The sequence below is a fragment of the Eumetopias jubatus genome, unplaced genomic scaffold (genome assembly GCF_037043125.1).
Source record: "Eumetopias jubatus isolate StellerSeaLion01/CBP00866 unplaced genomic scaffold, mEumJub1_p1.0 scaffold_3, whole genome shotgun sequence".
In the NCBI taxonomy this organism is placed as follows: domain Eukaryota; kingdom Metazoa; phylum Chordata; class Mammalia; order Carnivora; family Otariidae; genus Eumetopias; species Eumetopias jubatus.
In genome coordinates this window covers 38,954,734-39,414,531 of record NW_028274809.1, presented here as the reverse complement: position 1 = coordinate 39,414,531, position 459,798 = coordinate 38,954,734, and the positions used below count along the sequence as shown (strand labels likewise).

The following is a 459,798-nucleotide window of genomic DNA, read 5'->3' as shown; positions in this document are numbered from 1 at the left end:
GTATTCGTGCCTTCTTTCTTTGCCACATACCTAATAACATTACAAGGAATGTGAGTTTGGAAAATATTGATTGTGTCAATTAAAATGCTTTCAGCTGCAAATAACAGAAAATCCAAAAGAGAGTAGCTTAACCAAATAGGACATTTATAAAAAGCATGAACTGAAAAGTTGAGAAGGAAGTGACTGCTGCTATTACATCCGTGGCTTCAGTGGATCAATAATGTCAGGGCCAGGATCTCCAGGATTCCCTTGTCCCTTCATTCATAATTACAAAATGGTGGAAACAGCTCTCATCCAAGATGGTTGAGAGGTTGGGGCTGTCAGTATTTCTTGTTTTCATCCAGAAATCAAAGCATTTCAGAAGCCACCCAGCAGACTTCCACTTCATCCCTTGCTCCAAGTGAGCTGGATAGCTTCTGTAATGGAGGTAGGCAACGGAGAAAGAAATGGGCTATGACTGGTGGGTTAGCCTACCTATGGTTTCTTCAACAATGGTAGAATTACTTTTAGAGACTTGCACTGTAGCTACATGCTTTCAGCTTCCACCAAGGGATACTGTTAGAACCAATTGTATGAAACCTGCTGTTGTTTTTCTAGTAAGTGCATTCTGTTCATGAGGATGTTGGCAAAGTAAAAGAATATACTCTAATGATACCCACATGAGAACCTCTTCTCAGGCTCAATGCTGTCTTCTCCCTCCCTGCCATGCTCATTCCAGAGACAATGTTTACCCCACACAGCCTTTTTGGTTCTACCTTAGCCCTAGAGGCCACATTGCTGCTGTTGGACCATTCTCTACAAAGTCCCACAATACTCAATGTGCACAGGGAACTGGGCAAGTTTCGTATTGCTCCAAGACCTATAGATCTTCCTTCTTGCTGCCTTCTGAGACTTTCCTACTCTTTTCAAACTCTATTTTTCTCAGCAGATTTAAGTCTTTATAAATAAAACCCCAATGGAACAGGTTTTTTTTTCTTTTGAGTGCTACTATATATCTCCCTGATGCAAGGGAACACAGTTTCCTGATATAAAAGCAAAAGATATAGGCAGAAATGATAAATTAGTATTATAAGAATTATTTGGCTACACACTACACACAATAAACTAATCACAAATTACGATCTTTGGTATTTAATATCTGTCTCTCCTGATAGGTTATAAACTCCACTCATTTGACCAACATTGTTGACCACCTCTGTCCTCACCTTGTGCCAAATTTTTACTCTTCCCACCACACCCACCTCTACTTCCTTTACTCTCAGCAGACCACTAGCTGCAGTCTTCTTAGGAGAAACAGATTGTCTCCCTCACTTCATACCTCTGTTGTCACCCACTTTCTTTTTCATTTTTTCTGTTGGGAGACATTGTTTTTCTTTATTCTAGCCAAAGTTGACCTCTGCCTTTGTGCTTGTGATCTCATCACTTTCTCTGGCATTTTCTATCATTAATCATCTTGTGTGCTTATGCGTTTCAACTGTTGCCTCCATGTGGACTTCTCTCCTTTGCCTACTAATTTTTTCAAGTCTTCCCCATTTTAAAACATTTTTAAAAAACACTCTTCGAACGATAGTTCTCCTTTTCCCCTAGATTTCTTGGAAGACCAATATATACCTGTGGCTTCTACTTTCTATTTTCTCAACTGGTTGCAAACTCACCATTCTAGTAAAATCACATATCCAATGACTACTCCGTCTTCTTCCTCTTGGACATCTGCTTGCTAGACAAAGTGAATGCAGATGAGGCTCACTTCCCTGTGTGTTTCTGGCTCTCCTCCCATTTTAATCATGTTAGAGCTAAGAGAATTAATGTGATAATCTAGATTGGGGTCAAAACAAACTAAATGTAGCTCATCATGTTTTTATAAATAAAGTTTGATTGGCTTACCCATTTGTTTGTGTATTGCTTATGACTGTTTTCATGCTCTAAAAGCAAAATTGAGTAGTTGTGATGAAACACTGACCTGCAAAGCCTACAATATTTAATAATTGGCCCTTTATAGAAAAGGTTTGCAGACCTCTTTCTAGGTGATCTAAACAATCTAAATCTAGATGAATGTATACAAGTTACTTTTAAGAGAAAATAGCTATAAGATATATAAAAAGATATTACTGATAGAAATTAATGACTATTAGGGAGCGCCTGGCTGGTTCAGTCAAAAGAGCATGTGACTCTTGATTTCAGGGTCATGAGTTTGAGCCCCACACTGGGTGTAGAGATTGCTTAAATAAATTTTAAAAAGTTTAAAGAAATTAATGACTATTGGAAGAGGTGCAGTAAGAAAACAAAATTTTTAGAATGATACCTAGAGATATCCAGTTGTGATGTGTGGGTAAACAGTTCTATATTAACTGAGGGAGATAACGTGAAGCCAGAAAGTTTGGGTGAGAAGGTGATATAAAGAGAGTATGATCATGATTTTACTTAGAGCTATTTTACATTTGAGTATTCTTATATCCAATAAGGATAATACATGATTTCAGTGTCCAGGAGGAAAATTGGGACTAAAAAGAAAAATTTGGGAATGCTATTGTGTCAGAAAAATATGGAACCTGAGAAGAAAGTGCTCACAGTTAAGTTCTAACACATAACAATTTCTTCTCCCTAAAGACTCAATTGTTAAGTTGTGCACACCATTTCTTTATCACACTTCATACTTTTTACATGATGATTTTGGCATGTAGAGTTGACCCTTTTCATTCATTAATTCCATATTTGTGAACTTACATACTTGCTAAAATTTATTTGTAACCCCAAAATTAACATGCATAGTGCTTTCATAATCATTTGCAGACAGGATCACAGCAGTAAAAAATTTGAGATGCCGGACACACATTCCTGTCTTAGGTTGAGTGAAGTGATGCTCTGTCTTGTTTTAGCTCTCATACTGTAAGACAAATGTCCATTTTGTGGTCTATTTAGTGTCAAGTGTTCTGCATTTTTGTGCTTTTTGTTAGTGACTTCTGTGTTTAAAATGGCCCCAAATCATAATTTTGAATTGCTGTGTAGTTATGTTCCTATGCACCGGGCTGTAATGTGCCTTATGAGAAAAGATGTATTTTTAGATAAGCTTCATTCAGGCACGAGTTATGGGGCTGTTGGTGTGAGGTCAATGTTAATCAATCAACAATATATATTAAATAAGATCCCTTTAAACAGAAACTGCATAAAACAAGGTTACGCATTGATTAGTTGGCAAAAATATTATAAACAGAACCTTGTAGGAACCTGACACTGTATTTCCTCTAGCAATGTTTGAGTATTCACTGTTTGTGGGAAATTTATAGAACATAACCAGAGTATGTTATGTGAACTGATTAGTCCATAATCAGATTATAAATTTCTTAAAGAATCCCTTATTCATCTTTTTTAAAAATTCAATTTATTTAAACTATAAACAAAAACAAAAAAAACCCCAACAGAAACAGTTCACCCATTTCTGCGTAAACAAAAATCCCTTATTCATCCTTATGCAACATATAGTACACTGCCATTCACTGACATTTTCTGAAAATATCTAGCATTATCACAGAATAGACTTGTTTTCAAATTTATGTGGCTTTTTAACAGACAGGATCTAATAAACAGATATGTACTGAAAAGGGAGTTCAAAGATGACATGTGTCAAGGCTAGAACCTTCAGGCAAGGAGGTTTCTTTTAAGAAAAACAAACTTAGAAATACTAAAGCAAAAGACAATCACAGATGTAAAAAAGTGCTTTTTAATTTTTAATCAAAAGGATCATTAAGTTGATATAAGTTTTGTTTTTTTTTTACTGGGGTATTCATAATAATGTCAGTCAACATGTTTAAGCAACATGATTATTTAATGAAAGATGGGGCAGTTGTAATTTGTGTGAAATTTATAATTAGAATTTAAAATTCTTTAAACTCATAAAATTATAAATTTATACTATTTCTCCAAATTGGAGGTCAGATAACTTAATTTTAATACAATTTGAAATTAAAGTACAATTGTTTACACAACAATGAATAAAGACAAGTTTCCAAGACAGATATAAAAATGGAAATTCAAAAATAAACAGAAGAAATGTAAACAGTTATAAAATATCAGTTTATAAATGCTGCTTAGAGCAAGGCTATTCCAAGTATGGTCCATCAGCTATTAGCAACCCATCCCAAACGAAAGAAAGAACTTGTGCCAGGATGAAAATCAATTATATCATTAATCAGCTGACTTTTTTTTTAAACAACTTGCTTTAAAGGAAGCAATGTATTGATATACATTCTGGCACAGGTGCCTTATCTCATTACAGACTGCAGAACACATACTGCTTACATCTTTAAAGTGCCACTATGATTTTACTGCTCAGAGTTAACTTGACTGTGGAGAAAAAAATTAAAATGACAATTTTAACTGTCATCTATACTTTATTTTTTAATCCTATCTATCCAAAAAGCAAAGTTATTAAACTTTATAAACTCATCACAATTTAACATTAATTTTCAGATGTGTTTAAGTGTTAAGACATCTGGTTCACCTCAGAGGGGCTAAAATTCCTACTTTAATGAGATACATCATCTACTTTTGATAGATACTTGTTTTCAATCTTGAGAGAAAAAGAATTGAGTCATTTGTTGAGTTCTCTCTAAATACTGGTTTAATTTTCACATTTCAAACAGTAAAAATATTTAAATTCACTTTTATGAAAAAATTGAATTTTTATACTGTTTGTGCAACCACTTGTTACTTTTTTACAATAAAAATTGTTAGGGGAAAAAAGGTATGGAAATTTACGACTTTGTGTATTCTGTTAACTAAGGGGCAGCATATGAACTATTTTAAGATTCCTCAGACTAAAAGAAAACTTATAAAATATTTTTTAAGAATTAGCTTATAATTTAAAATTCAAACATTTCTTTATTTTTAATTTTTACTATGGCATAATTCCTCTAGAAATTTAAAAATAAAATATGATCTTTTGTATATGTGCTGCCGAAGCAAGGACTAAAATATGATCTTCTGTAAAAATCCTCTTCCACCAATGGCTTACCAAGCTTTACCTGCATTAGCTTAATATGGAAGGCAAATAAATGGACAACTAACAATTTAGAAAAAACTCATCAGTTTTAGATCTAGAAGAGCCCAATTTAGCTTCTGCAATGCCTAGTTTATTGAACAACAAACTACTTCTTAAAGAATTTCAATGTATATTTACATGTCCATAAGAAGAGAGCTCCTTTGGCACCTGAGTTGAACACAATATAGTAGAGCAAAGAATCTCTAAGAGAAAGTTGTCTAAAGACTATATTTTATCTATCTATACATAAATACATAGCCTATACATATACACATATGCACACACAAGTAGAAATAACTTTTCCTTTAAGAAATGCTGAAGATTTAAAAGGAAGTCGCCATTTAGCCAAATAAAGTGAACTGATGGCTATTAAAAACAGTTTTAAGTTATTTGGAATCTTACCAAATTTCAGAAAGCTAAAGGTTTAGAGTAATATATAATTCAAGGGGGGAGGAACTCAAGAATTTTTTTTGTCAAAATACAATTTCTTTTAATGTAGTAACATGGTAATGAGGTTACAATTATCCTAACATGATAATATAACAGAATCTTTAATAGTAACCAGGTGCAAAGTCATCAAAGACAACCAAAAAAGGAGTAAATTTCCCTCTATTAGCACAACAGTCATCAGCCACTCTGCTGACCTTTGAATCTGTAACATTGGTCCCAGCAAAAGACCATTAAAGGCCACCTGGCAGATTGCCTTCTGCTGAGCCTCATCACTCACTGGAATTCTACAAAAGCACTTGAGAAGTGCGTGATGTCATCAGGTTTTATGATCACATTCACCTTGCTGTCACGGACTCTGGTCCTGAGTCAATAGTCCTAACTGGGCTGTGATATTTTTTTATGCACACTTTTAGAACTCTGAATGACTGGCTTATATCCTAAGACTCAGAAAACATCTAAAAAAATCCAAAATCAGGCAGCATTTTTTTCCTATACTCAAATAATAAATATGTTTGGCCACCCAAAATAGAGCACATTGTTTTATTTAAGTATCTTCTACTCCAGAAATTCTGGAAGATGAAAATCCTCTACACTTGTGTACCATCTAATTCTCCATCTTTCAGACCTTATTAAATCTGAAGAGTGTTGAGAGAGGGCAAAAGACATCTGAGTTAAAAAATGATGGCACGCTGCTCTTTTTTCTGCTCCAACTTGTATAGAGTATTCCTAATCAGGTTTCTAACTCCCTCTTTGCTCTGGTTAAAGGACCTGTCTCATATAGCAGACCATATATCCTGGAAATTTTAGGCAGTTTCAAAATATTTGTAATTGAAATATTTTCAAATGTAAAATATCCCTTGAGCATCTATAAAATAGGACATATTCTTCTTAAACTTGACACTATTATCCTAACAAAATTTTGTCAATAGAGGCGTGGTATAGGACTTAGCTTAGAGAGCCTATTAAATTCAAATGTCTTCATTTTGTTCAGTTTATTTCAACCATAACATAACCCAAATCACTGTTTTCCTTATCTGTAAAACATTTTGAAAAACCCATTTGAACTTGAATTATTTCATTAACATGTAAACTCACGTGCACAACTTTATCTTTTGTCATATATTTAAATATTTCTTCTCTGCAGAGTTAGTATCAGAACAGGAAATGAAATTATACTGGTAACTAGTAATTTAGCATCTCAAAACACTTCTCTAAACTCTCCTATGCAAAAGTGCATTTACAATATAAACAAGCCATAAATGAAGCTACAAACTACAATCTCACATTGGAGTAGATTTCAAATTCCAAATTCAGTCCAAATAACTCAAAAAGAGAAGTGCTAACACAGCAAATCTGAAACAAGTTCATGGGGATTGGGCAATGAGTTATCAAAGCGAAATCTTTTAGAAACCATGCTGCTATCCTCTGGAATATTCTCTTTGTCTTCCCGATCACTACAGGTTCCATTACAAGAAGATTTAGAAGTTTTGTCTTCAGAGGACCTTAATGAATGATCTTGACTTTGAGAGGAACTGCAAGTTTCTTCAGGGTGAAATAAGTTTCCAAAGTCCCACTGCTGTAGCCAAGAATGAGACAGGCAGATTTCTGCTGTTGGTCTTTTCCTTTGAAAGAAAGCATCAAGTGAAAATTTAGAACTAAAAATCAAGTTGGAAATGCCTGCAGTTTGATATACTACAGACTTATTTTTTAAATTTATTATGAAAATAACACATACTCATAGTACAGAAGAGATTAACAATACAAAGACTGGAGTACCTAGAGTTTCTTTAATATTGACATGTGTTGGAAATTCATTTTATCATGGAGCTTACGGATGATACTATCTGGTCAAAAAGCTTGAGAACATATGTTAGCCTCACAAATAAAAATTAGTAAAATTATAAAATCTCTTGGGTATAAAAACTCTGGAAAAAATATATAATTTATAATCTTTATTATTTTGTGTTCTTAAAAGCAATACTGTTAAATCTTGAAAATAAAGTCTGCTCTTGAATGATGTTTATCCAATATTTTGAATTTTTACATTTTGTTTTCTCTTTTGAAAATAATATGGTCAAATATCACAGTATGTCAAAAGTTAAGAAAATATCTATCTATAGTCAGAACTCCAACCTTAACACAACCACCATTTCCATTAGCTTTCTTAGGCTCTGACTTCATTTTTTTAAAGATTTTATTTGTCAGAGATAGAACACAAGCAGGGGAAGTGGGAGGCAGAGGGAGAAGCAGGCTCCCCATGGAGCAAGGAGCACGATGCGGGACTCAATCCTGGATCATGACCTGAGCCAAAGGCAGACATTTAACCGACTGAGCCACCCAGGTGTCCCTTAAATTCATTTTTTATGATCATTTTAATTTCATTGTTTTCTGATTACAAAAAAATTGTGTTCATTTTAGAAATTATGTTCATTTTTTGATTATAAAAAAATAAATGTGCTCATTTTAGAAATTTTAGAATCTAAGTAAAAATGAAAATGAAAACTGCTTATAATCAGAAGTATTTTTACTACTACTACTAAATAACCATTCATGTCCAAAATACGGCCAGTGAGAATTTGTTTGGACTTGCATTAAGCCAATAGAATAATTAACAAACCTGTGAGTTCTTTTTCCTTAAACAAATAAGAAACTGAGTCCCTCCAGGAGATTAAGTAATTGTCAGAGATAAAAGACCTGACAAGTAACAAAACCAGGATCCAAGCCCCAGGCACTATATCACAGCTTCTTCAATAAGTATAGCCAGGCCATTTTAAAGTAAATGGGGCTGATCTGAGTAAAGAAAAGGGAGGTCAGTTTTTCTTTCCCTGCTCTGAAGTTGCCAATGAGAGACGTTAAGAGTCCTAAGCCACAGTTTCAAGCTCCTTTTTTTGCAGGTGGTCAAAGAGCACCTGACCCTTAAGGATTTGACAATCTGGGCGCCTGGGTGGCTCAGTTGGTTAAGCGACCGGCTCAGGTCATGATCCTGGAGTCCCTGAATCGAGTCCCGCGTTGGGCTCCCTGCTTGGCAGAGAGTCTGCTTCTCCCTCTGAACTTCCCCCCTCTCAAGTGTTCTCTCTCTCATTTTCTCTCTCTCTCAAATAAATAAATAAAATCTTAAAAAAAAAAAGATTTGACAATCAGTAATTTATACTTACCACATAACTATAATTACTTGTCTACAAATTATTCACAACAAAGCCAGCCATGTGTATTGTAAACCTATTTGTAATTATTGTAGGGAATTTCAGGGTTTAGTAGCAGGTTGAAAGAGAAATAACCCAAATCTTCTCTTTACTCCAAAATTTCCTGTTGTATGTTTTATCTATTTTCTATGTTTGAAGTTACCAATTTGTTATGTAATGATCTCTTACACCATCTCTCTTCCCATTTTATCTGAAACTTGAGAGCATACTTCTAATAACTGTATACTGTTTTAGAATGTATCTTTTCTCAATAGACATATGGATACATTTTGTAACAGCACTTAAACAAATTGTTATAACTTACTCTGGATTTTTTACTAAAAGCCTCTGGATAAAGTCTGTGGCCAGCTGTGAAACTGATGAAAAAATTTCTTCTGAATAATCTACATTAACTTGAGAAATATTGAGGTATGTTTCTTGATTATCTTCTCCCACAAATGGAGATGTACGAGTTAATAACATATATGCTATTATGCCAATATTCCTGAAAAACAAATAAGGGACAAGAGGGGAACTTAAAACTCGTTAATCTGAAAACATTTATATAAAGTAAAACTGATACTCAACATATTCTTGTCCTCAAAACTTGTAGTTAATCTACAGACTTAAATTTCTTTTCAAAATTCCTATATTATTAAAACTAAAATAACTGTTATCTCAAAGTCTGTCTCAAAGAAAAAGAACATGAGGGGAATGAATGTGTTACATAATTATAAATATAATGTATAAAATATATATCCTGATATCTATAGGCTGCCCTTCACTCAGACACCTGTTACTGAGTACACAAAGCTGCTCGAAGGGCAGCATTTCCTAAATGGTGTCAACGACACAGTAATGATCTGTGAGACATAAACAGGAGTTCTGTGCAAACAGAGTCAGCAAGTTTTTTTTTTTGCAAGATTTTTTTCATTGCAAAACTTTTCAGACTTAAATATATTAATGACAAGTCTGGTGCTCAGGAGCCAGAAAAATACAACACATACAGTACCTGTTTCCCACTTATTAAGCCAAGGACGTTTTTGCTTGGCAAACCAATTACAGTTACATGGAACACAGAGAATAAGTCTAAACTCTTCCACGTAGTCTGTGGAGTGAGCCCCCATTGTGGTCCCAACTAAAGTTCCAGTAGGAATTCCAGTTTTACTCCCTATGATATCTGATATTCAAGATACTCATTTTGATTGCCACAAAAACTCACAATACCCTAGAGATATCATAAATAAAACTAAACTTTTGCATGAACCTGACCTCATTTTTCTGCGTAGCAAATACCTTCCTAGTTCTTCCAGACCTAGATCAGATTCTTACATCTGGTGCTTGTCTGCTGCTTCCTCCATGCTCATTAAGTATTTTACCTTATTACAGAACATGGCGCACAGTACTGCAACCATTTTGGTTTTTTATTCCTTCAGGAAAGGGATTTTCCTATATATTTCTGTACCTTTGGCTCACAGCCAAAGTATTACTTAAAAAGAATGGACAAGTAAATGTCTTCTTGTGGCATAGTAATGATACTTGAAAAAAAAACCTTTTATAGAAAGCCTTATTATTTACATTTGGAATCAAAGAACCCTAGGATATATACTACCCAATGTGTAATAAAAGCATTTAGGTAACTAGCAAAATCTTACCACATATCTGTTGCTGTGGTAATAGGATCATAGTTCAGGACTTCTGGAGCTGAAAGCAAAAATAAAATTCAAATTCAACACTGACAAATTTAAAAACATGAAAATTATTCTATAATAAATTAAAACTGGTTTTAATTTATTATACAATAATAACCTAGTAACATCAAATTAATAGAAATTTAGCATAGTATTAATTACCCTGTGATTAGACATTTAAACATATCTAACGTTGAGCAAATTGTATAACCAGATGGTTCGAAAGCACAAATAATATTCTTGGAGTAACCAGTAGCTATGTAGGGTTTTTTTTTTTTTAATCATTAAGAACAATCTTAGGAAAAATAATTATGAAGAAGTAAAATTTTAGACACTAGAATCCTTTTAAAAATTTTAGTTTTATTACTCTATGTTAAGAGTTAGTTTGCGTTATTTTATTATACTAATTTAAGTTTTTCTTTTCAGGGTAAAGAGAATCATATGTATTTATAATAACATAATGAACAAATTATGCTTCCTAGAAGTGCTTTAAATTTTCAAGTAGATTAAATATCCCTCTTAAACTATCAAAAACGTAAATTCCTATGCAATTAATTTCCCCCCTTTTCCTTCCCCACCAGTTTTTTAAGTGCAAAATAAATTTTCTATATTTTGTAAACATTATCATAAATTTCAAATTAGTAGAGTCCAAACTAGAATTTATGCTTGAATAATAACTTTATTTCACAATACAGTTTCATAATTTCTCCAAAGAGAAATTGTTTCCTAAAGCCTAATGTTTTTAATAAAGACTTTGAGTCATATATATTTGTCAGTTTCTGTCACACAATCTACAACCTGACACACACTTCTGTGAGCTGTGTTATCTATAATTACAATCATTTATTCTAGAACATTATAGCCCCTATTAGCATTCAAAAGTTAGTAATTTGCTTTATTTTCATTTCAGGAAATTCAGCCGCCTTGCTGAGAAGCACCTGTTCTGTTTAGTTGTATCTTTTCAATGCTCACATGGGGATATCAATATGAGCAACAACAAAAAAGCACAAAAAGATTATTATTATAACTTAAGATACTTTTTTTTAAGATTTTATTTCTTTAGTGACAGAGAGAGAGAGAGCACAAGTAGGCAGAGTGGCAGGCAGAGGGAGAGGGAGAAGCAGGCTCTCTGGATGAGCAGGGAGCCCGACACGGGGCTCGATCCCAGAGTCCTGGGATCATGACCTGAGCCGAAGGCAGACACTTAACTGACTGAGCCACCTAGGCACCCCTAAAATACTTTAAATTTATGTGCTGCTTTATAGAACTTAAAATTTTTTTCATCTGCATCATCTAATTCGTTGATATAGTATAATATCCCCAGATTATCTAATCATAGGATCTTTTTGGCATCTTTTTTCTTCAAAATCCTCCTTTTACAATCCTCCTTTTTTAACACAGCAGCAACAGAGAGCAAGCAGTCCTGCTAACAATTCTTGCAAAACTGAAGATAATGTGTATTGTAAACAGCTTCAGAGTTGGGACCAGGACAGAAGTAGAAATGACATCCACCCAACAGCCAGGCTTCAAAGGCAATAATGGACCACATGACTCTCTGTTTTCCTCTTTTTCTTTTTTTCCTGTTCCCTAATTTCCCCTTTACCCATTCTTCTTTATGTACAAAGCTTTTACACACAAACATTAACTTTTGGACTTATATGACTAATGTCCTATGAATTGTGAATGTCTCAATAATCCTATGTATGCTAAAGCTCACATTTAGATGTGACATAACCAAATTTCAATGCATTAAAATACCTGAACTAAATATACCCTGGAATTACATGCTCTAAAATATAGTTTTATAGAGGTATCATTTAGTTGATAAATTTCAAAATCGTTTAGAAAATAAAAAGAAATTCTTACCTAAGTATTCTGGCGTTCCCATGATTTCCCGAAGTTCACAAGCATTCCCTATTTTTCGAGACATTCCAAAATCTACAATTTTTATATCTCCAAGAGGGTATATGCTGCTCAGTAATATATTCTGTGGCTAAATAAAGCATAATAAAAAATGATAAGTAATATACAACAATAAAAGAATACTAGTCTCAGATTGGAGGTAAATTAAGTGTTTAACTATTACACATTTCATTGAGTCATTCACCAAACATCTACTGAACTACTTATTTAGGAAATGCTTTACACTCAATGATAAATAGAGTTAAAAATATACTCAGACAATTCTTAGTTTGGACAAAAAAGTTAGATGAATATTTGGATTGATAATTGACTATGAGATATACTCAGTAATAAAGACAAGACTATTTAATTCTGCCTATTATAAAGTTTAAGAAGCTTTTACTGTAGAGATATTTAAGCTGAACCTTATAGGATAAATAGGAGTATGTCAGTTAGAAAGGCACTCTAGGGAACAGCACGGAAGAAGGAATGAAGGAATAAAAAATGTATACATTTCCAGAAACAGAAAATGGTCCAGTATAGTATGATGGTTCTGGGTCTGACTGTTGCCAGGTTTTTAGCTTAGACAATAAGAGATACTGATGTATGAAAGGTTTCAGCCATTGCTTCCCAGAACTATGTGACTTTGCTTTACAAAGCAAAGGCCTGAGGTCAATTACAAAACTCCCTGCCACTGTCATAACCTATATAGCTGCCAAGGTGCGGCTCTCAAAGTCTGCGAGAAGAATCATAAGTCTAACTTTGGGAAAACCCCATGCTTGTTTATTATTAAATCACAGAGATATTAAAGAAGGGGAGGCAAGGGTAATTAGATCTATTGTTGTCAATCACAGGCTTTAGGATATATAAAGCCAAGTTTATTTGCCATCTCTGACTGCAAATGCTGTGTGGTGTTACATAATACATGTGACTGGTCTGTCCTTAGCAGGAAAAAAACCCAACAGGAAGTTTGTGGGGGCATGATTATCCTGATATTAACGATATTGTTATTTTTCCAATATCTTACTGGTAAGGGACATGGCAGGGCTATTAGATAGTAAGTACTACCCCTCCTCCATGGGGGGGCCCCACACAGATGAACAGATTTTCTTCTTCCTTTGAAAAATGGAATAAGATAAAGAGAAAAAGTAAGTCTAGTTTGAGACATGTACATTTTAAAGTTTCTAAAAGATATCCCAATGGTATCTAATCTGCAGTTGGAGGAAATAATTTGGAGTTTAGGAGAGAAGCCTGGGCTGTAGGTAAGAGAAGTGGAAATCATCATTATTGTGAAAGTGATAGTAAAGGACAAAGGATCATGCAACAGGGAAAGTGTATAGCAAGAGAAGAGTCCAATGTTCAAAAAAATGAGAGACAAAGTGATTGAAATTTTGGATGGCTGTGGCGGAAGGATACAGAGAAAGGATAATAATATAAGAGGCTAAAGTGGTATTTCAGGGCTTGAGGAATAAGTGGCCTGAATGCTCTGGGGGGCAAAAAAAAGAAGAGCCAAAAGACTAAAAGTCTCAAGGTAAAGATGAATGAATATAATGGGAGCAAAGAAATGAGGCCTAGTAGGAGGTTATCTTCAGAGATGGAGATCAGACTAAAGTATTTAGAGGTAGGACCATTTTACAAGAGGAGAAAATCCAGCGTGTTAGAGTGAGAAGGAGTAGAATGACTGAAGGATTAGAACATGGAGGAATGATGGTTTTTAAGAACGCAGTGATTAATTTGAGCTGCTCATACATGTGGTCTTCTCCTGTCTGCCAATACAAAATTCAGTCCCTGTAGCACACGGGTAAACAAAGACTGCACCACTGCAGTACAGAGGGGCATGATCTGACTGTTGCTTCCTATCAATACCAGCTTGCAATTATGCATCCCAAGAGCAGAAGGAACAAAGATGTTGTGTTACTTAAAATCATGTCACATTACCTTTAAATCAAGGTGAACAATGTTATTCTGATGTAGATAACAAACTCCTTCAAGTATTTGTTTAATGAGTCTGATAATGTCATTTTCAGAAACCATTTCAGCCAGCTCAGGTAAACACAAGTTGAAAATTTCTCCACCTGCAGCACTGAAATGAAATTCAAATAATAGAAACTTGAAAAATCATTGACCTAAAAATGACAACTTAAAACACTGTAACTGTTAAGTAAAAGACAAAGCTATCTAAACTTTAGTCTCTCTATATCGATACACACACTCAAGAAATTGGGGGAGGGGAGGGTGAGAGAGATCTTTAAGGAAGAAAGTAAATGGCAGGAATATTTCAAATTTTGAGTACCAATATTTGTATAATAAATAAAACTGAATTGTTTTATAATTCAAGAATATTATAGTCTCCTTTAACAATGCAATAAAAATAATAGCTAATACTCTGAACTCAGCTCTGCTCTTCATTTTATTCATTTATATATAGATATAAATATCATCTCTTTTGATTCTCATGACAACCATGTGGGGTAGGTAGTTATTATTCCCATTTTACCGATAAAGAAACAAGTACAAAGAGGTTAAGCTACTTGTACAAGGTCACATGGTAAACGGGGAACCAGAATCTGAAGCAGTATGATATGGGTGAAAATCTGCATTCTTAACCAATACCCTGTATTGCAGCTTCACAAATCTTTTATTATTTTTTTTAAAAGAACTGAAAATCTAAAGAATGTTGACAAAGGCACAGAAAAAAGTCCTTAGGTTTGGAATCAAACAATATAAATATAAATCCCAAATCTGTTATTTACCAGCAATATAACTTAGGATCAGTCACTTATTTGGCTTTCCCCATCTGTAAAACTGAATCAAAATCACTGAATTCAACAGATGTTTTTTTTGAGGGCTAAATCTAAAAAATGCAAAAAAAAAAATCTAGGTAGTTATTCAACAAATTTATAAGGTATGTTTAAGAATATCCCAAGTAAAGTATATTCTATGTGGTAAAATAGGACAGTGTCTGGCATGTAGAAGGTGTTCAGTAAAAGTGTTGAATGAATGAATGAATGAATGAATGGGCTGTCATTCTTCAGAGTGGCTGAAACTGAAACGCAGAAGTCTCATTGGTTGTCAAGAGGAAGAAGCATGTCAAATGTATTAGGAGCTAGAAGAAGAAAAAATAATGGTGGTCAATTTGAGTCCTACACTGAAAGTCACAGGACTGACCCTTTACATTGCAGATATAACGTATAACTAAGCCACCTCTACCAATCTGTGCCAGTTAGAGGATGCAGAGATTTGCCGCTTTGCACTTTACCATATTCCAGAGAAAACTGTGTGGAACAGCTGGTAAGGAATACTTATGAAAACTCCAATTATATTGACACTTCAACTTCCCCTAACTCCTGAAACTCCAAGAAAATTCATAAAAAACTAATACCTGTCTCAAGGTATCACGGTAAAGACAATCTGAATATTAAAAAGTTAGTTTGCTATAAAATTTATAGTTATAGAAACAAACTCGAAAATAACATATAGGAAGACAATATTAAAAATTCATGTTCACCTACAAAATAAATTAATCTTTATCAATAGTTTATATATAGACTACCCTTGGTAGTCCCTTGGTCTGCAGGTCAGATGTTTACTTGTCACAGCCCTGCTCAAGGTCTCCTGAGGGAAGAGGGACTCCCCAGGCCAGATTGCCAATGACACCCTCACTCCTTCCCTTTCTGGTTACATTTTTTAATAAAACAAATCCTCTTAAAACAGAAAGTGGTCTAAATATTCTTGCAAAGATACTGCAGATAATATTACTAATACAATCATAAGCAGTAAGAAAATGAAGAGATGATGCTTTAGATTCTTAGAATGAGTCCTGTGCTCAACAAGAATTATTTGAAAAGAAACCAGACAAAATAATTTGAAATATAAGAAAACTGTATAAAATATGGATTTACAACAACTATTAAGATATGAAAATCCAGGGTGTAAAAGTGAGATGGAGTAGAATGACTGAAGGACTAGAACAGGCAGGAATGATGGTTTTTAAGAACCCAGTGACTAATTTGAGCTGCTCACAAATGCAGTCTTCTCCTCTCTGCCAATACAAAATTCAGTCCATGTAGCACACATTCACCAAATTTAATTCAATAACCAGAACCCTCCATTAATTCAAAAATTCAAAAAAATATAAGAAAACAAACTAAGAAAAAGAGTGTGAAGCACTCCCTGGTGCCTAGGACATAAGAGATAAGACAGCAGTTTGCTTATAGGGGTACCTACTGAAATTCAACACTGCCTGGGTTCCATTCTGGCTCTGCTGCTAACTAGCTGTATAAATTGGGACAAAATGTTGCCTCTGTTTCCTTTACTGTAACACAATGATACATGATGAATAACATCAGCTCCTGCTTCACTGGATTGTTATAAGAATTAAATTAGATAAACCATATAAATTATTGGACACAATAGATGTTTTATTAGAGATCAAAGCAGATCTATAAATATTTATCACAGTGTCTGACACATGGTAAATATTCAGTAAATATTAACTATTATAATAATGAGTCAACAAATTTTAATTCCAAGCCTAGCGAACATCTAGCTTTTCTGAATTTGGGGGCTTCTTACTGAACTCTGATTTTTAAAGGCAACTTAAAAAGTCTTTGCTAAATTAAAATTCATTTTTAGAAACATTATATTACACATATAAAAATGCACACAATATATTCTTAAGTGAAAAAAGAGAGTTATAGTAGAGTACTCCCAAACTCACAATTTTGTTTCTAAAGGTACATAGGCACAGACCAAAAAATAAGAATAATTCTAAAATATAAGAATATGCCATAAAAGTTACCACAATTCACATATGATTTCTATCTTCTACATCCTCTAAATTTAACACAATACATAGGTATTACTTTTGTAACCAGGAAAAGTATCCTAAGGGCTTTATTCTGTTTCAATAACAAAATTAAACAATTATTATGACTGCCAGCCCATCAGATTGTCTCTTCTTTTCAGTTTGGCAAGCTGACCAATGTCTTTTGTAGGATTGCCATTTTTCCCATAAAAGAGGGATGTAGGTAGAGCTATGGGAAATGGAAAATTAGGAGGAGCTAAGAGGAGGGAAAGAACAGATAACACAAGGAGATGGCAGAAGTTAGCAGAAACTAGAAGCATAAATGGAAGCAGTGAGTAGTAGACAGGCAGATGCTTTGTTAAAACAAGCCACCCAAGAGGAGTGACTAATGAGAAGAAAAAAATGCCTCTATAGTCAGAAAAGACACCTATATCATTATCATTGCCTTTGAAGGTATATTCAGGTATATCTCTTCTCTGTTAGAAGAATTTGCCCCCTGATGGGACATCAACCAACAAATTCAGAAACTTGGGAGCGTTTGCATTCATTTGCTTATATATTTGTATATAATGTTATGTGTGTGTGATAATAGTACTTTAGTATAATTACACTGTCATGCAAACCTATGTGTATATACCCTCTTTCAAATGGTTCAGTACATGTGGTTAAATGTCAACAATTGGTAAATCAAACGAAAGAGTATGTCAATTGTACTGTTCTTTCAACTTCTCTGTAGATTTGAAATTTTGTAATAAAAAAGTCAAGGAAGAAAAGTATGTAGGATGGTTTGAGGAGGGGATCAGATTGGTAATTGTTATTAGAATAAAAGATCCCACTGTTTTGTTTTCACCATATAAAACCACTAAGCCTGTCTGACCAAATTTTTACCTTTGAGATTATCTGATGTGACAATGCCATCCTTAAAGTGATAGGAACGGTAATTAAACAAAAGTTCTAGTAATAAATTTTAGTAGGTCTTAGTTGTTCTAGTAAGAAATTATTTTAATCCATCCACACATTTATTGAGTGCTTGCTACACTTCAGCCATGAGGTACAGTCCTGCCCTTACAGAATTCAGTTTACTGGGTAGGGTACCTGAATCAATGTTCAGAGTATGGACAAGGTCCAACCATAAAATGTGCAAAATTTTTTGATATATCTTGTTGCTGCTATTTAGATAAACCCGCCAAAGAAAATTTTATGAAAAGTAGTAAGTGTTCCTATTTATTTACCCTCCGAAACTAGTATTCCATTACTGTGTTTGAAAAATGTTAGCTAATTTTCACATACTTCAAACATGCAGTGTCATACAAGTAGCTAATTTTTTAAAGGTTAGGTGAAGAATCTGATCAATCACAAAATGTATGAAAAATGAAGTCATGTTGGTAGTACTGTGGGTATTTCTACAATTCTAATTTATTTTGAAGGTGCTATAATATACCTTAATTGGTATGTTGGTATTCTGGGAAATGTATATAGTATTCATTTTTAAATGAACTATTGGTCAGTTTAACATTTTGCAAAATAAGCATTTTCATATTTAGAAGTTGATTCCAGGCAATCAACTTTCCTGGTACAAAAATATACTGATTTTTTATAAATATATAAATAAACCTCTTCATCCTTAAAATAACTGAATACTAAAATTAGGCTAATATACTTTTAAATTCAAAAAAGCAATGATGCAGTTTAATCACTAAAAAGGATCATTATATTTATAATGCATTTTTTCCTAAAATGAATACTTACTTTAGTTTATTATGAAATAGATTTCTTTTATAAAAAACTATCAGAGCTTAAAGCATACTAAACATAAATTTAGCTAATCTCTTCCAACTGTTGCAGATATTCAAACACATTTTACATACATACAGTAAATGTGTTAGACTGCCACTCAATAAAACTACTATTTTAGAGTCACGTGTGAATATACTGATTAACAAGCCAGTTGGCTTAACTGTGCTCTACCCCCTCCTCATGCTTAACCTGATGAAATGTTGAATATTTGGGTATTTTCAGCTTTTCAATGACTTGTGAGAAGAGATACATTTTATTTCTTATTGCTGTAATTCCAAACAGTTTTTCACATGTTACACAATACTAAATAAATGTGTTTCTTCAACAAACAATGTGGTAGGCAGGGGTGCCTGGGTGGCTCAGTTGTTAAGCGTCTGCCTTTGGCTCAGGTCATGATCCCAGGGTCCTGGGATCGAGCCCCACATCGGGCTCCCTGCTCTGCGGGAAGCCTGCTTCTCCCTCTCCCACTCCTCCTGCTTGTGTTCCCTCTCTCACTGTGTCTCTCTCTGTCAAATAAATAAATAAAATCTTTAAAAAAAAAATGTGGTAGGCATACCTTCACCTTCATGCAAATTCACCCTTCTACTCTCCATGAGTCATTTCCTTGGATGTCTTTTTCAAATAGATGGACAAAATATGTAAATGATTTCAATTCTATTTATCCATCAGTTTTGCACAAAAACTCATCAACTTTCTATGCTATAAAGCAATGAAAGTTTACTTATTTTACCACATCCCCCAAATGTTGTGTTGTCATTCATTTTGTGTGTGTGTGTGTGTGTGGTTTAATTAGTTTTTGTGTGTAAAAATATTCGAATATACACTGTCTTTCTAATATTTTATCAACAGAAATCTTTACAAGTTCTTGTCATACTTTTATCACTCCTGTTCTTGATATTTCAAGTCACCTTATCCCACCAATTAAAATAAGTACAATAAATTTATTTAAATTTATTAAATTGTATACTTACTATTCCAGTATCAAAATGATTTCACTGGCATTTTCATAGACTTCATGAAGATTAATTACATGAGGACAAGACTTTGCCAATTCAAGTATGGCAATTTCATGTAGAATCTCTGCTCGACAATCCTGCCCTCTTCTTCTCTTTTTTAGAAATTTTGCAGCATATTCTTGGCCAGTAGATTTTGATATACACTGTCTAACCACAGCAAATTTTCCTCTGGGGGAAAAATGAGGACAATCAATTTTAATGTTTGCATAAAGAACAATATTAGTATAATACAGACACAGTTATAACTCGAACTTAAGAGTTAATCCTTTCAAACAACTATGCTCTCAGGAACTTATCTATGTTCTTGTAACTGGATCAAATACTACATGTACTGTTATAAAATTTATAGTACTATCACATAAAAATGAAAATGGCAAATGTAATAACAGGATAAGACAGAATTATATTTGTTCATCACTATTAATATAATACATCATCATTGTAGGGGGAGATCTCATCTTCATACCAACTCCATGCCATACTCTTGATATAAGTTTTTGGGTTTAAATATTGTAATAATCCTATATAATAAGTGATATTCCATTTTGCAGATACCAGAGAGTATAGTATCTTGGTCTATTTCCAAATATTGTACCCTTAATAGAGTACTACACTAACTCTCTAATCAAAATAGCTTCCTTCTAAAACAAAAAATTAAAATGAATGCAAAAATGAGTATTTGACATTTAATTTTATTAGTGTTATCACTTTGCCTTTCAACACCACTTTTGACAATCTTTGAAGTTTTCTATCATTAATTTAGCAGTTGTTTTACCAGTAAATCTCTTAATAATACCCAGTGGTCTATGAAGACTGTAACAGGTATCAAAGGTATATCTGTCCTATGGAGAGTATCCAGAGATACTTCACGATCAACTAAGAAAATTAATAGTTATCATCAGCTACCCATTAAGGTCATGTTTATCGTTTTAGGAATAAGGATGTGTTTAGCTCTTTCCAATAGAAGTGCTTATTAGCATCTCAGCCAAAACTTAAAAAGACACAGCAAAATGTGTACTCTAAGCCTATATTTGCCCAAAATCTAGTTTCCCCAAAGACCTAAAGCTATTTTGAGTTAAGACTATTTTAAGAAACTAATAAAGGCTACTGACTGCCTACCCAGAAAAATGTACACATACCCTTAAATAGAAAGCTTTACATCCAATTCCAGAGGGTTTTCAGATTTCAAAGCCCATCTATAAACCTTCTAAACCTGAGTCCAAGGGATCTAAAATTAAGAACCTGTATCTTAAGGCTCAAATTACTTTGTAGATACTACAAATGAGGTTTAAATAAAGGGTCTTTAAAAAAGAACTTTTGTTCCACAACTCTTCTTTCCCCAATTCGACTTCTAACACAAGCATATCAGGTGCTTGGCAAGGAAAACTTGGTATTTGGGGTGGGGATAGGGGACAAAATAAATTGCCTGATTGTATTTTACTTGCTATTCTCAAGGGTCAGGATGACAAAGATTCCTACTCTTTGTTTTCCAAATTTCTTCAATATTGGTGCCAGTGAAAAGCACTGGAAACCAAGCTGAAAAAGTATAGCTAATACCAAAAAAAAAAGGTGACCAAGCTATAATTTGACTCTTCTACATTTATCAAAACTACATCAACTCACTAAATTTGCATGCACAAACCTGATTCTTAGAAAGACCTTTCCTTTAAGATCTGAAATGTCTAATTTAAACTATAAGATATTTTTTCACTGTACGCAAAACCAATGCAGATCAATGCATTTCATTGAGCACACAAAAAGGTCATCAGTCTCTACTTTGTATTCAAACCACCCATGTTTATAGATTTCATACTGGATAAATTGAATCAGACTAAGATTAAATGACTCCTGAAAGGTCATATACGGAATTGGAGTGCTAAGAATTGAACTATGGAATGTGAATTCCTAGGTTTCTCTTCTAACCGCTACAAAACAATTCCTTCCTTTAAGATAGTTTTTTTTTTTAAGAAGTACAACTCACTTCTGCCAATTCTCACTTAGATTTAGAAGTGAAAACGTGTCTAAAACAGAAAGGAAATTTTGAGTTTTATGAAGAAATGCACCTTGTAAAACTTAGTAAACAGAAACTAGTTAGCCAAGAAAATTGTCCATCTGAAAAAAAAGTTTATACTACCAATTGTGACAATTAAATTCTGCTGTAATTTTACAATTGGCAAACCAGAATTTTCTCAGGAACATTGAGCAAAATTAACTAGTAACATCTTTTTATCTAAATTCTTTCATATATTCTTACAAGGCTTTCTTAAAACAAGTACAGCACTCATTAATCTAGTATATCTAGTACAAAGGTGACCAAATGATACTGGTAATTATTTATCTGTCAGTTTTTATGACTAGGTAAAAGGCCCATGAGGGCAGAGACCCTGTCTGTCCTAATTACTACAGTTATTATAAAATCTACACTTTGCTAACACATAACAGGAACTGAAATACCTGTTGAATGAATGCAAGAGTTATGCACCTACTACAATACCATATACTGTGCTATTTTGCATCTGTGCTTAAAGCATTTATATTTTTAAAGCTTTTTTAAGATTCCAATAACATTTTACATATATTTTCATTTATATACGGTTAATTACCATAATTATCAGATGACTTAGGAAGAAAAAAGTATTTGTTTCCCATTCTAAAATGCTAATTGTGGTTTAGAAGTATGAGAAATAATCTTTTATACATTATGTTCCTGTATCAAATTTAACAGAAACATTTAAGAAAATTAAAAACCCTTAGCAATAATACTTAATTATTGTATTAATATACCTAAAAAGGCAAAACTGACTAGATTTCCCAGCAGTGAAAAGGCCTAGTGGTTAGCCTTCTGCATTCTAGAACAGACAATAAAATGGTCTGTTTTATTTTGTTTTAGGTCATACCCTAAAAAGGCAAAACTGACTAGATTTCCCAGCAGTGAAAAGGCCTAGTAGTTAGCCTTCTGCATTCTAGAACAGACAATAAAATGTGAAGGGGGGGGTAAGCCACAAAGGAAGCTACGTTTATTTCTGCATCTGCCTCACCCTTCTAACCGCAAGAAGTCCTAAAGAACCTTGCCTCGGTTGGGGGAGGGGTGGAAAAAAAACTTACCCAACATGTTAAAAAACAGGAACAATGCAAAGTGTTTTGAGAATAGTCTAAAATGAACTGTTAACTTTTACATATTTTCGTTTAGTCTGCTAAAGGAAAATAAATTCTTAAACACTAACATCTTAAAATGAATTTAAAAAAACAGGTGATTCAGAAAAATCAACTTGATTTACAAAGAACTCTAGTTCACCACATGCTAGAATTATGTTTACATACTTTAAAATGTAAAGCCTCAGGAGAAACAATATTATGATCCTAATTTTCATTTTGCATTAGTACTGCATATTAAAATTGGTAACAATATTGGAAGAACTTAAAGGAAGTTACTGGTCGTGAAAGATCATGATTTCAATTGATCAAGTTTTACTAATTAGAAATATCAGTATTTACCACAGGACTCATTAGCCCACATCAATTTAAAGAATAATGTTAGGTCTCTTTCCTAAAGATATTAGAAGATGGGATATTAGCAAACTGAACTTGTTTTAATCACGTTCTATCATGAGTTTTTGCTCTAAAATGTTAAAAAATATATCTGATTCCAGTTTATGCTTGTTATTTATGATAGTACCTCATTTATAAACCCATTTAGAATTATTAATAGTGTCCTCCTCAAAGGTTAAGTTCTCCAAAACTCCCAAAGGAAAAAAATATTTTACAGACCTTCAAGCCACGTGATATCCCTATTTTGCAAAGTTAATTTAATAAATGTATGTACATTTACCCATCAAAATAGTAACTTAGAAATATGGAAAAGAATACCCTTTATTGTGTGTACTGTTCAAGGCTTTTCATATTCAGTTACCTGTTCAAAGCAGTTTTCAAACATTTTTGCAAATAGAAGGAAACTTGGGGTCATCTTAATGAAAAGGAAACCACACAACTAAGTATATGGACACAACTTTAGATCCAGAGTAAAGACAGGTCAACTGACTTCCAGTTTAATCTGTTTTTTACTAACATACTATATATGGCATATTTGACATAGCTGTTTAAAAAAAAAAGGAAAGAAAACTCCTAAGAGAATCTTAAGCTACCTCAATAAAGCTTTACGATAGTCTAGATATTAAGATATTGACAAAACTGTGTCAACTCTAGGCCTTCTTAGTTTAAGACTGACAATGAAAAATGCAGAGTGGTCCAGAAGAAGGTAACTAGATCAAAGATGGCTGTCTGGAAATTAGGTCATAAGATGAGCATTTAAGGAAACTGGCAGTGTTTAACCATATTTACATCTCTGAAGGATTTATTATATTTATTATAATAATATTACATGCAGCTACAAAAGAAGAACTATGTCTATTGGGTAGATGTTAGCAGAACAGAAAAGAGAACCTTCTGTGCCTAAGAGGCACCCCCAAAATGGAACAGACACATTTTGAGGTAAATGAGTTCCCCATCACTGCAGCATTCAAACTGAAGCTAGATAAACAGCTTGTCAGGAAAATTATAGGAAAGGCTGTTGCATAAAGAATTATATTAGAAGACCGCTGACCACCGAAATCCTTCCAGTGCAAAGATTCTGTAACTATTCCATGTAAGATATAAGCAACTAAAAGAAACTGACTCCTGTCATGATGCAAAGAGAAATAATTACAGATTTAGAATTAAACAATTTCTTAGAAACTTTCTGGAGGGCTTGAAAAACTGTATCTTTCAATACACCATTAAAACACTAGATATTTTGCACATAAAATTAAATAAATAAACATGCCAGGAATTACGAAAAATGCTTTCATATTTAGTTCTTAGTCTAATGAAGTATATATTATCACCCTTATTTGCAAATGAAAGACTGCATTCAACATCTAACAAGTCTAGGACTTGTTGTTACCTTTCATGTAAAAGATCACCAAAAACAGAATTCTTTTCATGGTTCAGTCAGCTTTTATTTTCACATTGAGATTTTCAAATATAAAAATTAATCATACTATCTTACCATACATCTATCAATACAAACATGGACTTAGTAAACCATTTCAAGATAAGCAAACATCTGCCTCCAGAACTAAAATCAAACTAAAGATAGAAACAGATCACCATCTTTCAACTCTCTGTTAAACGTCATTTAAGTTCAAAGATGCTGAACATATAATAAATAACTTAGCATTTTTTACAACTTCCATATATATTTAAATGGTAGTGCCAAATGGTCTTATAATTTCAGGTCACCCCTTGGCCTTAACACTCTGGTTAGGCCAAAACAGATCAGTAGTAGTGTAAGTACAGGGTTTTACTTACAGAACATGCATTCTTCATCATACAGAATTGTATTATCAAATATGAGTTAATTCTTTTTGTTTAATTTAGGAAAAAAGAGGAGGAGACTCTATTTTTTTAGCCCAGCACAATATCCCAGGAATTTAAAAAACTTTTAACAAAAATTGATAGCATTCTACTAAATACTTCACAAACATTAACTCATTTAATCCTCATAACAACCATAGAAGGTAGATACAATTATCTTCATCCCCACTTCTCAGATGAGGAAATTATAGTACTAAGAGGTACAGAAATTTAATTGAGGTCACAAAGTTTGGAAATGGCAGAGCCCTAAGCTTCCTGTTGCCATGCACAGCCTCAAGAAGAACCCTGGCCTCCTATCGGGGCTCTGAATCTAGGTGGGATATATCATATAAGCTCACTAATTTTCTACAGATTTTGATTTCCAAGTCAGTTAAGACTAGACCCTTATAATAATAGCAGAGATGATGATTTTCTTTCTAATCATTTTTTAAAATGATCAAGTGAATTTTATAGAACTATAGACCCAGAAATCCAAAATATGAATTTAAACAGCAAATACATTATAAAATTTCCTTACCTTCCCAGCTCTTTAGAGGTAAGTGTATAAAAATTATTAAAGTTTTCCATTTTCATTGGAGTTTGAGGAGTTGTAGTTATCAAGCCTGAAATACTTCGGCAATCAAATCTTCTCCTCGACATGTTAGATGACTCCGATATGCTTCTTTAATCACTTATTTTTACCTATTTAAAAAAAGAGAAGATACAGGATATAATTTAAATGCAATTAAGAAAAAAAGATGTTATCTCAGACAGACAGGATGTACATTACATTTTACAGTTCCAAATATAGCTGTAAGATACAACAAAAAAGAAAGGAAGGAAGGAAGGAAGGAAGGAAGGAAGGGAGAGAGAGAAAGAAAGAAAAAAGAAAAGAAAAGAAAAGAAAAGAAAAGAGAAAAAAGAAAAGAAGGAAGATTTAAACAGCAGTCTACCCAGAAGGAAGAAAAAAAAAAAAAGCACACACATAAATTCTATTACCTCTATGGTACTTGAACTAACTTAATGACTTTATTTCAGAATAAAACTACTATAAAAATCCTCAAGACCTCCCAAATTCTTAAAAAATAGTTATAATTTTAATACAAGCAATCATTCAATTTCATTTTTAAACTCTCGTTCTTTAAAGTTTTATCTTCACATAAGATTCTAACACAGCCAGGTAATGATTATTCATTTTAAATTTAATTTTACATGGCCAAATTTGGTAGTGAATTCACATTTTGTGAGTTATGTTAATGACTTAGAAGAAATTAGAAATTACAAGAAACAGAACTTGTTTAACAGACTACCTACATTTCAATATTAAATTCAAACTTTCATAGGTCTTAGAGTTTTTTTCTTTTGGTAGAACCAAGCTCTCTAATTTTGTTGGATAAGTTACTGACCATATAAAGCCTATTCTACAGTTCTATATCTTGAACTCACATTTATCTGCAACTTTGTGATATTTACATGTATTCAGTTTTAACAAAACTATCATTTCATATTAATTGAATTCATATAATAATTGTAGACTATATATTTTATAATAGTTAGGACTTCCTGCTAGTGTATCTAACAAAAGATCCAGTATTATTCTTCTAGCACCCTCTTTCAATAACCCCCTAGGGCTTTTGTTCTTTCTCTGCCACATTTTCCCTCCACTTACTTCCTACTTGACATGTACTATTCTTTATCTTCCTAAATTCAAATGCCAACTATATTCAATCTAATAAGCAACGTGATAAGAGTTTAGTGTTTTCAGTTTCTATATTTTCTTCGTTTTATTCTTAAGTCAACAATTTTTTTTCCTCTAAATCCATTGATCTTTGGAGAAACCAAGACCTAACTAGTTTTGGTGTACATTTCTAGTAGTCTAAGGGTTGCAGTGTAGCATTCTGAAAATAACATTTGGACTGAATCACATCTGAGTCTGAATCCCATTTATCCATCATACCAGCTAAGAGATCTTACTAAATTATTTAACTTCACTACTGTTATGGACCAATTGTGTCCCTCCCCTCAAAATTCACATGCTGAAGTCCTGGCCCCCAATACCTCAGTAGGTAACTGTATTTGGAGTTAGGGCCTTTAAAGCGGTGATTAAGTGAAAAATGAGGTCATTAGGGTGGGCCCAAATCCAACACTGGTGTCCTTATAAAAAGTAATTAGGCCACAGAAACACACAGAAGGAAAACCATGTGAAGACACAGGGAGAAGAGGACATCTGCAAGCCATGAGAAAGGCCTTAGAAGAAACCAATCCTGTCAACACCATGATCTCAAATTGCTACTCTCCAGAATTATGGGAAAATAAATGTCTGTTTAAGTCACCTGATCCACAGTACTTTGTTATGGCTGTGTGGGAAACAAATATAGCTACTTTAAAAAAAATTAAAGAAAGAAATATTTCAAATGTATAGGAAGGGATACAAATATCCTAACAAACACTTGCTTTTTCAATCTTATTGCTTTGTTATATTTTGTTTAAATTAAAATAAATAAAACATCATAGACACAGCTGAAGTTGGTCCCTTCGTTCCATCCCCCGTTTATATTCCCACTAGCACTAGGTGGGAGAGCTTATCATTTCCTTGCCAACGTTTGTCCCATTTAGGCCTTTAATTTTGGCTATTCTAGTGTGATGAAGGGAAATGAAGTTTTGTGTTTTACTTTGCATTTCTCTAATTACTAGTGAGGAAAGTTTCAATTCTGCTTCTTCTAAAGTATGGATTATAATAGAATCTATTTTGCACAGCTCTATGGATTAAAATTAAAATATGATGTACTCATGTAGAATGACACTGGTACAGGGCTAATCATGAGAGTACATCATGATTGTTCAGTAAGTAAATATTGTTAATATTCTACCCAAAGATACTCTCTACACCGTCCCTGGCTGTTGTTGAGCAGTTGTACTGTTTCCATACTCTCACCTCAGGTTAGCTTAAACTCGACTTGTAAAATTCTGCCTTTTTTAATTGTGTACTTTGTGTATTTTCTTAGATCTGATGGCATGCAGTTACAATGGTCATATATTCCTCTCAGAAAAATCAAAATGGTTACCAATTTCTATGCTCAATCTATTTATTTTCAGGTCATCTTTGGGTTTTGACAATTTTTTTCTAAATTTAAAAGTCTATGAATATGCCGCTTATGATTGCATATTTATTATACATACATATATACAGAAGGAAAGGATGTACCTGTATCATGGATACAAATTGGGCTACATTCCCAACACTGTCCATCAATCAGGCCTTGAGAAATATAAGTACGTGTCAAATTCAATCATAGAGACAGAGTATAGGCTCTTGATTCTGAGATGTTCACCTCATCTAGATTTTAGAATCTAAGATCTTTATCTCATGCTGTAATATATCAGCTACAAAGTGAACTATTCATAAGAACTCTAGCAGAACTAATTTTATGAGTATTTTCTGCTCTCAAGTTTCCAAAGAGTCAATATGGATCTTAGATGTAGTCAAAGATTTATGCTCAGTGAACTAGGATTTATAATAATGAAAAAAAAACAAACTTGTTGAATGAATGAACCCTAAAATCCAAAAAGTGCTTAAATATATCTAAGTAATAGGATACTATATACTCAAAAATCATGCTTTCAAAGAATATTTTTATCTCCTGTAATATTAAGTGAAAAAAGGAAGACACAAAACGTATATATACTATGATAATTTTGTGGCAAAAATATAAAAACAAATAGAAGAAAAGACTGGAAAACTAGGGCAAAATGTTAACAGTGGTTATCTTTGGGTGGTGGGATTATGGCAGTATTTATACTTTCCTAGTATTTAAAGTATCTACACTAAGCAGGTACTACTTTAATAATAGGCAAATAATTAGCAAACGCTTTTGGGTAAAAAAGATGGCTGTGAATATATATCACTAGACTCTAAATGCAGAAACTTACTCACTTGCAACAGCAAAATATATCTCTTTACACATTAAGGGTTTACTTGACTGTAGGTTCAAGAACAATTATTGCTCAATTTTTTTAAGGCCTCAGAGTTTTCTCTGCATTTATATAGAGCAGATGGCATTTACTATCCAAATAATATGTCAGTTCTTATGCAGAGACCTTATAAGCATTCAGGGCAAATACTAAACAAGAATTAATGCCTTGTTTAATACTGGATAGAGATAATTTAATAAATTCTGAATTAATGTTAGAGTTACAGTTCTATATAATGAATAACAATCTGTAACTTTAGGATATACACCTTGATTATGAGTATCACTTGTGAAAATGTAGACTTATCTGGGACCTCCTTCCCTCCCAAAATCTAAAATGTGATATCCAAATATACATATAAATATTTCATAATATCTATTATTCAGTTATGTTAGAAGGAAAAAGAGATGACCTTTAAAGGATTGATAAGATAATAATAAAATAAATAGGGCCTTATTAAATCAAGCTACTTGAGAGTATTTCCTATTACTGGACATTGCCTTGTGTTTAATTTTTTACCCTAACAAATTTTCCTCCCCTCACATGTACTGTTGGTCATCATAATGCTGAATGGACCCACAGGCGTTTTTATGACTCTAAATGTAGCTGAAAGCAGCACTGGGCAATCAGCAGTTCTTTTAAATACATGTTAATACAAAAATTATTTTTTGAATTGTGATACATTTTACTCTAGCTCTGAATATGCTGGAATACAAGCTATGTCTCAGAAAAAAGAGTGAGCACATTTCTGAAAACAGAGCCTTACACTTACCTACTTATTGCTAAAATACCTATATTACAGACTGCTTAAGGCATCCATATAGCTAGCATCCTCTAAGTGTATTTTTCCTTCTATTTCCTGCACCTGAACCAGTTGCCACAGCCTAAATATCTTTCCATTTCTTCTCCTTTGGCCAATTTTACTTATAGCAGAGCATGAATGTTACCCTTTGTCTAAACCCTCCACAAACATCTGGTTGCCTGTCATATAAGATTTAATCCTTGGGTACATGAAGGTTATCAGTCAACCCTCTGTGTCTCTGTGTATCTTCCTAAATTTCCCAACAATTTCTCTTTAACTCCAACAATTCTAGATCTTTTCTTTGTTTTCTACCACAATTCACAATTCACATAACTGATTCTAAATTACCAATATGTCTCAATCTATTTGAAATTCATTTTATAACACTTTATTAGGCTATACTAGTAAAAAAAAAATCTTAAGGGACTTAGTAGGTAAATGTGTGTGTGTGTGTGTGTGTGTGTGTATAGAGGTACACAATTATAGACACAATCAGGCACTAGAAACAGTAAGAGGGTAATAGAAGGCAAGATAAAATTAAGCTTCCAAGTATACAGTACCTCAAACTTATTCTCAAAGATTTTTCTTTTAATTCCCATCACAATAATTACAGTAAAAATGCAGATATGGATCAGTGAAGGAAGTAACAGAGGAAATGTTAGGCTCGATGTGGACCTTAACTTACTTGAAGGGAGACAGCAATGTGATGTGATCAAAAGTAAGACAAACAACAGTCCCTTTAAAACCTCTAAATAGCTCTATTTAAAAAATATTCATCACAATATTCATTTCGAAGTTATCAATAAAAATGTTTTACAGAAATAAAATATATCATACACAATATATGATAACATCTAGAGAATTAAATTGTCTGCCTTGATCCCTTAATGAGCCACCCAGTACCTATAAGCTAAAGCACTACTGCATGACACACAAAAGCCTTTGAGGCCAGGTACACACCAGTTTCATTTCCTGCCACACTTTTTTTTTTTTTCCTCTCCATCTCTGTTCTACTTCTCTGCCTGAAATGTTCTCTCTACTCTTCCTTAAAAGGCTAAATCTTCTCATACACCCTTCTTATCTCAACACAGAAGGTCACCTCACCCAGGAAGCTTTGCCTAAAACCCACAGGTTGGTTTAAATGCCTCTCCTTTACCTTTCAAACAGGAGGAACAGGAGGACCCTTGACATACCTCTTTACTTCAACATGTAACATGTTAGAACACAATTCTCTTTAGTGTCTAAAGGGCAACATTTGCTTTTGTGTCTAAACTCCTAGCATGGTGTCTGGCACCCAGTAGGAATGTCAGCATTTTATAGCTACCAAGTTTTTCCTAGGAAACAGAGGAACTGGAGATTTATTTATCTAGCCTCCATCAAAATAAAGAAAGAACTTTCTGCTAGTGTGGCAGAAGAATCCATTTTTAGTCATTGATTAGAAATAAATGTATTGGTGTAGGGTTAAGGATGAAGATGATTTTCAATTTCAAGGAAGAGACTATATTCCTTAGATAGGAATACTATATTAGAATACTAACTGTATTCTAATAACAGGTTTTGTTTGTTTGCTTGCTTCTAAAGACTGAATAAGACGTATAAGTCAAGAATTTAATCCTTTGAAAATCACAAAAGGAAGCCAGCTAACTAAACTCTAGTCCAATCAGTCTAGTATATACAACCCAAGGGCTGAAGTTCCAGGTAACAACCCCAAGCCTGATTCTATGCCTTCCTTCAGAAGGAAAATTAAACCCTGTAATTTTGAAAAAGGATAGGAAGATGTTGAAAAACAGAAATATAGTGGACCAACAAACACACAGTGCTTGTCGCTCATCAGATGGAAAATTAAGTTTCTATTGTAAAATAAAGTACTGTTTACTGACCACACTGCTGAAGTACTGTTTGTTCAGTAACCATTACAGTGTAAAATGGGATATGATCCTATAAGGATTTAAAGATGAAACTACCACCTCACTGTTAATATCAAAATTTTTAAATCCTTAAAGTATAACTATGCCCTCTTTGGGTGAGGCAGTTGCAAAGAGTCAGGGATGCACCAAAATATACATATAATATTAAAAGAAACTGATTAATTTAGATGTTTAAAGTGGCACTGAAATTCAAAGTTAAATGTTATTGGAAAAAAAGGATAAATAAATCAAAGAAATTTTTAAAAACTTAACTAAATATGTCTTGAAAATTGCAACATCACAACATATTTATATAAAAATATTTGAAACTTAATTTATAAGTACATGTGTTAATTGAAATAATCAAAGAAATATCCTTTGAAAATAATCCATCATAGACTATAAATTACTTAAAAATAAAATAATAGAATTTTGTCATCAATATGGTGGAAAACTAAAGCAACTAAAATATTTAAGGTCTTCCCAAGGGGAAAGGAAGTACATAAATGACTGTTAATATTTCTGACACAATCAATACCCACAGAATGCAAAAGAATTCTTAAAAAAAAAAAAAAACAAGATTCAATCAAAATCTTTTAAAAGCGGTAAATCTAGGAGCACTGTTCTTAGCCGCCAATTTTATATACAGGAAATATGTACTACAATATAATGTACATGCAATTTTGAGACAATTTTAGGATTTAGTGACAGTGTTAGCAATTGATTTCCTTGATTTATGGGTTTTAAATTAGGTCTTCTTGAGTACAAGAAATTTTTGATAAGGATAGTCTCTCATAATAATCAAAGAGCTTCAAAACAAAGCTTTTAAAATATGTTTAGATATTTACTTAACACCAGCAAAGCACTGCCAATGCAAGCTTAAAAAATTGTTTGATTAGAAACATGCCATAAAATGCCTGTATCTTCTTCAGATTTGTTATTAATGTGCTGACACAGTGATCAATTAGTCAAGGTTTGACTTTCCTAAAAACTGATTCTATTTTAACCAAACTGTAATTTACTATTCAGAGTCCAAGAGCAACTACAACCATTCTGCCCACACACAGAAAAGAAATATTTTAAAATTACTACTCAAGTTTTACTTTTAAAACTTAAATATATTGCCATGTAAATATATTTCACTTCATTTTAGATCCATAATTTAGAAAATGATCTAAAATGAACGTTATGTATCCCAAAAATAAAGCAGCTATTAATAACTCCACTTATTAAAATATTAGAAAATTTAAAAAAATGAAACATCTCACAGAAGGATGAATGGGGAAGAAGACAGGTCTTAAATTAGGGCACTGTTTCTATGGACCAACTTTTTAAAAAATATAAAGTTCTATGGATATGTGGTTTAATATAAAACAAACACTAGAAGTAGTTAAATACTACTTCTGTCCAGTTCACACTGGACAGTGTATGAGAAAGTAGGTTTATTATCTTTTCCTTTAATAAAATCATGCTCGTGGGCTTAAACTGCCAGGTTACATACATTTGCCACCACTTGCTCAATCATCTCTGTAGACCATGCTGTCTCAGCGCACACGTTCTCAAAGATGAGGACTTAAAGGGGCCGCGCCATATCAAACATCACTGCAAGGTTCACAGCATTTCACTGGTACCGGAGGTAAACATTACGTTGGCAAAACAGTGACTGTGATACACAGACCTAATATTATTGAAATTTGACCAGCATGTGGTTGGATTTTTTAAATGTATTTTTCCTTCTTAATTTTAATTTGCAAGTTTATGTCCGAGTGTCTCTTCTCCCATCACAGACGGAGGAAGAACTCCTATCAGCTACCAGCTGCCATCAAGTCTCCTCCAACTTTGTCTCTACTTATCCTTCTAAGGGAATTGAAATGAAGCGCTTTTCCCTACAATAAAACAAAGAGCTGGGTAAATTTCAATACTGTAGTCATCACGTAGCTGTACAGTTTCAGGATGGCTCGTGTACACTTAAGTGATTTACATGGCGTCAAAATAAAATCAGATCACTGAAAATTACCGAAACAACGGAAATTCGTCTTCTCTATTCAATGGCTTTACAACACTGTTCACAAGCTGTAACTGAAAATGCCCCACAAGATGAGCACAAACTTTCTCGAGACCGAAAGCAGCTGTGCGCAGGACGCGTCCACCAGTCCAGATGTGAACACGTCCTGTGCCCACACCACAGCTGTGAACGCGGGGCTGGGGACAGGAAGGACCACATCGACGCGACGTGGAAAGGGGCGCGAGGGAGCCAGTCGCGAAGGGAGCCCCTGCGGGATGCGACCCGGGGAGAGCCCCGGCCGGCCAGGCGACGGCGCGCGCGCACACACACACACGCACAGACACGCGCCGCGACTGAAGAGGGGGTTGGGAGGATCACCGGACGCCCCAGCACCGAACCCGAGGGAACTCCAGCCGGAGAGCGGAGAGGGGCCCGGGGCAGTCGGGCCACCTGAGGTGCGGCAGTCCGAGTCCACCTCCACCAGGCCGGGGGTCCAGGTTCTGAGGAGACCCCGAACCCGCCCACACTGCCTGCATCCCTCCTCCGGACCCCTCCGACGTTAAGGCGGCGGGTCTCCATACCCAGGGTAAATGGGGCGGGTTCAGGGATTCAGAGTCGCAGCCCCGAGCCCACCCACCAGTCGTGACAGGACCGCGGTCGCGCAAAGCGAAAGACACTGACCGCTCGGGCCGCAGCAGGTTCTCTCGGGGCTGCCCCCTCCAAGGGGGCTCCCGTCCCGCCCCACGCCGGTGGCCACCACACGACTTGTTCTCCAGCTCTAGCCCGGTGAGGCGCCAGGTAGCTCCGAGCGTGGCAGGACCCACTTTTACTCTTCTGGACAACGGCCAACAGTTGTGAACTGTTCCCCTGTGAGGTGGCTCCCGGCGATGGCAGCGGAGACGGTGACCGAAGCTTACAGTTGAGGTTTGAAAACTGCAGCCGCGTTGCGGGGCAGTGCTGTAAGCTAGAACCCACCCCCTCGGCCGGGAGAGCCAATCCGAGCGCGCACGGAGGGCGTGGCTGTCACGTGACGGGCGGGGCGGGGCGCCGGCCGCGGCGCGTGCTGAGGGGCGGGGCTGGGGGGGGCCAGAGCAGTGAGAGGGTGTGGCCGGTGTGGCCGGAGGCTGGGCGGAGCCGCGGAGCAGGTGGGGGCGCAGGGGTAATTAAGGCGAGGGATGGGGAGACGGGCGCTGGCTGACAGGGCTGAGCGCCGGACTGTAACTTCGACTGGGTGCCCCATTACCTGCCTTCAGAGTGAATATGTGCAAAGTGGAAAGAGGAAGAAATAAAGTTAGTCCCAGCTGTTCACTCATTCCCAAACTTCTGTTTGGGACTTCCTTTCTAACTCTTCCTAGTCATCTTCCCTATGACTTGAAACCACCCTGCAAGTGGAGACCCAGTTTGCTTCAACTTGGCAAGCATCAGCATCACTTGGGGATTTATGGAGCCTGAGCCCCACTACTGAAGTTCGCTTGAGGAGGCTGAGTCCTGAGGCCTGGCTGAAGGCAGTTTAAGGAAAGTCCGAATAGGATGAATTGCTGATTTTGCATATAGGGTGCTAAGAGAAGAGATGAAAGCGCACAGCAGCTATTCAGGATCTGTCATCCCTTGAACAGAATGAAAAGGTTGAAAGTTCTGTGCAAGACACAGTTGAATTTTTAAAAATATTTATAATCTACGATTCGTTGCAGAGTATATTTACAGTAATTGTAGAAGATTACTAGGAAAATATATTGGGAGAGAAATAGTTCTCTTTCAAAAGGCTGTAACATTCAGCCAACATTTATGTACTTATTTAAGATTGATTTATTCTAGAGAGAGAAAGCATGTGAGCATGAGAAGGGGCAGAGGGAGAGGGAAAGAGAATTCTCAAGCAGATTCCCTGCTGAGTGTTGAGCCCAACATGGGACTTATCCAAGGACCCTGAGACCATGACCTAAGCTGGAATCAAGAGTAAGCCACTTAACCAACTGAGCTGCCCAGGAGCCCCCAGTCAACATTTAAAGAGGAGGTTTTCTTGTTCTATCCCTGTAAGCCAAGCAAATTCCCATGAATCCATCTGTTGACTCTTCCATAATATATTTTTCTTAAAATAAATGCATAAAATGCCTTTTAATCATTTAATGAAGTCTGCTTGTTGTTACTTAACTGACTCATCCCAGTTTAATGTGTCACTTGGAGAATACTGCTTATATCTATCTAGTTTCTTGCTGCTAACAATTGAACTGACTAGAGCAGTCTATGGTTAGCATGGAAGCAAACAAAAAGCCTCATGTTAAAATGGACTTTTCAGCTATCGTCATCTAAGAGTTCACAAACAAATAAGACTGTTGCCATCTTTTTTTTTTTTTTTTATGTACACTGGGGTGTCATCCCAAAGGTCTCAGTACCAGCACTGGAACCAGTAATCTCTGGGAATCGCAGATATCATCACAGAGATTTTTGGTGTGTGTGTGTGTGTGTATGTGTGCGTGTGTGTGTGTGTGTTCGTGTGTGTCTGTGTGTAATGCTAGACCTCCTCAATTACAGCATTTGCTCAATTGCCAGCTCTTAATCTCCACACACTCAATTTCCCTTCTCCTCTGTCACTTACCCAGTCCCATATCACTTCACACCTAGAGGCAGACCTTTCTCCATCACTGCTTTAAACCAACCCTCCTTACTCACAAGCTCTGGGCTCTAACCATCAGCTTCTAGAGGATCTTTTCATATCTTGCATTTCCTGCCCCTCCCTTGGCTCCAGATTTTCACCATCCTCCTCATCAGCACCTGTTTACCAATTTCCAACTATAAGAAGGCTACCCTCACCAGAAATCAGAAATCTTTGCTGATTTCTCCTTTCCACTCTCAGCCTGATCACCTCTTTGCCTTACGTTGCTCGGTACAGGGCTCACATTATACTTGTTCCATTTGTTTGTCTTATGCCCCTAAATAGATTCTTAACCCTTGTGACTGATGTCAGATTTGCCAGCCAGGATTTAGCACATTATCTCAAGGACATTCAACTACACTTGCTTGGCCTCAGGCACTGTGGTTCAAGTAACAAGGAGTACCTGGTGCTGAGAAGCAGACTGGCAATAAAATTCAGGAGTCAGTTATGTCCCTCCATCCAATCGCATTTACCTAAAGTCATTTATAGCCTTGTCAAAGGTGCATGTCTTGTTCTCATTCCCTTGAGTAGGAAATCTTCATGTGACCTAATGGTCATTTCGTGGGCATTGTGTCTGACCACGCAGTTCATTAAGTTGATCCTCAAATGCCACATACTGACCAAGGATGGTGGTTGCTATGGGCTGTGTACCTACCAAATTCATATGCTGAAATCCTAACCCCCAGTACCTCAGAATGTGACTGTATTTGGAGATCAGGCCTTTAAAGAGATAATTAAGGTAAAATGAGATTATATAGGTAAGTGGTAATCCAAGATGAAGAGATTACACCATCAAACAAAATGAAAAGGCAACCTACTGAAATGGGAGGAAATATTTGCAAATCATGTGTCTGGCAAGCTGTTAACATTCAAAATATATAAAGAGCTCACACAACCTCATAGCAAAAAACAAACAATCTGATTTTAAATTGAGCAGTAGATCTGAACAGACATTTTCCCAAAGAAGTCATACAGGTGGCCAACAGGTAAATAAAAAGATGCTCAACATCACTAATCACCAGGGAAATGTAAATTGAAACCACAATGAGATGTCATCTCATACCTGTTAGAATAGTAATTATCAAAAAGACAAAAAAATAGCAAGTGTTGGTGAGGATGTGGGGAAAGGGGAACCTGTGTAACTTGGTGCAGCCACTTTGGAAAAGTATAGAGGTTCCTCAAAAAATTAAAATATAACTACTATATGATCCAGCAATTCCTCTTCTAAGTATTTATCCAAAGAAAACAAAAACATCAACTCAGAAAGATATCTTCACTCCCATGTTCACTGCAGCATTATTTGTAGTAGCCAAGATATGGAAACAACCTAAGTGCCCATCAGTGGAGGAATGGATAAAGAAATTGTGCTACATCTACAAGGTAATACTATTCAGGCATAAAAAGGAATGAAATCTTGTCATTTGCAACAATGTAGATGGACCTCAAGATGAAATAAATGCAAAGTGAAATAAGAGAGAAAAGTACCGTATGATCTCACTTATATGTGGAATTAAAAGCAAAACAAAACGAAAAATCAAGCTCATAGATAAACAACAGAGTGGTTGTTTCCAGAGATGAAGGGTGACAGAGGTGGGAGAAATGGGTGAAGGGGGTCAAAAGGTAGAATCTTCCAGTTATAAAATAATTAAGTCATGGAGATATAATGTACAGCATGATGACTATAGTTAATAATACTGTCTTGCATATTTGAAAGGTGCTAAGAAAATAGATCTTAAAAGTCCTCATCACTAGGAAAAATATGTTTTTGTAACCATGTAAGGGGATGGATGTTAACTAGACTTATTGTGATTATTTTGCAATGTATAAAATATGAAATCATTATGTTGTATACCTGAAACTAATATATTACCTGTCAATTATGTCTCGATTTAAAAAATAATTTTAAAAAGAGAGATTACAACACAGACTGAGGGATGACCATGTGAGGACACAGAGAGAAGGCAGTCATCTGCAAGACAAGGAGAGAGACCTCAGAAGAAGCTAAGCCTGCTGACACCTTGATCCTTGGACTTCTAGCCTGCAGAACTCTGAGAAAATAAACTTCTGTTGTTTAGGCCATCCATTCTGAGGTATTTGTTACGGCACCTCTAGCAGGCCATTACAGTGGTCCTTCCCAGTCATTGCAAATGAATCACCATCTGTGACCAGGGGTGGTTGTCCTTTCTTTTCGTGCCACGATATTCACCACAATGTGCCCAGGGAAGGTCACCTTCCCCAATCACACCAGGTCTGTCACCACAAGCTGAACACATACTGACCAGGGATATTTGGACATATCCTCCCTGATAGGACACTTATTCCCTACAGATGCAGAGGAGGGTGGAATTTTACAGAAGAAGGCCTGAATTCAAAACTCCTGCCATTGATATATGCTCCTTCTGAAGAAAGCCTTGCCAGTTATTTTTGTGTCAAGATCCTACAGTTTAATCCATGTGGCAAGAACTAGACAGACACTACTACCTGTCTCCAACTGAATCAACCAGAAAATTGTGGCCAGGCTAAAGGCAGCCAGACACAAGTGGGGGGCAACAGCCTCTGAAGGGGCTTGGCTCAAACCTCCATCCAACAGGGTTACTCATGCTGCATGGACACCGGCTAGTCCACAAAGAGGGAGGAGTGCCGGGTGTACTCAGATGGATGAGTCACAGCGCTTTATCCATGGTGCCTACAGCGCATCCCAGTTTGGGAAGCCCTGGGGACCACAGAGTCCTCACATCCCCTGGCTCTCTTAAAACAAACCCTGTTAACAAAGGTAATTGGGGCAAGTCTTTCCTGATGAGAATAATGACTCAGACTGGTACAGGGTGATATTATTCTTTTCCTCAAAGGGTGATACTAGTCTTTTCTCCAAAGCACCTATGACTGATGATCTAGGTTGCTAATCAAACCACCCACCACACCACAGTTGTTAGAGTATAAACTTCCGAAATCATCAAAAAGAAGTGTTGTGCAAGCCGCATATGTCATTTTAAATGTTCTAGTAGTTATATTTAAAAAGTAAGAAAAACAGGTGAAATTAATTTTAATAATATATTTCACTTAACCCAGTATATCCAAAATATTGTCATGTCAACATGTAATCAATATAAAATTATTTTTTAAAAAAGATTTTATTTATTTATTTGACAGAGAGAGAGAGAGAGAGAGAGCACAAGCAGTGGAGTGGGAGAGGGAGAAGCAGGCTCTCTGCTGAGCAGGGAGCCCGATCCGGGGCTCAATCCCAGGACCCTGAGATCATGACCTGAGCTGAAGGCAGACACTTAACGAACTGAGCCACCCAGGCACCCCCAGTATGAAATTATTAATGAGATATTTTACAACCTTTTTTTTTCACATTGTCTTAAATCTGGTTTATTTTACACCATGCATTCCAATTTGGATACTACATTTTCATTGGAAACACTGTATTTAGTTTTCAATTAGCAATAGTCGCGCCTTGGATAAACCTCATTGGCTACGATATTGCCACTGCACCAAGCTGGAAACACTGTATTTAGACTGCACAAAATTCACTGTTGAAAAAAGAAAAATCACATCCGTATGTTGTTTCAAACATAAAAGTTTTCAGTACCTGAATGCAGGATCGGTTTCTTAATTCAGATTTAATCAAAATGAAATAAAACTGTGATGCAGTCACAGCAACCACGTGTCAAGTGTTCCGTAGCCACATGTGGTTGGTGGCTACTGCACTGGACAGTGCAGGTTCAGGGCTAGACTTATGCCTTCCAATTGCTTCTAAACATCAGATTGTTTAATGTGGTACTAGGCACACTGGAGGTGCTCAGTAACTCAAAGCATCAGGGTAGTTGGAAATTTCAAAAATCTGTAAGTCTCAGTAGCCCAATCCCCTTGTTTTAGAAGGGAGATAACCCAGAATGAGAGAAGTTAAGGGGCTAGCAGAAGAGCACACCACTGAAATAGTTGGTGCGTATCTGGACAAGAATTTAGGTCTCCTGATCCTTAGTCCTGAGGTCTTTCTATGTCATTACCTCGGCCACATTTCAGGGCGGGGGGACCCCAGATTTTTTAATTTATTTGAATAATCACTTGAGTAGACATGGGCAAAGAAAAACATACTTATATCCTAGTTGTACTTGCTAACCTGATAAAGACAGTGTGTTTAGAATATCTAAGGGTTCCTTCCACTTGGTCTGGGGTCTAGGTGGTTTAATCTGTCAGTCCCTCTCACCTTGGCCTGTCACCATTTGGCACTGCCTCACTAGTGCACATCCATCTCGCCGCCCACCCCCCCCGACCGCCCCAGCATCCGGCCACATTTTCTGGTCTGCAGCTGTCCTCTACCAGCTATCTACCACAATTTGCTCGATGTTGTGCTTCAGAGAATCCTTCATATTTGCAAATCAAAGCATTCAGTTGAAACTGCAGCAAAATTGGAGAAGAGCTGCTACCCTCCAGCCATGAATGGAACCCTGAGGTCCTGGCTCGTGGTAGCTGCGAGAGAGAGGATGTATGCATGGTTAGGTGTGTGGCATCAGGCAGACCAGCTTTCGTGTCTCAGTTCTGCCCAGTTCCAGTTGTGTGACTTTGGGCAACCCTCAGTTTCCTCATCTGTAAAACAAGGATAATAATAATAGCTACTTCTGTGAGATTTAGATACGATAGTGCACATGGAGCCCATTGCTGGAAGGGTACGCCCTCAGTTCATGAGAGGTTTTTCATTTCCAGGGGTCTGCTCGCTCTCCAAAGAGGAGGGCTACATATGTCTGGCTCACTACTGCACTTTGTGACTAGCAAAATGCTTGAGACATAGTAGGTCCTAATTGAATGTCTGTCTAATGACTTTATAAGATACTTATGGTTTCCCTCACCTCTTAGAATTGATGCTAAGAGAAATGATTGGGGAGAAAATATGGTAAAATCACTGATAAGGAAAGAGGAGAGGGAGGTGGCTGCTTCCGCCTTCAGCATCTACCTGGTGAAGACACCCAGGTTCAAAATGAAGCTGTAGGGTCAACAAATGTTGATGTCTAGGGCTGTGCACGATAAGGAAATTAGAGTCACTAGTGCCTAAAAGGAAGTAGATATTGAGTAGAACAAAGAAATAAATGTAGGGTGTAAGATTGTCACTTATTTGATTTGAGTAGATAAATGCCTATTTGTTCTCCCCTACAATCTCCTTTCTTTTTATTCTCCTAGGAAACCTCCTCTACCAATGGCATATTCCATCAATCGTGACCTGATGTCCCATTCCCCAGAGCACATAGCAGGTAAGAAATAGTAAAGTTTCCAGGAACCCTTCACTGAGTCAGTTTTCTTACAACAGGGAGCAGTAGGCATACATAAGGCAGAGCCAACTTTTAACCTCTCCCAACTCCCTTCTTGGGAATGGTCCTTGCCTCAACTGGCTTAAGGTGACAGCCTGAGCATTGAGAGGCCAATCTACTCCACTAGCTGAGTACTTTCGTGGCACAAAAGTGTTGGTAATTTGGGAAATGGTAACATTAATGATTATCACAACATCCCTAACACTGAGGATATTCAAAGCTTCCTTGAGTTTTTGCTATAGTTAGCCTTACCTCTAGACATATATATTGCATCTCATAGCTTCATTTTCACAAAAAGAGATGTAAGTTTTAGAAACACTTTAAAGGGCACGTTTTACTAGCTGTGAGACCTCAAGCAGGTTATAGTATCTCCATGCCTCTGTTTCTTTTCATCTGTAAAATGGAAATGATAATATACCCCACAGGCTAAGACTAACATTAGGTTATAAATAATGAGCCTGGCATTGTTCTAAATGTGCTATTTGTGTTTACTCATTTAATCCTCACACTCCTATAAGCAAAGTACCAAGTTCTCCTCTCTCAAAGAAAGAAAACTAAGGGATAGGGAAGTAGTAGTCTCACAACTACCATTCCACGATTTTTTCATTTTTAAAATAACTTTACAAATATATAACAAATGCAAGAGGAGGTAGCTAGAATGATCCATGTGCCAATGGATTAAAGTTAGAGACATTGGTATGAACAATGCTGAACTTCATATAGATGCAAATGTTTACCTATAGAAATATTTATAGATATTATAGATATATGTCAGAGCATGTAGAAGAAATGACAGTAACAATAAACACGCCTATCACTCAGGCCTTGCTTTCCAATACCATTCTCCAAGAAAAGGAACCAAGGCTCCTTAGAGAAACTGATGTTTCTAGGAATGGGGAAGGAAACGTACAGATGGGCCTGGAACGTTGTGTAATGCCAGAAAGAAGGAAATTCCAACAAACAAACAAAACTACCATACACTTATGGGGGTGTGTCAAAGGGACCCAGGAGCCAACTGAAAGAGCTCCCAATGACCAAAGCTGGGACAATTTGAGAAACTGTGTTAAATAAAATAGTATTGGATTATACATCAAAGAGTAACATAGATGTGCATGAGTACATACTAATATAAAAAAAGATTGAATAAATAAATAAATCTTTCCTACAGAAGAATTATGAATAATTTATATAGCTACTCTTCAAGTTGGTGGAGTGAACTCCCCCCTCCTTAAGTGTGGGCTATGCATAGTGACAGTCTTCCAAAAAGGACAGTGTGGAAAGGTGGGGAAAAAATTAACTTTATAGTGAAAAACTTCCAACAGCCATGTGACAATCACCTATGCAAGCCAGGTGATCAAAGTTAAATATTCACAAGTCACATTGATAACACCTACCCTTAATATGATATAAAAAGAATGACAGGGGCTCCTGGGTGGCTCAGTCAGTTAAGCGGCTGCCTTCTGCTCAGGTCATGATTCTGGGGTCCTGGGATCGAGCCCTGTGTCGGGCTCCCTACTCTGCGGGGAGCCTGCTTCTCCTTCTGCCTGCCGCTTCCCCTGCTTGTGCTCTCTCTCTCTGTGTCAAATAAATAAATAAAATCTTAAAAAAAAGAGAGAATGGTAATTTGCCTCTGTCATCTTCCTCTTCAAAACCCATAAGCCCCATTTACCCATGAGAAAAACATCAGACAAATCCCAATTGAGGGACATCCTACAAAAATATCTGGCCTGGTCTCCTTAAAACTGTCAAAGTCATCAAAAACAAGGGAAGTCTGAGAAACAGTCACAATCAAGTGGTATCTAAGGCAACGTGATGACTAATTGAGGTATCCTGGATGGGAGCTTGGAACAGAAAAATGACATTGTACAATAACTGAATAAAGTATGAACTTTAGTTAACAATATGAATTAATATCAGCTAATTGATATCAGTTCATTAATTATGACAAATGTACCATACTAATGTAAGATACTGCTAGGGGAAACTGGTTGTGGGGTAGTCTCTGAACTATCTTTGCAATAATTCTGTAAATCTAAACTGTTCTAAAATAAAATAGTTGTTTAAAAGAATGAATGACTCTGTCATTGCTTAAAATATCCATATTTAGAGTTATAGAATCAGAAATTAAAGCCAGAAATAATCTTTGAGATCAAAGGAAATAACCAAAATACAGCTCAGGCAGGAGCAGTTACCCTAGGTTCTATTAACCACCTGTACATACTTGAGCCTCGATCTAGAGCAAGTGAAGCTGGTGCCAGGAGCAACTCGGTGACAGAAGGAGAAGTGGCAGGGAAATCAGGTCCCGGAATCGGTACTTCTCGTGGCCTCTCCTTTGTCTACTGTTAGTGGCGTCCACGGCTCAAACTATAGCCTAGAATCCCATCTGGAGGCAGGAGTGGTATCTTCACCTGAAAAATCTGCAGATGTGATTTTGGATATTGTTCCTGGTTATCTTGTCCTGACCCTGGTTTTTCAGCCCGGATCCCTCTTCTATGAGCTACACAATATCCTTTAAATACGTTCCTTTGGTAGCTTCTGTCATTCAGAAATGCTTAATTGCTTGCAGTTAATAACTCTGACCAATCATACCAAGAACTGGTTTCTGAGTTAACTTCTGTAGGTATAGATCTTGATTTATTTTAACATCAGCCTTCCTGGAATTCCACAAACGAACCAAGGTTAACTAAAGGAAAGAAAAAGTGAAATAAACTTACCTTTTGCTTTATCTGCTATAGAAAACAAGTAAATACATAAATAAATTAAATGCTTAGCATCTTGAAAGATGAAAAAAAAATGTTGGCCTTCTACTCTAGCCATAAACTTTTACCTAGATTTTGGAATTGTGACCCAACTTTTAACCAGCAGAGTGTAAGATTTTCATTGTGTTACTTCCCAGTGATGCAATTTCGATAAATGGGCAAGAGGCTCTGAAGAAAATGAGTGATGACACCATGCCATGTGCTTAGTTCATTATAAATCATTGCAAGTCCCTCCAGCAGTTCTGAGCCAATCAAAACAGAAATGTTCTAACACATTTGAGAGTATCTTGTTTTACAGAGTGCTTCAAAAAGGCATGAACAGCACACAAGCTTTCAAATGTACCAAATTATCCAGAAAGGATTTTGGAACTGGTTCCTATGAGGTTACTTTTCATTATTATTTTATGGGATATATAAAATATAATGCTTTTCTACTTGAGCTCCTAGGGCCTGGAATGGTTCTGCCTTCTACAATTTTGCAAGCAAATTTTAAAATCTTTTATTCTGGTCATTTTCTTGCTAGACTTCAAAGGTGAAAAGTTTGTGGGCCAGTTAGGCCCCTCAGATCTTTCCATTTCATGATAACTCAGATTATTAGGGACTTAAATTAATTTCAACTCGACAAAGTATCTTCTTCTACAATTGAAATACTACCTCTGATTAAGGATCCTTTGAAGTAGTACCTTGAAATAATCCAGGAAAAACACACAAGGAAAGCAACCTGTCCCTTTTCCCTTTTCATGCTCTTTGTCCAGGTTTGAGTTTAGCTAGGGGTTCTTGGATCTGGATTCTGAGTTAAGTTCTCAGAGGAAAGTTTTGTTTATAGGAGAAGTCAACAGAAAAGCATAAATCAGCATACTTCACCTTGGAAACAGGTTGAGAAATAAAAAAGCAGGCATATGTGATAACCAATGATAACCTGTTTTTTGCAAGTCTAAAATTGGGGGGTGCATCTTTTAAAATGAGGGTTTTTAAAAAAAAACACTTTGCAGATGATTATCTTGGTGTACTTGAGAGAAGCTGCACAGGCATAAAATCATTTGTCTTAGTGTCTTCCTGTCTCTCACCCAGGGTATTTGTCTTTCTCTCTACTTGCTAAGAACAGGAAATTGCAGAAATAAAGATTTAATCAGTTCCCATTTCTTCAGTGAATCTTGCTCAGTTTAACCTAGGTCAATAACACATTTAGATTTGCCCAAATAAGTTATACAATTTATCAGAATAGGCTAGTTTTGTATAGTTTTTAATTATCTTTTAATCTTACAGGCTTTAAGTTCTTCTCACTACTAAGTTTATTTCTGAGAAGGTTGCTCTTTCAAAGTAAAAATAGGCAATACCTTTGAAGACACTGTCCATTACTCACTGACCTAGAAAAATCCCCTTCTAGTAACTCAGTCCCAAGGAGGTCTAAAAGGCTTCTAAGGCAGCCATGTATGCTGAATGTGGCACAGAATTTATTAATATTAATAGCACTCAAAGTCTGTATAGCATTTTAGTTAACGTGGACCTTTCACATGGTATATTTTATCTGAGCCTCAACCATCCTGAGGTTACTGTGAGCAAGACTTGTGTTATCCCATTTTACAAATGAGAAAAAAGACTCTGAGAGTGACTTTTCCAACTGAGGTCTGGGCTCTAGTCTAGAAGTGAAGATTGTATTACCCTCCAGGGCAACCCCTAAGAGAGAGGAAATCCAATGAGCAAAATGATCTGACCTGCTTTCTCTTCTCTCCCACCCCCACCCTTTTTTCTGAGACATTATAGGAGGCCCTACCATGGAGCAACTTTGGACAATAGGGAAGGAAACGAGGCTGTAATTTGTCAGGAGGGCCCAAAGTCCAGATGGCAAGCTGGGCTGAGCCCCGTGGCCATTTTGTCTGCAACCACATACAGCAGTGGTATCACCCCAAAACTTAGTGTTCCTGTGTGCCCAACTGGTTGAGCCATGCTCACTCCCCACTGCTGCCCTGGATTGCCTGGGCAGTTTGGGGTAGGGGGAATTAGGAAAATCAAGAATGATTTACCACCCAAAGTAATAAGATTTAACACAGAACCAAGAATTCCAAATCAATAGCTGAGGTTCACAGAAGATATTTAAGAGAAAGGAGTGTACCTGTTTTTTAAAAAGCTGACATTTCTATTGTGAGATTACATAAGCACAAAGGATTAGTGACATGACATGAATGTTTTAACTAAAGCATGATCATAATTTTTCATGCAAGATGCTATGTATATGCATTTTATTTAATTCTTGAACATAACCTTGAAATAGTCTTTATTATTATTTCTCAGATGAGGAAACTCAGATTCAGAGAAGTTAAGTGACCTGCTTGGGGTCATACAGTTAGAAGTGGAGACAGAGTTTGAACTCAGACAACAAATCCCATGGCCTTTACAGTATACTGCACTACACCCCAAGCAGTAGGTTACCTGTTCTCATTTCTTATTTCCCAAATGTCCTATCTCCATAACTCATTACACAAATGAGTTTGTATTACTATAGTGGAAAGCTACTTATCTGGTAGTCTAACTTTTAAGAAACAGGAAGTATGCAAAAACACTCTTCTGAGAAGCAGAATAGATGTTACAGCAGGCGTTCACATGTGAGAAGATTCTCGTTGGCGTTGAGTATGTCTTTTATGTTTACTATGTAATTATTTTGGATGTTACAAGACTTCAATGATAGGATAGTGCAGGAGTTTTCCCTCTGATCTTCCAATGACTGCCTGTTTTTCTACCTTCAGTTCTCACTTTAGATGTTATATCCTCTGAGAAGCTTTCCCTGTCCATTGCTGCCCTGATCTTTATAGTGCTTTTTATCATAATTAATAATGATGGATTTATTTGTTTATTGCCCGTCTTCCTCACGAGATTGTAAATTCCCAAGGACAGGAACTGTGTCTGCTTTTTCACCAGTATTTCCCCAGCACCTATGGTGGTGCCTAGCACAAAGTAGCAACTCAGTAAGTATTGATTGGATGGATGGATGGATGAATGGACAGATGAGTGAATCATTCCCAGAAGAGTTTCCAAAGGGATCTGAGGAAATAGGTGATATGGTAATCTGTTCTAGGAGAGGCTGGGTTACTTTTTGGGTTAGGGTAGGTCAATCACCTTTCCCTAAAATAGGCCTGGGATTTGGTGGTTTCCTAAAGACAATACATAGGAACGGTGAGGCCATTCTACCAGAACAGAAGGGGAAAGGAGAGTAAATATACTGAGAACTTACCAAATGCAAAGCAGTGTGTTAGATTCACATTATCTCATTTAACATAAAAAGCACTGCATGAGAAAGGCATTATCCCTATCCTACAAATGAAAAAAGTGAGACTCATACTGGTGAAATTGCTAAAGGTCATTCAACAAATAAGTGGCAGAGCCAGGATATGGAGATAGATTTGTTATATTTCAAAGACCACGTTTTGTTTAAATCAAATTAGATTTTAATTTTTTTTGTTTTTATATTAGCTTATAACTTACATATAAGAATTGCTCATATTTTAAGTATATAGCTTGATAAAATCTAAATATATATGTATCCTTGTAACCACCATCCAGATTAAAAAATAGGACATTTTTAGCCCACCAGAGGTTCCTCTGCACTTCCTTTCAGTCAATATTCCCAAGTCTACCATTATTTTTACTTCTGTCATGACAGGCTCCTGCTGCCCATTTTCAAGCCATATATATATATATATGGAATATATATATGGAATCCTATGATATGCCTTCTTTGGTATTGGGCTTCTTTTGTCTGCAAGATTCATCCGTGTTGTTGCTTACAGTAGTAATTGATTCTTTTTCATCTTTCATCTTTTTCATCTTTCATCTTTCATGAGTTATATTCCAATGAATTAACATAATCACAATTTGTTTATTTATTCTAATGTTGATGGACATTTGCATTATTTCCAGTGTTATTGGAAAAGTGCTATGTATATTCTTGGATATGTGTTTTGGTGGACATAGGCACTCATTTCTGTTGGGCATACACTCAGAAGTGAAATTGCTGGTCATAGCTATTCATATTTTTAGTTTTGGTCAATTTTGCCACTCTTTCAAAGTGGTTGCATCAATTTACACCCTTTTTTTAAATTTAAATTCAATTAATTAACATATAATGTATTCAAAATTTTCAGAGGTAGCGTTCAGTGATTATCAGTAGTATATAACACCTAGTGCTCATTATATCATGTGCCTTCCTTAATGCCCATCACCCAGTTACTCCATCCCCCTACACCCCTCCTCTCCAGCAACCCTTAGTTTGTTTCCTATGATTAAGAGTCTCTTCTGGTTTGTCTCCCTCTCTGATTTCATCAATTTACACTCTCACCCACAATGCAGAGAATTCCCATTGCTCCACATCCTTGCCAACTGTTATTATTATTGGTCCTTTTAATTTTAGCCACTCTGGTGGAGGAAGGCCATGTTTTTATAAACTATACCTTGGTGCCTTAACACGTGGGGCATGAGCCCTCAGAAAAGGAAAGACCAAAAGTTTGTTTCTGTTTCTTGGATGAAGCTGACATGATACTATTCCCAGGTCTCTAGTATCACACGAACATGTGGCTCTCATATCTGGACACACAGTGGGTGAAGAAGCAGGGCCTCCTCAAAGGTTAGAACAGACTCTAACAACTGGCTCATGAATGTGATTGAGACAAATGGACCCACTGAGAGAGAAATGGGTCACAACAAAGGGAAGAACTTCTAACCCTTTGGTCAGAGCAGCAGAGCAGTGAATAAGCCTCAGCAAAACCAGTCCACCTTTTCAACCAGAGCAGGACTCTTTTAGGTAAGGAAGTGCCCACCCATGTAGGAGGTCAGATATCAGAAAATGGCACCCATAATTGTCATTTTTTGAGCCCTTTCTATTGCCAGCAATAGTGCTTCATACTATATAGAATGCAGCAGTTAGGCCTGTTGGGTTGTAAATAACAGAATACAACCTGATTATTAATATAAATGAATTCATTTAAAAGAGAGTTCTTTATCCTGAGATTGTCCTTCTCTTCGTGTGTGTGCTAAATTTTATTCCATTTTATATAATAATGGTAACGATAATTTGCTAGTTGTTATCAGCAAATGTTATCAGTAAATGTTCCTTTTAATCCCATGCATTCCAATTGGATGGCGGCCAGTGGCACAGGCAGTGAAAAAATTCACCCAAGGCAGAACAAAGAGATAGAAGTTTATCAAATACACTGCAAGGGAGTAGCAGGCCGGACAGCAAAAGAGAGATTGTCTGCCATGTGGTGGTGATGAGGGGCTATAGTTATAGGGTAGAGTGAGGAAGTATGGGAACGTATGGAATTCTCCCTTTTTGGTAATCTTAGGAACTGTGCCTTGTTGCAAGTAGCCTGTTGTCCAGTTAGGGGCTATGGCTATTTCAATGTGGGTCGCTTAATGTGCCTGTTTGGTAGTCACTGTGGGCCCTTCTACCTTACTCAAGTTTCCATTGCTCAAACCTGTTGCCTAAAAGTGGCCTCTACATAAAGTTCACAACACTAAGCCATTCCCCTGCTCCCACCAACCAAATATTGTCAGAAGGGTTGTGTATGGAACTGAATTTTATTGCCACATGACACTCCAGTGGGAAAGTTACTGCTTCACACCATTCTCTAAAACATGGGTGCTTTCATCCTTTTATCCAAGAATAGCCCTCAGGTTCTCATCAAATCCTATTTATTAATGAATGTTAGGTAAGCTTGTATTATAGTGATACACTATTATTAACTAAAGTCCATACTTTATTCAGATTTCCTTAGTATTTACCTAATGTCCTTTTTCCATTCCGCAATTCTATCCAGGTTACCACGTTACATTTAGTCACTATGTCTCACCAAGCTTCTCTTGATCATGGGTGTTTCTCTGTTTCTCAGACTTTTCTTGGTTTTGATGACCTTGACCTTGATTGTTTTGAGAAGTAGAGGTCAGGTATTTTTGTGAGAGGCTCCTATATTGGAATTTGTCTTATGTTTTTCTCATGGTTAAACTGAGGTGGTGGGTTTGGGGAAGAAGACCACAGAGGTAAGGTGCCATTTTTATCACATCATGTCAAGGGGACATACTAGCCACATGACTTATGACTGATGATACTGACCTTGATCACCTGGCTGAGGTAGTGTTTGTCAGGTTTCTTCAATATAAAGTTACTCTTCTCCCCCACCTGCATTCTGTGATGTACTCTTTGGAGGGAAGTTCTGATGAACATTCCCACATTTAAGGGTAGAGTCTTTACATAAATTATTTGGAATTCTTGTGCATGAAAGATTTGTCTCTTCTTTATTTATTAATTATTCATTTATTTATCAATATGGACTTATACTTATTTTACATTTTGTGTTGTAATTCAATAGTACTTTATTTATTTTGTTGCTCAAATTGTTCTAGCTTTGGCCACTGGAGCCGTTTCAGTTGGCTCCTGTATCCTTTTAACATACTCCCATCTTTGGGACTTTTTTTTTTTAAAAAGTACTTCCCTACTTTCAAGCACTACATGATGCTTATCTTGGCTATTTCCTAGAATCAGTCATTTCTCCAAGGTGTAGGGCTAATTTTTAAAATATGTTTTATATCTTAACTAAGGGCCTTAGCTTAGGACAGGTCAAAATCAGCTAGGAAACGTTAGTAGTCTGTGTGTACCAACCATCACCACACCCAAACTTCGTGGCTGGTTAGAAAAACTCTGTACATGTATGCCAGCCACAAAACTCTTGGCATTCCTCCTTGGTTCCAAGATTCAGACAGCCTGTTATCTTCATTCCTCCTTAAACATTGTCATGAGTGATATAACAGACAGGTTAATTGCAGACAAGAGAAAACAAACCTAAACATTTTAGCTCCAAATCATCAGTAGTATTGTATGAGGAAGAGACTCTGATGATATAGACATTGCTTTTCAAACCAATGCATGCACACCCCAGGGTACACAATGTTGGTTCAGGGAATAGGCAAAATTAAAGTGGTATCTTACTGGATCATCAAATTCCTTCAATATTTAGGGGAGCAAGGAACCAGTTGTTATTAAAGCTAATAAGGGAAAACTCCTACTTTCAAATTAAAGCCAAGTTTGATGATATATGAAAGTTTTACTTAGAAATGAATGAAGCAGACAAGTAATTTTGTTTGGTAGGGCTGGCTTCCAGCTACATTTCCATATTTGGAGGATCTTCTATCATGGTCATTGGGCACTACATTTAAATTTTTTTGAAATGGTTTCTTAACCGAAACTGGAGTAATAGTAAATTATCAATAATTGGTGAGTAGTTCTTTAGTCAACAGTTAAAGATGGTTTGTTTTGTTGTTTTGGTCTGGGAAGCCAATCATTCCAGACTAGAACTGCCCCCAGGGGAAATGTATAGCTCCTCTCCATTCTCCCTCATTCCAACTTCAAAAAAGAAATGCTGATCTAGATTGGTCAGGTTCAGGAACTTGTTTTCTTTTGGGGATAAGGGGAGCTGCCCAGCCTCAGTCAGGTTTGACAGTCTCATTTTTGGGCTTTCCCATTTTTCTGCACTCATCAGTAGTACTATTTTCATTAAGGGACTCCTTTGCCCTGAAAAGTCCTAGAGTGGGCAATCTGGACCAGCTCCAGAGTCATATATTATATATCCAGATTCATATATCAACATATTCTCTTACTTCTCTTTATTGGCTGGGTTTCTCTTCTTGGAACTTGCCTTTCCCTCTAAGTAAGATACAAAGAGTCAAGCTATGAGTGTGGGTGTAGGAAGAAACAGGTGTAGGAAGCCTCTTGACCTCTTTTAGTCTCTTTAGAACTGACTCTACTTACTGCAAAAAGATGCCCTTCATATGTTTTAATCCAATTAAAAGAGGACTTCATTTGACATTGGAGGAAAAGCCTCATAGTAATAAGAAACAGGTCTTTATTTGGCCTTGAATTTAGGATTTAACTTGGGGGTAGAAGCAGGGAGAGGGATGTGTTGGCAATGTCATGACAAAATTCAAGAATTTGGATTTGGGATCCGTTTTCCAATGCCAGCTGAATATCAACAAGACATGAATTATTATACTACTCCATTATTTTGTGTAGGAAGAGGTAGTATTTTATAAGATTATTATAAATTGTCAGAGAAATATATATTGTTCCAGTGGTTTATGCTTTGGAAAACTGCTTGCTTTTCCTTTCTAAATGAACAATCAGCAACTAAAAATCTTTTGAGAGAACCTATAATAATGAAGACAATGAAATATGTGAAGCTGATTTCTTTTTTTTTTTTAAAGATTTTATTTATTTATTTGAGAGAGCGAGAATGAGAGAGAGAGAGCACATGAGAGGGGGGAGGGTCAGAGGGAGAAGCAGACTCCCCGCCGAGCAGGGAGCCCGATGCGGGACTCGATCCCGGGACTCCAGGATCATGACCTGAGCCGAAGGCAGTCACTTAACCAACTGAGCCACCCAGGCGCCCGTGAAGCTGATTTCTATCAATGTGATCATTTTATCTTTTTCAAATGTTCTCATTTCAATTATATTTCAATATTTACTCTGGTTGACAAATGTTATACTAGTCAACCTAGTACCTATAGAAAGAAGTGTGTATTTAGAAGGAAAAAAAGCCATTAATAGGTAAACATTTTTGATCAATAAAGTATGTAGAAAAAAAACCTTTCCCCCTCCTTGATAAAGAGGTTAAATGCTTTCTAGTTAAAGGATGAAATAAAAAATACCAAGAAAGACTTCACAGGAGCAATTAGTAGGATAGTGGAAATTATGCATATTTAAAACATTCACTAACTAAATGAGTTTCAGGTTTTATTATAAGAATATAATGAAGGCAGATAAATTTATCATAATAGAAGTACACTGAGGTCAAACCTTATAGATGGAATAAAATGACACAAAAACCAGGAAGTCAGTGCCATGAATGCAATCTCTTGCTCTTCCTTTTCAATAATGATGTCAAAGTAGTCATTTTAAAGGATGAGTCTTTCCTTTAACTGCTCTCATGGAGTAACTAGTCTAAAATACAGAATGAAGAGTCTAATGGCACATCTGTTCCATGAAATCTTGACAAGAATACTCTTAACTCATATGAATTAACACAAGGTGGTTTTCAGAAAGACACTGGTAAGCACAGATCATTTTCAAGTACATCATTTAGTGATTGTCTGCCCTCATATATAGCTGCCTTTCTCCTTCCCCTATCTCTTCCTGTTAACTACTCATCTTAGTAATATTTTATGTATTTGGTCAATTCATTTACACTATCAATCAAGTATAAAAGATAATGATATTGATTAAATCAATGGTTCCAAACTGGTTTGGAAGGCAAATTCAACTAATAGACATATTTGCCTTGATCCACTGAGTATTCAAAAAATCTAGACATATCACATAAAAATTTAGATTTCTAGGTTTCTCTTGATAAATCAGAAGATATTTCAACACTGGACCTGAATTTTATGTGACTAGAGCTGGAGTAAAATAAAAGAATGCTCCCTTTGGGTAAATCCCACCACTCTCTGTTGCTTACATTCAGCCCGGTTCATTCATGCAATACCTAGTTGGTCCCTATAGGCTTGTGAATATGTGGCCCCTGGATGATACTGATGTGGGTGGTAGTGGTAGTGGTGGTATGCATATGTGTTTATGCAACAAGTATTCAACCAAGATGGCTTAACAAATAGTCTCAGCCCATTATGACTTCTGTTAATTCACTTCTTTAACATTATTTGATGGGCTATCAAATACTAAAATATTCTTTTAGGGATAAACAAAATGGATTCCTAATTGTAAATATCATGAAAAGAGAACTTCCTGCATCCACAAAGCTGCATGCTAATCCCATGAGACCTTTATTCCTACTTTGTTCTCTTTCCTCTTGAGTTTTTTCTTTCCCAAATGTATCACAGAGAAGTAATAATCTATTTTTTTAAAGAAGATTTATTTTGGATTAAGTGATTTCATGATGCAACATGGTTTTAAACAAAAATAGAGATCAGTAGGAAAATAAAACAAATTGTACACATTAAAATATCTTTCCCTCAAAGCATTTTGGAATCATAAAAAAATACAACACAAAAGTCAGGGGTTCAGGTGAGGATAAGAATACAAACTTTCCAGAAAACCAACATCTAGTCTACATTTCAGAATCCCAGGCTCCATTTAATACCACCCACAAATCATTCCTAGGATGTCAACAATCTGCATTATTTGCTTTGGAAAAAAAACAGATGAAATTTAAATATAAGGTGAAATGAGAGCTGTATGGTCTTAATGCCAATACTAAATACCTCCCATTATTATTCTCTATTGAAAGTCACACTGAATGAATATGAAGCATAAATCAACTCAACAAAAATAGAAACATAGCTCTTGACTGTGAATACATGGTATAGTAGACACATGGGTGGAGTTGGTGAAAAGAAAAGGAAAGGCTTAAAAAAATACATCACCTGTGCTCTACTGAAATCTTAGAAATAAATATGGGTTTTTTTTACAGAGCCTTAATATTAAAAAGTAAGCATTATTATAAAATTAGATTAATACTTTCAGTAAGAGGCAAGAGAGATGCATGTATTTTTATTTATTTTGGAATGCCTGCATCCCTGTTATAAAAACATGTAATCTTATGCACTTTCCAATATATGAACAGCTTCAAATTTTACTTACGATATCATATAAAGAAAAATAGGTTGTAATAACAGCTTTTAGAGCATAGGGTCCTAAAAGAACATTCAGTTCTGTGTGTTTCCTGGTTAATCCTTCCAAGGTATTTCTTAAACATAACCATCCTTTTTTACAGAAGGTGTAATAACCAGAAGTTTACTGATGGTTCCTTACCTGCATCAGTAATAGCTGATTCAGTTTGAATCACACAACATACCTAACAACACTCCTCAGGGTTGTAATATCCTAAAAGAAAATTAGATAGAAAGATATCACCTGCCCAAGGTCACTGGACGTAAACATCACGTATGTAAATTTAATTCCCTGTTTTTCCCAGAAACCCTACAACTAGGGCCTGCCAATGCTGCTGAACTGTGCCATTGTGAAAGCCAAATAAACTGCCTAGAGGATTAAATCTAAGCAAATGTGTTTTCAGTCTTGATTAGCTTTCTGAAAAATTGGAAACACTGATTAGGTTCTCCATTTGCAATTCAGCAACCTAATTCTTAAGTTTTTGCTTTCTGGATTAATAGGGAACATTTAAATAACCACTAAAGAAACCATGAAAATGTCCCAAAAGCTATTCCAATGTCAAAGAATGTCCACGGAGAAACAAATTAAGTATCATAAATATGTCAAGCTACACTGTTTTGTTTTGGTTTTTTACTTATATAGAAAGTTCAATAATAGCAACAGTAATTCTGAAGTTAAATAAAATCCATGACATAATGTAATGCTAAATTGTCAAATTTTCCTGATTCATCTATGGTTAGCTTTAATACTTTTAAATTCTGTTGTGCAATACAGAAGATGTTATCAATCAACCGAAGTTACATGACGAGGGTATTTCCCACCAGGGAGATTATCAAGCAGTAGCCTCACTAGGCAGCATGACACTCTTCTTTGTTTCTTTTTTCCCCCAAAGTCAGAAACCAAACTGAAGCCCTAAGATGATCTTTCCAACCCTCTCTCTCTCTTTTTTAAAGATTTTACTTATTTATTTGACAGAGAGAGGCACAGCGAGAGAGGGAATACAAGCAGGGGGAGTGGGAGAGGGAGAAGCAGGCTTCCCGTGGAGCAGGGAGGCCGATGCGGGGCTCGATCCCAGGACCCTGGGACCTGAGCGGAAGGCAGATGCTTAACGACTGAGCCACCCAGGTGCCCTGATCTTTCCAATTCTCGTTTTAACTTTCTCTTTGCTAGGGTGCTGTCTTAACCATCCCTGCATTCCTTCTGGCCCAGATTGCTGTGATTAAGGGTAGTACACACATCCATTATCTCCTTTGTGCCTGCTCCTTGGAATGGAGCTACCACTCCTGAGTCTTGACAGTTGGTCAACAATTAGCATTACTTTCAGGCAGGGGTGGGGGACACAACTGCTGGGCTTCTCTTTCTGCTTTTTGCTTTTCTGCTTTTTGTTTGTATCACCCTTCTAGTGGACAGCCGTTGGCCATAAGCCACAATTTAGGAAGCTTTAATGTCTCTGGCCTTCCTTTGCTTCCATGTTAGATAAACAAATCTATCTGGAAAACACAATCAAACTAGAAAGGTAACAGGTTTTGCACAATTAGAATCTGATAAAAGTGACATGCTCATTAATTTAAAGTCAACTTTTATGGAAGTAAGGTGTCTAAGATCTAGCGAGCTTTCACTCAACAACTAAAGCAGATAAGAGAGAATAGGGCCTGAGACTCAGGCCCAGTTTGGAGAGTGGGTCACATTCTTCTTTTGCATGTTTTTACTGTGCAGGGTTACAGATGTCTTTTAATGATGGTATATCATCATTCACCTGCCTTGGGAATTTCTCCAATACAGTTAAGTTGGGAAGACTTCCAGGCTCTTTGTTGTAAGATGTTTGCCTGTTAGAAGTGGGCAAGTCATAAATACAATTTGTGCAGAAAGACAGACAAAAATTGAGTGACTGTGAAGAGGACAGAGAGGAAAAGAGAACCTGCAGGGATTCCTTCATCCACATCACTGGGATCTAGCTACCAGAGCTTCTAGAGCCATCCTTTTATTTTTATTAAAAAATAAAACAAGGTTTCTGATTAAAGCGGGGTTTCTTCCCACTTTTCCAAGTAATATCTGAGAAAACTAAACTACTATACTATAGAAATCCACCAAATGCCATCAAATTTTGCATTGTTTTAATTTCTCATAAGTAGTAAAAATGCAAGTATTAAGTCTATGAGGAGTTTTTCCATGAATATACTAATTTCTTCCACGGGATTTTCAGAAGGTACACATTTTAAGAGTGTTTGAAGAAATGAGAATTTGGGCAAATGCAGCATCTTGCAAAATTCACTGATAGTGGAATACGTTTGTAGAAACATTAGTCTCCACATTTCTTGAAATGAAACCTAGAATTGTAACCATAAAGTGCTGAAATGGGTCTTATAAGCCGTCCATGAAAATCAGCCTCAACCCAGCTGGGATTGATACCTTCTACCCCACAGAAGCATGTGAGCAGCGAAAGACATAAGATGACGCACGGGAAAGCACTTTGAAACTCTAAAGCGCCGCACACACACATTCTGTTACTGTTAATCATTTTGAATGCAGTTTCAGTACTTCTGATTGTTAATGCAGGTGAAACAGATTTTCCTTCATTGATTACAGAATCTGTCTACTAAATTATAAACACAACATATGCTAAAAAATTGTGACCACACTTCTTTAGCCAAGATCCATTCATTTTCGTGCACAAAATAAACATCCTGACCCCAGAAGTGGCTTGGGCTTAAGGACTGGGATTTTTCCCACTGAAAACCGAAAGTACATTGCAGTGCAGATGAAAGGAAACAGGGAAAGTACTAATTTTGGCATTTCTCTGATAATTTGAGGATCCTTGAGCTGCTCCTTCATAGTTCGGCTCCCCATCTGCACACTTTAAGCCCTCGTGTGTGAATGTGCCCTGGGCCTCCCCATCTGACCAGTGTTGACACATTATCACATGCCATTAGTTACCAAGAGAAAGAGCATTTATGTGATTTTTATTTTTAGCCACAGTATCTCCCATGTATGAAGACTTCAATGGATTTCCCAAATGGAATAAGCCATTCTCTCCTCATTCCTTAATTGTAAAACATACCAAATTTTATTAAAAATAGTTTTTTTAAACCTTAGTGTCTACTCCTCTAGACTGTGAGTTTCTCAAGGGCATATTTTGAATCTTGTGGCTCACCATCAAACACAGTGGTTGGCACAGAGTGAAGGCTGATAGTTTGCCTCTGGCTTCATCTAGGAGACGTTCTGCATACATACACGATGCATCATGACTGTCTTTTATAGAAGACAGTATATTATAAGCATCACTCATGAATTTCTTAAAGAAAACGAGACCACACAGTCAGGTCATCTAGGCTCAGAGTCCAGAAGAAAATATTTACGGATATTTCTATTTGTAGAGGATGTTAAAGTCTCATTTATTCTGTGGAAATGTTATTTAATGTTTTTATAGTTATTATTGGACTTTTTTATTTTACTAATTAAGAATAACAGATCACTTATCATGGTGTTCTGATACGTTAAGTACATCTTTGGTAATTCCCAATTCTGAGAACAATAGCAACAGTGGATGATTATACTATTATTTGGGAAGAAGTTAGATGCCTTAACAAGAAATACATTTGTTAGGATTAATTAAAGAGATGCATTTTATTTCAAACCTCTTTTACCTAATAATGTGGAATGTGATAACAAAGTGTCACAAACCAAAATGAAAGCTAACATGGTCTATTTTTGAAAGAAATGTGTAACCTTTTATACCAGCTGCTTAGAGAATGCCAGCTCTGAACCATCTTATATACGATCAAAGATGTATTTTTTTAAGTATGTTATACTATTTTTCCTTATAATGAAAAAAATACAAACAAGTAAAAATAGTTTGCAAAATTAAATATATACTTATATTCATGATCAATAAGTACAAACTAACATTTCCAATGAAAACTTTTTTCTCTGGTCCAATTATAGTACACAGATAAATCTTTCTTTCTCATCTCCAGATTTCGGTAACCTTTTCCGGGGAATGTTTCCCCATGCTATAGTACCTGCCTTTAGTTCAGGAATGCAACATGAGTGGTATTTCTCTTGAGGGTCTCAACAGTAAACATAGCTTAACCAACAGGAGAGCAATTAGTTCTTATAAACCACCTGTGAAAACCATGCATGTGACCCTATAAAATACAAGATTGCCAACATCCCATAATAGGAATTCCATGGCTACTTATAATTCTCAAAGAGGTGTTTGGGCAATGCCTGTAAAACCACAGGCTGGCAAACCAAATGTTAATCCAGTGCTTTTATTATCCATGATTTAACTTCACTCTATTGAAGAACTCACTCCGATTAGTTATGGCCATAAGTCAAGAAATAAACAATGATCTGGAGTAACCCCAAAAGCAATAAAAATGAAGAACATCCTCTGATAAAACTATGCAGAAATAACATTGGTGATATCATGCAGTTTCTGAGATACCATAGAAAAATTGTTTCTTAATATTGATAAGAAAATTATGCATTAGTGAAAATGCAGGCTTAGAAATATAGTACTGAGAGTTTCAATTTGTGATGTCTTCACCGATGAGGGAAAATGGAATTCTTATTACTAAAGAGAGCTGATCTCTTGGGTGTTGCTGATGGTTCCCTAAATGAGCTTAGTGTTTAATGATGCTGTACAAATAAAAAGCAGTGGGGGAAATACGAAATATCTGTATTAAATGCCATCCTGTAAAGTATTTGATGGATGGAAGAAGTCTAATGCATTTTAAATAAATGCATATCATACTATCACATATAGTGAGTCTTAAAAAATTATTACTTAGATGCACAGTCCTTGTAGTGGTAGACATGGCACTGTGAAGGAAGTCTGATTTAGAAGCTATTTTCTATTATACTTGTCAAGTGATGGAGTTGCTGTTAGTCGTATTGTAATATCCCTTCAACTTTGGTACATTCAGTGCAAAATATTTCGGGGAATTTTTTTTTGTACCTTTATAAAAATAAAAGGCCCTTTTGTTCCCTTGAGAGTGCTTAAAAGGATACGTACTAGCATGATGCCCGAGTAAGCACGGAACATGGAAATGGAACAGGTGACACATACAGTAGGACAGGTAGGTTCTTATATACAGCTTAAAGAACATAAATGTAATGAACCTATGACAAAACAGAACTGTGTATTTTTTCCGATATGCTGTGATTAATTGCTAGTTATTTTTAAATTGTTTTCATGCATTATAAAGCATAAAATCTGTCATTAGTTATTCATTGTATAACAGTTTGTCTTCAGCCATAGTTACACACATACCACTTTGCATATACATTGTCACAGACCACCTTATTGCAAATCTTTAAAATTACCTCATGTTGACTGGGTTTCATTTTCACTTGTGTCCCATGAAAGCTGAAACCTATGGTGCACACCATGCAGGCACTCATAAGCAAGAAAATGAACATTCTGCTATAACTTAGGGCTTCAATGAATGTACTTTCAGGAGACATATTGGTTTTTCTTATATTATTTAACCTGCGCTAATTTGGAGATTGGGCCAAGTGCTGCCAGTTTGGCTTGATCCACATTCAGTGGTAAGTTTCAAGATTCTCCTGAGTCCCTAAAAGTGACTGTGGAACTGATCGTGTATAGGTTCATCTTTGTCTTGGAACATAACACAAATGGAAAAAAGTTTGGCAGTCAACAACTGTTGATTGAAAGACTATTGGGTTGTTCCCTGGGCATCAAGCTCACCCCAATCCTTCCAAGAGGAATCATCACCACTATCCGGTCCCCAGATGTGACAGAGCTTGTGTTCCTGGAAAATCAGAGCATTCAGCTTTACTCTAATGGAAGTGTACTCTTCAAACTTCCAATGTTCAGCCATTCTTCGAGAGGGCAGCTTCTGAAATTGCCTGTCCATATGGAGCCCGATATCACTTTTCCAGGTCACTCAAGTCCAAAAGTGCTGGTCTCTTCCACTGCTGTCAAGAGTTTTTCATAAAGCATGGAGAAGGATGGGTACGGGGGGAGATCCAGACGGTTAAAACAAGTGTGAGCTCTGCAAACAGAAGCAGCAGTACATAGATTAGAATGCTTTGAGTGAAAGGAGATTGTTGTGTGTGTGTGCTCACGCTCGTCTTTCGTATTCAGATTGGCTTGTGGCCAATTTTCACACTTTTTTGGGGAGAATCTTTGAAAATATTTGAATTGCTAAAGAGAAATAGGATATTTAAAAAAATACTTTATGTTTTCACAACCATTTAAAATCCACATTACATACATATTAATATTACTATTTGTTTAGTTGAAGAATTGCAAAGACAAGTTGTTCAGTTGTCGAAGAATTGCAAAGACAAGTTTGGTTTTTTTGTATCTCTTTTGATGTTAGATTTTTTTTTAAGTTTTTATTTGAATTCCAGTTAGTTCACACACAGTATAACATTAGTTTCAGGTGTACCACTTAGTGATTCAACACTTACATAGATATGAATATCAATTCTTGCAAAGTGATTCATTTTCAGAGTTTGCATTTGTCTGGGTGTCTCATAAAATCTACAGTTTCACATTTTTTCATTTTGTTGGGCAGGGAAGAGCACTGAGCGTCTGAGGACCCGCCTCATGGTTTAGCGTCTCAGGGAAATTCCCTGGCTGGATTCTCCTGGCCAGGTCAGTAGACCATTGTTACTTCTTTCAGTCCTGTGCTATAATTGTGCTTTCTCCTAACTCACAGTACAAAATAATGTCCATTTAAATCATTACATTAAGCATTCTTTTTTAGAAATGCCTCCCCTTTGCCAAGATAGGAAAAAAATATGTTTTCCTGTTATTTGCACCTGAAGCACAATAAGAAATAGACAGTTTCCAAAATAGTACATCTTATCAGGAAACAAATCTGCACTTTTGACATGGAATAGGAAGCACTTTATTCTGAATGTACAACAGCTTATTTGTGAAAGCTAAACAACTTTGACTGAAAAAAAATGCTCCCGGATTAATATAGAATTTTAGGGGCTATGATTATTGATGGGCTATTTTTACAAAGTCACATTGTTTAAATTTTCATTCTTATAAATCACTCTAACACTTAGGAAGTAAATATAATAATATTCCTACATGCAGTATAGTGCAGTGGAAAGATCAGAAGTTTGGAGTTGGACAGACCTGGGTTTGAATTCGAGCTCTACCAGCAAGCTGCATGATTTGGAGTTATTAAAACTCTCTGAGACTCTGTTTTCTCACCTATAAAATGAGAATCATATCATTTGTCTCAGAAGGACACAAGGATTAAATCAAATAACAGAAGCATTTTTTTTTAAAGCATGCTTAGTATAATGCCTGGTTCACACTCTTTGACGAAGTAATAAGAGATGTATTGTTAGCTACATTTCATTACCATTAAAAAGATTTGCTCTAGATGCCTTCATTAAATTGCCAAAAGATAATCATGACTCATGGAAATGATGAGATAACAAAGAGATAATAAAGCAGGTGTGTGGCCACATGCCTTATCAGATCAGGAATGCAAAGGGGCTCAATTATAAGAATATCAGTTTTAGGACACAGATAGTACTGGCTCAGAGCTTGTGACTCTTGTTATTACAAATGCTAGGATATATTGGGGGGAAGTCATCTAATTACTCTTTGCAGCCAAACACATTTTTAATATAATAAATTATTTCAGATTGCATTTCATATAATTCTTGTTAATATAATTCTTGTTATATCTTCCTTACACTGGAACCTCAACTTGGAAGCCTCAAGGAAGAAGTTAACTTTTTTAAAAATTGAACTAGCATACTAAGAGTCCCAGGAATGATTTAAAATCTATCTTTTGTATAGAGATTTTAAATGAAATATAGAATTATTAAATGAAGACTTTATCTCTGTTCTAGGGAAACAAGGAGAGAAGTAAAATATGTTTTGAATATAATTATATTCCAGACTTTGTGTGCTAGACACATAATACTCATTACCGCATTAGACTAAAAGATGATACTCCTTTAAATGAAATTTAAAATGTTTCATTTCTTTGGTTACCAACATAGCTGAGCATCTTTCTCCAAGTCAGCTTGCTTGTAACATTTCCTATTTTGTGACCTACATGTTCATCTCCTTGGCCTGTTTATCTTTTCAAGTTTTTTTAAAAAATTGTGATAAAATACACATCACATAAAATTGATAGACATTTAGCCATTTTTATATGCACAGTTCTGTAGCAGTTAAATACACTGACAGTGTTTTGCAACCATCACTACCACCCATCTCCGAAACTTTTAAATCTTTCCAGACTGAAACTCTGTACCCATTGAACACTAACTCCCATCCTCTCCCATCCTGGCAACCACAATTCTATTTTCTGTGAATTTGACTATACTAGGTACCTCAGGTATGTGGAATCATACAATATTTGTCCTTTGTGACTGGCTTATTTTACCTAGCATAATGTTTTCCAGGTCCATGTTATAACATGGGTCAGAATTTCCTTTTTTTTTTAAGGTTGAACAATATTCCATTGTTGGTATATACTGCATTTTGTTAATCCATTCATCCATCGATGAATCCATCCAACCCAACACTTGGGTTGTTTCCATCTTTTGGCTATTATAAAAAAATCTTATGTATATTGGTGTACAAATATCCATTCAAGTCCCTGTTTTCAATTCTTTTACGTATATACCCAGAAGTGGAAATGCTGGATCATATAGCAATTCTATTATAAATCTTTTAAGGAGCTGCCATACCATTTTCCATAGTAGCTGTATCATTCTACATTCCTATCAGCAGTGTACAAGGGTTCCAATTTGTCTACTTCCTCACCAGTACTTGTTATCATTATTATTATTATTTTTATAATAGCCATCCTATGAGTGTGAAGTCCATTTGTCATTTAAAGCTTCAGGATTTCTTATTGATTTGTATAAATACTACAAAATAAAGAGATTAACTTTTTTTAAATTTTATTTTATTATGTTATGTTGATCACCATACATTACATCATTAGTTTTTGATGTAGTGTTCCATGATTCATTGTTTGCATATAACACCCAGTGCTCCATGCAGTACGTGCCCTCTTTAATACCCATCACCAGGCTAACCCATCCCCCCACCCCCCTCCCCTCTAGAACCCTCAGTTTGTTTCCCGGAGTCCATAGTCCTTCATGGTTCGTAAGAGATTAACTCTTGCATTATCTCCTGCTAATCTCTTTCAGCTTGTTCACTTTTTAATTTAGTTATGCATTTTATTTACAGAGCAATATTAATCTGATACATTGTCATTCTATCTTCAGTGTGTTGGTAAGAAATGTGTTGAAAAGGTGATCACTATTGCTTACACCTAGTAGGAGGTTTTGTTGTCTATGCTTTTCTTGGTAGTGTTGGTGTATCAAAGAGTGTTATAGGTCGACTTTGGGGACAACTCTTCTTAAAAGAGTAACCCATAGTTTTAATCTTGAATAAATATGAGTGAACTCATTTTCATGAATTGAGTCATACTGGGTGGACTGGGAAATAAAAATAATTCAGGATGACCCATTCTCTAGATAAGCAATAATCCCTAATTAATGTTTTAGTTGCTTAGGACAGGACAGGACACAATTTATCTATCACACTCTTGTTGAGCCTGTTCCTTCCCTCTTGACAACCAAATACTTTCCCTTAAGTGAAGGCTATTTTTAGCTAATTAAGAATTAACAAAATGGTCACATACATGGGAATGAGAATTCATTCCATGTTTCAAGTCCCCAATTAAGTTCTTGCACATACTTAGTTGTAGAATTTTAATTCATTGTGGTTTTGTGGTAGGCAGAATTCTAGGATGACCCACCATGACCCATGCCTTTGTATAAGCCCCATCTCATGAGTGTGAGTGGGACCTGTAACTCACTTATAACCCATGGAGTATGGCAAAGGTGAAGGCATATTTCAGATGTAACTAAAGCTAATCAGTTGATTTTAAGTTAAACAAAAGAGTGATTATCCTGAGTTGGCCTGACCTAATTAGGTAAGACCTTTAAAAAAAGCATCGGGGAGGTCAGAGACTCTCCCTGTTGCTGGATTTGAAGTAACCTGCCATGAATTCTATAGCTACAATTCTGCCAACATCCTAAAAGAGCTTGGAAGCAGAACTTGGCGAAGAAGGTCCTTCGCCACTTGAGCCTCCAGTCCATATCAGCTGAGAATGCAGTCCAGCTGATATCCTGATTTCAGTCTTGTGAGATGCTGAGCAAAAGACCCAGCTAAGCCATGGGTGGACTCCTGATCCACAGAACAGTGATAAAATTGTGTGTTTTAAGCTATTAAGTTTGTGGTCATTTGTTATGCAACAATAGAAAATTACTATAGGTCTCCAGATAGTAGAATTAGTCCAAGAAAAGGAGGTAAGTGTAATGAATGTAATACAGTAGAATCACCCCATCAAGGACAGGTAGTGGGACACAGCTGGGCGCGAACAGCTGTCCTGTCATTCTCCCAGGCTCCTGAGCTGAGAAACAGGAACTCTACGTGTCTCTCTGGTTTCTATAGGATCTTACCCAGTAAATCCTTAAGCCTGAGTACTCTTTTCTCTAAAGACTCAGATCTCAACACAAAGGGAAGGACTGGACAACCTTTTTTGATCCTCTTGAGTCATAAGACACAATCACCATTACTGATCCATAATCTAAGATAATCACTGCTTCCTAAATTATATCTGGTTTAATTATATCTAGTATAACATATGGTTATGATAACCTAACTCTTCCTCTGAATAAACTTAACAGCTTCTCTAGAAAATGTCTCATGAGGATGGAGAAAGAATATATTGTAGAGGTGAAAACTGCAGAAAGATTAAGTGGTTCTCCCAAGGTCAAAGTTGAGTCAGTGGCCAAATCAAAAATAGGATCCCAACCTAGGGGAAGTCCAACATTAAACCGAAAGCAGGAAGACTAATGCTCATTGGCTCTGCTCTTTCAGTTCTTTTTGGAAGTCTGAGTGTTAATTTCATCCCACTCCTGACTGAGCTGCTAGCCCTAACATCCTGCTAGATATTTTAAGGACAGGGATTAGCAAAATAAAGCTTCAAATATTTTTTAAGTGAATGACTCAAACACAGTGTGCAGTAGCTCTGGGGAAAATGGTCCGGATTAGGTCAGTGTCAGTCCAGAAAACCCTGGGAGATACCAGGGGATTTTTTAGGCTTAGCTCAAACCATTCAGTTCTATCTCCGGCTCACCAGAAATCAGAGAAACTCTGAGGAACACGGAGTGCATCAGAATCACTCTAGAAGCTTGTTTACAATGGAGATTTTTGGCTGTACCCCCTCAGATTCTAATTCAGAAAATCTGAGGGTGGGCCTAAGGATCTGCATTTTAGGAATCACTACAAGTGAGTCAGATTCAGGTGGTCTCCACTATTGGAGACATCAAGTGGATGAGAAATAAGAGATCTACATTGGCTACCTACACCAGCATTTTGCATGCTTGCAAAAATTTCAAAACTCCTTATAAACAAGACAGCATTGCTAATAAGGAAATTGAGGAATAGTGTGGTTAAATAAGTTGCCCAATGTTTACCATCAACCCTCAGTATGAGCCAAGAACAGGAGAAAAAAAAAAAACAAAAAAAAACACAATCCTCTGAGGCTTTTCACACTCCCTCTCCCACCCCATTCCATGTCCTAAGAAAACTCTAGCAGAAAATAACAGGAGGGCCCTTGGACTATGTTGATATTGGCAGCAAAAGCACATCCAGTTATTCAGTTTCAATAAAAGGACATTTTTCAAATCTTTCAAAGCTAGCTACACTAAGGCTATAATGAATTTACCTCATTTTAATCTCTGCAGCCAGAACCACTCAAGGAGGGCAGGTCTGAGCCCATCTTTGGGAAATCATGCTGGCATCAATATAAAGAAAATTTAAAGCCCTCCAGACATCTGGTCTGACTTAATCTCTTGGTGCTTTCTGTATTCTTCAAATGTTAACCAGGAGGCCACATGCTTACCCTCTCTTCTTTCCTATACATAGACAAATCAATTATCCAAATCCAGTGAGCCAGAAGTATCACAATTACAACTAAATTTTCACAATCAGTTAAATGATTAAGGGATCTCTCTCTCTCTCTCTCTCTACTTATTTATTAATTTATTCACCATTTTCCCAGAACTGATTTTTGGTAGCTTATAAGGACTCAAAATATAATACAAATAAGAAATTACAATCAGGATTTTAAATTAAGAGAGAAAACAAGGGCTAGAGAGAGAGGGAGAAAGAAGGAGAAAACCATGGACCTCATTTTTTTAAAGATTTATTTATTTATTTGAGAGAGCGAGAATGAGAGAGAGAGAGAGAGCACATGAGAGGGGGGAGGATTAGAGGGAGAAGCAGGCTCCTCGCTGAGCAGGGAGACTGATGCGGGACTCGATCCCGGGACTCCGGGATCATGACCCAAGCCGAAGGCAGTCGCCCAACCAACTGAGCCACCCAGGTGCCCCATGGGCCTCATTTTATCTAGTAGATGTAGTCCTAGAAATAAAATGTATTTTAATCTATCTAAAATGAATTTGAATTTTTATTTGCATTATGATTTAGAAAGTGCTTTATCAATACTCTCTTTTTTCAGTTGGCAGTGGTGCCTAATCCTTCAGATTTCAGTTTCCTTACCCCTATTCCCACCTCTTCATCATGTAATTAATAAAAACAAATACAAGCATTCTGGGAAATTCCTAAGGACTCTTGGAACAGATCACTTTTTAATGTCAAGATTTCTTTGGAAATGGGAGTAGTCCCGATCTAAATTACCTGTCATGTCCACATTTTGCCTGTGTGAGAGAGTGTCCACAGGCTTTTCCCTAAGGGAATCAGGTGTGGCGGCAGTTCTAGTGGTCAGGGCTGCTGGAGGCTGGGGCCAGAGTCAGCCTGGAGCTGGGCTGTGGAGTAGGCAAAGGGGGGCTTCCTCTGGGCTCTCCAGGGCCTCTAATTTGGGGGTCCAATGACTCTTCAGGCAGCGCTCAAGCCTGTTCACCTGTAGAACCTCTTTTACTATTTCTCGCCTTGAAGATGCCATATTTTGAAAGCTTGTCTTTCCCATACAAAGTGCTTTGACAATTAAAAATTTTTAAATTTGCACATTGCATTTATTCCTACATTCATTGAATAAATACTTACTGAGCCACTGAGCTGGCCCCTGGCAGATGAGGAAGAAAAGTCTGGCCTCTGCCCATGAGGACAGTTTATACTCTGGCATCAAAATATGCAAGCAAATGGCCTCCCCTAAAGCTTGTGCAGTCTGTACTCTGTACTAGGGGATCTGACTTGGGTGAATGGGCACTGAAATCCAGCCTAACTTTGGCTCTGCTCACCAAACCCCGAGCCCTAACTCAGGGCTGCATTTCTCTATAAGACTACAAGACACCTTAGTCTAATTAATCCAAAAGATCCATGTGAGTGGCCTTGCACACAAACAATTTTAATACACTGAGTTACAAGTCTGCTCAGCAGAGTCAGGAAAGGCTTTAAGTGTACACTATTTGTGCCAAGCCTTGAAGGATCTGTAGGTGTGTAGGGTTTTTCTGGATAAATAACAAGGAGGAGGATGTTCCTAGCAAACTGCCTGAAGTATGGGGAAACACTGCATCATCAGGAAAGTTGAGAAGTAAAAGTACTTGCATGACAGTAGTCAAGGCTGGATCATAAGCCAGTTGGGGAGGCAAGACCACATCAGGAAGTGAGGTGTGTTCATGCAAAGACCTTTTCCATTTATTCCATAGATGAAAGGTAGCTAGTGACTAGGTATGGGGAGTCAGATGGCAGAGGTACCATTAAACAAAGCAGGGAATATATGAAATGGGTGGGGGATACATGATGAATTCAGAGTTTGTAATCAGCATGAGAAATTCAAAGTTACCAATCACAAAGAAAGATAAAATTCAATTAAAGTAATCCAGTGATTGTTTTGTTAGCCTAGATTTAGAAATACAAATAAAGGTAAAACTTCCATTAGGATTTTTAAAACATTCATAATTTCTCTAATATCCCCATTAATATCTTCTTAGACCAGCAAGAATTCCTGCTAAGACTAGTTCACAAATATCTGTATAACCTGTGGTGGTACAGAATTCCTCACCAGGGATTCAGTAAATGTGTCAAGGGAAAGGAATTCTGGCCTTTACTATCCCCACTCCTCAACTGTCATATACCCTTCGGTGGCCAATGATGTTGGTTATCTGTTCATTTAAGTACCTATTACTTCCGTCTCTGTTAAGATCCACATGGACAGAGATCAATTTATACCTACCACAAGGTTTTGCACATACTAATGCATGAGCATTGAAAGGCTTTTTTAGAGGAATCCTAACTACTAACTAACTAATGTCTTATTCTTATTTCAATAGGTCACTTTGGTTAAAATGTAGCTGGATCTATAAATACAGTGTGGAATGTCCCCATAGTGGGAATTCCTGCATCCAGGCATAACCAGCAGAAGAAACTCTTCAAACTATGCATTATGAGCAGGTAACTTCTTCGCCTGTTGGCTGGCTCTGGGAAAAGATGAAGAAGACATCCTTGTCAAATGTAGGAATTTAAACTCCACAGAAGAAAACTCAGTAAGGAACAGTTCCAGGATGAAAACTCTTGGAAGTCCAAACAAAAATATAACTCTCCTGGGTGGATATAACACATTTCTTGCACACCTAAGGACAGTAAAATACCATTTCAGCTCTGAAGGCTAGGTATTAGGAACAATAGTAATAATGGCTGAATTTATTGAATGATGTGTTAGGCCTCATTTTAAGCACTCTGCCTGTGTTATCTGAGTTCATTCTCAAGACAGCTTTGTACCATAATTACTCGTGTTTCCTTCAATTGCCCCGATGAAGATACAGAGATATAAAAGTAATTTTGGTATGTCTTGTCTGGAGTGGTCCACAGTCATAACCCAAGTTTAAGAATTCTCTAAGAACGGGGCACCTGGGTGGCTCAGTCGGTTAAGCGTCTGCCTTCAGCTCAGGTCGTTGATCCCAGCGTCCTGGGATCAAGTCCCGCATCTGGCTCCCTGCTCAGTGGGAGTCTGCTTCTCCCTCTCCTCCCCGCTCATGCTCTCTCTCGCTATCTCTGTCTCTCTCTCTCTCAAATAAATAAATAAAAATCTTAAAAAAAAAAAAAAAGAATTCCCTAAGAACGATATTCATTGAGTACAAATTACGTGCCAGGACTCCGCACTAGGGCAAAGTCACATTCAATTGCAACAAAGTCCTTGTTCTCACAGGCTTATATCCTAGAGGGACAGATAGATAACGAGCAAACCAATAACTACACATAATGATTAAATTGGGGTAAGTCTTATGAAGGAAATAAGGTGTGACAGAGTGACAGATGCACTGGGAGTAGTAGCATGGAGGGACTTTCTGAGGAGAACAAGAATTTCTTGGCATTTTTTTGGTAAAAACTTTTCATAAGAATAAAAAGCAGAGTTTTAAAAATGAAAAAAGTTATCATATCTTTAAAAAATAATTTTTTAAAGCTCCAGTCCGCTAGAAAAACTATCTCCCCGAGACACTCATTTCATAATTAATTCTTGCTTATTTCTTAATTTGGGTCGGCATTTCATTCATAATTAATCTCCAGATGCAGCCATTTTCAGAGAGCTTTCCCCCTTCGACAAAACCACCACTCCCCCCTCATTACTGCAGCTCTCCAACTGCTCACCCCGTCATCCTACTTGGCAAGAACCCTCAGAGATTAATACAGAAACTCCATACGATGGTGGCAGAGAGGACTTGCTCTGCATTTTCCAGGCTGGCATGTGAGCCTCCTGTTTGTTGGAACGTTGAAGAGCAACTGCCATAAAGTGAACTACGGTCTCATAAGCCCATCAGAGACTGGGGGATAGGAAATCTACAGACATTCCAAACACAGAGCTAACTACCAACCGCAAAGTGGAGGAAGTGCAGTAATGTGTTCAGGCTCTAAGCCTTTGCGGAGACACCCGTCTGCCTCCATCATTATTTATCATCTGGGTCTCTAGTTACTTCACTACCACAAGAGAGGAAAAAGAGCCATGGATTCAGCATGTACTGGCTTCAGAGGCAACCCTATATACTTTAATACACTTCTTGGCCCATAGTGTGAGCAGGCCTATCACAAAGCGAGACTAGGAAATCTGAGAAAATAAGACTCACATTTGCTTGCTAGAAAGGTTGAAAGGCCCTCAGTCATCCACGTCTAGAAAGACTAGGATGCCCTCCTGTTTGCCAGAAGTGCCCGCCCTCATCCTGCACAGCCACTTCCAGCTCTCTGGGGTGCTGCTTCTCATGCCTGACATGAGGCAAGGCCAGACTTCTTAGAAAATGCATTTTGTCAGTGAGAAGGACATCCATCCATTTTGTCTCCGGTCTGTTCAATGTCAAATTTCACATGTTAAACACTGTCTCATTAATAAGAAAAAGAAATACATTGGGGTTGACCAGCATGAGACAGACCAGCTCTTCAGTTCTGCAACTTGAAGATTTTATTTATTTATTTGACAGAGAGACACAGCAACAGAGGGAACACAAGCAGAGGGAGTGGGAGAGGGAGAAGCAGGCAGGCTTCCCACCGAGGAGGCAGCCCAATCCCAGGACCCTGGGATCATGACCTGAGCTGAAGGCAGATGCCTAACCACTGCAACTTAAACCTATGAGGAAATGGCAGGAAAAACGGCTTCAGTGTATCTATTTTGACGGTAGGAGAAATGGCCTCAGTCATCTAAATCTCTTCAGACTAGAGCCGGTCTTGTAGATCTTTTTTACACTTAAGTAACAGCCACATTTCATGAAGGATGATGACAATGTTATCAGTGAAGAAATCACTTCTGATAAACCTATATATGGTCATGCATTGAAGTTCTTTTTATGTTTTTCCTCCAAGTGTACTTTTTTTGTGGAGCACATTCTCACAGCTACAGCAGTAGGGTGGCTTACTGAAGATTCAGGATCCAAGGTTCAAAAAGCACATAGCTCTTATTCCTGAGGACTCTCATATGCATTTTCTCACCCACTGGTCACACACTTTTTGAGCACAGCATTATTATTCCTCTTCTTCAGAGATGGATCTGGCCTCTGGCTGAGGAACAGATAGCCAGTGTATCATAGCACTTAGATCTGCTCTCATGCCTCTCTACTAGATAAGCTGACTAACCGTGAAGCAGAATAGCCAAATAGCTCTTTCTCCCTGTCGGATCTAAAAAGGTAGGGCTTATTATAGTTAAGATATGAAAATAGTCTGCTTGCCTGATGTGCTTCATATCATCTTTATTTATGCTTCTTTACAATCTGGGTAAAATCAGGAATCTAGAACCAACCTTAGGTCATAATGAAGAAAGGAAGAAACAACGCCTGTTGCCCAACTGTGAGTATGCAATGATACTGAAGAACACCATCATTTATAATGAGTCAGCACATGAACTTCCTGGAGCTCTCAGGGGAAGTAGAAAAGTGAATCCAGCCTGACCCCCAAGATTTTCGACAACCTGTCAGCGTCACTTCTTGCTCAACCAAACCTAATACACCACCCTCTTTCCCTGGCCTTTTGCACATCAAGTGATCTTCTGGGTTCCAGAGTTAGCTGGTGGCAGAGGCAGGCCTAGAACCCAAGTTTTCTAACTCCCAACCCTGTGCTCTTTCCAATACGCTACTGCCTGATATACAGCAAGCCACCACTAACTGGATACTTACTCAGAGCCAGGGTTAGCAGTGAATGCTTTACATGTATTATTTCATTTAATCCTCAGAATTACCAACCTACAAGGTAAATAAGGAAACAGAGGCTCAGGAAGATGAAGCAACTTCTCCAAGGCCCACTTCAGGTAAGCAACGGAACTGGGATAAGGCCCAGTCTCTCCAAAGCTAGGTTTCATGTCCACATCAAATCACCTTTCTCTGCTCACCAGGTTTTGTAAAAATTGCAGTGATTAAATGTGAACAACTGATATATCTGCTTACTGTTACAGTTCATTCCATCTACTTTACAAAAGCAAATCTTTAGAAAAACAGATTTCAAGAGAAAGGTGACACAATAAATCTGCCCCTTCCTGCCTCTTTGATGCTGATTCTTGAGTTCCTCAGAATGGTGAAAACCCTTAGTCAGAGAGTGTGAATCTGCTTATGTGTTTAAGGTAGGGGGGATGATTCAGGAAAAAATAAAACATTTCTTTAAATAATGAGATTACAGTCTCCCAAATTTGGAACATGAGGTATGCCAGGTAATACTTAGGTGTTTGGATGTAGTGCCTCTGTTCCTAGACTGAGATGCACCCGAAGTGACTGGGGCGGCTCAGGCCAGTTCTGAGCTTGCACCATTCATTGCAGTCTGTGTCTGTATTTTCAGTGCCCCACTTTTCATGTGTTGGGACTTAGGACATAATTCTTAAGAAACAGTGTTTTACGATCACTAAGAAGAAAGTCTTGTTATAACAGGTTTCTCAAAGTTGCTTGTACTTAAAGAAACTCAGGATGACATCTTGGGGTACCTAATACCACTTAGGAAGATCATTTAACCTCTCCAGATTGTAGTTTTATTATTAGCAACATGAGAGGCAATCTGAAGTCTTCTTTTTACCTCAAAAATGCAGTATTATTACTGCTGATTAGATAAAGGAGCTCTAAAACCAACTCTTCTTCATTCCTCTTTTATTCATTTGCTCCGTCCTTTTCTTTTGTTTCAGTTCTAGTTAATCTGCATTCATCCCCAAACACTTTCATTCACAACTACTACCTTACAGGCTCTTACATTTATCAATAGTAGAAAAGCCATTTTTTGTCACCCCAGGGAAATGCATCATCTTATTATGAATGCAGAGAGCATTCACATGGAATTAAGGCATGTACAATCTAAGCTAAGGAGGCATAGAGTATATTAACATGATTTAATATTCTTTAGAAACCATAATGGTAGTTTCTAGTGAAGGGATTCTAAATAGTTATTAATATAAACTAAAAACGAGAGCTTCAGGGAACATCTAAATCTTTGAGCCATAATCTTAAGAAGCCACTGTGTGATGACCAACATTGTTTTACTAAAGCTAACAAATGCTTTGGTTATGGTGCATTTTGTATATTAAAAGAAGATATTTGTAAATGATATATCCTATAAGAGCTTAATAGCCAAAATATAGAGAGAACTTATACAACTCAACACCAAAACCCACAAATAACCCAATTAAAAATGAGCCGAGGACCTGAATAGATATTTTTCCAAAGAAGACATACAGATGGCCAACAGACACATGAAAAGATGCTCAACATCACCCATCACCAAGGAAATGCAAGGCAAAACCACAATGAGATATCACATTACACCTGTCAGGATGGCTAAAATAAAAAAGACAAGAAATAAAAAGTGTTGGCAAGGATGAAGAGAAAAAGGAACCCTTGTGCACTGTTGGTGGGAATGGAAACTGGTGCAGCCACTGTGGAAGACAGTGTGGAGGTTCCTTAAAGAATTAAAAATAGAAATACCACATGATCCAGTAATTTCACTACTGGGTATTTACCCAAAGAAAATGAAAACACTAATTCAAAAGGATATACACACACACACGCGGACAGACACACGTCCGTGCGCAACTACTACACAGCCATAAAAAGGATGAGATCTTACCATTTGCAACCAACATGGATGGAGCTAGAGTATGTTCTGTTAAGTGAAATAAGTCAGACAGAGAAAGACAAATACCCTATGATTTCACTCATATGTGGAATCTAAAAACAAAACAAATGAATAAACAAAAAGCAGAAAGAGACTCATAAATACAGAGAACAAACTTATGGTTGCCAGAGGGGAGGGGGAATGGAGGATGGTCAAAATGAGTGAAGGGGAGTGGGAGACACAGGCTTCCAGTTGCTGAAAGAATAAGTTATAGGAATAGAAGGCACAGCACAGGGAATACAGTGAATGATACTGTAATTGCAATGTATCAGGACAGATGGGAGCTACACTTGTGAGCATAGCATAACATACAGACTTGTCAAATCATTATGTTGTACACCCGAAACTAATTTAACAGCATGTGTCAATTTTACTTCAATAAAAAGGAAGAAAAAGATATGTATATATGCATTTTAAGTATGACACAAAGATTTTTTTAGAAAGGTAATTAGAAAGGTAATCAAAGATAAATTAATTCTAAAAGCTCTTTTCCACTTTTAACATGAAAACAGTAATTAATCAATACATACATAAGTTAAAGGTCTCCCCTAGAATACTGTAGTGACAGTAAAGAAATGTGGTTTTTTATTTTACCTGGGAAGAGCAGTGATTTTCCCCCATTTCTCCACACAGAATCTTCTTGGGCCATTACTCCCTCGGAGAGAAGCAAATCCTTCATAGGGAATGCTGGATGTGCCTGTGACAAACTATTAACACAAGAAAACAGAAGGATATGGTGAAACCAAGAGACTAGCTGCTAAGAAACACATGGTATCATTCACATGCACAGCTCTTTGGGAAGAGCAACAGGCTGCTCCCTGGTGGGAAAGCCTGAAGGTTAAACTCTAGGTGTGGAATAACCTAACACAGGAATTCGGACAAAGAGCTGGGGAATGCTAAGGAAGGACAGTGCATTAAAAAGGGAAATGGGATGCAGAGGGTTTGTAGCATCTTGTACAGCTAACCAGCTGAGAAGACTAAACTGGGTATATTTCCTATTATAGATTAATAAAGCGTCAATTAACCTAAGTCTACTTAGCATCAGTCCCCGATCAACTTGAGGTGAATAAATCTGAGGACCAGATCCTTGATCCAAAGGAGCTAAGACCCAGTCTACTTGTAAGGCTGAGCCTAAGTATACAGAAGGCTTGCTCATGTTTGATATTTCTTTGACTGCAATAAACCAGCAATTGCCACATAACTATAAACACTGCAAGAAAATAATGAGCTAGCTTTCCCTGTGTCCTTGAACTTCATTGTTATCTCAAGTTTGTGGAAAGTTAGATGGAAGAAAAGAAAGGATTCTTTATCAAAGACCTGGTTACTTCCTAAGGGATTGAAAGCCCTCTTTCTATTGCTAGGGATGTTGCCCTGCAGAGTGCCCTGGGATCTCTTCTTGAAGGGACCAACTGCCCTGAAGCCAGGTGTTTTTCTTGGGATTCTTGGACTGGAGTTGGTATGTCCTCAAAATTCTAATGAAATACTTGGACTTGGTTAGGGATGTTCTGCATAGTGATGGAGCCACAGAACCATGCAATCAGAAGAGTCTGAAATAATGTATCCACCATTTGCAGATAAGCATGGAGTATAATTACTGAGTACTTAGCAATTATAAAAAATATGCAATTCCAACAATAATTATATTAATGCATTAAAAAGATTAACTAGTGGCATCTTACCTGTAACAACCTTAGTCGTTGTTCATTGTTGAATCTTTCCACGGCAGCCCAGAACCACCGAATTACAATATGATTGTCATGATATCCTATCAAACCAATCAGGAAAGCCCATATTACTTTAACTTTTCTGTGTTAGGATGACATGACACCATGACATGTCAACAAAAGACCTCCAGACATAAATCGTCATCTTGGATTCTTTAAAGGTTGTTTATAATTTAAGACTAAGAAATAACACTGTAGATATGATCACATGAGTGTCAAAAGTCAAAAACAACACTAAATGAAGCTAGGAGGTCTCTGTTTCCATTTAGTGGTCAGTAAATGAAACAAGTGGAGAGAAGACCAACAAAGTTGTTACTTTAACCACATCATTTCTAAAAAAGATAACTGCTATTACTGGAAATGCTTAACTCTTTTGGTCATTCATTTAAGAAATAATTTTCAAGTATCACTATGCCAAACACTGTAGTAAGCTTGGAGGTAACAGAGGCAAAGAAAACAGACCCTTGCAGGGCTTCTGGTAAAGGAGAGACACACTAATCAAATAATTATGCAAATAAATACATAATTGCAAACTATTTTAAAATTACATATAATGTTCATATTTTTAAATCAAATCCTTTATTAATAAAAAAGTAATTTTATTAATTTCTTCAACTAATAAATCCCAAATAATCATTAACCTAAATGTTATTTTTATTCCATACTTTAGTAGAATTTAATAAAATATCAAAAGTATCATCCCCGGGGTGGATTAAGGCAGTATTGTAGATTCCAAAATCTCTCAGCAAAGAAAATTTAAGTTCAGAGAGAGGGCTGATGAGGATTAAGACACAATTAGTGATCTAACCAATTAACTGACATGCACAATGTGATAAAGCCACTCTAATTCTAAGTCAGCAGAAATAAGTCCAAAGCAAAGGTGGGTAAAACTATCTTAATTTGAATTTTTGCTCACATGTTTCCATGGCTGCAGAATTTGGCGGAAATTTTGCCTTACTGTTTACCATTTGATCAGTGATGCTGAGTGACCTTTGGACAAGAAAGGGATCCAAGTGAAGGGTGAACATACTTCTATTGGACATGGTGATGTATAGGCTCCACGTCCATCTGGCAGAGCCTAGCTATTTGGTGCTGAGCAGATAGTTTTCTCATCTATAAAATAAGTACATTGGCTCTTTATAGCTTTTCTGACCTTATGAATGGGCCCCTTTCTGCTTCTCCTTTGCTGTTTGTGCCAAACCTTTTGGAGGAGGAAGACAGAAAATGTCTCTTCATATTCTCTATAAACAGCTGCTTTATGAACATATGGCAATTGACAGCAAAGCTGCCTCTTCATTCAGTGCCAACTAGTTGGGTTAGCAAACAGCTGGGTATCTCACCCATTCCCCTGCCCACCCCCCACCCCCCCCCACTGGAGCACTGTCTTCCCAACGATTTCATTTGGCAAGATTTACAATAACCATGGAAACAGGGACTTGATTAGACATATACAGTGAATAAAAGCTTACAGTATATAAATACAAAAATGGCTGATTTGATTAACAGCATTGCTATTAGACTCTCCTGGCACGGAAGAGCTAATGACATTTATGGTAAGATGCAAGTTTTGTAGCATGCTGGAGAAACTGTGTTCTAGTTCATAAAAAGAGTTGGTTAACGAAGTTATAATGACCAAGGCTGTATATGGATTATACATGGGGCCAGCTGGAAAAGACACATTGCAGCAATTGGTTACAGAAATAGCAGCAAGAGAGACTGCAATTTAATACTGCCTTTCAGAGAAAATGGGGGAGCAAGGCCAGCCCACGGCAAGCGATGAGTTGGAAGAGCCAAGGCAAGAACAAAAGCAATTTAGCAAATGTTAAGGTATTTTTATTCTACTCTACACTTTAAAAAGTGTTTTAAAATCTGTTTCAGGGGCGCCTGGGTGGCTCAGTCATTAAGCGTCTGCCTTCGGCTCAGGTCATGATCCCAGGGTCCTGGGATCGAGCCCCGCATTGGGCTCCCTGCTCAGCGGGAAGCCCGCTTCTCCCTCTCCCACTCCCTCTGCTTGTGTTCCCTCTCTCGCTGTGTCTCTCTCTGTCAAATAAATAAATAAAATCTTTAAAATAAAAAAATATCTCTGTTTCAAAGTACAGATAACTGGAGATATGTTTAGCTTTCAGTTTATTCTGCTGAGTGATTAATTCAGTGACTTAAAGTTTGTATTTTTCACTCCCAAGTTCAGAACTACTGCTAACCTTTTACATTCTGAGTTGAGTTAAAAACCAAAAACCAAAATCAAAACAAAACACAACCGCTCTTTGTCATGACTTTCTGAAAACTATCACCCTGCAATAAGTTTCAGAAAATGTATTCTTTCTTTGCTTAAAATTATGGAATAAAAACTTTAACTCTGGGTCATCATCAGGTCCCTTTCCAAGTGTACTGACTCAGCAATCAAATTCCAATGGCTTCAAGGCAATTACTAATTGAAAATTTATAGTGATCTACAGAAATGCCGCATGTAAAGCTTCCCATGTGGTGAATTGTCATATAATCCAGGTTTTAAGTAATCTTACAGTAGTTTCCTTTTCAGTTGAACTTAATGCTTGAATTTAGAAGGGCCTTTTCAATAAATATCTTGAATTTTGAGAACCATGTCTTATTCCATTTATGTGTCTCAACAGTGAATTATAGCTGGAAATAGTTCAATGAAATGTAGAAAACTGTGTTTGCTCATTAGGAGGCTCAGAGGGTGTGTGACTTCAAGGTTTAGAATGAAGGTAGAAGAGGTGGAGTTTGACTAGCTGGATGTGAGCTCCTTAGGGCTTCACTCACAACACCATAAAACAATTAATTAGTGTTCTTATGGTCACATTTCTTCACCAACAATTAGGAATTATGACATTCTTAGATGAGGTGTAAACAGTCCTTCTTCCACTTGATGGATGAGGTAACTAGGAACAGAAGAGAATGTATGTTGCCCACGGTCTCAGAGGAGACTGCAGTAGACCTATGATTAGAATCCACAGTGCTTTGCCTGTCCTGGATTCAGAGACTGGCAATGCTAACCACTGACTTCCCTTAATATGAAACTTAAAGTCCAGCCATCTCTAAATCACATCTCACCTCCTCTATATTCCGTGTTGTTTCTCCAGTCACTCAGGTCGATTTCAGCTGTGCCTGCGATGACCAGTTCCAGTTCTCTTGCATCAAAAACAGACACCAGCCTGGCATCCACCACCTGTGGAATAAAAAGAATGCAGGGCATGGCTTATGAATCAGGAGAAATCTCAGATATAAGTAAGCCTCAGATGGTTGAGCATCTGCCTTCGTCTACGGTCGTGATCCCGGGGTCCTGGGATCGAGCCCCACATCAGGCTCCTGGCTCGGCATGGAGCCCGCTTCTCCCTCTCCCTCTGCCTCTCCCCCTGCTCAAGCTCTCTCGCTCTCTGTATCTCTGTGTCTGAAATTAATAAATAAAAAATCTTAAAAAAAAAAAAAGAGGACACAAGGAGGTTTAGGAATATTCTGGAAGCACTCTGTGTAGGCACTTGAAAACTGTAAAGCTCTTGACAAAGATAAGGTATTTTTAGTACAAGACTGAAATCTTTTCCTCAACAGAATTTTCATTTTAAAACTGACCACTGATTAATCCAGTTTGTTTTTCTCCTTGAAAAAAAGTCTAGTGCTCCTCCAGAGGAAGTCACATGGAGTATTTGTAAGAACTTACTTGAACCCTCAGATACAATCATTTCACATATCAAGCATGAGATGTGATTACCCGTATCTAAGCATGAGTAAGATGTATGACTTAAATGTTATTAGTGGTCCTTAAGTCGTGAAATGCTAATTGAATTCAGATCATTTTATTTCAGTGATCTCTTATAACAGAGCATTAAGCCTTTTTTGTGTTCTTGAAACATATAAAAAATATATTGGAGTTTTTAAATTGAAAGAGCAATAGCAAATCCAACAAAAGAAAAAGGGAAATATTGCATACAGAGTACAGTCACATGGACTGTGGTATCACAGAGATCAGTCTGCAAAACCCTACTCCCGCTGTCTTTACCTCATAGAAGCCGCGCACTAAGCTCTCTGTTTGCTGTACGACGCCCCTTTCAATCCTCCATTTCACCATCCTCTCGATGTACTCCTTCTTGTTCTTCTCTGTGACCGGGATATTGGCACCCCCTGGTTTTAATTCTCGTTCGGTAATCTGAGATTTAAAAAAAAAAGACAACATAAAGCAACATTCTTGATGAGATAAGAACACTGCTCCCAGTGAGCCGAAATCAGCCATCTAGGTTCTTGTCGCTGCCTTGGCCCCGGGCACATCCCATAAACAGCAGGGGAAGGCACCCCATGGAGCCACAGGAAGCCCAGGCACACACCGATGCTTCCTGTGGAAGCCGAAAAACTAGGCATGAGCTGATGTCTGAAAGCCTCAGTGGTTAAAAATCTATATATCGCAAGTGCTGAAGGTTAAGTTTTAAATCCTGACTAAAAATCTTCTAAATGAAAATAAACTGGCTCCAGATTCTGGCCCACTGCTATTTGAATGTTTGGCAAAAACATATTTTCACAAATTCTGTTAGGGTTCAGAATCAACTATATATAGAAAGCCAATATTTAAGTAAAGATTTACTTTAATGAAGCAGAATTACATTCAATTGAATGTTAAATTGAGAACTTCTCTTCCAAAACACAAAATTTAGAAGACCGGCCAAATATTAATGTCTAAATAAGAATATTTCTTATGAACCAGTATACAATTTCTGAAAGAAATCTTCTAACCAACTCTTCCACCAACTTTGGAAAAAGCCAGTATGGTTTCAGACCTTCACCAAAACATTACTTACCTTCCGTCAGCTTCAAAACAATCAATTTCCATTCTTAAATATGAATGACAGTTAAGTGCAAATGTCAATTAAATAATTTAATATTCAACTCTGGGGTAGCATGGACTTTTAAAAGTTATATTTTATACAAGGCAATTCTAATATCTTATGTGGATAATTTAGTTGGAAATAAAAAGAAGATTGCTTATGACACAGAAATAGTTATATAGCTTGTAACACACAGTTACCACAATCTGTAAATTAGAACACTTTAGTCTGCAGTTGGCATTAAAATAATCTTTGTAACCAAAATTATTGTAACTGTATGTAAACCTGGGTTGAAACCACCCAACAAGCCACCAATAAGTAAGTGTATGATGTTAGCCTTCATTTTAAAACTGACCACTGATTAATCCAGTTTGTTTTTCTCCTTGAAAAAAGATCTAGTGCTCCTCCAGAGGAAGTCATATGGAGTATTAATTCTTCACCAACCAATAGTCTTTAATTACCACATTTAGTCACCAGTGAGTTACATACACAGACCTGCCCAAAAACTTCTTCGTTCACAGTGAATGTAAGGTCCAAGATGTCATGGATGTCATTGTCTTTCATCCACTGCAGGCTCTGGTGGAACTCTTCGTCAAGGTATTCTAGATCACTCAGGTCACACAGACTAAGATGACAAACAGATAGAAACAAATGTGTAGGTATGACTCTTAGCAAAACTCCAAAGACACAAGGAAAGATACTAAAAATTAAATACAAGATCATCTAAGTAGACAGTGATTCCTGGAATGTTCTTAGTCAAATTCAGTAACCAAACTAGTGAAATAATTCAGAAATCTGGTATAAGATTTAAAAATCTGGATACATAAAATGCCTTAAATCAACCAGCCTATACTTTCTTTTACAGACACAGAACTGGGGTGCAAAGAGTGGCTGCCACTTGCCCAGTCATCCATGATTAATGCCAGAGCAGGAACTGGAACTCAGGTGACAACTTGAGTCCCCTATTATTTTGGCTATGTTATACTACCTTAAAACATCGTTCTCCTAATCTGAAACTTTTTTATGTTTCTATACTATATTTTAACTTTTTTATTTTTTCTCAAAGACTAGGTTCTGTGATCCACATTCACATGCATCTCCTTTTTTCTTTTTGGTCCTTATTCTTTCCATGTTTCTAAAAACAGAAAGCCACAGAATCTCTCTACAATTATAATGGTTTTCAATACTTCTATTTTTTTTTTTTTTTATCATGGAGAGAGGTCTACATAAGGTGGAGTTACTATTGTATGGCCCTATCTTAAGGTGGTAACAATTGATTTGCTCCCATCAGCCCAATTTCAAAGGTCATTTTGTTTGGTTCTGTCTAAACATTTATTAGTATGTGCCAGACATCTTAACAGCTACTTGATAAACAGTTACTGCCCTCAAGGAGCTAGTGGTCTAGTTGGGGAGACAGGCACAAAAATAGGCAAACTAATACAAGGTGATGGTGATAGCCTAGGATGGGTAACACTTATAATTTGTGTATTTTTTATATGTATGTTACATTCCAATTAAAAAAAAACATATAAGGTAGATACAGGGAGCTCTCACAGCAAGAATGCAGGATGTTAACTTCAACTTGGCAATTCAGGGAAACCTTTCTGGAGTAGATAATACCTACATCAAAATTTGTAGGCTCTTTAAAATCTAGAGAGGTAAAGGGAAATGAATGAAGAGGAGGAGAAGGGGAAACAGAAAGAAGGGAGAAGGAGAGACAAACACGAACAAAGCACAAGGGCATGGAGTATGAGAATACTCAAGCACACTGGTAGGATTCAAGAGTTAACTGCAAGGCATAACGTCCAGAAAAGGCTAGGAAGGTCGCTGGGACCAGGCTTTGAATATCATTTTAAGGATCTTGGTGCTTCAGAACTACCGAAAGATTTTAGGACAGGAAATGACATGATCAGATGTGAGATGTGATTTTGAATTGTTCTTTCTGGAAGTCAGAGTATAGAGGATTACTTAAAATGGGGGGAGGGGTGGTTATCATTAGATGGTGGAGACAATTAGTAGACCACTATAGTAATCTGGCCAAAATAAAGTAAGTTTCATATTAAGGGCACAGCTATTAAGGGTGGACAGGAGAAGATGCACTTGAGACTTATTTAGGAGGTAAACGTGGGCATTAGTAAATGGTTTTATTGGGGGCATAAAGAAGGATATCAAAATGGGGTGGCAAATGAACTCATGTTGCAAGCCAACTCTGATTAATTGCCAGTCTCGAGGGCTGTAAGTTGAAAAACTCCCTGAGGCCACAACGAGTTCAGTGGGAAAAAGGACCATAAATGATTTGTGAACTACACCATGGCAATGGAGTGGGAGGTAAGTAAGAGTAGACTAGGTGCTGTGTATTTGCCATCTCTGTTTGAGGGTGACTCCCGATTTCTGACCAGTGACCTGGGATACCGGCACCATGAACTGTGCCAGTATCTCCCATGACTAGGCACACGGGAGAAGTTGCATTTCCAGGGACACCAGTGGAGGAAAGACTCAAAGTAAATGCATAGGGCTGGGGACTGGGGCAGTCAACAGTATCCGAAGCAGCAGAATGGTCCGGTAAGAAAGGACTAAAAGATATTCTTTAAAAGCTTCTATAGGTTACTGGTGGGAAGGAAGCCAGGCTAAAGTGTGCTGAGGGCACGTCGGCACAGACTACTCTTTCAGGAAGCTTATAGGAGAAGATGAGAGAAGGCAGTGAAATGGGAAGAGGCAAAATGGGACCAGCGGAACCAGAGAGGCAGATGGACGGTGCCCAGTTGCCCAAGGTTTCATCTGCTCAGACACCAAAAGGGAGGAAAGCAAGTCTTCTTACTGAACCTCTTAAGAACCCATTAGAAATACTTTGTTTTCATTTGAAGTCTAGGCTTCCATTTTACAGAAAGCAGGTACCTGGCCTTGGTCAGGGAATAAGCTGGACTGAAATCAGCCATCATTCTGTGCTTCCTCACTGCAAGTCTGAGCTACTACTCCCCTATCAGACAGTTGCCTTCTCCTGTTCAGCCCTGTAAATGACTACTGATTATAGGACAGAAACTGTTTGCTCTACATTTTATAATAATTGCAATCTTTCATTGTGCTAACAATGAAGAAAAAGTTCTGTGAATGCTAAATTTTTATCTGCCATACTAAATTACTGTCTTGCATATAGGGAGGTCTCAAGAAAAATATGGGACGGTGCACCTCTAACAAACAAACAAAAAATAAGACAAAAAACAAAACAAAGGAGAATGAAAACTTGAACCAAGAGTAAGCAGTTGAAGTCTACATAAAGCAAAATATAAAATGCTTCTCATAAAGGATAGGGGGCCATGAGTCACCAAGACTAACCCACAACTATTCTATTAATAATCAGCATTAATACCACAGGAATTCTAGTACCGTATTTGAAGTACAATTGTTTTGAAGAAACATGTGTTGCAACAAATGAGAATAAATTTTCCGGAATAAAGCAAAACTAAGACTTTAGGGGCAAGACAGAAGTAAAGGATCAGGAAAAACATAGTAACCATATTTGAAATTGTATTAGTTTCAGAAACCTAAGTAGATAAATGACATTGACAAAAGGTTCTTTTTGATAAAAAAAATATTACATTTTTACATGCTAATTACACAAGCAATAAAAATAGTCTTACATTCTGAGAAGAGCTTTATAAAAGGGCCGTGTGAAGAAGGCATCCAACAAATACTGGTGTATGAGTGCAAGACCAAGAATCCTACCACTGAACCGGAACCTGTGAAGGAAAAGCACAAGACAGCTTACACGTCAGGGAGCAGTTTCTAAATGGTTCTATTTGCTTTCTAGAATGCAGTCTAGCTCTAATCATCTAAGTTTGTCCAAGACTGATTCCTTACTAGGTCCATGAGAGTTTGAGTGCATTGTAACCTGTGTCTTCATTAGGCCAATATTCATATCTACTTAAAAATCTGTTTCACTCTGATATTTAGAGAGATACTGCTCCACCTTCCCCTCATGTTAATAATATCCACCATAGAGCACCCCACACGGACAACATGAATTCCCCGTGAGCATGCCTGTAAAATTTCCCCAAGCCACTTTTAAAAGATGACAGAATGAAACCGGTGGTGGTAGGGAAAACGCTGTCCCCTTCTAGTTTGTTTGCATGAATATTAGCAGGATTTCTCTAATACAAACCCAGTAGCAATCCCCTTTTGAGGAAAAGCCCAGTCTCAGAGTGAGACAGTTCCTATCTCTATTCTCTCTCAAACCCCACCACTGATGATAGTCACTATCCAAGAATTATGCATTGTGAACATGGGGGAGTTTCCTCATGGGACATTTGGTTCTCTAAAATTTGAAGGCTCAATTCTATTCTGAATCACTTTGGAAACTTTACTAAATATATCAGTCATGACTGGATTTGCTGAGAGGTACACTTATTTTCCCTTTCAAAAATACTGCAGTTTCTACCTCTGTGAAAGTCTGATGCCTTCCAAAAGTGTAAATCCGTGCTGGGATTCATACAGTCCATTTGTAATTTTAGTATTAGGCAGCCATTTTAAGATTCATGTCCAGCAGCTTTTTCTTTTTTTCTACCAAACTTAGCACAACTGCAATAGGTACAGTTAAGAGGAGTCCGAATTGTGGCTACATGGACTTGATTTGAAGAATAAGTCCTAAAAGTTAATGCCTTCCACCCACCAATATTAACCTTCATGACCCAAAGAAACTTTTTCCATGAGTTCTGCTTATGTTCTTTTTTTGTTGTTACTATTAGTGAAAATAAGCAGAAAAACAGCAAACAGGGGTTATAAAGATATTTAACATGTATAAGTGCAGGGATTTAAAAAAATGTAAGGATGTTTGGAAAGAGTGCAATTTTGGATTTTCAGAATAAATAATTCCCAGAAGGGAATCCTATACCAGTTTTCCTTGATAATTTTGTGTGAAAAATTAGGAAAGGGGCAATCCCTGGCGACAAACTTCAGTGGCTAATAGGGTCAGCACCACTGCTGTGGCTCCATGCCCATGTCCTTCTGCCGGAGTTCTAATCTACCATCAATTCCTCCAGGGCACACCACTCTCCACTCCCTCCTACTAGAATACCATCATCACCCTCAGCCAGCGTCCCAGCTGCTCTGCCCCACCTCCCACCCCACCTCAGAGTTCAGGGGTGCCCAAAGGTGTAGAGAGGGATCTAGGGATTTTGCCAGGAACCTAATATCATCTGGAACTTTCTTTCAATGGGGAAAATATTTTGAATTCTACCCATTTCACTTGAAATTGGTCTTTTGGAATATGATCTATTCCTAGCTTGGAGAATGTCCATATATTTAAATTTGACAACAAAAGTAAGAGTCAAATGAAACTGAAAATATGATTTTCTCCAAGGAAAAAAGTGTTAAAAGAAATCTGGGTTCCTATAAAAACTAGTATCACAGAAAGTCAACTGAAGAAAAGTGTTGGGGAAAAAATACTTACCACTCATGGTGATTGTCTACAAAAGCAGACATGGGGCTTATTTGTACTGTGTATGTATCATTGGCCGAATATTCAAATAAGCCATAATATGGGTTAAAGAGTTCTCTGGATACGAGGAAGAAAAACTCTCTGGAAGGTCCACTGTAATCCAGCCTTTAAAAAAAATCACAAAAAGAATAAACAGTTATTATTTTTTTCTATATATTGGGCACATTTTCTACAGAGTTCGACTTTTTTTTTAAGATTTATTTATTTATTTGAGAGAGACAGAGTGTGAGCAAGGGGAGGGGCAGAAGGAGAGGGAGAGAGAGAATCTCAAGCTGACTTCCCACTGAGAGCCCGCAGTAGGGCTTGATCTCACAACCCTGAGATCATGACCTGAGCTGAAATCAAAGAGTTGGACACTTAGCCAACTGAGCCACCCAGCAGCCCCCCGAGCCCAACTTTCTATAGAACACTCATTACAAGTCTAATTGCCCACATATCTGGACTATCCAGAATAAATCGGACGATCATGAGTCCTGATTGCATCCATGTCTTGACCCAGAATAGCGAAATGGACATTTACATGAAGCTTACCCAAAACTAAAGCTACACATCAGGTAATGGATAAAATAGGCAATATGTCAATAATTTGCTTGTAGGAATGTACATATAAAAAGGTAAATATTTTCAATGTCTGGAATGAGGTAATGGGGAAAGGAGTACATTGGGAATACTTTATTTAAACAGGGTAAAACCACAGAGTATCAGCTACCTACATCCATGGGACATGGAGTCTTTATGGGTTTCTGAAACATTCTGAAATGGGGGAAGAAAGAGACATTCGTGAATTGGTGAGAGGACAGGACAGATACAAGATCCCCTAGGGAGATCAGAGGCAAAAAGAAAAAAAAAAAAAGAAAGTAGAATGATAGGGTTCAAGCGAAAACTTTAAATTATAAAACACCAAGGAAAATTATAGACAAGTAAAAGGAGGGCGTCTAAAAGCTTCCTAAAGGTATTTGGAGAAGAGGCTGAAACTCTAGCACCTGAACTACAGTGTAAATTCCATTTAACTCACAAAGACATCAGGGTCAAAGCGAAGTGTGAGAAATGATGGCGTTCGCCTTGAGGAATGACAAGTGGCCAACAATGCTGAGAGGAAACACGCAGCAAAGAGGAGTTTGCAATAAAGCGATCTGATACGCTAAATTTAAAATGAAAACTATGAAGTCCATCTATCCCATGATGACAAGGTGACACAAGGGTTCCAAGACAGGAGGGGAACGCTGGAGGGGAGCAAAAGCAATGGGAAGCTGGCTGGTGGGATTTTATTAGACTTTTGTTCGCTGTATTTTTTTTTCTCTTATGGATCTTCTCCATGGGCATTACTGCATATTTTTTTTTAATGAAAAAGAAAGAAAAATCATCTGAGCCTTGTCCAGTGATGAGACTGTGTGATACAGAAAAATTACCTTATTAGAAGTGGAAGAAAGGGATGGGATATTAGTAAAAAAGATAAAATGGCTTTTATAGGTCTTAGTTGAGGGCTCAACAGGATTTACTTGGAGCATACTTCTACTATTCACATTCTACTTTGTACATTTTTGCTGTGTCTGAACATAGAGGTACTGCTATATACTTAATACTTTTCATTAAGTCAACTTTAAATTTACTTGACTTTCCAATGTAGCCTGTTCTTACATACTGTTTATGAAATTAGGATGTGCTAGCTTTATTTTTTTCCAATACACATTGAAAGAAACATGTAAATATTTTAAAATGTCAGTTTGCGTAATAGCTAAAATCATCTCACACATCTCCAGTCCTCACTGCACTGTGGGAAATATGCGTGTAGACAGGAAACCTATGTGTGCAGAAAAATGCAAACACAGCACACTCTCAGGACCAACGAGGCCTTAAGGTGACATGACGGAAGTGCTGTCTTCCGGCAGCTGAATATAGCCGTGGCTACCAGGTGACCACCGGCCTTTGAGACGATGCTACGATTACCCTGGGGCCTCCCGAAGCAGCACAGGGGCTGCTTCCCAGGCACAAGGATGCAGGCTGCCCCCTCTGCATGCCGAGACCAGGGCAGTTGCCTGGGGCTTCCTCCCACAGTCCTACTTCTGGCCACCAAGAACAAGTAGAATATTTCTTCCACTTGAACATTCTTCACATACTTGAGGTGTTCTTGCCACAAATATTTGAGTGCCTATTATGTTTTGAGTACTGATCTAGATGTAAAGATACAAAATTTTTTGAATAGTAATTTTCTATAGCAACTCAAAGTTAAGCAGTTTTGGTATCCCTGGTCTCTGCACCCTCCCGCACTCCTAAACACTGCCACGTCTTTCAATCTCCTCTCACGGAAGGGCTGAGAATTCCCTCGCCACCTTGGCCCTCTGCTCTGGACGCTCTCCAGGGTGTCAAAGTCTGATCTAAAGGGTGGTGTCTAATACTGATCACAACACTTCAGGTGCGGTCTTGTCAGCACAGGGCTTAGAAAGAGCTCTTGTCTTCTCTTGCTAGGCACTCTTCTCTACTAATGCAGCCGAAAGCTACCTTGCCTTGTGGGGCGGCCACTTTGTTGACTCACAGTGAGCTAGTCATCAGCTCAAACCTTTCACCTGCGCTGCTTCACCCCCGCCCCCAAGACTCTTGCATCCTGTCTGCATGTCTGTATCTTTTTAGAACCTACGTACTAGACTTTATAATTCTTCCTACTGAGTTTCACTTTGTGAAATGTTGTCCACGTTCCAGTCTACCCAGATCCCCATGGATGCAAAACATCTCTCTAAATTTACTATTGATGGTGAATTTCATCAGCAGACTCCTGTGTCTTTCCAGAAACAGAGAATGCCAGTTAAAGGCATCTTAGAAGTTATTTTGTCCATCCACTCATTTTATTGAAGAGAAGACTGAGGCTGAAGGAAATCATGGACTTGGATCAAAAGAAAGCTGCAGGGGAGACTCTAGGCCTTGACACAGGTTTCCTGACCCCATGTTTAATGCTCATTATTCCTTATGGCCTACTGGTCAGTACATTTTAAATGTTATCAAGACTGATAAAAATGTTGCCTATATAGCAGGGGTCAGCAAACTATGGCCTGTGGGCCAAATGTGGCCCATCCCCTGGCTTTGTAAATAAAGTTTTATTGAAACGCAACCATGCCTATTTGTTGACATGTTGTCTGTGGCTACTTTCCTGCTCCAGTGGCAGAACTGAGGAAGTATAACAGGAAATGTATTGCCTGAAAAGCCTAAAATATTTCCTATCTGGCGCTTCACAGAAAAAGTTTGCCAAAGTAGGATAGAAGAAAGTAGGAGGAAAATGCTACTTTATTAAAATACCTGGCTTACTATAAATCCTCCTCTTTAGTGAAGATCCTTTCAAGGCAATGCAATTACCACAGATATCCTAGGGTGTACGCAACCTTAAGAATGGTCACAACTACTAATGATGTAATGTACGGTGATTAACATAACAATAAAAAAGATTAAAAAAAAAAAAAAAGAATGGTCACAACTACTAAGTAGGAGACTGTGAGTGAGCTCTGGTCTGCAGTGGTCCCTGGCCTGCAGGGGCTTTCAGACACAATCAAGGCACACAACTGATAAGGGTCACAGCTGAAACATGAGCTGGGTGTTTGGTTTTTTTTTAAGATTTTATTTATTTATTTGACAGAGAGAGACACAGCGAGAGAGGGAACACAAGCAGGGGGAGTGGGAGAGGGAGAAGCGGGCTTCCCGCTGAGCAGGGAGCTGGATGCAAGGCTGGATCCCAGGACCCTGGGATCATGACCTGAGCTGAAGGCAGACGCTTAACCAACTGAGCCACCCAGGCCCCACTGTATCCCAAGTACTTTAGCCTGATACATCACAGGGGCTCAATATCTGTTATTGAATCCATGAGTGGAACTCTCTGATGCTCTCTAAAGAAAATCAACATAATTTACATTGTTATTTGACATCTAGCAGAGAGAATAATTTCGCACAAGCTCGCCTTCAGGTGCTATATTGATTCAATGACATTAGTAGGTCATGCCAATCCCTAAAAGACAACTCAGTTTGTACATAGTGTCAGGATTCACTCAGCTCAGTTATACTTAGAAAGCCTGGTCTTGTCCTTTCCAGTCTCATATCTTCTAATACAGTAAAGTTGTTAAAACAACAAAGATGGATCTCGCCGATTTGTTCTTTGTTTATGATAATAGCTGATTCTGGGTAAAGATAAGACGAATGTTCCCTGAAGTGTTAAATTGAAAAGTAAAACTCCCTTTTTCCCCCAAGAGAGAACAAAGCTAGTAACAGTTCCTCAAGGAGGAAAATGGATCTTCTCTAACTGGTCAGGTTTTTATCTGCTGTTTTTTTTTGTTTTGTTTTTTTGTTTTTTTTTTAACTCTAACAGCACTGAGAGAGCCAGTGTAAAGCCAAGACCATTTTTCAAGTTTGATTTGATTATAATCCAAAGCTTGGAATGCATATCTGAGACCGGGTTGTGGATTACAAATTACATATGTCCACCTACTTCAGGAAGACATGTTCTGGCAGGGTACCTGGTACATGAGCTTCCTGTAATAATGTCTTATGAACCTCATCCATATAAATAGTTAATATGACTCAGATCACGGGGATCATGTGTTACATTCCTGTTTGGCCAGTTAGGTTGGTTCCACAGCTAGAGGCCTGGCACGGAAGTACAGAAACTCTGGACAACGGGTGTGTGGCCACACGACAGCTGCATCTGAGGGCATTTCGGAATAAGCACAGATGTCTTTTGGGTGGCAGTGGAGTTTTGAGCCCATGAAGAGCTGATAAAGCATTTTAAGCAACCATCACATTGCTGAGCCACCAGCACCCAAGTGGTCAGCAGTATCCAGTACTTGATAAAATAATTCTATCATTTTATCCTCTTGTTCTTTATTTTCAACTAAAAATCACTGAAAACAATATTCCAATGGAAGTAGACTATTGAAGGAAAGAAGATGAAGGCACTAGGAAGTCATACCGTCATTTCCTACAAGTTTTCTGGAAGACAGAAAAAAACTTAGCTTTCTTACTAGTTGGTTCAGGCACACATGGCCTACCTACTCATCTTCTGATTCAGCCTCAAATATTTATAGCAGCGAGGCATTAGATCCTGAGCCACTTAAGAAGGCCTGCTGGGTGAGTAAGGAATTTTGCAAGCCATTAATATGACAAATAAAGTTTTACCTGGTGATGTCAAGCTCAAGTCTAGATACAGAAGCACCCTTCAGCAAGGTTTGGGTTATTGAGGTTATCCTGCAAATGTCTCTTTTTGGAAAAAAACAAGCAGCACCAGAAAGTTTCACTTGAAGCTTTATAGACTTCTGAGGAATAAATGGTCAAGCTCAGAACCCCAAACAACTTCTAGCAAGGATTAGACCAGTCATATGTAAGAGCTGCTGGTTATTTTATAAGCAGAGATGGAGGCAAACCGTTTCAGATCTCATCCTCCTAGTTACTTGCAGTTGCCTGTCTCAGGAGAAATATCACAGAAGGAGCTCATCTGTTCTTAAACCCCTGAACTAAAACTGCTTGCACACATCCCCTCCCTAGCCTAAGTGTGGTTTTGCAAGACAGATGATTGATGCCAATAGATGGTACCTTACATATAATGAACTCATTCTTTCTTAAAGAAAGGTCCCTTTTACAGATTTGGCCACGGAGGGGAAAAAAGAGGCAAGGCAATCACAGTGTAAACATCCTTTCTTTAACCAGGCCATTATTTCCTTACTGTTTGGGGTACTGAGAAGTTAATGGCCCAGGACACCTTATCGGAACCCGATAGTCTACCTACCTAACTTTTGATAACACATAAGCTTTAGCTGCTAGGGCTTTTAATTCAGAAGAAAGTAATATGCTGGAGAATATGCAGTGCTCTACTGGCCTCCTTCCTAAAGAAGCAATTTCCAGGCAGACAGAAGCCCAACAGAGAGAGGCAACCACAGCATGCAATTTCCCACCACATTTTGTCAAGATGATTCAGTTTCCAGCCATTCTGCCAGTGCTGACCTGCCACCCTCCCCACTTTGCAAGGGCAGATAATCAAATTAACTTGGGTGGAAAACGTAATGACTAGAACAAAACCTCCAGTTCTTATCAAATTAAATCACAGTAGTTTGCTTAGAAACTGTCAAAGCACAACATGAAGCTTGGAAAAATAATAATTACTTGAAAAATAATAATTACTTGTCAACTAATACACTTCCAGTAACAGGCTCTACAACTCTATATTTTAAAAAAAGTGAATATATCTATCACCAATATTCTGAGATTAATTTTACCTCACATGGAATTTGTAGTCATCCTGTAAATTTCTGACTATAAATTTTCCCATAATTTCTCTTGATTCTGCTCTTCCATTTCAGAACAATCTATATGTGTGTTTCAGAACTATGCAACAAGACAGCCTAAAGCAGAGCTGAAGTCTCTCTGTGAATCTGTTAATTCATACTTTCCTAGAGTGCAGGCAGACACAATTTTCTTAAAAATAAATCCCTTCCTCTTTATGCCCTAACTTCTCTATTGTAAATAAAGACCCTGATTATGATGGGAAGGAAATATAATCATTGAGATAGTATCAATAAGAATTGCAAAGTATTATTTCCTCATAGAGAAAATAAACTTGACATTAGCAACACAAAATACTACTCTACAGATACACCACTACCCCTAATAATTTGGACTTCACACAAAATTAACTGTTTTTCTATACATATAACTCTACTGACCTCAAGTGCAGAAGGAAGCATACACATACCCAAAATTACCCTGGTGGCACCCACTCATCAGACAATAAGGAAATAAGAAAAGTTTGGGGAAACATTTCTAAATCTCCCCAAATCCTAACTATATCCTTTCTTTTAGTAAATGTTTCATTTTAGAATAGTTTTTTATTTACAGAAAAGTTGCAAAGATAATATGGAGAATTCTTGTATACCTCATACCCAGTTTCCCTCTTACTAACATCTTACATTAGTATAGTATATTAGTTATAGTTAATTAACAGATACTGAGGTATTATTATTAACTAAAATGCATACTTTATTCAGATTTCCTTAGTTTTTACCTAATGTCCCTTTTCTATACCAGGATCTCATCCAAAATACCACATTTACATTTAATTGTCATGTTTCCTTAGGCTTCTCCTGGCTGTGCCAGTTTCTCAGACTTTCCTTGTTTTTGACGACCCTGACAGTTTGAAGGTGTACCAGTAAGTTATCTTATAGGATGTCCCTCCATTTGGATTTACCTGATGTTCTTCTCATGAATAGACTGATGTTATGGGTTTTGGGGACAAAAACTGTAGAGATCAAGTGCCAGTTTTGTCACATCATATGAAGGGCCTATACTATTAGCATGATATATCACTGTTGATTTTAACCTTGATCACCTGGCTGAGTGTTTGTCAGGCATCTCCATTCTGGACTTCTTTTTCCCCTTCCCAAACTGTGCTATGGGAAGAAAGTCATTATGTACAATCCACAGTTAAAAGGATTGAGATTTATGCTGAATTATTTGGAAATCTTCTGTACAAGAGACTGGTCAACTCCTTATTTATTTATTTAATCACATATTTATAGTAGTACAGATGTTTATTTTATACTTTGGGTTATTATAATCTAATCCTACTTCAATTATTTTGGTGCTCAGATAATTCCAGTTGAGAGATCTTTCAGTTGGTTCTTGAATTCCTCTGACATAGCCCCATCATTGTGGAAATTTTGAGCACTTCTCTACTTTCTGACACTCCAAGATATTTCAAGCTCCATCTTGTATATTTCCTGCACCATCCTAGAATCAGCCATTTCCCCAAGGAGTCCTAGTTCCTTTTATTGAAGAATGATATGAGAAACCAAGATCTAGCCAGTGGGCGTATATGTTTTTAAATACCCATTACTAGGGCTAGACATGAAGAACTTACAAATGGATACATTTTGTGAGCATTAAAATTAATGAAGGGAAAATGAGAGAAAATTCCCAGCTCCACATTTATAGTTCCATAGAAAAATGTAGGTAGATTTTCACTTTGGATATTTATTATAATCCAGAAAGAAATGGCATGATCTTTAATTTTAATGTGATCGAATCAATGTCTTTGAGAAGGTGGCAAAGTCTAAAATAACTTCTTAATTTTATGTTGTTTTGAGGTTTCTATTTTTCAACAAGAGTGCTATATTTTTTCAAAACAGCATTATGTATTCTCAATGCCTTAGTAGCAAAATGAAGTCTATAGCTAATAATCTCTATGTATGATATTGACATGATAAAGCCGTAAGACTAGAAATTACTTAGCCCTATTACTCCAGCTTCAAAGGGCCTTACACAGAGGGGCTTGATTATGGTTGTTCCTGAGGGCTGAGGTCACAATTCAAAGTGTCCCCCTCTTGTTTTCCCTCTGGGGTTACAGCTAGGAGACAGGTGACGGAAACAGGAAACATTTGGACATTGGTGGCAATCAGATAGAGGTATCAAGCCACACTCAGCCTAGGAACAGATGCCATCAGTCCAGATCACTGGGCGACTACTTTAGGATGATCAAGCATGATAAGCATCTGCTCTATTCAAACTTAAGTACCAGGGCTTCCAAAGACTCTTGCTTACATCTCTGAGATCTCAACAAACTGTGGTCCGAAAAAGAAGGAAGGCAGCTGGAGTTCTGGGGGAGGAAAAGTATTCTCATCCAAATGAGACTGGTTATGTAAGGAAATATTTGGAATTCCATGCACACCTATGATTAGGCTTAAAACATTTGCCTGCATTTTCAATTGTGCACCTGCATCTTAAGCCAACTAGCATAAGCTAAAAGTCCATTAATGCCCTTCGGTAATGAAAACAAGTCTCAGGCAAGCTTCTGCCCCAATTTTGTCACCTAGTATTGTTTTCCCATATAATATTTTACTTTAAGCTAGTCACAGCTGGGAGACTATAAACGGAATATGTGACAAGAGCAGGGGTTATCAGTCAGCTGGAATAATGAAAAGATCCTTGGGCAGGAAAAAGTTCTGATGGGCCAGAGTTCAACAGTTTTGCCTCTATCTTGTGCTGGTCCAAGAGCCCTGGATGAAAGGCCTAGATTTGAATCCTGATTTTACTGTTATCTAGTTCCATTCGCACTTGCAAATTACTTTATACTTTGGAGCCTCCAAAGTAACCATATGGTGAATGGCTGACCTTGTTGGATATTACTCCTATGAGTCTATAATCTAATATACTTTATTCCTAGGCAGGACTGAGAAGGGTAGCTTTAAAATGATCCAAATTAACAGAGTCAAGAAGACAACCACAGTTCAGGTCATCATGTGGTACTTTTTAAATTTGCTCTAGTGAGGGCTGGGTTATGAAGAGGGTGCTGAGACTCGAAACTCAGACCTGAAATGAGGAAGGAGGAAGGGGTCTGGACAAGATGAGAGCTGTCACCTTCTGAAGTGTTATATAAGAACTGCTATGTTTATTTGGATGCAGTAAACAGTCTGTAGGAGTCTTCACTCCTTCATTTCTTAACCCTTATCTCTATGAGCACACTCATGGAAGAGTCATAGAAGGCCAGAGATGCTTGTTTATGGCAGGTTATTATTTTGATAGGTGTGTTGCTGTTCCCCCCGCCCCCCCCCCCCAAAAAAAGAGAAAAACTGGCAACAGAGAAATAAGAACCCAGAGTTCAACAGTTTCGCCTCTATCCAGGGCTGGTCCAAGAGTCCTGGAATTACTGCTGTAGAAGCTTCCTGGTAGAAGAGCAGGATTCTAATTTGTGATTCCAAAACTGAGCTTATTTATTTAACAGGTGAAGCATGTTCTACTGATACCCAGTGCGGACAACACGATCACAGATGTTAGAATTCAATTCTTGTTTTTTCCGTCAAGGCCCCACTTTTTCTCTTTAAGAAAGAGACGCAGAGAGAAGAAACCAAACCAACCTCCTGCTCTCAAAAATGATCTATAGTTACGAGTATTTACCAAAGAATTTCTATGTCAAATAATTAAAAAACCAGAGAAAGCCTTAAAAAAGAAAAAAAAAGGAAAAAAAAAAAGCCGAGAGGTTTAAGTGTCTGAGAATGGCATTTCCTGCCAGCAGGGTTTCCTGTCTCAGGCAGCCACAGCGACCCTGTGGTGACACATCCCCTCCACAGCTGCAGCCCAAGTTCCACACATCACTTCTCTGTTCTACTCACCCTTCCTCCCCGACAAATGTGACGTACAGCTTATTTCTCTGCAAGTCTTTTCTGGAGTAGCCCATGATCTGATTAAAAGCATCTTCTAGTAAGTGATCTCTTCTGATAATTAACCTGTCCATAAAAAGACAATGTGAAAAACAGATTATTTCCTAACCCTTATCTTTCTAGAACCAGGCACTTTTGATTCCCTTTTCATTTACCATAGTGAACTAGAGGAAAAGGGGAGTCACTTAATACATTGCTAGCTGTAATAATGCACAATTTGTCTTGAACTCTTAACAGAAGTAAAAATTACACAAGTGAATTGTTGGTAAGCAGAGCACTCCGCCTACAACATATAAAAACAACTCCTGAGTTCTTTCTGGATGGTCAAATCAATTTATCCCAGAAGGAAGATGATTATAAAACAATACAAACACAAAACTTTTGTTTAGTAAAGGAAGGACAACCCTATGAGGTAGTGTTTTAAGCATGAATGCACCTAGACAAGGAATTCAATTACTAAGTATGCAGAGGGATGACATGTTCTCCAAAGCAGACACATTTATGCCTGTGTTTAATTTAATTTTTAAATTAAGTGAATCTGAGATTCCCCAAGTGACAGATACAAATGAATGATACTTGTGGCCAATTAATCTACTTGTGATGATGATAATGAAAGTCATCCCAAAGCAGATAAAATTTGCCTTTAGTTCAAATAGTCACAGAAAGGGAGATGATAGGGAGTCTGGACACAGGGAAGCCTGAGTTCAAGACCTTCTTCTTTGTTTGTTTGTTTTTAGTAGTCTCCATGCTAGGCATGGAGCTCAATGTGGGGCTCGGACTCATGACCCTAAGATCAGGACCTGAGCTGAAATCAAGAGTCGGACGCTTAACCGACTGAGCCACTCAGGTGCCCCTCAGGACCTTCTTAAGTGAAGTGTGAGAAAGGCAAAGCTCAGAGAGGTAAGGTGTTTGGTCAGGCTGATGTGTGTTGAAGGGTGAGGAAACTGGGGCCTGGGAATATACTTGAGCCAGCCCTGTCTGTGGGGCAGGAAGCTGGGGAGCTGGAGGACGGCTCCTGGCCCTCCTCTCAGACACCCAGCGTCATGGCGATGTGTCAGTGCAGACCCTTCCTCCTCTGCCCTCTCTCAGGGGGCACAGTGATCTCTGGTGGGTACATGGGGCAGGGGTGAAGGCAGGGATGAAGGAAGGGTAGGTAAGTAGAAAGTGAACATAATTCTAGGCCAAACAGGATGACGTTTAAATTTAAAGGGGGGTAAAGAAAGGCAGAAACCACAGTCATGATATATTTCATTGGACAAATGAAGCTTATTTCACAGAACAGAACAGAGCTGAGCAGTGTTCCTACACTCAGGTCAGGTCAGGAGACAGTGAGGTGCAGGAGAGGACACCGCGCCAGCCTCTTATCTAATAAATACACTGTAAGTGAACAAAGAGGCACTTTTCAGGGGAAACAAATTAGCTTTTTATTTTGCCTATATTTTTACATGGAACGTGGTGTTTGTTTTAAAACCTTAAGCTAAATGGTTCTTAATTCCAGGACCTTGTCTTAGATGATCCTGTAACTGACACACGCCAAAATAATTACACTGACCAAAACAAAGGCTGTGATCCCAAATCACAATCAATTTCCTACATTCCCAACTGCATCTCATCCGTTCACCATCGCCCAATCCTGAGGTCTGTATCATTTTGACTTACTTCAATTTCCCTGGGCCTTGTCCGTATCCTTTCGTCTCTAACTTCCTGTAAAAGTTCCTTAGCTTGGCTTCAAAGTCTCGCTTGTAAGGGGCTGGAGCCCGGGCATTGGCACGCTGAGTACCTATGGCAAACCACAAAAAGAGAAGGGTCCGTGTTTGTGCAATGTCCCGAAGTTCATCACATCACCATGACAAAATACTGCCAGGGGGCTGAGACCACAGTCAGCAAGTGAAAGGAGGTAATTATTTCAGTGCCTTTGCTTTTCACCTCCCCGAGTCAGAGGCTCTAACAGAGCTGAACCGAAGTCTTAAGATATTTCTGTGTGGCACTTTGGTGGAGAATAACAATCCTCTTTGCATAGTTATAATGGTGCCCGTGTGTGTCAACTATGTTTCCTTTTTTCAGGCCAAACTAATATGAGTCAAACAGAGTTACTCATGTCCAATGGTAACTGTTCAGGGTGGAATATCTGTGCTTGCGGCTGAGATGATATCATGGCAATTAGACAGGAAGCTACAATGTGAAAGTATGTGGTGTATAAAGCATAGTGGTGTAACAAGCAGTGTCCAGGCTTTGCCCCATGAAAAATGTACAAAATGTCTTTTAGATATGCACTCTAAGAATTATTTTAGACTTACAATCACATACATTTTATATTGCAGGGTAGGACAATCTTGATATAAACACAGAATTCAACTGTAGAGTCACATGTTTCCTGGCTGCACAAAGAATAAATAATACTGCTATCTGTTACACTCTTAATATGTACCAAGTGCTAGGATCATCCACAGATAACCTAAAGACGTTTCATATGTCATCCAATGGTTTCATTAATAAAATGTAAGAGCAACACAGTTTGTTCCTCTTTCTTAGAAAAGTATAGCTTTGTACCACAAGGTGACTAACCAACAAACTGGGACCAAAAAAAAATTGATGATAAATATGGGAATCAGATGCAGAGTGACGACAAAAACACTGGACCTTTCCATGAACTATTTTGCAACACAATGAAAGGAACTGGAAAAGAAAAACTGTGAAGTCTTGTGCATTACATACCATAGAAGATCATTAAATATTTCTTTAGTGAGTCAACTAAGTGATTATTATTCATTGCTAACTCTGTGAGGTTCCGCAAATATGCCCAAAATGAGTAAGGTGGGACTGCTGAAGTAGATATGTTGGTTAGGAGGACAGAAATAAAACATCAATTAGATAATAATTAAGTCCTAAACTAGGTGGTGAACAAACTATAAAGCATAGGGGACAAAACTGTACCCAAGGCTATACCCAGCCCTAATGACCTATTTTGCTTGGCATACATTTGTTTTTAAAGATTTTAAATTAACTTTCAACATTTAAAAATTAGGACATTTCAAGTAAAAAAACAAAACAAAACAGATTTTTCATTCCTTTTGATGGCTGCATAATATTCCATTGTATATATATATATATATATATATATATATATATATACCACCTCTTCTTTATCCATTCATCTGTCGATGGACATCTTGGCTCTTTCCCCACTTTGGCTATTGTGGACATTGCTGCTATAAACAGCCATTTGCAACGACATGGATGGAACTGGAGGGTATTATGCTGAGCAAAATAAGTCAATCAAAGAAAGACATGTATCATATGATCTGACTGATATGAGGAATTCTTAATCTCAGGAAACAAACTGAGGGTTGCTGGAGTGGTGGGGGGGAGGGATGGGGTGGCTGGGTGATAGACATTAGGGAGGGTATGTGCTATGGCGAGCGCTGTGAATTGTGTAAGACTGTTGAATCACATAGCTGTACATCTGAAACAAATAATACATTATATGTTAAAAAAAAAAAAAAAGAAGAAGATAGCAGGAAGGGAAAAATGAAGCGGGGGGGGGAATCGGAGGGGGAGATGAACCATGAGAGACTATGGACTCCGGGAAACAAACTGAGGGTTCTAGGCGGGGGTGGGGGGGGTGGGGGGGGTGGATGTGTTAGCCTGGTGATGGGTATTAAAGAGGGCATGTATTGAATGGAGCACTAGGTGTTATACGCAAACAATGAATCATGGAACACTACATCAAAAACTAATAATGTAATGTATGGTGATTAACATAATAAAATAAAATTTTAAAAAATCCAAAAAAAAACACAACAAAACAACCAAAACAGATTTTCTTTTGAAAATTCCTTAGGAACTCTTACAACAACTGGCTTGCATTTTCCTTGGGGCCACAGTGGGGCAGCTGATCCATTAAATGAAGCATGCGCCACAACCACTCAATGATATTGACTGCCTGGCTCCCCTCGGTCTTTGCATTTGGGATCAGCATTCCAGAAAAGTAATGGCAAGTGAAGATAAGTAGAGATCAAGATGGAAAGGCCATCAGGAGAAGGCTTTACTGGGGCCAGGCCTTGTAAACAGAGGAGAATCTATATTCTATCCTGGGCCAGGGCAGCAAGAGCTGGGAGAAACACCGCATGCGTGTTTGGAAGGCACCAAGGAGACTAACCTGGAGCACAGGGGAGTGCTGGGGAGTCACTGGGAAATTTAATCAGATGGTTGGAGCCAAATTACGTGAGGAATTTTTCAAAAACCTAGCTGAGGAGTTTGGGCATGGTGCAGTGAGCATTGGGAAGACTTTGGAGGTTCCTGAGCTAGGGAGTAACAAACACACGGTGTTTTTTTAAAGCAAGGGTTTTCAGAGTGTGTTGGGTAGATTCAGGGTGGGTAGGAGGGGAAGGGTCTTGAGGGAAGGGACCTGGCCAGGAGTCCTTGCAGCCCTAACATGTACAATGTGAAATAAGAATTGCCTACAGATCATAAGTAAGGAAGAGACACAGGCAGCTCTGATTGTAACATCAAGCTTTTAGACAGTAACCGTAACTGTCATTTGAGAAGTGCCTGCTATGCATACGGAACCACGCACTCTCCAGAGAGGATCTGGGGAAATCCTCACAAGTTTATGAAGCGGGCATTATTATCATCAGCAACATCGCCACTTCGTAACTAAGGAAACTGAAGTCAGATGCCAGTGAATGGTAGCTTTGGGATTTGAGCCAGGTCTATCTGACGCTACAAGCAGTGTGGGAAGTGCTGGTGGATGGGAGCACGTGAAGCTTTATACAGATTGTGCTGGAGACAAGAGCTGTTCAGGTGGATATCCTCCATTGGCACTTGAAAACACAGTCCTGGAGTTCCGGTGAGAGAGGAGGGCCACACCTGTGCATTAAATGAGTTAGTGTAGTAGGGAGTTTGTGTGGTGCCCTTGAATAAGTGTTAGCTGTTAACTGATATTATCTGCAGAGAGGTGAATACTAAAGACATGGGGAAATGTGTTGGGGTGTTAAGAATGGATTTTAATAAAATTGGCTATCGACCAATGATACATCCAGAGGTCTGCATGTTTATGAATCTTTTACCCAAGGATCTAAGATCTATGTCGTAAAGGAAACAAATAAACTTGACCTTAAAAGCTCTAGGATACAGAAGAGCCTCTTAGGCGGTGATTTTCAATCCTGACTGCACATTGTAATCACTTAAGAAGCTTTAAAAAATCCCAATGTTCAGGCCACACCCAAGACATATTACATCAAAATCTGTGGGGTGGGACCCAGGCATAAGTGTTTTATGCAGCTCTCCAGATGAATCCAATTTGCAGCCAAGGTTGAGAACCATTATCCCCTACAGGAAGGTCAAATATAACCAATGAAACATCTGGGGAGCATCTAGAGACCAACACAGAGGCAATGCTTCCTGTGTATTTGAAAGGCATCATTTACAACATGAAGGATTGTGATCTCTCTGAGCACAAGGCTGCAGTCTTGGATGGCTAAGCGACAGGGTGGCGTAGCACAGGTCCACTCAGAGGTGGCAGAATAAGGTTGCTGGTGCTGCAGTCTGAGAAACTGTAATCTAGTAAACCTAGACAGCTCAGAAAGCAGCCATCATGAGTCAGCTATCACGAGCGTGATCGTTAATAGGGAAGAGGAAAAACAAAAACAAAAGACTGAATGAAAATCTTTTAGGACTCAAAAGAAACATGATTCTAGAGTTGATTGCTTAAAAAAAAAAAGCACATATACTATTGCTGTATAATTTGAGACATTTAAAAGGATGTGGGAGGGGCACCTGGGTGCCTTAGTCGTTAAGTGTCTGCCTTTGGCTCGGGTCATGATCCCAGGGTCCTGGGATCGAGCCCTGCATCAGGCTCCCTGCTCAGCGGGAGGCCTGCTTCTCCCTCTCCCACTCCCCCTGCTTGTGTTCCTGCTCTTGCTATTTCTCTGTCAAATAAATAAATAAAATCTTTAAATAAATAAATAAATAAATAAATAAATAAAAGGATGTGGGAAATGCCATAATGCATTCCCTCATTATCAAAATGGACACTTAATAAAAATTAGTTCTGACTCCATTTATGCTCTAGATAAAGAGATTCAATTACAGAAACTCTGGAGACAGAAATTGTTAAATGCAAAAATTCTTTTGCCAATAGTTCTATTATGAAAAATTCATTTACATATTACTTCATGGTTTAAAAATTACAATAAATTATGCTGTTGGTCCTTGTCCAGTTCTTAACGCAAGTCAGGTGCCCTGCCAAGAAATTCCAGGACAGGAATGATGTTACTTCCACTTTAGAAATAAAAAAAATGATCTTGGAAGATTGCGCTAATAGAATCATATGGAAACCGTAACTGTAAGTAAAGTTCTAGGATACAATACTCCAATAGAGAGAGTAACTTTATGGCCTTTATGGTCTTAAAAAAAGGAAGTCAGATACAAAATGGTCAATGTTACATTTAGGAAGTGATCGAATAAATGGCTGACTTCAAGAGTAGTCGGCATTATGTTAATTATTTGCAGGAAAAATTTCAGTAACAGATATTAGGGTTTTTTCCTTCATCTTTGCTAGGCAGACCTGAAGTATGATAATAGTAGGATACTATTTCCATTTATCATTAAGAAATTGCATAATCATATACAAACTAAAGCATTCTACCTGACAGAATACTTCAGGGGATAGGAGAAATATTCTGGCATCAAATCACGAGGAAGTCTGGGTGTTCTGGATCCCAGGTGTGCCACCAGGATCTTAGATGGCGGGGGTGACTGATGCTCATTCTGCACTGGATGGGACAAAGCTTGGCCTAATCCAGCATGGCTCTGGCCTCTGTACTGGGATGGCTCAGAAGCCCACTTCTTTCCTAGTTCACTTTCTAAAAAAAGTCTCTATGACTTTTTTTTTAAATTTATTATTATATTTTTTACAATTCCCTGTTAGTGCATGAGAACAAACCATCAAGCATTATAATAATTTCTGAAAGACTCCATCTTCTGGAACATAGCTCAATAATGGAAATTAGGGGGGAAAAAAACATCTCCAAAATGGCTGCCCCAAAGCACAAGCATCAAAGTTCTTGCATTTTTGCTTTATTCTCTAAGAGTAGTGAAAGGCCCTAGGTCACTGTTTTGAGCTTGCTGATGCTTTCATTTACACAGTATTTTTATTTTTATTTTTTAAAGCTTTTATTTATTTATTAGAGAGAGAGAGCGCATGAACAAGGGGAGGGGCAGAGGAAGAGAGAGAAACAGGCTTCCCACTGAGCAAGGAGCCTGATGGGGGACTCGATCCCAGGACCCTGAGATCATGACCTGAGCTGAAGGTAGACACTTAACCAAATGAGACACCCAGGCACCCCTCATTTACACACTATTTTTAAAAAGCAATTTAATAAGCTGATTTTTTAGACCTTGCAAATCAGAAGAAATATATTAAAAGGGGAAACTGAAAGGCACGCCAGTGACATTCTCTGACAGCATTAGGGGTGGGGGTCAAGGGAGACTAACAACAATAAAATAATAAAAAAAAAACAACACCTGTATATTGTGACAGAGACAGTATTTGGCTTTCTTTCAGTCTCTGGAATCACAACTTCCCTGTCTCCACCCACCAAGGGACCATCCTTCATTTGCACTGTTTGGTTCGTAGTTCATCTTTGTGTGGCTGAGCAAAGAGAAGAGAAGGAACACTTTTTCTAAAAACAAGTACAGCTGACCCTTGAACAACACGGTTTGAACTGCATGGGTCCACTTATATGTAGATTTTTTTATAATAAATATAGTACAGAACTGTAGTGTTTTCTCTTCCTTATGATTTTCTTAACATTTTCTTTTCTCTAGCTTACACTTTATTGTAAGAAGGCAGTATATAATACATGTAACATATAAAAATGTGCTAATTGACTGTTTCTGTTATGGGTAAACCCAGGAACAGTAGGCTATTAGTGGTTAAGTTTTGGGGGAGTCAAAAGTTATCTGCAGGTTTTTTACCTCACAGGGGGGTTGGCACCCTTAGCCCCCACAATGTTCAAGGGTCAACTGCATAAAGCTACTTCAGGGACTGTGGGCAAGATGAGGGAAGGGTAGAAAGAAGGGAGCAAAGGAGAGAGAGAAAGACAAAAGAGCAGGAGATGAGAAAAACAGCAGCCAAGATGCTGACTTTCAAGGGAGAGAGGGAGGAAAAGAAGGCCCTAAGGGGTCTCACTGTGTGGTGGGAGAAATAATTCCCTCTCATATCCCATGCCCTCAAAACAACCTTCAGCAAAGAACCACATGGCTCTTCAGTGCTCTCTGGTCTGTTTAATTCTGTTGAGTGTGACCTGGTGCCCACCTAGCTTCCAGATAGTCCAGTTTTAGTCAAGTAATAACAGCTCTGTATGATGATTCCCCTCAAACCATGAAATATCTTAAATGCACTGTGTATAGGGAAGCAGGGAGAAATATAATGTATTTGTGAAAGAGTTTCAGTAAATGGTGGGTTAAATTCTCTGACACTTAGTCATCACTTTGGTTACATGGAAAATTCACATATGTGAGCACATCTCCAATAATATTAGATAAATTAGGTGTTACTGCATTTAAATTTCTAGAAATGTGGAGTTACAAAAGGTCCTTAAATAAACTTCTGGGTCCCATATTTGGCATAAGAACTATACAGTGTTTGGAAAGAGTTTTCCCTTCTGGCATAGCTAAGGTCAGGATTGGCATTATAATGGTCCTAGAAAAATAAACCTTCACATTCCAAAATTTTGACCAATTTTAGGTGAGCACTCTAACAGCTGCAAAAAGGAGCAAGTCAAAGTTTCCAAAGCCCCTCTCTCCTCTGCACTTGAAAAGACATGTAAATGTGCTCAAAGGAGAAGTATGGAAAGTTTACCAGATCCCAAGGAATTCTGAAAGATCATTCAAATTTGTTATTGTCATAATTTTCACAATATTATGCTCATACCACTAAGAGGGATGAAGTTCTGGTTACAAGAAGGAGGAACATACCACTTTAAAACATCAGAAATGTTTTTCACAAAAAAGCTTCAGGAAAGTGGTAGAAGGAGATGCTTTTTATTCAAAGAATCAGAAGATTACTCCACAGAGTAAATGAGGCTAGCTAGTCTTGGCCTTGTAAGATCATGTGGAATTAGTTACAGTAACTTACATCGATATCAGGCAGTTCATCCCAATTTCAAGATCAAATAGAGCCCCCTAAAACTGAATGGCCCAAAAATATGGTGATGATTCTCCCTGTAAATTAAAGCCACCACAGACACTGCTAGCATTTAGATATATTTGGGTTCTACATCTCTTTGGAAAATGTTGGACTCTAAATGTCCTTCCAGAATGCATTTCACTACCACCATGATTACTCATGTACATTTGTGATGTTAAATGATTAGTCACCATTTAAATGTTCACATAGTCTCAAAGAATGTTTAGCCAGTCTCCAAGAGCACATGCCTCTGTAGGGCTCAGAAAGGGACAGAATCTGTTGATCTACCCTTTGCTTGGGGAGGATGGGCTGCAGAAAAGCCCCAGAAGGAGAGCCTTGACTGAAATGAGCAATAATCCACACAGCTTCATTTCTTTAACCACAAAGCGTCAGGGAAAGGGATAACCCATTTGAACTTCATCATAGGATCTAAGATAAAGACCAGTCAGAATGATTAAATACCTAGGCAGAAAGCTCTGCAAATGAGGGAGAAATGAATTCATATTATCTGGTTATTAATGGTTTAAACATTGACAAACTATACTTCTCAGGATCAGATTTCCAGAAAGAAAGAAAAAAGGGATAAATTAACATTTATTGGATGCTTGTTGTGTTGCAGGTACCAGGCAAGGTGTTCTCCTCCAAGTATCCATGGGAGGTGATTGCTATTATTCCCATTTTATGGAAAATCACATTCAATTTCAGGGAAGGAAGTAAACTGCCCAAAGTCACACATAGTTGGTAAAGACTGGGGTGAGGCCAGCTCTGAATTCCACCAATTTTCCCCCTACATCTTGAAACTTACCTGAAGTGTCACATACTTATTTCTTCTCATCCTGTATCAACAAAATATATGTCCCTACTTTGTTCCAAAGTTGACCTTCATTTTTGTCGCCAGTGTCCTGCTTTCCCATGGGTCTGTGGTAGGACTGCTGTTTCAACAAACTAGTTTCCTTCCACCCACATCTTCTGACCTCTGTACACACACACATGCTCAATTTCCCCATCCTAAACCTCTTCCTTAACTCATCTTCTCCTTCTAAATACTGCCCTAGTTTCCTTTCTTTTCACCCCCATACTTCATAAAAAGAATATTCTACACTCCTGGCTTCTACTTTACATCCTATATCATTCTGCAACTGGTCATATTCCAGTTTATAACCTCTTATCTAATAGAAACTTCTCTGAAAAAGGCCATTTATAACTTCATGATTTTCAAATCCAATGGCCTCTTCTCAGGAGTCATCCTTCTTGAATGCTTTGGAGATTTGGCCCACTCTCTACTCCTTGAAACCTGGCTTCCCTGAAAAGACTTTCCTAATTCTCTTCCAAAATCCACTGGCTCTCTCTGTTTCATTTCCTCCTCCATCTCAGCCCATCCCTTAAATACTGGAATTCCTCATGTTACCATCCTCCGTTTTCTCTTCTTTCCATGGGCTTGTCCTCCTTGGTTCCTCCAATCTACCCTGGGTTTCAGCTGCCACCAGCATACCTATGCGCCAAGCCACCAGCCTCTTCTGAGCTCCATGACTGTCCTTCCAGTTGTCTTTTGTGTTTCTAACTGGATGGCTCAGAGGTTCCTCAACAAACCATGTCCAAAACTAAACTCATCTATCCCCTCCTTTCCAGTCTAGACTTTTTCCTTCCCGGGTAAATGGTGTTGCCATCTGCCTAGTAGTCTAGGTGTTGGGGACCTCAGAATCTGCTTTGACCTCAAAAATCTTCCTTCCCTGGACTCAAAGTTCCGTGTCTCTACGTCCTACGTATCCTTTGAACTAATTCCCATTTCTCCAACACCTCTAGTCCAGCTCTTTAGCAGGTCACCCGTGTTAATGCAACAGCCTCCCAAGGGGTTTCTTTGACTCCATTATCTCGTCTTCTAATCCATCCTCCATATTGCCACCAAACTGTTCTTGGTAAAACAGGGTATTCTTCTGTTTATAAATTTTCAGTGGCTCCATATGGACTACAAAGCAAGGCTTCAATGGCCAACCAGTCCTAGCCTATCTTTCGAACCCGAGCTTTGAGAACTTGCTCTTACTTGTAGCTATTAATTGGCCCTAAACTTCTTTCATGCTTCTGAGGCCTAGGTTATGCTACTCATTCACCTAGAACACCCTTCTTCCTTTGGCCCACCTTCATCATCCTTCAAGGCTCCCTCCATATCTGTTATCTTTATCTTTCCCCAAACACCCACTGCCAGTCTTGAAGGAAGAACTGTTCCCATACCTCTCTTTATAGAACTAACCACAGGGCTTAATAGGGTCATTTGTTGACTCATGGCCCCACCATGAATCCTTCAAAGGCAGAGGCTGCATTATTCATCTTTGTAGCACTGGAGTCTAATTCAGTGCTTGGATCATAGTTGGATGCTCAATAAATCTGTGTTAAAAGAACAAATTAATAGACCTTTTCTTGTTTGTGGTATTCAGTTAGGCTTTAGCTTCATTATCATAGGATTTGTGAAAACATGTCATATATCAAAAACTATAGAGCAGCTTTTAGTGACACATATGGAGCGTGGATTTCTATTAAAATAGTTTTAAATTCTGATAGCTATTAAAGTGTAAACAATACACTGCCTATAATAAAAATAAATAGAGCTGATGTTCTGTCAACATTATAACTACTTTCCTTTAAAAAGAACTCATTTGCTATCATTCATTCATCCATCCATTCATTCACTCCTTCATTCATACCATACTTCTTTCAAAAAGAATTTGAACTTAAGTATTTTAGTTTGTTTTATCTATCAACATGTTCTATCTGCCCAAGTGTCTCTAGTCTTCCTATCTAATGCAGTTAGTCATTACTGCAGGAAAAACCTATTGAAGTCCATTAAACTAATTTTAATTCTGTATTATTTCTTGAAAGTAGACATTTATTTTTATTTGAATCAGTCTCCTAACCAGAACTTTTTCAATCCAAAAGCTAACATAGTATTTTGTGTCCTAATATTTTCCAAGATATATTAGGCAGTACATAACATAATGAAAAGTAAATCTGTATCTGAGTGTATCATACTGCTAACATTTATCCTCTTATTCTGGAATGTCATTATCTTCCTGTCAAAATGAATCGCCATGGGAACAAGCCAATTTTAAGAGACCCAAAATGCCACAGAATATGTACCCATGCTCACACTAAAGATAAACCCAAAGTATTCCCTTACCATCCTTTATGAAGAACAGAATGTCTGGTTTTTAAGGTATACTTCTCAGAGGATTCACTGTGCACAGCAGGTGGACTTACCTGGCGAGTTCTGGGGAGAGGACACAGGGGAGCCACGGGGGGACTGACAGTAGCTGGGGTGAAGTAAGGCATGTGGAGGCACATAAGACATTATCTCTTCTTCAAATAAACTGGGGAAAGACAAGAAACAAAATGCATACTTTAGCCAAAGGGGTGGGGAAAAGCCTTGCTTCCAAATGAGTGAGAACCATCAGTTTCTCACTCTGGGTCCAGTTCATATCCCAAAGGGAGCACTCGTCCCCTCTCCTGTAGCTAATTCTTGGGACAAACAGCTTTTATGGAACCTGTGGTTATGTGCCTGTTTTCCTACCAACTTTGGGCAACACGATTATTATTTTGCCACTTTAATATGTGAGTCTGAATTTACATGTTTTCTTGAACATAGTACCTGGGTTTTTAGCATTGAGAATAAGATTCAAACACAACACACATGCTTACTGAGAACCCATAATAGAGACACAAAGTATGTTCTTTATCTTCATTCTAAGAAATATATGACAGTTTTCTCAATATTCAAAGAGTTTAGGATTTAACTGGAGAATTAAAAGCAAAATAAAACAAAACACCTCCTAAATAATTACAACTGCTCATAGTTAGCTCCCTTGTTTACTCTGGCTTTATAATTTTTTAATGTGAAGATTTTTATCTCAGATTATTCATATTCAATCCAGTGTCTTTGTTCTCCATATTGAAATTTCTCTTTCTAGGACTCTCCTAAAAGCTAATAACCAGGGATGTGAGATCTTAGAATCTCAGACTTTTCATTAAATATAATGATAAAAGTACTATTGATTGCACTAAGCTATTCACACTTGACAAATATTTGACAAAGACTTGAAACAATAAAAGTAAGAGGACTTGTGTTTTTTAATTAAGAGGTAGAAGTAGGTTTTCTTCAAACTTGGCCAAATCTAGAAACCTGTTAGAAAACATTCAGAAAAAGGTGGCAACAGTTCATTCTTGCAGAGATTAAGAAAAGGACTCCTAAGCACTGGTTCTCACTCCCTGCAACAAACATGTATCCAGCCCAAAATGTCAGTACTTTTGAAGCTATCTCTTTTGACAAATATTTTTTTCCCAACTTTGTGCTTTTATCAACAATGTGCAGTGAAGATCCTGTATATATTGCCTTGTGTACAGGCAGAAGAGTTTTAGTATAAATATGGTATATATCTAAAAGCATTAAGTGCTCACTCATAACACATATGCCTTTTCAACTATACAAGGTATTGTCAAATTGTGCTCTGAAAAGGTTGTAGAAATTGCAATCCCACTAAGTCCAGACAGTATGAGAGTCCTCATTTCTCATTTGATATTATCAGACTTTTTGATTTTTTTCAAATCTATTTTTTTTAAAGATTTATTTATTTATTTGAGAGAGAGAGAATGAGAGAGAGCACGAGAGTGAAGAGGGTCAGAGGGAGAAGCAGACTCCCCACTGAGCAGGGAGCCTGATGCGGGACTCAATCCCGGGACTCCAGGATCATGACCTGAGCCGAAGGCAGTCGCTTAACCAACTGAGCCACCCAGGCTCAAATCTAATACTATGAAATACTGTCTCATTATTGTAAATTGCATTTTATGATTGTTAGCATCCGTCCATAAGTTTACTGGCTATTCTTACTTCAATTTCTATGAAATGCCTTTTTATACCCTTTATCCATTTTTTTCTTTTGGGTTCTTTTCTTCTGAATTGATGTAAAGGCATTCTCTGTATATGCATAATATCTTTGTTTTATGTGTTATGAATATATTCTTCCAGTTTGTTACCTTTATGCTTTTATATGTGGTATCTTTCATTATATAAATTTGAAAATTCTAACATTAGCCAAATATATCAATCATTTCATATATGAGCTCTGATAGAGGTACATTTTTTTTTACAGGAGTTCAGTTAGTGAAAGAATATATGAAATAGAATAATCAATAACAAATGTAACAAAGTCATTTAAAAATTCTTGAGTCTTATAATAGCTATTTTGGAGAATAATCTTACATGGGCTTATTTTGAACTGAATAATTTCCTAGAGCTGTGGCATCTCGATATTTCCGCTTGCTGATAATCAAGTCCATTTGTACAAGGAGTGATTTTCCTTTTTAAAAAATAGGGGCACCTGGGTGGCTCAGTCATTTAAGCATCTGACTCCTGGTTTTGGCTCAGGTCATGATCTCAGGTTCCTGAGATCGAGCCCCACATCAGGCTCAGTGCTCAGCAGAGTCTGCTTGTCCTTCTCCCTCTGCTTTCCCCCCCCCCGCCCCGCACTCTCCCTTTCTCTTTGTCTCTAAGTAAATAAAATCTAAAAAAAAAAAAAAGAAAGAAATAGGCAAAGTATAAAAATAGACACAAAGTCTTTCACTATGTATGCAACTAGTTCATTGCTTGAGTTTATAGTCACTGATTCAAATGACCCAAACTCCAAAGTAAATAAAAAATAAAAAATAAAAAACTGAGGACATCTGAAAATGTTTCAATAACTATTAAACATTATTCAGCATCCACATGTAATACACTGTGTCACCATGTACAGTTGTTAAATTTAATGCATTTGATCATCTAAATAAAATAAGTCTAGAACTTAATAACATCATTTGCATGTAATAATTATAGAACCATTATATAATAAATTAATTTCTCACACTTCTCCAAAGGCCCATTAACTTCAGACAACATGCTTTTTCCCCAAATGGGGGAAAATGTAGCCTTGCTCTTCATATATATATGTATGTGTGTGTGTGTATATATACACACATATATACATACTTAAAACTGATATATAAATATCAGTTCTCAAATATTTTCAAATTCAACCACATAACACATAGAAACTCATGCAAACTACAGTGTTTACCAAAGTACAAATATTCTAAGCTATACTGTAACAAAATATTTAGGACTATACCATCTAAAGATTATTTAACTAAGAATAGGTGATTGATAATCATGATTTCTATTTTGTAATCATTTTGTTTTTATTAATTCCAAATGCAGAATTCAGTTTAAATGAAAAACCTTAGATTTTTAGAATGAAGCAAAAGAGTCATATCCTAGCCAGAATTTTATAAACAAAACTATTTTATTACCAACCAAACTATGGTAGAAACATCATATTACATATTAATTGACCAACAGTCTTCCTGACCATGTAGCACACTATATTCTGTTTTCAGAACTCGTTCAGTTCAACTTAGTCATAGGTCACCCCTTAGACTGAGAAGTGACCCCTCCTCCCAACAGGTCTTGTTCAGAATCAGGTGAAGCAAAGTCTCTGTGGGAACTGATTATATTCCTTTGAATTATGATCCAATTATCCAGTAAAGGAAGATAATTTTTTGACTTCAGTTTTACAAGTATGGCAACTATCATGTAGGCAGTTAGAAATGGTTAGGGTCAAGTTCATCATGAATATCACAAATGAGATTGTTAGCACTCTGGGATAAATATAACATTGCATGGTCTGGTTCAGCATGACTTTCCCTTCAATTCTTTGGCGGTTACAGGGGTGGGTGTCCCAACTACTGGGTAGAGCAAAGCATTATTTTATTCTGGCCTCCTACATTTGAGGGATGATATTAAAAATGAAAAATCTTTTGAAAACTTGCCAGTTTCCTTTCTAAATTACTCTAAGATTTAAAACCAAAGCTGATCTAACCATCAGGAAAGAAAATACAACTGGTCAATTTTATGAAGGGCTGTCAAGTTGGCAATGAGTACCAGTGACCAAATTTCAACTTTCTGATCTAATTTCCCAAACCTAAACCCTGAAAATCATTAAAAAAAATCATGTCAAATCAGCAAAAAAAAAAAAAGACAAAGCACATTTGGAGGAAAGAATTTGAAAGAAAATATAAATATGACCTCTCTTTTACTCCAAAGGGGTAAGTAAGCCCTGTATACCTTGTGTTCCATTTTGTGAGTAGAACATTCTATCCATTGGCCTCTACTAACCCTTCCCTTCTCCAATACCACCTCATTTATCACCAGGATAAAAAAAAAATCAAACATCTCAGAATAAGAAATGCAATCTGAAACGAATTATCACTAAACCAGCATCCTACATCTTCCACATGAGTATTCCACAAGTCTTTAAGAATAATGGAGACATAGGCTACTAATACTGGCATAGTATTTTCTAAAATGCTCCATAATATCTGATGACAGAGGACTTCCTACTTCAAAAACTGGTGTTCCATACCTCAGCAACATAACAAGGTCTGCATCACTTGAAAGACGCACCAATCCTGGGGTCCCTTCAGTTCGGATAAATTGGATCTTCTCCCTATTCAAGCAAAGAAACAGCTCAGAATATATGTGGTAGACTTTTGAAACATAACTCAGTGCCTTAGGCACCATTTTTAAAAACACTGAAAAACAACTTGGTCTCTGCTTTGAGGTAAAGCCTGTTGTGGGCTTGAATCTAAGCAACTATTTAGGCCATTCAGGCTGATTCCTTGTTATTCCAAAAAGTGAGTGTATAAGGATAGTCATCTATTTTCCTGGGGGCGTACCTCTAAATTATGTGTGATGAGCATATTCCTACTTGGAGGCAGATAGTATCTATTGAATACATATTCAACATAAAGGCATACGGCTCTTTGAAATAACTGAAACACTTTTAGTTACTACAGTTGGTAGAACAGATTATGTGTATACCTGTGCAAATGTATATATACACATTTCAAACACAACAATGTGAGCAATTTCTACCATTATTTTACTGTAGATATATGTAAGAACACCAGGTTTTTCTTTTTGTTTGATGAGTCATCATCATCATGCTATTTTCAATTCTTTATATGAAAACAATTTTAATAAAAATTTCCCTGTTGCTTCCCCTCATTTACATGATTTTATTTCAAAGCACACCATATTCATTTTTATAAGATAAGGAAAAAAATAAAAATATATACTATGGTACTGAAAGCATTTCATTTGATATGTACATAAGAATAAACACAACTATGCAATTTTACTCAAAGTGCTAATGATAGTATAGTCTGATTTTTGTACACTATGAATTAAAATATTAACCTTTGATATAAGTATTTATTTAGATTTAGTTCCTCTTTCTAGATCATCTTGTTTTTGTTTGATATTTTCATAAAGTTCTACTGCATTTTATATTTCTAAATTCCAAATCTCTTCCTAATTATTTACAAGCTTGAAGACAATGAGGTGGAAGGCAAGGTTTAACTGTTGAGATGAAAAACTCCATAATGCACAGAAAAGTCAACTGATTTGCTCTCAGCCACACAGCTTGCTAGGAGGGATAAAGAGTTCTAGAGGGAAGGGGTTGGGGGGATGGGTTAGCCTGGTGATGGGTACTAAAGAGGGCACGTGCTGAACGGAGCACTGGGTGTTATACGCAAACAATGAATTGTGGAACACTACATCAAAAACTAATGATGTGGGGCGCCTGGGTGGCTCAGTCGTTAAGCGTCTGCCTTCGGCTCAGGTCATGATCCCAGGGTCCTGGGATCGAGCCCCGCATCGGGCTCCCTGCTCCGCGGGAAGCCTGCTTCTCCCTCTCCCACTCCCCCTGCTTGTGTTCCCTCTCTCGCTGTGTCTCTCTCTGTCAAATAAATAAAATCTTTAAAAAAAAAAAAAACTAATGATGTAATGTATGGTGATTAACATAACATAATTAAAAAAATAATAAATAAATAAAGAGTTTGGCTGCTTCTGGCTAGACCGATTTTAAACAATACGTTAGAATATGAAGCATCTAATCTTTGGTATTGCCAAATTTTCTTTTCCAACCTTCATTACCAGGAGTTACACATACACATACCTAAGAAATGAATGTCAGACACGTATGTAAAGAAATTGTTCAGAAAGGAAAACCCAGCCTTTCTGCTTAATTGTTTCAGTTTGAAGCCTCGAACCAATCGGAACATTTTCCCTCAAGTGTTACAATCACATGTCTGAAGCACATGACGGAAACCAGGGCCCATTATCTGGTGAATGATTTTTTGGTAGAAGATATGAAAGTTGGTTGAAAAAAGCTAAGTTAGAGAAAAGTTACCTTGGAGAAAAAATGAACAATAACTTAACCAAAGAAATACTCTTGTAAGGGTCGGTAATAACATGCTTTGATCTTGAAGAATCAAAAGCTATCTCCAACAAATACAGTTTATCTCCATAGCCTATCATCAAAATGAGTCAGGCAAACAGAACAAACAAGAAGACAAACAGGGCGCACATCCTCCTCTACTTCTCTAACTGGAGCGAGACAGAGTGAGGCGAGTGATATAAAAGATATCATACTCTGGACTGTGCCCTGTGGGCTTCCTGGGAATAGGGAAAAGATGATAGCTTTCTGAGTCACAAGAATGACAGCTGAGGACAGGGAAAGACACTGGAGAGAATATGCCCACTGGGGAACTTTTCCTCACTTTCCAGATATTAACTATATTAGGCAGCGAAAAGAATTGGTCTGATTCTTTAGGCAGAACATACCACAGGCAAGTGGAGGCTAGTTTTCTACAGGCCAGCTAATTTATTGCACTGATGAGCTAAGGGTCATACGCTTTCAGGAACAAGACACTGGAGCATGTCACCTTTTCATACCATATGACTAAGTACCTTCTTATACCAACATTCATTCATTCTTTCAGCAAACATTTCTTAGTGTCTACTATGTGCTGGGCACAGTATCACACACTGGAATGCAACAGGGTAAAACCTAGCTCCTTTCCCAAAGAATTCATGGTGCAGTAGAAAGGTCAATTCTAGTATTATATGAAAATATTTAAGCTGTTCCATTTGCTTAACTGAATTCTGTTTAGGCCTTACACCCACTCCTATTCCACAAAGTCCTTTCACATAAAAACAGAGGGCATTGGTTTACTGACTGTCAGGCGAGCAGATCAAGGCTGAGGAAGAGAACATCAGCAGATATCCTCAGAAATGTCGCCAATCTTTTCTAAGAAAAGCAAAACCAAACAGGAACTACTTCTTGGTTATTAGGTATTTGCCTAATAGTCCATAGACCAGTATTTGTCAAACTTGTGTTCCTGTCTACTGGAAATCTATAGACATAATCTCAAGTTCTGGGAGAATTTAAAAATTCTGTGTTTTCACATTGATGATCAAAACTGCTAATACTGAGGTAGGCATATGTTGGATAATCTGAATAACATTTATGACTGAACACTGCCATTTGCCTTCAGTTCCCACGTTTGTATTTATAAAACATTGGTGCCAAATGATCACAGAGAAACTTTCAAAGTGTTGGTGAGCAGGCTCTGAGGTTGGCAGGGCCTTGATGTTAAGTATGATAACAGCAGTCCCTGTCTACCACTCACACACAATTCTCTTACCAGTTAAAAAGACAAAACTTTTCTTTTGCAGTGTTGATTTGCATAATGACAATGATGAAGTGAGGCAAGGTTATGTATATATAAATTTGCCACAGGCTAAAGAGAAAACAAAATAAATGGATTTAAGAAGTAAACTATGCATTTATGCTAACTAAATCACAAAAGATGTTATGGTTTATTCTAAAAACAAAAGTTTTATGATCATTTACAAGTAGAAAAGGAGCAGTAGAATCATCACAGGGTACATTTAATAATATATTTTTTCTTTAGTATTGCAGTTGGGGGTATTAAATGAATTGGCTCATCAAAACAATGAATTAGTAGATAAAAATAAAATTAGTAGGTAAATAGTAGATAAAAATAAGCTATTGGTTAAGAAAAATAATGACCACAATATTGCCAGAGATGCACCTGATGAACCATTAGATACAAAATCAAAATTAGATACATGTCAAACACAAGTGAAACAAAAAGCACAAATGTATCTTTCTACTGACAATGGTCTCAATATTGGTGATTTGGTTTCTGAAAAACAAAAATCTCACATTAATATCATTCAATTAAATGTTATTTTTTAAAGTTTTCACTTAACGTATATGTCTTTTGGCTTTAAAGTTCCTAAAAGCTGTAAGAAGTTTTTGCATATTTTATATTTGTGCACACTTATGTTTCATTAAAATAAAAGTAATTAAAGTCAACATTGTAGATCTGCAATATTTCTTTTCCTTTTAGAATGGAAAATAAGTTTTGGCTCCTAACAATTTTCCATGAGTCCACTCAGTGCCTGAAATAAACATAACAAGCTTGAGAAATATCATTAAAGATACATATGACTCTGATTAAAGGGACATTTGAAAGTTACATTACTATATTGGTTCAAGTTTACTTTCTATATTTATAGAGTTAGAAGGAATCAGTGGCAGTCCTCTAATTCCTATCTTTACTGCATTTACCTTAATGAAGAAATTCTATTCAAATTTAGTGGTTTATAATGAGGATTAAGATGACATTCAAATAACACTTTATCATTTGACCCCCTCTGCATGGGTGTTTCTTTCTCTGGGCCCTTTAGAATACATTCCAGTACTTCCTCCATTGTACTTTCTCACGGGGCCACTCAGTTACAACATAAATTCTTTTGGAAACATGAATTTCTTGAGGGCAAAAGCCCTTCCTCCTTTATTTTTATATTCCCCAAGTACCTAGCTTTGTGCTGCGCACATTAGGAATGCTCAATAAAACATATGCAGGCACAATATTAGTTAATACCAAAGTAAGAGCTGGCTCCTAACAAATTTCCCTGACTCCACTCAGTGTCTGGAATAAGCTACCATTTTGTTGTTGTTGTTGTTGTGGCAGAGAAAAAGAGAATCAGAAAGCTGACATCAGATTACTTGCTAAAATAGACCCCACTGAGGGAAGTGCAAAGACAGGTAAAGAGGCAATCCTTTAATAAGAAAATTCACAACTGTGGTAACAGGATGCTAAACTATATCGTGACAACCTCAGGAAGAAGTCACTAACTACTGCTGTATCTCAGATGCCCATAATATTTAGACCTTTGTAACCACTTCCTCAAGTGCACAGAATTACCCCAGAAGATCAACTCTGGCAGAAGAGCATTTGAGGACAATGAACATAGTCTCAAGGCCGGAATTCCCACAGAAAATACTCTCATTGAAACCAACCAACATTTTTGGTGAAGTTAAAGAAGGGCATGTGATCAGAAACAATCAGAAGCAGCAATGCCTTGAAACCACAAAACTCTCTGGATTGCAGACTCTGCACACAAGGTTCCTGTAGATACAGTTCAGTAACACCTTGAAAAATACATGTTTAAAAAAATTCCCCGGGGCAATTTTAGAGAAATCCCATGACATCTCTAATGGTGTAAGGCCAAGAAAGGAAAATTAGCATTTATTACTCAGTTGATCGTTCATACTCTTTATTACAGTCCCAGAGCACGGTCTGACTTAAAAGCCAGGGCCATGCAATAGAAAGATCAACTTTTCTTTCTACTTCCCATTCGATCTGGAAATACAGGTCCATTGTGGATTCTCACGGACAAATAGAAATGGAATTAACCTGGACCCCAAAATAATTATCACTGATGCCTGGGGAAAGCTGGACTGTAGGGAACAGGTTTGCTGGCTAGACCTAATTATCACACAAGAGGTATTATTCTCAACTCTTAATTCAGTTTTATGACATGTAGATCCTTGCACATAATATAGTGTTGTACAAATACCAATACCAAAAATTTTATTTAATTTGTATTCATTACATTCACCAATAAAATATTGTTCAAAGGCTCTTTTTTAATGAATATATTTGTCTTTGAATAAAATCATAAAACATTTTATTTTGGCTTTTATTTTAATGCCACACATACAAAAAGCTTCTTAGTATGATTACTATCTTCCAGTGAGAGCCAATAGTAAAAGATGGTTATCCATGGGGGGACAGTACTCACTTGAAGGAGGTAGTACTGACTTTTGGATGATGATTTTTCTAGCCAAGGAAATAAATCTCTTCTGAGATTAAAAAAAAAGGAGAGGACAACTTCGTAGCATCACGTTTGCATGACAGATGAAGTTAGAGGGAGCAGTGATTTAAATACAGCAGTTGGAAGCTAAAGCCATATCCACTGCAAAGAAAACCATAGCCATTCTACAGGAAAAGGTACACAAGTGGAGTCTCAAGGAAGAGGAAGCTATATACGGACAGAAACTAAATAAACTGCTGGCTATCCTTTGCTTTAGGAGGAATCACAAGCTAAACAGGAAAAACACAACGTCAATAGATGTACCCATTTGAATCTCCCAAGGGCTAACGCTTTTCCTCGTTATATTATGGCGAGAATAAAGAAAGGGGTATTTCTTTTAAGTGATTGTGCCACGGATGAGAAAGAATGCACACAGAGCTACACTGGTGTTGAGGATCCCCTTGTCCAGGTTATGAATAGAAGGTCCACAGTTACCTTTGACACACAATTACTCGGTGGCTCTATTCCATGCATAAATCTTTTATCAAACATATCACTGAAATATGAGATTAAAGAACCCCAGCTGGTTCCCCACCCCTGCCTTTGTGGGAATGCCTCTTACGATGCAGTTTTCAACCATACGAAACAGAATGTTCTCTTAGATATACAAACTTCCCCATTATGTTGTTGTGATAATCAAAATGCTCAACTACCAAAAACTTTTCAGAAAATAAAAGTGCACTGACACTCTGTGTAAGAGGAATAGCATTATCTCACTGATTTATGTCCTTGCTTCCTTCTACTTGTCATGATAGCATATGCTTTTTATGGTCAAATTCTGTAAATAGTTTTAGAAAGGATAAATGGAAAGTTATAAGTAAGTTGGAATAAGATAGAAACTTATTTCAAAACTTATAAAATAATTTCTTACTGATAGACTACCGTGTGAGATCTACATTACAAGAATGTGCTCAGCTGAAGACCCAGGGTGTCACTAAAAAATAAAAATCCTTACCAATCTTTAGGAGGTTAGAGACTTTTAAGACTCTGAAAAGCAGAAGGAAAAACAAAAACAAAACTGAAAACTACCAACTGGGGCCAGCAGTTTTCCCCTCTGCTAGGATCTATTAAGGTCCTGTCAAATCCCTGAAGAATAATGATACTGTTGGATGCCTTGTTCAGGCAGAATAAATCATCCAATATCTCTGATGGTGGAAATTTAAAGATATGTGAAATTGCTGTAAATAATAATGTGGGGTGTAGAGCAAAAGTAGAAACCTTCTTGAGTTTCCTCTTTCTTGTTTTTTTTTTGGGGGGGTGCGGTATCTTGACAGGAATAGATACCGACTAAAAGCTCGTATGAGCGCATGCGTGTGTGTGTGTGTGTGTGTGTGTGTGTGTGTGTGTTTGGGGCTAGGGCTGGTGGGAAAGAAAAAAAAATAGAGTTCTCCTTATTTTGTGGTTAGCAAAAGAGGAGAAATTTACTTTTTTGTTTTGTTTTGTGGTCTGGAATCTCTAAGATCTCTCAGTGGACAACTGGGGAGTTTATTTCTGCAATATTATTAACTAAAACTTCTTACACAAGACTCTCCAGTGGACCATGGATTACTGAACTGATGCCATAATATACAAATATACAAAATGAGATAGCTCATCTAATTTTTATAATTTTCTTGTGATTGAGAACAGCATGCTTGTCAGGTTGAGAAAAGCACTGAGACTTGGGTTAGATATTAACTACTGTAAAACTGGGATTTTTGTGTAGGCAATGTTTGTAGTCATACTTGAAATTACATTTACATGTAGCCTTAGCCTTTAGAAACTTTAGAAGGTAATGACAATTTTTAAAGCTATGAGAGACTAACAGGAGATGGGGAGTGGGCAAAATGGGGAGAGGGGTTCATAACATATAAACTTCCAGCTATAAAATAAATAAGTCATGGGGATGTAATGTACAGCATGGCAACTGTAGTTAATACTGTATTGCATATGTGGAAGTTGCCAAGAGATCTTAAAAGTTTTCATCACAAGAAAAAAAATCCTGTAACAATGTGTAGTGATGGATCTTCACTAGACTTATTGGGATGATCATTTCACAATATATACAAATATTGAATCATTATGTTAAATGCCTGAAACTAATATAATATTGTATATCAATTGTACCTCAATAAGATAAAAGATATGAGAGACTAAGAACATAATAAGAAGAATTGGTAATTTATTTTCAAATCAACAAAAACATCTCTATCTCTTTCTGTGTATATATGTATGTATATATATTCACTGTATGCAAAGTACTATTCTTTATATTTAAGCAGTAAGGAGGAGACATAATGAGTTGAATAAGATCCATATTTGTAAGGAACTTATAATCTAATTGGAAAATAAAGCATAAAGACTTGAAAAGTCAAATTATAGTACAAAAGTCATATAAAGGACAGTGTGATACACTACATAATTATCAATTAGTGTCTAGAACATCAGTTATTACACCTGGATGTGTCATTGGAATTAGATGGAGAGGTTGTAAGATATTAAATGCTTGAGTTCTCCCCCAGACCTCCCGAATTAAATAACTGGACAGGGTATAGGAGGATAGGAGGCATAAATTCAGAGAAGGGAGAAGGGTTGGGGGAGAGAAGACCTGGCATTTTACACTTTACAAAGCTTCCCAGGTGATCCTGATGAAAATTTTGGTACAACTGAGTGATATTGGAGAATCACTGCTGTGAGCCAAGATGGCACCACAGGACAAACATTTCTACCAGTAAAGGTGGCATATGAACCAAATGAGCTTTGAGTTATGTCAAATTTTCAGCAAAAACTCACATCTTTTTCCATCTCCACTGATACCTACAACACTGAGGTTGAGAAATACTAGCCTAGATCTTGAGAGCAAGAGCTCACAGTGCAGCTGAGAGGCTTCAAGGAGGTATAGCTTGCATTGAGTTTTAAAGGAAAGACCTTCCTTGCCAAATGCACAAAAGAAAAACTTGCCAGGGAACAGGAACAGCATGTATTCAGGAAAGTAAAACTGGACTTAAGTGTGACGCATTGAAGAACTGTTTAGAAGAGAGGGTTCATGCATAGGAATACTGGATGATGAAGAGGATCAGATTCCCTCCTTGGATTCCACTGTGTTTTTATTATGAAAAATGTGAATACTGAGCCTAGGATTTTATGTCTCAATTCAGTGAACTCTTTTACTTTTGTTTACTCGAGCTACACTCAAAAAGGTTAGTGTCTTATTATTTTCATTATAATCTGAACATCAAGGATGTATTGTTGGCTATGAATTTTTATTTCTTTTTCATATTCCTTCTTTAAAGAGGGTGGTTCTAGGTTCTTTAGTAGTCAATCTTATTCAATCTTCATACTTAATAGAGAAAAATCAGGACTACAATGACCTGGTTGTTGATGACAAAGTCTTTGTGCACAAGATGTCTTTGTTCAGACTGCCAGAAAGAAAGAGTAAATTTCCAAGATGATTATCAGTGTTCCTGATGACTTAATAGTTGGGGCTTATGGAACTTGAACCAAATACCAATACTGCAGTTACCTGAGTGAATGATTCCTGGTAAGATCAGGTTGACGCTCCTGTAGAATTTCAAAGATGTTGGGTTGGCGCAGAAATGCAACAATCTTGTCATTGTAAGCTGAAAAAAAACAGAAATTAAAAAAATACTTTAAAAATCTGTTATTAGGTTTATGCACATAAATCCAAACTTAAAAGTCAGTGTTTTTGGTTAATATTCCTTGTACTAAAAGTCATAGTTCAGAGTCACTACAGATGCTTAAAATCCAATTTGTGTCTACCTGTTATATGACTATTGGACTTAGATCTAATAGGTGTGACTTAAGCACTAATTAAATTCATCTGATAAGTCATATTTATTATCAAATTGCAGGATGAGGTCACTAACAAGATTCTAGATATTGATAGTTTTTAGCTTCTGCTTACCAAAAGCCTCATAAGCAAGTGTTAGAAATGAAAAACTACTATCTTCTGATTAAGTATCAGCCATCCAGAGAAGTAAAGAGGCAGAATAAGAGTTGCCAAAATACAATAGTGATCTGAAAACTGAAGACACTGATGAAAAAAACTGAAGATGAGGCAAATGAATGGAAAGCTATACCATACTCATGGATTGGAAGTCTTAACACGGTTAAATGTACATACTCCTCAGAGAACTCTACAGATTCAACAAAATCCCTATCAAAACACCCTTTTTTACAGAACTAAAACAATCTTAAAATTTGTACAGAACTACAAAAGACCCATAATAGCCAAAGCAATCTCATGAAAGAACAAAAAAGCTAGAGGTAACACAATCCCAGATTTCAAACTAAACTACAAAGCTATAGTACTTAAAATGGTGTGGTATGGGCACAAAAACAGACACACAGATCAGCAGAACAGAGAGCCCAGAAATACAACTATGCTTATATGGTTAATTAATCTACAATAAAGGAGGCAAGAATGTACAATAGGGAAAAGATAGTCTCTTCAATGAATGGTGCTAGGAAAACTGGGCAACTACATGCAAAACAATGAAATTGGCCCACTTTCTTATACTATACACAAAAATAAACTCCAAATGGATTAAAGACCTAAATGTAAAACCTAAAACTATAAAACTCCTAAGAGACAGTAATCTCTTGGACATTCGTCTTAGCAACATTTTTCTGGTATGTCTCCTCATGAAGGAAAATAAAAGCAAAAATAAACTATTGGGACTACATCAGACTAAAAAGCTTTTGCACAGCAAAGGGAATATCAACAAAACGAAAAGGCAGTATACTGAATAGAACATATTTGCAAATCATATATCCAATAAGAGGTTAATGTCCAAAATATATAAAGAACTCATTCAACTCAACACAAAAAAAACCCCACAAATAATCCCATTGAAAAATGGGCAGAGGACCTGAGGAGACAGTTTTCCAAAGAAGACATACAGATAGCCAACAGACACATGAAAGATGCTCAACATCAGTAATCATCAGGGAAATACAAATCAGAACCACAGTGAGATATCACCTCACACCTGTTAGAATGGCTGGTATCAAAAAGACAAGAAATAACAAGTGTTGGCAAGGACGTGGAGAAAAGGGAACACTTGCTTACTGTTGGTGGGAATGTAAATTGGTGCAGCTATTATGAAAAACAGTATGGGGGATCCTCAAAAAGTTAAAAACAGATATATCACATGCTCTAGTAATTCCACTAGATATTTACAAAACAAAACAAAAACACTAATCCTAAAAATATACGCACCCTCTGTTCACTGCGGCATGATTTACAATAGCCAAGAGAGGGAAGCAACATAAGTATCCATCGATAGATGGATGAAGGTGTGATTCTGTATATATTCTATATATAATAGTACATTACCCTGCAATAAAAAAGAATGAAATCTTGCCATCTGCAACAAAATGAATGGACCTAGAGAGTATTATCTAAGTGAAGTAAGTCAGACAAAGACAAATATGGTGTGATTTCATTTTTACGTGGTATCTAAAAAAACAAAACAAATGAAAAAACAAAAAAAATCAGAAATAGACTCATAAATACAGAGAACAAAATGATGATTGCCAGAGGGGAGGGGGCCGAGAGGACAGACAAAACAGGGGAAGGGGATTAAGAGGTGCAAACTTGTAGCCACAAAACAAGTAAGTCACGGGATGAAAAGTGCATCACAGGGAATATAGTCAATAATATTGCAATAACTTTGTATGGGATATACATTGAGTAATGTATAGAATTGTGGAATCACTATGGTGTACACTGGAAACTAATATAACGTTGTGTGTCAACTATAATTAAAAAAAAAAAAAACAACAACAGTTGTCAGCAACAGCTACTACCAAAATGTAGAGGACAAACCATTCACAAATATTACGTAGAAATAAATGCCATTAAGCCACATGTAGCTATTCACCAAACCAACTATACCAACAGCTACAACACAATTGGCATTACCAACTATGTACATAACATCAAAAGAAAAATGTATGTATGTCAAGTCTGGCTAATGTCCACAAAAATTTAAAAATAATTAATTACAATTCATTAAGGGCTCTAATAATTAATTTCTCTTTTGTTAAGAAAACTAATTGGCTTACTTAATATTATTCATCTTGATTATATCTGTTTCTAATCAGAAAAATATATTTAAATCACAGAACTGAATGTCTGGATTCTCAGACATCTGTGATCCTAGTTCAGGCAACACTCTTATGTTCATAAATATGACCAAGGAACATGCCTTGCTTAAACTAACAAATGATCAAACAAAAGAAATATCATGCTCTAAACATCTGTCAGTTCAAATTTCAGCTGTATCATGCTGCCTTTGCATACATATTTTAGTTAAATGTGAATAAAATAAAAAAAATACTATCTGCTAACATGGAATCCCACTGTCAAGCTTGAAGTGTACCTACCAGTACATTTCATCATATATAAATAATGAAAACACTTAAAAAAATTTTTTAGAAAACATTTTTATAACTGCAATTTTGTCAGTGGGTTTTTACATTCCATCCACAATCAGAGACTAGATAACTTTTTGAGCAACAATTTTATAAGGTTTTTAAGTTCTCCGTGCAATATTTAGTATCCTATTAGTAACAGCATAAATAGACTGTTAGACTTGGATCCAAGATTTCTTTTTGTCCAGTGTTTGTCAAATTTCTTTACATTTCATGTTAAAGTTTTCCTTAAAGAAGTGAAAATTTTAAGGTAAAAACAGACCAATGGAGAGCTACTCAAACTTAAGATGAAGCCAGGAGCCCATATGGCCTCCTGCCATCTGTCTACTCCACCTGCCTTAGGGCTCCAGGTGTGAAAACTGGCCTACTTCAACCTCATCATGTGAATAATAATTCAAGTTGTTCTTTAGGCCTACTGCCCCAATTCATTTATTTTGGAGTCTCCTGCTGCCTTGTATTTGCTACAAATACATAGCTCTTTACCAAAACCTTAAGAATATGCCATCATTGCTTTCTTATTGTGAGGCTACTCTAGGTTCACACCGTACTTAAATTCGGTGTCAAGCATTAGATATATACTAAATATATGCTTGTCCAATGCCTCATTTGAAATGACCACATAATATATTTGCCTTAATAGCTTATTTTCCTTTAACCTCAACAATCTAACATAATAGCTCTACTAGAAAAGGTAGAGTAACATAAAAAAATCTCATCACATAGGATTTTACACGACATGAGTGCTTTGCGATTCAAATCAGTTTCTTAGGGATAATGAAACAGTTCTCAGTACAGGGCAAAAGTAGCAGGCTGACAGAGTGCATGATTCATACTGATATGAAAAGCAAAGATAAAGATTTCTGGAAAGGGATGACATACCCACTGGAACCATATCCTGGTACTGTGGCCTACTGACTGTATTGAACGTACTCGATGGCCTGGGAAGAACTGGTGGGCCTGTATGTCGAGAATCTTCTCCTACCTGCAAACCAGAAGCATTATTTATGTTGTGCACCAAGACCCAGAATGGTTTAAATCAGCACACCAAGCCTAGTTCAAAATACTTGACAACGAGCATTACGGACCAACTGATCAGAAAAGATGCCAGCTGAGGAGCCAACACAGGGTTCTCAGGAGCTCTGCTTTAGTGGCTGGATTGAGGGGAGGGGTTGGGACGTCCATGTCCTTGAGAGGGGCTGGGGCAGTGACCAGGGGGTACAGGGGTAGGTCCATATGCATACAATTATTGGAGCTGTAGAAGCTAAACAGCAGGCCTGTTCACCAGGAATAACCTCTACTTTGACAGAACAAAATCCTGCAACAATACATCGGAGAGGGAACTTGGGAAGTACCAGTACCAAGTTATTCCCTCCTTTGGCCAAGGCAGGTTAGGGAATTCCCTGCTCAGCGGAGGCTGAAGAGCAGCAAGCTTCGTGTGGGGTTCTGAATTGGTGTATTATCTCCTCAGGAGCAATTTTACACACCTATTAGAGCACCCGGTACAACAGCTCTTTCTGGTTTGAACCTCCCACACCAGGAAGCTAATCATAGCAGGTGTGAAAGAGCTAAATAGGATTGCCCCAACCTGAATTATTTATTGTACCTATTACAGATTTAGAAACTCATACATACAACAAGTCAATGAACAAAAATGTCCTTTAATAGTCTTCTCAGTAAACTCTAGCATTGCTTTAGCTTCTGTTTTAGCAACCCCCTCCCCATATTACAGAAGTCTTTTCAGACAACAGTAGAAAAGAAGTATTAGAGAGTAAGAGGGGAAAAAAAGGCAAAATAACATATTGGATTTAGAAATTGGTACTTTAAAAATAGAGCTTCTACTCCACTCATTCAAACCTCCACAACCATTTTATCACACTGTATCTGTGCGGTGTTTGGTGAAGGTTTTTCTAAAGGCCCTAAAACTAAAAATACTGTTCCCACTCTACACTGCTTGCTTGTCCCTCAAGAATACTCTCACTCATTCTTCACAGTGTAATTCAAACAGCCCCTCCTTGATGAAGCCTTCCCTTCTGTTCAAGCTGACTTTAAATGTACCCTTCTCTGAGCTCCCACAGCACTTGGTATACATTTCTTAAGCAGCTGCCATTATCACCATTTTATAAAGCGTTTTCATTCATATTTTTATTCATCTGTATTATGATTAGTTTCATACATTTGCTCCTTAATAAGAAAAAGAAACATATGTTATTTGTATCGTTCACACCAACCACTATGTCTCTACACTGCCAGTGTTTGGTAAGAATTTCTCTGTTGGATGGAAGATACACCAACATTTCTACTACCTGTGATATTTGCTAAATGAGGATAAGAGAGTAGATGGAAAGACTCCTGTGTATGACTAGAAGTTTCTCGCTCTGTTTCTCTTGAATTATTGGCTTTGAAGAATAAAGTCAGCCACTCTCAGAGGAGATTCGATCATTAACGACACCTTGTTTGTCAGTCACAGAATTTATCACTTCAGTACATGAACATATACTTTTACTCCTTGTCAGTATGTGGTCATGCGTCATTATTTCCCAGAAGAGACAAATGTCTTCTCTTCAACAACCCACTTCTTCAAACCAGACCGTCAGACGGGGCAAGGCCAGATAAGTGTGTGGAGCACTGCAGGCGGTGCCAGAAAGCACATTCCCGTCAATGGTCTGGCAAGGCTGGGGCTGACGGCTGAGTCTTTGTGGGGTTATCCCGGTTCCATTGCTCAGTCTCCATCAACACGAAGAGATATCCTCACTTAAATTTGAATGTGTACCTTAGGATCCCTCTACCCCAACAGGCTATTACTAGACCATGAAAATAACTCAAGTCCTGAGACCGAGGAATTGAAAGAAAAAGGAAGGTAGCTATAAATCTTATGCAAGTAGTCCTGACCAGACCCAGCAGCCAGCTCCATACTGTGAAGTCGAGATAAGGCCAAGTGGCTAAAGTGCACTGGCCTTGTGATAAAAGTCAGGCAGGGCCCTAATTATGGTACGTATCACACACAAGGTCCAAAGGTGAGAGGTCTGTTCTGCTTCTAAGATAAATGCTGTTTGCATCATCCAGTTCATCACTAATGGTTTCCATGGCAGCAAAGTAAAGATTGATCAACTACTCATAAAATATAAATATTTCTGTGCATACCTCATCCTGCAATAGATTTATATATCACTTTTATATGAGCTTCTCAAGTATACTCTTCTATGTATCAGCAAACACACAAGTATGTAAATCACGAGGGGAAATTCCAAGAGTAGAATTTTGATGAATAAAATCCAGTTATTTATCGCATTCATAATTTTTCTTATAAGAGAGGTTACAAAAATATTTGATCTACAATATAATACTGAAAATATAATATGCACATAGACATGGAAAAGGCATATAGGAAAAGAATCTTAATTCTTTTTGCCTGAGCACAATTTTTAGAAACAATGTATACCAAGCAATGATAAACATTCAAGGCATAAAGCCAGTATTAAAGAGAAAAAAAGTTGACTTAAAACATTCCTTTTATTTAAGCTACTAAAGAAAAAGGAAAACAGGAAGTGATTATTTCCTTTTTTTTTTTTTTTTGGTTAGGCTATTCAAGGGCCCCCATGTGGTTACCACAGGTCACTACAAGTCAGCAAAGTTAAAGCGAGGTAGAGCTGTTAGTAATTAATTCCGCCCATTTTCTCTGGGCTCTTAGAGTACATGAATCAACTCTCATGGTGACTTTAAAGAATATTAGTGAGGACACCACCACCCCATAGCATTGGCTGAAGATTTTAATCCAATCCAGCAACCCTCACTTCAAAAACCTCCCTTATATGTAACTGACATTTTGCGCACTAAAAGTTACATTTCGAACCTTTTGTTCATAAGTTTGATGATTGGGCCTTTGTGTGACACGAGTCTCCCTCAAACCTCATTACAACTCGGCATATTACCCATCTGACGTGGAAAAAAAAGTTACATTTATTTTTTCCTATGAAGCTACCCTTAGGTATGTACACAAAAGGCTTTACCGTCATCCTCTCTAGAACATTTCTTAACATTGAGAATTTTCTCTCACCAACTTCTGAATGTAAAAAATTCTCTGCATTCTTCAATCTTTCCTCATATATCCATCTTTCAAAGTTTGTAAATTAGGCTCTGTGTATTTCCAGAGAGGCCCTGTCAACATTGCAACACTTTCCAGTCTTCAAATGATAAAGCTCTAAACCAAACTAGGAAAACAAAACAAAACAATAATAAAAAGCCCGCCCATTTCCACAGCCACCGCATCCCCGTGGCTTCCACGAAGCGCTTGCCGAGGGCGGGGGGCGTGGGACTCACCTCGCCGGCACTGTGGCTGCGTTGCCTCGTCAGGTGCTGCCGATGAACCAGCGCGCTTGTGGGTCTACTGCTCTGGAGCGGGAGCCGGGGGTCGATAAAAGTGGTGGTGCGGGAGTTGTGGTCGACAAAAAATGCCTAGGAAACAGTCCCCTCAGTCAGTTGTCAATTCTTGCCACACACCTGTCTTCGCTGACCTATCACTGCTTCTCTTAACTGGTGCTCCTTAAGTTCTTACTGCTCTCCACGGTTATTACAAAGTTCTTATTTATCACTTGACACTTCAACCTCATTGACCTCTCCTACACTGTCAGCCCTCAGGCTCCCAACTTTCCCAGAGTAGTGTCTCCTACATTTGTCCCATCCCAGCCTGATGACCATCCTAGTATTTCAGGGCTTTCTCTTACACATGTATCAACAGTCTTCACTTGTTCCACATCTCCACAACCTTATTCATTTAACCGGTACCTCAGTATCGAATATTCTTTCTAAATGCTTTGATTACATTACTGCTCCAATCCAAAGCTTCCACTGGCTACCCATTATCTAGAAAAAAAATTCTGACAAAATTTGGCAGTTTTCCAAGATTTTAAAATCTCCTTCCCATTTGCCTCTCCAGTTTAATCGGTGATCACACATTACATACAAATTTTATCACCTGCAATGACTTTGGGCAAGTCACTTAAGTTCTCTGAGCTGTAGAATTCTTATAAAAACATTTCTCCCCCCATACTGTGAAAGAAGGGAGGAATCATGTCTATGGTGTTTACTGCAGAATTCCCGATTAGTGAAATCACAAATGAGCATAAACTGTTTCCCTCACTGTTGCAGTAAGGACTGCATATAACGTAGAAAAGCCTTTTAAAATTCTTTTTGTTTAATTCTGAAGCTCTACACCAGTGCTATTTATCACTGTCATTAGGAGCCGAATGGTGTAAGTCTTCAAAGTAAAATTCGCTCTAGGGAATAATGAAGCCCATTATCTCAAGGACAATTAGAAAATGTAAGTTTTCCATGATCAGATAAAGTTTATTAGGTCATCAAGATAAAAGAGACTATTAGGAGAGCCGGGAGACACATTACCTATTAGTCAAGTGTCAGGGCACATGATATATGCCAATAATCTAAGCCAAAAAGAACTGACTTCTCAAACTGATGGAGCTCAATTAAAGTACTTTAAAGACTAGGAAGGAGAAAACACCTAGGTAAATCCCAGGTTTAGATGATATATTTATGTCTATTAAAAAAATCACCTTTCCATTATGAAACAAAATATTTCTGTATATACATAATCAGGAAACAGGGAAAACAATTTGTAGGTAGCTCCCAAATAGGAAAAAAAAAACCACTTATTTCTTTGTAAGGAAATAACCTTAAGCAGTAGATGTACTAGAAGACAAAGCAGAGAAATATACTGATTGAGAATTCTTGCCAGTCCTTCCTTTATTCCCTCCTATTTATTTTAATTAATTAATTAAATTTATTATTTTTTTTTTTACTATGTTCACTTAGTGAGCATATAGTACTGTATGCTGGCTAGTCCCTTCTTTCAATATCTGATTTCCAGGTACAAAGACTGAATTAAGTGGAAGTCTTGTAGGAGATGATGCCATCAGCCTCACATCCCTGGGTAATGCTCCCTTTTTCCTAACAGGTCAGGTGGAACATCTATCTTCTCTCATCTTGTAAAAATAAAACAAAATAAAACAAACAAAAAACCACCAATGATAAACTCTATATAGGCTTATATTGGCAGGTTCTGGTCCCAAATGTCACACTGGTCCCCATTTGATTTGGGCTTCTAATACATTTATACATCATTTCTGCCACTATTCAAAATGTCATACAATAGAAATTAAATTATTTTGACAAATGGACATTTCAAAATAATAAATATTATAATCAGCCACATATCTTTATGAAATTAAGTTTTTATTAATAAAGCAATAATATGTCATGTTTTTTAAGGGAAAAATACAGAGAGTGCTAAAATAGAATTGCCTATTTACCTAATTTCTTAGGAATGTTTTGAAGGGATGGGTAACCATTTAGAGGTAACAATGATGCACTTGTAATTATAAGGACAAATGGGTGTGTACATCTAGGTCAGCTGTGATTTATATGTAGTGTCATAGTATAATTTGATGTTAAGAGGCTTGTCTAAAACCAATTCTCTAAAGAATTATACTGTAAATGCCTTGAGGGCAAGGACTCTTTCTTACTCATCCTGTTATCCCTGATAGCTTTTGGAACTGCATCTGGGGGAAAGATGCGGGCTTAGTAAATAACTCTAAAATGCTAATATCTTGACTAAAGTACAGAGAGACAACTCATAATGAACTAATCAAGTAATAAAAGTCACATTCTTTTACATAAGCACAGAAATACTTAAAAGATCTTAAAAAAATAAATGAGGTGTGTGTATGTGTGTGTGTGTGTGTGTTTATGTGTGTGTGTGTGAAAAGCTTGGAGAGTTAAAGACTATAAAACCACAGATAGGATAGAAGTTTTTAAAACATCCCATTGTAGATATGGATAAACTACCAAGTTAAAACTTGAGAAGTGGGAGGCAAAGTAGTAATTAAATGGTTGGGATCTAAAAAAAGACAAGGCTGGTTCTGAGCGTTACCTCCACCACTTACTAGTGACATAACCGTGAGCAAACTACTTAACTTTTTTAAACCACAATATCTTTTCTGTGAAATGGGGATAATAACACCGACATCAAAAGAAGGTTAAATGAGATGGTTCTTATAAATTTTTTTAACATAGTGCCTGTGACCTCTTAAATGTTACTATTATTAGTACTAATAATAAGTTTTAACTTCTAAGACGTTTTTCCCAGGATCACAATGTATCTTGCTACATTCCATACACAAGGCTCAAAAAAATGGAGAACTAGGGAAACTAGACTTCCTGAGCTCCTTGTAAGTGTATGTGGCCCAGACTAAGTTATGGTCAATGTGATGTAAACAGAGTGTCACATGATACTTCTGGAAAATCTCCTTACCAGGAGATTTTTACAAGGTCAAGCCTTCCCCTGTCCTTCATCTTTTCTGCTCCCTGGGAGAAGGATGTAATTGGTGGAGCTCCAGCAGCCATACAGAACCATAAAGATGAAAGATTGTTGAGCAGAAACTGGAAGAGGCCAAGACTCTCACAACTTGAGAAATCACCTCAAGAGCCCCAGACTGTCTACCTCTGAACACCTTTATGTGAGTGAATAAAAGCTTGTATATTAAACTTTGTATGGGTCTCTGTCACAATGCAGCCAGAACAAATCCTGATATACTGAAGTCTCCGCAACTCAGAGGAAACATGGTCTTCCTTAAATTCAAAGCATAGAAGAACACATAAACCAGCAACCACCATTATAAATAAAGATTTTCATTATTCGGTAAATAATGATATCTCGTTGTTCACCTTCAATATAGTTGGGTAACAGTTCTGATTTAAGTGAGATGTATAGTTGGGAACCTATAAAGCTGGGATTTGAATTTATCTTTCTGTCTGACTCCAAAGCCCAATGAGTAGTACCTCTTTCCCCTCGGTCTCCTTTTCATATATCATTTTGTTTCCATTCTGCCTTCTGCTCCCTATCTTTTCCTTTTCATGTTCCTCCCACTCCCCTCATACTGTATGCTGTACATGATTTTGGAAAGCATTTACGTATTTATTGAATTAGGCTGGCAATAACAGCCACTCACAGTTCTGGGCCTTAATACCGTTTCACCACTGAAAAGGCTGCCACTAATGTCAGACAGCAAACTGTACGTACTCTCCACAGTTTGCACTGTTAACCATTTGGAGGCATGGCTGTAGGTGGGGAATAGGTGATATTTGTATCCCACAAAGGGTTCAGTTTCAGAGTCAAATAGAATGTGCATACTGTTGGGGCGCCTAAGTGGCTCAGTCGTGAAGCGTCTGCCTTCGGCTCAGATCACGGTCCCAGGGTCCTGGGATCGAGCCCCGCATCGGGCTCCCTGCTCAGCAGAGAGCCTGCTTCTCCCTCTCCCGCTCCCCCCGCTTGTGTTCCCTCTCTCGCTGTGTCTCTCTCTGTCAAATAAATAAATAAAATCTTAAAAAAAAAAAAAAGAATGTGCATATTGTTGACACATGCTTTCTAAGTCTGCCAAGTACTTGGGGAAAAAGATCTTGATTAAGACCTCTATTAAATCCTATCACTAGAGCACTAACAGAATGCAGCACAAAGAAGCAATTACTTAGCATGTATTTTGCCTTCGCCCCACCCACTGTGCGACCATGGACAGGTTTCCTTGGTGCTTTGCTTTATCCCCATAAAGGGGACTACTCAGGTCACAGCTGAGTTGTGAAAAATGTATTCTACTTTAAAGTAGAGAGAAAAGCATAGAAAACTTACTGTGCAAAATTTAGGTTCGCCATTTCTATTTGTGACACACAAATCAATTATGTCAGAAAAGTGGATCATTTTCCCACAGGATATCCTAAGTAGTTTAAGCCAGTAACACAGTTGACCTAGTACTTTTTTTTTTTTTTTAATTTGGGTCATTTTTTTTCTGTCACCATCTTGAATAGTCTGCCTTTATTTATGGAAGCATTTAACATGTATTAATAAATTCTGTGTGGGTAAATAGCATGTTGAGAATGTAGACTCTATGAAAAAAACAGCTGTATCAAAAAATGGGTCTTTTTCAGATTAGCCATAGCAAAGCAAATTTTGAACAACATAGATTCCCTACTGTTAAGTTTTATTAAGGAAACTGACCCAAGCTTCACAGTGCTGGACCAACTAAGACTAACAACACAGTCAAAAACTGAAAGGAATGCAAATACACAAACTCAGATCTCATTTGAAAAACTTCTTCCCTTTCATTGCTTCAGGGCATGGTCGAGTCAGGAAATATGGGCTAGTTGGAGCCAAGTGATATTTTAGTGAGGCCAAACAAAATACGCTTCTCTCTTTACACAATTCTTTCTATTTTTTTAAGCTTCTATTATTTAAAAAAAAAAAGAAAAAGCCATCAGTATTTGTGAAGAAATACCAACCTCAGGCTCAACAAATCTAAGTTACAGAAGTTTGAAATTGTTTCCAGTTAACATTCTGCCAAACCAGGAATCCATATTAAAAGACCATGTAAACAGAATAAAACGAGCACTTGTAACTATGCCACACAAAGAAGATCAGCTCTTCTATCTTCTTCTAAAGAGCTATGGAAAAAGCAGGCAGTTCCAGATGGTGGCACAGGAAGATCCTGAACTCACTTCCTCCCACAGGCACAACAAATCTATAGCTACATGTGAAACAATTCCCTCTGAAAAGAACATGAGAACTAGCTGAACAGCTCCACAACAAAGGATAAAAGGGTCATTGAGATGGGTAGGAGAGGCAGAGATCTTGCCAAAACTTCCATCCCCAGTGTAGCAACCACTGGGAGGGGTCTCACAATGGAACTCCTCTGTGAGGGGTTTTTGCCTCACATTAGGCACCCCAACCCTTGGGACCGGAGAGACAAGCTCCCAAAACATCTGGCTTAGAAAACCATCAAGACTTATATCCAGAGGAACCATAGGGCTGTAGAGAACAGAGATTCTGCTCTTAAAGGGCTTGTGTGCAGACTCACTTGCCCTGGGATCCAGCACAAAAATAGCAGTTTGGAAAGAGCCTAGATCATATGTGAAGAAACTCATTAATCTCAAAGCATCTGCCAAAGGGCAAAAGTTTGTTGGGACTCTCTCCAGGAATGGAGGTACTCATGGATGCCATTTTTGCACTCTCACTTTAACTTGCTAGGGCCAACCCTCCAGCCCCACCCTGCCTTATTCCCTCACACTGCTACCGCTACTGGCCAGAGGCAGCAGGTGAGCACCCCATCCCCTTTCACTGCTTTTGCAGCCCTGTCTCCTTCCCAGCTTCCCCCACAATGCTCCAAAGCCAGTGGGTGTGGGCAGCCCACACAGGGGATAGCCATTGAGTACTGGGCTCTGGTGGCCAGGGGAGATAGCATTTCTGGACCCCGTGGAGCTGAAACAAATGGAGAGGCAACTTGAAAGATAATCAAGAACTAGGGCAAGTTTAAATGATAAGGTTAATTGCCCACATAGGGACACCCCTTCAAGACTGGGAGAGAGGGCACCTGGGTGGCTCAGTTGGTTAAGCGACTGCCTTCGGCTCAGGTCATGATCCTGGAGTCCCGGGATCGAGTCCCACATCGGGCTCCCTGCTCGGCGGGGAGTCTGCTTCTCCCTCTGACCCTCTTCCCTCTCGTGCTTTCTATCTCTCATTCTCTCTCTCTCTCTCAAATAAATAAATAAAATCTTTAAAAAAAAAAAAAAAAGACTGGGAGAGATGGCTGTTTTGCCTAACACATGGAAACAAAAAGTCAAGCAAAATGAAGAAACAGAGTTATATGTTCCAAATGAAAGAACAAGATAAAATTCCAGAAAAACACATTAACGAAATGGAGATAAGTAATTTACCTGACAAAGAGATCAAAGTAAGGGTCAAAATTTGCTCACTGAACTCAGGAAAATGGATGAACATCGAGAAAACTTCAACAAAGAGCCAGAAAATAATAAGAAAACACCAAAGAGCAGTCACAGAGCTGAAGAATGCAATAACTGAACAATAGCTGAATACAATAACTGATAATACATTGGAGGGGTTCAACAGCAGACTAGATGAAGCAGAAGAATCCGTGATTTAGAATACAGGGTAGTGGGATTCACTCAAACAGAGCAGCAAAAAGAAAACAGAATTTTTAAAAGTGGAGATAGTTTAAAGGACCTTTGGGACAGCATCAAGCAAAATAACATTTGCATTTTAGGGGATACCAGAAGGAGAAAAGAGAAATAAAGGGCCTGAAAACCCATTTGAAGAAATAATGGCTGAAAACTTCCCTAACCCAGGGAAGGAAACGGACATCCAGACCCAGGAAGTCCGGAGAATGCCAAACAAGATGAACCCAAAAGACCCACACTAAGACACATTATAATTTAAATGTCAAAAGTTAAAGATAGAGAATCTTAAAAGTAGCAAGAGAAAAACAACTTGTTATACAAAAGGGAACCCCCATAAGACAATCAGCAGATTTTTGAGGAGAAACCTTGCAGGCCAATAGGAAGAGATATGATGTATTTAAAATGCTCAAAGGAAAAAACTTCCAACCAAGAATACTCTACCTGGCAAGTTTATCATTCAGAATTGAAAGAAAGATAAAGAATTTTCCAGACAAGCAAAAGTTAAAGGAGTTTATTACCAATAAACTGGCTCTGCAAGCTCAAAAGAAAGGGTACTGATTAGTAATAACAAAACATACAACAGAAAAATCTCACTAGTAAAAGTAAATATATAGTAAAGGAAGCAGATTAATCACGTATAAAGCAAGTATAAAGGTTAAAAGACAAAAGTAGTAAAACAACTATAACTATGATAATTAGTTAAAAGATACATAAAAGACGTAAAATGTGACACAAAAATGTAAAATGGGGGTGGTGGTATAAAAATGCAGTTTTAGAATGCATTCAAACTTAACTTGCTATCAACATAAAATACAGCATTATATATATAGACTGTTATATATGAGCCTTATTGTAACCACAAAGTAAAAACCTATAGTAGATATGCAAAAGATCATGAGAAAGGAATCTGAGCATTACACTACAGAAAACATTCAAACCACAGGGGAAGAAAGAAGAGAAGAAAGAATGAACAGAAAGGAACTACAAAAAGCCAGAAAATAAACAAAATGGCAGTAAGTACATATCTATCAATAATTACTTTAAATGTAAATGGACTTAAACTCTCCAATCCGAAGACGCAGAACAACTGAATGGATAAAAATATATATATCTATACGTTGTCTATAAAGGACTCACCTTAGATATAAGGGCACACACAGACTGAAAGTGAAGGGATGAAAAAGATGTTTCATGCAAACAGAAACCAAAAGAAAGCTGAAGTAGCTATACTTACATTGAACAAAACAGACTTCAAAACAGAGATTGTAATAAAACACAAAGATGGGCCTTACATAATGATAGAGGGGTCAATTCAAGAAGATATAACATTTGTAAATATTTATGCACTCAACATAGGTGTACCTAAAGCAAATATTAACAGACCTAAAGGGAGAAACTGACAGCAATACAATACTACTAGGAGACTTTAATACCCCGGTTTACATCAAACGGTAGATCATCCAGACAGAAAATCAATAAGGAAACATTGGCCTTAAATGACACAATAGACAAGATGACCATAATAGATACACGTATAACATTCTATCCCAAAGTAGAAGAATACACAGTCTTCTCAAGTGCACATGGAATATTCTCCAGGAGAGATCATATGTTAGGCCACAAAACAATTTTCAATAGATTTAAGAAGACTGAAATCATATCAAGCATCAATAGTATGAAGCTGGATATCACTTACAAGAAAAATGGGAAAATCATAAATATGTGGAGATTAAACAACATGATACTGAACAACCAATGGGTCAATGAAAAAAATCAAAGGAGAAATTAAAAAATGTCTTTAGACAAATGAAAACAGAAATACAACATACCAAAATCTATGGGTGCAGCAAAACCAGTTCTAAGAGAGAAGTTTACAGCAATACAGGCCTATCTTAAGACACAAGAAGAAACTTAAATAAACTATATATATATATCTAAAAGAACCAGAAAAAGAACCAACTCCAAAGTTAATAGAAGGAAGGAAATAATAAAGATAAGGGAGGACATCAATTAAATAGAGACTAAAAAAACAACAGAAAAGATCAATGAAACTAAGAGCTGGTTCTTTGAAAAGATAAACAAAATTGACAAACTGTTAGCTAGACAGACTAAGAAAAAAAGGGAAGGGTGCAAATAAATTAAATCAGAAATGAAAGAGAAGAAATCACAACTACTACCAAAGAAATAGAAAAGAATTATGAGAGATAAGTACATGCCAACAAATAGGAAAACCTAGAAGAAATGGATAAATTCCTAGAAATATACAATCTTTCAAGACTGAATCATGAAGAAATAGAAAATAGGACTGGACTGATTATTGGTAAGGACATTGAATCAATAATCAAAAAACTTCCAACAAACAAAAGTCTAAGACCAGGTGGCTTCACTGGTAAATTCTACCAAACATTCAAATAATATTTAATACTATCCTTCTCAAACTCATCCAAAAAATAAAAAGGAGGGAACACTTACCAAACTCATTTTGTGAGGACAGCACTACCCAATACCCAAACCAGATAAAGACACCACAGAAAAAAAGAAAGTTACAAACCAATATCCCTGATGAACCCAGATGTAAAAATCTTCAACAATATATTAGCAAACTAAATACAACAATACATCAAAAGAATTATATACCATGATCGAGGGAGATTTATTCCAAGGATGCAAGAATGATTCAAAATCTGCAAATCAATGTGATACACCACATTAATAGAATGAAGAATAAAAATCATATGATCATCTCAATAGATGCAGAAAATGTATTTGACAAAATTCAACACCTATTTATGATAAAAACTATCCACAAAGTGGGTATAGATAGAATGTACTTCAGCATAATAAAGGCCATATATGACAAGCCCACAGCTAACATCATACTCCACGCTTTTCCCTTAAGATCAGGAAGAAGACAAGGACGCCCACTCTCATCACTTTAATTCCTAGTATTGGAATTTTATACCTAGTATTGGAAATCCTAGCCAGAATAATTAGGCAGGAAGAAAAATCCAAACATCAGTATCCAGACAAATTAGGCAGGGAAAAAAAAATCCAAACAGTAGTATCCAAACTGGAAAGGAAGAAGTAAAACTATCATTATTTATGATCACATCATTTTATATAGAGAAACTCCTCAAGACTCCACTAATTTTAGAACTAATAAACAGATTGCATAAAGTTGCAGGGCACAAAATCGATATATAAAAATCTGTTGCATTTTTATAAACTAACAACAAACTATCAAAAAGAGAAATTAAGAAAACAATCTCATTTACAATTTCATCAAAAAGAATAAAATACCTAGGAATAAATCTAACCAAGGAGATGAAATATGTATACACTGAAAATTACAAGACATAGATCAAAGAAATTGAAGAAGACACAAATAAATGGAAAGATATTCCATGCTCATGGGTTGGAAAAATTAATATTGTAAAAATGTCCATACTACCCAAAGCAATCTATAGATTCAATGCAATCCCTATCAAAATTCCAGTGACATTTTTCACAGAAATGGAACAAACAATTCTAAAATCTGGAACAACAAAAGATCCTGAAAAAACAAAGCAATCTTAAGAAAGAACAAAGCTGGAATGAATCACACACCCTAATTTCAAAACCTATTACAAAGCTACAGTGATCAAAACAGTATGGTATTGTCATAAAAACAGACTTATAGGTCAATACAATAGAATAGAGAGCCCAGAAATAAACCAAAGCATATATGGTCAATTAATTTGTGACAAAGGAGGCAAGAATATACAATGGGGAAAGAATAGTTTTTTCAATAAATGGTGTTAGGAAAACGGGACAACCACATGCAAAAGAATGAAACTGGACCACTGTCTTATACTATTCACAAAAATTAACTTAAAGACTTGAATGTAAGATCAGAAACCACAGAACTCGTGGAAAAACACATAGTGGTAAGTTCCCTGACATCACTCTTGGTAATATTTTTTTTGGATCTGATTTCAGAGGTAACGGCAACAAAAGCAAAAATAAACAAATGAGACTACATCAAACTAAAAAGCTTCTGCACAGCAAAGAAAACCATCCACAAGATAAAAAGGCAACCTACTGAATGGGAGAACATATTTGCAAATCACATGTTCAGTAAGAGGTTAATATCCAAAATATATAAGGAACTCATACAGCTCAATAACAAAAACAAAAACAATCGATTAAAAACTGGGCAGAGGATCTGAATAGACATTTTTTTCCAAAGAAGACATCAGACAGCCAACAGGTACATGAAAAGATACTCAACATCACTCATCATCAGGGAAATACAAATCAAAACCATAATGTGATATCACTTCATACCAGTCAGAATGGCTAGTATCAAAAAAGACAAGAAATAACAAGTGTCAGCGAGGATGTGGAGAAAACTGGAAGACTTGTGCACTGTTAGTGGGAATGTAAATTGGTATGGCCATTGTGGAAAACAATATGAAGTTTCCTCAAAAAATTAAAAAATAGAAGTACCATAAGATCTAGCAGTTCCTTTTCTGATTATCTATCAAAAGAAAATGAAAACACTAATTCAAAAAGATATATGCATCCCCATGATTATTGTACCATTATTTACAATAGTCAAATATGGAAACAACCTACCTGTCCACTGATGGACGAACGCACAAAGAAGATGTGGTATATAGATATACAATGGAATACTATTCAGCCAGAAGAAAAGAATGAAATCCTGCCGTTTGTGGCAACATGAACAGACCTTGGAAGTATTATGCTAAGTGAAATAAGTCAGACAGAGAAAGACAAATACTGTATGAGTTCACTTATACATGGAATAAAAAACAAACAAAACAAAACTTATAGATAACAGAGAATAGATTAGTGGTTGTTAGAGCAGGGATGGCGGGTGTAAAATGGGTGAAGGAGATCAAGAGATACAAACTTCTAGTTACAAAATATGTGTCATGGGATACAATGTATAGCATGATGACTACAGACAATAATGTTGTATTGCAGATTTGACAGTTGCTAAGAAAATAAATCTTAAAAGTTCTCATCACAAAAAAAAATGTAACTTTGTATGGTGACAGATGGTAACTACACTTATTGTGGTGATCATTTTGTAATGTATACAAATGTGAATCATTATGTTGTATACCTGAAGCTAACATAATGCTGTATGTCAATTATACTTCAATTTAAAAGAAAGGGAGAGGTATGGAAACAAAAGAACAACAATTTATAGGTTAGAAGCACTGTATATTGAATCTGTTCTTACTTCTGGCTTCTCTACAAAGTCTTAGAAATGCTTTAAAAAAGTTAATTGTAAACTAATTTTTATAAAGAATGTATTTACTTACACAGTCTCCCCATTCCAAAATATAAATCACTTCTCAGCTCCTGGCTCCCTCCCTAGTATTTCTCCAATTATTAGGAATAAATGTGTTATTATTTTCTTTATATTATATCCCAACAGAACACTTAGCAATAGCAGAAATGAAAAGGCTGAATGATACAGTTTATTATAAGTAAAAATAGCCATGCTACTGTTTTCCACCACTTGGTTCATCTGGAGGGAGTGATCCCAAACATTCCGTAACATCTGTATTAGTCACACGAAAGTTAAAGCAGGTTATTTTGTTAAACTGCTATGATCAGAGACTTAAAGCTGCGAGGAGACAAAACAGGAATCTGTGGTGCTCAAGCTAGAGTTCTGGAAACAGCTGGTCAGTTAGCAGATGTGGATAAGTCCAATATTCCCAACACTTTAAATATAAAATGTTAGCACAAGGATATTTTATGTGTTGGGAGTGGTGGTATTTAGGTGTTGGAAATATAATAGGAGAGCCAGTGATATGCTGGGGATGGCATGTACCAATTCATGACAGCTGATTGTGAGATTTTTTTTTTATTATGTTATGTTAATCACCATACATTACATCATTAGTTTCTGATGTAGTGAGATTTTAAGGGAATATGCTGGCAGCCTGAAATGGGCTATAGTGGGGGAATCTACCCCGTGGAAAATGGCAAATGTTACAAATCAGCCTTCTTCCACACTTCCCCTGGAGAGCCGGGTTTTAAACATTTACCAAAACACATCACTAGAGAAGACTGAGGATAGAGTTATCCAAATCAGCCCATTTTCGGTACAGCAGAAAGTCACTGCCATGAAATTTTAAAATAGCATATTATATTGCATAAAAAAGATCCAGTACAGATCGTGAAGACAACTGTTTAAAACTAAAAGGCAAAGGCCATCTCCATACTTGGATAGTTCCTTCAAGATTCCATGAGTCTAGCATTTTACTCAGAAATACACTCACAAAACCAATCTCTGCTCTCTTCTCTCTTTCAAAAAGGTACACTGTCCCAGAAGTATTCTTTCCTGTTGTGTTCTATGTGTATTTATGTGAGTTAATGCTTAATCTAACACCCTTTTACCCCGTTAAAAAATCAGCAAGAGATCATTTAAAATCCACATGCTATTTACAAGTTTAGAACTTAATTCCATCTCCACCTGGACTGCTGTATAACTTCAGGTTATTAAACCAGGTAGCCACTACAAAGAGGTATTGTTTCAAAGCAATTAAAGAGATGTGCCACAAAAATAACAAATATAGTCATCAAACTAACAAAAAGTGTGTTTTTCAAAGTGTAGAGCTTATCCTAAGATATTTTAGGGATTCACTTGAGACTTCCAAATACTAAGTTGCATTGTACTCATTGAGATGAACCTGACCCAATAAGTTGTGGCTATCAGCTTCATGTGGGATACAACCAAAATCTATGTCATCATTGGGTCAACCTCTGCAGCCACATTGGTTATTACAGTCTGGTAAAATGAGAATCCTTTAGTAGGCTCAGACTGTGGAAACTTTCACTGTACAAATATTTGTTCTCTTCTCAAAATCTATCCTCATAACCATAACTGCTACTTGCCATGGTCATCTAAGTTGGGTATTTGGACCATTCTGCTACTCAAACCCCCAATCTGACATCCAAAGTCACAAAACTCTGGGATTACTGTGTTTGGATACAGAAATGGATGTCAATTTAGCTAGGAGATAGACCATATGATTTTTGTAAGAAAAACTACAAGAGGCGTCTTCTTCCTGCCTTGTTTTCGGCCTTTTTGCTCTCAGAGCCGCTGATAGCAAGATGTCTTCGGGAAATGCCAAAATTGGGCATCCTGCCCCCAACTTCATAGCCACGGCTGTTATGCCAGATGGCCAGTTCAAAGATCTCAGCCTATCTGACTACAAAGGAAAATACATTGTGTTCTTCTTTTACCCTCTTGACTTCACCTTTGTGTGTCCCACGGAGATCATTGCTTTCAGTGACAGGGCAGAAGAATTTAAGAAACTCAACTGTCAAGTGATTGGTGCTTCTGTGGATTCTCATTTCTGTCACCTGGCGTGGATCAACACACCCAAGAAACAAGGAGGACTGGGACCCATGAACATTCCCTTGGTATCAGACCCCAAGCGTACCATTGCTCAGGACTATGGAGTCTTAAAGGCTGATGAAGGCATCTCCTTCAGGGGCCTCTTTATCATTGATGATAAAGGTATCCTTAGGCAGATCACGGTAAATGACCTTCCTGTAGGCCGCTCTGTGGATGAGACTCTGCGACTGGTTCAGGCCTTCCAGTTTACTGACAAGCATGGGGAAGTGTGCCCAGCTGGCTGGAAGCCTGGCAGTGATACCATCAAGCCTGATGTCCAGAAGAGCAAAGAATATTTGTCTAAGCAGAAGTGAGCGCCGGGTCGTTTTAGGGCTGGGCTGCAGGGGGTGGCCATGAAAACAAAATCTCTCTTGTATTATTGTCATGCTTAGAACATAAGACTTTAGACTGTGCAGATGTGGTATGGGGACAGGACAGGCCTTTTCTGCAGGGGTTGGGGAGGCCAGCCTTTCTTTTCTGGAGAGAAGGGCCTGAGCTGTTATGGGGCAGGCCAACTGTATGTACAGTAGCAGGGCATCACGTTTTGTCTTTTGTTTCTATTAAACTTGAACCGAGAAGAAAAAAAAGAAAAGAAAAGAAAAAGAAAAACTACAAGAAACTATGAGAAAAGACATTTCACTTTAAATAAAAAGATGAGGGCGCCTGGGTGGCTCAGTTGGTTAAGCGACTGCCTTCGGCTCAGGTCATGATCCTGGAGTCCCGGGATCGAGTCCCGCATCGGGCTTCCTGCTCAGCAGGGAGTCTGCTTCTCCCTCTGACCCTCTTCCCTCTCGTGCTTTCTATCTCTCATTCTCTCTCTCTCTCAAATAAATAAATAAAATCTTTTAAAAAAAATAAATAAATAAATAAAAAGATGATTAGCATTTTTTTATTTTAAAAAATGAAGTTTATGGGTGCCTGGGTGGCTCAGTTGGTTAAGCAACTGCCTTCAGCTCAGGTCATGATCCCGGAGTCCCAGGATCGAGTCCCGCATTGGGCTCCCGGCTCAGCAGGGAATCTGCTTCTCCCTCTGATGCTTTCTCTCCCCGCTCATGCTTTCTCTCTCTCTCTTTCTCTCTCAATAAATAAATAAAATCTTTTAAAAAAATGAAGTTTATGATACTTTTAAAGTTCCAAGTTTCTTAGTATATCAATTTAGGCCATGTAGAATGATCTAGGAAAAACACTTCGTGTTATACTGTTTTAGAGTACAAAACAAAGAGGCAAGGGGGAAAAAAAGTTATTCCATATTGAATATCTGGAAGAGGGGCCACAAACTAACATTCTTTTCTAAAAAATTAAACCAAGTGATAAGCTCATTGTGTGAACTTAAGAAATAAGAAGCTTTATAGTATTTTTCTCATTATCCATGCCATTTTGCATCATTTTCTCTGTTATCCTTAACCCTCTGCAATAGAGATTCTACTGATAATACTCCAATGACATGAGTCTGTGATGGTTCATTTTATATGTTAATTTTACTGGGCCACCAGGTGCTCAGACATTTGGCCAGACATTATGGGTGTATCTGTAAGTGTGTTTCTGGGTGAGATTAACATTTGAGTCAACAGACAGAGTTACGCAGATTGTCCTCCCTAATGTGGGTGGGCCTCACCCAATCAACTGAAGAGCTCTATAGAACAAAAAGGCTGAGAAGAGGTAAACCCGTCTGCCTAACTGAATTGGGATATTGGTGTTTTCCTGGCTTTCAGACTCAGACTGAAACATAGGCTGTTCTTGGGTCTCGAGCCTGCCAGGTTTTGGATTAGAACTTACACCATTAGTTCTTGTGTGTGTATCACACACACACACACACACACACACACACACACACACACACAGAAAACATAGCTTATATAGAGTCTCTTAAAATTTGCCCTTTACTTCTTCGTAGGAATCAAACACACCTATCTGGTGTTTTCCTGTCTACATGACTTTACATTGGGTGTTTTTCCTCCCCATCCCCTATTTTCTCTTCTCTGTAATCTCTTTTTATCAAAATCCTACTCATCATTCAAGGTTCTGTTGTAATCCTACCTTTGCTATGAAAACTTTCCAGGTATCCCATGCCAGAAATAGGTCATCCTGTACTGGATCATTGCAGGTGCTATACCAGGCACACCATACATTCTTTTATAGTCCAAATAAGAAGCATTAGGGGTAAGCAGTCTGGGGGAGGAATGTCTAGAGGCTTTACACAGGAAGTGCGTGATTTTGTGCAAAGGGATCTAATTTTAGTTCTAGTTCTAAGGAGAAAGTTACTTATCTTGCTGAGGATGTTTTTAAACCTTACTTTCATGACCATGGCTGATGGAGAATGTAACCACCACAGTAAAGGTGGCTGATCCAGCAAGAGAACAAATCTACCAGAATGACCGCAATAACCATGGTAGAAAAACAGATCGCTCTGGGTTGTTATACAGTTTTAAGGCAGAAGCAAACACCTGAGGGCAGACAACCCTTCAGTGTCATGAACAACATGGACAACAAAGAACAACAGCAAAAGGAACCCCACTTTGAAGAAACCATTCTGTTGGACCACCATGGTGAAAGGAGATCAGCAGTATGTTAAAGGAGGAATGGGACACTGACTAATCCTACAGTATATCTTTTATAAAGCCACTGTACATTTCCTATTAGAGTAAGAATGTGGCCGTTAACAACAAATCTTTATCATTTTCATAAACTTCTAAATTGATGATACTCTTAGTTATTGTACCATATAGACCTCTGCTTTAACCTAACCAAATCAAGATTTTTTGGCGAGGTGGGTAGCAATAACCAGGTGAGCAGCACTCCTGACTAAAAATAAATAAATTAAAACTGTTCATTTTATTTTGTATGTATTTGTATATTCCATATCTTTGTTTTCTCCAAACTAAATCTCTAGAGGTTTGTAATTGTACAGCTTTTATCTTCTATACCATATGTCAAGGAATATTAAATCAATGACTGATCATTATAATCTTAATTGTTTTCTTCCATTTGTAATGCCACCATTATTTAAGTTGATGCTAACCACAGCCCCAGGAGCTGGAAAGGACAGGTTACTAATCCTCACTTCAGAGAAAAGTGAGGTTCACAAAGTTCAGATCAGATGTAAATGATCCAGAAATCCTGACCCCACTACAGCATAATTTTCTCAAATCCATCAAATTAACAATAGGAAGAGAGAGAGAAAGTGAGAGAAACAGAGAGAAAGAGAGAAAGAAAGAAAGGGAGAGAGAGGAAGGAAGGAAGGAAGGAAGGAAGGAAGGAAGGAAGGAAGGAAGTGAGGGAGGGAGGAGGGAGGGAGGGAGGGAGGGAGGGAGGGAGGGAGGGAGGAAGGAAGAAAAGAAAGAAAGAAAGAAAGAAAGAAAGAAAGAAAGAAAGAAAGAAAGAAAGAAAGAAAGAAAAAGAAAAAGAAAGAAAGAGGAAAAGAAGAAAAGAAAAGAAATGTTCCTAGGTTAAATAACATTTGGTTTTCCTTATTAAAGTACATATTTGTCTTCCAGATATATTATCCCTATGAGCACACACTAATGACCAAACCTAGCCAAGAACTAGAAGCATTTTAAACAAGCCACATTTTAATACTATTGATGCATATTTCTTGCAAAAATATAAAACATTTATATTAACACTGTAATCAGATCCCAAATTATCCTTGCTTTTCACACTCCTGAGAATGTACAAAAATTTAATAATTATTACAATAAGAAGCAAGCAGAATTTTTTTATACTGGCCCACCTTCTTTGCTTCATTTTGAAATGGGACAAGTCAAAATGTGTCCTATATGTTAGGTGAAAATCCTAGGCCTTAAATCCAACAAATAAATAGATGTTGATCACAGTTTCATAAGGATGATCCTGCATAAAACTTGGCTTAGTTGCCAATGCCACCATTACAGAATCAAAATAATTAAGGAAATCAAATAATGGAACAAAATACTGATTAAAACAACTGTAGAATTTTGAACAAGAGACCCTTCCAAATGTAATTAGCAGAAAGAAGCACATTACCTATTTGATGTCAAATCCAGTCTCAAACCATATTGTCTAAACTTCAAAATTGAAGAATCAAGGATTTATAGAATCTATTAGCTAAAAAGGAAATCTTGGCCTGTCTCTAACCCAACCTATTGATTTTTAAAATAGCTTTATTGAAATAAAATTCAGATACGTACAATTAATTCATACATTTGAAGTGTACTACTCACCGCTTTTTAGTATAAACACTTGGTTGCACAACCATCACCATAATCTTAGAACATTTTCTCCCCGTAAAAGAAACCCCACGTATCCATGAGCATTCATTTCCCCATCCCACCTCCAACCCAAGGAAACCACCAATCTACTTTCTATCTGTATAAATTTGCCTATTCTGGTCATTTCATACAAATGGAATCATACAGTATGTGATCTTTTGTGATTAGCAAAACACTTAGCAAACATTTTCAAGGCTCATCCATGTTGTATCCGTCCTTCATTCCTTTGAATTGTCAAATAATATTCCATGGTATGGATCTAGCACATTTGTTTATCCCTTTATCAGTTGATGGACAAGTGGGTTGTTTCGACCCTTTGACTATTACAAATAATGCTACTATGAACCATTTGTGTGCAAGTTTTTTGAGGAAGTGTATTTTCTTTTCTCTTGGGTATATACATAGCTGTGGAATTGCTGGATTGTGTGGCAACTCTTTGCACAACATTTTTTTTTTATAAACTGTGAAACTGTTTCCCAAGTGGTTGTACATTCCCACCAGCAATATAGGAGGGTTCCAATTCTCCCCATCCTTGCCAACATTTATTATTTTCTAGACTTTTTTTATGGCCAATTAAATAGGTCTGTAGTAGTCTCATTGTAGTTTTGATTTTCACTTTCCTAACAACTAATGATATCAATGAAAAAGAACAGTCTTCAACAAATGGTGCAAGGACCTGGATGTCCACAGGCAAAAAAATGAAATTGAATCCTCTACCTCACACCATACAAAAAAGTTAACTCAAAATAGATCTTAGATCTAAATGTAAGAGCTAAAACTATAAAACTCTTAGATGAAAACACAGGAGTCAATTTTTGTGATCTTGGGTTAGGTAACATTTTCTTAGATATGACACCAAAAGCACAAGCAACAACAAAAAATACAAATAAACGACTGCATCAAAAAATTTAAAATTTTGTGCTGTAAACAATACCATCAAGACAACTCATAACATGAGAAAATATTTGCAAAGCATATATCTGATAAGGGACTAGTATTCAGAATATACTGTTCAAAGAACTCTCAAAATTCAATAATACAAAGACAAATAATCCAATTACAAAATGGGCAAAGAATCTGAATACATATTTTTCCAAAGACGATATACAAATGACCAATAAGTACATGAAAAGACGATCAACCTATTCGTATGTAGAGATAAAGAAACTAAGATCCAGTAAATCTAAATGACATATTTCAAGTTAGTCAGGTGGTTAGTGGCCAATGAGGGCTAGACTAATCTTGTATAGAAAAACCATTACAGGCCTTGGATATAGAAAGACGTGGGTTTGTATCCAAGAGTTTACTTGCACACCTAATCTCTTTGAGCCTTAGTTTCTTCATCTATAGTAAAACCTATCCCATGGGGTTATTGTGAAAGTTAAATGAGCTAATATATTCTTAACATAGAGCCTGGCATCTAATAAGCCACTATTAGTAGTATATTTCGATATTCTATGTACCCTTAGCATAAGAACTCTATGGGATGCCTGGGTGGCTCAGTCGATTAAGCGTCTGCCTTCAGCTCAGGTCATGACCCCAGGGTCCTGAGATCAAGTCCCGCATTGGGCTCCTTGCTCAGCAGGGAACCTGCTTCTCCCTCTGCCTGCAGCTCCCCTTGCTTGTGCTCTCTCTCTCTTTCTGACAAATAAATAAATAAAATCTTTAAAAAAAAAAACTCTATGGTATTTAAGCATGAAGCCATGTATGTGTCTCTGGTGGTGTATCCTCTGCTAGATCACCTGTGATCTAATCAAGACATACATGTATGTCTCAGTCTTGAAGAATACTAGTAACCCCAGCATCTGGCCTGGAACTCTTTCTCCATCAAATGTCAAAGGACTCTCATTTCCAAAGACAATCCCTCTCAGTAGAGAACAGTGGTAAAGTCACACTGATAATGTTTGAATCCTGGATTCCTCACTTGCTTGCATACATTATTCAACATCTCTAAATTTCAAAAAAATGTGGATAATAATAAAACCCACCTCATAAATTGCCAGCAAGTATAAATAAGACAATCCATGGGAAAGTACCTTGTACAGTGCCTGGCACATGGTATGAGTTTTAAAAATGCAGGTATCATTGTTATCATCAGTGTCATTGTCATGATCATTATCTTACCTAGAAAGCCTGATATTGTTCTTATTCTTTAATTAATAGTTAATTAGAAATATTTTATTTCTATTCTTTTATGTGAGCCAAGGACAGCGTTTACCTTAGAACTTCCAAAAAGAGCATACCAGATCTAGAATTCTGTGAAATTTCACCCAATTTAAATCCTTGGCCTTAAGTAATTAGAAAAAAAGTCTCTCCCCAAATTAATAACTGTCAAAGTGCAGTACAAGCTTCATCACCACCTTGTTTAAATATTGTGAAAGATTCAAGGCAACATATGCATTAAGACATTAAGAGAGGTCAAATGGACCAAATCTAGGAGCTATTGCTGGTGAAAGCACCGGAGGGGAAAAGAGTGGGGAGGGAGTCTTCATCTGTCCAAAGCAGAGATTACTAATAATTGGGAAACTATAGGTGACAAGTTTCATTCATATATCAAACTTGTTTTGAGAACCTGGTATGTGAAACGCACTGGGGTAGAAGAGGGGGTAATTAAAAATAAATAAAAGAACTCTCAAGAGGGGGAATCATCTACTTGGGAAGATAAAACATGCTAATGACTATAGCATGAGACAGATGTGGATAGATGTCATGAGAAAAATACAAGGGAAATTATGTGGGGACTCAAGAAAGGACTGGTTACCTATGCCCAGATTGCTAACAGCAACTCACACTCTATGCTGCCCTTCAATGACGCATCTGAAGGCCCCCACCTCCTCGACAGTGGTAGGAAATCCTACCATAGGCTCCCATGGCACCTTCTACAACCTTCATTATGATTGTTAGACATCCATCCCCCCTACTCACTGGTGAAAGGCAGGATAAGAGCACAGACTCTAGACCTGGAGTGCCTGGGTTCAAATCCAATTCTATCACTTTCTAATTGTGGGACCTTGGTCAATTCACTTAACCATACTCTGCCTTAGTTTCCACCCCTTTAAAATGTGGATAAAAACAGCAGCTATCTACAAGGCTGCTGTGAGCATGAAAGGAACTAATCAAGTGTTTACAACAGTGTCTACCACACAGTCAATTCTATATACTGCCTAATGCTGCACTGGGTGTCAGCTTTTATCATTGTTCTCACAGGGGCATGCACGTATGAAGTACGTGAATGTGTGCTGATGACTAAGTAAATGAAAATATGAAAAGAAAAAGAAAATGTTGCACTTAAGAAGAGACCAGATTTCATAAGTCTGAAGAGCTAAATTTCAGAACATGCCCCTTGAGAAGCATTTCCTTTCACGTAGCTGAGGATTTGGATACCCTATTCCATGTCAATTCTAAAAATGAGTCATCACTGTGGGAAAATAATGTTGCAGTGTTTAATAGCTTTTGATGTTATATGAAGTGGGGAAAAAGTTTACTCCCTTTAAATGTTCTGGAAGCAAAGCAATTCGTTAAAAAAGGGAGCTAAAATGTCAAGGCTGGAAGAAAACCTATCAACCTTGGAGGATAAGAACTATGATTTCCAAAATGCAGTCAAAAGCAGTGCAGCCCAATAAAGACCTAGCACAAGCCTGTCCCAAATGTTCCTTTAAGTTATTTTAGGTCCCTGGAAGCCAGTCATTTGCAAAGGAAGGATGCGGGTGGGGAAGACTCACAGGGAGATATACCTGCTTCAGCTAAAATGTCCCGCTTAGGTAAAAATCTTATTCAAGTCCTAATGCACAAAACAGAGAGATTAGACTAATGTGATAAGCTTTCAGGCCTGTTTGATAATCCATTTTGTCCACAAGGCTGGGGGTCCTTCTCTATCTTTCATGCCAAACAGCGTTAAAATGCAAAGCCACCAGTAGACTGTGAGGTCAACTATCTACCAGCCCACACTCAAGGTTCTTTACAATGCCTACAACTTTAGGTTGAAACCTCCAAATAAGTCTGAAACCCTCAGCAAGTAAAATGGACAGCTGTGTTGCCCACATAGCTGAGATAATGTTTACCTCTGTTTAACTATGGAAACTTTTATAAAGGCTATGAGACAGAACTCGCTCTTAAGAATACATCATAATTCTTCTTAAGTAGTGTCCTAAATGGAACTTAAACTTTTGTCAAGGTCCAGGATTATTAATAAGCAGCTCTCTCCTGAAATGGCTCTGGAAAGTTATGACTGGCAGGAAGGGACTGTCTCACTATGTATACACAAGCTCCTGATCTTCTTTAGTGAAGGGTACAAAGTGACTTAGCAAGTTAAGTCTCAGGGCAGAAAGACAGGGCAGCATTATCTCAACTTGGGCTTTCCCTGGACCCATGGCTCTCCTTAGGACACAGGTAAAATCTTGTCAAGAGTTGAGAACAGAGCTGAATTCCTGGCATGGTACTGCTCTTTTATACCCAGGTATAATACCATCAGTTACTTCCCAAAGTCTTTACTTGGACCATCTATGCCCTTCCATTCAGTAGGATGTTTACAAACACTGGGCTCTCAGGCTGCTGAACCAAACTTAGCACCAGCAATGTGACATCTTTCTCTGGGAGGAGAAAGTACTGGAAGTGCCAGGTGGCCCTGCTTCCCCTTCCCTAATGTCCTGGAAAGGCTTCCCTGCCAGGGACATAATCACAAATCCATTCTCTTTCATCTATTCTAAACTTCATGCTTGAGACTTCTAATCCTCTCTGGGCTAGGAATTATAAGTTTATTAAAGAAATTTACAGAAATCAAGTCAATAGTTTCATTGAGAGTCTGAGGGCTCTTCCCATGCATTAAAATACATGCTCTTTGTAACATCTATTTGGGTTGGTTATAGGTTCTCAGATAAGATTGCTGGAAGCTGAGCTCGAGACGAGTAATATGCTACTGTGGTATTATTGCTAGAGGTTACACTGAGGGAGAATGGCATTTATTGAGTATTTTAACATTTCATTTGCTTTGAATGCTCTTTCCCTTATACAGTTTACTCCTCACTTTGTTCAGGTCTCTGTTCACATCTAGCCTTACCTGGGGGGCATTCCCCCGCCACCCTGTATAAAATAACTCTCCACTCCTGAGACCCCATTCTCTGATTTTTTTAAATCGCAGCAGTCGTCAGCACTTGGCATGCTATTTGTGTATTTTCTGTCTCTTTCCATGAGAATGGCAGTCCTATGAAGTAGCTGGCTTATCTGTTTTGCACAGGTGCTCTATAAATATTTGTTGAACGAATGAGCAAAGCATGATTAAATACTTTAAATATCATGTCATTTTAATCCCCTCCATCCTTCAAGTCATGCATGTCAAGTCTTCTTACAGCTAAGGGAACTGAGGCTGGTTACTCAATATACAGAGAGCATGCTGTGGTTAAGAGCATGGACCCTCGAACCAGACAGCCTGGGTTAGAGCGCAGCTCAGTCACTGCCCCTCTCTGTGATCCTGGACAAGCCACCATACCATTCTCGACCTAAGGCTCCTCATTTGTAAATGTCATTAATAATAGCAGCATTGCCTCACAGAGTTCTTGTGAGGAGCTTATACGTATAAAGATCTTAAAGAGTTCACGGCCCATAGTAGGTACTAAACCAGAGTTAAATACATAAAATCTTAGCCTAGAAACACCTTATAAAAATTACTAACTTTCTCATTCTGATTTCTTACTTATAACCACAACCTGATCACAACCCGGCTTTCTGGTGCATCTGTCCATGAAGGAAGTGTAGCCATGGTTACTCTGGTCTGTGTGACACTGTTACATATTTTTCATCATACGTGAATTCATCTGTGAGTCTTGTTTAATATGCTAACAAAATCAGGGTTCTGAACCAACAACACCAAGGCCACAGTGTAGTTGTGTAGTTGCTCACTGACCTCCTAGCCACTTTCCCCAAACAATACCACAACTTTTAAATCAACTATCCATCACACAAGCTGTATAACTAAGGAGGAGGACATGTCCCAGCCTAAGAAATCTTTTCTCTAAACAGCAGAAAATAGAGAGAGATCACAGGCGGAAGACTATTTAGGCAAAAGGGAGTATTTCACCAAACAAATGCCCTCGCACCTGTCCACTCCAGACACTATTTCAGAATAGCATAGTAACTGTTTGTAGAAACAACCTGCTTGTCCAGGTTTCACTTGAACCTGGACATAGAATGTCTCACCTCACAAAGGGCTTTTAGCCCTCCCTTGAATGGCTGAGCCAATGCCAAAGCCATAAGCAGCCCACTGTCATTCAGCAGCTTCCCCACAGCAACTCCCTCATGTTACCTTGCCCTGATGATCGTGTTTCATCTCCCAGCCCCTTGGCAGCTCCAGCTGTTTGTTGGCGAACATGTTGAGGAATCCCACAAGATCTCGGTTATGCTGGTAGCGTTCAAAGTGGTGGGTGTCCCGCCGGACTTTGGTGATCATGTGCTTCAAACACGTATTGTTTGTAAACATGCGGTAGGCACTCTGGAGGAAAGAATAGAGAGCCCACATTAACCTGCTTGGGACCTGCAACAGCAACGTGCTTACCAAGCAACATAAGCCATATATAGTCTTCCAGTGGGCATAGAAGCTTCAACGTAACTCTAGACTCACACATGGAAACAGCAGGCTGAGCACAATATTTTGATCAAAATAAAATAGCAAGACTACAGAAAGTAAGGTACCTTCATGGATGATGTCTAGTTTTCTAAAGAACAAGAATGCTTGCTGTAGAATCTCATTCTACAGGGGATGTTAGGTTCTAAAGTTGGTCTTAGGCAAAAATCGCATAGTCATAGTCACACCATGTCAGATACAAATATACCACATCACAGTGAGCCCCAACATAGCCAATTTTTCCTCCAGCACTAGAAGAGATGATTGGTCTTTGGGTGAGTGCCAGATGAAGCAGCTGGCATACATTTGCAGCCAAGTTGTATGGAAAAATGCTTGGCCATATATTTGAATATCAGGAGTATATGCAATGGGCTGAGTTGCTCTCACTGAGAGTCAAATTCAACTGAGACCACAGGAGATAAAGGTTTTTCATTTTATACCTTCTTCGAGGCATAATCTCAGTGAATGGAATGGCAGGCAGAACTGCCTGGGCTGTATATGTATTTTTTTTCTTTATTTTTTCCGTGTGTGTGTGTGTGTGTGTGTGTGTGTGTGTGTATGGCTGAATTTATACAGTTGAAATGCACGTTTAATAAAATCCCACTATACAACCACACAAAAAAGTGATTGTCTTGTAAAAAATGCTATAGTCTTCATCTCTATGATACGTAAATGAGATTCCAAAAATTAGCTGTAAGCCATGAGCAATCCACATATAAGTTAGTCAACAAATACTCATTGCATAATATCATGTGCCAAGAAGTAGAAAAGGAATAACTGTATGGAGCTATTTCTCTGCATTTTGAGAAGGAATATGATATTCATGAAATTGACAAGGTTGTGAATGGTCTATTCCAGAATTCTATTCTTCTCAGATAGATTCAAAGGATTCTTCTTACCTTTAGTATCCCAGAGCCACTAGATTGAGTCTGGAGGCCTTCAGGCTTTACTTCATGGGTTCTGTTATTTGTTCAGTCTAAGACAGACCAAAGCAAACCCAAAAGAAACCAGAATCCCTGGAAATAATTTCATTTTCATGAACATTTACTGTCTTTGCTCTTCCCAGTACTGTTGTAGTTATTGAGGATGAAAGATAAATGAGTATGAGGACAGTTAACATTGTTCCTGTCTGTCCAGTATTCCTCAAGATGTGTCATGTTCTGGCCAAAGCATTTATTGATGATGGGAGTGCTTCTAGAGCTTTCTTCCCTTTGGCAGTTATCATAGCAACTGGTGATGTTTGAAATAGTTGCTCCCTAGTCTGGGTCCCTGGGTCCCTGGGTCCCTGAGTAACTACAGGGATCAGAGAACCTTGATGACCCAATTTGGGATGAGAAACAAACCTTTGTCAGCTTAAGCCACCAAGATTTGTTAGTTTCTGTTATTGACACATAGCCTAAACTTTATAACTTTTATATAGTTTTTCTGATTGATTCCATCATTATATACTTTTTACTAAAATATTTTTGTCCTATCAAAACAAAAGGAAGAAAGGAAGTAAGAGAGGGAAGGAGGAAGGAAGGAAGGAAGGAAGGAAGGAAGGAAGGAAGGAAGGCAGGCAGGCAGGCAGGCCACACTGAACTATCCTCAAATACTAGTGCACTAATTCCTTAGTACACCTGAGAATAAAATACTTTGAGGTTGTATTTCAACCTGACAGTCTAAATGAGAGGAGGTTTTGATGGCTGTGAGAAATGGTTAGGTTCAGAGCACAGTGAACTGCCAAAGCAGGCAAGCCTACACAGGGGCTCCAGGCAATTAGAGAGCATGAGAGAATAAGAAAGTGATACCATGAAAACAGAGAAGGAGACCAATAAAAGAAGTTGGAAGTTGTCAGAGACAGAAGTCAGCTAACTAATAGTTTAGCCTGTGGCTGACCCTGCCTTGGTGTTTTATGCACAATCAGCAAGGCATCTGTTTTTTGCATTTGGCTCCACGCTGCTTATGTATTTTCAAAGAAGCCATTGCAAGCTTAGAGGCCTGAGACCACACTAGGTCGAGTGGCAGTTGGCAATGAGCTTTCAAGTCATACTCCCTAATCAGTCTCTTAGGGACATGTTATTGTGGGATAATTCTGTCAGATAAATCATTATATTAACTGTTGTTCTAAATAGGTATATCTCTTGGCCCCCCTGATTTCTTCCTTCCCCCATTAATCTAAGTAAATAGGCCACATCCTGATTCTTTATCTGGAGCACCAGAAATGCTCCTCTTTCAGCTAAAGAGAAGAAGGAGAACTTCATTAGGGCAAGAAGTAGTAATTAGGTGAAGGAACCTGTCCCAGCCCCAGGCGTGAAGTAATTCCCTGGGGTTGCACAGCTCTTTACATTCAGGAGTCTTAAGGCCAGTCTTATAATTAATTACGTCCTTTCATTTTCCTCCTCTCCTCTCAGTAACACATGTAACATAGTGCGAAGCTCGAGTGATCTGTGAAAAAAGCATCTACCAAAGTAAAGTAAGTGCAAGAAAGATTTCTTATCAGTAACTAGCAAAAGATCTTTGGAACCATAGCTTTTTCAAGTCTGAACAACATGCACAAGACGGTAAGTGTCCATATAAAACCCTTATGGCAAATGGAAACATCCCTTCAGGCTGCTAGATCTTTATAAGGAAATTATATATATATATAGTTTTGTGACATTTATACACATATGTATGTTTATATATGTTTATATACATATGTTTATCTTTTTGCTTTTAAACATATACTATTTTTGAATATATATTTATATATGTAACTATATATGTGTGCATATATATATAAATATAAATATATACATGTATTTCAGAAAGAATATTTATACTCCAGTTCATATGGAACTATTCTAGTCACAGCCCTGTCACTCATAGACAGAGACAAAGAAAATCATTTAATCTCTGCCTCAGAGATTAAATCTTTGCTCAGCTGTAAAGTGGAATAATAGTAACTGCCCTGCTTTCTTCATATTCATGTGAGACTCAAGTCCAATGAAACAAAGGATGTAAAACTGCTTTGAAGAGGTAAAAATCACTATAAAAATACAGAGTAGAAGTAAGTAAAGGAATATATGAGGGATTATACTTACCATACCTATGTTATAACAGATGAATGATAGCAGTAAAATTGTTTTCTACTTTTTAGGTCTTTGAAGATCATGGGCCAGCATCCCACTTACTATTAACTAAAGAAGGTTTTCATAACCTTTCATTAATTATGTCCTAAGCCCTGTGCTAAGCCCCGAGGATACAGAGATGAGCACAGCTCCATCATTCGAAAGGATGGGAAGGAACATTATAGGGAAATGTGGAAGAGTTTCCCTGGAGGCAGAAAGCAGAGTTTGGAAATCAAAGGGCACAGTAGCAGTGAAAATACTGAAACACAGAGACAACTAGCAGAGCAAAGAATGAGAGGGATCCCAGCACTCGAGAAACACTCAACAGGTAGGATTCGACTACAAGAGCTTCGTCTTCTGGGAAGCAGATACTGACAAAGCGGTGGGAGAAGAGAAAGGGGCATTTCATTCTCCCTCGGTGGTTCTGTAGTTCTCACCAGGTGAGGGTCTTTTCGGTGTTTGGGTTGTTGTTTTGTTTTGGTCTTAGAAAAAAAGATGCAGTAAATATGGATGTGACTTTCTACCTGAAGCCAAAGTAGATTAGGAAAGAACAAACAGGCCCTGTTTCATCACATGATAAAGTCTCAGGGTAATGCACAGAATGATCTCGTCTGGGAAGCGGCTGCATATGGAGTCACTAGCAGTTCTGGGAGAGCTGGGAACTGTTACGGTGGATGGAACGCCTTTAAATGGTCTCTCCTGTGATTTAACAGGTCCCCTTTACTTACTGCTTCTCTCCTCCAAAACTCCTTTCCTAACCTTATTCTTGGTTGTTTCCTGTTTTCCATGCAAGAACCTCATGGTTGAGTGAATGATCAACTGAACTTCTTTAGTGGAATTCTGTTAAGATAACATTCGTTTGAGCTTAATGTGTTTTGTTTGGTTGAGTGTTTTGAGGTGTTAGAAATGAAAAATACTGAGAGGAGTTGAGGGGAATGTTATTGCCATTTGGCAGCAGAATAAGAACATTATGTAAATATTCATTTCTTATCAATCGACCACAGTGCAAATAATAATCCTTTTTTCTTTCTCCTGGCATCTTCCTTTCTTTTCTTCTTTCTTTCTTTCTCACTCATTTTCTTTTTCTTCTTTCCCTCCTTTCTTTCTTTCTTTCGTGTTATAGTGACCATATGTCCGGGATTACCTGGCCCAGTCTTGATTTCATCTAATTTTGTTATTTTCAAAAACATAGGTGAGTACATCAAAGCTAAATAAAATCTTTCATATTTCATAAATCCTTTATCAGGAACAGGTATACTGAGGGGCGCCTGGGTGGCTCAGTCAGTTAAGCATCTGACTCTTAGTTTTGGCTCAGGTCTTGATCTCAGGGTCATGGGATGGAGTTCTCCCCACCCCCGGTCAGCAGGGAGTCTGCTTGCCTCCCTCTCCCCCTCCCCCTGCTCACACATGTGTGTTCTCTCTCTCTCTTCCTCTTTCAAATAATAAATAAATCTTTAAAAACAAAACAAAATAAAAAGAATAGGTATTCTGAATCCACACTTGGAAACTATAATCACTCATCTACAGTGAATGTCTCTCATGTTCACAAGGGATCAGATCTAGTCATTCATATACCTTATTCACAAAACAAAATTTATTATGAACAAAATCAAGTAACATTGCTTCCATAAAATGTATGCAGGGATATGAAAATAGCCCTGTCTTACACAGTCTGTATTTTTAATCATAAGGGATTTTACATTACTTTCATCTAGCTAAAGAGTAAAATGGAGGAAAAATTTAACTTATTAGCAAAACTAATTGTAAACTATCAATTCATCTATTTTGCAATAGCAGGAATTCCTGATTTGTAAGAATACGTTTTTGTATTTTTGAATAATATTTTCCCCATTAAGTACCAAGGAGTTTAGATGGTAGAATTAATGTATTTCTACCACTTAATAAAAGCCAGAATAATTTTTGGCATGTATGCTGGAAACATTATTCAGTTACATATTAGGAGACATATTTATGTATTACATTAATTAGACAAACACAGTCACACCAACTATAAAAGACATGACACTAATAATTAAATCTTGAGTTTTCAGAATTCGTTTATGAATACAATTTTGGAAGAAATCTGATCATACCAGCAGAGGGCAGTAGTATATACCTTAAAGCAAACACGATGCAAAAAAATACAAAAAACAATATTTTGTTTTTCAAGTTTTCCTTTAAAGCTATTACAACCATATATCTACTTAATTTCATTATTTTCAATAAAAATGATTAAGTCACTATTACATGAAATCTATTTTTTATGATTCTTTTAACATAAACTGATTATCTTCAAACCATAAAAAGATAGAATTAGGAAAGCTTTTAAATTAATATACTCCTTTTGTATGTTGAACATTTTCAATAATATAAACAGGGAGTCTACTGAAACAGTTATGGATAATAAACAATTCAAGCAAAAAAAAGACTAGATAATAAATCCTAAAATTAGGAAACCAAATAAAAGTTTGCTTCATAACATTTGTTACATAATTTAGGGAAAAAAAGAGTCCATCAAGTAATACCCTCTGCAAAAAAAACCTGTGCAACTTATTCCCATAAATTCATACCTTGAGATCATTAGCAAGATAAATCCAGCTACTTTAATTTCTTCCACAGATAAGTCAGGGAAATAAGACTTCCTAAACCCAACAGAATTTAAATTTACACAAATGCATAGATGCACAGCATGGATCATCTTTTGTGGCTGGTAACAAAGACAGTTCAGGTAGGAAAAAAAAAATTAAAATGCTTTAGAGAGAATACTTTAAAATCAAGATTGGCTTCCCAGCAAAAGATGTTTTGAAATCATGCCCAAGAAAAGGGAAAAACAATGAAAACATGAAGACAAAAGAAACAAAAACCTTTAAGCTGCTGAGCATTTTCACATTGTTAAAATCTGTTATTTGTCCAAAGTCCAGATGCGTTACTGTTGTGACAGAAGCAGTGAGGTCATTTAACGCAACATCTCTTTATTCTAGGAATTCCAAAGTTACAGGGTCATAGGCCAATTGCATCAGAATCACTTAAGGAACCAACCAAACAAACAAACAGATGCTTGGGGACTGCTCCAGACCTAATAGACCAGGGCCTCTAAGATCTGGGAGTCAAGAATATGCATTTATTTATAGACCTTGACCAAGTTTAAAAGCTACAGCCTTTTACCACAACCCAACAACTGTGAATCCAGCCTCTACTTGAAACAATGTAGTGATGAGGAAGTTGTACCCAAGAAGGCAGCCTGCACTGGCAAGTTGGTGAGGTCATACTGGCAGCTTAAAACTAGCTATAGCTGGGAGTATTAACATTACAGAAATCAGTAAATGCAAACCAGGCCTTGATATTATTTCATGGGCTGTCTAGGATAGGTGTGGGCAAGCTATGGACCCGTGGGCTGGCTGGCTGTGTCTGCAAAGTTTTTTGAGATACAGCCACATCCATTTGTTTACATGTTGTCCTTGGCCCAGAACCTAAAAATACTTACTTTCTGGGCCTTTACAGAAAAGTCTGTTGCTTTTTTCTAGATGTAAGGTCTAGACTTAAGAAACTGATGGAGAAAATAAAATGCTAATAATACAGATTAAACTTCACATTGTGCTGTTACACTGCATGCATGTGAACTTACCCACGTGCACGCGCACGCACACGCACACACACACACACGAAGATATTTAAGTCGAGTATTCAGAAACTATTACCTGGCTCAAAAAGGTACTCAAGAAGGTACTACTGACCTCACTAACCCAGGAGTGTGAAGCTCCAACTTGTGTCTCCCCTGCTTCACTGTTGTCTTCATGGTTAAAGTAGATGAAAACATTGGTGTTGGAACTACACTTGTCTGTAAACTACAACTTAGGTTGGTTACTGATACAAGACTTCAGCAAAAAGCAACAAAAGCATTCTGTGTATATTTTATTTTTATTTGTAAATTGTGTGCTACACATCCTTCACTCAGTAAAATTTGTAAGATACACACACACGCACAATTTTCCCAGAGCTGTTGTTGAACATTTACCAGCAAATCCTTGAACACTACTATCTAATCAACAGCTCTTTCTGGAAGCCTTTCTTTTCTTCTGTCCCTACCTTCTAAAGTATTAACAAGAATGTCTGCTCTTCCTCCAAAACATGTCCCATATTCATCCACTTGCCCTCTCTCTACTGCTACGGCACTAGTCCCAGTTCCTTCTATGTTTCACCACAGGACCTTTTCACTTGTCTCCCTGATGCCAGTTTTGCCCTCTAAAACCCGTTCTCAGCAAAGCAGCTAGAAGGAACTCTTAAACACTGACATTACACCCCTACAGGAAATCCCTTTAGAATAAATCCATTTAGAATAAAGCCCAAACTCTTTGCCAGATCATACCAGCCTTACTTTCTGAAGTCCTGCTCACCTCTCTGCCCTTATTATATACCACATCAGAGTCACTCAAGCCTTAGAGCCTTTGCTTTTCCTTGGCAAGGAAGGTTCTGCTTCCAGACCTTTACGCTGCTGGCTTCTTGACATTTTACGAACAGCTTAAATGTGGCTCCCCCAAAGAGGTCTTCCTGTCCACCCAATCTAAAGCAGTGCCTCCAGGAGCGCATCCTCGAGTACCCCCTCGCCCTGCGTATGGTACCTCATGCCATACTGCACCATTTGAATTACCTTTTCCGGTTCACTAGTTTGTTACTCTAATCTGCTCCGTCTTGTGGATAGCTCTATCCCCAGTCTAGACTGTACCAGGCAAATCACAGGCATTTAATAAATCCTGGTTGAATGAATGCATGAACAAAGGGACAAAGAGATAGGTGAAGGAAAACCTGAGCTATCTGACTTCAAGCCTAAAGTTCTTCCCACCAGAGAATGATACTGTTTTACAACAGTAAATGTGACAGCCGTAAATGTTAGCCCACTCTTCCTTGTATAAAAGCCTTACTGTCTCCTAAAAGTGTCCCCTGTGTGAGTCTAGGTTCATGCACCCTGGCTTCTGCCTACCTTCCCAGGCTCAAACTTGACTTTCAGTGTGTCCCGTACCCTTGACCCACCAGCCATGCCGAAGGGCTGTCCTAACAATCCTGTTCCAGTACTTCTGCAGTGATTACCCAGACAGCTCTACTTCATAGACCTTTAACATATGCCTCTGTTTATTGATTTATTTTTCAGATTCCAGCAGTGTACAAAGTTTGTATTTTCTCTTTCAGAGAGCATGGGCCACAGTCTCAAAGACTGATCTGACCACTGCCTGCTGTCGACGCTCAGATATCTAGTTACCTCTCTGCAGGCGAAACAAGGTGGTCGTTAAGGGCACAGCCTCTAGAGTTGGTATCTCGGGGATTTTAACCCCAACGATGCCACTTAGTAGGGGTATACCTTTAGGAATGGTTCTGTTGGTTTGTTTGTTTGGGTTTTTTTTTTTTAACATAGGGTTGACACACCACATTACATTGGTTTCAGGAGTACCACATAGTGATGTGACAACTCTCTACTTTATGCTGTGCTCACCACAACTATAGCCACCATCTGTCACCATGCAGTGTTATTACAATGCCATTGGCTATATCTCCCATGCTATAGCTCTCATTGCCATGATTTGGTCATTCCATCACTGGAAGCCTGTTTCTTAAGAATGTTATTTAACTTCTCTATGCTTCAGTTTCTTTATCTGGAAAAATGGAAATTTTATCTGACTCATAGGTGTATTGGGACCAAATCGGTTAAAACATATATAGTGCTTAACACAGACCCTGGGACACACTTAGTGCTCAGTAAACAGCTCTTGTCATTCTTACAATTACTATGTAAACCAGGATAATTTCTTTGGCCTGTTGCTTTTTCCATCGCAAACTCTCAGATTTGATACTCACAGGGTTAGAATGCAGCACGGTAAAGAACTCTGGGCTGATGAGGAACTTCACGGGGGGAGACTGCAACAGCAATGTGAGCCTGGATCTAGAGGTAGAGTGGGGCAGGACGTTCTCCCGTCGGAAATCTAGATGGGGCAGACCACAAAGGCTTTCAGGGAAATCGTTCCATGTAGTGGAAACATATTTATTCACTTCCATCTACGTTTTAAAAGAACCAAAGAATACTTTTATCATTTACTATTATTTTAATCCTCCAAACCCTCTTTGCTTTGATGTAAATTCATAGATAAAACCTGACTAAAATGGAATTGAGTATTTCTAGCCACTATTAACATTTTAATGCATCCTTAGATATTTTAAGTGATCAGATTCAATCATTTTCCTCTTTCCTACACATCCAGAGATTAAAGTCATTTATATTCTATTTGGTTTTGTGATTCTTCTCTTACTACTAGTAAAAAGTCAAGGATTAGAAGAAGTCTCTGGTGAATTCTACTATTTGCATTGGATTACCAGATCTTATTGAAGATCAAAAGTTCACTAAAAGAAAAACCTCGTTTCTTGGAAATCCTTATTATTTATTTTCTACTTTGCTGAGATTACAAACCAAGCCAACCTATAGGCTCTTACCTGCACTGGCTTGGTGAAAGTCAGCTTCCTCCCCTGCCCCATCGATAGCGTTGGTATTTTCCTCAGGCCTCTCGTTAGTCATGGTTCTGCGGATACTCTGGTATCTAAAATCAGGAACCTAGCATTACAACACAGCAGCCTCCAAAATGAGGGACTCAACCACTCCCCCAGAGCCCAGAAATTTTCACCATCTTCTCAGCCTCAACCAAAGTTTCTTCCCCCAACCCTCCCCCCGCCCCACCCAATTCCCTGAACTTCTGGGCCATCTGTTGTTTAAATAAATTACAATGCGTTGAATTTCTTCTGTCTGTTGTTTGTGGAACATTTTCCTAAGAAAGTAATAAAACTTAAAAAGAAACTGCAGCCCTTAGCCAAAGAAAATTAAATTCTTATTTTGTTAAAGAAAAGAACTCTTTATTTCATAGCCATTCATTTTCAAAAAAGAATGACATTTAAAAAGCTTAAGTTGATAATAAAAATGCATGATGAATAGAGATTCTAGATATTTAGAAAGGTATTTGATTCATATCATATCTGTATATGCTCTGTTTTACTAAAAATCATTGCCTTGGGTTGGTGAAAGGGGTCGTCATTACTTATTTCCGCTCTAGTTTCCAAACAAGTGGTGTATGCCTGTGGTTATTATTTTTTTAACCAAGAAAAGTTCACTGAAGTCTATAAATCAAGAGGTACCAGCTACATGTTAATGACAGGTCACCCAAAGATGAAAGAGAGACAGCCATGTTTTCTACTGTGGCCCACATAAAAATAAGCCCAACCACACTACAGTCATTGTGAAAATGCCCATCCTCACCTCCGGTTCAGCTGCTCCATTTGCTGTATGGAGTTGGACCTCTGCAGCACCTGGGGGGCCGGGGGTGCTGTTGGCCGCTGCCACGTGGTGGTTCTGTTGACGTGATCCACGTAGAAGATCCTGCCGTGGCTGTCAATGCGTGCCTCCCAGTCTACACAGTAGGAACGTACCGAGAAAGGTTAGAGGAAGAGCAGAGGCCATTAATGTGGTTCATTAACTTCAGCATGGGTTTTCCCTGACATGTTAGAAATTGGGGCTAATCACATACATCTCACTGCATCATCAGGCACCTCCTTCAGTCCACTTCAGGATCTGTCGTGAGCCATTAGGTAAACATACCCTGTGTGTGTAATACCCCCGCTTTAAAGAATCTCTGAATGTAGAGAATCCTTCCAGATCTGTCTACAATGCCCATCTTCATATATGAGTGCCAGTGTTTTATAAATACAAGTTGTTGGTATCATAAGACTTTGGATATTTGCATTGAAATTGGTGTCAATGATTGTTTTCACCAAAAATTTATTTCTCTCTCTCTCTCTTTTTCCAGCTTGAATGAAAGTGTAGCTGGAAGCTTCCAAGTGCATATTTACATACAATTCTGGTAAATGTAGTCTTCAGAAGAAAATAATGCTAGCCCAGTCATCAAATACTATCATTATCTACAAACTTCCACTTGCACTTTCCCAAAGATGAATACATTTTCAGAACAAGGGTAATTACTTGCCTTCAACCTCAAATAAATACAACGTTTTAAAACATTATTTAATTTTATGTTTAAGCAATCTCATTAAGTCTGTTCACCTTTGTAAACAAATATATAAGTGCATGTTCAGTAGAAACAGAAAGCAGAGTGATCCTCAGAGCCAGACCGACCTCCTCTGTGGCTCTCTAAAGGGCCATTCCCCTATCAAAATACACAAAGCATGAGCTGATCTTTTCAAAAGGCAAAATTTTGAAACTGACTGTAGTTGGGAAGTGCAATTTATACATAACGTACAAAAACAGCAGAAGGATGCCTGGGTGGCTCATCCAGTTAAACGTCCAGCACTTGATTTCAGCTCAGGTCATGATCTCAGGGTTGTGGGATCAAGTCCCGCATCTGGCTCCGTGCTGGGTGTGGAGCCTGCTTGGGATTCTCTCTCTCTTTCTCCCTCTGCCCCTTCCCACCCCCACTCACTCTCTCTCTCTCTAATAAATATATCTTTAAAAAATAAAACAGCAGAAATCTATTCTTTAACCAGCAAAGTTTTTACACATCTCTATTTCTGTGTAAAATATTTTTTGAAATTAATAAGCACCTTTCTCCTTAGCAGCTCAATTATTTCAAAACTACCCATGTCATCACATAGCTTATCAACAGACACCATGGCTCTAACCCTGGAGACTAGGAGGAGGGCATGTTTGCTCCTGACTCCCTATGGCATTTACTCTGGAGGTGAATAGAGCAAGTATTCTAACAAAGTTCTCAGGGTTGGAAAGACCTGAATGGTAGACCCCGGCCAGCAGCAGCTGATTACTGAGGGCTGCCTCAGTGGGGGGGGGGGGGGGGGGGGGGGGGATCTGTTTTTGTTGATCCTAGCACATGGTAATTTATGACAAATGGCAAGAGAAAGAAAAATTGGGCTGAGAAAAAGCACCACACAGACAAAAATCAACTCAGTGCCACTCAGGCTCCAAGGTAACACAGACTCACAATGAACCAGCCTGCCAAACCTGAATTCTTTGGACACAGTTGCAATCCCAACAATGAGACATTTCCAAAAGACCTCGTGATCAGCCTGCCATAAGCTGACAAATAGGAACTACATTAGAGCCTTTTCAGAAACCATTTTCCAAAACCCTTTGATCTATTCCATTGTTTTGCTCTGCTCTTTGCATACTTTCCCATCTCAAAGATTTTGAGAACCAATTATTCCACCTCATTAGAGCCAGGATAATTCAAGCACATAGCATATGCAACTCAAATGCACAAGAAAACAAATGGCCATTTCTTTCCCCAAAAATGTTTACAGTAGCTTCCAATTTTAAAAACGTAGAATAGGTCAATTAGGGATAAAAACAGAACAGAAGCCAACTACAGAAAGTAGAAAGAGAGGTGCTGCCAAGCTCCCAAGATAAGTTTATAACTCAAATTTGGCTCTAAGTTTTCTGGCAGTTAAGGCAGAAAAGAAAACACACTGTGGCATACTTTCCATTTTCTGACAAAAGAAAGTAAAAAAAATTATCTTCAAAGATAGAACTTTTTCCTTGAACAAACTACATAGGAATTTACTCCACAGAATGTGGTCTCTATAAGGGCCACATGGGTAAGAAAATGGGGGAGGAGGGAGAGTGGGGAATCTCCGCATATATTTACCACTACACTTTGCACACAGCATGAAATGAATGAACAAATAATTTCAGTAACATAAAATCATAACAAAGAGATTCTTGTGTTCGCTTTCCACAAAGTCCAGGAATAACCTTAATGTATTTCAACAAAGACACCTCTGTGTGCCATGAGAAGAATAAGAAAATGAGGTCCGAAAATTTGCTTTCAAAGAACGTGGGACATTAGATGCACATTAAGACTATCCCTATCAAATGTCGTATCTTTAAATTGAGGCTGTTACTTAAGATCCCATAAAGAGAAATGCTGTCTTGCTGATTTCAAGTGGATACTTAGCATCAGATTGAGAAAGGCTGTTCTGTTGTTGACTCCTACCCAAGTGGTCAATACCCTTCCATCCAGACAAGGACAGTAGAGATGCCTATAGGAAGATTAGCTCTCTATTGTATCTATCAAAGTTTCTCTGCAGGGTGGAGAGAGGTGGGTATGGTTGCTTATAAATTTTTATATTGGGCCTGGTTTATTCTTGGTACAAGTAAGCATATGAGAACTCATTGCCCAGCATCTCATTGCCCAGCATCAAAGACCATGATAAAATCAGACAGGCAGGATTAGAAGACTGGGAACTTGGCATTTACTTCCTTGTCTTGCCACATTGTAAAGTGGGGTATATAATCAGTGTGCAATGAGTCTGAGAACAATGTATTGGGGTGCGTGTATATATATGTGTGTATATATATATATATATATATATATATATATATATATATATATATATATGCAGTGCACCAAATTGGGAAGTAGAAGGCCTGGGGGCCTCTGGCCATGGCTTTGTCACACCTTTGCTCCATGACCTTCAATAAACCACTATACCTCTGAACCACAGTTTCTTTACCTGAAAAATGAGAGGGCAGAATTATACCCTACTAAGATCCCTTTCAGTTCTAAAATTATAAGAATCTTCAAACTGATACCCATTTTTCTACATTAGGTTTGGTAAGAACCTATCAACATCTTATGTCTAGGCCAGAATTTGCAAACTAAACTCTAATTAAGTTAGCCGTATAGAGCCAGGGGCTTTGAGGTCCTGAGAACCAACTCCGTGTTAGCCACCACAGCCCCAATATTACCTCTTGTGCCTACTGGTCTTCCACACAAGATTTTATTTGCATAAAGAGCTTCATGGCAATAACAAGGTTTGAGAACTGGTATCTACAGAAATGCTTCTCAAAGTGTGGGACTCCGGCAGTAGGTATCAGAATCACTTTGAGGATCAATAAAAATGCAGATTCCCAGGACACACCTTAGATCTGCAAAATCAGACTATCTGAAGTTAGGACTCGGTCATCTACATTTTTGACAACCTTCCCAAGTGACTCCTAGACACACTAAAGTGTGAGGGACACTGACATAAATCTGTAAGAACTTAAAGCAGCTACTAGACAAAGCCATGGAGCTAATGCTAGATTTCTCAGAGGTCATGATGTACAGGCTCACAAGAAACTAAACTTCATCCTAAAGACTCCGAACTGAAATCCAGGAGCAAGTGGACTGGGAGATTTCCCGAGACTCCAATAGAACAGCCCCTTTAAACAGCTGGACAATAAGGGGGAAATCAGAGTTGCAAAGTGTATAAAAGTTCGCCAAAGCCACTATCACAGCATTAATCCCTAGGCAGGGCACTGGAAGGAGGCAGAGCAGGGGAGGTCTCGGACACTTCCAACTTTTAAAATCAGCATTTGTGGGAACGAACAGGAGTCCTCCCTGTGGTCCCTCTTCATCCTTATCGGGCTTCCTTCCCAGTCCTGTCACACCAGACCTTGGTCTGAGCTGGACTGTCCAGCTGGCGATGAAAGGAAGCCGTGAACGCATCTGGGAGAGTGTGGAGACTGGGAGTAAGTTCAAAGACTAGACAGAAAGGATGGCATTTCAGGGGAAGCACGAACCACATGCACCAAGGGGGTAAGAGGATAACGACTGGGCCTCGAATTAGTTATAACTGGGTTTAGAAGGATGAGGAACCTGAACTTTGGGAAGTAAATGTATAAGCCACTACGGGAAATTACAAGAACCATGGTGTCTTCACCACATGGTGAGATGATAAAGTTATAATGAACGGAAGGTATTCTAAGGAAAAAATTAAACTTTTGTGATAGATGCTGGACAGCAGTGTTTAAAAGATTAGTTTTTCCTTATTTTAACACTCAAGGAGGTATATACCATTTGTACAAGTACAAAAGTAAGTTAACTTATCTATGATTTTGGGAGGCAGCGTAGTAGGTCTACTTCCCCTTCGGGAGGGCGGGTTAGTGATCGAAACAGGCCCAAAGAGATTTCTAGGTGCCAGTGATGGGGCACTGGTGCACACGTATGCTCAGTTTGGGAGGATTTAGCAGGAGGAATGTGCTCTTCTCTGTATGTATATTATATTTAAATAAAAAGTTCAAAAAAAATCTCAAACAGCTGCCTATGGTGGACCTTAACAGTCAATTTTTAAAGAAAGTAGCCTTTTAGATTAAAAGTATGAATTCTTCTCTTAAAATTCACTTTTAGGGGCACCTGGGTGGCTTAGTTGTTAAGCGTCTGCCTTCGGCTCAGGTCATGATCCCAAGGTCCTGGGATCGAGCCCCACATTGGGCTCCCTGCTCAGCAGGAAGCCTGCTTCTCCCTCTCCCACTCCCCCTGCTTGTGGTCCTGCTCTCGCTGTGTCTCTCTCTCTGTCAAATGAACAGATAAACTTTTTTAAAAAATAAATAAATAAAAATTCACTTTTAAGCTCTAGAAAATAAGAGCCCCTAGCCTTAAACATACTAGAAAGTTAGATTAATTACACCTTTCAGATTCATTGCCTTACTTTAAACCTTCATTTCAAAGGATGCTTTAATAATGAAAGTGCACAACCAAAAAAATGATAAACATTCTCCTGTATTTTTCCAGATCTGCCCATTTCAACCTGCCACCTAAGTAGTACACTAGTCCTAACAACATGGCAATAATCCTGGGATCCTACAAGAGTCCAATAATCTAGATGGTTCGTCGCGAGTCTAATCCTATTCCTACCCTTTTGGGGGAAAAACACTCAACAGTTCCTTACTGTCCCCAGTGCAGCAAGGAATTAAGTCACAATTATACTGGACCCAGTAAGAAAAATAAAATAGTTTTTCAGAAGGGGCTGAGCTGACCGTTCTTTTTTTGCTTCTCTTAATGCTAAAATGACCAAGATCTGTCATGCTGATGATGTTCCAGGGGGCTTCAGCCCTGACCTGCCTCCAGCTGCCGGTGCCATCAATCACCTCAGAAGAAGATAAGCGAATTCTGAAGGCGCTCAGTGTGGATTCAGATTTAAGCTGCTTTCAGGGAAGGCTCGCCACACTGCCATGCTGCCCTTAAGACCTGGAGTGTTCTTATGTTGTATGGATCATGAGAGCATCTCTCAGCCAGGGATTGGAGTTATATAGCTCACAAGGTCATTTCTCAGGGCCCGTGGCCTAAAGCAAGAGTAAGATTCTGAAAACAATTGGTAGGACATCGTTACAACTGTGTCATCTCTGTACTAAGTCCAAGAACAGGTCCCTGATTCTGAGATAGGAGGAATTAGATTGGATGCTGAAGCAAACAAACAAGGAAAACTGCTTTGCGTAAAAAGAGATCAAATAGATGTTCAGAGACTAAGTTATAACACTGATGCTTAGACCACCACATGATCAGCTCTAACAGGGAAAAGGTACAGCAAGGGATACCACTGAACCCCCTTAATTGAGTTCATAAATCCTCAGAGACAAACCTAAGTTTGCTGGGTGGTTTCTTCACTATATGTTAGCACACAAGTGTTCTTAAGGTGAAAAGAAGCTCAAATAACAGTCATAATTAGGAAAAGAAAAGAAAGAATCAAGAATGAGGGGCGGGCATCAAAGCCCAAGGTACAATGTTTCAGCAGCCTGCCCTACAGGGTTGTGGATAGCGATCCACACAAGGACGAAAAAGTGTTCCTGAGTCTGATACAAAAGCTTAACAGAGCAAACCTGTCGGGGCTATGCTCATATTGTCACTACAACCATTTTTCTTCTATTTCAGGGCCTCTGGGGAAGAGTGCTGCTGAGTAATCTTAACCCAGAAGAAGGAGAAGGAAGTTGAGCACTTTTTGAGCCTTCCTAGGTTTGGCCTCAAAACACTACAATAGAATAAAGCTTCAGGGAAACCCCTAAAGCCTCTGATTTAAGGTGATGCTTGGACCTAATAGATAACACACCACCGTACAAGCCACTACTCTGCTTCTAAGTAAGCTTTCAGAATTTATATTCATCTACCCACACAACAGTCCCTTCCCTTCTAATCTTAGATCAGAATACCTGATAGAGGAGAAGGAAGGTTTAAGACTCTGTCTCAACTTTTACTAGCATGGGATCGTAAACAAGTTACTTAATTTATTTGGGCTTCAGTTTCTCCATCTATAAAATGAAAGAATCATTTTAGCCAATTTCTACCCACTTGACCTACCTTACAAAAATGTAACAAAGAATAAAGAATGAAGCATGTAAAAGTGCTCTGTAAACTGTAAAGCACTATGTGAGCTTGAATATTATAATTCATAGTGTTAAAAGTACAATTCTTAGCCTAAAAATAATTCAGCTAGGTCATTCAAGGGATGGACTAATCTGTACACTCCAACTGGATGCCCCGTGGCCGAGCCTCCCTGGAGACACTGCATGAAGGCAGAAGGCACAAGGCAGCGTGGAATGTGGAATGCCATAGCTCCAAGTCAGAGGCATGGCCTGAGGTGGTAGTAGAGTTGCCCAGTTGGGAAAGGAAGGCAGAGAACTGGTTAGGCTGGGGACAGACAACTAGCAGGGCGGCCATGTGATTAAGTAAGGTGTTGAAAGGACGAGACACACTTGAGAATAGGAGGGGCTGAAACAGTGGGGGGACAGAGCTGAACAGTAATCAGGCATGCTCAGACCACAATCTGTAACCTAGCCTTGATAACAGAAAGCCCCAAATTTGTAAGTGGCAAGTTGCATAAAAGGGATTAAGAATTTTTCTCCTCTTGGGGCACCCGGGTGGCTCAGTCGGTTTAAGCGGTCAGCTCTTGGTTTCCACTCAGGTCATGATCTCAGGATCCTGGGATTGAGCCTCTCCTGGAGCCCTGCATAGGGTTCCACACTCACTGGGGAGTCTGTTTGAGGATTCTTTCTCTCTCTCCCTTTCCCTCTGCCCCTCCGCCCCCACTCTGTCTCTCTCTCAAAAAAAAATACATATTTTTTAAAAAAAGAATTTTCTCATCTTCAGTTACTCATTAAATTGGATATACTATTAAACTGCTGTTTTGCTTTTAGATATATCAACTTATTAAAATAAACCAATTATTTTTAAAATCCTAAAATATATTCTGTGTAATAAAAATATCAGGGTTTAAACAAATGCATTGAAATATCACAATAAGTGGTCACAGTTTCAGCAGGAAAGTACTTGTCTGTATTATGCGATCTGGAAAACAAAATCATGGTTCAGTAAAATTCAGAGCAGTTAGATGTGGCCAGGAAGATGCCATTTACCCACACTCTGATGTGACACAATGCCTCTGAAACTCGAATTACTACTAATCCACATACACATATAAACAAAGCTCTTCCAGAATCTTCTCCTCATGTTCCCAATTCATTTTTTTCCTATTATATCTAAGTATCTCCCAGGGATATTTTTCTTTTCTGTCTCTAATCTCTTCTCCAGGGGTAAACAATAAGGAATTTTTTTATTCTCCCACCTGCTTAAGATGACACACTGGTTAATTAATCTCTTGGTCTATTTTTTAAAGTTGCTTAAAATATACATTTCCTATAAGTAACTACCTTCAATCATCAAAATACATGAACAAGAGGAGGAACTGTACACAAAAGAATTTCCAAAGGATCAAGCCAATATTTTGACCAATTGTACATAGTACCATTCAGCTTTTTTGTTAACACTCACCAAAACTAAGCACTCAGCATTTCAGCCCTACAAATGCATAGTCCCACACCCCCACCTTTATGTCCCACTATTTAAAAAAAATTTTTTTTTCATTTGAGAGAGAGAGAGATAGAGCATGATCAGGGGGAAGGGGCAGAGGGAGAGGGAGAAGCAGATTCCCTGCTGAGCAGGGAGCCCGACACGGGGCTCAATCCCTTGACTCCAGGATCATGACCTGAACCCAAGGCAGATGCTTAACCGACTGAGCCACCCAAGCACTCCTATGTCCCACCATTTTTAAAACACAGAAGGACAAGGGCATCAGCTTCTTGCTATGATCACCTATAAGGTGGGAGAGCTGAGAGTGAATAAGAAGAAAAAGCAATAATGCAGAAAGATATATTTTCCAATGTGTTCCCCTATAAGCAGTATTTACTGAGCTTTGTTACTGTTCATCAAAATGCTTGTTCTTACGGAGCAATACTGCTTTAAGGGAACCTGGACATTTAAACAGAGCTTAAATTATGTCCAGATTATGACTGGCCATGGGTATCACTCAGACCTGTGGATACAGGTTGTACAACAATTTTCCCAGAATCCCTCATCCTCAACCATCCCCCCTTTAAGTGTTACATGTTTCTTGAAAGTGAAAGAAATGACCTATCTTTCAAAACCTCAGATAATTATCATGCTCCAAATAAATGGCAGACCAATTTCTGAAATTATTAACACTCTTCTGCATATCCCCAAGGAAAAAATCAGAACACTGTGCTTAATGATTTAAAATGCTGTAAGTGAATAGAAAGAAGTATATCACATAGAGTGAGGCTTTTCTAAGAGACTGGACCAATTTGTCTCCTAACTGAAAATTCATGCTGCCGTTAGGCATAATTTTTAAAATTTTCTATTATGAACCCAACTGTCCCAAATATCTGGTTCTGTTTCCCAATTACAGTATTGACTCTACGGGTATTACAGTATTTGCTCCCCCCTGCCCCGGCTGCCCCCTCATTCAGCAGGACAGTGCCAACAAGGAGTCATCAGCTTAGCACTTTCCAGTCTGTAGCTGCTCTGTCAAGGGGCAGCCCTGAGATCCCTTTCTCTCATCTCTCATCTTTTCGTTCTTGTGGAAAGGATCTGCCTGTCATCCTTGCACCCTCTGAGCAAGGCGGACCCCTTAGCTAACAGGTGCTCACTTGGTGGAAGAGCCTCATCCACCCTCTGGTAGCGGCTAACATCTTGGCGCACCGAAGGCAGCGATCTCAATGGCTGGTGGCCATTGGCTTGAGAACCTAGGATTAAAGAGAAAAAGGTACTTGGGTAGTGTTTTCCCCTTCAGTGTCAAAACAGTGTTTGTGAAAAACAAAACCAAAACCAAAACAACAATACCCAACATAAATCCTAGAGCTAGTCTCTTTCCTCTCTTTAGTCTCCTTTTCCATGAGGACCCAGAAACAAAAGAAAAGAACGGGAGGTGAACGCTTAATCAGAAGAGGGTCTTCTAGAGAAATGTCTCTCTCTCTACCCATCCCCCCCCTTTCTCCTCTCCTGGCTCCTCTCCTCTCCTGGTCATGCACCAATGTTTTAGGGCCACATAATGGCCGCAAGATGATGAAGGAAACAAAAACAAAAATAAAAGGAAAAGAGGAGGAGAAGAAGGGGATACTTGAGGTAGAAAAATAAATTACAGGATAAGAAAATCATTCCCATTTCTGAGTCTGGGCTATTTAGGCACAGTGAATTATCCTTAGACTTTCTGATGCATCAAAGGAAACATTCTACCAGGTCATGTTCACTGAGACATGATACAAATTTCATGTGTAAATTTGCATCCCCAGATACTAAAACAGCTTATTCTTCAAGTGTCAGAACGCATCCCCTAACTTAGTTAACATTTTTCGTACTGCAGAAGTCAAAAATATTACAATTGAGGCAAAGTACATATTAAGTTCTGTTCTGAGGGTTTTATTCAAAGAGGAGTAACTTAAGATGTTCCTGAAAGCGGGGCGCCTGGGTGGCTCAGTCGTTGGGCATCTGCCTTCGGCTCAGGTCACGATCCCAGGGTCCTGGGATCAAGCCCCGCAGCGGGCTCCCTGCTTAGCTGGGGGCCTGCTTCTCCCTCTCCCACTCCCCCTGCTTGTGTTCCCTCTCTCGCTGTGTCTCTCTCTGTCAAATAAATAAATAAAATCTTAAAAAAAAAAAAAAAGATGTTCCTGAAAGCCTCTACACATTACACTGATGTGTAAAGTGTAAAGCTGCCAGCCTGTTTGGTTTTGTGTCTACAAACCCAGGTCCCACTGGAGATTCATTATTGAAATTTGAAGACTGCCATTTGACAGGCCTCTTATTTCAAAAATAGAAGATCCATTTAAAAAAAAAAAAAGCTAACTGTTGAGGTCCAAGGTGAAGAAAAGAATTCAGATAACATGCAACCTGCAGTATAATTTACATTGAGGGACAAAACCCCAAGACTTCTCTTGAAGCGGTATGCTTGAGCCAAGAGCCATACCGACTTGTACATCCTACCTCCGGTGGCGCCCTCCTCCTGGGCAGTGGCCCCTTCAAAAGCCCCGTGGGCATCCCCAGCATCACCCTCTTCTTGCGGCTGGCTCTCGGCGGCAGCAGCTCCCTCCAGGCTCCCCCGCCGCTGCCAGACCTCCCCCACCTCCTCCTGGTGAGGTAGAGGGGCTGTGTCTGCCCCTGGCCTTTCCTCCTCTCCACTGGGCACCTGCACCACAGGTAAAGCACTGGGAGTGCATATGGAATCCTGCGACCCTTCAGCGGGGCCACTGCGGCTGGGCTCTGCTGCACAGGCTCCATCTTCCTCCTCCTGAGAAGAAAAGGCCGGGGTTTCGGGAAAGCGTGCACTCTCAAGAGACGAGCACCGCGTGTCCACCGAGGAGAGCTGCGTGGTAACACTCTCATTGCAGGAGCTGTCGGCGCCCTCCAGGTCGCTCTCGCCCTCTGGCCGCGTGCTAGCCTCGCTCACGCTCTCTGTCCTGGCAGGGTCACTGGGCTCTGTTTCAGAGGACACCTGGGAAGGCTCAGACCCCTGATCCAGGGACTCAGTCTCACTGATGGCTCTGCGGCTTCCTCCTGACGTGTCGGAAGTCCCCGTGTCTGCCCCACTCGTGGGCTGATCCACCTCCTGAGAGCCACACAATTCGGTGCTGCCCTGGTCAGCACTTGGTTGAGACTCTGGGCCATTTTCGCTTTCATCTGGGACTGGGCCTGGGGGTAAGGAGGCCTCTGCCAGCTCTGGAAGATGTTCTGGCTTATCCTCGAAGGAAGCGGCTTCATTTGTGGAGGCTTCCTCCACCTCCACTGGGTTGTCTTCCGGCTTTGTCTGTGATGTCAGGCTCACATCATCAGTTCTTGATGCCGTGCCAAACATTATTAGCCCTCCTTCTTCCTCCAAGGAAGATGGATATCCTAGGTCTTGCTGGAACTCGTGGTCTTCCTCATCTGAGTCGATATGAAGCATTGCGTTGAGTCTTGTGTCGGTGGGAAAACTACTCCTTAGTTTTGGAGAGGCTCCCATGGACCTCTCTGAGCAGGTGGCCGTGCCCGGCCTGGAATGGCCATTGTGTTCAATCGCATCTAAGTAATCATTGAGTGAATCCTGACGTCCTCGGGGAGGTGAGGTCCTTGAAGAAGTAGAGGTTAATTCCTCTGTGTCTATTTCCAGAGTAGAGCTAGTCCTGAAAGAATGCTTGGGCGTCCCATCAGCAGCACTGTCCTCAGAAACTGGTCCATTAGAACAAATGGGGCTGTCATGATGGCCCCCAGGCATGTCCTCCTCATCAGAAGGGCTTCCTAGGTCTCCATTTACAGTATTGACCCCAAGTATTGTGCCAACAGCTTCTGGAGAAGCATCTAAAGAAGAAAACAGCATTTATTAAGACAAAGTGGTAATAACAAATACACTTTCAATGTCCTATTGCTTTGCCACCCATCAGCTCAACAAATTCAGTCATCCCGTTAAGGCCTCTTTACAGTATTACTGCCTTGAGAAGATAAGCAACTCACTACTATATGAGTATCTTGTTGGTTAGTTTGACATATGAAGTGTCTATGTTCACTGTTACTAGAAATTCTATAGCCTAGTTTCCAAACACAGGCATAAACCTAAGAGATATTTTTTGATAAAACAAGCTTGCCTATCTGCCTGGGAAACTTCAGGAGGTAATCATTTATCAGCTGTTTATTTTCAGAACAGGACACAAATTCAAATTCTATTCCAATATAAACTGACAACTGAGTAAGACTTAACAAGTTTTTCCTACAGCGATGTATTCATACCACTATCTCACCTTCGTGCACAGAAGACGTAACCTCCACTTTAAACTGGAGGTACCCGCTCACGTGGTCAGCTGGGAGCCTGCGGCCAAGGTTGTAGCTGAGCATTTGATCGCTGCAAGAGGAGAAATGGTTCTTTCCTTACTACACTGGTGTCAGCCTTCCCCTCCTCCAGCAGGCCACCCCCAAATCTCACACACTTCTCTTAAAACTTTCACACTCACCAGAAAATACAATGCTCGAAGGCATGTTATAGTCCAATGTAATATGATTCATTCCCACAAAGGAATACTTATAACCACCACCCCCCACCCAGGATGCAATGAAATCTTGTTATAAGCCGAAAATGCAACACAGTATCACATGATTTTCTTAAAGGGGACTGATGTGCTCTCTCACTGCTAACAGTGATCAGGAAAAGAGCATTCTCAAGGTCATCAAGTAGCTGTGAAAGGCCTACAGTTTGGGGTATTTTTCGACTCAGGTATAAAAGCGTAAGAGGGCCTGGCTCCTCAGCATTTAGCACAATAGGAAACTGGTCCTACGAGGACAAAACAGGCAAGGACTATCACACAAGGATGGGCGGGGGGAGGGGGACACTTCACTACTGTACTTGAGGAGTAGGGGCTGGGAGTTAGGAGACAGCAGGGTGAGAAGTGTCTGCCCCTGACAGCTGCTGCAGCTGTGGAAGGGAAGCGTGTTGCTGGACCTCCCTTCCTCACCTGCAGAGTAGGGGGACCGGAGCTGCTGGCCCCCACTGGGGGAAGCCTGACTATCACTGCTTCCCAGCTTGCCTTGCAAGAGATGCTAATGGAGAAGATAGGTGTGCTGCTGGGGTGGCGTCTTGTTGCCACCCCATGAGGCGTTGCTGGAGGGCACCACACCAGGGCCCCACCTTGGCCCCCCACTCAGGCTACCAGCCTCTTTGAGGATGAAGTTGACAATCTTTTTCAATTCTGTGTTTATTTAATCAAAGTCAAATGCAATTACATCATGACCTTGTCTGAAGGAGCTTGCATTCTCAATCTAATTTATTCTTAATTAAGGAAAATAATCAAAGGGATAGTACGAAATCACACTATCTCTGCTCTCACACTGCCCTCTACTGGCAACTTCAGAAGGAAAACAATGCCTCTGCCTAGTATTTGCACCGCTGTACAGCTTAGAGCCACTAGTCTGCTATTTATTATTAATGCGCTTCACAGTTTTGTTTGTCCATCTCTACCTTCTCAGGACAATTCCAAATAGATGTCATCCCTTTAAAAGAACATGTGTGACTGTAAAATCTCAGTTCAGCTCTTAGGGATCTTTCTGACCTCTTAGCAAGAATCTCTTAAATCTGTAAGATTATTTTCTTCTTCCTTTTTCTTTTCTTTCCTAGAAATGTGGTAATAGTTTTTTGTCTCGATTGATGCTTTTAAAATGCCATCAGGGAAATTCAAATCAAAACTACATTGAGATACCACCTTACACCAGTTAGAATGGCAAAAATTGACAAGGCAAGAAACAACAAATGTTGGAGAGGTTGTGGAGAAAGGGGAACCCTCTTACACTGTTGATGGGAATGTAAGTTGACAAAGCCACTTTGGAAAACAGTGTGGAGGTGCTTCAAAAAATTAAAAAGAGAGCTACCCTATGACCCAGCAATTGCACTACTGGGTATTTACCCCAAAGACACAGATGTAGTGAAAAGAAGGGCCATATTCACCCCAATGTTCATAGCAGCAATGTCTGCAATAGCCAAACTGTGGAAAGAGCCCAGATGCCCTTCAGCAGATGAATGGATAAAGAAGATGTGGTCTATATATACAATGGAATATGACTCAGCCATCAGAAAGGATGAATACCCAACTTTTACATCAACATGGATGGGACTGGAGGAGATTATGCTAACTGAAATAAGTCCTGCAGAGAAAGTCAATTATCATACGGTTTCACTTATTTGTGGAACATAAGGAAGAGCATGGAGGACATTAGGAGAAGGGAGGGAGAAATGAGGGGGCAGAATTGGAGGGAGACATGAACCATGAGAGACTACGGACTCCGGGAAACAAACTGAGGGTTCTAGAGGGGAGGGGGGTGGGGGGATGGGCTAGCCCGGTGATGGGTATTAAAGAGGGCACGTACTGCATGGAGCACTGGGTGTTATACGCAAACAATGCATCATGGAACACTACATCAAAAACTAATGATGTAATGTATGGTGACTAACATAACATAATAAAGTTTAATTTAATTTAAAAATATATCATACATTAAAAAGAAAAAATAAATAAAATAAAATAAAATGCTTTGGTTTCCCAATGTGAGTGCTTCACGTGTGCCACGTGCACTCTAAGGGCTTGGCCTGCACTGTCTCTCAGCCTGGGAGGCAGGTGGCAGCTCTGTTTTTTAGAGGAGGACACCAAGGCGTGGGGAGGGTAAGTGACTTGTCTGAGGCCAGACAAGTACTGAGTGACAGAACCGGGATGAGAACACAGATTCATCTGACGCAGAAGGTCCTGCTCTGCAGTCACCATACTACCATCTCGCTTTATGTCTTCTCAGCAGTTCTAGGCTGCCTTCAGTAGCATGCATTTTAATGACATAATTTACTCATGGCTCATCTAAGTGTGACTGCTATTCTGATAATGCCTTCCCTACTTAAACCGGTATTTTTCAAAAACCAAAAGGGTATACAGGCATTTCTTACTATTAGACAGTATAGTTAACGCTACTTTTACATTAAAGTGTTCAAATAACATCATATAATGGCTATAATCTGCATAATAGCAGGGCTGTCTTTTTCTCTTACCACTGTCTTCCCAGAATTTAGACAGCGCCTAACACAGAGAGGTGCCTGATCTTTGCCCACTAAGGCATGAACCTAGCAGCAAATTACACAGGCCTGTCCTCAACGTTGTGGTTCCTCACGCATCTCTTTGGACATCAAGTCCCAGAATAATAAAACCTTCATTTCTTTGTTAAAAATAAATTGATCCTCATTTTCTCTTCCTCAGCCAGTAAAAGAAAGTGTTGGTGTTCATAATGGACAATTTATAAAAATGACAGATTTTAGCTAGGAAATAAATGTTTAGTAGGAATTGTAAGAAAAGAACTGCATCCATCTGTGTTGCTCACTGTCATATCCCCAATACCGAACACCATGTTTAACATTTAGTAGACAGTATAAATGTATACACACATTATTTGTTGAATAAATTAATTAACAAATGAGACTCTTTACTTGGAAAGAAGACTTTTAACAGGTGTGAGTGCTGCTATTAACCAAACTAGCCAGATACTCAATTCAACTATTCAACCTATAAATACAGGAAATCCTCCTATTCAGAGATTCTGAGTCAAGGGTTCATCCTTTGTTGAGTGCCTGTCAGAGGAGTCCTTTCTTCTTTCTTTCTTTCTTTCTTTCTTTCTTTCTTCCTTTCTTCCTCTCTCTCTCTCTTTCTTTCTTCCTTCCTTCCTTTCTTCCTTTCTGTTTTTATTTATTTTGTTTTTTTAATATATATTTTTTCTTTTATTTTTGTTTTTTTCTTTTTTTTTCTTTTTCATCTTTGTGCCTCCTTGTTCTTACCTAGTCTCATCTGACTCATCCTGCTTCTTGCCGTGATATATTACTGTGAACAATATATTATATATTATTATGAGACACGATTATGAAGAATAAATGCCAAAGTACTCTCACTACCTGAGGCATTCTCTCTCTAATGTAATCAGAGGGATTGACAAAGCATAGGAAAGTGATGTGTATTTTGGACAAATGTGGGCCACTCTCTGAAAAATATCACATTCAAACAAATGCTCTCAAAATAGGTAATTAGTAAGAAGTTCTAGCTCATCCTACAAAACCACACTCAATAAAACCTCAACTACTTCAGAGGGCTGTAATCTACCAAACATAGAAGTAATGAAAATCCAGCACTTTTCAAGATGAATCAATTACTTGGTGGAGAGCAATAATCAGATCAGGAATATATATTTAGGTGTTAATAGTTGATATATCAATATGTAGTATCATTCTTAATAAAGCAAATCCCCAAGTATCTGTATCAGACAATATTTTTAATATACTTATACAGAAACATTTCATAATTCTAATATTTTACAAATTCATGCTGGGCTTCTTCTAATACATACCAGTTCATGACTGGCAGTTCTTGAAGTGTCCAATTGTTTAAAAGACTAAATGAAAAGCCAGCAAGTCAACAACGGTTTCACACACTGAAAAGGTTTTATTTTGCCTTGATCATTCTTACTGGTGTACATAAAGTCACACTTTTATCACATGTCCTATATATTCTGTAAATTATATGATGATAATTATATAAATTAAATTATAGATATACTGTATTTACCATAGTTACTTTCTTTTAAATCTTTCATTTTCTGTAAGTCCTAAAAATAACTTTTAAAAAACTTCCTAATGTAAATGATCTCTACCATAAGCAATAATTGTGATTTCCTAGCTTTTATCAGATAAACCAGGCACTAGAATTTCAGTATAATATTCCTACTTCATGTGTGCTGGCTCGACCACAAATTCCATTGTCTCTGATGGTCAGAGAATTAGAATCCATTACAATCTCTTAGTTTCAGATTTTGAAGGGGCCTTCGAGTTCAGCTGGTCTAAACACTGTATTTTTCGATGAGGAATGCCCAAGTAAGTTATGACTTGCCAAAATAAAACGGTCCATTAGTTGCAGAATGAATATGAATGATCAACCTTCCTTAGTTAGCTGGAATAATAACACATTGCTGCCCATCCTTAAAGTGTTGTAGAGAAGCCAGGATTCTAGAGCAAACTGATCTGCACTCAAGTCCCAGCTCCACCTCTTGCTTGCTAGTCTCAGATTCCTCTTCTCGGAAATGGGTATAATCAACTTTTTATCTCCCAGAGCTGCTGAGAAGGTTACATGGGTTAATGAGAGTAATGTACTAAAGCCCTGACATAGAATAAGCTCTCAGCGTCTTTTTAGTTTGTTCACTTTTATTTATTATTATTGCTACTACCATTATTACTACTTCTGTTGCCACTGCAACTATGACCACCACTACCATTTGTTCATGTTTTCTTACAGTGAAGAAGACACAAAACAAGGTGGCGGCACCACCACCACCATCACTAACACCACCACTACTGTTACTATTACTACTTCCATATGTTCATAATGTTCTCCTACAATGAAGAAGATACCAAAACAGTACCCTCAGTGCTACCTCAGAGCAGCAGCGGTACTGAGTTTGCCAGAAATGACCACATAAAAATACATACACCATTTATGATAAGGGATGTTATGATTTCTTAACTAGTTTATTCACAACTTACAAAAAGCTCACGGAAAGAAAACAGACATCAAATCACATTTTAAAATTCTCTCAATGAGTAAATTTTAGTTGTCTGAATGAATGTATAGGTCTAGGAGCTCTATGATAATACCTCCTACAAGTCAAGGTCTTATTTTAAATGGCCCTAAAGCAAGGTTGTTTTTTGTTATTCAGGAATAGCGAGTTGTCTGGATGGGATTAATTAGGATAAGGGAGCTGTCAACCTGACACTAGAATCCTGCTCTAGGGAGAGACTTTTACTGAAAGATTTCAATATACTCAAAAACAATTGAGTGCTATGACATTTGACGCAGAAATGTTAATGGTAGGCACATCTTGGAAAAGATAGATACAAAAAAAAAAAGGTATATAATGAAAACAAATTGCTTTTGTCCTGCACAGTTTAATGAGTATGCAAACACTTTCATTTTTAAAAGAATTATCTTACCACTTCTTCTCAGTAAGAAAAGTCCTAGGACTACAAAGTTTCATTTCAGTTGCTTCTGTGCAAACTAATCTCAACAAGATCCCTACAAGTGGGGTCTGATTACCCAATGGCTTGCCGCTCCAGCAATCTCTGGACTGGAATGGTTAGTTTCCCCAGAAAACGCTTGATGATGGGACGGCTCTTGGCAAATTTGTCTTTAATTTCAATTTCTAAGACATCAGTAAGAAGTGCAAAAAAGGAGTATTTCTGAAAACGAAAACAGATAACATGTTGATTCAGAAGACAAATATGAAATATCACTTCATTATTACAGAAAATGGTATCTCTTAAATCCTAATGACTTAGAGTCCACATTGCTAGAAATATCTGCAGCCACTGTCCATCCTCTATTCATTTAGAATCATTAGCATTCACAGTGATTACAAGGCATCAGTTAAGAATCTGCAGGACAAAAGAAGCTCATTCAATCATTCAGCCCTTCCTGGTTCAACACTTTAAGGAGATGCTATCAAATATTAAATTGTACACAATACAATTTTAGTACTTACTACATTTATTGTATCTCAGTTCTTTGAAATTTAATACCCTGTTACAGGATGGTTTGGAATTATCACTGTGTTTGGTTAAGAGCAATTTTCATTCCTCATCCTATGGGATTCTGAAGTTGACAGCACAGGTTAAAATACTCTTTCACTTAGTGGCTAAAGTAGGAACATCTATAGAATACTGTGGTTTCTCTGATAAATATGAGAATGAAACAATGTTTAAATGGAAAGTACTTAATTTAAAAGGCACACAGGACAGAAAAATAAAAATATGAAGTTAACATAAGCTTTGTTGTTTTGCTTAGGAATGCCATTGGAGAGAATCAGATTGGCTATTAATAAGAATACAAAATAAATATAAAAAGCTTTATTCATTTACAAAGGCTTTCACATACATTACCTTCATGTTATCTTTACAAATAATATTTTCAAGGACGAGATCTCAGGATAAGGAAGTGATGGGGCCAGAATCTAACCTGAACCATTTTGCCCCTTCCCTGACATTATCCACTCAACCAGAGTGATGCTAACGGTGTCAGCCACTCTTAGGCTTAGGCACCGCTAAGTTCATTTAGTCATAACAATTAAAGTTCTGCCAAGGGCCATGGAGTCTAGTAATCTGCTGAATGGAAAAAGCACTTGCTGGGAACAAGAGAGCTGAGTTTAAGCACTACCTGTGTCTCTGAGCAGCTAGTTACATAAACCCTTCAAGCTTCAGTTTCTTAATCATCAAAATGGAGAGATGATGATCTCATCCCTTATGCCTCCTTATTAGGCATACACTGAAAACATGATTAAGAACTTTGTAAATATAAAATGTTAGCAAAAGAAAGTTGTTGCTACTATCATTCCTATATCCACTATGTTCCTTCTAGAGCTCATAGTGAGATGCATGTTATGTTTTCTTGGCTTCTAAATGTGTTAAATTAAGTGGTATGCCTTTAAGAGTTATTTACTATTTGGAGATCATAAGTAGCTTTTTAAACCAGGCGTAAGAATACATGCAATATTTAATCCATTTAAATAACCATAAGAACTTCTCAGGAGAAATATCTTGCTGTACTGGCAAGTCTCAAATAGCCATACTTTTTTTCCAATTGGTTTTAGATCCCCTGAATTATCTCCCGCCCCAGTGAAATATTTCTACAAAACTGTTAGAACATATTGTTGTCATTAAACATTTAGGGAATGATCTGATTCATTGTATAACTCCTATGCCAATGAACATTTACCCAGAAACACTCTAACGCTAGTATGTGAAACATGTCTTGGATCTCTGAGAAATGGTGGGAGAGCTCATACTTTGTTCACTAGATGAGAAACAATGTCTCTGTTCGGTCCACTTGACTTTAATGATGCAGTGCACTAAGATGACAGGTAGCATAATGTAGCTGTGAGGAACTCTTAAGGTATCTATCATCAACACATCAACAATCCGGCTTCGCTCAGGATGACGAGTCCTTGAATGGCTTATCTAATTAACCAAAATCTAGAAATCAGAAAAACATTTGCCAAAGCCCATAGGGAGAGAAATTCCCTTAATCCGTACTGAATATATACTAGAACAAAACATTGGGAGGGCTTTTAAAGTTTTTTATTTTAATTCCAGTTAGTTAACATACAGTGTTGTATTAGTTTCAGGTACAAAACATAAAAAATTTTAAATAACAACAGGATTGGTGTTACTGACTTTTCCTTCTGCCTCAGGCTCTAATATGGCTCAGCAAGGCATGGTTACTGACCCTGTCCTTATTTAAAATTTTAATATTTGTTCATCATGAATTTTTTTGCATTGATTTTGATTTTTCTAAAAAAATTTTCATTAAAATATTAATTTTGATAATTGAGTCTTTTGGCCCCCTTAAGTCATGCATCTGAGGTAAGGACTTCACTTGCTTTGCCCTACACCTGGCCTTGGCTACAAGGGACTATCTCATTCTCGTCAGACCCTCTTTCTAACATAAGCCCGAGACCCCTCAGCCATCCTGCCATGCTCATAAACAGCTCAATGATACACAGAACAGAGATAGGCTTGGCCAACTTCCTGTCAAGTAGAAGATCCCTGAGGATCATCTTACCTCTCGGTGCCAAATTGGATTAGTGGTGTTACTGATGATAGTAGACCTTCTCTCCTGCCCATGGTGGGCACAGGTGGGGAAACTGCTCTTCTTCCCTGGCTGAATGGACATCTTAAGATAAGGGTCAGGATTGAAGAACATCCCTTTCTTTAGCCCAACTGCTCTAAGATCTTGAAAGAGAGGAGGGAGGGAGGGGAAGAGAGAGGAGTGGGTAAATAACAGCAAAACAATCACAAAGTTATTCACAGTATGATCACTTAGATAAGTGAGGACAAGTGACTTATGACTAATTCCAGTGGGGGGGGGTGGGGGGGTGGGGTCTCCTGACACGTTGCAAAAACGAAGCCAAACATTTACCATCACCTTACGCACCTAAACTGACTTTGCCTGGGAATCATCTTGATTCTAACATGTGCATCTTCACATGGTCTGGCAAACAGCATTTCAAATAGTATCTTGAGAAAAATTCTTAGGCAACGGTTTATTTTTTATTTTTTTTAAAGATTTTATTTATTTATTTGACAGAGACAGCAAGAGAGGGAGCACAAGCAGGGGGAATGGGAGAGGGAGAAGGTTTCCCGCCGAGCAGGGAGCCCGATGTGGGGCTTGATCCCAGGACCCTGGAATCATGACCTGAGCTGAAGGCAGACACTTAAAGACTGAGCCACCCAGGCTCCCCAACAGTTTATTTTTTAAAAAAGAATTCTAATATGTTCTTTCATGAGAGAAAAATTAAATCTTTTACATACATATATGAAATTACAGACCTATGTTAATTGGGGATAAAACTCAAGAGCACATATTCAGTTGTATCTCATTTAAAATGTCATATATACTCCACAAATGTAATGAATGTTAGGGGGAAAAGGAGACCAGAAATATTTCTAAAATTTGAATGCCACCTGCTGTATTAAGTAATTATGAGGTTACTGTTTAGGAACTTACATATTTGATGACTGTGTCAGAACTCATCTTAGATTCACCAGTTGTTATTTCACAATAGGTGAGCTGCTAAAATTTCTGGCTAAAGTCTGGTAAGTGAAGAGACTGATACTTTTAAAAGGAGTCAGGCTAAGGGATACAAACATGTCAGTCAATAAACCCAGATCCACTGGGTCCTCAACACCTTTCTGAGAATAGTAGTGTGAATAAGATTGGCCTGAGAGCTAAGTGATCTTCAAAGCTTCTGAGATCATAGACTATTTCTAAGTAACATGATGCAATTATGATCAGTCTAGGGAGGTGCTGACTCCTGGTCCAGGGAGAAATTCTGCAGATGCCTCTGAAGCTTCAGAGACCTTTGGATTACCCAGATCAGTAATTTATGGTGACTTTAAATTATAGGAGGTCACCTGAGTCACCCCACTCAGGCCCATTCATTTTTTTTAGTGTAGGCTCCACGCTGGGCCCAACATGGGGCCTGAATGCACGACCCTGAGATCAAGACCTGAGCTGAGATCAAGAGTCAGATGCCCCACCGACTGAGCCACCGAGGTGCCCCTGAAGCCCATTCTTAAAACATGGTCTTTCTTAGTAGGACAGAATTGGCCTGGGGTTGCCCCTAGAACCATATTCTCTAGGGACTGCTGCATGGAGGAGGCTCCCCCATAGGCAACAAGAACTTGTGGCCTAGCGTGTTGGCCGATGACAACTGACAGGAAGCAGAGGAGGCAGTTTTAATTATGTCGGCAAAGGTTGAAAAATTCAACCAAGAAGCCTTTATGTTAAGGACATTGCATGAAATACAGTAAGATATTTGCTCTGAAAACCATTGGCAGAAGGGAAAGATGAGTGAGGAACCAGACAGGCTCTTCAGGGAAACCGCTGTAAGGTCATCAGCCTTACAGCCCCCACTCCCAGCACTTCACAAGCTACGGAGTCATTATTAATACAGCATCTGCCTCTGACTATCAATTTAATAATGCTACATGTTTTCACTTGGCTTTAGTTAGCATAAAATAGCTTCAAGAGAAAAACACTATTTGCATATTCATTTTCTTACCTTTCTTGATGATGTCACCTTAGACTCAAAGACAGAATAATATTCTTTAGATATTAAATTTACTCCTAAAGAAGGGATTTCTTTGCAGTAAATGAGGAGCAACATGTACAGAAATGGCTGCCACAAAGCCTGACAGAGGTAAATTATTCATGCAAAGCATTCCTTTGAACAAAAAGCCTCCCATTGGAAGGTTAAGCCACCATGATGAAGGATGTCACTATTAAATAACCCTCATGCCAAATTTTGCCACAAGGAACATTGTACAAATAAATCTTCATTAACAAATGTAAGAAATTACCAATTATTTGTGGTCTGATTATTCAGGTCCCTTATCCATCTCATTCCTGCTCTTGCTTCTCCCTTTTGTCTTTTATACATTTTATTGCTCATAAGTGTCCACATAACCTCATAGACCAAAAAAGAACTCAAAGTCACAAAGGTATGACACGTTAAATATCTTTGTTTAAAGTCTTATTTGGAGAAGAGGATGAAGATATTCATCAAAACACAGTTTTTGTTTTAGATGTAGAATTCAATTATTTGTGTCCTTACTTACCATAGATAATCAAGAGGAGAACATTTGCAGGTAGCCATTCTACAGAACTTAAAAGCTCTTGGATAAAAATCACCATTCACTGTCAACATGCTACAACTGGATTAATTTTTCAGAATTACCATTATAGAATTGCTCTCATCTTCTATAATTTTTAGCCACTTCTGTACATCATCTGCAAATATCTGACAATACATTAGGAAATAAAAGAGTTATAAAGTAGCCAGCCACCATGTGTATTGAGGTGGGATGTTAGAGGAAATTATATTTAAAGAAGAAGCATTTGGTGGTGCCCCAAAGCTTATTTCCTACTTTTTAGGAAAGTCCTGGGATTTTCAGCTTCTAGATGGTCATGCTCCTATGGGGAGTTAATTAGCATCCCCTCGGGTCAATATAGATCATATTTAGAATGATACTGATCACTTGAAAGCTTAGGGCAATGCTTCTAAACTAAGAAAACCATAGGATGGTCAAACTCTAAATTTTCTGAGCCATGGAGGTTGGCTAATTGTTCCCTACCTATAAAGAAGGATTTCTGTACCTGCCGCTCAGGACTGTGAAGGTCTAAAGCGTAGCCAGATAAATGTTTTCAGGGGACACACAGATAATGGGGAGCAGGGGACTAGTAACACCGGCCGTGGTACTTCTAAGTGCCCTTCTAAAAACCTAGTTACATTTTAAACCCTGAGGGGTCCAACTAAAACAGAGGTATTGACTAAATTTGAAGCATAAGCCACCAGTTTACGACTTCTGAGATTTCGCCAGAGAATCAAAGCAAAAAAGGCTTTCATAATAAGCAACCTCACACGGGGGAGAAGGAACATGCTAGAACAGAAATGGACACTCCAAAGGCAAAGGCCAGCAATGAACTAATGTGCCTCATAGGTGGTGATCATGCATCATGGAAATGTCTGTTTTCAAGATCGGCTTTCTCTCACTCTTGAGAATGTCAATTTTCATTCACAACACTTTTTGCAGCCAAGAAAAGTGAATCTAATTTAAATTTCAGAAGCACTGTACCCATGGAAAAATGAAAACAAAACATCTTACAGTGACAGACATCTGTTAGACTGCATTTTGTATGTATCGTAGCACAGTTTTCTATTTTAAAAGTCCATTTCAAATACCGATTTTCTTAGTGCAAACCTTGACTTCATAAGTGCCAATTAATTTTTTTAAATCAGTAGCTTTCAAATTTTTTTTATTTTTTTATTATGTTATGTTAATCACCATACACTACATCGTTAGTTTTTGATGTAGAGTTCCATGATTCATTGTTTGCATATAGCACCCAGTGCTCCACGCAGAACGTGCCCTCCTTAATACCCATTACCAGGCTAACCCATCCCCCCACCCCCCTCCCCTCTAGAGCCCTCAGTTTGTTTTCCAGAGTCCATCGTCTCTCATGGTTCGTCTCCCCCTCCGATTTCCCCCCTTCATTCTTCCCCTTCTGCTACCTTTTTCTTTTTAACATATAATGTATTATTTGTTTCAGAGGTACAGATCTGTGATTCAACAGTCTTGCACAAATCACAGCGCATGAAGTCTAGTTTACTCTGAAGTCCAGTACACCCATGCATAGGTGTGTGTACTTTTTGCGTGAAAGTTTTCAGTTTGTATAAACTGATGTTCTATGAAAAAATATTTCCCTTTAGTGTAAAATTCTGATTTTTTTTCCTATTCTTTTTTTTTTAACTGCTGGTTTCAACTAAATTAAACTTATAAAACACAAATGAGTTCCAACTCAAAATCTGAAAAGCAGTGTTTTTTTCATGAACATATAAGCAATTAGAGTATTTCACTAACCAAAAAATAAACAAAAAATTGTCTTATCAGCTTCCCAATTTTTATGTGTATTTCTCCACAGAAATAGGAGCATCCCTTGGCTTATTTTTCTTAGTCTCCAACTTTTTCCTTTCTCCAGATGAGCTAAGCACACCTTGTTTTCAAGAAACAAGGTGTTTCAAGGTTTTCAAGAAAAAGTTCTACAGTGGGGTGAGCACACATTACATTACAGTGTTCTTTTAAAGTAACTATACATAGTTGCAGTCTTTTTATCATTAGGAAAACTGGTGGAAGAAATAATCCCCAAGTTTATATTAATAATCTAATGGAAATAAATATACTCGAATTTCCAGAAATATTACCAAAAAATATAAATAACTACTTCATATATAATACATGAGAATCTATAGACAAAAATGACCATTCATGCCTTTGAAATTATATATTTTCAAACTGGACATCATGTTTAAAGACATCCTTACCTGACAATGTAAAGCTAACTAGTTTCCGAGAATGCTGATTTCCAGAAGCACCTCCTTCCATGCCTTCTGCCCCCATCTGCAGAGGAAAAGCACGTATTGGAAGTTTCACAGGAGTATGATGGTACTCAACTTTCTCAAGAAGCCACATATATTTGCAAATATAATGATTTTTGTGTCAAACATGCATTGTAGTGTATGCCTTTTCATATGCTATAAATCTTGGAATCGAGACAAAAACTTATATTCTCAGAGATGAGAGAGTCATACCTCAATTTAATCTTTACCCCAAATGAAACCAATACAAACTTCTAAATTCCCTGGGATATGAATCAACATACTTCATGGCCTTTTATTTCTTTGACAAGAATATAGTTGAGATGTAGTAAATGCACTTATATTGCTATTACTGTATTAAAATAATCCTTTAAGTTAAAAACCAAACACCAAATTCCTTTAGATTTATTAGGAAAAACAGAATAAACTAAACAGGTGATTTATATCAAGCTCATCCACATACATGCAGAATTGTCCTCTCTTGCCAAATATTTGAGTGACCATGTGGATGTTCCATTGCCCTTGTAGACTCCTATTTTATTTTGCTGCAGGTACATGGCACGTGGTATGATAAGTAGCAATGACGGAGTTTGCAATGCTGTTGTACTGGTTACTGTATTGTAAAAGTTTTCCTAAAAACTTTCAAGTAAATTATATCTCACTTGAAACCAGTCATTTATGGACCACATAGCAGATCTAGGCTTTCTCTCAATTTATGTACAGTTAGTGCTCAATCTGTAATATACTAGAAAAAAAAGAGTTTCCTGTTTCTCTAAAAAAGTCCACGATACTAGAAGAGACAGAAGTGAAGGCAGAATGTATTTTGAATAGTTAGGAAATAGAAACCACATTTTAATTCTAAACTTTAGATCAAACCCTTGCATCTAATCTTTTCAGCACTCCCTTACTCCTTTAAAAATCACACACCACCAAATGGAAACTGGTGCAACCACTGTGGAAAACAGTATGTAGGTTCCTCAAAAAATTAAAAACAGAATTACCATATGATCCAGTAATTATACTACTGGGTATTTACCCAGGGAAAACAAAAACACTAATTTGAAAATATACATGCACCCCTATGTTTATTGCAGCATTTACAATAGCCAAGATATGGAAGCAGCCCAAGTGTCCACTGAGAGATGAATGGATAAAGGAGATGTGGTGCATATACACAATAGAATATTACTCAACCATAAAAAGAATGAAATCTTGCCATTTGCAACAATAGAGATAGAGCTAGAGAATATAATGCTAAGTGAAATAAGTTAGAGAAAGATAAACATCGCATGATTTTATTCATATATGGAATTTAAGAAACAAAACAAATGAACAAACAACAAAAACAAAAAGATAAACAAAAAACCAGACTCTTAAATACAGAGAACAAACTGGTAGTTACCAGAGGAAACTTCCTTCCCTACAGAGTAGCTCCATTACTTCTTCCAGGGCTGTTCTTCACATATGGTCATGGAATAATTAACTAAATTAATATAATTAATTAAACTAAATTAATTAAACTAAAGGGCTTTGTAAATGTCAATGTTGTCAACCGGTCACACTAACTAGACGCATGTCTTATAACGAGGTGGCCACCGTGCTATGATAGAAACACAGCATCATGAGGTGTCCATGTCACAGCCTTCCAATTTTGGATAGAGACCCAATCGTCTCAGCTGGGTCAGAAATCTATTGACCACCAATTTCATTGGTCATCCTTTGAACCAAAATATTCTGTTCTGATGGCCAGAGCTGTATCTGGGAAGCTTTTAAGGTTCTCTAAAACCTGAAACTAATAATAACACTGCTAATTATACTTCAATTTTAAAAAAATCATATACTGCTAAGAGATAAAACTCTCACTAATCCAAGCAAAGTTGAGCAATTTTAAAATAAATTCCATTCAAATTTTGAAATATAAATTTCTGCTTCCTTCTCTACTTCCTGTACCTTAATCAAAACTATTTTGTATGGCACTTAACTGATTCCTGATGTTTTCAAATGTCATCTGCAATATACTTGGGTACCAACCATGTATCCTCATTTTATTTCATCCATAAAACTACTACTTGATAATTCTGGGTTGGCTCTCAACAAGTATGCATGGTTTATTATATTGTGTTGTTCCCCTCTGACTCATCATCCCCAGCTTACCTGGAACAGAGACAGCAGCAAACTGACCAGATAATTGATGGCTGTCCCTGTGTCATCCTGCTTTCACTGCACACACCCCGGGGCTATAGAGTGATGAACAGAGTGAGGTAGTACAGGATGCTACTGAGACAGACACTTAGCAACCTGCCCCTCCAAGTCCTGGGTACAGCCAGACATCTGATAAACTGTAGCCCCCCCTCAAATGGACCACACTGCCCAGTGAGATGTGTTCCCTCCAAAATCATGTCTCTTCCTGCTAGGCCACAGTGATGCTAAGTGAGTTAAATGAGATGGAAAAGGTTCACGGTCTGTCTTCACTTAAACTTATTTAAAATGTTATAAGCTACTATAGAAACACAAGAAAATGCCTTCGAACCCTCATTTTAAAAATATAAACTACTGTCTTACAAAAGGCTAATGTGAAACAATTCTCCCCGAAATCACAGATTGTGTCCTTTACTACAACTATGTCAAATGCTCATCTGAAATAATACTCAAAGAATTCAATTTTATCACTCATGACAATAAAGTCAGGAAAGACCAAACACTGTCGCTAGATATAGGGACATCAGTGATAAGGAACACATCTGCTCTCAATGTTTAGAGAGAGGTTTTTAAATAAACTCACTCCATAGATTCATTCCAGGAAAACCCAGAAGCAACACTGACAATCAAGTGTTGGAATAATACGTGGTAGTTAGTGATGCTAGCCTTTTTATGTCCCCAAAGCCAGAGGATTTCCTGTTCCAAGTGCCTGAGACACAAATCACTGTGTACTCTGGTGAATGACAATGACGTCAAAGTGCAAATGATAGAAAAGACACAACTTTTTTTAATCCCTGATTCATTGCAAAAGGACATATGAGAGAGAGACCATAAGATGAGGATGGCAGCTCATTTCCTTCCCTACAGAGTAGCTCCATTACTTCTTCCAGGGCTGTTCTTCACATATGGTCATGGAATAATTAAACTAAAGGGCTTTGTAAATGTCAATGTTGTCAACCGGTCACACTAACTAGACGCATGTCTTATAACGAGGTGGCCATCGTGCTATGATAGAAACACAGCATCATGAGGTGTCCATGTGGCACAGCCTTCCAATTTTGGATAGAGACCCAACCGTCTCAGCTGGGTCAGATATCTATTGACCACCAATTTCATTGGTCATCCTTTGAACCAAAATATTCTGTTCTGATGGCCAGAGCTGTATCTGGGAAGCTTTTAAGGTTCTCTAAAACCTGTCTGAAGCAAATTAATTATCTCCAAACTATCCACAGGCTTTGACAGAGTAATCTCAATGCAAAATCAATGGAATGAGATCAATGTTCACCAAGCTGTAAAGTCCTGCTGTCTTCGATGGTATCTTATCACTGAAATTGCTCAAGTCTAAGAAAATCTGAATCCAGAAAATCATGTTTGGAAGCTACTGTCTAATTTCATACAAAGTTATTTTTTCAAAGGTTTTATTATTTAAAAAAAACCTCACTTTTCCAGGGTTTTTCTTTTTAGACTATTAATTAAAGCATATTCCAGTGCTTAGTTTGTGTCGTGGCAGATTTTGTACTCAAAAATTGTTATTCTCCTTCAAAATCTTGTGTAGTAAATGTCGATTATTTTTTTAACTTCTAAATGATGTTTACTACATAGGAACTCAAATGTAATTCAAATATGAGAAGAATATTTAGACACTGAAGATGTTACACATACTATTCCTACTATCTGAAATGCTTTTCCCTCCCCCTCTTCACCTAAGTAACTCCTACTCATCCTTCAGATTGTCCTGCAAACACACCTTCTTCAAGGAAGCCTTCTAAGACCTAGTATATGCTGTCATAGTCCCATTTTACTCCACCTCATAGTAATTATCACTCAAATAATTTAATTCATGTCTCTTGTCCCCACCAGATGTGAGAGCAAGGACCAGGTTTTGGCTTATGTCATCCTTGGTGGTGGATGCAATGCCAGGTACTTAGCAGGTACCCAATGAATATTTGTTTGAATGAATAAATGAAAAGGAAAGACTTTATGAATACCACATTGGTGGGTCTGGACAATTTCAAAATGCCACCTGCAGAGATTACTTTCTGAATTTCAGCGAGTCAACATGGCCAGTTGCCTATTTCTAAAAATGCATGCATCTATAAATGCATACATACACACAACACACACACACACACACACACACACACACACACACAGTTATAAAGATTCTATATTGTGGGAGTCGATATTTTTCTTCTATAATTTCATGGCCTGATTTTTATTAATGGCTTATAGTAACTGCAATGCTTTACATATCTTAGACTCTAAGAATCTCCAAACCATCTGAACCCAACCACTCATGTAAATGGAGTACATATTGCAAAGCTGTTAGATTCTAAAGTTAGTCAATGGAGTGAAAAATCACAAAATTGTGAAAAGTAATCCTTTGGAAAGTACCATGTTGAAAACAGACATACTTTCCTTCAAAAGTCCAACACAACCAGTTTCCCCCCAAACTAAATTAGGTATCTCTTTCTTCACTTGAAGACCTGGCCACATTGAGCGGCCATGTTATACCAAAAATGTGTGGTATCTTTAGGCACTAGAGCCCAACTCAGCATGAAGGGATCTGGTGCTCAGACCTCCTGAGGGAACAGCACACATGTGATTCCCATCTCATACTCTTTGGGGTGAAAGCTTGTTAAGTTGACTGGCAGGTAGAGTCACACATGATTTAAATTGTTATTTTTCCCTTTTACTCACTGAGCTCATGTAAATTAGACTCACGTAAGATGCAATGCCACCATCTCCTCCCAACCAGTCACCTAGATTAAATTTAAACTAAGTTTAAGACTAAGTTTGATGAGGTACTCACTAATTTGCTTCCTGAATGGATTCTCTGAAGAGGTGCCTATTTACAGAGTTGTTATAAATCAAATCAGATTTGTCCACTGATTTGTGTTATGGATCCAGGTAAGCCAGCCTATAAGTTATTTCCTTTCCTAAAACAGGTGCCCGTGCTGTTATGTGTTTCCTTCTTCAATGTTCCCCATCACCCCGCCAGAGCTGCACAGGCCAAAATAGAAACCAGGGCCCTGGGGACCTCCCGAGGAAGCCGACAATGAGGGGCACTCACCATCACAGCCGGGTTCTTCACGGTGATGCAAGGGGTCGTGGCACGAAGGGCTCCACTAACGCCGTGGTAGTACTTAAAACAGATTTTTATCTCCGCTGCACATCAATTGGAGAAAAACAAGAATTGAAACACTGAGACAAGTCATTTAGGAATTGGCTGAAGAAATCTGCCACATCACCTCTCAGAAAATCCTACTCAGGACTCTTTGAATGACCCCTTCTTTTCCAATCAGAGAAACAAAGGATACCAACTCCTGTCTGATTTTATATGGTCCTCTGACATTTTCTAAGAACATCTTGAATACATGAGAAAAATAATGCACAAAAACAACACACCAAAATATGTATAGTGTAGGGCAAGAATTGAACTGGCCACCTTTTGTCAAGGTAGTCCATCACATGCTAGACCCCGTGCTTGTCTCTGCTCATGTTGTTATTTAATCCTCACCTCAACCTTGGGAGGCAGAGATCCCTGTCCCCATGTTACAGAAGAAGTGCTGAGGCTTTCAGAAGGTCGAGCAAACAGGAAATGACAGAGCCAGGACTTAAACCCAATCCGTCCAATTCCGAAGCCTTCACTCCTAACCTCTACAACATAGACAGACTGCTGTTGTCAATGGAAATAAGCAAAAAAAGCAGTCTAACAAAGTAAAAAAGAATACTGTAGTAGACTCTGCCAGGATAGGGAATTTGTATTTTAATTTTCCAAGTGGCTTCAGTAGAGCTACTGGGCAGGGATCAAATTTAGGAACCTCTGGCGTATAGATATATAGATATGGTTAGAGAGATAGAAGATAGATAGATAGATAGATAGATAGATAGATAGATAGATAGATAGATAGATGATAGATAGATTGTGGAAATATATCTCTCTCCCCACAGGTAGGGGTGTGTGTGTGTGTGTGTGTGTATGCATGTGTGTGCATGTATATATAATCTGAGCTTGATAAAAAAGCAACTCAAATGCCAATTACTGATTTTGGAAAGTAATAACAATTTCAAAGACCATGAAGCCAAAATGTGTCAAAGATAGAACCCACAGCCACCAGAATTTCTCTGTATACAGAATATCTGAGTCACTGCAGTGTCACTGCAAGATGCCCTTTTCCCAAGGTGTGTGTAACATAGGCAATGATGCTGATGGGCAGGCTGCAGGGAAGAGTCCCAGCCTGCAGGAGTGGAGCTCCTCTCTCAACTGAGCCACCTGGTTATTAAAGTGGGGCCACTAGATGTACTTCCCCAAGGAAGTTAATAGTCTACTGACGCTCCTGACTGCACCAAATGGCCTCCTACAAAGTATTTGGTTTGACTATTTTAAGAGAAAGATATAATGATTGAAGAAAAATTCTCTTTTAGAAATTTATATAGGATTAAAAATACTATATACAGGAATACAATATCATATTATATTTTCCTATCAATGACAAAATACTAAAGCTCAAAAAATTAACTCTATCATGGGGTAAAATATTGAGTGTTTCCATTATGTATGATAATCACAGTGCAGTGATTCACAGTGTATTTAGCATCATCAAGCAAATGATTTTTACCATGTACCCATCACAATACATGCCAGAGAGTGCAAGGGAATCAAAGAAAGGGTTCTGGTCTAGCAGGTGTTTTATAGTGTAGCTGTTAGGATGACAATTACAGGCAGGACAAAATACAAAAGACAAGCACTAAAAAGAAAGAGCAATGAGGTAGCAGAGTGTAGAGACCATGGAGAAGATTGGTGAGGACACAGTGGAGTCAGAAAGGCCTCATGGAACAAATTGGCCTGGACTCAAACTTTACAGATGAGAAAAATGGAGCCAAGAGAGTGAGGAGTGGCAAAAGGAAAGCATGAGCGAACATGATGGGTTTGAGGAACAGCAAGATGACCTACACAGGAATTCTAGCTTTACGTCACTTGTCTGGAAACACCTCTGCAAATGACTTTCCCAAACGTGAACACAAGCTTTTGGTTATCACTGAAACAATAACAGCTGTACAGATCAGAGCGAACCTTCCTCTCCCACTTGCTTTCTTCCAAGACCAATAGCATGTATTCTATAGGAACAAAGCTAAACACCATGCACAAAGCCTGCCAAAGCAGAACAAGCTCAGCGACATGCCTGAGCATTGAATTCTGCAGGCATGAGCTCATGGGTATCACACTCGAAATGCTAGCAACCAGCAGCAGTCTGTGACTCTGCCTGCAGCAGCACCACATAGATCAAATCAATGCTAAGTGAGTGAGCGGCTCATTTTTCCATAAAGAGAAGTGCATTTTTATAAGACATCTTCCCCTAACTCCCTCTCAAGTTAGGATGCTATCTCCCCTTTTGTAAGGTTTAAAGAGTCGCCTAGGTAACAGATTATGAGACCAAAAAAAAAAAAAAAAGTTGATTTTTGTTCGTAGGATATTGATAGCCTGGCCAGCTTTGCTTGTGAACCCATTCTGGGCATTATTTATTCCTTGCTATAACAAAAATCTCTAGTTATTTGCACCTGGATTGACACGAGCCCACTCCTTCAGCAGAATACCAGTTCTGCTCCTTAAAACGACAGCAATGTTCCATGCTGAGTGGGAGCATTCCTCTTCAAATATTAGTTAGTGCTTTATGATGTCACTCAAGATTTTAAAAAATGGTGTAACTAATCAACATCCCCTCTGAGTGAGAGAGAGGAGAAAGAGAGCAGCATTCTGATCGATGTGCTTGAACATCTTAGTTGTGGGAAGAAGTAACCTAGAAGAATACACAAGAGGGATAGAAAAGGGGAGTTGGCCTTCACGCTTCTACTCTAGCTACCATTTGTAACCACTAACCGCAAGAGGAAAACAAAGAGCTACTTCTGAGAAACAGATACACACATAGGTAAAGGTGAACATGTGAATGATGATGGGACACCAGATAAGGGAGGAGCCCACCCCCCCCACCCCCCCGTGGGGCCAGCCAGCCCTGTGCACCAGCAGGGGAGATACGGGACTGAGGAGCAATGAATGACCCCATCTCCCTGAGAACGGTTTCTCCACAGCCCAGTGTGGCAGCCAACATCTCCTCCTATTGGCCTCAAATTACAGAAATAGGTATATGTGTGCCAGTGTGTGCGTGCACGTATTCCTTCAGACTATAAAAAGCAAGAGTATTTTCTCCCCAAAAAATCCACTTATTGAAAGCATGTTGCCTCAGAGGGCAGCAGGTCAGAAGGGCGAGGCCTCCCGCATTAACCTAGGAGGACCTATCATTGGTTGGGCCCACTCTAGCCTCAGAAGGAAGGAAGAAAGTACCACCCAGATGGCATCTTCCTCTCTCAGAGGCCCCTCCTGAGCGGCTGAAGCCAGTCATGAATTATGGAAACATACTTTGGTGCCTTTCAGGAATCTTCAGGATACTTTCATTTATAGAGTTCCTCCAATAGAGATTTGGCAGCCCCTATTTAAATGCTGACAAGACACAGAAGCCCCTTTATTTGTAAATGTTTAACTTGCTAATTTCCAACACCACCAATGAAGACGTCCCCCAGAGCACCAGCGCACCAGCTCCATCACCTCGCAGATGGGAGGAGGATCCTGGCGAGATGTCTCCTGGGGCTTGTTTTATGGGGAGGGGAGGTCAGGGAGGCAGAAGGGACGTTGCACAGTGTTTAGGAACGTAACCGCGCTCCTAAGTGAAGGGGTTTCTGTAACTGCGTGATTCTGACGTCGCATTTTTAAAACAATCATTCTGTTTCTGGGTTTGTACCTGAATAAGATATTTCCAGATAGATCAAGTGAAACTGTAAAAGTGGTTGTCTTCAGGGAGGGGACACTGATGACCGGGGCATGAAGTTGAGGAGATACTCAACTTTCACCTTTTGTATCTTTTAAACATTATATATACTCTTTGCATACACGACCTATTCAAATATTACTTTTTAAAGCAATCCCAACTCAGCTACATTAACTCTTGCCATCAGTATAAAACTCCATTTCAAGCCCTCTCTGAAAAAAGATTCTACAGGCCACGCCCTGTAAGAAATGGTTTTGTTTCAAAGACTGGGATCTCGTCCATCACCTTAAATAGCTACAGAATTCACTTAGGCAGTCGTTAATAGTTTGTTCCTATTTAGAAAGTCTACATTTTTCCCAAGTTTCTAGAAGTCGAATATTTTGAACCCTAAAGAGAATGGAATGGAAATGCCCTTCCCTCAAGCACTTTTATTTAAAAAGAATAATCTTTAGGGGCACCTGGGTGGTTCAGTCGGTGAAGCGTCTGCCTTCAGCTCAGGTCATGACCCCAGGGTCCTGGGACGGGAGCCCCGCGTTGGCTCCCTGCTCAGTGGGGAGCCTGCTTCTCCCTCTCTCTCTATTGTTCCCCCCACTTGCGCTCTCTCACTCTAGTTCTCTCTCAAATAAATAAATAAATAAATAAAATCTTTTTTTAAAAAAAGAATAATCTTGGGCGCCTGGGTGGCTCAGATGGTTAAGCGTCTGCCTTCGGCTCAGGTCATGATCCCAGGGTCCTGGGATGGAGTCCCGCATCAGGCTCCCTGCTCCTTGGGAGCCTGCTTCTCCCTCTGCCTCTCTCTCTCTCTCTGTCTCTCATAAATAAATAAATAAAAAAATTAAAAAAAAAGAATAATCTTTTAAAAAGCTAACTGCAATTTATTCTAAAAAAATTATTTTAACCATTGCCCTATGTGCTTTTACTGTACTTTTCATATTATGATTCCTATTCACAGGGTCTTTTATTCAGAGGCCACAAACTGGAAAAAGCAAACACATTCTAATCCTCATGCCCACATTTCCAGTGACAGGTGAACTTATCATTTATATGTTACTGCAAGTTGTCTTCTCTTTAACAAGGGTCAAAAGAGCCTGAATGGCCTCACCCTCCTCTGCTAAAGCTCAGATATACAATCATGAAAATCAAAGACAGACAATATCAGTGTGGATGTAGCAGAAACCTAATAGGATTAGAGGGTGAACAGTGAACAGGATCCCAAGCCTAAAGTATGAGAGTAGAAAATAAAAAGCACCAAATCTCCATCCAAGGGACAAAAAAAGTCATTCTGATGTTGGCGGGAAGGGACCTGGAAATGGACACATTTAAAGTAAAGGCTCTGACAGTACAAATAAGAGGCCCAGGCCACCTGCCTCCCCCACCGCCCCCCCCCAAAGAAGCCATCCATAAAGGTTCTCTTTTGGCAAGGCACTGCATCCTGGGAAGCACATTAATTAATCTGAGTGCCAATCACAGACAAGGCTCTTATGGACACAAGCCACTTACATCTCTGATGCTCAGTTTCCTCTCATTATATCACTTATACCAAAATCAATATTCTGATATTATCCTCAATGATCACAAAGCAGTTTAGCACAGAGCAATGAAGTTTACTGTTTCCAAGCTCATTCATTGATCCAGGATTTAGTGAGCTCCTAGAAGAGCAAGTGACACAAAGTTGGCACTTAATAAATACCTCGTGATGGTTGGGGAGAGATAGACGGACAGATGAATAGAAGGAATGAAGGAACGACAAAAGCAGGTCTGAATGAATGAATAAATGAATGACCAGAGTCTACGAAAGACTATAGACTAACAGAGACATCCGAGCATGACAAGACAACTTGGAAACCTCTTACATTTCCAAACTCAAGATTCAGCCTGCAAAGATGACCCATTCAGTTTCTGCAAGCATAAGCTCATCTGAGGACTCTTTGACAGTCTTATGACAAGTAGGTGCAGAGGAAGTTGATACTCCTGTCCACTGCCTAAGAAGGTCATCTGTCCAAAATTAAACCCGTCTTTGTCCTTCAAATTCATTTAGGTAGGCCCTGTAATAATGTAAGTCTGGGAGGCCTGCCTCCTCTGGGGCTTTATCTGGACAAACTAAAGCCACCTTTACGTTCAGAAATAGCTTAGACAGCACTCAAATCAAGGTTTGCCCATGAACTTAGGTCAATGTTCAGAGAATTTTGTTTTGCCTGAACTTCTGATGAGCTAATAAATTTTCTTTCTGAAGATGAAAGCAGAAGTTTTTAAAAGTCTTAAGTTTTCAAGATCAGAGGCTGAAAATATAGAAGCTGTCTAACCCCCCACCCAATTTTTTATAAGTTCCATGCCATCAGCTCCAGAGGTTCAAGCAAAACTTCATTATGCTGGGAAGTCCCCTTAGGTTGGCTGTAGCCAGATATGGGGTAAAAAAATGATGTCTAAAAGATACAGGCTACGCTACAAAGCAGTCATATAAATACTACCTGAGGTTTTCACATTGAAAGGATAGGGATGTGTGTTGGAGGAGCCCTCATTTTGATTAATGAAGGTAGACTTTATTCTAAAGCCAAATCTTTCTGTAATTCTCATTCACTGTCTTGGATTTCAATGTGCACAACTTTTCTCAGTCCTTAAATAAAACATGACTGCATATTTCTAATTTACAGTCATGATACACAATATCTGCAATTTTGTGTGTGCAGAATTAAGGTGGAATTTAGAGGAGAAAATAAAGCAACAACAACAACAACAAAACCCTACTCTTTTCTTCATTCCCAATTCTTAGCTTCAATGTCAAGCTTATTTCTATTAAATACTAGAACGAGGTATAAAGAAAAACATTCATCCAGACAGAGATATTAGCATACCCTGATCGGCCAGGACATTAAGAATCTCTAAAGCTTTTGGGAGGAGAAATAAAATCAACCATGGCAAATGGGATACTCTGCAAATAGCGTTTTTCACACATAATGTTCCAAATTATAGCAGTATGTGATACTGACTTCTTCCCAGGTTGTTCACCTGAGCCCCACAACATGAATCGGCACACTCTATCCAGAAGGAACCATTCCTAGCAGTTCGGCGTTTTGTAGAGAACAAAAAGGTTGTTTTACATTTTCCCCTGAAGTTCAGTTGGCAGAATTTCTCAGCTACATCAGCCTCTTAAACCCTGGGATCCTTTCAAAGGAGGAATCACATTAAATGAAAGTAACCCATTCCATTTTCTCCCACATTCTTTTATCACTTATTTTTCTCATTAGTGGATGGCAATGCCAGCTGGGCCAAATGTTGGAAAGTAAAGTAGTAATGAGCAAGAAAAACAAATTACCCATAATCTTCCCTCCTAGGAAACAACCCGTGTTCACATTTCGGCAAATCTCCTTCCAGACTTTTTCCTATGTGTCATGATATTAGTTAGAATTATGTTATATGTATCTGCTTTTCCCCCCCTCATGTATTGATATATCATGAGCATTTTCCCTTAAAAACTAAAATCCCTTTAAGGTTTCAAGAGAAACTCTAGCCAGATAGTGAATTATGAAAAAAAGACAGTCTTTTGGAGAGAGAAGCATGATTAGAGAAAGTTATGAAATGCTGCCCTACCAGTATGGATATGGAAGAAATTATCTGATGTCTTTAATGGCAATTCAAAGTAACAGATGTTAGTCTTTGAAAATAACTTTTTATATTACAGAAATTTATATACTTCAATAAAAATATGCTTATAGCAGGTTCCCATTTAATCAAACCTGACTTTATATTTTAAGGTTTAATATGTACCATCCTTCAGTACTAACATCCATGTACACACTCGTCTATATTAAATCTCTTGAACATAGAAAACTTAATTCTTATACAAACAACTCAGAAAAATTTAAATATCCCATTTTTTTCTATATTAATGAAGAATTCTCCAAATGTAAAAGTTAACTTGAACCACCCAGTAAATCACGTATTCATTCACACTTCCATCTATTCCACAAAAATGTATATACTATGTTCTCAATAGTATTAGTGGCAAATATAAGTACTCCCCTTCACCCTAAATAAAAAGGAACGAGATATTTCTGTGAACCATGTACTATGTATAAGCATTTATATTTACAAAGAAATACTACATCAGGTCAACTGGGTAATGGCTGAGTTATCTGCAGCCAATTTCTGATTCTTAAAATTAACCTCCAGGGCAGTGTGCCCAGACTCTCTCACCTAATTGTAAAGAACAGGACACAGATGCAATAGTTACTGCTGCTGGGAAAAATAATAGCAAAGTATTCTATAGGCCAATAAAATTCTTAAATTAACTGAAATCTTGAATTATTCTTTCTGCTCCCTGAAATTAATATAATAAATATTAACTACAAATGTAGATACAAGGGTATATAAAATGTGTAAAGTATTAAAATAACCATACATGCTTTATATACTATGCATTCACAGGGTATATGTAATGTGCATATGTATATACATTCGCATATATATATTTACATATGCTTTTTTTCAAAATGTGAACATTCTCTAACGAGCATTTTCTAAAACAATATATTTCCCAATTTGAAGACACATGGCATACATATGTAAATCAGAGCCAAAAACTTTTATAATAAATTCAGAAAAGACTCCCTAGGATTCCATATATTTATGGAATTTTCAGTTAGTTACAAACTTCTATTTCTCGCTTAGTACTTACGTTCCATGAAATAGGGCCCAGGCTCAATTCTCCATACAATTTGACCTTTTTGGGTTCCAGTCACACCCCTGTTTTTAGAATCCCAGAAGTTGGCTGGGGAATTCTCATCTGGAAAAACCAAACAAACACTTTTCAGCTTAATTACAACCCACAAGTCCTTCCTTAGCTCAAAGACTGATGCAAATTCTAAAATAAAGGAAAGAAAAGATAAAGGGGGAAATATTAATGAACACTATTATGAATGACCAGCTCCCGGCAGATTATTACCCTGCATTTCTGCACTTGCATTGATATGGGAGAACCGGGGGGGGGGGGTTGAAGGAAGTTGGCATTTCTGGGCTTGGCCCGGTTAATCAACGTCACCAAAAGACAAAACTGGAAAGAACAAAGGATACAACTGTTGCAGCATCAATGGCGAGCTGATAGATAAGAAATAAAATCCTATATAAATAAATAAATAAAATCCTATATAAATAAAATCCTATATAAAATCCTATATAAAAAAGAAAGGAAGAGCAAAGCTGGGAGAACATAATAGAACTCCAAGTGGAATTTAAAAAAAAAAAGGGACCTTAAGCTATGAAAATGAGTGAAGACATAGTACAGGTTTGCCATGAACAGTGCTCAGGAGACACCAACCAAGTCATCATGTCTGCTAGGATAATTCTTTACAAAAAGCCAAAGGCGCAAATCTCAAACAATACAAAAAAAGAAGAGAGTGTTTAGGCATTTGTATGGATAGAAAGGACAGCCACCTGAAAGCAGCATTTCCAAGCTTTCTGACTTCCTGGCACACAGAAAATGGTAACATTGTAGGGCACATTGGGATAAATGAAAGAGACGCTTATAACTTAAAATGGCAGGCAGGGATGCTCTGGTGGCATCAGGCTCTACCCCACCACCCCAAAGGCTGAAGGTCATATTCTATCATTTGCCTGCATCACACTAGTTTGAAGCTCTGTCCTAGGGCCTAGAATAGGAAATACAACTAAAAAGAAGGCCATTCAGAGTTTCACAGGTACATGAAAATGTGTACAGTGAGACTGGCTCTTAAAGTCAGGTGTTCTTCATTTGTCTCCCCAAATCCCTTTCACAGGAGGAAAGACGAAGGACACGCTTTAACCGAGAGCTGGGATTAACTAGATGTGAAGTAAGAGCAACACTGAAAAAAGGAAAGATGCAGAAAAGGTCCCAAGCTCAAGGGAATCGTCCTGAGAAGAAAAACCTCCTCCACCCCCTTTGTTTTTCCATGCTTCTGGAGCATGAAAGAAATAGAAAGTGGGCCAGAGTGAGGGGTCAGATAATCCAGCCCTGTCTTGTCTGTGGTTATTCTGGGAACCCACTATTTTCTTTTTTTTTTTTAAGATTTTTATTTATTCATTTGAGACAGAGAAAGAGAGAGAGAGAACATAGCAGGAGGAGAGGCAGCGGAAGAGGGAGAAGCAGGCTTCCTGCTGAGCAGGGAGCCCAACACAGGGCTCGATCCCAGGACCTGGAGATCATGACCTGAGCCAAAGGCAGACGCTTAACCATCTGAGCCACCCAGGTGCCACCCCCCCCCTCATTTTCATCATATGGATAAGCCAAAGAACTCTGGGAGGAATGGTCTTCCCTGCCATTTGCATTCAGCACACTTGTAAGTCAAAGATTCTTTTTGTGAAAGACCAAGAAGGAGCCACTGTTCTTTAGAAGAATGGAAAAGCATAACCCCCTCATGCCATCACCTCCTCTCCTAAACAAATGACCAAGGCCAACCACTCCGTTCCATCACAGAAACAGAAGAGCAATGCTGATATTTAAAAGGCAATACCTAGCAGGAAGGGAAAAATGAAGGGGGGGCAATCAGAAGGGGAGATGAACCATGAGAGACGATGGACTCTGAGAAACAAACTGAGGGTTCTAGAGGGGAGGGGGGCGGGGGGATGGGTTAAAAAAAAAAGAACAAGATGGGTCAAAATCAATGGAATAATATTTCTTCAACGAAAATAATTGTTACCACTCACAATAGTTAAAATAATACAAACATTATTTGACTTAATCCCCCACAGAAATTTCATATGTGCATTACTGATTCATTTTGCAGATGACTGGTTGATGGTTGGAGAAGCTTTGTGACTTACCCTTACCCACACCAACCAGACATGATATGGCTGGAATTTAAACCATGTCTTTCTCAATACCACAGAGGACATTAGAGGAAGGAAGGGAAAACTGAAGGGGGGAATCAGAGGGGAAGACGAACCATGAGAGACTATGGACTCCAGGAAACAATCTGAGGGTTCTAGGGAGGGGGAGGGGGTAGCCCGGTGATGGGTATTAAGGAGGGCACGTGTTGTAATGAGCACTGGGTGTTATATGCAAATAATGAATGATGGAACACTACATCAAAAACTAATGATGTAATGTATGGTGACTAACAATAAACCACGTCTTTCTCTAAAAAAAATAAAATAAAATAAAAGGCAGTACTAAAACTGTTGTGATAGATGTCATGGGGCTCCCCAGGGCAGATCCTGATCACTGCCCATCCACTGAGCTTCCTCCTTGCCAAATGAACCCCAATTTTATCCAAGGCAACAATGTTCCCTGTTAAAAATACTCACCTCTCCAGAATGCCTTGCAGCTAGGGGTGGCATGTGGTGTAGCCCCGGCCAGTGCAATGGAAATGGAAGTCTACTGGGTGGGACTTCCAGGAAAGCTATTATTTTCCTGAGCTAAAAAGGGCAGACTCAATAATCCTTTTTGCTCTTCCCTCTCCCCTCTTCTTGGATGAGAGTCACATGCTAAGGACGGCAGAGCAAGAAGCCAGAAGTAACCATGACAAGTCCTTCAGCTCTGAACCACCTGCCTTCATGCTTCTTGCTACCGAGGCAACAGTAAATTGGTTTCGGTTTCTGTTAACCTGCACCTTAACACAATTCCTAACAGATATACATACCACCCTAAAAATCAGTGATTTAGACTCATCATGCCTGACTTGATCTAGAATCCCCACGACTGGATCACTGCTTGAGTCTAGGCCACAAAGATACTTGCTACCCGTCTAAAAGAGAGTTTAGCGGGCAGACCTGCTTGGGTGGAGAGAGAGACTCTCATGTTTTTGCAAAAAAAAAAAAAAATGTACTTTTTTTAAGCTATTAGTCACTTGGAAGGCACAAAAAGCTGGACCCTGCAAGAAACAAATATAGGCATAGGGAGTAGAAGGTGTCCAGCCATTTAAAATGCTTTTTTTAAATGTGGCTATGCACATAGCAAATTTTCTGAAAATATTATTGTGAGCGTTTCCTCTTGAGCCTTCAGGAAAGATGAGGCAGCATTACATCTTGTTTTAAGGACCAAGCACCAGGATCACAGTGAAAAAGAACAGTGGTAGTAAAACGGCACTTGTTAATGTGACCTCACTATAAGAGGTTTGCACTTCTGGTGTTACTAACCCTTTCTCCCAAAGCCATCACGTAAGCCAAACAAAGGATACGCTTCTGACAGAAGTGAACCTGAGGCTCCACACATCCCTTACATGCTTCCTAGAAAAGAACTTTGACAAAGAACCAGTGTCAGCATCTCTTGTTCCAAGAAGGGTCACTAAGAAACTCTTTCTTTGCCAGCCACATCCACTGCAAGGTAGAAATTCTGCCCCATGTGAAGTAGGAAATAAGGGAGAACAGTGATGGGTGCTTGTTTCTAAGAGCCTTTACCAAGAAACAGATCCAGCTCCTGTGGGTTGGGATAAGCCATATATCTCTGACTTTAATTCCCCTCATTTGTTCATAGGTCATGTAGACAACTCCATTTGGTTAAATTATGAAACTTAAAGAAAAAAAAGATGAGTTGAAGCAAAATGTTGAAAATGTACTGTAAGTATTCAGGCTCCGATGGAATTCAAATGTCCCATAAAGATGAGAAATGGGTCAGAATTAGGATGAGCAAGCCCACAGCAGAAGTTTGATGGATCTCTTCTGATTAAAAATGCCACAGCAAGCGACCCACCCTGTAAATCTCCATGGAGAAGATCTTATTCCCCACCAAGCACAGAGTCTGTCACATAGCAGACACCCAAGCTGATTAATATTCTGGTTATTCTAGATAGAAATTTGTCTCTGATGAAATGATGTTTCTGATAATCTATTATCTCTGACAGAGACAAGCACCTCTGCCAACAAGTGGCAGCTACACTTCACTGAAAATATCAAGTCCATACAAATAAGCCAGCTTAGGAGCACAGAGTACAAATTATTTTGATATGATTATCACAGCCTCCACCAAGACTACAGCTCCTACTGTAGGAGTAGACTACAGTACAGGTAACTAGCATAACGTTGGCCAGCCTTGGCCATGCCACATAAAGAACAATGAGAATAACTCATTCCTTTCCTTTGGTTCAAGACCAATTTTAATTAGTCCCTACTTTCTTCTTTAAGTAGGTTAACACCTTTGTTTAGGTTGCAGTCAATTCTAGTCTAGACCCAGAACACCTTTTCAGTGACAGCATTTCTACGCTGAGATCTATTTTTCATGGATATCTGAGGACAGAATATTTTTTCCCAGATTGTACGAGTTGTTTTTCTTTCCCACATATATGGGAAAAACAACTCATACTATATATATATATATATATGATTCGGTCTTTTTTAAATGCCCTAAATCCAAAGAAGAAAAATAACTGAGGATGAAATGGTATACCAAAGAAAGGGCCCTAAATCCCCTACAACTATAATGTAGACATAATTATGAATCTATTTCTTCCTCCACTGAATAAACGTTGTGGTAGATCAAAAAAACGTTGGCCTTTAAAACCAATTATCAACTGTTGCATTTATACTTGGCTACTTCCTTTCCCCATTTCTCTTAACAACTATTCAAATCTGTCCCACTGTCCTCACATCCCATAGCTAATTTTCACGCTCTGATTTGGAACAGGGTACCATTCAAAACATGTAGAACATTAGGCCTCGTCTCCCTAATACCATGTTTTCTGTATCCATACCTACTCCTTGCCTTCTTGCCCAGGTTCTACCCCCGTTATGGCATAGCCTTTGACCCAATCCCCTCCACCAATCACCTTCTCTCACCTTGATTTTTAGTTTCTTCCTTTCAACCTAAAAACATGTCAGCTTCCATGAGGCACACTTCCTGGTTTTGCTTTTGCTCTTTGAACATTACCTTCCTTCCTCCCTTTTCCATTCTCATTTTTACTTCTCTTCCTACTAGGTTTAAGTGTCTGTTTTCCAATTGAAATAGTCTTATTTTGGGGGCACCTGGGTGGCTCCGTCAGTTAAGCATCTGCCTTCAGCTCGGGTCATGATCTCAGGGTCCTGGGATCGAGTCCCACATCAGGCTCCTTGCTCAGTGAGGAGCCTGATTCTCTCCCTCTCCCTCTGCCACCCTGCCCTGCTCGTGCTCTCTCTCATTCTCTCACTCTGTGTCAAATAAATAAATAAAATCTTAAAAAAAAAAAGAAATAGTCTTATTTTCTAGGAGCGCATATTCTAGATCCTTGGTAACTTTCAAGCTGGAACATAATTACAAAAAAGAAACACGGAAGATGTTTAATTCATGTACCTAAATACCTTTTTTATATCTAATTGTGTTTGGTATGGTTTATATAAAGCTTGTCCACTCACGTCTCATATGTCTTCTTTGTTCTCTTACAAGTCTAGTTGGCAGTACATTTTCTCTAAATAGAAAAGCAAAGTACATACACACAAAAAGCCCTAAAAATCCTTTCAATAATATTATGGAACATGATCACAAAAACTTGAAAATCTTTACTCCTCCCTATTTTAGCAGCCCATGATACTTTTGCAAAGTGATTTCATTTAGTATTTTTTTAAATTACTCTTTAGCACTATTTCCATTCATTCTGTTATTAATCCCAGAATTAATTCTGTTAAGTCTGTTTCTCCAAGGGAGAAACAAATAAAGTGTTTGGACCAAGAAAACAAAGGCATAGAGATAGAAGATTACACCACACACAAAACTCTCTTAACTATAGAGCATAGTGGCTCGGAGAATTTTCTCAGATCTAATTAATCAGGTCAGAAACAGGACCCCCTTTCCTTAATTAAAACCACATTATCTTTAGGAGGAACATGTTGGGGACTTAAACAAATTCTCTCTATAAGCAAACTTACCAACATGTCCTTCACACTCACTAGGAAACAAATCATCACTGGCCACGTTTCCCTTTAGCTAATTGATCCTCCACAGCAATGATTGCCCAACTCCATTGCTCACTCTAAATATCCTGAAGGCTTCTTTAAAATGCAGATTCCTGGGCTGCTCTTCCAGAGATTTTGGTTCTGTAGGTTTGAGTTAGGACGCAGGAATCTGAATTTTAGCAAATACCCCATGGGGTTGATTCCAACAGAGATATTACTACAAAGGCCACACATGGAAAAACTCTGTTCTGTGGTTATTTCCAGGGATACTGAGCAATCACAGCAATGCTTTGGACCCTGTTCATCGCTGACAACTGTCCCTCTCATTTGTTAGCTTGTTCATCCATTCATTCATTGAAAAGCATTTATTGACCACCTACTACGGAAGAGGAGGAACACCCATTTCCTGCCATCGGGAGTTCATGGTGTGGTGGGGGAGACTGGCACAGAAAGTACAATGCAAAGTCAAGAGTGCCATGACCAGGCTATGCACACTTTATACAGTGTTAAAGAGGAACAGAGGGGACTAATCAGCACTCCCTGTGACTGTGTATAGCTCATATGGCTCTGGATCTACCAAGTTTGATGCATCTTTGCAAGGCACACACGGAGATCTTTGGGAGATCTACACATTTAAGCCAGTCATTAAGGTGTCTCAGGCACTCCTTTGCTTCACTGTTCCGTAGACATACAACTTTACCACCGGGGCTCATTTTTTAGTTCTACGAATGGTCATCAGAAGCAATAAGCAAGTGGCCATATTTAGAGCTGAATTCAGTGGTAAAAGTTACTGTTGTTGCCTGGGCCCCAGGATGTTATCTTTTTCATCTTTGGAAAAGTACAGTTAATTATATTAACCTACAACATGATTGTAAAGAGTAATTAAATAATGAATTCTCTTCTAAAATGCCACAAAAAGCTAAAATCATGTAAGCAGAAAGACTTTTAATTCTCTAGAACTCTTCCTTCCCCATAATATTTCATATGCAGAGATCACTGTGAAAATTTCCTTTAAAGGATTTTTTTTTCCTGTACATGATTTTTGGATTCCAGAAAATGTCCTCTGAATAGACTTTTAAGATAATAAGAGAATAGGGAGGGTATGTGCTATGGTGAGTGCTGTGAATTGTGTAAGACTGTTGAATCACAGATCTGTACCTCTGAAACAAATAATACATTATATGTTAAAAAAAAAGAAGAAGATAGTAGGAAGGGAAAAATGAAGGGGGGGAAATCGGAGGGGGAGACAAACCATGAAAGCCTATGGACTCTGAGAAACAAATTGAGGGTTCTAGAGGGGAGGGGGTGGGGGGATGGGTTAGCCTGGTGATGGGTATTAAAGAGGGCACGTATTGAATGGAGCACTGGGTGTTATATGTAAACAATGAATCATGGAACACTATATCAAAAACTAATGATGTAATGTATGGTGATTAATATAACATAAAAAAAGATAGTAAGAGAATATACAGGATACATGACCAGACATCTCAAACATATCCAAACATAATTTGGATTTGCAAATGTTTCTTTGTCTCTGTTAATATTTCCAAAATCTCCATAGAGTGCTGGAGATAAAATAGGAACAAATATATATACATTCAAAGCCTTCACTCTTCTATCAATCAACCCAGGGGAGTTAAGAAAAGATGAGGAATTTTTTGAGAAAGATGCCATGTGATAGATTGTACCAGAGAGATGAAAAATGATGCTTGCAAATTTTCTTTTGCTTTAAAGTAATCCCTCCCCACATTTTCTCACAAATGGCATAAACATCTAAGTTGTTTTAAATTACTCTCTGGATACTAACTGAATATAACTATGTCCTGAGATTGGGTCATACAGGGTCCTGGTTTATTCTGGCTGTATTGGAAAATTAGACGCCCTGGCATTTGGGATTTGGAGAACAATATGCTAAACTACAATTTGAATCAAAAGTATCATTGTAGACCTGGGCAAAGAGCACAACTTCACAGGGACTGTGTGACGACTGTTTTTAACAGTTTTCTAAAAATTTTTGCAAATTTTCTACAAGTATGTGTCAGGCAGGTTATGGAATCTTTCTACAACGGGACAGGGAAACTCAATGACTTTGGGATCTGAACTACATTGCAAGGGAAGAGTGTGTCTTTACCACAGACTGCACCACAGAGAATACCAATCTTATGAGGTGCTATGAGAATTCATTAACGACCTTCCTCATGAGTTTGCAAACATGACATTAGTTTTAACCTAGTCTCCCTAGATGCCCAATTCCTGACACCGACGGTCCCTCTGGTTGGTTATAGACTGAGTGCAAGACGTTCCTAGAGATTACAATCTTGATACCACAACACCAGCTGAGATGTACCCACTAACGACTGTGGTTTGGTTCTCACTTGAATAGCTATTTTCCTGTAGATACTGGAAAGAACTGCTGATTGTAATGTGCCAGAGATGGGAGAAGAAGGCACAGCACATCACAGGACAAAAAAAAGCAACAGCAACAACAGCAAAAGCAAGAGCTGATGGCCAGTCGGCAGGGTCTGGCCCTGGGAAACGTGTGCCTGGGAAGGCATGTGCATTGCAGCACCTGCAGGGTGGAGTGGGCGCACACGTGCTGATCCAAGGCCATGCACCCCCCAGTATGAGAGAGATGTCTTATGGTTATCTCCTCGGTGGCAGGCCATCGACCAACCTGGAGGATGGGCAATCTTTCACTAGATCCACACTGGGTGACTTATGGCCATGTCCTAAGCACCCCCCCTGAGGGTGCCTCCTGAACATTCACACCTCCTGCCATACATCCAGCAAAGGCAGGATGCGCTGCTAAGCAAGTTCCTATGTAAAATACTTGATCCCAAGCTACTCAATTAACCACCAATAGATCGGTGAGAAGCAACACTTGAACTCATTTTGGCAAATACCTCCTAAGAGTTTCAGTCATGGCCCAGAATACCAGATAGTAAAAAGCAGTTCAGAGATTGCTTATATGCCAGGCACTGTTCTATTGCTCTGTCTTTATCACTTCATTGACACCTCTAACAATCCTTTGAGGTAGGCACCACTATCGGATTCTTAGTGATGGGAACTAAGGCATAGGGAAGTTAGAAAATCTGTCCAAGATCCCAAAACTAGTGTGTGCAAAGGGAGCCCAGAGACCATGCTCCTTGATGCTGTACCACACCTTCTACCTAGACCACTGTGAAGTTTGGATTCCATGCTGAGGATGACGGAAGATCACTGGAAGACTTAAAGCAGGGAAGTAACATGATCCACATTTCTAAAAAAATCCTCTGGCTGCCGTGTGCAGAGTGGACTGTCAAAAGACAAGAGGATGGTCCATGATGCTTCATGCCCAGGCCCAGCACCACGTGCTGGAGCCATAACCTGAACATGACCCTCTCCCTCTGTCTCCAACTTTCCTGTGGAGACAGAGCTGTGGCAGCTATAAATAGCCAGCCTTAGTGCAAAAGGCTGTGAATCAATTCTAGACTCTCCCGTCCAACGACCCTGCGAGGTGACTCATCCACCTCTAAGCTCTCTCCAAGTCCAACCACCAGCCTGAATTTCACTCTCTAAGCCCACCATGCTCTTCCTGTCCCTCTCTTTATTCAAACAACTCCCGAAAGTCCAACTTTCCCACACCCAACCTTAATCAGTCAAAACAGAAAAGCTCAGATTCTCCGTCACTTAGTAACTCAGTAAAACCCTTAATGCAACATATTTAATATATCACTGCCTTTAATCCACATGGGCCTTCTATTCACCAACAGAAGTATGCTTTATGTTTTTAGGTACAAATCATTTATTACAGGTACCAAGAGAGTAATACACCGCTGGATAATGATGTTGCCAGGCAGCAGCTATTAGGTGATGGTAAGATCTCGGAACTTTGAGAAAGAGCAGACCTGAGTTTAAATTCCATCTCTCTCATTTACTGGATCCATAACCTTGTGCAAGTCTTAAAACTGCATAGACTCCATTTCTCTAATCTACAAAATGATAACAGCACCTAGCTCAGAAAGCTGTGAGGAGTACTGGGTACAGTACTTGAACCCGGCACATATTAGGAGGCTACGTGCGTGGGGTTTAAAAAATTTTTAATCCATTTCCTCCTTCTTTCTAATTATGTTTTTCTTTTAATACCCAAAAGCACAGTTCCTCAATCTCATTTCCTTAGCTTTTACTTTTTAAATTTCTTTTAAATAAATTCATTTTATTCTAATTTCTCATAAATATATATAAATTAAAACAAAAGCATGCTAATTTATGTTTTTAGAGACTGCTTTCTTTCTTAATCTGGATGCCAAATGAGCAGACAGAAGTGCAGTCCATACATACTATGATAGCACATTATGCTATTACACACAGAACACAGTCTCTCACACAGAGTAGATCAATCTGCACAGTTCTTGAGTGGAAGGTCACTCAAAGCATAAAATTCTGTCAATGACCTTTAAGCTCAGCTTAACAAAGAACGAGCAGAGATATCTTCATCTCCCTACATAATGAAACTTGGATTGTGAATACCGTGTTTAGCTGGGAAATCTCTCTTGTGGCACTATGTGTGTTAAAAAGTTGCCAGGAATGACAATGAGGTTTTGATTATATATCTATCCCTCTTTCTTTCTTCTAATGATTTTTTTAATACCATACAAATACTAAGCGCTCACTCAAAGATAATCCTTTTAATACTAAGTGAAGTTTAAAAGCAACCTCCAGATCTTTCAAGGATGTTACTTTTACATGAACCTAATAGCTGCAGATTCTGAGAAATGTACAACCATTATAAAATATAAAGTTCATCACAAAAGCACCCTTCAGTTAGGGGTAAATCACATCTTTGATCTTAGTGAGCTCATACAATAAGGATCAGGAACAATAATAGCTAACTTGATTTAAAGAAGGAGGTTACCCTTACTGAAGTAACCAAATACTTATTGGAGCTAATCCAAACTCAGTCTGAAAATATTAGTTGGAAGTATGTGAGAGCGATCTTTCTGGAACATTCATTGCTACTAATCCTAAAGAAAAATGTTGCAAATGTGCCTATTCTCCATGGGTCCCCTCCCCATAATGCTTGATCAGAAGATGAACCACTTTCCCAGAGATTAGACTGCTCACCTGAATCCTTACTAAACCATCAACTTACTTTTCATTAAACTAGGTATTTATCTATGTTTCCAAATGCTGGGTCCAATACACCGTAGCAATGGTAGCATCCTTGGCTCTCGAGCACTAAATGCCAGTGGTGTGCTATATGACAAAAAATAAATAAATAACATCCTCACCCACCTTGAGGACCACTGATTGGCATTTTGTAGCCAGAAAGTAAATTTTTTCATTGAAAAAGTATTAGGATAGAACTGAAATTTCGCCCTGGATTCATCCTATCTTTTAAACAATTAGAACAGATTTCAAAGCTTTATAGAAAGCTGGGTCAGTTTACTACAACTGCCACAAGAAAATCTTAATAAAAACTTTATTTTATTCTCAAATTAAAGTTTTGTTGTAAGATTGCTGTTAAATCAATTTCTAAAATGTGAATGTCTGTGAATACTTGTCCATATAAACATTACATTACAAATAAATCGGCCTTAACATCTCATTCATGAGAGAAGAGCTTTAAAATCTGACAGAAAACATTATTATCCAGAGGCAGATAACCTGTCATAAAATCTATTTAGACTCAATCAAATGACATTTTAAGAAACATTATTGTAGGTAGGACCTGTACTTAACATCACAGTAAAGTACTTCCTTTGAAACCAGGGGGCTCTAGAAATTCAGCAAAGGTACTACATATTTATTTGTAAAAGTTTTAAATTTTTAAAAATATTTTTACTTTTTTATTTATTTATTTGACAGAGAGAGAGAGAGCAGAACAAATGAGAGAGAACATGAGTGGGGGGAGGGGCAGAGGGAGAGGGAGAAGCAGACTCCCCACTACTGGTGGGCTCCATCCCAGGACCCTGGGATCTTGATCTGAGCCAAAGGCAGACACTTAACCAACTGAGCCACCCAGGCGCCCCTTTTTGTAAAAGTTTTAAATGTTTTAGTCCCAGCACTGATGGATGTCGAGTTGTCAAATGATTAAATATGATAAGCACACCACATAGTTTGTTAATGACTGTCCTAATCAAGCTGGAAGGGGACCACGTTTAAGAATGTTTCAAAGAGAAGGGCAGAGAGAACTGTAAATCCCAAATAGTTGAACTCAGAAATCGGGTGAGGGTAGAACTCATTTCACAGAACTTTCTAATTTCTTACCTCATATAATCCCAAAGAGTTTCTTTCTGCCTTTGTCAGGGTTGAATTCATCATCATTTCAAACCAGATTTAGGAAGCAGCAAGAAGAAACACGTTCCATTCTCCTTAAAATCATATACCTGGCCTACCCACTTGGCAATTTCATTCATAGAAGAGTCCAGAACTGCAGTCGGGCGGGTCTGGAGTCCTAACGTGGCTTTGAGAGCTCTGCGGGTCCACCTCACTGATGCTCCTGCTTCTCTTCTTCTTTCCCAAAGTTCTAGACATGAAATCCTAAGTGGGATTTGAGCAGACCTCTACCAGGAGACTCCTGTCCAGCTAAGAAAACACTGAGAGCCACTCCCACTTTTCCTCAAGACTGTCAGGCATCCTAAATGAAAAAACACAGCCTATTAGTGTCCCTTAGGCTGAGGCAGTCGTGGCCACACCCTGTAAAGGGTACAGGATGCAATTGCCCCATCCTCCCCTCGCCTTCCTTCCTTTGCTTTTTTCCATTGGGAAAATTCCAAAGAATGAGCTATGTGTACACACGCACACACACACACACACACACACACTCATACAGAGTGAGTGTCAACAAACTGACTGTTATCACAGAGAAGGGAGTTTTCTGTCTGATTTACTAAGAATAGAGTGGTCATTATCAGGAAACTTTAATTTACTACTATGATTAATCAGATATAGCATTCACTTAGGGTATTGAAAGAGGCTTACAGCATTCTAACTAATCCAGAATGAAATTTGTGGACTTGTAAATTCAAACTGTAAAAGTCAACTAAAACTTTTTGAAACATTATCTAGCTTTAATGAAAATCCAAAACTGTGGTTAGCAACCCTTAAGTTATCCTCAGATGTCATTTTTTTTAACATTTTATTTATTTGAGAGAGAGAGAGCACAAGCAGGGGGAGCAGCAGGCAGAGGGAGAGGCAGACTCCCCACTGAGCAGGGAGCCTGGTACGGGACTTGATCCCAGGACCCTGAGATCATGACCTGAGCCAAAGGCAGACGCCCAACCTACTGAGCCACCCAGGTGTCCCTCAGATATCATTTTTAATGCAAAAATGGATGCAAAACCTCAATCTAGCTGTGCTCTTGTCTTATCCAAGGAAGAGGTTGTAGTGGAAGAATTTCCAGATGAGATGCATTGTTATTTAATGGAAAAGGGGCCTCCTGAAGCTGGCCCATCCAGGGCGGCTGACACAATTATTAAGTGTTGGTTGAATGGGTGAATGCAATCAAAGGCTGCAAGACGATATCTTTCCAGCAAACTTCCAGGAAAGCAAGATAAAATATCCTCATCAGTCACTATTTTGTTGTGAAGTGAGACAGACCAGATTTAAATTCTGTGCCACATTTAGTGGATGCAATTTTCTCTCTACCATTTCCTTAATCCCAACATAGTTTGTCATAAAGCTTCCAGGGGCCACGGAGCTTGAGGCTGGTTCTATAATAGACTTTGTGGACACGGCAAGCCTGGCACTCCAGAATCACCACCAGGCCTCTTCTGACGTGTAAACTCTGCCCTAGCTTAGAATAAACCGAGTTGCTGACATTGGGTGGATTCTTGGGTGTGTGCTAGCAAACAACAATAAGAACAAGCATGGACAAAATGCCCACAATGTACCAGGGACACATCACAGATGCTTTTGAAATAGTCTAATGAACAGCACTGTGCTCTAAGGCTGAGGTCGATAATGTTATTAGGCCTATGTTACAGATGAGGAAGCCAAGGCTCACAGAAAGGAAGTGATAACAAACAGCCAGGATTTCAGGGTTGGATCTGAATGGCACCCAAGCCCGAGCTCTTTTACAATATGCTGCCCTTTTCAGATAACACTCTGGAATATGGCAGTCACGTCACAAATTCGACTCAGTCACCAAAAGGAGGTTAGGAAAAAGAAGTCTAGAAAGGATGAATTCATTCCCTTTTATTGGCATCAAAGGTGGCTATAGCTTATGAACGACAGATTTCCCAACAATGTCAGCATCTCTGTTTTCATCTCCAGTCAAAAGTGTATAATCTTGAATGCTTGCTTACTTCCTAGTTATGGAACAAAAATTCTCCATGGGGCTGAAGAGAAGCTCACCTGATGCTCCCACCACTCTGGATTCCCACACCATGATTCTTTACCTTCCAAATCTGTAACATCTGCCAGATAGGCCACTTCAACTGAACTTTAGGTTCTGGTCCATCTATGTGTCACTCATGTTCACATGTGTCAAACAGGCTATTGTCCTATGTAAAGGAAACCTATGTCCCCACAGCACACACCATTGTCATAAGAGACCTAGATTACCAAGCTGATCAAGACACTTATAAAGTGGATCAAGCGAGGTTAGATGATGTTGGAGCTTAGACTTAAGGCCATCACATATGTGTACCTTTTCATAGAGATGGTCTTTCTTAAACGAGGAAGTTCAGCCAGTACTTCTTCAATCACAGTAGACTATTGCATTGAGAAGGTAGAGCCAGAAGGGCATAGTGTCAGACCTCGAAATTTATATATGCTATTCCTTTCTCCAAAGCACATCTCTGTGTGAGAAAGACCTCAAAAATCAACAAGAACAAATAAAATGGGAAGCACATCAATACCAAATTTGCATACATATAACATCTTAACATTTTCACTCGCTACAATAGCATATGGTGCCAGGCATTGGGAGATAGTTCTGAGTAAGACAAACACAGTCCCTGCTTTTTCTTGCAGAGCTTCTATTTTAGAGAGAGGGAGAAACATTAAATAACAAATACAAAACGAATTCTTTGGTTACTATTATGATACACGCTACAAAGGAAAAAGAGGTGTTAAGAGAATGGGGGAGTTGCTGATATGACCCAGACCAGAAGTAAGAGAAACCTCCCGCAAGGAATTAATATGGGAACTAAGCTCTGAAGGATGGGGAAGGAGGGGAGGGAAGACAAAAGAGAGAACATTCCAGATGGAAGAGCTGTACAGAGGCCCTAGGGTGGGAAGGAGCATGGTACTTTCAAGGACTAAAGGAAGACCAGTGTGACTAGAGCACAGAGGGTTAAGGGAGAGACGAGGCCAGTGAAGGAGGGAAGACTAGAAATTTTAAGCATCAGTGCAGAGGGAGAGAAAGGGAAACCTAAGAATAAGGGAATGGAAATTGTCCCTTTATCTCTTCTCCATAAGATCTTCCGAAAGCCAACTGGTATCACAACTGTCAACATTCAAATTATTAATCTAACAAGGATGCTCATGGGTGAAACTCTGCTTTGTAGATGCTGAATGGATTAATCACAGAACATTAAAGACATGACTTAACTAAAGTAGCTTATTCCCAAAAGCTCACAGAATAAGTAAATCATGGGAATAAAAGGCAGAGCATCGGGAATATAGTCAGTGATACTGGAATAGGACCGTATGGTGACAGATGGCAGCTACACTTGTGAGCACAGCATAATGTATAGAGAAGTTGAACCACTATGGTGTACACCTAAAACTAATATAACATTGTGTACCAACTGTACTTAAATTAAAAAATTAAAATTAAAAAAAGAACGAATAAGCTCCCCCCACCAAAAAAAAAAAAAGAGTAAAGCAAAGAAGAGCAAAGACAATTCTTGGATGACGATACAAATTGGCAATGGAAAAATTCAGCAGCGTCTCTTCCATCTATCTTTACGTGGGCATGAAAAACACAAAACAGAATCAAGGTAAGCACATCAGGAAGGCATGACCTTTTTCCTGAAAAGCCCATTATGAACTTCCTCTGTGTTTATGCATTTTGCATGTCTCCAAGTCTGACATCACTCATATGCATTATTTAGGTCCCATAGCAAGTGTCTGCCTGTCTGCTGCAACTTTTACTGGAGGCTTTTTCTTCTGACATTGTGTTCATTCAACAGCCAGATGAATGCTTGTCTCCTCATGGCTTTGTTTTCAGATGCCCCAAATCTTCCAATGGAAATACACATCATTCTGTGTATAAATCAGAAAACGTTTGAAACTCCATTCAGAAATGAGACAGCTGCTAAAAGATCCCTTGAACCTCAAATAAAAATCAGTTGACACATGCACATGAAATACATGGTTTTTAAAGTTTAGCTTAGAAACTGGTAGGTAATCAAATTAAACACAAATAATAAAAGCTATTATCTGTTACCTATTATGCACTTACCACATGCCAGGCACTATGAGTGTGTATACACACTCCCTCATTCAATCCTCAGAGTAACCTTCTGGGCTAATCATGACAATCCCTAAGAAAACTGAGGGACAGAGAGGCTGAATAACTTGCTCACACATAGCTAAATCCCAGGGCAAAAAGCTATCTGAATTTCAAATCGAGGGTCTGCATGACATCAAAGCTTATCCACACATTGCCCATTATTATACAACTTCCCCCCAAAATAACTAACTACCATTTATCAAGTGACAAGAACTATACTTGACATTTTAGAATCATTCACTGATAGAATTCTCCCAGCAATTCTGAGATAATAAGTATTATCCCTAAGACAAGGGAAGTGAGCTCGGGGAGGTCTGGTGACTTGATCCAGGGCACATAATCACAAGGCTCAAAGGTGCAGAGCAAGATTTTCCAGAAGCCTCCTCAGTTTCACAACAGCCACATTTCTGAAGAATTCTGAGTTCAATAAGAGTAAGTATGGGCATATTTTCTTAGGGTCTTGTAGCTTCGTCTAGGAAATTATCATTATGCTTTGGAAGATAGTAATGTCCCCAAAAGACTGATTTTCTCATCTTAAGTGGATAAGAAAAATCCCTTTATTGATGTCCACTCAAGCAAAATATCAGAACTGTGATCCACTGCTTTCATAAACAAGAATAAATGACCCTCATTTTTCTAACAGACCAATACACACAAGCAGACGTAATGTGCCAAACACATGAAAGGTATACACAAATAAGAATAAATGTGGTTTTATTCCTTTCAGTAATTTCCACAACAGGATTAAAGAACCAGCTATAATAGTGTCTCCTTTATTTGACTGACCTGTACCTGGAAGCTTGAAGGATGTATTTCTCCTTATGGGTGAATTTTGTATAAATATCTAAGAATATTATATTTTTACTTACTGATGAATTTTGTATTAACCCTATGTTAATGTACTGTTAACAAAATATTAGGTGGTTTATGTATAATCCCACCTCACTCACTGAATTCATAACAACTGTTTAATTACATGGCTAATGGGTTCTGCAGCTATGCTATTTATTATTCCAAATAAAATTATATTGTAAAGCAGGGTGAATATAAGAATAGATTTTAGGCATGTAACACTCTGAAAATAAAATGAATCCAATAAGGAAGGATATAAAATTATTTTATTTGTATTCGTATGTTGTTTCTGTCTGTTAAATGAGAACACTACCTTTTTCCAGTTATGCTATGCATATGACTAAGAAAGCAATGAACTCAATAATATATCCTGAAGATTCTCCGCTAAAAGCACATATGTAGAGACTCTACTATAGCCACACAAGGAACATTTTCAGGATTTATCATTTACCACCATAGTGCATGATGTAGAATCAAATAATCACATAGATTCCCAAACCCTGAAAGAATTCTGATATAGCTGGTACTAGAACTCCACATTAAGAAACTTGTCTACAGTCTCAAAATCTAATTAGACCGTACATTAACATACGTGTATATGTGAATGTCACATTTGATTTTGCAAATGTGTTTTATTAGACGATAAAAAACAGACATGCATCTTTGTACCCTACCCTAACAGGTCTCATGATGATTATGATCAATCCATTTTAAAAGAAGAAAAAAGTGAGTATAATAGGAAGACAAGCAAGTGCAGAAAAAAACAAAGACAGAAAGGGATGCTAACATGAGAAAAAAAGTTTTTGTTTGTACATAAATCTAGAACACTACTCCTCAAAATATAGGGCATGGATAAGCACTGGCCCATGAACTTACTGTTAATGATCTGAGATAAAGACAGAAATTGAACATGAGCCTTTAGAAACTTTTACAGAAATTTGCCAGAGTAATTTTGAATCTGTTCAATAATAATAATATGAAAATGTGGACTTATATTTTATAGATCTTGTTTTTATTTCATTTCATTTTTCTCTTTTTATTTCATTTTTCTAAGCTTATTTTTATTCTATTTCACAAAAGATCGGTGTCTATGATGGAACTGAATGACTAGAGGGAATTTGAGAAGAATTAAGGGCTCTAGAGGGTCTTGCTCCATCCAGGGAGCTCAGGATTGGATACATATGGCTTTCTGTGATACTATCTCAAAGGCTAGCAGCCAGAAAGAATTTATTGAATGAATGTCTGCAAGAACATCCTTAACTTCTCATACTAGCTCACTCTGAATCTGTCAGCAATATATGAATCTACATGTGTTTGTGAATCTATCAATTTTTCTTTTTAGCTTGTACCGCCTCTTAGAATAACACTTGAGTAAAATTTCCTAAAAAAACTACTTTCAATGCATAGAACATTGCACTTATAAATGTATGTCTCTCAAATTTCAAACAGACCCTTGGATTTTAACATTTGAGGACTCTGTGAAGAACATCATCATATTGATACCCCATCCGTGAGTCTTTGCTCACATGAATCCATTGTTGCAGGCTGTTCTCAGTAAGTAGGTATTTAAACTGCTTTGGTCATCTTAGTATTAGGTCCTTATTAGCTATCTAATGATTCTCATATTTGGCAATGACACCAGTAATAATAAGCACAAAGTCTCAGTACATTATATTTTAAGTACATGGGATACAGATCTCATTTTGCAGTTTTCCTGCTTCCTGGTAAACTGAATAGTAATTCTCTCCTTTACTGAGACTTGCATTAGAGACAGCAATAAAGTTCAATTCTAGACATAGTCTCACAATTCCAGCTCAAGTCAGTATACTCCTTGGTGGCCCCTGCAGTTGCTACTTTTGCCATGTGAGTGTTGCCAAGAATAACTTTTTCTCCTCCAAGTTAAATATGGTGTTTATAAAAGGTGTGGGGCAGAGACTCTGGCAGCATGTATCTGTACACACAACAGACAAAGTCACAATAATAGCAACTGTGCTCCTACTTGCCAAGATCTCTAGTCAGGAAGAATGAACAAGGAGGATTTTTTCCCCTAAATAATTGTGTCCCCTTTTTAAAGAGAATAAAGCCAACCTTTAAATATGTAAGTTTGTTCTGTAATGTTTAAAAGGCATAAGTTGTCATACACTAAATTTATTCATTATGTTTTCTTAACATGTTTTAATAGAATTTAGGACATTTAGTCAGTCACTTATATGACTATGAACTCTCCAACAGCTTGTAAGTACAGAATAGCACTGGTTCTGCAGCCCAAATGGACAGCTATTAGCTGTGTGACCTTGCCAAATGATCAACCTTCCTAAACTTTAGTCCATCTATAAAATGGGGACAATACCAATGCATGACCAGCACAATTTTGAGAGGACTGGAAAGCTACGTATAGTAAGTGGACAGTGCCTGGTAAAAAGTATTTACTCATAGTCAATAAATTCTCAGATATTAGTGCTGTTATTCTCAACAGAGAAGACTCTAAATCATTGAAATACCTGGAGAAGTTTGTGGAATTTTATTTTTGCAACAAATATTGACACTAAGTAGATATTGCCACCAGGAAGGCAGCTGGCTAGATGAACTGACCCCCGGCGTCTCCCTGATCTAGGGTATTTGGCATGATTAAACTGGGCACAGATTCAATACTTTCACTAAAATTCAAATAACATCTTCAGAGAAAAAGAGTTATGTTAATATTAGCCTTTTATTGTACTACATACATTTGTTTCAGCTATCACTTTGGGAAAGGTTAAGTGAAAGCAGATAAAACTAAAATCACAAGACATCTTTGTAAAAGTAGGTGGCATTCATCCAAAATGCCTTTCCTGGAACAAACTGTAACAACTCGTTTCACTCCCGCCCTTTCCTACCAAGCTATATTTAAGGGTCTGTAAGCATTTCCATCACAAATTGCTGTCATCAGGAATTATAATTTTACCTTCTAATCTGTTTTAGAGTTTATAAATAAACACTCAATTGAATTTTTAAAAAGCTATTGTTTTTTATATTTAAAAACTCTCTTCAGTAAAGGATAATAGTACAAGGGGGAAAAAAAAAAGAAACACCAGAAAAGTAAGGATTATTTTACACATGAAAAAAAAAATTGTCTGCCACGGCTTAATAAGCAAAATAAGACACCTGTTCTAGAAATATGTGCCACCTAAGATTACATAAATTCAGTGATCATTGTGTCATGATCTATAAAAATCAGAAACTAGGTAAGTATCCAAAAATAAATTTATAGGTACAGTATGGCACTAGCCAGCCATGTTAAAGAATATTATGTTGCCATCACACAATGTCCCCAAATAATTTTTAATGACATGGACAATGTTCATGATATAATAAGTGAAAAGGCATACTGCAGAGCATATGCACAATATGAGCTTAGTGGGGCTTAAAAATACATATAATATTTCCACCAACACAAAGCTTCCTTTTTCTCCATGTCTTCATCAACACTTACTGTTTCTTGTCTTTTTGATTTTTGCCATTCTGACAGCTGTATGGTGATCTCTCATTGTGGTTTTAATTTGTATTTCCCTGATGATGAGTGATGTTGAGCATCTTTTCATGTATTTGGTGGCCATCTGTATGTCTTCTTTGGAAAAAAAAAGGCTATTCAGATCTTCTGCCCATTTTTTAATCAAATTGTTTGGTTTTATGGTGGTGAGTTATATGAAGTTCTTCATATATTTTGGATATTAGCTCCTTAATGGATATATCATCTGCAAACATCTTTTCCCATTCAGTCGGTTGCCTTTTTGTTTTGTTGATGGTTTCCCTCACTGTGCAAAACCTTTTAATTTGATGAAGTCCCAACAGTTTATTTTTGCTTTTGTTTTCCTTGCCTTAAGAGACATATCTAGATTGCTGGAGTGATGGGGGGTGGGAAGGATGGGGTGGCTGGGTGATAGACATTGGGGAGGGGATGTGCTATGGTGAGTGCTGTGAATTGTGCAAGACTATTGAATCACAGATCTGTACCGCTGAAACAAATAATACATTATATGTTAAAAAAAAAAAGATTAAGAAGAAGAAGAAGATAGCAGGAGGGGAAGAATGAAGGGGGGGAAATCAGAGGGGGAGATGAACCATGAGAGACGATGGACTCTGAAAAACATACTGAGGGTTCTAGAGGGGAGGGGGGGTGGGAGGATGGGTTAGCCTGGTGATGGGTATTAAAGAGGGCATGCTCTGCATGGAGCACTGGGTGTTATGCACAAACAATGAATCATGGAACACTACCTCAAAAACTAATGATGTAATGTATGGTGACTAACATAACATAATAAAAAAATATAAAAGGAAAAAAAAGAGACATATCTAGAAAAATGTTGCTACAGCCGATGTCAGAAAAATTACTGCCTGTGCTCTCTTCTAGGATTTTTATGGTTTCAGATCTCACATTTAGGTCTTTAGTCCATTTTGAGTTTATTTTTGCATATGGTGTTGGAAAGTGGTCCAGTTTCATTCTTTTGCATGTAGCTATCCAATTTTCCCAACTTCATTTATTGAAGAGACTGACTTTTCCCCATTGTATATTCTTGCCTTCTTTGTCATAAATTAATTTGCCATATAAGCATGGGATTATTTCTGTACTCTCTATTCTGTTCCATTGACCTGTGTGTCTATTTTTGTGCCAGTACCATAATGTTTTGATTACTATAGCTTTGTAATATATCTTGAAATCTGGAATTGTGATACCTACAGTTTTGTTTTTCTTTCTCAAGGCTGTTTTGGTTATTTGGGGTCTTTTGTGGTTCCATATAAATTTTAGGATTATTTGTTCTAATTCTGTGAAAAATGTTGTTGGTATTTTGATAGGGATTGCACTGAAGCTGTAGATAGCTTTGGGTAGTATAGACATTTTAACAGTTTTTGTGGAACACAGTATGGAGGTGCCTCAAAAAATTAAAAATAGAAATACCATATGATCCAATAATTCCACTACTGGGTATCTACCCAAAGAAAATGAAGACACTAATTTAAAAAGCTATATGCATCCCTATGTTTATTGGAACATTATTTACAATAGCTAAGATATGGAAGCAATCTAAGTATCCCCTGACAGATGAATGGGTAAGGAAGCTGTAGGTACACACACACACACACACACACACACACACACACACACACACACACACACATTACAGAGCCATAAAAAGGATGAGATGTTGCCATCTGTCACAACATGGATGGATCTAGAGGGTATTATGCTAAGTCAAATAAGTCAGACTGAGAAAGATGAATACCACATGATTTCTCTCATATGTGGAATCTAAAAAACAAAAGAAATGAATAAGCAAACATACAAAAAAGCAGAATCAGACCTATAAATACAGAGAACAAATTAATGGTTGTTAGAGGGATGAGTTGCTGGGCAAAATGAGTGAAGACATACATACAGGCTTCCAGTTATGGACTGAATAAGTCATGGGAATAAAAAGCACAGTGCAGGGAATATAGTCAATGATACTGTAACAGCGTTGTATGGTGACAGATGGGAGCTACACTTGTTCTGTGCAAAGCTGGACATCTAGAGAAGCTGAATCACTTTGATGTACACCTGAGACTAATGTAAACATTGTGTGTCAACTATACTCAAAAAATTTTTTTCAAAACACACATAATATTTATGAAAATAAAGTTGTAAAAGGAACACACTAAAATGTTTATAGTAATTACTGCTTGGCAGAAGACCTAAGTGTTTCTTATATTGTTCCATATTTTCCAATTTGTCTCTAATGAACTTATCCTACATTAATAATAAGAAAAGAGAGGCTTCAATCTGGCTTCATGTGACAGAAAAATATAGAAACAGTAATACAGGAAAAAACTCAGTTTGGCATCTCTTTCCTATCTTTCTGTAGGCTCTGTATTCTCCTTTCTAATCTATATTTAATAATAACCTATTCTGACATGGGAAAATATTGCTTGTATTAAAGTATTCATTCAAAAGAAGTTTTTATTTGTCAAACGGAGCTGCCAAAATGTGACCTTGTAGCTAACCACATATTATCAATGTCTCAAGATGCTAAAAATCACAAGTATCATTCATCATAATGACACCTCTGGGGGACAAAACATAGATTCAAGATACATCTGATAAAGGAATAGTAAGAAAAAAATCTGAATCAAAAAAGTGTCACATGAAAAGTAGTTTGAACCTGACTGAGTTTAAAATTATATTCAAAACTTCAAGTGCTCAATAGTCATCAACCCAAAGAAACCTGTTCTAAATGGGTTTATGACATCAATATAAATCAAACACAAATATAAAATTAGTATGTCAATTATACCTCAATTTTTAAAAAGCAAAAATACCCTTTCTGTGTCTTTATACATCAGCTACTATGCAAAGTACTTTCACATATGCTCTTTTTAAAATCTTGTCCTCTTACTTCAATGTTAAAAAATTTGATTCAGGGGCACCTGGGTTAAGCCCCCAGCTCGATTTCCTCTTGGGTCATGTTCTCAGGGTCATGATCTTAGGGTCATGGGATAAAGCCCCACAGGGGCTCACCACTGGGTTAGGAGTCTGCCTGGAATTCTCTCTCCCTCTCCCTTTGCCCTCCCCCCCCAACCCTGCTCTCACACGCTCTGTCTCTCTCTCTAAATAAATAAATAAAATCTTTAAAAAAATCTGGTCCACTTGGAAACACTGTCATATCTTATTCCCAATATCAGTCTATATTCTTTGAGGATAATAACCATACTTTATTAATCTTCATACTGCTAACAATCATCTAATTTTGGAAAATATCTGATACATGTTTTTGATTAAATAAATAAAAACTGATTCTCTATCTTAGTTTTTATTTCCCACAAACTGCCTTAAACATCATAAGAGTGAAGCACTTCATAACTTACTGGTATCCAAATTTACGTATTCAGGAGAGACTGCTAAAACAAAAACTTGAAGACATACTAAAAGTGGAACAGACATAAGCCACATCTAAGTAAACTCGTTATAGTGAGAAGTAAAAAAAAAAGAATCTGATAACAAAACATAAAATAATTTTTCATTCTTTAGGGAAAAAAACAGAAAAGAATTACAAAGTCTATAAAGACCACTGATGATGCTCAAATTTCACTGGCAGGCCAAGGAAGTTTTAACATTAATCTCTAAATCAAAAAGAAACCAAGTTAGTTGAAGCTATATACTAGTTAGTGCCAAAGAAAAGTAGCTTAGACTTTTAGTGATAAACAACGAGTAAATTCTACAACTCCTGAAGAGAGACAAAAAGAGTTTCAAATATAAGCTAAAAGGCAAATTATATTACAGTTCCTTTTAATTCTTTATCTGCTTAAGGCTTTCTACTATAAAGACTAGTAGTCTTAATCTAAAGTACTAAAATTTACCTGCATGCAGACTGCAGATTTTCCTGAAATGGCCTCAAAACAATTAATTCATGAATGAGGCAAAGCTTCCGTTTTACAAAATGATCATGCAATAACAAATATTATATCTGAAAGGGCTTAGAATAAGCTTTTCTCCCCATTTCTTGCCAGCAGATTAAATCAATACTGCTAAATCAAAAGTAGAAAATGTGGATCAACTAAACTATCGAAATATAAAAAAGAAAAAAGGAAAGAAAACCAAGAAGCTTTTCTCTCTTTTTTTGGTACGAGTGTATTCTGATGCATTCTCACACAGCATTTTTACAATTATTTGAAAACCAAGTTCCATTGCTAATACTGTGTTCAGATTACTTTTTCACTCATTACTCTGAGAGTAGCAAAAATCACAAAACCCTCCTTTTGGGTCTTTATTGGGTTGTGAGTCAATGGGACTGCCGTAAGTATAGCAGGCCATTAGAGCCCAAGCTCAGGAGTCAGATTGCTGAGTATACATCTGGACCTTGCTATGTCATCTTTTTGTCAACTTGGCCAAGTCATTTAAACTGCCATTATACAGGGCCAAAATAGTATACACAATGATATAGTATGCTACACACACACACACACACACACATTTGCTTTTATTTATGAAAAACAAACAAACATGGGGACGATAAAGAAAAAGCCACCATGAATGGTTACCTGAAGAAAATGAGGATTCAGCGTGGAGGTATCAGGGATAAAATATAAAACTGCTCTTAAAATACCTCCTTATATAGTTTTTCCATTGGCCTAAATGGTACAGTTTGGTATTTAAAAAACCACGTAACTCATTAAAATAAGTACAAAATTTTTTAAACACATGAGTTCATAATGATATTAAAAAATACACAGCCACTCATAAAAAAGAAAAATCTGATGATGAGTGATGTTGAGCATCTTTTCATGTGTCTGCTGACCATCTGAATGTCTTCTTTGGAAAAATATCTATTCATGTTTTCTGCTCATTTTTTAATTGGATTATTCATTTTTTGGAAAATACAAATCAAAACTACAATGAGATATCTATCACCTCACACCTGTCAGAATAGCTAAAATCAACAACACAGAAAACAACAGGTATTGGTGAGGATGCAGAGAAAGGGGAACCTTCTTATACTGTTGGTGGGAATGCAAACAGTTGCAGCCACTGTGGAAAACAGTATGGAGGTTCCTCAAAATGTTAAAAATAGAACCACCCTATGATCCAGCAATTACACTGCTAGGTATTTACTCAAAGAATATAAAAACATGAATTAAAAGGGGTACATGCACCCCAATGTTTGTAGCAGCTTTATCTACAATAGCCAAATTATAGAAACAGCTCAAATATCCATCAACTGATGAGTGGATAAAGAAGATGTAGCATATATGTGCAATGGAATATGACCCAGCCATAAAAAGAATGAAATCTTGCCATTTGAAAAAACATGGATGGAGCTAGAGAGGATTATGCGAAGTGAAATAAGTCAGTCAGTGAAAGACAAATACCATAAGATTTCACTCATATGTGGAATTTAAGAAACAAAACAAAACATAGGGGTAAAAAAGAGAGAGAGAGGCAAACCAAGAAAGAGAGTCTTAACTATAGAAAACAAACTGATGGTTACCAGAGGAGAGGTCATGGGGTTGGGTTAAATAGGTGATGGGGATTAAGGAGGGCACTTGTTTTGATGAGCACTGGGTGATGTATGGAAGTGTTGAATCACCATATTGTACACCTGAAACTAATATTACACTATATGTTAACTAACTGGAATTTACATCAAAACTTAAAGAAAAAAGAAAAACCCACAGCTAACATCATACTTAATGGTTGAAGACTGAGAACCTTCAGGACCAGGAATGATACAGAGATGTCTGCTTTTGACTCTTCTACAACATTGTACTGAAAATTCTAGCCAGATCAATGAGGCAAGAAAAGGAAATAAAATTTATTCAAATTTAAAAAGAAGTAAAATTTTCTGTATATAGTTGACACAATCTTATATAGAAAATCCTAAAGGGGGCACCTGGGTGGCTCCGTTGGTTGGGTGTCAAGACTCTTGAGTTCGGCTCAGGTCATGATCTCAGGGTTGTGGAAGTGAGTCCCGCACCTGGCTCTGTGCTCAGCGGGAAGTCTGCTTCTCTCCCTGTCCCTCTGCCTCTCCTCCCACTCAGGTGCTCTCTCTCTCTCTAACGGAAATAAATCTTAAAAAAGAAAAAGAAAAGAAAATCCTAAAGAATCTACAAAAAAACTATTAGAACTAATAAATGAATTCATCAAAGTTGTAGGATGCAAGCTCAAGACTCAAAAATCAGGTATATTTCTATACACCAGCAATAAATATCCAAAAGGGGAATTAAGAAAGCAATTCCACCTACAACAGCATCTAAAAGAATAAAATATCCAGGAATAAATTTAACCAAGTAGAAAGACTTGTACACAGAAATCTACTAAATATTGTTTAAAGAAATTAAAGATGACCTAAGTAAATGGAAAGACGTCTTATATTCATGAATTGAACATTTAAGATTTTTAAGATGTCAGTACTACCCAAAACAATCTATAGATTTCAATGCAATCACTATCAGAATTCCAATGGCCTTTTTTTTTTTTTGCAGAAATGTAAAAGCTGATTTTCAAGTTTATATGAAATTGCAAGGGGACCCAAATAGCCAAAACAATCTTTAAAAAAAAAAAAGTGGGAAGGTACACATATCCTGATTGAAAAATTTACTACAGAGAAGACCTTCAGCGTTGCCCTGGCGGAACGGAGACAGGCCCTCTGGTTGGAGATATGTGTAACACACCAACTTACTGTGACCTAGGAAAGGCCGCCAAGGATGTCTTCAATAAAGGATATGGATTTGGCATGGTTAAAATAGATCTGAGAACCAAGTCCTGTAGTGGAGTGGAATTTTCTACTTCTGGTCATGCTTACACTGATACAGGGAAAGCGTCAGGCAACCTAGAGACCAAATATAAGGTCTGTTAACTATGGACTTACCCTCACCCAGAAATGGAACACAGACAATACTCTCAGAACAGAAATCTCTTTGGAGAATAAGTTGGCTGAAGGGTTGAAACTGACTCTTGATACCATATTTGTACCGAACACAGTAAAGAGGAGTGGAAAACTGAAGGCCTCTTATAAGCGGGATTGTTTCAGTCTTGGCAGTAATGTTAATATAGATTTTTCTGGACCAACCATCTATGGTTGGGCCGTGTTAGCCTTTGAGGGTTGGCTTGCTGGCTATCAGATGAGTTTTGACACAGCCAAATCCAAACTGTCACAAAATAATTTCACCCTGGGTTATAAGGCTGCAGACTTCCAGCTGCACACTCATGTGAATGATGGCACTGAATTTGGAGGGTCTATCTACCAGAAGGTTAAAGAGAAGACTGAAACGTAAATAAACCTTGCTTGGACGGCTGGCAGTAACAATACCCATTTTGGCATCACTACTAAATACAAGCTGGATTGTAGAACTTCTCTATCTGCTAAAGTAAATAATGCCAGCCTGATTGGACTGGATTATACTCAGACCCTTCGACCTGGTGTCAGCTTAATCGATGGAAAGAACTTCAACGCAGGAGGTCACAAGTTTGGGTTGGGATTTGAACTAGAAGCTTAATGTGGTTTTGAGTAAAGCATCCGATTTGTCCCTGGAGGTGAAGAGAACCCACTATGTTTTGGCGTTAAAATTCTGTGAAATTTCAAAAGTGTGAACTTTTTATTCTTCCAAAGAATTGTAATCCTCCCCACACTGAAGTCTAGAGATCGCAAGTCCATCCTAAGGGAGGTACTTAAAGGCATGCCTGGAAGTTGTCATGTTTGTGCCACATCTCAGATGAGTTCCGCAGTGTTATTTTAAATGTGTTCCTCAGCAATAATGTAGTGTCATGTTACAAAGGAAATGACCCGATCCTCCAGTTTGTACATCACGTCCTGCATGTCCCACACCACTTTTTCATGACCTTTTAATATATTGGTCTCTGTGTGGTAGTGTAATCTTTGGTTTTACATCAGAGTAAAATAAAATAAACCCATCACATTTGGGGAAAAAAAATTTACTACAAAGCTACAATAATCAAAACAGTGTGGGTACTGATATCAGGATAGATGTACAGAACAACGGAATAGAATTGAAAGTACAGAAATAAACCCATACATCTATGGTCAATTGATTTTCAATAAGGGCGCCAAGACCATTCAACAGAGAAAGAATAGGCTCTTTCTAAATATTGACATGGAAAAATCTAAAAAAATATATTAAGCGAAACAATCAAGGTATAGAAGAATATACATATTTTGCTATTTTTTATAGAAAATTGAGGAAGCACAATTTAAAAATATGTATATATTTGCACTTGCTTGTATGTATGTATACACACACACACACACACACACACACACAGAATATACATCCATCCACATATATGTGGAAAATCTGAAAGGATAAGCCTGAAAGTAATAAGTATTGTTACTTGTTGAAGGGAAAGGGAGAAATCTGGAAATGTAGGAGAGGTTGAAGGGAGACTTTTCAATCTATATCTTTTTTCATTTAAAAAAGTTTTGATCCATGTGACTATATCATTTAAACTAATAAAGACCTTTGTTACATGGTTATTCAAATATGTTTATAGCAGCTTTATCTACAATAGCTAAATTATAGAAACAGCTCAAATATCCATCAACTGATGAATGGATAAAGAAGATGTAGCATATATGTGCAATGGAATATTACTCAGTTTAATAATAAAATAATTTTAAAATTATTTAAAATTATTTTAACACAACTATTTTTTATTTAAATTCAAATTAGTTAACATACAGTGCAGTACTGTTTCCAGGAGTAGAATTTAGTGATTCATCACTTACATATAACATCCAGTGCTCATCCCAACAAGTGCCCTCTTTAACACCCATCACCCATTTAGCCCATTCCCCCACCCACTTCCCCTCCAGCAATCCTCAGTTTTTAACATAACTATTTTTAAATAAAATTAGAAACTAGAGACATTTTCAAATTTTGCAAATCACTGTAGTCAAGACAAATTTTATGAACCACAAAAAGAAGGGAGTGAGAGTCTGTACAAGTTGATGAAGGGTTGTGTTCTCCATCTGATAGCAATAGATGCCCTAGTTTGCCTGCATTATTTATAAATAACCTGCCTTTTAAAAAAATATCTACAGCAACTGATTCCAGTAGAAACTGCGCTTCCATCTTGCTTCACACTGATGGTTTTAAACAGGGGTAGCTGAGCTGATCAGGCTGTACTATAAAAAAAATGTATTGGTTTCAATATTGGTAAAAATTATATTGGAGATGGTAGTAGGACTATGAGTAATTTTAATTTTATTCTTTCTATTCCCTGTATTTTCCATGTTTTTCACTGAGCTTAATTTTCATAATCCGGGATAAAACTGTATTTTATAAGACAAATGATTGTGGTGAGAATACAGAGGATGAACTGCAGCAGGAAAAGACTGCAGCAAAACATCAGTCAGGAGTGTGCTCCGAAGTTAGGGAACAGATGACAAGTATCTGAATAAAAGCAGAGGCAGTGAGGGTAGAAATAGATGTTGAAGAGGTGAACTGACCAGGCCAGTTGGGTAGAAGTGATGAAGAAACTTTAAGAATAAGTCTCAAATCTCCATGTAGGTAACTGCCACCAGCAACATTAAAGAAAAGAAGAGGTGAGTTGGTTACAGGATGGAGGGTCTGTTCAAGTTTGGTTTGGGTTATAATGAGTCTGAGAAGTATGGGGCCCATCCAGGTGTAGTTGTCAAGTCAACACTGGAAATACAATGATGGCACCCAGAAATAATTAAAATTGGAGATTTAACCCTATGGGTATTAGCTGAGGCCATGGGGATGGATGGCTTGCTCAGAATGTGCCAAGAGAAAAATTAGAAGAAAATGATCTAGGATAAAAACCTGGAGAATGCCAGGATTTAAAGTGGAAGGAAAGAAAGCAGAGGACAAAGCAGAAATAAATGTATGCAGGTAATTGGGAGAAAATGGTCTGATGTAAAGCCAAAAAAAATATACATTTTCAAGAAGGAAACTGAGATCAACAGCAAAAAAGTCTGAAAGATTAGAGGATAAAGCCTAAAAATGTCCATCACATTTAGCAGTGATGAGGTCCCTAATGACCTTAGTGGGGGCAGTGACAGTCAAATATTGAAGCTGAAAGCTACACAGAGGTAGGTGTAAAATGGAAGGGGAACATTTCAACCAATAAGACTAAATCATTCAGTGGCGAACTTTCACACTATATGTATACCATTCATTGCAAATCTTTTTTTTTTTTTTAGTTTTTACTTTTTTTTAGTAATCTCTACACCCAACATGGGGCTAGAACTCACAAACCCATGATCAAGAGATGCATGCTCCTCTGACGAAGCCAGCCAGGTGCCCCTCATTGCAAATCTTTAATAAGTGAACACAGAAACTATACTCTCTTCTGCTTTATAGCAAAAAGGTAAAGCAATATAGTACAGTGATTAAATATATTCCCTGTATGCAAATCCTGTTCTATTACCTGTTTACTGTGTGACTTTGGGCAAGCAACTCTGTGCCCTACATTCATTCCTCATCTTTAAGACGGGGATGGAAATCATACAACATCCACGGGTTGTTGAGGATCAGATGAGGCAATGTGTATACAGCAACTGGCTTAGTGTCTGCTCCACTCTAGAGTCAGATGTTCTATCTCCTAGTTCTTCCATCTGTGCAAAACCAAAAAGAAACGAAATCTAGATCTCCCCAACTGAAGGACTCCTTGTTATGCTTACTCATTCACTTGATAGTGAACATGCATTGAGCCCCTTCCATGGGCCAAATACATGCTGGATCCTGGGGACACAAAAATGATTCAGGTTTGGTCCCAACTCTCACAGGCCAGAGGAAGCAATGGCTACATTAAAAAAAAAAAAAAAAATCAAAAGGTGGCAGGAAAAATCACAGAATGTGAAATTACTTATTAGGGTTATGGGAAAACAAACAAGAGAACACAAATTTATGAGTATTTACATAACGAAATGATGAAAACAATGCTTACAATTCTCTCCCTAGGACTTTTCACAGTTCTTCATTACAATATCCTGAGTAAGATTAAAAAAAAAAAAAAAAAAAAAAAAAAAACAGGGGCACCTGGGTGGATTAGTCAGTTGGGTGTCCAACTCCTGATTTCACCTCAGGTCATGATCTCAGGGTCCTGGGATTGAGCCCCGTGTATGGCTCCACACTCAGCAGGGAGTCTGCTTGAGGATTTCTTTCCCTTTCCCTCTGCCCCTCCCCACTAAAATAAATAAATAAATCTTAAATAAATAAATAAATAAATAAATAACAACAAAAACTAAACTAAACTGCCAGTTGACTAATTTTTGTATGCTTTATAAAATATTAATCACTTATTCTAAATACCTATGTTTAATCTATTTTATTCTTCTCTCCATTTCTCAGTAACTTCATGACATTAACAATAAATCTCCTGAGTCACCTTTTGAAGGTTTCTGTATCCCATATGCAGTAAATCACAATGTAATCTCATTAAGATGTAAAAGCTTTCTCTGCCTTACAAACAGCTCATTTACTTAATCAGAATATAAAAGCTAAAGTTACTTAATGGAAAGTATTCAATAGACCAATGAAAATGGGAATATTAAAGCATCTTTTAATATGATCTCAGTAGAGAGAAATTAATGTTTCATCCTGTAAGATGCCTTCTTGAGATCCTGTATCCTTAATCATCCCTCTCCATTAATTGGCCTATAATCTGATGTCATAACTGGCTATAAAAAGCATTCTGCTCACCTAGGTAGGACTCTAAAGACCTAGGTTTCAGGTCTTAGAAGATCGTTAGATCGTTTTCATGATCTGGGACTAATTCTTTAACTTCTCTGCAACTTCAGTGAAGGAACTGAAAATACCTGTCAGCCCAGTCAAGGTTGTCGAAAAAAACGTACAAAGAAATTTTTTCCAAAGTGCTCTTCAAACAGTCAAGTACAAAACTACTGCAAAGTATTCTACTGGACTGTGACTTACCTGGATTATAACTGCTATAGTAGATGAGTTTTGTTTTCTTAATTACTTATTCCAAAATAGTCCAAAGGAAACTAAACAGATTGGAAGTTTGTAAATATCTACTGAGTATGTTTCGTTTAGTGGAAAATGCCTCATTTAATGTAATAAAATGTCAGGACAGTGCAGAGCTAGGTATCCTGAACTTCCTCCTACTAATATATACAAATGTTGCCATCTCCACCCCTGTCCTTCAAACTGTTTAGAAACAAGAAACATAGGCTATAAATTAATGAAGTGAACTAAGAAGAAAGTAAAATGACAAAACTATTCAACAGTTATTTAATGAGTGCCTGCTTTGTGCCAGGAATAATTCTAAGCCCTTGGGATATAATAGTGAACTAAACAAATAAAAAAACTCCTGTCCTTATGGAGCTTACATTCTAGCAGAAGAAGGAAGGGGGAGATAGACAATAAATAAAACACATAAGTAAATGGCAGAGTGTAATGGAAAGTGATAAGTGTTTGGGGAAAAACAGTAGAGCAGGTAAAGGGTCTCAAGAATAGGAAAGCAAGACAGGCTTCCTTCAGAAGGTGACACTGGAGCGAAGAATTGAGTAAAGTTTGGGGAGTTAACCTCTGCATCCCAGGCACAGAGAACCAATGTGCAAAGACCCTAATGCAGAAGCTTGCTAGAAAATGCTTGAGGAGCAGCAAGGTGATAGAAGAGAACATATGAAGATGCAAAAGGAACAGAGAAATTGAGAGCAATATAAAGAAACAGACTGCCTGTCTGAATCTGCTTTGTACAGCACTGACTGATTTCAGCTCAGGTCATGATCTCAGGGTACAGCTCTGATTATGTCGGCTGATAAGCTGGGCACCCCAGCACTGCAAGTTAGAAAAGGGGAAAAATCTCCTTGACCTTCTGTTTCTGAGTCTCTTTTCAAGCAGGGCCAAGACCATCTCCTTCCTAGACAGTGTTTTTTGAATTTGACTAATGAACGGATCCCTTCCATAAAGGGGAAAAAAATTCTGGCATAGTCCCTCAGATAAATAAGCCATTTTTACCATAATATTGTATACACACAAATACATAACTGAATACCAATAGTACTAAACAAATACATAAGACAAAAAAATGCATTAATTACAAGCAAAACTGAAAAATAAATAAAATTCTAATTAACAATGCTCATTTACTGCAATTGATACTGGTGTTTTGCTGGAACTATAAGGAGATTTTACAACACTGACTACTAACAGCAAAGTTTTTTTTGAGTTAATTATGAAAACAATGCATGATGCTAGATAACTCAGTTCTGCTCATTTTTCACTATCAAAACTACTGTGAAATCCTTGGTTTTGGCCCTCTCTTGGCACAAGAATATTATTTACAAATTAAACCTACCTTTTGTCTTTTCTCATAGGCTCCAACAATGAAAGCAGGATTACTCGGTGACAGCAACATTATAGGCACAAATGCTATACACTGAGGGTCCTAATGAGTCAAAATACGTTTAAATTCTTTAGGGGGATTATCCCTGGAACAAAAACACAAAAAAACTTCTTATGAAAGGTACACCCCTGAGAATATGCTTACATGTTCCCAGGGATCCAGATCTTTGGCTGCATCTCAGCATATAGTTAATAAGCAGAGAAGAGACCACTGAGGTGTGTGTAGAGTGTGATGTATGTGAGAGAAAAATATGCCAAATTAGAGCATCTGTTTTCCTTAATGTTACTTTGGGAATATCATTTAGCAACTTACTATTTCATTGAAAACTAGCAGCAGTAGATAATTTTTTATCAAATTCAAAGCCCTCATTTGCCTCAATTAAATTAAATCAAGCTTATGAGCACTGAGTTATTAAGAAACATTCTTTAAAAAACTACATAAGGGGCGCCTGGGTGGCACAAGTCAGTTGAGTGTCCAACTCTTGGTTTCAACTCAGGTCATGGGCTCTGTGCTCAATGCGGAGTCTGCTTGAGATTCTCTCCCTCCCCACCCTCCCCCTTGAGCTCTCTCTCTCTCTAAAATAAATAAATCTTTGGGTGCCTTGGTGGCTCAGTCAGTGAAGTGTCTGCCTTTGGCTCGGGTCATGATCTCAGGGTACTGGCATTGAGCCCCACGTTGGGCTCCCTGCTCAGTGGGGAGGCTGCTTTTCCCTCTTCTTTTGCCCCTTCCACCCACTCATGCTCTTTCTCTCTCTCATAAGTAAATAAACAAACTCTTTAAAAATAAAATAAAATAAAATAAAATAGATCTTGAACACTACATCAAAAACTAATGATGTATTATATGCTGGCTAATTCAGAACGCCTGTCTGAATCAGCTTTGTATAGCACTGATTGATTTCAGCTCAGGTCATGATCTCAGGGTACAGCTAATTGAACATAATAAAAAAACAAATAATAAAATAAACAAAAATTAAAATACATAAATAAAAATAAAATACTATTTTATTATTCTAATTGTGCACAAAGGTCATTTCCTAAAGACTGATTTTTTTGCTTTTGCTTTTGCTTTTTCATGACTTCCTTTAGGTATATGGATTTAACACACTATATAGTATGTATTATCTATCATGTATTGTTCCAAGTGTTTAATAATTATTAATTAATTTAATCCTAACATCAATTCTCTGACTTATTTGCTATTATTATTCCCATACTGCAGAGGGTGAAACTGAGTTATAGAGAGATTGTGTAATATGCCCACAGCCACACATCTGATTAGTAGCAGAACCAGGATTCAATCCAAACATCTGGCTTCAGAGTACATATGTTTAACTACCACACTATGCTACCTTACATTTACTCATGGGCCTTCAACAAATACCTATTTTCTTTTTCCTTAATGTATTTATAGCAATTAATCATATGTATGATTTTCAATATACAAGACTGGAAATCTAGAAAAGTGAAATAGGTGAATTTTGCTGGGTACCAAAAGCAAACTATCATGGCAGTTTTGCAGAAGTAAAAGTGTTAGGGTTACTGGATGTGTTTACTGGTCAGATACAAGAATCACTGTCCACAGAGTGTTCTCTGATTATTACATAGTTAACTTCTGTTGGCAAGGAAGATTAGCATTGGAACCTGGCTACTGCCACAATGAGGAACAACCCTGTGAAAAACTGAACAGAAGCATAAACCTCTCTAGAGGATAACCCTGACAGGCAACAGGAAAGCAACAGTTCCTAGAATGTGAAGCATAGATTGGTACACATAAATTGTGACTCAAGCGCAATCTGTTATGAATTAGTCACTTTATGGACCATTCAGGACACATTTTTCACCCATGTCTGGTTTCTGTCTCCAGACACAAGGTGACACACAGACCTCACACCATTAACTGAATAATATTCCATGCATGAAAGTAATTGTCATATTGCAGAATTGTCTGTTACAAGCAAATGGAAGCGCTAACGAGAAGCCTTACAGAGAGATTTCCTTAGAAGTGCAGAATGCTCTAAAATGCATGTTGAGAAACCTTCGTGCTTTGGGAAGTTACTAGGAAAGAGGGCTCCTGGTCAAATAGTAGAATGTGGTAGACACTATCTACTCCCTCTTAGAGGTTCTCAACCATTAGCAAATACAAAAGCTCCCAGAAGCCTTTTGATTTCTATTGTGTCATGAAGTGATTCAACTGATTAAACCTTTTATCACATAACACCTACAAACAGCTTGGAGAATGTAGTCTGATAGACTGTGACTCAGTGAAATCCCCACTATTCTGGATCTGCCTCCTGGCTCTGTGAGAGGTTTGATCCTGTCAGGCTCCTACGGTTGGTCAGAATCAGAAAGGCAGACTTAGCTGAGGAGGAAGGTAACTTTGAAGGGGGCCTGATTCTTGTATCCTCTGGCCTTCTAGGAAAACTACTCAGAAGGCCAAACTATTAACACAGTTTGCTTAGTAGCCAGACATCAGAAGTAGGGGAACGACTTCAGATGCCTAAAGGTTTCTGGCTAATACCATCTGATACATGTGCCCCTGGCCCTTGGCACCACACAGACCTCATCCTTAGCCAGCACATTTTTTCCCTAAACAGTGATTGGATGGACACTCAAGGACCACACCACTCACTCTAAGCTTCTACAGCTACCCAAGACCCCTTCTGATTTTTCATCACCTTTTCGGCTATTTCAAAACAGGTCTCTTACAGCCAGGGTTTGGAATAATAACAGTGAACATTTTTTAGTACTTCCCCAATGTCAGGTACTGTATGCAGTTGATAATCATTAGCCTTATAATTTTCTCTACAGCACCATGAGGTCGACCCTATTATGATGCCTATTTTATTCATGAGGACCTGAGGCTCAAAGAAGTCAAGTAGCTTCCCAAACATCACAGAGAAAAAGCGGCCAAGTCAAAATTTGAATCCAGGCCACCAGTTTTCAGAATCTATGCCCTTTATCAGCTGCTTTCATGATATTAAGACCTGAGAACTCTCTAAGTTTTTTTAAGGCTGTGTGGCATGATCAGTATGTCACCTCTATAGCTTAATTCTTAGAGGGGGGATTATTTTTACATTCTTGCCAGCAGTCCCTGTGCTCCCCCAAATTATCACACATCATGACTGCACAGCAGCTACGTGATCACCTCTCAAACCAAGCAGCAAAAGTCGCTGCATGGAATCCTAAGCACATTAGAAAGGACCCGGGCTAGATTACTATCCTTTTCTGTGCCTTGATCTCCTCAGCTGTAAAACAGAAATTGTGCTTGCACTAATCTATAACGTGGCAGGGAAAGTATTATGAATGCACTTTCAGCTGCCTGGGGGAAGTAATGACATCCACAATCTTTTGTTTTTTTTTAAAAATTTATTTATTTGAGAGACAGGAAGTGAGCAGTGGCGGGGAGGGGCAGAGGGAGAGGGAGAGAGAATCTCAAGCCGACTCCACGCTGAGTGTGGAGCCTGACACGGGGCTCGATCTCACAACCCAGAGATCACGACCTGAGCCAAAATCAAGACTCTCTTGCTGTGTCTCTCTCTCTGTCAAATAAATAAATAAAATATTTTTTTTAAAAAAAGATACCACTTCATACTCATTAAGATGTTTATTATCAAAACAAAACAATACAACATAGAAATTAGAACTCTATGTATTGCTGGTGGAAATTAACACCGGAGACTGTGGAACTGCGGCAAACACAAGGTCAATTTTTCAAAAAATTAAACGTAGAATAACCACATGTTCCAGAAATCCCACTTCTGGGTACATACCCAAAAGAACTGAAAAAGGACCCGAAGAGGTATTTGTATAGCTATGTTTACAACAGCATGAGTCACAATAGCCAAAAGGTAGAAGCAACCAATGTCCATCAATGAATGATTAGATGAACAAAATGTGGTACATGCATACAATGGAATATTATTCAGTCTTCAAAAGGAAGGAAATTCTGACACATGCTACAACATGGATTAATCCTGAAGACATTATGCTAGGTGCACAAAAAGACAAATTTTGTATGATTCCACTTATATAATGTACCTAGAGTAGGCAAATTCACAGAGGCAGAAAGTAAAATGGTGGTTGCCAGGGATCAGGGTTGGGGGAAGTGGAGAAAAACACTTGCATGTCTAAATGCAATAAAAATATATATATACAAAGAAAAGCTATAGCATAAAAGTAATTGAAAAGCTTCTAATTTAAACAATAAAAACAGTTTTTAGGTAAACACATATGGTTAAGTCCTAGATCTGTTTACAAAGTAATGAAAGAAAATATATACATGACAAAAAATACATAGTAAATTATTACATGGAGAAGAGTTCAGAAATGTAATTTTTAAAGATTCCCTGCATTATCTAGTAAAGGAGATAGAAATAAACATCTAAAAACAGTCGTTCTTATACATTTCTGGTTGCAACCTATGATTGTTTCAATCTTCTAAAGAATAAGTTTTAAATGTTCAACGTAAGTTATAAAAGCATCCCTATTGTTGCTCCTTTTGGAGAACTATGCCCCAAATCTCTAGACATAGAGATTTGCCTACAGGCATTTCCTTAGGAGGTGACCAAGCTGAAATGGCTATAGAGATCAAGGAGGAAACAAGAATGAGTAAAAGTGGCCTGGTCAAGACCAAGACAATGTCCCCACCAGTTGCAGCAAATCATTGTCCTGCAAATGTATTAGAGACCAAAGTTTGCATAGACTCCAATTCTAAAAACAAAAAACAACACTGCCTTTGTGATGTCTTCCACATATAGAAGAATGGAAGCAGCTTACAGTTTGGTGTGACAGAGGAAAGACATTGTCCCTACTTTCTGCCCTCAAAGAACAAATGAAGGCATCCATAAGGTAGTGCCTAATATGACTCAGGTACCAGAGAAGTCTCACTTCTGAGAGTGGGCCTTCCGCTCACTTCTGGAAGAGCCTACTGATATTCACTTCCTGGGGCCACTATGGACCTACCCCATTCACATCATCTTGATGACTTGCATCTATACACTGCTGGTTGGTCTCTACAGACCTGCATTTGTCAAATCTTAAATTCTTCTGCAAGATGGGGAGCCAGCAGAGGATGAGGACATAAGTGAATTTGGGTTTTGTGGTTTTTTTCTTTTTATTATTTTTTAAAAAACATGCTAATATGTAACAGGTTTGCTAGCCCTCTACACAATTTTACAAGTCATTGTGACAGAACAGTCCTTCATCTCCTACCAAATGGCATAGCACATCCTTACTTGTAAACACCCAAGGCACTTTTCCCATTTTTATTAAGGTACTCAATCACCACAATTTGTTTTCCCTTGGAAATAGTTAAATTCTTTAGGTTATGGGTCTCCACTGACCTATTTAGTTACCATTTCCTTCATACATGCCAAGACACTGCTTTTCCAGTGGGGTCTCCTTTAAAACTCAACAGAATATCCCAATACCACTGCTTTACCTGCTCATCCTTCTTGCTTACACCCAAAGATGTTTATGGCAGGGCCAACTAGTGACACAAGGAGCTGAATAATAATAAGGACCAGTTTCCACAAAGCTCCAACAACCCTGTACAAAGCATGCCCTTCCTGAAACACATCAGCAGGAAGCAGAGTTTTTCTTAAGAAGGGGAGGTGGTTTCAGGCAAAGGGGAAGGAAGGAAACACAGAAGGGGAAAAAAGTGGAAGTGTAGGGGCTGGGGGTGGAGAGAAGGATAAAATGGCCTGGGAAGTCAGTATCTCTCCATGGGATGAATGAGAGAGGACACACTGGCCTGGAAAGAATCTTGGCTGGATAAGAAGAACTCAAAATCTGAAGGAGAAGGCAAGTCAAGTTAAAAATTTTGAAAACAAACAATATGGCCGAGTTAGTGGGAGAAAGTATTTTGATTATGCATGCACAGAAGCAGAGATACCTGGCAAAATATGACAGCTTAAATAAACATGTTAACAACTTCAGCCAGGGGGTGATGTTATATAATTACTAGGTCTTTGTGAAAGCAAGAGATATTGCTATAGGTTTTAATAAATTTGGTGTTTCAGGATCTGATAAAAGACATAGCAGTTAAGACTTAGAAATAGCTTGGCGGAGGGGGGGGCGGGGTCCCTGGGTGGCTCAGTTGGTTAAGCATCTGCCTTCGGCTCAGGTCATGATCTCAGGGTCCTGGGATCGAGTCCCGCATCAGGCTCCCTGCTCAGCGAGGAGTCTACTTCTCTCTCTGCCTGCTGCTCCCCTTGTTTGTGCTCTCTCTCTCTCAAATAAATAAATAAATAAAATCTTAAAAAAAAAAGAAATAGCTTGGATATAGGAAGGGAAAAGAAGAAATCCCCTAAATGACTCATTTCCCAACCAATCCAGTCCCACTCATTCTTTAAACTCTAATCAAGTCCCCGATGAACCTCTGTGAAGCCAGCTTTGGCTTTCAGTCCAAAGTGGAATCTTTCTCTCTTAAACATATCATTTACTATCCACCACTCATTCTTCACCCAATCCTATGCCACTGTATACAGCTATGAATTTTTGATATCTTGTCTCTGCAGTTAGAATAAAAGGTTCATAGTATTCTACAGATTTAGGTGCTTCATTAACTCTGAGGAGAAATAAAAAAAATAAAATAAAATAAAAATAGAGGAGAAATAAATTTTAAAAACAGAGATAGAAGTATGGCTTCCAAACCTACATATGTTTACAATTCAATGTTACTACATGATTTTGTTTCAATCAGTGGTGATGTATTGGCCAAAAAATCCATTCTTTTGTTTTATTTATTTATTTATTTATTTATTTAAATTCAGTTAATTAACATATAGTGTATTATTAGTTTCAGAGGTAGAGGTCAGTGATTAGTCTTATATGATACCCAGTGCTCATTACATCACGTACCCTCCTTAATGTCTATCACCCAGTTACCTTATTCTCCCCACCCCTGTCGCCTCCAGCAACTCTCAGTTTGTTTACTATGGTTAAGAGTCTCTTAGGGTTTGTCACCCTCTCTGATTTTGTCAAAAAATCCATTCTTGGGGCGCCTGGGTGGCTCAGATGGTTAGGCGTCTGCCTTTGGCTCGGGTCATGATCCCAGGACCCTGGGATCGAGCCCCGCATCAGGCTCCCTGCTGGGCGGGGAGCCTGCTTCTCCCTCTGTCTCTGCCTCTCTCTCTCTCTGTCTCTGACTCTCATGAATAAATAAATAAAACATTTAAAAAAAAATCCATTCTTAATCTCAAAATGATCTCTATATTTGGGACTTGATAGTTCTAGAGTTCCTCTTGAGGCACTGGTTCCCAAGTTGAATATGCAGACTCCAGAAGAATGCACTAGTGTTCCAGGGACCTCTCCTCACCCAGGCCCATGCTCCCAAATATGGAGCATAATATTTGGAGGCTACTTTAAAGATGTAATTTAATTCGTGATTTTTTAAAATTTTATTTTATTTTGGTTTTTTTTGTTATGTTAGTCACCATACAGTACATCATTAGTTTTTAATGTAGTGTTCCATGATTCATTGTTTTTGTATAACATCCTGTGCCCCATGCAGTACGTGCCCTCCTTAATACCCATCATCGGTCTAACCCATCCATCCCTCCACGCCCCTCCCCTCTAAAACCCTCAGTCTGTTTCTCGGAGTCCCTAGTCTCTCATGCTTCATGATCTTTAAAAAGCAATTATATGTGAAAACACACTTACGTTATAAAGAGGTAAAATAAAACTTCAAAAAGTCACACAGACTACTTTGGGCTAAATTTTCAGATACTAATGCTACTTATTTACCAACGTCTGCAGTAGAAAAATACTCTGGTACAAAATTGAGGTAAGCACAATTTTAAGTTTCCACAAAACTGAGAATAAAGTACCAACTATAAAAACAGCAACTCATGATCAAGCTCTTCCTCCAAGTAAAATATGAACATTTATTCATTTCTTTTTCCAGTCCCATAGGAGTTATGGTGCCCATTTGACATATGGTGAAACTATAAATTTACATAACCTGCCCAAGTTCAAGTCACTAATAGGTAACAAGGGTGGGATTCAAACCCAGGCCTATTGAACATCAATGTTGTTGTTCTAACCAGACAGTCTCCTGAGTGGGACTGACAGATGCTTGGACTTGTAGACGCAATGAGTTTTCAAGAGAATAATTCAAATCATCAGCAAAATATTACATCTTTGAACAAAGAGTTCAATAGCCCCTTACTGCCATGTCTACCGGCATTTTCTAGATAAGAGAAGAGTAATATTAGATGCTGACAAGTGTTCAAGATAAGAAAGAGTCCTCTGGATTTAAATAAACTCCTAGAGTAGGTCCTAACACCGTGGGTACTCAGTACTGTATCATATATAATTATAAGAATAATTAATAATTGGAACCCCCTAGAATAAAAAATATGCCAGAATCTGGAAACATGGAGAATTTGTCTTATAAGAAATTAATAGGCTCCCTCCCTCAGGCTAGTTTTTCAGGAGCTTTTTCATGAATCTAAGAATAAAATCTCAAAATTTCAACAATGTTTCTAATCATAGTGAATAGTGTTTGGTGTTTTGTAACCTTCACTGTGGAATCCTTGAGGCCTTTCCAAAAGGGATAGCCTAATTATAGCTGCCAACATTGCAGAGAAAGTGCATCACTGCTGTTACATACATCAGCAAGGAAATGGGACAGACAGAGGAAGGATTTTCATGTTGGGGGAAGGAGAGTAGGGTATATGACTAATGCCGGCATACCTCTGGAAAAGATATAGCATTTTGCTCTTGAATGAAAAGATAAGCTTGTGTATTGTATTAAAATCAAGCCCTTTGACTGAAACAGGATAGCCTAGAAATAGTTCAGAAGCACGGGATACTTGAAACTGAAAATGTGCTTTCAAAGAGGTTATATTTATAAACCAAATATGCACAGGAAATTTTGTTATTCTACTTCTATTCCATAGCCTAAAGATCTGTATTGTCCTAGCACAAAGACCTTCTTGGACTGAAGCCCAGTCACAGTTGTTTACTTAAAAATCATGAAAACCTGATGAAAGACCATCTTTTTCCAGATAGCACCTTCCTGTAAAGATACCCTTCACTCACCTCCGTATCCAATACCAAGTAGTGACTCTGTTGTCCTCTCTCTGACCACTGACCTGCATTCTTAGAAAAAGCAAAATGCAAAGTTTAAAATAATTTCCTATTTTATATTCATCTTGTGTCTCCTTAAAGATTTGAAATTTCTATGAAACCTAAAAATGTATACAACTTCATCTGTAATATATTCCCCAACCACTCAGCACACTTGTAACCCTATCATTTGGACAATTTCTAATTTAATTTCATGCTTAATAATGAAAATTTTAGTAAACTGATATGTTTCTGGGGCGATATTTAGCAGTATCTCTTAAATGTGCACATTCTTTGCTTCAGCAATTCCATGCCTAGAAACTAATTTTTTATATTTTAATTTTTTTCAAGGTTTATTTATTTGAGAGAGAGAGAGAGAAAACACAGTGGGGGTAGGGGCACAGAGCGAGGGAGACTCCAGCTGAGTGTGGAGCCCAATATGGGGCTCAATATCATGTCCCTGAAATCATGACCTGAGCCGAAATCAAGAGTTAGATGCTTAACCGACTTAGCCACGCAGTGCCCCTATTAACTAATTTTTTAGAAATGCTGACACAAATGCTCAAAACTGTAAATGTAGAAATGTTTATTGCAGTGCAGCACTGTTTGTAATACCAAATCTTGGCACCAACCCAAATGACCATCAACAGGACAATGGTTAAATAAATTACTGTGCAAACATATCAGGGAATGTTACAAAGGAGTTAAAAACAATGAATAGTGAGATGGATGAATGTTTAAGACACACTGCAAAGTAAAAACAAAAGCAATTTGCAGAAGAATATGCCTAGAATGATATTTTTTTGTTTTAAAAGTATATTTGTGTGTGCATATGTGCAAGTGTGTCTATGTGTGTGTGCTGCTATATATAATCCATCATCAACACTTCTCACCTTTGGTGGAGAAAGGGAAAAAAATTGTATTGTTTGAAATTTTACAAAAATATAATCCTCTTGTAGCAAGTTTTAAATGGCATTTTTCTTTAAAAACTACCTTGGGAGCCTCAGTGGCTCAGTCGGTTAAGCGTCTGCCTTCGGCTCAGGTCACGATCCCCGGGTCCTGGGATCAGGTCCCATACTGGGCTCCCTGTTCAGCAGGGAGTCTGCTTCTCCCTCTACTCCTCGCTCCTGCTCATGATCTCTCTCTCTCTCAAATAAATAAATAAAATCTTTTTAAAAAAAATTTAAAATTAAAAATAAAAATATAAAAACTCTACCTCTAAAAATATGGGCCATCCCTTCTTACCAAACATTTCAAAATATCATGTCAGGTAACAACCCACCTTTTACAGATGTTTAATACGTGTGAATATACATACATAGATGTTTTAAAATGAAATACGAACACTTAAAGAGCATCCATTTGTACTCAGAGAAAAAGTTTTAATACTGAGGATGTATCTTCCTTCACCAACATGATTCCCAATGGAAAACAAAATTCCCTAGATAAAACTTTAAATCAAGGGACAGCTACTGTTCATAGGACCATCACATGGAGAGAGTACCCACAATAACTAGGCAACCCAAGGAGAGAAACTTACCATAAAAACCTTAAGTTACTGAAGAAAAAAAAAAAAAAAGAAATGGCAAGCTTTCATTAGAAATTCAAAAATCAAGCAACTACATAGTACCTGACCATTTAATAGACCTTGGATTTAGTTTGGGTGAGGGGATAGTTCGCAGCAGTATATTTTTTATTCTTAGTCAAAGAAACTCTGGAACTGTTGTCCAACATAAGAATCCAAGTGAGAAATTTTAGTCATCCATGTACATGGTACACCTCCATACCATGGGTTACTTGAGCTGCGTTTGCTTTGTTCAGTCCCCCTTAGAGACACTATGCTCCATAACGTTTTCATTTAACAGCTTTTTATCACGGTATAGAGTGCAGCATATTGAATGGAATGGTTTTCATGGTATCTAATGTAAACTACTGCAGGGTACCTTCTGACAGGAGCCCAGAACGATCCCCCCCTGCCCCGCCTCCAAAAAAAAGAAAAATATCTGTAAGACAGCAAACAAAATTTCTGTGGCCAACAATTTAATTTGGGAGTCTGAGTGCTTATTATGCAGGAAACTTAAATATTTGTAAACCAAATAGAGTTAGAATTAACTAACATATGGACCTCTTTGCCTTGGGGTTTTTATTCTTGGGTAGCTCTCCCCAGCCGATGACCCGTTTTAACTGTGCCATGTAGGGCAGAACCAGTGCAAAGGAAAAGCCAGGAAGTACCAAATAGCCACAGGCTGCCACAAGGAAGCTCAACTAACTGTTGTATTTTGATTCTTTATTTGACAGTTGATAATAATGGGCAAGAAAGTGTTCAATAGATATTTTTTAGGGAACTTAATCATACTACTAAAGCAACAGATTGCTAAGTGTTTCTGCTTTTTGCATGTACCTGGGTATACACATGGACTATTAAATAGACTTGCAGGCAAAGGAAGACTCTGCCATTATAAAATTCACCTCAGCATATGAAAGAGATTTGGTAAGTGCAAATCTTCAGATCGTCAAGATGCCATAATTTTTAAAATATCCTTTCAAAAAGACATTTATACTATGCAGCTCATTTCTGCAAAATGTGATTTGATTACAAAGTCCTCAGCAACTTACGAGATTTATTTTAGGAGACTGAGTCACTTCCCCCAAAGTTTTACAGCTATCTCTTGTCAGTGAAAAAATTCTAAGGCCTGAAAGCTCTCAAGGAAATGAACCAAAACATTCTGGAAAGCTCATTCTCCACAGGGAAGATAAGATAACCATGGCTTTAAGACCAGTAGGTAAAAGGAAATACACAGGGAAGAAGAATGGCAGAATGTAATAGAACCTCAGATCTTTTGAAAGAAATTTTAAGGGGTGCCTGGGTGGCTCAGGAGTTATGCATCTGCCTTTGGCTTGGGTCATGATCCCAGAGTCCTGGGATCGAGCCCTGCATCAGGCTCCCTGCTCCACAGGAAGCCTGTTCTCCCTCTCCCACTGTGCCTGCTTGTGTTCCCTCTCTCATTGTGTCTCTCTTTGTCAAAAAAATAAATAAAATCTTAAAAAAAAAAGAAAGAAACTTTTAAAAATAGAGACATGTCTGTCTCCCAGCTTACTAAATGTAGCCAGATTGTAAGCCAGACATTTTTTCAAGTTCTCAGGTTGCATATCAAGCATGTCCTACTTCAACACCATACTATCAACATTTTCTATAGCTTCTAGAATTTCTTTTAAAATTATGTTATATAAATGTGGTTTCAGCCTCATATTCACCTAAGATCAATGCTTTAGGTGACATTTGGCTTTAGTAATATACAATGGAATGACCAATTGGCTGTGGCTGCTTAATCCTGTTATATTATTAGGTTTTTACTATATGCAATTAAGTTCCAGGGAAAAGTCTTCTGTTTGAAGCTAACAATAAACTGCTTTCTTACAATTGGACTGTCTGTAGCAACTTGCAATATCCACACTGGATACACTTGATTCTTTAAATCATTCTTGATGGATGAGGAGATGCCTGGTACTGGAATATGAGACTGAGTAGGAGTCCCACTGTATTCTTTAATAGCTGAAAAGCCTAATTCTCCCTATGACTCTCCCCACAAACGTTTACTTACTTGCCCAAAGCACTAGTCATGCTTCTTTGTGCCATGCCTGCTAGGGTTATGTAGAAATAAAGAAATTTTTTGAAGTCTCTTCCTAGGTCTTTTAGTAGAAGAAAATGATGTTCTCATTTCCCAACACTCAATAACACTGTCCTGACCAAGCAGGAAGTTTCAAAGGGTATTCCTAGTCAAAAGTTTATAACTGAGAATGTAATGCTAATTTTTTTATGGTGAAGAAACCCTCAAAACACTCATATTAAATCCCAGGGGGGCTGGGTGGCTCAGTTGGTTAAGCATCTGCCTTTGGCTCAGGTCATGATCCCAGTGTTCTGGGACTGAGTCCTGCATTGGGCCCCCTGCTCAGTGGTGAGGAAGCTGCTTCTCCCTGTCCCTACCACTCCCCTCCCGCCCCCCGCCGCGTGCTCATCTCTCTCTCTCTCTCTCTCTCTCTGCCTGAAATAAATAAATAAAATCTTTTTTTAAAAAAAAGAAAACAAATGTATTTTCACTCCTGTAATTTTCTTGTATCATCTTGGAAATTGTTTTCCGTCTTTGGGCATATTTCTGCACTCAAACACCTACCTCCTCATCTTCTAGCTCACCAGCTCCTGTGATCTCACTCCAGAAATCCTTCTGTCTCAGGTCTTTCATTTCTTTTTTTTTAAGATTTTATTTATTTATTTGAGAGAGAGAGAATGAGAGACAGAGAGCACGAGAGGGAAGAGGGTCAGAGGGAGAAGCAGACTCCCCGCCGAGCAGGGAGCCCGATGCGGGACTTGATCCAGGGACTCCAGGATCATGACCTGAGTCGAAGGCAGTTGCTTAACCAACTGAGCCACCCAGGTGCCCCAGGTCTTTCATTTCATTTCCTCCATCAGTCACCCCCAAGTCATCAAAGTCTTCCTTATCCTGCTAGATTCTTTGATCCATTCTTATAATCATCCTCTAACTCCATCTTCCTTCTCTCCTTCCACTGCATCCCATGATAAAGCTCAACAGTAATTAAACCCAGCCACCTAGTTAGACCATCACTGTAGCCCAACTGGTAGAAAAGTAAAATAAAACCAAACACAAAGACACTCTGGTCTGCCTTTCAACTCATGACCACAGATCTTCCATGGGACTCAGTACTGCCAGGCGACCTTGCTACACTTCTCCACTACACGTACTCTCTCACTTCCCTAGATGATTATGTCACATGTTCCCCCCCCACCACTTCCGAATGCATACAAGCAGAAGCAGACCCACCACTCAACTGCCTCTAGAAACATCTTTGCTACATTGCCTCCGCTCTTCTAGGTGAAGTGCCTCTGCCCCTGTTGAAGTCCAAGGCCCCAACTTGTGCCCTAAATCCCATCTGCTCTCATCTTTTCAAGGATTTATCTCTTGGGAGCATCCCCTCTCCTGCGTCATCAGTATCATCTGGACAATGTCTACTAGATCATATCCACTAATGAAAAACCTAAAAATGCCTTTGCTTTATTCTGAATGCCTCTGTTGGCACTCCCCCATTGCTTCACCCCCTTCAGAGTGAACTTGTCAAGACACCAACGATCTCCATTCCACACTGCCAAGCACAATGCTCATTACTTTTTGCCACCCATGGTCACTCCTCTTACAGTCCTTGGCCTCTCAGCTCTAACCAGCACTGTGGATTACTCTCTCCTACTTGATTATACTCTCCTTTTTTCTCATGGCTTTCAGGACACGTCCTTCACACGGTTTTCTTTCCTGGCCACACTCTCTTGGACTTCTGCGACTCTTTCTGCCCTCTGCGCAGGCTCCATCCTAGACCCCCTTCTAGGTGGTATAGTGATGGACTCTCTCAGGGCAGCTCCATCAATTTGTTAATGATTCCTTGATTCCAGATTCACGGACCTAACTTCCTTCTTGACATGTGCACCTATGTCTAATAGGCATGTCTAATTTGACACAGATAAAATAATTCTTGACTCCCTCTTCTATTCCTCCCCATTCCCCCAATTACTCCTCCCTCAATTAACTGAACTACTCTGGTCAAGAATTAAGGAGCTACCCTAGATTTTTTTCTTTCCCACATTACCCAATACTGAACCATGAGGAAATTCTCTTGATACTATCTTCAATAATATCCTATATACATTCTACTCCTATCAGCCTCTCTGCTATAAGCCCAGGATAAGCTCACATTCTCTCTCACCTTCACTGCCACCAGACTTTGACCTATGATTCATTTTCCACCAGCAACCAAAGTGATCTAAAAAAATCAAACCTTGTTACTCTGCTAGTTAAAATCCTTCACTGGTCTCCCCTGTACTTCGAATAAAATCTGAACTCCCTATGATGGCTTACAAAATTACCTGTGATCCAGTGTGTCTATTTCTCCGACCCCCAGTATGTCCTATGTGTCCCTTATCCACTGTGCTCTAGCAACACTGGTCCTCTCTCCGTTCCGGAAACCTGCCGCTTGTTCCTGCCTAGGGCTTACGCTAGAACCGTTCCTTCCTATCACTGATATTTGCATGGCTTGCTCCTTCTTGTCACTCAGCTTAAAAGTCACCTTTCAGAGAGTTTTTCCTGACCCAACATAAAGTCTACCCAATCACTCTTATCATATTACCCTGTTTTATTACCTGCATTGTACTTACTTAAAATATTACCTGATATTTTTCTTTACTTTTAAAATTTTTTTTATCTTTCCCCTCTCGAATATGAGCTCCACAAACAGGGGTCTTCTCTGTTTAATTCACTGTTGTATTTTAGGACATGGACACAGGTGCTCAATAAATATTTGGGTGCTCAATAAATATTTGATAATGGATGCTTTTATAGAGAGCTTCGTCAAAGAATATGAGCTTTTTGGCTTAAAAAAAAAAAGTTACCTGCTTCCAAAATGAAAATAATACACTTGGATTTGTGTGGCAGACAATACTTTCAAAGCATTTTCATAGACAGTTTGTTCAGTCTTCCCAATAACCTTTTAGGAGTTTACCACGATTCTTCATTTCTCCAGCAGAGAGAGAAAGATGCTAAATGGTTTATACTGGGTTACACGATCAGACATCACAGTGCTGGGAACAAAACCTAATGGCTGGACTCCTTGCTCAGTGCTCTTCTTGCTAAGCCCAAGTTAACAAATGAAAACATATATTAAACTGAGCCCCTCTGCCATCACGTGCTCTGTGTATGTGTTGTTCTTAGAAGATTATGCTGAAGTTATCTGTTCACATGTCTCTTCTCTCACAGGGTACATGTTCCTAGAAAACCAAGTTGATGTTTTATTCATCTGTGTATTGCCAGTGCCTAGCACACTGCCTGGCACACTGTAGGTGTTTAAATGCTTATGGAATTAACTGACATTCACATCAGAGCCAAGTCTTCCTCTCGATACAAAACAGGTGGGTTATTCTCTATCTCAATACAGAGGATGTCATTCTGCCCATATTAAAAACCTGGAATGATTCTTTTTTCTGAAAAGCCTCAAGTTTCACATCATCTAGCACCTTCTGAGTCCTTTCATGGACAACTTAAGGACAAGAAGTTGCAGGAAGTTAAACAAGTCCTGGGCAGTTCTCCAAATCAGTACTTCAATTCATAGTCTACTTCTTAATAGAAACAAAGGGCATGTAGAAAATCGTTCATCCACATTCATTCAATCTGAAGTCAAAAGCATGACATTCCATGCCCTGAATGTGCAAATAGTCATCAATCAAAGAGTCATAATGGTGTAATGGAAAAAACACTGAATGGAGTATCAAGAACAACAAGTTAGGATCCCAAACGACTCTCAACAGCTGTGTGGGTTGGTGCAGGCTTCAATCAGTCTCTATGTTTCCTCATCTATAGTATATGAGTGACAATTACCTTTAGGGCGCTTCCAGCTCTAGAATCTGTTCTTCTGTTAGCAGTCCTGATTACGATGACATTGTCCCCTGTATCCTATCCCCTCCAGTCTCTCAACTCACAATAGCTAGATGAAGGAGTGCCATAACTAGGTTTAGGTGCACTGGTAATGGTCAAGTATAAATAAAATGAATGACTAGATGGATGGGATTTTCCTAACAGGAAATGCTCCATGAACCAAAAACTATGCAGCACCAAGAAATTGAACAATCTTTCCTCCATTTGCAAGAGCAAGGTTTGGTACCACTTTAGTCTGATGTATTCAGCCAGGCATGGGCAAACCTGGTCATAGTTCTAAAGTTCCCAGGATCTCTTAATCACTGAGTTGCATCAAAGAAAGTTTCCAAAAGCCTCCAGTGGGTTCAAGAGTTTCCTTTAGACTTAGGCTAAAGGCCCACAGAGCATTCCTGGCCATATTTGTCAAGCAGGTGCTACTTTCTATCTCCTGTTGCAGTGGTGAGGTTCAAAAGGAGCCCACTATGCATGAGGGCAGGAATGAAAAGTGCCATGTTGCCAGAATAAGATTTAAAAGAAGTACATGCCCTAAACCAGAGTCTCAACCTCAAACCAGGGCCACCATCCTGAGTTTATTTATATAGTAACTCCCTTAAAGGTAGAAGTTGTGTGTTACCCATAAAACCTGGCATAAGAACCATGAAAGATTTGCTGAAGTGAATTGCCTGGTTTGGTAGAGTTTGGGGTTCATAAATCCGAGGTTGCTATTTGGGCAACAAATAACATTTAGTTAAATGTTTATCCCAGATCAGTAAAGGATGCCTAAGAGTAACTGCTCCTGACAAATCAGCACAGACTTATCCTCTAATATAGGATGGCAGTGTCATGGTGCACCCTTTGATCATGAAAAGATAGAAATGTTCTTATTGCTCTTCCAAGCGTTCTCTTGTCTGGATGCAAGGATTTGTAAAGATTATCATCATTCTACTGTCTTGCTCTTCAAAATACAAGTGCGCATAACACACTTGGGGGAAAGTATTTAACTGGTAAATGGCAAAAGTGCATTTGCACGTAATCCTAAAAGTGACAGGAAGTAGAATATCATCCAAGAGGACTAATTTGTCAGTATGCTGACAGCCAGATTTTGAAAACTTCAGTCAGAGAGCAGAACTTAAAAACAGATGAATGGTTTAAGCATAGGATGAATTCTAGAAAATGACCATCTCTGTCCAATCTAACTCATAGGAATAGATCTTTAAGAGATTTTGGGAAAGAAAGGGGGGATGGTTATTTAAGTCCGTCTGCTGTGTCTAACCAAATCAACACACCTGAACCACTGGAAAAATTCCTTAAGTTCCCTAGGAATATAGAGATTCACAAAATCTTGGGAATTCAGTCTAGGGCTAAAAACATTCTCTAAATCAACAATATTCTGAATCTAAAGACTAGAAGAACATTTCAGATGCAACAACACATCACAGAATTCACTGTAGGTCAAACTGAAATATAACCTATCAGACACTGAACCTCAGTTTTCCTTTTAAAATGCTCATCGATTCAACAAATCTGTATTGAATTTGATTTGGGTACTGAGCATGGAGGATCCAAATATGATAAGACATGGCCAGCCTCTATGCTTATGGTATATAGTAGGAGGCACAAACCCACAAACGGTAAGGATACAGTGTGGTAAGGGCTGTGATAACAGCCCACCCAGATAAATACAGACTCTGAGCTCCAAATGCCACGAAAGGTAACAGCTCAGCTGGAGGCAGCAGCATCTTTTAATTAAGGGTCAGGATCTGTGGTGAATTCAAATAGTGCTTTCTTTTTAGTAGGTGCTACCATTTCTAAAGGTGACAATTTTTTTTCTGGTCAGAAGAAGTAAAAAAAAAAAAAAAAAAAAACACAAAGCAGTGGAAGTTTTAAAAAGCAATCCAGGTTCCGTACAAAGACCTTGTAGAAAGGAGGACAGCCTTGACAGACTCAGGGTAGCAAAGTCCAGACATCTAGGGCACTGTACATAAAAAGAGACACACCAGACGGTGTCCAAGCATGGGAGACAGTGGTGTGAGGTGGCGCTGGGGGCATGGCTGAAGTACAAAGAGAGAAAAGGGGCAGCCTGGCATGGCCTTAAAGCTCCTGAGGAGGAAATTTAATTTGAAATTTATTATGAGTTTGATCAAAATTACCTTGGAAGATCAGGCTATGCAGTTTAAGAATTCTTATTTAGTTACAGTCCCAGTATTTAAACAAATACCTATTGTATTGATTTCCTAGGGCTGCCATAACGAAGGTAACAAAGTACCATAAACTGGGTGATTTGAACAACAGAAATTTCTTGTCTCACAGTTCAGGAGGCTAGAAGTCTGCAATCAAGCATCGACAGTTACTTCCTAATGAGGGCTATGAGGGAAGGATCCGTTCCGAGCCCCTCTGCCTGGCTTGGACATGGCCATCTTCATGTTCATATGGCATCCTCCCTGTCGGGCATGTCTTTGTCCAGCTCTCCCCTTTTCATAAGGACAAGTCATGCAGATTAAGGTCCATCCTAATGATGTCAATTTTAACATGATACCACCGTGAAGACCCCACAAAAAACATAAAACCTTAGTTCAGCCTTCTTTTCCACTAATTTGGAGCTCTCTCTTTATTCTCTGAGTTTGCCATAGCCATCAAGACTGCGCACACCATTCTTTACTTCTCTGTCAGTTCACGCTGGTCTCTGGAGGAAGGCCAGAGTCAATCTTAGGGACAGGTGGCCTTATTCCCATCACCCTGTGCCTCCTGCGTCAAGGATTGAGGCAGGATCTGCCTCAGTTTCTTGTCTGTTGTTGGTGATGATCACACTGTATTGCACCTCTGCTCCCAGCTGTAGCCCACCAATGCCGTTAAAAAGCACTGAGAACACAGTCCCTGATTTTCTCTTCTGCGTTGCTTTTGAGTGAAAGGCTTTGTTTTTCCATAAATAGTTCAGAGCCTAATGCCACATGCGTATTTCTTCAAAAGTGGTTCTCTCCAGGGTACTTGAGCACAGCGATCAGTTAACGCAGACTGACTGAGAAGCAAGGCAAAGCAAGACTTTGACTTAGAAAGAAGAGCCCAGAGAAAGGCAATATTTGCCCAACAGTACCATTTTCTACCCCACTTTGCCCACGGCAGTCAGCTCAGTGACTCCTTTGAATCAAAGACTAAAACCATGCCCAGGCTCCATTCCTGTACCATCTCAATTGGCAACCTGATAATCAAACCGAACAAATCCCAACAGTGTCTTCTCCACTTCAAACACCAGACAATGTTTAACGCCATTGCCAATAAAGTTTTATAACTGGGTATTACATTCAGCAAGCAGGACTCACAGGATAAAACTGAAAACAATGTTATTCTTCCACCCTGCTGCCTGTTGTGATCTGTTCTGGGGGACTAGCTCTTTGCTCACCACAGGATGAAAGGACGAGAGCAGGCCCCTTGACTCTTCTGGTCATTTTGAGATAAGGAAAAGTCTTCTGGTCACATCAAGTCACAAAAATGTTCACTTCTACAAAGAAAATGTCCAATCCTATGTCACAGTTAAATCTCCAAACTTTGGTCAAAATAAAATCTTCTCCTCTGTCTTAGCTAAGGCCTGCTTCAGGCAGAAAGCCTTCAGAAAGGAAGGGAGCTGCAGCAGGAGTCTCTCCTTTCCACCAGTCTCTGCCTCTCTCAGGATATCAGTGGGGTGGAAAAAGGAAAGGTTAGGAGGCATGATTGAGTTGGCACTGTCACAATCTGGTGCCGGCATTCTGTGAGCTTAGACTTTCTCTCTCCAGAGAACATTTCCTGGGTTGTGGAGAGATACCCCATTTCTGGGGATTCTCACCTGCAGTTTCCTTGCTGTGGTCACTTACAACCCTCTTTCCCTCAGATGATGGCACTCTCAGAGCACACCTGGCCTCTTTCTGCCAAGGTCTTCTGCCCTGTCCCTCTGAGTGACCCCCAGGGAACATCAGCTCCTCTGGATAGGGCTTAGGAGCAGGCATGCCAGTGACCCCACACCAGCTCTGTGATGGGCAGAGCCCAACCCTCGTCCACCAGAAACACACATTCTTTTCCTAGCAGTTCAGGCAGTGTGGCCCATGGCCAACAAGCCGTGCCCACTCTTTGTGCCAGCCACAGCTTCTCACCTTTAGAGTCATTGAGCATGGATCAGACACCAGTCCAGTGTGTCCCTCACACAGCAGAGGACGCTCATGAAGCCGTCGGGGCAGGTCCCCTGACACTTGACTTGATGTGGAGGCATTAAATGAGATAGGATATATAAAGCACTTAGCTTAGTGCCTGACAAAAATAAACTTTTATTTATTACATATTTGACAGTAATGTGGAACATGGATTGGACTAGAGTATGTCAGACTAAGGACATGACTTAGGGAGACATGAAATGAGAATCAAAAGATGTGACAGTGTCAGGAAACATGGCTAACTTAACCATGAGACTAGGATAGAAGGCAAACTCTCAAGCGATTTTCAACCCTGAGAGACTTTTTTTTTAAGTTTTTTTTTAAAGATTTTATTTATCTATTTGAGAGAGAGAATGAGAGAGAGAGAGAGAGCATGAGAGGGGGGAGGGTCTGAGGGAGAAGCAGACTCCCCGCCGAGCAGGGAGCCCGATGCGGGACTCGATCCCGGGACTCCAGGATCATGACCTGAGCCGAAGGCAGTTGCTTAACCAATGGAGCCACCCAGGCGCCCCTGAGAGACTTTTAAAAATGGCATTTCCATGAACAAATATAGGAAATGAAGAACTGGTTTGGCATGCCAGTCACTTTGTTTTGAACAAGATGAGTTTGAAGAGCAAGTAGGATATTCAGAGAGAAGTGGTCCTGGGAGCTGTAGACAGAGGTTGGCGTTAAATAGTGGGCTGCTAGCAAACTGAGGGCAAGGCACAGCCCTGATGTTCTGTGTTCACCCCTTCCTGTGGTGTCCATGCTCTCCTCACGGCTGCCACCAATGTGAGGGCCCTGAACGCAGAGACACAAGAGGATGGGCAGATGGCTCTCGGGCGCCAGGAGGGTACAACCACCCTTGGTTAGCAAGAAAGCCTTCTGCCTAGACTGGCTAAAAACTGGGAGTGAATGAAATCATTCAAGGAAAGAGGTATTAAAAAGAAGAAAATTCACTTACAAGGGGATCAGAAAGGAGTTTCAGTAAAGAGGAAAGGAACAAATGGCCAGAACACAGGGGGATCCAGGAGACAGGGTCACAGCCAATGAGGAAGCAGCCTCAGACAGTGGGTTCAGTAGGTAGTAGCAGAGGCCAGGGCGGCAAAGACTGACAAAAGGTCTGGTGTGGGATTTTCCAGTTCCTGCAACTTGCAAGTGCAAAGCTTTAGAACACAGGAGGGGCACAGGGGTCCTACTGTCACCTCTTATAAATAAGAATTCCACAATAGTTTAGCTTCCTTAAGAGAGTTATTGAAGTAGTTTTGAAATATTTGACTATCTGAAGAATATGTGGAATATTTCAGCTCACGGACACTTACAGGTGTTGGTCACATCTGCCTTTAGGAAAAAATTAATTTATCAGTTACTGTTTAAAGAAAGATGAGTAGGTTTGATATTTTAAGGCAAAGGGGCTTTTGTACCAAAAACAATCCTATTAGATCATCTCAGCCTTTCCCTATGCCCAGAGTTTGTGTACGCACCCAACCCTTGGATTTAAAACCCCAAAGAATGCAAGCTGCACTGGAAAGGAAAGAGCAGAAGTAACAGAACAGACAGTATTTACGTGTATCTGAAACACTGCGACAGCTCTAAAAAAATGAAACTCTTTCACCGAAGTATTGCTCAGACAAAGGGACAATAAGTATTGGGGGAATATTTTAGACAGTGCTAAAAAAACCAGCCAAAACAACTTAGAAAATAAATCTCTACGAGCCTCCAGTTAAGGAAGTGACTCATCATACTCTACTGAATCTTCAAAGATGAAATGATGTTTGAGGGAGGCACGGCAAATGCGCATTTAACGTATTCTGGTGGAACCACGCACATTCCGTTGGTACAAAAGAAGAGATCGAGAAAGAGGTGATCTAAATTGCACAGGAGCCTTTCCAGACCCTGAGTGTGTGCCCCGACGGGGAGTATGAAATATGCAGTTCTTTCAAGGATTCCACCAGGCTGAGTGGAAATTCAGTTTTAAATGATAGGGTTTGGGGGATATAAAAACAGCTCCTAAACACAAGCCAACTTCTCCTCTGGCACTCAATCTAAGACAGGAGTCTATTCCAATACTGGAAGAAAAACCGGCTGTGTTGAACTCGTTAAGTCATATTGCCTTCCTGGGGTTTGTCGAGGGTAATTTTAGCTATACTCAAAAATCACCTGCAGGGATTGACTTTAGCACCTAACTCCCTTTAAAAAGCAACCCCGCTGTGGAGGAAATTCCTATTAAACACTGTATTTTTTCCAACTATTTTACTGAGCAACCATGGGAATATTACTAAATCCACCCAGGCCCTCCGTTTCTCATTTGTAAAATGAGGCCAGCAGAGTAAATGATCATTAATTTCCTATCTAACTCTAAAACCTCCATGCCTCTAAGTTTTAAAATAAACTTCAACAGATGGATCATCTATTTAATGATTCCAGATGATGAAAAATGCAGTACTTCACAAGCAGCATTCGATTTCCTTAAATAAATCATACCGTTTCCTTATATTTGCGTGAAATAAAGTGAGGAATTCTGGAGGTTCCATCAATAGCATCACAAAACACAAAGATGATAATGTTGCTGCTTATCTTAGTAGTATTACTTTAGTTAGACTTTACAACTAATAATAATTAATTTTTTAAAAGTAGTTCTATTGGTTTCATAGTGCTCCTCCATTCAAGCAAACGAATCACATGATGAACTAGCAAATTCTAAGTTACTTGACAGATGCTGACCCGTAACCTTGCTCAAATCAGTGGTTACACTGGGGCATGTGTATACACAGTTCACCTTGTTTATCTCCTTGAAATGGCTCAGGAATGGCGGGGTTTGGCAGCTAAGTGAACAGAGGAAAAATGACTATCACACAGCACAACACTAAAAATTTAACCTCCTCCAGATGTTCGCTGAATTCTTAAGGCTTTCCTTTTTGCATGGAATGTCTTATCCTATCCCAAATATGCCACAGACTCACACTTAAAAAAATCTATTTGGATGCTTTAAGAAGATATATAAATATTTAAAATCCTACTAGTTAACTTAATATAAATTCTCAGTTGGGAATTTCAAGTTTTTTTTTTTTAGATTAGCCTTACCGTAACATATTTGCTTCTAATATTACAGTTTAGTGCTATAATTATGGTCCCCAAAATAGTCATACTTATTTTTATAGAGTAAAAAGATGATCGATCATTCTTTGACCCATCAAAAATTTTATAACAGCATTTGTTTATAGATGTGTAATAGTTATGTTGTGAATATAAAGGTGATATATTTCAGAATGGCAAGAACGCTATAGATATTCTTCATGCCAAACAACACACAACCTTCAGAAAAACACCCGTGATTGCGTAGAGCAGCAAACGCCTATTTTTGCAAACAAGGGACTAAGAACGAACGAAAAAGAATGAGAGTACAAAGTACTAACCACACTGAATTCGGGGAATAAATTCATTTCCATTTAAACACATAGTGCTTTCCATATTGAAAATAGAACCATGGGTAAAGAAAGAGGAAGCAAAAGGCCAATATATTGTATAATAATTGAAAAATAAAACTGGAATGACAGTTCCTCAACTATGATCTCAAATGCAGATATTTTAAAAATTCTTTCAGATGCCTGGTATATAGTAAATTCCTAATGTTGTTGAAGAAATACATGAGTGAATGAATACCAAAACTGATCTCTGAATAAAATCATTAGGAGAAAACGATATAATATGGAATAAATCTCCAATAGGAAAGTACTCACTATTCCGTCATAATTGCCCTAGCCAGAAACCTACTCTTTAATGAAATTAATTAATCCATACGAATCATGCAGCACAGAGAGCTGGATGAGGTGCTCAGGATACAAAATGAACAGGACACAGTTAAGGAGTTAAAAGTGCACCCAAAGGGACAAACATGGAAAAAGACAAATTACAACACACTGTAACTGGCACTGAAACAGTGATATGAAAAAGTTCCTAAGGAAGCAGGAAAACAGACTGATTGCCTGGAACAGTGAGGGGGCACATCATGGAGTGGGTGACTTCTGAATCCTATCTAAAAGGATCCACAGAAGTCAGCCAGGCGGAAAAAGGAACAAGACAAAAGGGGCAATCTTCAAGTAAAACAGATGTGACCCCTTCATGAGAAAGACGTGATATGCATATGAAATTCTCACCTCCTAGAATGACTTTCTCTCATGTGAATACCAAAAATAAGATGATAAGTCTAAATATCACCTTCTTAGTGAAGCTCTTTCTATACATTACCCGTCCCTGAACCCATCTCAGGCTTTAAACCATTCTTTCTCCATGCTCTCATGGTCTCTGTAATATTCTGAACACACTGCATCATTCCTACCTATCTCACACCCCACCAAAATGCAAGCTGATTCATGTTTGTTCCCCATTGCCTACTGGCAGACAAACAGCAGGCTCTCAACAAATGTTTCGGTGGTGTTGTGGTTACCACCTATGAAAAAACCACCCTGCATACACTTCACAAATGTCATCTTGTTTCATCTTCCCTGCAAATTTATGAGGTTGATACTATTCCCATTTTTTCACAGGAGGTTGAGCCAGAACTTGAATCCAGATCCATCCCATACCCCCTCTCCAAAACCATCTTTTTGCCACTCTACTACCCAATGCTGAGGTTAATGGATCCACTGGACTCTACCCAGTTCAAGCTCTGTATGTAATTAAGGCATTAGTGTGGGTCTTCTAATGATTTTATGAACTACAGTAAATTGAGAAAATGTGATCATTTGTTGCTTCATAAATTTTTATGGAGGAAAAGAAACATCAGGCTTCCTCAATGAGTATGCATACACTGGGAGTTCCGCAATTCATAATTTAAATTAAAAGAAAAAACACAAAATAGGACTTAGAGGAAGAATTCCTTAACGTCACCACTGAATCCAAGTTATGACACTCTGGTCCCTATCACTTAAATCAGACTGAAAACCTGAGATGCTCTCTATAGTTCCTCTGATGTCCATATGAAGTATACATAATTGTTAAGTTATTTACTCAAAAACTCAACAACAGTGTCAGCCTGACTGTGGGAAAACACTGTCAGAAATTAATATAATGACCTTGATAGTTATCACAGCTCAGCTGTAACTCAAAGACTGCCAGTATAAGACTGGTTTAAAATAAAGATAAAAATATATGGTGCAAAATGAAAGAGAGAACACATGAGAGCCCACAACGGGGAAAACATGCTGGAGAAAATGAAGAGAAGATTTCAGGTACACCTGATACCTCTCATCATTATCTACAATACCAAGAAAAAAAAAAAAGAATATTCTTTGAGTTGGTACATCAATAAGAATTTGAAGTTGAGTTTTAAACTTCTACTGCTTGTTTCCATTTATTTTAGAATGCAACTTTTGTTGTGTGTGCATGTGTGTTTTGTAGGAAAATCAAACCTCATGTACTCTAGTGCTGCTGATTCAGATAAGTCTCTTCTTTTACCCTTATTGTTTACTTATTCAATACATTGTTGTTTTAAGCCACTAAGTTTTCTCATGGCTTTTATGCAGAATACAAAACTGGAATAATCCCTGTCTATAAAAAACCCACAACAATAACAATAATGACTAATATAGGAAAAGGGGTTTAAAACAGGATGGAATTAAATGTTGTCAACAGTAAAAGAGAAGATGGAGAAGGAAGTTACTGTAATAAATATGTTCTAAGATCTTTGTACAGTTTGAGAGGTATTTAAAGATACTGATTCATTTTAACCTTTAACTCAAGTACGCATGACAAATATTTTAAGGATAATTGCTAACAGACTAGACTTAGGAAATTTAACTTTCAAACAAATAGACTGAATAGACGGTAGGGAGTAAAGAAAACTCATCATTTCAATGGAAGGCACAAAAGCACATCAAAAAAAACCTACAAAAAAGCATAAAATATAGAAAACAAGATAGGATATGGAAATAAATCCAAATATATAAAAATATAACAGCAAATGTTAAAACACAAAATGCACCAATTTTAAATGAGGGTTACTCAGATTGGATTAAAAATCATAAAGCCATAGATGATTTACAGCAGATATATTTGAAGCATGCCAAAGAATGGCTGAAAGGAAATCAGTGGGAAAAGATACATCGAGCAAAAACTAACCAAAAGAAAGTTGACACAGCAACCTGATAACAGACAAACAGACTTTAAGAGAGATATCAGGATAAAAAGATGGCATTATACATGTATTTTCTTTATTGATGTGCCCATTTGTCCTTAGAAAAGCATGAAAAGCCAATTATAACAAATATTATAAAAACAGTATGTGCAGTAAGCAATTATTTTGTGAGTTAGTAATGGGTTTTATCAGAATGAAGAATTTTTTTGAGAGAGAGAGAGAGTAGGGTGGGGAGAGGAAAGAGAGAGAGAGGCTCCGCACTCAGTGCAAAGCCCAACACAGGGCTCAGTCTCACAACCCTGAGATCATGACCTGAGCTGAAATCAAGAGTCAGACACTTAACCGAATGAGCCATTCAGGCGCCTGTGGAATGACTAATTTCTAAACCTCATGCCGTTATCTTAACTCCATCAAAAAATATTTACAATCATTTCACATTTACTAATTATGGTACCTATATAAGCATCCTTTAAGGAAAAGTGACACAAATTACACAGGTACTGTCCTTGGTCCTGCTCTGGGTGTGTCTTCTCATTCAGTATCCTGAACAGATTGTAAAGTGTATACGAAGGTATGACACTTTTTAATACCCAGCACCTATTCTTGCAGTGATCATGCAAGGATGTATTAGGCTTTGAAACAGACTAGAGGACCAGACACGTTAGCAAGATGCATCTACTATGGTAGAAACATCAACTGCTCCCTAAAGAGCCAACGGCTTCTCCCCATTTCCCAGTATCTAGGCAGTTAAGCAGATCATGGGACTAGTGTTGAATGGAGTCTCTGAGAAGAAGTGAGATGTGTCACTTTGGGGCCAAAGCATTTAAGAGCTGATGTAGGAGTCTCCAGTACCCTCTTCCCTTGACACTTGCCCAGTAAGGACTTCTGTTACAGATGGTGTAATGACACGATGGTGAGCCTTTAATAAATACAATATGGCAAAAATCAGGAGAATGGTCAGCCTGCATCTCTAAACAACAGTACAAAGCAATCCCCCTGTCAATCCATGTTGGACACATAGTATCAGAAAGAAATAATCTTTTGTTCTGCTAAGTCTTGGAGGATTCAGGGTTAGCTCATTTGTACAGCATAATCTGACTGGGGCTAATACAACTAGGTAACAAAAAGCAATTTAGAGTTAAGTTGTTCCAAAAACCATTTCATGTTCAAAGCCCTTATTCTCTAAAAGCATTTTCTAAAATTTAAAGACATGACCTGAAACAACTTTTCTTTGGCAGTAATCATGTAAAAATACCAAAAGAGCTTACAAATAGTCACTTTTCACTATATTTGATAGCTATTCTGGAAACTAAATACTTAATACATAAATTCTTTGTTCCATTTGATTGAATTTGGGATTAAACTGCAGCTTTCCCATCACCTTGAAAAGCATATTGGTTCAGAACCTACATAATACTCAAAATACTGTATTATTTAGCATTGAAATTTGAAGTGCTTTATATAATTTCTAGAACTCTGACTCAAAGGATTGGATTTTGGTTTTTATAAGCAGAAGCGGTCTGGTGTGTCACTTTAATCTGGACATCCCTTCTTGTGGATTCATCCAGTAGATAAGTTTGTGCTGCAGCTTCAGGCTACCAGGAAAATGATTTTATTATTATTTACAGTAGCCAAAATAATGATGATAGTTTGCCATCAGCAGGACTTTACAATAAGCCTAGGCACCTTCTCGAGAGCTTTATACACATTATCTTCTTTCTCGTGATACTGGTATTTTGTCTTTTTTTTTTTTTTTTACAGATGAGGAAACTGAGATTTAAAAAGGTGAAATAATTCAAAAAGGGCTTCTGTCATGAGCAGCACACGTAGGGCAGCTCTGCTGCTCTTCATGTGGAATCGACATCAAAAAGATGACGTAATTCGCTCAAGCCAGTAAGTGTATTTGAATTTACTAGTATGATTGCAGAACCTGTGCTCTTAACCACCGATAACCTAGAATTTCTCAAAGTGTGCTATGGGTGATAATCTTGGTGGCACTGTCTACAAAAGTTATTTTTTTAACAGTTAATGTATGTTAGAAAGAATTACAATTGACACAGAACACCTTTCCCAAGCCTTACTGCTTAAAACAAAGTCAGGGTAGATAACTAGATTCTTTCTTTCTTTCTTTCTTTCTTTCTTTCTTTCTCTTTCTTTCTTTCTTTCTTTCTTTCTTTCTTTCTTTCTTTCTTTCTTTCTCTTTCTTTCTTTCTTTCTTTCTTTTTCTTTCTTTCTTTCTATCAGATGGTTTAAAGAAAAATATTAATAGTACAGGTGATGATCCCATACTGTAAAAATCAAGAAGGTGCTGAGTAAATAACTGAAGGTTGGAAAACACTGGACTCTATTTTTCAACACAAGGGGGAGAAATGAAGACTAAGACACGAGACACTTTAGGCCCAGCCTTGGCTGCCTCCCACTGGCTGTATAGCATCACCACGCTGGACCTTAATTCTTTATCTGTAAAACATCAATTTAAACTTTGGGATCTTAAAGCTCTGAAATACATAATCTCAATGCCTTGGTGAACTATTGTGATCCTCCTTCTATTTTACCATCCAAACACAAAGAAATATGAAAAACATCATACTACATGCGCCATAGTATTTTTTAAGATAGAGGCAAGTATGGTTGTTCTGCCATTCATTCACCTTTGAAGATATAATCAACACGCAGACACTGAGAGGTATACTCAAAGGGCGGTCCAGAGAAATGCTGGCAAACTATTTATTACTGGTCTATGGCAAGATAAGCTTGAGCCAGAACACAAAACAGCTGCATCAATAAGCCCATTATCTAATTTTATTTTTTAATAGCAAGATTTTCTCAATGAAGGATGCAGGACATTGATTTACATCTTAGAGGAAGCTTCTTATCTAGTCATAGATCAACTGTAGGCCAGCACTTTGAGTAGTGCTGGTGTACAGAACAGTATAGATGTCTAGTTTTCATAATGTGCATTTTCCTAGCTCTGTTCAGGTACTTGAAATTGCCTGAAAATGAGAAATGGCAGAGTAAGCCTTTTGAAGTGTTTTTCTTTTGAATAGCCAGAAAGCAAGGCACAAGACCAAAGGTTAAGGGGAATTAGACAGCGAGCCTGAAACAAATAGAATATGCTCTGCCTCCTCTTTAAACAGTGATCACTTGGTTTCTCATGGAAAGCTGTTTGTGTTGCGTACCCTAAGTGCTTTTGCACATTTAAGCATTTGGCTCCTTTTATTTAGACAGCTTAGAAGGAAGCAGTGAGTAGCGGTATTACTCTTTGTCAGGGGTCACTTCTCATTACGGAGACCAACAATAAGTTATAAATCTAGTAATTTTTAAAAACCATTTGCAAGGCATTAATTGCTGTAATTTGGAGATTCAGAGCTATAGCTACATTGCAATCATCTCTGGAAATCTCAGGGTGTATCTGAGACTTTCTGGAGGGAGAAAATATAATTAGCACCTGTTTTAAGAATTATGTTCACCCCCAAATTTACCCCAAATGGCACTTTGATATTTTCAATTTGTTTTCCTTTGTATTCCCAATAGGATGTATATACTGCTTAAAATGCCTGGAGAACAATTTATTTTTCTGATCCAGGAGTATATATTTTCTCTCCAGATTAGCTAAAAGTCAGCTGGACTGACTTGTACAATGCAAAACCTTATTAACAATTAGCCAAACACAAGCAAAACTCACACTTCTTGAGGTTAAGAAAATGTAAGCCAAGAGAAACACAATCAAAGTGCAGAGTGTGCCAATAAGCCACACCTCACTGGCCAGACGTTCCACCCAAATCCTTTTCCTTTGGGATTTATTTCTATAGAGACCATCTCTCTGTTCCACAAATAAAACTAGGCGTTGCTAGGAAACAGCCTGGCTTCTCAGGACTCAACTGAAGGAGGGCAGCTACTCCCTACCAGGAGGGACAGGAGTTTGAGGCCGCACCTGACACGTGTACTACTGTTGGGAAACCTGGATTCTCAGCGCACCTGTGTCACAGAGCCCGGGAGAGAACTTATTTCTATTTAGCCACAACAGCCTTAAATTGGTGACATAATTTGTACCCCGAAATTCTTTTCTCCAACCTGGCCTTGCATTTCCTCTTTTCTTTCAGGTTTCTCCAAATGTATCACCTCGCCACCTTCATGTAATAGTGCCCGGGAAGAGTTTGGTATATATTCGCGTTACTTCCTTACTCATTCCGTAGATGCTTCCTGTCACATGATTGGTCCTACTAAACTTTTGAAAATTTCCACATGGCTTGGAGTTACTATTTTCAAAATTTTTATATCAGATTTTTGTTACTTTAAAAAACAAAAATAAAAACAATGACCTAGTGGTTTTTAACTCTGTTAAAGCAGCCCCGGGCACATCCCTGAAGTAGTAACTACTGGAGTAGCCCACAAGCTCTGTCCTGCCTTCACAAGCAGTTCGTGTCCCTCCTCTTCCCTTCGGCATCTTTCTACCACCTAGCAGCTCCGTTAGGATTAACTGCAGATACAAGAGAGCCTCACAGGGAGGACTTAAGCAAAGAGGGGAAGATTTTTTCCACATATGGCAAGAACTTTGGAGTGCCAGTCCAAGCTCATTCCGACTTTCTGCTGTCAGTCACAGCTTTTAATCTCGATTGATATCTTACGGTTGCTCCGTGGATGCAACAGTTCAAGATATCACATCTTGTCACCACAGCCCCAGGTCCAAGAGAAAAGGAAGTTTAATGACTCTACAGGAGACTCTGGCTTTTCACTGGAAAAGGAAGTTCCCCCAAAGTCTTTCCCTTACATCTCACCGGCCAGAGCTGGCTCACAGCCCACTCCTAGACTACTCACTCGTTGGATTACCATGTAAGTTTAGAACTTTCCTGACTCTGGGGAGGGCCTACGTGCCCTGAGATGAATGGCTTGCTGCTGAGCCCTGACCCTGTAAGGAAGAAGGATCAGGAAACAGCTCTCCGTGAAAACCCACAAAGCTGCCACCTACCCCTCTCTACATGGGAGGGCAAAGTCCCCACAGAAGTGAGGCTGCCTCCAGCCTAGAGGTCAGAATAGCCCATCTTAGCCCCAGGAGCAATGGCTATCTCTGCCTAAAGCCAGGTCTCTGTTCACTCATTCTGAGGTCCCAGATCAGCCAGGCTTCCTCTGAAACATAGCTGTGGCCCTTCAACTATAGAGATGAGCCAGACTTAATGTCTTAGATGCTGGGACCTGTGCCTTTCAGACTCCTCTGCTGCAGAAGAACTGTTGGAACCAACCACATGCCCTAGAACCCCAAGTACATGGTATTTTCACCTGCAGATGCTAGTCTCTGTGTTCATCCCAGTCCCTTGAGAGGTCTGAGGGCTCCAGTTCTCTCTGCCCTGCCAGGGATCTAAAACTATTAGAAAATACACTAAGAAGAACTAACAAACCCATGGAACTTAAGCCACCATTTATTATTCATTCAGAGTTCCCTGGAAATGGTGAGATGGGAAAATTAAGTGAAATCTCTCACTGCCTACGGGAAATCAAAAGCATGGAAGAAACTTCTGCTTCAGGGCCTAGGGCAGTGATTAGTTCCAGACTAGCCTTCCTGATGGAAACAACTGTAAAACTGGGAGGCAGTGGTTTTCAGGCATTGCACGACAGGCGGCTTAAGATGAAAACCCCAGAGGGAAGAGAAACTGATGAGGTGACTCTATGACCACCCAGATCTCAGCCAGGGGACAACTTCCTGAGTCCACAGAAGTTCTGACAAGCTGAGGATGCAGAGATCAGAGTATGGATCAACAGGCAGGGCATGGGGAAGGAAAGAGCTATGGAGGGGTGAAGGTCAGAAGTGCATCGGGATACCCACAAGCCTTAGGCTAATGTCTGGACTGCACATGTGCAGAGAAACACTACCAGGGCTTTGTAGAGAGTAGCTGTTAACGGGGCTGAGAGTGCACCGAAGTTCCCAGAGGTCCAGCAGTGCTAGAGAACCCTGGAGTTATGACCCAGCCAGAGAAAAAACACGTGGTCGACATTCCAGGCATCCGCTCAGCCATCAGAAATGCCACTACTTAGAAAGTACAAAGGCCAACAAGGCTTACCATAGAGATCTAGCCTAACAAAGCCCTAAACCAAGCCCTAACAAAATCCATAGGGGAGACCAAACTTGGAGGCTGAATCCCATCAAGTTAGAAGTGCTGGGGAACCACTTCGGGCTTTCCTCGGATCCATCCTCACAAAGGGGAAAATTATACCTAGCAAGGTCAAAAAATAAATCTGCCTACTAGGATAAAAATTAACATTAAAATAAAAATTGTTCTACAGAACTCGGGATTTCTACAACTTAGAATTCTCAAGAGCCAGTGTAAAATCAAGAACTGCTGGATATGTAAAGAAACAGGAAAATGGGATCCATGGTCAACAGATAAACAGATAATAAAAACTGCCCAGATATTAGATTTTGCAGAGGACTTAAAGCAGATACATTCGATTCAATTTAAATAAATGAATGAAAATATGGTCTGAATGAGTTAACATACAGGGAATCTCATGAGAAAAATAAAATATACAAAAAGAGAAAAAAATGAAAATTCTACAAATGTAAAGTCAAATAACTGAAATTTTAAAATCCATTGGATGGGACTGACAACAGAATGAAGATGAAAATATTAAAAGTTAGTAAACTTGAAGATAGGTAAATATAAAAAATATCATATTAAAATGAAAAGAAAATAGTTTGATGAAATCTAAAAAGCTGAAGTTACATAAAACCAAAAGAATCACTTCCAAAGTCCCATCAAAATTGTAAGACTTTTTTGTGAATATAATAGATATCAGAAATAAAAATACAATTTTTAAATCCTACCTTCCCCATCTTGAATATATATTTAAACACACCTGGGTAAAAATTGTCATAAGAGGAAACAGAAAAATAAAAATTCTTGAAATTGTTTTTGCCATTTTAGATTTCTTGTTATCCAGCATGATTAATAGAGTTACATTAGTAAATACCAATCAAATTTAGTCAACATAAAATTCTTTGTTGCTGTGAAACATAAATTTTAGTGGGTTGAACATTTTGATAAACTGTCAGCAAGGATGTTACTTTGCCTTAAATCAGAGTTTGTCAAGAGTGGTGCTAATAGATGGCTGTGGGAGGCAGTCCTGTGCATTGCGGGATGTTCAGCGGCATCCCTGGTCTCCCATTCCCTACCCCACTGTGTCAACCAAAAATGTCTCCAGACATTACCAAATGTCCTGTAGAGGGTAAAATCGTCCCTGAATGAGAAGCACTGCCATAAACAAATAGGTCTTTCCCCCCCCAGTTCACTCCAAAAAAAACAAACAACAAAGATGCTTGGTTTATAATTTACAGTGAAAACAAACTTGTCTTTCTATTAAAATACTTGATGTTAAATCTTGAAAGGAATTCCCTTCACTGAGTGAAAAACTTCCCCAAATATGGGGAATGTTAGATTTTTATTATCAGGTTTAATTTAGATTTTCTTTAAGCCTGGTTGGTAGGGTTTGGATTTTTGCTTTCAATAAAGCAAATTTTATATTTTCTGGCATGTGCCATTCATCATTCGCTCACCTATGCATAACAAGTGCAAATTAGCTAAACACAGCTGGGACATTTCTATTAAAACAAATAGCAATCTATTCCTAAGTCATTAGTTAGGAAAATATGCAGTTCTCTCGGGTCCCCTCCCTCCTTGGGAGCTTTGTACTATCTCTTTACTATTGTTCAACAAACTTTGCTTTGCTGAAAAAAAAAATAGAAAGTACAGAACATTTTTTCACATCAGTTATCTAAATCGAGACATCTTTTTCATCAGTTTAAAAATATTAGTAAAAGTTAATACCCAATTCTCCCCGAAATGGGACTACTGATTAAGGGCAATGTGAAGCTTTAAAAAGAAAATATTATAAAATCTGCAGGTTCTGGCATTTAATCAGGGTGGAAACATAACCACAAAATTCATATCAGCAAAGGTATTTATTATTGTTGATTCTTTCCCTTCTAAAGAAGAAGGGAAAAAAAGTCCCAGAATCTTGCTGGGTTTATTTGTGTGTGTGGTCCCCCCACCCCTCGCCCCCCGCCAAGAAAAAATACACAATAGTGTAATATCAGAGTAAAAATGTATGCTCTAAGTCACATGCAAGTCCATTTCATGTCACTCACCTATATGATAAAGTCCAATCCAATCACTGGGGTCCACCTCCTCTTTAATATCCCAGAAGATAATGAGGTTCTGGGCTTGCCCCAGCGTGTACTCGTACATGCTCGCAGTCAAGCTGGAGCGGCTCTCAGAAGTCACCAGGTCTGTGTCGCTGTTCGCCCTCTGTAGGGTCATGTTCTCTGGCATGGAGCTCTGGGAGGCCAGGCTCTGGAGGTTCTCTGGGCTTAGTGTGTACCGCATCTGGGGATTTCTACGCCGCACAAAAAGCAGGTGCTCCCGGGCTGAGCTAGCCATCCCGTCTGCCTCTTGGAGGTTAGCTTCCTACAAAGCTGCAAGAGACATAACAAGCACAAATCATTAGCGTTACAATGCAAGGAATTAGGTTTAAGCTTCCCAGACGTAAAGCCCTAATATTAAAGCCCCACCATGCAATAATCTTCCGCTGTCAAAATAAAACCTATTACTCTACTGTCAATGGATGATGTCAGAAACAGCTCCTGAGAAACAGACTGAGGTCACATGAAGGCAAAGGCCATCGCACACCTGTGGCCCTTGATTTCACTGGGCACAGCTCCTCCTGGCAACTAAGGAGAAGGGGATTTCGCTAGTAGCCCTTTTAGGTCTATCCTTTCCCAGACACCCCACCTACAGAAATGGTTCTCTTTTCTTTCACCTCACCCCCTGACATGTATTTTGTTTCCTGTTGAAATTAAATTTTAAAATAGCAAGACAAAAAATTTTGACACAGTTGAAATATACAGTTGAGCACAGGTTCACTTGATCAATTTCCTTCTTACAGGAATGTAACCCATTAGAGTCTTTTTCAGGAACCTGCTCAAATGTCACCTCCTCTCTTAAATACAGTGGCCATTGTCTTTAAAACTGCAACACCCCAGTCTTCCCCCTTCCTCCCCTCTCCCTGTGTTTTTCTCTAATAGCAATTATTATGATCTGATGTGCCATAGAGTACCACGTACTTATTTATCTGGTTATTGCGTACTTCTCCCAACAAGAATGTAAGCTTGGGGAAAGGACAGTCTCCTCAATAAATGGTGCTGGGAAAACTGGACAGCCACATGCAAAAGAAGGAAACTGGACCATTATCTTATACAATACAAAAAAACCCCAAATTCAAAATGGAGTGAAGATTTGAACATAAACCCTGAAGCCATAAAACTCCTAGAAGAAAACAAAGGCAGTAAGCATCTTGACATCAATCTTGGCAATAATTTTTTGATCTGACACCAAAAGCAAAGGCAACAGAAGCAAAAATAAACAAGTGGGACTACATTACAATAAAACACCTCTGAACAGCAAAAGAAACCATCAACCTTGACGCTCTCCTGTCTCTATAAAGCAGAACAGTGCCCCAGCGGTGCTTGTGTATAGCGAGGGAGGAGATGAAGTGGAGAAAGGATGGAGGTTATCCGTATATCTCTTTAAAAAACACTCAACACAGCACTTTTTCTTTTAAGTGATTTACAAATATATATAGGTTATTTGGAAGACTTGTATTTATAAATCAATAGCTGCACATGCTTAAACTTCACCCTGTCTCAATATGTTCATCTATTAAATGGAGGTGACTTTACAGTACCATGCAAGATTGTTGTAAGGATTAGAAAAGTCATAAGTGAAAGTATTCAGTAAAAAGCAATTACTGTTACTTTAGTAATAATGTAATTGCTGAATTAATTAATGCACTATTTAGTTTGGGGTAGCTCCAAGGACTGGAAAACAGTTAACAGAAGTCAAACGCTACAGACTCCTTTACCCATGAAAAAATCACTGAGAGTTCTGCCTCATGCTAGATGACCCTGCAATGAGGAAAGAAGGAGAAAGCAGTCCCTCTTTCCCCTGCCTCCCTATTCCACGTGGCTTCCAGCTCCCAGAAACCAGAAATCAGCTACATGAGGAAACACAGCCCTTTGAATTAAAGCTTTGGAACTCAACCACATCTCTTAAATAATTGTTTCTACATTTAAAAAATTAATTTCAATCTCCAAACAATCTGCTTGGGAAAGAACCTTTAAAGCCGAGCACCGACAAGCTGGTAACTGCACACAGTGAAGGGCGAGATTAGAGAGAGAAGTTAGAAGAACCTCGGGCAAATATGAAGCAAGGCAGTTGAAACCTCACTAAGAGTGATGAGCAGGGAGCCATTCCAGGGTCTCGAGCAGAAGAGTCGACATATGAAATATAGTTATGAGAATTAGAGAGCCTCCGAAGGGCTGGGAGGGAAACAGTGGTAGGGAAACCAGTTAGAAGCAGATCAGTTAAGGTATCCAGCACGGAGTGCTGAGAAATGGATTTTAGTAACACAGAAAGGAAATATACCAATTGGGAATATTTCAAAGAAAGAGCCCAAAGACTTGGCAACAGAATGAATACAGGGGATAAAAGTAGGGGAAAATTAGGACTAAATTCTAGATTTTCAGTCTAAGTAACAACAGAATCCCAGAAACATTGACAGGGCTGAGAAAATCAATACCCTCTTGGATGGGTTTGAAGTAAATGAATTATGTCCAAGTAACTATGTCCCAAGGACTCTCGTGAGGCTGGGCTGAGTTTCTGGTTATTATGAGCCCAGGGGTCAGACAAATATTCAAACGCAAGTTTCTGCTTAATAATAGCCTTATTATTTATTAATTAGAATCAACTATGCCAAGTCATCTCAAAAAGGCTTATTAGTTCGGGGTTTAAAAGCCTCATTCAGGGGGTGCCTGGGTGGCTCAGCTGGTGAAGCATTCAACTCTTGGTTTCAGCTCAGGTCGTGATCTCAGGGTTGTGAGATCAAGTCCTACGTCTGGCTCCATGCTCCCGTGGAGCCTGCTTAAGATTCTCTCTCCCCCTCTGACCCTCTACTCCCCCTCCTGCTCATACTCCCTCTCTATCTCTCTCTCTCTCTAAAAAATTAAATTAAATTAAATTTTAAAAAGCCTCATTCAGATATTTTACTCTACATAACTTAGATCAATGCAAAAGAAATAAAATTAGAATGCTTAGATTACAAAGAGGGACAAGAGTCCAAGCCTGTATTGGAAAACTTCATTTTTCCCCTATAGGAAAAGTAATGTATGTTTCAGAGTTCATGTTTCCATGGAAAATAAGATCAAACATTGTGCAAAAATTAATTCTCAAAGTTGCATGAAAATGAAAAAAAAATAAAACCACTCTAAATGTTATAGATAAAATTTTACTTTATAATTTTACTTTATTCAATGCAATAATTCTCACATGTGAAAATTAGCCACTGAAATGACAGAGAATGGCTGCTTTACATTTTCTCCTACTGAAATCTAAGAATTCTTCATTTGCTTCTTGGTTTCATACCTATGTCTTATGCAATAAGAAAGACTAATTGTTCTTCAGAAAATTATCCATGCTCTTCTGAAAAGCTTTAGAAGGTAAAGCTGATGGTAAGGGAAACTGATTAGTACCCACCGTGTTTATTAAACAGAAGGCTGGTCTCCTTTCAAGCTCCTTAGACAGACAATACCTCCCATGAGGAACCTCTGCAGCAGCTCTATGTCCCATTCCCAAAGGACACAAGGTAACGTAATGCAGCACTCCTTAAAACCCCTCCCCCTTCTATTTATGATTAGGTCTGCATTGAGCTGCTCTCCCAGATAACCGACATCTGCTTAAACAACAGCTAAAAACAAAATCACTTTTCTTCCAGAGGTCAAGAGAGATGCAATTACCAAGCAAACTGCAAAACACCTTAGTATACAACTTCATTTCCAAAAGGAGCAGATTTTGTGTAGAAGATACAGACAGTAGCAGATGACAGCAAGTGTTTTTATTTAAAATATTTTTGCTCAAGAATCTGGGGGTGAACATCAATTTACTAAATCTCACCTGAAGGGCAAGTACTGACAACATTCCTTGTCAAAAGATTTTTACAAACTAGAAATACTCCCTAGGATTTTAACTTCTTAGACTGGACACTGATACATAAAACCAATAATAATAACAAAAATCCTTGTTTAACCTTTCAAATTCCAAAAAAATACCACACAAACACACACACACACACACACGCATGCACACACACGTGCTCAACCATACTATGCTTCAAACTCCATGTGTGCTTTACTACATAAATGAGGAAAACAAGGGGGAAAAAAAACTATGTCAAGAGACACGAAGGAAAACATAATTAGCCTGCAATAAGCAGAGATGTGAGAAATCTAGGAAGAGAAATCAGTGACCCATCAGACCCACAAGGCTAGCTGACATATGAGATGAAGAAAGCCATCACCGAATTCTCAACTGAAGGTGCCTCCCCAGTGGAAAGCAATCAGTGTTTATCATACATAATCATAACCCCAATGTTCAGCTTCCTCAGCAAAAATGTTCTAATAAATTGATTAATACCAGGAAATCCCTGCTCTATGAATTGCCAGTAAATACTCCCAGGACACCGGGGCATTTTACGGAGAGCCCGAGGTGACTGAAACTTCCACTCACTTCTTCTTCTCAGGTGGAGAAGTATCAGAAAATGCAAGTTTCCCTCCAGCCTGCTGCTCTTTAGGAAAAGCCTCTTCCTCTTGTAATTTTATCCAATATGTTAGGATCCACAACACAAAAACAGCCCATTTGTCAGTTTGGAAAAGGAATGTACACAAATGGGGAGAAATAATTTTAAGTTCCAAAAGTTTTTCATTTTAAAGACTGAGTCCAACAGTGCTTGCAAGATGTTGTTTTGGCCTTAAATCACTAAATATACAGCTAGATAAATAAATGAGAGAAAATAATTCAGATTTGGCTTCATTCTTTTTAGTTCTTTAAATTCTTTTTAGTTCTTTAAATTATTAAACTTCTCTTTGCAGGTGTGAATGGATAATTCCCAAAAGAAAAAAGCTAACTAATTAATACTATATATCAAAAAAACACATTTTTAAAAAATGAGATATAATTTTTTATCCATTAAAATGTCAACTCTGAAAAATAACAATACTCAGAAGTGAAGGTGCAGCGAGACACATACTCGTAGGCTGCTGAGGAAGAAGTTTCACACAGCTTGCTGGCGCCCTGGGAGAGAAAAGTCATCTAGACCAAAACTGAAGGCAGTTTCCTCAAAAAAAAAAAAAAAAAAAAAAGAAGAAGAAGTGGTTATTAGAAGAAGAGGACTTGAATGTTGGACAAAAATAAAGGAAAAAGAAAAAAAAACCTAACAAAATATCAGCACCCAAATGACAAACCCTTATATATAATGAGAGAAAAAACTAGAATAGAATCACAGGTATGGGAGGAACAAAGGCAAGAATGTTACTCATTTACCTCAAAAGTTGAAGAGAGATTATAATGAGCCCCTTACTGGAATGAGAGTCATTGGCTCATTGGCATAGATATCAATTTTTTAAAACACTCATCTATATTTTTAAAATGCCATTAAGAAGAGTAAAACTTCAAGAATCATTTTTAAACATTATACCAGATTAGAAAAATGGGAACCAAAGCTTCATGTATTTTCAAGACCTTTTTAAAATTCCAACCTGTTTTTCAGTAAATACACATGAAATTCCATGGTCTACCCAACTATTTCTTAAAAAAAGAAAAACTCTTTGCTTTTATTTCAAGCACTGTTGGTGGTTTGCTTCTCTGTTGACAAATATCAATGGTTTGTGTGGGGGAGTGGAATCAATTCATTTCAAAGTCACTCTTTTGGGTTGGTTTTTTTTTTTTTAAGATTTTTTTATTTATTTATTTGCCAGAGAGAGAGAGTGAGAGAGAGAGAGAGAGCAAGACTACAAGCAGGAGGAGCGGCAGAGGGAGAAGCAGGCTCCCTGCCAAGCAAGGAGCCCGATGTGGGGCTTGATCCCAGGACCCTGGGATCATGACCTGAGCTGAAGGCAGACGCTTAACCAACTGAGCAACCCAGGCGTCCCTAAAGTCATCTCTTTTGAAAGATATTAAACTTTTACTCCCTGAACATCCCTAGGGCAAAAGATGTCTTTCTTTTTTCTTTTGCATGGAACACATCCCAAAATATTATCTTTAGCAGCTAAAGCTGCAAATAATTACCAACTGTTGGTAAATGGAATTCAGATATGAAAAATTCTACATTACTTTGTGGTGGTTGGAACACATTTGCATGGGAAAGTCTTCCCTGCAACACAAAACATAAGCTCCTAGTTACTGATTGTCAAAAGCTGCTAGAAAAGACAACCAACTATATTGCAATACAATTGTGTATTCCATAAAACACCCAGAGGTCATAACCATAAACATGAGTAATAATAGCTGCATGTACTCTGTACCCCACAGAACACATTTTTTAAGCCTTAATGCTTCTCTCCATTCCCAGTGCCACAGCAAGACTAAGCCAAGTTCATGTCAGATCCTATCTAGACGGTCACTTCTCAGCAGGCCTCTGTGACTCTGGTGTTTTCTCTCAATCCATCTGCTCTCTCCCTGCAGCATTTCCTCAGTGACAGCACTCCTACTCAAGTACGTAACATACTTAAAGGGCCAGGAGGAAAGCAAACAAAGGCGCAGGGGTGCAACCAAGTCTAGGCAGGGTGAGCAGGGCAGGCCCCTCACAGGTGGTGACATTTAAGCTGATTAAGCTGAAACCTGAAGTTAGGCCTTTGCAAAGTCCAGGTGACAGGTGAGAAAGGCATGAAATTGAGCGGTGGCTCTGAGGGTCAGGGTGGAGAGGGGAGGGTGGGTTTTTTCGGGGATTTCTTTATACTTCCTGAAAGAAAACATTAAAACGTTTCCTCCGGGACTTACTCCATGCATCTATCCTGCTACGCATGAAATTGCTTAACATGCTCAGCACCATCCACACCATTCTCTCCACCTGCAGCACCTTCTCCACCTTCTCCGTAGAAGGCAACACTCTTACTACTGAATCCCAGGGGCCTTTTTATATCATTCGTATTCCCTATACTTCACAACGCCTCAGAGTCTAATGACGAAGATTCATGTCTTCCCTTGTCAGACTATAAACTCTCTGAGAACAATTACTCTTTCTCTTGTACATTATATCCGCCTCAAAATAGTAAGCGTTCAGGAAATATTTTTCTTAAATAAGTGAAAGGATGGAGTTCACCGCCACTAATCAGAAAAGAAGAATCTGAAAGGACCAAATCAACAGTAGGAGCACATACTGACTTTTCTTTAGAATGCAGCCAGCCATTCAAAAAGGATTTATTAAGTAAAGGGCCTACTTTATGCTGAAATGTATGAGGTAAGGTCATTGCTATAGTATGGAAAGAAATAAAACCCCAACTTACTTGAAGGACATCGAGAGCAAACTGCCTTCTGTAAGGTGTTGTAAGTGCAGAAGTCAGTAGGAAATCACTGCAGAGAATGATCAGCAGGGACTGGAGTGCTTAAAAGAAGCCTAATGAGAAAGATTGGGGGAGCTGGACTTTGAAAGATAGGAAGAGGCCATGGAAATATGGCATGAATTCTAAGCCAAAGAAAGAATCCAATTTTAAAAAGGGAAGACAGGAATTAGCTTTCAATGGCTTCACTCTGATCCAAACCACTATCATCTGTCCTCTGAATGAATAATCACCTTCTTCACTGCTCCTATCCTTGATTTCCTGCTGTCTATTCTCAAAACAGCAGGAAGAATGATTTTTTTCAAATGTAAGTCAGACCATTTGCTCTTTACCCAAAACCCTCGAGGGGCCCCATTTCACTTAGAATAAAAGCCAAAACCCATATTATGGTCTACAAGGCCCACATGATCTGGTCCCTGGTCCTCTCTGACTTCGTCTACCACTATGGCCACCCATGCTCATGCTATCCCAGTCCCACTGCAGCTCCTAGAAGGCATCAGCCATACCCTACCACAGGGGTCTTTGCATCTGCTGTTTCCATTGCCACAGAAGCTCTTCTCTTCAATATCCACATGGCTCACCTTGCTACCCCTTCACATGTTTACCCTCTCAATAGGACCCTCCCTGACCACTCTATTAAAATTTCAACTGCCTCAACACTACTCTTTCCCTGCTTTATTTTTCCTCCATAGCACTTTCACATTCTAGTATCCAGTATAAGTTATTAGTGTCTCTCTAGTGTCTAGTGTCTCTCCCCACTAGAATGCATGCTTCATGAAGAGTTGGAAATGACAGACAGACGTCACCTCTACGGAGGCAAATGAATTTAGATGGTTTTTCAGGAGAGTACTAAGAACAAGGCCCGTTCAACTAAATGATCAATTGTTGTTTTTAACTTTACAGGTGATTTGCAACCACAGTAAGATTTCTAACTGATGCAATTTCACTGGCACCATGCAAGGTTGTGGGCGGAAGCTGCAAACATACGGGTTACCTTTCAAAGTTTGAGATTACCAACCGATGTTTACCATTATTACTGAGCTTAACAAAAGGCACCTTTGAAGAGAAAAAGGGAAAAGGGATGGAATCAAACAATAAGTAGTAATCATGTTAGAGAGGGGAGTCACATGTAAGTCATAAACACAGTCTGCTAAACTGACCTGATTGTCCATACAAGCAACCTCCAATATCTACTATGTGTGAGGCACTGTTCTAGCTCCAAGGAACCACAGATGAAACACACTCCATTCTCAAGGAACTTAAGAGTCTCAAGACTAGAAAAAGAATGGGGCGCCCAGGTGGCTCAGTCGGTTAAGCATCTGACTCTTGGTTTCAGCTCAGGTCATGATCTCAGGTTCATGAGATAGAGTCCCACACTGGGCTCCCTGTTCAGCAGGGAGTCTGCTTCTGTGCCCCTCCCCCTGATCACGTTCTCTCTCTCTCTCTCTCTCCCATAAATAAATAAATCTTTTTTTAAAAGACTAGGAAAAGAATGAATTTAAAATAATAATTGGGGCACCTGGGTGGCTCAGTCAGTGAAACATCTGCCTTCAGCTCAGGTCATGATCCCAGGGTCCTGGGATCAAGTCCCACACTGGGCTCCCTGCTCAGCACAGAGCCTGCTTCTCCCTCTCCCTCTGCCCCTCCCCCTGCTTGTGCTTTCTTGCTCTCTCTCTCTATCAAATAAACAAAATCTTTTAAAAAATAAAATAAAATAATAATAAATCACCCAATTTCTAAGATTCCCAGAGGTTTGGAGCATCATCTGGAGGAACCAAAAAATTAAATGAACATCAATGTGCAGCATGTGGATAAGGAAACAGTTCTGTTCAGTATCATGATCCTGATTATTGACACCAAGCTTAATCTCAATTCAAGTATTAGGATAAGAAATGTTTGAAACCTTTCCCAAAAGAATTACCTGTATTTTCACAGTACTATCATTTTCAAATCCTTTTGACAAAAAAGAGATCTTTTTTACCTAGGTATTCATTATCCAGCTTCACTCTATTAAGAAGCTGAGGAAGAAAGCAAAACATATCACAAAACAATGAACTGCAGACTTTAAGTTAATCCCCATTCAACCACTTCTTCCTTGCAATGACAGAGTTGATCCCTGCCAGTCACATCTGTCAGTCATTCACTGAACCTCAGATGTTCCAAGAATAAACTGATTGAGAAGAGAAACTGAATAACTGGTAAAACATTCAGGAATTCATAAAAGTCAATGAAAGAGATTTTGAATAACTTCTTGAATCACATGCGAAACCACTGATGAATAAGGGCCTGGTAGAGTTAGAATAGTTGACAAGCGAAGGAGGAAGAAAATTTGAAGCAATTTGAATGTCACAGGATTAAACACAGGCTGTGGGAAGGTTGACAGAGCCCCGGCACAGTTTTTGTAATAAGACTTTCACGATTGTGGTAAGAAAGACAAATATTACATGGTGCTATTATACAATTCTCTTGGAAAAATTAACCCCATCAACTCTTTAAAAATTTTACCACCTTCATTTGTTCTTTTTTCCTTCTATTAATTAGGCCATATTTGCAGTTATAATCTAAATTTTGTTAAATGTAAGATAAACTGATACCCATAATTTGAACTTTCTTTGTCCAGGCCAAACCCCTTTCCCCCCTATTTACTATAAAACTTGGCTTCCCAAGTGAACAGATTCACTTTAAAAGGACTGCTTTTCTGCCATCTCCTGTCTACCCTCTGCCCCCACCCTCACCCTCATGTTATCTCCACAGCTACCCCATGATGGAGCAATTGATTCTAGATTTGATTTCCAGACGAGAGCACCAAGTGAGTGGGTGACACAGCTGAGATCCACACTTAGGTCCTTAAAGCCTGCTTCTCTGCCCATATACCACAGCATCCTGTGGTGTCTATACCTGAGCCATATTATGTGATACCTAGGGTTACCCACAAAATTGGGGGGTGGGGAGATAAAATCATCTATGTACAGGGTTTAAAGTCAGTGCCCTAAATGCAGGTGCCAAGTAGCCTCCCACTGCCAAAGCAGAGCTCCTGAGTTACCTGAACTACCTTGCTTTCTCCCCAGTCTTCCCGTTCTCATTTTTGGCCCACCTACTGTAAGCTTTGCAGGCACAGAAAGCCATTACTTATTTGTTATGAGCCACAGATTAATTATAAGTCAACTTTATAAGCCCATAATGTTGTTGAGAAGTGGGACTCTCCCTCCCTTAAGGCAGTCTCCATGGGCTCTGACAACTCTGTAATGTGCAGGGGTAACAGAGGTCCAAAACAGCAGCTTCGCCAAGGGGAGCCCTTCCAGAGCAGGACTCAGGGACAGTCCCATCCTTTGCCTTTCTCTTCTCACCCATCCATTTTTTTTTAAAGGAAAATAAGTACATATTTAGGGGGTTCCTTGCCCAAGCATGTGAATGATTGTACTCAGAAATCTTAAAGGTAAACTGAAAAAGGAAGCTCTGCCTCCCATATTAACTCCCATATCAACACTCAATTCCATGGCATTGGCGGTGCCCTAAAGACAGTGTTAGTCTGAAGACAAAGGAGGAGGAAATTGGGCGCCTGGGTGGCTCAGTTGGTTAAGCGACTGCCTTCGGCTCAGGTCATGATCCTGGAGTCCCAGGATCGAGTCCCTTATCGGGCTCCCTGCTCAGCGGGGAGTCTGCCTCTCCCTCTGACCTTCTTCCCTCTCATGCTCTCTCTCTACCATTCTCTCTCTCTCAATAAATAAATAAAAATCTTTAAAAAAAAAAGAAGGAGGAAATTAGGGGCACCTGGGTGGCTCAGTCGTTAAGCGTCTGCCTTCGGCTCAGGTAGTGATCCCAGGGTCCTGGGATTGAGCCCCGCATCGGGCTCCCTGCTCCGCGGGAAGCCTGCTTCTCCCTCTCCCACTCCCCCTGCTTGTGTTCCCTCTCTTGCTGTGTCTCTCTCTGTCAAATAAATAAATAAAATCTTAAAAAAAAAAAGGAGGAAATCAAGCATGATGCCTGCCTAAAGTACCAGCTTCCTCCCACCCAGAAGCACTGATGCATACAACTAATCCTCAGGGTACCCTGATGGCTCTCCAGCTGACTTCAGAACCACAAGGTGTAAGTCCTCACACAAAGCAATTTGCTCTTTCCCACTAGTCTCGCCAGATGTCCAGTGTAGCAGCAGAGACACATTCATTACTGAAAGTAGAACAAATGAGAACATAGGATGAAGTAAGGTTTGAAGTCTCACGGAATGATTTCTAGAAAATAGACAATTATTTCAAAATAACGATAGAACTATTTGAATTAAGTTGTGCATCAGATAAAGTTATATAAGTAAAACTGCCAATTTCTCTCTAAAGATCCTGAAAATTTTTCATTTGTTTCAATGAGTCAAATTAGTTTAACTTATTACATTTAAAGAAATTGGATTCCTGTCCCCAAATTCAATATACTACAAGAAGCAGTGTTTTAGTTAATAGATTAAAATCTATTCAAAGAGAGAAATCCATTCAGTTTACAAATGAAATTAAATATTTATTTTTGCTTAGAATGCTGCACTATTAAATTTAGGAAGATACCATGGCCCTAAATAATTGTTTCAAACAAATTAAAATCTCATTAAAATGAAAATCAATTATTGGTTGTAATTGGGGAACTATCTCAAAACACTACGCACCTATCCATTATCTCAACGATGAAATTTTTAAGTTTCTTTCTTTATTTATTTAGGTAATCTCTACATCCAATGTGGGGCTAAACTCATGACCCCAAGATCAAGAGCTGCATGCTTTTGTGACTAAGCCAGCCAGGTGCCCCTGCAATTATTTTTTTTTAAAGAAGGATCCCAAAGTAAACCAAAAACCCACTCTTTGTAATAGTAAGCCCTTCTGCCCTGATGCATGAGTAACTGGGATAAAAGAAGAGATTCTGAACCATTAAGTCCTAGCACTTTTCCCTTCTTCTTCTCCGTAAAGAGGAAGGTGTTCCCCTGTCTGCCTTCTGGAGGTATGAGGACTTTGCTGGTCAGCCAGGCTGAGAACCAGAGAGACAGTTGTAGACTACTCCAGCCTCATTCCAGAGTGCCTAAGACAAGATCCACCCCTGGGCTCTTCTGACACTTTTCTCTTTGTGGTTAGGCAAGTTGGGTTGGGTTTCTGTCATAGACTTAAAGAATCCTAGATAATACCCTGGCTTTGTGTACAAAACCTACATGATAGATGAAGCTGGGAGGCAAAACTGAAAACTCAAAGAATGTGACTTGCCCTACAAAACATGGTGTTAGCCAGAGTGGGGCAAGGGAAAAGAGACAAGAAATAGACTGGGGGGTGAGGGGTGGGGAGAGAGGGCAGAGGGGGATGGGGAGTGATAGATCAAAATATACAAACTTCCAGTTACAAGATGAACAAGTTCTGGGGATCCAGTGCGATTATAGTTAATAATACTGTTGCTAAGAGAACAGATCTTAAAAAAAAGCTCACCACAAAAAAGAAATAGTAATTGTGCGATGTGATAGAGGTGTTAGCCAAAACTACAGTGGTAGGGGTACCTGGGTGGCTCAGTCGGTTGAGCGTATGCCTTCGGCTCAGGTCATGGTCCCAGGGTCCTGGGGTGGAGCCCCGTCCCATCCACTGCCATAGGACTCTGCTCAGCAGGGAGCCTGCTTCTCCCTCTGCCTCTCCGTCTGCATGCCCCTCCCCCTGCTTGTGCTCTCTCCCTCTCTCTCTCTGTCAAATAAATAAATAAAATCTTTTAAAAATAAAGTAAAAAAAAAGCTACAGTGGTAATCATTTTGCAATATATGTCTACCAAATCACCATATTTTACAGCTTACTTACACAATGTTATATGTCAGTTTTATCTCAAAAAGGCTGGGGCTGGGGAAAAGACCAAAGGAAAGAGACTGTGGGGATTTAGTTATGGAAAGCACTTTTTTCTGGGATATTAGGGTTAGGAAGAGGAAGATGGAAAAAGCAGCTACCAGGAATATGACAAGCAAGAGAACGTGTTAAACTACCATTTTCTAGACCCGAACCCAAATCTACTAATCCTAACCTACCTATGAGGTGGGGCCCATACATCAGATTTTTAACATACTCCTCAGTTAACGTTGTTAAATGCTGAAATCTGAGAACTGCTAAATAAGAAATTACCAGTTAGCGTTCCTATATAGTCCCATGTTAGACCAATAACTTAGATACTATCTTCCCAAGTGCATCCAAGTTTATTAAACTACATTTTAAAAGAACCAAAAGGCAACTGAGAGATTTCAGTCTTTGTACAATTTTTTCAATTGTATTTTCTAGAAAATTCAGACTGACATCATTATTTAAACTTAATAAAAATTTAAATAACACAAGACTTTATTTATCCCCATCCTTATTTTTTTTTAAATTTGCATGACATGTTGCCTATGATATTCAATAAGCTGAAAAGAAGCAAGCCAAAAAAGCAAGGGGAAACAAGCCAGGAGTAAAGTTTATATCCAAAACTCACACCATTTAGCACTGCTCAGGTACTGGAAATAGGCCATTAATTTGTCTCTGAACTTGCTAGCATCCCAACCAAAGAATTACAAGAATCACAGCCTCAGTCCCCATATCCATAATATAAATAAGAATGTTTTCCTGGTGGTGAAACCCGAGAGAATTTTCTTAGTCTTCATGACATATGAAGTATTACTCTGCATTCTTATATCTACATCAACTACGACAGTGTTGTTGTATTACCATTTTCGTGACATATCATTGGCTTAACACAAATAGCTCCAATTCAGGCACATTCACACATAGCTCTACAATGGTCTACAATGTGCTATCCACTACCTGAGCTACCAGCCACATGCGGCTAATGAGCATCAGAAATGTGGCTAGTCCAAACTAAGGTATGCTGTAAGTATAAAGTACACACCAATTTTAAAGACTTAGTGCCTCCAAAAAAAAGTAAAACATCTCATTAATATATTTTATATTGATTGCATATTGAAATGATAGTGTTTCAGGTTTACTGAGTTAAATAAAATAGGTGGTTTTGTTTTTGTTTATTTAAATTTTGCTTCGTTAACATACAGTACAATATTGGCTTCTGGAATAGAATTCAGTGATTCGTCACTTACGTACAATACCCAGTGCTCATTACAACAAGTGTCCTCTTTAATCCCATCACCCATCCAGCCCATCCCCCCTCACCTCCCTCCATCACCCCTCCGTTTGTTCTCTATCACTAAGAGTCTCCTACAGTTTGTTTCCCTCTCTCTTTTACCCCGACTTCCCATATATTCATCCATTTTGTTTTCTAGATTCCATATATGAGTGAAACCATATGGTATTTGTCTTTCTCTGACTGACTTACTTCACTTAGCATAATATACTCTAGCTCCATCCACATCATTGTAAATGGAGAACTTTCATTCCTTTTTATGGCTGTGTAATATTCCATGGTGTTTGTGTCTGTGTGTGTATGTGTACACCACATTTTCTTTATCCATTCATCAGTCAATGGACATTTGGGCTCTCTCCATAGTTTGGCCATTATTGATAATGCTGCTGTAAACATCAGGGTACATCTATCCCTTTGAAACTGTATTTCTGTATCCTTTGGGTAAGTAACTAGCAGTGTAATTGCTGGATCATAAGGTAGTTCTATTTTTAACTTCTTGAGGGACCTCCATACTATTCTCCAGAGTGGCTAAATAAAATAGATTTCAAATTACTCTCAGCTGTTCTTTTTACCTTTCTCAAGGTGGCTCCTAAAAATATTAACTAACATGAGTGGCTTGCATTATATTGCTCCTGGAATGGTGCTGGTCTAGTAGCTATACTCCAGTTTAACTCAAGGATAAGATTTAGACTTAAATTTTAGAGCTTAGAGCAATAACTGGACTTCATATTTTTTAAGCAATTTTTGGTGAATGTAATTTCTTATAAATGAGTTTTCCATAAGAATTTGGCAATGGAAAGCTCAAGATAATGTCCACTAACAAAAATCTGACCTTGAATGACACAAGTGACGAAGGGCAAAGCCTCTGGGAAAGATCTCATTCTTTCATCAACATGACGGAGGCTGACCAGTACATGTCCCTACAAAAAAGGCCACTCCTCTCCTGCATGGAGGCTGGTGGAGGGATAAGTTCTGAGCAACATCTTCCCTAGAAAACAATTCTGGGCCTTGTTTATGCATAGCCAAAGGAGTGACTGACCCCAAAGCTCTAAGGAAAAAACATGGGCCCCATAAACATAGCCTGGTATATTTTTAGAGCAGTGCTTATCAGTGGGCTACTGTCCAATGAGATAATCTTAGGATTTCAGCAAATCAATTCCAAGACAATGCCCCATCCACAAGGACCATTAAGAATCCATGATGAAATTGTGGCCTTCAATGAAAACTATCTTATTTTCTGGTAAATTTGCTTTTAATAGTAATTGGTTATGCTTAGGTAATATATTTAGGGAACTCAGCAAGACCTTTATACACTCTGACTTCAAAAACCATGTAACTTTATCCACTCACACAAGAGAGAAGGGGGTAGGCTCCATTCTTTTTTAAGAAAACAGACTTTTGTGAATTAAAAGCATCTCATCACTGAGGGCTGGCGGTTCCCTGCAAAAAACTAGTTATAACCCTTCTTGTACATCACAGAAGTTTAGGGTCTCTGACTGAAGTGATGCTAAAATTTGTTAGGCAATTACTTCTAATGAGGACTCTGAAAGAATCCAGCCAACTAAATTAGTTTTAAGCCCATGTGCTCAAAACCTCAATAAAAAATAAACTGCCCCAAGTGCTCTAATACCAGCCAAATCCAAACCGAGGGTAGTGGTGTGCAATGAAGCACAAGCTTTGGGAGGTTTTCACATCAAACTAAGACTTAAGAAGAAAGGAACATTCTAATCAGGATCTGCATATATGATCATGAAAGAAAAATTTGCACTGACAAAAGATTCCTGATTATTAATGACATCTGTTGATTTTTAAGTGAAGCTTTAAAATATCATCTGCTTTAATGTTCAATGATAGCTTACACTTGGTTACTATGAGTTCTATTTTTATGTAAATTATGTTATGGAAAAATGAAGTTTAAATCAGGAAGCTCAAGCCAACCAGGGTGGGCTCTGCAGTTTAGAGCATTTGCAAAGCTCATGAGCCCCACCTAATGACAGCACACCCAGAGCTCTGGAGCAGCTTTGGTGAAAGGAATAAATAACTGGAAGCTGAAACTTCAAAAACAAAATTGTGACATGCCTCACACTCAGAAAGCATGAAACCAAGGATCAAACTTGCCAACCTAATTTTATCACAAGAAAAGAGCTGAGGAAGTAAGAAAAATAAACACTTCTTAGGGCTTTTTTCCCAACTATAAAAATAGTATCTGCCCATCATAAAATTTCAAAAAAGATGAGAAAAGATAAAGAAGGAGGTAAATATCATCCATAATGCCAGTGCTCAGAGTTGCCAGCCCACTGCGGTTTGGTCTATAAATACATGCATAGCTATTTAAATGTATACATGGGTATTAAAGAGAGCACTGTACTGCATGGAGCACTGGGTGTTATACACAAACAATGAATCATGGAACACTACATCAAATACTAATGATGTAATGTATGGTGATTAATGTAACATAATAAAATTAAAAAATAAATAAATAAATAAATAAAGCTGCACTGTAAAAAAAAAATAAATGTATACATAAGATGAGATCATACTACAGAGCACAAACTGCTTTGTCACCTGCTCTTTTTCACACAAAATATAATGTGGGCATTATTATTCATAAACATAGCACTACGCCATCCTTTTTAGTAGTCATATGACATTCCACTGTATGATACAGCATCATCTAAACAATGCCCTCGAGATGGGCATGTAATTATTGCTATAAATCACATGGTAAACATATCCTCACACCTTCATTATTGCACATTTGCCTGATTATTTCCTTAGGATAAATTCTTACAAGTGGAATGGCTGGGTCATGAGGTGTTGACAAGTGTCACCAGAATGCCTTTTAGAGAGAAGCTGCAGTGAAACACCTGCAATCTAGGGGAGATAGCTACTTCATTCTCTGATACCTTCACCAACACTGGATGTTATCAATCTTTGGAGGCAGATTAGTAGCTAAGAGAACAGGTTCTAGAACTAGAATTCTACAGCTGGGTTCAAATCCCAGCTGGGTTCAAATCCCAGCTCTGCCATGGACTAACTCTTGGGAAAGTTACCCAACATTTCTGCAGATTTCTGTAAAGCAAAGATTGTACCATTATACCTACCTCAGAGATTATTTTTAAGGATTAAAAGAGCTGCTACAATGCCTGATACACAATAAGAACTCAATAAAAATTTGCTCTTATGACATTAGTGCCCATCTGAGAGGTAAAAACAAATCTCATTTCTGTTTAAATTGCATTTGCCTGATTCTTACTGGGATTAAACATAGGCCCCTTTTTAATTTTTATACTATTTTCATTTCCTTGGTCTTTTTTTAAGTAGTCAACCATATCATTTACAAATAATGATGATTTTTGTATCTTCCTGATTTATTTTTCCAGGATAATTGCATTGGTTGGAATTTCTAAAACAAACTTGAATAAAATTAGTGGTCACAAATATCTTTATCTCAATCGACTTTATGGTAACAGGAGATTTTTAAAGTATTTTAAAATTCAAAATTATAAAATGTGATGGCAACTTTTTCTATACATTTTCTTATAAAGTTGCTTTAAATATAAATTCTGCATCATTTCTAAATTGTGGCATTCTTTTGGGGAAAATGTCTTCTTTGACATTTTAAATTAAAATGATCTTTATTAACTAAATTTGCACACACCTTCAGTGAAGACCACAGTAATATTTAACACTAAGAATGTGAAGTATAAAATTAAAATTATTATGTTACTTAATTTGTGAAGCAAAAGAAATCTGAAAGACGATGTAGTTTGTCCAATGATTTAAAATCAATTACTCTTGTTAAAGAAATATATCCGATAAATAACAGAAAAATTTTAACCCACCATTTGCAGTCAAAAATATAAAGCCCTTTAATTTTAAAAGCTACAATATGATCTAGTATTTTTACTCCTTGTGTTTTCATCCAAAAACAGCATATAAATTTCAAAAGAATGATCCCATTTCTCACAATTCACCCTCTCTTACTCCCACACTCTGAAAAAGAGCCTGAATTATTTCTAGATACAAAAGCCTTCAGTACATATTAAGGCCCTAGTTGCTAATCCCCAAAATGAGGGATACTTGAGCCACAGAACAAGTTAGCTTCTTTTTTAGAAATTAAACAAAAGAAAGGACACTATGCTAAAACTCTACGATAAATCAAATATTCTGGAAGATCTTTCCCAAGTCTTAACAAATACGTAAGTCTGCTTGTTGACTGCCTACCTAGAGATAAAATTATAAAGCAGAATAATAACATATTTCCCTAGCACTTAAAATGTGCTAGACCCTATGCCATGAGCTTGTCCTACACATATTATCTCCTATCACCAACCTACCTTCCCCCACAAGGAAAATATTGCCTCCCCACTGGCTGCACATTACCTTCACCACACAGAATCTTCCAAAAGCACCCTATAAACAGATTGCAAATGGCTCTTTGGGAGTCATTACTGACCAGCTGTCCTCTAAAGAAAGGTGGTGGAAATTTTAAGGCTATGGGCACGACAGACAGAGTTTGAGCTTGGTGAAAGATTGATCACTTGAGTTCACGACAATCAGCAAACAAGAGTAACCATATCCCAGCATGCCGGACAAGGTAAAATGACACTTAAGTATGACTAGATTGCTTCTTATTTGCCCTCCTGGGACATTCTCCTTGAATAAGAGTCAGCATGGCTAAGAAACTCTGAATTTGCTTTTCCACAGAATATAAAGTAAGGGAAGTTTACCAGGCAAAACACACTAATTCAACAAAACTAGCCCCTGGCACAGTTATAGCACTTTTCAATAAAAAGTGCTTCAAGTTTAAACAACCTAATTTTCCTGATTCTTTAATATACCAATACATCTAACACATGTATGGACTATTCATTTGGAAGAGCCAAATGATTCCTAAATAATAAGTTTATAGGTTATATGTGTCTGTTCCCATTATTCATAGTCCTATAACAAGCTCCAAACAAAGAAGAAATATTCAAATGAAGCCTAAGAAATAGAAATCATCTGGAAGAGCACTGATAGTGCCTAGCGCATAGATACAGGCCGGAATCAAGAAATGAAATTCTAAATGTTGAGCAACCGACATGTTTGGTAAGACACTAGATACATCAGTCTCTATTCTGATTTCATAAAGCTTTGATCATGTCAAGTTCCAAGTGTTGACCACTGTTTCATTTTTGTACAGAATTTTTTTAAATTTTTTATTGTTATGTTAATCACCATATATTACATCATTAGTTTTTGATGTAGTGTTCCATGATTCATTGTTTGTGCATAACACCCAGTGCTCCATGCAGAATGTGCCCTCTTTAATACCCATCACCAGGCTAACCCATCCCCCTACCCTCCCTCCTCTAGAACCCTCAGTTTGTTTTTCAGAGTCCATCATCTCTCATGGTTCATCTCCCCCTCTGACTTACTCCCCTTCATTCTTCCTCTCCTGTTATCTTCTTCTTTTTCTTTTTTCTTAAAATATGTTGCGTTATTTGTTTCAGAAGTACAGATCTGTGATTTAACAGTCTTGCACAATTCACAGCACTCACCGTAGCACATAAAAAGGGCTCCCAGAGAGAGTCTAGTCTAATTCTTTAATTTCTGAATGATAACACCAACTGACTTTTTTTTTTTTGAGAGAGAGAGAGCATGTATGCATGGGGCAGAAGGAGAGGGAGGGAGAGAATCTTAAGCAGGTTCCATGCTCAGCACAGAGCCCAACATGGGGCTCAATCTCAGGACCCTGAGATGATGACCTCAGCCGAAACCAAGAGTCGGATGCTAAACTGACTGAGCCACCCAGGTGCCCCAATACCAACTGACTTTCTGAGTGCTGTATGATTTTTGTTGCAAAGTCATACAGTTTGTAATTAACAGACTTAGAATTATGACCTAGATTTCTCAAATAGATGTCCCCCCACTACATGGTATTTTCCCTTTCAACTATATTCCATTGTGAAGTCATTTTGAAGAGTTGTTCAATATATGTACACATAAAAAAATCTTTTGAAAAACTTTCTTCTTAAAAATGTATACTTTTTAAGAATGTGTGGGTTTCCCAGATATCTGTCTACTGAATAATACTTTGTACAAAGTAGGACGGAGAATTGAGAAATAATATAAATTGATTATCTCAAGCTACTCACAATATTGTTCTATTCTTGACTTTTATTAACTATTGACTTTACCCACATCTCTTACTTAACTACACTGGTCCTTGAGTTTCTCACCTATAAAAATGAAAGAATGGGACAATATAATCTCTGAGACACTTCCCAGCTCCATAAATTTTATAAGTCTGTGTGATTAATTTACAAATCAGAATAATCATGTTTCCCACTTTTGTTTACCTTTCCCTCACAACAAACTTTTAAAAAGCTCTACTACTGGGACACCTGGGTGGTTTCAGCTCAGGTCATCATCTCAGGGTCCTGGGATCAAGTCCCACATTGGGCTCCTTGCTCAACAGGGAGCCTGCTTCTCCCTCTGCCTGCTCTGTCTGCAGCTCTCCCTGCTTGTGCTCTCTCTCTCTCTGACAAATAAATAAAATCTTTTAAAAAAAATCTTTTAAAAAAAATTTAAAAAGCCCTACCACCATAACACCTGAAAAGGCCAAGTACAGAAGCGGTCCATAATTAGGAAAGATGCCAAAATATGCCAAAGTGTTTATCAAGAAAGTATATGGTGTTTGATCCAAAGAATCAAAAGGATAATATCCACAATTCTCTAAATCCACTACAGTCAAATATACTGAGAACTGTTTCCCTTTCCTCTGCCCTCTACCAGTTCCATTATATTACACACTTGAGTTACCCAATCTCTGACAGTAAAAGATCTTATAAACCTTGAGTCTCTGGCTTGAACTGAACCAATGGGTGAAAATGTGTGACTTGGTATTGCTAGGGGCTGAAGCAAATGATACAAGGCTCCAAAAAGCTCCATAGCAAAAACTATGAAACCAGATGATAAAAATAACAAGAAGGTAAACACATTGACCCAATAACCATTAGCCAGATTACTAAGTACTAGGTATTCATTAAGCATTTATTTTTTGTCCAGAACCATGTTAGGCACTGCAGAATATACAGAAAAAGGAAAGACTTGGTTCATGTTCCCTAGAAGCTTACAGTCCACTTGGGGAGACAACATCATAAAAACAACAAGCAGCATGGGACTACAAAAACTAAATGTTAAATTATGTACATAAGTGATAGAGGAATTACAGTTAATTGGAAATGACATGCAAAATAAATTGGCCCAAAGAAAGAATAGAATTAGAAAGATAAGACATTTTCATAGACTTTGGATTTTACTCAACCCACCATATTTTTCTTCAGTGCAAATTCTATTACATGACTCAAGTGACAATGACATTTTTGGATCCATTAATAGTGTTTTCCAGATGGCCAATTCCCTGGTTTTGCTTTAATCAGGTCTTAGCTGAATAGAATCTTAAAACTTAATATAATCCCTACTTCCCAGAAATATAACCAAAACAGGTTCCTTATTAATAGGTCCTCCATTAAGGCTATTTATTTGTAAAGCAGACAGTTTTGAATTTTTTAGTAAATGATAAACTTATAAATCTCTGAAGCAACCCCTAACCACCACCACCACCACCACCACCACCACCAAAACAAACAAACAAAAACACACACACAAAAAAAAAACAAACAAAAAACACTGAAAAAAATGAAATGGTCTTTCATCATACTTAACAATCCTGAGTATTACTGCACATCAATCAGGTCAAAAAACTGTACTCTTTTATTTCAACATTTGAAATGTATAACCTAAGGAGACCCAGCAGCGAGCAAACAGAAAGTAGAAAATAAAATGTCAGAGAAAGCCTTAAGGGAGTGGCTTATGCCGCTAAACAAACGGTGAGAGCTCCAGATGAGGGAAACCAGCTCTCACCTGCTCATTGTCCCCTGTTCCAAGGAGACTTCCACACGAGAGAGAGAGAGAGAGAGAGAGAGAGAGAGAGAGAGAGAGATGCCCCCCAGCCACGTGAGCAGCGCAAGAAATTGCAAATTCTCCCATTCCCCAATGGCACTAATGCCAAGGCTTCTGAGTTCTGCTAGAAGTTAGTTGCTAAGTAGCAATTAGTCAGAGGGTTTGTAATAACCTGATTCTGTCTTCACGTGTGATCACCAGTGATAGCACCCATAGCCCTGTGGGTGTAGAAGGGGTGTCTCACCCTGTTCATGAGATTAGCATGAAAGAAAAGCAGCAGTAATTATGGTAACAGATGTTCGTTCTATCAAGATAACTGTTAGCATGAGTAACCAAGAGATGAATTCCCTAAAAAATAAGAAAGATGGCCTTAGTACCTCTAATGTTTGGGAGCAGACTGAAACAGATCCAAGCAGATTCATAATGCAAGTCAGACTGCACACCACCACCACCCCACACACCACCACTACCACTCTGAAAAAAACAAAACAAAACAAAACTACAACGTAGGGATTTAAATAGAAATGAAAGTTCAACACTATGGGGCTGTACTTCTTCAGAATACTAATATGGACTGGTATCAGTCTGCATGATGATTATAACAGTATTCATTGCAGAGAGACAGCTAATATTTTTATTAGTGCTTTTTGTTTGTTTTAAGATTTTTTATTTATTCATTTGAGAGAGAGAGAGAGAGAGAGAGAGCACAAGCAGGGGGGAGGGTCAGAGCACAGGCAGGCTCCCCCTGAGTGGAGAGCCAACGTGGGGCTTGATCCCAGGATCCTGGGATCATGACCTGAGCCGAAAGCAGATGCTCAACCAACTGAACCACCCAGGCGCCCCATTTTTATCAGTGTTTTAACCTTGATCATATAATATTTTATATTGTAAAGTGAAACCATTTCCAAGATGATTTGAGTCAGGTCCTTTTACTTTACTTTTAAATCAATATCCAAGCTTTTGGGGGGACTCTCTTTTACCAACACTTTTGAAAAGCAATGCTATAGAATTGTGACCCACTTTGGGGGCCCTTATCATCTCCATTGCTTCCAATTTCATTTTTGGATCTTTCAACATGAACATTAAGAAACTGGCACCCAAGAAAGCATATGTTGCCACCTCACTGTCAGCTGTTACGGCCCTTCTCTAGCTCCCATCTAGGCCTAAACATTCCCAGAATTCCCATCTGAGAAACTGCATACATTATACGGGAAAGAAAAAATTTAATGTGGATGCAGGGCCAAATAGTATTGGTGGGAGTTAGAACTACAACCTAAGTATCATCAGTATTTTTGTTGTTTCGTTTTACCAACCGTGAAGGCTCCACCAAAATTAAGGAGACCCTATTTCCTTTAGAGAGATCAAATGACAGGTTTTTCTTGACTAAACTCAGATATTCAATCCTCTTCCCATTACAAAACTACCAAACAATCAAAAAAATAAAAAAGTCAAAGAAAAACCTGACGTATAACTCCCAGTATTTTACAAATAAGGAGCAAACACTCAGCCTATAATTATTTCCTTGGTTTTGCTCAAGTCCTTAAGAATTCAAGGAAGGCAAAAGGTTAGGGTACTGACCGGTTTTGTTTTTGTTTTTGTTTTTGTTTTTGTTTTGAAATGTGCACGTTAGGAAAGAGGATGATAAACCTCCAAAAAGGATAAGATTTCAAGTTTGTACAACATTTGCTTAAACAAGAGAATGGTGATGCAGGTAGTTGCCTATAATCCTAACACCCTTCCGAAGAGTGGTTCTATATACACTTCAATGGAGGATGAAAAACCCAGAGCACAGCTTTAAGAGTCAATGTGTTTTCTTTCTTATGAACAAATTAAAATATTTGGCAGTAATTTTTTCAAGCAGATGGATTGGAATATTTTGGGAAATGCTAAGGGGCCGATTTTCTATTGCTTTTTAGAATCTCGAGTTATAAAATAAGATTTTGGCTAAGCTAGTCTTCCAAATTCAGCAGTGTTTATTAAAGGAAACAGGCTTTAACTTTCTTACCTGGATGATCTGTGTAGCAGTAGTTCGTTTCAATTAGGAAATCCAATTCAAATAAGCAGAATAATGCTGGGTTCAGTGTCTTTAGTCTCCCCAAAGAAGAACAGATTAAAAAATGATCACGCGCCCAGGACAATATGGACCCAACTTTTACCATTCTTTTTAGGGTGCTCTTGAATTCACCCTTTCTTCTATTGCTTCTAAACCTAATTTTACTTTACAAAAACTGCCTTGTCTTTTACTTAGTCCATGATAAGAATTAGTACATTTTCTCTACAAATGCCTGTACTTACATTAAGCTCAAATGAACTCCTGTTTCCTAACTGTGCCAGGCAAATCCCTGGCCACCTCGCAACCACTGATCCAATCGGACATTAAGTAAACATGAAGCCATGTGGTTTCTTGTTTTACATTACTTTTACATTGTGTTGCACAATTCCACTGGATATACAAGGAAATTATTCCTCTTTCTTGGCTCTTTCCTTAGATCAATCATCTGGCCAATATTTACTGAACATCTGCTATGCACTTAGTCTTTCAAAGAATTACTTTCACAGGCTGTCCAAATAAAGAGCTATAAAACTTTGCTCAGATCCAATCCCACAACCTCTTGACTGGCTCTCTAACATAGAAGCCTGTAAAAATATATATTTTTTTTTTGGAAATTAGAAAATTAGTCTAAAGGCTGAGAATTCTCTTCACCACGCCAACATAATAGAAGAATCCAATGATCAAGGACAAATGACTGCCCTGCCCCATCCATGTTAGACAGAAGGGAAACCATGTTATTTAAATCTATTAATATTTGGTTCCAGAGATTGCATAACCAGTTGGGAAGTGGGGATCCCTTTAAGTGATGTGCTGGAGCTGGCTCTCACTGGCTCAGGATCTGACCGTGTGCATCTCTTCCCAAACTTCAGAGACTTCAAGTTGGCAGCCTGAGATGAGCCACAAGGAAAGTCTACCCCCTGTGATTTTGCTTCAAATAGTCCCCTCTCCAAAAATCCAAATCTATTCTGTTCCTGGGTTCAGATGGTTGGAGTTTAGCTAGCAAGGGTTACCTTTTACCTTAAGAAACCATCACTTGTAAGAAACAGAACTGGTAAGAAACAGAACTGGTATAATTTTCTGTAATTATAAGAAAATTATAAGATCCCCAGCACTTGGGGAACTTCCAAAGCCTTCAGAGGGTCAAGACAGAGGTAATGCCATGAGGGGCAAGTGTACAAAATACTCGTGAAGTTGGCAAGGGGATTACCAACTAATGGAAACTGTCAGGAATTGCTCAGAGATGAAGGGGAAATGGGATTTGAAGCAGATCTTAATTGATGGCTGTGGTCTGGGTCAGCTGGAAAGAGTGGAAAGAGTCATCACTAGCGGGATTACTGAATGGGCAGAGGAAGAGGTAAAAGAGTAAGGCGAGCCAGAAATGGACTTTGGGCCAATATGGGGAGGGATATCTGGCAAACTAACTAGGCAGAGGGAGCTACTGGAGTTTTGTGAAGAGGGTGATAAAGTGTTTTAGGAATACTCTTTCCAATTTTGCTCAACTCCTTGTTTTTATTATCTTGACTTCTTTCTCTCTGATCTCTGAAAATCCCAAATCCCCTAGTTTTCAGACTTGTTGGACTATAACTCATGCTAGTACTGAGCACAGCATCGTGGCACGTCACGTGGTAACCCTGAGCCATGTGCTGGGACCTAACAAGTAACAGTAGATGCCAGACTTGCCTCACAAAGCCTGTGTTAGGGGTTCCCAAATAAATAGTTTCGGGGAGATTTCAGCTCAGCCTTTGTCCTCAGCAAGTTGTAAATTATTGCAACCTAAACAAAGGTGATTCCCATCTTCAACATTTACAAAAACTATGCATACCCATTCTTAAAGCCTTTCACTTAGAACCCCAAACGTCTCTTCCCACAGAAAACCACTTCCTCCCTATCACTGCACCTTATAAATAATTCTCCCACAACTACTACTCTGAGCACTAACCTCTTAGTACTAACCTCTACAGATCAGAATCAAACTGCCTGGAATAGCATGAGGGGAAGGTGGGGCGGTGCATGTGGAGAGAAGGGGAGGAGCCACCATTTACTGAGAACCTTCTCTGAGCCTTTTGTAGACCCCAATGAATCCTCACAGCAATCCTGTGAGATAGGAAGACACTGAGCCTTCGTGACGTTCCCATGCTTTGCATAAGCTTGGCTTCAATATCTGAATCCTTCCTAGGCTCCAAAGTCCGAGGAAAGAACTGTGCAAGGGTACGACCCACTCTGCAGTGTGCCCATAATGATACTCAGTAGAAAACTGCTGAATAGAAACAATGTCAGAAATGGTAATTAACTTTCCAGGTTAAACCTCATAGGTTAACATGATCCTGGGTTTCAGCAATACAAGTTATTGTAACACAGAAGCAGGAAAAGGGAAGATGTTCTCCTCATTTCTAAGCAAAATCCTTGACGCTCCTTTTATCCCACCTCCTAGTGCCTCTTCTTAATAAATTTCCATGCTCCCCTAGATTCTTCCCTACCAGGGAAGCCTCTCCAATCCAGGCCCAGCCTATTCCCTAAATGACCCATGTTACAAAATTACCTTCTCTTCTCTTCCTTAAAAACCTATTTCTTTACAAAACAGCATATGGCAACAAGGTCTAATAATCATTAACATACAAATTATTGGTAGCCCCTTCATGCTCCTAGTTGTTTCTTTAAAGAGGAATGTTTGGATTAATTAAATGAACTAGAATGAACCACTCATTGGGAGAGACTCAAACTGCACAGTACATGTACATACAGTAGACATATTTCATATGTTCACACCCACCCACCCCCAGGCCTCAGTTACTTAGAGAGATTAGGGAAGGAGGAGTTCTTTCTGAGGCAGGTCATTCTTGACCAGGATTCTGTGTTTAAAAGCAAAACTTCTCCAACTTCACTTGTTAAAATGCATCCTCTGATTCAGTAGGATTGGGGTACAGGCTGAGAATCTGCACATCTAATAAACTGGCAAAGGCGGGTGAAGCTGCCCATTGGCAGACCACACTTCAAGTATCACTACTTGAAGCTATTCCACTTTTTCACTGCTTGTTGGGAATGCCTCCGCTTCTTTCGCTACAGGCTTTCTAAATGTCTGAAGGTATAAGGTCTTTTTTCAAAATAACTCTAGGGTGGGCAAGATCGAATATTAGAAGCTAGACTGGAAGAGAAAGGAAACAGAGAGGATGATACACAGGTACCAGTACACACACATCTAAACCAAGCCTGCAGGTGTTCAGTGAAACTTACAGAAGGCCTGGATTGCTGTTTTTTCTCTCTTTTTATCTGTCTCATCTTTTAGCAACCAAATGGCAGTTTACACTGTAATATTACCTTGTCAGAGAAGCAATGACTTTTCTAAAGGAGAGGGGTACACTATGATACCATATCAGGGCCAGATGTGAAAAGAAAAACAAGTGTGTTTTACTTTTTTATTGACCTTCAATAAAGGTCACTGAATCACTGTGTACGTGTGCATGCACAAGCATGCAAGACCAGCCAAGAAAGCTCAAGAAAAAACAATAGAAAATTGGGCAAACTATAGGAATAAGCAATTTATAGAAAATGAAACCTAAATAGCCAATAAATATATTATAAAAAGATAAATTAAAGCTACAATAAGATATTATTTCACATCCGCCAAACCAGCAAAAATTAAATAGTCTGACAATACCGAGTGTTAACAGGGATGCTGAGCCAGGGAAATCCCTGTGTGCACTCGTGGGGTTATCTCATAGACGTGGGGAGGTGCACACCCCGCAATTTAGCACTTCCTAGGTACATGCTAGGAAAATCGTAACAGATTTTCGCAAGAAGTCCTACCAGGATTATTTGTAATTAAAAAAGAAAAGGAAAAGAAAAAAAGAAACAAAGTAAATGTCACTTACAGAAGAATAGAGGAACTGTGGCATTTCCAAACTTTAGAATATTATACAGCTGTGGGAATAAGTAAACTAGAATTCCCCGTAATCAACATGTATAGAGTAGGGGAAAGTTGTAGGCAAATGCATACTATACATCGTATGTATATTTGCATAAAACTTAAAACATGTAAAACAATAACTCCTTGTTTGGGACCCAAACATAGGTCTATAACTACCCAGGAAAAAGAAACAGCAAATTCAAAAGAATGGATCCCTCTTCAGGAGGAAGGAGGAAGGTAATGTTTTATTTTTTAGACAAAAGTATAGGCATTTGTCGTGTTATATGTTATAGTCTTTGCATTTCTTAAATATTTCATAATAAAATTTTAAGATCTTGTCTTGGTGAACTGGTAACCACATTCTCTTCATAGAGAATTGACAGCAATTAGTTGTGACCAGAAATTCTATTAAGGTTATGTTGATTCTGAAATTTACTAAAAGCCACATTCTTCAAAAATATCAAACTGGGATTAGTGTTATAGCTCAAAAAGAACCATTTAGGTACAATGAATAACCTTTGCTTTCTAAATCAGTGGTCTCTAAAGTGAGGGGCATTTGGGCTCAAGAAGAAAATAATAGAATTGTTTTCATAAAATCCTCTTGATTCCTAGGTTTTGTCTATTTATACATACATAATAGACACAAGTATAAATTATTTATATTAATTTATATAACATAATTTACAATATGTTCTTGCACAGTGGTAAGTGTATGTCATGTAAAAATAAACTTTTGGGGCACCAGGGTGGCTCATTCAGTTGAGTGACCAACTCTTGGTTTCAGTTCAGGTCATGATCTCAGGGTTGTGGGAGCAAGCCCTGTGTTGGGCTCCTCGTTCAGCACAGAGTCGGCTTGAGATTCTCTCCCTCTCCTAACCCCCCCCCCCAACGCCGTGCACTCAGGAACTCTCTCTCTCTCTCTCTCAAATAAATAAATTAAATAAATAAATAAATAAAATCTTTAAAAATATAAAATAAAAATAAACTTTTACTGGCCAGGGTACAAAATCAAAAACCATTGTTCGAGATGACCATTTACTTTAAAAGCCACCCATCCAAGTAACCTACACCCAAACCCTAGAAGTTAAAAATAGAAATTTTAGAAGAGGACTAGATTTTTAAGAGAGAAATTATTAGTGAAAAATATCTTAAACCAGAAGATTAAAACTGTAGTCAGAGAACAAACTCACTCTAACTTTCTACAGATCAAATTTTACTTCAGGCTTCAAGATAAAAGTTGATATAAATCCCAACCAATACTGCACCAGGTCAGAATATATTAGTGTTTAATGCTTTGTTTTAAAAAGAAGGGGGGGAAAAAAACAGAAAGAAAATAAATCATCTGAAAAACCCACATGGGAAAAGGACACAATCTAGGAAACTGAGTGCCACTCTTCCACACAAGAGCTAAATTAACATTCTCCAACTGCTTCCAGCTATTGATATTCATTTTGGAACAGGCAGGACATATTTAGAAAATGGCACATCACCAGAAAATGTGGGCGAGGGTGTGGGATTCTGCCTAATACAATGTAGCAGGAATCTTTCCGGAGCCAACTTTGGGAGCCAGAAAAGAAAATGTATTGCACAAACCCTTTAGGTTGAAATGTAATCTTCCAACAAAATAAACTAGATAAAATCAAGTAGTATCATCTTACTATAAATAACTGTTCAAGAAGCTGCATTTTAAAACAAACTCCTTGGCCTTTAAGCTAGTGATCTTGGTTACTGCCAAGTGAATTCATAATAAAAACAAAATTGTTTTACTAAATGTATAATAAAAAATTTAAATATACCTTTTAGTAAAATGAGATGACTATTTATTCACATGCATCATTTACCAATTTAACAACAAACAAAGTAAGAAAGCGCACAGTAGGCAGGTACCATAAAGGCCTGCATTTGGCAGAAGCAGAACCAGAGGTGGGTGGATACTACAGATATCACTAAGCCATAAATCAAGAGAAATTAAGGTATTTACTAGGAGAGTGTGCATTTTACTTTAATAATAATGTCTTCATACAAAAAAAAAAAAAAAAAAGAGTCTTCTCAAAGGATCCTTTACATTCATCTGGACACCAGCTCCGAAAGTCTCACTAAAGGGCACAGGCCTTTAGCAGGACCAATTTACACAGACATCTATTTCATGACATGTTGTAGGGGAGCTGCACATCTCTAAAAAAGGTGCAAAGCGAACACTACATCAAAAACTAATGATGTAATGTATGGTGGTGATTAACATAACATAATAAAATAAAACTTAAAAAAAAAGGTGCGAAGCTTGGATAGAAAGCCATCTGTCATTTCACATCTGATAATGGAAAGATTCATCAAACAATTTCCATCCTGTCTCCACTGCTGACTACTTGTTTAGGATTTGATTTCCTACAAGGTACATGATGGGATGTAATAGGTCATCTCAGGATAAATAAGTTTTTGATGAAAGCACTTGCTAGGGTTTCTAATTTCTTCCCTCAAGTGTCCGAGACTAAGCAAATTAATCAATCTAGCATGCAGGCTCTCAAAGCAGAGGTCCATTTACAACAAGCAGCTCTTTCTGTCCATGGGTCCTGTCCCCATGCCTTAATAAAATCACTTTCTTGCGCGCACACACACAAAAACAGTTCAACATGGAAACATGATATGGATCGTGCTCCCATCCCCTAGACCCAATCCTTTGGGCCTAGGGAGAGGGGACTTATCATAGATGGGTCTCCAGCTTACAAATTTCCCAGAAGCCCAGCAGTGGCTTGGTCCATGGTCCCGTGGCTCTGCCCCCCAGAGAGCATCAGTAATCAAAGTTTTTTCTCAGTGATTTCTTCTGAGAGGCTCAGAAGATCTCCCAGGCAACACAGCTTTCACTCACTTAGTTTTGTGCCCTTGATGCAGTTGAACAGTTCTTCCTTCAAACCGGGAGCAGAAAGGAGGACCTGTCCAGGTTGGATAGTTCCTAAATCTATTCACCTCTTATGCTAGAATTCTCTCAGTTGTAAATAATGGGAAGGGAAGGGAGGAGCAGAGAAGGAAGGGAGGAGATAGAGGAGATGAAGGGGAAGGGATCCATAGGTGGATCCAGGAGATATCATCAGAACTTGATCTCTTTTTCTACAGCTCTTACCTCAGCTTTTCTCTATATGATCCTCATTTTCTAGTAGGGTCTTACCTTAAGAGTGGCAAGATGTCTGCCAGCCCCTTCAGGCTTACATTTTCCCAGCTTTAAGTCCAGTGAAAAGAGAGCATCTCTTTGTACAGAATTCCAATAAAATTTCCAGAATGAAAACTTATCAGTTCTAATTGGCTTCGTGTGTGTTACCTGCTCATCCCAGAACCAACCATGTGGCCTGAGAGGTGCAAGGATTTCTTAACGGCTCAGCCCAAGTCAGATGCCCAATGCTGGCATCAGGGGGAAAGGAGGTTTCAAAAGGCAAACCAGGGTGCTGCTACAGGAGAGGAACATCTTGGCAAGCCCACCGCTGTTCTCAGGACCCTCTTTGTTTATCCCTGTCTTCGAACCCCCTCCCACACTTTCCCAACCTAGGACCCTTCATCCTTTACCATGTCTATCAAGCACAGAACCTCTCCACATGTTTCCCTGACTCAGGAAAATCTCATGTGTGGTCCTGACCCTGGAGTCAAACAGCCTGGCTTCCATTTCTGCCTTCATCACTAGAGCAGGCTGTATTATCTCTCTGCGCCTCAATTTCCTATGAAAGAAAAAGAAAGAAAGAAAGAAAGAGAGAGAGAGAGAGAAAGAAAGAAAGAGAGAGAGAAAGAGAGAAAGAAAGAAAGAAAGAAAGAAAGAAAGAAAGAAAGAGAGAAAGAGAAAGAGAAAGAAAGAAAGAAAGAAAGAAAGAAAGAAAGAAAGAAAGAAAGAGAAAGAAAGAAAGAAAGAAAGAAAGAAAGAAAGAAAGAAAGAAAGAAAGAAAGAAAGAAAGAAAAAGAAAAGAAAGAGAGAGAGAGAGAGAAAGGTAGGTGACAATAGCACATCTATCAAGTTGCTGGGACAAATCAATAAGATGATACACCCAAAGTGCTTAAAACAGTGTCTCACACAAAGTTATCTCTCAAAAAACACCAGGTATTAATAGTCAATGACTGGTTAACATTTCACTAACACTGCCTTATTTTTGTTTTTATCTGAGATGTCTTATAAATGCAATTTACAACAAGATATCACTTAAGAATGCATATAAGTATGGGGCATATCTGAGAGTGTTTTCTAAGATTGTATTTCCTAATTTATATTCTCACCATCAGTGTATGAATGGACCTGTTTCATTGCATTTTTACCAAACTGGGTATTATCTTCTTATCCTTCTGGCAGAGCCATTATGAAAAAAATTCAGTTAACAACTATCAAAGTCGATCTTTTTTAATACACAAGACACTAAGCACCTAAAAATCTAAAAATACAATAACTGCTTTCAGTTTATCCAAAGCTCTCACTGGTTTCATATTGCATCTGTTATTTAATTTGGTTATTGACAAACCCAGGAAAGAAGGAAGTATGGCTTAAAATTTGGAGTACATAGGAAAGTAGAATTCCAAGCTGTAGAAGATTTTGTTTATCCCCTGCAGGAAATGCAAAAAAAATCTAGATAGAAATGATATCATGTCCTCAACTCATTAAAAGCAAAAGCTAAGTGAATATAAGAAAAGAAAAAAGTGGGGCGCCTGGGTGGCTCAGTCGTTTGGGCATGGAACTCTTGATTTCGGCTCAGGTCATGATCATGGGTCGTGGGATTGAATAGAGAAAGGATGGGACTTTACGTAGGGAAAGAACAGGAGTCCCAATTAGGCTCTGAGGGTATTTCAGGTATACAGACACTGGGACAGAACAAAAATAGAGATAAAAAAGAAAAACCAGACCCCCTGTCCCAACTGCTAGGATTAAAATGTTTTTCTAATAATTACACTGTAACCCCAGAAAATAGAAAATAACCACAAAAAATGATCAGGCCTCAAAGGAGAAGTTAACTATAAAGATTAACCAGACCTAGCAAAACATATCTATAGATCACAGATGTCACAAGAAACAAAGACTCCACAATGTATACACGTCTTGTCTAGTTCCAGACCACTGACCTAACCACTGGCAAGTCTCCTGGTAAGGTCCTAATAAAAGGGCAAAGATGAAAAGCCCTCACTAGCAACCGCTCGGGTCCCCTCTCACTCCTGAGAACTTTTGCTGTATCCTTGCTTAATAAAACTCTATCACTTTGCTCACTCTCCTTTGTCCACAAGATTCAGTCTTCCATTCCGTGAGACAAGAACCTTGCTCTCCTGTTTCAGGATCGAGCCTGTACCCAGCCCCCTGCTTGCACTAGCAGGGACTCTGCTTGCACTAGCAGGGACTCTGCTAGCAGAGACATGCATGCTCTCGAGCACGTGTGCATGCGCTCTCTCTCTCAAGTAAATAAGTCTTTAAAAAAAAATAGGAAAAGGCACCTGGGTGGCTCAGTCAGTTAAGCGGCCAACTCTTGACTTGGCTCAGGTCATGATCTCAGCATTCTGGGATGGAGCCCTGCATCCGGCTCTGTGCTCAGCAGGGAGTCTGCTTGAGATTCTCTCTCTCCTCTTCTTCTGCCCCTCCCCCCACTTGTGCACGCACATGCGTGAGCTCTCTCTCTCTCTCTCTCTCTCTCTCTCTCTCACTCTCTCTGTCACGCGCGCGCTCTCTCTCAAAAATAAATCTGCAAAAAAAAAAAAAAAAAGGAAAATTAGCCCATATTTAATGGGTGGAATAAAGTTGTAATGAATATTTTTCAACAGTTGTCTAATAAGAGTTTTGGAGCAGAGCAACAAATTGCATCAAATTGTTGTCATTTAAAAAAAATCAAACTCAATCTAAATTTCCTTATTAAAGTTAAAAATTAATAGGCCATTTATAGGAAATCTTGCATGCTTTTAAAATAAAGAAAACACTTCTTCCACTTTCTCAGCTTTCAAGTATTTCAGGAGGAAAATTCTAAATGGGATGCAGAATTCATTTATCCTCAAAAACCCCTTCAAGTGTCCCAGTGGATTTCATTCTCATTAGTGCCATAATTGAATACAAAGTCTGTATTATTAGTCGACTTTCCTGTCATTCTTTTCAAGTGTTTCTTGAACTGACAGGAAGATACTAAGCCCCTCCTGCTTGTGTGGGACCGTGAGAGGAGAGGGTGCTAAGGACCACCACTGTCATGCAGGGGCTGAGCACCTCAACGAGGACACAGGTCCCACTCACGACAGAAATGTCCAGTAAGACTTAGACAGTGACTTGGAAGAAACAGAAACAGCAGGAAATTAAAAAGGAGAAATCAAAGTGTCCTAGGTGTCAGGAGTGGCTCCAGACAAAGAGGAAACTTGATCGAGACTCTGAAAAGCAGTATAATTTATTATTTTTTTTAGAGATTTTATGTATTTATTTGACAGACAGAGAGAGAGCACAAGCACGGGGGCGGGGAGAGCAGCAGGCAGAGAGAGAGAGAGAAGCAGGCTCCCCTCTGAGCAGGGAGCCCTGATCCCAGGACCGCGGGATCATGACCTGAGCCAAAGGCAGACGCTTAACGACTGAGCCACCCAAGCGCCCTGAGGAGTAGAATTTAAACAGGCAGGATGGAGAGGGAAAAACTCCCCACCACAAACCTTGTACAATGCACAAGCGTTCTTGTAAAAACAGACACGCTCCCACAGACATGCCTCCTGGCTGAGGGTATGTAAGGTCATTACTTTCCCTACTGTTCAGTAATGTAAAAAGTGGATTTTATTCTGCGTGGCAGCTCTGCAGTCACTGGGGTTTGACTGGATACTTGTTTAAAGTATGTCTGAACATTCTGTTGCTTATACCCACTAACCAGGGTGGGTTAAAAAGGCATGTCAGGGGAGTAATTATTGCTGTTGTTAGTATTATCACTGTTCATTTTAACTTCACTCTCAACAGTTGTTTTTACCTAATCCCCACAAACATTTTCATAAAGAACAGTATCAGAAAAAATTATGACAAAAGTACCAGAGGAGATCCCAGCTCATACCAGAGGACACAAACCAGCCCTGCAGTTGAGAACAGGGAAGTTGGAAAGACTAGAAAGTAGAAAGCTGCCTTCATCACCACTTTCTCAATTTATAGGAAACCCTTACTGATTTATACTGCCAAATAGAAACATTTACAGCATCCATAGGAATGGGCAGCAGCCCAGGCTAGGGAAAAGAAACTCCTAAATTGTGATATAAAATGTGATCTCTTATAACAAACTTGATGATTCCTGGATTTTATCCTAAGAGAGAAATGGGGTCAGGCAGCACCCATTAGAGCACCCACTGGAACCCCACTTAGCACTTAGCAAAAAGTACCACAGCCAATGTCAGGGCCAAAGAGGAGGGGAGACAATTCTGAAATACTTGAGCATAGGTCACAATAGAGTACAGCATAAACTCATTCCACTAGCATATTATTACTCAAGCATGGAGCCACAACCTCCGTTTCTTGTGTCACGGATAAAGAAGCAACAGTATACAAAACGGGCCACTGTGAGCACATACAAGCTGCTGGCAGAATAAGGAAGTGAACCCAGGGCATTTGAATCATTTCTCAGACACACACTTTCCCCATCTCCATTGAGAGGATGGTGGGAGTAAAATCCCAAAAGTACCTGCAGCCCTTGGCATAATACTCATTCACTCCATTATAGACATAAAACAACAAGAAGCAAGAATTTACACTTGCCAACAAGACTGCATGCTCTTTGCCATCATCAGCAAGGGGTTCTCAATCTTCTGAACAGGCCATGCAACTGACATCTGGGTGGAACAGCTCTTCCTTGTGCAAGGACGTCTCAAGAATGGCAGAACAACTCCCACTAAATCCCAGCAGCACGAACAAAATCAAAATTGGCCCAACACGTGTCCCAGACTGCCTCTGATTGAAAATCACTGGGTCACTGAGCCATAGCTACTCTGTTCCACTGCCTGAGTCTCCATCCAATGCTTAACCAAGCATATTACACTGTGTTAGCACAGTACTCGATATTTCCAAGGACAAACTCAGGATCTCTCTCCTTTTCCTCTACCAGCTCCTTCTCCAGACTTCCTTATTTCCATAAATAGAAACCTGCCTCAAGAGCTTTGAGTTATCGTTGACTCCTCCTGCCAGTCCCCTATTTTCTTTTCCATCCCGCTCCGTCACTCCTGCTACCATCCTTTTGCTTGAAGGACTGAGGTAGTCCCTTAACCGGCTGCCCTGCTTCAGTGCATCATGAATCCCCTCCTAGTCGGTCTTAACTGCAGCTCTATTTGTAAATTACCTGCGCCAAGACATATTTCAAAGACTCACTACTGCCTACTAAGTTAAATACCTGGACCCAGGGGCACCTGGGTGGCTCAGTCGTTAAGCGTCCACCTTCAGCTCAGGTCATGATCCCAGGGTCCTGGGATCGAGCCCTGCTTCGGGGCTCCCTGCTCAGCAAGGAGTCTGTCCCCCTCTCTCTCCCCCTGCCCTTCCCCCGCTTATGTTCTCTCTCCCTCTCTCTCTCTCAAATAAATAAATATTCAAAAAAAACACCTTGACCCAGCATTTGTGATCTTTCACAACATGACCCCAAAGGTTTTTCCCACCACACCAACCCTTACTCCCCCACAAATACCTATTCCCCTACCCATGTGTTCTTCCCTCACCCTGTTCCCACCTCTGCCATCTGTTTTCCCCATTTGTCCCAATAAAAGATATGGTTCTGCCTGAAATATCTTCCTTTCCACATTTCTAGCCAAATCACGGCAGCTTTGGAGGTGCACTCACAGAGCTTCTCCAACTTCCCTGACACAAATTTTTTTTCTCTTTCATCCTCCCCCACACACCGTACTTGGTACTTTATTACCCTAATATACTTATTTGCGTACTCACTCATCCACTGGTGAAAGAACGCTGCCTGTGGGTTATTCCACATGGGTCAAAGCCTGACTGCTGTTTGGGGACCCAGTGTCCCGCCATTCTCAGTCCATCAGAATTGAAGGAGGCCCCCTCTGAGGCCCCCAGGGTGGAGAAGAGGGTCAGGCTCAGGCGGTCTGCACCTTTCATCCTCAGCCACAGCCAGGGGCTCTGGGATGTGCACTTGACAGAGTGGAGATAGGGACTGGGAAAGGCACTGAATGGGGGAGAATGGCAAGCTGGACTGGCCACACGACAGAGGTAAAAGGTGACAGATACTCCCTGACTCCTGCACTGTGCCACACAAAACCCAATCCTGTCCCTAAAGTTGTCAGTTACACGAGTAAAAAAAATATCCTTTTCCTGCTTGAGCAAGTTTGAGGGCCCTCACAACCAGAGTTCTACTTAAAACATCCTTTCTATTGTCTGTTGGCTACTTAAGGGAAGTGTCTGACCCTTCATCCCCTTTCCCCTCCATGCCTAGCTCAGCGAGGTCACCGTCACTATACACACATACAGAGACCTACGTGCACGGTCCTTAGTAAGTACTTGTACTCAAGAAACGTCTTTGACATGAATCTGAGAATAAATAGCTTAACTGGGAAGAAATAATGGATTTAATTTTAGCCCTTTGCAGTCTCTCCAGTCATCACCTTATCACTTGTAGTCAGTAGACACTGCAAAGCTTTCATTAGCAAGTTTCAGGAAGGTTTTGCATTCATAATTAAACTCTCCTGTGAAAACTCTCCCCTGCTTTCAGGATTACTTAAGTACTAGTGGCATATGGCAAAGCAGGTGTTTGGCAGCAAATGTTTTTTAAAAGAGCTTTTGAAGACCACAAACTTGTTTCTTGTTCTAAAATTAGGTAGACTCGCACAATTTTAGCTTGGATTCCCTGACCCCGTCAATTCCATATTCATCTCATCCTATCCAGAAGCCACAGACTCACAAGGAGCCCCCAAAACATGTACAGTAACGCCTGTTCTGTTCAAGATCTGAGAAAGCTGCCCACAGTCATTATTTGTGCCCAGAACATAAATGCTTTGGGAAAATAAATGCGTATGTGCCCCGCCACACTGTGGTGTTGTGGACTCACTCACAGTGGAAATCGGTGACAGACAGTCTCCTGAGAGACCTCACAGGGTGCTGCTCCTTTCAGGGGTTAACTGACCACAATGCAATTCGCAGCCCTCCGACTTGGGACGCTCAAGAACTTATCTGTGGCGTTCCACCAAGCTGGATGCATCTTCAGAGGTGGACTTTCCTCAAACAAGCTTCCACTAATATAGAAAATCAAAATGCCAATTAGTTTAGCTCACAATAAAAGATAACTATCTTGTATTAGGTGTTAGGTATTAGAAAACTTTAGGTATTAGAAATCTTAAAGTTCATCGGATCACTACATTCTCTCCCATAGCTAAAGTCATGGAAGACAAATCATAATCATAAGATTGCTTTGGCAAACACTCGAAATCAAAGAAAAAGAGATTTAGATGTCCTTACAAAATGTACCTCTGATGAGGCAGCTTGGAAGATGTTGTTCTTAGAAAAATTCAGGTAAATGGACCACACTACACTCCCTCCGCATGGAGTGAGCCAGCTACACAATGACCAAACGCCCTTTTTTTTCATATGCATTCTAACTGCTTTCTCTCCAGGGCCAACTGCATAATTTGCGGGGTCCAATCCAAAATAAAAATGTGGAGCTAACCCCTTGTTCAAAAAGTAGGATAAAAAATGACCCTAAAGGTACTAAAATCTATTTTTCCTTTCTTCCATGGTCTTTCTCTCTTGACCTATCATGTTGCTTTTTATTTGCTATTTCATAGCATCCCCCATGAGTACAGACATACTCCCTGGGTCAGAACAGACCCTCACAGGCACCAGATAGCCCTGCCCCATGGCTTGGCATAAGTGCGCAGCCCACTAACTAGAGGGTTCCCCCTCACACCAGCTGCCAGACTGACACTGTCTAGGCCAGGGACAGTAAAGTCAAGCCAGGTACTTCCCCTTGCAATAAGGCATGCAGCTCAACCCACTATGCACAGGCTACCCCAGGGGTTGCAAAATCTACATTAGGACACACTCAGTACCTGGATTAGCAGTGGGTGAGGGGCACTGAGTCACTGCTGAAAGCATTATGGCATTGCCAGCCCAGGGTGAAAAGGACCAACACCAGGCCTCTCACCGAGACACCATGGGGTGTGCAGATTGGACCCTCACACTCCTTGCACCCAGACTCCCACCTGGGACAAAGGGTGATAGTGGTTGCTTGATGGTCAGGGTGCGGGCAGGCCAAGCAGGACCAGAGAACCAGGGAGGAGGGGAGCAGGCTGTCAAGTATCTAGGGAGGCAGGGCTCCATGCTCCTGGACATGCTTCATTGTCCCATCAGGCTTCATTTACAAAACACAAATTCAAAAACAAAATTATTAAGAATTTCAAAATGGCACCTGGCTGGCTGGGTGGGAGGAGCATGCAACTCTTGATTTCAGGGTCATAAGTTCAAGTCCCATGTTGGGTGTAAAGATTACTTAAATAAATCTTTAAAAAAAAATTTTAAATAGCAACCACAGAGCACCGTATCCCAAGCACAGAGCCCTTCCCAGAGGGGTGCCCTGTGTGACTGCACTAGTCATATACCCTACTTCTCTTGCTTTTTCTTTTCTTCTAAATGTCACTGGGCATGCCACAGATTCAACAAGCAAATACAGTCCAATTTTGCCTACACTTACAACTTGATAGCTTGCGTTGAGAAAATTAAGGTTCCCCTTTAATTAACCAATTATTTTTTAGACAGGGCATTTTAGAGACTAAGCAACTTCCACGTTGTATTGATCTCATAATTGAACTAAAAGAAGCATTCTTACTTTCCTCATTTCTAAGCCTTATAGTGTGGCCCCCAAGTACTGACAACATAAGTCAACCGGCCAAGCACAGCAATAACCACAGATTCAAACACGCCTAAGAATGCATTTATCTTCATTAACTTATTTATTCACTGGATTTAATAAATCTTACATGCCTACCTACCAGGCATTATGCTAAGCTCTATGTTACAAAAATCAAGAATTATACAATCCCTTGAAGAGTGTACAACTGAAGTGGAAAAGACAAACAAGAAAGTAGACAATTTAGTTTCATAAGTGCTATGGACTCATTTGTCATGGAGGCACAAGGGAAGGGCATCCAAGCAGCCAGGTGGGCTGGGGTGAAGGTTTTCCAACCTTTTCTATTAAGTAGTGGGAACATTTTTTCCCAAGAAAATTGACAGCATCTTGGAGTTACAAACTTTTTCCTACTAGCTTTTAGATTCTACTATGTGATCCAAAAAAAAAAAAAGAAGAAGAAGAACCACCTCTGAAGTATGAAGTAATCTTGGAAAAAATCAAACCCTAATCTTCTGAAGTCTCAGAGATTCATCTACCAATTTACAAGAAAAACAGGGGACAGAGGAACATGTTAAACTAACACCAAGGGATGCATTCAGCAAAATCCAGACTGTGAGGGAAACTCTAATAGGCCAAATCACTCAATTTCTTCAAAAATTAAATTGTAAGAAAAAAATAGGCAGACTGCTCATTAGGTTAAAAGACACTTACAAGATATATTAGCTGATTGCAGTGCGTGGGCCTTGTATGGAAGTTTTTTGAATCCTTGTGGGGAGGGGAGGCATTATGACACTTATGAGACCAAACTATTTAATGAAATTAAGGAATTATTAGTGTTTTAGATTAACAATGGCATTGTAGTTATGGTTAAGGAGATGAGAAAGCATAATGGGTAAGGGTCCAAGCCTTGGGACTGTATTTCCTGGTTTCAAATACCTCTTCTGAGACTGGACAACAAAACTTTGAGTAAGATCCACTGGCTGTATATGTCTCATCTCTGAACCAGGAAGTAATAATGGCAGCCGCTTCATTAAGTTGTTGGAGGGCTGTAAGATGTAACATGAAAAGGTTCCTGGTCCACAGGAAGCAAGCATTCCATGTTTATTACTCGTAAGGTGATGAGAGACTTTTTATAAGCCTTACTATGGATTTCACTCAGCCCAGTTACTCTAATCTCTGAACTAGGTTAATCCTCTTGCATTTTTCCATACAGTACCCTTATTAAGTGATCAAAATTTAGTTTTTCCTTTAGAATCCTGCTCAGAATTGCTTCAGTCACAATCTTTCTTAGGCTGCGTACACCAGCCTGGTTCCCTGAGGCTGCATCGCTCACCCTGATGCCTGCAGGACATCTCTTAATCCAAGTGCACCATTCACATCCACCATCCTCCCTTGCATGGTCTCTACTCTGTCTCTCCCCTCCCAGCTGCCAGGTTCACAAATCCCTGTGCCTTTCCTCTACTGCCCTACGGACTTGAAGAGTACATTCCCAGGAATCAAGTCATTGTGCTAAATCTCTTTGGGTAAAGTCTCTTTTGGCTCCTATATTCATGCCCTAATGCGCCTCAGCGGGACCCGGGCAGTACCCTCCCCACTGTGGCTGCAGCAAGCTCATGCTTCTTCTTCCGCTCCAGGTTTGTACTGTATGTCCTAGGACTCAACAAACACAATTCACTGTTTGCTGTAGCTCATGGCCTTCAGGCCACAAAAGCACCTGCCAAATATGAAAGTTCCCATCCTCTTCAGCAATCCTAACCCCTTCTCCACTTCAGGGCAGAGAAGGTTTATCTCCTGATAAACCCTTAGGACCAGGGACTACCTTACACTGTTCTGATTCCTCCGAGGCCACTTACTTGGTGCTTTGTACATTTTAGCACTAGGAAAGTCCTTAGTGGATTTTTATACTGCTTAGGAGCAGGCACTAAGGATGCTTTACACGTCAGGGGCAACAGAAAGAGAGTACAAAGACGGACTCAGGGAAACTAGTGTACAGAAGGTGATACTATTAATAGCCATGCCCTGCTCCCATCCCAAAAGAAAAAAAAAAATCTAATCACTCCTGATGCCTTAGTAATCGATCTGGGTTGTTTGTCGTAGTTGTGCTAATAAATATATAGGATTCCAGGTAAACAATTAAACCTCTCCAGGCCCCACCTGCTTCATCTGTAACATGAGGATGTTAGATTATAGAATCTCTAAAAACCCTCCCAGGTCTAAAGGTATGATTTTAAACGTAAGACATAAAACTCCCAGATGCAGCTGTCTATGCTGTGTCAAAGTCCTTGATTAGTCTCACAATAACCATGAACCAAAACTGCTTCCTGACTACGAAACCGAACACTAACATGACTACTAACATTACTATAAATTCTAGTACTATCCTAACACATGTTATTTGCCTTATAGAAACTTAAATTGCATGTACCAAAGTCACAGAGCATTGGTCAAACATTTGTGAAATAATAGCATCGATATTAATGTTACCAGTTGATTAGCACAGGGTCCAGCAGATTTTCAAATACTAAATATGATCATTTATTCTAGCACCGTAGTTTGTACATGGTAGTCAGTCCAATGTCTGCTGAATTCAGTCATTTAATTAGGAATTCTGCCACAGACGGTACCTTGTTCAGGCTTTTGAGACTTTCGTGCTAAGGTGAGATTGCCTTGGCTGACCTGGAGCTCTGCTTTAGTCCCTTTTCTGTGCTCCCCTCTGTTCTTTGAAATTGAGGTATAAAATTGAGTTATCTACCACTTTTGTTGAAGGCTGACCCCACCTTAAGCCAGCATCTTGGGATGCAGCCAATGCTATAAAAATTCATCTCGAGACAGGAACATTTCCAGGAAACGGGAAAAAATTGAAATCACTGTTTGTAAACAGGAATCACAAAATCACAGCCTGCACAGAAGCAGGACCTCAGCTCAGCATCCTGCCACCTGGGACCTGTCTGGGCCTACATGGGCCTCACAATGAATCCAGTGGCCATAGCATAGAAAGGCAAGTGTTTGAAGGAACTCCAGCAAAAATCTGCCCAAAAGGGTGATCCCAAAAGAAAATCAACCTAAAAATGTCCTCCATCTTCTTCATGGAAGAAACACTCTTTTGGCAATGTGGGAGGGGGGCCAATCACGACTTACAAGGGTGGCATTCTAATAATGGGGACTGAATCACAGTGTCTGTCTGCTGAAGGAAATAGTCAAGAGCCAGCCCAATCATATCACTGCCCCTCTCTGGGCCTCAATTTTTATCAATAAAATGAGAGGACTGGAGCACCCAATCTCTAAGATTCCTTCTGAATCCAACACCTAGGAATCTATGACATTCATTCAAATATCTGGGTTGCTGGGGCACCTGGGTGGCTCAGTTAGTCAAGCGTCTGCCTTCAGCTCAGGTCATGATCCCAGTGTCCTGGGTTCGAGCCCCATGTCAGGCTTTCTGCTCAGCAGGGAGCTTGCTTCTCCCTTTCCCTCTGCCTGCCGCTCCCCCTGCTTGTGCTCTCTCTCTCTCTCAAATAAAATCTTCAAAATAAAAATAAAAGTAAACAAATAGCTGGGTTGCCATTTTGACCCATTTCACCCTTGCTACTTAGAAAACCCTTCCTCTCACCTTCACACCATCCTCTATAATGTGATGGAAATTTACATCAATTATTTAGACTCCTCACTCCCTTTCCTAAAGCTCTCCCACAAGCCATCCTCCATGTCTGCATGGTGGACTCTGCACCACCCCTCTGCATGGCCCCACCATGCTGCCATTCTCACTTCCCAAACAACCCAGTTTCATCCCATTTCAGGCAGGCTACCACATTTAACTTCTTTCAGAAACAGAACTCCTTCATTCTTCAGGCATATTTTTGTGAGTGGGCATACTATAAATAGTATATATTGAGGTCAATGGTCTGTATCTAGATTTCCCATGGGCCTGTCCATCTTCAATCCAGTCTCCACAGTCAGGTTACCACAATTGTCTCCCAGCCACCCGTTTCTGTAAGTGAGGTCTTACCAAAACACAGCCACGTGTATTCATTTACATATTATGGCTGCTTTCTCACGAAAATGGCAGAGTTTAGTAACTGCAATAGAGACAATATGGCTGGCAAACCCTATAATATTCACTATCTAGCCCTTTACAGAAGAAGTCTGCCAACCCCTGCCCTAAATGGATGCATGGCAAGCCTAGCACTAATCTGATCTTCCAGAGATCCTCCGGATAAAGGGAGTCCTGAAGGAAGAATGATAATTAACAACTGCTGAGAATCTACTATGTGATAGCAACATGCTAGCTTTTTACCTACTTTGTGTTTCACCAGTTATACTTACTTGATGCCACTAGATTGCACACTCCTCCAGGGCAGAAAGTAAGGTTCTCTTATAACCTCACCTCCTAAAATACTGGCTGGTATCAATCAATGCACACAGCAGACACTCAAAATATATTTGTTGACCTGAATTACAGGTTATCGTATTTAGGTCTCAGGATAACCTACAAGGGAACTGAAGTGTAGGTGAATGGCAGGACAAGGTATGAACCCCGGCTGGTCAGGCTTTCTCCAATATTCCATAAGGTCTGAAACAAGTCAGCAGTCTTCCTGGGAACTCAATTATTGTCACAACCACCTGAAATATGGAGCTGCTGTTGGTTTCCTAAATTTTTCTACCACTCTACAGTTCTATCCCCAGCTGTCACATGTAGCTACCAATCTCTGAGCACTTAGTATGCACCAGGCACTATTACATGTGCTTTGTAGGCATTGACACCTTTAATCCTCATGACCCCATGAGTGGTACCAGTGATGTTCTTATTTTATGGATGAGAAAACTGAGGCCCAAAGGATTCAAGTAACTTGTCTATGATCACATAGCTAGTCAAGGGTGGAGCAAGGATTTAAATCCAAGATGTCAGACTCCAGAGGACCTACCCTCAACCACCACCCTATGCTACCTCCCTTCTCTCATAACAGTTTTCTACAACTCAGCTCAAGACCCACATCTTCCATAAAGACTTCAAAACTGAGAACAAACATTTAATTCCATTTCTCCCCTTTACCCACCATATTATTGATTTATACTAAAAGTTAAGACATTCATGTGTTTTTTTATGCCACAAGCCTCTTTAAAGTAAAGACCATTCTAACGAGTTGTAAGCCAAAGCATTTTAATAATAACAAACACTTATTCCTTTTGGCTCTACCACAAATTTTAAGAAAGAAAACTTTTTTTGGTGGCTTTCATTAGTTCAGTCTTCAAGTATAATAAAGGACAATTGTGCAAACTAAGCTTCTTTGTTGTTGTTAAGCAACAGGTTATATGGCAGTATTTGGAGAAGGGAAAGTGGGCAGGGTTTCATGGGTGGGTAGATCTGCTTATGCAAGATATTTCTAAGTCTTACCCCTAGCATACATATAAGATCCCCAATAAGTAAGTTGAGGATATGATACAAACACTTGAGATATTTGATTATCAGTTATATCAGCTGATTAAAGAAGGTTTTTTTTTAATTCTTTTAAAACATGGCCAGAGCACAAAATGTCAGTAAACAAGCAATTTATATAACAATGGCATCATTTTTGTGACTCACATTGTGTGTTTTCATTATTATTTAAACAGCAAGTATGCCTGCTATCACAGAGTATGAAAGATGACCTTATGAGCACTGAGTTAATTTCGTATTGTTTTTAAAATACATAGTTGTAAGTACAGCATTACATTACTTTGCATGATCTTCATAGATTTCAAATCCAGGTAAGTTTAGAGTGTGTTTTTAGATTGGTTGCTTAACTTTTCAAATTTAAAGAACCTAATTTTTATCTAAACCTAAAAATATACTGAGCATCTATGATGGTAGACCGCTTCCAAACTATTTCAGGCCAACTTGGCTACTAGATAGTCTTGAAGAAGCAATTTAGAATGTGACTCACTTTGGTGACCCAAAGGACATTTGCCAAGGGCCTCATTCACTCATTCAAGCACACAGCAAGCACCTTACATGGAAGGTACTTGGTGGAGTCAAGGGAGATCTAAAATTCCAATAGGACACCCTCCTCACCACCAAGGTGCCCACAGGCCAGTGTATCAACCACTCCAGCCAACACAATGAGACAAGTACTCCACAGATGCCCTGGAGCAGATCAGTCTCTGAGGTTGACACCAATTGGAAAGACATTTAGAATAAATGCACTGAATTCCTGAGGACATGCAAAAGTGCTCCCATATCACTCTCATTTCTCAGGAAAGGAAGAGATACAACAAATTCATAAGCAAAGTCAGGAAAAGAAATCAGTGTTTTCACATATTAATTTAAATGCCTGTCATTTCCTTTATAATGGTATCATAAAGATGATACCATTTCCTTGACAAAGGAAGAGACCCAACCAGTTTACAATATTGTTTTCCATTCTCAAACTGAAGGTCTTCTTAACATATGAATGTATGTTGAATTGCAATCTATTATGGTGGTGAAAAGCATGTGCTTTGAAGACTGGCAGCCCTGACTTGAGTCCAAATTTTGCAATATATGAGCTGTGCAGCTCTAGGCAAAGCCTTTAACTTCTCTGACCCTCAGGTTTCTCATTGGCCAAATAGTGGTAACTATCTCCACACCATTGGGTCTTTGTAAGGATTAAATGAAATAACACATGGAAAGTACTTAAGCACAGTACCTACCACTTAGTAACTGCTAAATAAATGTTCATTACATTAATATAGTTTCATGTCAGTTCAGCATTCAGTCAGAGGCTCAGCTTCACAAAACAAGCCTGGTACACAAATCAAGGGTTCATTACAAAAAGCTCTTCAGTTACAAGCCTCTTTATAATCACCTATCAGGAAGCAAAATGCTACCAAACTTTCTTCTGAAATCAGTTAAGTACTTAACTAGGAGATTTTTTTTTAAAGCCAAGCTAATTGTAGCCTCAAAAGATAAACGTTTCTCTGAAGTAAAAATGAGAGTGATGCCTGTTGCTCTTAATGACCTGGTTTTCCAAAGAATATATGCAAATTCCAACTTTTAAAAACCCTACCATTCTATATTTTTACTCTACAATTTCTTATCACCATCATCTGACATTAGATTGCACACCCAAATGATGAGGCCCTGGGACTCAGATAGCCTCTCATCTGAAAAATGAGGTAATAGTATCTAACCCTTAGGGTTTTCATGGGGATTAAATGAGATAGTGAGTGTAAAGTGCTTCACATAATGCTCTGAAACAGTGTACTAGGAAGCGCTGGATAGATGTAGCTATTATTCATATTATTAATTATTCAAATCTTTTCTCATAAATTGAACAGCAGAGGGGCACCTGGGATCTCAGTCAGTTAAGCATCTGCCTTCAGCTCAGGTCAGGATCCCAGGGTCCTGGGATCGAGTCCTGCATAGGGCTCCCGGCTCAGCGGGGGTCTGCTTCTCCCTCTGCCCCTCCCCCTGCTCATGCTCTCTCACTCTCTCTCTCTCTCTCGTTCTCTCTCACAAAAATAAATAAAAAATCTTAAATAAATAAACTGAACAGCAGAGATGAACTGTTTGCATCTAATGATCTACACAGTTCTGGAAAACCCAGATTCTGAACTGTGTAAAGACCATGAAGAATTATGGATATTGTTGTTAAGCAAGTTCTTTCTTCTTAACAAACCTGCACACATTCTGGATTAAAATATGACAGGGATTCCAGCAAGGATGTCAATCACATTAGAAATTCTGAAAAGGCATCTGGAGCCTCTATATTTCCCTAACAGACACTTTTAGTCACTAATCCACAAATTTTGAAGTGGTGATTATCTGATATTAGGTTCTGTGTAGGTTCAGTGTTTCAGTCTAAAGAAGTTTACAATGTTCCTTCTTGTGTGTATGAACCCCAGGATGTGTGTGAGGCAGTGGTTCTCATCCTGGCTGCATCTAAGAATCAGATGGGGAGCGCTAGGAATATATGATCCCAGGCTCTGGGAGACCAACTAAAACAGAGTGTCTGGGATGGGACCTGGTTGTCTGTAGTGTTTTGCTTGTTTTGAAGTTCCCCAGGTGGTACTAATACACAGTGAAAACTGAGAACCCACAGGTGTAAGGAGAAATAAGAGAAGCAGCCAAGAAAATTCTGGAAGGAGAGATCAGGCCAGTGTGTGGGAAGCTCTAGTTGTCCAATTACAGATTTACAAGGTGGCTGAGAGATCTGAAGAGAGAAACACAATTACACACAACACAATTAGGCACTCAGCCCCAAACTAATCAAAACCACATAAAAGCAAGACTCTATTACTCATGCTAATAGAAGTCCTGTAGAGCGTCAGATTTTGGAATTTTGGAACTCCAGAACAAACTAAAAAATGAACTAAAAAATTCATAAAGGAATTGTAGTCACCTTTTCGGGGGGAAGAGGGAGCCTGAGAACTGACCCTCCCACAGAGGTCACATTCACCTCCTTTTGGAGTTACACACAGGTCATTCATGAGACGTCTAGGCTGCATGAGAAGGCCACAAAACAGGCAGAAAACAAAGACATTCTCCAAGCATCAAAGCCTTGCTTACTTCATCACAGCTGATCCAGACGTCATGGAATATGGATGACAGCAAATGGTATATTCTGGAAAACAGAAGCAGGTAGCCAGCCTAGTAAGCTGGAGTCAGACAGTGGCTACTTTGATTCAGAAGAGATAAGAAGTAGAGAGTGTGATGATGTATAAATCCCATCAGCGGCAATAAAATGGGCAGTTATCAGTCCATTTGCAACCCCAGTGCTATGGCCTTTATCAGGGAAAGCAGGGATGGGGCAGTTGGTTTGTTACAACCCCACAGACAGGAAGTCGCCACAATATCCAGACTATACGACAAAATAACCTATGTTTGAGTCACAACTGCCGGGCCATCCAGTGTCCACAGGAAGATGAGGGTTGTTAGGAGGGGCTCCTCTCATCCATGGGCACTTGCATGCCCCAGGGCCCTACATGTGCTGGGGGTGAGGGAGCACTGAGCTCGCTCCTGAGGAAAAGGATCCTGGGCAAGAGGGGTGTGGGGTGACTCCACCCCAAAACTGCTAAAACTCATACAGGAATTCAGTAAAGTGGCAGGATATGAAATGAATGCACAGAAATCAGTGGCATTCCTATACACTTGAGGACAGGAGATAAGACTTTCTTAGAATATCTCTGGTGAATTATTATTCTAATTTTGAAGCATATTACATAAGGCCACTCCCTTTTTTTACTGTGGTAAAAAAACATAAAATTTACCACCTCAACCATTTCTCAGTATTCAGTAGTGTCAACTATATGCACATTACTGTACAAGAGATCTCCAAAACTTTTAGATCTTCCAAAACTGAAAATCTGTACTCCTTTTTGAACAAAATTTGCCCTCTTCCTCCTGTTCCCAGGCCTGAGAAACCACATTCCACTTTCTGTTTCTGAGGGTTTCACTCCTTTAGATACCTCATAAAAGTGGAATCTTGCAGGAGTTGTCTTTTCGCAACTGGCTTACTTCATTTAGCATAATGTGCTCAAGGCTCATCCATGTTGGAGCATGTGACAGGATTTCCTTCCCTTTTAAGACTAAATAATATTCCACTGTATGTATATACCAAATGGACATTAGGTTGTTTCCACCTCTTGACTACTGTGAATAATGCTACAATAAGCATGGGTGTGCAATATCTTTAAGAACCTATTTTCAATTTTGTGGAGATATACAAGTGAGACTCCTGGATCATATGATCATTCTATTTTTAATTTTTTGGAGAATCATTATACTGTTTTCCACAGCAGCTCCACCATTTCACATTCCCACCAATAGTGCACAAGGGCTCCAATTTCTCCACATCCTCACCAATACTTGTTATTTTCTACGTTCTTGATACTGGCCATCCTAATAAGTATGAGGTGGTGTATCATTGCAGTTTTGATTTGCATTTCCTTGATAATTAGTGATGTTGATTATCTTTCCATATGCTTGTGGGCCATCTGTATATCTTTTCTGGAGAAAAGCTTATCTAAGACCTTTTTCCTTTTTTAATTAGATAACTTGTTTTTTTTGTTTTCAATTGTAGGAGTTCTTTATTTATTCTGGATATTAATTCCCTACCAAATATATAGTTTGCAAATATTTTATCTGATTCTATAAGGTGTCTTATCACCCTATTCCTTTGGCTGTATAGAAGTTTTTAAGTTTGGTGTAGTCCCATTTGTCTGTTTTTCCTTTTGTTGCCTTGCTTTGGCATCATATCCAAAAAATCGTTTCCAAATCCATTATCATGAGGATTTTCCCCTAAGTTTTCTTCCAGGAGCCTTAGAGTTTCAGGGTTACACTTAGGTCTTTAATCCAGTGTGAGTTAATTTTTACATATGGTGTAAGATAAGGGTCCAACTTCTTGTATACGTGAGAATCCAGCTTTCCCAACACCATTTGTTGAATACACTATCCTTTTCCTATTGTGCAGCCTTGGCACCCTTGTTGAAGATTATTTCACCATACATGCAAGGCTTATATCTGTCTAAGGCACCATTTTTCACAACACATAAAACAATACTGTGCTTCTCCTGAATATATTGCTTTGTCATCTGTTTCATTTAAAAATATACAATCACTGACTGATAATACAATCACTTTCTATTATAATTATAATTCTTATTTATTATTTTAAAGGTGTTTTACTCTTAATATAAAAATAACATATGCTCACTCTCACTCTTTGCAGATGATATGATACTTTATGTGGAAAACCCAAAAGACTCCACCCCAAAACTGCTAAAACTCATACAGGAATTCAGTAAAGTGGCAGGATATGAAATGAATGCACAGAAATCAGTGGCATTCCTATACACCAACAAGACAGAAGAAAGAGAAATGAAGGAGTCGATCCCATTTACAATTGCACCCAAAACCATAAGATACCTAGGAATAAATCTAACCAAAGAGGCAAAGAATCTGTACTCAGAAAACTATAAAATACTCATGAAAGAAATTGAGGAAGACACAAAGAAATGGAAAAACGTTCCATGCTCACGGACTGGAAGAACAAATATTGTGAAGATGTCAATGCTACCTAGAGCAATCTACACATTCAATGCAATCCCCATCAAAATACCACCCACTTTTTTCAAAGAAATGGAACAAACAATCCTAAAATTTATGTGGAACCAGAAAAGACCTCGAATAGCCAGAGGAATGTTAAAAGAGAAAAGCAAAGCTGGTGGCATCACAATTTCGGACTTCAAGCTCTATTACAAAGCTGTCATCATCAAGACAGCATGGTACTGGCACAAACACAGGCACATAGTTCAATGGAACAGAACAGAGAGCCCAGAAATGGACCCTCAACTCTATGGTCAACTAATCTTCCACAAAGCAGGAAAGAATGTCCAATGGAAAAAAGTCTCTTCAACAAATGGTGTTGGGAAAATTGGACAGCCACATGCAGAAGAATGAAACTGGACCATTTCCTTATACCACACACAAAAATAGACTCCAAATGGTTGAAAGACCTAAATGTGAGACAGGAGTCCATCAAAATCCTTGAGGAGAACACAGGCAGCAACCTCTTTGACGTCAGCCGCAGCAACTTCTTCCTAGAAACATTGCCAAAGGCAAGGGAAGCCAGGGCCAAAATGAACTATTGGTACTTCATCAATATAAAAAGCTTTTGCACAGCAAAAGAAATAGTCAACAAGACCAAAAGACAACCGACAGAATGGGAGAAAATATTTCTGCAAATGACATATCAGATAAAGGGCTAGTATCCAAAATCTATAAAGAACTTATGACACTCAACACCCAAAGAACAAATGATCCAATCAAGAAATGGGCAGAAGACATGAACAGACATTTTTCCAAAGAAGACATCCAAATGGCCAACAGACACATGAAAAAGTGCTCAACATCGCTCGGCATCAGGGAAATCCAAAGCAAAACCTCAATGAGATACCACTTCACACCAGTCAGAATGGCTAAAATTAACAAGTCAGGAAATGAGAGATGTTGGCAGGGATGCAGAGAAAGGGGAACTCTCCCACACTGCTGGTGGGAATGCAAGCTGGTACAGCCACTCTGGAAAACAGTATGGAGGTTCCTCAAAAAGTTGAAAATAGAGCTGCCCGATGACCCAGCAATTGCACTACTGGGTATTTACCCCAAAGATACAAATGTAGTGACCCAAAGGGGTACATGCACCCCAATGTTTATAGCAGCAATGTCCACAATAGCAAACTATGGAAAGAGCCAAGATGTCCATTGACAGATGAATGGATAAAGAAGATGTGGTATATATACAGAATGGAATATTATACAGCCACCAAAAGGAATGAAATCTTGCCATTTGCAATGACGTGGATGGAACTGGAGGGTATTATGCTGAGCGAAATAAGTCAATCAGAGAAAGACATGTATCATATGATCTCACTGATAATGAGGAATTATTAATCTCAGGAAACAAAATGAGGGTTGCTGGAGTGGTGGGGGGTGGGAGGGATGGGGTGGCTGGGTGATAGACATTGGGGAGGGTATGTGCTATGGTGAGCACTGTGAATTGTGTAAGACTGTTGAATCACAGACCTGTACCCCTGAAACAAATAATACATTATATGCTAAAAAAAAAAAAAAAAGAAGATAGTAGGAAGGGGAAAATGAAGAGGGGGAATCGGAGGGGGAGATGAACCATGAGAGATGGTGGACTCTGAGAAACAAACTGAGGGTTCTAGAGGGGAGGGGGGCAGGGGGATGGGTTAGCCTGGTGATGGGTATTAAAGAGGGCACATACTGAAAGGAGCATTGGGTGTTATATGCAAACAACGAATCATGGAACACTACATCAAAAACTAATGATGTAATGTATAGTGATTAACATAACATAATAAAAAAATAAAAAATAACATGCTCAATGTAAATGAAAAAAGTAAATAAAAAAGTATAAATAACCAGAAATCCCACAGCCACAGACAACCACTGCTACCAGTTGGATGTATTTGTCCAGGATATTTTCTCTTCTGAGGATGAAAATCTTTTCCCAGATTTTATTCTGACAAACATTTACTGTTATCCTAGTATTTCTAGTCACTACACTTAAGGTGCTAAACCCAGAGATACAAATAAAACAGCATCTGGATCAGTGCCTGGCAGATAGAAGACACTCAAATACTTGTTGAATGAATGAATAAGTGAATGAATGAATGAATGAACAAAGGAACAGGTCTGTACCTTGATGAATTTACATCATGATTAACTAGTCGATCCAGTTAAGGAGCAAACAAGCACAAAAATCACTACAGGGCAGAATGATAAATGTTACAACAGGGCTGTGGTCACAGTTAGAGGAGCACTGAAGCACAAAATAATACTCAAAATGTCGGGTTACTTTTTCCAGAAGAGATGGTACCTACTCAGTCTTAAAGAAGGACCACAATAGGGGCAACTGGGTGGCTCAGTCGGTAAGCATCTGCCTTTGGCTCAGGTCATGGTCCTGGGGTCCTGGGATCGAGCCCCGCATCCGGCTCCCTGCTCTGCGGGAAGCCTGCTTCTCCCTCTCCCTCTTGCCCGTCCTCCTGGCTCGTGCTCACTCTCTTTCTCTCAAAGAAATAAATAAAAACTTTTTAAAATAAATCAATACGTAAATAAGAAGGACCACAAGAAGATAGCCAGGTGAAAAAGCAAAGGAAGAGCAATCAGGAAGAGCAATGGAGGGCGCCTGGGTGGCTCAGTGGGTTAAGCATCTGCCTTCGGCTCAGGTCATGATCCCAGGGTCCTGGGGTTGAGCCCCACATCGGGCTCCTTGCTTGGCGGGGAGCCTGCCTCTCCCTCTGCCTGCCGCTCCTCCTGTCAGATAAATAAATAAAATCTTAAAAAAAAAAAAAAAAAGGAAGAGCAATGGATTGCCAAAAACAAGTCAACAAACAAAAACAAACAAATAGAAGCATATGGCATGTTCAGGGAGCTGCACAGTTCACCTGTGAGGAAACGTAACAGCAAGTGTGGTGTGTGTATGTGTCTGTGTGTGTACAAATGTGATTTGAGGATGAAGTGTGTGGCAAAACAGCAACCATAAGGCTGATGAGGCATGAAAAAGCCAAATCATAAAGGGCTTTGCATATACCTCTGAGTTTCAACTTCATCTTTTTTTTTCTAAATTTTGCAGATCAAAAAAACATTTTATTATAAAAGCAGGTGGATATTTCCAAATTTAATAAACACCTATATCCTAACTTCCCTTTAAAAACATTACTCACTAATGAATTCAGGCCAGTTAAAGTAAGGATTCAGGCTTGGATCACAATGCAATTTCCGTATTCTGGAGAATTATGAAAAACATATGCTTGTTATGCATACTATAAATTTAGATCATCTTTCCAAATAGGAAAAATTTTCTTGAAAAACTTTTGAATTGTTCAAGTTCTCATATTTTTGGTTTTGTTTCTGTTAGAATTAGGCTATGCCCAATCAGTTCCTTCCATACCTCGAATTATATATCAGAAATGCTTTGGGCCCCTCAGGAGAAAAGTAGGTAAGATATTTTCATTAATATCATCATCACATCTGAAAAACAAACTGAGGGTTCTAGAGGGGAGCGGGGTGGGGGGATGGGTTAGCCTGGTGATGGGTATTAAAGAGGGCACGTTCCACATGGAGCACTGGGTGTTATACACAAACAACGAACCATGGAACACTACATCAAAAAACTAATGATGTAACGTATGGTGATTAACATAACAATAAAATTTTTTTAAAAAGCAAAGAAAAGTAGATGGTAAAAAATCTCAGAGTGTCAACCTCATCTTGAAAACCATGGGAGTGCTTGAAGGAGTCAAGCATGAAAGTTTCAGTGTGGTTAACAGTCTTGGGGCTGTACTTTGGGTGGGTGACAAAACTGGAATCTGCTAGAGGTTCTATTACAGGATTCTAAGTCAAAAGTGATGCAGGTCTGACTCAAGCCAGCATGGGAGCAATGTGGCAGTGGGGAAGTCAGGATAATTGATATTAAGGAGGAAGAGAGAACAAGGCTCAGCGAGTGACTGATGGAGTGTGGTTACTGAGAGAATGAAGAGTCTAGGCAATTCCTAGTTTTCTGAAGGGCATGATCACAAGACAAACAGCAGTTAAATAAGAGAAAATAGAAGAAAATGATAGTTCCATTCAGGGCATGCTGAGTGTGAGGATTTGTGAAACATCAAAGTGGAGGTCTCCAGAAAAGGTGTAGCTCAGAGAAACTGAGTTGGGAGCAGAGCACAGAGTGGAAACCAGGAAGGGAAAAAGATCAGGTCAAGGACGGAAGAGGAGAGAACATCATCAGTATGCACCAAGGGGATCACAGAAGGTATGTCTGGGAAAAAGACCAGGAAGGGAACTGACCAGAGGGATGATAAGGAAAAGAAGGAGATGATTTATCACCATGAAAGCCAAGGTTTTAAAAACTAATTAATTTTTTAAAATTTAAAATGAGTTTTAAGAAGAAAAATGTGACAAAATGTAAGGAAGGAAGATACTTAGAAAGTAAAAGACGAGTAAAATAAATAAAAAGTAGACACTCTCATAACACAGGAAGATAAATCCCTGAGTCAATTCAGAACCAGCCATCTTCCATCGTACCACTTTATTCCTATTTCTTACCAATACCAAATATAGTGTCTATAATTTCCCCACCTATATCACAGAAATAGTGTCAGAAACATGTAATTCTTGCGGACTTTGTAAAGGGAGTGGTGGTACTCTAGATCCAGATTCTGGTACCATGGTTCCTGTGGTGGCTGACTTCTTTGTAGGGGGCAGAATCCAGCCCAGGCCTTAGTTTTTGCAGCCTTTTGTTTTAAAGGAAAGAAAGAAAGTAGGAGCGGACAGAGAGGAGAGAAAAGATGAAAACAAGAAAAGAAATAATCCAATAGAAGTGAGAAAATGCTCTGGAAGCCATGCCAGTGTGAGACCTCACGTGGTATCACACATTTCTGTATGCAAACTAAATGCATTTTTGTAGCTCTCCAGAGCCTCCCCACGGAGCTGCTTGCATACTTCCCAACTTTCACGTAAGTGGGTGGGACTGAGCAATTAGACCTTCTCATTATGTCAGAGCACAGCAAGGGTGGCCAAGCTTCCCGTTGTCATGTGCTACAGATGGAACCCCCCTGGGCCCAAAAAAAAGAGATGATTTTGGAAAACCCTCAAGCCCATGCAATCTGCCAGCATTTGTACATACATGAATGTTCCTCACAGAAAAAATAAAATCAGTGGCAACATCTTCTCAGGGCCCAGAGTGTGGGTGGCAGCCTTCCCCTGGAAGGGGTAGAAATGCAAGAAGACATGCAGAAAGAAGCACCCTTAATTATTACTGCATTCTCCGCCCTGTTTTTAGAGAAGCTTAATGAATGGAACCATATTTCAGCCTGGAAACAAAACTGAGACCCAGCATCCAAGGGAACTATTAAAACAAGAATAAACATGTTCAGTGTCCACCCCTTGTCCATGTCATTCCAAATATAAGTGCAGAGAAACTTAAGCAGCTTCACTTCTATACATTTCCTCATTAGGAATCTAGGGCTAACATTAAATCCTCAAACATAGGATTTAAATAAACTATTATAGCTGTAGTGGTACCATGAAAGGCAGGGCGTTATCACTGTATCACCAACTTCTGGGTGATAATACTCAGGCTGGCTCATAAAAAAAAAAAAAAAAACAGACCCCTGTCTATTCTTAGAAAAATTTAACCCTATCCAGATCTTGCTTACTATTACTCCAATATGCAGATATTGAGACCTTAGCCCTAGAGTGGAACCACATCCCACTCTCTAGGGAAATTAGCTGGCCTTTTGGTCACAGCCCCTGCAGAAGAGGTCTCCAGATAACTGCCTTAAATTATATCCCACCCCAGGCAATACCTTGTCAGACAATTTGACTTTGACACAGATGTCCTTTTAAGACAGAGGCCCAGTACTAATGAATTTAATCATCTCAAAACTGTAGCATTGACCACAAATGCATGGCTCAAATATTTTTACATTGTTATAAGATAAGATGTTCATATACAAACAGCAATTCTATTAGGTCAATGCATTTACCAGGCAGTATTCCCATGAGTGCAGCGTCAATGACATCTACCCAAAATGTACCAGGTTTAAGGAGTCCTTTGGTCTTTCACAACATTTGTATTCTTAAATTAGCTGGCTAGAATGTGAACGAAGCTTAGTTTAAAAAAAAAGTATAGTCCTAGAACTACAATGGGATAGTTTCAAAAACCATGATGTTTTTAAAACCTCATTTACTCTATTTCATTTTTAAAATGGGAAAGTGCATGTACATATTCTAAGATTGGGAAGTATTCAGTAAGATTATTATTACCACGTTAAGCAATAGATCCACATGTATGTAAGTCAGTTTGCTCATATTCTCCAAGGGGTCTCTTAAAATCTCATTTCTCAGGGGTATGTTACAACAAACAGGATCAAATCCATTCTTACATCCAAAACAATAAAATACCCAATTCGCCTCTTATAAACACCAGTAAGAGTTAAGGCATGTCAGATCATAGTCCTGAAAAATATTTCTACCCACATAAAAATAGCTCTTTTAAAGGAGATCAAGAATAGAAAAAAAGTCTTAAAGCATAGACACAAAACAGTGATTCTATTTTTTTCTTTACATTTCTGAATTGGCTCACTGAATAACAATGTGCTTTATTCCCTTTAAAATAAGCAGAGAAAATTATTAGAACGGTGTTATACGAGAATATGTAATGGCATGGGGAAATGTTCATTCTGCTATACGTGGTTAAAATAATAAAAAACACTTTTCAAAACAACATATCTATTAAGATCCTAATTTTATAGTGAAAAACACACACACCATACCACAAAAAACACAGCTGCACCCATATAAACCTGGTGGGGGGGGGGAGAAGTAAAATTAATTTCTCCAAAATATTATCTCTAAATAGTTGGACTGCTAATGAATTTTTTTTTAGTTTTCAATATTTTCCTGTTTTTCTACAATGACCATGACCTTTAGCATAGGATATTATGGAAATTAAATGAGATGATACTTGAGTACAGCACAAAACTCAGTACTCAACAAGTAAGCATTCAATAACCATTAGTTTAAAAATCCAAGCCAAAAAAAAATCCAATGCATAAAAATGTATACATACAAAAATAAATTAAGGGCACCTGAGTGGCTCAGTCGTTAAGCATCTGCCTTCAGCTCAGGTCATGATCCCAGGGTCCTGGGATTGAGTCCCACACTGGGCTCCCTGATCGGCCTGCTTCTCCCTCTCCCACTCCCCCTGCTTGTGTTCCTGCTCTCACTTTCTCTGTCTCTGTCAAATAAATAAATAAAATCTTTAAAAAATAAAATAAAATAAAAAGGGTAAAATATTGCCTACACAGATTATGTTGTATTAAAATTATATATCGACTAAAATAAATTCAAAAGATTTTTAGAGGGGCACCTGGGCAGCTCAGTCAGTTTAGTGTCTGACTCTTGATTTCGGCTTAGGTCATGTTCTCAGGATCCCTGCTTGGGATTCTCTCTCTCCCTCTGTCACCCCCACCTCACCACCTGTGCACACTCTCACTCTCTCTCTCTCAAAAAAAAAAAAAAAAAGATTTAAAATATTTTTAGAGTAATGAAAATAGAGTTAGTGCCTTTTATTCTTACAATTTTATTTAAGTTCCTCTTTTTTAAGGTGTACTTATATTGGGAGATGACCTCAAGAAACCTGGAATTCACAGAGGACCCGGTATTGTTTTGCTTTGTTAATCAGAAGACAGTATAATATTGTAAATTAGTAGGTTCATGGAAGGGTATACTGAACATACTTTTCAAAATGGTGCTTTGTTTTTATGCTTTGCTAGAAACTGTGAGCTGATTTTACAAGGACTCAAAGAGGGAGATATAACCACCCTATCATAACAAAGCTATCATTTTCCATAACAAAGTACTGCTTTTCTTCTAAGGTCCTCAAAGCTATTTATTTTCAAAGATGCTGTTATAATTCAGTGGTGTGCTGGAGGGACACAGCTAAATTCGATAGGGACTAATGAGTGACCAGGAGAAAGATCAAAAGAACCCACACCACCGGATACACACAATAATGCAAATCCCACAGAGTCAAAATGCTCAATCCAAATCCTTTCCTTCAAACCATTAAACCAAAAAATCCCAAGAGAAAAGAGCGCTGGGAGTGTGAAGGGGCGGACCCCAAAGCCTGTTTCAAATGCTTACTCCTTACACACTCAAGTTGGCCACTGCCATTTTAACAGGGTAGGACGGCCCATCCACTTGGCCCCCAGCCTTGGGAAGTGGATCTTGGTAACTAGCAAGTAACTCATGGAACTACGGGTGAGGGGGCACAGCAAAAGGTAAAGAATAGGATGGCACTGTTCCCTAACTTTCTTCTATTCATTGAAAGACACTTTAACCCCCATGATTGTATCTGAAGCTCATCTTCAGAGAAGACTACAAACAGGGAGGAACTAAGTAACCAAGAGGAAGGAGGTAAAGGAGAATCAGAAGAGCACAGGGACTCAAAAACATTCACATGATAAAGGCAGAGACATGTTTCCAAAGCCAAGGCTGTCCAATTCCATGCAGATGCAAAAAAACAAACACAAAGGGACAGAGGTGCCCAATTGCCTGGAACATTCTATTTACTGGGCTAGGCTTTCCTTGGAAAGGATTTTATTTAACTTTATTTCCTTGGAAATATAAATATAAAATATTTATATTTTAAAATATAAAATAACTTTATTTCCTTGGAAAGGATTTTATTTAACTTTATTTAACTTTATTTAACTATTTAACAAGACACTATTCTTTTTTTTTTTTTAAAGATTTTATTTATTTATTTGAGAGAGCGAGAATGAGAGAGAGAGAGCACATGAGAGAAGGGAGGGTCAGAGGGAGAAGCAGACTCCCTGCTGAGCAGGGAGCCCGATGTGGGACTCGATCCCAGGACTCCAGGATCATGACCTGAGCCGAAGGCAGTCGCTTAACCAACTGAGCCACCCAGGCGCCCTAACAAGACACTATTCTTGATAAGCACTGAAAAACTACAACCAAAACCAAATTAAACAAAGAAAAAATTCAACAGTGTTTGTTCAAAGGCTGGAGGATGGGGTTGCCCTTCTTTCCCTCCACTTTATTTTCTCTTCCATTTCCTGTTTCATCTTTCTTATGAAAGCAGCCACACTCCCCCCTCTGTTGCCTGACAATGACAGGGGATCTACTTGCCCACAAACTAAATTCATTCATCAGTCTGCTCTCATTTGACCCAGACAATGCCTCAAAGCACTATTAAAATTTTTATTCCAACAAGAACCTTCGTATGCAGCCACTTTGAAAAACTGGCATTTTCTTAAAAAGATAAACATGTGTTTATCATACAATCCAGCAACTTCACACCTAGGTACCTATCCAAGTGAAGTGAAAACATATGTCCACATGAAAACTTATACACAGAGGTTCACAGCAGCATTATTCATCATTATCAAAAAGTGAAAACTCAATGTCCATCAACTGTGAGTGGCTAAATAACATATATACGTTCATACACTGGAATGGAGTATCATTCAGCAATAAAACAGAAGAAAGAACTGATTCATGCTACAGCACAGACGAACCTCAAAAACAAGCGAAGTAAAAAAAAAAAAAGGAAAAACAAAAACAAAAAATACCAACTATATATTGTATAAGTCCATTTATATCTAGAAAGTAAAATCTAGAGAGACAGAAAATATATTTGTGGTTGCCTAGGGCTTGGGGCGGGACAAAGGATTCACAGTAAATGGGCATGAAGAATTTTATTGTGGTTCCAAAACTGGATTGTGGTGATGCACATCTCTGTAAATTCACTAAAAACCATTGGATCGTATAGGTAATAAGAGTGAATTTTACAGCATGCACATTATACCTCAATAAAGTTGTAAGAAAAAAAGTTTGCAGAGCAGGTAACAGTCTATCTACAATTAAGGTTTGCATTATATACCTGTGAAGCAGCCAGAAAAATTGCCCTTAACAAAAATTTCACAAAATTCAATAGACTCATTTTATTGGCAAAAACAACAAAGACTTTTCAAGTCTGTGATGCTAGAGAGCAGAGATGTAATTTTAACAATGACCTTGACTCTTTAAAGAAAATGAAAGACAAAACTCCGCTCTACAATTCAGGGGGAGGCGGACAGAATAGAGATGGCTAATTGAAATAAGCACATTCAGGATATTTTCAGAAAAATCTGGCTGAATGTTTCCAGTAAGATCAGAATTAGATAATAAACAAGTTCAGATATGTTTCTGTGACTAATGGAAATTGTTTTTTTAACCATTGAGTCTCTGGGTATCTGAATGCTCAATCCAATAATCTCTCAAAGAGTAAATTACAGATGTCGGCATATCAGTATTGTCCATCTCTTTCTTTAAAAAACGTATGTTTTGGGGTTACCTGGATGGTGCAGTCGGTTGGGCATCTGACTCTTGGTTCTGGCTCAGGTCATGATCTCAGGGTGGTCGGACTGAGCCCCACATGGGGCTCCGAGCTCAGCACAGAGTCTATTTGATATTCACTCTCCCTTGGCCTCTCCCTGCCATGCTCTCTCTCTCAAATAAATAAATCTTTAAAAAAAAAAAAAGTATGTTTCTTTGGTCTGTCAAAGACCTAACTGGCCATAATTTTAGCTAGAGATGGAGGAGGAGAATTTCCCAGGTGCTCTGAATGCTTTTCAAAAAGCAAATTTTGGACTAGAGGTCAGTAAGATTATATCAGATTTATACAATAGTTCAACATTAGCTCCTAAATTGGGGTGGGGGGAAGCTTATTTACTTACTATCCAAAATTGGCTTTTCTCTATAAGCCTTTACTGAGTGACTAGACTATAAAGCATTAGACTACAAAGACAAGTTGCTCATAATCTAAGAGAGGAAACAGTCATGTAAGCAGATATATTACAGTTTAGCTCTAAGTAGGAATTGAGCTGGAAAAACAGAGCAGGACTACTCCCTCCGGGGCTTCCGTGATGTCTCACAGAAGTCATGCCTTTTGAGTTCGGTCTTAAAGGATGAATAGGAGTTTACCAGGTAAGGGGAGGCATTCCAAGAAAAAGGAATCCCAAATCATTTGAGAGCAGGACTTGTTCAGGAAAATGGCCTGTGCTGCCAAAGAGGGTAGAAGTGGGCACTGGGGCTGGACAAAGAGTTGAAGCCCAGATCATAGACATGTATGCCGTGTGGACAAATTGGCGGTGGGGGCCACCAAAAAGGAATTTCCAGCTGGAAAGTGAGATGATCCAATTTTCATGTTAGAAATCACATTCTAGTAGCAATGTGGAGGACAGTATTGAGAGGAGAAAACCTGAAAGCAACTGCATTGACCCCAAATGGCAGGGAGGATGGTACAGATTAAGAGAGATTTAAGAGAGAGAATTTCTAGAACTCAGTATTTGATTAGAGGGGGTGGGGGGAAAGGGCAGTGACAGAAGGGACAAGTTTAAGGAAGATTCCCAGATTTCTGGGGACAACTGGGTAGACGGTACTGCCATTAACAAAAAGAGACACACAAGGGAAGGGAATGTCAACTGAGGACACCAAGACACTCTGCGATGTTCAAGACTGTCCAGTACACAACTGAATATATGAAATCCAAAAGTTTAAGACTACAGCAATTTCCCAGTACATATTTTATATGCAGAACTCTCTTTAGGTGGCAGTTGAGGCAATTCATCTTTATTCACTTGACAGATTTTATCGCACGCTTCCCAGATTAAGGGTACTCCACTAAGGGTTCGATGAGGCTTCTGTATGTGGTGGAAAGAGCTCTAGACACAGTCAAGATTCAGAGAACAAATATTGGCTTTGCATCTGCTCTGTGATCTCCAGCACTTGCCCACTCTGATCTTCTGTAAAATGCAGATGAGTTCTTCTGCTCAGCACTGCTGGGAGGGTTAAATAAGATAACTGCATGGAAAGGCATAGCATGATACCAGACACATTGTAGGTGATCAGTAAAAGTCGGTAGAACGCAACCTCTAATTACTCTGCATTCTCAGAGAGCTCGTGAGCTGGTGGGGAAGATGAGCTAGGTAACATAAAAATGCTATAATATACTGTAAAAGATAATGGTCACCTCTACAGAGATATATAAAGAGTGATGGGCAGTCAAAGGAAGGAGAGGCGATCTATAGAAAAGATTTAGAGAACTTTCCCATAAGCTGGGCCTGCAGAATGGGTAGGATTTAGACCTGCAGAGAGGCAAGAGGGCAAGCTCAGTGGTAAGGAAAGGCAGAATAACAAAAGCACAAGCTTCTGCTCAGAGAAGCTGGCTTTTTACTAAGGCTCTGACACTCACGAGCTGCGTGACTTTGGACAAAATAATGAACCCAAATGAGAATAACAGCAACTATCTTTCAGTCACCGTTCGGATTTAATGAGATTAAAATATGTAAGATTCTTAACACAGGGCACCTGTCAGCTGGCATCATACTTCGCAGAAATGAAGAGGCAGAAACTGAGGAAAGGTCAATTTGGCTAGTGTACGGTTCACAATGCTGAGTAGTGGGCATAAAGTTAAAAACAAACTAAAAGGTTAAAAGAAAGAGAGAGAGAGAGGATTATGGACTTAATTCTGCAGGCAAGAAGTACCAATGATGGTTTTAGAGCAGGAAAGGAAGATGCCTGCCCTTTATCTTTCCAAATATCAGAGTTTATATTTACAATATAAGGAACTTTAATTATAAAATGATCTGCTTTCTGGCCCATGCTTGACTACACACAAGTTTTCAATAACAACATATAGAGGTTGAAAGGACTAATTTTAGACCTGCTTTAAAAAAAAAAAACTGGCTTAAATTCCTATAGCACATATTTGCACATAGTTTTTGAAAATTGTGTGTGTGTGTCCTGTATCACTAAAAAATACAAAACCCTTGGGCCATGGTGGCTTCAGATACCAGCACAGTATTCGAAACATAAGACTAAGAGAATATTTACTGATGTTTTCAATGATTTTTCTTTTTATTAATCATAAGTGCAATACACTGGTGCTGATATGAGAAACACCGATCATTTTTTCCATATATACACATGTATTTATATTACATGTATTTATGTATGCACATATACATATATAGTAACTCATGTGTATATTCTATCAGTATGACTAATCTGAAGCATTTTTTTTATAATTATCACACTCATATTCTTTTTCCAGCAAGTTTTCCTCCAAACCTTAAACCCTTCTCACTCTTCATTTGCCAATTGAACTCCCACTGAAGTTAAAAATAATCAAATTTCCAATTCAGATATGCATAGCACTTTTCTTCCAAGGAGCTTTGGTTGCTTTATAATTAGTCTCAAGTTTATTAAGTCCTGTGAGATAGTAGGTATAAAATACTATATAACCTCACTGGCCTGTAAAACAGAGTAAATATTCTTCCTAAATGTTCACCCCAGAAAAGTGATGACGTTGAGGAAGTCATGTTTTTTTGTTATTTAAATGTTAACCTGGATTTTTCCCCATCCGCCTACTCTGTATCACAGCAGTTGTTAACTATACTATAAATACACCAGTAAGTCATTTTTTCCAAGCATTTATTGAGTGCCTACCATTAGCTGGAGAGAAATGGACTAAAAGAGAAATAAATCTTGGCATCTGCCTTGAACGAATTCTCAGTTAAGTGGAGAAGACAGACCCATTCTCAGTTGATAGTAAGACTAACACAAACCAGCCTGGCTGAAGGAGTTGAGAAGCCCAATGGAGTGAGAAATATGGAAAAAAATATATCAAATCATACTCTTAAATCCCAATTCCAGGATCTATAAATTACTCCCAAAATAGGTGCCGAAAATGTTCAGACCAAATTGTGCACTTAAGATTTCCTAAGGTAAGTTGGATTTCCTGCCTTTTTTTTTTTTTTCCTGCTGCTGCAATTGGGTCGTCCCACCTTGATTCCTAAAGCAAACAAAGCTTTCCACCCAGAATGAAATGCAGGCTGTGCATTTAACCAGAATTCCATTGCTTACTAGTAAACGCTTATGAGTAAATATTAAGTTTGCACTAAAGATTTTAGGCTCTTCATCTTTGTATCTCAGAGGCCAGCTCAATATCTGGCAGACGAGATGGGATATGAATGACTGTTGACTTAACTGAATGAATTACAAGGCCACACTATTGTACGATGATAACACACCAACTCACCAGGAAAGTAAAGGGACTTCAAGAGCTAGTCACTCCTAATAACTGGAAATTGTATAAATCTTACAACCTGTCTTTTTTCACTTAACATTCTAGCACGTGTTTTCTCATTTAATCAAAAATTCTTGGCTGCCTGAGTGGCTCAGTCGATTAAGTATCTGCTTCTGGCTCAGGTCATGATCTCAGGGTCCTGGGATATAGCCTGGGGTCAGGTTCCCTGCTCAGCAAGGAGTCTGCTTCTGCCTCTCCCCCACTGCTCATGCTCTCTCTCTCTCTCAAATAAATAAAATCTTTAAAAAAAAAGTTAAAAAAAATTATCAACCCCACGTCGTCGGGCTCAGCAGGGAATCTGCTTGAGGATTCTCTCCCTCTCCCTCTGTCCCTTCCCTCACTCACACTCTCTCCCTTCCTCCCTCCCTCTCTCTCTCTCTAAAAGAAATAAATCTTTAAAAAAAATTCTCAGTATGTGTCACTTTAGAAGCTAGGTAAATATTGCATGACTACGTCATAATTTTTCTAACCATTCCCATTTATTGGAATAGTCCAAAGGTCCTTTTATTTTTCATGAATAATATTGTGCTGAATATCTTTGTGTATAAAGGTTTGTATGGATTTCTGATTATTTTGTGAACAGGAACCCCAAAGTAGAATTAAAAGGTCATATATTTAAAGTTCATATGATGTACTGACAAACTGCTTTTAAACAAAGCTTAAAGTCATTCTGATTGCAGGATATAAAAGCACTAGTTTCACTGGACCTTCGTCAAGTTTAAGCATTCTGAATTTGTTTTAAATCAATGCTAGTTTGTAAACTGAAAATACATCTGACAAATAAATGTAAATAATCCCCTTTGCTTAACCAGTTTCAAAGCAAGAGGACCCTTAAAAGACTTGAGAATGCAGGTAAGCTATTTAGATAGGGGCTTACCTTGGAAAATGATGCTGTGTTTATTCTTAGAATCTACAGTTTCAGGTGTCTTTTATCTTTACTGGTAACCTTCTCAAAGGCAAATTTAGAGTCCTTCACTTCGTAAATATTCATATTACATTAAATTCTGGCGCTTGCTTTTCACTTGTGGGCTCCACAACATAATGAAATGCATGCATTTTTTAAATTAGAAAGCACTCTACACTAAATATCAATGCTGACCAAACCCCAACACCTCCCTAAAGAACTCAAGGACTTACAGAAAGTTCTCTTCTTTAGGGTTTTAATTTTTCTAACTTCATTGTTCTTAATCATTCTGAATTAAGGATTATGTTGGATGACCTTTCAGAGAGACTTGACTTTGTTGCAACAAAACTCACTTATGTATTATACTGCTACTCTTTTCTATGAACACATGACAACAGATGGAACAATGATTCTAAGATTCCATTTTATTTCAAGTTCTACTATATATTTTGTTCTAACCTTAACCATCCCTAAAAATGTCCCTCTTCAAAAAAAAAAAAGAGAGAGACTGCAAACCTGTTGCTCATAATTGAAATTCTCAAGTGAATAATGCTACATTTATGACTCCCAGTTATTGTAAGAATTAAATGAGATAATGTGAAAACACTCTCAAGAACTACAGAACTTCCTTTCCTCAAGTTTTTTGACCGGATCCAGAACTTTGAATATCAACTTTTAGAAAAAGAAAGAACAGCATATAACGTACTGTAATCACCTCACCTTCTCTTCTAGCACACTCTCCCAACCTCCACAGATGATTGAGATTTCAAATGACCTTAATCATTCAAGCCACACTAAGTTAAGCATTCTTCACTATGAAAACCTTGACTTTCCTTGAATCTTGATGTACTGGAATCTTGATATCCTTAGTAGTTTCGTTTATTTTGAAAATGCTTTCAAAATAGTTCTAGGATTTAGATGAAAAAAATTGTCAGAAAATATAATATTCCTATTTTGTTTAAAAATTTAGTCTTCATAATCAATAACAATCACCATGGTTTTTATAATTTATTTCCCTACATATTTGGCTTGATTTAACCAACCTGTGGTAACCTGGGGTTTTGTTTATATGTCTTCGTTCTTTCTTTGTTTTTCTTTTTTTCCTTCTTTCTTCCAACCTAATTGAACTACATACCATCCTATAATGGATATTTGTTGGGAAATTCTGAATCACGAAAATTATGGTGTAATTAAATCCCTTCCCTCAAAAATATGCTACAAAGTCAAACAAGAATATATTATCAAATTTACATAGCCAAGGATCTCTAAATGATACAAAAATTTTCAAACTTCATATGATCCAAGAGGAAAATGGATACCAGAGAGCATCCTGGGACAGCATTCAGTCTATCACACATAGTCATACCCCAGTGGAGTCACTAAGGGTACTTTCCCTCTTCTGCTGAATAATTCCCTGCCTTCCACTGCTCCTCAGATCCCATGATTCATCCTTCTTTCATTCACCATGTGCCAGGCACTGTTCTAAAGAACAATGGTGAGCAGAAGCAGTGATGACTCCTGCCCAATGGAGCTCTTCACCTGGCCTCGATCCTCTCAACACCACTAGGCAATAGAGTGTGGGCATGGGGCAATGCTCTTATGCAGGTCCACTGCTAACATTTGCAAAGTTCAGGACAAGAGTACCCATGGAGGCTGACCCCCATATGTCTAAATATTTAAAGGTATAAATTAAGCTAATGAGTATGTTTTATTCTCATAATGGCCTGAAAAACCAGGTTTGAATGGAGAATTCTAGCCAAAATGTAGGGTGCCAGAGGTGCAAGGTACCCTTCTCCATCCACCTCCAGCTCTATCCTGCACAAGGGACCTGATCTGTGCATACTTGTGGGCACCCAAGCCAGTTCATCAAGCTCCATTCACACTCCCTGCAAATAGGTGCTTCTTAAACACTCCTTGGGTCTAAGGGTGTGCACACTGGCTTCCCTTGTCTGTCCTCAATAAAAACCCCCTTGAAGAGACCCAAGCAGGCCCCAGAAGCAGGCTTGGGGCTTTGGGGCAGGGAAATCAGTACCCAGAGAGTGTTTCAGAAGGCTCAGCTCAGGCTCCCGGTGGGAACACTCACCAGGCTCTGTAGACTCCTTGCTCTATGGGGAGGGGCAGACGGGGGCACCAGAGGAAGGGCCTCTCACCCAGTGCTAAGGGCATTAGTGTGCTCTCTACAGAGGCAGGAGATTAGATTTTTCAGTATCAGTCTGAAGAGCAGCCCTGAGAGACAGAGGAAAAGAGGAGTCAAGGGCAAAGGAAAAACAACATCCTTTCCTGATGGCCTCCTACCCTTGTGTTCCTTCACCCAGATGGCCAACAGCAGCAGAGCGAAGAGAAGAGGCCTGGCACTCTGCTGCTGCAGGGGTGCTGTCTCCCTGTAATGCCACGCTGAGTATACAGCCCAGGAGAGTCAGGTAAAGAGAAAGGAAACAAGAAGGAAGATGGAAGGGAACTGATAGTTATTAAGCCTCCACTGAAGGCCAGTTCTGCCCACCTCAGAAATACAGAAAGGCAAACAAACAGACAAAAAAATCCAACATATTTAAAAAGTTGTTTATTAAATTATACCCCCAAATTTTTTTTTTAAGTAAAGTGCCTTTCCCACCACCGGCTTTGCTCTGCTGTTTGTGAGCCTCCTATGGCAGAGCCCCACCAACTCAGCAACTCCCACTGTCAAAACAATCATCCATGCTACTATTTGGGAGCATCTCACACTTGCTTTACTCACAAATGGCAGAGGCCATGCAATGCCTAACTAACCAGGGGTGCCAGGACTCTGGGAAACCCCACCCCCAACCATGCAGATGCAGTACATACTCTCCTGGGCTCACCTGCTGGATGCTTCCACCTGATTAATTCCCTACTCGGTTCCGCCCAGCCAGAGTCACCTGGCAGGCAGGCTGCCTCACATGTCCACCACAGTGGTTAACTCCTCTTCCTCTATGCACTGGGCAAATGCTATGGGCTTCAGAGAAATACTTACCAGGTCTATCCCAGCCCACAGTTCCCCAAACCTCTCCATTAAGTTATATTCTGCATTGTGTTATACTTTCAACTCCAGTGTAATTCTCCCCTTCTTCCTCCATACCAGCCCTCACCCACACAGGAATTCAAGTTCCTTCCCATTCTTTCTCCTGACATGTCTCTCTTATTTGACTTGACTTATTTGTTTATTTGTGAGTTCTCTGGGACAGAGTGTGTATGATCAAACCTTATATATCAGGCAGGGGATATGAGGGAAGGAGTTTTTGAACATGGCTTCCATGTTCAGGAACCATCTATTTTACATATATTTTCTCATTTACTCATCACAAAACTTTACAACCATCATTATTACCCACATTTTTGTCCACTGAGCTCAGAAAAATTAAGCAAGTTACTCAAGATGACAAACCTAGAAAATGTGTGAAAGCACCCAACAGAGTTCTCCCTGTACCTGTGGAACTCCAAAGTTACTCTCTTCCCACTGCATTAGCTAACTGCCTGATGAATGGCTGACTCTAGAGATTCTTATGTGTTGATGGTTGGCTACATGGGAACTCAAATAGCCTTTTAAGGGCTGAGGTACAATAACAAGAGTAAAATACTCTATTAACCAGATTTTATAGTTTAAAAAGAACTTTAAAAATAATTTTCAAACACCAAGACAGCAGAAAGAATTAATAAGGATAAAAACAGAAAGAGAAAACAAAGAAACTAACTTGATTAATAAACCAAAAGATGATACTGTAAAAGGACCAAGAGAAGAAACAAATCACAGGCCATGCCATTTTTAAAAAAGAAGGAAAATACAAATAAACAATGTTACAAATGAAAAAGGGACACAACTGCCAATCTGGTATTAAGAGAATAGTACATATTTATGACAATCAATTTGGAATGCTAAACCAAGTGGATAATTTTCTATGAAAATATAAATCTATCAATTCATTCAGTGACTAATTACTGAAGACCTTCTATTTGCCAAGCAGTGGGGCTATCACAATCAACAAACAGATAAAGTCCCTCCCATTATGGAGCCTTCCTTTGGAGGCTGTGGGGCGTAGGGTTGAGGGACATAAAGAAATAAATGTATAGCATGTCTTATGGTAATACACACCATGAGGAAGAACAAAGACAGTTGGCAGAGGGAGACCAGGAAAAAGGAACATCTTTCAAAGCACTGTTCAGAGAAGGATAGAGCCACACGGGTCAAAGGGGAAGGGAGCTGGAGTGTACTTGGCTTGTTCAAGTACAATGAGGAGTAAATGGGCATTATCATCTGGTGTGTACTTTAAAAGAAGCATTCAAGGGGCGCCTAGGTGACTCAGTCAGTTAAGCACCCTGGCTCAGGTCATGATCTCAGAGTCATGAGATCAAGCTCCGCATCTGGCTCCGTGCTGGGCATGGAGCCTGCTTGAGATTCTCTGCCCCCCTCTCCCTCTGCCCCTTCACCCCACTCTCTCCCTCTCTCTAAAATAAAAGAAGCATCCAAGGTGAAAATAAGACCCAAAAGAGGTAAAAATACTGCACAGACCAATAAGTACACAAGAAACTAGAAAAGCCATTTAAAAAACAAACAAACCCATTTAGAAATGCACCAAAAATAATAAAATACCTAAGAATAAGTTTAACCAAGGAGGTGAAAGACCTGTACTCTAAAAACTATAAAATACTGACGAAAAAGCTCAAGGCAACAAAAGGAAATGGAAAGACATTCCATGTTCATGGGTTGGATGAATAAATACTGTTAAAATATCTATAATGCCCAAAGCAATCTACGATTTAATGCAATCCCTATCAAATTACCAACAGCATTTCTGGAAGAACTAGAACAATCTTCAAATTTGTATGGAACCACAAAAGACCCCAAAGAGTCAAAGTAATCTTGAAAAAGAAAAAAAAAAAACTTGAGGTGTCACAACTCCAGACTTCAAGTCACATTACAAAGCTGCAGTAATCAAAACTGTATGGTACTGGCATAAAAACAGACATACAGATCAATGGAATAGAATGGAAAACCTAGAAATAATCCCACATTTATATGGTCAGTTAATCTTTAACAAAGGAGGAAAGAGTATATAATAGGAAAAACACAGTCTCTTCAACAAATGGTGTTGGGAAAACTGGACAGCTACATGCAAAAGAATTAAACTGGACCACTTTCTTATACCATATATAAAAATAAACTCAAAATGGATTAAAGACCTAAATTAGAGACTTGAAACCATAACAATCTTAGAAGAGAGGCCATGCAGTAATTTCTCTGACACTGGCCACACAGCAACATTTTTCTAGATATATCTCCTGAGGCAAGAGAAATAAAAGCAAAAATACACTATTGGGACTATATCAAAATAAAAAGTTTCTGCACTATGAAAGAAATATCAAAACTAAAAGGCCACCTAATGAATGGGAGAAGATATTTGCAAATGACATATCCAATAAAGGGTTAGTATCCAAAATATATTAAGAACTTATACAACTTAATACCCAAAAAACAAATAATCTGATTAAAATGGGCAGGAGATATGAACAGACATTTCTCTAAAGAAAACATACAGACACATGAAAAGATGCTCAACATCACTCATCATCAGGGAAATTCAATCAAAACCACAATGAGATAGCACATCACTTCAGATGATATGATGGCAAAAATCAAAAACACAAGATAAAACAAGTGTTGGCAAGGCTATGGAGAAAAAGGAACCCTCTGGCACTGCTGATGGGAGTGTAAACTGGTGCAGCCACTGTGGAATACAGTACAGAGGTTCATCAAAAATTTAAAAATAGAACTACCTTATGATCCAATAATTGCACTACTAGGTATTTACCCCCAAAATACAAAAACACAGAGATTCATGCACCCCTATGTTTACTGCAGCATTACCTATCATAGCCAAATTACAGAAGTAACCCAAGTGTCCATCGATAGATGAATGGATAAAGAAGACACACACACACACACACACACACACACACACACACACACACACACACACACGCGGGAATATTATTCAGTCATGAAAAAGAATGAAATCTTGCCATTTGCAATAACATGGATGGAGCTAGAGAGTATAATACTAAGCAAATAAGTCAGAGAAAGACATACAATATGATTTCACTCATGCAGAATTTAAGAAATAAACAAACAAAGGGAAAAAAGGGGGGATGGGGGAGCAAACCAAGAAACAGACTCTTAGACTATAGAGAACAAACTGATGGTTACCAGAGGGGGGATGGGTGTGGGGATGGTGAAATAGGTGAAGGGGATTAAAGAGCCCACTTATCAGGATGAGCACTGAGTAAGTGGAGAATTGTTGAATCACTACATTGTATACCTGAAACTAATATAACACTGTATGTTAACTACAATGGATTTAAAATTAAAAACTTAATTTAAAAAGAAAAAGAAAACAACAATAAAAAAACCACCTCTAAAACAAAATGGGTCCAGGTAGCTTTAAAGGTAAATTCCACCAAGGTTTTGAAGAACTGATAATCCCTACGTGAAAAGCCTCTGAACATTTATGAGGCTCACAGAATATGGAAAACAAACCAAACAAAGATATATAGAGAGGGCTCTTCTATTCACCTCCACCCCTTTCTCTAGCTAGCAAACACACACACACACACACACACACACACACACACACACACACACACTCTCTCTCTCTCTCTCTCTCTCTCTCTCTCTCTCTCTCTCCAGGCCAATGTTACCCAAACCTCAGTCATTCTAGTACCATCTTCACAATTTTAAGACATCTAGATACCACCTATAGTACACATAAATATTATTAATGTTCATTTAAATTGACTACTCTAAAAGATAAATTTTTTATCATTATCAAAAATGAAAAATACTGTCACTTATCAAAATTAACTGAATAATTGCATATATATACAATTTTTAAAATATTTATCTACATAGTACCTAAGAGTAGGTCACATTCTACCAATATTTGGTACTGGTATACAGACCACATTTTAAGAAACACTAATATAGGCCAAGCTTACTTATGATCTAGGTATACAAAATTTTAAATATAATATTAGAAAATCTAATATAAAAAATGCTTTTAAAGAACAATATATCATGATCAACCAGGTTTTACTACAGAAATAAAAGAATGGCTTACCACTGGGAAACCAATTTATATGTGTGCACATTAAATATAACATATATACATATATGCACACATATTAATAAAGATACATGTAGATAGACTACAGAGCACATTCAAAACCATTCATTATCTCTTGTGATATAAGTAGTACCCAACTTATAGACAGAAAAACAGGCTGAAGACTATTATGTAATATGTCCAAGGTCTTAGACTTAGACTTTTAGACTTACTTTTAGAGCAGTGATTCTCAACCAGGGACAATTTTGCCTCCCAGGGGACATTTTTGATTGTCATGACTGGGTGACTGCTACTGGCATCCAGTGGGTAGAAGTCAGGGATGCTGTTAAATCTACAATGAAATACAGGACAATCTTGCAAGACAAATAACCAGTCCGAAATGTCAACAGTGGTAAGGTTGAGAAACCCTGGCTTAGAGAAAATGAAACCTCAAACTCCAAATCTGATTCCAGGTCCAGGGCTCTTTCATTCTATTACACTGCGCCCCTATCACTGAATTAAAACTTTATTTCTATGGAAAAATGCATTTTGAATTCCAAATAACCAACTCTAAAACCTACCTAAACGTTATACCTAACTGAATAGTTATAATTAAGAGAAAGGCCAGTTCACTCCACAAGGAGTCTTCTTCTCCAAGTGAAACTATAAGTGAGAAAAGTTAATGAATCCCTTCTACCACCAGGCAATGGGTAGAAGGTGTAAGAGCAGCTGACCAGGGGCACCTGGGTGGCTTAGTCCGTTAAGCATCTGACTTCAGCTCTGGTCATGGCCTCAAGTCCTGTGTAGGGCTCCCTCCTCAGAGGGGAGTCTGTTTGTCCCTCTCCTTCCGCCCTTCCCCCTGCTTGTGCTCTCATGCTCTCTCTCTTTCTCAAATAAAATCTTAAAAAAAGAGAGTTGACCAAAATGTTTGTCCAGCTATTTTTCTCCTCTGACATGAACATTTCTCTTTGACTCCAATATGCTCTGGAAACCTAGGTTCACTGTTTTAAACTGGCCTGGGAAATTTTATAATAGTCTAGTGTTTTTTAAATACTGTTTGCTGATGTCATTTATACAATTCATGTGTTAGGAGGAAAAAAAAAACAGGCTACTTTAAACAAGCAGACATTTTTATCTCTCTGCAACTGTCTAGAAGTGTACTGCTTTCTGAAAGATGGAAGGAGACATAAATATGATATTTTACTTTTCTTCAGTTAAATCTCATGACCTACTTCTCCTAACCTGTTTTCTACTCTTATACTACTACAACAGCAGAGAGGAGAAAAAGAACGCTTAATAAGCCACCCTTTGTCAAACACAGAAGCTTGCGTCCATCAGTCTCTGGGTACATTCAAGACAAACAAGCAAAATATTTCCACCCTTCCCAGCGGTGCAGCTAAAATACAAATTAGAAAACTAAGCCAGTAAACATTTTCTTCAAGATCACAACTGAAGAGCCTGCAAAAGAAACCTGCTGGATTCTCACTGCAGCTAATGCACATCAAGTGTCTGACTTTCAAAAGGCATGGATTATAAAAAGCATCAGTGTATATGGAGGGATGTGTGTAGGATGAGTAGGCGGGGGTATAATAAGAAAGAACAGTATTTTGGTTCTCTAGCAGATTTAATTCCTTCATCCCAACCTCCCACTAATATTTCTGAGAATATGCAATTTACCCCAGGACGTGCCTCTCCAACCTTCCCCCCCTTTGCCCTCCAGTCCCTCATCGCCCAAAGGCATCTCAGTGGGGGACGAGCACGCTTGTTTCTTTCACTCCTTCTCCATTTTGCTCCTCCCTGAAGAGAACTCCATTATTCCCTCTAGGATTTCTTTTTATGAATACTTTCATCTTGAGCTTTCAAACAACCACAATTATTACTCTGTAAAAGATATTTCTACCAAAATTAGGACAAAAATAAATTATTAAATGTTTAAATAAGCTTCTGGTTTGAGTGTGGAAAATTAAAAATGGCTTAGTAAAATTTTCTTTAAAAAGATTCCCTTAATTGCTATACTTCATAATTTTTTAAAAAAACAAAACCTTCGGCTCTCAACACTGAAGACACTGGCTAAAAAAAGGTAGGATCTTAGTAGTTACTTTCCACAAATATAGGGATTATTATATTATTTTTTTACTTAGCCATCTATTTTTTTAATGGTGTGATCAAAAGCCCAAAAGAGCTTATGGACAAGCAGTTCTAATTATTGTGTAGCCTGCAGCTTTAATTAGTATGAAGCTAATTTAATGGTGACTTATTTTCCCCTCAGAATTATAACCACAAGCACTTAGTAATAAGAGCCTACCTTCTTGAAAATCTCTAAAAATTAGACTTTGAAATCTGACTGATGATAATATAAAAACAATAAATAAATTATTCTGGAAGTTTAAAAATTATATTCCTAAATGCAAAATCATAAGCACCAAAAATATAATTAATACACTTATAAGACATCAATCAATATTTCCATTCATTTTCTGGGATAATTCAATAATTCAAATAATTCAAATAGCTTTTAATTAGGATTGACTGGTGTACTGCACACTGCGTAACTGCAAATCAATTCCACAGCACCAATACTTTCATTTCATTCAGCCACCAAATATGTCCAATGTATGTCATGCACAATAGCAGGGGTTAAGAATTCAGTGGGGGACAAAGCAGAAATGGTCCATCAGGGAGCATACAGTTTGGTATTAAATAAGTAAGCATATAAGTAAGTGTATGATTATAAACTACGGTAAGTGCAATTAAAGAAACAAACAGAGCCATAAAGAATATTCCAGAATAAGGGATATACAAAGGCAAAACCAGAGGTATTGTAAGGTTAGCACTGCATAAGGAAAACGTGTAATCCAAAGGACAGAGCTGTATGAGGCAAGCAGATAGAGGTTTATAGGTAGAGGTTTCTAGAAAGGCCTGTAGGAAAGTAGGGGCAGAGGAAGATAGAAGTTAGGGTAAAGAGAACAGCAACCATTCAGAGAATCAGGGCAATAGGAGTATGACATCACATCAGTGATGCCCAGTGGGGGCGACCTGATGGATTCTTTTTCATACGGTGTCCCTCCCCACAGCCTGCTCACTAGACATTCTGCAGTGCAGGAGGGATTTTAACACATTACTCTGGACCAGAGCTCACAAACTCCAATGACCACAGCAGGTAAGCAGGTGAGAAAAATTAACAAAACACCTGCATGTGCACTCTGTGTAAAAGGTAGGGACTGTGGAGACGCAGCTGGGGACCCTGCACTGATTGACATCACATGGAGATGCAGGCCCCACATGGGGCCAAATATCAGGATTTTTTAAAGAGATGCCAGAAGTCTGGATTTTTTTTTATATGACATATTTCAATTTTTTAAAAACTATAGTGGGCCAAATAAATCAAGTTTAGGGACCACCATTTTGTAACCTTCCTTCAATATTTTACTTCTGTTATCTGTGGAAAAAAAGACTTCTCTTCTTAACTCTTCAACCGGTTTTACTTTTTAACATACCACTAACACACTATTTCAGACCAAGAAAACAAACAAAAAACTGTAAGACAATGTATTCCACTATTACTGACCTTTATTTAGTCTTTAAGCCGAAAAAATTCATATGTATTTTAGGCATGAATAACATTGCATGTATTTCTCTCTTTCTTCAAGAGGCAAGTTATTTACTAAAATAGTTGAGATTGATTCAGTAATCAAATGGAAGGATTGGAAGATTAATGTAAAAAATAGCATTACTTGCTTTACTTTGGATAAAAGTTTTAAGTGAATATCCGGAGCTTGCTGAAATTGCTATAAAAATATCTTTTTCGGGGCACCTGGATGGCACAGTCAGTTTAGCCAACTAACTCTTGGTTCTGGCTCAGGACATGATCTCAGGGTCATGAGATCGGACCCCACGTCGGGCTCCACGCTCAGTGAGGAGACTGCACGAGATTTTCTCTCCTTCTCCCTCTGCCCCTCCTGCTCACCCACTCTCTCTCTCCCCAAATAAATAAATCTTAAATATATATATGTATATATATATATACATATATATATATCTTTTTTCCATTCTTGTAAACATGCCTTCTGTGAGGCTGGTTTCTCTGAGTGTTATTAAAACAAAACCTTAAACATTTTGGGTAGACATTATGCCTTGTGAATAGCATGTCATCCATCCAACCTAGATTAGATATGTTCACAAGCAAGAAGCAAGACCATTTGGAGAATAAGAAACTATAAATACTGGTATACACACAATTTACATTCCAAGTGTGCATATGGAGATTGCTATTTCACTTACAACTATTTGTTTAGTTACAATTGCAGGTCAAGAAAGGTATGAATGTAATAACAATTCTCTATGTTAATTGCTTATACATATACCCATTTTCAGAAACCTGTATAATTTTCAGAATTATAATTTTCAGAATTCTTTTCTCTTTGTCTATGTTAGGTTTGTCATTTATTATTGAAATGTCATTTTATGTCTTAAACCTAGTAATAAAAAGTATGTGCTTATGTTTTGTATGTGCAGTTCCTATTTTATTTTTCTAATAATTCAGAGTAGCAGCCTACAACATATTGGAAATTAAGATAAAAAAAAAAACTGGTCCTTCTCCATAGATAGTTTGAGAAATACTGATCTACCCAAGACTGCTAGAAAACAAGCCAGAGTTATTTCAAACATAGATTTCCCTAGGGCTGTATTTTCCAAAACTTCAGGACATGTGGTTTGGTAATAAACAAGGCTTTCAATCACACTGAATCAGAGAATAAGAAAGGTACTGCAAACTGATCTGATCGGCAACAGTCACGGTCTTTCAGTAAGGGTCTGTGAAGCCAGGTACAAGCCAGATATCTCATTCCTCAAGCTCACTACCTGGTAGTATTTTATGAAATCAAGTCATAAACTAAATTCAGCCAGAAGTACATTAGCAAGCAGGCACCAAGCCTGTCTTGTAGCTCAAGGAAGTCCCATTTTCTTCCTCAGGTACTTCCTACTACCCCCTAAGATGAAAGACGCTCCCAGAGAGACTCCCGAAGATCTAGATGAGCCCTCCTGGGAACACCAAACCCGTGGCGAATCCTGGGCTTCCCACAGCTCATTCATGCAATTCCCAACCATTCACAGATGAAAAATTGTTCCTAACATTCCTGAAGCTAATTAAATCCTCTGGTATAGGTTTCTATAACAATATTTGAAGTTCTAAGTATCTAATACTGAAGGTGTTAATTCCTTATTAGGATGCCTGAAATGATAACAGCCTGTAAGGAGAAAATTAGGCAAGAACCATGCCATTTATACTGAAGCACTTCCAAAGTAAATTACACACATACAATATAAAGATCTTATTCCAATAATTCTACTGAAATAAAAGTCTCTGATGATAGGATGCTGTGGATAAATCTTCAACACTTGCTCATCTCCCATTTTAACAAAGAACAGAAATTTGGTTTTAGGGCCTTTGGCAAATATCAGTATCCAACTAGAAAAAAATTACATTGTTTCATTTTCATTGTAATGACTGCAACAGTTACCCTCACTTAATCATGTAATAATATTATAGAGCTACCTTTCAAAATAAATTCCCTTAAGTTAAATAAAAAGTGAGTAAATAGAAATTTAGATAATCAATAATAGAGCCATATAAGGTAAAAATTTGTGAAAATTGTTCTGTCCTAAGTTAGGAACACTCCCAACTGACCACCCCAGCCATACCTCCCCACAATTTCAGGATCACCAGTAACTAAGGAGGGCAGCTATTGCTAAAAAGGCCTGGGGCACATAATTTCCCATAATTCTGCCTCAAAGCACTACCCAGGCAACCCTGTAGGATAATCCGTCCTTACTGGAACCCTTTTCCTTTAACACCCCACAGACAGCATGTGGCTTACAATTCAGACTTCCTTTAATGTTTGTGTCAATCAAATTTTAGCACTTTAACAAAGGAAGGGAAGATAACTTTCATATACATCCAGGATAAGACGAACAGAGACTGAAATCCACTGTACTAACATAGCTATCGAATTGTGGACTTTTTTTTTTCCTTTTCTCTATTTTTCAAATTTTCTGTAATGTTGTTATAGGCCTTTTCTAAGCAATATAACATTAAAAAAATACACCTAAGCCTGATGTGATGGGAAAGGGGATACTGAAACCAAATTTATAAGACTCAAGTGGTGGTGGCTTGCTTTACAACAGGCTTCTGTGCATCACTGCAGAGAACTCCTTTAAATCGTTCACGTTAAGAGGATCTGTAGGATCCTTAATTCCTCTGTGCCATGCCCCACCCTTCCCAGTAATTTAAAACTCAGCCTTAGCTCAGCACCTACTGCCATCTTGTCTGCCTGGGTGTCCCACAGGGACACTCTGTATCTCTGCCTCTCCCAGACAGGCCTCTCTGGCTCATTCCTCACCAGTCTTCCCACAATGCCTGTCCCACAGTTCCCGTGGTTTTGACGTCTGTCTCCACTACTACTATGTGCCATGCCTGAGAATCTGGACATGTCATTTCTCCATGTCCCTAGCACCATGACCAGATCTTAGCACCCAGAGGAAAGCTCAACAGATGTCTGCCCAAGACTGGAAGTGATTCAATTGATAACCATTAAAAAAAAAAAGAAAATACATTTGATATTAATAATAGCTACCATGCATTTAAGTGTTTTACATGCATCATCTCAGTTACTGTAACCTTTAGCTCTCCGAGGTATTCATCACCCTCCTGCTCTACAGGTGAGGAAACAAGGCGGGGAGAAGCGACACAGCATGTCCATTTCCAATCTCCAAGCTGGAGAAGGTGGTGTGGAATCAAGCATGAAACTCCCCCATCATGTGAAACTGACCTTCCTCCTCACCCAGTTCTACCTTCACAGGTTTACCAGTACAACAGACATGCAAAACCATTGTCATCAATCTCTCCCACAATTCCATATCAGGAATGCAACAACTATACAAATAATAATAATAATTCAAAATAAACAAAATAAACAAAAAGAGCACTGGCAACTTGCTTCAGCTGTGACATCAACATGTTAATTAGTCTATATTCTGAGGAACATTTGCACACTTTTCGATTTTGTAAAAACACAGAAGTATAAAATTCCGTAATGAACTCCACTTAAAAGTAATAATTTATGCTAGGAAACATTTTGCCTCCTTGTCCCTCAATTCTTGAGATCAGTCTAGTCCACCCCTGATGGCAAAAAGGCAAAAGCTTCTCTGTAACAGTAAATCAGAGAAAGATGGATACAGATTCAGATTAAAGTATTTCTGACATTTTCCTTGTTTCCGGGGGATCACAGGGGTAATTAGATTTAAGGGAAAAATAACATTTAAGTCAAAAAATCAGTATGATAGGAATTATGTGAATTAGGCATATTTACTTTGTATGCTTTTCTATATTTTCTGTCTGTCTTACAAGTAAATAAAAGTACTATTTTTATATAATTAGGGTAGACTTTGTTACGAATGTTTAAAAAGGACTAAGGATATCCTTTCATCAATAATCCACAGCACACACTTATTTTAAACAGAACTTCAATATAACCAAGGTTAGATTACATGGAATTTACTTTAAAATACCACAACAGAGCAATATGAAATGTATGTGTGTGTTAGTTTCAGTCTCCACCCTAATAGGAACTACACACTCCAATGGTGGTCAACTGACATTTATTCAAAGGAACCACACTCCCAGAGGCAGCTAGTTATCTCTCCTTCCATCTGACACTGTGGTTTTTGTCAAAGTACTGTAGATATTAGAAATAAATTTTCATTGATAAAATTAGCAGTGGTTAAGATGTATAAACTGATCTCTTTCATGAATCTGGTACAAAAGTCTAATGACTAAATGCAATGTGATATTCTGGATTGGATTCTAGAACTGTAAAGGGAATTAATGAAAAAAAGTCTGGAGTTTAGTTAATATTAATGTACCAATGTTGATTTCTTAGTTTTGATAAATATAAAAACTCTGTATCATCTTTGCAATTTTCCTGTAGATCTCAAATTATTACCAAAAAATAAAAACTGAGTGAGCATGTAGAATATGACATTAAAACTGGAACCCTAGGCTTGATTCTTAAAGGTCCTGTGCCTAGAAACTGTTGCAAAGGACTCCTGTCCGCACAACCCAGATAGTTAACAAAATCTTCCTACTAAAATATGATGTAACTGCCCCCAGGAAAACCTATCATGTAATGTGCACCTAAAGAACACATGAAAGGAAAGATAAACATCTTTACGTGCAATGGAATGAAGTCTGAAAGTTGCTTTCATTATAATCCAGTAAGAAAGTTACTCCTAATTATTGGAGTTTAGAGATATTTACCAAAACAAATGAGCCTATTAGTTGTGCATAACCAGATCCGTTTGTAATATAATACTCAAAACAGTTCTTCAACTGTAGCTTCTAAAGATGAATGTGCATCAATGTCTCATGGATTGGCAAAACAGTTAACATGGGAGGCAGGGGTTTCGTCTCAGGTCATGATCTCATGGGTGGTGGGATTGAGCTCCGCATCAGGCTCCATGCTCAGCGGGGAGTCTGCTTGAAGAGTCTCTCCCTCTGCCCCTCCCCCCACTTGTGCCCACACACTCTCTCTCTCTCTCTCTCTCAAATACATAAATCTTAAAAAAATATGTGTTTCAAGCTAGCAGCAAGCTTCCCATCTATTCCTTCACGCTGCTCATATCCCTACCCAATGGCCATGTGGTATATAAACACACTGGAAAGAGTTCAAACCAAAAAAAGAGCATCATTCCATTTGATCTGCACAACAGTCTAATATTGATGATGAAGGTGATGGAGACTGTACTGGGGGTGCTGTCTCTATGTTCACCTATATTTCCAGATCATGTGGGCCATTACTTAATAGGCCAATTTTTCCCTCAGTAAATATGATACAGACTTTTAACTATATCCCTTTAAATGATTCGACTGCAAGTGTGAGATGTGTTATCAAGCAATTAATTAAATATTAACATTGGTGCCTACGTTACTGGAAATCGACTAATTAGTGGAAAATAGAGTCAAATGTATTATTTTTTAATTACACAAATTAAATTACATAAAAGCAACATTATCACCATCCTGTTCTCTACACAGGAGGTAGAACACACTCAGCCTCCATCATTTAAAAATTGTTTGTTGCCTGAAGCTACCAAAAGCTATTTCCAAAGTCAATGCTGAGAGTCAGGAGCAGAAACACCACGACTAGAACCCTGGTATACAGGCATTATAATCCTGGGCTCCACCAACCAGAACATGATGCTCCTTCAAAAAGCAAAACAAAACAAAACAAAAAAGAAGGCTTTTCTATTGTGCATATCCAAGGCATTGTCAACACATCACTGCTTCATTGTTCTGCCCATTCTTCATCAGAGAAGCCACAATTAAATGATGAGGCGTTCTTTTCCTTTTTCTAATAAAAGCCAGAGGAGAGTTCCACATCCTTACAACTTTTCATTTTCTAGAACTCCAAATTCCCTCTTCAATAAATGTTTCATTCAAAGGCCTGAGTAAAAACAAAAGAGACCAGTCAACTATCTGGAAATTCTGTGGCTTTCTCTGATCTGTATTAGGGAAATGCCCCCAAAACTGTCAAATGAAATTTCACTTATCTGTGCACAATTGTGGTTACCCAGGACTAGAAAAGTGGTCTGACTAATGAGAGCAATTCTGGCCATGACAGTAATAGTTTTCTCAGAAACAGAAATTGAATGAGGCTAAGGGTTATACCCACATGTAAAAACCATGCCATAAGGAATCAATGTTCCTGTGCATAATTAAACTGTAATATTTAAGACAAAAAGAATGTACTGGTACTGCCAGAACAAAACCATCCTACTAAGTAAGTACTCAAAGGGCTGTTAGCTTTTGTGGATTCCCAGGAACAATCAGGAATGATACTTTGGAAGGGGAATATGGTAACATATCCAGGAGGAAAAATATACATTGCCATCTCTCTTCACCTTTCACTAAGTGACTGAACTTTGTTTAGTAACAGGAACTCAAATACATTTTATTTTATATAGTTATTACAAGTGCATCTAAAAGACATTTATTATTATAAGGGGGTCAAGGTAGATTCTAGTCCTGCCACTAATTCTCTTTGTGATTCTGGGCAAGTTAAAATTTACTTGAACTTCATTTTTCTAACTGTTAAATAGGATTAATAACCCATCATGCCAGGCTCAAAAGTCTATAAGGATAAAAAAGTTAATAGGGAAGTGTGCTGGAAAAAATACAAAAAAAAAAAAAAAAAAAGAGTTGTTATAAATGTATGGCCAGATGACTCATCCGTGTTCTTTCTCCGATGATCCAACTTTACCCATGAAGATGAAAACACTATACTTGGGGATGGTATAACAACATTTTGGGAAGTACCTGAATAACCATGAATAGCAACCATGTCCATTCACACTGGAACTATCACATAAGAAATAAACACCTCTGTTCTCTTGGCCACCGTATTACTGGATCTTTTTTGTTATAGCAGCCTACCCAAACTAATACAGTTATTAAGACCTAAGCATACATGAACTGTGCAAATCAAATCTCATTTACAGACATGTTTCGCTTGATCCTTACAATGTTGCTCTACACAGTACTTCGTATGTTTGTTTAATTTTTACTTAGACATCAACATTTAAAAATCAGAAGATTTCATCTAACAATCCAAGATTCTTTAGAAAAAAGATGGGGGAATCAGAAGATCTGGCAACAATGAACTTTTATTTACAAATGGCAACATTTGGCTGGAACTGAGTAGACCTGGCCCCTTTAGAGAGGGAATGAGCTGTGCTCAGTTTTCCATAACCTCCCACCATGACAATAGGCCTGCCTTATTAATTCCATTTTCCTATTGTTAAGCCCTAGTGAATATTTGATTTTGCAACCCCTCATCAAAATAAACTTGTGGACATTCAAAATTCAAACTGAAGTCACCTTAACCTTTGTAGAGAAACTAACAAACTAACTAACTAAGAACGCTAAGTTGGTTGAGAATTAGCAACCAGTGACCTCTACTTCCACAGCTATGTTTCTAAATGTCTGTCATTGATATGGGACATTCTAGAGCCCCTTTTATAATATGAAGCGCCTCAACCATCACAGATGACCTTTGCCCTTTAAATTATTTTGTATCACAATCAGGGTGCCTAGGTGGCTCAGTTGGTTGAGCGTCTGACTCTTGATTTCGACTCAGGTCATGATATCAGCATCGTGAGATCAAGCCCTGGCTCAGGCTCTATGCTCGGCGGGGAGTCTGCTTGAGATTCTCCTTCTCCCTCTCCCTCTCCCTCTGCCCCTCCCCCTGCTCACTCCCTCTCTCTCTCTAAAATAAAGAAATCTTTAAAAAATTAAATTATTTTGACTCACAACAGCCAAAAGACAACTTGAGTTTTTTTCCCTTACCTTGTATTTCACTTCCCTTTCCATACTCCTGCTTTCCCCTTCAATTTTAAGCCTGTAGGACAGAAAAGCTCCTATTCTCTGATCTCAACAAAATCATACTTATTTTTTCTGTGGCACAAGAAAAGGAATATACAGATGTAATTTCATTCTTGATTTTCCTTTAACAATGTGTTTAATTAGGCAAGTAGCTCTGTTACTGTTACCTTAAACGAGGCTGACTTTTTTCTGGCTCAGCTTACTTCGCTATAAAACAGTATGAGGTCAATGCTAGATTGCAGAATTTAATTAAATGCCTAAGATGAAAGCTTTATAACATCTCCAATTCTTGCTTTGCATCAAGAACAAGAAACCAAATTTTGCTTGAGGCTAAAATATAATACTAACCTTGTAAAAAATGATTACTGGACATAATTTATAACCTCATTGCCATGAACTATCCAACCTAGCACAACTGCTATTTTGATAGCAGATATCAGCTGGGCTGAGAATCTTTATTTTATAACTGCACTCTGATTTACTGTTATACACACTATTCCCAGAATCCCGATTTCATTTGTTTTTACTGTTAATATGAGTCTGCTAAAAAGTCCCGACTTTGGGTACTAAACCAAATGAGATCGGCCAATTGGAAAGTAGTATGTATAAATTTTAACATCCAGCTATTTATAGTCCTATTTCCCAGACGTGTTTCCTGACCACAGGAAAGGTTTAGTCTGGCTATAAATGAGTCTCCAGTATGTGTCAGGACCTCCTTCCTGTCCTTGTGCAGCAAAAAATCTTTACTCTGCTTTGTTTTTAAATTATGCAGATCTTCCCTGCCACACACACTAAGCCACTCATATGTCAGCATTAATACACAGGAATAAATTATTAGTAGCAACATGCTCTGAGATCTCAATTCAGTGAGTGTGAAACATCAGACGGAATGTGTTACTTTTTTCCTCTTTAAATAATACACACCTAAGGGCCATGGAAGAATCTTTTCGGCCTTGGAAATGAGAATAGGGATTGAAATGATAGTCAAATCCCCTTCTATTCTCTTCTGCTTCACTCCACCACCCATAAATATCAGATGAGAGGCTGCATATTCTGGTGAATGTAGGCCAGCTTCTGTGACGCACGCCGGAGGGAGATTTGGAGCTTTGAGATATAAATTTTTCAAAGAACTAAAAGTAGCTCCCAAGAACCTGCTTAAGACAACCGCCTGCTTCAGCCTCCGACAGCATTTCCATCATCAATCTCTACTGGGAAACAAGCTGCTGTTCATCTGCCTCCTCCAGTGGCTTCACCATGCTGGGAAGGGTTCACTAGAAGGAATGGCGCACTACTGCTCTTTTCTCGCCACAAACTGTCTGAGGGCAAACCATCTTGCTACAAGCCTCAAATACCAAAATCAAATCCTGTTTCCACTGCCACATAGTTCCGTACATCTAAATGGGGAAATTTTTCAAATGGCAAACAGTAAATTAGCATAGCAGCTAACTCCTCAACTAACTAGTCTTCTTCAGAATTTGCACAACAAAATGACTAGGAAGAAAAAAAATTGTCAACATAACTCTTCTTCAACTGCTAAAAAAGCTAGCCCCTAAAAAGCCATATTTAAAGCTTCAAGCCTCATTTCTCACAGCACTCCCAGAAGAGGGAAAACAGATTTCCCAGTTTGTGAAAATCAGTGCTGCTTTCAGCAAGTTGGTAAAGATTCCAATTGCAGAAACACAAAATCAGGATCATACTAAAATAGAAGTGGTTGGTCCTTACCACCAATGTGAGACATACAGACTGTGCACCATGCTGGCTTTGTTATTTAAGAGCTGCTTCCAACATAATGCATAGGAAAGGACAAGATTCCAAAAGCATCAATGTTTAGAAATTTTATACTGTTCTACATCACATTTACATGCCACAGGCAGAGTCTGGGTAAGTCTGATGTAATGCCTTGCATAATGTATTGAAAGATTTGCTAAGGCAAATTATAAGACAATTTAAGTAGAAGAATTATCCCCTTACCACATACCTTTCTAGTCTGTTTCTGGCCAAGTCAACCCTAAACATATACCTAATGGCCCTGGCTATTCTCCCCCCGCCCCACTCTACCCTACCCCACCCCCCCAACTCCCCTATCCCTAACTGCTACAGTCACTTTGGAAATGCAGAGATGATATGAGTTCAAAAGCAGCAAAAAATAGAGAAAGCACAAACAGCTTAGATTAGACCTCTTTTATGTTGTCTCTTCACTTTTTTTCAGAATGTCTGAAATTGCTCATTTCATGATGATACATTGCCTCAGATGTCATCAATTAAAGATTTGAGTCAACAAGCATTACTTGTTTTTTTAAAAAAAATATCTTCAGGAGAATCACTACACTATGAAAAATTTAATCAGATTGCTTTCTACTCTAACGTTTATCAGAGAACAGCTACAGAGTGAAGAAATGGATGAACAAGGCTTAATAATCTGGGAGCATTTTAGAACAATTGGGAAAGGTAAAGTGGGCTCTCAGGAACCAGATGGCACCGTAAAAACTCAAGCTCTCTTTTTCTAAATGACCAATGTTGGATATGGAGGACACACTGAATAAATTAACAATTAACAGTTCTTATGCAAGAGTAACCTGACCTGAGAACACTCTGACACTTCTATAGAATAGTCACGGACCCTCTAGCTTTAGCCAATTCTGAGTTCATTAGTTTCTTGGTGCACCTCGGTGCATGGCTTGCCACTCTAAACTATGACAGCTGTGGCAGCATTCTGCATAAGGGACTACTGTAGGGGCCACAGGACCACATGAGACAGCTGGACTAGAAAAATCAGAAATGTCAGTGGGCACTTGCTTCCCAGAATGTGTCTAAAGCCCATAAATCTTAAAACCTGGCATACTCGGCCTCACAAAACTCCTCTGCCCCCATCAACTTCCAGACTTAGTCTACTGATAAGCAGAAAGAGAAGCAAAAAATATGTAATAATTTCTTGAAAACCATTAATCTTGCTATTTGGCGCCTAGGACTCACCTCCAGCTTGAAGGGGAAAAGGAGAATACACAAAGTTACATGGCAAATGATCTTTAGAAAGCATATAATCCAACTTTCTGGACTAGAAGCTGAGAGCTACGGGGCCAGTCACCACCGATATTAATCTGCCAAAATGGCCAATGTGCTTATGAATAAACTCAGCACTGATCCACCAAGTTACAGGTCCTGACTTCTACCTCAGTGGTGCTGGGGGGTGGGCAGCCACAACTGAACAAGCCCAGAGCTCCCCACACATCACCCATCATATGTGTGGGGCACACATGGCACTCATTTCACAGCTGGATCACCTGACTTCATACACAGAGGCCAAGAACGGTAGATCTAGTAAAAGAAAAGGAGAGGGCAAAAACCATTTCCTTTCTGTTCGATTTTGCCTAAAGTCATTCCCATCCTAGGCACAAGAAAGAAAACTGTTCCTCCTGCCTCCATGTCACAAGCCTCCTGCTCCTAGGAAACAATTCTGTTACCATATAGGGCAAACCAGGTTTCACAGGAGAACTGAGCACCTTAACACCATGACAGAATTTCCAGGAAAATGTGTTCCTAGACATAAACAAAAACAAAAAAGTACATTGGGAAACCTGTTTGGAATTTGAGAATGTGCTGTGTAGGTACGGGGACACGGTGAGAAGTGAGAAGAATGAAAGCCTCTGACTCTTAACTATAGAGAACAAACTGACAGTTCCCAGAAGTGGGGGGGGAATGGGTGAAAGGGGGTAGGGATTAAGGAGTGCACTTATCATGATGAGCACTGAGTAATGTATGGAATTGTTGAATCATTATGTTGTACACCTGAAACTAAAAGAACACTATATGTTAACTATACTGGAATTGAAATTAAAAACAAGAGAGAGAGAAACTGAAAGCCTATGAATAGATCCAAAAGGAATTCAAACTTCCAATCCAGAGACCAGCTAGCTAAATCCAAAGGTTTATAATTCAACTGAAGCTAGGAATCAGGAGATGGCAGAGCTCTTGGCCTGCCGGGCAGACCAGACAGGGCACAGATGATTGTAATTATGAAAAGACTTCTCGTAAAACCAGGGACAGCATGAACCAGGGAGGAAAACAGACCAGGCTGAGGTGTGGCTGAACAGCACTCAAGAGTCTAACAGAGACCATGGAGAATGGTAATTGTTTTTCTACCCTATAGAGAGATTCCCCTGCATCCTCCTCACCCCGTTCCCCAAAGTGATTTGTCCTTAGTGTGTCTCAACTGCTCGTGATAAAGACCAACAAGGGAAATGAGAAAGGAGCCAGTAGTTGTCAGATCTTAAAGCATCTATGAATACTTAGAGGGTTTGTTTAAAATTAAGAAGCCCAAGCCCTACCCCAAGAGATTCTAATGCAGGCAGTTCTGGACCATGCTTTGGCAAACACTGAATGACTGTGAGGGCAATAAAAAGGGTAATTTGCTGGCCAGCACAGCAGCTCCAGATTTGTTTTAACAGCACAAAGAGTACCCTACACACTCTGCAATCCACAGAGAGGATACTGCAAAGGGGTTCTAAAGCACCACCCACATTACATTCATGGGAGAGTCAGGGCTCCGATTTGGAATACCCTTCTATGGGGCAGTCACCTTGGAGGCCAGTTAATCAGACTTAGCCAGTGCCCCACCATGCCTACTAATGAGTTTTGTTGTTTTCTTTAAAAATGACTTGTCTTGAGGGACCTGGGTGGCTCAGTCGGTTAAGTGTCTGACTCTTGATTTCTGCTCAGGTCATGATTTCAGGGTCATGAGATTGAGCGGGAATCAGGCTCCACCCTCAGCAGGGAGTCTGCTTGAGATTCTCTCTCTCCCTCTCCTCTGCCCCTCCCCCCCTCTAAAATAAATAATCTTTTTTAAAAAATGACTTATTGAAAACTTTGAGTTTGTAAAACTATGCAAAGGTATCATAAGCCAACATGTTCTGACATTTTTGTTTTTGTTGGTATAAAATTTCCTCCCAGGTACCTTCATTTTTACATGAGAAACAATCCTGGTGATATGACAAGAGAATACAGGCCAGCTTTCAGGCTGCTAATCAAAACTTACCAGAAATAAAAGCTTAGCAACTTGTGTGGAAACCAGCAGTTGCCTCCATACCAAATCAGCCTGCTGCCATGGCAGTTTCCTTGGAGCTGAAACACTCTTTGAAAGTGAGAAAAAATATCTCTGAACAAAGAAAACAAGTCCTTCCAACAGTGAGAAGTGCTAGTCTGAAAAGGAAGAGTCTATTTAATTCCTTTAGTCCTAAAAGCAAGTAACTGTTACCCAAATGGCTTGGAAGAGTGGCAGAAGTCCAGAAGTATCCTATACCTTTAAGCTGAGACTAAAGATGGGTTGGAAGAGAAATTCTGAACACTGCTGAGTTCTTGTCTGAGAAACTCAACTACTGTAGGACCCTGGGTAAATCACTGAACCTCTGAGGCTCATTTTACAAATGTGTCAAATGGGGATAATATTCCCTGCCATTTCTCCTCATAGGAGGTGGTAAAGTTTGAGTGACAGAAAACACGGGAGAGCTTTTCAAAAAATATTAGTCAATAAACAAAAATTTTTTATTGCTACTCTGTTATTCCTGTAAGGCTTTTAAAAATTGAAAGAGGAAGTAGTCGCTCTACCCATTAATGACCTACTCATGAATCTTTTTTTTAAAGTTACTATGCTAGGGGCACCTGAGTGGCTCAGTTTGTTGAGCATCTGCTTTCAGCTCAGGTCATGATCTTAGGGTCCTAGGATCAAGCCCCATGTCGGGCTCCCTGCTCAGAGGGGAGTCTGCTTCTCCCTCTCCCTCTGCCCTTCCCCCTGCTTGTGCTCTCTCATGCTCTCTCTGTGAAATAAATAAATAAATAAAATCTTTAAAAAAAATAAAGTTACTATGCTAAAAGCAAGGTCCACAACAGCCAACTATGGAAAGAGCCAAGATGTCCATTCACGAATGAATGGATAAAGGAGGATGTGGTATATATACACAATGGATACTACTCAGAGAAGATGAAATCTTACCATTTACATCGACATGGATGGAATTGGATGGTATTATGCTAAGTGAAATAAGTCAATCAGAGAAAGACAAGTATCATATGGTTTCACTCATACAAAGAATATAAGAAACAGTGCAGAGGATCATAGGGGAAGGGAGGGAAAAATGGAAATGGGAAGAAATCAGAGAGGGAGACAAACCATGAGAGACTCTTAAGTATGGGAAAGAAACTGAGGGTTGCTGGAAAGGAGATGAGCAGGGGGATGGGGTAACTGGATGACGGGCACTAAGGAGGGCACGTGATATGATGAGCACTGGGTGTTATATGCAACTGATGAGTTACTGAACTCCACATCTGAAACTAATGATGTTCTATACGTTGGCTAATTGAATTTAAATTAAAAAAAGAAAAAGTTACTATGCTAAAGAAATGTTAATGTCAATGAAATTGATCAGTATTTAGAAATCAAGTATAGGAGAGGAGATGTATTTGTGCCTAAAAAATCTAAACCTCAAATACTATCTTCTATCATACATTTTTCTGAAGCAAAGAATAGAAATCATATGAGGAAGCACAACATTTTTTTTAAGATTTTATTTATTTATTTGAAAAAGAGAGGGAGGGAAAGAGGGAGAGAGAGCACAGAGGGAGAGAGAGAAGCAGACTCCCTGTGGAGCAGGGAGCCTGATGCGGGGCTTGATCCCAGTAGCCTGAGATCATGACCTGAGCTGAAGGCAGCTGCTTAACCGATTGAGCCACCCAGGCGCCCCGGAAGCACATTTTTAACTACTACACTTTCTCCATGGAATGATCATACAGTGAAATGACTGGTCATCCTATTTACATGACAGAGAATGTGAGTAGCAGGAACTAGAAAGAAAAAGAAGACATGGAAATTTAACATTGTGGCAAGAGACTGTACATAAAACTATCCTCAGCTCATCTATGCTCTTCTGTCCATCAGTATCTTTATATTAAAAATTCTCTTACCAACCTCCTCTAACCCAACCTTCACTTACCCAACCACCACAAAGAGGCAATGCTCTTCAGTCCCTCCACAAACCATATGGCATGGTGCCCATTGAATCCCCAGGGAGGCTACCTCCAGGCTGCCTGTGCACCTGTGTTCCCATTAGCTGAGTCATGTGCCCCCAAAGCCAATGGTGTTGGATTCCAGACCTGTATATGCCAGCTCTACTTGTTATTGTTAATTATATAATTGAATCAAATATTATGTAAACCCCAGAAATGTGAGAGCAAAAAGCAAGAGTGATCGTATCTATGGAAACCAAGATAAATGCTTTAGAAAGATCTGGTAAAGGCAAGTAACTAAAAATATGTCTGTCAAATTAAGAATGAGTAAAGAATTGGAAAAAAAATCTTAAAATTTTAGGATTCTTCACTCAGGCTGCTTCACAAGAGTCTCTGGGTCCTTTCCCTAGAGAAGAGATTGAAATTGCCAAGCATGGAGGAGGCAGATTGATTGCAACTTATGCAAGAAAGTCCATGAGGAACTCCAATGAGCAGATACAAAGAGAAGACCGCAGTCTTATATCCAAAGACAGGGGAGTGTGCATAAAGATTTCTTTAATCATCTTTTTATGGCTCTGTTTTAACTGACTCTTTATATTTAAAGACCCCCATAATAAAACATTAAAAAAAAAAAAACTTTCTGCTTTTATTCCAAGAATTCAAATCTCAGAAACCAGGGGGGAAAGACTCTTAAAAACAAACTCCTTCAAAAATTTGGAGATCTTTTTAGAAAAACATCCAACATCTTTCATAATCTCCAAAAAGAACTGCCTGAATAAGTAATGCAGTAAAGAGAGAGAGAGAGAGATTGTACCTCAATGTTTATAAATATATAAAGAAATAGCAGGCCAAATTGAAAAAAACTTGAATGAAACACAAAGACCAAAATACAAGATAAGGGAAAGCACAGTAAACAAGGAAGAACAAGAGGAAGGTGTGAAACTAAAACCACACTGGACATTTGGTGAAATGAAAAACAAATGTGAGAAAATTAAGCCGCATAAGTTAAAATGTGGGTTTTGAAAAACTACCTCCTGACATGAGAAACTGCGTTTTGAAGTTTTTTTTTAAAAACTGTCATTTTTAGGTATTTTCTTTCATCCACAATTTTAGGAAAAGTAATATAGACACAGGGTACAACACTCAGAGACAACAAATGAGTAAATATTGAAAAGCAAGTCTCCCTCACATCCTTTGCCTTCAGCCACCCATTTGTCCCCAGAGGCAACTACTACAACCAGCTTCTGTTTCCTTCTAGGGACAGTGCATGCATACAAGCATGGATGTATGTAAATAATAATATAATTTTAAGCACAAAACTCTGGACAAATACAGATATTTCTAATAAATCTATGTATAGGTTCTTCAGAAAATCTCAGTCCACTGTTGCAGAACTACATCGAAATTCCACAGGTACCATTTTTGGGAAATGAATTCCATCCAAAGTCATATTTTCACAGCATAAAAATAGGAATGGGAAAAATAATAGTGCTCCTTCTCAAAGAGCAAGTCAAATCAGAGGTCTCTAGAGAGTATTTATGTCAAAAACAAAGCTGGCTAGATGACAGGTTTGATCTGTTACGGCAATTCACGTCTTCCTGTTGCCATGCCCTTTTTAAAAACTGGCATACCATACATACAATGTGGTAATCGGTGTGGGAATTCAAAAGAAAAACGCAAGCACAAACAGCAAAGGAGAGGAGACCTCCACGGGTCTCATACCACAGGCTTTTCTCGTCCAAGTGCGAACTCTGCATCACCGTCCAGAAGGCTTTGGAATCTGATTAGTTGTCATGTTCAGAGTAGATCCTTCTCTTGGACAAACTCACCACACTGTAACTCATAAGATCTACATGTGTGTGTGTATGTACATGTAAACACATACACTTACAGAATGCTGAAGTATTCATGTACAGGGAGAACTCTGTCAAGGAGCCTTCAACACTCAACACAGGGGCAAGTGCATTTTCTTTCTGTGGGAACAGCACATGAAAACCAAATAACAGAACTACAGAAGAACTGTCATTTCTGCCTATCCAAATGCGTTCCTCTTTATTCTGATTACAGACTTTTACTTCTGAGAACTTTTCATTCCCCATTAGCAGAACCTATGCTTAGATGGTTGGGTGGGCACATGTCCCAGGAGTGGCCGGTCCCAGCGCTGAAACAGAGCCCATAGTTGGCAGGATGGTTAAACTGTGAGAATATGAGCAGGGAGATTCAGAAAGCCCCCTCAAGAAGAGAGAGCTTTGACTGAAAATGAAGCCAAATGGGTGGGCGGAACCAAGAGATGGAGAGAGACATTGCTTGACAATACCTTTTAACATTGAAGTCAAGCCATATCTGAGACCAGGATACGTACTGAACTTTTCACTTATGAGAAGCAATAAACTCCTTTCTTAATCCACTTTGAGGTGGGATTCTATCTCTTGCAAACAAAAATAAGTCCTGATTAATGTATAAGTATTTTCACAGAGAAAATGGAATTGGACTAAGGAAGGTTTATAATATGATTTGAATGTTTCATCAACATTAAAGTAGCTTAATGCATCCACATCAGGGCAAGCCAGGGCTCTTCCTTGGGCATCCTTCTGTCCTTCAACATCTGACTGACCCCACTTGCACTGACACATTCTCTCTAAACCATGCTCATATGTTCAGCCTGCCTGGCAAGCCTGTAGTCATTCTGTCTCTGCTCCATTTAACTAACTCTCAGAGGGCAAATCACATATCCCTTGTTCCCAAGTTCTTAGGGTATGCTTCACTGGATCCCAAGTACTGAAAGTAATGGAAAACCACTTAATAGATTATTAAATTCTATGGCACCCACGAGAACTCATAACTCATCCAAATTAAATGCTATGAATTTCTTCCAGTGAATTCTAGCATCAAAAAATCATTTACTGTAGCAAAATGACACTCAACGGTTTCCAACTATGAGAATATATCAATGATATTTTCAATTAAGGTGAACACATAGCGCAGATACTTTAAGGTGGGTTCTCCAAACCCATATTATTTTGATGATAAGGCGTTATTTATGCTCACGTCAATTCATAGGACAAGACAAAAGTATACACCTTTATAAGTTAAGCCCCTATTAGAGCTACCTGTTAGGCAAATAATGGCTGCAGTGTATTACTTTTCTTCCTCCTTTCAGGCACAAATCCTGAGTTAGATTCTTGAGTGCCTCTGTCCAGCGCCACTTCCCAGCTCCTTGTCCCAATTAACCCAAGCCGTAGAGAGGTGCAAACAGTTTCTCTTCAAGCTATTGTCATCATTTGTTTTTGTGTCTCTCCCACTAGACTCAGCTCTCTGGAAGACTTGATCACTAGTCTAGCACGGTGTCTGGCTGACACTCTATAAACGTTAGTTTGTGTGGATTTAATTAACTACACTTGTCAGCAATTTACCAGAATATCTGGTCTGTGACCTTTATGTCACTGTGTGGTTTCAAGCATCAAGGAAAATACTAGAGAGGAGTCTTACAAACTTGACATCTGCCCTCCCTTCAAGAACAAAGGGTCCAGAAACAGTTTCTTGTGGACAAGTTTTCAACCTCTGTAAAATATATCCTGCAACCCTGGCTATGGCTATCAGGCCCAGGGGTTGGTGTCTAACCTAAAAAGGTGTCAGATCTCAGACTGGACATGAGGAAGACCACTGGCCTTCAACGTGGCCAGGCATGACAGTTTAACCCCAGGAGGGACAAAGTGTACCGAACAGTGATGAAGCCCCTCGGTAAGACCCTTTCTCAGAGTGTGTGAATGCAACTCCGACAGAGAAAGACGTCAGAGACCAGCACAGAAAAAAATCAAGAGAAAGTAAAAACTGAAACTCTAAAGCAGGAGAAGCCAAGAATAACCCAAAGCTAGGAGGCCTTAAGGGGAAGGAAGTTTGTAAGACTACAGAGAAAGCGTGGAAGGAGAAGGCACAGCAAGAAGCTGCGACGAGTATGAGGAAAGTACTCAGGCCACTGTAATGTGGTCTCAAATTTCCTTCACAACAGCATGAGGTCAGTGGATCAAAAGGCCACATGAAGAGACAGCGCTCTAAGTTTTCCAGTTATCTTTACCTCAGCTAAGGAGCTGAGGTTGTAATGATCAAAATGGACATTAGACGTAGGCTTTTTTATTGTTGAAATCTAAGATGTTCAAGATTTGTGAGTTGACAGGGGCACCTGGGTGGCTCAGTCGTTAAGCGTCTGCCTTCAGCTCAGGTCATGGTCCCAGGGTCCTGGGATCGAGCCCCACATCGGGTTCCCCGCTCAGCGGGAAGCCTGCTTCCCCCTCTCCCACTCCTCCTGCTTGTGTTCCCTCTCTCGCTGTGTCTCTTTCTGTCAAATAAATAAAATCTTTAAAAAAAAAAAAAAGATTTGTGAGTTGGCAAGAAAATCTTCAGGGGTACCCCATCCTTTCATGAAGGGGTATGATCTAGCATGTTCCCCAGGCTGCTCTCAGGAACGGGCCCCAGGCTGGATTCTGCACTCAGGCACAGTTTATTTGGATGAGCTTGGCTGTCCAATGCCAACACGAAGTTTAAATGAATCCTGCCTCCACAACATTGCCATGTTTGCCTCAAGTGAATCTCTTAAGCAAAGCAAGGAACATCCAAAAGGGCAGAAATATAAACTCTATTAAACATCCAAAAGGGCAGAAATATAGACTTTATTTAATTAAAAATAAGTTGTGGGTATATTTTTATGCCCTTTTACAAATGCACATTTGGCTTTCATATCTAGGGGAGGGGAGTTGATGGGAGACCTAGAGCCCTCACCTTCCTCTAACTCCTGGGTGTGTTCACTGGGGCTTTAGACTCGGGTGGTATTACACAGAAACCAAAAAGAAAAGTGGCTTGACCAAGGGCCATATTTATGTCTTAATATCTAACAGTCCAGAGGTAAACCAGTCCATGCAGGAAAAACTTCCACTTCTAATTCCAGACGGCTATGTCAAGTCTCACCATCCCCTAGTCAGCAGGAAGGCAGAGAGAGCAATGGGGGGGGGGGGGGGCCCACCCTTTCCCCACTGGCTCGATTTTACCCCATGATCATGCCTAGCTTCAAGGGCAGCAAGGAAAATAATCTCTCAGCTAGCAAGCAAAGGACAAATGAGTGAAATTTATACCATCATACATCATTTAAGGGCCTCCTTCTCTGTGCAGCTCCCATCACTGAGGAAACTTGAGTGAGATCTATTCTTCACAGTATGGATGAGTCTAATACAGCAAATCAACTCACTGCTTAAATACCAATAAGATGGGTGGGGGGATGGGGTAAACTAGGTGATGGGCATTAAGGAGGACACCAGATACAATGAGCACTGAGTGTTAGATGCAAGTGATGAATCACTATATTCTACACCTGAAACCAATAATACACTATATGTTAACTAAATTGAATTTAAATAAAAATTTTTTTAAAATAATTAATAATAACAATACCAAATCCACTATGAAGTCACTACAGAAAAGAGACAAATGTTTACAAAAAGAGAAAAGAAAAAAATCAGTAAAGGCCCTGAAAGATTAGATAACTATTATATTAAGCAAAATCTGGATGACCTGAGAATAAAAGAGGGTTCCTAACCTTCTTCAATCACCTTAATGAGAGATACCTGAATCACATGGGAACATAACTCTCCTTGCTCCACACTGAAAGACCCCAAACAGGTCAGTGTAATTAGTAAAGCCACTGGTTAAAAAATAAAGTAATCTTTATCAGTCTTACAAACTGCACTACTTTGTTTGAGTTGCCATAACAAATACCACAAACTGGGTGGCATAAAAACAGAACTTTATTGTCTCACAGGGCTGGAAGCAAGTCCACAATCCAGATGTCAGCAGGGTTGGTTCCTCGTGAGGTCTATGAGGAAAGGATCATTCTAGGCCACTTACCTTGGCTTGTAGATGGCCATAGTCTTACGTCTCTTCACAATGTCTTCCCTCTATGTGTGGCTCAGTGTTGAAATTTCAACTTTTTATAAGGACACCTGTATGAGTGCCCACCTAATCACCTCATTTTAACTTGATTATCTCTGTAAAAACCCCACCTCAAAGTAAGTTCACCTTCTGAGGTACTTGTGGTTAGACTTCAACATATGAATTTGCTGGGGGCAGGGAGGATTGGGGCACACAATTCAACCCCTAACACAAACTCAGAAGCCCTATAAAGCTGAGACCAAAGATTGCATATTCACTACATTCATTATAACCTTTTTAAAGCCTTTCTATTGGAAAATATAACAGATACAGAAAATGCGTAAGACCTAAATACACAATGTCATAAATAATTATGAAATAAGCACCTGCATAACTGCCATTTGGGTCCAAAACATTTGAGCATTGTCAATAACCGGAGCCCCGTAGGCCTCTTCCTGATCACAAATCTCTCCTTCTTCCAGAAGGTATAATATCATTACTCTTAGGAAAATGGCTTCCTTCCTTTCCTACATAAGTCTTACCATTTCTGAATACATCCCAAAACAACATAGTTTGGTTTTACCTATTTTTGAACTGCCTATGAATAGAGTTATATTGTCATCTATCATTTGGGATCTTCTATCCCTCAATATATTTGTAAGATTTATCCATAGATTTATATTTTTTAATGGTTCCAAACAACATGTCATTAACCTATATCCAATATTGTTGGTCAAAACTATATTTTCTCTGATATTTACCATTCTCACTCTCCTCTAACATCCCCACAGCTTTCCATGTCTATATCAAAGTCCTATCTGTATCTACAAACTACTCTAAACTTATTCTTAGTTTTTTTCTTACAAAAAAAGCCTTTTGTGCTTAAAACTTCTGTGTAGACAGATTATAAGACAAGCAATTTTCTTCAGTGTTACCTCTGCAGACATTTTCCCAGAAAATACTCATAGCAAAGTATATTTACCAATTGACTTGATATGTCGCAGGCAATGCTGTAATACTCTAGGTTGAACTGACCCACAAGCCATTTCTCACAAGATATGTGAACCACCAGGAAGAGGTGAGAGAGGGCACAGCTCAGTGGTCTGAGGGGACAGTCATTTGCCAGGGTTTAGTTGACAGGTTTCACTGATGGGCAAAGGACCTCAAAGGAAAGACGACAATGTAACCTGCGGGGCTATGCGGACAAAAGAGGCCTGCCCAATTCTTGGGTTTTCAATGGTAAGAGACTTGCTCCTTGGTCAGTTCTATTTGAGATTTGCTTAACTTAAGGTCTCAGCACTCTGTCCTTGCTTGCCTGCTTACCTTTCAGTCTGCAGTCTCAGGCTGGACTCTGACACTGGTTTGGTTATTAACTCATCCACTTGTTAACGCCCCGGCCCTGAAGAGGCCGACTGACTTTCTATCCTTCGGTTGGTATTGTGAGCTTAGATTCTAATTCCTGCTTCTAAGTCTCCATGCAGACTTCATTCTTGATCCTGATAATCGAATGTATTTTCCAATCCCAACTTAAATTCAAGTTCTAACAGTGATGTGACCCCCCATACAAAATGAATCACAACTGGAAAGCTGGGTTTTTTTTTTCTGTCACTCTAGATTTATCTCTATGAAGTAGAGATGAGCTAAATAAAAAAGGAAATTAAGAAATTACTACAGACATGAAATTTTCACTAAAGGTCTTTAAATAATAAAACAGCTTCTCTTTTCAAATTTATTATCAATTTTTAGTCTCTATAAAGTTATCAGGAATAAAGGGAAAACCACTCTTATTTCTAACACTCAGAGATAATCACTGTTAATATTTTGACACATATCCTTCCAGACTATTCTTTTCTATTCATAAATAGATAAATAGATACAAAAATGAGATCATGTTATAATTTATATTATTTTGTGACTACCTTTATTGCCTTAAAAAAAAAAAAAACCTATATATAGCTTTTTATCCAATGAGGTCATTTGCAGAAATTTTAACTAAGAAATAACTAAGGCTACCTTTTTTTTTAAACTAAAGCTACATCTTAAATTTTAGTTAAGGCTATTTCAAGAATGTTTAAATCCTATAGTGAGACATAAAATAGCAAATATTCAACAACTAAATTGTGGAACATCTATGAGGTGGACTGCAATGCATCATATTAAGAATGATGTTGTTGGGGGTGCCTGGGTGGCTCAGTAGGTTAAGCACCTGCCTTTGGCTCAGGTCATGATCCCAGGGTCCTGGGAGGGAACCCCATGTGAGGCTCCCTGCAGGAAGCCTGCTTCTCCCTCTCCCTCTGCTGCTCTCCCTGCTTGTGCTCTCTCGCTCTCTGTCAAGTAAACAAATAAAATCTTTAAAAAAAATTTTAAAAATAAAAATTTAATTTAATTTAAAAATCTTCATAAAAATTGATGTTGAAAAGTATATTTTTATATGGAAAAGTGCAGGCTAAAAACAGTATGCACAGACGATTGCTTTTTAAATTAGTGTGAATATCTGTATGCATACACATATATAGAAAAACACTGCCACGAAGACTGGTGATGTCATGGAGAATTTGTTTCCTTCAATTTGCTTAAATGTATTTCTAATAAACACATATTACAATCATTTAATAAAAGCTATACAATGTTGAAAAAAATACAAAGACCAAAGACCATCTTCTGGCAAAATGTTTTCTTTATATCATCACTTTTAATGGCAAAATAGAATTCCATTGTAAGAATGTACCATAATTTATTAGGCATCTATTTAAATAATATTTTCCATGAAGGTATATGTCTGATGAATGAGAACATTCCATTCTGATCTTCTGTCCTGGTAATTTGTTATAGTTTAAGACCAAATACAGTCAACTACAACAAGATGCTAAAGAAACCTTAGTTACACCCCAAAAGATTAATGACCGAAAAGAATTTCTAATAATATCAATAAAGATTTTAAATCTTTCATGCCTCATCGCTAGCCAGCAAGACAGTGCTAAACATTCAAACTTCTGATTAGGATAAAATCTAAGAATTTGTCTTCTTGCCCAGTATTTTTACTGCCATCGTCTCCATAAGCAACTAGGAAATTCAATGAAATCCAAATGTTCCTCTCATCTCCATCACAACAGACCAAGTAAACAGCTCTATCTGCCTAATATGTTAGGAAAGAGCCAAAGAAACGCAACACCTCAGGGACCAAAAAAAAAAAAAAGTTTCACAGTGAAAACAACTAAGAAACACGCCCACCTCATTTTATTAGGAAGAAACACAATAACTCTTACAGCCAAGGACAGGGGCAGGAGTTAAGGAAAAATAGTAATTAGAAGGAAAAATAGTAATTAGATACAATTCTTCACAAGCATTTGTATGAGATCTTAAAAGAACAAAGAATTTCAAGCTATACAAAGTGGCAGACTATAGAAAACACAACTATTTTGAATCACTCCACCCTAGGAAATGGAAAGACTAATATTTGTAGACACCACCAGGCAGAAGTTGGCTTCTGTTTACCACTAAAACTCTATTCCAGATGATAACTCAGAACAAACACTTGAATTTAATATGCTTCTTTACATATGTGTAATTTCTCCCCACAAGATATAAAGATTTATAGCTCTACAATACTATACAGTTTCAAGATATCTAAATATAGTATCTGATAACTTTGTTTAAATGGTAAACATGATTATAAATTTCTTTTAAACTCAGATGTATAATAACTACTCCCTGATTTATAAGAGAATCAACATGAATTGAAAATTACAGTAAATGTTGAGGGAATGTAATTTACTTAATCATACATTCTTTTCATGGGCCTCTACAATCCGACTTCAGGATCCAAATCTTGCCAAAAATGCTCTTTTCCCATGGTCATCAGTGACTTCATACCATATGCAATACTTCTCATTCCTGAATTTTCTTTTCCTAGCATTTCTTTCTGTTGAGTATTGCTCTTTCTTAACATTCTCTATTCTCCAGCTTTTATAACAATATACAATCCTTAATCACTTCTCTCCCTCTCTTCCCAATCTCTGTTGTTAAGTCAAACATTACCTAGAGCCCAATACAAGATGGACACAACACAATGTCCTATAGATAATGAAAGATCAAGATATGCCTGGTCCTTGAGGAGAGAGATGCAGGAAACTAATATTTCAGGCCAAAATGATAAGAATTATAATGACCAAGTTGGTGTAAGAATATCAGTGAAAGATATTTTAAGTTTTAATCAGAATTGAAGATTTATGGTCAAAGAAGGCTTCCTGGAGGATGTGATGCTGACCAACCACGTTTGTGCCAGACACTTTTATATTTCCCAAAGTAGTCCTCAGGCCCTCAACTGCCTGGAAATCCTTCTAGATTTTCCCTGGGCAGCTCTCCGGTCCACTTCCATGACAACTATTTCTTACTTTCTCCACTCTCAAAATTTTCAGACAGCCTCTGTTTGCCTCATTCACAGTAGATGACCTAAACTTCAACTTCAGAGAAAACAGAAATACAGTCCATCAGCAGAAAAGTCTTACTATTACAAGGTGAAACACAGAGTACAGAGGATGGTACAAAAGTTGTTTTATAGTTCTCTAAATCCCAGTTCATAACATGATCACTTTGGGAGGCACAGGGAAGTCCTTCCCCTCTTCTGTTTCCCTATGGTCCTCAAGTGTCTTCGCTCCTATCCAGAGCCCCAGGCTCACTCTCCTCTTCCTCTGCTATGACTCAGAATCTTCACCATTTGGTTGCACTGGATTTTCCTTTGGTGGAGCAAGGTAGAGGCCAGCATGGCAGTGAAGGGGAAGATCCTTTCTCTTCAGAGAATGAGGAGAAACGAACTTCTAGATCCAGCCTGAGAATGAAGTCTCTAGGACCCTCTCAACATAAACCTAGATCCAAAAATACCGCCAAATCTCCATCCTGCTCTACCAAAGCTGTTCCCATTAACCTAACCTGGTCAAGCCCCAGAAGAAAAATGGCTGTGCTCCAAAGCCCAGAAAGACTGGGTACGGTGGGCCCAAAGGGAAGAAAATCCAATCCTTTCTCACAAGCTGTCATGTTTTACTACAGCTGCTTTCTAGGAATCAAATTTAGATACACTGGAAGCTAACAACCGTTTCTGCAAATCATTAGAAAATGTATTTCACGTGCAAACAACAGTTCTCCAAAACTATTCAAATTCTTTTGTTCAAATTCTTCTCACAGTATGGATTACATGCAGTAATTCTACTATACCTGCAAGAGATTTTAGAATCCAGTTAACTGAAGTTGTGGGTTAGCCGACAAAAGTCAAAAACTTAAGTCTATAACTCCCCTATAAACCTGAAGACACTTAGACTCTTCCAAGTTCATTCATTTCTTCAGCAAATATGTGTAAAGCACCTATCACATGCCCAATACAGCCCTAGGCTCTGAGCACACAGTGGAGAATAAAACAAATATGTCCACTGCTTAAAGACTATTGAGAAGACAGACAAAAAACAAGTAAACAAGTAAACAGAGCATTACAAATGGTAATAGGTGTTTGTATTACATCCTGCAACAAAATTATACTCCCGGGCACTACTCGATTGCCATCGGAATGAAGCAGTGACCAAGAAAACATGGTAGAAAATTGCACCAAATTGTTGGTCTAAGGGACATAATGCATTTAAACTCTGATTTGCAAAGCAACTGTCTGGAGAGGACTTCAGGCTGATGACTCACTAGACCAAAGGAGACTCTTACAGACCTTTACATTTAATCAAACTGATGCCCCAAGGACTGCATAAGTTTTTCGCCAGAGACAGCGTTACCTTGAGCCATCAACAATATTCAACCCACACAAGCCTCAAAACACATTTATATGCTAGTGTCATTTCCACATAACCAATAAAATCTCTTCAGTCAGTAACCTCAGTATCTCACTCAAATCACCCAGCCCCAAGTGCCACAGAAGACAAGAAGCTATTCTCCTAGAAAGGTATCTATCTCCCAGGCATCTCAGATGTGGGTGGAGAGGGTTTTTGTTTTTAAGATTTCTGAATTATAACGACAGAAAACAAGCAACTCCCGATTTACACTCATTGGCTCACTGACTTCTCAGTGACATTTTTGAGGTCCTGGAAATTTGAGAGAAACATCTCCTAACCCTCACTTGAAGCCCTGAGACCTAAATCAAAGAAGGAGGCAGGTAGTCAGGTAGGAGAATTCCACCCTACCAAAAAATATCTGTACTTCCCCACCCCTCCCTGCCCAGATCTGGGCTTTGCACAAAAGGAAAGCAAACTACTCCCTCGTGCTGCTTTCTAGGGCAGCAGGGAGCTGCCCCCCATCTACCAATACTTCTTTTCTTGTACCAATTCCACTTTAATTCCCACCAACTACACTTCCCAGCATGCAGTGCACCAATAAGAAGTCAATTGTTGGAGCTTAGCCTAGAAAAACAATAAGCAGTACATTCTGTGGTGTGCAAAACTGCTGGCTTGGAAATTACTTGTAGGTTTCTCAGATCATCCAGGAATAAATTCTCACCTTTATCAAAAGATAACAAAGACAAGGCATCAGAAAATCTCTGCTTTAGACAACAGATCCATAAACGATAAAGACCACAGGAACACAATGCACTCTTAGCCCTCTAGCTTAAAAGCCAAAGGAGGATTACAAAACCTACAACAGAGCCCAGAATAAGTACACCAGGAATAAAGATAAGTATGTCCTACATCAAGAATGAACAGATTTCCCCTCGTGTAGGACTAAGCAAAGAAAAAAATGTCAATATGGATCCTATCAAAACATCTCACTGCATAAAAGACATGAGTTATATGTAAAATGTTATTAGATGATAAAGAGTTCAGTTTGCATCCATGGAAAAAGGAAGGACTAGATAATAAAATAACAATAAAAATCACATTTCATGGCCTTCTTCATGAAAAATAATTCCACATACCGCAACCATTCAAAGACGATTAATAATTCACTGAAGCCCTTTTCACCACAGTTAATGTTACTGCTTTACGCATATCCTCTCTTTTTCTGACTCTGACTACATGTTGGCATATCCTCTATGTAAAATGGAATATTCTCAGTTTTCTGGACATGTAATCCTTCCTGGCTATGATCCAGCTGATGAATCTGCCAGGCTGAAAACACTGTGCGTTTGAAGGCCAAGGACTGCCATACAGTGATGACAACAAAAGATGATGCTTACCTGGCAAAGAATCACTTGGAAATACACTTGATGGACAAAACTATCAGAAGCTACTTAAATCCCTATTTAGTTTACCTGGAGCAGCCATTAAAAAAAACTGGTAAGGAATTATTTAATATACCAAATGTATATGGTAATGTGTACTTAATATTCAATGGGCACCTACTCTGTGTCAGGCACAGTATTGGACTATTAATATATCATCTCATTATGATGGGCCTCACAGCAACCCCGAAAGAAATCAATTAACCTTATTCTTACAAGTATGTAACTCAAAAATCAGAGGTTAAAAAACTGCTACTAAGTCACAAAACTAACAAGCAGAAGAGGTGGGATTCAAACCCATATCCAGCTAATTCCAAACACAATCCTCTTTTTCATGCCACTATACTGCCGCCCTCTGTCCGCTCATTACCCGCAGCTCCCAGTGGGCCTGCCACCTGAGTGAGCCAGTAAGATGTCGCTGCAGTCGCGCACTGGCTTAAGGCGTTTGCTTCAACAGCACATTTATGAGCCTATCAGAGGCACATCTGACCCACCCACCCCTCAGAAATATCTGGAGATGTGAGAGACCCATGAGGGGAGGAGGCTCGATTTCTTCACCATCACCCCATCACCTCTAGATATAAGTGAAACATCTAAAAAGCTGGGAAAACCTGGGTTATGTCAAGCTGCCATCAACATTATCAAAGCCAATGCTAGGCTAATATGAATCATTGACACCTAATGTTCAGCTGAGTACTACACACAGGGTAATGCAGTAAATCAGCACCTCTGCCCCAACCCTCCAGCCTTGTGAAATAGAGTGGCCATCCTGCAAACAACAGAGGCAGCCGAAAGTCTCTCCATACAAGTGGAAGCATGACTTCAAAATTTTAACCATTGGTATCAACAAAATACAAAGAATATATAAAGCAAGGAAAGGGAAGGAAGTAGTTGAGCACTCTAGCCTACGACTAGCAAAATAACTTAAAAATCACATTTTTAAAAATAGTATTCTTGGTATCTTGGAAACATCTCTTTAAGTCTTCTTGGAAGGAGCAATGTGGGAAGGTTAATATCTAACAACGATATTGTGCCAATACACATTTACAGAATACATGTGAAATGCTTTCACTCTAAAAGGATTTTCCTAAATATGCTATTTAGTATGGGCAGGTACTTCACAAAATGAGCCTTTATCACCCAACCAGCTATATGCAGAAAGGGACAGACTTACAAAAATGATTTCCAGTGCTTCCCAAACCTAATTTGTATGTGAACCACCTGGAGATAGTGTTCAAATGCAGATTCTGATTCACTAGGCTAGAACAGAGCCGAAGATTTTGCTTTCCTAACAAGCACCCAGGTGACCTTGACGTGCAGAGACCAACCTTAGCAGCAAAGATCTCAGCCACTGTTTCTTCACTAAAATGCCCATGCTCCCCATACTAGCGCCAGGAAACTGAGCTTTACACAGATTATTTATTGTGCATTCATATTTTTGATAATCTAAAAAATATACATTTTACTAGTTCAGTAACAAGACTTCTCTTTTGCAGAAAAAAATTGACAGGCGCTTCCAGATAATTGGTTTTCTTTAGTCAGCTTTTTTCCAAACAGAGTCTGCAGACATTTTTTTGGTGGGTACTCAAGAAGAATTTTCCATAAAAGAGGTCTAGGTCCATACAATGACTTCTCGATCAGTTTTACCTTATTTGGCAGCATAGCCAACATCCAGCTGCAGGAAAAGGACTGCCATCTGGGAACGGACCAAACGTTAGGAGGAAGGGTGAATTCTGAAAATCACAGAATTTACTGATTTCCTGTCCCCCAAACCTCTGACATGGATTACTGAACAAGTGGTCTGTGAGAACTTAGGGGAGATAAAAAGAGGCATTCACTAGAAAACAGCATGTTTCACTGAGAATTAGTTATGCTAAACCCTTTATTTCCTTTTTGACAGGCTTATAAGAACAGTGGATTACAACAATGCTTTAGACAGCGTATCTAGATTTCAGGAAGGTACGAGTCTCTTAAAACAGTCTTGTGGTCAAGACGAGAGAAATGTAGCCTAAATAATAATGTGTTGAACAGATTCACAGGTGCTTAAACAGAAGATCCAAAGGCAGCGGGTGGATGAAATAATGTCAGTCTAGGAACAGACCCCTTCACAGTCCCCTTCCTTCCTCCTGCTGCCTGCCTGCCAATCCCTCCCAACCTTCAAATTAGAGACAACACAAATCATATGGACTGAAATTGAAATTCTTACACATACTTACATAAGAACTTTACAAAAGAGAGATTCAATTTCAGTATACTTCACAGCAACTTCTCTTGATAAGGCCCCAGTAATTAAAATTTAATGACTTGTCCCTGTGTAAGTTACTTAAACTGCTTTCAGTGGTGATTTCTGCACTTCATGCTTAGAGAGGCTGGTAACAGAGGAGGTAAAGCGGATGACAGAGAAGCAGTAGGGGGTTTTCCAATTAAAATTTAGGAAAGATAATGGAAAATGAGCTCCAGTAAACACTGTATTTATAAAGTATATAGGAGGAAGGAAGAACAGAGCAAAAATGTGTGTGAGGAGGGCTATCCTGAAGCTTTTTTACCATCTTAAGCATCCACATGATTCTGCCTCTCCGGGATCAGAGAGAGTCCCAGGAGGCAGCACGCAGGAGTCTTTATTCTGAATCATAAATCAGAAAAGGATTTTGAGAAACCAGAAACTGGCCTCTTGATATGTTTGTAATCTTCAAATAGCCAGTTATGCACATATTAGGGACACTACACGGAACAGAGAACTTTCCATCAAACAACTGATGACAGAAGGAAATTAATTTGTATAAAATGTCTAAGATATCTTTATTTCTTTTATTATAAAATAAATATAACTTTATTTTAGCCACTTAAAAATATTTATTCTGAAAAGCACAGAAGTGCTCAAAAACTACAGAAGTCATGTATAAAAAGATCATAGGAGCTAGCGTGCAGTGGTGCCAGATTTAGGACAATTTGTGCATCTAAAAGTATAATATCAATAATTATAACATCTAATTTTTTAAATTTTGATATACCAGTATACATGCTTCTTTATTAATGCATTAAATAACAAGATTAATGCATTAAATAACATCAGGTCTCAGAACTATTATAATTTCAAAGTTATGGTAAATTTAGAAAATATGAGATAAATACAATGACTATAATGTGATACAAATACATCTGAAATAGCTGATTTCTAGTTGTGATAAAGTGATGTGTACTGTGAATACTGGTATGACTTGTTGCCTATTTTCATAATTTAAAGAAATGTTAAATTTTAATTAGAAGTAGGGGCGCCTGGGTGGCTCAGTCGTTAAGCGTCTGCCTTCGGCTCAGGTCATGATCCCAGAGTCCTGGGATCAAGCCCCGCATCGGGGTCCCTGCTCAGCGGGAGACCTGCTTCTCCCTCTCCCACTCCCCCTGCTTGTGTTCCCTCTCTCGCTGTGTCTCTGTCAAATAAAAAAAATAATAAAATATTAAAAAAAAATTTTAGTTAGAAGTAGTGAAAATAAATGTAATTATTTTCCATTCAAGTTCCTGCATTTGGTTGTTCAGACTCTTAAGTCTCTTATTCTACAACAATCTTCCCTACCACTGCCTTCCTTTCATGTCATTGATTTGTTGGAGAAATCAGATTATTCATTTTGAAGAAACTCCTACATTCCATATTTGACTGATTACTTCTTCATGTTCATGTCATTTAAACATTCTTCTATTCCCCAGTATTTCTTCTGTCCCATTTACTTCTTATAATTAGATATTTTTTCTAGAGACTTCTAGGTTTGTGTTCAATTTTTTTACAAGAATACTTCACAGGTGATACTGAGAATTTCCCATTGCATCACATGGACAGGCACAGAATATCTCTTGCTTTTGCACTTTCAATGTGTTAAGATTAATCAGTGGGATCATGGTTGGCAGGCTGATCCTTCATTATAAATGTCTGCATCAACTTTCATCTTACAGTTCGACTACTCATTGGTAATCATTATCTGCATAGATTATTTCAGTAAAAGTTGCACAATGGGGTCTAACTGTAACTTCTTATGTATTTACTAGCTGGGATTTAATTATAAAAAACAATTTTTCGGGATGCCTGGCTCTGTCGGTGGAGCATGCTAATTTTATATTTTTTTAAGATTTCATTTATTTATTTTGAGAGAGAGTGCACACAAGCAGGGGAAGAAGCAGAGGGAGAAGGAGAGAAAGAATCTTAAGCAGGATCCCTGCTGAGTGCAGAGCGGGTTTGATCTCACAACTCCGAGATCACGACCTGAGCTGAAATCAAGAGTTGGACACTTAACCAACTGAGCCACCTAGGTGCCCCAACACCTAATTTTAAAAATTCACAAATCCATGTTAATGGGGGAGATGAGAGAATTTCTTCTTGCAAAATGCCAGCTATTCGATGGAAAAGGAATAATACAAGTAGAAAATAATCCCTTTGCAATCTCCAGGATAACTGATTCAGGCAAGAATCACCTATGAATACTAAAAGTTCTTGGGAAAAAAATTATAGGAAATGGAATATTCACCTAACCTCAAGCGTCATCCCATGGATTACCTACTACTCATAAAAGGACAAATGTACTTGTATATGGGAAAGCTGTGGGACCCCCACTTAACCAAGTAACCCCATATCACCGTCACCAACAGCAGGATGATCAGATCTCATGTGCCTCCTGGTGTGATGCAGTAAGTGGTATCACCTCCACTGGCTTCTTGACAAAAATACTAACCTGAACTAAACGTTGGGAAACAAGGAGACAAATTCAAAATGGGGAACATTCTACAACCGGTCTAAACTCTTCAAAAAAAATCAATGTTATAAAACAAAACAAAAGGAAGAAACATGAGGATCAAATGCAATGCATGAACATGACTGCATCCCGGATTTTTTTTTAAGTTGTGGGATAATTTCAACATAAAATGTACATGAGATGATATTACTGAATTATGGTAAATTTTCTTAGGTTTAACAATGATGATAAAAACCAGTAACAATAATACTGGGGTGGTGGGAGACTGTTTACTCTCAGGGAACATGAAAGTATTTAGCGGTGCTGTGTAATGGTGTCTGCAACTCATTCTTTAAAAGTTCAGAAAAAAATCACTTCTCAGCCTTTGGCTAAGATCAAGTGTAAAAATTCATTAAAAACATATAGACATGTAGAGAGAGAATCCAAGGTGACAGAATGTTAACAATCGATATAAAGAGTATAAATGTGTTTTTCTTTTTATTTCAACTTTTTCACAGTTAGTAATTTTTCAAAATTAAAGGCTGAGGGAAAGAGGATACAAACTTTTTTTAATTTAAACACTCATATTAATGTTTCTTTTCCCCTCAGCCTTATTTTTCCCATAAAAGCTTATGTTCCTTAACCTCATACCTCCTACTACAGAATTTTCCAGTACTAATTTACCCTTCGAGTTTGATAGCAATTACAGTTCTCTCTGAACAATGCATTCAATATTCTAAATCTAGATAGATCATAATAAAAATGTATTTAACAATAAAATGGAGCTTCAAAAGTTTAATGAGCAGGGTAGTAAGAAGATAATAGATGAAAAGCTGAGCGCTCATTTCTGTTTCTCTGCTTTCCATTGTTTCCAAGGCAAGTACTTCAACGATTTCTTCAGAGAGAGTTACAGAAACCCTTTGGTAAAATTCAAAACTGTCCGTAGCGCAACGCTCCCCACCAAGTGAATAATGAAATCAAACTGAAGTGATTATGAGGCTGATAGCTGTGTAACACCAGCCCTATCTTCCCACAGGAGACACTTGAACAACTTGGGGTTGAGGGGTGCCAACCCCCACATAGTGGAAAACCCACATATAACTTTATAAGTTAAAACTATTACCAGCCTATTGTTGACTGGGAGCCCTACCAATTACATACTATTAACCAGTAACAGACCAATAACAGCTGATTAACACATATTTTGTGTGTTGTATTATATACAACAATAAATAAGAATTCTCTCAATAAAGTAAGCTAGAGAAAAGAGAATGTTATTAAGAAAATTATAGGGGTGCCTGGGTGGCTCAGTCGGTTAAGCGTCTGCCTTTGGCTCAGGTCATGATCCCAGGGTCCTGGGATCGAGTCCCACATCGGGCTCCCTGTTCCTCGGAGAGCCTGCTTCTCCCTCTCCCTGTGCCCTCTGCTCTGCCTACTTGTGCTCTCTCTCTCTGTCAAATAAATAAATAAAATCTTTAAAAAAAAAAAAAAGAAAGAAAATTATAAAGAAGAGAAAATCTCCAAAAAATTTTCAATTATATTTATGGAAAAAATGCCCCGAGTAAGTGGACCCACACAATTCAGACCTATGCTGTTCGAGGGTCAGCTGTACATGTAAAGGTCATCCTAAAATTACTCAGAAAATTAGCCAGCAGAGATCAAGAAAATAAATATTACAAAAAGCTGCAGGTTAAATCAATGAGAATCATCCTAAATTGGGGGAATGCTATCTAAAATTGATGATGACAAAGCAGATGGCACACATATCCCCTTCTGGCATTTGGCCCAAGAAATAGCAAACCAAGGAAGAATTCTTATGCAACAAATGAACACACTTTAGAGATGCTAAAGCAAAATAAAACTTAACCTATTCTTCACTTGTTTGTTTCTCATGTTCTTAACATTAAAGAGAGAAAGGGATTATTGCACAAATAGTTTTAAAGGTAAGCTTTGTCATAATTTTTGTTATTTGACAGAGAGAGAGAGAGAGAGAGAGAGAGAGTGGCAGACAGAGGGAGAGGGAGAGGGAGAAGCAGGCTCCCTGCTGAGCAGAGAGTCAGCCGCTGGGGCTTGATCCCAAAATCCTGGGATCATGACCTGAGCCAAAAGCAAACACTTAACCAGCTGAGCACCCAGGCACCCCAGCTGTCGTATTTAAAACATATTTCCAGTGGAAGGACTGCTTGAACCAAATTAACATATGATCTCACAAAACTAATTAAAATCCCTCAATAAATGCCTAGCCTCTTTTTATCTTTTTTTTTAACCAAAAACTGACTTTTGCTAAGAATTGCTTTCAAAAAAGTTAATGAATGATCCTTAACAACTAACAGGATAAAATAAAAAAGGAACCCAAACTAAAGTTATCTTTCTTTATTCAAAAATAGTAACAACCAGCTATGAAAGATTAAAGGTAATTTGTTTAAGGATTTCTTTTTAGCTACCAACGACACATAATATATAATAGACTAAAATAGTTACGATACTATTATACTAGGAGAAGTAGGGATTACTTTCTGTACTTTCAAAATCAGGCAGTTTAAAATATTAGGAAATTTTCTCCTCATTGGTATATGTTAAAAATATCAATAAAAAAGAAGTTTTGGGTTTAAATTAGTAAGAGGTTTTATAGTTTATTCACCCTAGCCAAATACCAAAAAGCAACTTTTAATTTTTGTTTATTTTTTTAAAGATGTATTTATTTATTTGAGAGAGTGTGTGTGCCTGAGCAGGAGGAGGGGCGGAGGGAGAGAGAGAGCAAAGCAGACTCCCCATTGAGCATGGAGCCCACTGCAGAGGGGCTTGATGTCAGGACCCCGAGATCATGACCCGAGCTGAAATCAAGACCCAGACACTTATCCGACTGAGACACCCAGGCACCCCTCAAGAAAACAACTTTTAAAATTACAAAGGCATTTTAGAATTCTCACTTCTGCAGTAAATCCATATGTTAAGAATATCTTGCCAAATAAATGAATTGCTTCTAGCGATGACCCATTTTAAAAGAAAAATCTAACTAAAAATTTTGCAAGTGAAATTAAATTACTCTAATGGACTACTTACCTCAAAACCTACTTATGTGTTATCTACATTAAAACCATTCTAAAAAATAGCAAGAAATGCTCTTCCCTTAATAATACTTTTTCAAAAGTAAGCTAAAACAAAACACCTAGATGTTACATTTCTATAAGATCTGTTATCTCCATGTATTTAGTGACTTTTACTGCTTTAAATAGTATAATTCTCTTGAAGTAACATGAACACTGCTTAAGAGTTCTTTAAGCTTTAAAAAACAATAAAACAAGTTGCTCTTGTCATTAGAAACATCTTCATAATTAATATCTAATATTTATTGAGCATATTTTATGTATCAGAAATGGAATAAATAATGTATTACCTTACCTATTCTTCAAAATAATCCTCTAAGGTAGATTATATTATCATCACCATTTTAAAAATAAGAAAACTAAATTCAGAAAAATTAAGTAACTATGGCAGGTTGCTAGACATTGCCCCAAATATACTCCCCATTCTTTCTTAGTAACAGAGTATCAGCTGGGCATATGGCTGCCCAGCCAGAGGATGCATCTGCCCGCCTCCATTCAGCTTCTGTGTGGTCATGAACTAAGTTCTCACCAGTGGCTGTCACTGGTGAACGAGTTCTCAGAGTAGAGGTGATGCATGCACCTACCATGTTACATGCTTCTCTCCCTTCTTAGGCTAGAACACAAATGTGGAACTGAGGCAGCTTCAACCATGCAGATGGTTGAACCCTAAGGGGTGGCAAAGCAACAAAATACAAGACTCGAGCAGCGCTCAAAGGGCCTATCCATCCCAGACTACCTGTCCACCTGTGAAATAATAGAAAAAAAATACAAGGTAGTCTCTGATCCCTGTTCCTGACACAGGGCTTTCTGAAACCCTTGTAATTTCCTAGGTGACAGAAGTGTCTTTTGCTCTAATAAGGTGACTTGAGGTGGGGTCCTGGAATGAGAGCAGGTTATTAGAAGGAACAAACCATGGATTAGAAGCCTGGAATTTTCAGCCCTGTCTTCCATTCTCTTGAGAAGAGAGAAGGGCTGCAAATAGAGTTAATGATCTCTCTCGTACCTACGTGATGAAGCCTCCATAAAAATCCCAATAGCACAGGGTACAGAGAGATTCCAGGTGGGTGAACACATTCATGTCCTGGGAGGTGGTGCACCCCAACTCCACAGGGAAAGAAGCCCCCGCCCTCGGGACCCTTCCAAACTTCACCCTATGTATCTTCATCTTGCTGTTCATCTGCGACCTCTACCATATCCTTTAATAAATTGGGAAACATAAGTAAGTGTTTCCCTGAGTTCTATGAGCTGCTCTAGCAAATTAATCTAATCCAAAGGTCATGGGAACCTCCAAAGTGTAGCCAAGTTGGCCAGAAGTTGGACATAACCTGGGGACCTACTACTTGTGACTGGCATATGAAATGGCAGTGTGTGAAAGTGAGCCCTTAACCTGTAGAACCTGATGCTGTCTCCAAATACACAGTGTCAGAAATGAGTTAAATTACAGGACAACCAGCTGGTATGCCAGAGAATCGCTGGGTGGGGGGAAACCTCCACACTTTGGGTAACTGGAAGTGTCTGAAGTGAGGTGTTCTGTGTGAAAGTAAAGGAGACACACGGGAGGGAAGGACTGAAGTTTTTCCAAAACACTACCTCAGGTAAAAATAAGCGAAATAGCAAGAGAAAATGTTAGACAGAAATAAGCTTCCATCATTAGGTAATTTTGAGAAAGTGTTTATTACACTGGCTTATTAGCTCATACCCAAACAACCATAGGAACTGGTAACAGAATTAGGGTGCTGATGTTAAATATAAAATAGGAGGCACTGGCTTAGAGGATTACTGCTAGGTAACAAGAAAGAAGATGTTGGTAACTGAAAAAAGGTCCTAAACCAGTGACCTTTGTCACAGTAAGAGAGTTGGTGTATCTGTCACCTGAGACAACCTCTAAGGCAGGGGACAACATACCTATAGAACCTGCTGACCTAAGGAAAAGTAGATGGAAAGTGCAAGAATGGGCCATTCCTATAATTCCAGGTATTTAACTACCCAACACTGATATGAGCTATTGTCACAAAGAAATCCTAGAATTAACTACATTCTCTAGCAAAGGTCAGAGGCTTCCCTACCTTGTACAACTAAAACATCAGTGATAAGATACCTTAACAAGCCTGTTTCTAATTTCATCCTTCCCTCAGTAGGAATTAACAGCACTACATAAAACCTTCTCACATTTTGGAAATTGAGAAGTGGAATATTTTATTTCCCCCAAAATTTGTTGGAGGAAAACAAATTTCTAATCTTAAATACCACAGTTACCCAGTAAGTCTTTTGTTTCACTTTAATGTTACACATATCTAAAAATAAAACAATTAATAAAACACATCATTGCAAACATATTTCCTTTAGAAATACTTCATTGTTTTAACTGAAGAGCACAATTTGCTTCACTTGTTCTCTTTCTTAATATTTTTTTATTTCCAAATTTACCTAAAGACTTGTTGGAACTTCATTCAAGGTCAAGTTGTTTCTTTTTTTTTTTAGATTTATTTATTTATTTGACAGAGAATGAAAGACAGCGAGAGAGGAAACACATGCAGGAGGAGTGGGAGAGGGAGAAGCAGGCCTCCTGCGGAGCAGGGAGCCTGATGCAGGGCTCAATCCCAGGACCCTGGGATCATGACCTGAGCCAAAGGCAGACGCTTAACAACTGAGCCACCCAGGCGCCCCTAGGTCAAGTTGTTTCTTTAAAAAAATTGGGAAGTCATTATAATCCTCAAATATATATCTAAATAAAAGTTCTCTATATTATGGTAGTTACGTCTGTATTTTCATTACATGAAAGTGTAATTCCTAACAGAATGTCTGACAGTGCTGCCAACTTAAAAATTCACAGTACTTAACTTCAGCCACCCCCACCTCCTGCAAAGTGGAGACTAGATGTATGAATAAAATTAAGTGCAAGAAAACAACAAGTCTTAAAAAGCACTAGTCAAAAAACTAAGAAAAATTATAAAAATAAAACTTTGTCTCAAATGTCAATTCCCCCTTGATAAACACCAAAACTTATCCAAGAAATGCCTTCTGTCTACTTTTGCTGCGTGATACTTTTATAGCCTTCTGGTCTATTCAGCACTTGTGTATTTTCTCCTTAGGAAACCTTTATTATATCATATTATTTACCTTCCTGCTATGATGGAAGAAGCTTACAAGTAAGGAGACTAGATCCTAATTTAAACACTATCACTAAGTGACCCTATATCCCAGACTACCAAGAACTGTCCCCACTTGTCTCTGCTGTCCCAATATAATCATCTCAAAGGTATCTCAGGCTGAAGAGAAATTATAATAAGCACACTACTAACTAGCCATGTGAGCTTGAGCAAGTCACAAAACTTCTTTGGAACTCAGTTTCTTCTTTGGCCAAATGAGAATAACCTCTATGCTACAGTTTGTGATTGTAGGAGGTAACATAAGTGAAAGACATGGAAAGTTCTATATAAACCCGTTATTGTTAACAAGAACACAAGAGAGATCCAAATGCATTTTAAGAAAGAGGAGCTCGCACTGTTACCCTTTACCTTGCTTTGTATGACTTCAAAAGTCTTAAAAGATATCATGAAAAGTCATTTAACTTTGTTGGGTCTTGCTTCTTGAACTATAAAATAAAATGGATACACTAGACGATCCCTATAGTCCTCTTCAACATTAGAAATGTTATTATCATAATTACTCTAATCAACTTTCTCCAATTATCATAAACATATCATTTATGTGGTATCCATCAAACAGGCTACCCCCTGAATTTATAGATCTCTGTACCTCAATCACAGTCATAAATCCAACTTGCAAGCTTATTTGGATGGACAGCATGATTTTTTTATTTTCATTTTTAAATAATTTGCCCATTTTTTAAAATAAGACTTCACATAAAAATTCTCATTTCTGTTTTCTCTTTTAAAAAGCTAGCTTATCCAGCATCTTGGGGCAATAATCTGGTAGGAGCTGGGTAACAGCTGTCCCTTTAAAAACTGCATGTAAGGTCCCACTTACCAGAGTCCTCATCTAGTTTGCTCCACAAATTTGTTACCTGCCTACGTGGTGTAGAGAGTTGAGTTTGCTCCCCAGATATACAAATGGCCACTCACATCTATTTACATAACTAAACCTGTTACTTTCTATCCCTACATATGTTTCCCCAATAGGCTACTCATTTATCAATGAAATTTAGACTATGAAATGCCATGTTGGTTGCTTATTCAAAAGGACTACAAGAATTCTTATCCCTACACTATTTTTTTATTTAGATGCATAAAAGTAATAAAACATAGAAATTTAAGGTTTCAACTAGGATTTGGAAGTTGGATTCCATTTAATTTTGTAATTTATTTATTTCCTAATGCCTGACATGGCTTCAAGTCATTTAAAAATTTTTAAATTTTACCAACTTAAAAATGGGAGAACAAGTGAGGTAATGTCTAAGTCTGGGAAGAATCATAAAATAATACTTAGCTGTGTCTAATGAAGAATGTATTATGTAGCAAAATCTGAAAACTCATTAAGTTTACTAACCTATTTAAGAAAATTATCAAGTTGAAAAGTTCTGTAGATGCTGCCACACAAAGAAAAAAAATTAACAATATACTAAAAAGAATTGATATAGGTATGTGTACATCTATGTTCATATTCACAACAGTGAAAAGGTAGAAGCAACACAAGTATCTATTAATGGATGAGTGCATAAACAAAATGTGGCATAGGCATACAACAGAATATTATTCAGCCTTAGAAAGTAAGGAAATTCTGATGTATGCCACAACCTGGATGAACCTTGAAGACATTATGCTAAATGAAATAAGTCAGTCACAAAAAGGCAAATACTGTATAACTCCACTTAGATATCTACAGTAGTCAAATTCAGAGACACAGAAAGTAGAATGATGGTTTCAGGAACTGGGGGGAGGGAGAAATGGGGATTTTTTTGTTTAATTGGTACAGATTTTCAGTTTTTCAAAATGAAAAGTGTTCTGGAGATTGGTTATACAACAATGTGAATGCACTTAACATTACTGAGTTGTACGTTTAAAATGGTTCATTGAGATGGCAAAATTTTGTTATGTGTATTTTACCTCAATTTAGATATTTTAAAAATACACACATGGATGTTTAAAAAAAAAAGTATATACCTATAAAAAGGGGTGAAAAAACAGAGATAAAAAAGGTGAAAAAGATAATAAATCGTTTCAAAATCTGAAAGAAAGAAAGAAAGAAAGAAAGAAAGAAAGAAAGAAAGAAAGAAAGAGAAAGAAAGATAAAAACGCCAATCAAATGTAAAATCACATTGTAGCAAACAATGGTAAAATTCCATAGGACAGGGAAGCACCTCTGGAAATAGCTGAGTAAGAACCTCCCAAAACCTGCTCCTCCATAAAACCATAAAAGCTTTCCTACCAAAAATTGCCAAAAATCAACTTTTTCAAAATTATGGAAATTAACAAAAGGCTTACAAAATTACAATGACAATTTAGTCATGAGAAATGGATGAATCTCAGTAAGAATACTGAGTTTTGTGGGATTTTAATTTACCCTGTTTCTATCACTCTATCCCTAGCATCACAGTACCCTTGAAAACCAGCATCTTTGCAGCCACAATGACTGAGAAAACCAGTATTCTAATGGTCCCTGAGAAAGCAAAATGGGTTTGGAGTTCTCTCAAAAAGGCCCTCTACCAGAGAACTGTCATTATTTGAACTGGCAGTTATCTGGAAAAGCCCCATTCTCAGGGCTTGTGTTTGTCGGACCTAACTCAGAGATCACTCAATGAGAAAAACTCTAGCCCCTCAGCATTTGTTGAAAACAATTTTTTATCAATGAAAATGCCTGGGGCAGTAATACCAGTGGGGGGTGGGGGGAGAATTTGGGGAATGAGATGTCCATACAAGGATTTGCAAAGCTCTGACATATTCCTTGGGCTCTAGAAGGCCACATGCATATGCAGCACTATGCACATGCACAATAAATACCTGAGACAACCCTAATCTTTCACTTCTGGCTGACATTGAGCCTCTGTGCCTGCAGCATTGAAGGCTATGGCTGAGTTGTCAATGGCATGGCTGATTGTCGAAGGTGTGCCCCGACATGCACCTGGAGCTTCTCTGCACAGACCGAAAGACTTATTCATTCCAGGCATTTAAAGAAATTTCTGTCAAATCATTAGCTGACCACTAAGGTAACCAAGCAGAGGCTTCAGTAGCCACATGTGACAACAAAAATGCAGACTTTACAGAATTTATTTAGAAAAGTCTGTAAACAAACAAATAACAACAGAGAGCAAAAACACCAAACCCTGGGGAGAGAAGGAAATCTCATTTTTAGAGTTGCCATGAAATATCTGAAATGTCTCCTTGCCAACAAAAACTTGCAATACACACACAAATAAATAGGAAGTATGGTCCATACATAGGAAATAAAGTAGTAAATCAAAACATGTCCCCAAAAAAGCCAGATGGGGGATACTAGACAAAGATATAAATATGCTATTATAAATATGTTCAAATTATTAAAGGAAACCATGTCTAAAGAACTAAAGGAAAATATAAAAACAATATTTCACCAGATAATATCAATACAGAGACAGAAATTATTTTTAAAAACACAGATTAAAAAATTCTGGTGTTGAGGGGCACCTGGCTGGCTCAGTTGGTGGAGCATGTGACTCTTGATCTCAGGGTCATGAGTTTGAGCCCCACATTGGGTGTAGAGATTACTTAAATAAATATATAAATCTTAAAAAAAAATTCTTGTGTTGAAATATACAATACCTGAAATGGAAAATTCACTAGAGGTGTGTTCAATACCAAATCTGAATAGGCAGAAGAAAGAATCAGTGAACTTGAAGATATGTCAATTGAGATTATCCAATCTTAGAAACAAAAAAAAGAATGAAGAAAAATTAAGAGAGCCTCAGAGACCTATAGAACAACAAATATTGTATCAATACATGCATACAGGGAGTCCCAGAAGAAAAGAAAAGGGACAGAAAGAATAATGAGATAATGGCCAAAAACATTTGATGAAAACATTAATCTACACATCCAAGAAGCTCAACAAACTCAAGGTAGGATAAACCGAAAAGAATTCCCACCAAGACACATCAGAGTCAAAATGTCAAAAGACAGACAGAAACTTAAACACAGCAGGAAAGTCTCATCACATAAAAGGGATGCTCAACAACATTAACGGTTGATTTCACATCAGACACTATGAAGGCCAGAGGGAAGTGGAACAACATATTCAAAGCAGTCTAATAAAAAGGTAGAACAAGGCTCCTACATCCAACAAAATTATCCTTCAAAAATGAAGGAGAAATTAAGACATTCTCATTTAAGCAAAAGTTGATAGAATCTGTCACTACCAAATCTGTCCTTCAAGATATACTAAAGTTAGTCCTTGAGGCTGAAATGAAAAACACCAAACATTAACTCTAAGACATAGGGGAATTGGCAAAGCTAACTACACAGTTAAATATAAAAGACAGTATAAATGCATTTTTATAACCTTTTCTATTATCTGATTTAAAAACAACTGCATAGGCAATAATTATAAAAGTGCAGTGATAGGCTTACAATACATAAAGCAAGGAATGGAGCTATACTGAAGTAAAATTTTTGTATACTTCTGAAATTCATCTTAACTAGATCATTTTAAATTTAAAAGTTTACTGTAATCCCCACAGCAAACACTAAGAATATAACTCAAAAAATATCATAACAATATTATCAAGAATGATAAAGACCTATGAAAATCCTCTTCTCCAGAAAAGCAACATGGGAATTAAAATGGCACACTAGGAAATAGATATTTAAGACAAGGCAAGGCAGTAATGGAAAAACTGAAGCATAAAGAAGACCTGAGGCATACAGAAAACAAATAGCAAAAAGTTAGACATTATCCACCTTATTATCAGTAATTAACATTAAATGAAATAAATTAAACATTCCAGTCACTCTAGCTAAACACTAATCAAAAGGCAGAGACTGGCATAATATATTTTTTAATTGATCCAACTATTTGCTGTCTAAAAGAGATACTTTAGATTCAGAGATACAAATAAGATGAAAGTAAAAGGATGGAAAAAGATATGCCATGCAAAGAGCAACTAAAGAAAGAGTTGGATTGGCAATACTAATATCAGACAAAATAGACTTTAAGACAAAAATTGTTACTAGAGATTAAAAAGTATATTTTTTAATGATAAAAGAGTCAATTCAAAAGGAAGACATAATAATTATAAACATGTATGTTCCCAAGAACAGGGCTGCAAAACACGTAAGTATAAACTGACAGAGTTGAAGAAAGAAAAACAATTCAACAGTAGTTGGAGATAGCAAGACTCTATTTTTCATAGCTTATATAACAATTAGAAGATACATACATACAAGGATAAATATGACAGCAAAAGCACAAGAATGAAAAAAAACAACTGGACTTCATTAATATTAGAAATGATTGTGCTTCAAATGACACTATCAAGAAAGTAAAAAGATAATCCACAAAATAAGAAAAATATTTTCAAGTCATAGCTCATAAAGGTCTAGGATCCAGAATATAAAAAGAATTCATACAACACAAAAGTTTAAAAATCAGCAATGAATTTGAATAGACATGTCTCCAAAGAATGGAATTGGTTGCCCAACTTTGTAAATATACTAAAGCTCAGTGAAATTCTACACTTACAATGGTGAATTTCATGGTATGTAGATTATATCTGAAGAAGGCTATCATTTTTTTAAATCAGTGAGGAAAATGGATACCAACAGAATGACTTTCCAAGATAAAAAATAAATTATATTTTGTCTTACAATCATTTCAGGTCAACAAACATTCACTAACCCAGACTATGCTAAATGCTGGGATGTGAAGATAAATAATAAACAGTCCTGACCCTTGAGGAACTTAGTTTTTAACAAAAAAAAACATAATAATAAATCTTTGGAAAGAATTTCGATTCCTTCCCCTAGTTTTCACTTTCAAAATGTATAAAATGCTAATTTTACCATGACAAACTTTAATTGGAAATCCAATTCCAGCAAACTTGAAATATTAGCAGACACCCAAATCAACAACCAGATGCTAAAGAAAAATTAACTCAAATTCTATCTCCAGTTGCACTTCTCTCCCAGCACAAGAAGGTCCAAGTTGTGGTCCCGCCTCCCAGCCCATGTTGTAGTGTACTATCCCAGCTTGAGTGTCCCAAGAAATTTGCATGTCTCCATTTCCTCACCCTTGTCCCAACCCCCTTTCAGATTTTACAGGACCTAAATTTTATTCCTTTAGGGCCCCAACTCCTTCTTTCAAATACCATTAGTTACTAAGGTTCTCCAGATATATATTTGGTCAAGTCATCAACACAAATGCAGCTCCCTTCTTTTATGTCTTCTATTTCTTTTACTTACTAAAGATCCAAAATGGTCCCTACTAAGACCAGAACACCACTAACTGTGTTTGGTGCCCTGCACTCCAAGACCCTGGCATTGATGCTATCTCATATGTTCTGTTGCTCCAGAACAAGAGTTGTAAAACAGATGCAGGCAGCATATAAATTTTGTTTGGCCTGTGCTCTTCTGAAAACATTTTAATTACCACTCAAGAGATGTTTTACATACAAACTTACAATTTTTAGCTTCATTTGGAAAATGTGAAGATTTGGCCATGTTGGACCCAAATTTCCATGTGACAACAACTAAGTGAGCTGAGTGGCATCCCTTCTTTTCCCTTGGACGAAGAATGCCTTCCATGGCCCTCACCACTCCACAAGGTTTCCATGCACAGCACATCCCACTGGTTTTATCTGTGACCTGTTGGCTCTGGAGGCATTAAAGTTTAAGATGAATCCAAGCCCAGAGCGTCAGAAATTGTTTCTAGAGAATAAAGGTAAGACATCTTCCTTTATTTTCAGTTTTAGGTTGCATGGCCATGTTTTTCTGCCTTTGCCAAGCTCTCCTAGTTTCTCACTCCACCAACTGCTTCAAATTCCTGTCATTATCATGTCTGACACGTAAGTATCACCCACTTAAATTACTCCAAGACACTCCTACAGAGGCATCTTCTGGCCTGGAAGCTCCAATGCAGGATAATTTCAGGCCATCCTGCAGAAAGCACTGAGGATCTCATCCAAAGACTGAGGAAATCTTCATTTCCAGACTTACTTCTCTTTGACAATAAATGCTCCTCCTAAATTTCTGAATTCTGGTAAGTTAAAGCAATGCTTCTCAAACTTTACTGTGCATAGTACTACACAGCTGGGGATCTTGTTAAAGTGCAGATTCTGGTTCAGTAGGTCTGGTGCAGGACCTGAGATTCTGCATTTCTAACAAGTCCAGGTGATGTTGATGCTGCTGGTCTGTGGATTACCCTTTGAAGAGCAAGGAGTTAGAAGATGTATAAAGGAAGAAGGAGGTTTCTGAGATCAGAATTATATGAATGACTTAACCCCCGAGACATGACTTTCTGCCATTTGAACACTACAAAATGTTAATTATTTAGTATCTGTGCCAACTTAACATCTGATTTATATAAATAACAGTCTTTATGGTCTGTGAGAAACAGGTGGTTCTTTCCACCATTAGGCATCGATGACTGTATATTCACTCCACGATTGATACTGAGCATTATACAGAGGGGTCAGCAACCAAGTTTCCATATATTTAGAGTGCTTAAAACCTAGTTGGCAAAAAGGCTAATAGGAAACAAAACAACTAGTACAACATCTAAAGCAAAATATAAGAGGTGCCTGAGTGGCTCAGTTGGTTGAGCATCTGACTTTTGATTCCAGGGTCATGAGTTCAAGCCCCACGTTGGGCTCCATGCTGGGGGTAGAGCCTACTTGAAATAAATAAAAAATAAATAAATATTTTAAAATAATAATAAATAAAACAAAGATTATGAAGATACTGACTGCTATAAAACAGTGGTTCATAAGAGGGTGGCATATTAGCATCTGGAGGGGAAGATGACAAACCAAACACTTCCCTCTATCCCCCCCCAGATTATGATACTGATTTTGCCCACCCTTATTGTCAATCACTGACAAAGGAAGCTATCTATACTTCTAGGAATGCCATATTCTTCAGAAGGCTAACACGGGGAAACTACTGTTTTCAGATTGTACACAGAAGCACAATGGAGCTACGAGGCCTGGAAGGGTAAGTGCAATTGGTGGGCATTCCAGGTGGGACATGCTTCCTATAGTAAAAGTACTGAGGGAAAGATGAGTCTGGGGTATTTATGGGATGGAAAGAAGACCTGCCTAATAAGAGTAAACCAGAGTGAGTACTCCCCTCACCACCCCCCATTCTGAGTAAAGGAAGCACAGAAAGGATCTCCTAAGAACTTGATGACCACCTGTTAAGAACACTTAAGAGATATTCCTTCACAGGAAAGCTGAACTAGTCTGTCTCTCGGGTCCTTTCCAATTTTTCCTCAGTTGAAGAAACAAAATTTCAATTTTCCTCTCATACATATCTCTAACCTGAGTAACCTGCTGTTGAACATGGGAAATGACCAAAGAGAATATGACTGTGTAAATGCCCCTATAAACTTATGAAAACAATAGTCTAAATGGCTGCATCAGGTAAATTTCTCCCGCTGCCCAGCATCCCCAGTTCTTCAAAACTGTTCTCATAGGTCTTACTTTCAACCCGTGTCATCAGTTACCTCTGTGACTCTTCTCTGAACCCCATTCAAATGATCCTCATCCCTCTCACACAGGCAAGTGCTGAGGTACACTTCTGGTCTTCCCTGACTACTCCGTCCAAAGGAAGCCTCAGTTACACTCCATGTTCTATCAATATCCCCCTCTACAAAGCACTGACCACACTTCCAACTATACTTTTTTCACTTTTTTACTTAGGAAATATTTCAAATATGTATTCAGAAGTTCACATAGTTCAGAAGTATAATAGCAGCCCATATACCACCACCCAGATTTAACAAATATAAACATTTCTGCATCCAGATTTAACAAATATAAACATTTCTGCCACATTTGCTTTGCAATTATATATTTATTTGTTTAACATATCCTGGTTGCCGGTTTCCTTCTAGATTCTCTGTTGGACCTGGGCAGGGCCATGTCTAATTACTAACCTCTTTTCTACCTATCACTTAGCATACAGCACAAACACTGAGAGCTCATATACAGCTCTCAATGTTTGTGCAACGAATAATGCATGAATGGCTTCTGTCCTTGAAGTAAATAATGGTAATCAATATAGAAAAGTTATTAGACAAAACGCAAAGACTCCTTAAGTTCAAAAAAAAAAACGGAAACGAATCTTTATTGAAAAATGAGGGTCCAAATGTAAATGTGTGCTCCAACTGGACCCTACACATTAGAGTGGGCTAGCTGAGCAAGAAGCAGAGGCCCTCCCTTAGAAGGCCCTCATCCCTCCTGCCCTGGGTAGCCCATGTACCTGCCTAATGACATGGAGATACAGGAAATGAGCTCAGGAAGTCTCTTCTAGTTTAAAGATGCCAACTTAAAGATGGAAAGAACAAAGGAAAAGAGTTAAGACAGGAGGGAAGATGAGAGGAAACGAGGGAGGAAGGCCTATGCACAGAGAATCCAAGACCACTGGAGATCCTTTCTTTTTCTAGGTTAGGTCAGGGGCAATATAGATCATGTCCTGAAAACTTCTGAGTATCAAGTCCATTTGTCTGGAATGAAGTCAAGCCTAAGGCAAAAATATATAAAAGGTCATGTCCAATTGTTAGATTTCTCCACCTCCGTCTACCTGTACCCCACGCCGCCCAGTATCTTAATCAAAATCCTAAAAGCCTAGGTTCCTCCCGGCATGGTTCTCCACATGCTCTCAAATACCACAGATACACTTGTACCCTCTCCCCATCAAAATTAGTGGGTCTAAGTTCTATTTCTTTGTGCTCTTACTCTCTCAGTGGGTCACAAAGAGGAAATGTGGTTATTATTTAAAGGACTGTCCATTACCGAAAATATAACCTTCTTAAAACTCATTATGGTCAATGTGGATCTCCAACTTTGTCTAATGAAAAAATTTTAGTCCTAAGATTGTGGCAGATTGTTCTATTTGTTAACAATTCTTCCTTCCCTCCCTGTCGTTGACATCGCTCACTGTGGGCAGAGCATATTACTGAGGTATGCCACTTGCTATAAGAGAAATGGTTTCTCATCAGCATCACGACAAAAACATTTCTCTTATTCCACAGATAAAATATTGTATGTGTACCTTTCCTCTAAACAGCTAGCCTAGGTCAGCATGGAGAAGCAGTCTTATACTCCCTGCCTGTCACTTTGCACAGCACACTCATATACGCAGGGGATGCAATTTGGCTGTACCCAGTTTTTGTTCTTTCTTTTAGTATTTCCTCAAGATCAGAAGGCACTACATCTGCTCTGTGAATGGAGTAGCATGCAGACTGGCTTCTAGGTACAACTCCTTTTCTTTATGAAGCGCTCACCTTCTTATATGAACATGAAAACGAGTGCTCTGTAAGTCCTGCCCCTGGAGCAACGTTTCCAGTCTCAGTAATGACAGCCAAAAGAAAAATCTCCTCTCTTTTAGCACAAGTTTTCAGCGATAAATGAACAAAGCATCATCAAGCGCTCTTCCCGGAACAAATGCCAAGAGCTGATTCATTCTCTGCATGACCTCAGTGGTTTCATCCAACCATAAAGTGAAATATCTCCTAGTATGTACTTGATAGTAATCACTCTTCCACACGCTACTCCACTGCTCTTAGGCAACAAACAGCCAACCGTGTCATTTGACAAAGGAATTCTGTCAATAACTTCTGGTTTCTCTTTGAGGACAATATTTGTCTTTAGCTATCCGGCCGATTTTGCAAGTGTCTCTTCAATAATATGACTCATTCTTACTTTTACTACACGAGTCCTTTAATGATGCTGCTAGAGTGTTCCCGTCTCTTACCTACCTCTAGCAATATAATATGTTAATTTTGTAATGGAAAGCATTATTGTGTGCTTGCCCTGGAAAACGTCAATGTATAACAGAGAAGCCACTGTGCTTTGTTTGAAAATGACACCAAAACATCCATGGCTTCATGCCACTATTGGACAGTTTCATAACAGGCAACGACAGGGAATGAGGAACGAATGGATGGCAAACCCAAGAAAAAAAAACAGTTTTAAGCAAGTCATCATCATACTTCCATTAGCACTTTTCAATTCCAGTTACTGTTTTGAACTCCTCACTCTCACGGATTCCCTTGTTTTTATACATACAGATTTCACATTTTATATTTGCAGTGGGATTGAGTTCTCTAAGTATGTTTAGGACATTTTCACACTTCGCAGAACCACTTTTGAACCACTGATCTGTTTTTGCAAAATGGGGATACAATTTAAGAGTAGCGACAACCAAATATATGCTATTTTAACAAACAAGAAGCAAATGACACAAAAAGTTTATTAACCAAGATGAAGTGCACTATTTATGAAATGTACGCCATATTGACCAGTGCAGGCTTCAGAGCACAAAGACGACTTTTTAAATATTATAAGGAGTTTTAAGAACATAATGGGATTTCACCTGAAATTGTAATCACTCTTGTATCTTAAGGTCCTATGCTCTGCCCCTCCTATGCCACTTTTCTGATTTCATTTCCAGCTCTCCTCAGCCGCCCCACCCCATCCGTGCTGGTCTTCTTGCTAATCTTTATCACACACTTCAGGCTTTCACACGGGCTCTTCCCCGTGCCCAGAACATTCCCCCTCAGGTATGTGCACCTCCTTCAAAGTCTTGGCTTAAGGTTAAGGTCTTTTTCTCCATGAAGGCTACTCAACTACCTTGACCCTGTTCTACGGTCCCTTTGTTCCAAAGTATGTACTTCCTCCTAGCATATTATTTTTCATTTTTTTTTACTTATTACTTATTCATTTTTTTTACTCTCTTTATCTGTCTCCCATCCACCCCTCCACCCCAAAATAATGAAAACTTCACAAGGGTAGGGATCTTTTGTTTTATTCATTGGTACATCCTCAGCATCTAGATCAGATACTGACTTCTGAAAGGTGCCCAACAGTAGTTGAATGAATGAATGAATGAATGAATGAATGAAATTTTTTCATTGCTTTTCCTTTCTAACCACCAAACTGTCTGCAGATCTTTGAGAACTAAACAGAAAACGAGCACCGTCACAGGTTTTTAAACAAGAATTATACTAACAGGTTAGTATTCGAACTACACAAGGTCAGGAGATGACTTAAAGTTTAGAGAGGCTGGATGCAGAGAGTTTAGTTTTAAAGTCAGTCCATGAAAGAGCTTATGAAGGCCACAATTTTCCAAATAACTAAGCATTCTTTAGTGGTTTATTTCAATTCCACAGGACACATATCTATAGATAAATGATCAGTGTTCACGTAAACGTATACACATACACATATACGCATGCACACACATAAACATATACGCTGAGCAAATAGAAGACACTAAAGATATTTTTCCATCATATGGGTATTGTTCATATAAAAGCTAATGACTTGGGTCCTACTTAAGATGGCCATACATCATTGTTTTCCTGGGACAGTCCCAGCTTATACCTGTTGATCCAGTGCCCCTTCCAGTTATTATTCCCTCTTACTCTCAAATATGTCCTTGTATGGACAGAAGAATTACCTGTCACCCTACTTATAAAGGAGATACAGAAATTCCTTCCTATTCAGGCATGCTGACCTCAGTTTTGAGGATCTTAGTGAAGTGGGTATGCAAAAGGTGACAACCATAATTAACTATAACACCTATTGGCCAGCACTGCAAGTGAACTATTTCAAACAGCCAATTCTTCAGCAAAATCATACAACAACTGTTGCAGAAGTGGATGCCACAAGCTCCAAATATCTAGCTTTGGAACCCAAACCCCTACCAGGTCACCTGCACAATCTCAAACCCCTATGAGAATTTTCACATGGTGAGGCGGCACACCAAGGTCTTCTCTGTAAGCCCTCCATATGAAAAGCTGAGACCCAAACCCAAGACTGGTGTCAGAAGAGAAGATTGAAAACAAAGGTTCTTCTATTATGCTGTGGCCCAGAGAGCTTGGAAACTAGAAGAATGTTGAGTCACGTCTCCACAACAGCACTTGTGTTCTGAACTCTCAGTAAATATCCCCAAACTGGACCAAACACCAAATCTTGAAATTTGCATTCACATTTGCAAAAGCCATGCATCCGCCAGGTCTACAAACAGGTTTTGTCAAAGCTCTTCTCCCAAGTCCCAGGAGCTACCCCACTTCCTGTCAGCCCGCGGTAAACGGGCAAGTGTAACTCTTCTCACTCTTGAAGACAATAATAACACAGGCTTAGAGCCATAGTAGACACTTAACAACTTAAGGATAAAAATATTTATTTCCTATATGTGTAAACAGATGGCAAGCAATCAATGACCTCATTCTTCGATCTTCTATCTTCCTATTTTTTTCTGTATGTATTTTCTGGTTTAATTTTTTTTAACCTTTCTTATCTTTACATATAACAAATAAAAGACAAAATGAAGCAAGACTCAAAATCTGAAGAGAGGAGGGCGTAGTAAAGAAAAGTCAAGGTTCCTTAACATCTAGGATGACTGTATAATTTATCAGCCAAACCAGGGCACTTCTAAACGTGAAAAGGGATGCTTTTGATAACTAACATAGGTCAGTAGGAATAAGCTGGGACCACTGTAGACAAACTAGGAGTTCTGGTCACTCTCCTAATTTCTTATTTATATTCCCATACAAAAGACATCCTGTGTGTAAAGAAGTAACCTCGGCCTGTGTTGGATCCACCGAACTTCAAATATAGCCTTCTCTCTTTCAGGGCAGGCCTGGCTTCTGACAATGAAACTAGAAATGTTTTCACGCCATGCTGCCATTCCCTATCCAACACACCATGCAAAACTGGTTCCATTTTTACCCAAGAAAATAAGCCACACACGAGAATGTGGATCCAGGCCAGGCCCATAGCAAGCCCCAGACCTGGAGCCTTGGGTTTCTCTTAAAGCAACACTTCACAAGAGAGACAGCAACCTGGGGAGAGGGTACATAGATCCAGCCACAGATTTAACAAGTATTTTGAATGTTAGATCTTTCGATGCTAGAGCACCCACTGAAACTGGACACAGCCCAAAAGCCACCTCTGCTGCAAAATGCATTCACCCAAAAGGTTATACCATCTGTCCTCAATTACAGGTAACAACTTTAGTTTCTTTGTCTTTTGCTGAGATCAGGGGTGAAAAGGGCTTTGAAAAGAATAAGAAACCATGTTTTTCTCTCAAGATCACATTGCCCAAGTTAAACAGAGCTAATGCTTACTTTTATTCCATACTTCTTATTCAGAGGGGTCAAATATCACTCATGTTCTTCATCAAATCTCGTCCTGTGGCTGGTGAATATTAATTTACTGGGATATCTTCCCTCACAATCACCGAGGGAAGACCAATTTTGCAATCTACAGCACATAAAGAACCTATAATGGTGGTTGGAGCAGAAAAGCTCCAGCTGGCTTATCTCAAATGCTCAGAATGACTTTGATTCTTCACGGACTCCACAGTCATTCATAAAGATTCACTGCCAAAGGCTGCCCAATGTTGTGACAGAGGCAATGGTAAAGCAAATGTCTTAGGCTAAGTAATTACAGAAGTTGATTCTATCCATAGCTGAGAGTCTGGGGGCAAGTGCTAGAAGTTAGGGAATCACCTGTCATAGAGATGGTGGAAGAATTCATGCAGATTGGACCAAAGTCCTTCCAGCTAGGAGACACTATGAGTCCAAGGGGTCATTTGTTGAAATGAACAAGACCTAAGAAAGTTATGACTCTTTTCTCCCCATAAGTGGTAGGATAATCTTAAATTCAAAGACATTTTTGCTAAGAAAACTGTCTAAACTGCTTCACATGATTACAAATGAGACCAAAATGTGCCAAACAAATAATCAAAACAAACAGCTTAATGATGACTTTTTAAATGTTCAAAGAAAGAAGAAATTAACTGGTTTAGGAGATCGGATGGTAAGGTTATGTCTCCTTTGGGAGATCAAAATGATGTCTTCCCACCCCCCATCCCACCCTACCCCTCTTCCAAACAGTGAAGTGGATAGTTTCTGAAAGATACAATGACCCTTTATGCCTGGCTTCTCTTGTCTGCTAGGGATGCCATCTGTCTCCCACACTAAACAATCCCTGCAGGAACCTTCTGATGACCAAACAGATTAGCAAACTCCAGATTTTCACACCATTAATAATATCCCCATCCAGATTAGGCCTCTTGCTTTAATAATGCCAACGATAAGCCTAATAACTGATCCTTCTGTTTATAGGGACTGTGTGTCATTTTAAAGATAACCTCTCAGAACATACAGAGCCATCTGTTGGGGGGGGGGATGTGGGGGAAGCTCTCTCTGGGCAACGAAGAAATGAACCCTTGAGGGAACAGAAGAAATAATAAAACAAAAATCATACTTGTAAGACAAACGCATACATGAAATTTCACCAGGTCTAATAGAGGACGCTAATTACATTAAAATCTTTTTCTTCTAAAAGCCAAAGTACAGAAAGGTGTTCAAGAAAAGACAAGTTTCACACTTTGACAAAGGTGTACATACAGCGAAAATTCAGAGTTTGCTTGACTCTGGGGCAGTGACCGCAGAAACAGACCAGGAAGGCGTAAAGCCTCCCAGAAGTTTGCCTACCGTCCACCTCTATCTATGATGATCGCCGATGCTTGCCTTCTGGAACTTTAATATCGATCCCTTGTAACTCTGTGAGCTCTCTGTCTTGTCTCCAAAGACTTCCAACTCTAAAAGAAAGAAACGTGCCTGTAAAGATGTTCCTAAAGTTGATAATTATCAAGGAAAACCACTTGAGCACTGCAAAGGGAGGAAAAGACAGGCAGGCAAGAGCCAACCTCTGCAGTCGCACGTCCTCGGAAACGTCTACGTCTAAATCTGCAGCCCCAGTTTCCTCCAGGCCCCAAGCCCCAGCAGAGGATGTTCACTATACATTCCTAACCAAAAAGAAATGAAGCCCCCTCTCCCTCAAGTGATGCTCAAATGGACCCAAAAGTCTCAGCTCCCTGGGGTAATCAAAACACGAAACACGTCCCGGTGCCTCTCACCAGCATTTCAGGGCAGCGGAAGCCGAAATGTCAAATGAATGACCGCGCCGGAGCGCGAGGAAGGAAAACAAAGCCACCTCCCGCGGTCCCGTACCTGCGGCGCGAGGGCCGGGCGCGGGCCACGCACTCACCTGGGGCTCGGCGCCGCCGCAGCCGCCTCGGGCTGCGGGTGGGAACGGGGCCGCGGGGCGGGAGGGCGCCCCCGCAGTCGACCCGACCCGGGGCCCCGGCGCCCTCCGGCCGGTCCGCGCACGCCGCGGGGAAAGCAGGCGGCCGGGGGCGCCGCCGCGCGTCGCATGCAGCTCCCGGCTGCGGCGGCCGCTACCAAGGGTGCCAAGGGACCCTGCGCTGCCGCCCCCGACCCCGCGACCCGAGGCGGCGACGGGAGAGACGCGGCGCAGGAGCAGAGCGCTCTCGGCGCGCCCCTCAGCGACTCTTCCCGCCGCCCTCCGCAGCGGGCTGGGTCTCCGCTCGCCTTTGTGCTGGCATCTTCCTTCGTTCCCAGCTACACTCGGAGCTCCTCCGTCGGCTCCGCGCAGCCGCCCACCCCCGGGTTACGCCGCGCCCCCCGCGCGACCCGCCGATTGTGTCGAGTCAGCACCAGCCGCGGCGGGGACGCGCGAAGCCATGTCTCCAGCCCGCGCTCGAGAGGGCGGCCGGGGGTCCGGGCGCCGCGGGTAGGTTTACTGCCGAGCTCCGCGGCCCCAGCGGGGCGCGGCGCGTCCCCGAGCGACTCCGCGGCGTTCGGCTCCCTGGCGCTCGCTCTCCTGGTGTCGCCCGCGAGCAGCGCGCCGGCCCGCCGGCGTCTCCCCTTTCGCCGCTCCCCGCCGCGTCGCCCGGCCTCCCTCCCGCCGCCACCTTCCTCCTGCCCGGCTGGCCCGGGCGCCCGCCCCAACCAGCCCCTGCGCTCCGGCCCTGGGAGAGCGCAGGGTCGGCCCGCTCACCTCTGGCGGCGCCGGCGCCCCTCCCGCTAGACGCCTGGGCAGCATCTGCCCGCACCTTCCTGCGGGGCACTTGGCTGGGGGCTTCCTGCACGTCGGGGACCGGGGAAAGGGAGGCGGGGGACCGGGGGAAGGACGGGAGAGACAGCCAGACCTTGGCCAGCTGGACCTCTTGAGGAAGGTGCGGGAGAGTGGGGCGGGTGCTATTGGGCGGAGGACGAATCCCGAGGCTGCGGAGGATCCCGAGCTGCTCTCCTGCGACGCCGAAGGACATGAGGGTTCTGAGAGGCGCCGTGGAGGAAGGAGGAGACCCTCTGAGGTCATGCAGGCAGGATTCTTCCTAAATCCTACTGAAAAACTGAATGGAGGAGTGTCATGCCTCGGTTTCCCCAACTGCAAGGGCAAGACGGTAATACTTATGTCACCTATACGGGGTGTGGTCACAATTAAAAATGGATTATTGGAAGCGCTCCGAGCTACTTTGCCTAAAGAGGGCACTAAATTAAAAATTACTGTATTAATACTTTCAGCTTTCTATTTACTTCTTCTGTAGCATCTTCATTGACTCAGTCCCACTTAGGGGAAAGACTGAAAAAGCCGAAATGTAAGGCTATTGCCCCCTATGCATGGTATCTATCCAGATGTGGGAAAAAAGATGTACTTGATTTCACGGGTTAACAACTATAGCCCTGTGGAAGAAGCTCCCAAACATTGCCCCCTCCCCCCAAATAATGGATATCCATTATTTTGGAATTTTATGTGCTTTCTCTATTATCCATCTCTCCCCCTTCTCTATTAACGGGAATTATATTTTCCTTTGGGAACTACCCCTCCCCCTTGCCCAGAAGTCTTTATGGTTCAGGATCATGACACCTCCCATTCTCACTTCTCAGAACTGACCAATCATCATATTCCAGACCATAGTAATTGGTTCTGGGATGGGTATGTTGGTCTCCGAACGCCATCTGGGGCTTTTGCTGAATCAGTTCAGAAAAAAGCAGTTCTTTTAACTAGGATAACTAATAAGCCACTAACAAGTACCACCACTTGAAGAAAGCCAACTTCAAGGGAAGGAAAGCTGAGGGAGAGAGGATGATGTCTTTTGAGCCTCAGGAGGCAAATTTGTCTGTACCCCTGATGCCAATAAATCCCCTTACTCTTAATTTCCTTAGATCAGTTTCACTTGTGTTCTGTCCCTGTCATAAAAAAAGCCCTGACTCATTATTCCCAGAGATCTATCCATTGCCAAGCTATTCCACAGAACTGATGAACCCCCCAGCACATGGCAAAAAAAAAAAAAAAGTCCTATTTTTGTTCCTACTGGAAGAATCAGGAACCTAAGAGATCCCACATGATGTTCTCTTTCTACAACTTGCTCTAGACCCAGCAACCCCACACCTGCAAACCCTTACCCTCCTGTATTGATTAACCACTATGTTACAATCTTGCCTTAAACAAAAAAGCATAAAAATAAATAACACAAAAATAGATCATTATTGCTGCCCTTACATTTAAAAAAAAAAAAACTTGTTTTTTTCCCTTACCTAAAAACCAGCCCCATCTATCTTTAAAATTTTTTAGATGTCAAGCATAAAACCTGAGGCTAAGGCATCAAATAAGATTAATAGCAAAGTCATCCTAGAATCTCAGATTTCCAAAAGTGTGTAAAGGTTAGGTTCTTTCACGCTGTACTCCCCATCACCCATCACCACCAATACCTAATTTGGGTCTCCACTTCACAGGATCCAGGGCAGGTTCTCACCTAGCCTTGCCTTGAACCATTCCCATAAAGAAAACTCATATTTCACTTGCTGGTCAATTCTATGTTGAAACTGACCTAACACTAGAAAATGATTCCTAATATTGAGTCATCATACTTTTCCCCTCACAGCACTCCACGTACAGAAGAGAGACTTGTGGACCACTTGAATTGTGTCTTCCAAGATCTTCACATGGCCCTTAGATGCTTATTATCTGACACTGTCCTAACTCTTCACCATACTAGGTTACCTCCTTACTAAGGAAATGCTCAAGTTTATGTACACTCCCCCTGAAGTGTAATGTCCAAAGCTGAACCCAAAGGCAGATTCCAAGAAACTTAAACTCCAAGCCCCTTCTAACACCACAGGAGGGGTCCAAGAAGTATGTTCACATGGCTTTATATTTCTGTAAGGCTTTGGAAGTAAAATATTTTAATCTCGAGACCACTGTGTCTTTTCATCTAACTTCCTTTCTGTCATAATTTTCTTCTATCTGGAAACATCAAAGTGGTTGTGGGCATTTTGGGGATCTGGCTAAGGGGAAGTTGAGTTTGTTAAATGGAATAAATATGTGGGGTCTGTGGGCATTACAGCCCATAGTTAAAGTGACATTTATTCCAGCTGCTTGAATCTGCTTGAATCCAGATCCATCTGGATCAGCAGGTGTTGTGACAATAAGGTGGAGGGCCAGACACCTTATCAGCTAATGAATGTGTCCCTCAGGATCCAGCACAGAAGTATACAGGTAATGGGGTAGACAATATTTAAAATACATGGATCCAGAACAAGAATATGGAGGGGTGCCTGGGTGGCTCAGTCGGTTAAGCGTTGCCTTTGGCTCAGGTCATGATACCAGGGTCCTGGGATCGAGCCCCACATCGGGCTCCCTGCTCAGGGGGAAAGCCTGCTTCTCCCTTTCTCTCTGCCTGCCACTCCCCCTGCTTGTGCTTTCTCTCTCACTCACTCTCTCTTTCTCTCAAATAAAATAAATTTTTAAAAAATTGATATTAAAAAGAATATGGAAAATCCCTCCACATTATATGGGAAAGAAATTTTTCCATATTTGACAACAATCTTAAAAATGTATATGGCTTTTCCAGTAATGACTGGAAAGAAACTCTTCTAAACTATCAATAATAAAAACACATTTCAGTCAACTATGCTAATGGAAAGACTGAGATATCTATTAATGCCGTAGAACAAAATGTGACAGAATCCTTTTTACATGAAGAAGAAAACGGAGAGTATGCAAAGTGTAGGAAAAAGTATTATAAAATGTATTAGACAATTATTTTCAAATCATGGTATTTTTTATATTTTTATATTTTTTATATTTTTATATTTTTTATATTTTTATATTTGATGATGTCTGATGAAATCCACTTGTGAATGGATTTTGACTTACAATCTGTTGTGATTTTTTAGTTCTAAATACTGTTGTGTACTTATACATTGTTTTCTTAAAAAGGCTCTGAACTGTGTAATCTTCAGACTCCAAAAAACATGGATCTATCCCCTTTTGAACCTGATACTCTAAATGAGGCCTCATCAGTATAGCAGCATTCATGGAGTGGGAGATTCCAACAGATATGACTAAGTACAATAATGCTTTGAGAAGTCCATTTCTGTCATATTTCATCAATCAACCATTATAAGGAAATGAATAGCTAATTACAGCTGGGGAGTTGGGGAATAACTAAAGGATGCCCATTTGAATGCCAAAATATAACAAATATATTACAACTTTTCTATAATTTTAAAGAAAGTATACCAGACCTAACTGATTCATTATTTTCATAGTGGCTATGATTTATTTACTATGCTGTCATTCAGTGATGCCCTCAGGTGCTAGGTAGGTATAACATGTTTTTGCCTCTACAACAATAGCCTTAGATTATTACAGTTTTTCTTGTAGTGGTGGTACTTAAAAAATAACTTTCTTCTTAGAACCCCATATTTTTCCTACCTATCACCTTTTCTTTTATTGACAATCTTATCTCATTCTAAGTTCCTGCTTACGGCCTATTATGGAATCTATAGACTAGATATATATTCTTATTAGAACTTTGTCTAGAATGGATTGTGGGAGGGAGGAGGGTCAGTGAATAATGTACATGAGCTTTAGTGCATACATTTTGTGGCATCTATTTTGGTTGCTTGAAATCCTTTCACATTTTCTTCTAATTTCTTACCCATTACCAATGGTGAAAAACTCTGGATTGTCCCTTACATATATTCCTTATGTAAATATTTAATAACCACTTAATGTGAGCCAGGCATTCTTCTAAGTGTTGAGGATACAAAAGTGAGGGGAATAGATAAAAATCCCTGCCTTTGTAAAGCTTATATTCTCATAGGATAGGGAAGGAGAGGTCAAATAATAAGGTCTGGCAAAAAGTGTGAGTGTTTACAATGTCCATATATTCCTCTACATTTTCCATTCTATTTTGCATTTAGGATAGCCATGTGATCACTGCTGGCAAATAGAATTTAAGCAACAATCTTGGTGTCACTTCTGGCTCTGGAGATTAAGAATCCAATGTGACTTCTCTCATTCTCTTCACCTTCACTGAAACCACAGAGCCCATATGTTGCAGTGGTATCATCCCAAGATGGAAGGAGCCTGGATCCCTGCACCATCACTTGGAGGAAAGCTGACTAACTAACATAAGACTGTGATGTAATCAAGAAATAAAATGTTACAATAAGTAGATATGGGTTTATTTGTTACATCAGTCAGGATTAATGATCCTGACTACAATGGAAATTGGTAACTTAAAATAGGGTATTGCTATAATTAAAACCTAAAATATGTGTCATTTACTCAGGAGTTTGGTAGCAAGCAGCAAGGAAACTAATATTGGAAGCTAGAAAGATGGTTATAATAATATGCAGTGGTAAAACAATAAAATGTTGCTATGATAACTTATAATTTATCTTGTGCCACTAAGTCAACAGCTCTAAGGAAAGTGATTGGAAGAATCAACTAGTCAGTGATGGAAAATATTAGTTGGTACTGAATGGGAAAAGATACCCACAAATTGTATATCCAATAAGGGGTTAACACCCCAAATATATGAAGAACTCATACAACTCAATAACAAAAGCAAAAATTAACAAATCTGATTAAAAAATAGACAGAGGACCTGAATAGACATTTCTCCAAAAAAGGCGCACTGACGGTAAACAGACTTATGAAAAGATGTTCAACATCACTATTGGGGAAATACAAATCAAAACCACAATGAGATATCACCTCACATCTGCCAGAATGGCTATTATATAAAGAAATAACTGTTGGTAGGGGTTGTGGAGAAAAGGGAACACTCATGCATTGTTGGTGGGAAGGTAGATTGGTGCAGCCACTGTGGAAAACAATATGAAGATTCTTCAAAAAATTAAAAAATCAATCTACATATGATCCAACAATTCCACTTCTGGGTATCTATCCAAAGATAGAAATGAAAACACTAATTCAAAAAGATATATGCACCCCTGTATTCATTGCAACATTATTTATAATAGCTGAGATATGGAAGCAACCTAAGTATCCATCAATGGATGAATGATTAAAAATGATGTACATGCACGCAATGAAATATCACTCAGCCATAAAAAAGAATGAAATCTTGCCATTTGTGACAATATGGATGAACTTTGAGGATATCATGCTAAGTGAAAAAAGTCTGACAGAAAAAGACAAATATCACATGATTTCACTTATATGTGGAATCTAAAAACCAAACCAAAACAACACCCAGACTCATAAATACAGAGAACAGATTTGTGGTTGCCAGAGGGTGGGGAGTTGGGGGGTGGAGATACGCAGAATGGGTGAAGGCGATCAAGAAGTACAAACTTCCAGTTACAAAATAAATAAGTCATGGGCATGTAATGTACAGCATGGGAATATTGTCAATAATATTGTATTAACTTTATATGGTGACAGATAATAACTACACTTATGATGATCATTTCACAATGTATATAAATGTTGAATCACTGTGTTATACACCGAAACTAATATTGTATATCAATTATACCACAATATAAAAAAAGAAACTACTGGTAGCATATGACAAAGTATCACAATAAATAGATGAGGTAGGAAATAAGTCACCGGTTTTCAAAAATTTATAAATGAGAGTAGAGAAAGTCTAGACATTTGGGTCTTTGCAGAGGTAAAAAGGCTGACTGCTTTTAGATCCCAAGCAGTAAAAATGGGGTTTGTAAAGACTGTGAGAGACAAAAGCTCAGTAAAACTCAGCCATGGAAAAGATCAAATCTGAGGGTGTGGTCAGATAGCTTCAGGGTTATCATTCAGTTGGGAGAAGTTTAAAACTTATGTTTCAAAAAACGCTTTGGGTGTAGTTACTAGCACATGCAACTGATTGGGGGGAAAAAATCACAAATCAGTTTATTTCAGACAAAATTGTATTACCAAAGAAACTATGAGCCCAGAAAAAAAAATTATTTGTCCATTCACGACTTAACATAACTTTCCATGTGCAAGAAGCAGACTTTGAATGCTGTACACCCTTCCCAAGGAGATCCCACATAACATTCCTCATTTCTTTTTTTTTTTTTTTAAGATTTTATGTATTCATTTGGGAGGAAGAGAGAGAGAATGAGTAGAGGGGAGGGGCAGAGGGAGAAGCAGACTCCCTGCTGAGCAGGGAGCCCTACGTGGGGCTCGATCCCAGGACCCCAGGATCACGACCTGAGCTGAAAGCAGATGCTTCACCAACCCAGGCACCCCAACATTCCTCATTTCATACATGGCCAGGCAAGATAATGGGGAAGGAAGAACCTCACAGAGGTGGAAGGGGAAAGGATGAGAGTAGAGAGAAACAATGGACAAAGAAGATCCTCTCTGAGGGCAAAACCAGAATTTAATCAGGCACCTTGCCAAACCGCCAGGCCTGGGATACGTCACAATACCTACCCACAGGATTTCAGCATTACTCTACAAAAGACTGCTGTGTATCTTTGCATTCTTTTCTTTTCCAAATGTAGTATTTTTTATAGGTGTGCATCATTATGTATTGGACTTCATAGGAAGCAGATATCTTGTCCTATGAGGTCATAAGTTGTTACTATACCATAAAGCACCACTGGACTTGACAGAGGATGATACATCAATCAAGGATCTTGAATTTAGAACTAGAAAAAAATGACAAATTGTTTTCCTTAGGGAGAAAATGAGTGTTTTTTTTAAATACAGGAATAGATTAGTTTTCTATTATTGTGTAACCAATTACCACTAATTCAGTAGCTTAACACATAACACATGATTTCATAGTCTCTGTGGGTGGAAAATGTGGGCACAGCTCAGTTGGGACCTCTGCTCAGGTCTCACAAGACTTCAGTCAAGGTGTCTGCCTACTGTATTCACATCTGAAGCCTTGACTAGGGAAAAAATCCACTCTCTCGGTGTGTTGGCTGAATCCAACTCCTTATCATTCTAGAACTTAATGGCATCTTGTCTCTTCTAAGCCAGTAGGAGAATCTCTTTCCAGTCTTCTAAGACAGTCTTATATAACATAACCAGGAGAGTAACATTTTATCACTTTTGCCATATTTTATTGGTTAGAAGCGAGTCACAGATCTCACCCACACTCAAGGAAAGGGATTTTATAAGGACATGACTCACTGGGGGACTTAGCTTATTGTCTGTCCTTCTAAAAGTGGAACAACTGGATAATTGGTGAACAGAAGCCAAATATATGGGTTTTTACCAATTACTATGTGCCCCTCTATTTCTCCCAAACTGCTTTATGGTGAAGTGGCCAGGTGACTGGTTCTAGCCAGTGAAATGTGAGTACAATGTGGGTCATTTCTAGATTGATGCAACTGCCCTTTGGTTGGTGTCAGGGCAGCCTGTGAGACAATCTCCTTAGTAAACCTTCAATATAAAATGAAGAAGATTCTGGGAAGATAGTGGAGTAGGAAGCACCAGGAATCTGTTCCCGCTTAGACAACAATTGCACTCTCAGAATCTGTCTGATGTAACTATTTTAGAACTCTGGGGTCTGCTGAAGGCTTGCAACTTCCAGGGGAATACTTGTATGGTAAACTGTGGCTACTTTTAGTCAATTTCAGCTCTCATTACAGTAGCAGCTTCCCATCCCTCACCCCTGGCCACATGGCAGGCAGTCCTGCACATGCTCCTAGAGCAACTTGCACACAGCTTTGGGGAACCAGGGTGGACAAAAAGGACCCTGTCCTCCAGATGGCTGGGATCTGTGCTCTGCTCCCTAATGGCTGCCTCTGATCACAGAGGTGCAAAGGAGCAAGTAACCATTCTTGTTGCACCTATAACCCCTTTGATGCTAAACCCTCCCCCTCTGGCCAAAGTGATTGCCAGTGAATTTAAAGACCTGGCACCCTCTCCCCGCCTTTATTTTTCACTTTTTTACCCTTTTGGGAGCCAGACATTAAAGATTAAGGCTTTCAAAAGTTACTGTAGATACAGGGAAAATTTGAAACTGACCATACATTCCCTGAGGAAGGATCAGATTAAGTTTACAACGCAGGCTGATCCTTAGCACAGAGATAGCCTACAACAACTGAAAAAGAATAATAGCAGAAAACAGCAAAACCCTGGGGAAAGGGGAGAAACTGATTTACAGAGTTACCACATTATTAGATAGGACAATGGAAATTATTGAGTTTGAGGAACAGAAAGAAGCAAGATTTAAAACTGTGAACAGAGCCTAAAGAGTCAGTAGAACACCCTCAAGCAGAACATGGGAGTCTTAGAAGGGGGGAGAAAGAAAGGGACAGAGAGAATGTTTGAAGAAATAATGGCTGAAAAATTCCCAAATTTGATGAAAAACATATAAATATCCAAGAAGCTCTACAAACTCCAAGCAAGATCAACTCAAAGAGACCCGTTATAATCAAAGTATCAAAAAAATATCTTGATGCTTGAGAGCATCAAGAGAGAAGCAAATCATCACATACAAGGGATCCTCAGATGAATCTAAGATTATCAGCAGATTTCAATTTCTCATCAGAAACTTCAGAGGCCAGTAGATAGTAGGCTGATATATTCAAAGTGCTAAAAGGAAAAAAAAATGTCAACCCAGAATCCTGTCTGGCAAAACTGTCCTTCAAGGGTGAGGAAGAAATTAAGACATTCCTGGATAAAAAAAATAAAATAAAAAATAATAAAAAATTGAGGGAGTCTGTGACCTCTAGCCCTGCCCTGCAAGAAATGCTCAAAGGACTCCTGCAAGGTGAAATGAAAGGACACTAGACAGTAACTTTGAGCTTTCAGAGAAATAAATATCTCAATAAAGATAAATACATGGGTAATTATATAAGCTGGTATTATTGTAACAATGGTTTGTTACTGCACTTTGTTTTCCCCATGATTTAAAAGATTAATGCATTTAAAGAAAAAGACGTTAATGTAAAAGTTAGTATTACTGTAATTTTGGTTTGTAACTCCAAATCTTGTTTCCTATATAATTTAAGAGACCAATGCATTTAAAAGAACTATTAATTTACGTTTTGGGGCACACATGTATAAAGATATAATTCTGTGACTCTATGATTCCACTTACATGAGGTACTTAGGGCAGTCAAAATCATGAAGACAGAAAATTTGGGTAGAAAGGAGAATGGGAAGTTTTTGTTTAATGGATATAGAGTTTCAGTTTTACAAGATGAAAGAGTTATGGGTATGGGAGGTGCTGATGGTCACAAAACAATGTGCATGTATTTAATACTGCAAAACTGTAGGGGCACCTGGGTGGCTCAGCTGTTAAGCATCTGCCTTCGGCTCAGATCGGGATCCCAGGGTCCTGGGATCAAGCCCCGCATCGGGCTCCCTTCTTGGCAGGAAGCCTGCTTCTCCCTCTCCCCCTGCTTGTGTTTCCTCTCTCGCTGTGTCTGTAATCTTTAAAAAAAAATACGGCAAAACTGTATACTTAAAAAGGTTAAGATGGTAAATTTTATGTTATGTGTGTTTTACCACAATACAAATAAATGAATAAATGAAACAAACTGAAACAAGTGTCCCTGCCCTAACATATCCACCCTCTTGGGGCCAAAGCCTGGGGAGGACATACATTTTGAGACACACATCTGTCACACCATGGGCCTCTTCTATCCCTGTCAGTCACCTTCCCCCATGACCTGCTGGAACTGGAAGAAACGTCCTTTGACTTTCCTTTCCTGTCTACTTGGGACATCCTTTGGCTAAAAATGAGCCTTCAGGCTGCCCAATGTCTTCATACCAATGTGCTCCTTCCCAAACCCAGCCTCATTGCTAAGCCTTAATGAGGCCAGGATGAGGGCAATAAAATCAGCTTACCAATGAGGGAAACTAAATCAGAAGGCAATTCTAAAACATTGCAATTGCATTATTAACAAAGAATACTTAACTTCTCAACTAATTTCAATATATAATATCTCATTTTAAGAAATGAATTCCATTATTATCTCAACAGGTAGGAAATTGAAGCAGTAGAAAGGCTAAGTCATTTGCCAGGCTTAGCACGAGGCCTCTGACTCCTCATCCTGTGTTTTGTCCACCATGGTGTAGTGTCCCTTTTATTAAAATAAGATAGCTTTGGGGCGCCTGGGTGGCTCAGTTGGACTGCCTTCGGCTCAGGTCATGATCTCAGGGTCCTGGGACTGAGCCCCGCATCGGGGTCCCTGCTCAGCAGGAAGCCTGCTTCTCCCTCTCCCACTCCCCCTCCTTGTGTTCTCTCTCTCGCTTTCTCTCTGTCAAATAAATAAATAAAATCTTTAAAAAAAATAAGATAGCTTTTAAATTACGTTTTACAGTTTTATTTCCCTAAGATGTCTAATACTAATCCCATGCTTTCTCAAATCACTCACCAGCTCAGATCACTTTTGCATTTGTCTCATTTCCTTATTAGTTTCTTACTATCTTATTGTTTTCCTCTTATTAACATCTTTCTTAGAACTACCATCTCTTATAACATTTTCAATAATATTCACATATAAAGAGCCCCAAATTTCTTGTTGAATGACTATCACAATTTGAGAGAAGCCAAAATAAACTTAAAGATGTGGAAAGAGATCCTCCAAGAGGATAATATTTTGGTTATATAATAAGAAATACCATAAATGTTTTAAAAATCCAAAATGTATATTAAGGTTGACATATTTTTCTTGTTGGTGAACAAATATGTCAGATAAACCCAGCATTTCCACTTGGCTCAGAATTCCAACCTGCACATGATTCTGTCTGGGGAGAACACTGTAGCTTTGGCCAAAGAAAAGTCATCTTTCCCAGCAGTTGTACCATTACTGAAACTTGTGCCAAAGAGTTTATGTCATGATTTAGTTCAAGGTCACAGAGAGGTAACTGGTGAAGCAGCAGTTAATCTAAGGAGATGTAAAGGGAAACAGAAGTGTAGAAAATACATTGTGAAATTAAAAGCAAGGGTGAGGTCCTAGAAAAATAATAAAAGATACACAACAAATTTAATTACTATGCTCTTTTAAGTGTTATTCTCACCCCATGTCCTAGGGCCAATGGTTATACTACATACAGCTTATCCTTTCACACCATTTTTCTCTGGAGCCCTCCTCTGGAGACCCACACTTCTGGAGACCCATGCTTCTCTCTTCTCTGCCCTGCTTTGTGTTCTGGGAGACTGACTCTTATGGATTGCATCAGAGGCTCCCTTGCTCCCTAGCACTGGAAGAGATTGGAGGGTAGGAGGAGAGTGGGGTTGGAGGGTTTTCTCCCCAACTCCCTCCTTGACCTGGTGATGTATTTCCAGTACTCACCCTGTCAGTCAGTCCCCCGCCCACTTCTCCAGCCCTTGCTGGACTCCAGGACCTTATTGCCTTTCCTTACCCCTTTGTGCCTTGGATAGCAGCAGTCTCCCACTGTCGCTGATTCCTGGGTGTCTCAACATTTCTTGTTAGTTTTCTTAACTCTGCCCAAGTTTCTGTGAATAGACTTTTCTTGACATTTGTACAACATTCCAGGGGAGCATGCCTTCTATTTTCTGCTGGGCTCCTGATCGGCATTCTTTTCCAGGATATTTACAATTTACAAAATGATAGATTTAGACACAGAAGTACATTTAAAGTAGACAGTCTTTACAATTCAGATCAATAAAGTTCAGGTCAATAAAGCGCCAATCAATTACCATTGGGTAATTTCAGACCTAGATTCATTGAGAGTTTATACCTCAGTTTTGAAGGTTCAAAAATTTCAACTTTGTCAATTCACCCAAAGATGACAGAACCATAGGGAATCTGTTCATGCCAAATTCACAGGACACTGAGTTATATTTCCAGACTTCCTTTTATTAGCTTGAAGAAGGGAATTTGATACCAGAACTGTTAGAACATCAGCTCAGGGGTCTCCTTTCTGGTGGTTAATATCATTTAGAGTTTCAAATTACAGATCAGATGTTTGCATCATGGTGAACACAGAGTTAGAATAGAATCATTGTATATTTTTAGGGGCTTTTCCTATGAATTTAATTGACTTAATAAATTGCTTGTATAAACTTCAAGTATATGCCTACATGAAAACAACAACAAAAACAAATAGTACCCACATGGAATACTATAAAGTAATGGGAATGAACAAGTTACAACTAATTAATAATATGGGTGAATCCCACAAGTGTAATGTTGAACGAAAGAAGGCAGATACAAAGAGACATATATTGTATGACTCAGTTTATATAAGCACAAAACAAGGAAAGCTAATCAATATCATTTGGAAGTCACAGTGGTAGTTACATTGGTGTGGGGGTGAAGGTGGGGGTTATGACTGGAAGAGAACCATGAGGGAGGGTTCTGGGAAGCTGGTGATGTTCTCTTTCTTAATCTGGGTGCTAGTTACATGATGTTTGTGTAAATGGATCAGTTTGTGAAAATTTATCAAGCTATACATTTATAATAGAAGTGCATATTTTTGTATTTGTACTATACTTTGATAAATAGTTTTTAAAAATTTACCAGTACTGCTTCTAGAACCAAAGCTTCTCTCTTTTGGGCAATACTGTAGATCCACTGACCAATTACCACCAACTTTGTTTCTCCAGTGGGGTATTCATTGTCAGTTTTGAAGTTTCTATCATGATACTATCTCAAATACTAACGTTCAACATCACAATGATTTTCTATTAGCTTATAAAATAAATGAATGATGAAAGAGTGATGACACTCTGGTCCCATTTCACAAAATTCTTAGAAATAATTTCTTAGACGGGGCTATTTCTGGAGCGAGTTCCAATGGTGTCTTTTAGAAACATTATTTATGTGCCTCTAGATACATCGAACAGTAATTTGTAATCAGATGAGTGCCTTGGAATCTCACCTCCACACCTATTGAGTCAAAGCCTCTCTGAGTAGAGTTTCCCACTTTCTTGTCATATATATTTTCAGAATGTGTCCTGGGTGAATCAGACATCCTTCTCTACTTAAAAACCACTCTCCTATTCCAATACATATTGGTACACCAATGTTCATAGCGGCATGATTCACAATAGCCAAAAGGTGGAAACAATCCAAATGCCCCTGAATAAATGGATAAACAAAATCTGATATAAACATGCCATGGAATATTATTCAGCTTTTAAAAGGAATGAAATTCTGACACATGCTACAATATGGGTGAATCTTAGATATTATGCTAAGTCAGACACAGAAGGACAAATCTTATTTGATTCCACTTATATGAGGTACCTAGAGTAGTCAAATTCATAGAAACAGACCGTAAGATGGTGGTTGCCAGGAACTGGGGAGAAGGGGAATAGGGAATTAATGTTCAATGGGTACAGATTTCAATTTGGGAAGATGAGAAAGTTCTGAAGATGAATGATGGTGATGGTTGCAGAACGTTGTGAGTTCACTTACTGCCACTAAATGTAAGCTTAAATATGGTTAATTTAGTTAAATATATACACATTTATGGTATGTGTATATATTTATTTATTTGAGAGAGAGAAAGAGTATGAGTGGGGAGAGGGGCAGAGGTAGACAGAGAAGCAGACTCCCCACTGAGCAGGGAGCCTGATATGGGCTGGATCCCAGGACCCCCAGACCATGACCTCGGCCAAAGGCAGACAATTAACAACTGAGCCACCCAGGCGTCCCTTATGGCAGGTGTATTTTACCACCCCAAAAAAACTACTTTTCTTGAGTCTTATTTAGTTTATTTTATAAAATAATAAACTAAGAGTTCACACTATTGGAGGAAAAACCATCATAAAACCAAACCCAAGCGCCATCTAAGAAACTCTCATGGCACCAGCAGCCCTCTACTTGAAGGCCAGAGTTCCTGGTAGACTTGCATGTAGACAAGAGATTTGTACAGTGGCCATTTTGGTTCTTGTTCATTTTGTCTGGATGTTGACTTGTGGGACCAAGCATTATGTTGTCAGGCCACATATGGTTCCTCTGGCATATTGACTAAAAGCAGCCTCATCTCGGGGCACCTGGGCGGCTCAGTCAATTAAGCCTCCACTCTTAATTTTGGCTCTGGTCATGATCTCGGGGTGGTGAGATCAAGCCCCATGTCTTGTTCCGTGCTGAGATTTTCTCTCCCTCACCCTCGGCCCCTCCCCCCCCAAATAAATAAATAAATCTAAAAAAAAAACAAGTCTCAGCTCATTGAACTCCTTAGGAAGTTAAGCCCTACCTGGCAACAGTTGCCATGCCAGAGGGACTTTGTTTAAACAACATTCTGAACCATCACTAATGAACATTAAAGAAACCCTGCAATAAAGAATTTCATTCCAGGGGCACCTGGGTGCCTCAGTCAGTTAGGCAACTGCCTTCGGCTCAGGTCGTGATCCCAGGGTCCTGGGATCGAGCCCCACATCGGGCTCCCTGCTTGGCAGGAAGCCTGCTTCTCCCTCTCCCTCTGTCCCTCCCCTCCACTTGTGTGCGCGCGCTCTCTCTCTCAAATAAATAAAAATAAAACCTTTGAATAAAAAAAGAATTTCATTCCATTTTGCTTTGAGTGATCTAAAGAAAATACTATTTTTCTTTGAGAATTATCATATAATTCTTTCTAATAATAATGGTAGTTTATTATTTTAGGCATTTGATTATTTTGGTTTAGTTTGCTCGTAATAAGATTTGTCTCACCCACTTAGCTATCAAAGGAAACAAGAAAACTCTCATGGCCTTCATACACTCACTCCTTTTGGGGAAGAGTTCTGGTTCACTACTTCAATAAAAATATTCAACATAAGAAGTTTCTCAGAATGTTTAGTATGTATCAACGTTAGCAAATTGCACTGTGATTAAAATTGTCCAAATATCTCTTTTGTAACCATTGTATTCATGACAGTCAGATTTCTAGTGGTAGGTCTCCTAATATAATTGTGAACTCTCCAATCCAATTTTTGAAATCCAGTTCCAAATACATTCTTGTTTTCTATTGTTAACTAAAGTCATGGCAAATATAGGTGCTATTACTACTTCAACCCACTACCACTGCCAAAAAAAACCCCAAAAAACAAAACAAACCAAAAAAAAAAAAACCTTTTACAAACAAAATAACTAATAAAATTAAAATGCAGGGACTTTTCAGCCAACTATGGTTCCAAATTAAAGTGCATTGACTAAGGCCATCCTCTTTTTAAATGAGTCATACTTTCATGATTCCAGATGACCCCCAACTTATGATGGTTTGACCTGTGATTTTGCAACTTTATGACGGTGCAAAAAGGCTATGCATTCAGTGGAAACTGTACCTTGAATTTTGAATTTTGTTTTTTTCCCCCGGCTAGTGATGTGTGGTATGATACTGTCTCATGATGTTGGACAGCAGCAACAAGTCACAGCTCCCAGTCAGCCACACAATCACAAGGGTCAACAACCAATACACTTACAATGATCTGTACCCATACAACCCTTCTGTTTTTCACTTTTGGTATCATAGTCAATAAATTACATGAGATATTCAATACTTTATTATCAAATAGGCTTTGGTTTAGATGATTTTGCCCAAATGTAGATTAACACTACAAATGTAGATTAGCACTACATGCCTGAGCATGTTTAAGATAGACTAGCCTAAGCTATGGTGTTCAAACTTATGACAGATTTATCAGGACTGATTACTGAAATGCTGAACTGTACTAAAGCAGCAGTGGGTTTGGGGAATGCATAACGCTTCATATATTCATTACTTTCTGCTCCAGAAGAAACAGATAGAACCTATTTCCCTGGTAACAGAACAATGTATTAGTTTCCTATTGCTGTTGTAACAAATTACCACAATTTCAACAGCTTGTAAATCACAAATGTATTACCTGGCAGTCCTGGAGTTCAGAAGCCTGAAATCAGTTTCACTGGACTAAAAAGTCCAGGTGTCATTAGGCCTGCCTTTGGGAGGCTCTAGGGGAGTCTTTTTCCCTGTCTTCTCCAGCTTCTAGATGTCACCTCTATTCCCTAGCTTGTGACACCTTCTTCCATCTTCAAAGCTCATCACTACAACCTCTACTTCCCATCATTCCATCTCCTTCTTCTACCTTTAACCCTCGTGCCTCCCTAAGGATCCTTGTGAATACACTGGACCCACCTAGATAATTTTCAGGATAATCCCTCTATCTCAAGATTCTTAATGTAATAATATCAGCAAAGTTCCTTTTGCCATATAAGGTAACATGTGAATACAGGACTAAGCTGACCATTAATCAGTCTATCATAAGTAGCGGTAGCTCCAGCTAAAACATTACATACACAAACCTCTCTTCCACATGCAATTATAAGATTAAATTTTGGCCAATGAGATATAACAGGTGGACGTTCTAGGAAGAACAGTTAAAGGAAGTTGATTTAATTGCAAAAGGTACTCTTTTGTTCTTTTCTTCCTCCCTTCTGTTCAAAACATAGACATAGACATGATGGCTGGACTTCAGCAGCTATGTTGAACCTGAGGTTAACACTGGAAATAGAATTCACGACTAGGATAAGGAAGCAAAAAAAGGCAAAATAAGCCTGGGCCTTTCAGGGTCACCATACCAACCTGAAATGCCAAACTCTGGACTTATTTTATATGAAAGAATAATCTCTTGGGTACATAAGTCACTGTGTGTGTTTATGTTACTACCATTGAAACACAATTCTTGCCTAACTGATATTATCTAATTCAGTATGTCTATCTTGTCAGTTTGATCAGGGGGTATTTGTTGAGAGTCATACTGCACTATGTGCCTCTGTAATTAGTTGGGCTTTCAAAGTAAATTTAGGAAAAGGAAGAAAGGGAGGAAGGAAGGAAAGAAGGGAAGAAGGAAGGAGGGAGGGAAGGAAAAAGAAAAGGAAAAGAAAGAAAGAAAAGAAAAGAAAGAAATGTGTCAACTCCCATAACTGAAACCTGTTACGGTTGGTACCAGGCACAGCCTGACTTTAGGCCAGACTAGAACATGAGGACCTGGGTTGACTTTGCCTTCTTGGGATTTCATTATCTGGCTGGTCCCTCTCATGGCCGCAAAATGGCTGCAGCAATCCATCTTTTTCATATCTTTATTTCCCTAAACCCAAAGGAAGAAGGAAAGCCTCTTTTCCTGAAGCCCTGCAGGGTCTCAATATGTGTCATTGAATTGATTAAATTATGTGCATATCCTGGGGGCTGGGGTTGGGATAGATTGGATCCTTTGTTTTATACCTACACCAATCAGGACCTGCCCCTACAGATGTGAGAGGGGTCCATCCCACACAAACGACATGGCTGAGAACCAGGGGGCAGTATAGTAAAATGCTAAGTTTGTCACAGAGACAGCAAGAATTCTGGGGAGGTCTAGAAAACTTAGCATGTCAGCATACCAGTTTCATAAGAGACTTCTCTAGAAATTTAGAGAATTTGAGCCATACCATAATTAGCAAAAATGCTTCTAGCTCAGGAAGTAAGGATTTAATGCAAACACCTTTAATTCCTGGCCCATGGCAATCCTCACAGGCTTCCATTCTGTTTACACTATCATTCCTCCCCAAACCAGAAGCAGCCTGGTCTGGGAGAGAGTTCTCTTTGAGGTAGCCCCAAGGTTAAATCTACTCCAACTTTATTTGCATTTACATTTTGCAAGAAATTACATGGCCCTGAGACACTATTTCCATGTGAACTCTAAGTAAGATGGGTAATGTCATCACATCATCTCCTGAGAACAATAGGAGCTTATCTTTGTTTTTATGTGCCTAGACTCAGCTCATTTTTTGTGTGCAATTCAGCTAGTCTAGCACCTTCAATATTCGTTTGTTTTCCCTTTCCCTAGTCCATGTACACCAAATCCATATTCACATGTACACTCAACCTGTCATACAGAGTAGGTTCTTTTACGAACACGCTCAGTCTAAAATCAGGTAAATTTTATTTCCTTTCTTAATTTTTACGAAATGCAGGGAAGAGACACCCAGGTATCCATGACTGAATTAAACAAGCATTAACTCTTTGCTATATTTATTTTAGGTTTTTTTTGTGTGTGTGTTAAATACTATTTTCAGAACTGATAGTTTAGATACAGCTAAAAAACCCCAATTCCCACTTTTCTTCTTCCCTTTCTTCCTCAGAAATAACCACTAACCTGAAGGTGGACTATATCATTCCCATCTTTTGTGTGTGTGTGTGTGTTTGCTAACATTTTTCTATGCATGTGTATATCCAGACACAACATAAACTATGGTTCAATCCTAATTTGGCTAGGATCCCAGCAAGAAGCTGATGATGGACTAAGGGTTAATTAGAAAGAACGTGATAAGAGGGTAATGAAGAGACTGTTTATGGAAGTATGGGCAGTTTTAAAGAATGAGACATGGTAAAACATCCAGGGAATAGTAACAGTGGAAAGCCCTTACCACCTCTGAACATGAAAGGGCAGGGAGAAGGAATAATGTTTCCAGAACCTGCTGTGAGTTGCAGCATGGGACAGGCATTTGACAGCAGCTTTGACCTTCAGTAGAGGAATTAGAAGATCTCAATTATTGTCCAAACCAAGGTCTATCAGGGAAGATCAATACCAGGCTCTCTTTCCTCCCTCTTTTGATCACCTACCTGTGCCTCCCATTGGCCACAACCAACTGGAAGGCAGGAGAACCTGTCTGATGCTATCTGTCCAGGCCAACTTCTTGTGACACAAAACAGGAAAAAGAAGGGAAGCAAATGGATCTGGAAAGGCAAACAGATAATAACACAATTGTTTTGTATTTTAAAAATTAGTATATATTATCATGAAATACATAAAGTTAATCTTAAAATGATGTATGAACTGCTTCCTTCCAGAAAACCTAAATTAAAAATTCAAGTTACCAAATTTGAAGTTTTATCTCTGAACACCACAGTTGTTTATCCACATGCATTTGGCACCAAAACAAAAAGAAAAAAAGGAAGGAAGGAAGGAAAGAGAGAAGGAAGGAAGGAAAAAGGAAGAAAAAGGAAGAGATAGAAGGGGGAGTGGAAAGACTGATTTCACAATTCCTTGAAAAAGGGAGTAGATTTTTTTTTTTCCTTCTCTGATGGCTTAGAGAAGCAGCAAAAGCACAGAACATTCTGGCTTCCTGTCAACTGAGCAACACTAGGTGATTAACCCTTCACCTAGCCCTAGTGAAAAATAGAGATATGGAAGCTGAAGCAAATGCTCTTAGCAAACAAACACCACTGCCCCACCTTTAAAAAACAAAAAACAAAAAACAAAAACATCTTTATTCAAATTAAAAGTGTGCAACTCGATTGTTTTTAGTGTATTCAGAGTTTTGCATCCATCACCAAAACCAATTTTAGAATATTTTTATTTTCCCAATAAGAAATTCCACACCCCTTAGCCATTACTCCAATACCCTTTCCTTTTCAATTCTTTTGGTCACCTGCTCCAACACTGCAAGAAGTAATTTATGTATTTCCTTAGCTTACACAATTTACAACTTTCTTGTAAATTCTGACTCCAAAATCTAAGGAACTAAACCCGATGTATTATGGTAACCTATTGAATGTACTAGTAACATTGTTAACGTTCTTCCCTTATGTATTACCCATCAACACAGATGCTCAAATTACTCTGTCAAACATGTCAGTAACTACATATTCCCTTCTCACTCTTGTTAGTTACTATTAGACATGCTCTGAGGTTTTTAATTACTTTGGGGAGATTTCAGTTATTTTTGGTTTCTTTCAATATTGTCTTAGGTGGGTGAAGCAGCATTTAGGATACAATATATTCTGTGAAAGTTTAGAATTATATTAATGGGGACAAACAAAAAAGATGATGAGATACCCTGGAGGTGGTTCTGCTCTGTTAAGGATTTATAAGAACCTTTATTAATGTACTGCCTCTAATTTGAATTCCTTCATTTGAGTATAATGTACAGAAACAAATGAACATCCAAAGGAGATTAAAAAAATATAAAGGATTATAAGAGGGAGTAGGTATAGAGAAAATAGAAGTGGCTCTTTGCATTGTTTCACTGTGAAAAGGAGAAGACTGAGGAACACCTTGGCTGTCCTCAAGTTTAAGGAGAGGATAATTCACCTCCATCTCCCCAGATGCCTACATATACACTCTTTCTGGGCAATAGCCTCTGCTTTCATCATTTCGGCTACCATTTATATTCCACCTGTAGATTGTGGATTTATAGCTCCAGCCCTAAACCTCTCTTTTGCATACCCCACTGGACTCATATATCCCCCTGGACATCTTTACTTGGATGTTTCATGAAACTCAACATGTCAAAACTGAACCCATCTTTCCCCCATGTGGCAGACAGACTCTAAGGTGGCCCTCGATTCCTGCCACACAGTGTTCACACCTTTGTGCCATCCTTTCCCCCTTGAGAGTGGGTGGGACCTGTGATTTGCTTCTAACCAGTAGAAAATGGCAAAGTTGATTGGAGAACACTTCTGGGATGTGATGTTATAGAAGATACTCTCTTGCCAGCTGACTCACTCTAGAGACTCTTCTTGCTGGCTTAACAAAGTTAGTACTCATTTTGGGAGAGTCCATGTGGCAAGGATCTGTGGTCAGCTTCTAGAAACTGCAACTGGCCTCAAGGAGCTGAGGGCAACATTCAGCTGATCATCACCAATAAAGTGGGACCTTTAATCCTACAACCACAGGACATGAATTTTTCCAACAACCTGAGTGGGCTTAGAAGTAGATTCCCCTCAGTTCAGCCTCCAGATGAGAATGCAACATGGCCAGAACCTTGACTGTAGCCTTGTGAGACCTTAAGCAGAGGGTCCAACTAAGTCATGTCAGCTTCCTGAGCCACAGAAACTGTCACATGATAAGTATGTAATTTAAAGTTGCTAAGTTTGTGGAAATTTGTTACACAGCAAGACAGAACTAATACACCCCAAACTTCATCTTCTTCCTCTTTTCTCTGTGTCTTTGAGTGTATATTCTACTCTATTGACCAAGCTATCCTGAATTCTTCCCTCTTCTCCACCCCCACATTCAACCAGTGTCTTCAGGCCACCACTTCCTCCTGGATAGCTTCGTAATTCATGTAAGTATGCCATATATAGATTCAGATCTTTAGAGCCATTTGCCCAGATATTGCTGCAGCCTTTTAATCAGTCTCCCTGCTGCTAAACTTTACTGTTTCCAATCCATCCTCAGAGGACTACAAAATGTATCTTTCCAAAGCATAAATCTAATAATTCACTCCATAACTAAATGACTTTAGAGACTTGGAAAAATCAGCTTCAAGACAATATTCAGAGTCCTTTGCATAACTTTGATCCAACTACTCCTACTTGGCCTTGTCTCATTTCACACCATTTTTGCTCTACTCACACAGCATGTGCACCTTGCTTTCTTAGTGCAAACACACTGGAACAGACTGTTCCTCTTCCCTAGGGCTCCTTTTCTGTCCTTAGTCAATTGGAAAACTCCTATTTATCACTTTTTACTTATCTCTGGATCATTTCCTCCAGAACACTTTCTCAGACCTCACTACCTGGACCCTGTCTGCTCTCTGAGCCACTTGGGCTTTTCTTGATCACAGAAGGTGGGTATTTGTTTGCATTTCAATCTCTCATAAGATAGTAAGCTCCTTGTCTTCTGGAATCTTGTCTAATTTCTTTTTTAAAGATTTATTTATTTATTTGAGAGAGAGAGGGATTGAGTGGGGGTAGGGGGGAAAGGGGGATGGGGGAGAGAGAATCTCAAGCAGACTCCCCACTGAGCACAAAGACCAAGGTGGGGCTCGATCCCATGACCACCCCAAGATCATGACCTGATCCGAAATCAAGAGTCAGATGCTTTTTTTTTTAAAGATTTTATTTATTTATTTGACAGTGAGAGACACAGTGAGAAAGGGAACACAAGCAGGGGGAGTGGGAGAAGGAGAAGTAAGCTTCCTGCCGAGCCCGATGCAGTGCTCAATCCCAGGACCCTGGGAATCATGACCTGAGCTGAAGGCAGATGCTTAACAACTGAGCCACCCAGGCACCCCAAGAGTCAGATGCTTAACTGACTGAGCCACCCTACAGTTTACATAGCTTATGATCCAAGCAACAAATGGTTGTTTACTTGGTTAATGAATTAAGTTCACACTTCTAAGCTATATGGAAGTTGACAGAGAATGCAATTAACACTGGCATTGTGTTTGGAACTGTCCCCCACAGCTGTGCTGCAATAATACAGGCAAGGGGCACCCAAGTGTCTGCTCTGGGTTCTAAGAAGTTAAATTGCATTTCTGCTCATGAATTTGTGTCTTTGCCCTAGCCAGAGTTGAATCTCTGCAATTTGTGTACTCTTTGGAAAAATGTTTCCTGTGAGTAGATTTAAACTGCCCTATGCTTGGCAGAATGTTGCTGCATTTGTTGAGATGCTTATTCTCATCTGGGCAGTTATCACAGATCAGACCCTAAGAACTGCAGGAAACTTGTGCAAACATTTTCATCTCACACTGGAGAAGAGGTCACAAAAGGAACCAGACCGGGTTTGACAAAGTTCATCTTGAACTGAATTGCAGCTGTCCAGCATCTAGTATTATTTAAAATATAACAACACAGGTTTGAGAAATGTTAAAAAGGAAAATTCTCTTCGCTATTTGAAAGTAAGGTACTTAAGTTTACGATCCTGCTACTGTTGACAGTGCATCTCCCATAATAATACTGTGCACCAAGATGTCACATTGGGGAAAGTATGCAAGCTAGTATGAAAGACATGGTTATTTTCACAGTCAGTCATCTTGGGAAGAGAAAGACCCTAAATAAGGTAAGAAGGAATTTCTCTTTCTCTTCTCTCTCTCTCTCTCTCTCTCTCGGCCTGAGTTCCAAGAATGTATACAAAGTTCCTCATAAAGGTAAAGGAAACTGGCTTCTACCATGAAGATCATGTGGTAACTAGGCAGAAAAGCAGCCGTATGGATGAAACAGAATTACAAAAACAGCCATATCTGGTAGTCAATAGGCTGTATTGTGCTTCCCTTCCATTTCCCCTGAGACCACAGTCAAGTTTTGTTACAACGTAGAGCCTAGGTTCAGCTCAGTTTGAGGATGTAAGTCTGTCTGTGCTTGATTTGGAATACTCTATTCTAAAACTCAAGTGAAGAGAGTGTGCTCAAAAGGATAAGGGTAATCAATGGTGTCATATGCTACAGAGAGGTCAGGAAGAATGAAGGCAAAAAAAAAAGGCCACTGGGACTCTGCAAAGTGGAAGTCAACAGTGCCACTTCAGATGACCATTACAAGAAAGTAATGAGACTAATCACCTAATTACAGTGCCTAAAGATGGATAGATAAAAGAAATGGAAGCAATCAGTTTAGAACATTCTTTCCATTACAAGAAATAATAGCTTTTAGTTAAAAAGTATTTTAACTTTCATACTGTCAAACTACAGATAAAGAAACCGAGTCTCAGATTATGACTTCCCAAAGTCACCAAACTAGAAAGTGGCAAAGTCATACTTTCTTTCCTTAAGTTCAATTATTTTCCCTATTACCTTTAGGAAATGAGCTGGTGGCTTGAGAACCAAGCTATGTGGCTATATTCGGATCAATGGATGTGTTCAACTTCCAGGAAATATCTTTAGGAAGGAGATGTGCTCTTCCTTGTTCTTTCTTTTCTGATTTCTGGAACACAGACATGATAGCTAGGCTCTAAGCCACTGTCTTGGACCATTTGGGGACACTTATTTGTTGAGAATGGTAGACAAGAGAGAAATCATCTAGGATCTTGGCACTGAGGAGCATCTGCCAGCCCTGAACTGTCTACCTCAAGTATTTTCATGAGAGAGAAACAACACCCCCCACCACCATCTTATTTAAGCCATTGTTATTTTGAGTTTACTTTCACTCAAAGCAAGATCTAATAATATTAACTGATGCTACTGGTAAAATGGACAAGTGAGTGTAGACATGCTTATAGAAAGGAAATGGATTGTCATCTTAGTTGGTAATCTCAATGGAAATTCAGGGTTATGTATCAATATTATCCTTATTGTGGCCTTGCTGGGTCTAGCTAGCAAAATGACCAACCATGGTGGACATCTGTTCTCTTTTTTTTTTTAATTTTGGTAATTTATTTTTTTAAGATTTTATTTATTTATTTGATAGAGAGAGACACAGCGAGAGAGGGAACACAAGCAGGGGGAGTGGGAGAGGGAGGAGCAGGCCTCCCACTGAGCAGGGAGCCCGATGTGGGGCTCGATCTCAGGACCCTGGGATCATGACCCCAGCAGAAGGCAGACGCTTAACAACTGAGCCACCCAGGCAGCTGGTTTTCTTTGTCTCATCAGCACGCCTTTCTTCGTTGGAAAATTTGTTACTTTTTCCATGTAACTGTAGTGGGATTGCTATTATGTTACTGTCCTCCTACTTAAGGGGGTCTGCAAGTGACTCAGGCATTTCTGCCTTATAATTGTGCCCCCTTCCATTTAATGGGATGATTGGTTCAATGGTAGGCACTTGACCCAAGCCAAGCTAATCAAAGTGCTCTGAGATTGTCTTAAATGGCTCTCGAAGGTAAAGCATCATTTGACTCAGGAGATACATGATAGGAAAGGTAAAACTGGGGCTGGTTGAAGGCTCAGACTTGATGACATTTAACTTCCTGAGCTAACTGCATTAATTTCCTATTGCTGCTATAACAAATGGCCAACAATGTAGGGGCTTAAAACATTATCATTTATTACCTTACAATTCTGGACGTCAGAAATCCAAAATCAATATCAGTGAGCTAAAGTCGAAGTATTGGCAGGGTTTGTTCCTTCTAGAGATTCTAAAGGAGAATCTGGTTCTTTGTTTTTACCTGATGCAAAAAGCTACTTGCATTCTTTGGTTCATGGCCCTTTCTCCATCTTCAAAGCCAGCAGTGTAGAATCTTCAAATCTCTCTGTCTCTGTCTCTGTCTCTGTGTCTCCATCTTTCTTTTTGAACTCTGCTTCTGTTATCTCCTTCTATCATTCTGACATTTCTGCCTCCCCCTTTCCTTGTGATTACATTATATAATCCATATAATCTGGGAGAATCTCTCCAGGTCAAGATCCTTATCTTCATCTGCAAGGCCCCAAATTAACATATTCACAAGTTTGGGGGATTAGGATGTGTACATCATTGGGGCTTTCTACCGCAAAAACCTTTCTACCGGAAAGCCTTTGGGACACTCTACCATTAGTATCTACCACACTAACCCATCCCTGGACTTGCAAAAAAATTATTTTCCTCTTCTCTTCCTCTTGTCACTTGCAAACAACAGTCCTAACTGATCATGCAACTTCCCATACTAAAGCTAACAGAATAAATACTTTGAGTCCTCTTAGAGTTGTAATTGCCTATAAGCCTCTTCATGCAGGTCAACATGACTTCCTCATAGGAATTCATCCGCCTACTGTACTCTAGTAAAGATTCCCAGGATTCATGAGTATTGATGGTCCTGGGTGAATCAAACAATGATACTGCCTTTTCCATATTCTTAACCCCAAGAAGTTTAGATATTAGAGTAAAATCAACACCAAATAGTAGCATATGGATTATTAAGACATTGTTTAGGATGTGCTTGTGCACTGGAAATCTCAGCCTCTTTGCAAGAGCTAAAACCTTATACAAATAAAAACTCTACACAATATATGAAAAGCAACTACTTGAACACTCTGAGTAAAAAACAGCAAGTAGATTATGGAGAAGACTGAAAACGAATGGCCTGTACAGGGGTGAATTTCTTTTCTTTTTTTCTTCTCTTTTATCTGCTATTTTAGTGTTGACCTAAAGAAAACTCCAGTTGTATGTAACTATGCATCAGCATGGACAACTATAACTCTGAGAGAAACCCATCTTTCTAGCCAGAAGACTGGGAAAAGAGGCCCTCAGAAGTTGACGAGAATAACAGAAATATCAGAGAGCAGAGAGCTGGAGAATATATTCTAATTCTGTGTATAAACCAACATAAGTCCTAGGTTCATTCCAAAGCTTTGCACACATGAAATAGATGTCAGAGCCTCATCATAGAATATTCTAAATTTCCAGGATGTAATCCAAAATTACTCAACATGCAAAGAACCAGGAAAATATGATCAATTTTTAAAGAAAAAGACAATCAACAGATGCAAAGCCTGAGATAATCCAGATCAGGGCAAACCTTTTCTGTAAACAGCCAGATAGAAGGAATATTTTAGGTTATGTGGGCCATATGGTTTCTTTACTTTTTTTTTTATTATGTTATGTTAATCACCATACATTACATCATTAGTTTTTGATGTAGTGTTCCATGATTCATTGTTTGTGCATAACACCCAGTGCTCGATGCAGAACGTGCCCTCTTCAATACCCATCACCAGGCTAACCCATCCCCCCAACACCCTCCCCTCTAGAACCTTCAGTTTATTTTTCAGAGTCCATAGTCTCTCATGGTTTGTCTCCCCTTCTGATATCCCCCCCCTCATTCTTCCCCTCCTGCTATCTTCTTCTTTTTTTTTTTAACATATAATATATTATTTGTTTCAGAGGTACAGGTCTGTGATTCAACAGTCTTACACAATTCATACCGCTCACCATAGCCCATATGCTCCCCAATGTCTATCACCCAGCCACCCCATCCCTCCCACCCCCTACCACTTCAGCAACCCTCAGTTTGTTTACTGAGATTAAGAATTCCTCATATCAGTGAGATCATATGATACATGTCTTTCTCTGATTGACTTATTTCACTCAGAATAATACCCTTCAGTTCCATCCACATTGTTGCAAATGGCAAGATTTCATTACTTTTGATGGCTCATAATATTCCATATATATATATACACCACATCTTCTTTATCCAGTCGTCTGTTGATGGACATCTTGGCTCTTTCCACAGTTTGGCTATTGTGGACATTGTTGCTATAAACATCAGGGTGTACGTACCCCTTCGGATCCCTGCATTTATATCTTTGGGGTAAATACCCAGTAGTGCAATTCCTGGATCGTATGGTAGCTCAATTTTCAACTTTTTGAGGAACCTCCATACTGTTTTCCAGAGTCGCTGCACCAGCTTGCATTCCCACCAACAGTGTAGGAGAGTTCCCTTTTCTCCGCATCCCCACGAATATCTGTCGTTTCCTGACTTGTTAATTTTAGCCATTCTGACTGGTGGGAGGTAGTACGTCATTGAGGTTTTAATTTGGATTTCCCTGATGCCGAGCAATGTTGAGCACTTTTTCTTGTGTCTGTTGGCCATTTGGAGGTCTTCTTTGCAGAAATGTCTGTTCATGTCTTCTGCCCATTTCTTGACTGGATCATTTGTTCTTTGGGTGTTGAGTGTCATAAGTTCTTTATAGATTTTGGATACTAGCCCGTTACCTGATATGTCATTTGCAAATATCTTCTCCCATTCTGTTGGTTGTCTTTTGGTTTTGTGGACTGTTTCTTTTGCTGTGCAAAAGCTTTTATCTTGATGAAGTCCCAGTAGTTCATTTTTGCCCTTGCTTCCCTTGCCTTTGGCGATGTTTCTAGGAAGAAGTTCCTGCAGCTGAGGTCAAAGAGGTTGCTGCCTGTGTTCTTTTCTAGGATTTTGATGGATTCCTGTCTCACATTTAGGTCTTTCAACCATTTGGAGTCTATATTTGTGTGTGGTGTAAGGAAATGGTCCAGTTTCATTCTTCTGCATGTGGCTGTCCAATTTTCCCAACACCATTTGTTGAAGAGACTGTCTTTTTTCCATTGAACATTCTTTACTGCTTTGTCAAAGATGAGTTGACCATAGAGCTGAGGGTCCATTTCTGGGCTCTCTATTCTGTTCCATTGATCTATGTGTCTGTGTTTGTGCCAGTACCATACTGTCTTGATGATGACAGCTTTGTAATAGAGCTTGAAGTCTGGAATTGGGATGCCACCGGCTTTGTTTTACTTTTTCAACATTCCTCTGGCTATTCAGGGTCTTTTCTGGTTCCATACAAATTTTAGGATTATTTGTTCCATTTCTTTGAAAAAAGTGGATGGTATTTTGATAGGGATTGCATTGAATGTGTAGATTGCTCTAGGTAGCATTGACATCTTCACAATATTTGTTCTTCCAGTCCATGAGCATGGAACGTTTTTCCATTTCTTTGTGTCTTCCTCAATTTCTTTCATGAGTATTTTATAGTTTCCTGTGTACAGATTCTTTGCCTCTTTGGTTAGATTTATTCCTAGGTATCTTATGGTTTTGGGTGCAATTGTAAATGGGATCAACTCCTTAATTTCTCTTTCTTCTATCTTTTTGTTGGTGTATAGGAATACCACTGATTTCTATACATTGAGTTTATATCCTGCCACTTTACTGAATTCCTTTATGTGGAAAACCCAAAAGATTTCACCCCAAAACTGCTAGAACTCATTTTTGGGGTGGAGTCTTTTGGGTTTTCCACATAAAGTATCATATCATCTGCAAAGAGAGAGAGTTTGACTTCTTCTTTGCCGATTCGGATGTCTTTTATTTCTTTTTGTTATCTGATTGCTGTGGCTAGGACTTCTAAAACTACACTGAATAGCAGTGGTGATAGTGGACATCCCTGCCGCGTTCCTGACCTTAGGGGGAAAACTCTCAGGTTTTCCCCATTGAGAATGATATTCGCTGTGGGTTTTTGATAGATGGCTTTTATGATATTGAGGTATGTACCCTCTATCCCTATACTCTGAAGAGTTTCGATCAAGAAAGGATGCTGTACTTTGTCAAATGCTTTTTCTGCATCTATTGAGAGGATCATATGGTTCTTGTTCTTTTTTTTATTAATGTATTATATCACATTGATTGATTTGCAGATGTTGAACCAACCCTACAGGCCAGGGATAGATCCCACTTGGTCGTGGTGAATAATCCTTTTAAAGTACTGTTGGATCCTATTGGCTAGTATTTTGGTGAGAATTTTTGCATCCAGGTTCACCAAGGATATTGGTCTGTAATTCTCCTTTTTGATGGGGTCTTTGTCTGGTTTGGGGATCAGGGTAATGGTGGCCTCATAAAACAAGTTTGGAAGTTTTCCTTCCATTTCTATTTTTTGGAACAGTTTCAGAAGAATAGGTATTAATTCTTCTTTAAATGTTTGATAGAATTCCCCTGGGAAGCCATCTGGCCCTGGGCTTTTGTTTGTTGGGAGATTTTTGATGACTGCTTCAATTTCCTTAGTGGTTATAGGTCTGTTCAGGTGCTCTATTTCTTCCTGGTTTAGTTTTGGTAGTTGATACATCTCTAGGAATGCACCCATTTCTTCCAGATTATCTAATTTGCTGGCATAGAGTTGCTCATAATATGTTCTTGTAATTGTTTGTATTTCTTTGGTGTTGGTTGTGATCTCTCCTCTTTCATTCGTGATTTTATTTATTTGGGTCATTTCTCTTTTCTTTTTGATAAGTCTGGCCAGGGGTTTATCAATCTTGTTAATTCTTTCAAAGAACCAGCTCCTAGTTTCCTTGATCTGTTCTTCTGTTCTTTTGGTTTCTATTTCATTGATTTCTGCTCTGATCTTTATTATTTCTCTTCTCCTGCTGGGTTAGGCTTTATTTGCTGTTTTTTCTCTAGCTCCTTTAGGCGTAGGGTTAGGTTGTGTATTTGAGACCTTTCTTGCTTCTTGAGAAAGGCTTGTATTACTATATACTTTCCTCTTAGGACTGCCTTTGCTGTATCCCAAAGATTCTGAACAGCTGTGCTTTTATTTTCATTTGTTTCCATGAATTTTTTAAATTCTTCTTTAATTTCCTGGTTGACCCATTCATTCTTTAGTAGGATGCTCTTCAGCCTCCATTTGAGTTCTTTCCAACTTTCCTCTTGTGACTGAGTTCTAGTTTCAAAGCATTGTGGTCCGAAAATATGCAGGGAATTCCAATCTTTTGGTACTGGTTGAGACCTGATTTGTGACCTAGGATGTGATCTATTCTGGAGAATGTTCCATGGACACTAGAGAAGAATGTGTATTCTGTTGCTTTGGGATGGAATGTTCTGAATATATTTGTAACGTCCATTTGGTCTGGTGTGTCATTTAAAGTCTTTATTTCCTTGTTGATCTTTTGCTTAGATTATTTGTCCATTTCAGTGAGGGGGGGTGTTAAAGACCCCCCACTATTATTGTATTGCTGTCTATGTGTTTCTTTGCTTTTGTTATTAATTGGCTGTTCCCACGTTAGGGGGATAGGTATTTACAATTGTTAGGTCTTCTTGTTGGATAGACCCTTTAAATAGGATATAGTGTCCTTCCTCATCTCTTATTAGTCTTTGGTTTAAAATCTAATTTGTCTGATATAAGGATTGCCACCCCAGCTTTCTTTTGGTGTCCATTAGCATGGTCAATGGTTTTCCACCCCCTCACTTTCAATCTGAGGGTGTCTTTGGGTCTAAAATGGGTCTCTTGCAGACAGCATATCAATGGGTCTTGTTTTTTTATCCAATCTGATAGCCTATGTCTTTTGATTGGGGCATTTAGCCCATTTACATTCAGGGTAACTATTGAAAGATATGAATTTAGTGCCACTGTATTGCCTGTAAGGTGACTGTTACTGTATATTGTCTGTGTTCCTTTCTGGCCTATGTTGCTTTTAAGCTCTGTCTTTGCTTAGAGGACAACTTTCAGTATTTTTTGTAAGGCTGGTTTTGTGTTTGCAAATTCCTTTAGTTTTTGTTTGTCCTGGAAGACTTTTATCTCTCCTTCTATTTTCATTGACAGCCTAGCTGGATATAGTATTCTTGGCTGCATTTTTTTTTTTCATTTTGTGCTCTGAATATATTATGCCAGTCCTTTCTGGCCTGCCAGGTCTCTGTGGATAGGTCTGTTGCCAGTCTAATGTTTCTACCATTGTAGGTTACAAATCTCTTCTCCCAAGCTGCTTTCAGGATTTTCTCTTTGTCTCTGAGACTCATAAGCTTTACTATTTGATGTCGGGGTGTTGACCTATTTTTGTTGATTTTTGAGAGGGGTTCTCTGTGCCTCCTGGATTTTGATGCCTGTTTCCTTCCCCAAATTAGGGAAGTTCTCTGCTATTATTTGCTCCAATATACCTTCTGCCCCTCTCTCTCTTTCTTCTTCTGGGATCCCAATTATTCTAAAGTTGTTTTGTCTTATGGTATCACTTATCTCTTGAATTCTGCCCTCATGATCCAGTAGTTGTTTATCTCCCTTTTTCTCGGCTTCTTTATTTTCCAACATTTGGTCTTCTATATCACTAATCTCTCTTCTGCCTCATTTATCCTAGCAGTTAGATCCTCCATTTTTATTGCACCTCATTAATAGCCTTTTTGATTTCGACTTGGTTAGATTTTAGTTCTTTTATTTCTCCAGAAAGTGTTTCTCTAATAACGTCCATACTTTTTACAAGCCCGGCTAGTATCTTTAAAATCGTCATTCTGAACTCTAGTTCTGACAGCTTACTAATGTCTATATTGATTAGGTCCCTGGCAATTGGTACTGCCTCTTGTTCTTTTTGTTGAGGTGATTTTTTCAGTCTTGTCATCTCATCCAGAGGAGAATAGATGAATGAGAGAACAAAATGCTAACAGGGTAACAACGTCCCCAGAAAATATACACTAAACAAATCAGAAAAGACCTGAAGCTGGGGGAAAAGAAAGGGAAAGAAAGAAAAAAGAAAAAGATAAAGATAAAAACAAACAAAAACAAAAAAAAACAAAAAAAAACAGAATATGATCAAATATGATCAGGCCGGTACATAGATCAGTGCCACACACTAGATTTTGGTTGTATTTTGGTCTGTTAGAAGAAAATGCCTCCCAAAATTTTAAAGAAAGAAAAACATATATGTACAAAAATAAGGGTTAATACAATGAAGGGATGGAATAAGACTGCATTGATGAAAATTATAAAAGATTTTATAAAAGGAATCGATAAGATAAGAAGTTGTTTGAAAAAAGAAAGAAGAGGATTTAAAAAAAAAAGGAGAGAATGTGATCAGGCAGGAGACTAGAACAAAGCCATACAGTAGAGATTTAGGGTACATTTTGATCGGTTAAAAGAGACTGTATCCCAAAATTTTAAAGAGAGAACAACATATATATAATATATACATGAAAAATAAGGGTAACTACTGTGAAGGGATAGAATATGACTCTAAAAATGAAAAATAAAAAAGATTTTTTTAAAAAAGGATTGATAAGATGTTGGTTGAAAAAGGGAAAAAGAAAAAATTTTAAAAAAAGACAGTTAAAAAAATTAACTTTGAAAGACTAAAGAATCATGGTAAAAAAGCCATGAATTCTATGTGCAGTATACCCCTAGCGCTGGAGTTCTACTGTTCTCATTGATAGGTAAACTTGGTCTGGGTGGGCTGTGCTTGCTGATCCTCTGGGGGAGGGGCCTGTCGCCGTGGTTCCCAAATGTCTTTGCCAGAAGTGGAATTGCCCTGGCCTTGCCAGTCGGGGCTAAGTAATCTGCTGGGGTTTGCTCTCGGGAGCTTTTGTTCCCTGCAAGCCCTCCGTGCAGCTTTGGAGGACGAGAGTGAACTGGCGGCCTCCCAATCTCTGCCCCAGAGGAGCTGAGAACTCGGGGACCCACTCCTCAGTGAGCCCCCAGAGAAAAGCAATCAATCACTCCCATCCACCCAGTCTCTGGCCGCACTCCACGCTCACCCAGCCCTGTGACCGAGCATTTCTATCTCTGGCGCATGACCCCGTGTGGAGTCTCCAAACCCAGCACATTCCTGCAGCGCGCTCCCACACCCCTCCTCCCGGGGCAGGAAGGGGAGTCTCCCTGGATCTGCCACTTGTTGGGTCCCTGCTGGAGGAGCAGTGGCCCGACTGGGCCGCGGATCACAGTTTATGGCAACCCTGAGCTAAAAGCCAGCTCCTCGGCTCCGTCTCTGCAGCCGGCTTCCCCGCTCTGATACCCGGGAGCTCTGCCGCACTCAGTGACCCCCAGTCTCTCTGTAATCCCGAGGGTCCTGAGACCACATTGTCCCAGCGAGGGTTCCACCCCCCGCTTAGCCACTGGAGCGACGTCCCTCAGCGGAGCTGACTTCTAAAAGTTCCGATTTTGTGCTCCGCAGCTCTATCACTTGCCAGAAGCAGCCGACGGAGGCCCCCTCCCCTGCCATCTATCCTCCTGAATATTGCCTCGGATTCACTTCTCCGCACGTCCTACCTTCCAGAAAGTGGTCGTTTTTCTGTTCAGAGAGTTGTTGCTATTCTTTTCTTCGATCTCCTGTTGCGTTCATAGGTGTTCAGAATGGTTTGATCCCTATCCAGCTGAATTCCTGGGACCACATGAAATTTATGTCTCCTACTCCTCTGCCATCTTGCTCCTCCCCGCCCCCCGCCCGCAGGTGCGTCTTAAACCGGGCCATATGTTTTCTGTCACAACAACTCAACACTCTCGTTGTAGTACAAAAGCAGTTATAGACAATATTTAAATGAACGAGTATGATAGTGTTCCAATAAAATTGTATTTATGGAAACAAATTTGAATTTCACATAACTTTAACATATCATAAAACATGAGCGTGCTTTTGATTTTTCTCCCAATGAGTTAAAATTTTATTTTAATTAAAACTTTAGTTTAGTGTGAAAACAATTCTTTGCTCATGGGCCGTATAAAAAACAGGCAGCAGGTTAGATTTAGCTCACAGGTTTTAGCTTGCCATCCCCTGTCTAGCTGTTGGAATTAAGACTCTAAAGTAGCTATTATAACAATACTCCATGTGGTAAAGATCAACACTCTTGAAATGAATGGAAAAATAGAAGTTCTCAGCTGAGAAATGGAAACTATCTATCCTTATCTATCTTATCTATTTATCATCTATCTACCTATCTAAAACTAACAGTAATTTTAAAACAGAAAAATACTTTATCAGAAATAAATGTCAAGAAACTCAGAAAATCCTCAAATAATCTCAGTAATTCTCTGCTCCACCAACATACCCAATAAGGTTAAAATAAGCCCTATATTATGAGGAATGAAACAAAATTTCTGAAGCAGAATGAGCTTTTATAGTGCAGGACCTCAGACTACAACTTCTAGATATTGGATGTTAGTTTATTCTTATGTGGACTGGAGAAAGGAATGAGAAATGTGTTCTCAACTACAGAATACCTGGAAGATAAAAACATTTTTGTCATTTTTAGTATTTGTTTTTTGTTGTTTTTGTTGTTTTATCTTTATAAGCCTTTATTTTAAAAGTATACATATCTATAAAAAACTTTCCAATGATACAAAAGTATTTATGTTAATTCATAAAATATAAAATGGAAGTTATTTCTCATCTCTCAACTCCAATCCTGAGAGATAAATACTAACACTTTGTGTATCTTCTCAAACTCTTTACTATGCACATAAAATAAATGTATTCAAAAGTTTTTCTTTTAAATAAAAATAGGGTCACATACATATCTTACAATTTGCTCTTTTTATCCACTGATGTGATGTGTACATTTTCCACTTAGAATATTCAGATATACTCATTCTTTTTGAAGGCTGTTTAGTGTGAATGTACTGTTATTACCTAACCACTTTCTTATTGAAGATTGTGGTAGATTAATTTATGGATGCCAATTCTCCACTCTTTTATAGTACATCTAACACCCTTGCCATGGCTTCCTAGTGAGCTTGGTATAATTACTGGTGTCTTGACTTTGGCTTGGCTACGTTACTTACTTTGTCCATTGGACTGTTATTAGATGTGACAGAAGCAGAAGCTTGAAATATGCTTGTGCACTTGGGCTTGCCCTCTGGTTCTTCTATTATTCCCAAGAAGAGCATGTTCCAGGTAGTCACTGACCCCTTTTGTCTGCCTCCCACAGAAGGAAACCAAGCAGAGCTTTCCCAGCCAACCTGTAGACATTGTGAGTATGAGAATAAATGCTTGCTTTTGTAGGACACTGAGTTTTAGAGTGTTTTTGTTAGGTGGTATCATGATGGCAATAGCAGACTTTGTATTATTATTAAAAAAATATACAATAAATATCCCTCCCTTTACACTTATCTTGCAACTTTCAGCCAGGTAAATTCCTAGAAGCATAATAGCTAAGTCAAATCTTAGTATTTTTGAAGCTAGCTAGATAATGGTGGTGGTAGTAAATATTAACATTTGTTAAACATTTTCTACATTCCACTCTCTAAGTCTTTCACATGTGTCCAGAACTGTAAAGGGTCTGAAATTTTATTCTACTTGCAAGCTAACAAGTTATCCCACCACAGTTTCATAGATGATTAACAGAGACATGGGACTCCTGAATCCAAGGACTTTGTTACTTATGACCAGCAGCATAAGTATCAGCATGTTTGTATTCGTACCCCTTGCTCCCAAAGCACCAGAGAGGCATCACAGATTGATCCAGATCGATAACTGCACATGGATTGTGTTACAGGAAGGGATCTTTTTTTTTTTAAGATTTTATTTATTCGACCAAGAGAGACACAGCGAGAGAGGGAACACAAGCGGGGGGAGTGGGAGAGGGAGAAGCGGGCTTCCTGCCGAGCAGGGAGCCCAATGCGGGGCTCGATCCCAGGACCCTGGGACTATGACCTGAGCCGAAGGCAGACGCCCAACGACTGAGCCACCCAGGCGCCCCAGGAAGGGATCTTTGAGTTTAGGGGACCCAAATCTCTCGTAAAGGATGGTAAGCAAACCTGCCCTTTACTCCAGAGGCAGATCCTAGCTCTATTTTCCAAGGCTATTCACTATATAAATATTTTTGAAAAGATAGGCTAGAACAAGGAAGTCAGTGCCTGTCCTCACAAGTCATAGAGAAATATGAGAGATTTATGGACAATCATTTCCTAGTGGTATTATTAACTTACTCCTCTCTACAAATATGGACCTAGAGCACAGAAAATTTAGTAAATTTCCCAAAAGCATACAGCTAAAGAATAGGAGAGTCAGGCATATTGGTCAATATTTCTAAGACAAAGATTTTTGTTTAGGAAAAATCTTTAATACTACAAGTGTGGAATAAGGAATGTAGGAACCCAATTTTTTCATTATCATATAAAAAGTAGTCTTTTTGTCTTTATTAAGCTGTTCAGTTTATATAAGAAAAGAAACTGTATCTTGATAGCACTATAGCTAGAGAGAACATTTTCCATAAATAATTCTTTTAAGAAGCCAGGATGCTTTCCAGGAAGGGAGTGTATGGGGGTAGAAAATGAAACCAGCCAAGCTGTCAAGGGCTTCAAGAGGCAATATGCACTTCAGAGCTAATGTAGAAGATTGATTTTATCATCAATATGTTTGATTAAATTTACTACCTTGGCGGATCCTCTGCACTGGTTTTTATAGAGAAACAATGAAGAAAGAAATGTAAATATGGATTTTTCTATTTGTTGAGAGCCAGAGGAGAAAAAATTCTACTTTGTAATGTAGTCTTATTAAATGTTCTATAAAGATTAAGCCTTTTACCACCCAACAATTGTTGTACCAAGACATATAAGTGATACCTTAAGCTCAACCAAGCATTTTTAATGGAATATGTATATATATATATTAATATTCTGTAAGGGGTTACCACTATTGTAAGAATAAGGTACCAATTGCATTCAAATATAATTAAGAAGGATCTACAAAGATCTACAGAAAACCTTAGAAATAAAGAAATAGATCCTGAGAAATAAGATTTATAAATTGGTTGTTTAGAATTCAATGTCTGGGTGAAATGTTATGTTAATTTTCACTTTTTCACCTTCCTGATACTTTCTATATTTTGGATGAGACACATTTCTGTTGTAGTGTTGATCCATAGCCTTGTTCCCTCAGAGCCTTGTATTTTGAAGGGCTGGACTAATCTTTGATGACTATAACCAGGAGCATTCTTATTCTTTTCGGGAATACTTATCGAAATGCATTACTTGCATTTAACTCATCAAATCAGTTCTTTTATTTTTAAGATTTTATTTATTTATTTGAGAGAGAACACAAGTGGGGGAAGGGGCACAGGCAGAGGGAGAAGCAGGGAGCCCAAAATGGGGCTCGATCCCAGGACTCTGGGATCATGACCTGAGCTGAAGGCAGACGTTTAACCAACTGAGTCATCCAGACGCCCCTCATCGAATCGGTTCTTTAATGTATGTATGTATGTGTATATTTTTAATGAGCTTTTAAGAGAGAGATGTGATTTTTCCCAAACCACAGAAAAATAAATAATGTTATCCTTTTCACTCCATAAATAAAACAATTTTAGGTTATTCATCTGATTTATTGACTCATGGAATTCAAGGACGTACTCAATATCTTAGAATGTAACTAAATCTCGGAAAAAATTGAACCAAGGTCCTGACTACAGTTATGATAACATTTCACCCAGACATTGAATTCTAAACAACCCTTTATAGATCTTATTTTTCATCAGTTTTCCCACTATTGCATAAGTTCTCTTGACCAAAAATCATGTGGAAGAGAATTCTATACTGGGGATATACATACAGAACCATGTATGAAAATGGAAATCCCCATAGTCACCATGGGGATGGGGCATAGGTTGTGAGGAAAAGGAGCAGAGCTGGGGAGACCCTCAGTGGGCCTATCAGTGATATCCTTTACCTTCCCTCTGATTTACTAAAGCAAGTTGCAGTTTACCCTTTCTTTGTATGTAAAATGGCACAAATTAATTGGAAAATAGGCAAAAAAAAAAAAAAGAGATATAAATAAAAAAGCCCAAATAACTATGTGAGGATAATAGTTATGTTCCCAAGCCTGCAGGTTAGGAATACAGAGCAAATCAATCATTCAATTCTGATGCATACGTTGTTGACATTTAGAGTTAACTATATAATAATTATCCCATTTTCTCCAATAAAACTCAGGTAATCCCCAGTGCTTATGGATTGACTCATTCATTTATTCAACTGTGTACATTGAGATTTTACTATATGCCGGGAATTTTACCAGATTATGAAGTACAGTAGAAGTACATTAGAGAAGTACATTTATTTTATTTTGTGAATAGATCATACAACCAAATGATTTAGAATCAAGGGGCGCCTGGGTGGCTCAGTCGGTTAAGCGACTGCCTTCGGCTCAGGTCATGATCCTGGAGTCCCGGGATCGAGTCCCGCATCAGGCTCCCTGCTCAGTGGGGAGTCTGCTTCTCCCTCTGACCCTCCTCCCTCTCGTGCTCTCTGTCTCTCATTCGCTCTCTCTCAAATAAATAAATAAAATCTTTAAAAAAAAAAGAATCAAAATAATAAGAGATATGCACTGTAAAGTTTTGTTCACATAGAAGTTCCCCTTTTGTGCTTTTTGTCTTGGTTTTATTATTAATAGTGTCCCCTTTATTTTCAAAAGTGTTTTGGTTTAAATAATAAACACAAGAGAAAAAAATCTATAAACTTGAAAACAGAAAATAATAGAGAAAATCAATGAACCCAAAAGCAAGTCCTTTGAAAAAAAAATCAATAAAATTGATAACTTTTACCCAGATTGACCAGAAAAAAAGAAAGAAGACAAAAATTACCAATATTAGGAATGAAAGAGAAACTATCATGACAGATCCACACAGAGAGTGAAAGGATAATAAAACAAGACCACCAACAACTCTCAGCCCATAAATCAACTTAGATAAAATGGACAAATCATTAAAAGATGGAAACTACAAGGGACACCTGGGTGGCTCAGTCAGTTAAGCATTTGACTCTTGATTTTGGGTCAGGTCATGATCTCAGGGTGATGAGACTGAACCCTGAATTGGGTTCCGCACTGGGCGTGGAGTCTGCATGAGATTCTCTCTCTCCCTCTGCCCCTCCCCCCACTCATGCACTCTCTCTCTCTCTCTCTCAAAAAAAAAAGACGTAAACTACCTAAACTCATTCAAACAAAACAAAACAAAACCCAAACAAAATTGCAATAGTCCTAGAACTATTAAAGAAATTGAATTTGTAGTTAAAAAACGTTTCAACAAAGACTGTTTCAAGCCTAGATGCTTCACTGGCAAATCCTAAGAAATATTTAAGAAAACCTAATGTCAATTCTATACAATCTCTTTTAGAAAATATAAGAAGAGGAAACACCCATACATTTTATGAGGCTGGAATTATCCTACTATCACAGCCAAACACATTATTATAAAAGAAAAATAAAAACCAATATCCCTCCACAAACACAGACACAAAAATTCTCAACAAACTATTAGCAAATCAAATCTGGGAATATATAAAAAGGATAATACAGATTGACCAAGTGCGGCTTATCCTAAGAATGCAATTGGTTAAACTTGTGAAAAATCAATGTAATTCATCAGATTACCAGACTAAAGAAGAAAAAAAATATGATTATCTCAATAGTACTTGATAAAGTTTAATATCTCTTCACAATAAAAACTCTCAGCAAACTAGGAATGGACAGAAACTTACTTAACCCGATAAAGGACAACTATAATAACCCTACAACTAAAATCAAATTTAGTGGGAACAAGGCAAGGATATCTTTCTTTCACCACTCCTATTCATCATCAGAGTAAAAATCCTAGCCAATGCAAGAAGTGAGAAAAATAAAGTTATTCAGATTATAAGGGGGAAAAATATTTGTAGATGACAGGATTGTTTATGTAGAAAATCCCAAAGAATAGGTAAAAAAAAAAAGTTCCTAAAACTGATAAATGAGTTTTGCAAGGCCATAGGATAAAATATCAAAATACAAAAGTCAATTATATTTCTATACAGTATTTCCATATTCTATATACTTCTCTATTATAAGAATAAACACTCAGATTTGAAATTTTTAAAAATGCTAGTTTAAATAATATCCCAGGGTGCCTCGGTGGCTCAGTCGGTTAAGCGTTCAACTCTTGGTTTCTGCTCAGGTCATGATCTCAGGATTGTGAGATCAAGATTGAGCCTTGTGTCGTGTTCTGCACTCGCTCATCAGGGAGTCTGCTTAAGATTCTTTCTCTCGTGATGCCTAGGTGGCTCAGTCAGTTAAGCGTCTGCCTTCAGCTCAGATCATGATCCCAGGGTCCTAGGGTAGAGCCTCGCATCTGGCTCCTTGCTCAGTGGGGAGCCTGCTTCTCCCTCTGCCTGCCACTCCCCCTGTTTGTGTTCTCTCTCTCTGACAAATAAATAAATAAAATCTTTAAAAAAAGAAAAGATTCTCTCTCTCTCTCTCCCTTTCCCTTTCCCTCTGCCCCTCCCCCTACTTGTGCACACACACTCTCTCTCAAATAAATAAATAATCTTAAAAAATAAAAATAAAATCTTACAAACTATGTACAGGACCTATATGCTGAAAACTCCAAAATACTGATTAAAGAAGTCAAAGAAGACCTAAAGAAGTAAAGAGATGTATCATATTCATGGATTGATAGACTCAATAATATTAATGTTAAATTCTCCCAAATTTGATATATAGATTCAGCATATTCCCAGTCAAAACCCTAGCAGAATTTTGTGTAGGTATTAACAAGTTGATTGATTGATTGATTGATTTTACTTCGAATAATTTTCTTTGTTGTTAAAATATGGAATTCTGAAATAGTTTTTTTTAAGTTTTCTTTTTTCATTTAAATTCCAGTTAGTTAACATAGTGTAATATTAGTTTCAGGTGTACAATATAGTGATTCAACACTTTCATACATCACCCAGTGCTCATTACAACAGTGCACTCCTTAATTCCCATCACCTATTTAACCCACCCCTCCACCCACCTCCCCTCTGGTAATCATCAGTTTGTTCTCTATTATAATGTGTCTGTTTCTTGGTTTCCCTCCTCTCTCTCTCTCTCTCTTTTTTCCCCCTTTGCTCATTTGTTTTGTCTCTTAAATTCCATGTATGAGTGAAATCATATGGATTTGTCTTTCTCTAACTTATTTTGCTTAGCATAATCCTCTCTAGCTCCATCCATATCTTTGCAAATGGCAAGATTTCATTCTTTTTTATGGCTAATATCCCACTGTATATAAGTATACATACAACATCCTCTTTATCCATTCATCAGTTGATGGATACTTGGGCTGTTTCCATAATTTGACTATTGTAGATAATGCTGCTACAAACATCAGGGTACATATATCCCTTTGAATTGGTATTTTTGTAATCATTGGGCAAATACCTAATAGTGCAATTGCTGGATCATAGGGTAGTTCTATTTTTAACTTTTTGATGAACCTCCAAACTGTTTTCCACAGTGGCTGCATCATTTGCATTCCCACCAACAGTACAGGAGGGTTCCCCTTTCTCTGCATCCTTGCCAACACCTGTTGTTTCTCATGTTGTTGATTTTAGCCATTCTGACAGGTGTGAGGTGATATCTCATTGCAGTTTTCATTTGTATTTCCCTGATGATCAGTGATGTTGAGCATCCTTTCATGTGTCTGTTGGCCATTTGTATGTCTTCTTTGGAAAAATGTGTTGTCATGTCTTCTGCTGATTTTTTAATTAGATTATTCATTTTTGGGGTGTTGAGTATTATAAGTTCTTTACATATTTTGGATACTAACCCTTTATCATATACGTCATTTGCAAATATCTTCTCCCATTCTGTAGGTTAACTTTTAGTTTTGTTGATTGTTTCTTTTGCTGTGCAGAAGCTTTTTATTTTTATGAAGTCCCAGTAGTTTATTTTTGCTTTTATTTCCTTGCCTCAGGAGACATATCTAGTAAGAAGTTGTTACAGCCTGTGTTCTCTAAGATTTTGATGGTTTCAAGTCTCACATTTAGGTCTTTAATCCATTTTGAGTTTATCCTTGTGTATGCTGTAAGAAAGTGATCCAGTTTCATTCTTCTGCATGTTGCTGTACTGTTTTCCCAACACCATTTGTTGAAGAGACTTTTTTATTTTAAGATTTGATTTATTTATCTGACAGAGAGAGACACAGCGAGAGAGGGAACACAAGCAGGGGGAGCGGACGAGGGAGAAGCAGGCTCTTCGCGGAGCAGGGAGCCTGATGCGGGACTCGATCCCAGGATGGTCTTGGGATCATGACCTGAGCCAAGGGCAGATGCTTAACGACTGAGTCATCCAGGCACCCCAAAGAGACTGTCTTTTCTCACTGGATAGTCTTTCCTGCTTTGTCAAAGATTAGTTGACCATAGAGTGTGGGTTCATTTCTGGGTTTTCTATTCTGTTCTATTGATCTATGTGTCTATTTTTGTGCCACTACCATATTTTGATCACTACAGCTTTGTAATAGGACTTGAAGTCCAGAATTGTGATGCCTCTAGCTTTGCTTCTCTTTTTCAAGTTGCTTTGACTCTTCAGGGTCTTTTGTGGTTCCATGCAAAATTTAGGATTGTTTGTTCTAGCACTGAAAATGCTAGTGGTATTTTGATAGGGATTGCATTAAATGTGTAGATTGCTTTGCGTAGTAAAGACATTTTAACAATGTTTCTTCTTCCAATCCATGAGCATGGAATGTTTTTCCATTTCCTTGTGTCATCTTCAATTTCTTTCATAAGTGTTTTATAGTTTTCAGAGTATGGGTCTTTCACTTCTTTGATTGGGTGTATTCCTAAATGTCTTAATGTTTTTGGTGCAATTAGAAATGCGATTGTATCCTGCGACTTTACTGAATTCATTTATCAGTTCTAGCACTTTTTGTGTGGAGTCTCTTGGGCTTTCTATATAGAGTACCATGTAATTGTAAATAGTGAAAGTTTGACTTCTTCCCTGCTGATTTGGATGCCTTTATTTCTTTTTGTTGTCTGATGGCTGAGACCAGTTCTTCCAGTACTACACAAAATAACAGTGGTGAGAGTGGACATCCCTGTCTTATTCCTGACTATAGAGGAAATGCTCGGTTTTTCCTGTTTGAGGATGATATTAGCTGTGAGTTTTTCATCTACGGTCTTTACTATGTTGGGTTATGTTCCCTCTAAATCTACTTTGTTAAGGGTTTTTATCCTATCCAACATGAATAGATGTTGATGCTTTTGCTGCATCTATTGAAATGATCATATGGTTCTTATCCTTTCTTTTATTAACGTGGTGTATCACTGATTGATTTACAATTATCAAATCACCCTTGCAATCCAAGAATAAATCCCATTTGATCATGGTGAATGATTTTTTTAATGTACTGTTGGATTCAGTTTGCTAGTATTTTGTTGAGAATTTTTGCATCCATGTTCATCAGGGATATTGTCCTATAGTTCTCTTTTTTAGTGAAGTCTATCTGTTTTTGGTATCAGGGCAATGCCGGTCTTATAGAATGAATTTGGAAGTTTTCCTTCCTTTTCCATTTTTGGAATAGTTTGAGAAGAATACGTATTAACTCTCCTTTGAATGTTTGGTAGAATTCTCTTGTGAAGCCATCTGGCCCTGGATTTTTATTTGTTGGAAGTTTTTTGGTTACTGATTTTCTTTGCTGGCTATTGATCTGTTCAAGTTTTCTATTTCTTCCTGTTTCAGTTTTGGTAGTTTATATGTTTGTTGGACTTTTTTCCATTTCTTCCAGGCTGTCCAATTTGTTGGCATACAGTTTTTCATAATATTCTCATGTAATTGTTTGTATTTCTGTGGTGCTGCTGTGTTATTTGTGATTCTCTCATTTGTGATTTTATTTATTTGGGTCCTCTCTCTTTTTTTTTTTGATAAGTCTGGCTAGAGGTTTATCAATTTTAATTATCAATTAATTGAAAAAATAATTAAAATAAGATAAATTAATTAAATAAATGGAGAGATGTATCATGTTCATGGATTGATAGACTCAATATTTATGTTAAATTCTCACCATTTTGATATATAGTTTTGGCATATTCCCAATCAACACCCTGGGAGAATTTTATGTAGGTATCAACAAGCTGATTTAATTTCTAAGGAAAGGCAAAGGAACTAGAATAGCCAAAAATTTTTGAAAAAGAAGAACAAAGTTGGAGGACTACACCTCCTGATTTCAAGAATTACTATAAACTACACTAACTGAAGACAGTGTAGCACTGATGGAGAGAGAGACACAAAGATCAGCGAAACAGAGTTGAGAGCCTGGAAACAGACTTGTGATTTTTAGATAGATTAATTGATTTTTGACAAAGATGCAAAGGCAATTCAGTGGAGGAATGATGCATAATTTATTCCAACAATAGTGTGAGAATAATTAAATGTCCATAAGAAAAAACAAAAACAAAACCCCCACAACCTATACCTCATACCTTCTTTTTAAAAATCTACTTTAAATGGATCATAGACGTAAAGATAAAACAGAAAATGATACAACTTTTAGGAGAAAATGTAAGAAAAAAATCTGCATGGCCTAGGATTAGGGTAGGAGTTTTTAGGTATGACCTCCAAAAGCACTGTTCATAAAAGAAAAAACTGATAAGTTGTACTCTATCAAAATTAAAAACTTCTGCTCTGCAAAAAACAGTGCGCAGAGAATGAAAAGACAAGCCACAGATGGGGAGAAAATGTGGTCAAAAAATATTTTGATAAAGGACTTGTGTCTCAAAACATTTATTTGAGAAAGAAATCACACTTTATTTAAGAAAAGAAACCACTCGATTTTAAAAGTGGGCAAAAGATATATATGTGTGAAAATATGTTCAACATCATTAGTCATCAAGGAAATCGAAATTAAACTGCAGCAAGATACCACTACACACTTACTAAAATGACTTAAAAAATGCTAACAATATCACGTGTGGACAAGGATGAGGAGCAACTAAGAATGTCATACATTTTTGATGGATATGCAAAATGATAGAGCCACTCAGGAAAGCAGTTCAGCAGTCTCTTACAAATTTACCTAGTATATAATGTGGCAATCCCACTCACAGGTGTTTATCCAAGAGAAATGAAAAAATTATTTTCTCACAAAAACCTCTATGTAAATATGGATAGCAGCTTTATTAATGATCACCAAAAACTGGAAACAACCCAAATGTCCTTCAACCAGGGAATGAATAAGCAAACTGTGATGTATCCATAGAGTGGAATGTTAGTCAGCTACAAAAGTGAGTCATTATTATTTTTTAAACAACTACAAAAACCCACTAATTTCTCACAGTTCTGGAGGCTGGGAAATCCAAGATCAAGAGGCTAGCAGATTCAGTGTCTGGTGAGGACCCTCTACCTAGTTTTCTGTTGGCTGCCCTGCTGTATCCTCACATGGAGGGGAGGGTGGGAGAGATCTTGTGTCTTTCCCTTTTTCTAAGAGCATTAATCCCACTCTAAAGGCCCCACCCTCAGGATTTAGTCTAACACTAATCACCTCTCAACAGTCCCACCTCAAAACACTATTATGTTGGGGATTAGGGCATCAATATATGAAATCTTGGGCGAGATCCTCAGTCCACAGAACATTCTCTCTGCTACATTATGTTGTCTTAAGGTTTGTCAGTGAGAGAATGAGGGAGATATTGGTAGGCTGTTAGGGAAGCAGTGTCAAGTCAATGTGTTTTTTAGGATGGTAGAGACTTTGAGTCTAGTTTTAGGCCTATGAGAAGGAGCCAAGTGGAGGGTGAAGGTGGGTAAGTGATGGAGTAAGGTCCCTGAGGAGGTAGTGGGAATTAGAGTATGCCTGTGTCTCTATAGGACTAAGCAATTCTGGGACGCCTGGGTGGCTCAGTTGGTTAGGCATCTGCCTTTGGCTCAGGTCATGATCCCAGGGTCCTAGGATCAAGCCCCTCATTGGGCTCCCTGATCAGCGGGGAGCCTGCTTCTCCCTCTCCCACTCCCCCCGCTTGTGCTCTCTCTCGCTCTCTCTCTCTCTGCCAAAAAAAAAAAAAAAGAAAGAAATGTTAGGAATAAGTAATTCTATGTACGAGTAATTATTGATTCAATTTGCTCTTCCCTGGGGCCTTCTTGTGACATCATTATCAATCTTTCAGTAACCTTATTCATTTAAAGAAGTAGGATGCTTTAAGTAATCTCCAAGACCATGTTTTATCTTTATAGCTTTTTCTATAAAGTCTACCATCCCAGAACTGAAAAGAATTTTCTGTTAAAAAATGAATTATTGATTCATATAACAACATGGATGAATCTTAAATGCATCTGGTCACTGAAAGAGTTTAGACCCCAAAGTGCTATGACTCCATTAGTATGACATTTTAGAACAACAAAAGCATAGGTATGGAAAACAAATCAGTGGTTTCCAGTGGCCAGGAGGTGAGGGGTGGGGTTGACTGTAAAGGGGAAGTGTGATGGCATTTTGAGAGTGAAGAAACTGTTGTGTAAACAACTATGGTGAGAGAATAAGTCTCTAATAATTTGCCAAAAGCCATAGAACTGTACACCACAAAAAGTGAATTTTACTGTATGTAGATTAAATAAAATCAACCAGGATGTAGGCAGAACACAAGATGCATGCAGACTGGCCCACGTGAATCTAACTGTATTACAAATAAATCAAATAGCCACACTGAAGCAGGTGGAGAACAAAAGGAGCTGATCTAAGTCACTTTGGAGAACAGTGTTTTGACTGGATACTCTAAGGCTAAAGCAAAAAGAACAGTGCTAAAGCAATATACTCTAGTTTTCTTGTTTTTAAAGAATTATTTATTTATTTTAGAGAGAGAGTGAGCAATAGAGGGTGAGAGAGCGGAGGGCAAGAAGGAGAGGGAGAGAGAGAGAACCCTCAAGCAGAACCCCCCAACCCTGGGGCTCAATCCCAGGACCCCAAGATCATGACCTGAGCCAAAATCAGGAGTCAGCCACTAAACCAACTGAATCACCCAGGCACACCCAATATGCTCTAGTTTTAAATTTGTTTCTCTTTGGGTATGGCTTAGCGATTTTAAAAACTACTTTATATGTATACTAGGATTGAACAAATAATATATTGTGGATAATGAGAGTCAGGATTCCTACAGTCATGGAAGTTAAAAGTCATGAAAGACAAAGGTTAGAATAAGCTGTGGTGCTGGATTTGAGTGGCAGTATTGGTAGGAACTCATGTTTTGTTTATGTATATATATATGCAAATACATAAATAAATAGATATAGAACTATAGATATGTATGTATATGCATGGGTTGATATATAAATGTGTGTTTCCTATCTCTACCTTTTGAGAGGAACTATCAGCACTGATTTTAAATATCATTACTTCATAAAACGGAACAGGTCTCCTTGGAGAAATGGTTGAATCTAGGGCTGAGCAGGGAAAATACAAGATGAGCATGGAAATCTTGCAATGACAGAAAGTAAGGAAGTGCTCAAGAAAATTTTTTTTAAAAAGGAAGAGGGGACACAGCAGCTCCTTCATGATCTCTGAATGGCCAAAGCTAGAACAATTTTATTGCTAGAGCAATAAAATGATGATCATATTGAATTATAATCCAAAGAACAAAACAAATATCCATAAGCCCACACTGATATAAAGAAACAACTGAATAAATCTGAATAAATCAATGCGAGAAAATATACAAATCCTCTCTACAAAAGAATTCCAATTAATAAATGAGGAACATGGAAAGTTGCTCTTAGCACACCATAGTAATAACTGCTCTTGGCAAGATAAACCAACTATCTTACTGCCAGTAAGAGTAAGATTTTACTGGAGAAATCTAGTAGACATCACCTAAGCGAGTGATGGACCTTAACTTTAACAGTAATAAGACATATGCGTTACATACCCCCAGGCATCAGGCACCAAGAAGTGCACATCACTTCTGTGGTATTCATCTCAAAATGCATAATCTTGTTCTAACCATGAGAAATTATTACGAACCCAAACTAAGGGACATTTACAAAATAACTGCCCAGCAGTCTTCGAAAATCCCAAGGTCATGAAAGACAAAGACTGAGGATATTTGGCAAGATGGCGGAGGAGTAGGAGACCTGGATTCCGTCTGGTCTCAGGAATTCAGCTGAATAGGGATCATACCATTCTGAACACCTACAAACTCAACAGGAGATCGAAGAAGAGAGTAGCAACAACTCTCTGAACAGAGAAGCGATCACTTTCTGGAAGGTAGGACATGCGGAGAAGTGAATCCGAGGTGATATTCTGGAGGATAGATGGCAGGGGAGGGGGCCTCCGTCAGCTGCTTCTAGCAAGTGATAGAGCTGGGGAGCACAAAATCGGAACTTTTAGAAGTCGGCTCCGCTGAGGGACGTCACTCCAGTGGCTAAGCGGGGGTGGAACCCTTGCGGGACAGTGTGGTCCCAGGATCCTCGGGGTCACAGAAAGACCGGGGCTGCCTGAGTGCGGCAGAGCTCCCAGGTAGGAGCGGGGAAGCTGGCTGCAGAGACGGAGCCGAGGCGCAGGCTCTCAGCTCCGGGTGGCCATAAACTGTGATCCGCGGCCCAGTCGAGCCACTGCTCCTCCAGCAGGGACCCAACAAGTGGCAGATCCGGGAAGACTCCCCTTCCTCCCTCAGGAGGGGTGGCGCGGGAGCACACCACAGGGATCTGCTGGGTTTGGAGACTCCACACGGGGTCGGGTGCCAGAGATAGAAACGCTCGGTCACAGGCCGGGTGAGCACGGAGTGCGGCCGAGACCCGGGAGACGGGAGTGACTGACTGCTTTTCTCTGGGGGCGCACTGAGGACCCGGGCCCTGAGTTCTTGGCTCCTCCAGATGGAGAGTGGGAGGCCACCATTTTCACCCTGGTCCTCCAAAGCTGTACTGAGAGCTTGCAGGGAACAAAAGCTCCTGAGAGCAAACCCGAGCAGCTTGCTCAGCCCAGACCTACAAGGGCGGGGCAATTCCGCCTCAGACAAAGACATTTGGGAACCATGGCAGCAGGCCCCTCCCCCAGAAGATCAGCACGAACACCCAGCAAGCCAAGACCAAGTTTACTGATCAAGGAGAACGGGAGAACTCCAGCGCTAGGGGAATACTGCACATAGAATTATGGCTTTTTTACCATGATTCATTAGTTTTTCAAAGTTAATTTTTTTCTACCTTTTTTTTGAATTTTTTTCCCTTTTTCAACCAACATCTTATCAATCCCTTTTTTAAAAAAACATTTTTTATTTTTCATTTTTAGAGTCATATTTTATCCCTTCATAGTAGTTACCCTTATTTTTGGCATATATATATAAGTTGTTCTCTCTTTTAAAATTTTGAGGTACAGTTTCTTCTAACAGATCAGAATATACCCTACATCACTAGTGTATGGCTTTGTCCTAGTCTCCTGCCTGATCACATTCTCTCCCTTTTTTTTTCTTTTTTTTTTTTAAATCTTCTTCTTTCTTATTTCAAACAACTTCTTATCTTATCGATTCCCTTTATAAAATCTTTTATAATTTTCATCTTTATAGTCATCTTCCATCCCTTCATTGTATCAACCCTTATTTTGTACATATATAAGTTGTTCTTTCTTTAAAATTTTAGGAGGCACTTTCTTCTAACAGACCCAAATACACCCAAAATCTAGTGTATGGCACTGATCTATGCACTAGCCTGATCATATTTGATCATATTCTGTTTTTTTTTGTTTTGTTCTGTTTTTGTTTGTTTTTATCTTTTTCTTTTTTTCTCTCTCTTTCTTTTTCTTTCTTTCCCTTTCTTTTCCCCTGGTTTCAGGTCTTTTCTGATTTGTATAGAGTATATTTGCTGGGAACGTTGTTAACCTGTTAGCATTTTGTTCTCTCATTCATCTATTCTCCTCTGGACAAAATGACAAGATGAAAAAAATCACCTCAGCAAAAAGAACAAGAGGTAGTACTGTCTGCCAGGGACCTACTCAATACAGACATTAGTACGATGTAGGACCTAGAGTTCAGAATCATGGCTTTAAAGATACTAGCTGGGCTTGAAAAAAGCATGGACGTTATTAGAGAAACCCTTTCTGGAGAAATAAAAGAACTAAAATCTAACGAAGTTGAAATCAAAAAGGCTATTAATGAGGTGCAATCAAAAATGGGGGCACTAACTGTTAGGATAAATGAGGCAGAAGAGAGAATCAGTGATATAGAAGACCAAATGATGGAAAGTAAAGAGGCTGAGAAAAAGAGAGATAAACAACTACAGGATCACGAGGGCAGAATTCGAGAGATAAGCAATATGATAAGACAAAACAACATTAGAATAATTGGGATCCCAGAAGAAGAAGAAAGAGAGAGGGGGCAGAAGGTATATTGGAGCAAATAATAGCAGAGAACTTCCCTAATTTGGGGAAGGAAACAGGCATCAAAATCCAGGAGGCACAGAGCACCCCTCTCAAAATCAATAAAAATAGGTCAACACCCCGACATCTAATAGTAAAACTTATGAGTCTCAGAGACAAAGAGAAAATCCTGAAAGCAGCTTGGGAGAAGAGATATATAACCTACAATGGTAGAAACATTAGATTGGCAACAGACCTATCCACAGAGACCTGGCAGGCCAGAAAGGACTGGCAAGATATCTTCAGAGCACTAAATGAAAAAAAGTATGCAGCCAAGAATACTATATCCAGCTAGGCTGTCATTGAAAATAGAAGGAGAGATAAAAAGCTTCCAGGACAAACAAAAACTAAAGGAATTTGCAAACATGAAACCAGCCCTACAAGAAATATTGAAAGGGGTCCTCCAAGCAAAGAGAGAGCCTAAAAGCAGCATAGATCAGAAAGGAACACAGACAATATACAGTAACAGTCACCTTACAGGCAATACAATGGCATTAAATTCATACCTTTCAATAGTTACCCTGAATGTAAATGGGCTAAATGCCCCAATCAAAAGACACAGGCTATCAGATTGGATAAAAAAACAAGACCCATTGATATGCTATCTGCAAGAGACCCATTTTAGACCCAAAGACACCCCCAGACTGAAAGTGAGCGTGTGGAAAACCATTGACCATGCTAATGGACACCAAAAGAAAGCTGGGGTGGCAATCCTTATATCAGACAAATTAGATTTTAAAACAAAGACTGTAATAAGAGATGAAGAAGGACACTATATCCTACTCAAAGGGTCTATCCAACAAGAAGATCTAACAATTGTAAATATCTATGCCCCTAACATGGGAGCAGCCAATTATATAAGGCAATTAATAACAAAAGCAAAGAAACACATTGACAACAATACAATAATAGTGGGGGACTTTAACACTCCCGTGACTGAAATGGACAGATCATCTAAGCAAAAGATCAACAAGGAAATAAATACTTTAAATGAAACACTGGACCAAATGGACTTCACAGACATATTCAGAACATTCCATCCCAAGGCAACGGAATACACATTCTTCTCTAGTGCCCACGGAACATTCTCCAGAATTGATCAAATCCTAGGTCACAAATCAGGTCTCAACCAGTACCAAAAGACTGGGATTATTCCCTGCATATTTTCAGACCACAATGCTTTGAAACTAGAACTCAATCACAAGAGGAAAGTCAGAAAGAACTCAAATACATGGAGGCTGAAGAGCATCCTACTAAAGAATGAATGGGTCAACCAGGAAATTAAAGAAGAATTTAAAAAATTCATGGAAAACAATGAAAATGAAAACACAACTGTTCAAAATCTTTGGGATACAGCAAAGGCAGTCCTAAGAGGAAAGTATATAGCAATACAAGCCTTTCTCAAGAAACAAGAAAGGTCTCAAATACACAACCTAACCCTACACCTAAGGGAGCTAGAGAAAAAACAGCAAATAAAGCCTAAACCCAGCAGGGGAAGAGAAATAATAAAGATCAGAGCAGAAATTAATGAAATAGAAACCAAAAGAACAGTGGAACAGATCAACAAAACTAGGAGCTGGTTCTTTGAAAGAATTAACAAGAGTGATAAACCCCTGGCCAGACTTATCAAAAAGAAAAGAGAAATGACCCAAATCAACAAAATCATGAATGAAAGAGGAGAGATCACAACCAACACCAAAGAAATACAAACAATTACAAGAACATATTATGAGCAACTCCATGCCAGCAAATTAGATAATCTGGAAGAAATGGGTGCATTCCTAGAGATGTATCAACTACCAAAACTGAACCAGGAAGAAATAGAAAACCTGAACAGACCTATAACCACTAAGGAAATTGAAGCAGTCATCAAAAATCTCCCAACAAACAAGAGCCCAGGGCCAGATGGCTTCCCAGGGGAATTCTATCAAACATTTAAAGAAGAATTAATACCTATTCTTCTGAAACTGTTCCAAAAAATAGAAATAGAAGGAAAACTTCCAAACTCATTTTATGAGGCCACAATTACCTTGATCCCAGAACCAGACAAAGACCCCTTCAAAAAGGAGAATTACAAACCAATATCCTTGGTGAACCTGGATGCAAAAATTCTCACCAAAATACTAGCCAATAGGATCCAACAGTACATTAAAAGGATTATTCACCATGACCAAGTGGGATTTATCCCTGGGCTGCAAGGTTGATTCAACATCCGCAAATCAATCAACGTGATACAATACATTAACAAAAGAAAGAACAAGAACCATATGATCCTCTCAATAGATGCAGAAAAAGCATTTGACAAAGTACAGCATCCTTTCTTGATCAAAACTCTTCAGAGTATAGGGATAGAGGGTACATACCTCAATATCATAAAAGCCATCTATGAAAAACCTACAGCAAATATCATTCTGAATGGGGAAAAGCTGAGAGCTTTTCCCCTAAGGTCAGGAACGTGGCAGGGATGTCCACTATCACCACT

The 459,798-nt window shown here is 38.6% G+C and overlaps 2 protein-coding genes, 1 long non-coding RNA gene and 4 pseudogenes across 3 annotated transcripts; 4 read left to right on the top strand and 3 right to left on the bottom strand.

The window, feature by feature from the left end:
* Window positions 1–2,711: 2,711 nt before the first annotated feature.
* STK17B (serine/threonine kinase 17b) lies at window positions 2,712–34,902 on the bottom strand. The gene is made up of 8 exons (XM_028121542.2): window positions 34,642–34,902; window positions 25,813–25,976; window positions 19,839–20,051; window positions 14,202–14,346; window positions 12,228–12,354; window positions 10,326–10,374; window positions 8,996–9,175; window positions 2,712–7,110 (listed from the first exon to the last, which is right to left on the bottom strand). Exons 2-8 carry the CDS (start codon window positions 25,932–25,934, stop codon window positions 6,828–6,830), a joined length of 1,119 nt encoding a protein of 372 aa, XP_027977343.1. The 5' UTR covers window positions 25,935–25,976; window positions 34,642–34,902; the 3' UTR covers window positions 2,712–6,827.
* A 5,079-nt stretch (window positions 34,903–39,981) lies between these two features.
* On the bottom strand, window positions 39,982–40,111 carry LOC114226040 (U4 spliceosomal RNA; annotated as a pseudogene).
* Window positions 40,112–59,190: 19,079 nt separating this feature from the next.
* Window positions 59,191–274,768, bottom strand: HECW2 (HECT, C2 and WW domain containing E3 ubiquitin protein ligase 2). The gene is made up of 28 exons (XM_028123706.2): window positions 274,477–274,768; window positions 205,183–205,290; window positions 196,757–196,851; window positions 191,431–191,506; window positions 186,609–186,778; window positions 184,089–184,231; window positions 178,230–178,330; window positions 176,443–177,792; window positions 175,113–175,208; window positions 165,642–165,792; window positions 164,828–164,931; window positions 164,198–164,322; window positions 154,941–155,126; window positions 130,259–130,393; window positions 126,821–126,923; window positions 123,006–123,102; window positions 113,832–113,915; window positions 109,639–109,748; window positions 98,853–98,973; window positions 97,146–97,259; window positions 86,965–87,117; window positions 85,157–85,255; window positions 82,014–82,143; window positions 80,702–80,848; window positions 79,759–79,873; window positions 76,642–76,727; window positions 75,557–75,669; window positions 59,191–61,361 (listed from the first exon to the last, which is right to left on the bottom strand). The coding sequence occupies exons 1-28, from the start codon at window positions 274,766–274,768 to the stop codon at window positions 61,250–61,252; spliced, it is 4,716 nt and encodes a 1,571-aa protein (XP_027979507.1). The 3' UTR covers window positions 59,191–61,249.
* On the top strand, window positions 79,702–90,100 carry LOC148164687 (uncharacterized). The gene is made up of 3 exons (XR_015767854.1): window positions 79,702–79,932; window positions 82,384–82,463; window positions 89,797–90,100. It is a non-coding gene; the product is annotated as an uncharacterized LOC148164687 (long non-coding RNA).
* Window positions 129,789–129,880, top strand: LOC114226227 (small nucleolar RNA U13; annotated as a pseudogene).
* On the top strand, window positions 144,059–144,721 carry LOC114224497 (peroxiredoxin-1 pseudogene; annotated as a pseudogene).
* LOC114224490 (non-selective voltage-gated ion channel VDAC3-like) lies at window positions 232,785–233,646 on the top strand (annotated as a pseudogene).
* Window positions 274,769–459,798: the final 185,030 nt, after the last annotated feature.

What these genes read in the sequence shown, in the direction of transcription:
- STK17B (XM_028121542.2), bottom strand. Translation starts at nt 25,934, where the DNA reads ATGTCGAGGAGAAGATTTGATTGCCGAAGTATTTCAGGCTTGATAACT. An exon ending in GGGAACGCCAGAATACTTAG is followed by an intron (nt 10,375 to 12,227) that starts GTAAGAATTTCT and finishes TTTTGCTTTCAG; the next exon opens with CTCCAGAAGTCCTGAACTAT. An exon ending in CTTTTAGTAAAAAATCCAGA is followed by an intron (nt 7,111 to 8,995) that starts GTAAGTTATAAC and finishes TTTCTTTCAAAG; the next exon opens with GAAAAGACCAACAGCAGAAA.
- HECW2 (XM_028123706.2), bottom strand. Translation starts at nt 274,768, where the DNA reads ATGGCTAGCTCAGCCCGGGAGCACCTGCTTTTTGTGCGGCGTAGAAAT. An exon ending in ATGGAGCAGCTGAACCGGAG is followed by an intron (nt 164,932 to 165,641) that starts GTGAGGATGGGC and finishes TCCTGATTTTAG; the next exon opens with ATACCAGAGTATCCGCAGAA. An exon ending in CTTTCACCAAGCCAGTGCAG is followed by an intron (nt 164,323 to 164,827) that starts GTAAGAGCCTAT and finishes TGCCCCATCTAG; the next exon opens with ATTTCCGACGGGAGAACGTC.